The sequence below is a fragment of the Falco rusticolus genome, chromosome 5 (assembly GCF_015220075.1).
Source record: "Falco rusticolus isolate bFalRus1 chromosome 5, bFalRus1.pri, whole genome shotgun sequence".
Taxonomy (NCBI): Eukaryota; Metazoa; Chordata; class Aves; order Falconiformes; family Falconidae; genus Falco; species Falco rusticolus.
The window spans coordinates 36,071,096-36,555,525 of record NC_051191.1 but is presented as its reverse complement, the minus strand read 5'-3'; the positions used below and the strand labels follow the sequence as shown (position 1 = coordinate 36,555,525).

General features: G+C 40.7%; 4 protein-coding genes across 21 annotated transcripts; 1 reads left to right on the top strand and 3 right to left on the bottom strand.

Moving 5' to 3' along the window:
* Positions 1–60,399: 60,399 nt before the first annotated feature.
* On the bottom strand, positions 60,400–65,383 carry LLPH (LLP homolog, long-term synaptic facilitation factor). Of its 2 annotated transcripts, none has more exons than XM_037389530.1 (3): positions 65,366–65,383; positions 64,803–64,986; positions 60,400–61,585 (listed from the first exon to the last, which is right to left on the bottom strand). In XM_037389530.1, exons 1-3 carry the CDS (start codon positions 65,372–65,374, stop codon positions 61,422–61,424), a joined length of 357 nt encoding a protein of 118 aa, XP_037245427.1. In that variant the 5' UTR covers positions 65,375–65,383; the 3' UTR covers positions 60,400–61,421. The 2 variants fall into 2 exon arrangements, with proteins under 2 accessions (XP_037245427.1, XP_037245429.1); XM_037389532.1 differs by lacking the exon at positions 65,366–65,383 and adding an exon at positions 65,121–65,200.
* A 405-nt stretch (positions 65,384–65,788) lies between these two features.
* TMBIM4 (transmembrane BAX inhibitor motif containing 4) lies at positions 65,789–73,850 on the bottom strand. The gene is made up of 7 exons (XM_037389529.1): positions 73,652–73,850; positions 71,803–71,911; positions 70,401–70,506; positions 68,852–68,885; positions 67,747–67,864; positions 67,216–67,261; positions 65,789–66,662 (listed from the first exon to the last, which is right to left on the bottom strand). Exons 1-7 carry the CDS (start codon positions 73,746–73,748, stop codon positions 66,456–66,458), a joined length of 717 nt encoding a protein of 238 aa, XP_037245426.1. The 5' UTR covers positions 73,749–73,850; the 3' UTR covers positions 65,789–66,455.
* Positions 73,851–73,893: 43 nt separating this feature from the next.
* On the top strand, positions 73,894–142,181 carry HELB (DNA helicase B). Of its 7 annotated transcripts, XM_037389526.1 has the most exons (16): positions 73,894–74,078; positions 91,690–91,772; positions 92,156–92,349; positions 92,771–92,895; positions 125,531–125,905; positions 127,588–127,814; positions 129,159–130,031; positions 131,088–131,259; positions 131,936–132,077; positions 133,062–133,192; positions 134,192–134,276; positions 135,754–135,813; positions 136,352–136,556; positions 137,426–137,560; positions 137,808–138,257; positions 138,746–140,943. In XM_037389526.1, the coding sequence occupies exons 5-16, from the start codon at positions 125,629–125,631 to the stop codon at positions 138,833–138,835; spliced, it is 2,847 nt and encodes a 948-aa protein (XP_037245423.1). In that variant the 5' UTR covers positions 73,894–74,078; positions 91,690–91,772; positions 92,156–92,349; positions 92,771–92,895; positions 125,531–125,628; the 3' UTR covers positions 138,836–140,943. The 7 variants fall into 7 exon arrangements, 5 of the variants coding, with proteins under 5 accessions (XP_037245423.1, XP_037245424.1, XP_037245422.1 ...); XM_037389527.1 differs by lacking the exon at positions 92,156–92,349; XR_005104525.1 differs by lacking the exons at positions 73,894–74,078; positions 91,690–91,772; positions 92,156–92,349; positions 92,771–92,895 and adding exons at positions 124,138–124,375; positions 141,676–142,181 and having other exon boundaries at positions 138,746–141,371.
* GRIP1 (glutamate receptor interacting protein 1) lies at positions 139,593–470,361 on the bottom strand. 11 transcript variants are annotated; one of them, XM_037389520.1, is made up of 26 exons: positions 372,695–373,206; positions 249,950–250,030; positions 223,792–223,927; positions 222,693–222,838; positions 219,198–219,281; positions 218,253–218,328; positions 216,742–216,887; positions 192,544–192,691; positions 190,785–190,954; positions 186,529–186,684; positions 185,683–185,835; positions 180,337–180,523; positions 179,399–179,544; positions 177,736–177,816; positions 169,597–169,666; positions 169,199–169,344; positions 163,569–163,713; positions 162,374–162,513; positions 162,007–162,195; positions 158,410–158,563; positions 156,470–156,670; positions 154,028–154,139; positions 153,838–153,882; positions 151,141–151,374; positions 144,121–144,267; positions 139,593–143,174 (listed from the first exon to the last, which is right to left on the bottom strand). In XM_037389520.1, exons 1-26 carry the CDS (start codon positions 372,825–372,827, stop codon positions 142,941–142,943), a joined length of 3,660 nt encoding a protein of 1,219 aa, XP_037245417.1. In that variant the 5' UTR covers positions 372,828–373,206; the 3' UTR covers positions 139,593–142,940. The 11 variants fall into 11 exon arrangements, with proteins under 11 accessions (XP_037245417.1, XP_037245416.1, XP_037245413.1 ...); XM_037389519.1 differs by lacking the exons at positions 186,529–186,684; positions 372,695–373,206 and adding exons at positions 225,751–225,830; positions 302,402–302,417 and having other exon boundaries at positions 185,683–185,838; XM_037389516.1 differs by lacking the exons at positions 186,529–186,684; positions 372,695–373,206 and adding an exon at positions 470,229–470,361 and having other exon boundaries at positions 185,683–185,838.
* Positions 470,362–484,430: the final 14,069 nt, after the last annotated feature.

Sequence of the window (484,430 nt, the reverse complement as noted above, 5' to 3'; positions counted from 1 at the left end):
TTATGGAATTTCCATTACATGGACATTAGGTTAAAAAGTGCAGGTACTCGGAGCAGTAGAAGCAGGGATGTGGCTAAGTACAGACGGTCTGGGACACAAACTGAAGATCTCAGGAAACTCTGCATTAAAACTTAAGACACCCCCAAGATTGTCACAAGTGAGTCAGGCAGGACTCTTCTGGCTTCTCCTCTTCATTTGCTTTTACATGATCCCCTGGCCTGTTACAGTGAGATTTAAAGACTGTGGTGTCTGTCCATTGATTCATATTTGCAACCATGCCTGTCTTACCTAAGGTGGTTGTTCAGATATTAGTTCCTCTGATCTTCAGGTTTACACGTTCTTTGTGTTCGCTCATTTGCAAACTCTCCACCTAATCTCTTTTGGCCTAGTAACCTCTGCTTTCCCAAGGACTTCATGGCATGTTCCTTTTGGACTTGATTACTTGTAAAATAGCCAAAATACAATCACAAAAAAACCCCTAAGTAGTAACACCCATTCAGTCCTGAGTCAGAAATGTGAGTAATTGCATTCATCACATTATGTATCCTCTTTCTTTCTTATCCTGCTTGGTGTTATTAATGGATCATTCCACTTTTCAGTCTCCCTGGTGGTCGTCTTCCCTGTGGTTGCCATCACTCAGCTCTTCCTGTTATTTTATCTGATGTGATGCTCCAGCTGTAACCCACCCACCTGATGGATCAGCCAAGTGGCTGAACTTCTGCAACCCTGTGCTTAGCTCCCTTCTACTTCTTACTAGTCATTCCTCCAGCTTGCTTAACTCCCACTTCCCTTCTTGGGGCATCTTCCAATAAACTTCTGCATGCTTTATGCCACAGTGGGACTATTTGTGTGTATTAAACTAACCATCTTCTGCAGGATCGGGGCCTGCGTTTGTCTAGTGGCCAAGTCTGCTTTATCCAAGATGCCTGTGGCAAGGGTCATACTAAGTTTCTGCTTTTGCTTTCCACTCCCATCACATCACATCCACATAAAGATGGGGAATTATTGAAAGCTGGCGCTGCCAGTGCCTTGCACAGCAATTCAATTGTCCACAGCTTTTTTTAAAACCAAAACATCTGGTCTGGTCATCATTAGAGACAGGATCCAGCGCAATGGCAACAACATGTTCCTCTGATCACAAGAGAGCAGTCAGATTTGTCACACCTCAGACTTCACCTGAAGCCTGAATGAAGCAATGTTTCTCACCCCGGCACCTCTGTGTACACGGATGTAGAATTTCTGTCTCTCAGTTCATCCTTTTTTAATCTCCCACCATCTTCCCTCTCACATTAATTTTTAAACATACAGAAGTACTTGAGCATATATCTTTTAGTACAAATACAGGTCCAACTGCTATATGCCGCCTTCATTCAGAAATAACACTAACTGAGGCTTTATTACATCTACTTGCTCAGTCAAATGAGCATCTGCCACTGTGATTTACATACATTGTCTGAAAAATACAGACATCCTTGCTGTATGGATGTTTCAAAGGTGGCACGGTTGATATGGGTCAATGCTTTCTTCCTGCCTGGCTCCTGGAGCCACAGGTTGTGTGCCATGCTAGGAGACACTGGTGATGGGGAACCCTGGATTCCTTTGCCACCACACGTCACTCACAGGTGCACAAGGAGTGAAACCGCCCCATGCACCTTGCTCCAGGACGTCTCTGGCATGCAAGTCCCTCTCTAGCGGAGTTGCTGCTCTGACTGTCCTCATGTCCTTCAGTTGGTGTGATGAGCTCTGCTGTTGCTCTTACCCTCTGGGCTGATTCACCTCCATGTGACAGCAAGGTTTAACATGTCTTTTTTTCTTCCCACCTTTTATTTCCTTTTGCCATATAAACAACCTTTTGGCCTATTGGAATTTTTTTTTTAATTTCTTTCCTTTCCACCTGTGATTGAATGCTTTTCACCCCTTTATTGCTCTTGGCTTGCAGTGCACTTGCTCCAGTATTCAAGAAAAAGAAAGCATCTTCACATAATTAACATCCTCTGAAGATACATGAATGTAATTAAGTTTAGCCTGAAGATAACAGTCCACTGCGGTAGCAGTTGAAGTAGGAAGCAATCTGCCTGTTTACACTCTAAAATAAGGCTGCAGATGGTTGTGTCCCAAAGTTGCAGCACGGGATTATCATCGGCTTTTATCTGCTAGCAAAAGGGGAAATTGAAACATTAGGAGATAAGACACAAGCCTTCAACAGTGCTTCCCTACTAAAATGGGGCTAATTAAGCACAGCTAAAAACGTTAGCATTGTCATATAAAGGAGGAGCTTTACACTGTTAATAATGGCTAGGGTAAAACTGAAGCAGGAATCCAAACATATGCTACATTAAGGCATGCTATTAAAATAACCAGTGAAAGAAAATAACAAATGAAAGCTGGGTGGATCTGAAAAATCAATGGTAGGCAGAAACATTAATTAGCCAGGGAGGGAACTTAGCAAAGGCAGAAGTCCCATCAAGAAACAAGATTACATTACATTATATATGTATGTCAGCACAAAATATTCTGTGGGACCACCAAAGATTATGATTTTCATCGTAGGGGTTTTTAATTCAGAAAATCTATTAAATATATATAGTCCCTTTAGGCATTTTATTCTTAGTTCAGGGAGTAGGCTGAAAAATAAGCACATTTTTATTGCATTGGAACACATTTGCCATAAACTCACAGTTTTAGCAATATCACACAATAAAAACTAAAATTTAAATCAACATTTGCAAACAAATTAGCTCAGCAGAAGCATAGGAGGAGTTGCTTTGGTCATACATAACTGCAGAGTATTGTCTTTAAAGCTACATCATAGTCTAAGACAGGGGGCTTATGAGGCCTGACAGGCTCTAAAGGTGTTTACAATGAATTACCACTCCTAGACTGCAGCTGCGTTTGGGGCCAAGACAAATTAATCTCTATCTAAGGCACTGTTATATGACTATTTTTGCTGAAGGTTCATAATGTGCTCAGTTCAGGATGGTTTAGGTTTGGCATTTATATCATAACAAACACACAGTAACTTCAATGAGATCCAGGACCTGGAGAATGTCACCTGCTGGCATTTACTGCCATGATCCAGAGTTTTGGTCTCCCCAAAGCAGGAAAAAAGCAGGAGAAAAACAGGACCACATAGAGCTGATCTAACAATGCCCTTGACATCCACCTCATTGTCCAATTATAGTCCTTATAGGTCTCAGAGGTATCACCGTGACTGGTCGACAAGTCACCTTCTTCACAGGGAGAAAGGGGTCTTGCCCTAAGCAACACCATGTGTAGCAAAGCTGATGATACAGAACTTGTGTTTGAAGTGGCCATAATGAAAACTCCACCCTCACCTCTGCAAAGTTTACAATCATGAGACACATCTCTGTCTTTGGGTGCGTGAAGCTATACAGCAGGACCATAACTATGACTGCATACTTTTAACACCTAAAAAAAAAAAAAAAAAAGGTCTACTTTAGATTTTTCAAAGGCGTCTGGTGATTCCCCGTCACATATGCCTCTGCCACACTCTGCAAAGTGTTGTATTGTATTTAAAAGAACAACACAGCAGTGACATGACACAGGGTAGGAGACCTGAATGAGTGTCAGAAACCTTGTATTATCCAGACCAATAAGGACATTTGTTTTTATAAATAAATTTCAGTGCATCATTATTCACAGTTTTATAGGGGCAAAAGTTACAGCTTCTGATTAAAATCCTTAGAAATAAAGCTTCATCAGCACTTAATTATCTGTGCTGGGAATGGAAGCTGGCTTCCTTCTGTCAGAATTCAACACAAAACACCTCAGTTTGGTTATATGTATGTGTTATGTGAAAATAGTCCCCATCTTTTTTAACCAATACACACAATTAAATGGTATAGCTCCTGATTTCGATAGGAAATAGGCTTAAGAAAGGAAAATAGGAAGTTTTCATTTCCTATGGAACACAGGAAGCATTCATAATCTCTGTCTATCCCTTTTCCCTCAACAATTTCAAGGCTGTTTCCATTCTTTTCAATAGTTAGCCTTGACCTGGAAAGGATGACCTCTACTATTGCCTTTTTCTCATGAAGTCTTGACTTAGATCAGCTTGTAGTGCATAGATTTACATTTTGTACTTTTCTGAACTCTACATTACAGGGCATCTCAAGGTCTTAGATACACTCCTAGGATGTGCAGCCCTGAAAGTAAATGGTTGTGGATAAATAATGATTTTTCTGGTAACACCTGCAAAATCATGAGGCTAAATAAGCACAGATGGGGGTGCCCACAAGTGACAGAGACAGATGAGAAAACAGTGCTGGGGAGTCAGGTGAAATCTTACTGGAGTGGCTTATGGCAATGAGCATTAGCAGTAATTATTCTCTTTCATGGAAGTGAAGACCAACTAAAATTGCAGCCTCTGCTCCCTACGCAGAAATGAGTGAAAGACATTTTCTTGTTATTATAGTAAATTAGATGTGAAAAAAGCAAGAGAAAAAGAGAAGCGGAGAAAGGAGTAACAAAGCAATGCAAGTAGCACTGGGAGCATGGCCCAAGGGAAGCTTAGCAAGAGCTCTTGGCCCAAGTGCAGGCTACAAAGACTAAACCTGTGGGCAAAGAAGCTGCATATGGTGCATTCCTCCTCTGCTCAGGAGACCAGACGCAGCATATTCCTCACAAAGAGGCAGACTTAGGTCAAGCAACATCTGACTCAATTTGTCTTTCTAAATGAAACTGCATCCAGGGCCCTGAATTTTGTCTAAAAGCTTGTCTTGGAAATACAAAAATGTTCAGAACCAGCCACATGCACACATGCAGAGCAGAGCAGAGGGCATCCCCGAGTGTATCAGCAGGCTGGGACTGCTGCCCTTACTCACACCAGCTGTTTGAGATGGGAGATGGCAAATATTGTGCTGTTTACACACTTTGCTTCTCTTCTGCTCAAATACTTTATGGAAAATCAGAAGCTAACACACAACTCCTAATAAACTTAACATTCTGCTGTTTGCTTAAGCATAGCCATGAGTTACTTTGGAAAATTAAAAAATTAGGAAACAGATCATAAACTATTCAGAAGTAACGGCTCCCTGCCTGCTCCATGCTATCACAACTAATGCACCAAATCCATTATGCTCTACAACAGAGTGGCTTTGAAAGACCCTTACTTTCAGGTAAGATCAGGACTTCTTCTGAAGCACCTTTGAAAGCTGACCAAGCATGCTACATTCTAGGGGCCTCATTCAAGATGATGTTGATCATCCTGTCGTGGAATGCGAGGGATTTAGCATTTTGCAGGATCTGGCCTTGAACCTGGCCTTGCTTTAGTTACCTCACTAAGGCTGCTGTACTGTATGTAGAGCATTAAATTGGTTTACATGAAGTTTCCCTTTCACCCATAGTTGGTTTCAATAAAACTATCCAGTGGAGACTAAGCAGAGAAAAGCCAAACTTCATCTGAGAAACTTCTGAACACTCCCTGGTTTTGTAAGTTCAGTGCACCTGCACCAGCCGCCCAGTTTTGCAGTGGGTAATTAAGATGTACAGACATGATATTACACTGCCAGGAGGGTGGTGCAACAAGCTGCAAGGCTACAGACACCTTGGGTGTGTGTCTCTCTCTGTTTCCCAATGACAAATATCAAAAGGCTTCCCTGCTCCAAGGGGACCGAGTCTTTCAGTGACAAAGCCCTGCAATAGTGGTCAGCAGTGCAAACCTTTGAGATAAGTTCTTCTCCCTTACCACATGCACAAGGGCAGTTAAAGACACTTTGACATCATCAGTAAATGAGCAGGTGCCTTCATAGTCTATGGAATTGTTGGGGACTCTACTAGTGCAGCCACACCATGTTTTCAGTTGAGGCAAATGGCCACAAGCTAAGGCAGGCTGACCCCAGGAAGCAGTGGGATAGTAGTAAATAAAAGAGTAAACTTAAGTGTTCGGTGTTGATGAAAAGTGAGTGGTTGGGGTTGGGGTTTTTTTCCAAATAAAGGTCAAAAGAGTAGCCAAATTAAACAGGTTTTCTGCATTTAGGAGATCTGTGTCACCAAGCTTTAGTCATTGAGAAGTTAGATGTCTCATCTAAGGTTTTCATCAGCCAGAGGGCAACTCATTCACTCCTAAAATATGGGTCTAAGGTGGGTGGGATGAATCACCGATCCCTCCCCACTGACTGCTCAGGAAGCTGAGACAGTGATGTTAACCTAGCTCCACAAAAAGTGGGAATATGTGTTGTTTCCAATTACCTTGCTGAGCTGAAAGCTCCTACTCATGAGCAACTGCTCTCACCCTTGCACTCCTCTTTCAGCTGTGTCTCCAAGGGGAGATAAGCCAGTTGTCTTCATGACATGCACAAAGGTAGGTGCATAAAATCCAAAATAAGCTTCAGGCTCTCTGTCCCAGTATCACAGAAATAACTCACTGCAGGCTGGGAAAGGGACAGAGTTTGTACAGACAGACATTTCCCCACTGAACCACCATGACCCGACCCGTTGTCTGGGGCAGGTAGGCATTCCCATAGCTATCCCTTGAATGCTACTCTTCAAAGGCTAGGGTAATTTCAGACTTAAAGCTTAGAGGTACTTATTCACATGTGCCAGTCCCTTCTTTGATGTCCCTAGTACATCAGAGGCACTATGACTTCATGCATGCTTTGAAGTCCTGCTATACAATGTTGTCACATACCTGCAAGGAGATGTTAATTTTTTATATTGTCAGTTCAAGCCTCAAAGAAACAGAAGTATACATCTAATCCATGGAAATAAAAGAGAAAAATAAAGTGTCATGTTATTGCTACACTTTTTTATTGTGTATTTTTCTTATGATTCCTTCAGCCATCGGTGCAGCACTCAAGAAGTGGGGGGAACTGGGTCAACGGTCACAACAAATCTGCCAGCTAATGTGAATCTTGCAGTCTCTCCCAAAGGATGGGTGGGCCAGGTGGGCTGCACCAGCTGAGCAGTCAGTGGGAGGCATTTTGTGTAGTATAAAATAGTTGTCTTCTGGTCTTTCTTCATCTGAATTCTCTAATTTGTCAAACAGTTTCAACTTTAAATCACCTAGAACAATTCATTACAGACGAAAGGCTAATTGGAGGTTTAGACTAAAGAATTTATGTGTCCTCACCCACTAGCCATCTTGCCAAAATACATTTCTACATAAGACGTATTTCTTTATCTTCCTTAAAAGAAGTCTCACTGCAGTGAAGGTAGAAACTGCACGACTTAACTTCAGGTTCTTTCTGTCCAGTCAAGTTCCTCGTGGGCTGAGGATGAAAGACAGGAAAAAATGCTCAAAGTTTTAAATTTCTGGTGGAGAACAGCCATCTCAGCTGAGAAATGCTGCTCAGTGAGTGCACTTATGTCACAGACAGAAAGGACAAATATTTCAAATAAGAGCCAGCAGCTTCTTCAAGACTTAGAAAGTTCTTCAGCACTGCTCTTTCTGATTCAGAGCAGATGATGGTATCAGGGCATGGGAGACTGCAAGCCCAAACCAGATCAAATTCCCTTAGCTATAGATAATATTGCAGTTAAACATATCAAAAAAAGCCAGACAGTTCCTGTGATTTGGATTGGTTCATTGAAGCCCATGTTTCTACCAACACCGCCGCTGGGCTTGGTCCTGCTGTGCTGACTCTGCCCCTGCTAGGCTGAGTTTGAGTGAAAATTACAGAGCTGAGCCTTTGAACAGCCTTAACCTTCATCCACGCAGCCCAGTAAAAAGGCTATAAACAGAGGCTTTTGAATTATCATTGTCCAAAATGTGATGTCATAACAATAAAACAACATCAGGAAATAATAAAAGTATGATGTACCTACTATCACTATAAATCCTTTGTGTCAGCTTCCCAGATGGTGTGAATCTGTGTAGCTCTAGGAAATCAATGAAACCACTCTGCCTTATGCCACTGAAGAAGTCGACCTATCAGACCAAAACGCTTTCAAGAGCCTCTTCAACTGAAAGGAAGAGAGGGGAGATGCACAGGAGCAGCAGAGGTAATACCTAACAGCACTTCGCTGGAGCTGGGGGCAGGTGTTCTAAAGGTCCATCTGAACACCTAGATTAGACCTCAACAAGACCCAGTTAGAAGACAGAGCTGTATTCTCATTATATGAGGGTAAATGAGGAATGACCCTGCAGAAACCTCAGTTACACTCATTTGAACCAAATATGTATAAGAAAAGTTTCAAGCCTTCTGAGACTATTTTTTTGCATTCATGGGTTATACAAAACATATTCATGCTGCCTTAGATATCTCATGGGTTGTGGTATATTCAACCCGTCCTAAAACATATGTTCTGCTTTCAAGAGTTTTCAGAGTCAGAGCCTAAAATCGGCGGTATGCTCCATACTGGGTGTTACTATGTGGAGACAGTGCTTACTTCCCCATATGGAATTAATTTCAATAGATACTATCAACTCTCTATGAATCAAAAGCCTCCTCTTCCCTGCAGCCTTGATATGGTCTGGATCGAGAGGCTGAATGTCCCCAAAAGCAATAAACCAGAGACAACAGGGGGTTTCTTTGTACCCCCCTTTAAAAACCTTTTGAAACCTCCCTCATCCACATGCTGCATCCCAAAACCATGTCCAGGGCAAACATGGAGACAGCACCACCCCCCCGGCTACAGCCCATCCTTTTGCTGCTCCCAGCACCATGCACACCAGCTCCCCACATCCTGAAGGTGATGGTGACCCCAGAGCCCGGGTGCTGTCATGGAGGTGACCAAGCTCAGCACCTCACCAGAAGGCACATTGGGGAGGAGGCCCTGGCTGCAGCGGAGGCCATGGCATCAGTGGGGCCGTGCTCTCACCTTCAGTGCTTTGCTGAATCATAATTTCACAACCCTGCAAGATCATAAAACCAAGCACATATGGGAAAGAAAAGAAAAGAAAAATATAAACAGGAACACTAAAGTAATATCTAACAACCAGCTATCACTTTCCAAATATTTTTCTTCTATTAATTTTAAGGGGGAAATCATTTGGTGGTAAATGGGGAATAAACTAAAACCATCTGCACCCTGCTAGGCAGTTGTCAGAAAGCCAAGCAAGCTCTTTGGGTATATAGGCCTGATGTTTTAATCCACTGAAGCTATTCCAGCAGTGTCAAGCACACTGATGAGAGCCCTTTCTGAGTGCCGCGAGAGAGAGCCTGACTGTATTGTTATGGGAAGAATATTGCTAAGATTAGAAAGGTGTGGTAGAAAAACCACTAAAATGATACAGGTTTGCAAGAAATTAATTGTGTTGGGAGATTAGTCATATGGCACCCATCTATTTTAGAATAAAAGGAAACTAGGAGAGCAGAGAAGAGATCTCATGGATTGATGGGATAAGATGCCTAACACAGTATGTAATTTAAAAACCAGAGGTCTGGACCAGAGCAGAAATGGAGGGGAGCAGCCTATGAACAATTTGAGAAGAATGTCTTAATCCAAGAAGTAGTTAGCAGATAGCTTGATGGCTAACTTTGGCAGCAAACACCAGCAGTCCTGGAGGAGGGAAAGGCTTTTGAAAAAGGAGTAAACTTAAGAGTATCTCCCATTGACTAGATTTTTGAGATAAGGTTAATGAGAAATAGGTTGATTTGTACTTCCTGAGTTTAAAAGTGCAGCTCTCCATGGATCATAATGTCCTGCCTGGCTGCTAATGTTCATGTGTTAAATAAACACAACTTCTCTTCGGAACATTAGGATAGTGCAACAGTACTTTTCCAGGGCAAATCTAAAATGTATCTTATTCATTTTATAGGATCAGAGTTATCTGGGGACAAGGAAGCAGGGTCAGCATTTACACTGCAAAGTACTGAAAACACTTCATCTGAAGATTTTGTAACTCTACTGGGACAGCCACCGATTCAGCTGGTATAAATATAGGTATTACTATTATCTGTCAGTTTAAAAATTTTACCCCACTGAGCAATCTTTGCAGAGGGTAAAAAAGGGTGTATTTCTTTTAATCCATTTTAGATTTCCAGCCACCTCTTTTCTCCTCGCTCGCATAGTGTAACAAAGAGCATACAAGAATCTTGAGCAGTCTTCCCTATATCCTTCAGTATTGCTCACAGCTTGGTCCCTGCACCCTTTCTTCACAGAGGAAATAATCTGAGGGCGATGTGGGAGCCCTCTCATTGAGTTTCACAGGCTCAAGCCTCACCTACAACTCTCACACCAAACCTTGGAGTAAATACAGAGATTTACACTGAACTCCAGGCATTTTGGATTACACACTACATGAATTATAATGTTTTGCCAGTTATTGTTGCCTCTCTCCTTCAGCTCTTTTTTGCTATGCAGCCTGAAGGGGCAGAATGGAAACTTCACTTGCATGCTGGTCACCATGTTTTGTGCTGTCATGTCTGTTTTCGTACAGCCATACCTTGTCCAGAGCCATGGAGTTCCATCTACCAAGCTGGGTTTCACTGAAACACTCAGTTGTATGCCTGCAAACAGGTTACCCTGCATGCATCCAGCAAATGGTGCCAGATCAAGGAGATGGAGGTGATGGACTATGGGAGAGCAAAAGGCAGGAGGTGAGTAATGGAAGCTACGGAAGAAAGGAAACGTGAGACAGTGGAAGAAAAAGGCAAGTTAGACCTGAACTTTTAGGGATCAGAAGGGAAAAATAAAAACCAAAAGAAGAGGGGTGAAGGAGCATGAGGTTGGAGCTGCACAGCCACTTTAGCTGGGCTCAAATCTGTGCTGCTTCTAGGGGCACCCTCTCCTCTCCCCTCTCCCTGAGTTGTTTCCAACATTTTCCAATTCAATCTAAGCTGCCTGGAAACAACTGAAACAACAGCAGAGATGCCATCCTGTGATGCAGTTCAGGGGCAGTCATGGAAGGGCTGGTGTGGTCAAGCAGGAGCCAAGGGAACCAGCAGCGGAAGGCTGGAGCCAGGAGGGCAGTGATGGGTCTCTGCCGGATTCCAGTGTTCAGGAGCAGATGGGGCTGTCAGAGTAACTCTTGTGTGGCTGAACGTGACATCCCAAGCCCTGCAAGGGCCCACCTTGCCATGACTCACTACACTGTCTAAAGAAGCCTGTCTTAGTTGGTACCTTCCTTAATGAGAAAAGTAAATCTTGTGTTTGAATGCACTGAGTCCTGGGTGAAGACAGTGAGGACCTTGGGCTCTACAATCACTCCACTCTCCTTCAGATACCCAGGTAGCTCTCCCTGGACAACCCCCATGAGCACACACAGCTGTGCACATATCCAAAGTCTCCAGCATTGGCACCCTGCAAAATTTAATAGCCACAGCTCCAGACCACCCCGACCCTGGTGTCATGCAAACCTGCTGGGTGTCATGGAGAGAAATGTGTTCTCCAGTGCCTGTGTGTGAATTAGGCTACAGCCCTCAGCAGGAGACACTAATGTTTCTATTAATTTTCAGAAGACTTTTGAACTCCAGGGAACTCCAAAAACCCAGCTCTTCTCTATTTCATCCTGTAGAGCCATTGCATGGGAAAGAGAAGTCTTTTATTTTAAAGGTTGTTTCCTTTCTTTATTCAGATCCTTTTTGACAGCACATTTCCCAGAACAGGTGCCTGTTCCTGGGCCAAAAGCACCTTTTTAGCACCTATATCCCCTAACCTACATTAGGTATTGCAACCAAATGAGATTCTCATGTCTAGTTTCTCTAGTCAATGTGAGCAGCTAATGCTGCAAGTGGGCAAAGCTGAGAGCCTGCTTGCACAGCACTTGGTGAGGTCCTCCCTGGATGTGCTGCACCTCAGCTTTCAGAGACCTGGGTCAAATTTTGATTCAAAGGCTTTGGGACAGGATAAAAGTTAATTCCTCTACCCTTGCCTGAGTTCTTCTTTGGCCTTGCAGGGTGGCTGGCATCTCTTTCCTGCAAACGGTATCTCTCATGAAGCTTAAACAACAAAACATAAACAGCAACGGCACTTCAGATCTGTGTTGTAATGTGCTGGGATTTCTTACTACTTTCATCCTATTTGCTTCTAGCAGACAGAAGTGAAATTATAAGAAAAAGAATTAAAACAGCATAGGAGAAAGAAAATACATAGATACGATTAATTTTTTTCCTGGATTTTGTCAGTAAACTACAGTAATAGCAGCCTAAGTGCTAATTGTTGAGTGATAATCTTTCTGCTCTTAATTCCATACCTCTGAGCAGAGCACATATCAGTGCTGAGAAAAACCATTAGTTCCACATACATCTGTAATTTGTGGAGACATGCAATAAAACTGTAGCAATCTTGGATTATGGCAAATTACTAATTCTTACCCTCTGTTCTGTGGTCAGTTCCTACCCTGGAGTTACGGCAGGTGGGAACTCGTTTGTAGCTACCGGGTTCATGCTTGTCTGAACCCCAGGGAAGCGTTCAGGAAGACTTGCATGGACTTGCTGCGGCATTCTTAGAGGCTTTTTAAGAACTGAAGTACCTGAAATCTCATTCATTCTTTAAAGGCCAAGTTTTATAAGGTGTGCTACAACGTGTAACCAAAATCAGAATAGACTTCTCTATATGGGAAAGTGTCTTCCTAAACCTTTGAGGAAGCAAACCTTTTTGTTCTGGTACTCAGCAAGTAGACTTCTCTTCATAAGTTCTCCTAAAACAGCCTGGCTACAGATCCACCATATTTCTTGAATAAAGCTGTAAGCTAAGAGAACCTTTCTGTGAAGGATTGTAAGCATTTTTCTGTGAAGCACAAAGATCAAAGCCACATGCTGAAAAGACAAAGGTAGGGGAGGAAAAAACCAGAACAACATGTTTTAGGTGGGAAACGTATTTGGGGCAATTTAGAAAAATGCTTTAATAGTTTCTTAATAAAAAATTAATTACTGCATCCCAATGGACACAGTGTATAAATATTAACATTTCAGCTTTATAGTAAATGCTGATCTTGTAGTACTTCAGCAGTCATATCACAAAGCAGTTTGGAAGGAGGTGCAGGGCTTCATACTAGCAGTGAAACCCATCTGCTAAGTGCTGTTAGAATAAAGCAAATGACTCTGAGTTTTGCCTGTAAGCTCATCAGAGCCAGGATTTCCTCCTTCCCCTCAGAGAATAAGGGTACTTACTACACCAGACAGTTCTGAGCACTGGCCTAGTTCTAAATATAGGGTGAACAGGGGAGCCTTTTCGCATGAGTGGGAGCAGGCAGGGTTGGGAGGTGTTACAACAAAGGGTGCCAGGATGCAGTTTCCCCATGAGTTTCCCCCTGCTTCTGTGCTCAGAAACCCAGGAGAGAACCACCTGCTGCTTGTCCCTGAAACACAGCCCCTCCACTCTCGCTGAGTAAGGATGGAGTGGATGTGTTTTTTGCAGCCATCCAGGTGATGGGAGCCAAAGCATGTTGTTAGTGGGGTCATCTGATAATTCATGTGCATGGGGATATCAACTGGTGAGGAAGCCAGGCTGCCGGACCGAAGCGTGAGGGCAACATTAGCGCTCATGACAGCAGCACCATCTGGGGAGGGGGGGGGGCAATGGTAAAAGCACAGAACAGGATTGGATCAATGTTTTCTAGTTTGTATTTCCCATAAAACATTAGTTTGGGAAACACGTATCCCACATGTGGTGGGTTAGGGTAAAGCTGTTGGGTGCCTTCCCTGGATGATTTAGGAGCTCGCACTGCAGGCGAAGGCACTGATCTTTATGATCTTCAGTCACCGCCAGCCTCTCCCACTGCTCGCATGTCCTGTCCAAAGTCCTCATGCTCCTGGACGAAGATCGAAAGCCCTCCGTTGGGGACAAGTGACAAGCTCAGCCAGGCTCCTCCTTCCAGAGCAGTAGGAAAATCTTCCCTTTCCCCCTCAATGGCTGCAGAACAGCCACCTCCACCATGGGGCTGCCTTGGTATGTCCCTGCACATCTGCAGCAGTGGATCATGCTGGAGCTCTTGGACCCCCTTGGAGTGTCAGCAGGATTGCAGTGTGGGGGATCTGCCACCTCAGCACAGTTCAGGGGATGTGTATGGGTTTAAATAAGCATGTCTAAAAATGACGCTGGTACCAAAGTTACAGCATTCACCAGGGTGGGGTAGGTCTGGGTTCAGGTCCCTAGATGATTTCTGGTTTTCCTCCCATGACTCGCTAGTTGGCACCTGCTCTGACCATTTTGCAAATCTTAATCTCAATATACCTAAGCACTCACACACCTTGCCAACATCTTCTGCTGGGTGGGACCAGGGCAAGATACCAAACGGCAGTGATCTGACTCTCTCACGCCATTGGAAAGCTGCCACTGAAGTTGTTCATAAAATGATTGCTCTTTACATACAACGACTGTTCGATTGCTGAGTATATGTGGACTGAACACATATTGAAACAGCTAAACACACACCAAATATGGCCAAGAAATGCTTGATCATAAATACATCAGTTGTGGAATAGTCTCATAACAGTGTGGGATCTTAAAGTTTTGGGGAGAGGAGGGTTGTACATGGGACAGTTATGATGCTGTAAAGGAATTTTCTTTCAACTATTAATGGGACAAATAAATCATGTTTCTGGTACTGTGAAAATAAGATTTTAAAATAAAAAAAGGAGATGAGCATAGTATGGGATGGGAAGAGGATGAGAACACTGAGCCACACCAGAGTTGGTTTTAAAACATTTCCAGCTGAAGCAGTCACATACTGTTGTCTTAACTTGGCAATATGTGCAGAAAATGGCTCCCACCAAGGACTAAAGGCTGGTTACAGCTGGCACCAAGCATGCTCAGGAGGATGTCAAGATCTGGATAATCACAGCTAATAACAGTTTATCCCAACAAGGTGTAGGGATACTCCCAAAGGTGCCCTGTATGTCCCAGTCTGTGTATATCACCAAACGTCTGTGTCATCCCTTTGGACCAGACAGCCCAAGGGCAGATGATCACTGCCACGAGCCGTCAGCCTGAAGATTGTCACCTTGCCATCTAGCCCCAGTCCATGGGGTCTTTGTGGTGCTTGCTGCCAAGCCAGTGAGACTGCCCCGTGCAGCCAACTCCTTTATTGGGGGCCACTATTTTTTAATATATTGTAACACTTGTAAAGCACTTTGCAACAATAAATCTTTTCATTATTTATGACATTTTCCCTGCCTCCTCTCTCAGCATGATAATATACTTTTAAAATAAACATTATCAGTTTATACCTTCATTAAAACTCTATATATGCTCTTCTATGTCCCCAAGGCATTTGCTGGAGTCATAATTGTTACCAGCATGTGACGTAAGAATTCAAGCCCATAAAACCCACTCACAGACACTTCGCAGCATATGCTGTTTATTTGGGTTTCCATTAAAGGTATTATGTCGCCAGGTTTTGCAACCATAAAAAAGTAAATAATTTCAAAGGATTGCTTGATAGGAGACTTCTGTTTTAAATGGAGTTTGGGTATATGTGGGAAATCACTGGCAAAAGTGTACCTAATGACCCATTGCTGCGTGCATCTTTTTAACTCTCGTTTCAGCTCTGCAGGTAGATCTCACTCCTGCAGGGTGTTTTTGAGGGGTGGGAAAGGGAATACGTGGGGTTCCCTGTATCTTTTCAGTGCTTAGCACAGTGAGCCAAGCATTCCCCATGGTTTGTTGTGTCCCTGCTCTAGGTCCACTGGAAAACCCTTGGATGTAGGCAGCTTTCTGCTGATGGCTTCATTGCTGAGACTGTCATCTCCGGAAAGCCCTCTGAAAACCTGCCCTCCTCTTGAGACCCAAAAAGTCTCTAGGCCTTGCACTTTCTTGGCCATCAAAATATTCATTAAAAAGCCCTGCCTCTTACACCCTTTTGGTTCCTTCATCATAGTTTTTTCCCTAGTTTCACTACCTGAGGCAGCTTGTCCCACTTTTTCATTCTGAAGGCTGCTGCTTTTGCAGTGAATGGGCTGAATGAGATGAGCAGAGGTGAACAAATGAAAAATTAGTATTTCAACAGATTTTCATAAATAGCATTGCAAAAATATCTCCACCATTTTACCACCCAAAACAACTAAGCCTTGCAAAATCCAGTTTTGTTTCTTCATGGGTTGTATAAAAACCTTGATGAAAGATGCAAGTTCTGTTGTATCTGTTCACTTTTAGAGATTGTCCTGTTAATGCTATTCAGGTAGTTTTAGTTTTATTCGTCATTATATTGCTATCAGAGATAAACAGAAAACTCACGTGTATGCACCAGACTATGCCCCTGGTCAAAAGCAGAGCACATGATTACTCTGACTTTGGTGCATTTGGTATTCTTAGGCTAAAGTGTTTCTGAATATTATAAAAAGTGGCTTTATGTCAGCTTTCTGCTTCCTACCAGAGTCCCAATACTGCAGGCACACAGCTGAATAACTGAATGCACATGAATATTTCCACTGGTTTCAATGGAATATGCATGTCTGGAGACTAACATGCATTAAAATGCTTGAAAATGGCAGCTTACACTTTACAGTTTACTTGGCTAACAGACTTATCTTTCAACAATATTTAATACCTAGCATTGCTAATGCTGTGACATGAAATCACATAATTTTTTTCCCTTCCCTATTTTGAAGTGCAAGTATGCATAGCAGAAACCTACCAGAAATACGGTGCAATGCTGCCATTATTTTGCCAGATTGCAGAACTGTTAGTTGTAAGCCAGCATTTTCCTCGTTTGCCATTGTTACAAAGTGTAACATATGAATTTTGTGACACTAAATCATAAGAGAAAACAAACAGCACTGAATCAGAAACCCAACACTTACTGCTGGCACCAAACCCAGCATTTCAGCAGACAATTAGCACATCTGATGTTTGCAACTCCAAATACATTCTCATTAGAAGTTGGTTCCAAACCAGCATGCTGCTCCAGCAAAGACAAGTTAGATACAAAAAGGACCCAGTTCTGGTCCTGCTGTAACCACTAGCAGACTCCCACAGTTTTCAATAATCAACTAGACTGGGTCCAAAATGCAGACGTTAGATATACCATGAAAGAATGACTGTCTGGAATTTATTATGCAGCAGATATGCCACCAAACTGGAAATTGCAAATAGGAGGGAAAAAAAATAATCACATTGTTCTTTTAGCTTGGATAGGTTGGAAATGATGTAATAGAAGCATTATGATTTATAACAAATTTATGAGCTATGCAGGCAAGCCGTTCTCCAGGGATATATGTGGTAAATGAAGAATACCAGTGGCAAATAGAATTTAGATCAAAGCAATCCTGCAAACCTCAACCACTTATTACTCTATTCATGACCTTTGTTAGTACACAGAAGTAGAATATAGCTTAACATAATGTTAACATTTACCTAAAATGAAACATTTCTGTCTAAATGGTTACTGAAAATGAGATGAAAACTTTACATAAGCTACACAACATATATTTTTGACATTATGCACATTATTTGAAAGCAAGTTGCCTTTAAATACTGATGTAAGTTTATTGAATCAATACATTTTAACACAAGGGGCTGCTTTCCTGATAAAATACCGGCAGTGCACCTCGGAGGGCACAATGTGAAGCTATATGTAATGTGACTGCAGGCTCAGGCAGATTTTCAGCCCTTTTTTGGTGGACACTAGCCCACATAGCAGACAGCAGAGTGTCATTCACAGCTAACGGCAAACTCCTTTTGCAGAGATGTGGATTTCTGTACCACCGGCCCCAAAATGAAGTTGCTTCGTGCCCCTAAAAGGGGAGGAGCAGCAGTCTCAGGGTAGTTGCCAGGGAATTTTTGCCTGCTTTGTTGCAGTTTTTGTATTACCAGGCCTGGTCTGTGAGGAAATACTGTGTGGTAGCAAATACAGGCAATACCAGGTGAAACTCTGTGCCTCATGCCGGCACGCTAGGCAGTACAGACACTTGGAAGGGAGGCGTGTGAAGGGAGAAGGAGGGCTGGGTAAAACAGCCTCCGCAGGGCTATGCAGCAGCTTGCTCTCTTCTTTGACCTGAGCCGCCTCTCTTTGAGATGACTGGTGAAAATATTTATCAACCTCACCTCCATCTGCTTTTTCCAACAGGGCTAATTTATTAAAGTTTTCTGGGCCTTGCACCACCCCATGGTGTCCAGGAGACCATGGCAGCTGCCAGGCTGGAGCAGTCCTGGCTCTGCTCCACCATGTCCTGGTGGATGTTCTGACCCCATGTTGAGCAACCAAGGACCCTTTTTTTGTGTGTGTGGATGATTGATGCTGCCCGTCTTGCTTGCAGGGGCTGGGCTTCCTCTAGAACATTTTGTAGGAATTCTGCTTCCCTTCCCCTCCCACCCCTCACTCTCCCTTAAGTTGTCTAGATTAAGAGGTATTTCTTTCACTAGTAGTAGACTTGTTTGTCCAAGTATCAATGGATGCTGGAAATGTTCTTTTTCTAGGTGTGATCAGGAGACCAAATTAGAAAATTAGGTGTCTGTAAGAACACTAAAACACTGCACACTCTCCAGAAGCTGAATTATGTCAAAAGGAACATTGATGGTAATAAATGCTTCCTGTTGCCTGCAGGTTGAGGGAGGTGATCCTTTCCCTCAGCACTGGTGAGGCCACACCTGGAGCACTGTGTTGAGATCTGGGTTCACAGTAAAAGAGAGACATGGACATACTGGAGAGAGTTCAACAAAGGGCCACAAAGATAATGAAGGGACAGGAACATCTGTCCTATGAGTAAAGGCTGAGAGAGCTGGGATTCTTCAGCCTGGAGAAGAGAAGACTCAGGGATCCTAAGATCATAGAATCATGGAATCATTTAGGTTGGAAAAGGCCTTTGAGATCATCAAGCCCAACCATTAACCCAGGACTGCCAAGTCCATCACTAAACCATGTCGCTAAACACCACATCTACACATTTTTTAAACACATCCAGGGTTGGTGACTCCACCACTTCCCTGGGCAGCCTGTTCCAATGCTTGACCACCCTTTCAGAGAAAATTTTTTTTCCTAATACCCAAACTAAACTTCCCATGGCACAACTTGAGGCTGTTTCTTCTTGCCCTGTTGCTAGTTATCTGGGAGAAGATAAGATACATCTCATCAGTGTATATAAATACTTGAAGGGAGGATCCAAGGAAGACAGAGCCAGGCTCTTTTCAGCGGTGCCCAGTGACAAGATCAGAAGCAATGGGCCCAGACTGGAACACAGGAGGTTCCTCCTGAACATGAGGAAACACTTTTTCACTGTGAGGGTGACCAAGCACTGGCACAGGTTGTCCAGAGAGGTTATGGAGTCTCCATCCTTGAGGATATTCAAAAGCCATCTGGATACAATCCTGAGCAACCTGTTCTAGGTGGCCCTGCTTGAGCAGGGGTGTTGGACAAGATGACCTCCAGAGGTTCCTTCCAACCTTAATCATCCTATGATTTTGTGACAGCCCTGACACTGTACCTCATCCAGTGATCCCACCAGCACCTTGAGAGCCCCAGCCTCCTCTAAAGCCCTTGGGGACTCACTGAGCTTTTGAAACACTGAGTCCTTTACGTATCTACGTATCTTAATATCTGTTTATCTTTGTATTTCTACATTGTATCTCTTGAAGCATAAGAAAAGCACTTTCGCTTCTCACATTGAGAAGAGTGAAGAGGAGTTGCGTCAGGTGGTCTCAGACCTCTTAACTTTTGACAGAGACGAACATTTTAAAATATAATTATGTATCATATATCCATTGACATCAGTAGAGCTCAACTGTTTCTCAGCAGCTGGGACATAGTGAAAGATGTCTGCCTGGCTTACTGCAGCTGTTTCATGTGGAGTAAAACTGTGACCTGCTATGCCTGTCACCTGGAAACAGCAATATATGATGAGAAATTGAGATTTTCCGAGAAAAAAAATCAGAATATATGCATTTCTTTTTCTGAAACTTCAGGTGCTCCCTTGAAAACCATAAATATAGAACACTGAAAACTACCTCCTCCCCTACATCTCTAAGTTGCATTTCCCTAAAACTTGAAAGACATTCTGCAAGAGAGCGACTTACATATTTTTCACCACAACCTCCTTCATCAGCTTTCACAGAAGACCCACGATGATTCATTTTGACCACACAAGTCAAATGAAACCAACGTAGGAAGTTTTTCCTATACCCAAATCCTGCAGACCTGCTACAGACTGCAAATTTCTCCTTCTTGATGGAGTTGGATAGCAGCAAGAGTCATACAGTCAGCCAGTGTCTCCAGGAGCTGGGTGCACCGTCCTAGGGCATGGGAATTGAAGGAAACTAGATCAAAGCATTGAATCTGCATCCCTCAGTCTGAAAAGCAACTGAGCGGGTTATTCCACTAAGATCGCTCCTGCCATTCTTTCAAAATTCATTCACCCAGCAGGAGACTGAATAGCTTTTAAGTCTTCATGAAAACAATGGTATATTTATCTCAGATTTAATCAACAAAGGAAAAAAGGATGCTACAAGGGTAAGCTATTCAAACATAAGTGTAATGTTGGATGTCAAACAATAGCATATTGTAAGTAATACCAAAAAAGGTTTACTCTTATAGCAACATTTAGGGAAAACATATGATAACAATAAAAATGATTTCCACAATCTTTTCACCACTTGTTCCATGTGGGAACGATAAGTAATACTCCTGCTCTACATTTTTAAAGAAATATTCCTCACAAATTATATGTTACAAGCTTTGTGCACGGAGGCTCTATTGTGTGTGTGTTCTCCCTTACTACTTTTCTGGAACGTGAATTGTACTATGAACACCAGTGTGTAAACTCCACTCAGGCTCATTTAAAGCCATTTCAATGGGCTGATTCTAGCCCTGCTATCTACCAGAATTAAGGGAATGGTTTGGTTTTGAGTCATCTTCCCCTAGTTGCCATTTGAGCACAAATATTCCAATTTGTTCTTTTTTAAATCAACACCGGATGAGACTGTTAAATAATATACATTCGTTAAACAGATCATGGCCACAATCTGCATCAAGGCACTGCCAAGAACATATATACGTGTGTATTATTGCTCAGCTCTGTGCTCTGCCTTACATTTTTAAGCCTGCGTCAATTCACAGCAATAGTTTTGCAGCCAGAAGAAAGTGGATGAGCAATGGATTTTATTTTATTTTATTGAGGGATCCCTCCAGTGGCAAGACACATGCCTTTATCAGTAGGTTCAACAAGCAGAAATATTACAGTGTCTTGCATTTCCATGCTTTTCATCAGAAGACCACAAAAACTTTTGCAAACTCAGATTATGTCAAGTAGTCATTGCTACAGCCCTTAAAAGAGGTAAAAGTGTGTGATGGCTCTGGTACAGATGGTTAAACTGATGCAAAAAGAGCTCGAGGGCATGGTTATATGAGCTGCAATCACACCTTTGATGGCAGCATGGACGTAAAGACTTGCTCCAGATCACACAGTCACACTGCGGCAAACAAAGCTTGACACGAAATCAACAGCAACTCCTTTGTTCTAGTCTGGCCTCCTTGGGCTGGGTTTCATTATGCTGCTTTCCTCATATCCCTTTCTTTTAAATACTGGACTACATCAGACAATGAGATTTTTATGAAATTTAAAGTCTTCTTCTCAACTCCCTAAATAATTTTTAAAAGAGGGATGGTTCAGCGATCATATCTTGTGTTACTAGCCTGCCCTCACATTTCAATTAACAAGGCTGTTGTTTCTTTCTGCTTGTCCCTGTATTTCATGTTGCCAAAAATAGCTTTTAAATATGAGATTTTTGCCTACACAAAAAGCAGCAATTTCGGCAGAGCAGAAAAGCACAGAGAGAAGCAGTATTTTACTCCTCCACTTTTCTTTTGTTTTCCTCGCTTTCAGAGTTACACCCAGGTTTATCTGAAGCTGGGGAGTATAAAGGAGCCCAAGCTTTGCTGTTGTAACATTGCTTTCTGTGTTCCCTTTTTTAAGATGTTGAGTTTCAAATTAAAGCCACACATTTGCAAGTGGCCAGACCTAAGTGCCCCTTAGCCTTTCCCAGCCTGAGGTAGACTGGCAAAAGGATCTCCTTTGCACTAGGCTATTTTTACTGGTTTATTTTTAAATTCAGAGTTGATAAAGTGTCAATTTTTCTTCCACTGTAAATCAAGATACCCTGATCTTTGGAATTAACTCCAAATTGTTGGTCTGGACATGAACTTCACAGTGAGTCCCTCCTCTATCCTGGCTGACATTTTCCCATTAATTTCTTTTTCCCTTTCATCCATTCATTGGTTGATGAGCCTATAAATACACTTCATCTGCTTTTACTTTGCTTTTTAAGCATAAACCAATACTAAACACGTTGACTTGATTATGTCCAGAGGCAAAAGCCTTGCATGTTTCTTAAGTCACAGCAATAGCTTGAAACTTGACTTCCTGCTCCTCTGGTCGGTTAGGATAATCAGTAGGTCACCTCCTCCTACACCCAGAGTAAATAGTGTCATGCTGAAGAAATGCCATCTTTGAAAAGCGATAAACACCATCACTGCTCGCAGCCAAACGGAGCAGAGGGCAGAAGAGCACAGGAAAGCGGTAAATAGTGACCAGGTGCTCCCCTGCTCCCTGCCCTGGTGCGCTTTGTAGGCTGCAGCAGTTTCCTTCCCTGACCCCCAGGAGACCTCTGCCCTCCACAGTTTCTACTGCTATATAGCAACTGATTCTTTCTGGGAGGTGCTGTCAATTTTACCCACAGCCTGTCCATGCACTGACATCCCCTACCTTAACTAGTGCTTCCTTCCTCTAACCTGAGTTTCCAGGCACCCTGCTTGAATAGAGCCGCTTGGCCTAATGCATGCAGAGGGTTAAAATCCCTGTGAGGATCCCAAGTGATTTTTTTCCATCAAACTCTTCTCTGGTGGCAGGGGTTAGATATCTCAGTGATTTTTAAAAGGTGCAGTTTGTCAACATCTTTGACCTTTTCCCTGGTAAGACCACCACAGGCTCAGCTTGATCAGCGGTTGTCACCGTAGCCCTGCCTGCAGCTGTAGCAACTGGAGTTGGTCTTGCCAGTGAGCTCCAGGATGGATAATGTCCCGCACGGGCAACCCATGGCCAAGGAGCTCATAGGGGTGGCAAAACATGATGGCATGGGACCAAGGTCCTCATCACTTGCAAGAGGCAGCTCCTGCTTGGGGAGGGCTCCCAAAGCTGCTCCAGGCAAAAACCTGCACTACCCAGGACTTGCAACTCGAAATTGCTCAAAATGAGATCCACCGAGTAAAGAAAATGGTAGGTACACCCATCTGTTGGAATTGCCCCCTGGAGCAGGGCAGCGGTGGACCACAAGGCCCAGGCTGGAGGGGTAATTCCTTATCCAGCACAGCCACAGCCGCACCAGAACGAAACACACAGCAATAAGCTGAATGTGGCAGGCATCAGGAACATAACACGTATCCCACAGTGTATTATCACAAGCTGTTCTTTTTCTTGCCCCCCTCCTGAAGCGTTTTGAATAGGAGAATCATTGTGAAGTAGCTGTCCTAATACAAGAAATTTAAAAGCTGTAGTACATTATTCGTAAGAATTGCAGATAGGAATCAGATTGTAAAAAGTGGTTCACTTCTGACATTGATTAAAATTACATTTTGCATTACATTTGCATACATTAAAATTACATTTTGCATTATCTTTGCTTCCCCAGATGGTTTAGCAGATTTAAATCCTTCAAAGAAGTTAAGCCTCTTGCTAGCAAACACATTGCAACAAGCTTGATCAAATGATAGCTCTGATTCTCAATGCAAGTACCACAGCAAAAATAACATACCTCCTATACTAGCAATTACAGGCAGAGAAATTGATCCAGATCCCAGAAAGTTTACCATTGGTTACCAGGGGCTTCGGATTAGGTCCCCATTTTGTACCAGGTACCCTGTGCAATATATGCATCAGAAAAGATGATTGTAGTCCACCTCCAAATGAGGTTTCCCACAAAAAGCAACAATTTAGCCCCCATGATAACAGTAATGCCACGTGATGCTGGAATAACAGGATGCAAAACATCCTCCTGAAACTGTGCAAGTGCTCCTTTTCTGTTGTGAGCATGGCAGTGTGTGTTTAAGCTGCTGCTGAGAGCTTTCCTGTAACTTTCATCAAAGGGGACATTGGGTCCTAGTTCAAGGAAATAATCTAAATTACATAAATTATAAATATAAATATAAATCATGCCCCTTTGTAGGCTAGAAAACAGTTTTACTTTGTCTACATTTAATTACATGATCTGTTGTATTGTGGTCATGAATGACATTAAAGTAATCTATCAGTAATAAGCAAACAAATTGAACGAGTGCAAGAAAGTGAAAAATGGGGCCAAACTGCTAGAATTCCAAGATGAAATTTTCCTTCCTACCAAGATTTCAACAGAAAAGGCATATGGAACTGAGGCTCTGACAGGGAGCTTAGCCTCCGCAGTACTGGAAGTTTTCTTTTCCAGCTGCTTGTCAGTATCTGTAGCACAGTGGCTTCCTTAAAAGAAACTTTCCAAGGGAAGAAGTACTAAATTTGTGCTATTTATCTACATTTTATTGTGTGTGAAGTTAATTTTGAAAGCTCCGTAGTTTCTGTTATTCCCTCCCATTTGTGTGTGATCAATATGAGTTGCATTTAACTCAATCCCAGCAAAGCAAAAGGGACACTGATGCCTCTCCCAGATAACAACAGGCCAGATGCTTTGGGGTACCGAATTTCCATTCCTAGATTTCCCCCCCTGGCACCCTCTTCCCACAGCATGGAGCACATGCTCTCACCATCACGGCTAAGCATGGCTGTACCCCCTTCCCCATTCTCGCTTTGGTAGTTCCCCAGTGAGAGGTTCCAAAAAGGACCTTCAGCTATTCCCAAGACATTGCTTTTGTACAATTGTTTGCTACCTTCTTCCTCCTCTTCTTCCTCCTTCCTCATCCCCTCTACACCTGCCCTCATTTTCCCCCTCCTGTTCCCCAAAGTGCTATTCCTTTTCCATTTAGCTTCTCCCTTCCCAAATAGGCTTCCCATAACAATAACAAGGGGAGAAACCAACCTGGCTTTTGCCACCATCCCTACCCAAACAGGCACAGCCTACAGATCCCATTGCACCTTGCAAGCCTGGGGGACGTGTCAGTGCGAGGGCAGTGCCACGACATGGTGGCACAGGGCTCTCTGCAACGTGGACTCTGAAACCTCACCGGTAGGTGTGGACCCGGCTGCCAAGCCAACCCGCCAGCAACAGGGTGCGGAGGGTGGATGCTCCTAAGAACTAGCATGGCGATGTCATGGTGGTAGGTTCCTGGGTTTCCCAAAATGCATGACCTGAATGGGACTGTGCATACTAAAGGAGCTCAGCTTTAGCCCTGGCACACAGCAACACAGGTACAGTGACAGCGTCCAGGATGCAACAGAGCATCTCTCTGGGAGAGCTCAGCTCATGGGCTTTGAGAGCAAGCACGTCTCTCCACCCAATCCTATGCTTACCACTGTGTCCTCAGGGAGACAGTTTGGCTTTAATGTGTCTGTAGAGCACTTGCATACCAGTCGCGTGGCATAAACAGTGCTGTTCTCCAGCCGTACAATCCCAGCTCGTAAAATAGCATTAAAATCCTGTGCAAAGAAGGAGCGAGTGTGTTCTCCCACCAACCAGACTCTGGTTGGCCTTGGAGGGTGGGTGGATGCCAAGTCTGCGGGAAGATTAAAAACACAAAGTACCCAATATCGATATGTTCTTGCAATGTACATAGTGCAGCGGTATGTCACCTGGCCTGGCTGCTCCATGTTATTTATAACTGCCTACGTGGCTGATTCATGTCTCCTGAAAACTTATTGCCACAGCCTTGTTTTGAAAGGAATGCAGTGTCCCACTCCCCCAGCAGCTCCTGCTGGACCTCTCCTTGTCTCATTTATTAATTCATTCCCTGCCAAGAACAGCACAGTGATGTAATAATGAAATGTGCTTTGAAATCAACATGATATAAAGGACTTCTGCAAGGCTTCAGGCCGGCAAAGCACTTAAACACACGCGTGACTTTAAGCATGTGAGCAGTAGTCCTGTTGGTTTCAACAACGCTACACATGCGCTTAAGTGCTTTGCTGGATCGTGGCCCATATTTGACAGACAACTCAGGTTATACCTTAAACAAAGAACCTCTTTGACACAGGATTTTTCACAGAAAAAACCCAGAGTTTCACATAATCCTTAGAACGGAGAGTAGAGCCAGCGCTGAGCCCACAGGAGCTGATAGCAGGACTCCCATCAGTTTCCGTGAGGTGGGGCTTTTGCTCCAAGATCTGGGGCCGGGTGCACAGTGCAGCTGCTCTGCCCTCCTGACTAGGAAAAAAAAATTACACCATTAGTTTTTGCCAAAGAATTGCAAATAAAAATAACTGACTTTTATTGGTTACAGGCCATGTATGTGGTAGCTGTGCAGATCTTAGCTGTGTTATTCTTGCAGGATAGTCTAAAGAAGTGATTCTCTTGTCTACAAATATAGACCTGTCAAGGTTTAACAGTTATGTTCAATGTCATCGTAAGCAAACCCGACGTTTTATTTACTCATTTGTACCACTGGAGTGTCAGCTCAGCAATGATTAAAGCTGTCAGTAGAATCAACAAATAGTGTAAAAACACCGAGCTGCCAGTCCAAGTTTCTGTTTCATTGAACACGTTAGTTTGAGTGAAGCTTTGCCTGAATGTTTTGATGGGCTTGTGGCTTATTTTCACTAATTAATTTGCTTGGCTATTATCCTCTGGAGGCAAACAACATAATTGACAAATAAAATGGTTCTCAGTCAGTCAGTCAGTCCTCCAGAGGAAATTCTGTGTGATGAAGTGAACTTCCAGCTGATCTGTAATTTCGACAAGAACCATTTCAAATTTCTGTCAAGGAGTTGGAATCACCCATCCAAAGAAGAGATTAATTCAGGTCTAGTCTTGGGAAGATAACATGCTTGAAAGAAATGACCTGTGGTGTTTACCTGTAGAGAAAGACGTACACTGCAGAACATGTTGGAGGATTTGCCTTGGTCTGTTTATTAAATAGGAAGAGGAAGGGAAAAGAGGGGAAACAAGGGGAAAAAACCTACCCTGTTTTTTCAGACATCTCAAACCTCAAAGCTTATTGTTGTCCTGCAAATTTTATTGCTTTGTCCACACACACCATTTAGTGCTGGAAACCCTTAAAGGCCAGGCTCAGAAAAATAATTTGCTCTTGCTGCCAATGAGAGAGAGGGGTTTTTCTTGATTACATGGGCATGGAGTGTGATACCACTAAATCCAAGATGTGTGAAAAGACAGATATGGGGCAATTGCTCAAAATGGTTCACCAGTGTGGGGTTTCAGTGTGGGAAAATAATATGGCATTCAGTGTACTGTAATAAAATAGCTAGGACTTGCTAAGGGACTAGTTTTAAATAATTTCCATGACAGCTATTGACTTTCCTGATGGAGGAGCCCACCAACAGAACTAAAGGTACATGAGTTTTTTGCAGAAGAAAAGTACTTGCTGTAATACATCTTTTGAGAGATTATTCAGGCAAGCATCAAAACCATCAATAAAGCAATCCCATTTGCATGCAGGCAAGCCTGATCCTGCAGGAGAGCACCTGTGCCTACAGATGCAGCTCCATTGAGCTCCTCCTGGAAGGAAAACTGGGTGCAGCACTGCTGTGTGGCACCATTGGCATTTGCACTGCAGTTCCTTCATGCGCTGACTTGTTGGCAAGACCTGCCCTTTTATCACAACACTTACATTAGGCCTGGCCAAAAATAGACCATGTATGTCACCGAATGTCTGATGTTCACAGGCTGGTTTCCACCATGGTAGCAGATAAGATTTCTGTGGCTTCAAGTAGTCATACTGTAAGTACCTTATGGCATTCAGTGTCAAAAGTTTATCTAATTCTTCTTTAAAAGTCCAGAAGCCAGAGAGAACTTAATTTCTTTTAAAAAGTCATCTTAATGCTTCTTACCTTATAAAATGCACTTGAAGTCATTACTTGCCATGCTTACAAAATTTCCTGGAACAAATAAAAGCTATCTGCATGTCCTAAACCAGAAACCTCTCCTTCTACTTACAGAAATTTATGTAAAATTACTGAAGATGGTTAAGTCTAAAAATTATTCCATGTTTTCCAGTTATGGAACAATCTTAATTTTAATTTCTGCCCACAATCTTGCATCACTTATATTCTTGGACCACAGAAGTTACAATAGCATTTAGAACATGTAAGTGATGTTCTTGTGTTACAGCTGAGTCTACAAAGACATCAAGGCAGGGGCACCAAAGCTGTTCCCAAAGTAAATTTGGGTAAAGTCTGAGTATCTCTTTTTTTGCTCATTTCTCTTTTCAATGCAAAGCTTCAACTTGTTTTCTGGGGGAAAAGTTTTTTTTCTTCATTTTGTATAAATAACAAAGATTATTTTTGCTGACCTGCTAAAATCTGATAACAGTCTGACAGTAGTACACATTTGTGCCTGCTATCTACATGCTAATAAAATGCCAAGGATGAGCAGCCGCTGATACGTTTTATTCTCTCATTTAGGGGACACTTCTGTTTGGTTCCAGGAACATTTCTAATTTTAACCAAAAATGTCTTCTGAAGTCCACTTTCAAAGCATTCTGTTGTGATCTCCCGTCCTCTTTGTTCTGTTTGTCTCACTCTTTTGTGATTCTGCAGCACTTGGTGTGCAGCATTGCTCTGTAGTGACATTGTTCAGCAGAAGTCAGGTCCTCAGCAGATTCCTTTAAGTCTCTAAGTCTTCCCTCTATAAGAGATCATGAGTGCAGGTCTTGTCTCAGAAAACAACAGGATCCTATTCATATTGAATAGCCATTTTCCAGCCTGTCCTTTCAATATTTGCTGTTGTTATTGTCCCTTTAAAAAAAACAAAAAAAACCCAACAAAACAAAAACCTCAGAAATTATTTAGTCTGGCAAATGCTCTAACAGGCCATGCTTGGCTTTACCTTATGTGACCACCTACTCGGTAGGTATGTAAAGAAGTTGAAGTATCGGGGGGACAACATCTGGCAAAGGCTTGTGAATTACAATTTTCTTTTGCAAGTGGAAAACCATATCCTGCACCAGGTCTCAGTGGGGTTTAATGCTGTCAGAGCATACAAGGTTTGTTTTGATCTGTTATGGAGTAACACACATAGCTTTCAGTTCACACTAATAACATCCCCGTGCCTGGGGTATACACCAATCCAGAGGCTACTAATTAAAGGTTAGAATTAACCAAACACAGTTCCTCTACAAAACATATGAAACTTATTAGAACTTAAAAGTGACGGCTGGTTCTCAATATAAGCAAAGCAAAGAATGCAAGAGTATTGTGGAGGGTTATTTAAGTACATTTTATTTCAGCATATTAAAAATTTCCTGTGTTTGCCATTTCAGCACATAACATTTTAATGTTTCATGTGAAAACACAGCAAACTTTTAAAGAATCAATTATCGTTCCTGCATATCATAAAATAAATCCAATTTTCGGTATTACCATAAAGCTTTTTATATATTGTGATCTGAAAGAGGTTTTTTCAAAAGTTCATGATTTTAAATGCAGTGCAGCATGACAGCGTTGCAAGCCACCTTTTATTTATTTAAGTTACCAGCTTAGCATTTTGGGACTAACCTCACAAAAAGGGGTACTCAGACAAATGGGGTGTGTAGCAGCTATTTCAAGCTTATGATACTATTTCAATGAGTAAGCACAACCAGGCAGTCCCGTACTAATAGGGCTTGATCTACAAGCAGAAACCCCCTTTGAAATAGGGGGAAGCGACATAACCTACTTTACCCTCTTTGCTTCCATAAGCCAGCACGGAGGGTATACTGTGAGTGTTATGCAATTTATGTGCCCACTCGATCCCCCTATTTACATTTTAAAAATATATCCTCATTAAGCCCTCCAATGTTATCTATGATCTTTGAAGTAAATGCTTTTGGTGCAGATAGGCTATCTCTGTTGGCAGAGCCTCCTTTCCTCGACAGCAAGTGTCTTCAACATGTTGCAGCCTGCACTGTCAGCCTGATAATGTCTTCACGTGGAGCTTAATGAACTCATTCCCCTTAATGCTGTCGTAACAAGATAGCTTGTAAATGTACTTATTTTTAATTAGGTCTATTCAGCTGTGTGAATTGAATTATATAAGACTAATTAATTAATGTAATTGAAGACCTCGTAAGGATAGGGCTTCTCAAACTGGCAAAACACACTTTTGTCAAATCCTTCTGTTTCCAGGATTAATTAAGGGAGACCTGGAAATAGCAGCTTCAAAGCTGGCAGAAAAACTTAAAATCTGTTGAGGAATAATAGTTACTGTAGGGGCTTTTTCCTTAACAGTGATTTTTCTCACTACTTCACCTCAGTACAAAGAAAATATAAGGTAAGACTATAAAATCTGCACTTGTAAGCTGTTTAAAATTGGGTTAGGGTCCTATAGGTTCTAATTAAAAGATAAGAGCTGAAATCACTGAACATAGATGTATGTTATTAAACTGTGCACGTGTTGGTTTACAGCCAACACAAACCTTCCTCCCACAGGCTCCTTTTTTTTTTTTTTTTTGGATCAAGCTGAAGCATTACAAAGACAACACTACTGCATGTTTGTGCAGCTCCAAGCACAATGGGGCTCTGCACTGGGGCTGTGGCTCCTGGGTGCTATGGCAAAACTACTAATCCCCAGTAACAAATGCTCTTTAACACAGCGGTGAGTGTTACACCTCTGTTCCTAGAGCTAGACCCTGAAGCTTAGGGCTACGGAGCCCTGAGACAGGGAGATCTTAACCACCGCATGAGGTTAAACAGAGCTTTCTTCTAGCGATTTGGCACAATTTAGGTGGTATTGAATATGTACAATAATGTAGACTGTGTCTTTTTAACCTGAAGATAGTTATCCTTGTTATTCTCCTTAAGAACACAGCGGCAGGTGTTTGTTTTTTTCAAAAAGAGGTCATTTTTGTTTGAAAACAAACCCAATATGAATAGTTGGTGTGTGCAGGAAGGTGAGAGGTCCATAGCTCTGTCCTTCCCCTCTCTCTCCCACTACCAGTGCAGCATAGAGACATCTCACCACCTGAGCTGACATCATCTCATCCTTCAGATCAAGGCCCTGTCTCGCCCTGGATAATAACATCTGTCAGACAATGGTATAGTCCATGGTCACAAGGGCAGTTGTTCAGAGGCAAACAGGGCCTGCATTGCCAGCTGATTGCCTGAACACTGCTGATAGCTGCCTACCAGCTGGGCCACAGGCAAATTGTTGTGTCATTGAGGAGCAAGTTTAACCATTTAAAAAAAAGCAGTAACATGAAAAGCCATTTCAAAGTGTATGTCCTTTAGGAATAAGCAAGGTGCTGAGGCTTTTGTTTCTGGCTTTCACAAGGACACAGATAGGATATGTATCATATACCTACCATAAATTAATATTTATATGCTATTATAGCTATTACTTATTGCTATAGGTATATGATACTGCATTAGTATCACCTGTAAGTAGGAAATGAGTACAGAGCTTTGAAGGAAGAATGAATGTTCAGTTTCCTGAGTCCATCCTCTGAGAACCATGACTTCTTCAGCCAGAAGACAGGCACTGCTTTACGTTAGGAATTATCAGGAGCTACCCAGAGCTACTGCAGCCTTGGGTACCACAGTGAGGAAAGCCTGGTCCCTGGGTGAGATGCTGCAGAGTGCTCACATCTGGCACGCTTTAGCCCTGTCACAAAGTATTTGGCACAGGGCTTCCCTGGGCACCATGTCATAACAGTAGCTTTTGGTGGCTTTTCTGATCAAAGTGCCCAAAATAACAAGAATGCTGTACTGCAGCCTGTCAGTCATATGGCGTGACATAAGGATGTATCCCAACACATCCTACAGGGCTTGGTAGGAGTGTGCATGGAGATGTTTGAGGGTTCAAGGTTTCCTTTGATACCCTCCATGTAGAGGAAGCTCTTACAGCTAAATAAACTCACCAAGGCTTGGATAGTTGAGCATCTGACATGGTGACAAAGTATGCACTAGTATTCAGCTCTGTATTAAGTTCTGCCACTTTCCCACCTACGATTTGTTATTCTTTTTCATGTTTAAAACTGTCTTAGTGGGGCTTAGTATAGAATGTGGGGTTTGTTTTCCTTTCTGTCCTTGGCAAGGAAAAGAGATATTTATAGCTGATGTACTGGTTATTATGTTGCCACTTTTTTCAATTCAAGAAATTGATCTCCCAGAGGATAAATATTGTAATAGGTAATAAAACCTGAGAGCCCAGTCAAGGTCTTTCTAGTAAAGGATCAGTCATCTTTACCTGCAGTGAGTTTCAGGAAGTTTTCTCCATTTGAGTTGTCAGTTATGTACTGGGAAATGAGCAGTGGTGTGTGGTGATTAATATGTTCTTTCTGCACAAAAAAAAAGAATATTATGCTAAAGCTACTGGCCTTTTAGCCTAAACAAAATGCAATTTTAAATTGTTATGCAACAGCATTCTTAGCCACCGTTAACACAAAGCAAACTACAAGGGAAGGTAATGGTGCCTTGCTCCCTTTCAGTCAACACTCTGCCAAGTATTTCTAAATGTCACAGGAATGTAGTTCATGTGTTTCACAGATCTTGAGCTACTTTTCCCAGTGCTTTGACCACCAGACACAAGAGCATCCAAATGCAACACAACGTTAATTCAAACAAGACTGTAGTTCCTATTACATTATAGGTGTAACACTGGAGTGGGAGAAAAGAGATCTGTGACTCCTGTACAAGTCCAAAAAAATGCCATAATGATTTCTATCATACAGAAGAAAAGGTAGAGGAAATAAAGTGGTAAGATAAAGAGCAACACAATTAGCAGGGCTGAGCCTCAAATCCCTTTGATGGATATTGTTTATCTTCAGGATGAGGTCTGCAAGCCCAGCTGAGTACACAGTCTGTAAGTTGTCTATAATTCTTATTATTTTGCAGATAAGCACTCCAAAACCTGGTACAAATTGCATCTATAGAAAGGATGCTTCCAACTGAAGCTGGCTCTGCAGCATGAGCTTTGTGATATGTCCTCCAAAAAAGCAAAGAGGGACAGGAGCAGGCTGCAGACACAATTTCCCTGAGGACCTGCAGTACTCTGCTCCTCCAGCTCCTCTGGCCATGATCCTGGAAAAGCATGTGCACAAAGGCTTACCTTATTATCACAGATAGTTCAAAAGATGCTCTTTGATCACTTCAGTAATGCAGAAAATCTTATCCAGGATTATAGACACAAACTTTAAAAGGTCAAATTGTACCACACAGGCACACAACTAACTAGTTATAGGCGAGAACGTTCTTTAGACAGTAATACTTAAGTCCATTAACATTATTTTCCCTTCTGTATCCTTAACCTGGTTGTGAGCCTTCTGCTCCTAAATGTGAATTTCTTGCCTATCTGTTTTCTATGAACAGCACTTCCAACCAGATCTTGAACTGCAAATATGTAAAACTGTTTTTGTCAGAAAGTGCTTACCCAAATGTCTCTGGATTTAAAATAAGCTTGCCTGCTTAACCTCTTAGAGGTCAAGATGTTTTGTAATAACTAGATCGCAACACAAAGAGGAGGTCAGGTGGTATGGTGAGGACTTCAGGATAAAATCTGGAGGAAGCTTGTGTAACACCCAAGGGACTGGGAGAAAGAGTAGAAAGAAGACCCTGGGCATTTCCAGGATTAATCCTGAATTTGGCAGTACTGAGAGTCACATAAGTCTCTGTTGGAAACAGCATTGTAATGGCAGCTACCACGAAGCACTGGAAAATATCCAAATGTTTAAAGAAAGTGAAATGAAAATTATTAAATGGAAAGTGCATGTGGCTATTTTTCACAGGAAATAGCTCCTGTTTTAGTCCATCTGAATGGCTGAAGTAACTGATACCATGCAGAAGATGTACCTGCTGACACACAAGGTTCAGGTGCCACCTTTTGCTTATCCTGACCTGTGCCATGCGTTCCCACCCCTGGGTCACTGGCAGTTGCATGCCAGAGCAATACCACTAAAGCCTTCAAGGGATGCGTGGATTTACTTCAAATGAGTCACTGCCCCTAGTTCTTCTGTAATTCTTACTGTTGTTTTTGTTTATGTCTTCTTATGTCTGCATTTAACGGGTGTTGGGAAGGTCTTTTCCAGCTATTGTATTCTTGTGTGATACAACACTGACAATATGCAGCAGGGCTGATGGCATCTTCTACCTGTGATCACAAACCACGGACGAAGGTGTGATCTCTCCCAGGGAGACTGTAGCTGGGAAAATTCTCCCTGAAGTATCCAAGGTGGTGCCGAGCACACTGTGCAGGTAGCTTTCTCCTTACCGAGGATGGCTGCACTCAAGAACAGGCATCCCTGTGCCTCCTTTACCAGTGGACCTTTTTTGCTTGGTGTCCTCAGGCCAGTTCCAGGCTTGACTGCATGGATGTGGTGCAGCAGGAGTGGTGGAAGGAAGATGGTGCTTCCCAGGCTCTGCCTCCCATGTCACTTTTGTCTTTTTATCTGCAGATTGAAATAAATTTATAGAGAGGCCTGGAAGCAGGGACTAGACCAACAGGTTCGCCCACTTCCAGTCAAGGCCCTTCACTGTAAGATTAGAGAAATAGGCTTTCTTTAGCAGGATGTTTTTCCAGATCCACGAGGGTTACATGTCTCTGTGCAGCTTCAGTGGGGTACTTTGGTGCACTAGAATAGCCTAAACCTGGTGGCCAAAACACTCAGCTGGCTACAGAAGCTGAAGTTTCAAGTTCCTTGAACCAAGGAGCAGCTGGAGCACACATCTCCCTCCTTCCTGGGCAAGCCACCCAGCCACTCTGCCAACGGGGACAGACAGCACCAATATTTCTAGAGAAACCCATGATTACTATGGCGCTTACTCCTAAAAATTGCTTATATCTGCTGGATTTCACTTTTGCAGATGTGGCGTTTCCCACATCCAAGGTCAGCAGTTCCCCACTGCAGCTCTGGCCTGGGCACCCACAACCTTCCTCTGTCTCCTTCCTCATGTGACTACTGTGGTGTCCACCTCACCATCCCCAGGGCTTCACCTACATCACTGCACTGACTTTTCAGCAGGATGATAAACCTGTAGCGTCTCTGGCCACACGTCGAAGTTCCCGAACTGGGATGAGGCCAGAAAAATTTGGGGCCTTTGGTGTCCAGTGGAGCTGGGGAGGAGAGAGCGGAACTTCTTAGGTTGCTGTCACAGATGTAATCTGCACTTCAGGTTCCAGGCTCATTCCTTCTGACTTCAGGTGCTTAACCAAGGTGCCTAAATTAGAAGCCTTGTCACTTCAGGGTCCCTTGACAACCCCTGGAGAGAAAGCAGAAGGCAAGCAGGGGAGTTGGCAATGCCGCCTGCTGAGGGAGCTACAGGGCTCTGCCTCCAGTTTCGGGACCCCATTTAGGGAGGGGAGTGACTTTGGCGCTGGGAACCCCCACCACTGCTCCCAGCCTCTCCCAGTGCTTTAGGCCTGCAGGCTCTTACCACAGAAATCACCTTTCTTTCTTCAAAACAGACATTTCTTGGCATAACAGATGTCTCAATGTGAGTAAAGTTGATCAAATCCAATTCTGGTGAGCAAGGGTCTGCCCTCACTGGGGCAGAAAAGGATGGTGCTCTTCCCGCAAGCTGAAAGGTGCACAAACAGGCTTTTCTGCAACACTCTGCAAAACCCCAGCTGAAGAGAACCCAAACTTCCATAACCCAAAACATTCAGATAATTATTCAGGGTTTCCACCAAGGCCCTACAGGGTGGCGGCCCACCACAATTTCATTTTTTACCCCTACACATTTCCTTCCCGGGAAGCCTCCACCCACCATTAACTTCATCTAAGATAATGCCAAAAGAAACAAAGTTGTCTTTTTTTAATATATATAAAACATTCAAGCTTTTACCACAGAAACCACCTGATGGCTCAATTTTCACCCTTCCTTAAAAATCCTGTGGATAACTCATGGTAAATACAAAGACAAAAAATACCGATTGCTGCATAAGGCGGATGCAGAACTTGCAGATTTGCCTTCAACTGGCTGGTTTCTGTCACTAGTATTTTCTAAAGAAAACATCTTGGCACAGAGTAAACAGTTTAAACCAAGGGAGTTTTTGAGGGTGATAGAAAAGCCGGGCGGAGGATCAGCCAACTCCACATTTCCTACCAGCTACTGAAAATAAGTGGAGCTTTCTCAGCTCTGGCTTTGTGCAGGGAATGGGTGTAGGTGTCAAATCGGGGGGGGAAGTAGTGTAATAGCAGGGAGCATATTAGTAATACGTACTTAGAAATCATAAAGCTGAATCACAAGTTACTCAGCACTTTCCCCATTTATAATCTTGAAAGCTTGTTATGACTAATGCAATAAGCACTGACCTGGCTCAGCATATAGCTCTTTAAGCAAACACAGACACTGCAAGGCCAAATCACCACGTGCCAGGGCTCGCACCACCTAATTTGAGATGCCTGTTACGGATACAGGAGTCTAGACCTTTTTCCTGGGTGCTGAGCCCCAGCATATAGGGGGAGTTTAGTGGTCTTTGGAGATGGTCCAGAAAAACACACACTAAGGAGAAAAAGGGTTTCAGAGGTGCTTGCCATGGCTCCCCCTCCACTGAGCTTGGAGGCTAACCTCTCTCTCCCCTTCAAAAGCAGAGCAAGACTGCTTTTTTATGCCCTTAATAGCCAGCTGGCAGGGGCAGTCATCTTTCTTTATACAGTAATGCAGTGGCAGGAGTGCTCATCCAGTATGTGGGAGACCCAAATTTGATATCTCTGTCTGTCTGCAGCAGCCCAGGCTCCTGCCCTCCCTGTAGATGGAGGAAATATTAGGTAAGATGTATAAGAAAAGCCTGGAGCAGATGCCCAGATTCCTCCCTCCTGAGGAGCATGGAGGTGTACCAGTTCCTTTCTCCTGGCCAGGTAATTTCTGCTTTTGTTAAGCAACAGGCATTGCTCCAGCAAGGGCAGAGTACATGGAAAACTGATCAGGGGATTATCCCCACCTCTCGTGCGTGGGGCAACCACAGCACCACCAGCACAGGGCAGCACGTTGTTCTCCCCATCCTGCTGCCGTTGGGCATTAAGGAGCTGTTGCTGGCTTAGCAAGAGACCTGTTTTGTTAGGCACGATACAACAAGGAGAAATACCTCCTCTATAGGTCCCAGAAGACCTTCAGTCCAAGGCAGACAGGCCTCTTGGAGGCTGCCTTCCCCGTGCGCAGGAGGCGAGCTAGCCGTGCCCAGGGTTTGGAAGTGGAAAACTGAAGTGCTTTCAGTTTCATCCCCTGCGGCACCAGGCAGTGGAGGAACAGCAGATTTGAGGTTCTCAGCCTTAGAATACTTTCCCAAATTCATTCTGATTCTTGTTGGAAGTGCCTGGGCTCCTCATGAACCTGAGCTTTAATGATTTACTGCTGCTTACCTTTCTGTTCAGAAAGAGCAGCCTATTGTGCACAGCTGAGTCTCAAACCTGCTTCTGTTTTGAACGGCAAAGCTGTTCCCACTGTTACACATGCGCAGTTTTTTGAAGTTCAAGGAAAAGAAATACAATACAATTAAAATATATATGAAGTATATTTGACTGCTTTTAGTTGATGCACTTTCTGGAGAAAGGGATTAATGCTGTATTCTAAAGATACTCTCCTCACAGAAAAGTAAGTAGGAATTCTTGTTTTGCCACACACACCTTTAGCAGTTCAGCAGACAGAATCTGAATCTCTTTCCACTTCGTTTGTTGCTGATACTTCATACACAGTCTGTTTTAGCAGAGCCACTGGCTCCAAAGATACGCCCATAAGTAACCATTTGTAGTATACAACTTCAAAGAGGAAGGAAAGATGCTAAAATTAATCTAGTTGCCTAGGAATTTACATTTTCCCTATCCCTGTAACACCTGAGCACATCACCACCAGAAATGTTTTTACTCTTATAACATCCTTGTGTGGTAGGGAAGTGCTGTTATCCTCCTTTCTTAACCCAGTTTCCTTAGGAAACTAGGTTCATACAATCAGTGTGTCCATCTGCCTGTCAGTCTCCCCACAAACACTTTTGGCCAATTGCAACCAAATCTAACAGCGTAATCCATGCCCAGCTGGTCAGGGTGCCAGGTCCTGCTGAGCTGGGTGAGGACCACAGCCCTCTCAGCCTGGGGCACGTGGTGTCTGTGCCCTCCTGCGGCGTACGCTCAGAGCTGTAGGGACAGCTTGAGCAACAGCTGCTATATTCCGGTTTGCTTTGGTGGAAAGTACCTGGGTCAGGCTTGGAAAGGGTCTCTCAGCCAATTCCCCTGCCCAAGGCTGGCTACCTGCTGTCACCATGAAGGCAGCTAGGATAACAGGGGCCAGTTTACTTGTGAGGCCCTCCCCACCTACACTGTGGGTCAGTGCATGCTGCCACCAGTGTCCATAGTCTCAAGAGCTATCCTTCTCCCTGGTTTTACTCTAGTAAAGCACATGAGCATGGCATTGCACCCTTACAAGATGAATGCAAAAGGGGTTCTGACCTGAACCTGCCACAGGGTATACCTGTATTCCAAATAGCATGCACCGTGGCATTTCTGATCAGTGCCTTAACAGCAAGCCTGTCTTGTTTCTACCTTTATACACTGGAAATTAAACAAAAAGTCGACAACGGCATGTTTTTCTGTGGGGACACCTTTCTGTGCTTTGCTCGTTGTGGGTGATACTGTTGCATACTTGGCATGTCCAAAGGGAAGAGAGTACCTGCACGAAGCTATTGAAAAAACATTATGTCAGACCTTCAAAACGTGTTTTGCTTAGCAGCCCTTATAATTTGCACACTCAAAAGGGCAGCCTTCCACTACTTCTCCCTAATCCTCACAAGTAAACTGGCAGAGAGCATACATGCATACCACTATGTGATGGGTGTTTCTTATGTCTATTACATGTTAGAACTCTTCATGTGAAAATGAACAGTTACCATAGTGTATATACACTGAACAAATGAGTGGAAGTATTTTGCTTTTTGTCTTTGCACATGGAGCAAAAAATGTTCATAAATTTGTGAAAAATTATTATCAAAAATTGGAAAAATTATAATTCTATAATATCCCCATATTTCTTAACAAAGCTGAAGTTTTCCATTATCTGCTTTAAAACCGGTAAGTAAAGATTAACATCCTCAATGGATTAGAAAGGGCCTTTAGTATTTATCTGCCTGACTGATGAAGGTTATGTGTTTTTAAAAAGTGTCTAACATCAGTCCAACAACACTACACCTCTGAACTGTACTTAAAAATAAATCCTTTCTTCTTTCATTATTCCATCATGATAATGTGACTAATGTGAACTACAAAAGTATTCTTCATGTTCCAGGCTGGAAAGGAATGATAAAAACGAAGGGACTGTATTTCAACCACTGTTAATGGGCCTGCCCTTTTTTAATCCTACCTAAAATGCAACCAAAATGAAATAGACACAATGACTGATCTGCATAGCACTGAAAAACTTGCTTTGTTACAGTGAATAGGTATTGCTTAAAGCGCATTAGCTGCTCTGCTGCCCTGGTCAACATAAAATATACCCTAGCATACGGGTATAAAAAAATGGTCATTTTGAATCCTCATGAAGCTACTTCCTCATGGTGTGGCTATGCATCGTCTGCTAAAGATCATCTGAAGATTATGTCCCCTTTTTTGTTACTTGAATCCCAATTTACCCTGATAGCAGTGAAAGGAGAATTGGACTCTTTCAAGAAGGAAATTATAGGGCCATACACTGGGAAAAGACTTAAGTGTCAGCCTAATTTGTATGTATGTGGGAAGACATGTAAGTTCTAAAATCACTAAGCACTTGCTTAAAACAAGTCAGTGCTTAAACAGTTTGTGTTTAGGTTAAAAAGAACTTCTTACATTTTCCCATATCACATACTATAAGTTTCATCTGGTTTAAAGCAATTCACTCATACTTACTCAGAAACTAATTATCTTTTATTTGGGGGTCTCAGAGAAAACATCAATTTTTTATTTTATTTTGTGTTTTCTTAAGAGCTAAAATGCATTTAAATAGTCAAGAAAGGAAGTGGACTCTGAACGTGTTAGAACATACTTCCACTTGATGCAAAGAAATAGCATTTTAAAATATTCCATTTGTTTTCTGGTTGGAACTGACCCATTCTATTTTATGTGATGATTCAGTTATAACTCAACAAAACATACTGACAAACTCAGATTTTACTTTGAAATATAATGGGCTCTGCAACACAGTGCTTTTAATGGGTTGCTTATAACTTTTTTCCTTCCCTTTTTTCTGCAAATCACTGTTAAAAAGTTTCTTAAAATACCTATTTAAAAGCTTCCCTGCACAAAAAGAAAGAGCTCAAAAGAGCTGGTTATATCTTTAACATCAGGAAATGCATGTAGTAAGAACATAATAAGTAATAAAATCAGTGTTGATAGAAAAATAAATATAGCACTTTTGCCTGAGCTAAATGTCAGACGTAAGGAAGTGCTGAGCATCCTTACTTCCTATAGAATCACTCATCCTTCCTCTACCGAGGCTGTTTCCAAAAAGGCTGTTATTAAGTCTGGGAAAGGATGTGGCAGCAAAAGATGGTAAAACACTTGAACACATGTGTGTTGTAGACCTTTCTACTATGAGCAACATTTATTTCACAAAGAGAGCAAACGCAAGGTCTGATCAAGAAAAGTAACCCACCAGTTTCCATAATTGTAGCGGGGCTTAGGTAATGCACTATGCAGTGTTTGATTTAAAACGTTAAAATATTAAAAGAAGTTTTCTATAGCACAGTATTTCTATCAAAGTGAAATGACTCATAAGAATGCTAAATTCAAACCAGATGGGCATAAACACTCACTGAAAAAAATCAGATATTTAGAGGTCAGCATGGGTCTTCATAAAAATGAAGACCTTGTCTGAGTTACTGAAAAATGAACTTTGGTGATAAAAAAGAAAACAAGAGAAAGTATTAGTGATTTTATTTTAATTATACAAGCCACTGCCAATTAGGAGAACTAACATTTACAAAACTTTACATTGCCATTTTAATTTGAAAAAGATGGCTGTGGCAGTCCTTAGACTTCAGACAAACAGCAGCTCAGTGTCTCCCGCGCAAGGAGGGAGCGAGGGATGCGGGAGTTCAGAAATGGCATGTTAATATTCTGCAACAATCCCTGTGCTTCCCACAGAGGAGTAACCCCAATTACGGATTTGTCTGCAACAGAAATCTTCCGCCCCAGCTCAGCGGCATGATGCCAGTTTTTGCTTCCCTTTGAACCAGACCAGGGGGTGTGGTGGAGGAGACTCTCATTCCTGCTATCATACCAAAAAAAGTTCATACCACCTAACATTGCTGCTGCTCTGCTGTTAAATATGTGTGTTGTTTTGTTTTCCTTTCCTTGGTTCATCCATTGCTCTCTACCATTTACAGATTGTCTGGAGCGTGTGCTTATTTTAAACTTCTATACCCTACCAAAAGAAAAATATGTGGGCTCAAAATTAATATTGTTTTTGACTTATGGTGAAATTCCAGTAATGTTTAACTTGGATCAGTAGACCTGCGTATTTTACAGAGAGCAGAAAGGAATACTTCGTGAGCCGAAATGTGTAATGGGAGTTCCCTACTGTTTTGTTGCTGAGATCTTGGACAACAAGAAAAATGATGAGCATATAACATTCCTTTTAAAACATACAGACTAACTAAGTGGAAAAAATAAGGGTTCTACCCATGCCATAAGCTATAAAGGCATATGTTTGTATCCCTGTTCCCTGATTAATTTGTTAACCGCTACTATTCAACCTCCTAATAAAAAATGGTTGTTCAATGTATATTACTGTCAACGATTTTACATTGCAAACCATAATCTCCTGGGGCACAAGTCAGCAAAAGATATGTGTGGCTTCCATCGTGCAGAAGCCCACACAATGCTGTGGAAAATAATTTTTCTGGGCTATTGGGGCCTCCTGCGAGAAGGTCATAATTTTATTTTGCAGAAAAAAAATGCCTGTACTTTTGGCCTATGTGCTACTGCCATTAGCAGCATTCTAAGACTAAAGGTAAGGGGTGAAAGTTGGCCCCAGCAGCATCACTCAGAGCTTTGCTGGTGGGGTTAGGGAGGTGAGCGTTGCCTGTAACGTGCAGGGTGATGCTTTGCAGGGCAAGCTCCAGAGCTTTCATTACTGTATCTTGAAGGCTGCATAATGCAAATATTACACATCTTCCCTTTGGTAGTTCTTTATGATTGATCTTCTGTTTTGCTTTAACTAAAAACATTACTTAGACGTCAGGCCTCTTTACCAGACATTGCTGCACACATCTAATTACAGAAACTGCCTTTGAAATGCTTTGGGTCCCACCAGATCTCTACTGATTGTACACATGACTGCCACAAGTAGGATACTTGCAGAATCCATTCTTAAAAATTTTGAAATGTTTCGCTTTCTAAGACACTGAATACTGTTTGCATTCTCTCACTGCAAAATTAAGGGAGACAGTCCTCATCCACTAACCTGCACCACCACTATTACCTATTTATTTCCTAAGGCTCGCTTTGCCCTCATGCTGCTTAGAGTTGAACACTATTGGCCGTTTCCTATTAGTATCTTTACTATGGTTTAGAACAATTACTGGCAAACGCTTTGCCAGCTTCCAGTCCAAAATGTCATCTTCATGCCCCTCAGGTCTAAACCACCAAAACCGCTCCCTGCCAAAAGGTATAAACTGTCAGACAACAAAACAGTTCCCCACCTCTGAGCAACCACAGTGCCAAGCAAAATCATAGGACTTCTGGCACTTCCAAAAAAATCAAGCATTATGTGTTCATTTCACTGTACCCTATTGCTGGCACCTGTAGCACCAAGGAGTCCACATACATACATGAATACATATATATGCATCTGCATGCACACATATGCATTCTTCTGTAATGAACACTGCTCCTTAGGCATCCTTATGGATAGGCCTAAATATTTCAGAGAAGGCTGGGAGCAAAACGTGACAGTCAGGCCCCCAGCACTTCTGCTTTCTTGAAACAGCCCAGAGCTTTTTTAAAAAAACACAGAATGACCCAGGGCAGGCATCAGTGAAAGTCTTTACATTCTGAAGCTTAGATGTCTAAAGCCACATGTGGTGGTCTGCAAAATTTGGACTTGCCTCTCTCTGAAGGGCAAAGAGGTAAGAGTTCAAGTGCAAGGAAGTAGCCAGGTGGGCAAGAAAGTGACTGAGATGAAGGGGCAGGGACACGGTGTAACGGCCAGGAAGAAAAGGCAACAGCAGTGAGGGCTGGGGGAGAAACGCTGAGAACTTCTGGCCAAAGGGAGAACCACACTTGAGATAACCTCAGGGTGAGTCTGCTCACCAGGTGTGATGGGGAGCTCACACAGCACAGTGAGACGTTTTCAGTGCATACAGTGACCAGCAGTTATGGGAAACTCTGCTGCATCATGGAATCCCAAACCAGCCACGGGAAAAGGCTGGAAGAGCGCTTCCTGGTCACGAAGGACCATCTCCTCCATTTCCGACAGGGAGAGTTCCCTGGAAGGCATTCAGACAAGCGCTGTGAGCTGGAAAGTCAAGGAGCATTTTGGACAATTTCGCATACACAGTCATTGCCCTGAATGAGAATCAGAGCACACAAGGCATCTTTTCTGAGGTACCCCTGAAAGCCACTGGAGTCAGTCAAAGCAAAGCTGACCATAATGATGTTCAAAAGCCTGATAGTGAGGGAAGAGTGTGATAGGGAAGAGCTGGTAAAGCCAGCCCACCACAGCATGCAATAGCAGGACTGGCAGGAGAGGCCAAGAACAGAAGACTAAGGCACGGCTTCCAAGGAGGTAGACTTTGCTGTCCCCAAAAGTGTGGGCAGGTCACGGGAGTGGTTAGAGAGATGCCAAACTCAGCAGTCAGATACAGCAAAGGAGTACTGAGGTCGCTGCACATTGGGGGGCTGCTGGGGGCTGCCGGGGTGCGGCGGGTGAGGGACCCGTCCTTTCTGCTCTCTGAAATGACACAACAGAACAAAAGCTGACAAAAGAAAGATGTAACAAGCTGGCAGAAAAAGGAAGGTTGTGGGAGGGAGGAGACATCAGGAAATCAGTCTGTTTGCAGAAGACTAGCAGGTCAGCTGTGCTGGCAGCATCTTCATAAATATTTCTCTTAATGCTGAAGCAGTTTAGTTTTATAAGCATGGGATCCTCTCATGTGGTTACTGAGCACGAATCAAAGATATTGTGGCTCAGCACTGCCCTATTTTTTATTGTGCTTTCTTGAACATCCTGGGGTTGCACAGTCCCAGCAAGCACAGCAGGGCTGGAGGCTGGGACCACTCCCCTCCTCTTACCCTCCAGTGAAGGGCAGCAAGGGTGGGCAGCCCTGGGTCACAGAAATCCCCCAGAAAGGGGGATTTGAGGAGGAGTGTGAGGCCCGGCCACCGAGTGGAAGAGGCTGGTGGGGGAAACAGGCAGGAAAAGGTACTAGGGAGTCGCGAAGACCCACTGAGCTTGGCAGCTTGGGCTCAGCACGGGGAGATGCTGCTGTTCCATCCCCATCCCCCTGCCCACCCAGATGGCCCAGCGCAGAGGCACGGCCCTTCTCCCTCACACTGATTGTCCTTCCACTTCTCCTCACCGTCATCCTCATGTTCCCAAACCTTAGGAGCATCACTGCAAAAGGGGAGGTAGGCAGAGCCGAAAGCCCAGTGAGGACAGAGCATCCCCAAAGGACAAGGGGGTCAAAGCCTGAGCAAAGAGCATCAGCCCTGGGACAAGCAGAAAAGAGAGAATATCTGCTCTGTCTGAAATTGAAGGAAAAATAATGAAAGCGAGCCCTTCATATCTGGCTGGTTTCACTTTCTAGTTTTCCTGCCATGATTCTTGAACTACAACTAAATGGGAATTTTCCAATCGAAACAAAACAAGCAAACCAACCAAAACAGCCCTGTGGGATTACTATGATGGGAGAGGGGGATAAGGAGGCTTGTGAGAAGGAAAGAGTGAGACTGCAAGTGCGATGTGCTTATCTGATCTTTTGTTAGATCATTTTAAAATAGCTGTGGCCTTTTTTTCTTCTTTTTCCTTTTTTGGGGTGGCAAATGAGACAAAAAAAACATTTTGAGCAGGGGCCACACCTAAGCTTATTTCTCAGTTCTGGTTGATAAAATGCACCAAACAGCTCTGGTTCCCCAGTTGCTCAGACTGGTGTGCCAGAGCCCTCACCTGCCTCAGGACATGGCTGAGGACATGACATCAGGACCCCCACGGTGGGAAGTGCCCCCCCCTTGCCCCGGGAGCTGTATGCTCTGCTCAGACAGAGCAGGACAGAAAATCTGGACCAGGCAGAACTGGATCCTCAGGTGGATGCTGTCCCACCTGCTGTGAGGTAGTGAGCAAACACCTTCCCTGGGTCCAGCCATGCCAGTGAAGAAGACAGCCATCCCACACTGCTTCCTGCCACTTGTCATCACCCCTCCAGCTGATGCTATCCTTGCCCCAGACCTGAGGCGGAGCCACTCAGATTGAGCACTCCCTCACCTCTGCCACTGAAAACGAGAGAGATAAATGCAAGCAGTGCAGGGAGCGTCACCTCTGCTGCTCGCAAAGTGCCCGCCTGGCTCTGCCCTCAGGGAAGCCACAGCTGGCCCCATGAGCGAGACACCTATGGTGCTGCTGTGGTGTCCTAGCCTTCCCCACTGGAGAGGAAGGGACCCCTCTGGAGAGCTCCAGGCAATGCAGCCTCCTTTGCCATGAAACCCCAGCCCTGCTGAAGCTGTTGTTGGGGCTCCACTGGACATCAATCAGTCCAAGGTTTCACCCCGCCAGTCAACTACTAACACATTTTGTAAAAACAGACTTAGATAAGGTTCAATAAATGTCTTTGGGTGAGTTCAGATTGCTTTTTTTCTTTTTTAGGAAAGCAATTTGCTTTCTGAAAAATGCCTGCGCAAGTTTCACTGGGCTTTTTTTCATCATCTGTTGTTATTTATAGACTCTACAGATGGAAAAGACCCATTAGGTCACCCAGCGCTCCCTGCCAGTACAGGACTGTTCTCCAGAAAACATTTATTATGGTCTTGTTTAGACTAGTTTCACGTGCTCCAAACAGCAAGGTTTCTGCCACTTCTCCAGGGAAAGCAGTCAGCAAGTTCATACCGCTGACCCACAGGAAGGCTTCTCATTTTCTTCAGCCTGTATCTTCCCTCTTCATGTTTCTTTCCATTTTACATTCTACTATCTCTTTATTGTGAGGTTTTCCCCCTAATTTTGCCTATTACTCTAGCCCCCCTTGCTTCATGGTGCATAGAGCTTTTAAGACCATGTATGCTGCCAGCTTGGCCCCTAAACCACCGCCCATGTAACCCCTCCACTACACCAATGAGCATCCATCTCCCCCCATGCTGTCCCAGTTCTCGTGCTCTCTTCATTAAGCAATTCTCCAGTTTGTACGATACTTTCTGGTAATCGCTAGCCTGGAGTATAAAAGAGATATTGCAGGTGTGATCATACAAGGGAAGAATTGCTTCCCCCGCTCATCCGTCCACTGCCTCTTGAAACACAAATGCAAACTGCAAAGGGAGCTTTGTCGCCAGAAGGCAGAAGAGATTCACATCTTATTTACTGCCAGCTACTTCCACAAAGTGTCTCTTGATGGTCCCATTTTCTACACTTCCACAGCAGATTGTGCTTCAGAGTGTTTCTGTCCCATAGAGTTATTCAGGTTTTTCCAACTCACTGCAGCTCACAACTTTTAAATTTTAAAAATAAAAAGCAAGTTGCTTTGTAATTGTTTTCTCTATTCTCTGTAACAGTGAACTGGGAAGCAAATGAGCCTTGCACAGATAAAACACAAGGTATGAGTATAATATATATAATGGTAGGCCTAACAGAGGAATTCCTCATTGGAGGAGTATTTGGGGTTTGCCAACAGTAAAAAAATCAGATGTAATGACTTCATTAGTCGGATCTGAGTGCCAAATTATACAAGTTAGCCTTCTTCATTTATGTCATAGAAAGCAGTGTCTGCTGTTCCAAGAGAAAATGAAGTAGAAATAAGAGTGTCGAGAGTGTTAAGCGTTTCTCCGCCAAATTAAAATGCACGTAAAGAGTCAGTGCTAAATAACACCTTGGTTCACATGAAACACATTGCACATGTTCACACAACAAAAACAAACAGAAGAAAAACATAAAAGGAACCATTTTCTTTGTTTCACAATAAAGCACACAGAGCTCCACAGTTTGCTAGTACTATTTAGAAAGGAAAGTAACACAAAGCCAAAGCTGGCATATTGAAAATACAGGGAAATCAAGACAAAAGCTAGCCCAATAACCACAAATGGAAGGGATCATCTTGTCAATTGAGAAGAAACATGAGGAATATGAATACCAGTTTTTTCCCTAAACCCTGAATGCTGATGGCTCCATCGTGCTTTAATTTTCTGCCCCTACACATGCCCTGCTCTGCAAACTTCCCACATACTTTCACTTAATTTCAAAGTGGAGTCCCTCTCTGAAATGGCACTGTAAACATTTCATTGTGGGGTCCCATAGTTGACGTCTGTCAGTGATTTTCAAATCAAAACTGCTCAGTTAACAAGTAAAAACCAGATTTCTTTTTGTTTATTTCTCAACGTTGTAGTCTGCCGTATGAAAAGCAAGCTCAGTGATTTCCAATTCACGTATTGCCCACAATAAAGACTGGTATTTGGGGGAGAACCCACTGGCGGAGGAAGAGCTCAATTAGGATCTGGCTCGTTTGCCCTCCTGCTGCGGAGGGCCACAGCTGAGCAGCGTAAAACACTGCCAAGGCAGCACGGCCTCCATACTACAAGCCTCCAACAGTTGCTCACAGTCCCTTTCCATGAGGTTATCATCTATGGAGCTCTGCTGGCAAAGCCGTGGTTTCAGCACTCGCTAATCCACTTTCATGCAAAATCTACCAGGTTAGCTTAGATGGTTTAAATTGAATTAGCCCTGCTGCTGTTGCCTAAAGTAGATTAGGAGATGCTTATGTCATTTCTCCAGCCAGAAATAGCTAGCAGGGAAAGTCAGAGGAGGGAAGCCTTTTCCACATGCGCTGAGAGACCTAGAAATCATCACCCTGCAGCCTTAGACTCTGGCAAGCCAGAATGCAATGCCCAGCTGGGTGGCCCATCTCCACTTGCCTCCTTTTCTGTTTAACATCACTGTCCTCCACCTGACCATTTCCACAGCTCCAATGAATATTCCAGACTTCAGCGACCAGAACAGATCTGGAGAAGAATCAGGATATCAAATCCTGGAGAAAGAAAGACATGTGGACCATGACCATCTAGTTAACAAGCTATGATGTTGCAGACAACCTATTGCTCAAATTAGTGATGTTTTCCATCATTACAATACCACTTTCCAGGCTGCCCAGCTCACAGCCAGTTGGCATCGTGACTTCTCTCCAAGGCAAACAATTTTTCTGAGTGGAGAGAGGAAAGGGAGAAAAGAAATCACAGTGTAGAGAAAATGGGAGGTACTGGGACAGAAAGAAAGGGGGTCAGAAAGCCCTTCAGTGAAGGTATCATACTGGATTTTTGCTAAAGGTAGAAAGCCTTTTGCAAGGCAGAAAGACTTAACGTTAGTCCCAGCTAAGCCACTCAAGCATTTGCTCCTGTGAGCCCAGTTTAAACACATACTTGCCTGTCTCACCAAATGAAGTCCCAAACCTGCAAATACTAGTTACTATAGAAAATAAAGCACATTCATCAACATCACAGGGTCAGGGCCTGGGATGGACTGGGGTTTGTGCTGAAGTACTTTGCTGAACCAGACAATAACAGCACTACAATTCATAGTATTTGATAATGAGACGTTCTGTAATGTGACGCAGAAATTAAAGCCAGAAAGGAACTGAAAAACTTACCTCTCTAATAAGGAGTTATGCCACTAGTATTAAGGTAGATGCTTCCACCTAGTGACTTACAGCAGTAGCTTAGAGATTTTTATTTTAGAAGGCTGGTTGGCAGCTGCAGTAGAAAATACAATTATAGAAAAATATCATTCATCATCTGTAGTCAAGAAGAGACACAGACACTTACCTTACAAAGGGGTTCTATACATTCAGACATTAGCAATACTCAGAGTACCCTTTCCACAGACAATGCTGGCCCAGAGCACGCACTCTGATTCACCTCTGGATAAATGGCCGCCCTACTATATCTGGCTGTGCTACTGATAATTCTGCCCCCTCCAAGCCAACATATGGCAGAGCAGGAAGGATAATTCCCAGTGAGAGGAGGTGTTTCTGACATCCTAGCAGTGGGGAGGTCACCAGGATGGCAAGTCCCTCAAAGGTATTGCCAAATGTTGCCTTCAGTTTTAAAATGCGAGAGCTGTAGGCTTTTTGTGTTCTTCAGTAGTGCAAATGCACATGGGCTAGGTCTAGCCTGCCAGTGCAGCAGCAGCAGCAGCAGCTTCAGAGCCCAGCGCTGTTACCCTTCTCCTCTACGCTCCCTTCCTCCTCTCAGACTCCTGAGACTTTACACACGTCTGCAAAAGTTACTGACTTGAGCCCTTACAGCAACACTCAACAAAAGACATAAACTCCATTAAAAAGTGCTCAATGTTAAGCTTCAGGGTTATCGACTACAGAGGAGATCCTTAGGCTTTAATGCCTAATGACTCTCTACAATAAATGAGGAGCCATAAGTGGCTCTGCAAAAAAGTCAGAGTATGCTAAACAGGCAGCTGTCTAAAACCAGTCTCATCCACTTCAAGATATATCCTGAATCTTGTCCCTTTCTGGAAGTGCCAGAGCCAGAACTAACAGGGGAGATCTGCTCATGGGGAGCCCACAGAGAAACTCTCTAGAGGGCTGGCTGCTGCTTACATCCTTTCTCCCAGAAAACTTAACAGCCCTGTCTTTTTGGCTACTGCCAGAGGAGAAGCCCCACTAATGCAATAGTCTCAAGGTTAATGCAAGGCACAAATCCTGCTTGCAAAGAGTCAGGCCCTTCTGTCCTGTCACCCTGCGGCTTCATCTACCAGGCTGTGGGCTCTGCTCGTTGAGAAGGGAGTGTGGGAGGGAAAGAGGAAACTTTGGGAGAGACACATGGGGAGCTCCTGTGCTAAAGGTCTAATGTAAGTAACCCATCCAAGGCTTTCGCTGTAGTTAGCAGACAGAAGTGGGCAGAGGACAACACATTAGTAGATGCAGAAGTATTCAACAGAAATTAGATTAAATATCCTCTTGAGCTGTCCCTTATTTCCTGTACTGATTGAAAAGAGAGCTAAGGATAACCAGCTCTGATTAAAGCTTCTAGCATAAAAAAACTAAAGCTGGAGCAAATGAATGATGCTCTGATTTCCCAGCTGTTCTTAAGGAAGTGCTATCAGCCTGCAGTTGTTTGGGATGTGATCAGAGACACAATTATAGGCACCAAGTGAACACAAGAACCCAACAGAGAAGTACAGAGGTAGCTTTGAGGGTGGCTAGTGGGTCTTTTTGCTTCACACTTTTGAAGTTAAGGATCCCGTTTCTGTATGTTTCCTCCTCTCTGCTCCTGGTTTCCAGTCAACCTCATTTTTCTTTGGCTCTGTCATTAAGGACTGACCTGTAAGACAGTGAGCAATCTAGCCTAAGCAGATAAGAACCAACTTTATCTTGAAGCCCATGGTTTATCCCTTTGAAGTTAAGCAAGTATCTATCTGTGTGTTTAGCTGACATGGGACTCAAACCAGCAAACGTGTGGCATTGACAGTAGAACTCAATGACCTCAGCTCCCCAGGGCAAGAAATCATGAGACAGTGGTAAATAAAACATGTAAAAATTGTTAAAAAAAATATTAAAGCTCACAGTTAGCAGTGTGCCCAGAAGTATGATATTTTTAAAGAAGAAAACAGATTTACTCATCTTGGTAGGTGGCAGGTAGTCTGTAGGTAGCTTTGCTTCTCATGAACTTCTGTAACAAATCTAATTCCCTTGTTAAAGGGCTTGGTGCACTCCCATAATTTTAATGTATTCCTATTCTATTGTTGTATAGCTGTAGTCACTGCAATGGTAATGATTTTGCTAGCACATTCTCTCTTATTTATGATTTACTGAACCACACATATGTATTAGCCTCTCACCAGGTAATGAACTCTAGTAGCTAAGACACTGCTCTAGATCTAGCTGAGGTCAGAAGGGAAGGAAAGCACATTATCATCTGGAAAGTTCTAACTATTTCATGTAAATTAGTTGTTAGTTGTACTCCAGTAATAGTGTCAAGGCATCTCAAAATGTAAAAAACCCAAACATATCACCATCAAGCACAGAGAACTTGGCAAAATTTTATGTCATTAAGCTTCTTGCTGATAATTTCAATTACAGCTGGGAGACATAGGAAATATCCTTCTATCAATTGTGTAGGTAAACGAGGGCTTTGGTCATCACCTCCCCATCACCTTTAAAGGTCATCGTATTTAATTATCACAACCCTCTGAGCTACTCACCAGTTGCAAAGCCAAGCAGGAGTATGTTGTTCAGCTCCACCAGAAGCACTTCAAGTCATTGAGTCAACTCCTGAGGAAAACGTGAGACACTTTTTCAAAGCTCTTGTTCTCCAACTTTTACCACTCTTTAATTTTATCTACAGTCACTGAAATCTCTGTATTTTATTAAAGTAAAACATTTGAATGTCTAATACTACTGTGAGGGTATACACACATATACACATTAACACATGTACAGGCATACATATGCGAAGTTTCAATTTTTTATGTTATAATCTATAAAACCATCATATAATTTATTGAAGTGCAGAAGACCTATTTTCCCTCCCCTTCTTCTGACCGTTTCTCTCTTGCCCACATGTTTTATATGAATGATATTTATAACGAAGCTGTTTTGATCTGATAGAGCCTCAGTGAATTTACTGCTGTTTCTGTCCCACTGTAACTGAACCTGACATGAACCAGAAGAATCTGCAGTTTTATTTTGGGCTTTATAGGTCTTTCCTCACTCCCTTTTCTCATGCCTGGATGGGATTGGAAGCTAAAGATGACCCACACATTCTGCAACAACAGATAGCTGTTCGGCTGCAGGACTTGCAGGCTGAGATGAATTGCTCCTTTGATCAAAACCAGGGTCGATTTGCCCTGGCTAATAATTACTTTGTCAAGAAAAAAAAGCCCTGAACAACATAATTTTTTCTTTACAAAAGGAATGTAATCTTTCCCTGCATATAATTAATAGTTGTAGTATTAACATATTAATAAACAACATATGTTGCATGCAACCATTAGCCTTACTATTTTAAATGTACTGCTGTAATTTCCAAGAATTTTTAGGATTTTGAAAATGGATGGGCATTTCTTCTTTGTTGAGACAAACATACATTTCTGTTCCTCGTAAGATTTTATCCTTAACACTGCATATAAAAATGAAACAACTTGCCTAAGTGCTCTAGGTGGCTCAGAGGGAAAAGATAAATAGGATTTAGATTTTGTCCCACTAAGGAGGAAAGCTGTTCAGGCACTCACTTGATAATTACAGCTGCTATTTTAGGGCAAGCCCTTAGTAGCTACAATCAAATATAAAATTGCTTTTAATGATTCGTTTTGCTTTTGGCTTTCTCCTGTGTTTTTACATAACAATACATTTTTCCTGATGTCAAACACAGTTCTATTGCAAAAACAATTGCTTTAGAACAAAATATTAACTGAAGGCTTATGTCATGTTAGCAACATCTCACATGAGCCTTTTCTTTTTGTCAAGTTTTAAGGTACTCCAAACTCAGCTTCCCTGAAGTGCATGAATGAAACTTCCAGAAACTGCACTCCCAAGTAACTCAAACTAGAATCCAATACAAGCTCTTTTTATTTTTTTCAGAAAGTATCCACATTTATTAGCAATCACCAGATGGGATCCCAGTGTAACCTCAGGGAAGAAAACTAATGGCTTTCCCATCAAGTCATATTTGGATATGATCCAGTCAGCGTTAGCATATCCAAATTCATTAGGAGCCACTGAATCCAAACCCTATTTAATGCAAAAAGATACTTGTGAAAGATCATTTTGGAAATTATTTAATTTCCTTCCAAAGCAAATTCACATTACATCTAAAAGTGAATGAAAGCTACGGGTCCTCTGTTTCTCATGAAACAATCTCTAAAGATATCAGGGCAAACCAGAAGCTGCATTCGTTGGGTTACGTTTTGATGTTAGTGAGGTTTCTGACAGAATCAAGATCCTAAAATGTAGAGACTGTGAATGAAAGAGAATATAGCAATAACAATAATATTTTTTAAATGGTTTCAAATATATATAGGAGTTTAATTTGCATTTGAAAAGGTTTTGCTAAAACTTTTTTGCAGATTTTATTTTAATTCGTTGTTCTTTAATGAGAGCTAGAACTTCAGTGTCTCTATTTATTATTTTTTTTAAGCTTTAACTTTTGTTTCCAGGCAAACCAACAGCAACATTCCCATTCACTGAAACTGGCAAATTTAGGTACAATATAAATTTAGTTTATTTGCATAGATTTATGCAAATTAAATCTACATCTAACTTACATTTTTTTCTAAGTGTGAATCTATTTCTCCCAGTTAAGCAAAATTTTTTTGTAAGTTAAAAAATATTTTTCATTTTTTAACATTATTGTATACATTTATTCAACTGTATAACTGTGTGTTTGTTTTTTTTAATTACTGCTTGAACAAAGAAACCTTGTTTTCCATGTTTTTATTATAGAGTGAATCTTGTATTTAAATTTTTTTTCTTCTTAATTTTATATTATTTTACATTATCTTACTCCTGAAATCCTTAAGTTTATTTTATTTTTTTTACCTTCAATGATATGGATGCAGAAATGGATGCATTTGTTCTAACACTCTTTGTTGGTATCAGAACAAATTTTTTTCTTTGCATTCCTAAAAATAAAAACACAGTTGGGTTGTGGGTTTTTTTGTGAATGCATAGAAAACAGTTTTTGTAGTTTCAGAACTAATTCTACCCTAACACAAACAGTTATCCTTTTGAGTGTTTCTGAGGTTACTTTTAGAATTTTTAAAAATCCAATTCATTTTTAACCATGTGAAACTGCTGGTTTAAATTATTGCACATCATTACATTTGGACAATGAAAACAACACAGGCATTTTTACTTGTCTCTGGTCAACCTCACTTCTGGGTTTCCCTGACACCACAGGACCTTAGTTGAAATCACCACGTGGAGATTTAAAAATCCAAACAAACAGAGCAAATGTAAAACAAACCTCTTTCCACCGAGTTTCTGAAATTTTCATTAAAACGTTTCAGTTGATTGATAAGAGGCTTTTCAAGAACCTTCCTTTTAAAAACAAAACACTATATATCAGAAGTAGTCATGGATCCCTTTGTGTTCTTTTCTGGAAAAATGTTTGAGAAAAAAAAAAAGATTGGGGAAGCATTTGCATCAAGTAGTGCTTTTAGTATATTTTTAGCGGATAACTGAAATCAGTAAAAATATGAAGTGATTTTACACATTTAAATGCCACTTCTTATTGGGGCAAAATATCCGACGCTAATTCTAGCAGTTTTTCAGGCAGTTGGGAAAACGGTGAACCCAGGTGCAGCAGAAATACCCGCAGGAACAAGCCACACACAGACAGACACCGACTACTGCAGAACCTCGCGTGTTCTGCATCGTGCACAGCGTTAAGCGCTTTCCTGCAATTAATACACGCCCCGGCTAGAAACTAACTCTATTTCTGACAGACCCCCCCCACCCACACACACGTTGCACAGGGTGCCAGCGCTGTGATTTCTCGCGTGGTCCGTGAGCCGGGGACCCATGCCAGGGCCGGTGCGGCAGCCCCCCACCGCGGGGGTCCGAGGGTCCGGGGCCGCCGCGCTGCCGCCCCCCGGGCGGCGGCTGCCCCAGCGCACCCCGTGCCCCAGCACCGGCTCCTGGCGGGAGGCTCCTCCATCACGCCCCGTGCCCCAGCACCGGCTCCTGGCGGGAGGCTCCTCCATCACGCCCCGTGCCCCAGCACCGGCTCCGCGCCCGCTGGCTCCTGGCGGGAGGCTCATCCATCACAGCCGCTCTCTGCAAATAGCCGGAGGTGCTGCAGTTAGCGGTGCCCGCGATCCAGGAGGAAGCGCGCTGAAGCCACTAACTCCTTTCATCTGTGCCACCACTTGGGAAGCGATGCCGTTCAGCCCTACACACCAATGTAGTCTCTGGTGCGGGTGAATTTGGATGACTGCTACGGACGGCGAAACGCTGAGATGGTGTCCGGGGTAATAAATATATTGCCTGGCACACGTTTTGCTTCCTCCTCCTCCTCCTGTCAGTGTTACAGGGCAATTGCCAGCCACAGAAGCACAGATTCAGTTCCCACTGCTGAGAGTTATCTGTCAGGAGCTTGTTAAGGAGTTAGGCACAAAGTTTCTTTTCCGTAGGGGAAAAAAAAAAATAAATTACTTCCTCAAACTCCAATCTCTCTACAGTCAGAAGGGGATGAAATTCTGGAGGTGAGCTTTGATAGCATGTGGTAAAGACATGTGTCGGCTGTTAGCAATCTTACTGCTTGGCTAACGAAACAGAAATGCAAATCTATTTTTTTTTCAAGTTTAATATTAATCTTTCCAAAATATTGGACACTTAGAGGGCTTAGCAGATCAGTATTCATTTGAAACAGCAAGGAAGATAACAGGAAGAAATCCACATGCAATTTTCTCAAGAGAGAGAAAAAGAGAAGGCCTAGTGTTTGACATGCACATAGTTACCTCTTTAAAAGGGATGGATAAAAGCATATGTGTCTATATATAAACACAGTATACCCTACGCTGGGGCAATTGTTCCTAAAGTTATTGCATCAACAGACCAACCTGTATCTTTCCCATGGATGATCTTACAGCCTGATCTTAACACTCAAGGAATTTTTTTTTTCCTCTTCAACACAGTAACAGCCAAGGCTATGAGCAGCAGCCTAGGCAACTGCTAGTACATGGGCCACTTTGGCTGTGGTTGCTCTAGAATAAGTGTGGCTAACCCTGTGTCATTTTCATGAGACCTCAAGACAGCCTTAAAAACATTTAGGAGAGGAAAAAAAATAATCAAAGTGTCTGAGGGCACGAGGCCAGGGTTCGGACAAAGTCACCATGTAGCTCCACTGTCAGCTTCCCCCATTCCCTGGTGCACTTCAGTCTCAGACTTCTTTTCATCCTCTTCCAGGGCAGGGAACAAGTTTAGAAAAGGCAATGCATCATATCTTACTTAATTATTTCTCACAAACAATTTCCTTTTAAATATCTTTTTGCACATATTTTTTATATTAAGTGAACTAACTTGAACTTTGCATCTGGGGCAAGGATATTCAGTAGTAATCATGATCTAAACCTGAGGCTCTATGACCAAGAAGCCCTATGACCACAGCCCCCTCCTCTAATCCTTCATAGAAATCTTTCATATTCACTTGTGAGACAAACTGCAGCTCTGATCCATTCTGCACCAAGATCTGCCGCATTTTGCAGAAGCAAGATGGACAGAAATTAACTGTAAGGCTTATAGCACCAGGCTAGGAAGCGCCATCAGTGGATCTAAAAAGTTCTTGGTTTGTACACAGACATTACAGTCCATCAAAGCCAAATTTTCAGAATCTCTGCTGTCAAAGTAATTTAAAGACTCAAGGTAGCAAGCTGTAACATGGAATAGCTGTTGCATCTATACATTGTGAATTTGCCAGCTTTCAAAGAAGTAATAATAAAAAAGAGAGATTATACATTTCATATAACAGCAACAGGTATGAATGGATCAGCTCGACCGAGTTGGATGAGCTGCACTGAGACAATGAATGTGCCTTTGTTTTCTGAAATACTGACCACAAACCCGATTTCTGGTTAAAGACAAAAGTTCAAAAATGCTATAAAATCCCACATCCAGACTTTAGAAGCATTGAAAGAAAAGTAATTATGATTAGAGAGAAAAGATGCGAAATAAGTTTACCAAAACAGAGTATCACTCATAACCTTCACAGTCTCCCGAATAATTAACTCTAGATTGAAACGAAGGAAAACAGATCACCGATTGCTTGGTCTCAGTACACAAGCCTTTCAGAAAGCAGTCCTCATGCTACCTTGTCCAAGACCCTTGATACATAACCCTATGCTCCCATACCATATACTGTTTCTAACATTTCAGACCTTTTATATTGATACATGTGCATCAGAAAAATTAGGGACCTGCAAGAGTGATGTTAAAAGTGATTGGGAAGAGGGAGGCAGCACAAAAATCACCCTCTTCCCATTCTGCCTTCTCTTTTCTTTTAAATACTGTTGGCGTTGATAAAGGACAGTTGAAATCGGAGCATCGGAGTAGCATAGGAAAAATAAAAGGACAGCAGGAATGGGGGGTTTGTCACAACCGTGCAGTGTTTTATTAAACCGAAGAAAGTTGTCAGTTCTCTCTTTTAGCTCAGAAAAAAAGAAATTAATTACAACATCTATTTCTCCTGAAGTAGGAAATCCCGAGCTGGGCAGTGCAGCTGGAGAAGGGGAAAAGTTGCAAAGAAGAGCCTCTTCCTGTAGCAGTGAGCTACGCAGATGGCTCAGTCCTGCCCTGAAACCTCACCCTTCGGGAAGTTAGAATTGATAGCAAAACCCTGGTCTGAAGAGAGCAATTCATAGCTATCGCTTCAGACTCTAATCATCCCCACCACTGCTGTAACCCAATTTAGAGCATGCCACCCAGAGGAACAGATAGCTTTGCACCTCTCAGATTTCCCAAGGCTGTAGTCCTATAATCTCTTACAGCACACAAGTTCACACTACAAATCTGAACAATCACACACGCAGCTTCCATCAAATTCACTAGGACCCACGCAACCCTTTAGGCTGCATGAGGAAAAGGCAGCACAGTAGAAACACACATAGAGTGTAACGCCTTTGTACAGATAAAGGAGGACTGCTTTTGTGTTTCCCTCCAGTGCTTGATATCCCCAAATCAGACTTGGTCTACTCGTATATAACCATATCAGCTGCAGATAAAGCAAACCGAATTAAAAGAAAGAAAGAGCCACTAGTGACATCGAAAAGGTGGCACATGAAATCGGTGCTTAAGCATCAGGCCCCTCCACAGCTGCACTTCCACCAGCAGTTTGTTCCCCGCCTTGTATCGCCTCCTACTGACAATGCCTTCTGCACAGTGAGGCTGTAAACTGATCCAGCTGGAAAAAAAATGGGGGAAAATAGCATTTTCAGTGTATTTCAGCTAGATTAGTTCCCCAACCCACTTGTCAACAGAATGCAGAAAAGGTGTCCTAGACCAGGAACGAGTTACCAGAAAAACTCAGGAACTGCACCACCACCAGTTATTTTAGGCACCTGAAATAACTCACTTTAAAACCAAGTCTTGCATACCATGTCGAAAAGGAGGCATTGTCATCTTCTCAGGAAACTGCCAACATCTGCAGGACATCCAGTAATTTTCTAATGCAATTTTTATACTGTACACACACACACACATTTTATACACATTAACATTTCAATAAAATGACAGTATTTAGTTCTTTGAGTTCTGGCATTTATGCTTGTAGCTCAAAACTGCCTATGTGATTTCCCCTACCTGTTTGTAGGTCCATGAAATAAATACAGCTATCACAGCACTTTGCAGGTAGGTGGCAGTTAAGGTGGTGGAAAGTTTCAACAAAGCAGTTTCACAGTAGCGCAATTACACCATTAAAAAAACCCAACTCTGACAATGCCATTACAATTCTACACCTTTAGACCTCTAGCAGTTTGCTTAATCAACTGCAACCTTTTCTCCCAATCGCAACCTAGAAAGTTTTTAAAGATCAACAAACTATTATAATTAGAATGCTGTTTAGAGGCAGATAGCTTACCTCAAAAAAACCCTTTAAAACATGCATTTCAGCCAAAACCTCATGTTTGAATTAGTTTTCTATTGTGAAGAAATATAAAAATTTTTTTATCAACTGATCAAACAGATGTGTTTCAGATTCAACAATGTAAATCAAATATTCAAAGAAAAATAAAAATTTGGTATTCACATTCAAAAAAGTATAGCTGCTCAAAGCAGATCTACCAAATACAAAATGACAATATCCATACATAGTATACGCTCAGACCCTAGAAGGTAAAATTTCCCTGCTGCATCTGTGACTCAGCCTCTGAGGTTAATCCATGCTCCACATTTATCCAGGTTCCTGCTGTCTGCCCACCAGCAAGCCTCCAGCCTGGGTTACAGATCCCACCCAACTGGGTTCTCAAAACCCTTCCTGGCCCACAGAGCTCTGCCTCACCTGGGTGAGCTGTGATGCTGTACACAGTACAGTGGTACTAGGTGAAAAGCCACCTTCCAGTAAAGACTGGGGTTCCTTCCTGTATTCTCTGTTTAAACTCAAAAATCAAGCAGGAGGTCTTAAAAATATCTGTAGTTCAGTGAACCTGTTTGACTTTATCCTGGACACCATGAAGGAAATACCTCACACAGCCAGTATTGTTTTAGCTGGTAGGAAGCAACTGCTAAATAAAAGCTCAGTGCAGCGTTAGCCCTCTCTCATTTGAGATTCAAATCCTTAATCTGGTCACAAAAGCAGCAAACTAATAAATTTGTGCAACAAAGCTCTGGGCTAGGTCATAAAAGCAGATGTAAGAAGGACTATTCAGTTGTGCAGACCATTTTCTCTTACAAAGGAAGGAGCAGAGGCAGAACTGGAACAACTCCAGAGAAGGTAAGGCAAGTATAGCAGCAGCAGCCTTGATTAAGATGAGACAGAGTACGGCTGCACACCTAAAGAATGAAAATAAACTGACTCTGAAGCTGTACATTTAAATGGGTGTACTTGCCAGTTTATTCATCTTCACTCAGAAAAAGCAGTCTGCTTTCCCACCAGCAGCTGCTTGAAAGTAATCTGATTTACAAACAAGCACGTCAAAAAGAGCACCGTGCTTACTCTACAGAAAAAAAACCCTAAATTTTAGCACTTAAACCCAAGAAGCTCCCTTCCACAACTCCCCAAAGCACACAATAAGCAAAATACAGCCTATGTTATTAAAATAGCAAAGAAACACAAACTGACCATTTGTTCCATCCCATTTCTGGATAAACATAATGATGAACCTTAAAGAACACTTTCCTCATAATCACCAGTTTTAAAGTACTGCTAATCTAAATGCTGACCTATTTGATACTGAAGTCTAGACCCATTTACCCAAGAAAACAAAAAAATGAATTGAAAGCAACATGTGTTTTTAGTGGGGGTATTACCGACTTAATGGAAATGTTTTTAAAGTAGTTATTAATGGCATGTAATTTGGTAAACTTTGGTCTATACATCTTACCAAATCTCATTAACTGTCAACATATGTGAAAACAAGATGCACTGGTACTCACTCCAATGCCTTTGTAGTCCTTTACCTGAGCAACAAAATAGTTTTCCTTTCCCTAACAATAATAATAACTCCACTGTATTTTCCCAGAAAAACTGTCTATCAGGTTGAGGTCTTCTTAGTGGATTTTAGCACAACATAAGCTAGTATAATTACTTTTACAAGAATAAATCCTATTTCCCATGGCCAAGTTATCACAACAGACATATATCACAAATTTGAGGGCAATTACAGAATGTGGATCCCATCCTGGATGAAGTTGGACAAAGATTATACTCTGTATCGACGAATGGCACTTCCACAGGCAACATACTGCAGGACCGGTACTGTAATTATTTCCATCCTTGAAATGAGACATTTTAAAAATAAAAGCTTTCAGGGCAACTCATTCTCATGTCTGTCAGCACATGTTATTGCCGAGTAATATGCAACCAACTGTAGGTGATCACATATAAATGGCATCTGTTAAGCAATCATGCAATATTTTATCCTGTGCCCACATTGCAAAGCATGATAGATTAATACCATTTTAAGAGGCTACTGAAAACACATACGGAAAAGTATATTCTCATTTACTTTACTAAAACTTGGAAAAGGTCTTAAATAAAACTATTTTATTTCCAATCCGTGCATTTGAATTCTCTCACATCAACAATAAAAGATTCGGTTTTACTTTCAGTTATTCAATGTCTACAATATTTCAGTTGCAGACAGCAGCAAAATACTTACTTGTTCCAACTTTCTCTTTGTGAATTAACGTCAGACTGACGCTTTGTCTTTTTAGCTACGGAAGTTTCATGAAGCCTTGGTGTTGATTACAGGGTATAATCTCTTTTAAGTTACATGTTAAAAGCCCGCTTTTGCTAATTAACAGATGTTAAAACCAACACAAATTGGCGCAACAAAAGTAATTTTACAGAAGAATTTAAAAGATATGGTGAGTTTACAGAACCCTTTGGTTAAATTTACTAAAAGACAAGTTACATTACCAAAGACCACAGTACAAAAAACATTTACAGTTTCATTATTTTTAGAATTTTCTTTAGCATTTTCAGCATTCACAATATAAAAGATTAAAACCCTTCCCCCTCAAGAAAATAGATAACCACAGACAAGTAGTCTGTACAAAGGCATTCAGCTTGCTTTTTGCATTTATTTTAAGTTCGGCAGACACCAAGTTGATATTGCTTTCATCATTTGCTGGACTAACAATCTCTTCAAGAATTCATGCAACACAATAAATTATACTCGGTGGCCAAGCACAAAAATATCATGTACTTATTTGGGATATTTGTTTTGCAGCTAAAATACTCATGATCTTACAAAACTCCAATTTTACCAGACCAGGCCTTTGGCCAATTTTGATTTTTTTTTCCCTTTAAGACGCTGTGCCTTAAGCTTCTTTCTCTGTCTGGAATTCATCCATATTGGGTACTGTCCATGCTGGTCTAGAAGAGTTTTTTTGTTTCGTTTATTATCTATGTCCATTTTGCAGTCATCTGAAAAAGAAAGGTATTTATACCAAGTAAAATACATGAATCAGCATCACAGAAGCTATTTTGTTACTAGAATCCCCAAAATGATAAAAATATCCCTGCACATAACAGTGTATGTACATAGAGACCCGAAGGCTTTATACACTGAAAGCACTTTCCAAACCAACACAACTGCGGCCCAGGAGCTTCAACAGCTGATAGTAAATACGCAAAATTTTCCCTTAAGGCTCATGTCTGGGCAAAATACCTTATTCTTTAGTCTGTCATCTGTTCCAATACGTGTCTAAAAGTATTGTGTGTGGTCTCCATCAGAAGCTGCAACAATACAGGAAGCCATAGGCTTACTGAAACATATCTACAATTAAACACTTTTTATGATGTCACGTTTAAGATCTGTTGTAAAAAATTAAATTGAGTGGAAGATAAAGACAGATAAAGAGAAGAATGAAAAGCTGAAATACAATGATGGTACAAAGCACAAGCCAGTGATGCTATATTCACATCAAGGAGTGAGCATGAGGTCAAGTCTAACATACTTAGAGACAGAAATAGAGGATTAATGTCTAGGATCAGGAAGACTGCCTGTGACATGGTCACTCCCAGGAGCGGTATCCCCAGCTAGCTGACACCACATGAATGTCATGTCTCAGTGAGACAAAGCTACAAGAGGAATACCTTGTTAAGTACAGATCCAAACCCTGCTCTACTATTTAATGTCAACCTTGTTTCCAAACCATCCATGTGCAATAATAAAAGCTTTATTATGAGTTTGTACAGAGGTGGAAAAATACTTTGTTGTGCCTGTCTGGTGTTGGCAGGGAAAGGCCAATGTGCTGCTTCAATAGTTGAAGCATGCTGAAAGTCTACAGGGATCTGCACCAGAGAGATGTGCTTAGGGAGCCCTGAAGTTGGCATACAAATACTTGCAGTCAGCAGAGAATCAGCACAGGGACCTGCTGCCTGCTGGCACAACCAAAGGCTGATCCAGCACCAGACTAGCAGCAAAACCACTCCCAGCTTCAGAACCCCCCTGAGATGTCAGAGAACACAACGTGAGCCCTTCTTAACAGCATTGTTTTCCAAATGTCATAGAAGGACAGATGGCCTCCAACAAAAAAAACCCTAAGACCCCAAGAAAACCAAAACAACATGCATGATCTTCTTCTCTGATCTTGTCCTGTCATATGATTGACTTCATCTGTTACATGATTTTTGACTGCAAAAAAGCACATCCACAATAAATGTCAGCTGCAACATTAACTAAATGAAGAACTACCCCTGGACAAAAAATACCACTTGTTCACACAGCACGACGTTTTCATCATACTTTGCAATCTCAAGGATACTGTAGGCACCAGTAACAGGAGGAAAACTACAGAACAGCAGTGGTCCAAGGACATAAAAAAAAAAAAACTATCAAAGGGGTTAAAGAAAGAGAAAAGGACCAAGAGGAAAAAAAAAAAAAAAGATGTAAAAGTGGGTTATTTAAACAGACTCAATGAATATCATTATCTTGAAAAATATGTGCACGCCCACCAAGTTTTAAAAACAGCTACAACCCATTTTTGACCAAAGGCTAGCCAGGCCTTCCTTTTTTTTTTTTCCTAACAACAAAAAAAAAAGAAAAAATTATTTCACAGCATGCTGTGAAAAACACCTTGAAGTAATACAGGAAAATGTCCCTAATATACACCTATATACTTCCTTAGGTGAATAATTTTCCAACCTATCTATGGAAAGTGCATATTCTGGATGAACCTTTCATCTACTTCGGTCCTTGTAACATTCAGTGATGTGAACTCCCTTGTGTCCACAGTTAGTGCTGAGAAGTCCTCTCAAAGACGACACACTTTTTCACAAAATCTGTAGTTACTTTGTGAAACAGATATATTCTTAGGTATTTCTGAGGCTACAGTCTTTCTACAAAAGCCAAGGGCAACTGGCCACTTGTAGAAAAGCTGCCAGCAGCTGGAAGGGAGTGCAGGAATGACAGATAACCAGACAGGCATCTGCTTCAGAAACTACATTTAAGACAGTCATGTTTCCTCCAGCTTCAGCATCAGAAGACTGTCAATGTTCAAAAACGTTTTGGATATTCAGTTCTAACAGTCCCATAGAGAACAACTTTTACACCCCGTTTATGGGACAAATCAGAACCATTAAAATTACAAATTATACTCCAAGCTGCCCTTAACTGGGCACGAATTTTTATATAGCACTCTATTTCCATTTTCATTATAGTTCACAGGCTCTACTGCTCAACCACACAACACTTCCCTGTCTTTCCCAATTTCTGAAACACTGACAAAACCAGCTGCGTGACTGAGAGTGACTACTAGCATTATTCTATATCCCCATGGTGGTGTCTCAAGACTCCTGCACGCCACGTAAAAAGCTCACATCAGCAGTATCATAATAGTTTAAGTGGCAAAAACCAGAGAAGCAGGAATGACTAAGATTTAGTTGGGACTGCAGTTTTGGAAAGAGAAGGCATCCTTCTGACTCCTGTCCAGTACATATCGCTACTTAAAACCTCTGTTTCCCCTTCCCGGGTTATTTCCTTTACAGATTACATCCCATTCAAGGATCCGGGAGGAAGATGGCATTATCTGCAGACACCGGACCACCACCCGCTCCCACACCATGTGCAACGCAGCACTAATTAGCATACAAAACCAGGGTCCCCACCATACCTACCTTGAGACAATACATTTTAAAATCACTCTATTCTTGATAAAAATCTCTACAAAATTACTTTGGATTTAGGTCCAACTTTTCTATGCTTAGTGTCCTCCTAAACTAGGAGGGAAAGCATATCCCACCTGCAGTTGAACAGCTGGGACCGAAACAACTGCTAAGTGATGTCTCCACAGAGTGAGATACCACATACTTCGAGTCAAACGTTACCAAGCTTGCTTCGCCAGTGACCAGACGCAATATAGGAGCTAACGTTGTGAAATGACCAGCTCCAACGATTTAAGGGCATCTTTTGACTTTAAAAGACAAAAGATCTGCTTTTCCAACTCACTGTTCTCCACCCGTAACGCTCACGAGTCTGATCACGGCAGTGGAAGTCACAGAACGACCGTGAGTAATCCCGCGGGCCGCGCCTGCGCGTGCAGGGCTCGCCCGGCAGCCCGAGGGGGGGCGGCCCTCCCGGGCACCCCCGGGCCGTGGCACCCGGCCCCGCGGGGCCCGCTCTCGCCACGGCGCGACTCACCCCCCTGCTCGAGGGCTTTCTTGGGGGACAGCACGGTCGCCACCTCCTTGACCTCCTCCATGACGACATCCGCGTTGGTTCCCAGGATTTTTTTCAGCCTCTCCAGCTCCCTGGGCGCGTTCTTCTTCCTCTTCTCCGCCCGCATCTTCCGCTTCCACTTGCTCCTCAGGCTCTTCGCCATGTCCTGCCGGGAGTGGAGGGGGAAACGCTGAGGCCGAGGCAGCGCCAGGCAGAGGGGACGTTAAGGCGGCGCGGGCGTCTGCCCCAACGGCTCCCCCGCCGCGCGCGGACACGCGGCCGCCCCTCCTCCCCGCTCACCCCGGCCGCACGCGCGCCCCGCCGGCCGCCCTCGCGCTAGGCCGCGCTCGCTCTGCGCGCACGCGCGGGCTGCCAGGCCCCGCCCCGCCGGACCCCCGGCTCCACCGTAACTCTCCGAGCGGGCGCGCAGCCGCCGCCGCCCCGCCGCCCTCCCCCTCGGTGGTTGCGCCCCGCCGTACGCGACGTTACGTGCGGCGGGTGGCTACGTGCGGCGGGTGGCGGGGATGGCTTTAAAGGTAACACACGTGTTTCATCAGAGGGACAAAGCGCGAAGTTTTATTCTTAGCTACCGCCACGCATTTCCTAACGAAACCCGCAGGCGGGGGAGAGCAACGATGACGCTTGCGCAAAACGCTCCGCAGCCGCCTCGGCCCGCTGCCCACACGCAGGGCACGGGGCGCGCCCCGGTACCGCGCTGCCCTTTGGCCTCGGTGACAGGGCGGGCGAGCGGAGCAGCACTTCGCCTCCAACACCCAGCGCCAAGTACGCCGGTGCTCCCGGACTGCTTCCACCTCGCCGGCCCGTCCAGGATTCCAGCATTCCAGCGGCGTGGAGAGCAGCCGCTCCGCTGCACCCCTCCCCTGCCGCACACCCTGCCTGTCCCGCAAGGCTTGCGGGGCTCAGCCTCGGTGCCTCACAGCACTCTGGTCTCAGCTGCCAGAACGGACTAGAGGTTTTCCAAGTTTTATTGACAGACAGTTAACCTTAACACACGCAAGTTGATAAAATGCCAGAGTCCATCTCCAAATGATTTCTCGTAACACTGAAACCGGCAATAAATACTTCAATGAAGCACATTCCCTTTGATTGTTTTAACACCTTCCCAACTTACATAATGATCTGACAGCCACTAACAAGAACAAGAGCATCTCTGTTAGAGACAGCGTTCCATTTTACCAAACAAAAACTAGAATAAATTTAACTTAGTAAAACATTGCACAATGATAAACCCAGGCTACCCTTAATGCAGCACACACACACGTGTAATCCCAAAGGAAACGTTCCCAGCAGCTACAGAATAGTGGAGAGAGGCTCATGCTGGAGCAATCAGAAGTTGGCAAACGTTTTAATGGTGAATTAATGTCAAGGGCAAATTCAGTGATCAAAAAAGTGACTGAAATGACGACAGCATGTAAACTACATAAAATATATATTCCAGAGAAGAACCTTAGCTACATAAAAAAGCCTTTTTTTTTTTTCCTAAGGAGGGATCAATATTCATGGAATGAAAAAGTAATAAAGATTCAGTTTCTAGAAGACAGAACTAAGTCTGCACATCATCCAGATGCTTAACGTTATATGCACTATAGTCAAACCTCACCTCACTCCTTTTGATTATTTTTTATTAAATGCCTCCAGTAAACGCAGCAGGTGTAAGAACAGATTGATGATATCCAAGTAGAGATTGATTGCAGCCAGTATATACTCTTCAGGGGATAACTTGTGCATCAGCAAATGAGTGTCATAAATAATAAATCCACAGAACAGAAGAGCTCCAGCAGCAGCAAACACCAACTCTATTGTCTCACTATAGAAAAACAGCTGGAAGCAAATGAAACATGAAAAGAAAATTTGTAAATTTCATTTTCTTTTTAATTTTAAACCCCCTGCATAATGATATGCCACACTTAAACCAAGGATACACACTGTCTTTTTACTGTTATGTACACTCAAATACAATATTACAATGACATTTCAATGTTCTTATTTCATATAGTCCCCAGTCACTGTACAAGCGCCTCCACTTAAGAGAGAGGAAAAAAAAGCTCTGGTCTCCAGAATATTCACAGCATAAAAATGAGAAAAACAAAATACAATTAAACCCCAAATTTCCTTCCCATTCTCTCAATCAAGTAGTGGATCTTGATTGACAAATTTTGTCAGTCAACTCAAATACCACTTTCACATTAACAAGAACAGCATCCAACAAAAATCTGAATTGGAAATGAATGGTTAAAAGATCACCAGCATAGATCTGGTTAGAAATTTTTCATTAAGCTATACTGGACTGTCCAAAACATTTCTACTATACTAGAAATTAGCAAAAGACTTATGTTAAAGAATATTTTTTAACCTTGAACACAAGGTATCTTACCCTCAAGAAACCCGAGAAGATCAAAATCCACAAACAAGCGAAGAGGCTGGAAAAAAAATAAACTGTGAGCAACAATATCTTTTCTTTTAAATTTTACTTAAAATCCCTTCCCTTCTTAGAAAACCTCTTCACAATATCTTGTAAGTAAATCTCCATAATTGTAGATGCAAACAGTTCACTTGTATCAGCAGTAAAACTTGGTTTTATAAAGCTATGAAAAGTTATGTCCTAACTTCACTTTTTAAAAAAAAATATTTGAAAGAGCTGCCTTCTGTCTCAGTGAAAACTCTAGGTAAAGTAGTTTTCTAGTGTAATACTATGGTTTTAAGAATCATAATCACAGAAAAGAAGTTATTACCAAGAAAGCAGAACCACACAAAACCAGTAATTTAAGATAAGTAACACCCTCACTATTCTCTTGAAGCAGGTTCTATTGACCTGTATTCCTCATTGTATCTGAAAAGCATGCTTTAATAAAGGAAAAACTATCTTAAAAAAAATAGTAAAAAAATCATCAATATAACAACATACCCCGCTCCAAATTTGCTGAAGTCTTTCTTTGACTGCAAGGTATATGCAGTCAGTCCAAGAAATACAGCAGTAGTAAGAACAAAGGCTTGCAAGACAACAGACACCTCATAGAAACTCACTACAAACAGAAAAAGTAAACCATCATTTAGAGAACACTATGTTATGTATTTGCTACGTTATCTTTTGAGGAAACAGAAGTTCAAACTTTCAGACAGGAAAAAAAATCTGAACCGTGAACTAAAGAAGTAAATTATGCCTGAACTTGCCTTTGCACTTCAAAATCATGATCGTAGGACTCACGGATGCTTGCACTACCTAAGTTTGACAGTTACCTTATAGCTGTAGTTTCTAAAATGGAAGTAACAGATCTTCGCTACTCACCATAATGAACAACAACGACAAAAGTATTTTAAGCATAGATATGTAAGATCTTAAGGAAAAAGCTATCTGAATTTTTCATGATACTGAAACAAGGAAAAAAAAAATCAGTCCTCTGTAAAGGCTCATAAAGTTTTCATTAGGGGATAGGAGAGGAAAGATAAGAAAAATGAGCGGAATCTTTTCCTTCCCTCTTTCTTCCTTAGTCTTTCCTTTCCCCAAACAACTTTTTTTTTTTTTTTTCCAGGAGATCATAAGCCACAATAAAGAGCTTTCATCTTATAATGGAAGCTACAGTGCAAGGTGATGCCATGACTTGTCCACACACTGTCCCAACTCAACCCTGACAACAAAGTATAGAACGCTCCAAACTCAAAATTCCCTTGGAGGAAACCGAGGGGGAAGATAAGGATACTTCACTTGCAGATCAGCTCCGCTAGGAGCTACCTCACAGGAAAGAACCTTGCTAGCTGTATCAAAAGAATGGATGGCACAACTCATTTCTCACTTCATGTTTGTACGGTTCCAGTTCTGGATCAGAATCCTGTTTTCCCCCTTGATTCCCTGTTTTTTGCTAAACTCACATAACTGTCATTAAAACTTTCAAACAGGGGATTTATTATCATTTTAGTCACACCTAGGAATCCCAGATGGCAATTAGTACAACATATTGGATTCGTTCTCTGATTTCTTTATGGAATCGGACAATAGGATGGCTATCACTTACCTGTAATGGCAACTGTCAGTGCTTCCAGTAGGGTCTACAAAAAGTAAAACCAAAAAATTACAAGGATAACACACACCCCCCCGCCAAAAAGACTTACATAAAGACTTCACATGCAGTAAGTTCCGTTCTGCTACATAATCCCAGCACGCGTTGCATTAGCTCTCCTGTTAAATCTTTGTATATGAAAACATTTTTAATAAGAAAATGGCAATCATACTGTTTTACTGTGCTGGAATTTGGTGTGTTACATAAAAAGAATACAATATAAGCTGAATATGAATGGGAGACAGCCCCTATAGAAAAATGCCACTGAGGTTTTCTCCTCAAAGTACAAAGCATTCTTACCACACTTTTTACAAACTGTTCAAGGGGCTGTAAAATTAATATACTCCTAATATCTTGTTAGGTAGCTAAATGTCTGCATCAACTTCCTTTTCCCACTCATCCCTGTTTTGAAACAGCTAATTTTAAATCAAACATATTATTCATGTCTGGGCTGAAGGCTAGTATGGGCCCTGAGATTTTCAAAAAGATAATTTCAAATTAAGTTTAATTACAATAAAACATGAGAAAAGTCTCCATGTCATGAACCACATGGTCAGAAAAACCAGAACATTTAACCCATGTTCTATTTAAATCAATTTATCACACAGAGATTTGTATCCTCCTATTCCTACACAATGTAATACTTAAACTGTCACACCACAAACTTCCCACACCACATTTGGCCAAACTATTACATCGCTCCTTATTACAGCTGCACTTGTTGAAAGTTTTTAAACATTTTACTCTCCTACAAGAATTCAGAAGTCAGGAAGCATCTAACTATCTCAGCATTTTAAGTACCTATTTACACAGCAAATTTGTCTTCCCATGGTATCACAAACAGAATTTAGGCAACTCCTAAAGCATCAAATTCTAATTGTGCTACTGTGACTTATTTTCAGAAGACTGATTTGATACACAAACCAAAATATCACGGAGCAACAGCATATAATGTACAAATTTGCAGCATCAGGCAGGAGACTATAATTTGAGGACATCTCTGGCTGACTTGCCTGTGTTGGAAACAGGCTCAGAACTTTGCATCAAAAAGACAGCATTAAAGAAATAAACACATGTGGCTGGTTGCATTTGGATCTTTGCTGGAGGTTGTCCACTAAGGTAACAGAAATGCTGCCTCCTCTCCTACTGAGCAGTTTCATAGAAAAATCACTGACATCAACAGAATGATCATAGATAGACAGATATAGATAGATAGATATACATACGCACACACACGCGGAAAAAATAAAGCTTGTTCAACCTGATCCCAAGTTCTAACACTCTTTCTAAAAAGATCCTGGAAGAAACCTGACATAGAGGCTATGTAGGAACAACCTGTGGACAGAATCTCCAAAAAAAACAGCTCACATTTTTATAAGTATGCAGGGTATCTTTCAAGGAATACAAGAAAAACAAATTACCCACCACTAGTTTGTTTCAAGGCGTTTATCACAATGAAAGACATTCCAGGGGCTATTAAAACTGAATTTATATAAATACTTACAAATCCAAAAAGTAGGTATAAATTAATAGGATGCTGGTGTCTGTAGAGTGTCAGTGCCACGATTATAGCCAAAGATCCAAACCCAGATACCAAAAGCAAGGCAGGCCTGTAAAGTTCCATACAAAAAGGTCAAAATTAAAATTAAGTATCTGGAAGACTAAAAACCAGTTTCTATAAAACCAAGTTTTTAAGTGATCACTTAAAGATACTGCTCCATATATGCAAAGTAAATGTAAAGCTCGTTTTACAATAAAACTGCTCTAAAACATACCACCACAGATAATCAGTTAAAAAAAGTACAGTCACAAGTAAAGACAATTTTTTTCACACTGAAGGTAGAGATCGCCCAGGAATCCATCATCTGGAGATGAACCCGTATGAAGAGTAAAATGCATCTGTACTGAATAGTATTAAAGTATATGTAATATTTTGCCTATTAAGAACTTTACATTCAGGGAACTGTTTTTTGTAAGCACCTGAATGCAACAAACCAGAGCATTAACTGCACCAAAGAAAATCAGTACTGACCAGTAAGTATCACTACAATTAAATCATTCAAGCAGCCCTCCAAGCAAAAACTGGACCAAATTCATACACAAAACCACAACGGTTCTAAGTAAGCAGCAGGACAATTTTAAATTACCAGATTTAAGTAAAAACTGTGGTTTTACAACCTCTGTTATATACACTATAGCTTATACAGAAAGTCCCATATAGTGTTTGATGCTCCTTTTTTATCCTGGCTTGTAAGTGGAAGTAAAAGCAAAATCTGCAAGTGCACTTGGGGGAAAACAGAAACTGGACTCAATGCTCTCTTCCTTTCTCCAGCTGTTCTTTTCCCTTGCCTGTTCACCACAGTTTGGATTTTGAGACTTGTTTCTCTCATGAAAATCTGAGGCAAAAAGACACAAGCCCACAGGAATTTTACACGACTAGCTTTCAGGGAAAAAAAAATAAAACCCACAATAAAAAGATGATGGGGATGTGAGGGAGAGGAGTAAGACATGATTCAGCTTTTCAGAACAGGTACCTACAAACAGCGGCATTCCAAACAACAAGTCTAAAAGAAAGTACTTAGACCATAAAACAAGAATGTCAATAATTGAGATGTTCCGGAACTCATGTATAGTTTTTCATAACACAAATATTAAAGTAAGCACTATTAGTAAGTATTTATTTAAATAAAATTTAATGATAATAATAAAAACAAATTTTAATAATAAACAAAGGAAGGAAATATCAAAGAAGAAAAGTGTTTTCCTAATCAGGTTACAAAATTTCTATTACAGAATCAAACACACAGTGTAAAACTGACCAGGAATACTGAAGTGTTCCAGAGCAACAAACTACATCAACTATACTTAACACATCATAAACATCTCCATTTCATTTTAGTATTTACCTTTCATGAACAAATGCCTGCACTCCAGTACAGTACAGAAAAATTGCAGATGTGACAGTGGTCAAAAGAACTTGAATGGAAAGTATGCTGTAGACTTTCCGTAGAAAAGCTAGAATAAGGAAAAAAAAAAAATTAAATCACTTCTGAGTTACACTTGTAAAGTTCAACAGTAAATCAGATACGCGTTTTCTATTTGATAAGGAACCATTAAAAACTCTTTATTCAGTGAAAAAGCACTGAGCAAAGTGCTAAGAAGCCATTTTACCTTAAAAAAACGACACTATATTCCCACAAAATTACATTTATCCCTGGACATCATTATATAAACAAAAACAATGATAAAAAAAAAAGACATACACAAAAATTTGCAAGGAATTTACTTCAGACTATTTTAAAAACCGCATACACCTTAAGCTCATTAAGAAATCACTAGTAGTGTACCTTCTCCATTATGTTACTGATATCTAATGAACTTAAATGAAGAAAAATTAACTTGGAGGTTCTGTGGAAGACAGGAACAGCCATAAAAGTTTAAAAAGGAAAAACTTGTACAGTGATGTCTGTTTGACTGACCTTCTGCCACGTAAAATATCGTTTATCATAATTTGCAACCTGCACTGTAATGAATGTGTATGGAGACAGACTGCTAGGAAAAAAAATAATCCCAGAATTAAGCTAACAGGCTTTGTAATTCTAGAATTACGAATAGTGGAACGTGGTTCAGAACCTACAGATATATCATACAAATATTGTCTGTTCTGAATGGAAGGAGACCAAGTCCATGAGGCAAAATGCTCTGAAAGAAATAAGCTTACAGGGAGAATCAATTCAATCTTTCATAGCACAGCCTAAACAAGTTTAAAAGCACATCCTATGAGAAGCTGAATTACCTGCTTGCAGCAGGTAAAATTTAAACATACTTGTAATGCATGAGGGCCTACTTCATTGTAATAAACTGAACAAACCTAGAAGTAGGCTGCTAGCTAGCACAACCTTCTCCCCAAATTATTAAATGCATCAGCAATTTTACTAATGGCAATACTTCTTTCATATCTCCTATGGTGTCCTTTATTTTCCAGACAAAACAAAACTGTATTTTTATAGGAAGAGTTCTCCTGTTTATGAGCAGTATCTAATAAAAAAAATAACAGAACACAGCTGTTCTTATTCTAAGATCTAGCCGATAACACTATGGCCATTTCAGCAAGGATTACTGATGAGGCACCTTCTGCCAGAGTATCCGATGCATGTGAGACCTGTGCATTAACAGCAAGGGAATACTGCATGGCCGCTAGTATGACCCCATAGCACACCAACACTCCAGCAGAAGAGACAATATTTTAACACCTCAGAAGAAATTCAAATCCCCCAGTCTCCTGGTTAAACTCCTGCAATTATGGGTAGAAATTTTAACATTTATGAGTCTCATGTATCATGTTTGGGCTTCAAAATGCTTAAACCTGGGGAAGACCAAATCTTAATCTACACGGGTTTAATCCCTCTGATAAGAAGACCTACCCCTTATGAGTTTAAATGATAAAATCTTTCGCCGGCCACCGATCTTTTTCTAACCCTTGATGCTTAACCCGGGCTGGGTAACGCCCCGGCGCCCCACGCTCAGCCTCGACCCAGAACGCTACAGTAACTGCGCAGGACGCCGATGCAGCCAAACGCCACAGGCAACAGGGGTGACGGAGAAGAACGTGTTGGGAGCACCGGGGTACGCCACCCTCCTCGGCCGCCGGCAAGGGGAGGCAGCAGGGGCCTCTCCGCACGGCCTGGGGGGCCTGAGGCGGGGGGACGCGGGGGAAGGCAGCATATGGCGGTCTCATTCATCCCCAGTCCGTACCCATGCGGATGTGGACGCTGGCCGAGGCCACGTTGCTGCCATAGTTGAAGTCATCTTCGATGGAGCTCCGCGGGTAGAGCTGCTCCGCCGCCGCCATCGCCGCCACTTCCCCGGCAACAGCAACAATCACCCCGCTTCAGGCAGAGGCAGCGGCACTCCGCGCTGCCGAGCAGGGCGCTCCGTCGAGCGGCCGAGATCGTCGATCGTCCAGGGGGCGCTGTAGGGGCGGCCGGGGGCGGCTGGCGGCTGCCGCACCGGGCCGTAAGGGGCTGTGCCGCGTCCCCCCGGCCCACCCGGCTGGCCCTGCAGGATGGGCAGTGTTTGCAGCGAGCGGGAGGCAGGCAGGGCTGAGGATAGCGGCGGCGGCGGAGCAGCTCTACCCGTGGAGCTCTGTCGAGCCTGGAGCGGTGCCAGCGGCTGCAGCCTGGTGGGTGGCCGCTGGGTGCGGGGCTCGGCCTGGCTGAGGGGAGAGTGGCCTGGGAAGGGGAGAGATACCCGCCGCCTTCAGCTTGTACATGTGGATTTGCACGAGTAGAATAGGACTGGATTGCCTGTGAAGATCTCTTCGGTGTACGGGCATCTACCCCCCCAGGCCTGCCCTGTGCATGATTCACGATGGCTGGAGGAGGCCTTCATGTTTATCTTAAACACCATTCGCTGTGTTTATTTCAGGTCTGTAAGGTCTGGAAAGAAAGTACCAGTGACTGAAAAATGAGCCCTTCTACTGGGCTTCACCTTTGATTCATCTCTAGCTGCTATGCAGAAGGAGTTCTTCAGCAAGCTGGGGCTGCCCGCAGCTACAAACAGGCAGCGGTGTTCAGCAATAGCTGATCAAAGAGGCATTGGGCGTTAATGCTCTTCCTTGGTGTATGTCCTGCTAGAGATGAGTTTCACGTCTTTAGACCTTTAATGCAAATTAGATTTTTATTAAGGCTTTTTCCCAGTTTTGTGTCCTGTCGTTCAAAGTAAACTCAGTTTAATTCAATAGAACACAAAGATGCCTAATGTTTCTCGGGTGTCACGTAGCACTTTGTACTTGTGGTATTGACCCCCAAAAGTTACCCAAGATGGTAGCTCACATTTAGGAATCCAGAAAAGCTAAGATGTTGAGATTTGGGATGGGGAGTGCAGAATGTTTTTCTCTAACTTGTGAATATTACTTAAAGCATGCCAAGAAACTGAAGTGATAGACATTTCAGAAATGTATGCAATAGATTAGACTAGATGTGCTTTTAAAAATTGGAAAATTGTGGACTCTATTCAGATTCTCAAGGGAGAAGTAAATAAATTCTGTGATTCTGTGATGAAATAATTTTGAGCAAAGTTCTACAGAGTTGACTTAAGCTATTGTATTTCAGTTGCAGATACAAAAACTATGAACATGACTTTATATTCTGGGAAGTATTTATGGTTTTCCTAACGTCATTTTCCATTTTTAGTTACTGCAGAGTGGGATCTCTCAGCTTTAATCCTGAATTTGGAGATTTATGCATTGTTTGCATTGCTCAATAGCAACTGTTCTGAAATAATTGCACCATCTCTCTTCTTGCGTCTGCCTCTGCAGGAGAACAATACTGGTGTTGTCCCAGAAGAAACATTTAGAGTTCTGGACAAGCATCTGGTGCTACCTTCTCCCAATTTGTGCAGTGCAATTTTCTTTAAAACGTCTCTTAGAGATGCCCTCACTTCTGTGTGAGAACCAGAAAATTCCAGAGTGTTTCCACAGAGTCGATTCCTGTAAGTAGTTTGAGCCTAGAGATGGTTGAAGGAGGGACATATTAGTAGTCTTTGAATACTTTATAAAAGGCTGTTGCAGTTCTCCAGCTGTGGAGAAAGTATCAGGTAAGAGGCAGTATGGCTTAAACTGCAGTAAGGAATATTCAGGGTGAAAGGTTGAGAGCTTTTTAAGAGTAATCAGGGTAAAGCTGTGGAATAATTAGCCTGGGGCTTAGGCACAGGCTGGAAGATAGCAGATTGCAGGAAACAGGTATGTGTACCTTTGCACTTTCTCACACCCACCTCCTGTGTGGATGAGGCTGGTCTAATGTAAGCCATCAGGAAGTAGTAATGGGCTTATTCAGAAAGGTGGGAGACAAAGCAGCAAATGACTCTATGCTACTCATGAGCACAATCTGCCAGGGTTGCTGCAGATGGGAATGGAAAAATTATTTACATCTGCAGTACAGAAAAAGCCTGCGATTTTCATGCCAAAAGAGAGCATGAATCTTGTCTTAAGATCTTTTTCTGTTACTTGCAGGCACACACAGAACGTGCTGTCAGTGAGCAGTGCTTTGGAGTGACTGTACTGAACCAAGGTTTAATAAAGTCAAGCCTGGCTGAGTGCTTTCAATGTCTTTGCAGTGTTCCATTCCTCCCTTGGGAAAGTATACCTTATAAAATGCTAAATATGCCTTATAAAAAGGAAAGTATGTTTTACATTGCCTTTCTTTTCTGTATTTGATGTTTCCATAAACATACCTCCATCACACTATTTTTATTTGAAACCGCTGCAGTCCCACAGTGACTTGCTTAGGACTGGCTAGACGCTTCCACTCTGCGTGTGTGCATGCAGGGGTGAAAGAGCTTTCTGTTCTCCAGGTTCTGGTTTGGACTTCAGTATGAGGAAAGGAAGCTTGCTCTCACTAGAGCCCTGGTTAAGGACCACAAACTGCTCTGTGCCTTTTGTCTGTGTTATACATAATCGGTGGCTTTGCTGGAAGAAGTCCATCTGGCACTCAGAGGTACTTGGGAAAGGTACTTGGAGTGTTGCCAGGATTCTCCTTCTTTCCAGAGGTTTGTTTTTAAATCATTGTGCCAGAGCCCCTTCATTTGCTGCAGCTTTGAACAGTGTTCCCAGAGTGACCCCTCTCAGCATCGCTTTGATATACATCTGTGTATCTTCACATCATCACAGCTGTTGTTGAGGCAGGCCTAAGCGGTCTTCTCTTCCCAGATTGCAAAGTCCATGACCTCCGCATGGCTCCATACAAATGCATGGGACATGAGTGCTGTAATATTGCTGGAGTGCAGGGTGTGCGGTTCCAGTACATAGTCACACATGGGGCCTTGTGGCTGCCTGCCAGCCTTTCAACAAGAAGGTAACATCCAGGCAAGTTGTGTTCAGAAAGAGAACAGAAGAACTGTTTTGCAGTTCAGATGCAAAACAATGTGGGAAAATAGAGGAGAAAAGTTTGTTTATATAGGTGCATCCCTATGGCTGTTAACCATTAATTTATCCCCAGGTGAACTTTGTTCTCTTAATTTCAAAATAGCTGGCTAGTTAAGCTAGAGGGATCATTTTATTGTGTGACCCTGAGGAATCTTAATTTGAAGAAACGTGACGTACCGTGAAATTATCCTCACACTCAAAATAGGAAGTTTTCCATGAGAAGTGGAGAAATTTCATAATTGCAAAGTTCTTCTAAATTATATTGCTAAATGTACAGTATGTAGCTGCAAAACTGTCATGATGTTCTTACAGGGCAAGAAAATAACAAAGAAACTCAGGGACAGATGCACCGTCCGTTGCTCTAAAATCCCTGATGGTGAATTTTCATATCCAGTGATCAAGGGAAGAGGGTTTTATCTTCTTTAGTACTTACAGTTTCATGAGAAAGGCTCTACCCTTTAGCAAGCAGATCACCAAGTCAATCTTCCATTATTCTATGATGAAAAAGTTCTCTCGATGTTCCTTTAGTTTCCTAGAGCCCGCATCTTTGCCTAATGATATATATTTTCTTTTTCCTATTAAATCCCACCTGCATTATATATTTTTTTCATTATACCTCACCATATTGTAACTCGATTAGCTCCTTTGTGGTTTTTTTCCTATGCATTGTTGATAAGATGCACCAGGTTAGTTTGGGGCCTTGGACTCACTGGAGGTCTCAGATGCAATAAGGAGTGGGTTAAGGCTAGAAACAGAGCTACCTGGTGGCACTCGTCCATCAGTGTAGGGGTGTAAGCTTACCTGCCAGGGAGCATGATGTGGAAGTTAATTCCCTGGCCCTTTATTTTAAGGATTATGAACAGCTTTTGAACAGATATGTTGTTTTGACTGATGCAATTTGGTGAAATATTTTGACTGGGGTCAGGGTGGGTATGTTTCCTTTTGAAAACAGGACTTCCGGATCAATATATCTCAGCAGTTTAATAGAGTAGTGCTGGTGTTTAATAAATTCATCCTGGCATTAAAAGTTGTCTTCCAAGGTTTTTGTCCATTTATGCAAGTCTCATATCTTTCAAGGGTGCAATCTTATTTTGACAAGCTGAAGTATTTTCTATTTTAAGATCAGGATCAAGCTGAAAGCTGTCTTTGCTTATAATCCCACCTTTGTTATTTTAGTAACTGCTGGCATTTTAGAAAGAGCCATGTGTAACACTGAATCCTGGGGAAATATAGAGTGCTACACTGACAGCCCAGTTATATGTAATTTTTCCTTTTTTTATGGAAGAAGGATATTATTTTTTTGGGGGAGGGGGTTTAGTGGTGGGGTTTTTTAGCATGGAGGTAGTGTTACAAACTAAGCCAATTTAATAGCGGGACTGCCTTGTGAAACAGAAGGGGAAGCATTTTGAATTTGTTTCTCTGAATGAAACATCAAAACATACCCTCGTTTGAGTTTGCTATTATTTTTGATTTAATTTAGCAGTAAGAGCTGCTTGAATTTTGGGAGTGCCATATGGAGGCTGTTTATAAAACACTTAACTACTCTTTCTGCACAAATTCCAGTGTGCTTTGATTGTCTTCACTGGACAGCCTACATCACCTGTCACAGCTAGTCATTCTGTCATCTAAAACCTGGATATACTCATTTAAATTAGTTTATCTAAACCTTTGAGCTTATTTTGTCATGAACACTTCTAATTCTGAACCTTTCTTTTCCTGGCATTTTGAAAAGTTGAGGTCAGATGTGCCTGTTTCTGTTTGAGTATCTAGTGCAATCAGATCCTGATAAGAATTCCCACGTGTAACAACAGTAATAGTCTGTATGCTGTTAAAGGAAAAAAAAATTCTGCATTTAAAAGAGCAGTGTTTTGCAGCTGTTGGTTGGGTGTACTCTGCAGAAATTAAAGAACAGGATTCAGGTCCAGATGAAGACAATGTGTTTAGGTGTGTATAAATAGGTATATACGTGAGTACAAAGTGCCTAAGCAGCTGTTACCATCAATGGAAATAGGGGTGGCATGCAGACACCTAACAGAAGACTCTGGTGCCATTTTATGGCCCTCAGGGTATCAGTCTCAATTCCATTTGCTCCTCCAGAAAGGCACTGAGCCTTCTGTAAATCCCCTGTTATATCTGCAAAGCCATGCAGATGTCTTGGGTACCCTGGAGAATCCTAAAAGGCACTGGATGCCACTGCTTGAGCAATGTCACCCTGCATATATGCAAAATATATCACAGCTGGGATGGGGACACAGCAAGGGCAGAAAAGGGGGTGGAGGAGCTGGCAAAAACCATTAAGGCATTAATTATTTCTGTGGAAAGGCAGGCTTGCTTCTGTAGGTTCACCCATAAAACCAAGTCAGCAAACCTCATCTGATGGAGGTGTAGTCCCTGTCTCTGCTAGCACAGCTTTATCAGTGCAGAAGTACCTACACAGAGCATGGCCCCCTCTATTCTAGGTGCATATTGGTGCTAGGAGAGCTGGGAGGGCAGGGCGGCACAGCTCACCCTCAGGTGCTGCCTGCACTGCGGTTTTGTCTGGAGTGGCTTCATGAGGCGCAAGGCATGCCTGAAGTTACCTCCATCTCCTCATGCTGCCATCACACACAGGTTGACCCCAATGTGCAGAAGCTACTTGCAACTCCTGCAATGCCCTGAACAGGGTCTGGAAAAGAAACTTGAGATGTTCAGTGTCTTTCACCACCAAAAAATGGCAAAAATGCCAAGGGTACCAATGGGGTTTTGGACCTTGAGGTGCTGTTACTCATTGAGCAGCTCTTAGTTTTCCCACACTTTTTTCCCACAGCTAAGTGGCTTTCAAGACACTTGCTGGAGCTTCACAGCTTTGAAAAATATGGAGGGAAGGACAAAAGTGGTGTGAGAGGCTTGTTCTGGTGCTGGTGGAACAAGTCTCATGCAGGCGCTTCAGGAAGTGGGTCAGTGGCAAATCCTTTGCTTATTCACAAGGTTCATTATTTAGTTGTGTGAAGCAGACCAGCGTTAAGTCTCAGGATACGTGTTCAGATATATAGTTACTGCTCATTTCGCATGAGGCAGAAACAAAGCTAATGGCTTCATTCATAGCAGAGTACTTCCACATTGCTTCAAGGTGCCTTTCCAGAACAGCAGTCAGAAAAGAATAGTACAGATCCCTAAATGCCACACTTGATCCAGCAAAGGAGAAAAGAGTAGAAGACGGGTCTCTCACCTGAGTGTTTTCTAGTGTTAATTAATATTAAAATACCATTTTTAAGAACAGTAGTGAGTCTCATGTAATCTTGACATTCTCAGAACTAGCAGGAAGAACAGTCGTTTATTAGTCAGCCAGAGGTTTGGATAATGACTATTTTATCTATTGATTAATTTTTATTGATGACTATTAATGAATTTTTAGCTAGATGTTCCTTTTAAATCTTGCTTTTGAATGATGCGCCTGAGAAATATTATTCATTGGTGTGTGGTACCTTTGTAGGGATTAGGGGCTGGACAATCATCTTCGTCGAATCCAGTGTTTTTTCAGCACTCTTGTCTGCATCATCCCCGTTAGTCCTGTTGAAGATGTTTGGATGAACTCTGCTTCCAGTGAAAACCTCAGGATTATTTTTTTTTAAGCGAAATTAGGGTGGAATTTTTCCAGTGCTTTTAGGATTGAGATGTATTAACGCCAAGTGTTAATGCTGTGACTTAAAAAGCAGAAGCATCATTTCTCCTGTAGCAACAAAGCAGCTCAGCAGCCACTGTTCATTTAAAAGGAATGAATTATGTATTTCACTCCATGTCCACCTCTGCAGGTTTTGCTAGCAAGGACTGCTATTAGTGGCATTATCTCTACAAAATGTGTGTTGTCCAGTTCAGTAAAAAATTCATGGTGCTGCCTTTTCCAGAAGCATGTATCTACTAAGAGGCAAGCAGGCTAGAGAGTGGATTTACACTTGACAGAGTGATAATCTCTGTGGTGGTTGTCAGCCTGCTGCCACATGGGATCAAAATGTCCACACTGTGTTTAATAACAGCCAGCTTTAGGGTATGTGCTGGCTGAGTGGGCTGTAGCATGTAGGTCCTGTCTTGGTCTTGCAAAAAGGTCCTCTGCTAAGACAAAGCTGTGCTTGGGCTCCCTCCCTCCTAAAAGTCATCTAAGTTATGTGAACAAGGGGAAGGGGAAAGTCCATGTTGAGACAGGTAAGTACACTAATTTAATTTAGAGGAAGATATGTTTGACAGCAGTGTTTGATTTTAAGCCCATTTCAGAAATGGTTGATACTAAGCATGCAGAAAAGCAGCCAGAATTGAGTGATCCAGGTAAATCTCAACTGTAAATCCCTAAACTTGGCCTACTGTCATCTGTGCGAGATCTTACTGACCATTCTTTAAGCATGCATCATTTGGAGCACACCTGCATTGTATTGCATCCTAATCCAGTTATCTAATAGTGCTTTTGGCTTTTAGATATCCTTGCATGAGAAAAATAGATTTAAAAATTATTCTGGAAGATGGTTGTCTCTATATCTTAATGAGTCAGCCATTAAAGTGATTGATTTGTTACATCTAATACTTGGTGTTAAACATCTAATCTAATTAGAAATCTAGTATCTCTGCTAAAATATTAAACACATTCATTAATACCTGCCAACAAAACAGCTGTAATTGCAAGTGAACCCCTTTTATGGTGCTTTTGTGATTCCTGGTCAAAATGTGTAATTGTTCACAACTGCTATGCACTTCCTTTAAAGCACTATGTCCAAAGTTAGCAGCTGTGCTTGAGATGCTACCACTTTAACTGAAAATCATAGCTGGGGCAGGATTTTGCTTAATCATCTCTGTGAGGCCTCTGAAGGGAAGGACGGATGTGACAGGTAAAGCATTAACATAATTAAGGTTATTTATGGGTCTTCTGATGACCTTAAGTTTTGGGGAAAATAGCCCTTTACATTCAAACATTGATTTCTCCTTTTTCAAGCCTTAACTGCAGAAAGGAGAGAGCAATCTGTCAGCTGGCTTCCAAAGCATCACTTCCAAGGTATTGTCTAAGTACTGGATCTTAGTCCAAAGCCTCCTGTGCTCTAGTATATAGCAAAGCTGAAATATCTGATTTCACATGGCTGTGATGGCATTCCAGGCAAAAAGTCCAAAAAAGGCTCCAAACCCCACATAAGGTCCCCTGGCAAATAAAATAAATGAATGAATAAATAAATAAATAAATAGAGAAAGCTTTTATAAAAAGATAAATATGTTTTAAAGAAAAAGTTAGACTTAAATGTGCTCTACCATGTCTCTGGGTTTGTTCCTTTGGTACTGGCAGACTCTCTGCAAACAAATTACACAGTATGGACTTTTAACTCCCTCTGGCAAGGCAGACTCCAAATTTCCCAGGAAAGTAGAGAGTCTCTTTGTGGAAGGCTTCCTAGCCTAGCACTGGTCCTCCCTGCCTTAGAGCAGGGGGATTGCACCTCCGTTGTTAGGTCTGGAATTGCCTTATAGTTAAACTGCTGGTTTTCTGAAGTACTTTGCAATACTTATGGCTACACAGATTATTGTGAAGATCAGTGTACTTTTTGGGGGATGTAGAATAGGGCTGTATTTGAGATTGCTTGAGCCAGAAGTTCATCCTGGAAAGGTGGGATTTACAGCCCCATTTTAAAAAGCCTTTGAGCACCAACCTTAAGTAGTAACTTTAGCAGAGTGTGCACGGACTTGGGACTGACTTATGACTTTGCTCTCTCCTAAACTGGTTTGCTTGTTTGATTTTTATACAATGATTTGTTTGCAACTGCATGTTAGGCTAGGTTAGAAGGAATGCATGGAAAGTGCAGCAGCTCATCCTGAAGGAACTTCAGGAGTGGACATTTCCAAAGATGAATTTTCACAGACAAGTGTATTTTTGTATAACTACAGACTAAATAACCCAATATGTAGATTATAATCAGTATGAGCTGATCTGCCTGGGGGCTGCTGTTTGTGCTGACAGGAGGAAGGCGATGGGTGCACAGAGGTTGGTGGCAGGGAGAGGGTATTGCATTTTTGGGTGGCAGCTTGCCTTCCAGCAGCTGAAATTACAAAGTTGAAGTTTTAGTTAACATTTGGCTGAACTATTTCCACTGTCAATACCACATTTAAATGTTGTTTGGAGCAAAAACTAGTCTTTCGGTTGTATTTAGGCTTGGGACAGCATCAGATAAAATAACTTCCTGGGCAGCAAATTGGAGCTCTGGTACACACCAGGTACCAGTGTGTGGCTTAGGTACGTGGCAGGACCAGCTGGTTCCCAGCCATGCTGTGGTGCCAACAGTTTGACTTTGCGAGTCTCAGAAATACGTGTTGTGGCTGATACTTCATCTTGGGCTTCTTAGGATTTTTTGCCCAGAGATGGAAATGCACATGCAATCTCAAAATACTTTGAAAATTGCCATGTCTTCATGTATGTCCTGCGTGGAGTGGATGACAGAAGTTAGGTGTTATCTGGATAGTGAATCCTCCCTTAAACTGTCTCCAAGACTGTTTTCACATCCCTATGAAATTTGCACATTGCTGAGAGGTTGTGCTGCTGTGGTCACACTCAGGAGGCACTTAGGAGGCAGCTGAAGGTGTCAGTCCTGTCAGATGTTGTTTTGGGGGAAGAAATCCCAAGCAGAGCTCCTCCTCCACCTAAAATACACACCTGGAACATTTTTAAATTGATATGGTTTTATTGAAGAGCTAAGGGGAACAAAAACTGCTGACATCATAATGATTTTGTCTTTCTAATATAAAAAATTGAATACATTTTGCAGTGCTGGAAAATGTTACCTAAACATTCTTTGTATCCTGTGTTCCAGGAAGTCGATGGCATCATTCATCTAATTTAAGTTTGTGATTTTATGGCAATATTAGAAAACATTGTTGTGTCCACTAGGCACTCTAGAAATACAGCACCTGCATAAACCACCCCAAATATTCTGTGGCTTTTTTCAGAGAAATGCATAGAAGCAGAGCTTTGGACACATATGCATTCTGTTTGGGGAACCAGTTGTAGCAGTGGTTATGATTTTCTGGCTGCTTGTAGACAAGAGCTTTCCAGAGGTCAAATTGCAACATATGCATATTTTAAACTCATGTTTTTAATTGGCTGTGCTGTGCTGAATTTTGTAGAGAAATTAATACAGTAAGGTAAGCTATGAAATTCTAACATTGCACTGATAAAAATAAATAGAACTCAGTGGTTTCTTTCTCTTTTTTGTTTAGGAAACAATTAGTGTAACATGCATCCCTGAATCTCATCATTAAGGTAGAAAATACTTAAATATACTTTGATTGACAGTTTCTAGCAGCACCGATGTGGGAAAAGATGCTTTTTGTCAGCCCCACGTATAATTGTAATTCTCGTTGAATTTTTTTTCTGTAAATGGGCTGATGCTGGGAATATAGTTTGAGAAGCTCACATGCTTTTCTGAAATTTATGCTTCCCATGGTGGCAATAAATTACAAAAATCATGTTATGTGCCTTCAAGTTCTCAGAATACAAATGTAGATTTTTCCTTCAGAGGCCTACTGTCATTCTGCATCTGTGAAGTTTGTTACTTCTACACTGAATAGAAAGCAAATACAAAATGCTGCATTTTTGTAATTTTACTGATGTTGTAATTCCTCAGCAATCTAGCAATACGTAGATACCATTTATGGTATCATTGATTGTATTTCTAAATACAGACTAACTTTAGCACAGTTTTATTTTGGCTATGAAACTGTAGCTTCATCTCTTAGGTTACATCAGCCTAAGCGCTAGATGTGTACCACTGTGTCCCATCCCACTGATACCACTATCGTGAAGTAACAAAAGATAAAGCTTCTACTTTAATTACTAAAAATTAACACTGGGACTGTGCTTTTCTGTGACAGAAGTGTCTTTTATGTGAAAAGTTCTTGATGAACAAAACCCCAGTCAGGTTCCTGACAATAGAGAAAGTGAGTTTATGTACCAAAACGTCTTGGTTTCAAACTTTAAATGTTTTTAAATAAATATTTTAAAAATTACATGAATTTTGAATAGCAAAAAAAGAGAAGAATTTGCTTTCCTGGTAAGTCTGTTACCAACTCAGCATCACTCTTGTGACACAGATGAAAAAGGAGACTAATATAAGTCTTGTGAAATATTATGGATCCACACCCAAAGGACAGAAAATCATCCACTGTACTTTTGGCAACACAAAAAAATGAAAAGCAATAATGCTATTTTGTTTACACTGCTTTATTACTTCGCATTTGGTTCTTTCAAAAAATGTACTACCACTTTGTTATTATTATTGCTATTATTTACTTTTGTTGTAAACCTTGTTTTGGTCTTTGGAGAGATTGAAGAAGTGGAGAGATTGAAGAGCTCCAAAAGGTGAAGAATACAAAAGAGGCTTAAAGTGTCCCACGCGTCTGCAGTTGTGTTCCTGCCGTCGGCACAGGTGTAGTGCCTGCCAGCAGTGCTGGTTCTCGATCATGGTATCACTGCTCTGAACTACTATATCTGGAAAGGGGGAAAATCCCCTGCAAGAAACTTTCACTTTTCTCTCTGCCTCATTGTCTCAGAAACCAGCGTCAGCATCCTTGTACCACTCTCTTTTCAATTACTAGTTTTAATTCTGTGGACGCAGCAGTGAAAAGAATGTATAGTAGTGACAAAAAGGGGGAAAGAACCATAAAGCTGTTACAATTCTATAAATGGTTGATAAATAATGCTCATCTTTCTATGAAGAACCTTGCACGCCCATATCAACTTAAAACCATCAGAGATACAACAGAAAGCATCAATGAAAACATGCTAGTTGGAGGGAAAAAGTCCGCAAGGCAGATACTCAGAATCAAAAATACGCTATTAATTTTTTAAAAGCAGATGTAGAGTAGAACTAAAGCTGTTGTATGAAAACAAGATCACTGCCTTGCTAAGAGATTTCCTCATCTTCTTACTAAAATAATGTGTTTCTTAGGCAACGTATTGTTGCACATAGATAAGCGAGGGCTTCCAAAAAATGGGTTGGTGCTGAAGACATTGATGAGATATTTTATGCTTTCTGGCAGTGTTACTGATCTACGCTGGCTTTAAGACTAATACCTGTGCAATTTCAAAGATTTCACATGGAAATGTCAGACTGGATCTAATAGTGTGTTATGGCAAAGTAGTCCAAAGTGTGTGAAAAAATACAAATATAAATAACAGAAATTACTTTAACATAAGGCCGAATTTTAGTTTAATATTGGCAGTTCATGTTTTAATAATGTGTACTCCTCCTTGATGTCAAAAAATCCTTTTTTTTGCACAATTCCATTCAGGAATTATGTTTTTTCTAGTTTTCTTTATTTGCCAGTGCTTAAGAGTACAAAAGCCCAGAGAGTGACCTTGCTTATAATTCAAAATATGTTCAGGAGCAGCTTGAACATCTTGGAAGCAGTGCATGTTTCAGCTCTAGTGTTTCAAACTTCCTGGTCATGTTGAGGTTTGATTTCACAGTGCTTTAAATAGTAATAGCTTTCCTGCAGGTCTGGCTGAAAAGAAACATCATAAGCAGTGCAACATCAAGTTCTGAACATTCTGAAATTTGGGATGAGTATTTTTAGTGGTAAATACAAATCAGTAAGGGGACTTTGAATCTACTCTGTACTGATGGTGGCTGAGATAACTAAGTAGGAATCAGTGGAGTTGTCTTCTCACATTCCAGTGCATGTATGTGCAGTCTTTGGGTGAGGGTCGTGGCCATTCCTTTAAGTGAGCTCGCCAGCCAGGTGGTGCTGCATGGAATCTGAGTATTTTAATTTTATCTATGTTTATTTTGGTATGGGTTTTTGACGGCTGCTGGGTGGTTTTGATAGGAGGAGAATTTTAACTAAATGACTTGAAATTCCACTCCTTGGGATAAATGTTTAGAATAGAACAAAAGAAGAAGGGAAAATTAACTTGCCTTTTGCTGTCAAGAATGTTACAAATAACTCACTGCCTAGTGGCATTGAGACATCAGAGGTGACAGAAAGTATCTGCACATGGTTTTATTTAATTTATGTACATATGGAAATCTGTAATAATTTTCTTGGGTGTTGTTATGCGGTGTTTTCTTGCAATTTTACAGCCATGACTGGGAAGCCAAGCTCCCTGCCATTGAAGCTGAAGAGGCACAGGCTTTTTGTGTGCTTGTTTTTGGGGGGACTTGCTATCAGCCTGATTTCTGTTAAAGATTGTTCAATTAAAATGTAATTGCAGAAGAAATGGTACTAATTAGCATATATGTGCTCCCATGAAGCATAGCTTATTCCCATTCATTATGGACAGGAGTGTGAACTGGATCTCTTACAGCCGTCCTGGAAACACTCCCAATGCAAGAGCGCTCCTGGGATCTTGTGCCTCTCTGCAAGCAAAGGAAAAGGAAAAGTATTTGGTATCTTCCCTGGCATGTGTTTATTCTTACCTTTTATTCTGGCAAACACACCACTTCTTGCACGTTCCCCTGTGGCACAATTATTGGATGTAAGCAAGGTAAATGACTTTGCATTTTCCCTTTATGATAGAGGAGTTGCATCCCACATTAACAAGGCTTAAGAACATCTGTGCACTGTAACTCACATACTGATTATATGTTTCCTCATTAATATATATAGGCAAAACATATGAAGAAACAGTGGAAACTCTTTCATTCAAAAAGTGAAACTTTGCAGTTGTGAGTTGATTTTATGTTTTAGCTTTTCCTTTTCACATTAACTTCTTGCCAAGCTGCATGTAAACCTCCTTTGTCTAGAAAATGCAACCTTTTCAAGAGTAAAATATTCCAGGGGTTAGCTAAAACCAGTCTTAACAGTGCTATTCTTCTGGCTTCATGCCTATGGAAGTGGTTAATGGTTGGAATTTATGTCACAGAACACATCATAATTTGTTAGAAGAAACTGGATTCAGTCACAGCATAGGCATTTTTCTCTTCCTGTCATTATATTTTGTGAGGACTTACTTATTTCCTGCAATCTCAGGCCATGTGAAGAAGAGAATGATAAAATTTCTGCATAATTTTTCTGAGAATACATTTATACTCCAGATGACCTTTGGAGTAAATTTGAACTGTTAGATTTTCCCACATATTTATAGCTCTGGCTGTGCATCTTTGCCAGCAAATCTTACAGGCTTTGTCCACCAAACATTTATTTATGGTAAAAAAACCCACACAATTTGCACTTGGAACACTATAGGAAAAGTTCAAAGCCATTACATTTGAAGTTAAGCATTCATTTATAGTCTTATTGTTTTTTGTATTGTCATCAGCCAATGATATATTCAAATTCATAACACATTTACTTAAGATGACTCTTTATTTCATTTAATGCTGTTCTGTACTGATAACCATCACCTGTGAAAGTGATTTTCCTGAGACCACACTGGCATATATAAAATACTGATCGTTTTATTTCTACTGAGTGATCAAGGATTCAACAGCTACCTTATGCCTAGGTTTCTTCATTCAAGCCTACTCAGATTAGATGGGTATTTCTCAGAGAATAGGCTGTTCTGCTTTATATTAAGAAAAAATTATGTGGAAATCTTAATTTACAAGCAAAAACTGGCAATTCTATTTTGTGTCAGACTTTATAAAATTTGCTTATACTACATAAAGTTGTTATATAGTTGTTGGCTACATTAACATATATTCCCAAAGAAAAAATATTTGCTGGAGAGCATGTTTGGTTTGTTGAATTGATCTGGATTTCTGCTTCCGTGTGTAGCTACACAGTGCTCTGTACGTCTTGCCACACCGTGGGACACCAAGGCTGTTGTGTGACTTCCACCCTGGTCAATATCCATGTAAGCTGGTTCTTGGTAGATACCAGCAAATGATGCTCCTGAAGAAACCTGGAATGGAGAAGGGAGGAGCATGTGTGTGCAATTAAGCAGAGGCTCCTGTGGGGCAGTACCTGGGTATAAAGAGTCCAGGCAGATGTGCTGGGCAATGCAGCTGTGTTACTGGCGTGAGGCTGGGCAATGCAGCTGTGTTACTGGCGTGAGGCATGGAGGAAGTGCAGCTCTCCCAAGATTTACATTAACTCATGGTTTCCTTCAGCAATGACCCTGAAAGTCTGTTAAGGCCCCAATTCACCAGTGCCATTAAAAACTGTTTCTTTTTAAACATACCTTTAAATCTGGTCTCAAAATACACATTTAAGTGCTTTGCTGAGCTGTGGATTAAGTGTAACACCTGTGTTGTCTCGTAGGCTGGGTTTGTGCACGGCAGGCATTGCAGGGGGTCAGATGGAAGATCGTTTATCCTAATTACTGTGATGTAAGAGGAGCAACAGGGGGTAGACAGGCAGAAAGTTCTTTAATCCCGCCATGTACAGAACAAAAGCATTTTCAGCACCCCTTCAAGATGTGTGATGGCACATAATCTCCCATGTCTCAGTCAGTCCTTTCGTAACTGCACTGAAAATGGATTTGCTCTGTTAACATTAGTTGAGAAGCCCTTGTTGCCAATAATCGAAATGTGCGATAGAAATAGATTTTTCTTAAGATTAAATGGACTTTGAAAGCCTCCAGTACAACTCAATGTAAAATACTCTGTTACCACTGGTGTTCATACCAGCCCAATCTCTTCAGTGTTTGTTTTAAGCATTTCTATTTTTCTGAAGGTAAGAAAAGAAGGCATTGAGTCTTGGTATTGCAAATACATTTGTACTTCTTCAGTAGCTGTGCCATTATTTTGTACTGAGAAAGAGTAATATGAAATTCAGCCCCTGTGAAAATGCTGCAAGGTTATTTCTGAATTTTGGTGACAAAACTAAACTGTGTGGCATTCAATGAAGAAAGACAAATTAGACCATTTGGTGGAGGGGATGTAGACTAGACTGTATATCAAAGCCCTTCAGTGATTATCCAGTCTATATTCAAAATCAAAGGAGTAGCAATTATCATATGGGGGTGTGTGTGTGTGTGGAAGGTTGTCATCTACTGTTGTGCTTTCTGAAGTGGAATTTTTGTATTATACAGAGTAGCTACTTAGTTAATGCCTCTGTTTTTGTAGTAACTGTCTCTCTCTATCCTAGCGAACATACCTGAATATATTAATATGAATAGCTAAAGCTTTTCTGTGTTTGCATACTATCCAGGTTTGCACTGTTACATGTGGCAGAATATCAAGCTATGTCATAGAAATGACATTTTCATACATGCTGTATAGTATGCATACATGGACAGAGCAGTAGGAACCAACATGGCATGACATGTATTTAGGAAGCAACCACTCCATAGGGTGTAACTGTTCAATTCTGTGAAATATTTTTAGTTTTCAAATGCTTGGGTAATAAATAATTTACTTAGTGTTGCCCAGTTGCCTGGTTTTGTGAAGAGCTCTTAGCAGAACAAAAGGCATTAGAGAGACCTGGTGCTGCATCAAGGGACCCCATCTCAGTTCAGCTGGGGGCTGTCAGTCCCTGCCCTGGCTAAGGTGCATGTGACTGTCCCCAGTGCTATCCCAGCTCTGCCTGGCTGTGGACCCTGGTGACCTAGACTCCGATTTGCAGATTGACTCTCCAGCTTGGCCCCAGACCTGTTGTGCCACAACAAACGACGGCAGTGGGGCTAGGAGATGCCTCCATCTGCCCCCCAGCCTGCCCCACTCCCTTGCTGGGTTGGTGGGATGGGCCTTGGCTTGTTCCCCCCCATGGGGTTTCTCCACAGCTCCTGGCCCCTTGCAGTGACTGTGGGTGCTTGGTCCTTCCCTAAACATCATACAGGTGAAACCTTGATCCTCCTCAAATTTTGTTGAGTGCAATGAACCTGTGAGTGGGAGTCATGGTGCATCTGCACAAGATTCATTGTGAAATAAGAGGCTGAACTGTGCAGTTTAAACCATGGTTGAATCTTCATGGCTATTCTCAGTTACATGAATGAAAAAATTGAGCTAGAGTTCATTGTAATCACTTCTGTCTTCACATAATGTAAATTCAGATGGATGGATTTTACAGGAACTAATATATAAAGATTGGCTTTTTACATGAGGCCAGGTATTTGGAATTTAAGGTCGAAAAGGAATTTGGTTTTGGAAGTTATGAGCAGCTGAAGAGAGAATTTAGAATGGAAGCGACTATTACATTAGCCACACATTACTACTAATAAATACTGAATAGTGCGGTGAGGCATTGACCCAGTGTATGCTTATTTTAAGCATCTGCTCAACTTGAAAAAATCTAAGGAATCTCAGTGAAAGTGGTAGACTTTTTCAGACTGTTCTTCTAGCACATACATAAATGGGATTGCTTCACTGGAGCTATAATGCACAGTAAAATACTAATGTAATAAACAGGAAGAAATCGATGCATTAGGAAAATGTAATCATTGAATTTCTCTGACTGATTTTTCACTCTCTCTTTCTCCCTCCCCCTCTTTTCTCATATATAAGCATAGATATATATACATCTATATATAATTCCAGTACAAACATACTTTTGGATTACCATAATCAAACAACATTACCAGATTTTGCTCTGTCATGTCTGAGGTCCCGTGTGGTACTTCAGATTTGCACTGAAAGTATGGATACCAGAAAGTTCTGGAGATACATGCCAGAGGAGTTATTAAAATGGAGCAAACCCTCTGTAAAATTATGTCTATAGCTATGGAATAGCAAGTGTCAACTTCTGTAAACCAAGAAACTATTTTTTTTCTAAATTATCTGATTAGTCTTTTAGCATTATTTGAATTAATATTAAATATTGTGAAATGATTTTACCATTGTAAGGAATTTGTGCAATAAAGAATAAAATAATTTTCTAAAAAAAGTTAACTATTAAAACATATTTATTAGCTATAGCTGATTATTCATGGTTTATTAATACTTTAGTATCCAAAAAAATAACATAACTTTATTTTGTACTATTTTAGGTTATAATGGAAGTCTTGACAGGCTTTGAAGCAGAGATAAAGTGTTCAGAACACTTCGCTGGTGAGAGTCACGGTTCAATAAGGTATGCTATATTCTTAATTTTCTTATTTTTAAATGTAACAAAGCTATACTTTTGCTAGAGATGTTATAGTGAACATGATGGAGGAAAATAGCTTTGATTCATGCCTTGCAAAGGCTTGGTCTAGTATGTCAATGTACATCATGTGCAAAGCTGAAGTCCACCAGTTTGTGTGAGATGATAACTTTTATGATTAAAATGGTATTTTACAACAGTAGGAGAAACCCAAGAACAGGATCAAAAGCTGAGCACAAGTGACAGCATGGTACCTACCAATTAAAATCAGATTCCAACAACAGAAGATGGGAAGATTATTAAATATATATAATCAAATATCATTTTTTGTATTTATTGATCTTTTCAAAACCCCCATTAATTTTCCCCAGCTGCCTCTCTGTCACATACTGTACCAGGACTATATGGTTGGCACCAGTATTGCTAATGTGCTGCTCGGCACAGATGTCGGTGTGTGGAGCGGGCAGAGCTCACAGCCACGCTGTGGATCCTTCGGAGCAGTGTGTGTGGACCCTGGCCTATGCAAGAGTTGTCGAGCATTCTGGTTTTAAAGATTGCCAGCAAGGTAATGGTGGAGTGCCTTCACTTCAGCTGGTTACTTTGCAATCCTTGATTTAAGTTAGGTCAAGGTAGAAGCAGCTAAAAATATTTTTGCATAAAAGGTTGAAACAGATCACAGAGCTAAAAAGGTCTGTGAAGACACAGCTGGCTTAAGGATCATAGGATTGCAGTGTAATTCAGGCTGGCAGGGACCTCAGGAGGTCCCTAGTCCTACTGCCTGTTCAAAGCAGGCTCAGCTGTGAGATCGGGGCTTTGTCTAGACTGGATTTGAAAACCTCTAAGGGCAGTGACTGCACAGCCTCTCTGGGCAACCTTAACCCTGCCTGACTGCTCCTCATGGTGGAAAAGGTTTTCCACATAGCCGGTCTGAACCGCTTCTTTCCACTTACGCTTCTTGTCTCTCGTCCTTTCACTCTGCACTGCAGGGAGAAGCCTGCTGCCGTCTTCTTGATAGCCTCCTCACAGGTGCTGGAAAGCTGGCTATAGGGTCCCCCTGAAGGTGTCTTTCCCAGAGTGAAGAAGCCCTGGTCTCTCAGCCTCTTCTGATGGGGTGAGTGCTCCAGGTCTGACCATCGTGGTGGCCCTCTGCTAAACTTGCTGCAGTGCGTTGACACCTTCTGCTCGTACTGGGGATCTCAGATCTGGGTGCGGCATTCTAGATGCAGTCTGAAAACCATTCGATTTTAGTTGGATCACGTCTCTGATCTGTCTCAGCTGGAGGCTGCAAAAGCCCAGGTGTCCGCAGAAGACAAGGAGGAGGCCCAGGCCGGCGAGGGCAGAACTGCCCTTGCTGGCGGCAGCGTGCACTGCAGACAGCTCGCACAGCCCCTGTGCAGTGCTGCAGAGGTGTCAGCCTGGGGCTGCCCGTGAGGACAGCCTCTTCGCCTTGCATCCGCGAGGCTCTTGTGGCACTGCTGAATCTCAGATTCCCTTTTCCATCGACAGCCCCGTTTTTGTGCACCCCCCCTCCGCACAAGGGCTGTATTTCCAGCAGGAGACCTCAGGTGGCAGCAGCATCACAGCTTTTGTAACCCCTCCTGGTCTCCGTGCGGTTCCTCCTTGTGCCGCCAGTCATCGCAACGTGTTAACGAGGGGCCCTTGCGCTTAACAACCTTATTAGCAAATCATCAGCCTATCGAAGAGTGAAAGTGTGTTTTCCTGGCTGATTTGGTGATGTGCAGATCTCCTTTAGATGCCCTGCATCCATGTTTTATATATCCATGTAAACGATGAATATTTTTATATATTCATGTAAGACAAATTTGGGTTACTTTGGGTTGATAATGTGTTTGATCTGAGTTAAACCTCCTAGAGCACTCTCTGAGAGATTTTGTCTCCTCTAAGTTAGATAGTTGTCCAATTTCTGATTTCTTGTATGTGACCATATGTGACTGAAAAGGAGGGAGGAAGGTATTCAAAGGATCGCCAAAGGGACAGTAGGGAATACAGAAGGGAGGAATTTGCGAGTAGAACAAGCAACAAAGAGTTTAAAGAAAACATGGTGAGAGATGTAGGAAATCAAACTGAGAACGAACAAGGGAGGAAAAAGCTCAAGCTTGGTTGGCATAGATTGTTTCTCACAGCTCTGTGTCCGGGGCTCTGGAACACCCTTGTGCTGTTTCAGGGCACAGTGTCGCAGAGATTAGCTTTAGGATTTCCTGCTGTTCTCGCTTGCCATGACTCTGTCTCTCCAAGTGGTTTCTTTAGGCACTGGACACTAGAAGATCTTCTCTGTACTTTGAGTTTCACTGCCAGTCAGCCACGATCTTTGAAGTCTTCCACACAGTTTCCCGTTTGTGGCTCCTTGCCATTACATACCTGTAGAAAACAAAAAAGCACCAAAACTTTCTGTTCTCTCCTCCCAAAATGGACAAGTAAGCAAAGAACATTCCTCTTGAGCATAGTGGTTTTGAAGTCACATTCCTATGACTGGACAGAAAAAGAAAACAATTTAAAGATCAGCAGAAAAAATTGCCACTGAAAGGAGATCGTCAATGGGCCGTTTCTCCAACCTGGCCCTGAAAAGGCCTTACTTCCTGACACCCACAAGAGCTTGTGACCTTCTTTTACTTGACTGCAGCATTAGAACAAGATGTTCATGGTCTTACAGGAGTGAAAAATGGGCACCAAATTATATTTGCTCCTTCTGCACTGGAAAATAACGAAAATGGTAGATTTATTCAGTTTTAATGGACTCAGGTATTTTTGGTACATCTGTCACATTTGATAGTGATTACAGCAGTGTGTTTGTGTCCAGAGTACACAACTGTTGGTGTACAGATTACAGCAGAGTAATTTGTGTCCAACGTGTACCATCTCTTGCTGTATGGGATTCATGATGGGAAGGAATGGGTGGTAGACTGCTGCCAGGTATGGGTAATGCCACTGCTCAGCAGTTTGCAGAATGCATCCATGAAGAGGAGAAATTAGGAAGGATAGATGCTGTGTAGATTAAGATGCTGGTGGCATCTCAAAGCTGGTGACGTTTTTTCAGAGGAGTGGTCCAGAGAAGGGCAACAAAGCTAGTGAAGGGTCTGGAGCACAAGTCTGATGAGGAGCGGCTGAGGGAACTGGGGTTGTTTAATCTGCTGGAGACTCAGGGGGATCTTATTGCTCTCTACAACTACCTGACAGGAGGCTGTAGGCAGGTGGGGGTCGGTCCCTTCTCCCAGGTAACTAGCGACAGGACAAGAAGGAACAGCTTCAGGCTGTGCCAGGGGAGGTTTAGATTGGGTATTAGGAAAAATGTTTTCACTGACAGGGTGCTGAAGCATTGGAACAGGCTGCCCAGGGAGGTGATGGAATCACCATCCCTGGAGATATTTTAAAAACGTGTAGATGTGGTGCTTAGGGAAATGGTTTAGTGGTGGACTTGGCAGTGCTAGGCTAACAGTTGGATGTGATGATCTCAAAGGTGTTTTCAAACCTAAATGATTCTATGATCTCAAAACAAAGAGATACAAACACTGTATCTCTTCATGAAGGAGGTGGCAGGGCTACTCAATCTGTGGCACAGCTGAGCACAGACACAAAATTCAATAGGTCTCCTGGACCAGCGCTGCTGAATCTTGTGCAGAGCAGAACAGGGGTCTAATGCCAGTGCCATCTACTGAGCCCATCTTCCAGTACCCTGGTATTTGCTCCAGAGCCTTCTCACCTGGACCACCAGTGGTGGTGTATAATAAACATTTTCTTTGGGCAAGACGGTAGGTGATTTTGCATCATAGGTGAAGTATATAAGGCTCCAGTTACTTCAATATTGGAATTAATGGGATGAAAAATAAAAGAACCTCACAGCAGCATTTGCTCCCATAGTGACAGTTTTCTAAAAACGTCAGTTATTTGTATGTAATATACATATAAATAGCCCTTTTAAAAATAATGATTCACTGGAGATTATTTGATATCATTTTATAAATGCACTAATTAAAACACAATTGTGGGTCTGTTAAATACCTGATTTGCCCATATTTATGTTTTTTTGTTATGAAGCACAGTATTTTAAATTGTGAGTTGACTTCAGCATGGGGTTTATATTAATGTATAATTGTTGGTTTTACTTATATTTGTGAGGAGAATTGTGGGATTTCCCTGGACAGCTTAACATATTTTGCATAAACTGATTGTCTTCCAGTTTTGGAAGAAATACTTGCAAAGCTTCTAGAAGTACATGCATTTATTACATGTGAATTGGCACTTTTGTTTCATTTGGGCTTCTTACAAGGTGGTCTGTGCTCCCACACACTGTATCTTGTTCTTGCATCTTTTAAGGGGTAAAGTTTCTATAAAGCATTGATTAAATCACTGTAAAATATGAGGCAGACTACACAGGCTTGGTGTTTCAGGGAGTGGGGAGAGGATTTAACTCCCAATAAGAAAGCTGAACTGATCAGAAAATAGAAAGGAGAAATATTTGGATGAATCTGGCGTGTACAAAGTGACTTAAAAAAAAGGTTCTGGCAGGTTTTTTTCCTGTTGTTTGCAGTGGGAGGACTATGGAATCACAAATGGGTGTAAAAATAGGAGCCCCTGGCAAAGGTTGTTTCCTTGCAATATTTGATAGGGAAGACAGGTGGGGAAGCTCTGTCTCCAGCCTTCTCTGCAGTGGGAAGTTTTAGAGCTGTTTTAGCAATGTGGAAGCAGTGTTGGTGCTTAAAATGGAGCAAACACTGCTGTAGACAGGCTGTGGGTGCTTTTACAAGGTGTCATGGAAAGCTGTCCAGATCATGTCCCCACATCCCGGCAATCAAAATCCATCTGTTCTGCCGCTGGGCTTGACTGGTGGGGTCCAGTGGTGGGAACTTTGAATGGAAAAAAACAGAGCAAACTCTTACTGTATGCTGCGGAGAGCATGGGCCTTTGAGACGCTGGAGGAACTGCCAGGAGTTCATGTATGACCAGCATATGTTTAAAACAACAGCCACGATGCAAATGCACCTTCAGGCATATATGGCCCAAGGAACCAGGTGGGCGATTTCAGATACGTAATTACTCTCTCCAGCGTCAGCAAGACTTCTCAAACGCTTGATATTTCAAACATGTTTTAAGTGTGAGCCAGTGTCACAAAACTGTGACAGCTTGACATCTCATGCATGAGTGATCTGTGACAGAGGTGGCAGAATGGCCAAGTGCCTTAAAAGGCTCTGGTTTTTCATCCCCTCTTCCCTGGAGGAAGAGGGAGCATCTTTCCCCAGAGAGACATGGGTTTATATTCCATATTTTACCAGTTATTCAGATGCAGTGATAATCAGTGCACACAAATATACATGCACTTTTTTTTTTTCTATGTCAGTAGTTATACTGAATTTTTATATATACACAGAGAAACAGCAAAGTCACAGAAATGCAGCACAGAGAAATAAATGAGTCATACAACAGCCAAGACAGGCTGTGGTCTGGAGCTGGCAATGAGAACGTGCAACCAGTGCAGAACTTTGCTGATTTCAGTGAGATGGCACATATATTCTTTGCCAATCAGGGTTTAAAATAGGGTGGGAGAGGATGCAGTGAAAGGAAAGACATAAGGAAAAAACAAAGTAGCACAAAATTAGTACAGCACAGCGATTACTCTATGCTAGCACAAATCATCAGAGAGAGAAGAGCCACAAAAAGTTTTTGGGGAAAAATACTAACTTTCCAGACAGTGAAAGTGGCAATGTAAAATCACAGTTCAAAGCACAACATATCACATCATACAGGTGCAATTAAAGCTGCCCAGTAACATTGGGTTGTAGTTCTGAAACTGCAGAGGAATATCCTATGCAAAAAATGTGTTACTTAATATACAGCTTCAACAGATGTACAAATCCTGCTACTTCACATGTAAATCTGGATTTATAATGGAGTAGCATCAAACTAAAATAATCTTAGCTTAAGCTTTCACTAATTGTAAAAGCAGAGTATTTGACAAGGCAATGTTGACAAGGGCAATACTAACTGTTGGCCAGGACCGCATTGTACTCGGCGCATTATGAATGAAGACCTAAAGCCCAGTGCCTCAGAGAGTTTACAACCTAAATAACATAAACCAGATGTTAGAAATCAATCTATGACCCACTGAAATTAACACAAGGTTTGCACTGATTTCAGTGAGGCTAGCTATCACCCAGGCTTTCTGTGCAGAGTAAGAATGAGACTAATAGATCTGAAGGACCGAGGACACCACTCTGTTATCTAGTCTTAACGTCTCCATAATGCAAGATTTAGTATTTCCCTAAATCCTTTACTGACCAAAGGCGTAACTTTTAGACAAGTGGCCATTTTTATTACTTACACTTTTAACGGTAAAGAGCTCACTAATTTCTGTAGGAATAGGCTTATTTAAAAAAGGTTCCCAGTTTTCATCTTTAACCACCTGTGGTTAGTCCATTTAATGCATGATGCTGTCATCTGTTTAGCTGCTTAGTCAAAATGTCATGCTAGTTCCTGTCTCATACAGATATCTACATGTATTACATTCATACCACTCCCTTGCCAACAAAATTTATAATCTGTAAAAAAAGGCAAGTTAGAAAGCATTGGAATTTTTTTTCCTTAAGTCCACTTTCATTACATCTGTGATAGTATCCTGCAAATCAAGAGCCAAAAACAGGTTCAGCATTACAGTGACAAGAAAATCAAACAACCTGCAGGTCAGCATTAGTCCTTTAGACTTCAAAGGCCACCTAATAATTACAACTTCTCCTGCTGACCACTGATTAAATATAGCATAATCCACCAAAAGTTTTTTCAGTACCAGATGCCAAAGATCTTTTCTGTCAAATTAATCTGGGTGTAGGAAGAAATTACCAGATAACCTTCTAACTCTGCCTGTGCAAGGGTTGTGATTCAGAAAGCTGTTGGGAAAGTCAGTCATTCTGACTCTCAGAGTGCCAGCAGGGACAATGTCAAGCCCTGGAGGGCTTGCGTAGGACAAATATTACAGAAGATAATATTCTAGAGCAAGGAAGATCTGAAAAAAAACCACAAAGGCTGAGATGAGATATTATGTGATGTCAAAATGAGTCAATAAATAATGAAGTCTATCTTAATAAAACATAAAAGGTAACACAATTTCAAGATTCAGAAGAGGTGACAAATTAATTGCGTTACATTTGATTCTGAATGAGACCATAGATCCAGATTCAGATGATGAGCTGGTAATTCTGGATATGCCTAAACTACACAATGGAACAGTGCAATGCATTGTGAACTGTCTTTCAAACTGAGAAATCCAGCATGCTTTCAGTCAACAGCAGCTCCAATCTTTTTACCTAGCAGGGGTACTCGATAGGAAATCCATAGTATACTTAGGTTTGTGTGTGCCTGAAAGTCTGTCTTATAATGCAATGGAGTTTAGAAGGACAGTATTATACAAAGGAAAAATATTACAGATTATTTATTACCAAGATAACACTTAACAAGATGGGAAGACTTAATTGCTACATGTTGGGAAAGAGAAAAACCAGCCATTACTGTGAGGGACCTTGTAGCTTTCTGCTATTTGTTCCTTTTTTTGTCAGCTGAAGTTGCCACACGCATACCTCTGCAAGTTTGGGAATGGTCAACCTACAAGTAGGTCCACACCTACTGTGTAGGTGCATGGCCACACAACAACTTTGCAGTACATTTGCTGAACGTGTTTTTCAACACAAAAAAAGTCTGCTTCATTCAACTTCATCATAAAATGGAGTTTTGAAGCTACACAGTGAGGTCTCACTGCTTACTTCACTAGAGAAATAACCATACACCTGGGGTGTTAGGACCATCTAACCTTCTCCCATGCATGGCTTCACCCTAAGTTGAACCTGCTGGTTTCTACAGCTTTAGGGATAGTGAGAGAAATCCCCACTGAGGGCTACTTTGCAGGCACAAAGACATGCCCTGTCCCAGCGCATGCTCCCTGTGCTGGTGTGCTGCGGGGCTGCGCTGGTGTTAGTACATGCATTGCCCCCACTTTGCACAAGGGGAAATAAGACTTAGAAAGATTTTACCCCAAACGCCATAATTTCCAACTCAAGAGCCACTCCAGGGTTTGTTCAATTACAGGAACTGTATCAGGACAAAGCAGCTGAATTGACAAAAGCATGCAGGATCCCACTAGGAGGGCACAGAGGATGTTTGATTCTGTATGATGTTTAGTCCAAGTATGCTCCACTTTTATCCTTCTCCAAGACTGGACTTCAGCAAGTTCTCTTAACAGCTGAAGTATTAAAGGGAAACAGCTTCATTAGAACAGGAGGAAATATTTTTATAAAACCCAAATAGATAACATAAAATTTTATCTAACAGTGTTGCGAGTGAAATAAACAGCTTTCAGGTAGACAGGAAGATAGAAATACAAATCAGTTCACAGAGTAAGGGACAAGAAGGTTGTTTGCCAGAAGGGTGTCATCCCAGGAAGGGGAGAAGACATTTAGCAACCAGTGGATGTGTACTACAGCTCAGGATGCATACGGTATAAGAAAAAGAATTCAGGTAGAACTTAGACACAGTATTAGGCAGGAATTTAGAGAAGATGCTAAAAGGAGTGCTGACTTTATCCCAAATCTATTCAAAGTAAAGGCCTTTAATCATATGCTGGAAGTGAAAACAGGCAGCCTTAAGGTGTGAAAAAAAGATTAATTCCAGCTGAAGAATGGGACCACTGAAAGGAAAGAAAGAAAGAAAGAAAGAAAAGAAAGAAAGAAAGAAAAAGAAAGAAAGAAAGAGGGAGGGAGGGAGGAAGAAAGGAAGGGAGGAAGGAAGGAAGGAAGGAAGGAAGGAAGGAAGGGACAAAAGCCTAAATGATCACTCGAGAAAGGCAGTAGCAGTGTGTCAGGAGACTGAGAAATCATTCAATTGCAGTCCCAGCACCCCAGAAATGGTGTACCCTACCTTCCACTGGAGCAGAGTGTCTGAAAAAATAAATAAACCCTGTGAGTTTGGGAGAGGCTGTGGTTCACACATTCTCCATGTATGTCTGAGGGCTTAGCTCATGTGTGCCCCTGAGCCTAATATTGAGGCAACATGCCCCAACCCTCCCAGCTCACTATCCACCATCACGCTCTGGATATACGCTTGTACCAGCACTCACAGGAGACCCTTGCTCTCTGTGTCTTCCATGTGTCAGTCATGTCACATCTCAGCAGCTCGTCTTCTTGGGGAATTGCTGTCAGTCCTTGGTGTAGGTATCAGGAATTCAGCACAGTTTTCATTCTGAATGAAATAGCAGACCTTTACACTACCATATTAGCCCTGGAGTCAGGTAATAGCTGACTGGTGTCTCTAAATATTATTGTGCAGATGTAAAATCTCTGTAGGAATATTAATTTCTACCCTTTTTCCCTAAGACAGTAGCTACCGTATTGAAAGACTTCCAAAATTGCAGTTATTTTCCCGTTGTGTTGCCTGTGGTGTACATCTGAATTTCAAAACCACCTTTTACCCAGCTATATATAAATTACCTTTCCTTTGCCATCATCTTGGTCAAAATGAAGTCCATTTACATTAATATTTTCTCATGGATATTTTACAATTTTTTGCTGAAGTACTGTATCATAGATAATACCTGTCATTACCTTGGAAGGCCTATAGCAGCCTCAGTAACAGGCTGTATTAAAGAACTGTAGATGGGGAGCACCCAGCTTGCCCCGAGAACACCGGACCTGTCATGGGGAAATGAGCATGCAGAAGGCTCTGCCCGAGGGTCTTGGGTTTCTACCAAGACTGTGTTGTATGGTGTGTTGTTGACATGTTGGCTAATGACAAAGGCAGGTAATGTTCAATAAGGAGCAGTGCCGGGTCCTGCACTTGGGTCCCCATGCAACACTGCAGGCTTGGGGCAGAGCGGCTGGAAAGCTGAGTATTACTGTGGGCAGCAGTGAGGGCCACAGAAGTCAGGTGGATACCAGGATCTGTGGTGCTGAGGTGCAGACCTTGCCCATACAACAAAATCTTCCCTCCAACAAAAGCCCTCCATGAACATGGTGGTTGGCATCCATCCATCCTGATAGCCCCAAGGAAGGAGCTGGAGCCAGTTTCTTTCTTGTGACATCTTACACAGAACAAGACAAATATGCATACATATTTATTATTAAGAGACCTGGAAGGCAGACGTAGTGTTTGTCACATTCTAGGGTGCTGAGGGCTCTTTAGCTTTGCCCAGTTGAGGGGGGTTTCTATGGCTTTGCTCTTTGCCCAGAGTGGTGATTGTGCTGGGAGGGATGGAGAGGAATCGTTTCTAGTAACTGTTCCTGTGTATATATAAATATTCCCTGGCTGGGGCTGGCTTACCACATAAGATGTCAATCCATGATTCCCTTCCCCCGCCTTCCCCTCCCTCCTCACATCTCTACCAGCACAGCAGATTCCAATAATAAACCCAACACTGTGAAAGCCAGGTGTCACCCAAATTCATTTGCTGCAGCATTTGATCTATCCTCTGCTTCAAGGTACAGATTTCAGAATCTTTTATGAGATGCAGTTTGCAGCTTTGTACCATACAAGACATTCTGCAGCATTTTATAAAATTTTATCCAATATTATGTAGAATATTTTAGCAATAAGCCATTTTTTGGGGGATCAGTTCCAATACAAGCTTGCATACATATGAAAGTGCACAGAGAAAATGCAAACATCCTCAAAGCACTGTTAACTGTTAACACTTAAGCTTCCAGAAGATCTCTGCTGGGCTATTTATTTTGTAATGGAGCTTGTGCAGACCACAAGGAAACTAAAATGGAATATAAGGCACAGTGACTGCTTTACTATGGCTATTTAGCTTTACAAAGCAGAGATGCCTCAGTTCATCCAGCGTCCTCTGCAGTGCGGAGGAGCCCAGGAGGGATCATGGGCTGAATAGCACCACCTTATGCCTCGCTGGGCTCCTCTTAGCTTTCCTGAACAAGCAACATCTCTGTTTCTAGGTCTCATCAACCACTGACACATCCTCCATTTGGCAGACTGACTACACAGGTGCATCTGCAGCTCTAGCTCTCCTCTCCTCATTGTAATTATTTGTCTTCCCCAGTGCCAGCCAGAGCACACCACGTGCTGCCAGCCTCTGCAAGCCTGCAATCCACAGCCACCCCTTTACCTTTCAGACACCCCCCAAAAGTACCACAAGAGCTCATTACATCAGAGATCTGGGCATAAACAGTTAATGTCCCCCCATGGTGGGAAGAAACTAAGAAGTGGCACCTGAAAACTGTGGAAATTATTTCATTTTAATGAAATCTTTTTGTCATGGAAATAGAACAAAAAACCTACTCACTATTTGTTAATTTTCTCAGCTTATGTCTAAACCTATGCACACATAAGGTCATCTCAGCTTCTCAGGGTCTAGGGAGGGAAGGGGAGGGTATGTGAAGATCTCCTTGCAGTTGCACGAAAACAAGGCCAGGTGCTGAGTGAGGAACAGCAGCACTTCTCGAGTCTTTTTGTGATGCTGGTCCTTTCCAAGGTCTGGGGTTCACATCTTCTGGGCCACATTCCCCTGGCTCAGGCAGCTGAGCAAAGCCTTGCCTGAGAAGCGCTGTGGTGCGGGGGTCCCTGCACACCTGCAGACAGACATCTCGGGGACAGCACATCTCCGCCTGCCACGAGATGTCACTTTCTGTACAGGTCTCTGGAAGAGACAGACCAGTCCTGTTTAGCGAAGTCACTATGAAATATTCAACTTGGTGTTTAATTTTTTAAATCTTTATCCATTTGTTTAATGGAAGCTGAAACACAGCCATCACTGTCAAGCCCAGGAGCAGTGTTGTCTTGCCAGATCTTTTTGGGTTTACACAAAATGGCAATATCCATACTTGCATTACAGCAGCGGAAAATGAAATTGGACATGGCATTTACATTTGCAGCATGAAAATTCAGATCACTGAACGCAATATGAAAGTTATTTAAGGTCCTAATAATCTATACTTGTACAATGCTGGTGTTGTAGCATGCCAGTTGTTTTTAAGGATGTGCACTCTTTGGAGTTCCTGCAAAGGAAAGGAAAAAAATGCTGAAAAATAAAATCAATATACTCCAAAAGAATTTCAAACAAAAAGGAAGTTGAATAAGAAGAAATATAAGATACCATTTTCGTCCATTAACCAAAACAAACCCCAAAAATTCAGGTCTAGTTTCTGATAATTTATTCCTAAATTGCTTTCTGTCTGTTATTTTTAAAATTCCCGTGTTAAAAACGTTCTTCTCAGGCATAAATTGCTAGTCATTACTTGGTTATGATAATTAAAACAAGAAAAACCTCAGGTAATAAATTCTTCTATTGCAAGATAATAACAAACTAGACTTTCTTCACAGTGTTGTAGCAGAGGATCATGAAATATATAAGAAGCACCTTAAAATAAAAATTGCACTGCTTTATATGTATGGTTTAGGTGGTCATCATGGTTCAAGCAGAAATCTGCTGTGCTTACAGAGAACTGAGCAATTGTGAGCTTTGTTCATCTTCACAACCCCTGTAAATTTTGGGAGAAATTGTCTGAGCTAGCATAAGTCAGAGGAAGGCATTTTGAAGTAAATTGTCTCTCATTTATTAATATAACAAAGCAAGTCTGGTAGCTTAAATAAAAAAACCAACCCTGGCAGCTGCCTAGCTCTGACAACCACTATTTTAAATCAATGAGGAAGGAAAAACCCTATATATAAACTCAGAGACAAGCACAAATCTGTAAAGTCAAGGATAAGAATGGAGTAGAAGAGGGACACGCAGGTATTGCAAAGGCAGGCAAGCAGGAACATGTCAGTTGAGGATAAGTAATACACTGTTTTTCACACTATACTAGCAAAGAACTAATGCAGTCATTCCAGCACATTTAGGCTTCTGTTGGTTACGCTGTTCTCTATTTTATATGAATATTTAATCCCAATTAGGCTTTTTGATTCTGCGCCAGTAGTCACCAATGTAAAATACAAGTATAGTATACTTCAGGAGCATACCCTGGTAGGTTTGCTGGTTAGCTAAGGGTCTTAGGAGAATCATGAGGGATGATCATAAAAAATGTCAAAACCTCCAAAATTAACAAGGTAACAAATTCTGTTCTGGAACTGGGAAACAGTCCAAAGCTATGGGAAGTAAAAAATGTAGCTGTCATTCAGTGATTCTAAGATGAAAAATATGTCTTAATCTTTCAGAAAGGTTACATAAAATAATTGCTTTAGGCAGCTTCGAAGAGTCCTCTGGACACATGGTTTCTACAGTTTCTGGCTTTCCAGACTTTTGGCTCAGGAGAAATTCAGCTGCAGATGCAAGGTGCTGCAAGCCCCAGAACCCCTAAGCCCCAGGAGGCAGCCAGTAAGGAGCACCCGGCAGCTTCGAAAGCTGTGCATGGTCCGGAATGCTGCCTGTCTTGGGAGATGGGCACACACATCAGTTTGGAGCTTATGGCTCAGGACAGAGGCTTGAGGAGCCAAACTGGTATGAAAGAGCCATCAGAGATGTCCACTGAGACCCCAGAACCTCAGTGCCCTAGACCAGCCCTCATCATCAGGCTTTGATATTGCTCCTTTTCTTTTACTTTCTGCCTATGAATCTTTGATTTTACTAGGGGATTAGGTATCTAGGAGGGCTCCTGAAGCAGACCAGACCCCACGGGGAAGTTAGGAAGCAGAACACCCTGGCTCTGGATCCCCATAGGGCTTTAGGCTGTTCAGATCAGGTCCATGTGCAGAGTTACGGGAAGCTTTGAAGTAAATAAGCTAGGTACCCAGGGTGTTTCAATAATTCCAGAGTAAGGGAAATACAGAGAGGGGTTTGAGTTGTAATTTTGGTTTTATGTGCCTAATCTCTACTTAAATTGAGGTGCCTTCAAAGATTTTAAACCTGACTCTAATTTGAAACACACTGCTACAAGCTCATTCCTCGCTGTCAGCTGAAAAGCAAGGGCTCTGGGAAGTTGTCTGGGGAAAGGTAAATCTTTTCTATCACACTGAGCTACTGTGTATGCCAAATAGAATGAGGCAGCTTTAAAGGATTTTCCCAAGTCAGCTCAGAAAAAGTGATTGTATAGGATTTATGAAGCAGTTTCTCATAAATTTAATAATGACTCACCATTTCCTCCACTTGCTAGTTAGATTGCTTAGCACTGATCTGGATGCTCTGATAGAGCAGCATTAATAAGAAGCTGCGTGATTTACCTTGAGGTGGTATTTTGTTTTCTGAAGATAGTTCAAATCTCAGACATCAGAATGAAGGAAAATAATGCTTGCATAACAGAAGGTATAAATATGGTGTATTCAAGAAAATATGGTATATTCAAGAAATATTTTTAAACTGTTCTCAGAGCTGTGTCAAATGAGGCTGGATTCCTCCCCTAAACCCTGTGCCAAGTCAAGAAAAGAGCAAAAATGCCCTGAGCTTAGGTAACTGATCAGAGCGTCTCTTCAAGGTGAAAGAATTTAGGAAGGTATCACCTCCAAACTGTCCTGTTTGTTAAGTCCTTGACTCAGTCTAAACATGACCTAGCAACAACCAAAAACTTCAGTGTGCTATCAGCATTGTTCTTACACCAAATCCGAAGCACACACTGCACCAGCTCCCAAGAAAATTAACTCTATCTCAGCTGAAACCAGGACAGCCTGGTCTTACAAGCACTGAAAAATCCTTTTTCATAAACACCTTCCTCTTTCAAACTTAGTAGCAATGGAGTGTCTTGGCACAGTTCAAAATAAACGTGAAGTTTGAGTTCTGCGTGGAAGGTATGGTGGAAGAATGATCTGGTACATTTGCATGCATGTTGACTCTCATTAATTCAATGTCAGATTAAATACATGAAATTACTGACTCTACCTTCATTAGTAACAAAACCACAATCTGAATGTAAGTGTCTGTTGATACTATGTTAAAGAATTCAGGGGCTCTCCTGTAAGCACTCTCACCTGTGAACAAGGCAAGTCAGAATGTAGCGAACTTCATTCTTTGTTAAAGAATACAAAAAAATACAAGTATGTTATCATGCATGGTATTGTGGGAGCAGCTCTTTTAAATTAAAAGCATGTATGTGAGAAGAGTTTTAAATTTTAACATCTATCACATTAATATAAACAAATGCATATTGTTCTTTGAATAGCTGTTATGTGAGCAGATTCATTCACAAAGGAGCAGGAAGAGTAAAATTCTTCCTTTAGTCGCTGGAAAGCCATTGCCACATGTCACAGCAAGAAATATTTTTCTCTGTTTTACATCTTAAAACTAGCTTTTCTGGGACCATCTTATTATTAAATAAATTTGGATACAAAGATCTCAGCATATAGAATATGTGCATCATTACTGTTTGAGGCATTATGAACACTGTGTGAGTAGTGCTAACACAGTAAAGGAGAAATCATGATTCATTGGTAGCTTCATAACGTGTGGGATTTACCAGTGGATTCAGTCAGTGTTTTGCCTTTCTCCCTGGAAAGCTGTATGTGAAAGGAAACCTGCTCATAATTACTAATCAAAACTCTAGCCAGGAGGTGGTTTCTAAATGAGCTTAGGTGAGACAGTGTTGCTTTTTAAGAGTGGAGATTTTAAGTGGTGGTGTTTCCCTTGAAAAACTGCTATGGAAAGTCTGCCTGCCTTTGCTTTGTTTTAGATTAACACTCTGCTTTTTCCTTCTGCATCCTCAGAAAGAAAGGAACTCCTTTTTTCTCTTCAGTGCTCACATCTTCCCCCATCCCTCCATAATATGCCATCTTCTAAAATTTTTCATCTTACAGTTCAAGATAGCCCACAGATTTGCCTGCGTTGCCTATCATCCCTTCAGCTCTGTATGCTCTGTCAGGGGTACCCCAGTGCACCATGTAACTGGAGGTGCTGGGAGGAGACCTCTACACACCATGGCTACCGCTGCGAACTCTTCCATTACTTATGACAGAAATCTTGGTTAAGTTGCCAATGTCAGAGCTCCACATTAGACTCAGCCTTCTACTTTATCTCAGTCTATTTGCCACACATCATGTCACATTTTATGTTTCAGAAGAAATAACAAGTTCATTGCAGAAACTGCATCAGCCAAAACCTATGAAACAGCCCTACAAAACCCAGAGCACACAACTCGCTACCTGTTAAGATCATTGTGTATCAACAACAGGGGAGCAAACATGTTGGTAAAGAAAACAGGTTCTGGTTTCAGGGTCACAAAGGAATTGCTACATGCAATCAAGAGCGAAAAATCTTTTGTTTTGAAAAATCATCCTATAATTTTGCACTGGCCTGCAGTGATCGCTAAACACATTTCCAAAGGAAAAGGATATAAGCTGCAGCACTGTATCAATCCCAAAACACAGTTAATTTCTACTGGTCCATAATATCTCTGGTATTTTGGTCTGGAAAATTTAATTTTCACTCTGTCTGAGGACCCCAAAGGGAGCTTTTTTCTTTATTTTACTCTCTCTCTCCTATGCTAAAAATATCAACATGGTTTGAGCAATTTGGCTGTCATCATGCATTCGCTTTCCATGAGTATCTTCTGATCCATACTAGATGCATGACCCAGCACAGTGTTATGTGAGCATTTTAACTTTTTATTAAGTTCAGAGCTGCCATATCCCTCCTGTCAGAACTACTTCCATTCTCCAGGTGGTTTACTTAGGGTGGAAACTGGTCACAGAGAAAAGTGCATAGTATTGTTAAATCCCAGTGGATTTAAAATCCTCCTGACCTCTGTGCCCATTGCTGCTTGACAGCATCAGCCAACAAGCTCTCACCACTCTTCTCAGTTTTTCTATTATTCACAAGCCCTTTGTATCGGAGTGCCTTACACAAAACCAAAAGGTGGGGTTTACAGCCTGTTATTATCTGTCCAGACACGGAAGCAGTTGGGATGAATGGAAGGTCTGTAAAGTTCTTTCCTGTAATGCTGGGCTCTATTAGTGTCTCTCATCCACTCCCACACCATCCCTTCTCCTCTGTAAATCATCCTGGGAACCCTTGCTTTTCCAACAGAACACCTATTTGGAATTTGAGGAAAAAGAGAACAGTGAAAATTAGTGAGAAGTTAATCTTTGTATTCATTAATTTTGTTGTTACAAAAGAAGATGAACAGTTGCATTTAAGCTACTTTTAGCTGTAATACTAGCACTTCTATCTGCTCATTATGGTTGTAAGACCACATGAAAAATATTGCATTAAATTCCTTACCAGGAAAGTATAGAAAAATTGGAGGAACAGTAACAGAAAAGGGTTAGTGTACAGCAGTGATTTATTTATGAAGAAAGATTAATAGCTAAACTCAGGAGCTCAGCTGAAGGGAAATAATTGGAAAGGCTCTCAGAGGACCCTCTGGAAACAGGCTCAAACCTCAGACTGTGAAAGTCCTTACTCATTTTTATTTAGTCTTTGTTCAAGAAAAGCTCCAGTGAAAAGTTGAACAGGGGGAAGGTGGCTACAAATACTTTCCAGATCTGAGTATCAAACAAGGCTTTATATAGCTGATGTGAGCAATGGCCTTTGTTGGCAAACAGCTGGAAAGTAGAACTGTACACAGGTAAATGACTTCTCTTGGGAAGCTTTAGTGGCCACCTCTGAACCAGAAAAGAAAACAGCCCGGATCTGTTCTTTGGTCCTGAAGCTGAACGACAAGAAGGGGGAGAAATGCTCTCAGGACCCGGGCATCTTCTGGGATAGTGTTCTTGGCACAGGCCAAAATGTACCAGGGTGCCCACAGCTGCATACAGTGTGGATGAAGGCAATCCTCTGCTTCAGCCCTTGTTATGGCCCAGGTCAGTTTGCAAATATAGATGTAAACTGGGCCCAGAATCTCATCCCCACAGTCGCACAGTATTATGCTGCTAGCAGTAGGATGATCTTCTGCTAAGGATAATTAAAAAAATACCGTTAAGAACAGGACATACTGAAGTCTTCAGTCAAATCCCAAGGGAATCATGCTCCCATTTTATTCCTCCCTGTTATCAGACAACTAATCTCAAAAAGGAAAAATGAACAAGTACAGAACAGCATTTCAAGAATATTTACTAATATCCTTTAGTTTGAAAGTCTCACAAGACAGAGAATTTTCCTTTTCTGAGACCCCTTTCTTTTAAATTTTGAGTTTATTAACTAGATCTTTGCTGTGTGGTTCACCAGGAGTGTAGAGGTTACACCATTACAGAACAACATAGCTGTCTAAGTTATAAACATAAATGAACAGTCTTGGATTCTCTTGCAAAAATGCAGACTTCTGCAATTCACAGACTATTTCTCCTCCAAACCATTGATTAGGACAGGATACTGGCGAAGAAAAAAAAAAGCAAACCAAAATATTATCACATGTCATTATAATTACCCAAACTTTCATTACAAAATAGCACTGGGGGATTCCAGGAATTTCATAGGAAGGCTACCTTTGATTTTCTGGTGGGTTTGGGGTTTTGTGGGGGGTTTTTTGTTTGTTTGTTTGTTGTTGTTTTCCTTAGCCTTTTCATTAATGGAACACATTGGGATAATGTAGTCTTTATTTTTCTTTCTTTTTTTTTCCCCAAGCCACCAAGATGTAGACTGTTTTAGAAACAGCACTGCTAAGTGTTATCCACTACAAAAAACTGTTAAGGGAGATTTTATCTGTTCCTGGAGAATTACATAACGGTTCTGGATTTCTCTCCTGAGAGGTACAAACCTATAAGCATGACATGGAGCCTGGTGAATGAATGTAATATATTCAAGCAGAACTCCTTGTACATGTACATTTAATTATAAAAATAGTTATATCTTTTTTAAGCCTGTAGCAGCAGCCATTCTATCCAGAAAGTTTTTTGTATTGGTGTTGCTTTTTCCTCCCTCAGCTATAGAAAAGAAACTCATAACACCATTTTTTAAAGTGCTCTGCAACAGTATGGTTAAGTTAAAGTGACCCTGATCCTACAGATGAAGTCACCATCCTGTAAGGGGAAATATATGCCACATGCTGCAAACATTTTGTGGTCTTGGGAAGTAAGAAGAATAAAGCCTGTCTTCCTGCTACCAGGTTTTTTTTGGAAGTTAGCCTTGCAACACCAAAGAAAGTATTTTTTAATTTGCTTTTAAAAATTAATCTATCATGCCTTTGAATAGCAAATAAATGGCCACCAGGAACACTGCCTATGAGAAAGGCAGGGAAGGGTTTGTCAGAGCATATTTAGTATCCATTTTCTTGACAACCTTGAAACTAGAAACTTACTGTTTTTTAAAAGTAAGCCTAACTTTCCTATAATAAACAAGTTTCTAAGATCTTACACAAAGGAAGACAATTCTCAGCAACGTATCTAATCTCAGCAACTAATCTCAGCAACGTATCTAATCTCAGCACGCTCACACACCACAAAAACAGCATGCTGATTAACAACTCCTAGGAATACCAGTCCTACTTAATATTTATAGACCCTTGAGTCAAGTTTGTCTGTCTTGTGTCTGATCAAGAGATAATGCTATTGTCTGCCAAACACGCTGCACTTAGCATTTTGATGCAGCACAAGCTGATGTCATTGTGACATACTGGCAAAGTCCTTTTAGATAGCTTGAGGAAATTAGGATGGCTGCATTAATACCAAAGAACAAGATAGGTGGCCTTACACTACACACCACATTAAGTTCTTAAAAGTGTTACTAGCCTGGGCACGTGAAAAGCATAAATGTACACAATAAGCGTTTGATTATATCCAATAATAGTTGAACATTTGCTATTTGACATAGCAATTCTGGCTTCTACATTAAATACCATGTGCCCTGAGGGAACGCTGAAAATACACAAAGCTATGAAACAAGAACCTGTAACCAAGGCACAAAAAAGTCATTGCTGAACTTTTCTAAAAGGGATTTCATTGTAGAGGGCTACATAGAGAACTATATGGGCTATATAGAGGACTATAACCTTTCTGACATTACCAAGAACATTTGTTTCTCCTCTACTTTTTAGAAACATGTCTTTTTCAGTAGGATTTTTGACATCTATTTCAAACCATTTGCTCTGCACACTGCATCAAGGCTTCATCAGCTTTTTTGGATAAAGAAAAGGTTGTGTTGGTTTTTAGATACTTCTGAAGCTTTTAATAGGGAGCAGTCCTGTGTCAGAACTTTGAATTAAATGCAGAGAACGAACTTGTCTTGCTTCCTAAAGCTCTGATAATGCCAAGCATGTTTTCCAAGCAGAGTTCAACATTATTGCTAATGCTGTTGTTTACATTGGCAGAGTTCCAAATCAAATCACTGTATTGACGTGCGGAATTAGACTCTATAACTCGAAAGTTATAAAGTAGACCATCCAATCTTCTCCAGCAAGGAGACTTAGCACTCCCTCCCTCTAGACAGCATTTGAATGTCTCTCATCTTTTTCTCATTCTCTTTTAAATAGCCCCTTTGTTAGAGAAAGAAGGGCAGGCGTCTCCCCGTCTCCCCTTTGTTAGAGGAAGAGGGGCAGGCTTCTCCTCAAAACTGTAGTTGTCTCCTCAGAGCTGTGTGCCTATGTGACCAGACACCACACCCATGACCAGTCACCATACCCACATTCCTTGAGCAGACACATACAATCACAATCGATGTCCATTGTCCCCATTTCACACTATTTCTCCATATCAATCCCCCCTTTTCTATTAAATTAAGTAAATTCTTTTACTTAAGCGGTCTTCCCGAATGATATAAAGCATCATACATAAGTGTTACCCTTTTAAACAGTCTCCAAACCCACAAATATAACATAATGGTTAGTATTAAGGAAATTCCTAAACTGATCAATAAGATCACAATGGGGTGTACCATAGTGTTAAGAATTCCTGTTGCAGAAGGTGACCAGCCAAAGAGAGTATCCCACCAATTATGGTTTCCATCCTGTTCTACCTTTTTTAAAACTTTCTTGATCCCCTCTACATCATGATGGATCATAAGAAGAGTTTTGTGTCCCTTTTCTTTGGTTTCTTCCAGTATACGTTGTAAATCTGCATGTTTTAATAGTTCTTTTATACTGCTTATATTTAGTCCTATGGGGGTAGGAATTATTATCTGTGATAGGGTAAAGTAGGATTTTAAGAATTGATGAGACACTATTGGGGCTGAGTAACTAAAATCGCATCCTGTGATAGTAGTAAAATTACAAATACAATAATTTGAATACTGTGCAGTCTCCTTTACCTCCCCATCTATGGTTATTGTGTTACACTTAGTTCTCAAACACGCACATCCCTTCCCTGCATATATAATTACTGTTTTCAAGTTTGCATTTGGTCGGGCCTCAAAATGACATATTTTCTGATCTGTATCTAAACAAGTATCCTGAGCCATTATAGTATTGCTTTCACAGAGGAAGCCCTGCTGTTCTCGCATAATACAAGATTCTAAATCTACTGTTTGCCACTTTTCGCCTATCTTTCTGGCCCATGTTCTATGTTCAAAAGGGTATAGGCGCACCCCATTATGGTTAATTCCAAGGGCTACAATGGGGGGTATGTTAATTATTACTGCATTATGTATGGTTAACACAAAAGCTGTGATGGTGTGTGTGTTGGGGTCGTAGGTAAAGTTCACCATATTCCACCATGACTGGAGTTTTCTTTCTACCTCCATAGCATTGTCCCAAACCATCTTTCGAATTTCTGTAGGAAATATGCCTTCCTCTCCTTCTCTTATTATGGATGCAGCTATTGATTGCATCCACATTTGGGCTTGGATACAACTTAGAGCCAGGGTGGCATCATCCTGTAAACCACCTAATGCCTTAGTGATGAGTTGATGATCTTCCATGTTTATTTGTTCCCACCTGGGGAGTACCTTCGATATCAACCATTGATGTGCCCCTAATGCCAATAATGAAGATTTTAGTGGTTGTTGTAGTTTTGATAGATCGGCCGTGGTGGTGGCTAGTTTATTCATTATCACCTCTGAATCTATGGAATTTAATACTCGTGAGTCCTGTTCCCAACGTTCCAGTTACATCTCTCACTATTCTGTTTCGATAAATATTTCCCCTTTTTCTTAACCAAGTTGTCCATCCCTCATAAGAGGTTCGTAAGAAGGGGGAACAGGATGGCTTAACATCAGAAACATTGACTTGTATTTGTAACTCTTTTCTTTTAAGAGACCATTCTGGGTTAAACAACATTTGTTGCTGACCTGAATTTCTGATTACATATGGTCCAATTGTATAAATTTTTGGATCTGGTTTAGTTAATTTAAGATCAAGCGTTAATGGGGTTGTTGTAACTGTGGTGGTGGTAGGAACAGTGGTTAGCATGATTGTTATTTTGATCTTATAAGTCAGAGCTGTTCTTGGGGATTCATTTCCTAGGCATATTATAAAGATGGGCTCGGTTAAGGTAAAATTGTGCCAACATTCCCGTGAATTAAAGCACATGGTTGTATTTAGAAGGGTAAATTCCTTATCTACCTTTCTGACATTAATCAGGGTGTCTCCCGAAATCTTGGTGTTATCCTTTTCATTATATGTTTGACACCCTACTTTTATCCTATCTCCTAATTTTCCCCATAATCGGTCGACTTTGTGTACGTCCTCCCGATCCCATTGATTCCTTTGGTACACCTCATTTTCAGAAAAAAACACCATAGCTAGTTTCATCTTTGAGTCCACCTTTCCCATTATTCCAGTGTGTTTTTTCTGGGCATGATTCCAAGGCCAGTTATCAGGCTCTTGGTTGTAGGCAAGAGAGAGGGTACAAAAAACCACAAATGGTTTAAACCCACTATTGATCATTTTAAGAATCTAAACGTTCCTCATATATACATATAAAATCTGTCTTGATCAAAAATATCTTTGTTTGAGTTGGGGCTTACTGATAACAAGTTGGGCAAGACTGGCCACTGGCTCAGTCCCAGACTCTTTTGTTCTATATTGTTTGTTGTGGTGCCCTTCCCATATGGTGGATCCACAACCGCTCAGGTTCGCTTACTTGTCACCCACATTGTTCCCATTTGTCCGAGTAAATTTGAGTTTCAGTTCTTTTTTATCTGGGGTTACTTTCCACGAAGTTGCAGGGGCTTTCTTAATCCGGGTATGGTGAATCCAAGAATTCTGTCCCTCAACCTTGATTGCAGTGTAGGTGGTGAGTAAGACTTGAAAAGGTCCGGTCCACTGTGGTTCCAGGGTTTTATCTGCAAAACACTTAACGTATACATAGTCCCCTGGTCGTATATCGTGAACAGGTCCATCCAGACCCCTACTGCGTGTTCCCATCACATGCTTCTCAATTCTTATTATTTATTTAGTGCCACCATATAGGAAGTCATTGTTTCTTCACCAATCTGTGAAGACATCCCCTTTTGTACCCCATAGGGTCGTCCATATAAAATTTCAAATGGGCTAAGCCCCTCTTTTGCTCTTGGTCTAGTTCGAATTCATGTAAGAGCTAATGGCAAAGATTGGGGCCAAGTTAGATTTGTTTCTTGACCTAACTTGACAATCTGTTGTTTGATTAGATGATTCATCTTTTCCACCTGGCCACTCGATTGTGGTCAGTATGGGGTATGCAATTGCCAATCTATTCCTAGATGGTGGCTGATCTGTTGTACTATTCTGGACACAAAATGTGGTCCTCTATCCGAGGACATTACTGCTGGGACTCCAAACCTAGGTATTATCTCTTGGAGTAGTATTTTGGTCACTTCCCGGGCTTTAGCAGTTCTGCACGGGAAGGCTTCTGGCCAACCTGAAAAGGTATCTGTTAGTACCAATAAATATCGATACCCCCCTTTTTCTAGGAAGTTCCAAGAAATCGATCTGCCAATGTTGCCCTAGAACATTCCCTCTACTAATGTTCCCTAGTTTTATTTTATTTGCTGTATTGGGATTATTGCATAAACACATTTCACATTGCCGAGTCACCTGTTTTATTACAGTATACAAGTTTCGCCCTTTCAATTTCTGATTTAGACCTTTATATAAAGTATCAGCTCCCCAATGCGTCTTATTAATAATAGGGCTGTGGTCCATATTAAATTGGATGGTACCACTATACAACCATCCCTTAAATAAATCCACTTATTTATTTTTATTTTATCATTCATGTCCTGAATTACCTTTAAGTTTTCTTTAGAATAGTTTGGCTCTTGATCTGTACTTTCAGTTTGGATTTTATCATCTGGTATTAAGGATAATTCCTCCTTTCCTACCTCCTCTGTTACTCGTCTGGCCTCATGGTCGGCCAGGCAGTTTCCAATTTCCAAATCAGTGCCTCAGAGTGGGCCATGCCTCACATCAAGGTCTGGCATGGCATATGTTCCCACCGCTCAACGCCTACTGGGTTGCAGCCAGCAGCGGAGCTCAAGAGTCTTCTTGGTGGCAAACAGAGGCCAACCCAGTCTTGCCCTTGACTATGGTAGGAGGCACCTGACCAACCTTATTCCTTGTACTTCGTTGTCAATGCAGTTTCATCTGCACATCCCATAACAAGTCACTGTCATGGCAAAACACACAGATTTACATTAGTAGAACTACTACAGAGTGTATTTTATTTCACTTTTTCTGCCAATATCCCCCAGCCTTGCTGACCAAGGGATATTGTTTTTATCTGAACTGAGCAAGCCTCCCCCTTATCATTTTACTGTAACAGGTAAAACATTTTTCACCTTTCCTGGAATTTATTTTCAGATACACCTGGTTAAAAATTTCTCTTACTTCAGGGAGGTCCTCTTTTCTGCTGAATTAAAGATAAGCTCAATATTTCAATTACTTGATCATATTTAACTTTTAATTTCATTTCCCCTTCTTTAAACGTCTAGATGTTCTAATAAATCTCATCCCAACAAAGATTTTAGTGAATTTGGCATTCTTATTTGTTTTTTTAGTTTGTACTTTAAAGGTTTCAGGATGTTTTCCTGGTGGCCAGCAGCTCCCACAACTGTAACAAATTTATTTATTTATTTATTTTTTACTGAAGTTTAACAAATAAGTTGGTTTTGTATTCACTAAAATTCCACCTCATACCCATTCCCTGCCCTAAAGGGGCCGTTACCGGTCCTGTTGTACTGCAAATGCTGCAGCAATTGGGGTGACATTGTCAGGTCCTTCTGCTCAATTGTCAGCAATAGCAACCCCCTCCTCCTCACCATCAGAAGGGTTCGGGGCAGGAGATGCTCTTCCTGCTCTGCAGGTTACACAAGCCTGCCTCTGCAGCAGCACTTCTGTTTTAACTCTTTCTTACCCTGAATGCAAATCTGCTACTTGTTGCTTTAAGTCTGTGTTATTACATATCATGCCTTTGCAGGGAAACAGAAAACATCCTGCCATGCATCCCAGCATGATTCAGTCGCACCTTCGAGGGGGTACAGGGGTTTGTACAAACTCACCCCAACACTTACACACACACACACGCCTCAGGTTTTACATACATCAGTACAAGTTTTTATATCTTACAACGTGTTTCATTCTGGTTGCTCCACAGAAGGAACCGCAACCTGAGCTTTTTAACACAAAAATTTCAACAAGAACATCTTTCTAGTTTAGGTCTCAGTTTTTTCCTATCCTTTTCTAGAGCCACAATCAAAGATCAGGTGATGTTAATCCCGCACTCTTTCTAGTGCTAGTACCATAGGATCCCGAGGGGGTACTAATCCACAGTCCTTTTGCCACTCAGGTTTGTCCTGGAGGACGAAGAACATGTCTGCATACGATACTTCGTCCCATTTTCCTTCTCTTCTCAGACACAACATTAATTGCAGGAGTGTTATAACCTAACGTTCCTCCCTCCTGAGGCCATTTCGCATCACTCTCCAATTTATACAAAGGCCACCACTGATTACAATATTTAACCAATTTCCTTTTATTTTCAGTACCACCATGTCCTACGATATCACTCCAATATTTGGATATACAACCCAAGGGCGATTTTTCACAGGGCTTACTCCTTCCATTTCCCATTTTGCAATTTTAATTACTTTGTTTTTCTCCGGCCGCCTTAGCCACCCAAGGTCGGAAACGCGGATAGAGCTTCTTACTCGTTTTGCACTCAAACGCCTGTCTCAAGCACTCTTGCACTCACACTTAGTCAAAATAATTAAGCTATACACGGAAAATCAAAATGCGCATCTCAATCACACCATTCACACTCTCCGGGCAGCCCGCAGTCACACAAGCAGTATGTTTTAGGAACACTAACAGTTCACAAAGTATGCATTTCAATGAACAATTGCCAAAAAACAAACAACAAACAAAAACCAATTTTTCCTGGTCTTAAGCAGAGTGTTAAGAAGTTTTCCGCTATTTGCCACGACTTACCAGAATATTAATATTTTTCAACATACATTTCATAACTCCGAGTTTTGAACATGTAACAAGACAACACATAGAACAAACAAGACACAGAGCGCTATTTCAGTTGTTACATTCCAGGAATTCCCCAATTCTTAAGACAACCTAAAGGAAGTTTTTAGCTTCCTCTTTTTCCTACGCAAAAGTTTCCCTTTTGCTGTGAGGTCCCTCTTGTTCCTGTGAGGTTCCGCCTTATTCCGTCCCGCCCCCGCTTTCCGTCACGAGGCCTCCGGGCTTTTAGGAATGGCAGTAACCTCGGGTTTGCTCGATCTGCCCTCAAGATCGCTAGCGGCCACCCCTCGGTCAGCAAACCCCCTCCCAAGCTACCTTTCCTCCTGGGGACTACGCTGCGCGCCGGACGTCTCCGTGCGTCTCACCAGCCGCCCCGTTACTAAACATACTGTTTTATCCGTGGACCCAGGGATTTCCCTTCTGCTCCCGGGTGAACAGCTGAGAAGAGGAGGCTCCTCCGAGGAAATCTCCCGGGGCGCGCCTAGGAGCGTCCGCTCCGCAGCTGGTCCCTCAGCCGAGCAGAAATCCTCCAGTTTGGCGAAACTGACGTGCGGAATTAGACTCTATAACTCGAAAGTTATAAAGTAGGTATGTTCATTGCGCGCAGATGCACGGGGGATCGCTCCTCCACAAGCGTGCATGCCCGAAGTGACGAACCATCTCACATTTATACAATGAACAAATGAATATTCAATTAACGCCTATACATATTCGTTACCTAAACCCCGCTTCGTATGTTAATTAGCTTATCAGTCCGTTTCCTGGAATGTGGTGGTCTTGCAGGTTTGTAGGTGATTCATGTTCTTGTGACCACCCGATCTTCTTCAGGTGATTCATGTCCTTGTGACCATCCAATCTTCTCCAGCAAGGAGACTTAGCACTCCCTCCCTCTAGACAGCATTTGAATGTCTCTCATCTTTTTCTCATTCTCTTTTAAATAGCCCCTTTGTTAGAGAAAGAAGGGCAGGCGTCTCCCCGTCTCCCCTTTGTTAGAGGAAGAGGGGCAGGCTTCTCCTCAAAACTGTAGGCGTCTCCTCAAGGCTGTGTGCCTAGGTGACCAGACACCGCACCCATGACTAGTCACCATACCCACATTCCTTGAGCAGACACATACAATCACAATCGATGTCCATTATCCCCATTTCACACTGTTTCTCCATATCAGTATCTGTCCTGACCAGGGGGATCTATCCTACAACTCTGAAGTGTTCAGAAAACCCCTCTTCTAGACAATTATTAAGTACACTGCAATATGATGTTCTTATAACAACTCTCACTTCTTTTTTGTTTAATGTTTACATATATCTCAAGCTCTGCTAGTTTGATATTTAATACAGCCTGTGAGACATACATATCTCATTCATAGTATGTTTGACATCTTCTGAAATTCATTGTTAGGGGGGAAAAAAAAGGCATGGAACTACCACTTTCTGCCTTATCTATAGAGATGTCATCCAGCTGTGAAGAGATTTCACATGAGAAACTCTGGTAATTAACAGTTTTAATTTATCTGCAGTCAATTTACAGCCCCTTTTCACTAGCCACCACCCTCCAAAAGCTTCTGTATCTTGGCATCTGTTTATGGGATCCCTAGATCTCCAAAATCACCATACTCTAATGTTAGGTCATTCTGGTGTTAGCTGAGAGCTCCTGGACCTCATGTTGGCTAGCTCACGGTTGTTCAGGTCCAGCACTTGAATTTAGCATTTCAAAAGGCAGCTAGGTGCTGTTGTCCGTAATTTTCCTTCCTCAAAAGTATTGCTGTGGAGATGATTCCTTTATGGCACCCTGGAAGATCACAGGACAAAACGAAACCCTTCCATGTCAAGAGGAATGAAAGTTTAAACCTCTCTCTGCCTCCTGCTGTGCTAGATACATCACCTAATTTCATGATCTGAGGGCTCCCAGTTGATGCCCCTGGATGGCAAACTCAGATGTATTTTTGGAGTTCAGCAGACAGGAATCTCTTGAATCACAACAGAGTATACACGAGCAGTGAATATCCAAAAAAATCTGAGACTGGGGGATGCCCCCCTGATCCCACTCAGATTCAAAGATGAGCTTTAAAGGGGATGTCTGGCGTGGGGCAACACTAAGAAATGTAGCAAGTCTTATTTAATTCTGGAAGCTGGCATTAATATAACCCTTCAGTGTATAAATGGTACCTGCCAGAATGTTCTGAAAATTGTTTTCAGAGTAGGATTTCAAATGTAAAGGATGGGGACTCATATGTGCATACTTTTTATTAAGTGAAAACTTGCTACTGTGTTAAGACACAAAGCAGTAAGAGACAGCGCAAATGATCTCTCCTTGTTCATTGTGACTATTTGCTTTTTAATGCTTTGGATTTTTTCTCCACTGAATGCAGCAAGATTTAGTTCAAATTTATGAACAGACTTTTCCCCATAGACTAAAGAAGTAATGACTTCTTTAGTGTCATGTCAGATTATTTGCTAAGAGTCATGAATTATCATGTGCATTAGAAGGTAAAATCACAGGGTTGTCAAAGCACGTTTTCCTTTTACTGTGCATTCTTGGGTTTTGAGGTGGAATTTAAAGTGAGACATGATGGAGAAAAAGCTGGTCCCCAAAGTTGATCTAAGATTTCAAAGTATTTTTCAAACTATGATTTAAAATCTTCATGACAGAGTAATTTTTGACTGAATCTCGAGGCCTTGTGTTCATCTGTTTTTTAATGTTAAACAATCTTTTTTTGCAAGTGTTGTAGATTTCTAAATCTATACAGATGTTCATTTATTTTTATCTTTTTCACTCATGACTTTCATGGATGGAATCCTTCTTGTGTTAGAGTTAACAATTTTACTGTTGACTTAAAATCGAAGATTAACTTTCACTTGTATTCTCTGCAGCAGTATTGATTAAGGGGAGGGAAGAGAACCAAGCAGGTGGGAACCTTAAACCTGGCTACACTGTGGAGATTAGCAAATCACTTAGTCCCAATTTTTCAAAAGGGTCCTCTAATTCTCAGCACTTGACCACCTAGCTCTAGAAAAACAATCTTATTTCACCTGAGCAGCAAATAGCATTTTTGAAAATCAAGGCTTACTTATTCGAAGCTGGACATGCAGAAAGTCATTCATAATCAGGATGCATCTAAACCTCAGTATTTGTTCCTCAGTCTTTACAAAGCAGTGTTTCCTTAACTGAATTCAAAAAGGAATGGAAATATAAGACACCATACAGGAATTCAGCATGTATAATACAGACTGTAAAAAGACAAGGAAATTTCAGGGTCACACTTGCTGAATACAGTATTAAATTTGTATTTTCAGAATAGACTAGGGCACTCAGACATCCAGTTTCACTTACACAAATATAGTGTTAATGTGAAATGATGTTTCGTAAGAAAAAAGTATCTTAAAGCACTGATTCAAATGTATCACTGCATAACATCCTTAAGCACTTCAGTAAGCTAATGCTTTATATTTTTTAAATTAACATGAATGCCTCTGACCCCTCTCCTGCCTCCCTTTTATAGGCCATGTGTTTTCAGCCTGCCACGTAGAAGAGTTATTTCATTATCTGTGAATTAAGCTGGAGAAAGAATACCATTATTTAAAGTTGACTCACACAAAAACTGAAAACAACTGTTTCAAGACTCTATGTTTGCATGAGACTTGCAGCTGGTTTTAAAAATCATAGAAGTTTTATTTATATGTGTCTGTCTTTTTATAGATATTACTTGACACAGTAATGTAGGTATTCCAGAAATGGAGAAGTGTCAGGCAGCCATGCCAGGACAGAGGGAGAGTCCATGCTTCTGCGTGTGATTGAGTCAATTTTGTAAGTAGGTAGGTGGTGAAGAGGGCCATTCTTTGTAGGGTAGTCCTGTGGGCAACAGGCCTCCTGGATCATACACCCGAAGGCTGCGCTGCCATTCAGTGAGACCTGGACAGGCTGGAGAATTGAGTGGAGGGGAACCTAATGAAGTTCAACAAAGGCAAGTGTAGGGTCCTGCACCTGGGGAGGAACAGCCCCAGGCACCAGCACAGGCTGGGGGCTGACCTGCTGGGAGGCAGCTCTGCGGAGAAGGCCCTGGGAGCCCTGGTGGACAGCAATTCACCCATGAGCCAGCAGTGTGCCCGTGTGGCCACGAAGGCCAGCGGGATCCTGGGGGGCATTAGGGGGAGCGTGGCCGGCAGGTGGAGGAAGGTGACCCTGCCCCTCTACTCTGCCCTGGTGAGGCCGTGTCTGGAGCGCTGGGTCCAGTTCTGGGCTCCCCAGTTCAAGAGAGACAGGGAACTACTGGAGAGGGTCCAGCGTAGGCTGCAAAGATGATGGGGTGACTGGAGCATCTCCCTGATGAAGAAAGGCTGAGAGAGCTGGGGCTGTTTAGCCTGGAGAAGACTGAGAGGTGATCTTACAAATATCTTAAGGGCAAGTGTTAAGAGGATGGGGTCAGTCTCTTTTGAGTGGAGCCCAGCAACAGGACAAGGGGCAACAGGCACAAACTGAAACACAGCAAGTTCCATATGAATATGAGAAAAGACTTCTTTCAGGGTGACAGAGCACTAGAACAAGCTGCCCGGAGAGGCTGTGGAGTGTCCTTCTCTGGAGACGTTCAAAACCCACCTGGATGCAATCCTGTGCAACTTGCTGTAGGTGAATGTGCTTTAGCAGGGGGCTGGACTAGATCACTTCTAGAGATCTTCCAACCCCAACCATTCTGTGATCATACATGGAAAGGAGTCATGAAACAATGTGAAAAAGGATCAGGTGTCTTTTAGCTTAGACCAAAAGGAAATGTTGTATATTGATGTATTTTATTATATATCACTTTTTCTAAACATATGTACAACCAACCTTCACTACTGTTTTGAAGGGTATGCCTATGCTGCTGCCAGCTTCTCAGAAGTTGGGCAAACTATCTGCTGCTGTGCCTAGACTGGTACGTTATATTTAGCGTAATATTGGGCATTTCTATGTTGCACTTTGGTCTGGAGTGCAACAGACCTTACTTAACTTGAAACGGTAGAATCCACCAGCCTTTGCACCAGCACTTACTGCTTTTGCCTCTCTTTTAACCTGCATGCCAGTACTCTGAAGTGGCAGCAAGATATCCGTAGTGTCCTCTAGTTTAGTTAGTGTGACATCAGCCCAAAGCAAAACAAAGGAGAAACTGGAATAAAATATGGTTACAAAATTAAAGAGGGGGCAAATGGAAACACAAGAGTTAGCAAAATTGATTTTATTTTTTGAAAACAAACCTTATCAAACAAACTTAATTATTTGATGAAAACATATACTAGCTAATAGGGGTGAACATGAAGAAATACAACTATGTGACATTTTGTTAAAAAAAAAAAAGCTACATAATAAAATAGCTAATATTAACCTGTTAACTGCTAACCAGTGCAAACCAGTTTAAAACAGATCCTAGAAATGCTTGCTTTCCTCACTGAATGGCACAATTTCTGGTGGACTTCAGGAGAGGTCAACACTAAACATGGTACAGCTTCGTATTGTCATCCATGACTGCAAGAAAACATGTAACTACTGTATGACAGAACTTGCAGGAAAGGCACACACCTGCGGTGTTGAACCGAAGCAAAGCCTGAGCAGCCCTCTGAACTGCCGGGGTACGGTACAGGGAGGTGCGGTGGTTTTAGAAGAGGGCTTGCTGGAAAAGGGTTTGCCAGTTGTACATGATTAGTTATACAGCTTTGGGGGCAGCTGGGTGAAACTGAATACGATGCACTGAAGATCTGATTTTATGGTTTGATTGTTTTGTGATCAGGGTCATGTCAGCACACAGAATTGCCACCCAATTTATTAAAAGGAGCGGTTTCTGCAGCAGGGTACCGATGTATGGGTGCAAACCATGGCAGGGCAGGGCTCAGCCGTCCCCACGTCCCGCGCCTTTCTCCCGCTCCCGAGAGGTCACGCCGCACTAACCAGCTCTCTGCACCCCCAACGCACAGGCGCCGGTGCGTTACCTGTAACTCACGCTCTGGGCTCCGGCCGCCGGCAAGGCCTGCACCTCCCCAGGCAGCACCGGCGCCACGGCCGGCAGGAGACCGGGGCCGCGGCGCCGCACAGCCGCATCGCCCCATCCGCCGTCTGCTTCCGCGCCACGCGCGGGGCGGAGGGATCCCGCGGGAGGGCCCGGCGGCAGCGCCATGGCGGTGTGCGGCCAGGGGCTGGGGCCGGTGGTGGAGCTGTGGGGGGTGCTGCTGCCTCCGCGGCGGGGGGCGGCGGCGGCGGGCTCGGAGGAGGAGACCGAGGAGGAGGAGACCGAGGAGGAGCCGCACTTAGCGGAGGCCGCGCTCCTGGAGGCTTCTGGGCCGCAGGCGGCGGCCGCGCTGCCTCCGCGCCGAGCCGGTGAGGGGCGGCGGGGCCGGGCGGTGGCGGGCAGCCCCGGGGCCCTCCCCTGAGCGCGGGTTGGGGCTCGGCGCGGGGCGCCGTTTGACGCTAGGGAGCCGCAGCCGGCCTCCGGGCCGGCCCGGCCCTCAAAGGGGCCGGGGGCGGCTCGGCCGGGGGCCCGTGGTTGGTGCCGGGCCGCGCCGCTGCGGGGGGCTCGGGGCCGCGCGCCTGCGGTGTTTTCCAAGTAAATGAAACCGAAACGCGCTCCTTCTCCGGTTACCGAAGTAATTACAAGTAAAAGGAAAGTGATCCGAAGTAGGTGATAGATCTTACACAGGTAGTATCAGGGTAGTGCAGTATGACCGCAGTATTGCAGCAGTGAGAAAACAAAGTTTTCCAGTTAACACTTGACAGTACAGATTCCCCACTGCATACTTAGCACTTAAAAAGCAGGTGATGATGGAGAGACACCTAGCAGGAGAATATCCGAAAATTGTTTTTAAAATGGCTAAATTGAGCTAGGTAACAAGGGGAAAATAAATAGAGAAGTTGTTACAGGCCTAAGGCTGCTGGTGCTCTGGTTTGGAGAGAAAGCACCTGCTAAACGCAGGTGCTTGCTTTGTTCTGGTGGAGTCATTTAGTCCCTAATCATGGATCGAGGAATGGTGTATTAACGTTTGTGAGGGAAAGAGGATGGAAGAGGAGGCAAACCAGGTTATCCAAAATCCTAAGAGTTAGTTAGGTTAATCACATATAATTTTGGTGGTTTCAGTTGTGAGAAGTCTTTGATACGTGAATGTATCCGAAGAGAATGCTGGCACCGCGATGCAGTGCTTTGTGGCAAAACTTTGAAATGGAATTGCAAACTTGACTTGGCATAAATGATGCAATATTAAACCATATACCAGTGTGTTTAATTGTCTCAACAAACAACAATATGCAAGTTCAACTTTCTAGCTCTGACGCTTACAGAAGCAGTTTTAGTGGTTGTTTCTGAGGTTGGTTTTGCTTTTGTTTTTAAATACTACTGGAAAGATACTCGTTGCTTTAGTTTCACTACTGCAACTTATACAAAAGACAAAATGAGCTTTGAAAAAACAAAACTTTTAATCAAACCGAACTTCTAATCTTTGTCAGTTAACAGTGGTTTTCTTTTTCTTTTTATTGATTCAGTTGTTATACAGGAAGATGGCTCCAAAAAAGAGTATGAAGTAGTTGGACGTTTTCCATTAGTTGACCCTTGGTGGAGAGTTAATGTTAAAGCTAAAAAAATGGGCTCAAAGTACTTTGTGCAAGGATATCCGTCATATTTTCTGCGGACTGATATAGAAGAAAACAACCGACAAGTGTTTTCACTCTTTCTTAAGGAATGTGCTGTTCCTGAGGATTTTAAAGAGAAGTTTCTTACTTGGCTTCCTATGGAGTCTATGCTGAGTTTTAGAAATCTTGAAGAAAAACTAAAACAGTTCCAAGCTTCACGCTTACAGATGGGGATTAAACAAAGAGACACCAAGGATTATGACGTCTTCTACTATGTTTCAAAATCATGTAGGTATATCCTTTGCTATTTTGATTGCTTTATAAGCCACTGAGTTTTCTTTCAGATACTATGTTCAAGCTAACATGTCTTCATATGAACTGTATATTCAAATGAATTCTGGACATACAAAGATTCTTCTGTTTTTTTTTAAATTGAGGACAGTGGGACAGCTGACCAATTAAAGATAGGCATACAGTTAGAAACATACAAAGATTTTCCTGAATTCTGTAGGCTTATTAAGTAGAATTATCTGTGCCAGGGATGCAGAGACACTGGTACTGGCTTCCTGTAGCTTATTTGGGTATAACAAGGATTGTTAAAAAATGGCTTCAGCACTGCTTAAATATGGTGGTATAACTTTTTGTGACAAATACGTGTTCAGAAATAGTATAGCTGCTTCTTTGTAGTGCAGGGGAACAGCAAATGAGCTCAGTCCAAATCAGCTGCACCAATTAGGCTATTGAATTGTATTTGTACCCTGCCAATCAGTAGATTGGTGTGGCTGGGGAGCAGGTTGTGGAAACACTGGAGTGTCCCCACTCGGAGATAGTTCAGGACTGCTGAGCATCCTGTTGTGGACTGTGGTGGTGTGACTACATGAGTGTTAGATACTGGATCAGGAGTATGCTTTTGAAGCAAACAGTGAAAAGGCTGGAGGGGCACAAGAAACTGGGAGGGGACACAGCCAGGGCGGCTGACCAGAGCTAGCCAAAGGGGGTATTCCATACCTTAGAATGTCATTCTGAGTATATGAAATGGGAGAGTTGGCTGGGGCCTGCAGTCGCTTCTTGGGAACTGGCTGGGCACTGGTCAGCAGGTGGTGAGCAGTTGTATTGTGCATCACTTTTTTCCCTTTGGAGTTTATTCCTCTCTCCTTCTCTCTCCTTTCCATTATTATTATAATAATATGTTGTTTCAGTTATTAAATTGTTCTTATCTCAACCCTCAATTTTTTTTACCTTTTTGCTCCGATTCCCCTCCCTATCCCGCTGTGTTGCCAACTGGTGTTAAATCATAACAAACATACATATAAAAATTCTGTGTTTTTTCTTGCCAAAAGATAAAACTTCTGAAATTTGTTTCATGTTGTTTTGAAATTTTATTTTAAAGCAAGATACAGAGCAAATCAGTTTCATTATACCCCTTTTGCTGATCTCAAGACTGATAGAAACAGGGAAGGTGATAGCTTAGCTTGTTTGGGGTCATTGAGAAAGCCAGTGGAAAGCACTTATTCCTAAGTTCCCTTACTGATCTGCCACTACAGATTTAGAAGCCTCTATTCTTATTTTGGATTTTAAACATTCTTTTGTACATCTGTATGAAAATAATCTTTAGGTAAGAGGCAGGTGTGGTGAGGTCTGAACTGACATTCTACAAAATGCAGTTTTGCATGCAGTTTATGTATGTATATGCATGTATATGAGTATGCAGTTTAAAAATGTATAACATGTATTTTCCAAATTAGTACATTTAGTTACAGTTTTTATGTCATCTGTTTTTTCCTGTGGCAGTTCAGAGAAAACGGACTTAAAAGAATTCGAAAAGGATTAAAAAGAATAAGAAACTGGAAGAAATTTAGGTATTTTGGATGTATGGGAGGCAGAAGGATAAAAGCCAGAGCCAATTTAAATTGCCTTTATGAATATCTTTGTGTATTGCCTAAAACTTTCTTGGTTTATGGTGGTTACAGTTGCAGGAAAGGCGGTATTGGTAGCTCTGACTTACCCGATGATACTGGAGTTCTTGCCAGTTCTTCTGCCACGGCATTTTTGCTCTCTGTTGAATATGGTGTGTTGGCAAAGAAAGACTGAAGAAAACATTGGAGCGGATGATGAGGAAGAACATTTTCAAGACAAGATGCTAACACAGTTGGATGAGATACTAAAGAATGAGCCATGGAAGCTTGGATTCAGCAGGGTAAGTAATGTTAAGCAGGGTGAAAAATGGGGTGCTTGTTACCTTTGAGCTTCATTAGACTACAGTGCTGTTTTGGTTATGTTTGGTTTATTAACTGGGCATTTGTCAGAGGTAAGGAAGCTTACATCATTTGGAAACGGATGATGTACTGGGTTTTTTTTCCAGCTGGTCTGCAGTAAATTAATCTCAGAGGATTTTAAAAGTGGTTTTGTTACAACCATTTGTTTGTTCTTTACCTCAAGTATCTTGTTTTCTGTTCCTTGTAGAAATTGGGCCAAAAGTAAGAAAGCTAATTTACAACATTCGTCCTGTTCAATTTTATACCAGCAAATGAGTTTTTCTGTTATTAATATATAAAACAGTATCTATGCTTTGATAGTAAGGTAGGTAAGTTACTCTGTAAAAGGCCATCTGATCTGATGGTTCTCTGTTTTTTATAATGGGATTTGTGGTTGCTGCTTACCTTCCTGTTTTCCTTTGCTATGCTTTCGGTGCAGCTTTGCTGCTGCAGCTCACCTTAGCACTCCTGTACCTCAGATAGGAGCTATAGCTTAATAGTTCAGAGATGTGATTAATTAATGCCTCTGTTTCAGCCCCCCATTGCTTTTACTGACAGATGTTCTGACTTGTCTTTTAAGACCTCCAATTTCAGACACTTCTCTAGCAAACATATTCCAGTGTTTCACATCCTTTTGTTTAAAAAGCTTTTCCTGATGTCAAATTTGTCTGTTTCTTGATGCGATATAGACTTGTTGCTCTGTTGTTTCTTGTACTACGGACTTGCATTCTCACTGCAGCTTCTTATTGCTTGAAGACTCTCTTAGCTTTTTCTCTTAAGGCTCAGCAATTCCACGTCATTTTTCTTTCCCTCGGTAGTTCACATTTTTGTGCATTTCGGTCTTCTACTGTTTTGTGGTAGTCTCTGTAAAGGTTGTGTGTTTCTTGAAGTAGCATGTTCAGAATTGCCAATAGTATTGTGATAAATGTCTTTCCTGTTCTCTGCTTCTACAGTTTTTGTGCCTTTACTTGAATATGTGCTAATTAGTTGTGTACAAGTTTTCCTTCATACGCAATTTCTGTGCCAGGTTTTTGATTTTTGAAGTTTCTATTTCATACAGAAGAGTGACCGAGAGGAATTATCATGCCATCTTACTTTTAAATATCCCGCTTTCATGTTGCTTGAAAAGCATTTTAAGTTTGTGCATTACAAAAAATTATATATTTTTTCATAGACTTCCACCCTCTGAATTGCAATTTGTATTTATTAGGAGCAATGTTATTCAGCAAGACACTAACATCTTCTGAAATAAATATATCTTTGCTTTTATTCTTTCTGGGGAGAAGATTACTTATAGGGAACTGAACCTTTCTTACTGTGAGGCTACGTGGGCTGCCTTCTGTCGGTGTGAACATCTCCTCTGGAAGATTCCTGACTTGCAGAAGAATGCATTAATTCTGTATGATCAACTCAAGAAGCAGTGCAGAGAAATGGGACACACTTACGAAGATCAAGATGAATTAGCTCGTTTGGTATCTAGACATATGTCCATTGAACATGTTTGGCAATCTCTTGAATTTTTGAAAGATCAGAATGTGGTGATTAGGGAGAAAAAACTAGTGTTTCTACCTCATCTTTACAAATCTGAAAAAGACATTGCAATGTATATAGGTGACCTTCTGTTAAACCACTCATGGAAACTGGATGTCGATGTGAGAAAGGTACTTAGTGCTTCTGAATCATCAGGAGAAATGGTAGATAACAAAATTAATTTTACCCAGGCTCATGAAATGGAAAATCTGAAGGAAAATAGTCCAGACAATCATAACTGTGAAAATCACTTTCCTGAAAAGGAAGTGGGGTTCATGTGTGGTGGCCAAGGTAAAACAGAGTTAGACTCAGATCAGGTAATTGCTCTGGAAAAGATTTGTTCTAATCCTGTTACAATCATAAGTGGAAAAGGAGGCTGTGGGAAGAGTACAATAGTTAGCTGCCTTTTTCGTTACTTAAAGCAGATGGAAAAAGAAGTAGAAGCTGCTTCTAAGGACTTTGAAGAAGACCTGGATGCATCTGAGGACTGGAATATCTTTGATAATCATTGGGAGTCAGAGAATATGTACACAAAAAAACTTTTGAATGTACTATTTACTGCACCTACAGGGAGGGCAGCAAGCCTTTTGAGTGAAAAAACTAAGCTTCCTGCATATACGCTGCATCAGGTAAGGAATATATATTTTTTTTAAACTGTTCTGAAGGACCTTCTGACACTATCCATTCTTTTTTTTTTTTTTTTTTTAAAAAAAAAACAAAACCCCTTGTTACTGAACTTCCCTTATGATATGTGTAGCTGTTAATGATAATGCTTAGGTACAGCTTGTCAGCGTTTGAAAATCAACGTTAGATTTTGGGGAATCATAAATCAATCACTTGAAATACATTATTTGCTGTAACTTTGGTGGTTTTTTTCTACTGACATACATCTCAAATTTGTTCCTTTCATGGGCATCTAGTCTTACTAGCTCAGTTTTTTGGGTTTTTTTTTTTTTAGTTACAACAGAAATACTTTCTAGATGGCATAGCTCTTTTCTAGTGTCTTGTTGCCTAGCAGTCATGCTAATAACTGCACATACATGAAGAGATCAGTAGGTGGGGTTGAATAATGAGATAGATTTCATTCACAGAGTATTTTCTTGATTACTGTTAAATATTGTGTCTTTTGAGGAAAAATGTAGAAAGCAAATTTAGTTTTAAAAAAACTTGTTTAAAACTAAGTTAATAAACTTAGGTCAAGTCTGTTTTCCTAGATAGCGGAAAGTACCAAGAAGACATTGGAGGTGTGGAATAATCTGTATAAATCAAAATTACAATAACATCAAAAGTACCGTGGTCTTATTTTATCTTTGGGGACTGGATAGTTGCCTGTTCCCCTTTGTCATGCAATGTTGGGGACTTATTAATGTCAGTGAGGTGTAGTAGAAGATGTTTTGTTACTGAGCAATGTAACGGCTGACCTTATATCTTTAAGGGTCCCTGCAGAAATAAAAAGATGCATTTGTGCTTTTACATCGGTATTGATAATTTCAGCTAGAAATGTATTCACCAAGGAGGAAAATAAGACTGGTTGAGTCTTCTGGGTCTTTACATATTTAAGTTCAGAATTTCAGATCATAGCTCTGAATACAACATTAGAAGATACCACACTCTGGCTACCTTTATAAGACAGTTGTTTACCATTGATTAGTGTCAGAGTTTGATTTATTTCTATTTGTTTCTAGATCATCTATAGTTTTAAATTGTGGAGGCAGAGTGAACAAATACAGCCATGGAAGTTTGCTACTGTGACAGTTCTGATTGTGGATGAAGGAAGTTTGGTGTCTGTACATATTCTTAGTTTAGTTTTAAAAATCCTGTGTGAGCATGCTCAGCTTGCAAAACTTATTATTCTAGGTAAGTGAAATGGCAAGTTTAGCATGCTACAATATTTAATAATACACAATATACAGTGTAAGTATCGGAGCTGCCACTGGTGTGACTGAGTCACTTAAAAACCCCAGAACGTTGCATAGTTCTGTACTTGGATATTTTTGTTTATTCATAAGGTCAGATGAGACAGACAGTTTTCCATCTCAGCTGACAGTATGAAAGTATCATTATTTCTGTTTAACAGTGTTTTGTCTGACTTTGAAAGTATTATGACTTCCATTTTGTAGCTTATTACGTCTTGCAACTGGAAAACTTTTCTGATTTCCTTGCATTTAAAGAAGCTTTCTTACAAGTTTGCTTTTTGGCATGCCATTATGGCATTTGTTTTTAAATACTTAGCTTTCAAAATGTGTTTGAATAAGATGCAATCACCGTCAGTGTTTATCATGCAGTGATTTGCACCTGCTAGTAAAGCATTACTGAGTGAGGAATATGAAAAATTAAAACTACACTATGGCCTGATTCCCCAAACAAAGTTTCTTAGATTCTTTGAAGTTTTATTTCAGGTGAGTTGTATTGAGGATGCATGTTACAATGTAGAGGGTTGAGTATTTATTAATTACAGTGTTTCTTTTTTTCAAGATAGTTTTTAACAGATGATCTGTTACTGTTTCTCACAAATAATTGCCATTCTGTTTAGGTGATACTAGACAGCTACCAAGCATAGACCCAGGAAACATGTTAGCTGATATTTTTGAGGGTCTAAGATCAAGAGGCTTTTCTGTGGAACTGCGAACTAATCACAGAGCTGAATCTCAACTAATCGTAGATAATGCATCAAGGTAAGATTTCCTTAGGTATATAAGAAGCATTCTGGCAGTAGGCCTGGTCCTTTACCTGCAAAATAGTAGTGCATCAGGATTTGAATTGGTAGTACTGCTTCTGTTACAGTTTCTTATTCAAAATCAGTAACACTGGTTTTAGTAACAAATGAACAACCCTCCAAAACAACAACAAACCCCCACAGATTTTTCCAGTGGTATATGTATTGAACAAGAAAATGTGTGCGTGCTGAAATACTCCTGAATTTTATGGGACACATTTCAATATCAAACACTCTCTGTTGTTCTCAAGTGAGTTGTGTATGCACAAATAACTTTACGCTTTCTAAAACGACTTACAGTTGCTTTTCTAAAACAAAATTTTTAAAGACACTGCTTTAAAGACATTGATTTTTTAAAAAAAGTGTGACAACAGCTAAATGAGGCCGAACTACACTAAGAGTTTAGATGTCAAGGACCATTAAATCATAGTGTCTTTTTTTTTTCTGTATTAATGCCTAGAACTTTAGTTTCTAGCATTTGCATTACTTTTGGTCTGGAAATAATCCTGTTTGCTGTCAGCATATGATTTCTTCCTTAAACCTCAAACAAAAAAATCTAGGTCTTAGTGCACAAGGCCTTTTGCCTTTTCATGTTGATTGGGATTGAGAGTATTCTGAACACTTCCAAGATGTCCAGAACTGCTAAGTGTTTTACAAGCACTGTCACTTTCTTTTTTTGGTAAGACTTCTGTGTTATTCCAGTCTCTCCTATGAGAAGAGCTTCTATGGGTAATACTTGGTATAAAGTTTTAGAGAATGAATTATCAGGTTTTTTTAATGCGAAATTGTTATGCTCAAGAGACAGAGTTTCTGGTGCATGTAGTGTAGATAACCAGAAACTTATAAATGGTGAACTTCAGGCACATGCAGGTGATGATATACTGGAACCCTTTAACTGGAAATAATTTTTCTTTTCTGTTTAACCTTCACTGTTCCGATGAAGAATATCTCACCGGAAGCTTCCTGAATTTGATGAGGTCTTGAAAGTTTCTGGTTGGAATGAAGAAATGACAATGCCAAGCCCGGAGAAGAAATTCATTCTTATTGCTTTGCCTGCTGGAGGGGGTTGTGACAGTATGTGTGTACAGTTTGTGGTGTTGATCTTCCTTTTGGTAAAGCATAGGCTATTTGGCTGGAACTAACATTCTTGGAAGATTTTAATCTGCTTTTGTTTTAGTATAAATAGTTTACCTTTTGCCTTCTGTAAGTGTACACAGCAACACCCTTAAGTGCAAAGGATATGGTGTAGAGCTCCAGCTCTATGTTTTGAAACAGGGGTGATACAGCTTCCACCAGTGTAATCAAATGTGATTGTCTTTCTGTGTTGTGGCTGGAGCTGTCAAACCTTAAATGATAAATTTTTTCAGAGGTGAATCATTTGAGTAAACAGCAACTACAACAGGACGGTGTGTTGGATAGGAATGTGCTCCCAACTCTAAAATCAAGTTAAGAAAATGGAAACAGAGGGGGATGCAAGTATTTCCTTTAAAATGTTTTGAGGTCAGAGTTAGGGCCATTGGTTTTGACCTTTATTGGGTAAGTGGATTGAGTGGCCTCTTGCTTCGTATGTGTCAAAAATCTTCAAGGGGGATGTGGAAAAAAAACCCACCAAAACAAATATTATTGCCTTACCTTACTATAGTAACTTACTCAGCAAATAGAATACTAAAAATGGTTTTTTTCTGTGAGATCTAAATATATAGGTCTGTGGCTTAAAAATCTTGTATCTTTACCTCTTTAACGTGCCATATTAGAACCATATTTTACATGAAATACTCTCTATGCAGCTGTTTAACACAAAGAAGTAAGAATTTTTCTCCTTCCATATCACTCTTGTCTCTCAGATGTTAATAGTGGGATAACTGCATGATACTTTTTTTGGGAGTATATATGTGGGTGTTATGTGGTGTGGGTTTTTTTTGGGGTGTGTGTGTTTTTGTTGTTTCAAACAAGTTGAAATGTCATTGAAGCAAGAAATAAGCAAAGGCAGTTTCATATTGAATTATGTTTTTCTTTCTTAAATTGTTTGTTCTGCACATTTTTATGCCTTACCTTTTGTGTCTTCTAAAACAGACTTGCAAACTGCCATAAAGACTTTACTTAAAAAAGGACCAGGACTGCAGGATGCCAAACAATCGCAGTTCATTGCTTTCAGAAGGTAACAGAGCATGCAGGCAGACATTGAAAAAATTCTTGCTAGCAGCCACAACCTGAAAATTGCTGAATGTGTTGAAATGAAGAGACTAGTGGCAGTATCATGAAGTTACCAGAGAGAACAGGCCTGGTGTCTCTTCCTGTAATTTCTGGTTGCCTCAGTCTTTTCCTCTGTGGAGAGTTGCTTCATTTGTCTATAAGCTTAATGTTATTTTGCACCATGATTTCTGCCTTTGTGTTCATGTTCATCTGTACTGTTCGTGTTCATCTGTACTGTTCATGTTCATCTGTACTGTTTATGTTAAAGAAACAAAGGATGGACTTAAGTGGTCAGGTTTTGTAGTAGATGCTCTGAGATGAGAGCCTGCGCTCTGGTGCTTGCTAACAGTGCAGTGGTCCTTCAGAAGCAAAAGGTGAGGGCTTGACTGCAGAAGGAACCCGCAAAATACCAAGAAATGTTCATACTCAAACGTATCCCATCCTGGCAGAAGTGAATTCCAGGGTGTGTGATAAGCTAGCATCTCTACATGCTTCTGTCACAAGTAAAGATTGACCAAATGACAGAAGACACTTGCATTTTGACCGTGTGACAAGGGCCAGCTTTAGTCATGTAATCTGATGTGCTCCTGCTGGGCACTGGTGAATGCCTACAGTTTGGAGATTTGGAAGTACAGTACTCTTCATTTAAGAAGGACTGGGGTGTAGGGCTCTAACACACTTTGGAAAAAGATTGGAAAGGTTAGTGGTCACTGATAATGTGAAACATCACAGGAGCATGAATAATATGGATGGCCTCACAGAAACACTGAAGGGATAAATGTAACGTCCAGTGGCACCAGTAGTCCATAAACTTAAACTTCTGCACAAAAGGGTACTTAAGAAAAAACTCTTCCACTTTTATTTGTGAAGAGCCTTTTCTCAGCAATTAACGCCCACTGTTTACAGGTTACTAGTGTGCAAATAAGTGATATGTAAATTTTGGCTACTTTACCTGTTTGCTGTGAATGCTGAGTAACTCTGAAATAATGTTTTTTTTTCTCTCCAGTCTGCATTCAGATACAGTATTGTTGTTAAAGAATTCTGTATAAGATTTTTCTAGAATTTATTTATAGGTACTTAATTTGCATTTAAAAGTTAAAATTCCAGGTCTTTAAAAAGCAAATACATCCACAGACAGAAGATAATATATCCAGGCTTTAGTTTTTCTTTGGTTTTCTTCTTTACCTTAAAAACAAATCCAGCTAATCTAGGCATGCATCATAAACATATTTGCCTCACTTTCTATGGTATTTAGATAAAACTGTTCCTTTACTGCTCTTACTTCCTATCAGTGATTGTTTTTAACTATTGGTGGAAGATCATCATAGCTAAAATGGGCTTTTCACATTATTTATAAATTAATGCTAATGTCACTACATTGCATGTAGTTGTATGTTTTATAGCTCATGATTTCGTTTGTGTTCTTGTTTTGTATGATTTAGGCAAGACTGCAATCTAATAAATGAACTTTGTTGCCAACACTATTCAAATCATCTAAGCAGGTAAGCCAGTGTTTTGAAATTTTTCCTGTGAACAATCTCATTTTGTTTTTGAAAGAGTGAGTCAGGCCAATGACCTAAAATAAGATTGTAAAACTTGTAATGTTTAATCTAGATCTGATTATTTATGTTAGAAATAAATTATATAATATTAAACTGTTTGCTGTTCATTTAAATTGTCATTATGTGAATTCCAAGATTTTGATTTGCTGTTTAGTACTTAAAGTTGGCATAAAAGCAACTTGGAAAAACCCCCTCAAGGTTAATTATTTTTTGCCACTGTATTATTTCTGAATAGATTCTGAAATATTTTTGGAAGCAGGGAAGCAGGATTTTAATGCTACTACATGCTACTGTTTTTTACTAAAGGGTTTTACAAAAGTTCAAGAAACTTTTGTTTAAATGTGAATTCTCTTAACTGTTTTGAACCTTATTAAGGTTTTTAATCTGGCCCAAGTACAGAGAGGGGCAACAGAAGAAATACTGAGAGATGGCAAATGCATGCTTTGTAAATACATTTCTCCCTCTTTCTCTGACGTAGAGATCATAACAACCGACTTTTATTTCAAATTGATGACAAGATTTCCTGCACACGAAATACATATCTCAAGGATCTGTTGCCAGACGGTGGTTTCAGAGAGGATCCTAATCACCATGAATGCAGAAGTGGAGAAATCACCTTCACTACAGAGACTGCTGAGGAGGACAAACGACTATGCAATGGAGATATATTTTTCATAACAGGGGTAAGTCCTTGCTGCAAGAACTTGCACAAAAACCTGCAGTGGTAACTGATTCAGCCCTTGTGAATTCCCAGAACAAAACAATTCACACTTCATAATTTTAGTCCATCATATATACTTAGTTCTTCTGCTGAACTGTCATGTGAAAGGCAAGAAAGAAGCAGACTCACGGTAGCAAATTAAAAAAAAATAATCTCTGGGCATTTTTGTAAAATATGTTTCAGTTCGTCTGCTAGTGTCCAGTGTTAAGTATTCTGTAAATACTCAAATGTATTGTAATTGAAATGGATAATGTTTTGGATATAGGTAGAAACAGTCTTAAGTAAAGAATGAAGCTAGTGTTACAGCTTGAGCACTCCTCTGGAACAAAAGTAAGCTGACCAAAAAATACAGCCACAAGAAACTTACTTTTTTTTTTCTGGGTTCAGTGAATTGAGTTGACTCAGCAGAGGGTCCAGTGGAAGTTATCAGTATTTGTGCATCCGAAAAGGGGGACTGTACAGGGTTGGTGGGACAGAGTAGGCTCTTCTCTATTTGTGGCAACAAATTGCTAAATGGCCTCACAGCCTCACTGATGTATTTCGCTGTGCCCTAGGATAATCATAAGTTTTCTGGGGATTTTAAACTGCCTTTCAGCACTTTTTTTACTAAACAGAAGGGGTTAGGGTTAGCCCTTTACAACATTACTTTTCTTGAAGGTGGTCAGTGAAAGACTTCTGGGTTCAGTGTGTGTTGAAACTATTTTGCTTTGTTGACATTGCAGCTATTGTAATTACAAGGAAAGCTAGACTACAGGCACCCACAGACATACAGACATTGATCAAACTGCTGACACAAGCTTACTGCTGAGTGTTCTTGTGCTATTTCTTTAGGATGTAGAAATTGATAAACAGCGCTTATTGACCATCAGCAGCACATGTGGCTCCACATTCACTGTGAAGTATAAGGCACTGAGGAAGCTATGTCACATAAAACATGCATGGGCCAGAACTATTCACACATTTCAGGTAAAAATAAAGAAGCTATGAGCTGATCGAACTTTCACATAGCTTTATCTTGCTAATGCACTGTATTTTCATGTGAAAGTCAGAAGCTCTCTTGGAACTAAAATTCCTTGAGTGCAGAACAGAAAATATTCTTGAGTGTCCCCAGTTCTCTCTAACTTCTTTGTTCTTGTCTTTTTTTCTTCTTTTTTTTGGTAAACTACTTTTTTTGAGATCTTACTTTGATAAGGTGTTCTTAAATATGTTTCAGGGTTCTGAGGAAAAAACTGTTGTCTATGTGGTTGGCAATCCTGGCCGTCAGCACTGGCAGCATGTGTACACAGCTGTGACCAGAGGACGCTGCCGTGTCTATGTTGTATCTGAAGAGCTGCACCTCAGGAGAGCAGTCACTAACAAGAGCATGCCCAGAAAAACTCGCTTACAGAGATTTTTGAGAGAGGCAATGGCAGGAACAAGCAACTGTCCCAAACAAACTTCCTCTCCCCTCTCAAAGAGCTGGCAAAGTCAAGAGCTTGAGACTCAGTCTGTTTCTGTAACTCAAGTTGCTCTTGACCCATCTGAACCTCTGAGTGAGTTGATTAAACAGGAAGGGTCAGCAGTTATCAATAAAGAAGACCAGATGGGCAGTTTGCAGCAAAGTCCATGTAAAAGGCAACAAACTCTTGCAGAGAATTCTGAGGATGCTGTGAAAATACCCTCTGTGAGTATCTCCTTGTGGAGGAAGTTTCTTTTAAACTTTTGTGCTCACTTTCACCACCGTAAGTCACCTGGATACTGTTATGATTCATTTATTAGTATTTATTTAATAATTTTCAAGATGACCAGTAACTGGTGAAGCAGTCACGTTTGGCAGATGTTTTCCCGGACTAATAGGGAAAAATAAGTTACAATGTCAGTAGCAGTAAATTTGTCTTGTTACTCATTGGTGTGATCGATCAGCTGGCTTAGCCTATATTAGCTTATTCTTTGTGTACAGAAGTCAGTTTTTAGGAGCTGACCTGCTGTGAAAGATTTATGTAAAATTCAATTGCTGCAGTTGATCTTTATACAGTCAAACATGTTTAACAGATGCATTTTTCATTACATCTAATTTCTGAGCTCTGTCATGGGGAAAGAAGATGTAACATGATGTTACTGTATTTTAGTTCTGGTTCAAACTCTGATAACATTTTTGTTTTGTTTTGACAGACAACAGTACAAGATTCCCCACTTGGGTCTTTCAGGCTTAAGAATCTAACTTTGGGACAACCAACTCCTAGGAAGCTTTTCAAAAGTTAACAGGCAATTAACTGTCATTATGAACCTTTCTTGAATCCGTTTCGTTCAGGATTTTTGGAACAGAGAAGCTGGGTATGCAGATGATTTTCAAAGGTTCTCCTGTATTTGCTTGTTCTATGAAGAAGCAGCTTGTTTTAAAGTGAACCTTTTATATTTTCAGTGATCTGTTTTTAGTAGGAGATTCTTCGGGGTGTCATCAAAAAATCACATCATTCTTTTGTTTTGGTGAAGAATGAACTTGCAGGTCTTACAGAATCCATATGTTCCCTTAAAAATGCATGGGAATTCTGATTTTAAAGGCTCTAGTTATCCATACCAAGATTTATCAGTCTCCTAATGGCTACAGAATTGATGAGAGGCTTTTACTGCTGTGCCAAAACTGCAATTTGCTTGAGTTAAAAAATAGTTCTCAAAGGGGACATTAGATTTTTCTAATGTGGCAGATTTATGGGTGTGAAGCTTTGAGAGATTATGGACTTTCATCTTGTAATAAATAGAACAAGAGAGTGGCAATCAGTGACACAAAATTTTCCCCACTTCATATGTGAAAGAGATGTAGACTTGCCATTGCTGGTTTAGCTAATAGTTGTATGCTGGTAATGATCTTGGTAAGAAAAGCAAAATTCCAAGCCAGAGTTCAAATAACATTCTACTTTTAATTTTTTTTGGTGTACTGTGACCTGTGGCATTGTAATTTTTGAGATTAATCAAACATGAGACAAATTGTACTAAAATTTGGACAGCTTGCTTCTAACTATTTTTTTTAACACATATGTGTCATGAGTGAGTGGTTTAGGTTGCTTAAGGAATCACCATCAAAGGTATTGGTGAGAGAGTTTTAGTATGAATTTGTGGGATTGCAACTTCACAAAGTTCAGTGGAAAGGTTCACTTTATTACTTATTGCATAGACAAACCACACAAAGAAGAATCAAATTAAAATTAAGCTGGAATGATTTACACAGACCAAGGATGTGAAAGGGTAAGGGAGACCTTCCTGTTGAGTCACGAGGGTCAGAGTGGACCCCCTTGCTTTCTGAACTCTTAATACAGCTTAGGTGCAGCTAGATCCAATCTTTGTCTCAGACTTGGACAGCAGTTTATATCTAAAGGATGTCTAAGTTTCATTGACAGTTTTAAGTTTGATCGCAAGATTTTAGCAGCACTTAATTGTTGGCTAATTTATCATTTACAAAGTAGATCAATAGGGTTTATTGCAATCATGACAGTAATTTGATTATGGATCTGAGGTGGTAACATTCATTCTATACTTGCTATGAGGTATTTAAATCAATTCACGCATGCATGAAGACAGACACAAAGGAATAGGGGGGGGTGTGTGTGTGTGTATATATATATATATAAATAAATGTATAAAGGTGTACCTGTTAAAAGTTTCCCTGACGCTCAGTGGAATATCAGTGCTGAATGCTTTTGCCTGTCTCCACAGGCAAAGGGTTGAGCCTTAAGGAGCCGGGGTACCAGGCTCCATCGTCAGCTTTCAGCAGCGGTCCTCCTGACTTCAAAATCTTTCTGTTCGCAAGCTCTAAGTGGTGTCCCACTCAGAGGGGAGATGCTGTTTTGAGCTCTCCTGGACTGCAGCAGGCTGCAAAGAGCCTCACTTAGCACTCCTTTTTATAGGGTTGGAGATGGTTTGCTTTAGTCAACAATAAATTTCTGTCCTACCCACAATCAGTCAGTAATCACTGGAATTTTCAAAATTCCAGTGATGGTGGTACTGTACCACTCAGATTCAGGTAAGGAATGCTTCAGGGCTGTCAGAGGGTGTTATGATTTGGATAAAGAATGTTTCTGGTACAGTCAATGCTGTTCTCCACCTCAGCCATGCAAGAGTTGCTGGTATGGTGCAGGGATGCTTAACTGCCCAACTTGTCTGTTGTGGTTTAAAGCCAGCTGGTGACTGAGGGCTGTGTAGGGGCTCACTCATTCCTTCTCTGCACCCCCCAGTTCCTGGTAGGATAGGAAGGAGAATCGGAAAAAGGTAAAACTCATGGGTTAAGAACAAGTTAATAATTGAACTGAAGTAAAATATAATTAAAATAATAACAACAACAACAATTGTGACAAAGAGGAATTAAACCGAATGGGGAAAAAAAAAAAAAGAAAAAAACACCAAAGCCCAAGTGCTGCACAATACAGTTACTGAGTGAAGCCCAGCGAGTCCCTGAGCAGTGATCAGTGGCTCATGTCATACTAAGCGTGATGTTTTATGGTATGGAATATCCCTTTAGCTAGTGTGGGTCCACTGTCCTAGCTCTGCTCCCTCCTGGCTTCTTGGGCAGCTGCTCGCTGGCAGAGCATGGGAAACTTGAAAAGCCCTGAACTGGGTAAGCACGACTTAGCAACAACTATTGTCAACGTTATCCTCATACTAAATTCAAAACACTGTATGAGCTACTGGGAAGACCATTAACCCTGTCTCGGCCAGACCCAGGACATTCTTACACAGAGGCCAAGGCCTAATGAGGATTCCTGAGACTGTAGAGCAGCCAAGATGCACCGCTACAATATGGCAGGTAAAAGTGTACTACAAATATAAACACTGTATTTTTTTGCTAAAGCTGTGTACAGAATACGGAAAAAATACAAAGTAGAAGATTTTTAATGTCTTTAAATCTCACTGTTTATTTCATTTTATACAGTTTTTCCATACAAATATTTGCAACAGTTTGAATTTCAAAAAACCATAACATAGACGATAAATATCATGCTATTAAAGTATTAAATTTGTACAAAAATACTTTACAGTTTAATACTTATTTGTTACAAATAAAAATACATATTTAAGTGACTCATGAACTTTTTTTTTACATGATTCAGCATTGAATGTCATTCTGAGCTTTTCTGGCAGTGCTGAAATAGAAATCAGAGATTCTTGCATGTGCAGGGCAGGTGAGCTTGTTCATGTATTGGAAATGGCAACAGGGAAACAGTTAAACAGTTTAAATTGACCAGAAACAACTCTGTAAGGTGATTGCTTAGGTATGGAGACTCTACAAATGTACAAATCCAGTATCTTTATATTCACCAATAACAATAATTACCAATAACAACTTGAATACCGGAATAAACCAAAGCAGCTGCTGGTGAGTGTATAAAGCAAATGGCAGTATTTTATTGCTTGAGGGGAGAGGAGAGAATTTGTGTGATGTGTTTGTAAAATATATTTACAATTTTGAATTCTAAAAACGTGTTGCAGGGGGAAAACAAAACATATTAAATGGGACTTTTGCCCTTCAAGAAACTGTTTAAAAAGCTGACGACATGTGATAGTACAAGTTTACAGGTTTATGCATCATTAAAGAGCTTTTGTATCAGTCTTCCACTGACATAGTTTAAAAAAAGCCATTTTCCTCTAAAACCTTTCTTTCTAATTTGTCTGAGCTCATTTCAGTTTTACTTTTGTTGGTAATCCTCTTTCAGAGGTTTTTATCCCGCTAAAAAAGTCTCTGCTTAAAAATCCTCATTGGTTGGCAAGACGTACCATTAAATAACTTCATTGCATAGGGAGTAACATATGTTTTAACGAAATTTACTGAAGTGGGGGAGTAATGTTCACCACATACCAGCATTCCATCTAAACTATGCTTTGTCTGAAGAATGCACCCTTCTTGCCAGCAGAATGCAGGTCCCCAGAATCACAGGTCTAGCCCTTTAACAAGAAAACCTGGCGCAGCATACCGACAGCATTGTTCTCAACCACACAAGCCGGCCACCAGCCTCTTGGCAGAGGTTAACTTCATGCTTTTCCCTCAAACAGCAGCTGCCTGAGGGAGACAACATTTAAATCACGTGTAACACATCTTCCCCAATTTCCTACCTAGGGGAAAAAAGGCCCTTAATGATTTTTCATACTGTTGCTAATGTTAGATTGTTTAGAATGGAATGACTTTACTTAATGAAGAATTAAAACTTTTTCAAAAGTGATGATGAATTAATACAAGCCTTGAGACAGACAGACAGACTGACCTCCTGTGCTTTTTAGTGCTATAGAGCATCTGAGCATCAATCTCAGAGAAATCTTAAGGGGATTTAGCACCATAATTGTCTTTAGTTACTGAACGTCCCACTAAAATGAATTTCTGCTATAATGTATTTGTAGGTTCCCGTGTCTCTGTATTAATGTTAGCGTGTCCACTCTGGTGAAGGAAGGCATTATTCTGATCACTCCACTCCCCGCTTACTGAAGTCTGTTCTGAGCTTACTTTCTGAGATGCCAGGGGGTTTCTGCTAATAACCAGTTCCAGCTTATTGCCTGATTCTGCGATGAGAGGCACAACTAGACAGCAGTCAAAGTCTCTGGTGCGAACGTGGTTTACCTGAACATTTAGGAGAAAGAAATGAGATCACAAGAGAAAGATTCATCCTTGAGACTATGGAACCTCATTTAAATATTCCAGGTAGAGAATCGCCCGATACAAGACTATTTAACCATGGTGTCTGGGGTGAAAACACCAGTTAAGTTTTTTACTCACTGTTTAACAGCATGTAGCGTATTTACACTGGTGATAGCTATTGGCAGCTGTCACAATGCCCACTCTACAAATGACATTTAAAAGCACATAGTTTTTCTGTGTTTCATGATGTTCATTAATTTAAATGCAATAGATCACATCTAAAATTTCAGTTCAGGTCTTCTCTGGTTTTAATTAATATGTATCTAAATTTTTGTAAATTATTTTATTGGGCTAATTGACATCAGTCAACAACTTGGATTAAGCACAGCAACAATTCTCAAATCTGTATCAAGAACAGCAAAAATTACAAATCTGTCTGTAAATGCCTTGGGAAGTTCCAGCTTTCCAGTGAGCATTTGTATATCTCCTTCGGAGTTCTGAAATACCTCACATTTTGAAAGAATTTGTTTATATAAATATGACTGCACAGAAAAACCTAGCCTTAGTGCCACTGCATAAAAGCCCAAGTCACCGTGAAGTGCTGCCTTCTCTTACTGAGGCTCCAAGCAAAGTACAGGGCCTGTGGCGCAGAGAAATTATGATCATTTGTCCTTCCCCATCCCCCTAAAAATATCTTTTCCCAGCAGAAATACAGAACAGTACTGCTCATAATTTCAATTATAATAAGCAATATAAATAATAAGGCTGTTCCAAATAAGTGAAGAAAACACTTCATGCAGTTTTTCTACAATCATGTCTGTGTAGACAGATATCCAAACACCCTCTAGAGTGGTTACAAATCTCTTTACAAAGTAGTCTGGGTGTTACGTGCCTTCATGCTAAGCCTATGTGGTGCCAGAAACATTACCTGTAGAAGTCTATCGTATGGTTTTAAACCTCCCAGATCGCCAGGGCCAGCTGGTCGAATGTTTTTAACGTACACTCCTTTTTCTAATAAACCATCTGAGACACTGAACCCAAAGTCTTCTCCATCAGAGTCCTTGTACAAAGTTACCTGTGGAGGTGACGTGACGTGATGAGAAGGAAAAAAAATAAAAGTTTGTCCACACATATTAGGCAGGCTTTCTTCCTAGGATGGTTTTAGTGTTGTTTTTTGGGGATTTTTTTTTTCCACATTAGAGAGATCACTTACCTACTGTTTGGTACTTACAGTATTGGAGTTGTCCCCCTTTTGACATTTTAATGATCTTCTCGGAAGCCACCTTATTCTTCAGTAATAAACAGCCCTTTTCACTTCTGCTTCCCAGCTGGAAATCTGTGGTATTTAGCCCACCTTTTGTGGTGTAATTTGAGTCTTTTAGTTTTTTGTTACCCTGTTCTCTAGTTGTTAGGCTTTGAGTACAAGATTAGGCTTAGTTTTGCTTCAGGGATGGAGCCTCAACCAAGCAATTGGTGTCACGTCTTCCAAGACTTCCAGAGGGTATAAGCACCACTGGCACTGTAATCCCTAGCCAGCATGGTTTTGGCCGGGCAGTGGTTCACCCGGTAAAGCCTGATCTCGGAAGTGCTCAGGATAAGCTACAATGCAGTCTGTTAAGAAAGTATGACTAAGGGTCCTTCTGGAAGAGCTTGCAGGCAGCGTTCTTACAGTTACATAGCCATGAGATGGTCATTCAAAAGCAGAAAATACAAGTAAAACTGTTAGGAAAAGGTTTTTCAGGTGTTCCGAGAACAAGTCCTCGCAGGTAGTTTTGTGAATTTAGTTATTTGGTAGAAAAAGATTCAGATACTTCTTTGTAGGTTTTTAGTATGATTAGGTTTTTATTTCTGTAAGGTTTTTATTTTTTCTTGCTTCTATCTCACATCAGGAATGCAGACCTATGCAAGTAAATTGTGTGAGTCAGTTGTGTGACATCTGACTGACACTAATGCTGGCACAAAATGTGTGTGCAGACACAGTCACAGTCAAAACTGTGCTTTTACTGCTACAGCTTATGTCACTTAGCGTTCAAAATACTGGTTTTATTGTACGTTGGCTGACAAAATGACAGCATTGAGTGCTCTGTAATTTTATAATAGCTTGGTACTAGTAATGCTGCATGTGCTGTATCCTTGTGCGTGCCAGCCATTGAATACTTTTCCGGTGTTTCTGAATTACATTCAAATTGAAGGAGACTTTAGGAAGTCTCTAGTCCAACCTCCTGCTCAAGACAGGCCAAGACCACGTTCAGATTGGGCTGCAAGAACTTGGTCAGTATTTCATAGAATACTAGGGCACAGCACTGGTTAGCGCTGCCTTCAGAAAGCTGCTGAGGTCCTGCCTTAACTGCCGCTGTGAAAAGGGAAGCAAGAACAGGCAAGGTTGTCTCAAAACAGGAGTGAAGGATTTGGGGCTTTTTTTCCTGCTCTCTGCAGTTTTCTTGACTTTACTGGTATATCAGCAGTGCTTTAATCAGAATGAAAACACTCACAAGTAAGTTCGGTAGCTATCCTGGGCGGCTCTTGAGAGAAGTGAGATATGCCAGCTGCTGCAGCATTAGCACAGTTCTGGCTGTAGATGCGGGTGGTGCATCGCTGGGCTGCTGTGAAAACATCTCGGCCTCATGCCACGGCAAGCTCAGATACCCACACACAGTATTCATCCCTTCCTTTACACCAGTTCCTCCTCCTCCCTTGTTTTCCTCCCTCTGTACAGTACAGCAAAGCAGAAAGCCACACCTAAAGTCCCACTAACCAAGCTGAAGGCTTTCTCCCTGCCAGTGCCTTTTTTGGGGATAAGCTGTCACTTTAAACTTGCCAGCGGCTGCTGTGTTTAAGGTCTTTGCCTTCTTTTCTCCCACCTTCCTCCAAAGTAACTTCTTGCTGAACCTCTCATACTTCCTCCATTTCAGCATGACTTTTAGGGAGTCAATGGGCATTTCAGCTACTGAAAAAACTATCTGCAAATCCAAAATAATTCATCGTAGAATGATTTTTATTTTTATCAACAGTTGCTGTACCAGCAGGACTCTGGGAAACTTCTAATAATTTGTTATCAACAGAGGCTTTTGTTTGTGCTATCACAGCATGTATAACATGGCTTTGATCTGAAGTATGGTTGAAGCTGCTATGAAAGTGCTGTAAGACTACCATTCCGCAAGACTAAAAAATAGATAAAGGAGGGAGATATATTTTCTTGACAGATTTGTGTGCATTTCCTGGCAAGAATGAAAAGTAATTAGCAGTGGAACAAGACACAAATTCTCTTTAAATGAGGTAATTTTTTTCCTCACCGTCACAAAGTATAGGAGCGCTTCATGTTAACTGCTTCTTAAAGAGGCCTTGAAAAGTAAATGTAAAAATGTGATACAGTGCCTAAGAGAAAACTTAAAAACCCTACATGCTCTTCTAGCACAGATAGCACAATTTTTAAACGGAACATCCCCTTTCCACTTACTCCTTTTCCCCTTCCTCTTCCTTCAGGCACTGGAGCTGGATCCAACCTCATGCGAACTACAAAAGCATATGAAACAGAGGACTGTGAAGTCATCTAGACTGTATTCTTGTCCTAAGGCAGGATCAACTGCATCGAGCCCATTTCTATCAGACGTTTATCTGTCTTGCTTTTTAAAATGTCCACTGATGGAAACTCCACAGTCTATTATAAAGTGATCCCTTCCAGTGCGTCAGATAGTTTCCTTGGGTCTAAACTACATCACCCTTGAGAGACTTACGTCTGCTGCTATCCACAGAGAAACAAGATTGCTTTATTTTCTCCTTCTCTGCAGTGATGTGAAACAAGGCTTGTTTTCCTCTGGACTCTGTTCAGTAGGTCAACATCCTCCTTTAATTTTCAGATCCCAAACAGGACACTCAATTACAGTCAAGACCTTATCAAAGCTGGAGCGGACGATAATTCTGCATACTACAGATGGTGGTCCCATTTATATCTTCTAATTCTAAGACAATGTTGCTTTTTTCCTGGTGTTAGTGAGTGGTCTGTTAGCAAACAAAATACATACAAATTCCGCTGTACAGACCTATAGGAAGTGCCATTCCACATTAGCTCACCTTAGCTTGTGAGTCAAAAAATGGAGCTTTGCAAACGGTAAGGGGCATGAACGCAGAGTGTTGCTGTAGAGGGATGGTGGCAAGTACCGCAATGGTGGGGGCAGGGAGGGGAGCAGAACCTGAGAATGATCATCTGAAGTCTTATTACCCCTCCACTCAGTCAGGTTGGACTTTCCTGATTTATATGAGCTGAGCACTGTGGAAGGCAATTACTGACCACCCTGCACTTACAACTTTTATGTACCTAAATATTTTCTTACTTCTGTGGTTCTTCAGACCCACAGGTCCTAGAATATTTTTAAAAACTACTTTGCTTATGGCTATCTTCTCTTGACTTTTGTTTCAACAGGAGCTTAGAAATTAAAGAAACTGATTATTTACTCACTTAAGGGATGGGGTTGTGATTTAACTCTGTTGCACGTTTGACAGCAGTCACATTTTTTAGGTGTAAGTCATCTGCAGAGAACTTTCTTTTTATTACAGGTTATAATTTTGGGGCTACGTTTTATGGAAGCATATATTCTTCAAAGGGAATCTCAGAGTAAGACCCCAGGTATCTGAAATACCCAGATTTTTATTTAATAACAGGTATGGGCAAAGCCCTACTGCACAGGTTTCTCACTACTTGCCAGCAGTACAGCCCTGTCTGAAGGGTATGAGATCACAGGCAATTCATGCAACACCTAAATTGTGCTGCTTTATCTGTGCTTCTGATCACAACTGTTTGTAAGGTTTGATCTCAATAGCAAAATCTCCATTACGGGTGATTTGTTAGACTTTCAAATTTACATCAGGAGCCTAAGGGAAAAAGCTGAAATGGAAATTTAATTCATATTTCATAAGCAATTAAATAGTTAGAAATTTATAAAAGAAGCTTACAAGTTTTGAGTCTGTTGCTGTGTCTCTCAGATCCATGGGAAAATGCTTAATTTAAATTCACACATCTTGCACAGATCAGCTATTGAGGTATTTTAACCGACTGTAATTTTAGGTTAATGACTACTTGCAATAATAACATTGAAAAATTATCTGATGTCTAGTGCATATTTTTGCTCTCAGAGGAATGCGTGCTCTACGAAACTTAAAAAATGGTCCACTATGATTTTTAGAAAAATATTAATCTATATGATTACCTAGGTAGATAAAATCAATTAAAGGCATTAATTAAATATGGGTACTGATACAGCAATATGCTATCCAGCTGAATTAAACATTACTTATGAAACCATCTAGAGCAAATATTTGAAGGGATTTGTGCAACCCATCTCAATCCTAGCTTCCTCAGGACAAAGACAGTTCAAGTACACATTTGGTGAATGTAGTGCACCGAGGTAAGAAAGAGCCGTGAAGAAGTCAGGTTAACTTGCTGCAAAGTTGGCAGCATTCAGCAGAACAGTCCTCAGGGCTGTGTTACCTTTCTGACTGTATCTGAGAAGGACAAGCTAGTAGTGTCATCCGCTCAGCATGCCGTTTTGTTAGACTTACTCATTTCTGTTTGCAGCCTGAGCAGTTTTTATCCAGCCTTGCCTCTCTTACCCTACACAGTTGGACTGGCAATCGAGGCGTTTCATTTTTATGGCTTTTTCTTTGGTAGAATCATATATTCCTGCTCTCTCACAGTCAGGTTATGAGAAACCAGTGGAACATCGACCTTAGCTAGCCCATTTCTACATCAAACTGAAGGTATGAGCTCCGATCTGTAGGGCACATCATAGGCCCTGACTCAACAGGCACGCAGACTCACTGCACCGAGACAGTAAGAAGGCACCTGGTCTGTCCTGCTGAAGAAACTGGGAAAGCTCAGCAGCATGCCCTCAGGTACACGCTTGAAAGTCTTGCTGAGGTAAGTCTTAGGCAAGCTATGCCTTAGATGGTGTTTCAAAGACTGTTTATACCATCACGCTTTTCCAAAGCAGTTCTTATTTCAGTGGTTGTCCCACCAGTGGCCTACCTGATACGATAGTTGCCTGCCGAGGGCAGAGCACATTTGCCAGCAAGATATGTTACGAAAAATACTTAAATCAAGGCATTTCTCTGACAGTGAAGTCATTCCTGTGGCATTGCAGCTCTTTTGGAAAACTATCATCGAACAAGCTGTCCGTGAGCAACTGAACAGGTTACTAGTGTTAAACTGGAGGTCTAATACAAAAATGAAGGAGGAGAGAGAAAGTAACAGGCACACTGCTACACAAGAACCGGTAGGAAAACTTAACAAATAAGAACTTGCTAAGACTGGCATGAATACAAAAGCAGCCCATGACGCTTGGGTTAACCTGCATGTGCGATCATAGGTGTACAAGCCCATTTTGGACTGTAAGATCCAGTCGCTGGTTTCTGGTTTTACTAAATAACTATTAGGATTTGGAAAATCCTTGGTGTAACTTCAACTTGTAGATTTTTAGAAAGGAAATTACTCTTTTCTGGATGACAGAACAGACTCAACATCCACATCACTTCAGCGGACAGGGGAAAAGTGGGTATATTGTCTGAACAAAACCTGGAAATTACTAAAACCGAAGGTCACAGCAATCTTAAAACCAGACAACTGAAGACAGAGAAAGCTCAAGGACAGGGTATTTTGTACTGTCCAGGACTCCAAGAGCTAGCAGCTCTCATAGAATACCAACTCACTAATAGAAATCTGACTCCTCCTTTCCAGGAAAGGATTTCTTTTATCTATCATGAAGGGCTGCCTTTATATTCTATAGGAGAAAACTGTGCCTTTGCTGAATATGAGCACAGCACAAAATGCCTGCTGGCATAGTTTTGTTTTGTATCTCACATTTATTCGCCCCTCAGGAAAACTGAGCACAGTAACTAACTCCATTAATCACTTCACATCAAGCTGGAAATACGAATAGCTTAAAACCATCACAACACATCCTATTGATTGTTTACATTGGCAATGGAGTAATTTTCCATATATAAGATCCCCTCTCTAGTACCATCTACGAACATTCCTTTAGCCCACGCTCGGCGAGTCCTTACCTCACTGAACGAAACTGAGTGAACTACAAACTAAACTCGGTCAAATGCACGGGGACTAGAAAGCAAGTCAACTCTCTTTAAGAATGACGTCATGTGACCTCTTAATGCAATTTCTCTGTGCTTCTGCCTCCTCTCTGGGAAGATCTCAGACCTTTAGGAGGATGGGTATAGGAGATGGGACACTCGTTCCCGTCAAGAAGAGCATTATAATGTCCCCCAAAGTTTTGGAAACTGGTTGCTGTTATGGCCTCACTGGACTTGAAATTTAAACCAGCAGTATCTAAAAATACTTTATCCAGTACTTCCTCGGGGTGCAGAGCCACCTTCATATCACCACGTTGACTTCCACAGTCTTGAGCAGAAAAAAGTTGCATAGACTGAAGATTATTTATCCTTTTTAGAACAAAGGAATCAGAAGAGAAGGAACTGCTAATCTGAAATAACGTTCTGTATCATGTACATCGGATCTCATGAATTTGATTCAAAATGAGTGTTAACTTGGAAAAGGACCAACGGGAGCCCCAAACTCTCCTGAGTAATAGCCTAAATAAATGTATTTTCTAGAAATTAAACTTTGCTTTCTTAATGAACACATTTTGCAGAGATGAGTTATTGGTATTGTTAATTCAAATTACCAGTTGATGCTCCTTGCAAAAGAGCAGTCTCTTTTGAGAATTTATTGTAAAACAAAATAGTAGACAAAGATGCATGTTATTTGTTTGTTTCCCCCACAAGGATGTATCATTAATGTGTTTGTAAGAGCTAATACGTGTGGCCCCAAAATTACATCTGTGGCATCATTATAAAAAGTGCTTACTGTACTGCCATATAATTAGATTCCCTATGCTGAATATATTATTTCAAAGCTGTCAGAAGAAAAATTACAGACCTTGTGTAACTCCACAGGAGTTGGTGACATGATTTCTTTCATTTCTTGCTTAATTTTTCTCAAAGCCATGGACTTTCTCCCCACATCTGATGGCAATGTGTTGCTACGAGTAGCTTGACTGTAATGTGGCCTTACAGTACTTCTTTCCTGGAAGCTGGCCTGTCTTCCCAGCTGGTTACGAGGTTGTGGGTTTTCGTGATTCAAACTCATTGTACTTCCTGACATAATTGTGGCCTGAAGTATTAATGAACAGGTTATTTTTTAACACAGAATGTGCATTAAATAAGTGGTTAATTCGTAACATTAAGAAAAACATCTCTATTATTTGTTAAAACACAATCACTCAGGGCACAGCAAAAGGCAAGAGGATAGATGTTCAATCTGCTTGCAAGTCACTATAAAATAAAGGACCACAACAAAACACAACAGTAACAGAACCCTATGGGCAAAAGTTTTCAGATGGCATTTCAAACTAAAATACCGAGCACTAGAATGGCTATGCTTGTAAGCTAGTCCCCTGGCAGACTGAAGAGTGTGTAGTATAATTGCTTGTTTTAAAAATATTTTACATGTAAATAAAATGACATTTAAATTGCGGCACAACGGCATTTTTTGGAATTTGAGCTACAGGAAGGCATTTACAATTCAGACTGTGCGTGCAAGGTAAAAAAATGTGAGTCAGCAGAATATGCAGGCAGCTCTAGAGCCAGCACTGGCAAAGGGCATGCCCAGATACCGCCCAGGCTGGGGAAAGCTCAGTGCCGGTAAGCTCGCTGCCTGGAAAGAAACTGTGCATAACATCTAAGTGCAAGAGTAACTGCCTCAACTTGGCACTAATACTTCAGAGACACCAGCCCCTGTCTTACTGCTGGTTTTTTAATCTCAGTAAAAGCTAGCCTTTTATGTTAGATGGAGGAATACATGGAGGGTGAAATCTTGAAAGATGAGGACGGGAGTCATCCCATCCACTGGGTGGAACGGATTGCTGTGAAAAGTGCCCGTGCACAGCAAGGAGCCTTCTTCCTTGTGAAAGACTTTCTGCTCTGGGGAATGGGAGGCAAATGCACTTCAGCGCAGTCACCATACAGAAGTGCCACTGCTGGGGTAGGATACACTGAATTTCCTGCTTATTCTCCCTGGTGCCGATGAACAAGTGGAAAGGGAAATTAAAAGGCCATAACCTGAACTCGGAGTGGGACAGGATGCAGGCAGCCTGCTAGAAAATGAGAAGTAAAAAGGAAGGGGGAAAAAGTATGGGGAAAGCAGGCACGTAAGTGTTTGCTTCTGACCAGCGAGCATGTCTGTCATCCTTCTTTCTCCCAGCTCCAGCACTAATTTCACTACAAGATAACATACTGTAGCCTTAAGCAGTCTCTCTTGTGCTCAGTAAGGACTGATACTACTGCTTGACAGAGCAGAAGCATCCAGAGGACTTGGCAAACAACAGTCTTCTTTGCTCTTTGGCTGAAGACCTTGAAATGAAAAACGGTAAGGAGTCCTTGACTACGCAGTGGCACTTCATAAAATAGAGGCATCGCCATTCTCGGCATCCTGTCATACCGAATGAGTCTTGCTTTCTTTTCAGAGCTGGGGGTTGTGCAACAACGCAATGCTATAAATGATACAGCACCTGCAGTTCTGAATTTCACTTTTGTGAAAAGCTGAGGAAAATTCAATGTGTAGAAGTAACTGAATTCTGGTCAGCATGAATGATCTATTTCCATTTTGGAATTATCTATTTCCATATCCTTTTATTGTGCTCTGAATACTGAAAATTGCAAGAGAAGCCTGTGGTACTGAACCATATCTAACTATGGAATTAAACCAGTATAACATTTTCTCCTGCATTTGTCTGGTTTGCAATAACAAATAGATGAGAATCACATTTTGCTACCCGTACATGCAATACAAAAGCCATAAATCTGAGGGAGTAAATTAATCTGTACTGAAAAACTTTCACCCAGTTATGCCACTCACATTCCTCCTGGCTGCTAAAGGACTTCATATAACATAAAAATGAAAATGAGATTCTGCCAGTTTTGCAGCTCCAGGAATTTAAAAGAACATAAAAGAAAATATTTTAGGACCTTTCACTCTGTAGCTTTAAGTGGCAGTATAATCTTTATTGTTCTGATTAGACAATTTAGAGAAAAGGTGATTAGAAAAATAAAGACTCAAAGTTACTCTGCCTCTGTTCCCTTCCCCCACTACCCCCTTTCACAATGTAACACAAAGTATGGTTAGGAATTAACTTCAGGATGAAATGTGAAAATTGGTTACATAGTGAAGAAACCACTGTATAACGAACATTCCTCACATTGGCAGCTTTTTTTTTGCAGAGCGGTAAGATTATATGTAAACGTTTTGAAAAGCTGATTTTCTTTTATGTTCATCTTAATCAAATTAAGTTTCCATTTAAAAGAAAATCTACAACATGCTAAGAAAAGCTGCATAAAGCGTCTGTCAGAGAATGGGATGCATTGCTGCGGGAAGGTTATGCCCACATAAGAAGTTCTGTGCCATTTGCTGCCTCTGCAGACAGCATCAATGGTTATGCACAGCAGAAGCTGCAAGTCAAAAGCTCTGTGGTGAATATGTTTCTAGAATTTTGGTTGCATTGTACAAAAGAAAACAGCTCTGGTTAGGGGTGGGGGAGGCAGCTGCACAAGCAAAAATATAAAGGTAAAGGGTAGGTACCAAGAGAGTCATGTTTCTCAAACACAGACGCCTGTCAGCCTTGTCCTGTGGAGAGGGGTTAAAGCTTTTAAATGAGTTGGTGTGATTAGTGCAACTTAAAAGAAAAAAAGGAGAAAATAAAATGAATGTAAACCAAACCAAAACCATTATATTTCTCTACAATTGGAAAGAAAGGTTAAGATTGTTCTACCTCTAGTTCCCTCAGAATTCCTGACTGGCCACAGGTCTCTAAATCCTCCAGAGCCTGAGACCAGAAATTTTCCTCCTGGTCAGCCTCGGTGTTATCGTGGGTACCTGCGAAGCTAGATTTACAATGAGAGGTTAAAAAAATGTGGACTTTTTGTCCCTCAGAAAATATATCTTACACACATGCCTTGCCACAGATTGCAACTTGAATGACAGAACGTTACGGCAGGAGAGTGGGGAAGAGCTGCTGATCAGGAGAGGCTGGATGGACAAGCAGAGCACACGACAGACAAGTCTTCTCATAACCTGGCAGTCGCTAGCAGCTGGCAGGATCTGAGGGTCAAGTTATTCAGTAAGGAGATAAACGGATTCCAAGAACAATTCAATACACCTTTTTACTGGATTGAAACCGGGACCTCCCTATGAAAATTAACACACCAACAGCTGTGTGCAGAGCTGCTCCGTGCAACAGATGTTTGCAATAAAACCTTTCAACCTCACAGACTTCTTGCAGGGAATATGAAAAGAACCCTCAAACAGCATTTTGCAGCAGAGGGATGTGGTGCTTTTTACCCGATTCCTTCAGCCTAAGCTGCACTTACTGTTATCAACTGAAGCCCACCTGACTGCCGTCATATAAACTGCCCCAGTCGTTTCGTACACAAGCACAGAGAAATTTCCAGGGATGCAACTGTCTTGCATGGAGACTTAGCTCTCTGATATTTCATAAACGCACTGAAGCCATATTACTAGCACTCCTGAACAAGATGTTGGTGACAGCGATGCTGATGAAGTTGCCCAGCAAGAGAGGTCTGATAAAAACAGCAACTCTGGACTGCAGCAACACATCCCAAAACACCACCATTACAGCAGATGCGTGTGTGTGGAGGAAGCACGAGTCTTTTGCTGTCTTAGTAAGGGCAATCAGCTCAACGAGGCTTCACACAAGCATCCGAGCTGCTGCATGGGAGGGGGCTGATTATGTGAAAGGTACAGGGGGAGGATGAGGAAGGAAAACGAGAAATTGCCCTTCTGGTGGCAGCAAGCTGTTACTTTGGAGCAGCTGCCCACAAGTGCAGCTAGTGGTGCTTAACAGCACATAACCAGAGCAAAGGCTATTATGGAAGCATCTAAGGCCTTGCTTGACAATGTATTACTGAGAACAGCATGAAGGTAACACTGTTAATAGAAAAGTTTTTAAGTAGGAGAACAACCCAGCACAACAGAGGACAGCTTGACTGCTTCACACACAGCATACTCTGCCTCAGAGACGCTTGCTTACAGCTACGATCAGTCAAGCAGACAACAGCCAGCCGTTTCAATCCCTTATTGCAATGATTCTCCACCTAGTATCAGTGTCTCTTCCCAGATATTGCAATAGGTACAGCAGTGGTGATAATCCCCACCCTGATACCACAGATGCAATTCCTCCCAGGCAAGATAAGAAAGTATTTAAAACATGGCTTTAGAAAGATCCTTGACTTCTGAAATTGGCTCTTTCACTAAACCTGAGTAGTTGTTTTAACAGCCAATGCTAAACGTAGACTAATTTATCCATTATAATACCTTTCTTTAGATTGCATACTAATATTATAATATAAAATGGAACTTGCGTGAATGAACAGGATTATTTGAAACGATTGTCTGTGACAGCAAAGACTGCATTTCCTAGAACTGGAGGTCCATTTCTTCTCTGACTTCTGTGAAATCTGAAATCATGAGGCCTGTATGTCTGGACCTCTTGTTAGCTCAAGCAATTTCTTTTTCTGCCCTCACCACTTTTGCCTTTTCTCTGAGCCTTGTCTCCTGGTGTGTGAAATGCTCAACTTTTGCATTTCCATTACAGCCATGTGAATAAACTGATTTGTAGCTCAGCTACCGCATCAGAAAAAAAAAAAGGTACCAAAATAATTTCTCATCTAGATGGCTTTTTTTCCTATAACCTGAGAGATTGATTTTATGTCATGTGAAATACTGTTTGAGAATATATTTGTTTTTCTGATTCTTATTCAAAGAGACATCAGAAATCTAGATGCATAAAAACGCTGAAGGAGAGGTAGAGGGACAGATATGAAGACACAGGTGCCTATGATTTGGTGCTTAATGTCATACGAACAATTTTTTTTTTTTCAGTTCAGGAGGTGGTAGGATGTTCTAGGATCTGGCGGACTCATTCCTTTAAGTACTGTTACAATGTTCAAAAAATTTTCCCTGGAGCAGAAACTAAGACTTGTTCTACTTGCCAGTGATTGGTAGACACCAGGCTACAGAGACGTTTAAGCTCTCTGGTTTCGTTAGCTTGCCAACTGAAATTTCATTGTCACTGAATGGCATGTTAATGATGTGTTTTCTGCTTTCACCCTGTTTTTCTCCTTTATCTCATTTCAACTGTTTTCCTTTCTTCCCCTGCCCCCGCCCAGCTGGATCTTATTCTTTGTTCTCTTACCTGGCAGTATTCCACTCTTCCAGCTGTCCTCCACTTTTTCTTTGCCCACCAGAGGCACCTTTCCACATCTTGCTCTCTTTCTTCATACCCCTGATGCTCTCTCCCCCTGCTCTTTCTACAGAAGTTTGCTTTAGATGGTTTTCTTGATTCTCTCCCAGTGTCTCTGCCTCCTTCTGTTGCCACATATTCTTCGAAGCTGTGCTACACAAAATAAAGGTAAGAAAAAATTACTTTTTAGTGTCAGAGAAGAAGAAAAGTTGCTTAGCTAGAGGCAGAGAAGAGGTGGTTTTCTGAGGATTCCTGTAACAGCCTACAAAACCAGACATGCCCTTCTCAAATACTCCAGCACTCGGTATAGGAAAACATCAGGTGTGGCATAATCCATTTTACGGGCTTAAAATAATAATTATTTTAATTTGTGCCATAACTCTCAGGTGTAAGTCACATTGACAAGTAGAACAAGAGTCTTTAATGTGCATACTTTCTGTTGAACAGTGCTTTAAAATTGTAGTAAATACATGCTTTTCATTTAGAAGATTCTGTATTTTACAATCCAGTTTCCCAGTTCACTGCTTATCAACTTTGTAGCGTATTATTATGTAACTGCAAAACCAGCAGGTGCTCTGAATCTATGACTGCATCTCACCTGGGAAACAAAACATGGGTTTTAACTGTGGATAAAGATGCTGCTATTGAATTAAAGCTATTAACTTACCAAGATCGGGAAGTATGAAGAAAACTATGGTCATTTCCTTTATTAAATATTGTCCACCACTAGCCTATGAAAACTTCTAGTATGCTTCGGGCCAGTAGGGATCAAAGGAGCTGGATACAGACCGTGGGTTCACCCTTGCCCAGATCTTAGCTATCATCTTGCCAGACTTGTCTCCAGACAAAATGCCACTGGGCAATATACTGTATCAGAGGATCTGTCATTCAGATTCTGAAAAGCAGCACTGGCACTAAAGTTTTGCCTTGATTTGTATTTCAAAAGTAACAGACTGGACCTTATGGATTTACTTATCCAGTATATTTATACAGGAACCAAAAAGGTTTTCTTTAGTACTAAACTTTAATTTCTCACAGACTGGGATTTCAGGCTTGTTGTGCTGCTACACCAGGAAACTGTATTTCTAATGAAGGGCATGCATGTTTGCAAGTCCTGAGGATGGGTACAAAGAGCACAGAAATCTTTCCAACTGTGATGCCTGTCTTCCCTTGTCTTCGGAAGAACTGTTCTTTGGCAGGAACTACCCAAGTCTCTGCAGTGGTTCCACTGCCGGATCATCCTTAGAATAGAGAATAAAAGTCTTTCATTATCTCCAAGCATTGTCAGCTAAGCATTTTTCCCTCAGGAAGTTCTTTTGCCTGCAGAGCAATTCACTGAAAAGGAGATTTACTTCTTGTAAGAGGAGGAATGAATGCATAGCAAACTACCATAGCTTTGGACAAGATACTTCTGCCTGGATCACTTTGTTCTCCAACTGAATCACTGCAGATGTCTCAAGCATTTATGGAAGCAGACTGTAATTTCTGCTTCTTTGCTCAAATCAAAATGAAGAGGTTTCATGGAAGACAAAAGATTAACATACCAGTTGTCTTTAGCCACTTCATTTGTAGGTTTATTTTTGTGGAGTGGAAAACCGAGCAGGGTTTTTCTGAAGTTTACCCAGGGGAACGCCATAGTTTTTTGTTTGTTTATTCTTAAGAGATAAAGGCTGTGGGTTTTTGTCTGAAGTAACTCAAAATAAATCATGATCTTCCATAAACATCACTAATCTACCCTAGTAAGCTTCATGAAATACTGTATGTCATATTTAAAGGAAGAGCTGTTACGGCTGCGTTAGAAAAACGTAATTTCATTCCAGACAGTAAGTGTTCACTTTTGAGGCACTACTGCAGCTGCAAATCAGAAAACAGAAGCTCGCATGGGAACTTACCTGCTTGCAGTAGGACGGTCCCATTCGTCATCGCTCAGCCCTGCATCATGAAATGGGTGGTTTCGTGGTTTGCTTGGAGGGGACAAACTAGTCTGTTTAGAACTCCTCCATTCATAGGCATTGAAGCTGTATCCTGAAGCCTGATAGCTGTGTCCTAAAAAGATGAATTATACATTCATGGCACTGTATATGTTGTAATGACAGAAAAGCAAATCTCTGAAGCTGGGTTCTCTAGAACTTGGATGAGGACTTACGATTGTTACCTTTTTTGGGGCAGTAGCAGTCAGATTATTTATGACCTAAACTATGCCTGGAATTAGGTGTGCTCTAGAGCTTCTGTGGAAGTCCATTGAAAGCAAAATCTTAAATATATCTAACACTGTTTACATCTCAGCTCCTTCTGATATTTAGTTCTAGATATCTTCACAATTCATCGATTTCCAATTTGACATCATACATTGAATACCAGTGAATAAATCACGTGTTATGGATGTGATACGTGGTCATGTGCAACATGTCCAAAGTTAAATCTAAGCTATTAAGAAAATTGCACTTCTGACCTATTGAAAAAAGAGTTTGGAAGGATGCATTAAAAAAACCCATCAACTTGACTTTTCAGATGACTAGCAAGAAAGGTTTTTCCTCCTCCTGGTAACTTTCTCAAGTTTGGAAGCAATGCAGCCAAAAATTAAGTGACTTATTAGTGTCAATTATGCACAATACCACCAACCTGCAGAACAGCTACCTAGATGCAAAAGTTGGCATGGTGCAGAGGCTCCTGAGTGACCACTAACCGGAGTAATGCCAGAACAGGAAGGAGGGCAGCTGTCTCGGCACCACTGAGGCAATAACACTGAGGCACTGTTAATACAAACACAAGACTGTGCTGTCACAGCCTGAGCTGCCCTGCACAAAGGCCAACACGGGAATCTCTGTGTGCTTGCTCCTTTGTGGAAGTGGGACTTGCACTTAAGAGCTACTGGTTTTCGCTAGGACTCCGACAATGGGGAAAAGGCCCATCACATGGTGGGCACACATGCCTAGGACTAATTATACCCTTGGAACGTTCACCTCACAGGAAGTGATTCCTCTACCAGCCATTTCCAGGTATCTCAAGGCTGTGTAAGTGGCATCAGACAGCCTTTATATCTGAAGAGTTTATTTCTGGGCGCTTTTATCATACAAGCAGAACTGGTATTAGTTCAATAGTATTTCTATAACTGAATTAAGTGTAATTTGAATTCCAAGTAGGAACCAGACAGTCTGGCTTCCAAGTAATGTATCAGGAAGAACACATGGATTGACTTGTCACAAGCTGATGCTGATCTGGTAAACAAAATCCATTATGGTAGAGCTGCTATGTATGTATTTCATCTTGACATATTCTTTTTCTAGCTCTATTGTTGGTGTTTTCTGAGTGCATATTGGATTGAGAAGTTCTATTTTGTTGATGACTAACAAATATCACTGCCATCATCTCTTTAGAGAGAGCAGTTTGCTTCCATAAATCAGTCTAGACCTGTATCCCTCAAATCCCACATAACTACAGACTTGTGTGCATTTTCCAGCTAATTGGCAGTCGTTAATGTACTCTCAGATTCTAGGAAGGGTTTTGGTCATGAAAATGTGACTGCCGTGTGGGGAAGGCTCCAGATTTGTAAGGCAGACACAATAGACAAAGGCACAAACTGGGGTATTAATTCAAGGAGAGAAAAGACTGCTCACCAGCGTTAAATTAGTAACTAATAGGATAAAGCATTATCTGGTGCTCCAGAAACATTCCCCAGACTCCTCAACTTGCTTAGCCTGTGCTTATGCCAAGAAAAGTTTGGAGAGAAGCCAAACTCAACTTGACAGGTCAAGACAGAATGAACTTTAATAGAAATGTGGGTCACATTAGTACCACAGCAAGGGATAAGGCGCAAATCTGATTACACTCAGGCTGTTTAGCAGAAGTGTCATGTAGCCAGCCAAGTCTGGGCTGATTTTTCAAAGGAGTCAATAAAAAATCTGCTTTGAGATACTGGTTTAGTTCTGGCATCGTATCTGAACCATCAGGACTTCTGAAAGCAAAGGGCTTTGTTCCTTTCCACAGTTGAGCAATTTGCTCCAAATATCACCAATTCATCCAGGAAATGAAAACTTTCATTTTGGTACTTTTTCAGCAATCCTTCTCCTTAGAACTTAAAAATACCAGAAGAAAAACTAACTTGACTTATTCTGATAAACTAACCAAAACAGCTGAAAAGAGAAAAGGGGAAAAATTAATCCCAACTCTAATTCCAGTGAAATACAAATTACACAGGGGAATATAGCCCAATACCATTGAGTACTAAATAAAATGTTCTATGTGACAGTAAATTAAAAATAAAATGTAGAAAACAGGAGTTATAGTTAAATGCATTGAGACTGTCTTGTTTAAATAAGTTTTGATGCTAAATATATACAGTAAGGCTAAGAAATACTTAAAAATTAACGAACAGAAAAAAATGGCCACTAGTAGTGACATCAGCTGCTACTTGATCTCGGGTAGCTCAGCAGATTTCAAAGGAAGTGTTCTGCTTTCCAGAAGAAACTGCCACTGTTATCACTGAGCAGACACATTAGAGAACAGCAATGAAGTAATCAGCACAGAACTTCAGTCTACATGGGAAATCTGCTGGGCAGAGGCTTGTTTCAGTTCTCTGTGTAAGGGTAACAAACCAGCTGTCCAGGAGCTGCTACCCATGCTCCTGAAAAGCAACACGAAGAAACAGAGAAATAAAATTGAAAGAATGTGTGCAACTGGAGTGAGCGAGAAAAAAATCAAGGTAAGTATCTACCCATCCAAATACCTGCCAGAGAGTAGGAATACCCGTTTTATTATGGAAATAAATGTTTTAAAGAGTTAAACAAAACACTGAAGCTGTGTGGAAGTTATATATTTCTTGTTATCCAGAATATTACAAGATGCCTGTGTCCCTCACTGCCTGAATAAATGAGACTTACAAATTAAAATGAGATTATTTGAAAATCCTATCTAAAAAAAGTCAAACAAGTACAAAATTTATCATTAAGGAAAACCATGTCTTTAAATAGAATGGTTGTTTTTGAGAGCTGAAATTAGATGTTAATGCTGCAGGAATGAGGAAGAAGCAAAAGACTTACAAATCATAAGCAACACCTAACATTCCTCCTTCAGCAGTTTATAATAAATCTGTTGTCAGTTAAAAATTACTGCATATGGGCATCAAATTCATGAACATCTTCAGTGTGTTCTATGTCTTGCACTGATCTGTACTTGAAGGATAAACTCATTTAGTTGTGGATGAGCTATGGACTGGGCTATTCAGATGTCAGTAAAGCTAACAAAAACCTGTTAATGTATTGATAAATGCTTCATAACACACCACATTGCCATGAAAGAATGAATCTGAGGCCAGCCAAGTGTAAGAAATCACACTGCCCAGTGAGGAGTGTGGTCATAATAAGACATCAGCACATTACAGAGTACAAGGTTTAATGCTGGTACAGATAAAGTTCTCTTTAAGGCAAAGGAAGGTCAACCATGAAGGCAATAATTTCTGCTTTGAATATCGAATGCATTCTTGATGGTACCTTGATTTCCAAAGCTGGTATCAATACCAGAGCCATCCCACGACTCTACTGCACTGTCAACACTTGGGACTGTAGTGGAATAGAAGTCTGAGAGTTTGCCAGATTTCTGTGCAGCAGAGGTTTCATCTTCAGCATCGCTCAGTTCACTTATGTGACCCACAGGGACAGAAAATTTCTTGGGACTGGTAGCTGAACAGGATTGTAAAAAAAAAAAAAAAGAGTGGTGGTGGTCATTCTTTTGCTGCAGTTCTAGGAATATGCTTCCGACTACTGACATTGATGCTTTTCCAGGCATGGCCTAAATGCTTGTTAATCTGTAACAACACATGCATTAGAGACCACTGATGCTACTCTTGGCCATACTCACCATCTGTCTGCTTCTTGATTTTCAAGGTGACAGTTTCTCCTGCCATCTGTAATAAATGAATGGCTTCACTCAAAGGTTTTCCTTTCAGACTGCTACTATTTATTGCTAGGATTCTGTCTCCTATGTGAATTGCTCCAGTCCTACATTGAGAGAGAGAAGTAAAACATTGAGAAGAGAGCATAAAAAGCAACAAAGGCAATTTCTTTGCATATTTGGAGCATGAAAGTCTCATCTTCCTGTCTTTCATTTTGCTTTTATAGCTGTGTTACAGAGTAATTCTTTTGCTAGAAACGCTTAAAGCAAGTCACCTTTGTTGTAGTGACAACAGCAGAGCTGAGGCATGGAGATGTGGATTTCTGTGTTTCTGCAGCAGTTGAGTTAATCACCTATGGATGATATTCATTGCAGCCCACCTGTTTAAGAGCAATCTCAGACAGCTCAGTAAGTTCTGAAATGAGTCAAGTTTCTAGAAGTCTCACAACAGAACAGACAATGGCAGTGTGAGCATATAACTAGCTATTTCACCAATGGGGCTTTCAGGATGGATCACATTGAGAGAAGAAAATAGATTCTCTTTGTGTAAATGCACTGTTTATTCTGGCTGTGCACAGTATCATGTCTTGTGTGCTGTAAGTTCTCTTTGAAACTAACACCAAAGGCACCAGTTGCAATAACTCCACCTATCTTAGAAATAACAGGCAATAGAAGACCTCAGCATTATCATTATTCTCTATCCATCACTTACCACGAGGCGCATTTCTGCTCCCCGGATAATGCTTGCTATGGTGCATGCAAGTGCACATACAGATGCAATGCATGTATACAATAAGTTCAGATAAACCTAGACATGCGAAAAGCCTATTGTACTGTACAAGGCTATTGCTTTTTAAAGGCTGCTAAAATGTTCCTGTGACTGACTAGTTGATTGAGGAGTCTTTCCTAGGTGATTTAGAATAAGGACCACAATCCTTGGCTCTGTGTTGTATACTATGCACAAGAACATCCTATTAAGATACTGCTCATGCTCCTGAACTTGGCAATGATCAAAAAACACCAGCAAAAAGATTATAAACTCAGATTTGAAGAATTATAAAAACCAAATTGCTAAACCATGAAAATTAGCATCTTCAGGTAAACAAATAAATCTTTATCTTGACAAAAAGAACATTGAAAAATAATTTGTTTTCCAGGTTACCTTTCAGCTAATCCTCCTTTTGTAAGGCTGGAAATGATTATGGGATCAAATGGCTCTTCAGTACCAGAGATTGTAATTCCAAGAGGCCCACCATAGCGCTTGAGCTCAACAGTGTAAATAATTGCTCCAGAGCTCTCCTGCTCATCTGCAATAAATGCCAAGGGGATGCAATTGGTTTCTTATGAAAGAGGGAATGAAAAAAATAGCACATTCAGTCTAGTGATGGTAATCAAACAACATTTTCAAAGGATTATATTTCACATACACTTCTTAATTATATTCTACTGGATTATTTTGAAAAGAAAAAAAAATCCCTGTTGTGCAGGTTTTTTTAATTGCCAAAAACCTGATTACATTGAAATCAATAGAAAAACTCCCCTCATCCTATTAAGACTAAATTTTACTCTGTTTAAAATCTTTGTATCATCTTTCATATTAAAATGTCACTTCAAGCTATTTTGTTACAGAATCACAGAATGGTTGAGGTTGGAAGGGACCTCTGGAGCTCATCTCATCCACCCCCCCTGCCCAAGCTGGTTGCCCAGGACCGTGTCCAGATGGCTTTTGAATATCTCCAAGGATGGAGGCTCCACAACATCTTTGGTTAACCTGTGCCAGCGCTTGGTCACTCTCACAGTGAAAAAGTGTTTCCTGATATTCAGGAAGAACCTCCTGTGTTTCATTTTGTAACCATTGCTTCTTGTTTTGTCACTGGGCACTACTGAAAAGAGCCTGGCTCCATCTGCTTTACATCCTCCCTTCAGTTATTTATATACATATATATAATAATAATGTATATATTTTTATTATATGTATATATTACGTTATATTAGCCTTTTATTCTCCAGGCTAAACTGTCCCAGCTCTCCCAGCCTTTCCTCATAGGAGAGATGCTCTAGCCCTTCATCATCCTTGTGGCCCTTTGCTAGACCTGATCCACTATGTTCGTGTCTCTCTCGTACTGGGGAGCCCAGGACTGGGCCCAGCACACCAGGCGTGTCTCACCAGTGCTGAGCAGAGGGGAAGGATCACCTCCCTCAGCCTGCTGGCACCGCTCTGCCTGATGCAGCCCAGGAGGCTGCTGGCCGCCTTTGCTGCAAGGGCACAGTATTAGAGAACAGACAAGTTATTAAAATTGTATAAATAACGGTACTCATCTGTTTCTTGAACTGAATGGAAGGTATTTAGAACCAAAGATAATTCAAAAGTATTCAAACCAAACTTCCTTAAAAGAATCGTGGGAAAAGTCATTAGTCATTATAAGATGAGGAGCTCTCTTACAAAGAGAACCTGAAATATATCCCATGTTTTTGATAGACAAGTTTTAAGCTTTTGTAACAGAATCAGAAATAGCGTCTATTTTCTGAATTATCAGCTAAGTTGAATAATAACTCCATTAGAATTGATTTCGTTATATTGCACGAAGTAATTTGCATTGTTTTGAAATTCTGGTCTCTCCAAACAATCATCAGAAATGGAGAGGAATGTATCACCGGGTAAGCTTAAATAAAATGTATTTTCCATAAACAATACCCAACAGGTGTTGTAGCAACAAGAAAGGCTCCTGTATTTATACAGTGCATGCTCTTTACATACTATAAAAAAATATCACAGCAGGAGAGCAATCAACTGCAGTATCTTTGAGTTGTGAAGGGATATTTCAAAATGTAACCCACCAGATTTCTCCTCAGATCAAAAGAACAAATGCTCCCTCACCCATTTTATGATATTGGTATTCAGCCAGGATGTCTGGCCTGGGGGGGTCACTCTTCCTAGATCAGTGGCTAATGACATTTTGAACAGCTCAGTGAGTGTGGAAAATGTCTAGGATGCACATTCCATGTATGTTACTAGAACTAACATGGGACAAGTTAGAAAATTCACATGTTCCCATTTCTGTTCCTGTAGATAGAAAAACCTTAAAAGGAAAAAAGGTTATCTGCATCACTAGCAAATGTTCAAAAGGTTGCTTTATTTTAATGCTGAATGTGGTACCTGTAAGCAGAGCTGGCAACACACTGGTTATCTTTGGAGCTACTTTGTTGCTTTCAATTTGCTGAAAACTTAGCCCTTTAGCTTCCCTCCTATTTCCCCCTAGCTATCCACAAAGAAAATGGTACACATACAGAGTCAACAGAGAGAAGAATTAGTGGCGTTTATTCAGCAAAAAATACTGGAATTTTCATGCCCAGTGCTGGCCTTGTATTCCTACCTGGGGCATTATCATCAGCATTCTGGCCTAGTTCACATCAACTACACTTTATCTGACATGCTCTTTCCAGAAGCACCTTACTCCCAAGACCCCACTGGGAGCCTCTGGCCGGCACACAGCGGGCTATCACGTAAGCTGCCACTGCACAGCAGAAGAGTGGCAGCTTTGGCTTGCTTTCTAGAGCATTTATGGAACAACAACAGATCCCCTGGGACCTAATGCTTGACAACGTTTACACAAGTGTGGCGTTGACATGGTACAGGACTTCAACTGAAGGATGACAAGTAATCCACGAAGCTAATAGAAAATGTAATAGCCAGTATTTGCTAAGGGTCAACACAATACTGATGGTTCTCCAGTATCAACAGTAAGTGAGTAAGAAGTTATTAATCATACAGCAGCCCTGCCACATGAGAGCTGGAAGTTTATTGATCTTAGTGAATGACTGGAAAGGAGACCGGTCCATTATGTCTGACTTCTGGTTAGGCATAGTTAAGAAAATTAATGGCAGAATGCGATAAATGTCAAATCGCTATGCTGTTCTCTCCGGTGCTCTTTCCAGGCAGCAGCAATGTGAGCTATCCAAGAGCATGGCATGCATGTGGCCTGGATTCACAACGAAGGCCAGTTTTGCCATGAAAACGAAGAACTCAGATATTCAAAAGAGGGCGGTAGCCATGAGGTTAATCAGGAGATAAAATTGCCCTTGATTTGGGAAGCTGACAGGGAAAGAAGAAAAGAGAAAAAGTCTGAAAACATACTTCCACCTGAAGAGGAAATATAATCCGACTACCATCGTTTCGGGTCTCATGTTTTTGAGATTTTCCATCTTTGTTTTCTCATGATGTAACTGTGGATAATTCTTGGAAACCCACACTTAATGACAGTAGCCCCTCTGCTGTAGCACCTCTGCTCTGTCCACCAGCCTCCTGCTCTTCAGAGTAACGTCTGATCAACACAGACAGAAGGGCAAAGAGCAGCACTGTCTGGGGAAGCATACAGCATGTACAACCCTGCTGCTGGCCTCACCTGCCCTGGCGGCTCTGAGACACACACAACTGCCTGGAGAAGGGAGGAGTTGGAAAGACAGTAAAGGAAGGAAAAGTGGAAGGCAGGAAGAAGAGCTAGAAGCTAGAAATACATAAAAATCATTCTAAACAGAAAGAATTTGAAAGACAACATGGAAACAAGTACCTAGGGAGGAAGAACCCCTGCTCCTTGCCATCTCTTCCTCAAAAAAGCATGCCATGCAAAATTAAGAAGAGTTTAAATCTTAATCTCATTCTGTGATTTAGAAACTGTTTTGGAGTGCTCCACGCCCACTCATCTGTTAGCATCACAATTTTCTTTTCTTGGGGTATTTATTGATGATTATTTTCTGTTGAGTTTGAGAAGTACCTCTTTTCCCTTTGTGAAAACAGACTTTCATAAATAAACTAATGGCAAATAAACAAAAAAATATTTTAACTGAGGTACACTTTTTGCTGCATCTTTGCTACTGTTTTGCCACTGTTTTTAAAAATAATTTTTCTTCAGCATTTCAGGAGGCATTCATTCACTTAGGATTTCAAAGTACCTGAAATATACCTGAAATAATTCAAAGTACCTGCTATAAATACTTTCAACTACACCTTGACACTTGGTCAACTCTTAAAAGAACCATTTGTATAGATAATTTTGTTCAGTAGGTCTCTGAGTAGCTGCCCATTTACATTTGAATCTGTTCAGTTACACCAACCATGTCTGGATAAGACACTATAGTTGTGTGAGAATCTTGATATAGATATACGATGTAACTGTAAAATAAGAAATGTGAATGTGTAAAGGAAAACCATGGAATAAGAATTCCCCTGAGACCAAAACCTGTACCAGCCACCATGGTGTGCAATACCTAAGAGAGCAAAGATGTTACGGAACATGAATGGACACTGAAATGCACATTTCAGTGACAGCAACAGAAAATGTATATCAATGCCAATGGAAATGGAAGCTGCCCTAGAAAAATATTAAGTCCCCAAGGTGAGGAGGAGTCGGGGGATGACATGACACATACAGGACAAACGCACAATATTTAAAAGTATGGGAGAAGTTAATACTTCTTTTACATGGCTCTAACTCACATCCCTCTTCTATAGTCTGTTGGTAATTTCTCTGCAGGGTTATTAATGAGAAATCTTCCAAATGAGGGGAAGGGGGAATCCCAGGTGCCACAAACACTTAAAAGACAGACACCGTCTTGTGCAGGAGAAACCTCAAACTTCCTTCTACAGGCACATCTCACGTCAACTGCCAAGGGCAGTTGCAGTCTACTCTTCATAATGTATCTGGTTTGCTCAGTTTTGCAAAGCAATTGTCAGTCGGGTGCCCCTTTGGATGTCCAGCCCATGGCCAGTTTGGCGAGCCTGTGTCCAAGATGGACCAATTATGGGTACCACCTCCCCACCTGCAGGGACCTAACCACAATACCCTGCCAAGCAGCAGCCGTTCACTTTGCTGGATCAAAGCCAATTTGCACAAGGTGCTAAATGCATCCACCTTTGCTTTGTACTGATCATACTGAGAAGATACTTTCTGTTTGCTTTCAAAAGCAATTAAGATAAAGAGCATTCTAGCAGAAGTCTAAATACCATATCAAGAGTTGCACTTGATTTGAAATAATAAAGTGCGGCAGGCTGTGCCTTTTTGCTGTGAGATAGTATAAAGCTTAAGACAAATGAATCTACAGTTCACGCTTTTGCGTAACACTGTAAAATAAAACCTAGCAGTGATGATAGTTATAATTGCCTAACTGCCACTAGAATGCATAACAGAACTCTATTATCTCCAGGTAGAAATTCTGCTTTTAAGGAATCCATAATGGGAAAGATCCAGGAATATTAATAGATGTAGGTGTGCAATATGATCACAGCTCCGTTACATTACTTTCACTGGGCTGATCACACATGGCTCCTCCGTCAGCCATCCAGCACAGTGTCAAGTACTACTTACCTTCAAGCGTGTGAACAGTCATAGTGAAGTCAAGTTCGTAAGTTTATGGATAAAGCATGCACTTCACCACTCTGCTGGAGAACTGAGGCCCACGGACCTATGCTTTGCTAACCATGATCCCAATCTTAAAAGCAGAGAAAATGTCAATATGCTGAGATAAGATCAATCTTATATGGCTGCACCTGAGTGGAAATTGCCTTTCCAGAAAACTGAAGACCTCATTGTCCAGTGCAGCTCCTACAGGCAATATAGTCACTGAGAAAATTTAAAACTTTATATACCATTACAATTCTTTTTAGTGTGACATTTTCTGATTAGCATTAGCAAAAATCAGCCACGTTTAGAAAAAAATTTAAGTGCAAAAGAACAACTCTGTGTTCTAAAAATCCTGAAAATACACAACAATCTACAAGAGGCTTATTGCTAATACCGGAATTATCTTCATCTTTGCGGATCTTTAACTTTACAAGGTCCTCACAGTGCTGAAGGATCTGGACAGCATCTTCCATTGAGCAATTGTCAAGTCGAACGTTATCTATTGCAAGCAACTTATCACCCAGTTCCAGCGTCCCCGTTCTGTGAACAAGCAAAAAAGCTTACATGACATGCTAGTAACATTAAAGCAAGGTATCTTAGATGGTATGGACATTACTATAGAAATGAGATGGATTTTTAAAAACAATTATTTCTTAATATGCTGGACTTTTCATTTGTGACTGTTTTTCACAAAAAAAAGAGCACAGTCTCTTACAAGCTCCCTCTGTTTAACGTGAGTCTGGCTGGCTACACACTGGAAACGGATTTCTCATGGGAGCTTGAATGCCTTACCTGTGAGCAACACTTCCTTTCTTGATATCAGAAATAACCAGAGGGTCTCCTGGTTTTCTACTGGATGGAGCTGTAATAAAGAATACGTACAAGTATCTGTTTTTAATTCCAGACATGCAGATGGGCTAATTCTTAATTCTGTCCATAAATCAAAACTTCATACACATTATTTACCCGTATGATATTCCTCCCCTTCCCTAAATTATACATGCATGAATACAATCATCAGCAGCATATTAGTAAGACTGCATACTCCTCAAAAATTAGAAAATGCCAGAATTAAGGTGACTGGTGCAAAGTGAATTTAACCTGATATGTCTGAATTCTAGGTTAGGCCTGGGCTGAACCACGCGAAGGTATCGCAGTACACAGGTCCAGCAACCTATGTTGTGTAGCTACAACACAGAAAGAAGACTTTCTGTCAGTAGAACCTTTCAGCACAACTACTAATGCCGATCTTTTGCCAGAGTATTTCTGTCCATCATAAATCATGTTTTACTATATCCCTGCCCAACAGAGCTGCTATGGCAAAATATCTAGAGTGGGCCAGTCTGCATTCTTTACATCCACTCCAGTCTCATTCGGTGCTTAAGGCAGAGACAGGATGATAATGCTTCCTGGGTGAGGAGGAGGAATCTACTTCACCATAAGAGATGGTGTGGGTAGTGGCCACGCACGCCATTGGGCTGATACACAGTTACCACACCTGCACAGATGTGGCTCACATCGCACGGATGCTTGCTTCATTGTGACACGCTGCTTCCTCTGAAGTAAACATGTGCCTCTTTTGATGAGTCAACTCGCTCCTCTATACTGATACTAGGCCTTAAGCATCGTGGACTTTCTCCCACAATTCCAGCAACGGTCACATTAGTAAAATCCCCACCAGGCCTCTCCTTGCACACCTAACTCACCTCTAGGAGGTACCTGATGCAACTTTGAATTTTCTATCTGTCCATCATGGTTACAAGTATGCTCTGCTCTACAATGCCAGTAATTGCAATTCTTTACTGACTTGTGCAAAAGTATTCAACAAGCTTCCCTTGCCCAGGAAATCTGCTTACCAATTTTGCTTGCCTTCTGGTTGCATAGGAAGCAGTTAACTACCCCAGAGGAAGACAGTGATCACTGACTGCTTCCAGAGGACTGTTTCTCGGAGCACCTTCACTGAATGTATTGTTTTGGAGGGTTCATCCATTTGCTGACAGAAGACTGCACTGAAGATCTGATACGGTAAGCAGTGGGCTCAGAATTCAGGGGTGATGAAAGATACATTTTTAGACAACTGCTCTCTGCCTTCATGAAGTACGTCCCCTACAGCTGCTCTGGCCAGGAGGCAGCCCATGTGGTGAACACAGAACAGACTGACTTCTGGGACTGTTGTTAACAAGAGTGTGCTAATGTTAAAACCTTGCCACGCGGTATAAGGCTCTGAGCTCTCCTGAAAGCACTAATGGGTTTTGCACTTGTAGGGCTCTTCTACCGCCCCAAGCCATTTCTGCTCTGTGTACTGAGGGCTCCGCATTCATTCACAGAAGGTAGATTTCTATTAGGCTCCAATGCCTAAACGACAATCACCTAAAAAGCTACCCATAGTGGAGGATCACCTACAAAACTCTAATGTCAGTTACTTTAGCAGCTCATAATTCTTCTCTTTGATGGAAAATGACACATCTTCACCTACAGTAACCACAAGGTGTATTAATAATGACATACCCAACACAATATTCTAACAGATCTTGTTAACCTTGGCTGCCCTGGCCAAAAAGCCTTTCAATGTCCAAAGGAACAGTTTAAGAACTGCTAAATGGCCATATTTCAAATGCAGAAGACAGATGTAAATGGACTTTTAGAAACTTGTCTGAAACAGCACACTTTCAGGAAACGTCTATGTTGCAATTTAAAGAATAGCAATTTACTTTTTTTAAGACATGTAATTTTCATAGAATCATTGAATGGTTTAGGTTGGAAGGGACCTTACAGATCATCTAGTTCTAACCCCCCTGCTATGGGCAGAGACACCTTCCACTAGACCAGGCTGCTCACAGCCCCATCCAGCCTGGCCTTGAACACTTCCAGGGATGGGGCAGCCACAGCTTCTCTGGGCAACCTGTTCTAGGTGACTCATCACCCTCACAGTAAAGAGTTTCTTCCTAATTTCTAATCTAAATCTACCTACCATCTTTTAAGTTTACACCGTTACCCCTTGACCTGTCGCTACAGGCCCCTGTAAAAAGCCTGTCCTCATCTTTCTTATAAGCCCCCTTTAACTACTAGAAGGCTGCTATAAAGTGTCCTCAGAGCCTCCTCTTCTCCAGGCTGAACAACCCCAGCTCTCTCAGCCTGTCTTCATAAGAGAGGTGATCCAGCCCTATGATCATCTTCGTGGCCTTCCTCTGGACTTGCTTCAACAGGTCCATGTCCTTTTTTCTTATTTTCAGAGCTTGTTTCTCACACTGTCCTGCCACGGGTCAACTGTACTTTATACAACTGTTCCATATTTACTTGAATTCTTTGGATTTGTTTCACGAGTTAGTATCTTGTTAAAATTTTAAAGTAACACTTTGATGAACTTTATTTTTTAATTCTATGGTTTTACACTCTAGGTTGCCTTATAAATCCCTGAGGTTATGTGCCAACCACTGTACAATGTCTGCAGTTTGAGATTTGACTATTGATATAGTTATTATGAAACTGCTCTAAAAAAAAATTACCAGTACTAAAGAAGACAGTCCATTATTGTTCCAAAAAGAAGACAGAAGGAACCAAAATGGTGGAAAGAGCTCAAAGTTTCAAGCCAGAGTCATGGGGATGCAAAGGCTATGATATTGCACACAAAGTTATTACATTTTCAAACTGAGTAAGTGTGAACCCAGCAGTATTTTGTCAGTTATCCTGGGCTATTAATTGTGTCTGGTGGATGAAAGCCTTTTTGTAAGCAGCAAACACAGCTCAGTGTGAAATGAATCCCCCCATGCTGACAAGCTCTTAATAAGCAGCTACACCACACTTTGTTTTATTCTTGTTCAATGCTCATGACATACTACAAAGTATTCAAGTTGTGTTGCAGAGATAAAATCATTAATTTCCTCCTGAACTTTTGTACTGCATATCACCACAGCCTAAGATTGCCTCCCAAACACTAGCAAACAGATACTGTCCCCAGCAAGAACATTGATTACTGTTATCCTGATTTTACAGATGAGGAAAGGAAACATAGGAACATCTAGGTCAAAGTATGACAATTTTCAGTGAGCAATTTGAGATATCCATGCCTTTAGGTCTCACAATAGTTTGTAGTATCTAACAGCTTCTAAGTCCAAAGCACAACTACTGGCACTTTCAGCAACAGCTGCAGATGCTCAGCATTTCTGCAAGTGTGACCCCAGGTTCTCAACAGTTTCCACAGAAAATCAAGTAGCCATCTGTGGAAATTCTCTCCCCCCCCCCGCGCCCCCCCCCCCAATCCCGTGAAATGACTCTTCACAGCACAACTGTATTGCTGAGAAAAGGAAAAAAAACCCTGATTTCTCTAGGGTAGCATTAAACCACCTTGACCATGAGATCACCTTTTTCTTTCTACAATCCTTCACCTCATTCATTACGCAGGCCCCATCCCCTTTGATACACACCACTGTATACACACCCCAGAGAGCAGAGAAGCAAGAGTCCCAGTGAGAAAGCAGTATTTGACCCCTTAATTAAAACAAGATATCCTCAAGAATTAACACAAGTTTGAAGTGAGACTGTACAGCTTTAAGTCTCCATTTCTATGCTTCACTTATTTTTGGTTTTAAGTAGTAATTAAAACCAAAGGACTGTACCACTCACCCATGTCCAGCCTTCTTGTTCAGGTCCCAGCTTCCCCTACTCCTGATCACACCTCAGCCTCTCCCCTCGTCTGCTGTCTCCCTGTTACGGCTCTCCACTCATTTTCTCTCCTTGTCCCATTCTGCTTGTCCACTGAAGATCTCATCTTTTCTCCTCCCTGGTCCAGCTATTAGTCTACCTACTATTGAGCTTTTGTAGAGAACTTACACAGTCTGTACGATGAACTAGAAGTGGACTGAAGGGTGCATAAAGTTGTCCAGGTATTAAATTTAGTGTTGCAACTGGAAGGCTGATCTTTAGCAAGCTGTTCATTCTCTCTCTTTAAATTATTCTGTGATCCTAGGTCTCTGTCCCAGGCCCCTACACAACTTCTACTAGTAAAGACACACTTCCCCTGCCTATCCCCTAAAAGCAAGTTCAGTGATGTGCTGTCAGTTTTGTAGATCATTAGGTTAAAACCCCCACCAACCTCAAACAGCCCTGCTTTCTTAATTGCTTACTAACCCAAAGAAAAAAGACAAAGTTTTGGGGTGGACGTTGCACTTACCACCTATCCCAAACTCACTCACTAGAATCAGCCTGGCTTCAAGTTTTAGAGTTCAGTCAAACTCTGAACAAACTGAACAAGCAGAGGAAAATGCTCATGGGATGGACAAAGTCAGTCCACTTATCCACAATGCTACTTTACAGCTACTAGGCTTTCTAAAAATATGATGATTACTAAACAGATAAAAGAGCTTTTTAAAATTAGACTGATGTAGCTGTTTTGTTCCTTAAGTATTGGTACATGTGGAGCAGCTGAGAAACCTGATTCTTCAGGCCCCATCTTGAAAATAATTACTTATAACATTGCAAAATGAATTTGGGTTTGCTAGATGAAATCTCAAAATATACAGAAACATGCTTTAGAAAGTAAGTTCTCATAGTTAACGCTAAATATCTGTAGATATTTACGTAGCTTGTTTCTGATGAAATAAGAAAGCAATAAAGCAGACTACAGTATAGCTGCTAGTAAAATGACTTTAGAAGAACTGACGATCGTTTGGGTGAAATTCTGATATTCTTAACAGCTTTGCAGTTTCTTTTCCTTGAGTAATACCATTAGCTTCAGAGAGATTATTTATGAAACAAGGTGCTGCAGTTCATTACCAGTAAGGATATTAGAATCTTACTTAAGAAAGACAGACAAGGGAAAAAAAAGGGCTGTTAACTGCAATTACCAGACTGTACTAGTAAGTCATTTTCTCAGACTTCATTCAATGTATTTAAAAAATATTAGTCTATGATAAAGTAGCTAGTGGCACAGAAATGTACCTTTTGAAAAAAAAAAAAAATCTATATTCCATTACATGGTCTAAAATCAATGTCACTGGCAAATAAATTGAAATAGATTTGAACACTACTGGATCTACTTGAAAGCCATCCTTCTTCCAGGGACTGGTTCTGTTATAAAACCATAATCACACACAGACACTGCTGCGTCATGCTTTATTTGGATTATATAATTATAAGAACTCAGACATTCTAATTGCTCCAACCAGGTAACTGGGTGTGAAAATGATGAAAATGAAGTATGAAATATATAGTCACTTATACTTGCAAACTATGAAATCAGGTCTTTATTGAGTGTAAGTAGCTGTTAATGGGAAGATTAGAAAGATACTGCAGAGATAAGAGAAGGATGACAGAAGTCCAGTACGTGTGTGAAGGCAGCAAGGGGCAAGGCCAGCACATTGCAAGGTAACTGCCGTGCACTATCCAAAATTCAGTGCCTGTATTAACATTAATAATGACGCTCATGAAACTTGCTTCTGTCTGACTTTCTAGGGCTTTCTTCTGTCTAAGGAGATTTTGAAATTTTTCTTGTTTTGCTTTTTTTCTTTCATTAATAGATCTGAAACTAAGAGAAGCTTAGTCACTTACCCTATTACATGTCATGTTTTTCAAAGACCATGAATTAGCTTAAGTGTCGAAAGAGTTGTATGTCACCTCAGATATCCCTTCAAGTACTTGGCTGTAATTCCATGCAGGCACACTTGGTGGTTATTACCAAGGAAAACTACACAAAGAAAGAAAACTAAATTCCTCTTCCAGGATGTTTGCCTTCTAACAGCTGACTTAGGAGACTCTTGGACTTAAAAACAGGTATATATTCAGGTGCCAACCTGAGGTGAGGCTTATGTTTCCCTTCTGACCAAAAACGGCTGTCTTGTCTGTCACGTCAGGTCATTTCCTGACTTTCTCATCCAAATCCCAAACTAAACTGGGGATATGGAAAGCAAGACAGGCATTTCTCTGTAATGTTTTTATAGAGACAGCACCTTCTCACTCATCATTAACCCCACTACCTTGTGAAGAGAGGGGATGAAACAGGTCTCTAGCACTTAAACAGATCAAGCCCAAAAGTGAATAAACCTCATTTTCTCAATCACCCTTGTTTAAGACTGGTCATATCCCAACTCTGCCGAGTTTTCCTTAGTATTTGTTTTTGAAAAGAAATCATACAGCTTTCTGGCAGTATCAGTAATGAATGGCATGGTAATGTGCTAAAAAGCCCTGACAAAAACCTGACAAAGTGAATATAAAACACTTCTATTCTTCAAATCACACTGCCTCATTTAGAAGTTAATTAGGTAGGACAGACCAAAGCACTGAAAAGCAACCATGAAATGCAGCAATTCAAAAGTTCTACCAAGCAAATATACAAACTTTCAGTATTACTATAAATCCTTTCAAATCAAATAAATAATTAATCCTAGACACATTTCACATGCTTTAAATACTACTAATAAGTGGGATTATTATATATATAACAGGTCATTTAATTTAAGTACTAAAGATACTGCAGTATACTCAGAGGAGGAGAGCTAAGACCAACCAGGTGTCACCCTGATTGTATAAAGCACTAATTTCATAAAGTACCACCTTCTGGAATTAAGTTCCAAGTCAGGAAGGTATGCAGAGTTTGGAAGAGGATTGCTTAATACTAAATCCCAAGAACATTAGCTTCCCATTCAAAGTTTACTCCTACAGACAGAAAAAAAAGTACAAGATGTCTGAATTCCAAAAAGCAGCACAAATCAAATTACTAGGAAGACCATATTTTTACAATAATCCTACAAACCATTACCAATCCGAAGAATAACATTTAAATAGAACAGCTTCTCTGCAGGTTTTCTCATTTCTCAATATTTTCATTTGCACCAATACATGTAGACCTATGATTTTGCTTCAAGCATCACATTACATCTTACAGAGTCCGACAACTACTCATTCAAGTGTGCAATGCAAGCGAACAGGCTTGCCGTGTCTCTCATTTGTTCCTCAGATGTAATTCTTAGCACTGAATTCCCTGCTGTACTTTTGATTAACCTTATTCCATTGTGCTGGTAAAAGCTTTGTGAATATAAGCACAATCTTCCCCTGAGACACATGAGTAATTCCAAAGAAAGACTAATAGTCTGAGGCCACAACCATAAAGGAATGTTAATTCTGATGAGACCAGATTCTGCACTGTTGTTAAGTACATTAAAGACAAGCCCATTAACTCTGATACGGATTGCTCTTCCTTCCATCAAGGGCTGGACTCGGCATGCTGGACTTTACCTCATCAAAATCCAGTCCTAACACAGTGTTTACTGTCTGCTCCCAAAATAAAGAAGTATAGAAACACTTTGATTTCAAACAACAGTAATAAATACTTGTTGAGAAATAGACTAATGCAGACCCTGGTTATCTTCTTTAGCAATCCCTGAAAACCCTAGTGAAAGGGGATTTTGCTATGTGACCTGCACATTTAGGACTGCCCACTAGTTCTACAGGCTGAGGATGTATCTTCAGACTCTGCATGCTGAAGCAGAAACTAACTCCATGTATGTGGATCCTCATCCCTATGAGAACCCTTGAGTTCAGCGGGATTCTGTTCAAGAGCCTGTGGGAGACCAGGACAGACTTTGCCTTAAACTTCCCAGCTATGGAAATACTTTTGGATGGGCCTAATTCTATTAACTACTTTTATCATTTTTTCTTTTCCCTGAAGAATTTTAATGGGAGTGAAGTATGTGCTATGCATGAAGGAATAGGTCAAGCTTTAGGCTGGTGAACTTCTGGCTTCTTTAACTACTTGAAGGGGAGTATAAATCTGTTACAGGATGGTATTTCACCAGAGACAGAGCACTGCTAATCATCCCTTTCAAGAAAAAGGAAAAAGAAGTTTATACCAAAACAAACATGAGTCTATAGCTACAGGACTTGTTACCTGCAGATTATCCCATAAATGTGGTCTTAAAAATAAGTATTTTCACTTACAACTTATGGTGATGCCAAGTTCCACATTATGCTTCTTTGGTAGTTTTACATGAAATGTTCCACTGCTTGGTATAACTGATTCTATAAAAAAATATTTAAAGTATTAGATAATTTGTTAAGGCACAGCAACTCCAACTGCATGTATTTACACTATACGTGTAAGTTGATGAAATCCCATCAGCATCACAAACCACAGATGCAACACAAGTGCTGCGTTTCACAGAAGTGAAGGAAGTAGGACATATGAAGTATGATTTATACCTCTATGGGTAATTTCATGGTAACTCAACTTTTTTTAAGATTTAACTGAATTTATGAAGATTGCATGGGCCAGCAGCCAGCTGAGACTGCAGGTTTTTAGCTCATATGCAAGTTCTGTGATCACACATGAAAATTTTAGTGCTGGCAGATAACTTTTAATTAAAAGTACAGGAGATCAAGTCTTTAGGAATTCAGGCCTTTTTTGCTGTAGGTCTAACACTTTTTAAACTATCCACTAAGGTAACTGCCATGGATTTTATTTCTACTAGGAAGAAAAGGAAACAAAACATCACTAACTGAGAAGTGCTTGGAGCTGAAGGCAAAAAAAATTGGAATAAACAGCACTGTATTTGAATGCTGACTTTTGGCATCACAGCTTCCAAAAGTTTCAGCCTTGGCTTGAAAATGATTGAAATTACAGCTATGGAAGCATTTAAACATACATGTGGCAGAGGTGTCTAACTATGAGTATGAGTTTGCTGTCATGGAGCAAACGGGAACAGCACAAACAAGTCCAGGGATTGAAATACATGTGACTTCAGGTGTATGTAAATTACTTTCTCATTATTTGGTTTTCTTATTTTTTAATATTTCCTAGGTACATGAATGTACATATTGTACTTGGCCTTTTTTTTTTTTTAACATTATACTAGTTGCATGCATACTAAAGTTTATACAGAATTGCTCTAGGAACCTTTAGCCTGCTTTTGATATCACGATTTATAACACCATTAACAATAATCACACTATGCAAAATACAGAACATCTGACATTGTCATGACTTCAGAGCTACTGTCAGATGAAGTCTTAAAAGTTTTTATTATTTAAATAGTGGAGTAGTGCACATACATAAGGTGTTCTTGTTTGGTTTACACATTTTGTGATTTTATAGGTGTATTCTGTATGCTTAAGCACATTACAGAAGAAAGGAAATCCATGAGTAATAGTAAAGACTCAGCAGCAACGTTAACAGTTATTTTTCTGGCTTTTATTAATTCAGTTTCTATTATTTTATTTAGATTGTTGATTTGAGATACTGTAAGTGAAACTCCTCAGAGTTTTCTGCTTATCCACCCTTTTATAATCCTTTTCTGTCTAGTAAAACATTTCATTAGCTGGCCTGTAGAGGAATTGTCTCTGCTCAGCAGAGTATTTCTATCTCAGGGCAGAAAAAATGTCTGGAAATAACTCAGAGGAGGGACTGTCACCAGACCTTATTACAGGACTTGTCATTTCTGTTTGCGTTCTGAAGCACACTGCAGGGCTAGATGAAATGAGCAAGCTGTACAAAAAGACACATTTCAGACAGGTCACTAGAAAACTGAATGGTGTATATGTGAGAATGTACTTGGGATTTATTCCTTCACTTTTCTTGCAAGACAGAATAACAGCACATTCATACCTGCAACATCAAATTCTATTTCCAAAGTGACCTTGTTGGTGATAGAGGAGTCTCTGAGCAGTTGATTGGCCTCATCAAACGTGCTGTCTTCTGTCGGGATCCCGTTTATTGCCACTATTCTGTCTCCTATCTGCAGCACCCCACACCTTGGTACACAATGATACAAAACAACCATCAGATGTGCATGTTACCAGAACCAGCAATATTAAACACATTCAGCTTAGCCTTGAAGGGGAAGTGTGGCACAGCAGCTCAACAGGCCACCCAGGCACAGAGAGGGACAAAAGCTGCTGCTGCCCCTTTGCACCAAGACACTACCAAGCACTCCCAGCATGGACTGTGCTCTCTAGGTTCTGGGACCCAGGAAGAAGGGGCACAGCCTTCATGCCTCCACTCCATCCTTGGGCATCACCCCTGCCTCTGGGCTACAGGTGTTGCAGCTCTGTAATGGCAGTTAGCACTTGCCTATGCAGCTACTATAGTTCTCATGCCATGACTGAAGATGTACAGAAGCATACAAATGCAACTGAAATGCTGCAATGAAATCATTACTAAGTCAAAATTCTGATACTCCCTAAGATTTGGTTCTATACCAAAACTGAACAGAGGGGGACATGGCCTCTGCCATTGCACATTGGATTATCACTATTTTGACTTCAGTGATGTTTCTGATTTTTTTTTTTTTTTTTTTTTGCTTTTGCATGAATATAGCTTCCAGTCTCCTGCTGGAGGACTCTGGGTGATAAAAACACTGGTGCTTGTCATTCTTCTTATAGCTGATCAAGCACATGAAATATCATTGTCAGAACAGTTTACTACCTGCCACACTTCCACTGAGCAAGGCCCTGCAATTTGTCACAAATGAAAAGCAACAAGCCTCAAGAACCCCAGGGAATGCCCACCAGAACACACTCAGCAGTCAGCTGAAAGAACCTCACCTTTCTGCCGGACTGTCAGACTCGATATAGGAAATGAGAGGTGGAGAAGACAAGGTCTCAGTAGCAAACACGCTACCCTGGAGCTGTATCCCAAACCCGACTATGGGGTCAGCAGTCAGCACTACTTCTGTGGTTTCAGTGTGGACGACCTGCCCAGCCAAACCAACAGTGCTAGAGGCTAAAGACACTATAAAACAAAGCAGACCAAGAGGAAAGACATTCAAACACGGCAGAAATTCCATAGCTTTTTGAGAAAATTGATGTGTACGATAAACATAGTCAACAAAACATCTCTTTTAAAGTCAATTTAGACTGAAGTTTATAAATTATGTATAAATGGTTTTGACATACAAGAGAATAGAAAACATCTGGTTGTATGTTAGAATGCAAAAAGATAGTTCTTACAGTGAGTAAAACAAATGTGTTTGACACCCCCACCCCAAAAATCTCAGAACATTCTTAAATTCTGTTTGCATTAGGTTTGAGGCGTGGATGAGCAGATTTTTCACAGCAGCTAAGGGAATTAAGAGGCGCAAGCCCAGCTATTATTCAAGCTGATTCCCACAAACTCTTTTGAACATCTCACAGCAATGCATTGCTATTAGCAACAAAGCACATGGCCCAGGCTTGCTTGCAAGAAATAAGGATGCCTTCCTTTGCATGTTTACTACACATCAGCAATTTGTCAGGCTAACTGGGTAGTATAAGCAAGCTGAACAAACCTCTCTGTTTTAGCAACCAGTATATCTCAAGAGACTGTGAGGAAAAAAGTTCTTTGGTGTCTCTCAGAGGAACTGGGGGATTCTTTTGTGATAAACACAGGCAGCTACTTCTGTACTCCTGATTTACACCCACTGTTCTCACTCTTGTTCTGAATAGGACACATTACAGAACAAATGGAGATACAACCAACATTGAGATTCAATGCAATTACCTTTGAAAGAAGGAGACTGCTTGATCTCTGCCTAAATGTCGATTGTATAATTGTTCGAATTCCCCCAGTGACAAACTACTGTCTTTCGTTATGTCATACACAGACAGCTGGAGTTTTTCAATTCCTGTTCAGACCAGTAAAGTTACAATAATCCTCCAACGTCAGGGATTTGGGATGTTTTCATGTTATAAATTTATTTACAGATTTATAAGCCATTTTTATACATCATATTTATAGGTTATAAGCCATTACCTCTCCACCTCTAATTTCCTTCAAGACCCATTTCTGCCTGCAATTGCTACTAAAAATTAGATAAAAGTTCATGGTTTATCTGAGGGACTGTTTAACTGTGAATTTTTTTTTTTAGATCTGGGAAACAATTAGTTCTTGTTTTTACAATATAGATAATATTGGAACAGCTGTACAAAGATGTCAGAGGTTGTCTAAGTATTCCCCGCATGTTGGGGCTACAAGCATTAGCCTTTTGCTGTGAAATATTTAGTATAAAATCTGATTAATGTGGTACAGTTGGCAATGACAGTTGTTGCAAACGTTTCACTTGCCAAAAACCTCTTGAGTTTCTGTTTTCTCCCAGCAAAGCTCCTTTCAACTCTGAAACTGGCTTCTAAATTACTGTGAATTGTCACTCATATCTTTTTGTAGTTTTCCTTTCTAAGAACTGTGTATTATTTCCGTTTCTCAACAGCTTCCTTCTTACTGTTTCTTTTATCTGGACTCAGTAAGAAATGTTCATACCCAAATTAAAATAGTAGTAATCTGTTCTTAGAAATGCCCACCAGCTTTAGTGTTTATTGCTTGTGAGAAATAGGTTTCTCCAGCCCTCAGCACGGCAAAGGCTAAAATATGACTAAACCAGATAAATTCAAAGTTAATATAGTACCAGATGCCCTAACACACCTTCTAGAAATGTCTAAATTTAGGGCATCCAAGCTCAGAAAAGTTCCATTTCCCCTTTCTTTAAGTCATACAATTAATTACTTGTTAACCGTATCTTTCCCATCACTTATGTGTCCATCCCCCCAGTGCAGCAGGCATCTAGCTAACTCTGTAACCTTCTTACTCTTTATCTAATGCCCTACCAGGAACCTGAAGGTCTCACAACATTTATTTCAACTTTTAGGACAGCTGAGGTTTTAATTCACTGGGAAATTAAGTCACCATTTGTGTGATTTAAAACTCACTCTGATAAATATTTTTACGATGTGGATACTGAAAAGAGACAGTTAGGAACTCCCCCCATTCCAAAACAAAATGAAACAGGAACAAGAAAAGCAGAGATGAGAATCATGTAACACTAGCTGTCTGCTAAGCCTGTATAAAATGTCACAGGTACCCAAACCCATGACTTAGAGCGTGTTGGGGTTTGTAACTCAACAACAATTACAGCAAGAAACACTGTCATTTTTTTGGCTGCTTGACGGATTCAAAGTTTTACAGGCCAGAAGGCAGCGTTATTGATTTTAAAAGGGGGTATGGATGTATATGTAGTTTCAGTGAACCCTGGCTGCTACTGCTAGGGGTACATTTTAGCATACTTGCAATAGTTTTCATCCAACTCTTAGCAACAGTCATGGGGGCTGGTTTACTATATGCTCTGCAGTTATGTAAATAATAATCCTGAATTTGAAGATTATGTACTTGTTACTCTTATTCCTGCAGCCGTATGAGAAGCAGAGCAAGATGTATTTAAAGGTACGTATATGGATTATTATGCCTGCAGTCTCCTGCTCTGACTTCTGAGAAACTGCAAAACATACACTATTCTTCCTGGTAGCTGCTAGCTTGGATGTGCTGAGAAAACAGCACCCGTGTATGTCTAAAACCCTCTCTAATTTCTACCAGATGTGCAGCCCTAGTAACTATCAAGTAAGTTGGTATAAAATTATGTCTCACTTTCAAGTACTAATATGGACCTATTACAAAGTGCTTCAGGATTTAAACTTTAACCAAGCAATAATCTAAGTGTGTCCACAATGAATACCATACTTTCAAACAAACAAACAAACAAACAAGCAGAGAAAGAATAAAAATTGAAAACAAGTGGCATAAATAAAGCTCGTGACAGCAGGGCATACCTTCAATTTTTACAGCCACATGTTTGGAAAGATCTATGTAACTAACGCAATGATTGTAAAATCATGGCCATAAAAGTCTTGTAACCCATTGTACCATCACACTTCATCATGAATTTTGGCATGATCACATTAAGTTATGCAGCTTTTTCTAAACAAACGGTATTGTAAACTTTATGGCACCCTTCACCACTACACCCTTTTCTTCCCGAATGACATTCCTAAAAGATTTATTAAAAGTTACAATAATAAAACCCTCAAATAATCCCATTGGATTAAAAAAAATAAATCACACTAAAATCAAGAGAGTGCGCTATTCCTTTTCTACAAAAAGGACAGCTGTTGATGCTACCTGGTTCTCATGAGTCTCCCACACAAAGGGAGAGAGGCAAGGTTTTCCAAGCCCTGTTGATGGATGGTGAAAGGGTACAGGACCACTCTCTACAACGGTCACTTCTAGCACATTCAGTCCAGTGTGGGTCTCTTATGTTGGCTGTTAATGCAGTCACAACTATGGGTGTAAGTCTAGCCACAGGAGTAAGGAACTTGGCATGGGCTGAAAAGCAAGCTCACAGAAAGTGCCAGCAAGCGTGGCTGGCCAGCCAGTTCTGATTCACGGTTGCTGATGCAGTCACTGTTCATAATGAGGCACAGACTCAGTCAGTGATGGGGCCAGTTCCACATATTTTGTAATGCATTATATCCAGACCTCACCATGCAAATGTGTATAAACTACCCCACAACAAAGCCTCATCCCAATTCCTCCTGGTTGGAGATTTGTTTAATCACAGCAGCCCGTCATCCCCAGGGCCTTCTGACTTGAGGAATCTTTCAGGTGAGCTACAGTGCTTATGTAACTGTCCCATTTAAATCTAATGTCACTGGTCTTGTTTTGAGCTTTTGCAGGACAGCAAATTTCAAGGGCAAGGCTTCCTTGAAAGAAAAATATCTGAAAAATTTAACAAGTAACAGCTGTCTCTAAGATACGTAACAGGATTAGCTTTGCAGGATTGCAGTCCTTTTTTGGATGGAACAGTTATAATATAGTACAATCAAAGAACTATTTTTTGCATCTGCATTATTTTACTATTCAAAACAATTACTATTAGTATAACATTACTACTGTTTCTCACGTGCACATGAGGACACCTAAGAGCTGGACCCCTAGTGATACCATAGCATGGATGGACACACTATCTCCCCATGACCCAAAAGAATGCATTAAAAGCTAACATGTCAATAAATGAGCTGTAAAAAATGGCTGAACAGATTAAAAACCAGAAATGCACTTTCAGGCAAATGTTATGTAAAAATACTTGCTTTAAAAAAAAAGAACATGGAAACAACAAAAAACTGCAAGAAAGCAAAACCTCAGTTCCTTTCTCAAATGTTTTCTCACAACTGCACAGTGACTGGCTTTAGTTGGAGGCTGCTGGTTTGCTCCGCTTTTGCTATATGACCATGGGAAATCGTTAATACAGGCAGCAGCACTGTGATGCACATCAGTTCGTTTTTTCCAGAGCCGACCTGTGAGCATTATTAGCCAGAGCGGATGATTTAGAGAGCAGTTCTCACCTCCCTGCTCTGGAGGAACTGAGCTGCTGAGGACCACACAAAGATGGACAAGCCAAAAGGAGAGGTGGCACTTACATGGAGTCTGGGAAACAAAGTGCTGATGCAGCCATACTCTCCGGCCCAGCAATATGCAAAGTGGAACAGCCTGAAATATATCTACCCTGGCTTGGGAAATTACTGACTCACGGGAAATCCATGCTTTGAATTCCAGAGAGTAGTCAGAAAGAAGGCTATTTAGTCTTTGCTGTTATTTGTCACTCTTCCTCACAAAAATGACTGTGCAGGTTATGGTGTAGATGTAAACATTAAAACTACCTAGGAGGTACTGTGGCAAGCTCTTCTCCTTCTGTAATGTGATAGTTGGTTGAGCTTACCAGCAATCTGTTTTTGACTACTCAGCTATGAATTCTATTCCCTGATGGAAACAGCAAGAGTGGAAAAGGGAATTTGAAAATCACTTCACTAACGGTATAACAAACTCTTCCAGAATTGTCTGAAGAAAACATTGCTTTATATATTTCACATGAGATAGTTAAGCTGCATGGCCTCTACTCATCTCATTGTAGCACTGGACAAGTATTTTAATGCTGATGTTTCCCTACAACTAACACGAACTCCAATTGTTCTCTCTTCTGCCTAGTGTGTGTATATATATTAATTAAGGCACTTTGTACCTTTTTTCTGTATCTTCCCCCTCTTTCACCCATTCACTGCACATTTTGAGCAAATGCTGTTACCACCTACAGGAGCTTTTGAAGTCCTTCTTTTTCATCTTCCGCCTCATCATTGTCCCACGTGGGCTGGTGGAGTAGAGGCTGCGAGGTAATGTCCCCATGTTCAGGGAACTCAGGCTGTATGCACTCATGGAGGTAGGAGAGAAGGATGAAGACACCAAAGCTGCTGTAAGAAATCAAACACTTGGCAAACAGCACTCAGTCTCCACGGAAGAGTGCGGCACATCTATAACTCATCAACAGATCAAACAATGTGTATGATGCACAGGAATGGTTTGTGTGTTTCCAGTAACAAAGACATTAAACCACATAGGTGACCGTAGGTAAAAGTATAGCCAGCATTTCATGAAAATACCTGCTGGAAGGTAATAAAGATACTGTAGATAAAAAATAGTACATTCATAGTATACAACTTATTTCAGGCAAAGCGCATTAAATTAAATTTGTCAACACACATCCATGAACCAATGCAGATCAATATGCCTAGATACACCAGTTTTAGAAATGCCTTTTTGTAGTAGGTAATTTCTGACAAAAGATTTGTGAGCAATGCTTTGCATTCAAAAGTCAAGCTTTATATACACTACTCAAATCTAATGATCTACTCATATAGCAGAAGAGCTGATTCATTCAGAATTTTCAAGCCTTTTCCTGTCTACAAAGGTTGCCTTGTTACAGAGAAGGCATAAAATGTCAGAAATAACCTCGGCGTGGCTATGAAAAAGTGTAGCATCCATAAAACTGAAAAGGTTTTAGTGTCTGAAATGGGGAAAATATGAGTGAAAGAAGAGGGGAAGGAGGAGGAGTAAGAAGAGGAGGAGAGAATACGTCAGCAGGAAAAAGCGTGGAACATTACGAAGGCTTTTTTGAGGAGGCGCTTTCTGGAATTTCAAGGCTGGCATCCTGCAATGGTCAGGGTGGTAGGTGTTATAATGGTGGTAGGTGAGGAGGCTGCTGTGGCTGTTGGCACACGAATCCCAGGTAAGTTGCCTGCTGCTTCTTTGAACCTTCACTGCCCGCATGAAGGGATGATGGAAAATCAGAAAACAAAAGGACCAGAGAAGAGGGAAAAGTAACTGAACTGCACAAACACACACACAAAAAAAAGTCCAAAAATGAAAATAAATTGAAAATAAAATAAAATAATAAATAACCTGGTCTTGTCTTCTTACCGGGGGTGCTAACTTGAGGAATAGACATCATATTTTTTTCTCAGAATACATGTTTCTGACTGGTTTTTTTTGGTTTGCTTTTTTATTTGTTTTATAAAAGGTAAGTACTTAATCAATTTCTAATCTCACTCTGGCTTTAGGAGCTAAGATTACAAACTTCCTTAGAAAATACTAAGGTATCACATATGAGCACTAACTGAAGGTTAGTAAGTCTCTGCTTGCATTCTACACTAAAAAGGCCAACCACATACTATATATAGCACTGCCTGGAATGGAGATGTTTACTTGCCCGTCATTTCACTTTACTGCATTGGCATTTCAATTTTGCCACCATCTATTGTTGGCATTATGCTATTCTGTGCAGTAAACAACTTCCCTGGGTCAGTAGTAGAAAAACTCTATCCCAAAGCCTGTTTATTAAAGAAAAGAGTTCTTATTGATTAGCTGGATGTGCAATTTAATGTTTTTTTAAAAACTTGATCTTCAAAACTTTAAAATGATCCTTTTCTGAATGAAATTGGAGACCATACTTGACTGCTGAATCTACATATGGGGAGCCTGGGATATGCCAAAAGTGAAGGCCAGTACTTGCCAAGAAAATGGGAAGCATTTCAGTTGATGTGTCAAATATTAAAGGAAAATGATTAAAGTCACTCGTCGTTAAATACAGTCTATTCATCATTAAATTCAGCGTAGCTGTGTCCTTGCTGAATTGTAGAGGCACACTTCAAACTGGGAACTATTCACTGAATATTTGCCTTAAAACCACCGAGGGATTCACCCATACTATGAAACGTAAGTTACAGTCTTTGGCCCATGAGCCGTGTATTACCTGTGTCTCTCTGTGACCTGCTGTGCCTATAATGGTTACAGACACGTATGATCCCATGCTGGACTTCAGTAGCCAAAAATCGTGACTGTTCAGGTGGAACCCACACCTTGCCTTCACATCTTACTTCAAGGCAAAATAAGGGGCGAAATGGGTAGCCCTCGCAGCAAGCACTGCCAGAAGAAAAGCTATCCTTTGGTTTCACTTCATGAGTAACGATCTGCTAGGTGTATGAACATATCAGCCCTCCTGCGACCCACAGCCACTGCATGTCACTACAATGTATGCCACCAGGGAAGGGAGAGGAAAGGGAGAGCGCAGGGCAACCCCCTGTGTCCCTGCAGCCTTGCGGGGTGGTCGGGACTCTGGGGGCCCTGGCTCTGTGCCCTCCATTGGGTTGCCCTGGTCCTGCGTCCCTCCCTGAGACTGCCTCTGACTTATTGGAATCAAAAGAAATTATGTTTCCACACACTCCCCCCCCACAAAGGTAAGAAAGGCGAGGGTGGGGTGTGATGCCAGGGGCAGGAGGGGTGCTGGGCCCCTGGGGTGCCTCACGTACTGGCACCGGCGCCAGCGCCCTCAGAGACTTTGGAAAACATCAACCAGGAGAGTCCCAGAAACAGCAGCAGTAGCCTGATACCACCACATGTGTCTTACGGACTTATCGTATCTTCTTAGATGAAACCTTCTCTTTGATTACATGCATAGACAGCAAGGTTTCTGAACTTTAACTATGGTGTAAAAATTAAAATCTGATAAGAACAATGTGGCCAGGTGGATTTTCATTATTTTTAAGTTGCGGTGAGCCTTGTTTAATTAAAAAGACTGCTTGCAGCAGGAAATTATCTGGTAGTCTTTGATTTTTTTTTTTTATATTTTCACACTGAGAATAGAGATAAAAACGTCCTACAAAGTGGGAAGTACACAAATTCAGTTTGCTCAGCTTGTAGAAGGTTAAACCCAATTCAACAAAAGTTCTGTAAAAAAAAAATAAATCCCATTGTGTGCAACTGTAGTAATTTAGTGGTAATTTGAGCTATTCCAACCCGGGGTTGTGTACAGCAAACATAAAACTAATGGACCAGCAAGAGAAATGAATGTTAGCAGCACAGTATAAAGGAAAAAACCCATGAAAAAGAAAGCTGATCTTTTATAGTGCTCTCCATTTTATTTTAGGGCTAAAATTTCAATTTATTTTATATACTGACTTTCCTGCCCATTTTAAATTCCTAACATGTTCCCATAAGACCAATAACTGAGCTCAACAGATACAGCCCTAATGACTCAGCTTATCCCAGACACATAAAGGGAGCTTTTCCAACTCCACAGCATCTAGGCCATACCACACCTGATGAAAGGCTGTTTCCAGGAGAGTACTTGCTTCCATAAAGCATGTTACGTCTCGCATTGGTCATGATATTGCAGTGGCACCACCTGGCGAGGGGCTGGGAAGGACTTTGAACATTCTAGTTATTCTGCCTTACTTAAGAAAACAACTTTATCACCTCAGGGAGATTTCTCCCCGAAAGACGCTCTTAGGTAGTTTCTGCAGATCCCCTTGATAGAATTTTGTAGCGGCCAGTCCTTAACTCTGGCATGGCAAGAGCATTGCTTTTTCTTAGCATCTAACTGGGTCAAGCTGACTAGCACATTAATAACATCAATTTGTTTTAAATGTTGGTTAAGAAACCAACTGCTTCAAGTAATCTACAATTTTTACTTAAAAAAGTAAAATACAATCATCTACTAAAATCTTTGGCCCTGGTACTCATCTTCCCAAAAGAAACACTCTTCAAAGTTTCTCTAACCAGCCCAAAATTGTGTGACATCTTTGCTTCAGCAAAATGAAAGATCTGTTTGCAATGCACTGTCATAACTGAAAAGAAGGGAAATATATTGCACGATTTGGTCTCCACCTCATTCTTCCTCTGCAGTATAGCTCCCTGCTCCCTCACCCCTCAAACTGGCTGAAGCAGAAAGGGGAAGGAGGTGCAGCTGAATGATGGAAGACCATGGTACCACAAGGGTTACTTTTTGTTCACCCTGGTCTAGGAGAAATCAGTGTCTCCTCAGCCACTACTTCAATATTCGCCACTCTGACAAGCTGACTACAGCATTGCTTATCCAGGGACAGGCTAGATCTTAGATAGACGTCCAAGAACACTTACCATCACAGACATTTCTAGGCCTCAGAAATCTTGTATTGGTCTAAAGGAGGCAGAAGCACAGTACCACAGGCTCAGAAAATGGTACCACTGGTTCATGCTGCAACACAGGTATCTATTCTCTGTGTATTTGATAACCCTTGCTACTCCTCTGGTATCCACCAACATGTAGTATTTTAGACTGAATTTATGAATGCTGTGAATTAAGCCACTTTCTCAGGATTAGTCAGAAGACAAGACAGGCAGCTCTCATCCGCAAATACTAAAACATTTTATGTATACTTGATTTGAAAATGAAAAGCCATTGTCTTCAAGCATGTTGGTATGAAATAAATATGGTGGAAAAGGCTAGGATCTAGGGAATTGCTTCCAAACAAACCTTTTTCATAAGCACTGACAATGATCCCATGAAGCAATCTCAGAAGTACTTTAAAAGAAGATGCAATAAATAATAATGCCATCAACAAGTGAAAATACTGGGGTGGTGGCGGTGGCGTGTTTTTTGAGGCATTTTAGGGGAGAACAGGTGTTATTAAGTGGTCAAAACAGACAATCAAGCCAATATGCTGAAAAGAAGTTGGCTGTGGTCCTCCCTCCCTGCTCTAAATTTAAGAAGCAATTTAGAGATTCATTTACTCTTTAATTTACCTAGTTGCCTCCCCAACGACCACAACAGTAGAGTCAACAGGTGTCTTTATGTACATCTACAAGTGTGCAGAGCCATTTCTCAGTAAAACATTTCCCTCTCTATCCATAGGAATCTCGGAGGGTACATTAAGGTCGAGAAAACACAGAGATTCTTAGAAACTGCAGAAGCGCAGCCTGGGGAGCTGAAACAACGTTTACAGACATAACTGCTGCGATAGCTTTCTTGGCCATTCAGCAAGGGCAGGCAAAGTAAAAGACAGAAAAAGAAAGGGGTATTTGGTGCTACAGATCCTCTTACCATGCTCTGGGCCTTTCAGTGCTAGCCGTGTCTGGTGGTGAGGAAGAATCTCAAGTTTGACATTATCCGCTGCATTAGCCAAAAACTGCGTTGCTTCTGCCAGCGTACAGTACTCCATGCTGGTGCCGTCAATGGACAGAATATGGTCTCCTACATGCAATGCACCGCATCTACATAAAAGGGGAAAAACTCAGTATGATCAGATATGCTCTTTCTTGGAGAATGAGTTTTACTGCCTTCAAACTGGTCATGACAACTATGAACGTGTTCTTTTTTTTCGAGAGAGATTTGTGTTTTGTAGGCATTGTCACTGGTCAGACTTTATATCTATTTGTACAAACCTTAAAAACAATTCAGTTAATACAGTATATGCCAAGACATCACTCACAGAACTGGAATGGGGTAGCTGACTATAAAAATGTGTGTGAATGGCAGCTGAATAAAATGAGAAGAGCTTAAGGAGACTCAAATAACTTGGTCACATATCCCTCACACAAGCACCCAGTTCATCATTTTTTGAGTTATAGTTTGAACATTTATTAGTACAAAAGCTGTAAATGATGATGACATTATGCAGTAGTCAAACAAATAATGAAACCAGGGCTAGCATGGTGACTTGAGGAGTGGGGTGGGGAGGGGGCTATCTGCTAAATCTTGCTGCACTCAAGAGACTGGCTACTGGATGAGTTGAGAAATGCAAACACAGCAGTCAGCATCCCGACGTACCAGTCAAGTGGACAGCTCCTTTAATTGGTTACCCCCTGTGAAATGGGAGAAAACAGAGGGAGAAAATTAAAGCATCCTGCACCATTGAACTGGAGAACACCCCTGGATCAATGGCCGTCACTCTCAAAAGTTTCTACTGTAGGGAAAAGCCCACAGAGGAGCTGTAGACTCACTGCTACAAGTGGGTGCTACCAAAAGCACCGTTGTCAAAGAGGAGTTACAAGGTAGGGTGACTGGGATCATGCAGGAGGAATTTGCTGCTGAAACATAATATTTAAGGAATTTTAAGATAGAGATGTGTATATAGAAATACACTGTATATGTATAAACACATACACACACACACACGCACACACCCCAAAAAAGATTCCACAGCTCTGTTACAGAGGTTTAGACCACTGGGGAAAAATACCTAACTTTTTTTTTAAGGGTTTAAATGGTTTTATTTAAAGGTTTAAATGAAGTGGAAAAATTACAGCAAAATAATTTCAAGACACAGAAGCCAGTCTTCCTAATACCTCAGCTGCATTCTAAAATACCAATAAAAAAATCCAGAAATAAGGAGTTCCATCTCACTGTGCCACAAGAATGAGTGATATATTCTAAAAGAACACTTCAAGGTTGCAAAGCCTCAACATCTACTTCCCTTAACAGCTGTTCCATATCGTGGGCTTACTTTAAGAATCCCAGTGTGTTGTTATTTTTTAAAATCTTAATCTCCGCCACAGCATTACATGTAATAGAGCAGACCTCTAAACTGTGTTGCACAGTGCAAGTAGACAGTCGCATATTACATGGGGGCTGGCTTACACCATTGAATACTACATGAATGAGCTGAAGTAAATGGTGTCCTGGAAGTCTTAAACTCAGTAGTATGGAATAACAATCTGACAAAGTGCTAATTTGAAGACCTGCAACCTTGAAAGCATCTGGTTCAGTCAGTTTTATCAAAAAAGGGAAAAGTTAAATCCAAACCAAAGTACAAATAAAATGTATGTATGGACCTGCAGTGTCAGCCGTCTGTCACACTCACCTGTCTGCAATACTCGCAGATTTGATTTTGTCTATGACAATGACCTGTTTGTTGCAGCACATCGAGGTAGTTAGTGCAACCCCAAGAGCAGCACCAGGAGTTTTGGCAACTTCAACTAGCAGTGGCCCAGATGCTGTTGCTACTGAATCTGTTAAAATTAGACAACAAAAGATCAGTATTATACCAATATGGTACTTACGCAATTTTCATATATTCCCACATAAAATCTCCAAGTCTGTCTCTTTAACCAGATAACATGCCACTTAAAGAAATTATGGAATAGCATCAGTTTAGGTGTCAAGAATCAGCTCTTAACATTGCAAATTATAAAAGCAAGATGAAATTTGTGGATCTGGGATGTCTGGAAGGTTCCGAGTGTGTCAGAAGCAGAGATGGACCAGGTTACAGAACCGGGATGTGCCGGTGAATCACTTTCTCAAACAACTGAAGTTAAAAATTACCTGGAGTTTAAAATAGGCATGCTGAAGAAACAGAATTAATGAAAAACGTAGAAAATTATCTGAAAAAAATGAATACGTGAATAGGTTAGAGGAGGATGCTAGCTTTCAGAAAAGAAGGGGAACGTCTGTGTACAACAGCTATAATAATCAAATGAAGAAGGAAAAGAAAGAGTTGACGAGAAATCCCTCACAAAAACAAAGGACGATTTAGGAGAAAATTGTGAAAGTGCTGGAGGCCTGACAGCTAGAAATAGTAAGAGTTAAAGCAAACTGCATGTGAGGAAGTTCAGAGGATTTTTGTAATATCCTGTCACTGGATAAAGTACTGCCTTGCAAGAGGGCACAGACAGTAAATGACCAACCCTGAAAAAAGAAAGCAGAAAAACAGAAGGCAGCAACAGTCATGATTGACAACTGTGGTGAGGAACTATGCCCAAGAGAGACAAGTGCTAGACAGAACAAAGGAAAAAGACAGTAGGATGCTTCCTAAATGCCAAAACAGAGCAGGCAGTGATAAGGGTGAAGTACATTCTGGAGACTGCCTGAGAACTCCTGCTAGCTGATACCTATCGATCAACTGATCTCAGTGGAGTAAGGTACAGTAAGAAAAGACGTCCTTTAAGGACATAAAAAGTCTGAGACAAAGAAAACTGTATCAGAAGCCTTTGGAGGTGCTTACAATCATCATAAGGAAAAAATGAATAAAAAAAGACTCAGGCTGGAGCAAAGTTACCAAACGTCCTGCTAGCAAACAAGAGGTTTGTATTCACAGAGTACTGGAGCCTGCTGTAAGAACACTAAGCAAACATTCCACTATGATGTCTCTCAGAAGTCCCTGAGATTGAAGCTGTAGAAGAACTGCAGCTGGGCTTCAAAGTATGGAGGAGAAGACAGATATAAGATATTCCATTCAGTCCTAAATCTAGAATATCAGTCCAAAAATGTAATTCTGACACAAAAGAGAAAGACTGAAACAGTGTATTTATTGTACAAAACTAAACATATGATGATATATATATATGATGATACAAGAAATTGAATGAGAGCTTGATTAACTTAACACTCAGCTAAAGTGCTCTTCCTAGAGAGTGATGTAGGTAGACTGGATATAGAAATTGAGTGAAGAAAGGTGCTTGGATGGAATAACACATAATACCAGTAAAGCATCAGTTGATTATTACAGAACTCCTTTTCCCCCCACAATCTGAAATATTTTTTACATTCCTGTTGTCTTTTTTCTAGTTAGAAACCTGAGGGTTTTAAGGGGAGATATACTATTTTTAAAAGTGCCCATTAAATCAGAGTGATTCATTTTCAGATCATTTTCATAATTTACATAAATCAGAGTGATTCAGCTGGGACTGACTTTTTGAAGGCTGAACTTCCACAGGCACTACCAAAATAAGCTGTTCCACAAATCTGAAGCAAACTTTAAACTGTGATCCAAAAGAAGAGAGCCCACCCAGTAGCATTCCTGGCTGGAGCTGCAGGCACTAAATAGCTTTAAAGCTGGATGAACCACCCTCGGCAGCCACCTGTCTTCCTCTAGTGACTAAACGGGGAAGTCATCGCAACCTAACTCCTGCCCTAGATGCTTTGGTTAAGGGTCTGAGTAAGGCAGGGTTCACACAGTACTTGCATACAGCCAAATAAGCACGCACAGCGGAGCAGACTTTAAGAATTCCCGATTCCCATTCCTGTGCTGAGAAACAATTCTTTTCTTCTGGAATATTCCAGTGGTTTCTAGAGCTACAAACCAGCTCTCCAAACACAGGGAAAGACAACTCAAGCAATGCTTATCTTCAGTACTGTGACAAAGGTTTGAGCTCACGTTGATCCAGAAAATGGCACAGCTCTACTCGTTACTGGCCTATTGCTAGTTCTTTCTGTAAGGATTGCCTTGAGGAGAGGGAACTAAATGCAAATATCTGTTGAGAATGAATAAATCTTTCAGGATGCTGCTCCTTTCTCAAGTTACTTGAGAAACGCACAATCAGCTTATGCCCTAGTGTTATTTCCCACGTGCCTGTGCAAATGCAATGGGAAGGCAAACCAAGGCAGACAGGATGAATAAATAAGATAACTACATTAGAGGAACCAGAAGAGAAGAAATGGAGTGTGTCTAACTGTGGAACATAAACACAGGGAAGAGAAATCAGAAAGCAATAATCAAGCACACATTCCCTGACAGAGAAGGATTAGTTTATCATGTTGAAGTAAAGCATGGATATGAAAAATGAATTATACAGGTATAAATTATTCATGTGTGAAGATGTTTCAGTCATTAAGATATTTACACCGTGACTGAAGCACTTACACACTATGTTGATTTATTGGCTACGTAATTACATAAGATATACTGATGAATGTTTCCATGAAAAACACTCTAGATTTTTGATTTTGTTAATAATTTTTCTCACTTCTGAGCACTGCATCTCAATCAGTACAAGAGGCTTGATTAAAACCTCCCAGAGGAAGCAGCATTGCTTTCCGCATGCTAATACATTTTCTCAGCTAGATAGCAGAACACCTTTTTTATTTGACAGCTTAAGTCGCTAGCAACAAGGGGGGTTGTTCTGAATATACCTTTATGATGTGTAAACTTACTATACAATATATAAAAAGTTCTGGATAAAATAAGCAATGTCACCACTCTCCCTCAACTCAAAGGATAATCAGAAATAATATTCAAAGTTGAAAAAAAAATAATTTGTTTAGCTTGATAAAGTGTTCTCATTACATGTGTGTGTTTCTGTTTTTGTAAATGCATGTAATCTGCTAAACCTTACGGCTTGTTAAATCCACTTCAACAACTGGTGGGTGCTGGAAAAGAGGAAACCTCTAGGATCCCCATAGTGGGGAAGCCAACAAAGCGAGCTGCTTGTATTAGGCAGCAGAGGATCTACATGTGAAATAGAACCTATAAATGCCCTAAAAAGGGAAAAGCTTCAGTCATAGCTTCATATTAATAATGAAACTAAATCCACAGGAAACCAAATTTTATTAGTTTATGATGCTTTCCTCCCAAAGCCTTCTTGTACTTAAAGCTGGGAAGTGCTACTACACCGTGAACTTGCTCCTGTAGGAACACTGATCTCTGTTGCTATTATCTGTGCTCTGCAGCTTCTTAGTTACCTAACTGGAAGGTTTTGGGTGCTTTCTTATTTTTTTCGGAAGCCATGGCAATGCAAGGTAGAAATCATTTGTCTGAGCAGCTTAAAAGAGCCAAACAAGAAGGAAGGATGTCAAAACAGATGTTGACCTTTAAGAGCCAGTTGAACCAAGACTGCTGCTGATCTTGCCTGGACATTGCTGTGTCTTCTAGCAATGATGTGATTGACTAACAAGTGGATACCTTACTATCTTACACCCATTTTCCTCTCGCCAAGCTTCTTCCCTATTAGGTGTCCACAGGTTAATAATTTTTTCACCTGTAGCCTTCTCTGTTATTGTGATTCTCTGACTAAAAGCATTAAAAAAAAAAAGAAAAAAAAAAAAGGCAAGTCTGTACCAGTTCAGATCAGTAAATACATGGATAGTTCCTCAGACCTTGCTGTTCTCCCAATGCCAAGTTTTAATGCTTTTGTAGGAATGTATTCACATATCTATACGTGTCTGACTCCTGTCAAACTAGAAGACAGTATTTCACAGAAATAATTTTTATTGGTCAAAAAACCACGCTCTCCTGCTCCCCACATCTTTCTTTTTTCCCTTCATACAAAATCTTGTATGAAGCCCACATATAGCAAGTAGAGCAATCTCTCTGACAGGTAGAAGCTTTCTTTTGTTCATTCAGTTCTTGTCAGTACACCCAATTCTTTACCTTCTTTTTTTCTGTAACCCTACTTTTTATAGCCAGTACCTGTGTGCCTCATGATCAGACTAGTCAAGAAAGCAAAATGTTAATTAGAACAATAGGACACCCAGATAACATTTTCAGAGCAGTAAGTCACTTAAGCTCTGGTCATATGACACCTGGATATGTTTTTATAACTCTCCTAAAAGGAAAAACCTCTTCTAATCCTAAAGCAAAGTTTCCAGCACCAATATTCAGACTGGATCAGTAGCTGGGTGGATCACAGAGGTGTATTTCCAGTGAAGTTAAAGAAGATTGTTGAGAACTGGAAAAAAATCTGAAATCTCTGACAGCCTCTCCTTTAAGAGCAAAAAGTTGGAATGTTTATAGCACATCAGTTTGAAGAAATCAGTTTGAATCCCCCCATCACTGCCAAATGCTCTACTATACTTCTCAGCTGGCTGCTGGCAGTGGAGCAACATAAAAGCACTCAAGGATTCTGTGTGCATTCACATCCACTTCTCTTCATTAATCAATAGACTATTCATTACTGTCAAACAGTATCCTCAACTGCACTTAATGAATCTTGCCATCCTCCATGTGGTTTGCTTACTGTATTCATATGGACCACTTTTTTAAATGAACACCAACCCAGAAGGAACATTCTTTGCATGCATTAAAACGCTGTAAGACTGATACACTTAAAGTTGTCCCAGCTCCTCACAGTCTGGTGGCAAGATCATGTTCCTATCTGTGATAGTGAGACTCATAAAACTCTGTCATCCTGTGTCCCTGCTATTCTCCTTCTCGTTTCCTTGAGACTGCCCTAGCGATAGGTGGTCAGTCTCCTCCAATTGCCTGCCTTTTCCACAGTCTCCAGCAAAGCAAAAGCCCAAACCAGACATGGCTAGTTACTCTACTGTGCAAGAGAATGATTTGCTGGGAGCAGGGAAGCTTTTCTCCACCTTTCTCCTTCTCCACTAACACCTTTCTTCTTTACTCAGGTTTAGCATGCCTTGGTATCATGGATACCAAGAGATGAAAAAAATCCACTTCTGGCACTGTTTTTCAGCCACATCCTAAAACATTCCTTAGGCTGTCTTGCTAACATTTTTAATTTCCTTTGCAGAGGGCATTTTCTTTCACTCACATTTAACACCAACTAGATGATTAGCTAAGTCACGCATACACACACAGAGCCAACTGATGGGTTATTTAAATACTAAATTTTTGGGGGTGGAAGGCTGCTTATTTATATAATACTCTTTCCTCGTACTCCAAATATAATTTGATCTCAACAAATCCCTAATCTCCATTTTGCAAAGAAGGGAATATTAATTACATTTTTTTTAAGATTATCTAATTAAGAAATTGAGATTGGGATCATGGGTCAATGATTTCAAGAGGGAAAGCAGCAGCAAGGAAGAGAAGCAGGAATGAGACTTCTGCAGTGTAAAGGGGGCGCAGGAACAACATTCAAGACACCCTACAGCTGGGTAGCGCCATTATCACTCATTCAGAGTAATTATTATTTGATTCCTCATACTTTTGTGACTGTAAAGGTCATAAGTGAACCACACACAGGGCACTGACACACAGTACCGGCCTTGGTATTCTTTCTACTAACACTGCATAATGTTTGCACCCTGGCTTTATTCATGCTTCATTTAGCAGAGTAACCTTTTTTCATGTCAGATCTTATAGGAAAACTAGAATCAATGTCAGCTAGCAAGATCTGATAATGATTTCTGAAAAGCTAAAAGTCATTGTCAGTGTTTCTAGTTCTCCTCTGAGAGTGAAAAATATTAATAAGTTTAATGACATAGGAGCCTTTACCCAAAAATGTATTTTGGAACAGAGTAAGCTGGCATTATAAATTGCAAGCAATATCTGGGGAGAAAGGGTGGTAGCTTCTTTAATAATAAAACAACTATTTAAAAATTAAATATTGTTCTTGTTCAAAGGGTCAGTGGCAGTCTCCAAGGCCCAGCTTATAACCTACCATAAAATATGTGTGATCCTAGTGTGCCCTTGTTTATGGAGCATCTGTGTGTTTCAGGCAGGCTGTAGAGTGAGCGACAGACATTTTAATTTTACCCGTCTCAGCTAGAATTAGAGGCAAAACCAGTACTAAAAATACATATATAAAATAGTGTCTTTTTCCTTATTGCCAGTAACAGCATGGCACTGGAGCTGCTGGGCTACTTAATTGAAAGAAAGCTCACAGAGTCCACAGGAAAACATAAAACTGCTGCTCAGGCAAAAAGCCACCAATGGTATTTTACACCTCATCTCTGGAACAGTCAGATTTCAAAAATGAAAAATAGGAATAATTTCAAGAGGATGCCTCCAGAATGAGTGATAGTGAAATCAGACAGACCTCTCAACCTCAGAATGGAAAACAGAGACATTATTCCCTAAACGAATGTGCCACCTATCTCCTCCCCCGTACACAAGCACTTTCATTCTTATCAGCTGACTTGCACAGTCTTTCCACTTTCCTCTTCTTTCCTAATTCCTGCAGTTCACGTACATGTGTTTAATTCAGCCAAGTTCTTAAAAAAAAAAAGCTTAGGAGCTGCCTTTACCTAATTTCAAACTTCGCAACCTTAGCCCCATCACCTTTCTCAGCTAAGAAATGCCTGCTAACCAGTTGAAGAACCATCCCTGCCTCCAGAGTGCTCACACTGGTGTGTGTGGGGATGTACTCAAAATCCACTTGGGACTTCTTCAGACTTTCTCTCACGTTCAGACCACAAAAGCCTGTGTAAACTCCTTTTGCCTAAAAGACTTTCCCAATTCTTGGGATGCTCCTTCCTCCTACTGTTTCATGCTCAGAGATCTTTCATTTTTAGTAGGTCCCTTTGCTCAAGAGCTGTATTAAATCCCATTCTCTTAATTTATCTGTATCTTCCTTTTCGTGTGCCCTGTTAATCTAAAACCCAATTTATCTATCATTGAATTTACAACAGAGAGGGACATCGTGGATGGTGCCTGTACAGAAGATCCTGGATCTGCCTCTGAGGCTAGTCTGAATGCATTTTAAATAAGCCCGGGCTCTGCGATTTCTTTCCTTTGTTACCTTGAAAATGAATACTATGTAGAAAATTCAGATGGCACTTAAAGAACTACTGAAAACTCACATCTCCATCCCCGATGGCAGCACATGGTATCAAAACTCGGGAGCCTATACGTACACCTTTTATGGTTAATTTGGCAACCTGGGCCTCAAACATCACCTTTCTGTTGAAGGATGGGTCCTGAAAACCACCCTGGACAGACTATATAGTATTAGCTTGATTGTGAATTGATTGCAGAAGTCAGCAGTGATGGAATTCTGCCTGCATTTCATTCCAGGAATGGAACTCATAAATAATTACTTTTTAAAGTATTCTCCCAAAATAACAAAGACCCCCAAAATGGTGGTAGTGATTTGTAAAGTACCCTGCTGAGATCCTGCAATACAAAACACTATTTTCTCTATTGCAGAAAGCATAGACAAAAATCACAGAACCATTGAATCACAGAAGGGTTTGGGTTGGAAGGGACCTTAAAGATCACCTAATTCCAACTCCCCTGCCATGGGCAGGGCCGCCTTCCACTAGACCAGGTTGCTCAAAGCCCCATCCAGCCTGGCCTTGAATGCTTCCAACGATGGGACACCCACAGCTTCTCTGGGCAACCTGTTAGATACATAGGTACAAAAGAACTTCTCACTCTTATTTTTTCTTGCAAGTAGGTCAGGAAATAAAATACACAAGAACTATGATTTCTTCAAAACACTCCAGCCCTTGCAAATTTTGTACCTGACTAATCACACCAAATAGAACAAATAAGGACAACACAATCTGCATCTCTGCCTGCAAACTAAGACGCAGCTGGTGTGTCAAATTTTACATCTGCCAGCCTCAAAGCTATGCCTCTAAGTACACGCTACTAGAGACAATATAAAGTGCTGCAGTATCCATAAATTATGTCTATTTGTCATAATGACCCTGAGTTTCCATCTAACAGGAACAGTAATAATTAGAGTGGGACTGGATTGTTGTCAGAAACCTACAGAGCACAAAGCCCTTCACTGCCAACACGTGACCGATGGGAACAAACACTGTGGACACTCAAACACTGTGTCGAGCCGACGGTTCCCATTTGCCCAGGGCTCTACCAGGATAATGATATCTCGGGTAATCCCACAAGCTTCAGAGCAAAGGTGCGCTGTGGACAGTTTGGACATCTTGGTAAGAGAGCTAACATGCACGCGAAACAGTTAAGGCAAATAAGGACGTGTCAATGCTGTGGTAGTGAGGTACCTGAGCTGTCCCTGTCTCTCTGCCCCACTGGTGGGAGCTGAAGCCCTGGAAGCAGCAGAGCCACACGAGCGAGGTGCCAGGCCTGTGACAGCCACGTCTGCTTCTCGCCATGGTGGCTGACCCAAGTGCAGCCCCATTCCCATGTGGCTGGGCTGCCTGGAATACTTGAGGTACATGACTAGACCTTGCTCAAGGGTCCTCTGTGCTGAGCCGTACTGTCGCCTACATTCATGATTACTCATTTGCATGCACTGGTGGCCTCGGCACACAAGCTAAGTACAGTCTCTGCCTTGGAAAGCTGACTTTGGGTGTGCTTCTGCTAACACTGAAATCAACAGACTTGGTTTGGTTAACAGGCAAGTTTCAGACCAGTCTAAAACACTCCTCTGCAAAGCCTATTAGATGAATATAAACCAGAAGAAAAGAAAAATTAAAGTAAACTCTACATTGTTGTCCACGACTGACAATAAGAATTCTGATGCTACAAGTTTGTACTATCAGCACCACTTTTTTCCCCAAAAAACTTTGGTCTCTCTTCAATAATCTGTGCTCTAGCACAGCTGTGTTGCTGCATTGGCACAGCCACAATATAAAATGCTACCATGCAGAAGGTCAACGCTGAGATCTGACCTTGATATTTATGCACCGAGGAGCAGAGTGACAGTTTCGCAGCTCTCAAGGGCTGTACAGGATATTTTGCCATTCAATGCCAACTACTCATGAAATAAAGCTTTGGTAGAATGAGTAAGGAAACAAGTTTATTAACTGTCCTCTCTCTGCTTTGGTACTGCCTGAGCCGCAGTTCAGCAAAAACGTTTTAAAAAAAGAAAGTAATTTAGGTAAATTGCCCTGAAATCCAACACAGAAGCCACGGTTCTGAACATAAGCTCTTTGATCCCACATTGCAAAAATAATGCAGGATTGCTTATCTGTTGCCTATACATTTCCAGCTTTTCCCTTCCCAGTGCTTTTTCCAAGCAATAAAGAAACAGTACTACTGGGAGTATTCGAACATTTAAAGTAAAAGAAATTTTCTATATCCCCTGTTCCCTGCAGTGTACATTTCCAGCAAAAACAATTCCCCACATATTTTCTCCCCAAATCCCGACCAAGCAATACCCTCTAGAAACCCAAGCACCTCACAACTGATGGAGTCCCAGCAACGAGCAGGACACTATTCCATCTGCCTCACCAGCAGGCAGCCTGCCAGCTTGCTGCCAGGGTCACCCTTGGCAAGGTTCCTGTGCGGCTCCCTCCTTTGCTGCAGGACATGCCATCTTCCTCCTGCCAGAACAGCTCCTGCTGCCAGGCTCGGAGGGACTCCAGGTCCTCTCATGCCCCTGTCTGATGACTTCTTTTGGACAATGTTCCAGTGCTCATAAGGTACACAGATTTCTAACTTTGTAATTACTCGATTTGTGTAAAGGAGAAACTGTGACAAGCCTTTTTCAGGTATGTTTCTTTTTCTTTTTGACCAGTGAAAACCCCCTCAACTTTACCTAAGCTGTAAATGCTTTGAAAAATTATAGGTCACAGTGCTCAGAAGGCAGCTATTCCGTTCAACACTGCTGAGCTGACCCTAACAGAAAGACACTGGTTATGCAAATTGTAAAAACTCAAATGAGGAGTTGATTAAAATCAGCAGAACATCAATATAAATAATTATAAAAATACATGCACATAAAAAACAAGCTCAGAAGTGTCTGTTTACAAGCAGAATGACATTAAAAGGAAAATATTATGGTCACAAAGCACTTCAAACTTAATGAACCCTAGAATGAATATTGCCTGGATGAACTTATTTTTACCTCCCTTTTTTAATTAAATAACCACATATTCTGCCTTCTTCAAGAACCTCCTGCAGAAGGTAGACAGTGACTATTTAACGAGCAGCAACGTTTTTCCCTTTTTTTCCATGCTCATGCCTTAATTACTAAACAATGTTCTCAGCCTTCTCTGAGCATATGTGGTGGGGGGAGAGCTATTGTATGGTGCAGCCTCTGAATATTCATTGCAACACACATTTATTCATGATTTTATCTTATAACCACCCTTTAGAGCAAAATCATGGTGTTCTCCCCACTGTATAGATTAATAAATGAGGATCAAAGAAATGAAGGTCGAAAGCAACCATTAGCCCAGAGAGGATGATCTGAGACACCTACACTGGGATTCATTGTAGCAAAATGCAGGCATCTGCAGAGCAGACCTGAGGTAGCTAACTGAGCTAGAGACCTAAACTCCCTCCACAAAGGGAGAAAACTGACATTGAAAAAAGTGTTTCTCACCTGCCCTAGTTTAGGCACCTACATCGAAATGAGATGAGCTATTCTTTAGAACATTTCTCCCAGTGACTGTTTTTTAGATCACTTAGTACTATGCAGCAGGTGACTGATGAAGGAAAAACATATGTAATCATTCAAATTAAAATCTATACCCTAACACATATGGTCCAAGACATCTGCGTAAGTCTACACGGACATCTTTAATTATTGTGTTTCCCATCCCTGAAGAGCTGAACTGAAAGGAACTTTGCAAAGTCAAGAAAAAACTTTCCTCCAATATACACAAAATCCTTGGGAAAAGTCATCACAAAATGCCTTCTCCCCTGAGCACGCTGAACTGTATCCTTTCTAAGAACTTCCAAATGCAGCTAAGTCTGGGTGAATTTTCACCGCGATAAGCAGAAAAAAGACTTTCCTGAAAAGGGCTTTCTCTCCCTCAGCCAGTACCTACTGAATGCATGTCCGTGTTCCAGCGCTTCAAGAAGACACATCTTCACAACGAGTAGTTTCTCCAACCTTGTCATCCATAGGCAAAACAACTTTCTCTAATCTCATTCCTGGAAATGGCAGAACAATTTTGCCTGGAAATGCTTTTAAAAAAAATAAAAATAAAACCACATACTTAGGCAATTACCTGGGGAAAAGTGGAAGAGGGCCACAACAAAAATCTCAGCATAAACTGCTTAAGTTTTCACTGTTCTTAAAATCATGGGTTTAACTATGAACCAGGTTACAGAAGTCTCACAAAAGCCATTCCTTCTGCAAGAGGGATCATAAAGAAGGACAGAAAGGATACAGCATTTCTTCTTTGCTTTTCCTTTGTAGCTGTTTCCTAGTTTAAACATAGCAGCTGATACTTCTCCCACATTCCATATCCCACTAAAGAATGGCAAAAAGCACAGAGACAGACCAGCAGCACCAATGCCTTGTCGTGATTAATAACATCAAAAGCTAAGATTTGAAATCTGGGCTCTTACATGAAAGCCAAAAAGTAAATGAAATGCATGGTGGCTGTTTATCTAAGAGTTTCTCTAGCATGCTTGAAGGTGGAGACTTTTGCTGTGATCTAGCTTCAGACTAGGACGACCTGTAAAACTCATCACAAAACTGGTAATTTCATGCATGTACATCCTGTTCCCATGCTAATGCTGAAGTACCAGAAGAGAAATAATCTTAGCAAAGGGGCAAAGAGAAAATGGGCCTGGCACGTTCTCTTTTCATTGGTAGGCAGGAGAGGACTGGGTGGTAACTGGGTGCAATTAAACAGTGTAAAACCCACTATTTTTAAACGATCTGCATCGGAGTTAGGTCCTTGTAATACAGGTCTTTTCTATACTTCAGACTTGAGTTGGCTGTAGAGTCCCTAAAACAGATGCTCTTATGCTGGCAATGAAGTAAAACCTTGATTTCGTGCTACAAGCACTGCTTGAACTAGAAAATTTCTATGCTGGCAGAAGACATTTAACTTGGTATAAACTGGGTGTCCATTCGGTGAGAGCTGAGGAGGGGGCCAAGGAAGCACAGCTCTGCTGTTTATTTCCCTATGAGCAAAGCTCTTCAAACATAGGACAAGAGCTAGATTTTTCCCTTTGGGTCCTATTTTAAATCCCAGCTGAAATCAACGAGAAGCTTCCCACTGAGTCAAAAAGGCTCAGACCAGGCCTCGGCTAACTTCATGAAAGGCATCTGACATAAGTATCAATATTCTTGTTCTCATCCTGAACACTTCAGATGACAGCACACAGCAGCACTGCCGTGGCCAGGGATTAGATGCAGCTTCCTGTGCATGCAAAAACTACTAAAGCCCGTGGAGAGAATCACCCAGCAGAGCATATTCAACAATCAAGATAAAACTACACATTTAGCTAAAAATGCAATTCCTGGGTATCTAATACCCGAACTAAGTGTTTATTTTAAAATGAGGATGTTAAATGTGAATAACAACAGCTAAATGTAAGTTGCTGGTGGTCTCCTTGAGCAAAAAAATGGCAGGAGGAATTGCAGGGAAAGTTTGGCTTAGATTTTCTTTGCAGCTATGCGGGATGTTGTGCCAAAATCACATTCATGACAGAGGAGAAACCACAGGCTCATTGTGTCTGCAGTCCAGGATTTTTTTTTCTTTTTTAATTTAAGCAGCTTGAAGCCTTTAGATTTCAATTAAGAACTCAGGCAAGATGACCTGAAGCAGCAACAGCTTTTGGATATAAAACAAAGGATAAAGAAAAACTCAACTAGGAGTTTTTAAAGAAGGCGTTGAGGGACTTTATAAGTAACATAAAACAAGTCCCAAAGCTCTGCCTTAAGGTGTACATATTACCATCTTTTCATGTATATTGTCGCGACGGAGGGAAGACACAGTCACTCAATATGAGTGATCAGCAGACTTCTTTTATTGTACCTTACAGTCACCTTTTATGCCTTCTTATAATTAGCTCATACATATTACAAAAGTTAAGCTCATTATTGGTTAGTTGCCTAAATACCAAGCCCACCCCTAGTTTCTCTTCTGTAGTTTTCTGTTCCCACCTGCAACATTCTTTTCCCACCAAAATCTTCCTGTTATTGTGTAACAAGGACAGCCAAAGACAGTGTATTTTGCTTTACTTCAGATAAGCTGAGAGCGATGTGCATTTTTGTCCAGCCAGCTGGACTATGTCTATGTGACCCTTTTCAGCTAGTCAGTTATCCACATATATAACCTTTGGAGTATCTGCCAGAAAAAAGTGAAACTAACCCTGTAATTCAGAGGCAATACAGGTTATAGATGCTTGTGTGTAATACAATAGGAAACCTTACCCTAGAAAGACCTTTCCTTCTCATTAGCATCCCCATCTCTGTTCCCCTATTGCCTCTTTCTTTTCTCCCCAGAGCTTTGTTGCCTCTGATGCCCTACAGCCAATTTCATCTATTGTCAAAACCCTACTCTAAATTTCATGCTGGTAACCTGAGGGTCTGGGTCACCACAAGACTTGATGTGCTTCCAAGAATGAGGGCTTTTATACTGTCTGGGTTCTGCATATAAAAATGTGATTTTATCAGCCAGTGAAGAAATGTCTGGAGGCACAAAGAGGAAGGAAGAAACCTCAGCTTGCCACAGCTTCACCTGTAACCTTGGGAAGGTGTCATACCCTTCATTACTCATCTCGTCAGGAGAGCTCATCACTCTTTTTTTGGCTGCAGTGAGCCATGACTTCTCTGCTAGCATGAGAATTGCAATTCAAGATGAAACTAGTGAACGGTGTAGGTAAGCACTCTCCATAAAATCACTGCCACACACTTCTCCTCTTCCAAGAAGAAAACAGGTAAGATTTAAATGAAACCTGCAGTAGGTGCTTGCCTTTGGCATGTTCAGTTATCACAGAAACATCATTTTGTTAAGGTCCTCCAGCATCTACCCTGAAATAGCAACATGACCAATAAACAATAGCTGTCGATATTCTGGCCAGTTTCCTTACAAATGAAAATCATGAGACTGACAGAACGTCAAACACCACTAGTGTGAGTCACCAATGAATTGATTAAAAAAAGGAAAATCCAGTGATTTTTTTAGCTGAACATACAATAACATACACAGAGCAATTCTGTTTCCCCAAACCACTCTGATAAATACTTAGTTCACAAGCTACATGCAACATGATCCCTTTAAATGAACAAAGCATGGTAACCACGCATTTAGGAAAAAGATGCAAAGACAGGTTATAATGGATGTTTAAAATTACTGTAGGGGAATGTGGTTTGAATAGGAAATGCACAGAGAACGCAACATTTCACTCATCATATAGCTGAGCAACACCATTGGAAGTATAATTCTGTGTAACAAAATCATAAGATTGGCATTGGTGCAATTATTTTTGAGTAACTATGATAGACTTATTCAGCTTAGATGTTGATTTTTTTCCCCTACCTACATTTCCAGCTCACAGGTCTTACAACTGTCTTTTTCTGAGCTGCAAACATCTCCCATGTGCTGAATACTACATGGTGCAATCTCACAGGATCTGCTTCAGATCTCATTCACACCGGTTTTGTGCTAGAACACCATTAACTGAGACAGTTCATATTTAGGCAAAACATCTTAAACAATTAATATTTTAAAATCCATCCTTTTTCAGCATAAATGTTCTGTAAAATGTAAAGGGATGAAAATCTGCCCTAATGCATTCCAATTTAACCTCTTAGTTTATGCCCAGCACAGGTGCTCCAGCAAATGACCTGAGGGATTCTTAGGTTTTCTCCCCTTGGACTAACCTGTCAGGCACAGTCTGTGTGTGTCACACCAACAAAAAAAAGGCAAGAGGATGGGGTAGTTCGGTGCTTGACTTTTTAAACACAGGGGAAGTCTTGGGAGACATTTAGTGTTTCCCTCTTCCTGGAACAGAGGCAGGAATGGAGCCTCTGCTTCTGCTGTTACGGCCTTAGAGGTGGGCCCTTCTAGATACAGCTTCTGGGGTTACAGCACAAGCTCTCTAATATAAAGAAAATTGAATCTGTCCCATATTCATTAGTCTCTTCAATGACTGCAATGCCACTAAACCAAATACAAGGCTGAATTTTTTTAATTGGATTTTTTCTGACTACAGTCTCTCTTGCATTGAATTACATGGCACATGCAGAAAATCCTTTAATCTCCAAGAAGCTTAATTATCATCCTCTTTGTAAAACTTTCACACCTGCACTCTGAATTTAAGTACTTCAGCTACCTGCTCAATTTTTTTCTTTAGACCAGGATACATCAGGATACTTCACCCTTGTTACTCTGCTGTTGACCAGCACACTAAGTAACAGATAAACCAATTTACTGAAAGACCTCTTGACTAACTTCCAGCTGACCAGAAGTATGAGCATGTAGTAGAGATGACAATTCTCTTTCATACTGCATTTCATGGCACTTCTGGATAGCCCTCATGCAAAGTGGAAAGACTTGGTCAATACTTTTTTTCCCATCTTTTACTAAATATATGTGAAGGTTATTTGCTCCTTCCCTCCACTTGCTTGGAACCTGCATGGTGGACAGGAGAGCTTATAACAGCTATCTCCTTATTCCATCACTTATTTCTAAATACTTACTAAAAGAAGCACATCAGCATATTATTAATAGGCAGAGGCTGCTTCTGTCTGAGGATACAAACCCTTGAATTAGCATCTAAAAAAGTCAAACCATGTGCTTTGTGATTCTAGTTTAGGAAGGCTCTACTTTACTGAATGCCCACCATGAAATACATTAGATATTTCAGACTGAATGTTTTGATTTGTACACTATTTAGACTAACTGCATACAAGTATAGGTTTCACCTTCCTGACAAGTCTTTGAAGACAATTTTGTCCATTACTCTCAGTACCCAGTAAGTAAAACACAGAATACTTTCATATATGAAGCGGAACTTGGAAGACAGTAACTGCACACACACACCACCCCCACCCGCCATCCCCCCCCCCCCCCCCCCCCCCCCCCCCAGTTATTTATGACAATTACATTGTATTTTCAGTTTTCTGTTACAGAGACATCTCATTTCACCTTTACGCTTTTTTCTCCCATACAAAGCAACGTTTATTAAGCTGCTTTTAATGAGGCCATGGTTTCAAAAGCACTAGAGAGAAATGTTAATTGGACCTGTTAGAGTAATTTGTAACTTCTATGGTTCAGCTAAATTCCATTTATTTCTCTTTAGGGATGATCAAGAAGTTTGTAAAGAAAGAAGTATCTGTAAGATTTGTGAAATACTTGTAAAACATGACAACTCCTCCCTTCTGTAGTCATCTACCAGCAACATGGCTATCAAACTGTAACAACAAATCATAACCAGGCAGAGAAAAGGAAGTGAAAAAATTCTATAGGGCAAATGTACTTGGGAATCATAGACTTTTCTCATTAAAACGTCTTGATTTTAATTGCTTGCAACTTGACCACAGTTCAAACATTTGGTGTGATTTTTTCTTATGACGGTTACCTCTCTCAAGCCCTATGTTTTTTCTTCCCTTAGTTATTTCAGCTGAAATGGGTCAGCTGTGTCTGAAAACATCATTAGGGAAAACCATACTGTTCCCCCCTCCCCGAAAATTCTGTAGGTTTTATGTTGAAAATTCAGGTTCTCTATATGTCTTTATTACCTGACAGATCTGGCACAGAGAATCAAGAGCAGAGCCAGGAAGGGCGGCAAGTAGGACTTCTGGGACAAGAAGGGGAGGAACTGAGGTGAGAAGGTGATTGGTCTGAAACGGAACTGCAGTACATGAAACTTGGGAATGGTTGGACAGGAGAAAGGGCGAAAGAAGGACACGCATGAAAACTGCAAAAGGCCTTTATGGAGGGAAATCAGCAGTGTGAGAGAAATGTGTTGGAAAATTACCTAAGCCTTACTTGGCAACAGACAGAAGAAAAAACTGGGCTGTAAGGAGAGGGAATAGCATGTTGGGATTTAGGACCTTCTAGAAAAGAAGACTCTAACTAGGTCAGTAAGGAAAAGGAAAATCAAGCAGCTACCGGGAAAAAAAAGGCAGTAATGCAGCTAGGAACCAGGACAAGAACAAAGAACAGAGGAAAAAAGCATCACGCTTGGGTGAAATGGACAGGAAGGAACATGGGAACCTGAACCTTTATAGTTCTCTGCTGTTCAGAAAACATCTTTGAAACCCACTGGTCACATGAGTGTCGCAAGTCTTTTCTGGTCCCCAGCAAGCACATACATACTGTGCTGGACAGCTTGTCTGATAACCCAGCTAACGCAGCAGACTGGTGGACTTAATGATTCTGATCCTTTTGAGGAACTATTTGGGTACAGATGTCAGAGATAAAGTTTTTCCCACAGAGAAATCTAGGTAATGGGACATAAAAATGTGTCAACACTGTTAAGGATATAAGCTTACACAAATTCTGGGAAACAATGAACTGACAGCTGCTTATGCAACGCAGTAATACCATTCATTAGGTAGATAAATACTATTTTCTTACAAGGCCCCATTCCACACTTTTTTTACTACTCAGCAGTCCTCATGATGAAACAAGTGTTGTATCTATAAGACAATGCACTGTAAGTTTTGAGGGAGCTAGCAGTGAATGAGTTGGGTGGCAGGTGTGTAAGGCATTAAAAGGGAACTACAAGAAAGGGAAGTCAGTCATGTAACATGCAGGAGACACCTGAGTGCTGCTTTGAAGTACCAGACTCTCTTTCTGTCACAGTTCCTGTAAAGGCTGAAAAGGACATTTAAACTGTACTGGTCACTAATAGCAAGCATTTTCTTGTTTCACTATCAGCAGTCAGCATCATCATCTCTTGCTCACACAAAGTACTGATGCATCAAGAACTGAGTTTTCAATTTGCCAGCCAAAAATGCTGGATTTTTTATTTTTTAGAACCACAAATTACCTTAGGTTTCCATGCTATCCATTTATCTCAAGAGATGTTAAGAAGGTATTTATCTTCCTTTTAAACCAGAGTAGATTAAAGCAGGTAAGTAAGCAGGAACTGATACCTGACTGATAGATATCAATCCTTTTATAGGCTCATGATGAGACTCAGTGAAGTCAGCATGTCATATTTAGCAGCAGCATGAGAGGTGAAGAGTTAAAAGAAATAATGCCCATTTGCTAATTGTAAAAAAGCAGTCCTGAAAGCCAGAAAACTGAACAGCAAAAAAAAAAAATCACAAGGCTCAGACTTCTCTGAAGGAAAAAGCCTCTTTTGGTGCCAAGGATAAGCTGTATCCCAAAACATCTATCTTTCTCTAGATGCAATCCTAACAAGCTAGCACTACAGAGAGAGAACCTACTTATTGTACACAACCACGCCTGACTGTCAGTTCATACTAATGTCCCTGATGCAGGCATCTGGCACTGACAGCAGAAAGCACAAATAGTGTGTTTGATAAACAAGGAACTGGTACAATAAGATGAGAGACTAACATGCCAGAGCACATAGATTTAAGTATCTGCTTGGTTTGCATGGTGTGAATGAGAATTGTGCATTGGCCTCTAGGAGAGACAAAAAACCCCACGTTTTACCTAGTGACACATCTGCAAGTGGTATTTCTGGAACTGTTACAGAGAGATGCCTATACATCTTCTACCTTAAGAAAGAGCCAATACATTTGGAGTGACCTTGGGACACTGAGGTTTTCTCCTTGAGATCTGCATATTGCCTGAAGCACTCGTAACTGTGATGGCATTAGAGCCTCAGAAAAAAACCACCAGGAAATTAGTAAATTTGCATTCAGACAAGGATCTGGGCAGTGCTTTCAATAAGCATGTGGTCACATACCGAAGATAGAAAGAAAATTCAAAATGAAAAGCTGCATAAAAAGGTTATCATCTTCCCTGTGGGTCTTGTGACTGTACTGCATGCCACGTAGCTGGACAGAGGCTGAGCAGGCAGCCTCAATCCTGACGTTTCCCAACTGGCATGCTCAACTTTTTGACTTCAAACATTGTCTTCTAGCATAACTTGTGCATGTGTTTGTGTAGCAGTATTTAAAGTAGTAATACTTCAACTAATACAGCTATCATGACCTTTGCATTACACATGAATTTTCATTCAATCTGTCTCTGAAGCAACGTAAGAGATGAAGTGTTCTTTAAAGGTTTAAGTAACTAATTCATATTTAGAATTTCAAGGAATCTAGGTCTGTTGCTCTGTGACAGCCAGGAGACCTGCAGTTGCAGTCAAATGCTAGAGAATGCTACCTACCTGTTGTGTCAAAGACATGTAAGAATCAAAGGAAATGTTAATTTTAGGTTTATAAAGAAACAGAAACAAAAAAGCAGTGTAGAATCCTACAGGCTTCCTGACTTTCCTTCAGCTTTCAAGGTCTTGTAACATTTATAAGGTTTATGAGGATCTTGAGTCTGCCCTTGGAGTCTCTGGAGCTCCTGTTCCTTGGTCTTGCAACTCTATTGCTCTTACAGGCCCCCGTAACTCTGGATACGCTTAAGTGATACTGCTTTATGAAACTTAAGGGGCAGCCCCTAAGTTGCTTTTTTCCCCTATATTTCTTGTCTTGCACAAATTACTGGAAGTCTACACTGGATCATGGATTACTTTCCTGATGTCTGAAGTATGCAAACTCTCTCTAGTGTTCTTGTTGCCATGCAAAATTACTGAAGGGTGAGGCAGACTCCTTTAAATGTACTCTCATAAAATTGTTATAGCCTTTTGGTTTTGGGTTATTGGTTTTCTGTGTTTGGGTTTTTGTTTTTTTTTGTTTGGTGTTTTTTTTTTTGGAAATGGATGAACTTACAGGTGCAAAAGGCTTGGACACGGTTTGTTAAACTGCTGTCAGATTTACCAGCAAATGATTGCATGAGTAATTCCCTTTCTAGAAAGTGGTAAACATCAAGTCCAGAAAACTGAGGGTGTTGCTCTAGCTAAAGTTGACCAGTTCTATGCCAGGGTGACTCTGGTAGCCTGGGATCAAAAACCAAGCTGACCATATCTGTTTTGCAGAAAACAATTACAGTAAATCCATTCTGGCTCCAGTAAGTGCCCGAACTGTTAAACAGGACAGAGAAACATACAGAATTTGAATTTGCAATATGTTCCTTCTTTCCTGAAGACAACAGAGTGGTTTGAACTAAGAAAACACCCAGTGAAGACATGAGAGACAAAGATGTTGTGTCCCTCAAGTGCAAACAGCTAACCATGTGCCAAAGTCCTGTCAATAACTAATAGTTTTGTTTGACTACAGTGTACCTGATTAAAATACTACACCAGCAAAAACATCCAAGATTTAAAAAGTAGATTGCTCAAAAGTACAGCAGCAGCAATTTATGAACTAGAATTACATTATAGGCCAGAATTTAAACTCAAGTTAGTAGTTACCTTTGAACTTTGCTGAATGCTCCCTTTCAGTGTAAATACGGAACATTACCCAAGCAGATGCAACCCCAATCACAGCGACGACAGAGCCCAGTAGCATCATGACAGATTTTGGAAAACCTGAAGGGAAACTGCATCTGCTCTACTTCCAAATAAATGTAGTGATAAACTTTTTATTTCTTGTTCCAGAAAGGGACAGTGTGAATCTCTGCCTGCAGCTTGTTATTAGCATTGCATTCTAACTCTCATTCTCACTTTAACTGAGGACACTCAACCTATGGCTTTCAAGCTGTGAGCAGCTCATTAGGACACTTCACCCAGACCACTGCCAAACAGGGAGAACTTCAGTCTTCCCAACCTAAATTTATAGTTTGGAATTAGTATTTTCTCCTTGGCTGTCACAGGAAAAGATTCAGGCTGTAAAATTATTTTGGCAGTGGCAGCAAGTCACTGCTAGCCACTACCGTGCCTCTGCTCCTTCCCCTCCACTGCATGAGGGGCACAGGTGTAGTCACATAGCACAGAGAGCTGCAATATTCAGACCTCTCCCACCAGTGGATGAAAACAGGTGATCCACGTAACCATAAAGGTTGGACATTTCAGGTCTAAGGATTACAAAGAAAGTGATAAAGCCCACAGAGTTAATGTTACTTCCACACAGCTGTGTGTAGGGCAAGTCACCATAACTGTCTCCTCTGCAAACCCCACCACCACCCCCAGCACCACCCATGGATCCTCCCAAAATTTAAAAAAAGCATGTAGTTCCCTCTAAAATCAACAAGGAGTATAAACAACCACATTGCTTTATGACCAGAGTAGGTGTTTTAGAAAACAGAAAGATGTATGGAAGACTGCTACCTCCACAATTTCAAGCGAAACTTTTATAAGGTTATAAAATATTTTCTGGGAAATCATGCGATTGCCTTCTCCTATTTTCTTCAGGGATTATCGTGGGATTTCCAAACTCCTACTATTTTAAAGTATCTTTGAAACTGTACAGCAGTATATTCCATGCACCAACCTGGAAACGTCTTCAAAAGAATAAATTAAAAAAAAAAGAAAAAAAAAAGACCCAACAAGCTAACAATATCTCTTCCAAGAAGCTGAATTGAGAAGTTTACTTCCTAGGACCCAGCTGAGCAGGATACTTCAGGGTGTATTTAAGTAAGCACAAGTGTAACACCAGAGATCAACGGGACTAGCCACATCTCCTACATTATTTACACACTTAATTACCCTGCACAGAACCCCTTGATGTTTTCTTTTACTCCAGTTTCTCTAGGTTCCAGAAACAACAAAACGTACAGGGTTCTCAAGTGACCTCTTCAAGACTTCAGGTGAAGGAACTAAACTTGGAGAAATACAGCATCTTTGAAAAAGCTTATGCTTACAGGAGAATAAAAAGCCAGTTACACACTACTGGACTATAGCTGAAAAATAGTTCAGGATTATTTTCTTCATCCAGCGTAACCTTTTCAAATCAAGTTCCAATTTCATGCTATCAGAATATATTTTATGGCTTTTTCCAGTTCTGGTTACATGGAGAGCTACTTTACAGGATATAAGCATCTGCCAACAGCAGAGAAGACATTAAAACAAGTAATGGTACTATTATATTTCTAGGAGTAAGATATTCTACTGAAAGTTTATACCAAGAGTACCCTATTGGATGCATCACATCAGAAAACTATGTAGGGTATGCAAATCGGAAAAAATCAAAACTTACTCAGGGCTAGATAAAATCTACCAAAATCATAATGCATTAGAAAGAGAGCCTACTGGATTCCTCTTTAGTTCTCGCAGACACTGCAGGACCACCATCCCTCACATTCCCCAGTGTCTGATTCCTTTTTCCTTCCTTCTTTCTGACTCCACGGGTCTCAGGTTCTTCTACCTCCTTAAGTTTCCATAGCATAAAACATTCATTGCCAGGAAGGCAGGAACAATAAATCCAGATTTGTTACTGAGAACAAAAGGCAGACAGCAGAGATTATTTAGAGAGAGAATAACATGAAGAGAGTGACTTGTAGGTACTGCCTGTATAGCTATAAACCTGCAATTTCCAGGTAGGTTCTGTATCCTCCTGCACTGAGCTCTACCCAGCTTACACTGAAAAGAAGGTTCCTGCCTTGAACAACCTGCAATTTAGAGCACAATAGAGCTTCTCATTACATAGTTTTGTCCTCACAAAAACCTGCAAAGATTTCTAAAAGATCCTCAGTGAGACTGAAACAGATTGCTTCCCTGCGTTTTACAGGACAACAGGGATGGGAGTTTTCTCTGAAATTAAAGCCTCACTGGGAACTCTGTCTGTCTAAAGCCAAGGGTTCTTTTTGCAATGAGATCTCGCTCTTAAGAGAAAGTGGAGTATAAAGAATCTGGTGTTAACTGTGATGACAGAGAGGGTTTGGCCATCCATTGTCTTCCAAAGAAAAAGAAGAAATAAATGAAAACACCTAGTTCTCTTCAGGTTACAAGATCACCTGTGTTTCCATTTTCCGTGTGGGAGGTTCCTGGCCGGACACTCAGCTGCCTCCACCTTTCTGGGCATGAACCTTACACGAGTGTCCAGCACGCCTGCCAGACACCATGCAAGCCTGTCACTTCACTCCAGATAGTTAAGTAAACAGAGATATATATTATAATAAAAAAAAAAAATAAATCTGTGTCTTGGAGAAGAACAAAGTGCGCTGTTCCAGAATAAATAAATATCTGACATCATTCTTCTAAGTATTAATCTTTTCCAAGGCTTTGAGGTTTGATGGTGCTATTTCACAAATTCCTGTGAGGCTGCTTTACTGCTAGTCTAGAAATCTGACAGTGAAACTGAGGAAAAGAAGAGAAAGATCCTGAAACAGAGAAGAAATATTTCAGTCTGACTGTTTTTTCTGTTTCTTGCTACCATGAATTTTCTGTGTCTCGCAAAAATGGAGGCAATATGACAACTTTCAAAGCAAATGGAAATAACTCAGTCCCAAATCTTTTGTGAAAAATCATCTGCTCTCCTTGACTTTCCAAAAAACCTCCCATATCTTCAGTGAATTCAATCAAAGTTTGTATAAATTGTAAGCTCATTTTTCAAGCCATGATTTGCCACCTCTGCACTTCTTAAGAAATCTTCTCTTCCCTGTTCTTTTCTACGTGGCAGTTTTGTGACTTTTTAATAATGTCTTGGTCATCTAGAAGCATTGGTAAAAGGCAAAAGAATTCTTGTTAGAGCAAGTAAACCCCTCTTTCATGTGACAGAAATGCTTACACTTCATTAACCTTTATTATAAACTAGTCACTGGAAAAGTTACTTTGCTAGAATCCACACTCTTGTTTCACTCTACAAACCATGAAATGTCGGAATGCTAAATTAGAGTAAAATACTGCTCACCTCCTTATGAACCCAAGATTAATGATACGGTGCGGAAGGGAATAGCGGTGCTACTAGAAGCGTAACAGGTCACAATCACTTCTAAAATAGCTCATCAAAAACAGGCAGCAAAACATCACAGATGGTTCCCAGAACTAAAGCCCCACTCCTCAACCTACCCATCACTGAGACGTCGTATTCGACCAGCAGAGTCGCCTCCTGTCCACACTGTTTGAGAATACTCATGGCTTCAGCATGTGTCGTTCCCAGCAGTCTGATCCCATCCACACTCAGCAGCCTGTCTCCAGGTTTGATTGTGCCCTCTCTGAAGGAAGATTAAAGGAATGATCTTTATTAATATAAGATGAATTGATTTGGAGAGAATACTATCTTTATGCAAAGCAATTCTCTTGCACCTTCTCTGACACCCATCCCTCTTGCCTTAACACTTAACATTTACTTTGACAGCGAGAACGTTCAGAGGGCGCAGTGGAAAGGAAATTGCTTTAATTGGAAAGTCAGTGACTGGAAAGCGGCTTAACACATAGCTAAATAATCAAGTCATGTTAAATTGCAACTAAGTATAGCTTCTGCTTCAACATATGCTTTCTTTCTGCCTCGTCCACACAACTTCTCTTTCATACATACATAAACACCTCCTCCCTCGACATTTTCTTAAAAATACGAGGTGCAAACACGTGCATGCAGAAACAGATTGAAAAATACGAATATCCATTCACTGTTTTTCTTAAAAAATACCCCTTACTTGGGCAATTCAATTGTTGTTTTCCTCCTACCTAAAAATAATTTGGCTATAAATGCACACCGTCTCCCACGTGTATCTCATAATGCATATGGAATTATAATAGAAAATGAAGTACTATCATCGTCAGCTCAAGAACCAGGGATAAAAACAAGGAAGCAAGGGGGATGGGGATGGGAAGAAAGAAACAGAAGACAAATGCTCTCTTGAAACATTTGCTTTTCAATTAATGTTGCCAAGGTCAAAAATGTCAATATAGGCTACAGAAAATCATGTTGCTTTAAAGAAATTGCCCTTTAAGTTTCTTTAATGGTTTAAGGACAAAAATGACATTTTTGAAAATATAACTCATAAATATAAATAAAGTGAATATTCTTTCTTTTGTATAGATACAAGATGGTATTACATACAAACATGTTCATTGGGCCAAAACATAAACCTGCACTCAGAAGTTGTCCAGGTGAAGTTACATGTGAACTCACACACAGATCTATACAAATGTCTCAAAAGAATAATGCAACAACACCCAAACACATGACAGTATTTTTCTGAAGTGCAAAAGAAAATGATTGTGGGTTTAGAGTACAAAAAGTATAATTGAAGAGCTACACCAGTTGTCTGAAGGCTGCAAAAAAAGGTGTTCTGACCTATTGCAGGAATTTGTTCTAATTGAGGTTGATTTTTGAAAATGTTTAAAGGGATAGTCTTGAAACATGCAACATACTGAATTAAAATTCACACACACTATGACACGCTGAGCCTCTGTGGTTGCCTACTACTGTTATTACAATTAAAAGCATAAACTATGAATTTCAAAGGAACAGGTTTGAGCATATCTCTTTCATCCCAAATCCTAACTTCTGTCCCAAATAATTCACCTTTCTCCATTTGTCTTTCACATGCACTTCAGAGAAAGATGAATTGTACCTGTCAGCAGGCCCTCCAGGTCTAACACATGTTATTACAACAGGACGAGATTTATTTCTGTCATCGTGTGCTCCACCTAGAAAGGGAAAAGTGAGAAAAAGCACACCTTCATTTTATGCTTTTTGAAGACAAAAGGCAAGTCTAATGTGTATCTTACAGCATACACATTTAGACATGGGCTAAAAAGATCAAAAAATGGCCAAGCCATTAATATGAACCTCCTCTGAATTTTATCTTAAATAAAATAGACCTACTGTATGGTATAGACGATTCTTTATAAAGTACTTCTACGGAGTGATTCTTAATAAATGTATATTCTTTTTTCAGAACCTCTGCTCTGCAAATCTGATCTCAGTGTGAAAACTTACTGTTCTGCAATGTTTGCTGCACAGAGAAAAAAACATCCATACTTCATGTATACTCAAAATAATGACTGGCCACTAAGGAATTTATATATTGCATTAAAAAAAAAAAAAAAGAAAAAAAGTGTTCCCTGAAGAAACTAATAATTTGTCATTGGGGTATATTATTTAACAGTTGTCTGTTTTCTTCTGTTCTCTAAGTCAGTGACAATATTTTTGTCGTACAATTCAGACTATCAGCATGATTGATTACATTTCATACCCAGTTTATACAAATACTATATGTGAATCTTTTTTAAGAACTACAATCTTCCTGCTGATTTCAGTGGTAGCAGAGTCTGGTCTTATGTGAAATGAAGTTTGTTATGTTCTTGGCATAGTTGATTAATTAACGTTCTTCCATAAACAAAAATTAGAGCAGTTCATAAATGCAGTACATGAATGTATGGAAAAAGTAATACATAAATCACAAAGATTTTTATAAAGTGTGAGACATAATCTTGAAATGATTTCTTATGCCATAAAAATTTATCACTTTTTTTGCTGATTTAGAAATACAGACAGTTCAAATTTAATAACTCACCTCTTATTACAAATCCAAAAGTGTTCCCCTCTTTATGTAAAGTAACTTCCACAGTTCTAAAGATGAGACCTGATCCTTGTACAGCTAAAAGAAAAAAAACACAAAAAAAAGAAAAATATTCCAAAATATTATGATGAAGATACACACAGATTTGCACCTTTTCCAATTTAAGCTAGCTATTGTGTTTCTGATCATACAATTGGGAAGAGTCCACTACTGAACAGCTAGATTAAAGGCCTGTAATTAAACACTACTCATCCTCTTTTTGAGAGGATTTTGGGCCAGATATTTTGCAGATTGCCAACGGTTTGGAAGAAGAGCCACAGTTGCATGTAACAGGTGAGGAATTTAAGCCTTACTGTTTAAGTCATGGCATAATTTTGCTTTTCTTATAGTTAGAGAGCTAGAAAAGATGGAATGACACAGTGAGACACAAAAATTACAAATGATATTCTTAAAGCTACCTATGGAATTTGCTGCTCAGCCATGAAAATATTTACTTGTATTGCTTGAAGTCAAGACAGTTGAGATTTTTAGAGTGTACCTCTATTCTCATATTACTAGATTAAGATGAAAAACGTATTTTGTATCATAAGGATTTGTTGTTTTTCCTCTTTCAAAACTTAACATGCTCCCTCACCATTGGTAAGGGAGTAAAAAAACTCTGACTTCGTCATAGTTGAGTTGGTATTCTCTGTGTAAACGCTACAGCAGTGGTGCACAGCTGGGTGAGGAGGTGAGAAGCCTAATGCACAGACCAATGCTTTTGGGTGTGATAATCCATTTACAGAATTTGAAACCACTGCTGTTACGAGACCGTTGACTGGTTTACTATTAGCTTTTATAGGAAAAACTTGGCAGGGTATAAGAACTCCCTTTTCCAAAGGGAAAAGGACACTGGGCAAAATCACATGCATGCACACTTCTCAGCTTCCAGTAAGAAACTGCAAACAGCACAAGACATATAAAGATTAAACAGCCCCCCCCCCACCTCTATGAAATAAACGTTCTGTGAGCAGCAGAACTAATGAAAACTTATGCCCTTTAATGCTCCTGCCTGCAATAAGCAGTTTCCCCATCCCCTGTTAGGATACCCTGAGGGGGGAATGGACACCACAGGCTACACAGCTGCAGGGGTGGGTGCTGCCAGACCTGGAAAGCCTCAGTAAGATGTGGTGCCCCTCAGTGCTGCATGCCTCTCTCTTTGAGGACTCCTCTACTTGGAGACTCACTCAAGTGTCTGTTTCCACAAAATGTACCGTAATGTACTTGTTTTTGGAATCTTTCAATCTCCATTAAAAAAGTTACTGCAGGGAACCAGAAGAACACACGTGTGAAATCACATAAATCTCACTTCCTCAGGAAAACGGGTGAAAGATGGACCTCCAGGGCATGCTCTGTATTGCAGTAATTCCTGCTGCAGCTTGAAGATCAGGGCTGTGCTACTGAAGCCCATGCAGTTGCCTCCTTTTCAGCTAGAAACTCTGTGCTGACCAAAAAGGACCGAATTACAGGGAGCAGAAGGCAACTCCTGCCTTCATCCTATCAACAGGCGGTGGCCCTGCATGTAGCTCAAGGCGACTCTACGCTTGCTAACCCGCATGGTGTGGTCTGTGACCTCCACCGGGGACAGGTGAAACCCATAGTTCAGCAGGGAGGAAGGGCATGCAGCATCCTTCTGCTTGGGCAGCAACCGTCCAGGTGGTTGTCCCTCCACCCCAGCCCTGGCCTGCAAGGGGAAAGGAGCCCTTGACCTTTGGCAACAACAAAAGGCAGATGCCAGGCAGGCATGGCTCACATTCCGGCTTAAAACACTGAGTGGCTTGTGCTGAAAATAGCGCTCCTGCTGCGAACGCTGCCAGACAGTGAAGGAAGCACTAGGGAGAGTGGGATTACTAGTGCTCAGCCAGATTTAATCCATCATTATTAAGGTACTGACACTTCCCCACTCTGAAACCATGATAGTCCTCTCTCTGAGGGGGCAACCATGAGAACAATGGTAGGATTTCATTATGTATGGGGCAGGGAAGGAGGTGCCAGAACTGCACCACATGACCTGCTGCTAGACTTGTGCGTGCAATGACGGCACTGTGTCTAGCTTGTTCACTGGAAGTTAATGAGAACAACTAGACTGCTTATCTCCAACTTTTTTAGCTATGCTTGTATGAAGAGGTCAGAAATTCCAAGGACTGAAGGGAAGTTACAATTGCTACTGTAATTTAGCATGTCAAAATCCTGTTTCAGTGAGCAAGAGCGGCACATATGCCAAAAGCGGGTGAAAAGGAAGGAATCCTGCTTGAATAAGTGCAAAACAAATAATGCTCATAAAACAATTACATCTCCAGCAAAATAATTCTGAGCTCATCTGACTTCCTTAACTCAAATATTGCGTTTTTTAACATGAAGTTCCCTTACCACAAGCGAACACTAATCAACAGAGAACATTCAAAACATATTAAGATGGTTGTCAGGAGATCATAAAAACAACCAAGTATGTAATTAGGCTAACCCTCCAGCTGCTAGGAAGCAGTGGGGAGCTCATTCACTTCTGAGCACCAAAGAAAGTGATAGATTTTTTGGCTTCTGTTATGAGGAAAGCCTTTACGTAAGGAGACAAGTGCCTCCTAGTTGGCTCTGCAGATTTTTCTGGCCAAACACCAGCAAACCACACCTTCACCCTTCCAGTGAGCAGCATGAAGGAGCCGACACTCTTTCAAAAGTGCAATTGGTGCAGCCCCCTCACTGTTTCTCTAGCTTTCACTTCATACCTGATAGCCTCGATTCCCACGGATTTTCTCCTACACACAGTCACAGATATAAGCAAAAAAAAAAAAGAGCAAAGGAGAGGCAAGGAAAACATCCATTACCCCTCTGTGACTTTGGTGTCAGCATAAATCTGTGTTTTGAAGACAATCTGCCCAGCGAGAAGCCCTGTTTTTCAGTCACACAATTCATGCAGGTTTATGCATCCCCGTGGCCTACCCCACTAGGTCTTCTGCTCTAGAAATGAAAAGCTGCCTAAAAGGGACATCAGAAAAGACTGGAAAAGTCCCAAAGTATGTTGCTTATCTGGGAAGGTGCTGCAAGTAGAGAGAAGGAAGGAAAAGGCAGAGGCAGAATTCACAGATATTCATCAGTCTCATCTCGGAAGATCTTACTGTGACATGAAGGATTCTCTTGCCCCAGAATCTACCTAAACTAATTCCCAGTATTCAAAACTGTAAACAAATGAACCACAACAACAAAAAAGTGGAGGCTGACAACTCTGCTCTGCCGTTGGTGGGATTTATGCTCCTAAAACACCCGAGCATCTCTGAGAGCATCCCCCTCTACTGCCAGTACTTTTGCACTGCTTCCATGCTCTGTGCTAAGACAGAGGAGAAAATTTTAGGAAAACAACCACTACCAAAAATGAAGATGAACAACCATGTCCATCTCATTGCTAACAACATCTGCTATTCTGCGTAGGTTTCAGTTTGCTCTGCTGTTACTTACAGACTGGAGGCAGCTCATACTCCACTTCTAAAACAACCCTCTCGCCAACATTCTTGAGCAAGCTGATGATCTCATCATGGCGAAATTTGGTCAGGTTGATTCCATTCACAGATTTGATGTAGTCCCCTACGTCCAGCTGGTCACTCCTAGGAAAAAGTACATATTGCTTTTCTTAAAGACAGATCTGTTGAACCAAACTAAATCCTTTAAATTACTCTTTACTGACAGTAAGGAATACTTTTTTCCATTCATCTAGACTAAACCAAGTTGATCTTTCAAACAGAAAGTGCCATTTTAAGATCTTAATCTAGTCTAGCCTGTTAAATATTAAAAGAACAACATTGTTGCATTATTAATTTCTAATGTACAAAACCAGCTGTACAATAAAGGAGTTGGATGATTTGACTAGTTTGGGCACAGGATCCATGAAATCATCATCTTCATGTCCCCATCTTTCTCTCTCTCTCTTTGGGAAGCATCCAAAACTACTTTTTCGGACAACATCTGCCTTCACAGCTAACAGCACAGCTACAGGAGATAAGCCACAGCCCAGATGCATATGTTTTGCTCAGTTACTTGGAATGATTTAGCTTAACCTTTGTCTTTTTAATTGTTTCACTCACAAATACCAGGTTTTTTGTTTCCACTGTAGTAGCAAGCAAGACTATGACTTAACCTTCTTTTTAATCTTAAAAACGGCTGATGAACAGGGTTTTTTTAAAAAAATATTAAAATTGTGGTCGTACTACGGTTAGTTCTTCCATTTTATTTTTTCCCCCTCAGTATTTTATGCTTGTTCTCTCAAGTTTTTGTTCAAGGACAAAAATACAGGGAAATAAAATTTATATAATTTAGAAGAAACTTAATTAGTCCTTTGACTACTTTCAAATATCTCATCGGTATTTCTAGTTTTTGTTAAAGTAGCCTTGAGGGAAGAGGGCGACCAGCTGTTGCTGTTTATCTCTGAGCTTCTCCGGTCTGATGGGCTGCCATTATAGATGCATCTAGTCACATATTTGTTAGTGACCTTTCTGATGTGGTACATATTTCTGAAGCAATCACATCTTATAATGCATTTTGAGCCTTGAGATGTGGTTACCTAGCAGCGATTCCTCCTTGACGAAGGTTAGATACTCTTGGTTTCCCATCCTTGTCGATTCCACCTGACACTGTAAGCCCTAGGGTGGTGCCTTCTTTTTTCATTAATTCAACTATTGTTGAGCCCTTGAATTCCTCTGTTGAAAGAAAATTATTGGCATTATTAAAATTTAAGTGATAACACAGATGTTGCCTTTCTAAAATGTCATTTACTTCCCAAGAAAATCGTTATGTATGTTAATAAGAAATAACGTGTACATCTGGAGGTTCTTGTGTTACAATTCACAAGTTCTGACCGCAAGGCTCAGCATATAGATAAATCTGAGACATATGTTCTGTAAAAGGTTATTAAAAACTACACTAATGGGCTAGTATACTATACAGAGCCAATAAATACAAATTCTGGCAACACTTACAACTAAAGGTAGTTGTTTCACATTTTTAAAAAAGCTATCTTTCCTCATTTTCTGCTTTCTCCCTCTGACCTCTGTGTTTTATAAAGCTGTACAAAAGTACTTCAGCTGACTAACTAAACAGAAGGATAAAAGACACAATGATATAACAGCACTAGAAAAGTTTAGGTTCAGACTCACTTTGAGGCCACTATTAGATGTGAGTGTTAATCAAAACAATCAAACATAACAAAAATGCATATGGAGATAAATACATCAGATCTTAAAAGTGTTATTCCTTATTCTTACACAAATATATCTCCGCTGTAACTCTCTGAAATCTCTGCAGAAGACGTATAAAGTAAGTGAAGGGCTTTCATAGTCATAAGTGTATAAAAAATTTCCCTCACATGGTGCCTGGGACACCCTTTTCTGCAGTTTGCCCATTTAACATTCTTGGAGAATGCCAAGCTAATCCTACAGACCTCAACAAAGGCAGGTCACCTGCAACAGAAAGCCTCGAGCTCTCAAAAAGAGATGTCCTTATTGCACATGGATGGACAGGCAATCTACATATTCACAGTTCCAGCAGGGCTGCAACTGTTTGGAAAGCCACGAGGCAATCATACCTCCTGTCCAGTGTTTCCAGTCAGAGAAAACCTATTAAAATCACCAGCTGCCCAGGTATTCTGGAAAAAATGCATGAAGTCCTAAAGATCAACCTAGAAAATGATGAAATCGTGGAAGGATCATCCATCTCTCTGGTCCTTTTCAGCATCAATATGCAGCTTTCAGGTGAACCGGTCAGATACGAACATCATATACACACTGTAAACAAACAGTATGTCTGCACTGCACTAGCAATCTTGCTGTGGCAGCATGAAATTTAAAGATGAAAAGCCACCCAAAACCCAGGCAAGTTCCTTGTATATATTCATATGTTCACCAGTAAGGTCTAGAATAAGCACTATATAAACAGCAACAAGGCTCCGTCAATACTTTCCGTATGACTGAGAAGAAGACCTAATACAACTTCACCTCAAGATGAAGAACAGCTGCCCTGAACAAGAATTGCCAAACCTGAGCAATACAGAGGTAATTGTGGCGGGCACAGGAGAGCATTCAGAAGAGCCTCCAGCCCTGGTGGAATATCCTGTAAGCCTTGCTAGTACTTCTAGTAAACTGCTAAATTTGTTGCAGATGTAGCATATAGATAAATGACATGCAATGTTCCTGCTCCTTTCTTGGTGGCTGACAGGCTCTACTTTCCATTCTAGATAATGATGAGCTCATTTCAGTTAGTCACTTTTTACTATTATACAGCATGACTTCAGTGCTTGGGCAAGAATTCTCCTATGTTTATAAAGCTTCTACTAAGACAAAATTCTGCAGTGTATTGAGTCAGCAGCATGAGTTGTTAGAAGCAGACAGTAGCATGGCTACCTGGTGCATTCTCAACTTGGCTGATACCACACCATCCTTTGAGCTTTTTTGAAAGCTACTGAGCTTCCAAAACATTTGCTCACATCTGGCCTTTTTGACAGCTCAGAAAGAACAGATGTGATTACCTGCATCTGAGCATGTAGACATGTTGCATAGCTGTAGAAGACACTATGGACCAAAATGCTGCTTTCGGTTTTATAAAAACCTGCAAGTATTCATAATGATTACAAGTGTTAGTCATGGTACTTACTGCAACCAAAAATACTGTACATTTGCACCCATGATGCAACCTCAGGTATACTTTGCCAGTGTGTCACCCTTTTTTATTCAGGGTTTACTCAATTGTGAGATCTGAAGCCAAAAGGAAAATTCCCCTCTCTCCCCCACCTCCCAAACTGAATCCCTCCTTGGTACTTCTCAGTAGTACAATCTGGTTCTCAGGACCATTTCACTTTTTTTTTCTTTTTTAACAAGTAGTTTGTTAGAACATGTATACAGGACATCAACAATGCGCTGCGCACACCTAATCTTTTGCCATAGCATAATACTGCCGTGTGTTTTGATCTTTTACATAGGTTCTGCGTTTGCAATCCAATGCTGGGAAACACTCTGCTGCCTGAAGTGACATCTGGAACAGATGATCCATGCAGTGTTTTAAGCTAGCTAATGATTATACAGTTCCCTGCAACTACTGGCACGGAAAATAATGACCAGGCTTGTTCCTTCTCACCATCTATTCTGACAAGTTTCTGTATACCTCTGCCAACAGAACAGGGATCTCTAAACCTCTTTCTTCATAGGCAGGAGGGAGAGACGCGCCAACACTGTAAGGAAGTGGTGCTGTGAAATGCTCATGGCTAACGATAGATAAGGTCATCTAGAAGTACGCAATAGCTTCATTACATTTGCCCCTCTGAAAGATTTCGTAGCTTTCGTACATAAATACAGCAGGAAGAAATTAAACTACCTAAGCTGGTTTTGCTTTTAAGAGACTGCTATCCCTGGAAGTGCTCTGATCTAGCCCCATTTGATACCCCGCTCTCTCTGTTTTTCATCTTTGCTTTCTTAAATGGCACAATTACTGTTTTTATAATGCTGTACATTACATGTTTACTCATCTGCATTGCTTTGACATTATTTATTACAGACTAATCCCACGGAAGTAATCAAAATACCCAATATCAGAACAACCCCGGGACTTCATTTCCAATCCAACAAGCAACTGCATCTGTACACGTTATTCCCCAACTAACACAAGGTCAGCCTCTATTCTCTAGTAAACAAAATGCTGTTACTCTTCGTGAGTTAAAAATCAAACTAATACATGTATTACCTCACTCATAATTCATTACTTATGCCAACCAGCAAACTCCTAATTAGTTAGAAGTCTCTGAGGTCTGTTCTTTCCCACATGTACTCCCACATTGCTAATAACATTAGCATAGCCAGCATCAGAAGGGAAGGCAAAGAAGTTACTTCCAGATTTCTTGTAATTTATGAGTAAAACAGGAATTGAATTTACAAGTCTTTTCCTTAGTGGTAAACTGAATACAGAACATGAGCTTAAGAAACATCTTCTTACTCCATAACCGTTTATGAAGTATCAAATACCAGAACACCACTCCTGCAGTACAGCTCTGTGATATAAAGCAAATGAATTATTCTAAAATGAAACTGTGTGAAGATGGTTCCAAGTGTATAAAAAGCCCAAATCAATACCATTTTACATTTCAGCTGGAGAAATGCACTGGTGAACTTCTTCCCCTCCTACCATTAACAACTCAGGCAGCACTCGACAAAACATGGCTCCCATTGGGTCCTGCCTTCCCTCAGCCTGGGGAGGGTTTTGGGACTGCCCTGGGGCTTCCATCCCTTCCTGCTGCGGCAGGGGCAATCCTGGGCACACGCCTGTCTGCGCTGCACCAGTTGCCCTACAGCTTTGCTGGCATCTACTTCCCTGCAGTATGGGGCTCAGGAATCCTGCCGAGTACTGGGGATGGGCTCAGCAAAGGGAGTGCACACACGGAGACTTGTACACACATGCAGACGTAAGATGGAAAAGAGGTTCTGCTCCAAAGAGCTTCATTTAGATCTCCAGCCCTGTAAGGTGCAGCATACACAGCAGCAGAACCCTAAAGAAAACACTATGCTGCTATTGTTTTCTATATTCCTGGTCTGGATGCTTCTCTTAGGTTTGTTGCTGCAATACCATAACTGTGTGTGCCTGACTTGCAGCAGGTTCAGCTGGTGTTAACAAAACTATGATCTGCCCTGCAACCCAGTAGAGCACAGGGATACTCAACATAGCACAAGAAAACTTTGAGGATAAGCAGGTACTCAAATACAAGACTGGGTAAATCTTACTGTAAGATGATGAATAAATGGAACAACTTGTAGATATGTAAAACGCAAGAAACACCATGTCAAATTAATTCTTCTTCAAGGAAAATAGCATCATGGTAAAGCTTCTAGAATTTTATACATGATCTGACTTTTTGTAATTGCCTACCTTTTGATGTATGTAAATAACATGCTTTAATGAATAAAAAGCACGGAAAATAAATTGACTCATGAGATTTCTGAACTTGGAATATATTTACTTCCTCAAAAAGAAAATTAAACTACAGAAGAGATTTTTTCACAGAACAACATTTGAAAGCTGAGAGAACTCTTCCGAAGTTTCATCACCTATTTTCTCTATTCCTATAATTTTATATCTTAAATTACATATTAAAGTAAAACTGAAAAAGATTTGCCCCCATTCCAGATACTGAGTGTCTTTTCTGTCCCTTCTGTGAAAAATTCATTTTAAAATCCAAGAAAATGCCTAAAATCTGTAAGATCAGTTCAAGTGCTTGTATCCTCCACCTAGTGAATGAGTTTGCTCAGTGCAGCAGGGACAGGGCATAAATGGAACTTAACCTGAAAGTAAAAAAAACCAAACTTGCTGTTATTGATAATTTCCTACCAAAAGACACACATAATCAATAAGTAAGTAACTGGGAAGTCTGTTGAAAATACAGTCAATGCTGTCCTTGTATGGATTTTCCTTGTATGTCAGCAGAAATTCTGCAGAGGAAACATTTTGCTTTACATCCCAGTAGGCATCTCACAGCTTAATAAAAAATCACATAAAGATGAAGTCAATTCTTAGGAAACAGATAGCAGTTTGTTATACTGAGGACATCACATCTACTCAGTGTTCCAAGACCTGCGGGTAGGTGTATATCTCCAAGTGTGACAAGAGGGATGCCCAGAGATGATGAATGCTACATTCCTTGTTGCCCTTTTCCTGACTAGCTGTCACTAGCCCCTAAAACACCTAGATTTTTATTAAAAACAGGCAAAGAAAACAACATAGGTGAAGAGAATCTGAAAACATGAAGCTGACCATAACCTACTCTGTGCCTCTCCTCCAGCCTGTGGAGCAACAATCCTCAAACCAGTCCTAGTTCAGAACCCAGCAACCCACAGCAGAAGACAGATTGGTATGAGGTGCATCAAAGCACATCTACAAAGCACAACATGCTGCAGATACCACCAGGACTGTAAATGTAAAACGTCACCAACGCAAGCCGCCTTGGGCTGGCAGCTAGGCTAATGTGACTCTGGTAACTTTGTACAGGTGAAATGTACCATCTTCAGTGAAAGCAAGGGAGATGGGCAAGGCTCAGGCACTTGCAAAGCTGCCAACAACAGACTTGTTTTTTACCAACAGCTATTTTGGTTGTGTACAGGGCATTACACAATCTTTTTTTTTTTCCTTTTTTTTTTTTTCCCCCAGCTACAAGAGCATCTAAAAGATGATTTTGCCACTGCAGAAATATTATCTAAAAGACAAGTATCTTCCACTAGTACTTATAAACTGGAAAAAATCTGTCTGTTGCCTGGCCTAGGCATAACATAGAAAAGCAAATAATGATATTTTATGATCAGCCACAGGTTGTGATATACAGGATGTGATCACATAACTCTCTGAAAACACCAGGTCTGCAGGACACGGCAGCACAGTTCACATCTGTGTTCACTGGTTTCTCACCTAAAATGAGCTTAGTTCTTGCACTATTTGGTTTTGGGTACTTTTTTCATATTCTAAGGCACAGAAAGGAATATCCTGACAGCCAGCTCTCTCTAAACCAAATCTGAGGCGTACAGTAGTCGTTGTCTTCAATTTAACATCAAGCACTAGCATCACATTTGAAACTGTTTATAACTAAAGGATTAGAAATTAATATAAATATCCCAAACCTGAAATCAAATAACCAACAACTGAAAGGCAGCAACAGACAAAAAATGCCTCTTCATTCTTAATGACAAGAACCTCATCAATTTCTTAGCAGAAGAATATTGGACGAAACACCTGATATACAACACAGTTACCTACACACACCACAGTAACTTCAGTAATTACATTTCAGGAGTGAAATTGTTAGTAGGACCATAGGAATAAGACCTTTTCTACAAAAACAACTGCTCTCTGTGAGTGTGATAGAGGATAAACTTACAATCAGCTGCTGGAGAACTGTACTTCATTTTTTACAGTGTCCAGAGTTAAACCATTATTACCTTCCACAGGCTTAACATTTCCATCCCACAGCCTACAGGGCAGTTACAACAAGCTGCCCCAGTGCTTCTCCGTCAGCAGCACAGCCATGCTACCAATGGCATGTGTTCAAGATCCGACATCCAGCTTGTGTCTGAACCCACCCTTTGTAGACAGGAGTGGTAGAAAATTTTTGCCAGAAAATGAGAAAATGGCATGGCGTGGTGTAAATCAGTTCTCCCAGAGAAGCAGCCTCATAGAGCAATGGTAAGAATGATCGCTGTACAGCAAACTTACAAGGATGGTGTCTTATGAGGATGCAAAAAAGGCTGCTCTGAACTTAGAGGGAAAAGCGGTCCATGGAAGCAGCTCTGTAAGAAGCAGAGAGGTTTCTCCAGGCTAACTGCAGCAGATATGCAGGCTAAGGTGGGAGCTGAATGGCCACGTGGCTAGCAGCTTCTCCAAGCAAGACAAGCGCTGGTGAGGGAACAACAGCCTTTTTGGTCCTCTGGATAGTCCTGCTTGCAAAAACTGCACAACAAAATACAGTTTTCAAGGTTGTTTTTTATTTATTTATTTACTTGTTTGTTTGTTTTTGGTTTTTTTTAGTTTGCTTTTGTTCACAACTGAGTTGCACAATAATGCCAGAAAACCACAAATCAAGAATACATGTTGATACTCAAAATATTCCCAAACATTCCAAGCACTAGCAGCCTAAAATTATTCATGATGTTACTCTGACAGATACTGCACATTCAAAGAGATCAACTTGAGTCATCTCAATACAGATGACGTCATCTGATTCTTCTAAGAACTGGGGGCTACTAGGAATCTTTGTCAGTGACCACTTCTGAATTTTTCTCTCTGTAGTTCGTTTTTCAGCCTACATCAAGGACAGAAAATGTATCAGGCCACAAACAGTGAGAACAACAACTAGCCCTTCCCTCTCTACATTTTCTTGAGATGGCTAGTAACAAAGCTTACAGAGGAATAAAATGAATGCAACTAGTAAGGAGATATGTAAAAACAATTTTTTTTTCATCCCATCTAGTTTTGGACTGTGTGGGAGAGACCAGTGGTGGGGAAGGGCAAAATCACAGCCACTGAGAAAATGTTTAAAACTGCCACGCCTTTTGGACGTTTTTTTTATTTTTAATGTATCTTTCTTTAATTTTTTGCTCGTGTGTTTCCTTTTTTCTTAATTTGTCTGGATGTCCATAAAGGTGGAATGTAATACAATGCAGAACATCTGCACAGAAGGAATTTAAAACATACAGGTTTTATAATCCCCTATTATAGGTAAAGAATCAAATTACAAGCTTGAATTCTTCTAAGTATATTGAAGAACAATCAACATATTTTAATTAAAATGGATTTAGAAAGTAAGATATGTTTCAAGTGTAAGTGTCAAAAATAATAGAATTACTGTTCATAATCCATGAGCAAATTTTGGCAGAAAAATTAAATTAGAGGAAAAATTATTAATAAAATTATAGAATGTTACAATATTTAGCTTTAGTAAATATGAATACTTTAATATATTAGTGTAAGAAGATGCAGGTTCAGTGGAACCACAACAACAAAACTTTTTCTTTTTTTTGCATTATTACCTACAAAAAAGATGTTTTTATCCCTGACATGCCACCTTGCAACGGGGTTGGAAAAAAGATGCAGTGTGAACTACAAACTTGCTCAATGATGTAGTTCAGTTAAAGCACATTTATTCCTTGAGCTAGCTGCAAAGTTCTAGTGTTTTCATTGACAGTTTTCTTTGGGAGAGTGCCTACACTATCTGTTGATCACTACCTGGATGCCTGAAGATTTGCAATGATCAACTTCCTTATCTTCAGATAAGGATCCGTTCCACCTTGAGGCACTTGCTGGGTTTCAGTAATTTTTTCTGCTTCCACATTATCTGTGGTGGCAGTCGAATTCCCGACCATGAGTGGAGCCCAAAGCAGCTCACCGCACTGTCAAGGTGGAGCTTTCTGAAGAAAGGACACGGGAGGGTAGGGCAAAACAAGCATGATGATGAATGACTCCATGGTCTCAGCCTTCACAACCTCTTCAACAGGGCTTTCCAGAGCTGAAACCTCTTTACTCCCACACAATGTCATTTTTTTCTTGGGTGGGGAATGGGTAGTAGAAGGTACTTTTGAGCTAAAGCTTCACCCATAGTTATCTCAAATTCCTATCTCCCACATGAAACAAGCATCCACTTAAAAAAATTCCACTTCCTGCTGTAAGCAACCAAGTCTTAAACTCAAGAATGGCTTGTGCATCAGCAGTGCTACCCTGAACACCTCTGTATGTCTCTGTTAAACACTATTGATGAAGAAAGGACAGAGCTCCACAACAACATCAGTGTTCTCTAGATTTCTGTTTGACTTGGATGAAAGCTTCAGTAACCCTCCACCATTGCTAGTGGAAATTCTGCTGTGCAGAACAGCACAGAGCTTTGACACTGATGTGGTATTTTGATTTATAAAACTTCTTCCCATAATTCTGATGGATTCATTTCCAACTTCCTCTCCATTTCCTTTATCGAGAAATTAGCACCAAGAGAACTCTTGCTAATTAGTGTTTATTTGTACTAAGGTAACACTATGCACAGAAGTGCAGCCTGACTGTTCCAGTTTCTCAGCTTTTTAGTTACCAAAATGGATCAGACAGGATTGATTACAAGATTGACTGCATTTGTGCATTTCAAGGCAGGAAGGAACCACTGAGAACAATTCTCTCCCTGATCTCCTCAGTGATACAAGCAGAGAAACATGATATAGCGATATCTGCAGCTACAGATTACCTTTCAGAAAGACATGCAACAGGGTTTTGAAAGCATCATGTGATGGAAAATCTGCTATGTGCAGAGGTAATTTCTTTCTGAATTGGGAGTAGACAAGCCTTCAAGATGAAGATCTCATTATACTACCACGATCACACTCACAATTTCCCTGCAGATACAGAGCTGTAACCTCTAATCAAATCACCTCTTAATCTTCTTTCTATTTTAGATTAAACACTGCCTGAATTGCTTAGGTTTTTGCCATTTAAGACATGTTTTGCAGTTTCTTCCAATGTTTCAACATCCTGCGGCCAGCGGGTAAGATTTAGCAATAGTGCTGTTAGATCCCATTTCTCCATTTGCACTGTCATTTATTTTTACTAAACATACTTTCAATTGCCTGTCATGGTCTACAGTTGCTATATAATTTAACATTTTAGTTAGTACAAAACATCACTTTTCCTTTTTATGACATGGAGCTGAGGATCACTAGTGTCATGGCAAAACCGAAGCAGTAAGGATCAGAAAAGGCGGAAGTAACTGTGTCGCTCCTTCTTAGATAAACTACTGTGCTGGCATTCAAATAACGGATGGTGAATTTTCAAATATATATTATGACAACTGAAATTTGGAGGAATGGGCCTGTAGAACTTTTCCTAGTATTTGGATTAAGGAGCAGATACTTTAAGCTTTTAGGGGTCATATACCTCTCTGTAGAACATGCAAAGTTGAATGAAATGCACACCCTATTGTTCTGCTTGGTAGTACTGACGGAGATTTGGCATAACAAAAGGGTTTATCAAAGTCTCTGTGAAAGATTAGAAAATCCTTAGAAAAATGAGAAAATATGAAAACAATTGAGAATGACTGAGAGAAAAGGAAAATGGGAATGGATAGTTCCTACAGATTTCACCTTTTGTCCTTTGTGCTCAGTCATCAGACACCTTTATGGTTTGTTTACTCTCTGCCTTTGTGGAAAACCACAACCCAGAAATGCCCACTTTTGGAAGACAGCAGTGACAGAATGCATAGCTATGGGTGTTTAAAAAAAAGTGACTCGTTCTTTTTCCATACTTTAGTCTGATACAAAACTTAAGTTAGAAAGATGGCTTAGAGGGGAATTTTATATGCACCACCTGACAAATAGGACACACTGAATTTTTTTATAGATGTTTACAGTAGAAGAAAAATGCCTGTGACAAAAAGACCATTAACTTACTCAACATTCAGGATGAAGAAAGAAATATAGTTAAAGCCAAAGGAAAAGCAGGGTTAAAGAACTACAAAATAAACTTCGGGTTTATATTAAAATTTGCCAAAATACAGGAATATTGATGACTTTAGCTATCAATAAGCATTTATAATCCACAAAGATTTACTATCCCTGTAAACGAAGTTTGCCAACAGGAAAAAGAAAGGAAAAGAAGTCAAGGAATAATTCAGGCATTTCTTGGCTCCTAACCTGAGCTCTGTAAGTCTCTAATCAATCTCTATACTTACTCCCGAAGGTTTAATGTATGCATAATGAACTAATGGTGAAGAGGAATGAAGACAGATGCCTTTATTTGCATGAACTAACTTATTACACAGTCAAGCTTGCTGACGAAATCACTGCAGAGGAACAGTAAAATGCAGAGCTTCAAGAATGTACTGATGTAATTTCTTCTGTCATCTAAACTGCCAGCATATGCCACAGAATTAGCACAGAAACCGAAATAGCATCACCTCAGCACCTAGTAATATTGCGTGCATTACCTGTGAGACAATAGGAACATTCTACATCTTCAAGTCACTTCAGGAAGCTGTGTGCAGGACTTTGCAAAAATCTGAACGTAGCATCAATGTAAGAGGCTTGTATTATCCTGGAGCAGTCTTATTATTGTATGCTGCAGGATATCAAAAGACTTTGCTCCGTCAAACTCCAAAATGTGATGCATGTTTCATAGGAAAGTTTTTTGACTTTTCTTTCAAGATTTCATCTTACCCTCCAGAAACTTCAGGTGAAAATAAAGACAATTACACCTACCTGCCTCTCCAAAAATATTAAGACATGCTAGCTGTGTATTCTGGTTCACATCTACTTCCAACACACATCTTGTTCACTGTGTCTTGCAATGTCTTTCTCTCCTTCCAGTGACCAAAATGTTAAGATGCAGACAGACTGGCAAGTGCCTCTATGAATTGAAGAAATAGCTAAAATCTTCAAATAGACTGTAACAGATAAAGATTCAGCTAAATAGTACTACCTGGAGGCTTCAATGACATTTTTAATTTCAAGCAAAATGCAACGTACAGAATCTCAACATTGATGCAAACAGGAAACTGCTAACACAACTCAAAGCATACCTGTTGAAAATATGCACCTATTTTAAAGTAAGATTGTCTGTGAAAAAGAGCTGTCATTTAATGAAGGCTGTTCTGAAAAAGGAAACTGCCTGTCTGTGAGCACTTCTTCAGTTTGCTGACTCCAAGCAAACAACTCGGAAGATGTGACTGTCCCTGTTTCTTTCCTCCTCTGCTGTTAAAGGACATACTGTCAGGTTTTTGTAAGAAGATACTTATATCCTAAAGATTTTTAAGTTTACAAAATCACCTAAGGAACCTACCAGGCCTCTCTCTTAATACAGAGGCCTCAGCACAAAGATACTCTGTTATCATTTACAGTAAAATTTGCTAACCAGAACTAGAGGAAAAACTAAAGGAAAAGTGTAGTTTCACATTTGATATGGTTCCAGTTTGGCATAAAACTTCTGAAAGTTACACACACAAGTACATTCTGAAACTTTTTCTTCTCCAGATATACCAACATGTGGTGTTTTTGAAATTAAATAAACTTCTGCGCCCTGTGACCTGTATCTTTTTAGTTCACTGCTGCTTACCTGGGCTGCTCCTATCTGTATGCCATGCTGCATGCCCAGAAGCCTGGAAAGGCTGGGGTCCCCACACCAGAGTAGTTCATGAGCAGTTCAGTTACCCTTCATCAATGGATTTATGAACTAAGCCAGGTTTAATAAATTGATGCTTTTCAGCTGAGGTCTGCATCCCCGGGAAATTTCCATCAAGATCAGGCACTGAGCATCCGGCAATTGCCATTCATTTCACCTGAAAAGAACAGTGCTCAAATCTTCCTTTTTCTTTGTATTACTACACTGCTAAATTGCTTTGAAAAATTGTGAGGCTCACTCGTGACTAAAGCAATCACAATGGCTTAAGTCATATGCTGCTTTGCTATCCCAAGTACGGTATCAAATGCAGCAACCTGAACTAGATGGATTCCTTAACTCCCATTTCAGCCACTTTAATGCAAAAAAGCACCATGACTAGTTCTTTAGAAATGTAAAGAACTAATGCCCCACCTTGGTTTTTCTGTGGCAGGATAACACTTCGACAGTAACAACAAACTATTAAATTTGCTTTCTTTTAACCCATTAGTTCCTGGCAAATAAACCAACCAGAGATCTAATTACAGTATCAAATTTTGCAGCTCTAGTTTCTGAAATTTTTCAGGATGTCACTCCAGTCCTTAACTTCTATCAAGATACTCAGACTTAACAGCTTTGTTTTTTTCTAACTTACAGCCTATTCTATAATTTAGGCATACATATAAAGGATATCATTAGGTCAAACATGCAGCCATGTTTAGCATTTCTGCCATTTTTATAACATCACTTACCTCAGCACTGTTAATGGGAGTGCATCATACCAGTCTGAAGGTACCTTACAGAGCTAAGATTTACACCAGCAAAGAACATCCGGCATGATAGGATCTGTTTTTACTTGTAAGTATGCAACAGTTCATTAAAATGGCCAGAAAGATTAGCACAATCTATAGGCACAATTTGGGATTTCCTAAGGAGAGCAGGAGAGGCTGCTGATGGTACCTAATACGCAGAGCTATTTATCTGAACTGGAGAATGTGGAAGAATCACTAACAGTACATGCTTCTAGACAGGATCTATCTTAATACCCAGAATTCAGCCTATTCTGAAAGTCACCTCCTCCGAGATTTTCTTGACTGAAAATAGATGGGAAAGGTGATTTACGTCTGAAAAAAACTAACCAATAAACACTTTTGCCCTAATTTTTTCTCAGCATTTGTAAAACATGGTCAACCATTGCACGGATTTTTCTTCTAAGCTCACTCTGCATAAATGTCTTGCAGGTTCTACCTACAAAATCCTTTTCTACTAAGGGCAGATTTACATTAAATAAATGTTCCCAACATGACTATGTAAGTGTGGTTATAATGTCAAACCCTCCCAGCAGAGATGAAGTCATAATGGGGGAAAAAAGCAGCCAAAAAAATTTGGAACAATTTGTCAAGCAAAAGGAGACAGCACTTCTGTGCTGTTGTCATTTTGCTCACCCTATGATGGGCACAAAGCCCATAATAAAGCTTTACTTATTTAGAAATACTGCAAAATTCATACTTTCAACCAACACAGCCTCACCAGGAATATTTCCCAGGAAACACATAGTTTATACATCTTACAGAATGCCTGTAATAAGAGTCTTTGCTCTGGATTTTCTTTTCCTTCTTGGTTTAGCAAACACTAGAGCAGCTTATCTTCAGGCCTTAACAGGTCTGCATTCATTAAATTTTTCCTGAGTGAAGATCCAGAGCTTATGATGAAGATAGAACAGCCTAATGTTAACTGCTACCACCTGGTAAGAATATTTGGTATAGTTTTGAGTTTATAATGTTTAATTTTAAATCATACATGCATAAGAAAAATACAAGATGATGCCTTGGTATCTTCTGATCCCCATGTATTGACTACTAGTCAATGATATCTTTATAGAGTAGTGCGTATATTAAAATGTGCGCCGGATCAGTACATAAAATGTTCTAGACTCTACTCCAACTCTGTACACTGAGAAAACTGAGACTAAAATATATCCACACTGAGACTCCCAACACCCTTAACTCAAGAGCAAGAAAAGCACATCTTACCATACATTAGAATCACATCCATCTATACACCCTAGCTGGCTAGCACTTAAGCTAGACTGGCTGACTTAAACAGCTTGTCTATTATTTTCTGTAGTGTAGGATTAAGTAAATGGAACTCCATGATTTTTATTATGTTCTTATCCACTATATGCTCTCTATTGCACCATTACCTTTTGTTAGTAGCTAAGGAATAAGGCTCTCTGATGTTAACGGTCTCATTGGAGTTAGGTACCATCCTTATCGTAAAACTGCAGAAATGCCTTACAAGGCATCTGGTTTTGTAGCTACAAGTTTGTAGTGATTTACAAATATGCTTGCTAAATTTTCAATTCCAGAACTAATGGCATATCTTTTAGCCAGAACTTAACCTGAAAACTTTTTGGAAGAGCACCTGTTTTTACCCCTATATGTTCCATGGAATATGTTCCATGCAAGTTATTTAGAAAATACTATTAATTTCAATTGTACTGCAGCATTAGTTATTCTTGCTATACGTGGTCTATTTTGTTGCCATCTTGGTCTAATAGAAAGACTTCCCTATACAACCCCTATCAATTTTTACTTCTCCCATTTGCTTACATAAGTAATATTTCAGGGATCAATATTCACACTGTGTTACCAGGTATGATCACTCATGGTTTATCAGTGACATCCAAAATTCAGGTGCAGCATGTGTCTCTCATTTTTCCATGACACTGGGTTTTTACTACCTCAAAGGTCAATGCTCATTTTCTATATCATTTATCTGACAAGTATTCAGGGTCACAATGTCATCTAATATGGGAAGAAGGTCTTGGCAGGATCTTGTCTCACAGTTAACTATTAAGCCAGGCTCACTTTGCTTCACTGATAAAATCAATTAGCACTGAAGACTGGCACTTGTTCCTGCTTGGACTGGTAATCACAGTGCCCTTCCACCAATGTTTTCTGTGAATAAGAAGACTTAAATCTCCTGATTTTGGTCTTGTTGCTATTTTCTCCTATTAAAATACTTTTTGTTTTGCTTTCTGTACTGTTTTCATTTTGTTAATAAGTGAGAAATACTGGAGTCTTCTTTATGTATTTATTCATACTTTAGTAGATCCCCAAAACCATACAGATACAAAGCGAGAACAGTATCTGCAGTTTGGACAAGGGCAGTAAAGAAAAAAACCAAGCATCTGTATTCTACTAAGCTCATCACCTACAAAGTTAATAAAGCCTCTCACTGTATTAATGTAAGAGATACAAATGGATGTGCGCACCTATATATTAAAAAAGTCAACAAGTGCCCAGTAAATTAATTATGAAATTAATGTAGACATAAAGAATTTAGGAACCCTGACAAGCGATCAAAACTCTCACTGGCCAGAATAATTAATGCAAACCATTAATATATAAACAAGACAGTTCTACAGAGCAGTACTTAGCAGTATTTAGTGAAGTAGTAACCGTCACTTGGATGCTTTATCACCTTCTTGTGATAGGATTCAACAAGATCATTAGTAACCAAAGAGAGGGCAGAAGAGTCAGAAAGAGCTTTTGGAATAGTTAAATAAACATGCCTGGGAACAGAAGACCCCTGAAGCACAATTTGTTTACTTTAACAAAGGGAAGATTAAATGGTGATTTCATAATGAAGTGCCTATAAAGGATGAAGTGAATTTTGATGAAACACAACTCTTATCACAAATTAGGTGAAGCTGAAGCTAGCATACTCAAGCCAGAAACAAAAGCAGTGAGGCTAATTGATCGCAAAAGGCTGCGATGGGTTTTGTATCACTAGCGACCTTAAGTAGACTGAATGTTCTTCTAAAATATAATTCAAATATAAGTCGAGATATAAATAAATTCTGGGAAGTTGCATGTTTAGTTCAGATGGTCACCAACGCCTCTACTGGCACATGAACTCTGTGTAAATTCACAATAAATACAGCAAAACCTGAAAGGACAAGCTCTTTGTTCTTACCACTGCAATTTTAAAAAGAAAGGAAACAACAGCTAGTTCATAATGACGCTGTAATTAACTTGTGGTCTTACAGCTCCTACACAAAACAGACATGTCTAACTCTTTCATGCTACACTATAAGGCACAGTTTTGTATCTCCGTCTGCCCCACACACCAAGGATGTGATGATGAAGATACACAAGCACCAAAATCTCTTTTCCTCTTTTCATTCTAAGAAGTGAATAGAAAGCATGAAAATGCTACAGAACAAAGAATTAAAGAAACAACCCCTTCTCTACCCATGAAACACTTAAAACCACTTCATATTGGCAAAATAGATAAATAGTTTTGTAACAAAACAAAAAAAATATTACATTTTGATGTAAAAGTCAAGGTTTACATTGAGAACTAGCAGCATTGACCCACAGTTGAAAAGAAGAGGTCGAGCCACTATCCTGATCTGGGATAGCATATTTTGGTGTGACAAGAGTTGTTACCTTGGTAGATGATGTATCAGTTCCTTGCTATCTTGATGCTCTGAATTAATAATTACTGCAGAAACTGAATGGGAGATTCAAAAATATGGATGGAAAGCATGCATTAACTCATTTAAAGAGGTATTAGGAAAATACATTAGGAATATCATTAAAAAAATCAAGTTAATTATCTATAACTGTAAGAAAAAAAGAATTTCTTTTGCCAGCCACAGGTGTCTGCATACAGCATTGTGGGACATCAGATTTTTGAAAGACAGCAATGCTCTGCTAGGTCAGAATAACAGCCTTATGCAGTTCTGCTCCATCTTGGAAAACAAGAAAATGAGGTCCTGTTTAGGGAAAGAATGACAGCCTGCCTACTTTGTCCAGTTCAGTCCTGCCACAGTTCCCCAGCATCCAGTACCGTCACATTAGAGGGTTCATCACGCCTCAATCTTTATAATATTTACATATTAATCTCTTGCCAATTAATTTCTTCAGTTCCTTTTGAATCCACTGATTCAGTCTGCATTTGTGAGTATGCTGCTTAGTCTTCCTCTCTAGTGATACTGCATCCAGGAGGATTGTCTCGATTGAATAAAGCAGATATCACTTTTTCTGTTGAATACACATTTTTGCCCCAATACTGGACTGATAATACTAGAGATAGGAATGTCTAAATAGATTTTCATCCAAGAGAAGAAGGTATTGTCTGAATTTTTTAAAATACATTTCCTCACTTCTGAACAGACTGGGGAACCTGAGCATTCCTCATGGATCTCTTTCTCATGTAATATCCTTTTTTCTGAAGATGCCCCCAGCTGTGCTATCCTGTGGAAATGTAGTGGTTTTCAAGGGGTCAATATCAAGCTTTATCTTCTCAGTTACCTAAAACAACAAAACACCTCTGGTAGCTGTAATGGGCTGTTCTACTCCACAATGGACAGTCAAAGTAAGGTTTCACGAGAGAAGCGTTTTACAACTTCTTGTGGACATCTGAGATTATTGGGGTTGATGAGTCAATCCCAATAATCTCTGGATAGAGTCAGGAACGGACTGTGATCAGTTGCACAGTCACAGAGTTAGAGATCTCCCTGTGCTTGTCACCTCTTGCCATGACCCTCAATGAGCACATGGCTTTCCTTCCTCTTTCCACACTCAACCACCCTTGTCCAGCTTCTCTTTCCGTGACTATGCCTCCACACCTCACTTTCAAGCCTAGTCTTGATCATCTTTGTTTGGCTTTTCCCAGTTTCTCCCTCCTCATATGCTAGGGAAAAACTTCAGCTGGAATAATATATTACATTTTATTTTGAAGGACTGAAGTTTTGAAGGACTAAAGAGGAAGGAAAAAAAAGGTTAAATTATATTAGACTAAATCAAAATACCCATAAAAGAAGGTGTTTGATACCTTCAGCAACAAATCCTGCTATTTGCTGTGCCCATAATCAACTTTTATATAGAAATGAAAATAGTTTAAAGATATTTAACTTTTCAGACCTCATATCAGTTGGATATTTGAAAAAGTGCATGCTCCTTATGTACAGTATTGCATTTAATGCATTTTCTTCCTCATTCACGGTGAAAGGCATGGAATTAGATTGTTCCCTATTCTAATCCTTTCCAATATAAAAAAGCACTAGCATGTAACAGACCCATACAGAAAATGTATAAATACATAATTAGTGATCTTGTTTAGGTAAGAACTCAGTGGGCTTTTTTTCCATTTTTGAGGAAAGCCACGTTTCTTTTGGGTTTATCTGTGTATGAACCATGTTTACACGAATGATATATATGAAATTATTCCAACAAAGTTATTTTGGTTCAAGGGAGGGAGGACAAGGAAGAAATCTTACTTCTTTCAGTACTAAATATGTGAGAGCAAATTCAGGAATTTCCAATGTTGATGCAAAGGAAAAGACATGTAGCTCTGCAGATGCTTCACAGACCATTTGACAAACCTTCAGCAGGTTAAACAAACACACAGGAAAGATTGTAAATGACATGGCAAGTGCAGCCTCTCATCAAACACGAAAATCAGCAAATGACTTTGCAGATATAATAAACACCTCAAGTGCAGAAAAGCTTACCTAGCCTGTGATCTGCATTTCACAGGTCAAAACACTTGCTTCCACTAGGAAATCACCCAAGATAGTTACCATAATAACTGTGACTGCAGAGGTTAGTGCTAATGGATTTCCAAATGCTAAAAATCTCTTCAGTGGCAAATCTGAGCATTCTGTACCAACTTTAAAAAGTACAAGATAAAAGTAAGTGTCTAGGAGACAAATGCAAACTGAGGGAAAAAAGTGCTTTTGCCGACACGTACTTCAGATTCCTAGCCTGGCATTTACTGACTTACGTATTATTTTCAGGCCTTACTTCTGCAATTAATTAATTTTTCTACAGTGAAAACTAAGAAAAAGGTACGGGATGATTTTTTGACAGGTTTCCTCAGGCAAATCATTCTCTTAATCTGTAAAACCAGTTAGCCAGTGAAGACTATTTAATATTTTGGTAAGGGGTAAAGGATTAGCCATGACAGCAACTGCATCTGTGAAATCAAGTGTGCTTATGAAATCTGAGGGAAGCTGAAGTCAAAGGCAAGACAGGTTTCTTTTGATGAGGCTGGGAAAGGTGATTGAGGTCAGCACCAGTTAGGCCACGAGAAGGTGGCTGCCCTGTAGCAAACGATGCAAAGGAGGCTGCTGAAGTTGGCAGCGCTCCGTCATGAAGTAACACCATCGTTCACATCTTCCGTGGTTTTACTTGACACAGGAGGCTGAAGGAATTGGACCAAGTTAACTGCAAGCACGGCAACAGCTATTTTTGAACACCCACTGTCTTGACAATGCCATATTAATCACAGAGGAAAACAAAACTGGCTCTGGAGGTGTGTTTGCACGTAGGTAAACACCTGCCCACTGAGGATGGATCAACTGTCTGGCACATTTGTCAGTCACTGTGAAGCTGACTCAGATGTTGACAGCTGAGCTACAGCAAAAATAACCTGGAAGCCATCTTCCCTCCTAAGCAGTGTCCATTTAATGAAAATTTTATCCTTGGATCACATTGAAAGTCTTTAATATTTTTTCTTAAATCCACGTTGATCGTTTTCCAGTTCCTCCTATCTGTATTACTTTCTACATTTCTCCCTTATTTTTGAGATTATCTTGCAAAAGAAAAATAATGCGTTCTATTCCAGTATTATACTATGCTGTACAGAGCTTTTCCTCATTTAAATTGTAGCATAGCACACGCAAATGTTAAATTCAGCTAATACAATTATGTATCGGCAACTCAAGCACATCATAACTGGATCACAGCTTCTGTCTCTAATTGTAATCTATCTTGGATCCTGCAATGACATATATACTTTAACTCTTAATTATTTTCTTATTTCATCACAACCTTTGCATGTTTTCCTACATATTTTTGTTTTTAGGATTGAAGAGACATTTTTATGTTACAAAACCCCTAAAATTTCAATGAAGAGAACAGAGTGGTCTTTAAACAGCTTCCAGCTGACCTACATTCAAGTTCATTAGATGTGGGCAGCAGACAAACCCCTGAGGAAAGCCACACTTGGTGTAGCCTGAGACAGAATATGACCATTTACTGCACAGCAGGGCTGTGGGTCAGGGAGGGGAAAAAAAGATACACTTTTGTGAACAGCTAAATAGCACCTGTATGTGTTCAGAGCCAAGAACCAGAAGAAAACTGCCTTATTGCTTTCTACTGACATACACATTGTGTATTTAAACATTTCAGAGCTGGAAAATTCCCAGGACATTAATTATTGTTTTTAGGAATATTGGGTGTCCTAAGCAATTACTGACGACACTACATCATACAGTAATTATGTTTTAACTATCAGCTCTGTAAATATTATCCTTGAAAAGCATTTTAAGGTTGATTTGCGTGTGTTCCCTTCTAGCCCAGTAGTTCAAAATTCAGCCTACCCTAAAATTATGTTTGTTTAACATTTCATTTTTGCATTAAAATTCCATTACCAAACTCCCCCAAAATGAGGCTTCAAAACTGCTAATAACAGCAATGCCAGAGCTTGAGCCACTGCAGAGGATGTGCTCAGGGCTGTACGTTCACTCTGTGTTTTCCCTCCAGTTTAATGGCTAGCCCTGTTTTTGAGATCAAACACTGCACTGAAATAGGAAACCTGTATTATAGCATGCTTCAAAGAATCAGGTAGTGTGGGAAGAAAGTGCAGTATTCATGCATGTACAAAGGAACTGAAAAATCTGGTCACTTTAATTTCAGACTTCAAAGTCTTGACAATTTTCCTTCAGATAAGAGTGACCAATTTTAACAACTGACCCGTTAGTACCTCCCTGCAACTGCATACAAAACTTGCAAATGACAAATAATAATAATAAATTGGTTAGAGAAAAACAAGCTCCCCATGGTGGAGAAAATGTCAAAGGAATGATTCATAACATCTAGGTTTGGTCTTTCCTGCTCTTCTCCATAAGGGTTAGCATGCGCTCATTATAAATACAGACAATTTGCCTGTTCAACAGATCAGGTATCACTGTGGAGTAGAAGGTGGCTGGAATGAGACTTGGGAAGGCGTCACAGCTCCTGTGGGTCCCTGAGGCCAGCACAGCTGGAGCGCAAGGGTTACACGGGAAGTGAAAAAACACTGAATCAAAGTCATGATGAAGGAGACAACTTCAGGGACTTTTTGCTAGGTGCGTGGAGCAGTGCAGAAGGCAGGCAGCTATGTTATTCTTTTGTCCCAGAGAAAAGGAATTTTCCTCCGTTTCAGGAAATATTCTTGCTATGTCTCCTCATTATTTGGCACCAGTTCTTTGAACAAGAATTTAAATAGGAGACAGCCTGCTACATGACTGCAACCCTCCTAGCTAAACTGTATCTCTGAATTCACAGGTGATTCAAATAACTGTCCCAGACTACAGTTTGCATGGTAGTTGTTTTGAGCCCTTGACCACTTCAGGCAATGAAACTTCACATTTCTAGAAGTCTCCCATAGTGCAGATGTCAGAGTCAGTAGGTACAAGAAGTAAAAAGTATGGATTTTTTTTAATTTAATGTCAAATATATCGGGTACAAATTAGCTTTTCCTTAAAAAAATTACTTTCAACCCAACCAAAACTATTTGCAGAATTTAACTGAAACTTACTATTGATTTCAGCCAACAAAAATAAAACATTGAGAAGCTGAAACATTTCAGCTCTTTAAAAAATGTAGGGGTTTTTACTGTATATTTAATTTTTTTTTAAAATAGTAACTTTTAAGACTCAATAAAAAGCATGTAAAGAATTGAAGTAAAAACAAAATGAAAGTTTTGTTGCAGATTTTATAAAATATTTTAGCTGACACCATATTTATGTTGTCTTTTTTTTTTTTGTTTCATGGAGGTATGATTTTTACGCTTGTGTCAGGTCATTCCTTTCTCTTCCATCCCCCTACTTTTCAGTGAGTGAACTGAAAATAGACAAACAAATAAGTGAACAATTTGCACAGCATTAGTGTCAACAGACTTCTCCATGCTGTTAAAACAGATAAGATGGCATTGGATTTTAGTCTGGAAAGCATGGGAGTAGCTATTTAGCCTGTCCATATTCAGGAAAGCACTGAGAACATGCTTACCTTTAAGCATGTTAAAGTCTCCTTGACTTCAAAGTACTCCTTTAACAGTGTCATTAGCTCTTGACATTGTATCAGCACTGTCTGAAAATTTGATCCGCTTTTTTAAAGCTCCCACAGGAATAAGCAACCATAGGAATGACACTTTTGACACAAGTGGTATTGACCTAACATTTCCACTTGGCTTGGACCCGCAGCAAGCCAGGAGGAAACCTCAGCTCAGGAACTCAATGGGAAGTACAGCCACCTAAACCTAGCAATTCAAGAGGTTAGCTAATAAGTGAATATCAGATGCCTTACTTTTAAAGGATAGATTTTTTTAACTGCATCTGTGATTCTGAGGGGAGGGTCTTACCTGTGAATTCTGAAACACATTGCTTTCATTTACATGCCTAAGTACCAGACCAACAGTGATAGTTCCCAGGATGAAGCACAGTACCCGCCCCCTTGGCTTCTGCAACCTACTCTAAATTTAAAGGTTCAGAGAAGAAAATCTGTTTCGTACTTTGCAGGCTACTTGTGATGCTGGCATTGCCTCAAGCCTCATTTTTACATAAGTTCTGGCTGTAAAGGTAAATAATGTCTCAAACAATCATGTATATATAACTAAACACCTACACATCTGCAAAATCAAGTCCAAGTTTCAAACCACAATTATATTAATGCAAATAATTTGAATTAACTATAATTTCCGCAATTCTGTAAAACCCTTTGAAAGTATCTGTTCGTTGTTGATCTTGCACTATGTGAAGACATGATAAATATGACATGTAGTCTCATCACATGAATAATGCATTCCGCATCTTAAGCAAGCAACTTCTGCTCCAGAGAGATGCTTAATCCATTCCCTGCTTCTGGTGATGAAAGGAATTAAACCCAGTGCACTGATCTCACAGTATGTGCTCATTTGGCTTTAATTATAAAATGATTATTGCAACATTTTTTCCAGTAAAATAAACCAAACCTGAGCTCCATGTAACCTCTGTAGAACTATATTACTTCTCTGTGCATACAGTCTTTGCTCATCAATACTGCACTTTCAATACAGTTTCACATGGATGGATAAAAACAGCCTCTTGGGGTTTACAGCTGGTACAGTAGTTTCAGGTCTCAGCATAAAAAGCTTTGCTTTTTGGTATCTGGTCAAAGGAAGGAGCACTGGAATCCTTTAAAGTGAATTCAAATGTCATTAGAAGGAGCCTTCACCAGGCACAGGGAGATAACATGATCCCACACTACGCTAGAAGATTTATATCATGTATCCTGGATATGTATTTTCACTAGTATTTTTTCCTCAGACTGTTCAAACCTGTGCAAAGCTCGGTGTAAGATCATTTACCTTGCTAAAACACAAAAGTTTTCTCTTGTCTGATTCAATGGCCAGAGCATTCCTTGGGAACAGGACATCTGCCGTCCATGTCTCAGGAATGACAGAGCAACAAGTGGATTAGACAGCTATACTGTTTAAGGCACTGCCATGCTTCAAGCCTGAAAATACAGCACTTCAGCAACGTGATGTTTTATCAGGCATGCCATCCGGGGGGAGCAGAAATGAATGCTTTCCATACAGTGTATGCTCTCCATGTAGGAATTACTGACAGTAACTCCAGCTGACACATCTTCATCCAGGTCTAGAAGAATTTACCAGGTTCATTGCATCATACCTTCCAATCCAAAAGCTATTTGGAGCTGATCTACATAGTATCAGAAATGCGATCCTGTTCCCAAGCAAAAGTGGCTGTACTACTTCTGGTCTCAAACTAGTTAATGCTACTAGTTAATACTACTAAGACACGTTCTAGTGCCAAGCCAAGCTGGCTAGCTGGGATGCTTCTGCAACTGTGTCAAGACTAATCCATAATGTGGACAAACTGCCCACAGACAAGCAAGAGTGCTAATTCACGAGGTACTAGTTTACATATGAAACGTGTGGTCAAATCTTCTCAGCGTCCAAGTGATACAAATGCTTACGGGTTATTTTCAGAAACTTCAGTCATCTCCTAAACGTTCAAGTTACTTCTCAATATAGTACTTAGTTTTACAAAGCTGTTTATGTATCTAAACCTACAACATCCACTGTGCTATAGAATGTGACTTTGTCAGTGCATGAGTAAGTTTTACTTTTATTTTTTTTTTAAATATCTAACCAGCTCAATCTCATTTATCCTTCAGGCTCCTAAGGTTTAGAAATGCAACAAGGCATTAAAATAAATGTCTTCACTGTATTAAAAGCTGAAGAACGTACATAAGCTTAGGTAATTTTTCTTCAGAACACCTGAAATGAAACATGAAATGAAAGCGTACATCACACCAAACATTTGTCAGTATTATCTCTTTGAACTAACTGTGACTTATGCAGAGCACACAGGAAAGATTTATCTGCAATGCTCTCAAAAACTCCAGAATATACAGCAAATTTTTAAGAAGTTCAAAATTAATGGTCATTGATCATGATATCCATCACTTGAAATTCTTAATCTTATCAAATGCTTTAAAGAAAAATTGCACCAGTTCAGCTTCCATCAAACCTTCTCTTTAAAGAACACAAGTGAAAATCATCAGTTCTCAAAAAGTCATGTGAAACAATGAACTTCAGCCTGTATTTGGACCTTAGCATGTGTTTTATAAATACAGTAACTACATCATAAATTACAGTTACTTAGTTCACAGTGAAAAAATTCAAAATATTAAGAAAAAAAAAAAAGATACATCAGTACATTCAATATTAGTGACCTATGAGCTAAAGCATTACCTGAAAAGGTACCACATATAGAGGTCTTAATTCACTCTCAAGAACAATGAATCTTGGTTTGTGTTGACTTGGGGAAAACAAACCCTGGTTGGTGTTTGTATAATGAAAGATTTTTTCATAACAATAACTGTGTACTGGACACTGTAGTCATGATCATAACCACTGTGAAATGACTTCATGATTATACCATAAAAATAACAACCTTTAAATCACTAGGATGTTTTCCACAGTCAAAAACGTTCATTATGAACAACAGTAAATCATCCAGCTCTCTCTCTCGCACACATACAAAGATGCACACAAAGCATCCACAAAACATGTACTTTGGCACTTCAGAACCACTATAGCTACTGAGATGAGATCTGAGCCTGGCAGTGGTAAAGGTCTGAACTCCATCCTCTTACCCATAGCTTCCCTGTGGGTTGCGTGACTCTTCAATAAGGCCATGAAGTGTAGAGAATGCTAACATTAGTCATTAGAAGGTGGGTGACATTGCCTTATAGTTTCTGATCTCTATTGCAATGCATCTTCCCTTCGAGCCAGAGGTTACTGCGCTTGAAGTGAGACTGGCAACATCAGTTATTCCACCTGTGCACAAACTTAGCTGGTCTTCATTTGTTTTCATTAAAAGATCTCTAAAATTTTACTTGAGGTGGAAATCTCTTTAGATTGCTGCATAAGACATATATAAACTTGCTTTTCATGGGCATATTTCGCAGATTTGATTGAAGTAATTAAGAAACACAGGTTCGAAGATCACGTATTTTAACTCAATTTAAATAATTGATCTAGTGGCCCAGCTTTGTGCGATGCAATGACAGAAAAGACAAGAATGGGCATAAGTGTGGCAGAAAATCACATGAAGATGAGAGTTCTGACGGAGTGTTGCTCTGCTAGATTTCTAAGCCTGTCTGATCAGCAGTAGAATATATGAGCCAGTCTCCCTACACCATTGAAACCAGATATCAAAGAAGTGATTTAATGGGGTCTGATAGTATGTGAGCTTCTGATGAAAAGGTTGTTGTGCTTGATGTCTGAAATCTGCTGCAAAAGACAGAGACACAGGAATGTTCTTCATAGCAAAAGCTTGATGCAACCTAACTGCAGGAACACCTTACAGCTCCCACGGAGCCTTCCTTATAAAATTGCTTGGAAGTAATTGTAATTCATTTGCTTTTTATAACTAGTTGAACTTTGATTACTATTACCTTGCTGTTCACAAACAAGTCAGGTGTTATAAAAAGCAAAGCAAGTCTTACCTGGAATACTCTGTCTTCTCACAGACAGTGTTCCATCAGGTGCCTTTGCCTGGTTTGCAGACTTTGTGTAAGGACTCTCATCTAAACGGAAATAAGCAACACTTCCAGTTACTGTTAAATATAATGTTAAAACCAACAACATTTTAACCCAAATACTGTGTGAATTAGCAGAGCAGAAGAGCTGCTGTGAGCTAGACAAGGATGGGTACTTCTGAATGCTGACTCAACGCTCAATGTCACGTTTAGACTTGATGACTAAGGCTCTGAATAGCAGAGCTGAAAAAGATGGGGTAAAACTCAGGAAATAACACTCAGCTGATGGCAGACAATATACAAAGGCCTTTTCAGTGTTAACATAATCATAGAAATTTACTTTTTCTTATGTTAAGAAGCTTTACATGTCAAAGACTCAAATGAGATAGGTATCATCCCTGTTCAGGACTGAAAGGCTTCCAGAAGCTTTTGCATATTGCAGCTGTAAAGATGCACTCCATTCCTTTTAGGATCTGTCAGTAGGTGGTTCCTGTTCTGTCCTGACGACTGATTGGGGAAAACATCAGAAAGCTGTTGCCAAATAGGTCAGGCACATTTATGCCTGAAGAATGGCACTGTAACAGTCTGTGGCTGAATAGGAGACTACTTGGAACACCTACTGATCAACCTCAGCACATAAGAGACCACTAATGGTGGGATGAGCAGATGACTCGTCAATTAAAGCCAGCATTAGGCAGAGAGTCACTTCTACATCCCTCTTTAGAGCAGAATGACAGTAGCAGAAAAAATCAACTATATGGTAGCTTTAAAAAGGACAAGCCTTAAGCTCAGAAAAGAAATGTGAATCAGAAGAAAATACTACGTATTTTTTATTTCAATCAAAAGAAAGGAATCAGAAGAAATTAGGCTTCTGTCTTGCTCATCCTTCAATCAAGTGCTCAAACACTTTAAAGTATTATCAAATCCTTCTATTTGGATATTTTCCTTCAGGTTGCAAAGGACCAATGCATTTAGAGCATCTGCATGAATAAATGCTTAAATCCAGATCAATGAGTAAAGGAATCAAAGACTACATTATCTGGTATAGCATCCTTAGATCAAGTAGAACCGTATGAACACTTTCTGGAGAATCAGTTTTTCTTTTCAGCTGACACTCTTGACATTATATGTCTTTGTTGCTGATTACACTATTTATGTCTTGCAAAGTCTTAAACTCCTTTAGAAACCTGCATCAAAGACAGCAGTCCATTTTTATATAGGTGACATAAGGATTTGGTCAGCATAATTTAATTTAAAACCAGGTCTCAGAAAGAAGCTACTAGAAGAGCTAGTTGGCTTTTAAAATCAGAATCTCTACAATGAACGCTGCTACTGTTAGACAGAAGCAGTAACTAAACACCTAAACGAATTTTTTAAAAAAGAAATAAAAAGGCAAAATACTGTTTTATAGCCATGCACCTTGACAAAAATTCAGCAAGTAATGAAGAACATAAATTGGTAAAATACCTAAACAGCCAACATAATTGTGGTTTGTTTTTTTTTTTCTACAGTAAAATGAACTCCCATTGCTTTAGGACTACATTGTTACAAGGAGAAAGAAAACAGGCTTGACTATAATGTATGCAAGTACAAACTCCATGAAAATAAAGCTGTCAGCTACAGGAAAAGAGAAGCATGAAAAAAATTAACGTATATCCAGCTACACAGTTTAAGAAAAAGATAGACATGTAAAGCTTTATTCTTCCATTTGAGGAAAGTTGAAAAGCTAGTATTATTGCATATGCAGAAGATACGTCCCTTCATTAAAGAAAAGAATTACAACAAAAGTGAACTAGAGCTTCTGAAGGAAATAGATTATCTTTTTTCTTTCACAGAAGAGGCACCACTGAGCTCAAACTCAAGGCAAAGCTCTCCCAAACAGCCCTGCTAACTCACATCAATACCAAAAAATAGAGCTCATCAGTAAGATTGTGGCTTACATGCCACATCCATTATTACTTATTTGCAGGTGCTGAACGTGGCAGCAGATAGTGTGAGACACGCATGTTTCTATTAAGAAGCGGGCAGGAAACATAATACAATTTCTCAGGAACTGATGGATGGTGATGACTTTTGGGCCTTATTTGAATGTATAGCCTACCTATGAAAAATATATCAATTTACAGAATAAAACAGTCCTCTCCTAGTCAGACTCATTACATACAAATTATTTTCATCAGATTGGAGACAGGCAAGAAAGGAAAGAAGAATTTTCATAACAAGACCTTTTTTATTGAAACTTTGTCACTGAGCAAATGAGTAAATTACCTATAATCTCATGATGGAATAGGACTTTCTGAATATTGCACTGCACTGAGTTCAGAATAAAGGACAAGCCTGCACATCTTTCTGGTTATTGACACCGATGAGGGGAGAGGAGTGCATGATAAAATTATTCTACTAGGGAGCCTGAGCAAAAAGTCTAGTATTTTCTACACAACAACTGGCAGATATGACAGGTAACTGAGACTGCATACGTGAGCAAACTAGTATTTTAATTTAGGCTTATTAACACTGAAAACTTATTAGATATTTATATCAGTTAGGTACTGCAGGCATGTAATCGTGTTGCATTTCTTAATCTGTCTACAGACTTTCACAGAAAAAAAAAAAAAAAAAAAAGGACCAAAAAGTTGCCTCATGAGCTTTGAACCCCTGTTAATGCGAAATATGCCCAAATAGTATTGGGAAAGAACAACGAACCATTGTTATCATCAGTGGGTGGAAAGCTGTTCTCAGGACAGGAAGGAACTCCCTCTTCAATGCCCATGTAACAGTAAAATCATACTGCAACATAAATGGAAATCAGTGTAAAGGATTCCCAGAAACAAAGGAAAACCAATACAACCAACTGGAGAAAGAATGCAAACAGCCTTATCGAGATACTTATTTGAGAAGGAAGGTAATACAAATAGCAGACAGATGCAGAAATAGATGCCGTCCTAAAGAACAAACTAACCAAAAAGACAAGGAAGCCCTGATAGCCCCGGAATGTCACATACCATTCACACTATCAAAAAAGGGAAAAATCTTTTATACGTATTAGCAAAGTTGTATGTGGGGCCACAAGAATTTATTATCAAATTATAACTTACTGATGCCCCCTCTCTGACCTGCTACACAGTTAGCAAAGAGGGTCTTAAAATGTAAAAAAAAAAAAAGTCTCATGATATCAGCACCTAAAGGCATTTGTCTGAGTGTTTTGTATTAACCAGCTTCCCCCTCTACAGCACAGATAGATTTCTTGGAGATGAAACGCAATCCAGCAAGCCAACACCCTGAAAAAGCAAAGGAGCAAAAGGGTATGAAGCATTCCTCTGCAATGGGAGACAATAACTCAAAATCAGGTAAATCTGTGACATATTTAAGAAGCTGCACATACAAAACAGAGGGAGAAACAGGCTAGAATCAGAAGCATAAATCTCACCTAGCTACACCCTTAGTACTAATATATCATCATCGGGGAGCGAGTTGCAGGCCAAACTGCATCACCCCTGAGCACAGCAACACCTTCACCTGAACAGGCAGATGCACAGCTGCAAACTGAGCTGCCGCTCGGTGCACCAGCTCCTGCCTGCTACTGGAGGAATCGCACTGCAGGTGGCCACGTTCACTACAGCAGGACCAGCTTAGCTATGCAGATACGCTCTTGGAGCTGCATTAATTACATCACCGTTGGGTTTTTTGTTTTTCCCCTCTTAATTTCCTCTGGCCAAGAGATTAGACAACCCACGGTAAATGATTTCTAGCAAGTCAGTAGGTCATACGAAGGTGACTGCTCTGCCAGCAACTCTCTTCACTCAGTGGCTGCAGGAAACCATCCCTCTTACACTGTTAAGAGGTGGGAGTCATTCTCCCCACCCCCAATTCATACATTGCATGTTTCTTGCAGTTGTAAATGTGCAACAGTGAACAAGATGCTCACAGTTTTAATTCACCTACTTCCTGGCAGAACACAGCAATAATCTCAGAGGTGACACCTTGCAGATTACTGAGATTCTTAACCAGCAAAGCAAAATGATCTTCCTGTTTTCTCCTTTTACTTGTCCTCATGAAAGAGCCCCAAATGCTGGTAACAGCAGCTCACATATCATCCTTTCAAAGCTCTACACACAATTCTTCTAATTGAAGACTGCAAAGCTAACGATCAAGTGGACAGGCAAGGAATCCTACCGCTTACAACTATTACTGTAGGCTTATTGCCTTTAGCTATTGACTGTGAGGCAGATAAACAGGTTTTTGCACTTTCCTGACTATTTTTAACCTGGTGGCTTCTCTATTCTGTAACTGAATGACTCATTCTTTGAGTTAGGGACCATGCTGTGACCCATTTAAATCATTCTGCGTTTCTCTTACTATATGAGGCGGGGGGGCTCTGACCAAGACTAAGGGCTCTATACTCTGCGACAAACCAACAGTAATGTAACCCTACAGAGATCATACACCGGACAACATGTATAGATAGCTATCTGAAGTGCTTGGTACTGTGCTAGCAAAACAACCATATGAAACCATTAAATATTTGCTGTATTCAGTTTAATATCCTTTGAAGGATACCAACTGGGGACACATAAAAGGGCATAAAAGGGAAAGCCTAAAGATATTTCCTCAGTCAAGTCTAGGCATTGGATTTATCAGGTGGCTTGTGGCCGCCGAACCATTTGCATGTCTCTTGAGGTGGCTGTGAAAGATATTGACACAAGGATGTTTACAGATGTGCTAAGGTCGAAGAGCCCTCCCTCCTTCAGGCCCTCACAACAGGTTAGAGGCTGTTTCCTTCACTGCTGCTGCCACCGCACGTGTTCCTCAAATGTTCCCTGCTGTGAAGCACCTCCAACCCATGTGAGTTCCAAGACTCTAAAAGGAAGCACACTCCATCTTCAGCTGGCTACACCTCCAGCTGTATCAGCGTATGGGAGGAATAAGATCAACTGCACATGTTATTGCTTACACTGTTTAGGACAGCACACACCTCAGACTAGTAAAGAATCGCATACCTGCACAGGGAAAGAGGACGAGAACACAACAAGTTGTCAAGAGCATGATTACAGCTGAGAGAACATCCCCAAGATTAGTTTCTCAACCATTACAAGCACCAGGGTCACAGTTATTACTTCAGGCATTCTAGATCCGTAACATGACATTCGCAGACATTTGCCACTCCTTAACTTTATAATGAAGAAAAAATTTCACGAAAAGCAACAGGTTTTTATGAATCCTGCCAGTACAGCACAAAATACCATAGGTTCTCATACTTCCTGTATCTGAAACTTATCCTGAATTTTATCTTTAAGTGGCATAAAGCTCCGCATCATTTTTAGCACAGTATCATACCAGTGACAGTTTGTAAATTCTATGCTACAACATTCTCTGTTATCCCCCCAGCTTGCAGATGGAGGCTTTCACAGACAAAAACAAACGTGTGTCCACTGATTTCTGTGGTTTACAGAAGCTCTGAAGTTGAGGAAGGCTTAGCTTAGACAGAATCTCAGTACAATCTTTAGGACCATTCCTGAAGCAACTTACTCTCTTGTAAACTCAGACCCTGCTGTTAAAGATCCCCCATTCTGTAAGAAAGCTGAAATACTTACTGGAGCAGGGACTTGAACCCCGGTCTCACGTTCATAGATGAATACCCAAACTCTCAGCTACAGAATCATTCAGTCTTGCTTACTCACTCTGATCAATGTTTTAGGTATGTCATACAAAGTAAAACGGATTAAAGCTATCTCCTTTACAATCAGTTCCAAGCCCTGTACCAAATCAGGCAGAACAGAGAATCTGAACTCAAGATCCCCTATGTACCCCTGTGAGCAGCCCAGCTGCTAAAAAGCCATCAAGACCACTCTAGAAAAGTGCCCCTGATCCCACGTAAGCTCATCATCTCAATTCCAGTTCTTAGTTTCCAGGAAAAATGCATAAACGTTTCCCCTGAACTGTTAGAAATTCTGGATAATGTAATTTTCAGGTTGACCTGCAGCAATGGGAAAGGAAAAAGGTATCAAGAGGGAAGATGAAGCCTGGTTATCACACTGCCCTACAGCTTCCAGCTGAGAGGACTTCTGCTAAAGACAGTTGACAAATTTTTCTCCCTGAAGAACAAATAATTCTGAATGAGAACTGACTAAATACCTCTGAATATTTACACAATACCCTGATCAACGTAACCAGTAGCAGTCACAATCAGTAGACAGATACCAACACAACTTAACTGAATCTGTAACAGCTGTAACAGTTACAACAGCTGTAAATGAATCATAGCAACACTTACCACCCAGATCTCTTTTTTTAAAATATTTTTTAATTTTTAAATAACTAAAGCTTATAAAGTTAAATGGAAGTTCTAAAATGCCGATAAGTTTTACAACTGAATTATTGAATACACTTGAATTGATAAACCACACTGAAATTTGCTGGGAAGTGGTGAATAGTGGGAATTCTATTTCGGCTGTTGATGGGAGATTTGGCACAAATGTTTTTAGCCTGGTGTAATTTTTAACCTTAGTAACTGTTATTAAGAACAATAATGAAAAAATATCTCAGAGAATGTATTTTTCCTGGGAAAGGAGGATGTTTTTAAAAGATTTGCTTTTAAACAATGCAAGTCTAGAGAAAAAAAGAGACAAAATTAGCTAAGTTCTTTCAGCAGATGTATAACGTACAGATTCTGAATGTACATGCTTCATGAAACAACAAAATGTCAACAATTTACTTTGCCCATATGCTAACCCTTTCAGACTTGTTATGGGAGCTCCAACCATGAAAGAAAGCATTAATTTCTCTTACTGTGCAGAAGAATAACAATTTTTCGCATTCTTTTTGGAGCTATGGCTTCAATCACTTACGATGAGACTTCATTTTTTAAATGGCAATGCTGCTCTTCGAAGTAGTGGTTAGAAGTATCTAAAATTTCCTAAGAGCTGCATATAAAGTAGTCATTAATGAGCTAGGCTCCAAGTAAGACAAATATGAATGTACTTAATCTTAATCCTTTCTTATCAAACTCTGCACTCAGTGCTCTCCAGCAATCTTTATTAAGGAAACAGGGTTTCAAATACTTCCATAAGTAACATTCGTTGGTGTGTGTGACATGGAAAAATTATGAGAAGGAAGAGTTAGAATAGCTTCTCTGGTAATTTTGTTTCCCACATTTAGTAGATGCGTGCTCTGGTTTTCTTAGAAACTTAATTTTAACAGTTATAGCACCCAATGAATAACTGTGTTGTCTCTCTAAAGTGAAAATTTATTCAATTTTATTATACTTTATGTAAATTTAATTCTCTTTTTTTCTGAATTATATGGTTACTTATTACAGTACCAGCTCAGTTTTAATCTAGAAGCAAGAGAAGTAGGGTACTGTAATTATGCATAACCGTGAACACATTTCCTATTGATATTTACAATACCTCAGCAAGCTTGACCGCTTGAAAAATCATCTGAATATCCTCCAAGTCTGCTTCTACAAAGTTAGCTTCCTAAGCCTGTGCTTAGGCACCTCAGTGGAAGTGCTTGGCTTCCTAAATGGCTAAGCACACAGTCTCCTCCCCAAACTATTTTGCTCAGGAAAATTCAGAACTTTCCAAGACCACCTAAAACATGCAGAATCTGCAGAAAGCTGAAAACATGTCTCGAGAGGTATTCCCATATGGTGAAATTCACTTCAGTGGATTATCTAACAAAGAAGTAATCCTATTTAAATAATACCCCAACCACAAACTACTTCAAATCTGATAAATACGTCTTTTTGTTTATATAGCATCAAGCATTTGTTAAGGGATTAAACTCAAATGACATAAACCAGAATTGTTACTGAATTGTTACATAATTTTAGGATTCAAAAGTGAGTTTCACTCTGTTGTCTTGATCTTCCCTTTATTGTTTCTGGAAGTAATACAGGCATCACTTAAGTGAAACGTGTGAGGCTTAACTACAGCAGCTAGAAACTGAAGAAGCTAAGACAGTGAAAAAGGTCAAAGAAACTGAGGTTGTAAACTATTTTCCTTTATGAGGCAGTTTAGGATTCTTCTGTATATACAACTTCTGCAGAAAACTAGAGGATGGGGATATAAACCTTATTCTAGAGGATGGGGATATAAACCTTTTCACTTAGGAACTTCCTTATAAGTGACACAGATCTCACTGACAGGAAGCATTTCCAGATATTCAAGCTACAGTTTTTGTTCTGAACACCCATAGTTTGTTAAGAGTTGCATCTTGGTCCATAGGAAGGTTTTGTTGTCCTCCCTGCATGTGTGTTTAGGAACATCATATTGCTCTGATGTACTGCTGAGATTGTGTGAAGAGGCCATACATAAGCTTTTTTGGGAAAAAAAAAAACCACATTGAAAACTGTTTTGTTTATGCAGTTCTAATAATTAAGAGATTCAATTACAGTGTTTAACATTAGTAATTGTTAAATCATCATCCCTCAATAAGATGCGTGCCAAACTTGACAGAGAAACACCAGTGTCAAGATTATGATAAAAGTTCCAACAAGGCTCCTGGAGAAGAGTTGATCAAAGGAGCAAGACCTGAGCCAAGGAAGTGGCTGAGGGTCAGAAAACCAGATGGCATTAATGCCACACCTCATGAAAAAGAACACTTTTATGAATAGATATTCACTTTGAAAACACATCAATAATCTTAACATTACCTTTTATACCCTAACCTTGGTTCAGCTACCCCTCCCATATGGGATTTCGCTGGGCTGGGAAGACGGCAATAGCTGATTAGGGGAAAGGAGGCCAAGCCATATCACATGGCTCCTGAACGATGCTCTCAAGCTAAGCCACTATGCTCCTGGACTGCCCACCGCTGTGCCTCCTAGGGACAAAAGGCAGTTGGTTTTCTTGCAGGCACCATTTCACTGTATATTAACAAAAGATGACGTGTGGTATGATCTGCTATTACACTTGTACTTAAAATGCAACCGGAGAAACATATATTGTACATATCCTGCACGGCACCTCCACTGTACCAGATCTTAACAGCAACTTTCTTGTACATCAACGGTTCCTGTGCCTTCTCAGCACAAACTTGGCAGATGTCTTCCCTGTACTCTGACTGCTTGAGAATTAAAAAGTAGAAGAAGTGATGTTTGAAACTGCCGTTAGAATCTTTTAAAGCCTTCTGATTTTTCCATTTCCATAAAATTATATATTCCCCCTTCCCATCAGTGTGTGTGTGTATATTTTTTTTTCCCATATATATCTGAATAATGATCTTCTAGGAGTACTCATGGGGAAGACACCTACCACCTTCTACCTGTGCAGACCATAATGGAAAGCATATCGGGAACATCTGCTTAGGCTGCCAGCAGAGTTGACAGGGACTGGAAGAAGAGAGCATGTCAACTAGGAACTTTCTCTACTACATGCAGAAAACAGAAGCTAATTACATGTGTGCTGGGGGAGGGCAGTGATAAAGGTTAATAGCTGAGCCTGTGAGACTGTCACTCAAGTTGCATAAAAAGTAAGTAACATATGTTAAACCGATTAGAAAACAGGAGTTTAGTTTGCTTCAGGAAAATTAAGAATAAGCAAAGTGACAACACTATGTTAAAAGACAAGAAGTTAGGAATGGTAATTTTTTCATGAAGTTAGTTATTCCGCTTCCATTCCAGTGCTGTACTAATGCTATTTGCAGTAAATGGTATCATGTATTTTTCAGCCTGCTTGTGTCTGTAAGCTCCTCTAGTGATGACATCTCCCTTCCTTTCCTTTGGAGACTGCTCCACAGGGTGCATCAGGTCTCACAGCTGGAAAATAGTTCCCTCCATCAGTCTACAATTTTCTTTCCTTGCTTTAACTGTCATTCTATTACTCCTAATAACATTCTTCCCCTCTTCAGAAGATCTTATAAAAAAATATCTCTCATGTACTGTTCATTCCATAAATCACACTGATTATTGTGCTTACTGCTTTAGGCTAGGAACCTACCAGTTCTTACTGGGCATGACTTCCCACAAAGACTGGCTGATCTTGTCACTGAAGCATGGTGCACATGCCGACTAGGATATCCCTTTGGTGTAGAGCTCATTTGGTTTCTTCAAGCCAAAAATTTGCACAAGTGTAACTCCGGTCTGGACAACATTAAGAGTAAAGCATATTTTTGCATTTTAGTAATATGTTGTATAAATTTACAGCTTCATAGTTATGCTTTTTAATCCCACTAACAAGCTTTATTTGATTCATAAAATAATGCTAACACTGCTACTAGGAGCTGCATAAACATTATAGCAGTACCAGCATATTTACATTGGCACACCAGTGGGATTGCCCCAACTTATTCATTAGTCCAAATTGGCGTGGCTCAGGCTTGGTGAAAAACGGATCTTTCAGAACACGCTTCTTACAGACTATAAACCTGGCACCTTCCTTGTGCCCTTGTGAAATACTCTCCCACTTTCAGCCCCTGCCCTGGAAGAGTTTACCCTATATATCCACAAAGACTGTGCAATAACTTTGACTAAGTTCAGCTGTCAGCAGAAGTTCACTGTTTTTAGAAGCTGTGACAAGTTCGAACACAGTGCAGAGTAAGTCTTTCTAAATGAAGTGCTGTGGGCTTTTAGGAGTGGGAACAAAGCATAGTAACAAAAGAGATGCCAAGCTGACAAAACAATACATGCATATTTGTTTTACTTAAAGCTCACATAAAGCCTAGGCTACCTCCTGCGCTCGACAGCATCAATCCATGCATCCAGTTCTTTACAGCAAGCATTTTAACCTGTCAAATACTCTTAATTTGCCAGTGTCTCCTGAGTCCTATTTAATCTCAAAGCTTATTTAGGGCAAGCAGTTCACTGTCTGCAGTATTCCTCAAATTCTGTAAAATGATACTTATTAGAACTGCTTGCCCACATCTTTGCCTACATGCAACTAAGCTGATGTCTGAATCAGCTTTTTCTAGTCCCCTAGAAAATACAATAAACAGATTCAGATGGATGTGTGACATACGTGAAAAATTATACCCCGTAACCTTCAAGGACACAGGCAAATAATTTCTAATCTTTCCATGCACTAATCCTCCCAAGCTTTTTAACCAGGACTCCTCCTCCTTTAGGAATTCACAGCTGCACATTTACGTCTTTGGCTCTGAAGCTCCTAGAAACAACGACAGCATCAACTTATCTTCTACCACAACTGCAGGAGAATAAACAGGGATTTTGGTTTTTTGTAGTGTGAAAACTGTACTTAAACTTTTTGTCCAAACACTACAGCAATGGCGAGGTAATTACTGAATCTTTCTCTGTACTGCCTGTGTATTGCCAGCACTTTCAGATCCATCATAATACTCTGTCTGCATACTCAGGTTCATGCATGTGCTTAGTTTTAATGACGGGTTTATTCGATGTGTAAAATAATTTCAAAGCAACAGAAAACAACTGAAAATAACAGGAAATCTCACACATTAAAAATAGCTCAAACAAACCTGTCAGTATCAGATAAAGCACTCTGCAGAAACATGGCGTTTAAGGCAGAAGCTCAAACAAACTGTCTGGACTTGCCATGTTCTGAAGGTCAGACAAGCCTGGTTTTGGCACACCTACAGCATGATGAATGCCAGAGTACCGATTACCACAGCCAGTCTGTGCCCTGTCCAGGTTTTATAATGAAGGACTGAGGAAAACTGCTGACATTCAGCCAGACCTGGACAGGCTGGAGGGTTGGGCAGAGGGGAACCTAATGAAGTTCAACAAAGGCAAGTGCAGGGTCCTGCACCTGGGGAGGGACAGCCCCAGGCACCAGCACAGGCTGGGGGCTGACCTGCTGGGAGGCAGCTCTGCGGAGAAGGCCCTGGGAGCCCTGGTGGACGGCAAGCCGCCCACGAGACAGCAGTGTGCCCGTGTGGCCACGAAGGCCAGCGGGATCCTGGGGGGCATTAGGGGGAGCGTGGCCGGCAGGTGGAGGGAGGTGATCCTGCCCCTCTGCTCTGCCCTGGTGAGGCCGTGTCTGGAGCGCTGGGTCCAGTTCTGGGCTCCCCAGTTCAAGAGAGACAGGGAACTACTGGAGAGGGTCCAGTGTAGGCTGCAAAGATGATGGGAGCGTCTCCCTTATGAGGGAAGGCTGAGAGAGCTGGGGCTGTTTAGTCTGGAGAAGACTGAGACAGGGTCTTAGCAATGTCTACAAATATCTTAAGGGTGAGCGTCGAAAGGATGAGGCCAGGCTCTTTTCAGTGGTGCCCAGCAACAAACTGAAACATAAGAAATTCCGTCTGAACATGAGGAAAAGCTTCCTTTACTTTGACTGCGACAAAGCACTGAAAAAGGCTGCCCAGAGAGGTTGTGGAGTCTCCTCTGGAGGCATTCAAAACTGACTTGTATTGTGACTCTGTGCTATCTGCCCTAGGAGAACCTGCTTTAGCAGGGGTTGGACTAGATGATCTCCAGAGGTCCCTTCCAACCCCAACCATTTTGTGATTCTGTGAAACCAAGCTGATTTTAGGAAACAGAACAGAATATACGCAATTAATAGAACTTGGTGTGTAAGACTTCAGACCCAAGCAAGCCCTAAATATATTAACATCTGCACACTATGCAGCCAATTAAATACATCTGTAGCAAACTCCTGAAAAACAGAAAATTAAGCCAAATAGGTCACACCATTATTTCAAAAAGACACTACATTCTTCATTATCTGAAGTCTGTAAATGGAAAGCCCCGTGCAGAATACAGTACACATTAACGTAAACTGCCATCGGGAAGGAAGGGAGAAACATTCAAGATAAGAAATGACAGAAAATATTAAAAACTGCAATTCCTAAGCAAGAAGAGAAAAACACTTTCAACTACTTGCTGTAGCTTTGAAATCCAGACAATAACCACATGAGCCAGCATCCGTACAGCCAACATCACCACTGCTATAAACCAAAAGACACAACTGCAGGCACAGCTGGAATTTTATTGACCAAATCAACAAGGAGACACAGAGGACAGAACCTATATCAATAACCAGGGCAAAATGTCTGACAGATGACAGTAGAAGCTTGATCTTTAAGGTATTTCAAGAAATAACTGGTATTTTTACAAAATGCCAATGATTCCAAGCTATGATTTCTGTATCGCAGAAAGCAAGCACTTTGCTGCAGAGTCAAAGAGTTGAACACACTCATTAAGACTGCAAGAACAGCAAAGCAAGCCACTGAGACCCATAAGAATTGCTTGTTAGGTAAGAATTATGGCAGCAGCTTTTAACTGTTGTCTATCAAGCCCTGAAAGATCACAAGACTACTGTGCCACATTTCTTGAAAGGTCCCTAAGAAAAAGAGACATCTTTATTCTGTACTGTGATCGAATTGTGGAACATATCTATAAAGGTCTGCAACACCAAGTATCTAAACAAAGAAGAATGAAGCCATTAAGAGTAACAGACACAGCTGGCGGCCCCGGGCTGCCCCAACAGCCTGAAAAAAGCAAGTTTCTGCACTCCACAGCCAACACATTCTGCCTTCCAGGACTTACAAAGGCTTGAAGATACGCATTGGTTTTGGCTGGCTAGAAATGGAGATTCTTCTGAAAACATCTCCTAGCAGGAGTTAGGACAATAACCGCTGACTGCAGAACAAGTATTGTTAACTGCTCTGACGGATAGTGCCTGTTTGATGTGCTTTCAGCTTCCCTGGTGCATCCTTTGAGAAGGCAGCATGGAGCGGAGGTGCCGTCCCCTGGAGAGAGGGAGCCTTGCTTCTCCTATGGGAGTGTGTGAGCATGAGGGGCATGGAAGCATCAGCAGGGCAGGGTGTAGTAGATGGAAGACAGCAGAAAGCAAAGGCTGATAACAAGAATCAGTGGTGAATATGCTGCACGAGTACTGAATAGAAGGAGGACTTCCTGGGGACCTGATAAGCCCTTGCAGAGTTTGCAATAAATAAATGAATAAATAAATAAATAGAACCCATTTGGTCCAAAAGTCTTGCTTGGGGCATGGGGAAGGGAGACTGCTTACTGTAAGTTAGAGGCTAGGCAGATTTACTTTAAAAATAACCTTGGTTCCCATCAGTCACTTTGAAAAATAAACACGTTAAAACACAACAAAAGATGTCTTCCAGCAGAAGAAAGAACCACCTTTCACCATACATAATACAGGACTCGCTTAAATTATTCTTTGTGAGGCTTATAAAACATCTTGCTAACACTTCCCCATTGTCTCCTGTACTCCACAAGAATTCCATTACTGTTCCTGTCTTCTTGCCTTAAGAGAATAAATAATAAGCAGCTCATTGTCTATGAGGTTTATGGGTGTTCAAAGTTGCCAGTCACCTGCCATTTCCATGCAAAGTAGAAACCCAAGCAGACTCGTCCTTGAGGGAGCTGTAGGGCAGCTGAGCTGGTGGTATTGACCCTAGGCTTTCTGAACCCATACTGTCTCAGAGCTTATAATAAAAATGTTGCACTTCCCATCAAAAGTGGCTTCCACCGAACAGCTCTGTGAAAGCAGCTCCCACACCTCATACCCCTGCATAAGGTCAGACTAGAGGTGAGGGATGATAAATAACAGAGCTGTGCTTCTGCATGTTCCACAGCAGCATTTGTTCTGCCTGCTTCCTCAAGTCCACATGCCTTCCCTTCACTGGGACACTGCATTTTACCAATATATGAGATTAAAAGGAATAAAAAAAAGTGATGAGGTCTGACAGAAAACAGAAAATAAATATATGCAATGCATAGGATGCTATGTGCCAGATAAGGAAGAGGGAGAGAAGAGGAAAACAAAACTAAATCAAGTTGCAGAGGGAAAAGAAAGGAAGGAACAGTATGGACAGATGAACGGGAAGAGACTAATCCCACTTCTGAACTCCTCCTCAGTCCCTCCCAAGCTCCTCTAACAAGCTCTATTTCCTTTGCTAATTGCACAGTAGAACTGAAGCAGCCTGATTTGGAATCACGCAGAAGTTAAAAATCCTTGGCTTTGAGAATCTGTTCCTAATAGGAAAAGGCCAAATTAGGAAACACTGGAGAAGCTGATGTGGCAACAGACACCATGACACCAGCATCACAGCAGGAATTAATACTTTGCTGCTTTCCCTTCCTAAGCTGCCTCCTGTGCTTGTGACCTGTGGGCTAATGTTCCTCCCTGTGAGAAGCAAATGAATAAAGGAGCTAGCAAGAGCTGGATATATTTTCTATCACCAGCACCACCAGCTCAAAAAACCTGGGTGGGACTGCAAAACAAGATAGGAAGTTCACAAAACAAAACTCTCAATACTTTTTGAACCATGCAGGAATTTTTGGTTCAGATACTTTCTTTAATATTCCACTTAGCAGAGAAGCACAGATAACAGTGACAGTGTTACTGCTAGCATTATAGGGATAGAATAAAAATACAAAAGTGTCAATGACACCTAAAGACAAAACAAAGTGAACATAAAGTCTCAGTACAGAAATTATTTCTTTAACCACCACTGTTTTGTACAATTTTTCCTTTCTAGCATGTTTTTTTCAGGTACTGGATTAGCCTCAGGACTGCTCCCATTGCTTCCAGTAGCAAAGTCTATTGAGACTTGCATGTAAAAAGTTAATTAAAAGTTGAATAAAATGACTACAGAGATCAAACAATGGTCTATTCCTCAAGTTCATGCCAAGATTCATACATGTGTAACGTTATTTTATGACGTTTTCAATAATAATGATGATGAAGAATAAAGGGTTCCCATTATCTCTTCCCAATAGATTTAATCAAAGTAAATCAGAAGTTAAAACAAGCAACTTAAAGGCAAAAGGATCACTCTATTCACTGACATTGCCAGGATAGTATCTTCAGTTCAGTCAGACTGGCTACTATACCAGTAGTAAACCCAATATTTTTCTTTAAGCCCCTGCTCTGAAAAGTATGTCAATTTAAGGGATCATGTGTGCTATTAAAGGTCAACAAAAAGGCAGTGGGATTTCAAAGTTAGCAGGATGCTTTAGGTTCAAACCTGGGTTGCATGCTCTCTTGATTTGGGCTGCTTTCCTGAAGTGGGATTACATGCCCTGGTTTTGCAGATATTCAGGCACATGCATGGCTTTTTGCTCTCTAAGTGCATTGTGAAAATCAAGACACGCACTTACCATTAATACATTTTTCTGTGGGACTATATTGTATTATGTTTTATAATGTAAGCAAAAGTATGCAAAAATCTATCACAGTTCATACCCCATCATTTCTAAACATATTCTAGAACCTGGAACTTAATACTAAGTTCTTAAATGCAGCTGTGACAAAACAGGCCACTGTTGTAGCAGGTTCCCACTGAATATACTGGCAAATTGCAGTGAGAATGGCTGTCTGCAAGTCTGACACAATTTCTATGTAAGGATCAAAAAATGGATGCTGAAAGTCATACATTCATCATTTTAGCCTCTTAAAAAGAATACTGAAACATTTATTCTCATAAAACTCATAAAAATAAATACTCCCAACATAGATTTATGATACAAAGAATACCAATTTCAGAGTAACAGCACTTTGATATAGAAAGGCCATGAAAGATCATCCAGCATTCTGGTATAAACACACAATCTATTTTGAAATTCCCAGATGTGTGGGCTACCATTCCTTTCTTCGAAGATTTTATCTGATGTGTGCTCATACACAATTTAAAACAGACCAAGGTCTATTAAAGTGCATCAAAGTCCTGAAGGAGAAGAGGCTGCATACTGTTCATGCATATAGACAGTGAGCTACAGACAAATACCACCATGGTAGTGGCTTTCCATTTTAAAAAAGCCCAACTTTATTTCCTTAATTTCCCTTCTCTACCCTAAAATTTAAAGACTCCCTAACCATTTATGCATTCTTTGGAATTAAACTCCAGTCTTACAGGAATTTTAGCCTTTTCTAGTACACTTTGGAAAACAACGGGTTTGTGAGCAGAGTAGTGCACATTCATAAAGGTGTGGATGCTGATCTGACTGAGTTCTTTTATGAAATCTTGGCTAAATGAACAGAGAACAGCCATCATGGGTTATAATTACAATTACAGCTCCCCTGGACAATCTTAGTCAATCATAATTTCTTCATGTTGTTATTTTAGCTTGCCAATCCCCCCCACCTCCACCCCCGCTAGTTTTCTAGCTCCTTAAATGATTTACAATATCCTTACTCCTTTGCCATTTTTTTCTTCCCTTGCCAATTCAAGTCAGTACACTGAAAAGCCTCAGGACACTCCACAGAGTGGGCTACTTTACACGAGAGCGACACCGCCAAAGATCAAGGATGGAGAAAGACGTTTTAATTTAGCTGATGAGTTCAGCAGGCAGATATTTAACAGATGTGACACGTTACCCATATCTGTACGCCTATTTCTACCACCTCCAGACTTTACTGATTAAATTAGGCCAAACGTCCAAACCTATGAAGCACCATTGAGTAAGGCACAGCAGTCAACTTACCCACAAGACAGGACGATTAGTACTTAGAATGCATCTCTGTGAACCTCTAACATTATTTTAATGACACTTTATGTGCTAATTTTAAATGTAACAGCTGCTTCTCTCAAATTCTAGCTACAGGATTTTGCTAAAGATCACCTTTAACATTACAATCTAAATTAAGTGAGACCATACATAAACAAAAAACAGTCTTATTAGCTACTCAGTGAACAGTAAGGTTTGTAGGTTTGGAGATTTGGCTTTTTAAAAACATTCTATATGAATTGGCTAAAATCAGGAAATAAATTGTGGTATTAATGCTGACATAAAAGCCAAATAAACATGAAACCAAGGTGTTTCAATAATAAAAAAAGTCTACAGAGCTATACTCAGTTCAAATTCACATTTTTTCCCTAGGAAAGGACTACACAGTTAATTTCAGTTTTGAGACACTACACTTAAAACCGAATAGATAAAGTCCCTGGGTAAAAATACATTTTTGCTTTAGTTGGCCCAAAAAATACCCCCCAAATAGCATATCATCTGACCTGCCACTAGGGTTTTACAAAACAGCAATTATTCTCTTCTTTCTTCAAAAACATTGTGCAAGGAAAATGGTTTGATTTTTGTAAAATATATTTTTTTTAATTTGAGTTTATAAACTATTTATCAAGTAATTGGAGTTTATCAAGAACTTAGCAAGGGAAAGCTACTCAGGAGAAATTACATCTTATGCGGAGACCTTCATGAAGTGCAGCCTATGATAATTTCTAGCTCTAGCAGAAGCAAGTTCAGTTAATCTAGGTTCAATTCACCACAGCCTGATGGCCAGCACTGGCCCGGCTCCGCTTGTCACACAGCATTTCCCCACTGTCAGACACGACTGCTGGGAACAGTCAGCAAGAAAGAGAAATGATCCTGCAGGCAATTACATGTGTCCTCCCAAAAGGGCTTCATATAGGAGAGAGATCTTGAACTACATCAAAAGAGAAGACCCCATGCAGAACAAAGTACAGCTACGTAGTGACCCATGTTTCATCTGGACTGCTGCATTTGGAGATTATGGTTTTTTTTTAAATGTGTGCAGCCACATAAACCCATACAAGAGATCAAGCTTATGGCTCACTGTGACTAGAACTGTAACTGCCACCCAGAAGCACTGTTTTCCCCCAGGGCAAGCGACATCCCCCTCCCCAGCTCCAGAGCAGGCACATTTTCTATTACAGCTATCTGAAACATTCACTAAAACCAGGCAGAAATTTTCAAGGCTGTGGGAGCAAGGTGACAATCTGAAATCAGATTATTTCTGCTGCTAAGAATATTTCTGGGGGGGAGGGGAAAGTATTTTAATACTTTCCTGCTAAAGCTACCAGAGATAACTGAACTGTATTTCTGACTTCCCCCTGGTCTGTTCAAATTAGCCTGCCCTCATCTTTGGTGTCTAGCTACCACCCCTCCCCAGGAATGGCAGCATGAAGGAGGGAGGGAGACTGTCCCGGTTCCCTTGGTTGGCTTTTGAAAGCAGCTCTCCAGCTAACCATGCTGACCACTATTCACACCACACCAAAAAAAGTCATAAAATCAAATTGTAGTAACCTGCTGTAAAGTAACTTCCAACAAGACCGTGTTTGTAGATCTGTATTATGAACTAACTATGTCTGTTGTTCTTCTCCTTTCCATCTACCACAACCTTCCCAGCAAGCAACACACACAAGCCCAGCCTGAACACAGACCTACCGAACTGGCACGTACACCAGTGTTCAAGATGGCTACAAATTTAGAAATTTGGCTGACAGCAGATCTCACCTTTGACAGCAAAACTACATACCATAAACCTTGCAGCTATCTGGTGATGTGGCCCTGCTAGGAGCTGCCATGAACATCATAGTGAGCACTGCGCTTTGCACTGCTCATCGGCTTTGCAGCTGGGGGAGGACCTGAGCCAAAGTCCCCCGGATGTGGGACCAAGCATCTGGGAGGTAGGAAAAGGAAGAGAAACATGATTTCCTTGTCATCAGACAAGAAAACTTTGCTCCTCAGATCATCCAAGGCCAGGCTCTGTCCTCGACCTGGGGTAAAATGCGGAAGGGAAGGTACTAGAAGATGGCTTGTGGCATTGGAGTCCATCTGCTAATTTCTCTGTTGGCTTTTTATGAAACAAGTATGAACACTTGCCTTTACTGTGGGGTCCAAATAAATGTCTTCATGGTTAATTGAAAAAAGTTCTGAGGTTTGTTTGGAATAATAACAAAAAGCCTCAAACAAGACAAAATCAGAAAGCCTGCAGCTACGCACACTGCTACGCAGTCCTTCCCGCCTTCTTCGGTTTCTTCTTCTCCTTTCTCCTGCACAGCAGCCTCCACAAGTTAAAACTCAGACCCTCACCCCCAAGCACTGTAACTACAGATTCAGTCTTTTTATGCACTACACTGTTTCAAATAGCAGATACAGGTCACCTCCTCAGTCCCCCCAGCCACAGGGCTTGGGGACATCCAACTCTGCTCCTCACCAGGGACGTGGCTGCTCTCTAGACTTACCCCTCAACCTGACAGGAGGATTGCCTTCGTGCTATGCTCCCAAAGGCTGGACTGATCCTTCAGTCTCAGCAAGCATCAGATCTTCATAATTAAAAGTAAGGAAGGCCTATTTCAGAATATAGCAGGCAAGGAGTGGTATAAAGGCAGTATCACTTTTTTTTATGGAAAAAAAATATTAATTCGAATTGCCTTCTGTGAAGCAAAAAGAAATTAAATTGCCACAATGTTCTTCTGAGCTGTAGGCTCCAGCCTATGCTAAAAGTCACTGTTTCTGAGTGCACAGAGACGGCCAGAGCCAACGTTAACACTGATCCAAGAGGAAATGGGACGATCGTGAAGAGATACAGCTCATTTTGCACTAAGCTAGATGGCTCCTTGCCCTACAGTGCACACCGTGCCTCCCGCTGCGCTTGGGAGCTCAGAGCGTGCCGAGCCCCTGAGCTGTCATGGCAGTGTATTACAGTCAATGGCATTTACAGGCAGCAATGGTTGTTGTTATGGTTGCCCTTTCCTCCACTTCTGTCACACCAGTGCATGTATCCAGGTTGTGCCTCTGCTAGAGCCCCGCACTAGGCCAGCTTCCCCCTTGTCTCCTCCCTGCTCAGCCATGCTGCTCCTGCCTACAACAGGCCAACACACCGTAAGTTTCAACGGCACACCTCCACCAGTCACGAATAGCAAGTTTTCTTGAAATTGAATATTATGACAGAAACACATTATTTGCTGGTATCTGTTTGAAAGGAAAGCCTGGAAGATGTAGGATTTTTTTTGGTGGGGGTCCTCTTTAAGAGAGTAGACAAGCCACTCAAAGGCAACAGTGCAGCTCAGAATTTGTAGTGATTGAAGTATTTCCATAAAAACTACCTGCACCTGGAAATTACCTTCCACTCACAAGCAATGCAGACCTCCAAAGGAGTGTGCTTATTGCTTCTGTGCAAAACATTGTGCTAGAGAAGCAAACGCATTCTGTATAAGCCAAATCTTGTGAAATAACAGCTAAGCTCTAGCCTGCCCATTCTGGGTATAGTGAGTACAAAAAAAAGTGGTCAGCCATTTTGAGCCAAGATTTGTGCCTTTGACTAGGATAAAATCATTGAAGCTGTTGAGGTGCACAGGGCAATGGGCAAAGACAGGGCATCTGCATCTGGCTGCTTTTCCCCCAGCACTGCTCCCATGGGAACCCACGGGCACACCTGGTAAGGTCTGGGCTGCAGTACCTTTGGTATGATGAGATATGTCAACTCTTAGAAACATCCAGTAGTTTTTCATTCCCTACTTAGAGAAATGTCTGGCATCTGGATAAAAGCCAGCTGGTGTGGGTCCAACTCAGATAAACTGGAACTGTCAGCTAGCACAGGGATGCACTGGGACAAATATCCAAATGCAACATCTGTTCCCTATTGCACATCCTCCCAAATCACCATTGATCTTGAAACATTATTAGGCTTCCCTTTGGTCCAAGATTAACCCAGCGAACAGATGTGTTAGAAAGCCTCAAAGGCAGAAGGGTTTGGTTGTGTGGAACACTGCCCATCTTTTTAAGGAAAAAGGCTGATAATCAGATGCCCTTCAACTTATCAGAACGCAAGCCAACCTTCCAAGAAATAGCTCAATTGGGATGATAAAACTAATGTCAAAAAGGAGAATGGCTAGAGAGAACAAATGAATATTTATCTAGGAAAAAAAAAATAATCAAGATTTGGGAAACAAATTTATTTGAAATTCCTAAAGATGGGAAGAGAAGATAATTATGCCTGCAACAGAACTAGAAACCTGTGTGCTAAACAGAAGACGTCAGAAGAACTAACATATAGGGAAAGATTTAAGCTGAACTTCACAAAAATATTGGGGTGAGAAAAAAAGCATGATTAGGCAATTAAAATGTGTAATTAAAACTTTTGTAGGAGGTGTGTGCAAGAGCAGGTTAGCAGACGATACACCATCTAGAAATGCCATTCCTAGCTTATGAGCCACTGATATTTCATTGATATTGAAGAAAGTGGAAGTAGATGGTGATGCACAGAAACCACAAACTATCACCTACAGAGATCTGCTATAAGGATTTCAAGGATTCAAGGAAAAGTCTGTGATTAGCAAAATTACAAACAAACAAAATCTTTGTGCAGTATTTCAGGAAAAACAGTCACGATTTTCACATGGCTCCCGAAGTATAATGCAAAAAAAAATAAATGAAGAGGTGATTACAGTATTTCTCTTCTATAGTTGAGAAAACAATGGATGACATAATATATCATAATGCTAACAGTGTGTTTCTAATCCAACAGTAACTTAGAATGATGTTAAACAATGTGAGCAAGATAGGCAGTCCAGTATCAGCAGATCTGGATTAGTTCAATTCAGCAGCTAAGCCAAAAAGCTCTCTGGATCATTAATAATGATTTTCAGTAACGTTTTTTTGATAATGTCAGTTTTCCATTACTAAACTTTTTTTTTTTTTTTTTTTCAATTAAGATCAATATTTATGTACAGGCTGCTCAAATTTAAATAGGTTTAATTCCTTAATTTAGGGAAATCAGTGGCTTGCATTACACAAGTCATACTACAGGATCACTGCAGACTTTTTTTAAGTCTTTGACTGGTATATTGAAGAGAACCACAGCAAACAGTGATAAACAGCAAGATTAATGGAATGAGGTGGCCAGTTCCAGGGACACACATTGTGCATGACCCATGAAAAGAATTTAAAAGGTACACAGAGGTAACCATCAGTGCTGAACTGTGGCACTGTGAAAGCCACCAACGCAGAATGGTGCCATGCAGGAATTGCCCAAGGCCCCAGAACAGACACTAAAGAGCTAAGAAAGTTACCTGAAGGTGAGGCAGGAGCCCTGATGCACTGGGCAGCAGGCCAGCTGCGCCATGGTGCGCCAGAGAGGCACAGTCAGCCCCTGCTGAGGGACAGGCGGACAGCAAGGGGGGATGGTGAGAAGGAGGAGATGCCCCTGGCCGTGCTGCCAAGGTCACAGTGTTTTGGCTGGGTCACCTCCGGCAGTGAGCTGCAGTGCTGACCAGCTGCAAGCCATCTGAGAGCACCATGAGGCACCACTGTGGATTGGCATCACCCGGACTGCAGCCACCCTCGGCAAGGCTAGAGACCGTGGCCCTGGTACAGCCCCAGTCCCAAGCCCAGCTCAAAGGAGCAGGAGAGGCTCTGGAATCCCTTCCCCAACCCCAGGCCAGTGAGGCACTAAAGACACAGATGCAGAGGGGCCAGTCTCCTACATGGTACCAAATGAGTGGATGAGCTGCACATAAACAAGGAGATTTGGCCAGAAAGGTGTTGGGGAGATATCACATGTTTACCAAACGTCTGTGTGAAAGGGATATGCATCTGAATCCCGGCAAACACAGACTGTATAGTCAGCCAGGAACACCCAAATTGGATTGGATGGATATCAGGAAAAACTTCTTCACCAAAAGGGTTATCAAGTATTGGAACAGGCTGCCCAGGGAAGCAGCTGAGTCGCCATCCCTGGAGGTATTTATAAGACGTGTAGATGTGGCACTTAGGGACATGGTTTAGTGGTGGACTTCACAGTGCTAAATTAACGGTTGGGCTTAATAATCTCTGAGATCTTTTCCAACCTAAATGATTCTACGATTCTACAATTCTATAAAGACACTAATTGGTAGCAGGTGCACAGAGTGCCACACACAGAGACTCTACAAAGCCCCCCAGGAAACCCCAATAAAATTCCAAACTAATTACAGGAGTAAACCCATCTTAAAGCAGTTCACATTTAAGGACAGGACCTTTACAACATAAAAGTAACTTCTGCACCGTCTTGGAAGGCACACATGTGGTATAGAAACTGGTGCTGTATTTTGCTTTCTGTGCCATGCTTACCTCTGTATAAGCAGACACAGGGCTATGCCAGCCTGCTGTGGGACAACAATGAGTGCGTGCGTAATTCTCATGTAATATGTGAATGAATTGCCAGCGTCTTCCTCCATGAATGAGCAAACAAGAGGTGGAGAGCCACAACCACAGGCAGGAAGACCAACACAGAGAGAGTGGCTGGAAGAAGCAGAGCTTTCACCTCTAAAAACGCATGGGAAGGGGGCTGTAAGAAGCCACCACCAAGAACAGTCTCCCTGGGGAGGAGGGACAAAGCATGGGTGTAGTCATGGGCAAACAAAGGCAAACACTTTCTTGTCCCCTGGGGAACACATTTCCCTCAGCCTGCCTTCAGCACACAGGGAGATGAACGTTTCCTCCTGTAGCCTTTAGGAAAAGGCAGGGCAAGGCAGAAGCTCCATCAACCTGCAGTGTGGTCAGGAGCATGTTTATCTTCTGCTACAAAATTGAACAACTGCTGGTACAACTCCTTTGAAGCGCAGCACTTGAAGAGGCCAGAGCACAATGATTCTGTATTTTTTTCCCCTGAGTTTCTCAGCTGTTTCAATTTCTAGCACAATTAAGTTGTCTGAAGTTGCCCAAGTCCGGGCATACACAACAAAGATACATGGAAGAGGCATGTACAAAACCCCTGTGCATTAACGCTTGATGCACAACTATCTCTGTTTCAGGGAATTTATTTCTGTAGATGGTAAGAGTTTCCTGGTGCTCGCAGGAACATCATGAAATATTTACTACACTTTCATTTCTCTTAACTGCAAAAAATAAACAATCCACGTCACCTCTCAAGGATGCACTACCTTCTTGTTGTCACACCTTGAAGTCAATAATGAAAACCCAGAGTTTGTATCCTGGGATGTCAGGTGGCAGATGAAATATACAAAGGGGCAAGAACACTATTTTTTTTGCCTGCAAGGTCACTCACCGGCATTCCACAAACACATACAGCTGGCATGTAGCCTTTTGACAGATACCCAATTAATACATAATGACACTTTTTTTTTTTAATTAAAGATTTTCACGTGCTCTTAGTTGCATAATACTTGACCTGACAAGTACATACAGGCATAAAAGATTATGTGAGACAACAGGAAAACAGAAGAGATTGGAAAATATATCCAAATTGTACCCAGTAATAGCTTCATTTGCCTGTTCCCCAGGGAGATCTGAACTGTTTTCTGTGGAGAGGCTGTTAAACAGAAAATTCTTTATTGGAAATTTAATACAGCATGGTTAGAAGCGTTTCATGTGAGTTGTCTAGGTACACAACAACCTCTACTTACCATAAGAGAAGTTGTGTCCATCTAATCAAACAGTTGGAATAAAACCTGGTAATTTCAGCAGGAACAGTGAAGACATTAAGCAGGGCAAGTCATTCCTGCCTTACTCACAGAATCTCTGAGGAACCCTCACAGGCAGAAGAGCCCCAACAAGGGCAGAGAAGGAAGCACCCACTTCAGCATCTCCACTCTAAAACACGATGAAGTTATACTCACAGGCCATTGCACAGACTTATATAAAACAACGGTCCCTTTTCTTTCAAAGTCTCTCTGATCAGAAGGGATACAATTAAAACTAGTATTCAATGTGAACACTTTAACCTTCAGAATTACTATTCAACCGAATGAATACAGACTGATCCACAGCACATCACAGCAATTACTTTGGCTTTCATTCATGATGGATGTGGCTGATTCTCATCTTCCATGAGACTGTAAAGACCAAGAGACTTCTCTGAACTCCATGACTGCAGCCATCTTGGCTCAGCTGCTGTGATGCAGCAAGAAAAGGGTTTGAATAATAAGTCATAAGAAATCATAAGGCTGAGCCTACACCTTCTGAAAACATGGACTTCGATAGGAACCACCGATTCTTGGTTGCAACTCTCTCCAGGAAACTGGAGGAAGCTACAAATCTACTCTCAGATCTGACTTTTATAGAAAAAGCTGCTAACATAAACTAGCTGTTTGGTAAAGCATAATATTCCTGTAACATACTCTGATGCAATTGTCTGGTTTATGTGGAGATACTGTATATGTTCTGAAACATAAATTACACGCATTTTGCTGGAAACTTTCAAGTGATTTTTCATACAGACTCTAGATTAGAGCTGGGCTGATGACAGATTTAAGCACTCAAAGCAAACAAAAAAAAGTTTTAAAAGGGGGAGAAGAGTCTGAATTTAACGAAAACAGATATTGCTGCAAAATAATACAAATAATAAATCTCATTTAGGTCAACCTGAGACCTCATTTTCAATCCAAAATGAAATGCTTCCTTTTACTTTCAAGTTAATTAATCCTGAAAAACTTTCTTTCTCTAAGAAAAACATTTTTTTTTTTTAAGTAAAAACCTCCAAAATATTTTTAAAGAAAAGAATAAAGATCTAATCTTGAAAATGCTGAAACAAGACACTGTAGCATCTGGGGAAATCATCTTTCTTCTTCAGTCAAAACTACTGGCAATCATCATCCTTGAAATGCAAATACTTCTGATTCCTACCTAAGTCTGCTTCTCAGCAAATTTATGACTTGTCTAAAAGACTTTACCCAGCTTTATTCATGAAGTTGGAGGTAATAATTACTTTTTCAGCTGATATAAGGCTGAATGTGTTGGTAATCAAGCTGGTGGGAATTAGAAGAGTTACAAAGCAGTTTGCACAACTCTCACGGTTATTCCAGTGGACTGTAAATCATATTAGAGCATCACTTTCAGTAGTAGTAATATAATCCCTTTTCAAACCTAAATGGAACAAAGAAATCTCGCATGACACGCGAACTATTAGAGAAAAAGGAACAAAATATGGTTTTTTTTCACCAATGAAAATAAGGGTCATATCCTTCAAACCCATTACAAATCTGACAACACAGTATCCTAACAGATGCTAACATGGGTGATGTGATGGGGTGAGCGGTGGTTTAGTTTTGTCATCTTATATCTGTTTCCAAGCAATCTGACCTCATCCATTTAAATGCCACAGTTGGCTATGTTAGTATTTTCCAACATCTGCAGTTATACCCAGATGGCTAATTTGAAATGACTGCTACTAATATGTGCATCAGGGGCATTTTTTTCCATAAATGCCGAGCACCAGTAATGCCCGATAAAATGAGCTGCAAGCACTCTTGTTGCTGTGTAAGAATAGGTTGATTAATACTTTGAGAGATGGAGAGATTATTTTACACTCAATAAGAACTACATTCGCTGACTCTGAAAGGTGTAAAAGTCTACTGTGCCTTAGAAAACATAATTTCACTTTTGTTGATTCATCATTGCTGCAAATGAAAATTGATAGCTAAAATTTTTAAACTAAAAGAAAATAAAGTATTTAACAAAATACAGCATATGCATATTTCCTTTTCACTGTGTTTTGAGCTTATTACAATACTGTGACATTATTCTATTAGGCATTACAGTCATGGTCAGAAATGTACACATGGTAGATGGTTCTGCATTATTAATGGAAAGCCAGGTGACACGTTCACATATTGGATTCAGTGATTTCTATGTTGACTCACCTACAGTGGGGAAAAGCATCCCGGCTGCTGTCCCAATAACACCTAGAAGACTGTTCTAATGGTCTTTGACTGTTCCATCTGTTTGTGGATACTAAGAGGTCAGGGAGACCATTTTTCACCCAGGAACATATGCATTGAAAAGTTCTGATTGTTGAGGTACATCATTTAATGCTACTATTTTTTCTGATGCAGAACATTTGGGTTTGTTCTCCCCTGAGATTATTGTGCATTAATAAAACACATCAGTGACAATTGTACCTGTGTAATCATAACTTAAGTGTCCAACACATCAAGAAGTTAAGAGAGCAATGAGGTTAAAAAGGTTTCTACAAAACTAAGTTCCCTTTTCCACTGAAATATCTCAAAATCTACCAGAACCATAAAACTATAACAGCATAGATAATATTTCCAAATAAACTAGTTGAGGAATTTCGTAATTTAGCATAGCACTTAACCATAGCAAGTCAGTGAGATTTAAGCAAGCCCATAAACTTTTAGTTTTGTGTACTGAAATGCTATCCTGAGTTGGAGGGTGTGTGTGTCTAAATTCAGTATATAAATATTAACTGTAATATATTACAGCAAATTTTTTTCAAAAACATTCCACAGAAATACCTCTAACTTCATTATGCAAATGTATACTCAGAAATGCCTTGCAGTGATTCTTAAATTGGCAAGGATACAATTTCCATTATACCTTATCCCAGACAGCTGAATGTTGGCAGCTAAATTTCCACAAAACATTTAAGAAGAAGAAAATAAACAACAAACTTCAAACCTTTGAGAGGTGCAGTTTGCATCTGCCGTGTTGTATAAAGTCAAATGCCAATGGAAACCACATCTGTTTTATTGTACCACAGAACATGAAATATCAGCAATAAGATTCAAAACAGCCTAAGGGATAGATTCAATATCAGTGTTGGGTACCTATACCAAAACTTCATAATGGCCTTTAGGTCTCCTTATTCCCATAATGTGACCCTAAAAATCCTTGCTCAGCTGTCACCAGGCTCTGAATGCATGGCACACTCCACAGAGAGAGCAAATCACAACTTCCACATGAAGTGAGGTCCCGTAATACCTGAAAGGCCAGTTTCCGTACTTTGTTTTTGACAAGACAAAGCAGCTGGTAGCATTTGATCAGAACTCAGAAATCAGGCATCCCTCTGCCTAAGTCAGTCTACCATATCTTTGGGTTTATCGAGAGCTATTTTTTTTCCTGCTTGGAAATTTAATTGAGGCAGACCTTAAAAGGATTTTAAGAAAGTATTTGTCATAGATTGGGCCAACTGCATCCAAGAGGAAACATGACCCACTGTTAGGGTAGCATTTCAGGAGACAGGACACAAATTTGATTTTATCTGCAATCTCTTTTATATGGAACAGTGAAACACTCCCCGAAGGAGAAGTCAAGAAACAACAAGTTTCTGTATGCTTCAAGGCTACGACTTCTCTTCCACTTTCTCTCATCTCTGTCCAATACTTTGCCAGTACAAATGCCACCACCATGTACTATAAGAAGAAAAAGAGTATTTACTATCACAGCCAAGTTTGCAGTGGTGTGGCTCAGGGACTTCTTTTGTGATGCGGAGGTGGAAGATACAGCCTTGAATCCTCTATGATTAAAGAGTGGAACCTAAGTACCCATGTATTGGAGAAACGGACTATCAAACAGGGGCACACAGAGAGATTATCAAAGGAAAAAGTGCCTTCTTCCATTCCTTGTGTTCCACTTAGGTTTTGGTGGGGTTTTTTTGTTTGTGGTGGTTTTTTTAGGGTTTTTTTTGTGTGTGTGTGGTTTTTGTTGTTTTGGTTTTGTTTTTTTTTTTAAAAAAGGGTATGGGCAGGCACCTTCAGAAGAGAAATGCATGGACTGTGGAGCTGGTGTGGAAAATATGGATTCCTGCACCCCAAAAGAACACCCCAGCTCACCTCACTCGCGAGAGTTATCTACTGGCTAATTGAAGGTAAATGCAAGTGGTGTGACAGTGACACATAAGCTCTTCCTTACTTCCTTGTCCAGCTGAGATCTCGCCTTGTGTCAATCAATTTTCCTTGTGTAGGGAACATAGCCATCTAAAATGAGGCCTGTGTTCTAGTTCAGGGTTAAGCATACTAGAGATGCACCTACTTTCTCAGCATTGAAGTGTAGATCTAGACCTAAATTAAAGAAGTAACATTTTCAAAAGTAATGTGGGCGCTTCTGTCTCCAAATCTCAGTGAAAAACTGTGTTAGATTTCACCTGCCAGTTTTCACATATTTTTGGTTAGAAGGAGGATTTATGGTTAAAGAACTTTTCCTTAGTATTTGTATTTGGTTGAGTAGTTCCTTCAGAGAAACTTTTTAAAGAACTGTTCAGACATTTTAGATGTAGAGATGCTAAACAATAGCAGTTACATGTCTAAATCTTACACATGCTATGGATTTCTAATTTTACATTTATTAGTCCAAATTATTTTATATGCAGGGGAAAGATGCTTCAAGTTATTCCTTCAAGTACATACTTAAGAGGTGGGCCATATTTTCAAAACTGGTAAATACCTAAAGGTTGTTAAAATTAATTTAGTAATTAAACACGCTACAAAATATGGGAAAAGTTTAATCACTGTCATTTTTTTTAGCACTAGAATTTCCAGTGTTGCACTAAAAAAAGACTTAAGAGCCACAGCACAGGCTCAAAGGTCTATAGCTCTTACAAATAAGCTTCCTATCTAGAACCCAACCTCTAAAAATTCTGAATCACCAGAAAAATTGTGAATATTCTTATACAGGACTTGAAAAGGTGATAGATAATGAGACCACAACACTTTTAAAAAAGAGGACAGGCCAAGGATTTTTTTTGGCATTCACAGAACTGTCAATCTCAAATAAAACCAAAAGCAAATCTGATGTGCAAGGTGTCCTAACCTCCTGAAGTTTTGCAGAGGAGACAGAAGCGTGAAACCTGAGCTCTTTTGAGAAAGTTTTGAACACCTGAATTCATAAAACTTACAGAAAAAAATCCTACTGATTGTTTCAAAAGGAATTTGCTTCAAGAAAGCAGGAAAAACTAAAACCACAGAATACTCGCCAGTTGAAGGATGACTTGCAGAAGCCCATAACTTCAAACAAGTACTTTTCACAAATCTTGCTATGACCTATACGCACGAGAATGTTTTCTATTGTAGGAATCTGAAAATGTAATAGTGCCTGAGTTACTGCAGTTGGACTGGATATACACACTTAGATGTGGGAAGGGAATTCCTGAGGTCTGACAAACGAAGACATTTGCCCTATGTCAATGCTTCTGCAACAGCAACTTGGAGTATAACAGGTTTTGTAGGGTTAAGTTTTTCAAGGTTCTTTCCTTGTAGTTTGATTCTCTTTTAACAAGTTTCATATCTCTCAGGATGTGCAGAAACACAAAGCAGTATGTATGTGCATGCCATATGTGTGTTTGCGTGTGTGTGTGTATCCATCCAAATGTCTGGCCTACAAACACATGTTCACTGTCTTAATATCCACATAAATATGGTACATTGCTTTTTAACAAATACAAAATATGGTCATAGTGTGAAAGTATAATGCTGCAAAGCCACCAAAAAGACAAAAGCAGAATGCATAATGAAGCGCTGCTTTTTCCTGCCAGTAATTACATTTGTGTGAGAACGACTACAACCACTATCATTTATCATTTCTGGTGATGGAAATCTACGGTTGCATGGTTACATATTCTATTCAATTGAGAACCCTACTGCAGCATTAGAAACATTTGTTTTAGCTTATTACAATATCCTTGAGAAGTTTTCAAGAAATATTAAAACATACCGCTACACCTCTTGCAGTACTTCACAATTTACCAAGCACGTAAGACTGACAGGCAATAACTATGCAACTGGCTGCCAGCCTAATCTCCGTAATGACCTGCATTTCATAGTTGTTAACACAGTTATCAGAGTCACACTATCACCAAAATGCTGACAAAACAAAGTGGGAATGACAGCAAAATGCCTTCCCCCCCCCGCCCGCCTTTTTTTTGGGGGGGGGAGACAGGACAGATGGATGACAAACCTGAAATTTATCCTGTAATAACAACATTCTCAGTACTTTTTGTAATGTGATTTTTTTCCAATGAGTTTCACTATTTATATCAAGATACAAGCTGCAGCAGCATTTTCACTAGGGTCTGTTTTTTTAAATACGTATGCAGATCCTTGAAGGATCAAACTCTACAAGGCTAATGAATGTGCACAAAATTCAGGTAAAATTATTAGTACCAAAATGAATTTTGAAAGAATTAACACATGCAAATATACTGGATGTCTCATGCTAATACAGAGAAGACAAAATATAGACTTACAACATAAAACTCATTTAAGAACCAACTATAAAACAGAGTATCATCTTATTTGAAACCTTTCATCTCAATCTTTGAAACTTTTCCTCATCCTAAGGAATTTAGCTTCTTTATAAGGCTGGAAATTATTTAACCCAGAACTAGAATTTCAACTGAATGCCTTATAAACAGCATTCCTTCATCTGTGGCATAGTAACAATTCCTGTGTTGCTGGTAGCAACTGTTAGCAAGAAAAATGTCACTATTTTATATTTTATGGTTTAATAACTTCCTTCAAAATGAATGCAGTACTTAATCTGTGCCCAAGCACTACTTGTGCATGTACAGACACAGTGAATATTTGTAATTTTTTTTATTAAATCCTTGCAAAATTGGGAGTCACAGAAGTAGGAAAGTTCTTCCAATGTCAACTCATACATCAAGATCCAGGCTCATAGAAACACTGGTCCACTTATTACTTCACCTACTATGTTGTTCATTCTGAAGCTAAAGCTGAGGGGGACATAAAATAAGTTTTTCAAGGTTCTTTCATGGCTCTTGAGACTCATTTTGCCTTTAATAAGTTTTACAGCTCTCAGGATGCTCAGAAACACACAACAGTTCTTTTCACAGAAGCCTGTATCAAACTACACCTGCACCCAGCTTAATATTTCTCCTTTACCCTTGGTATCTACCCCAAGCAATGATGCAATATCATGGAAAACTCTCACAGACATGGTGCTTTCTGGGCAGTCTGGCTTGCCAGTCATCTTTCAACCAGAATTCTTCTATGATTCTCTTTCCACCTCACTATCTGTTTTTACGGTAACACAAGAAAGGTCACTGTAACCTCCAAATAAAATACACAAGCATCCATTAACATGACATGCTTCCCATCTTTCAGATTTTGTAGAAATACAGTTGATGTTTCCCAGTATGTATAATGCCTTGCAGATTCCTACTTTTCAACAGTGAACACAAAACTATTTCAGCTAATAACTAGTAATTATCATGATCAACTGTCACACCTAATTTAATTTTAATTTTATGTAAAGGTTTTCTATACAATCCAAAGTGAAAATAAGCAGATGAAGAAAGTGCAATAGTGTACCCAGTATCCATTTTTTTTTCCTCACTGATAAAGCAGATTTGCAGGTTTTAAAATACTAAACAATTGCTACTTTTTATGAAGTTATTTACAAAGCTACACAAAATGCAGATATATTCAGCATTATTTTTCAATTGCTCTCATTTATTGCGATTTCTTTTAAATGACTCCTAGCAGTTTACAGTACTACATTTAAGCGTTCCAATTGGATGCATCTTTAGGAAGATTTCATCATACGTGTTTCCCCTCTGCATATAATGGATCAGATCTTATAAAAAAGCTGAACTTCAAAATTAGAATAATAAAAAAAAAACCCGAGCTCTATACTTTCCAAGAAGGAGCTTGCTGCACATTCTGAATCTATTTTAAAAAAAAAGACAAATGGACAAACAGAGAAGCCATTGTAGCACTGCAACAACGTGGCTGGTACAGAAGGAAGAGAGAACTGCACTGTAACACTGCTCTGTCAGAGCCGATCCAGTTGCCTGTGTGTACTTTCAGAAGTAGTATAATTTAATGCAGTGTATCTTTCCCATTATCCTAATTTCCAGGTTTTTCTCATACTTGTCCTCAAAAAGATTATTGCAACAATATGTTACCATCACTACTCTTTCAACTCTGGGATTAAGTACACTACACAATTCACAATGATAGGATAGGGTAGGAACCATGCACTGCGCAGAGTGTTAGGAACCAGCAAATGAATGAAATACACACTTTAAAGTTTCGGGGTGATAGAAGGACAACGACATCTATCCCCCAGGAAAGTAAACCTGATAGCAATAACAGAACTGTCTACTTATATCACAATTTGATCAAAAGCACTGGAAATCCCTGCCAGTACTGAATGATGCATTTAGGAAAATAACATTGCACTAATAGCTTGAAATACGACTTTGGGTCTATCCTCTGCCTGGGAGAAGATGTAACGTGCAATGTTGTTCTCCTGAATGATATATACCAACATGGAAATTTGAAATTTCTATATGTAACATGAATTATTCAGAATGTGTGTGCAAATAACATTATTTTATACTGGGTGATGTGTGGATATTGAATGGCTATTCCCAACTGCAGCAAGACTTTGATTCCTGAAACATTTAATTTAACTTCCACAAATAAGATATCTAGTGAGATGCAGCTAAGATCTCTAGTGAAAAGAAGCAACTTAAAGGAGGTCAAAACCAAAGTCAATGGCAAAGATGTATTTGCATAGAGATAAAATTCCTAGTGGTTAAAACAAAAAAGCATGAGTCTGGAGATTCCAATGTCTTCACTGTTAACATCTGTCACTCAAAGTCCCTCTCCTTATAGCTGCTTCTGGAAACCTTGTCAGGACCTAGAGTCAAGGTCAGAGATTATTTACCTTTCCTTGGCTCCCAAAATGTTAAGCAAGAAATGCGGTCAGGCAACAGGAGGCTCTGCTCATCCCCATCAGATTTATCCTCACTATGTTTGTTTCCTGTGATGGTATAAATCCAGAAAGCCCCTCAGGCAGCAGGTGGGAATTAAAGCACAGAAGCCTCACACTCAAGTCACAAAGAGATATCATGGCACCCCAGATCAAAAAACAACTACCACAAAGCATGAGAACACTTCTATCCTACCCTTTGTAAGGCTCTAAGGAAAAAAATGGTAAGGAGGACAAGCATCAAATGATCTTCGGCACATCCTGCCCTAGGCTGAGGCTGTATCCACATCTTTGTCTAATATCCCTAGACAGAGTATGAGAAGAGACTCAGAGCCCAGAGGTGCTGCTGAGGATCAAGCAGGGAATTGGACACACCACAGCAGTTAATCATGTTTTTCTTGTATTTTGTCCAATACACAAGGCTTCACAGTTTGCATATGCAAATAGAAGCCACTCCTGCTCCATAAATCAAGGTTGTTTTGAAAAGGGAGAAAATTACTACAGCAAAAGAACAAGTATGTGGTGTACACAGAAGCTGTTACTTTTTAACTTCCTTAAAATATAACCACAAGTGCCTTAAGGGACGAATATCAACCGCTTTTACAGTATAAAAATAGTATCTGCTAATTTATCTTCTGCACAGCAAACCGGGAGACAAAATGCTGGCCTCTGTAGATGCTGAGATCTACACAAAAATCAAAGAAAACTCCTATTTTAAATTGACTATTGCTGCTACATTACCTTAGAGTTTGTGAAATCAGTTACAGGACAGATTTTACTCTAAAGAGGTTCCCTCAAATAACAAAGGAGCTGGTAATTTCCAAAAGACTCCTACAAAACTAAACAGAGATGATCTCAGACACTGAGAGGAGACAGGGAAACAAAATTGACAAGTGCTAGAAGCTTACAAAACGCCAGCAGCCCTCTGTGAAAATGGCTGACCTGGAACAGAGTTCAGCAGAGTGTGATGTTTGGCAGTCCTGACACCACATAACCATGAGGAATTAAAACTCTTTCCAGATAATTCAGAATACTCTTGTCAATCCTTGGAATGAAATATTGCCACCACCCTCTTAATCGTTCCCCACTCAGATGAGTTAAAATTCTCTACTGTTTTAAGAATGAATGTTCACGTAGTCAAATCCCCATGATTCTCTCACCATTCTCCATTCATAAAGTTTTCCATTTTCCTCATAAATAAGAATACCAGTTAAAAACAAGAACAACCCAATAAATATATTACAGGATGTAACACTGATTAAAACCAGTTTTTTCCAAGGGATCTGTAAAGCCAAGTTTGAAAAGAAAATACAGTCAATTCGATAGAACATTACAAATACAGCTGTGGATCTGTCTCAAAAAATGAAGCTACCAATTTTCTATAATCAGAGAGTTTCAGACAAAAATATATGACTTCAGCCAAAAACATTGTCATAACAGATGGATGAACTCCGCACAACTTCAATGCATAAAGCGATGACTACCAACTCTCAATGGTAGCCCAAACCACTGCCTTGTGAAAACATGAACAAACAAATTGCAACTACCTAGAATGCTGGAACATGGAATATGGAACAGTCTATCTCCTAAGGTTTGAAGTCTGACAGTTTAAGAGTTCAGTCAGGAAGGCACTGGATTTGTATAGAGTAAAAAATATATAGATACAAAAATATTTTCCCAACTAGGCAGCAGAAGTGTGAATGGCCTGCATTTTGTTTCACAGTGTCTTCCACTCCTGAACACACTGTCCTACAGTGATATTAAGGTGATTACTTGAGAAATGGTTGAAGGAAGCCACCATTTGCCAGAAATTAAAGTATGGCCAACATTTCTCAAGCAGTTAACATTTTAACTAAGTTTCTAAACCAGCCAAGTAGTACTACTATTTGACAAATACCTGCCATATCAGTAAAACTGTGTTTTAAAGAATTATAAACCATTGTTACAAAGAAACTTTCTGACTGTTCATCAATGTAACTACGTGATATCCACTAATAATTTATTAAGCCTTAATAAATTACAGCCAGATATAGCTCTGACCTTTGATAACGTGACATGCTAGACAACAGAGGGGCGTTAAAAGACCAAGGACTTTCAGTCTTTGGGACAAGGACCTTGTCCTAAGATCTTTAAGTGACCAAGGATCACTTAAAGAGTTATGACCGCTGAATGCAATACAAAAGCTGATGCATTTCTCCAGCTAAGGCTATGTCATGAATCATCATGTCTACATTATACTGCTCCTGCAGCACTACAGCTGGAAATGATCTGGGGATCATCCAGAGAAAGAATCAGCCAATGACCACCCCTTAAAAATCCAAGCTATTATTTTTTACCTATCCTGAGTGGAATAGATTCAACAGCAGTTGCAGAAATGGTCTCCAACATTAACTATCAGGTAGCTGCTTGATGCTCAGTCTGTCTCCATTGCAGATAATAATACAGCTCTCCAGTCAACCCATTAATGAAGTTCAGCTCCATTTCAGGTGAGACTCACTGACTCAAAATCCTTTCCAAATCTCACTTGGCCCCTCTGTCCTCTGGAAAGGCCACTGCTCTTTCTCCTGCTTCAGTCAGTCCAGACCCACCATCAAAATTTCCATCAGAGGATCTTGCAGGAACTATTTTGGACACATTTGGTCCATGGTTTTCTCCACATATCTGGACCCATAACTTTAGCCAACTTCTCCAGACACATGTCTTAGGAAAACAGTTTTGCTTAAGCTCCTAGCATTTGGTTTCTAGCATCAAACTAGCTCCTCTGACATCGCTTTCCTTCTGGTGATGCAGACGCTCATTTATGTTTGTTTGTTGTGGGTTTATATGATGCTTGAGCATCTCCTGAAGAGGACCTATATAATGCTATTACACCCACATCCTTAGCCATATTTTTGCAATGCTGCAAGGACTGTTTCTATACTGTATTTTCCAGCTACTTCTGGTGCCTCTGCAGTTTAAGGAAAATTTCTGCTTACTCTGCACCAAGATTATCTCTTCCAGCTGATACTTTATTCTCACAGATGGCGTGAGTATATACTTTATTCTCATAAATATCTCACAGGTTGTCCTGTCTCTCCATCCCAAGTTTCCCACCAGGATTACCAGTGAATATTTGGCCTGGCATATTTACTTGCCAGCAGGTCAAGTCATCACAGAAAAGTTCGATCTTCCTTTTAGGTAAAAGCTTTCATCCCAGCAAGCTTTGCTTTCATCCACCTTTCTTACAAGCCATCCCATCCCAAGTGTCCACACCCAGCTACAGGTTCCTGAGATTTGAGTGGGACAGTGCTCCTGAGCTTTTGTTGGATGAGTCTCACCATCCAGGGCCAGCAGTGGGGTCACAGAGCAGGGCCAGCTGAGCTTGCCTCTCCTCTTTAATCCTTCCCTTACCACGCCAGCTTTGGCAAAGAATGCTATAGACACAGAATTGTTAAGAGGCAGCTGAATTTAAAAATCAAATTCAGGAAAACAACTACCAACCATGTAAGTACTGAATTACTTTGGGCCTCACTGTCCTTTTCACATGGACTACTGTTTTTTGGTTATGTTTCAGCCATAGGGGTTTCTAGTACATTAAGATACCATCCCATGGGCAACAGATAAATTTAACAGGGTTCTGATTTCATCTGTAGGTCCCTTGCTAATATCATCTGAGGAGAAAAATTAAATTCCTGAAACAAACCTGGGATTCCCAGCCACAAAAACAAGCAGCACCCGCAGTCAGTAGCTGCACCTATCTAAGCTGTCAAAGCAAGTCTTTATATCGGAGATGACCAATCTATCCAAGCGTACTCCTGTACAAGTAAAACCATCACAAGGAGAACAGTCACCCCAGCACGGGCACCAGCTATGTTGGGAGTCTGAGGGAAGTGGGAACACTCCAGTGGGTGCCCAGGAGTCCTGCTTCATTGGGGCAGAGGAGCTTTAGGCAGCACAGAGAGCTCATTCCTAATGCACTCCAGTGACCCCCATCTCATTACACCGTGCTTCATGTTTCCTCCCAAAAAGCAGTGGTTCAGATTAGCCAGCAGCCCCAGTACTAGGACTTATTATAAGGATTCAGCACATGATCTCTTTCTTCTTATATCAGATATGTGGGGCTGGAATGCAGTGTGGATTCAGATTTCCAGCACTTGCACCTACAATTTTTGTTCTCTAAACTTGGTTTGAGAAGCTACACAGAATGCTTTCAGAATCTCATCTGAACCAGTAAGATCAGAAACAGAGAAAAAGGTTTGGATGTGCACAGATACCACAAAAGGGGCAGCTGAGGAGGAGGCCAAGAACAAAACTTTAATGTAGTTCATGACTCAAGGAGGTGGTATTAGATGAGCAAATGCTCCAGTAATATGCCGAATCCATTAGCAACTCCAAATCAGACAGACAGTCCCCATGGATTCATGGGACAAAACCTACATTTACAGGAAGACTATTCCCATTTGCAGCAAAGGCTTACCAGAATAAAAACCCTTGTAATGAAAACCAGCAGAAAGAATAAATTACCATAAATTCTTTGTATTTCAGCTGCTCGATAATAAGATGGGTATAAACTTCACGCCCTCTACACGAGAACATTCCTGAATATCCTGATGACACCCTGATTGCCAACAATGATGAAGAAGCTTTAATCCAACCACGTTCTCACTCTTTCACTCATACAATCCATGTTTGCTGTTCTTCCTATTTAAAACAAAGTTGATCTTGAAGTAGCAGGTCTGATTTTGTTTATCTTAGCAACTAATTAAAAAACCACCTTGACAGTACAGTCTTCCCTCCACAACCACATTTTTAGGAAAAGATGAGCTTTTGAGAGTCTTTCTTAAGCATAACTGAGTTTTCCAGATACATAATTTAGCTATCCACTTGATAAAATATTTAGCAGTTGTCTTCCAGAATATTCTCTCGAAGAAAGAGCATTAGCTATGTCTTTAAGATGTTCATGGAGTGAACAACTTTTTGTTACATGCTGTAAAGTTCCTTCTAAACTACTGCATTTTACCTATTTTATATTTATCATCCAAATAAATCAGCAGAACAGTGATTATTTCTTTACTTTCATAATTTCAGATCTCAGAGATGAATAAGGAACTTGAAACTGACTATTTGAGTATCCTGCTACACTCTTCCTCATTTTAAACTTGGGATTAATCTATGTATTAAAAATTCATCTATGTAGAGAGATCAAATGGTGATCTTTTTGCATACAGATATGCAACACCACCAATGTGATTGGTTGCCGAGAACACAATTGTTCTAGATTTTAGATTTATCTCGCTCTTCTAAGGAAACTAAAATTTACAATTATTCCTTCCTACATCGTGTGAATCTTTTATTGTAATTATTTGGGATTTGATCTATTGCATTAGCTATTATATCCAGTTTCAGTAGTATGATAGCCTTTGCATGTGAGTCACATATGTGTATATATAGACACATGTATGTTTAGATAAACACACATATCCTCCATTTTTTATGACTTTCAGGTGCTTTAATATTTTCCACAACCGTGAAAATTAAACACTGAATTTAATTTGCTTTGCTTTATTTTATTCACGGACCCCTTGAAAGTAGTGCATGGACTGTGAATAGTCCATGGGCCACACACTGAGTAACATAATTTCCATCTAAACCTTAGCTAAACCAGTTAAACCATTCAGACCTCTAAATCTAGATTTAGTTTTCTAAGTTACTGTGGCTTGGCAAAGCTGACCTTTTTCACCTCATTAAGCTTAGGCGAAGATTATTCCTGATGTCACTACCCACCATAACATTAAATTTTGGTAGAATTATATACAGATTTTCCATCCAAGTTTGTAAATTGTTCATGATAACTTTGCAAGAGTCCTTTGGTGTGATGTCCTCAGCTTTGTAGTCAACATTTATCTATGTCTGTTTGTCAGACTTTAAGTTTGTTTCTGAACAGTAATCGTCTACTTTGTTCTTTTGCTATTCACCATGATTTCTGACATCTTCAAATATTCTTCTCTCTCCACCTGTTGGGGCATAAGCTCCAGATATCAGAGCATTTGATGTCTTAAAGACACGAGGAACCACTGTAAGTACAAGTCACCTTGGCTCTTTTCAGTATCATCCCTTTGCTATTTTCTTTTTACTATAACACATAGTAGCATTTGCTATGAAAAGATCAGAGGAAATGTCACTTACTCTGACTAATTATGGCTAGATGGGGGCTGGGGGAGGAAGCTCATTACAGTAATTTTTTGGCATGTGAATGAGCATGTGAGTGGATATGTGACTGTGCTGAGTGCTGCTTTCAGTGGGACAATACACTGGAAATGTTAGCTTTGGCCCTAATTTCTTCTTAGGCAGCTGCCCATCAGCTTTCATCAGTAACAAGACCATACAAGTTTAAAATTGTGACAAGTAAAAAAACACACACACAAAGAGACCAGATTCTTTGATTCTTAATGGGTATGATGTAACTATCGAGCTCTGAACTTTCACCAAACATAAAATTGCCAAAAGCAAAAAAAAAAAAATAATCCAAGTGTTACTGTATTTTCCCCTTTTTAAATACTTGACAATTTAATTTTTTTAGGTCTTTCTTCTTGACATAACCAACTACAAAATTCTCTATTTTAAGTGCAGCAAAAAGAAGATGCTATTTTTTTTATGCTACCCAGGGCATCACTTGAACCTTTGACAAACTGAACTAGTGTCTCAGCATGTTGATCTGGAGTTCTCAAACTGTGACGCATGTACAGACACAACATGCAAACCACTTCAAAACAGTATGTAGCCCATTTGGCTAATGCTAGTTCAAGAAGGTCCAACTTCCCCTACTGTCCAATGGCAGAATTCAGGAAAAAGTTTGGAAGTCAGTTCCCTAATCTGTTGGCAAACCATAAAAAAGAAATAGCCTGAATTCACTACTGCCTTTGTGACCCCTACCCAGGTACTTATTTGCAAAGGTGGAGGCACTTCTTTTGACAGCCAGGGGAAAAAAAAACAACCCAACACCAAAACACAGAGTAGCATGGAACAACACAGCAGGTCTGAAACACACGCTGAAAGTCAAACTGACTTGGCTAGTACTGTTAAACTACCATTTGACTTACGCCTAAATTGAGATCTGAAATCTTGAATACAGATGCAAAGCTCAGTACTGAGTACACCACATCCCAGCCCAACAACTCCAAGCTCTCAATCTGGGTAAATTGTGAGGATGTGAATCCCGTAAGGGCGAAGTTTACACTGTGATCAGAAAAATTGCTCACATATTTTGTAGGGATTAAGTGAAAATTGCATGAAGATTTTCTGTTACGTTGGACAAAAGAGATCTCCTCACTGTGCTGCTGCCACAGATGCAGCAAAAGGGAAGTCAGTCTTACTCCCTGGGGCTACAGTTACTACCTCAATGCAGCTGTCAGCCAACACAGAGCAGCTGCTGTTCAATATTACATAGCATATGCGCCTAAGTGGATCTCAGACTGGCGTTTGCAGGAAATCCTGCTGCTGGTGGTTTGATGGCCTTGCTTGAACCATCCTGACACGGTCCATAATAGCAATGCAGAAGAGGGAACTGTATTCTACAAAGGGAGCTCAAGCTTAACCTACCTTCCACTTGCTCCTGCTAGCCTTTGGAAAGGCTCATGCTGCCTTGGAAGGTCTGTAACATTGAGTAAAAGTGGTCGTCAGGCACATTTATCACTGTGTTATACAGCTTTAGAGTGAAAATGGAGACGAGATGCAACTAGACAACATTCCAATTGCTAAACTTCCAGGAAACTCCCTCACCAACATTACACTTCTCTGCATATTTTTTAAAGTAGTAAACCAAAACTTACACATAATCCCTTTTTTCTCTGTTCCTTCTAATTCTTTGAGAAAGTAGCTATTAATTACCAAGTTTATGTTTGTTCCTTTTTGAAGCAATTTCTTTTTACTTTCAAGGAATTATTTTTTTTTTGTCCAGTAAAAAAGAACTCACACCAATTATATTTATATATATTTGCTCAGGTTGTGCTTTCTCTCAATTACTGCTTTTAGCTTAGTGGAACAAGAACTGTGATAATTTATGCTTAGGTTCAGCAAAATGTAGTTCTGACCCACAGGTGCTATAACAATATCAAAATATCTTAGGTCTACAAAAATTTGTGTACATGTACATAAGCATGTAAGTAAAGGAAAAACACATTCACCCTGTCACTGGAAAATTTAAAATACCCCAAAGGTACCCTCCTTTTGACTGCTGGGGAGAAGGCAATGATCTATCAACTTAAGCCTCATAACATGGTAGGAAATTTCATCTTTGTTATTCACGATTGACTTATGATATAGCTGAAAACAACATGCCCACAATATCTTTACAAAGCTGCACTGGTCTCTGACAGGTCACAACATATACTGGATGCCCCTGCCAAAAAAAAAATAATCTAAATGCCAGAAACGATCTCTTCTGCCAGGCAGGGCTGTCAAATTCTAGTTCATTAAAAGCATAAATGTTTCCTTGAGAGTATTGTGGATTTAAACTGCATTTTATTGGTGACATTTACCAATGCGCTATAGTAATTCAGTCACTTGAATAGCTGGTATTTCTTTGCTAAACATCTTTCTCAATTCACCACTGAGAAGCTAAGGCAGAGGAAGCCTGTTAGATGAGACGTTATTTCCAGCAACATTTTGTTCCCCACAAAATTATACCTAGTGTTTGCCTCTTTATAATCACTGCAATCTGGACTAATTTTTCTGGCCAATACACTTTCAGGGAAGCTGCCTTTTCTACTAAAACCATCATACCCAACAGCATTGATGAAAACTGAGGATAAGCAGTTCAAGGGATAAGATGTAGAGGTTGCAGCGGAGACTTATGTAATGCTTCCCCTTTCGCTGTAATAACAACTTTCTGGGCTGAAGCTTTCTTTTAACCTTCACCCAGGGCTGAATATGCTAAATACAGAGTCTTAAAAGGTTCCTAAATATTAGAGGAGTGATGCTTTAAAACAAACCCCCAAGAGAAGAAAGGAGACAAAAAGGACAAGTATCTTTAAAACTTCATACCCTCACAAAAGCGAGGGAGTGACACGGCACCTGTGGTAACACTGTGGTAGCTCCGTTTCACTTACATGCCTAATAAATTCAGAAGATGTTAATACAAAATTTTTAATTACTTCCAATATTAGCAATCAGATTTTCCCTGGAAAAAAACCCAATGTTATGAAGAGGTTTCATTTTGCTTGCAGCTCACATGAACTGGGCCCTTGGGGATAGTCTTTACCCAGGGCAGTCTTCCCTGCGTGTCCCCCGAGCAGCCCTCTCCCCAGGCCAGCAAAACTCCCACCGGGAATGCAGGTAGGGCGCCAGAAATTAGGTTACCTTTTGTCGATTTAATTCCAGCTGTTTGAAGAGGTGCAGTAACGCACACTGACAGAGAGACCCGACCGCTTACGGGCTGTGCCTGTGGCGGGACCTTCCGGCAGCACCACCATGGTGGCAGAGAATGAAGTGCAGACGGGGCACTACTCCCTGGAGTCACGCTGGGAGACAGATTAAGCTGCAAAAGTGCAGAAATCTGCCTAAAAATGCAGGTGTGCTCTTATCTCTATTCCAGAGAGTATCCCAAACTAAGTATTCATAAAGCATGTGAGAGAGTGAGGTCCACCCATCCCTAGCGTACCTGGCCACACAAGGAACCACAGCCCATTTCCACCCGAAATCTCACCTTACATTACGTCTTAAATTACCTAAAATGTCTAGGTAAGCACTACTAAGTAATTGCAGACTTTAAGTGGAATAAAATACCTTCACAAAATGACCAGTTTTTAACCCCTACTATTCAACCCCCGGCAGCTCAGGCCCCTGTTTTTCCTCACACTGCACGCACCTTTCCAGCAGCAGAGGCTGTGCCCCCAGCATGAGCTGCCTCTGCTCCACCTCCAGCTTCTCTCACGTCCCCCTTCGCTTCTCTTTTCCCTGTTGTCCTCTTCCCTCTTAGCTCTGCAGATCTGCAGAGCTCCCAGCAGTGCTGCATCTCACGTTCCTGCTGCGTGTGCCCTGGTTGCAGCTCAGGCCTCCTTTGCTCCCCACCGGAGCACACCCCTCGCCCCCCCCCCCCCCCAAGCACTGGGGGCCATGGCCCCACAGCCGACTGCAAACCCAAGGCCTGATATGCACACCGCCTCTTTTCTCCTACCCCACGCCGCCCTTCTCCTTTCCACGTTTCCTCAGGCTTCACCTCTGTTCATGTAATTCCGTGGAATTCAGACACTTCTTTCAAAGTAACAAAAACCTCATGTGGGCACCGGACAGGCCCCGGCAGAGAGCTGATTTGTTTGCAAAGAAAAATCCAGTGCTCTCATGAGAATGCAAAGATGGACGTATGTTTTTGTACACTGGCAGAATTTGCAGTGTCTATCCCACTGTATTAACACATGCTCTCACCTAGCCTTCTGCTCCAGCCTGCCTCGTACCCTCTATACTACTCTGGGATGCTCATCCAGATTGAGCTCCTGGCAGAAATGAGACGCTGAAGTGTTTTTTAATCTCTGCCCTCTGATTCTGCTAGAACTACTTGAAAAGGCAACAACACTGAAGATCATAGAATCACCGAATGGTTTGTGTTGGAAGGGACCTTAAAGATCATCCAGTTCCAGCCCCCCTGCCATGGGCAGGGACACCTTCCACTAGCTCAAAAGCCCCATCCAGCCTGGCCTTGAACACTTCCAGGGATGGGGCATCCACAGCTTCTCTGGGCAACCTGCTCCAGTGCCTCACCACTCCCATAGTGGGCAATTTCTTCCTTGTATCTAATCTAAATCGACCCTCTTCCAGTTTAAAGCCATTACCCCGCGTCCTATCACTACATGCCCTTGTAAGAAGTCCCTCTCCAGCTTTCCTTTAAGCCCACTTTAGGTACTGCAAGGCAGCTGTAAGATCTCCCCAGAGCCTTCTCTTCTGCAGGCTGAACAACCCCAGCTCTCTCAGCCTGTCTTCAGAGGAGAGGTGCTCCAGCCCTATGATCATGTTTGTAGCCCTCCTCTGGACTCGCTCCAACATGTCCACATCCTTCTTATGTTGGGGGCCCCAGAGCTGAATGCAGTACTCCAGGTGGGGTCTCATGAGAGCAGAATAGAGGGGCAGAATGATCTCTGTTGACCTGCTGGTCACGTTTCTTTTGATGCAGCTCAGGATATGGTTGGCTTTCTGGGCTGCAAGCACACGTTGATAGGTCATGCTGAGCTTCTCATACACTAGCATCCCCCTAGTCTTTCTCCTCAGGGCTGTTCTCAATCCATTCTCTGCCCAGCCTATATTTGGGCTTGGGTTTGCCCTGACTCACATGCAGGACCTTACACTTGGCCTGGTTGAACTTCATTAAGTTCTCACAGGCCCACCTCTCAAGCCTGTCAAGGTCCCTCTGGATGGCATCCCTTCCCTCCAGCGTGCCGACCACACCACACAGCTTGGTGTCCACAGAGATACGAACAAGATAAACTCATGAAACATTTGCAACACACTTCTATCCTGCAGCAATGGTGATGGTCAGAAAGACATTTGTGCAACACCCCATCCATGAGCCAGCTTAGGGTTTCATTATTTACAGCTCAAATGTCTCACCTGCATTCATATTAAAACTGGCACACTTATCAATAAACTATTTCAGTTAAACTTTAATATTTAGACAGCCTACAAACTGCTGCATAATAATTCTTTTTCTTTCATTTTACTCAGAATATTTTTGAGAGAAGTACTGCTATCCCTATCACGCAGCTAGGGACAAGGCACAAAGTCCAAGACACTTGCTGAACTGTGCAAGAAGTTCAGCAGGAACCAGCCAAGAACTCCTATAACCCACCCAGCTCCCAAAAGAATACACACACTGGGAAGAACACTCCCTACATGTTACAGGTGCAACAGGTATCAGAGCTGCCATATCATATACCAGCTACTAACAGCTGATAGATATCAGATAGCTAATGAACACTTACAATCACTTTATATGACGGCTTGCCGCTGTCTCTTCACAACTTACAGGCGCCTGCAGGCAATTATTCCACCTTATCTAAGCCAGAGATATTTTCTCTGCAGAACTCCAGCTATACACACATTCTCAGACCATCAGGGCTGCAGCAGTGCTCCCACTTTTAAGTAGTACATGCTTGATATGGGAAGTATTTTTACGTCTCTCTCTTCTCTCAAACTTTCACACAGATTGGTTAGTATGCTGCTGTACTTTAGATCATCCTGAATAATTAATAAAGAGTTTGCCAGTTCTTGAATATATTATCAGTGAAGAAATATTGCTTGAACTTGTGAACTGTGATCAGCTTGCTGCAGAAAGGAAAATCTTTTCTCCTCACTTCATTACTTCTTACAACAATACATTCAAAGAAATCCTTTGAACAAAAAGACAATGTTGCAAACTACTAATACTCATTAAATAAAATGAATCTGCCTCTTTTGTTCTACACATACATGGTGCTGGAAAGCCTAAACAGCAATTACAAAAGGAACATCTTTTTAACAAATATTAATCTCTCTCCCTCTCCTTAAGCGATTGTAACACAGGCACTGTACCATTTCAAAGCAATCTTAAGAGTGCCTTTAGCCAGGATTGTTTTAAGTGCAAATAAAAAAGACAAGATGGGTGAAAAATCTAGAAGGGAAAAAGTCATGCACTCTGCTCTGCTCTCTCACACTTTGCCAACTTCAGTAACTGTTCACAACCAGTGATGCAGAAAGAGAAGAAAGGAGGCAGGGGTTGTATCTCAGACTGCCATGGACCAGCTGGGTGATATAGGGCAGGTCATGGCCAATCTCTGCCTTCATTTTCTTATCTAACAGTCTCGCAATAAAATACATTATGGGTTGGTGTTGGTTTTTTTTTAAATACAAAACAAAAAAAGATCCAAGTCCCAAGAAATAGGATTTTTTTTTTTTAAAAAATAATTACTTCATTACAAGCACTAAGAGCAGCGTCAAAACTTCCCTTGCTGACATACTGATCTACAGCTCTCCCCTGTGGACTCTCTCCTATCTTCTCATCACGTATGTGCTAATGGTTCCTGTTAAGGAAGGGCTGCATCTCTGGAGGTGGCCCTAGAGCTCCCGAATGCTAGCAGAAAAGAGTTTCCAGATTTTGCTTCCACTCTTTATTCCTTCCCTGCAGTCTGTTACTAAGTCAGAAGAAACACATAGTTCACTTTTAGAAATACAATCGAAAAAAATTAGGGAACTGGACAACCTGGATAAACACGTGTTTAGTATGAAAAACCTCAAAGCATACTTCCAAAACCCCGACTGAATGCACAAAACCAGCAAATTCCTGTTGACTGCCTATTCATATAACTTGTCAGCACACTTAGTTTTCTGAATGTTCAGAACTCATAGGGAACTAACCTATGTTCAAAAGTCCCTACAGATATTGCTACTTGTGATTCTTACTTCAAATCCAGCTGTTGACTCAGTTCTTTTACTGTAAATTTGTATTTTTATAAACAACTTAATGACAAAAAAAGACCACATAGTTAGAATTACTATTAAAATAAGGTACCAGCTGGCAACTTGCTGTCACAACCAGGGCTGATTCTCTGGAACACTGGAAAGTTTGTAATAAAATACTATACAGTCTCTTTGTCAAGGCACCATTTTAATTTCATGCCTTCAAAAAAATTTCTGGGTTTGCTCTTCTTGTAGTTGCTTGTGGACAAAGCAAAGTATAACCTACATCCAGTTACATTCAGAATTCATCCTTTGATGCTTTAGGCCTCTAACCAATTTTTAGATAACCGATCATCTTGTGAACTGGAGTGCACTATCCCCCATTTTAGGCTTGCTTTATTTCACTGTATCGGAAACATATTGGGAGCATAAAAATCTGCGTCTGCAGAAAGGATCTGTATGCGCAGTAGGTGATGAATTATCCTGAAGATACACTATAAAGCTTTGATGGATGAAAGGCAGACCACTCAGCTCCTTACACTATGCGCTGTGTAACAGCAGTTGACATCTTTATCAGAGTGCTCTTATTCTGTTTCCATTATAATAATATCCAGAATAATATCACTGATCTGGATATGTTAAAAAATACATTCCGGCCCCTTACAGAGAGAGAGATACATTTCTATATGCAACTTTACGCAGTAGACACAGCTTCCTAAAAGACCTGTTCTTGGGGCTAATAAAGGGAAAAAACGAACATGTCCGTACATAAATTAACCACCACCAAGGCTCTGTAATGCACTGCTTGAAAGGCAATTTTTAAACTATAAAGTGGTTAATTTAGCTGTAAACCTGACCAGCTTACACATTTCAGCAACTTTTCTCTATTGTACTACAGTGCTACGCTTAACATAATTACTGTAAATTGTGCAATTCTGATTTAGCAGGTACAGTCAATGTAAGCGATTACCACAGACTCTTTGGTATGCGCAGCATACTGCTCAGTAGGGGCCAAGGTCTTACAGAAATAAATTTTGGGGGAAAAACCCCTAGTATTTCTCCACCGCACACAAAAAATTCTACAGCACAAGCAGCTGTACAGAGAACAGATTTGTGGTTGCGCTAACAACTTCAAATGTGGCATTTCCTCATATTCAACCGGTTCAAATGTGTTACCACTCTCTCTAAGCCCAGTACTTCTCATAGGGACATCTATAAAAATGGCTACTACTACAGATTCTTAATATAGCTTTTGGATTACCTTGCTCTTTTGGGATAGGAAAGAGATAAAAAATTAAAAAAACCCTCTTCTCAGTGCAAATTTTAGTAGCTAATATAGTAGAGATGATACCTCTTTTCAGAACTGCTTAACTACTTGCAACATTGCTTAAAATATATATACACATACACACACATATGCATATATATCGCCAAAAACATATAGATAATCAACAATAAAAAGAGATCGGGCCAGCAATATTTCAGCTCAAAGGTAAAAGCATGAGAGATTTATGCATGAAAGAAATCAGTTAACTACAGCACAAACTCCCATCCACCATAAACATTTTAACTGCTATAAAAAAAAAAAAGTAAATTAAAAATAGCATAGAAACATCACACTGGTGTAGAAACAGCACACTGGTGTAGAAAACAGGATTTTTTTTTTTTGTTCTTAACTAGACAGACTAGATTGAAATTGAAATTCAAACCATGTCTCAGCATGTATGAGACAATGGTCTCACACAGCACCCTTCTTGCAAATTGCATCATCAAATAAAATAATACTTTTCTTCCATAGTTGCCTGTTAATGGATGCAAACATAGAGCTTTACCTAAGCTTGGTAACATGCAATTTCATTACTGAAAATGGACTGACCTTCAAAAATAAAGACTCGCAAAACTGAAGTGTAATACACATTAAGGGAACTAATCTCATAGTATTTTGAATTTACTGAAAAAATAACTATCGTGCACATCTTGTTTGCCACATATTTTGCCCTAAGAGCATGTAGTTGATACAGTGGAAATACAGAGGATGACTTGGGTGTACAGCAGCCTCAGATGCAGTGGCCCTTGTACCCAGAGGCTACATGGCACAGACCCCAAACCACCCCGTGATTCTACGACTGGGCCTGTGTCCTACCACTGGTGTAAGTTTGAGGGTAGAGGACAGAGAAGGAGACCAGTGTTCCCACGTGGAGATGATCTTGGCGTGGAGGACAAGAGAGGTATGCGTTGTCATGCTACAGGAAGGATGAGCAGCAGTGGGTCACTGACCAGGTTTTAGAGAGTGTGCCCACAACTATAGGGTATTTTTGCCTTGAAATTTGCTCGGAACACTTGATTTTCCTGCTGGAGATTTTAAAATGACAAAATAAGCATGTGTAGCAATACAAAGAGACACAGCTTTGCTTTTTCCTTGGAAAGGTTAAGATGAAGCACAGGAAGAGGGGAGTGTAATTGTTGTAAAACACAATATTGCCTGAACATCTCCCTGTTGGGTAGAATTGCTTTTGGACAGTCTCCAGTTGCCCACATGAGGCATTTCTTTTTACGTCCTTATCTAAAAGAACAACAAATGAAGTTACAAGCTTACTTTGTCAAGACAGGCATATGACATACACAAAAAAGGAAAGCAGGTATTTCCACTTTTTGATGTACAATTAAACACACGTGTGTAATCAATTAAAAATACAAGACACTAATCAAGTGTGCAGCATACCTGTTTCTTTTTACCACAGCAGGGCCCAAAAGAAAGTAAAGAAATTATTTTGGCGAACTGCACAAAGGTATAGCATCAGCACAGAAGAAAGAGACCCTAGCAGAGACAGGCTGGGGGAAAGTACTAACGCAAGGAAAATTGCTTTTGGGGCAAAGGAATTCAAGGAAAGCACCAAACCTCAGGACTAGCAAGCTAGAAGGGGAGGGGACCTCCCAGCTGATGCAGCAGCAGGAAATTACCAGCTGGTGGCATGAGTGGTGCCACACTAAAAACGTGAAGGTCCACCCCTGTCCTTAGCTAGCCTGATTGTGTTGAGCTGTCTATAACTGGTGCCTGAGATGCAAACCCCAAGGCCACAGAATGCAGAGGAGTTAGCTAAAAGAACAAGGGTTTTACTCAAAATGGTGCAAATTCAGGAGCCTATCAATTAGGACAGCAACTCCAGTCTGGCAAGCATAAGGATTACAAAGGAATATATGAACATACCTTTAGATTGCCTTTTTTTTTTTTTTTTTTTAATCAATTGTTAATAGTAAGGCAAGCATAAAACACACATCTTTAATGTAAAAAAATCAATAGCATCATGCTGGTTCCTATTGGGAGGGAGTGGGAGGAATGAGGAGTCTCAAAGGAAGTTAAGATTATTTCAAAGGAGAAAAAAAACCCACTACCCTGAATTCTGTTGAACGATGGAAGTGTGAAAGAATGAAGATGGCTATGATGTGTAGGAATATTGATTATTCCCGGGGAAACTGTATTTAAATGGAGCAACAACTCTCATCAGTGAGACACTAAATTAGTGCCCAGATCTGTCTTATAAAGACATCAACAGACAAAAAGATTCCTCAAACCAGGAAAAGAACACGCTGACTTCCAACCTGATAAATGCGTAACAGAGCTACCAAAATAGAAACATTTTACACAAAGGAGAAAAACAAGCATTACCCAGAACAGATTTGAAAGAGAAGCAAATCTACAGAGGAGGGGATGATTAATAAATATTTGAGTTCACATGTTTTGAACAACGTGGTCCCATACAGCAGTCTAAAGAACAGGAAAATGCATTTTGTAAGTTCGATTGAGATATTAAGCTCTTTTTCCATTATTGGCCTCATAGTATTAGCATCTTATTCTTTCATGCTTCTGCAAAATAAAATACTAATCGATTTTGAGCTATACTTATAATCAAAGGCTTCTCATTTTTTCAAGCTAGACTGATACAAACAGTTTCATTCACATACTGATGTGTTTCCAGCTGCACAATAATGGCCATTAAATGTTTCACAGTACCCAAGCTAAAAACCAGAAGCTTCTTGTTTGCAGACACATAATGCTATACAATGTTGCAAGTTTACGCAACAAAAATGAGCCTAAATCCCAAATCAAACCTTTTTACACTGAGAAGGAAAAATTAACAAACCGAACTGATTTTTTTAGAAGAAATTAAGTTATTTTTAGAAACTAAGATATGTTCATTTCTGAAGAGGGAAGGTACCTTATCCAGACAGAGGTTTTCACACAGCTGCTTTAATAATCACACAGGACTCAAGTAGAGAAAGATGCAAGTAGTATTTTAAAGTTATGAGCAGTAAGACCAGAGGCTACAAAGATCTACAGTAACATAAAATGCACACTGCTCTAACAGGCAAATTAACTTCACAAGTGTGACATGTGAGTGCAGCCCTAAAAAAACACATGCTGCTGTCCATACTTCATCACATACAACAGTTGCTGGCATCTAAAGCATAGCTAGAAATCACTTACGAAAGATGTTAAACAACAGAAATTCATCCTGGATATAGGTCCTGAGTATCACTGTCAGTGGTTCCCAGTAAGGCAGAGCATGCACTGACCCAGGAGGGACTCCTCTGAGTGGTTAGCAGAAATACAAAACAATTATACCCCACAATAACTTTAGCACTTCACTTGGGAAAAAAATCCTCCTTTTAGCAATGAAAATAAGAGGAAAACAGGAACCTATCTTCCTAGCAGGAGCACAGCATGGGACACGTAAGGGTTGTAACTGAAAGAGCCCCTACACCTTTCTGTATTCAGAGTTCTTTGTTGCCTGACAGTGAACTGGAAGGACGGTCATATTTAAAAGTAAAAACATCAGGCTGTGTCTCCGGAAGGCTGCAACAGAGCCCCTGAATGAATAAGAAGGAAAACACGTTACCTTTAGCAAGTCTCCTCAGGATTTGACAGCGGCATTTAAAAGAGACAGCTATCATTCTCGCTGCCTGCCTCCCCTGGCAAAGCGCGCTCAGGGCTCTGCTCGGGTGAATGCAGCAGAAGCCTGTGAATTCCTCCTCCCGCACATACCCAGCAAAGGTAGCCCCAGCGGGGAGTGACAAAGCTTAATTCCTCTTGGCTGATGCAGGGATCAGCTCTGTGTCATCCGGCAAATCTGTGTCGTTCACTACTACTACCACCACCACCACCTGCATGAGGAGATGAAGGGCTCACAAAGCACTGTTTCTTTAAAAGCTAGAAAGCATCCAGCTGCACACAGGGATGCAGATATCAGAGGGAGCCTTTCCCCAGTCTCTTGCATTCCCTGACCGTGCAGGGAGAGTGATGGTTGCCGTGCCAGGCAAAGGGCCCTGTGTTTCAGCAGACGTGGCAATTTTTCTCCTCTTCTCTCACATCTTTCCTTTCCCTTACACTTCCCTCTGGATAAATAGGACAAAACCACCAGGCATCCTACTTCTGGGGGAGAAGGAGCCTATTTTGAATGGAAAATACTCTAATCAAAGCACATTAAAGATTTAATCTGTAAGGAAGAAGAAAAGAAAAAGCCTGATTTTATAACCAGGAAAGCTTTTTGACAATTGTAGACAAGTATATTACAGCTATTGAAGCACAGACCACAGGGGGAGGGAGAGAGTCAGAGGGAAGTGATGGATTGTTGTGTGTGGGCAGGACCGCCAAGCATCTGATCACAGCAAAATAAGTAAAATGATGCTGCATAGAAAACACACAGTGAATCAGGTTTTCTCCCCTCACTAGAGAAGAGAGCAGCTTTTAGTGCACCTGAGAATTTATTTTGCCAAACATTGCACCATTTGTAAGATTTTGTAAGATTTCTTCAGCCTACCAGGAATTTTATGTCCTCTTATGCCTATTTAGACAGCAAATTAACCTGCTTTTACAATTCATTCAGGAAACGATGAAGTGGAGCACACTGCTTAAGGGAGAGCTCCATCCCATCTTTTATGAAATTACTAAAGGACAAATCCAACATTCTAAAAACCAAGCAAGCAAACCAAAATAAGCCATAAAGTTTGCCCGGTCAGATTTATGCACAAAACCCAAGTGCTGCATCAGATACTCTCCTTTAAAACAACAGATAATTATTTCTTTGTCAAGACTTCTGCTTCACTTTGGTGATATATTTAAAACTGTCCTCATATACCCTTGTCCTATTCACCTGCTTTGCTTACAAAATTGCTCAGTTTATCTTCTCCCATCTTTAATCCATCGCTATATTTACTGTTATGGTCCCGTGTTAGGGTGTGCATCTTCTACTGTCAGCTACAGAAAGCCAGGAGGAGGTATGGACAGCTTTCACACTTAGTGCCATTTCTCTCTCCCTGCCTGCTCCATGCTGCATCAGCAGCTCCAGGCTTGCCATCTTCCAACGCACTATTACAGTGATTGTTTTTCTTATTTTTGTTTTATTGGTTACAGCAACAGCCGTATTTCCAAGGCCAGGGTGAAACACTCCATCAGTACAATTGAAATTGCCCAGACAGGCCTGGTGAAAATTGATTTTATTTCGCTGTCATTAAAACCAGATAGGGGTAATAAAGTCATCTGTTCACCAACCTTGTTAATGCTTCCTAGCGGCTGTTGTACCAAACAGCTGTAAAATCCAACCAGCAGAAAAGCAGATGCACCTGAAGCCATGGGCTGATCATTCTGACCCTGCTGCTGCAGACCTCTGGCCCGGGATGGACAGGGCATGCAAGCAGGGCTGAAACCATGGGAAGAAGGTGGAGATTTAAGCCGGTGTAATTCAGTGGTCAAGAAAGAAAATGGAAAAATCTTGGGACTATCACGAAGGGGAAAATGGAGAGGAGCTCTGTACTGTCATTCCCCCATAAAGACGAAACCAAGAGAAGAGTAAGTGGCACTCTGCCTGCCAATATGCTTTTTGAGGAGAAAACTTGCCACCACTCTTTCTTGCCACCTCCCGGCTCAGGTAACAGGACTCCACACCAATGATACCAATCAATAGCACCTGTATTCAATTTCCTTTCCGCTCCACTGGAAAACTGTTCCAGAGACCATCACAAGGCTACAGCCCCAGCACGCAGCCCCTGCTCACAGCTCTTTCAGGTTTGAGATGCCGGAGCTGCCCTGAACTCACTACTCCCTTCCTGCAGACCAGCATCCAGAATCCTTATTACTGTCTTTTCCTCTGCCAGATGCTCCTCCTTGATGCCATAGATCTTGTGGTGCCCAGACAGACCCATTTAAACACCTTCCCTTATCTCAAGGTTAACCAGAAGATACTGCAAGATGATCGCTTAGCTGCCCTCATATTTGTTATTTGATTCTTCCCAGTCAATACAGACAAGGAAAACAGCATAGAGTCTGGGGTCAGCATCGTCTGCATCAGGCAGACAGGTCTCTGCTCCCACCTCTTCCAAGATGGACCTTCTCATCAGCTTCCAACAGCACAGCAAGGTGCGCCTGCAGTGCTCCTCATGCCCTTCAAAGAAGGTGTTTTTGGTGAGCAGCTCTCAACTCGAGTCTGCTTTTGTCTTCTCTCCTTCAGAGTGCAATTTTGACATCCTTCAGGACTTTTCCCATGCAGAGAACGGCAACAGAAAACACCATGAGAAAGAACTGCTCACTCCTTGCCTCTGTGATCTGACTCCGTGACTTACCCTGCTTCAGCCCCCTTGGCAGAGGAGGCAGAAGAGCACACTTCTGGAGCTAGGAGCCTGTGAAAACCAGCTTCAGATGTGGGAGAAAAATCAAGCCCTTCTGTAAGGACCTGCTGAGTCCCAATGGGATTATGTAAAAATGTATAAAACTGTAATAATGATACAGAAACTGTGATATATATGCAAAATGAGCTGCTGGCTTGGGTCAGATAGGGTTTTACTAAAAGAGAAAAGATGTAGTCCTTGATCCGAAAAGCTTATAGTATTGTTTACTACTTCATCTAGATTACGGATGCACATGCTAAATACCCTCTGAAGCGCAGCAATAACCACTTCCAACCAAGTCAACAGGATGGTTTTTCGCTTATGTTCCTTCAGACAATTTTTCTGTCCTTGCATCACGTGCAGACTTGAATTCCTTAAAAAGATTTCCTAAGACAAAGATGTCGTACTTCAAGTACAGTACTGAATGTAATGATATAATGTATTTACTGCAGGGTTTTTTCCAGGTTTTTCGTAGTTCAAGAAAAGTAATGCAGTTATCAGAACAATTTCTAAAATATTCACCAAGATGCACGCGGTTTTACTACCTTCTTGCAGAACAGCGATCATTAGGATTGCCAGAACTGTTCTTGCCTTAAAGTCCTGCTTCTGAATTGTATTTAAGCATACCTCAGGTATTCTCAACTGTTTAGAATATACGTATTTTTTGACCAAATTAAGGATTTTGTGATTATTAAATGTCTCAACTTTCCAAAAGTCAGCCATCATTTTCTGAGGTGTCAGTCATTCAGCTCTGCAGATGGACTCAACTGGTCGTTCAGGAGAAAAAATGGGGTAGCAGGTAAAAAAAAAAAAAGGGGGTGGGTGGGGAATGAGGGGTGGGTGGGTAGGTGGAATAGGTAATGTAATATTAGGAGACAAAAACCTTCACACATACGGAAAACCAATTTATACCCCATATAACACAGGTTTAAGTCTTTAATAAGGAAAAGATGTAATTAGTAATTAACAGAGCTACAAATTTTATTACTATTTTCTCTGGGCTCATCTGTAAAAAACTTTTCATTTTGATCCTTTTGGACAGCAACGTGATTTTATATCACTTTTATTGCTGCACTCATTCTTTTCTTCAGTAGTCTGAAAGGTTATTTATAAACTCTAGGATAATATATAACACAAATATTTTCTAAACTCCATTTGTATTCATAAATGCTCAGTAGAGGGTCACTAGATGAAAGAAGCTTGTATTTCCATATGATAAGACAGGCTGTATAATATACATATCCTATTTAATACCATCTTCTGGTTCATCTTGTCAGATCACATTAGCTGAAAAAATGAATCCAAAAAAGTTAAGATTTATTACACTTCTCTGCAGGATAAAAGAAATTATGTAATGAAATTTCTCTAAATTAAATTGAAGATTATAAGCTTTATATAGTGTGACTTTTAGACAGAATCAGGAAATTTCTGTGAAAATACAGTATTCAATGAAGATTACAAATCCTGCAAAATATCAAAGTGTTTGGGAGAATAAAAGTAAGTTTGCCAAAAATGCAGTGTTTGCCCAGAAAACATGACTCTGATATTCACACCCTTGCATTTCATAGTAATATATACACCTGGAAGACACTTCTTTGTCAAATTCCACTCACATGTCGCATAAATATTCCCTTTCACACACCAACTGAGCAGCATCTTCAGACCACTTACAGCCCCCTCCCCTATATTACATTAAGGAGGATTTGTCCACATGAGCTGCCATAACTGGGTTTGGTTGTCACATGCTCTTATTTTCCTTTACAGGTCAATTATGTGTCACCACTCTGAAGGGGATGGACCGCAGACTACTCGGCCATAGCGATGTACACCAAAGACACAGACCTTTAAAAAACAGCCAACCCACAGGGTTCGATGAAGACAGGCATGTACTCAAACTACAGCCTCAGAAAACATTAAGGCAACCAGAAAGACAGAGAGATATAATGTTTCATGTGTCAGGAAGACACAATGATATCTAGTGGATCAACCCACGTAAGAAAATTGAAATGAAATATTATGAAGTCTGAATGCATTAAGATTTTGTACAAAATATTTTGCTCCATCATTTTAAAAGACTCTGCTGTCACCTATCACATCATTCAAAAGTCAGATTTTTAAGGAAAAAGAGAACTAATTTACCTCTGAAAATAACAAATGACCGTATGGATACTTCTGTTTTGAAAACTGAAACATTTCCACCGTTGTATTTGATACCTTTTATATCAATCAAGAACAAGCAACAAAACCAAGAATCTCAATCTTAACAAAACAAAATCTGAACATCTTTCATCCCAAAGAGAAGAGTTCTATTCCCACACAGCAGCAGACGCAGTCAGTCCCGCACTTTGCAACTGATACTGCTCTATCACAAAGATCCTCCTTCACTACAGGGAAAGGGAATAAAAAGGAAAGTGCAATAAAACCACTCTGTATTCCCCAGTGCTCAGATTATCAGTGCAGACAAGTTGTCAGCTTCGTATAATTTGGAGGGTCTTGTAAATTTACATTTTTATTATACTAACTACAGCAGTTATTTTCTAGCTACGTTAACCACTTCTGCAACACTGTTGGGCAATTTCACGCAGACATTGCAGCAGAACACTTTACAGGTCAATTAAAGTCATAAAAGGTGCTCTGGCTTCAGAAGATCATCGCTGGAGAACATTTCACATGGAAAGGGCAGCATGTTGGAAAGCAAGGATATGTGTGTGCTGAAGGTGGCAACAGATGATGAGAATAAATCTGTTAACTAACCAAGTTGATGCCAAAACACGATTTCTGTGGCACCATACAAATACGGTACCTTCATTGCCTAGGAACAGATTAGTAAAAAATAATTCAGGGACTTTCTGGATAGAAAAAAAAAATAACTTACCAGCTCCAAGCAATGTTAGCCTTTTTGAACTGGCAGGTACTAAACAACTGGTAAAATCAGTCAATATTGCCATATTGTGAGATGGCTTTTTGTTAAAGCTTTTTATAATACAACGAAGAATCACACTTTAATTGATTTCTTTGGAAATCTGATTTAATGATGTATTTTCTAAAATTTGTAATGTAGTATTAAAGGAAACAGAATACATCCACCTTTATATTAAAATAACTCTCTAGTACATACTGTCCTCTAGCATAATGTAACAAACAGCATTGCCTACATTATCCTTCACAGTGATCCCACATCAGGGCTTCACAAAAATCTTACCAGTCCATATAAATAACTGGCAAAAATTAAAACTGTCCTTTTCAGTGAAAATACAAAGGTTGAGAGATGTTCCTTGCTGGAGAAACTGTCCTCAAAAGATCTTTGAGATATGGAGCGCAACTGACTTTTAATTCCAAACCTAATTTCAGTTGCTGGCAAAACATGCTGTTCACCTTTTCCCAAGTTTTCCTAGCTCCAAATCTGTGTTTAAAAATAATTAGGGACTTCATACAATCGTAAAATATGAAGATGCCACACGTACTACAAAAATCAGAAACTTTTAGTAGCACAAGTATGTTGCAGTCTCTCAAAGGTAATTTCAAGCACAGCCACAACTACCTGAGATTTAATTCAGAAAGAAGTCTCTTCATGAAACCAATAGCTTGTGACCCACTTCAGGTATCACTCCATTTCTAGTATGCATCTGTACCCTTCCTTTGGTTTGGTTTACAATGACAGAAAAGAGTGCTTACTTTCTGGAGCATTACAAGTGATTTGTCCTCTTGTCTTCAGAACCAGCAATTAGTAAAGAACCTATAATTTTTCAAAATATAACGAAATAAACCACTGTCATTTGTCTGTTCTCCCAGCAGCAGCAGCAAAAGGACTAGGTACCACCAACGGTACCGTGCCTTCCAGGATGCCTGTAGATCTCGTGGAGAGAAACAACAAGTAACAACCCCGTTCAGTGACCACAATCAGCCCAGCGTGGGCTCCTGCCAGCAACATGCATATAATTACAGGCTCTGGGATTTAACGTAATCTCAAAACTAAAGGATGACTCTGTCTTACAAGTAGCTGTCCACATGCTGTACTACATGGTTAAAGACTCCTGTAATTACAATTTCTGTAAGGCTTTGTACTTTGCAGAGGCTTTTTCAATTAATCAAAATGATGACCTTCCTACTGCTATATCAGTCTTTAACAAAACAAAGCTAAGCATTTCCTCCGAATTATTGTATTGGAAGCGGGGACAATATCTTACACGTAGCAGAAAACAGCTGGTTCGACTCATTTAAAAACAAAAAAAGATTATGACTCCACTGAAACCACTTGAACAAAAGTGGAATAATTATACCTCTCTCTAGCTATACTGCTTTCTTTCCATATTTTTATCAACCTATTTAGCAGCCGTGAAATTGGAATATCACAGTAGAAAATAAAATGTGTGTTTGGAGGGATGAGTCTTGAATATAATGTAAGGTCATTTATTCTACTACAAGAGAATTTTAGGAATTAACTCAGTAGGTTTTTATGTGCAAGTCTTTATATTCAAGATACTGTCAAAAAGGACAGCAATGGAAGATTACAGGTCTAGAGATGCAGCAAAAAGAAGGGATGGCACAAGCAGAGTTTCAACCAGCGACACCTCCAAGCCTCTGCAAGACGAATCCGCTGATAAACACAGTTCTACTCCTACCTGTGTGCAAGCTGCAGGAAGACATGGTAGCAGCTGTTTTTCCAAAACAGAGTGGGTTTCTGTACTGGTATCAGGTACACACTGTATGTTTGCCTGTGGTGTGAGCAACGGCCAGCCAGCTGGCACCGACCACTGCACCTCCCCAGGCCACATCAGCTATTCATCCCAGAAGTAGAACTGGTGTGCCTGAAAACCAGAGGCAAATGGAAAATACAGAAAAACAGACCAGACATACACGACAGGGAAAAGCAAGCCATAGGGGAAAGAAAAAAACAGTATTCCAGTTTGAACAATGTGAGCTGACTCTCTCCGATTACGTGTTTATTGGATAGAGCTGTTAACTTGCTGGCAGGGGCACATTTTACTCTAAGTCCCACAATTGCGCACCACTGTCCTGTCCCTGTGCAAGCTGTTCTACACAGTAACACCAGACACACAAGGGGGTACCACCCTGGAAGCAGATGGGTAGATACCGAGCAACCTTTGGGTTTGTTTGACAAATTAAAAAAATAACAGGACTGGTGTCATTCTACTGCTGCTGTAGGCTTGTGAACCTTGTAGTTTGCTGATCTCTGCAGGAAGAAATGGTCACTACCTTTCGATCCATTTGTCTGCAACGTACACACTAGGTCTCGGTGTACAGACCGTGCAAAGGCTTGGAGGTCACACTCCAAAACAATCCACCCCAGGCTTGCCCTGCATAGCTTCCGGGAATTTTTCATTTGATGATACAAAAATTTGACTCATTTGGAAATTTCACCATCTTCTGAGGACTGACAACCATCCGTCACTAAGGAAGAATGAAAAACATAGTGGTCTGTTACTGTTGTCTGGTTTAACACACAGGGAACAGGAAAGACACAGCAGAGTTGGGGTGAGGAAGGGAATCTTCCTGCCAAGTGAGAAGGTCCTTCTGTGCCTCCCTGGATCCTTCTGCATCATGAACATGCTCTGCTCCCCTACTGTCACCTGGGGGCACGACTGCACCCCCATCAGTGCTGGCACAGCTGTGGCTGATGACATTTTACAAGGTTGGGTCCATGTGTTCTGCAGCCTCCTGAGACCAGCAGTGTCGGCACCCTATAGACTGAAGCCTAGCATCCACATCTCTGGCATCTTCTGAAACTATATGAGCCTATTTGAGAAGGCACATCCCTGAAGTTTCCATGCAAATACATCAGTGTTCAAAGTCTCAGAAAGAGTGTGGTATCATTGTACATCGGTGTGTCACAGCATACGGCCATTATCACTGACACTTCTGTACAGACTTTAAATCCCAAGCCTTTGTTTTAGGTGACAACTTTTAGAATGGAATTAATGATTAATTAAGGCATTCTGGATCACCATTTGAACTGTAACTGTTTAAAAGGCGTTTAAACCACTAAGCAACAATCGCTACTAAAAATAAGAACGGAGACCTATTGAGACTTGTGTGCTCTTCCACTGCAGATGCTCACATCCCACCAGGGACTGCTGCACCACACAGGGCAGCACACTTTCAATTCACCAACCTAGCTCAGGACTCTGAAATAAAGTGAGTTAGTCTCAACTAATTCTGTGTTACTACAACCAGACTCTGTCTGGCAGCCAAACAAGAGCTAGCCTGGGTATCTCCCAGTGCTGCACGCTGTAAAATCCTCTGAATGTTACCAAATACTTTTATCATAGTAGTTTAGTGAAAAGACACACAATTAAGCATCCAAATACAAGACGTAAGAACAAGGAACACAGACCACACCTGAAGCACTAGGGAGCATATCCTAGAATACGGTGACTCTGAAAATGACTGAGCAGACCATTCAAGGTAAGTAAATGAACAGCAACTGCAAGAAGAGGTTTAATGCAATCATTGCTTGTATAAATGAGGGAAATCTGTGTACAAATACTGAACAGATCGCTACTGGCCTTACGTAGGGAGACCTATACTAGAACCCAATATTCAACTCCAGGATCTGTGCCGGGTTTTGCTCAGTTTAGATTCGTCTGTTTCTTTTTAAAAGGTTGAAAAACAGGACAGAGAGCAGCGCAGAGTACCAAAAGTGATCTGAACAATCAAAATGCCTCATGCAGACTCAGCAAGCATAATACCATACTGGAAGAGTTTGGACAGTGACCTGATTACACTGTGCCTAAGAGCTATCATAGGAAGGATGTGCTGAGTGCTCCAGAGCTCCTCCATCACTTGATGGACAAGGGAGACAACGAGAAGCTGCACAGGCAAAGCAAATAAATGGTTGGAACTCTAAGCCAGTATAATTCAAACTAATCACCACCTTCTGATGGGAAAATTTACTGATAGATAAAACTATCAAAACGGTTCTCTGAAGAGCCACTGCCTGCTTGCCCTTCTGGAATAGGTATTTTTGCAAAACATCAGTTAGTGGACTTGCTCTAACAATAATACTCTGGATGCCACATCCTGCTTACACAGGGGATAATTTATCTTTTCTTGCCTTAGAAAGTGTACAAAGCAAAAGATCAGGTTGTGATGGCCTCCTGCTGTCTGCATCTACTTTAAATACTGCTTTGAATAAAAGAAATGGACACCATTTAAAATTGGAATGGAAGAGTCTCCAGGCTATTTTCATCCTTAAAATACTAATCAGGTCTGCACAATGATGAAAGTTATACAAATAAAATATGAAAACACAGGACTAGCTATGGAACATGTTTTATCAAAATATATAATTAACACTCAGATATAGATCTTCTAATCAGAATTCCTAATGTGTTATAAAAACTGTCCTATTATGCTCCAAAACTGCTGCACAATCTCAGAGTGCCAACACTTCAAGAGCAGGGAAACCCTGTCACACACCATCCGCATCTCCACACATCCCTTCCATTATGCTGTAAAAGAAAGGACAGGATCCACAGCAACAGATAGCAAACACGCAGATGAGAAGCAGCACAAAGCACAATATTTACATCAGGAAAAGGGAACATCTCTGACATGTATGACTCAAAAGGAAATTATCACCATGCCTTGCTCTCAGGGAACAGTTAACAAAACAAATGGAGGAAAGGTTCCTTGGGAAGGGGTTGAAGTATTTGCAACATAAGTCTCAAAAGCGAAAAGGTTGATAAGCTCAAGCTTGTTTTAGTGTCATTCCTCCATGGATCATTAGTGTTTTAGTGCTGTCCCACCGCCATTTGTCACACTTTTAATACCTCCTCTCAAAAAAGTTCAAAACTTGGCCAGATAACGATAACACTTAAAAGTGTGTATTTATCAGCTCCACCACCCCCACCCCCCTTTTTTTTTTTCCAAATCAGAGAAATCCTGCAATCTCCTAAGGTGAACATAACATCATATACAATGATGATCGATAACACACAGGGAGCAGCTAAACACAGAGGTAAACCAATGCACTGTAAAACAATGAACAGCCCAACAGAAAACTAAAATATACCAGTCAACAAAACAAATGTTGCTCTTGGAAAAATAAAAGGATAACTGAAAAAACTAAAGCACTGGATATCTTCTTATAAAGAACAAATTCTTCCTGTATTGTTGTAAATTTATCACTTGTAAACAATCAAATTAGTAGTAACAAGTAATTATTTTAATTATTTTTCTGATAGTTCAACATTCTTACACAAAAAACCCTGTCACCCATTTCTTTTGCACTCTCAAGTATGAATTAATAGTTTAGTGACAGACATCAAACTTCAAGTGCTGTGTTACATTTCCACTAGCCAACTAGTAATTTTGCCTGGAACTTGCATGTATTTTTAAAAGCACAAACAACCCCACCTTGAATTCCTCACAAGTCCAAAGCTCTCAGCCTAACTTTAGGGGCTTGAGAAGAGTCACAGCCTGGGCTGGTCCAAATGTCCCAGCAAGCTGCCTGGGCTCAGAGGGGGCAGACGGGCTCACCAGCCACTGCCCACCTCTTGCCACCCCAGTGCCGCTCTGAATGCTGCCGCTTTGCTTCAGCATGCTACACAGCCAAAAGCCTTTTTAAAGACGTTTCACATGATTCAATAAATCTCAGTGAAAATTTCTCTAATTTTCCCCTTATTTTTCCACTTTTCTGCAACTATTGTGACCTTTCAAAATTTCTCAAAAGACTTTTCTTCTCCCTCCATAAATACCTGGGCTCTTTTAATAATTATCAATTGGATACAAATACGCTACATACATAAATTTTTATCTTTTCTCATAATACAGGTCTGAAATCCATCTGCTGATTTTACTGAACCCTTTCTGTTTGCTCCTGTGTTTCAGTATGAGAAGCAGCCATAATTTAATTTAATAGTATCGGTGCAGTCCAACAGACATTTAAGTAGAGGTAGTTACTTTCCTGTGCATGTGACATGCCCTTTCTTATTACAACATCAGTAACTCCTTTTTGCAAGTATTACTGATATTAGTCTGCAGCAAACAGCTGCCATTTGTCCACATGTCCCAGTCCCTCTATGCACCACTGTTTTCCCAGCTTTCCATTCATAGAATATCATCGTCTTGGATTATTTCCCCATAGGTGCATTAATTTGTCAAGTCATACAACATTCTTCTGCATATTACACATTTCTAGTTGTTTTAAAGACTAGTTAAACACATCTCTACTCTTATTACTATGTAGGTCTCCTCATTTAATTTTATCTGCTACTTTTATCAACAGTTAATGAGGTTCTTAAGTCACTACTGCCTTTGTTAGCCTTGAGTCAACTCCTGGGGGTGTTTCTCAGCCAACTCATTTTGAGGTATTTTTCCCTTGTTAAACCATGAGCGTTTAAAACTTGCTGAACACGTCAAACAATCCACAAACATCCTGAAGTATTGCACCAAGCACTAGTATTTCTTCCAACAACTGTATTATATTCCAAACTGTGATGGAGTTTATTATTTACAAATCTATACTGCTTATTAACTATGGTCACATTATCTTTAAAAACCTGAAATTCCTCTCCCTCTTTAATGTTTATTCAATATTTATTTCATTACTGAAATTTTATAGAAGCCAGCATTAAATTAAATAGAAGACTGTGGCCAAAGGCACTTCTCTCTTTATTTTCCTCTTCTCTTTTTAAATGCATGCATTAATGTATTCCGTGGCATGTCACTAGCTTTCCATTCAAACGTAAGGTAAAAGTCTACCTGGATGAGCACAAACGGGTTGCATCTATAGATACCAGAGATCATTGTGTTCACAGCCAGAGACAGAAAGTTGGCAATACTGTACACTTTAATTTCATCGTATTTGTTCATGTGTCACAGGCTTTGTGAAAACTGGTTTGCACAGCAATTGCTGTAATGCACTTACTTCCCGCCTCCCCCCCACAACATACATTTAGGTTTGCATCATGCCAGCTGCTGCACTTCAGCAGTGAAAATAAACTTTGTACCACAAAGGGAAAGCTGCGTATAGCTTCTCTCTATGAACTTCCTTGGAAAGAGCTACATAAACTTAATTGATCAAAAGGGAGTCACAAAAGGATGAAATATTTCACAGAGGCATATGCTAATGGTACTGCACCAACCTCCAAGACCTGCTGCCTTACCGGAAAGGTCCATAAAACTGTTGAGGTGATGGAAATACTCCCAAGCTGCCGCTTGGAATGCAGAAACAGGATGGTAACAATGCCATTTATTTATTTATTTTAAAAATAAGGCAAGGAGAAAGGGGCCTGGGCATTTTAACAGGAAATTAGAAAGCTAGCTGATATAAATTCAGCACCTATCAAAGCTTTAACAGCCCAAGTTCCCCTCCCCCTGCTCTCCATTCCCGATCTCTCGGCTGCATCCGAACTCTCACAGTGCTGCTAATGGATAAAAATGGAAACAAATGTATGCAACAAATCACAGCAGGCTCCTGTGCCAGCTTCCCCCTCCTGATTCATCAGACCCAGATCTTCATAATGCTGCTACGTATTAAAATCAACGTATTGCCTCTTCATTATTGTCATTATTTCTCTTTCACTTCAGAAGTCTTCTTTTCTTCAGATTGCTGCCTGACCAGCTTGTCAGGACACATTTAAATCAATATTTTGTGTGTATGTGCGTGTGCTGTGCATCTGGATGCCACCTCATTACCATCTGAATTCCTATCATTTCTGCTGGGGCATAAAAACGTATGGATAAAAATCATGTCAAATGACAGAAGATTACAGCCATCTATCTCCATCATTTAAAAATCTGAAGTAACTGTAGATTTTACCATCAGCTCGTTTCATATCCGATAAGAAAACCTAAATAAAGATTGAATGCAGCACTTTCCGTGATGCATGAAAACGCAATGCAGCTCAGGCAGAAGGCATTAAAGATTCATCCTCTACTTGGCCAGAACTGGGGCTTCAAGCTGCTTATATCAACACTGCCTACCACACCTGGGGCTTACCTTCCAGATGATGGAGGAAACCCCTAATGGTGCCAACTGTCACCAGGGAATTCAGACATTCTGAGTCAGGTGAGCAGTAACTCTTGGGGAGGGAGAAGCCCTTCTGAGAGCAAATGCAACCGAGACAGACTGTGTTTATGGAGCAATTGCTGTCTCTGGTTGAGTTCCAGGTCAGAAAATTTCTGCTAGTACTGTGGTCTGGCAACAGGGATGCTGGCTTCTGCAGCACAGCCAAATGCGTGCTGGAGGAAACGAGTGAGGCTGCAGGAAGTTATGATGCACAATCCTTGTATATCATAAAGAAACAAAGTGTAAAACAACATATAAATCGCAAATCTCTCCTTGCCTTCATTTGGATACAAAAAGCCTCCAAAAAAGGAAGCATCTTCTTAAGTTGTTCATAACACAAGTACCCACTGCACTCCCTCCTGTTAAAAACATGCCTCTGTCTTGATTTTTCCTTTTAATTAGAAACACAACATTCTCCTGAAAAAGGTGTTTTATTTATGCCAATTCATGTCTTACTGACATGAAGATGAGCCTACAGCTACTAATGCCATTTTCACATGAGGCTTCAGTAAGGATGCTAATTTTTCTCCAAAGTGTAAAAAAAAAAAAATTAATTTAAAAAATCCCCTAAAAATAATAATCCACATTTACACACTCACCCACACACAGAGGAAGCACCTCTTCCACTGACATGCTGACTTCTGGCTGTGCATTTTAAGTTTGTTAATCTATGAAAAAGAGTTGACCGAGGACTCTTCACTTGGGGGATGTCCTGAGTTGGTGCATATAAAATAGCCTTTTGCTGGATGCGTGGTGCTGCACTTCCCACTGGTGTATTCCCAGGCATTTTAAGTTGACAGATTTGGGATGTACCTGCACCTGAGGTGTAAACCAAATCTTTTCCCTGCCTTTTGCACAAATATGGGGCAGATATTAAAAGGACTACTTGGCAACCTGGAACTATTGAATCCACTACTTCCAGATGCTACCACCAAAAGCAGAGAGGAAAAGTAAGCCATTTTCATAAATTTTGAAGTACCTCATTTATATTCATTTTGCCTGTTCTTTCTTAGCCTGTTTTCCCTTTGTCTGATAAACGCACATATAAACCTCGACCACAAAATACAAACCCCTTCAAATAAAGTATCTGGGTCCCCTATCAACACTGAACATTTATTATTCTTTTTAAAATAAAGCCTGGAAACAAATCCTGCATTGACAGTATCCCTTTAAGGTCTGAGCAGAGGTACGAGTTCCTCTCTCTACTTATTTTCATGGGAACTACTGGCCCTAGTCTTTGATGCAACACCTGGAAGCCTGTGTGAATAAAGACATTCACTGATATTTTGCCTTAAAGGACTGAGTTTATGAACTACAGCTGTAATACAACAGACTCCAGCACTGAGGTGATCAGAAGCACAACAGATGTCTCATCCAGAATTTGTAGTTCTGGATCCAGTTCTTGGCAAGATCCAGAGCCCAAGGGCCCTTATTCTCTGTTTTAGCAGTTAAGGCAAAGAGGAGCAGGAAGAGGGGTAGGACCATACTGAAATGCCTACATGGAATCTGGAGTTCAACCGAACAGAGAGCTGCAACCCAAGAGAAGACTACCCACTCTGAGCAAAAGCAGAGACAGAAGATAAAATGGCAGAAAGGACAACAAAGGTTCGTCTTCTCATCAGAGTCGTTAATATTCAGTTTATTCCACATGAAATATTTGTTTCAAGGGACTGAATAGCTCAGAGGATTGACTTTGATTTTTGGGAGGCTTTCATTCGTAAAGCTGTCAGCATGGATCCAGCTGAGGGAGGTACTGATGGATAGTTTCTAATATCTAAGAGTTGTTTAGTGGCGCATGACAAATGACAAAGCAGTTGCAGAGTGAGTTACATAGTGAGTCAGCAGTCCTTTCCCAGAAGGTTCAATACTAATTAAGAGGCAACTCAACACCCTTTGTGTAAGGCTGCTTGGAAACTTATGCTCAGATATCAGAAACAAGCCACAACTGTACTAAATACCTTAAGCTTCAGCATGGAAATAAGTAACAGCCCTACAGTTATATCATAGTGCATCCCTCAATCCCCCCCTTATGGTTTTATTCAAACAGTTCATTTAGCATAGTTATGTGATGCCCGAGTAACAAAAAGTCACCTTTTTTTTTCACTCAAAATTACTGTCAGTGTTGAAACGTTCACCTTTTATTTTAAAAAGCACTTTGATGGATGGGCTCCTTCTCAAGTCCATCACACAATCCAATAAGCACAGCCATATGCTAAGCGCGACTAGGGACGCGGTCCCGCAGGGAGGCACGGAGATATGCTAGTGCACAGCTCACCTCCCGGCTCCCTGGGCACGACAGTTCAGGCTGGGAGCAAGCCCCGACTTTGGTTGCCGCAGAAAACTCTGCCATTAGCAATGGATTTGAATGATGGTTTGTATCACATCCCTTCTCCATTTAATGTAATGCTGAGACCAACCAGCTCATTTCAGTCACATTCAACAAACAGACAGAGACTGCCAGAAAAAAAAAAGGCTCCCCCCCCCACCCCCTCTTTTTTTTCTTTCAGAGTTGCACTGGTCACAGCGAGTGATGAGTAGGAACAACAGACACCCACAACTCACCCTCAGCCTTTTGCAGCCTCGTCTCCTCTTTTTAATCCATGCCAGCTCTGCCCCAGTCACAGTGCACTTGCCTGAAGTACTTCAAGCACTGCAAAATCCTGCCTTGGGGGCACCAGTTTCTGATCCTTGGCTTTTTGTTGAATGCAAAAATCCTATGAAAGGACTCATGTAAAACTTGTGCTGTGGGTTTACCAGCAAAAGAAAATTGCATTTCAGGGATGGGACATACATAATTGCAAGGAAATGAGTTACAGCAAAATGGCAGCAAGAACTAGTGTAATAAAAACCAGGCTCAATTAAAACTTACAGTAACAACACAAGGAGAGATACAACGTGATGCACATTAATAGGCTGCTCGAAATCGCAGCACAGAGATACAGGAAGTCATCTCCTGAAAAAGCTAACAAATCATTTAGTTAACAAGGAAAAGTCATGTCTTTGATCAATGGGATCTAAGAACTATAATTCAGCAGAAGATCCATATCATATATGCTTCACAAAAGGCTACTGTGTTTTAGAAAATTGCTCTTTTGGGGTGTATTTTTTGTTTTGGTTTGTTTATTTTTTAAATACTATGAAAAAGCGTTTGCTGTTGGTTTGTTGTGGTTTTAATTTTTACCACCAGTGTTCTTTTTGTTCCATTCTTCAGATAATATTTAAAACATCTCCCTGGCATGCGTGACAAAATCTACAATTCCATCCTTCCTTTCTTTTTCCAGCTGCTTGTGAACCATGTGGTATTTCATTCATGAATGGAGAGTACATGTGAATTAAGTCAATAATGAACCAGCTTACAAAAAAAACACCCAAAAAACAATGAAACCACACAAAAAACCCAGACACAAAATAAGAAACTTAGTAAGACCCAATAAGAAACTCAAAAACCCAGCTTTGTAAAAGTAGCTCTTGTAAATTTTACTATACCAAAAATAAGTCTCCCATTACTTTTTAAACCTGACCACAAAGAAAGTTTTTTTCTCAAACAGAAAACATAGCTTTTTTGTCTTTTATACTGCTGCAGCACAATCAAACTAGCAGGCTGCAACAAGGCTTTACTGTTGGTCAGATTCTACTGTACATGCTGTATCTCCTTCCTCCACAGGCCAGACCACACTACTGCTCCTCCATCCAACCCCCTCTCCCACAATCCTCAGGGCTATTTAACCACTTAGCAGGCACGAGCTACAGCTGCACATCATCCATGTCAATCAACACACTGCCTCTGAGGCAAGGCCACAGCTGCGTGTTATCAATGCTGATCAACCCACTGCCTGCATTCCTCTACATTACACCATGCCTCTATTGAAAAGCTGTAAGAGTTCACATCTCAGGAGAAAAAGCAATTCGGTGGATTGTTAGATTTGTGACCATATAAATCCTCTTCACAGCATTTTTTTCCAAGTTGATTTTCAAGGTTAAGGGCTGTTTCCCATACTCCTCTGCTATGCTGGATTATTAAACAAGTGTCATAAAAGAAGGTTTTGGTTTTGTAAGAAATTAAAAAGAGGGTTTTTTTCATACCTTCAGGTATCAATATGCTACAGTACACATACCCAACATCAGAGCACTGGTGAACTTGCTGCAAACAAAAATCCCTGACAGTGCAGAAGCTTCCTTCACCCTACGCAGGGTGCAAGAAACAAGCTGTCAGGGAAGGCAGCTGTATTTTATTTTGTGCATCACAAACAACTTTGGGGGAACACCTATTCAGTTTACATTTAGTCAGGTTCTTACAGAGCTCTTTTTTTAGAATCTTTTGGATGCTGCTCAAATGAAGGTTTCCTCCTCTACGGCCAAGCCTGTCTCCTCCCCACTTTCAGTTTGTTGAAGATGCACCAGAGGAAAGCGCACCTGGACGTTTCTGCACTGAGCGCCTGCTGGGAAGACAAGACTGAGAACCCAAGATTGCTCCATGTTTGGAAAAGGAAACTGAGAAGGCTGGAAATGTTTCAAATCCTCTCTGACATAAACGGCTTTCAAAACTGCCTTGGAGAGTGTTCCTGTCACTGCCAACACACTGCTGCTCTCATGTCACAGACTGGTCCACTGCACCCACTGGATGGATTCCTTACACTGCTCCAACACCTGTGACGAGGTTGTGTTTTACCTCCCCCAGGCTTAGGACATAGCATGTCCTCCAACAGCAGCATGGGACTTGAAGTGACACATGCCATCAGATGCCAGAGCAGTGACTGGGAAACAAACCAAGTGGCCAAAGCACAAAACCCCATTAGTCAGAACTATGTAAAGATAAACAGGAATGTTTTCCAATAAGACATTACGAAGACTGTTTTAGTTATGCCAAAGCAGCACTTAGGGCTTCTTTTTGAAATGAGACTGTTTTTTTTAATACCTCAGGAAACCCTAATGCCGCCTCCTTCCCCAAGAAAACAACCAACCCAGGAGACAAAGTCATAAATGTGGAACAACTGCAACCTTTCAGCCTATAAGAGGACCATGTTCCTCTCGATCAGGTGGAGCGGAGGTGATGGTATCCACAAGTTTAAAGCCAGATTCTGCCCAGCAGATGGAGAACAAGAGCATCCCATCACAATCTGAAAAACATCTTGCACCTTCAAGGAGCAAGAAACGCTCATTCTAGGTGTTAGGAATGAGTAAGATGTGACAGAAGCTCCTGGATCCCAGGATCTAGTCTTCTGCTTTGGCCATCACACCTCCTAATGGCCTCCCTTACAGCCAGCTCCATCTGGTAGGCACAAAGCCAGTGCTGCTGGGTGCAGCAGCTCTTCCTCTGCCAGGGGATGCCTTCCTATAACCAGCCCTTTGTAGCTGCTTCCAGCAATGTGTCTGCTCCCACACCTGTGCCCCAAGCACTGTTTCAAGTCCTAAAAAGCATGAAAAAAACCTGTTGGAGACCCAGCTTTCCTCCTTGCCTTTCCCTCCTACCAGAGCTTCGGAGCCAGAGGAATGGAGCTTCCTCCAGCCTTCTGCCACCAAGGCACAAGTGGTGACAGGAGAACAAGGATCCTACCACGGGGACTGGCCACCTCGCTGCCACCTCCTTCGTTTCCCGCTGAAGTCTCTAGGGTGGATCAGTACAGAAGAGCTGGCCACCCCATGCAGTGCCCTACCCCTGCAGCCCGCTGCTGCCCTCTGCTCCCACAGCTGAAGCTCCAGATCCTCCTGGCAAGGGCAAGAACAAGCCTTTTCCCCTAAACGTCATAACCTGCTGCTCCGCCTTACCTACCGTGGCACCAAGAGGGATCATTTTAAGTGGCAGAACTACAAGCATTTAAGACTTGTAAAACAATAATTAGTAATGGCTGCCTGATAAGTTCACAAATATTATGAGGGAGAAGAAAATTGGCATGTTATGGCCAATCGCCACATTGGCGCAAAACATTGGAAAAAGCAATTGTAATGACAAGGAGTTTGGCATCAGGGCTTGCTGTGACAATGTTCTTCTAAAGACAGGGCAGATATTTATTTTTTTTTTCTTTTAACTGGGATTTTTTTTGGTGTGGCTTAAAAAAGGTTTTCTGTGAACAGAATTGAGTAATAAAGACCTTATTTTGCTAAATGCTCTACATATTACCAAAATTACAGCAGAACAGTGAAAACTGTCATCTTGCCTGATGTGTCTGCAATAAAGTGATAACTCTCAAAACTCTCTCCCCCTTCTATTTAAAAGTGAAATGCGGTGACACAACTGCATTTATTCACTTTTTTTTTTTCCCCCATAATTCCTATCAGGTTTTTCTCAATAGGAAATTCATTTCTGCAGCATACAGAGAAGACGAGTATGTATGCACACGTAGTAGACAGAGCCAACACACCTCCAGACCCATACCCAATTCACAAGCACTCCCCACACCCCCCGAAAAGTCCCAGATCAGTGTCCATCGACTCCCTCTACTGGCAAGAGAAGCCACTTTTGTCTTGCAAAAAAATTACACTTTTGCTGGCTTTATAACTTTTGACCAGCATACAAAAATGACAGTCTTAGTCACGTTAGGCAGCTTTGAAAGGTGGCGGAGGGGGAGACACAAAAGCAGTAAATTACAAAAAAAGGCAATCCCGAACACGAACACTGCGGTACACTGAGCCAAACCATACCCACTGCTTGTGAGTGGCTGCTTTGCAGCGCACGTTTGCAACAGGATAACTTAGAATCTAAGCATCTTCCTAGTGAATTCCAGATAAGTCTAAAATAAGTATCCAGTATGCATTTTAATTGTGGCTTACACAGCAACGTTCATGGAAAGGAAACTGGGCTCTGCGTACTCTTTGCTCCAGGTGACATTTCCAGATTTTCTTATTAAAGCCAGCCTTAAATAATGTAAGATTCATGAAACAGTATATTGCGTTCCATTTAATATATCTATGGAATTCTCTAAACAAGAAAATCACTACTCACATTTTACTCTGAAACCAGAAAGGAGAGAGGCTGGATATGCATGAGGGAGCCTGAAGGGCTGCAAAGCTGCCCCAGCCCTACTGTCTGTCTGCTTTACTCTTCCTTGGATGTAAGGGACCAGCCAAAACCATCTGGGAGAGGTGACCAACCAGTCTGCTACATTTTCACCTAGATGAACTAACAGACAGTCCCATTCCTTACTCTGTCTTTACTGTTTAATAAAATGAATTCTTATGACCTGCCTCTCAATTCAAACCTGTGAACTGCTATCTATTGGATTTTTTTGCGTGACATCACAACATTTCATGGAAACGTGTTACTATAAAGCAATGCTCACGCTATGTCCATAAACGTGAGCATCCAACAAACCCTGTTACAGACCAATTTAGAAAAGTTTGGAGAGGGAAGGTGAACAAACATACCACATGCATAAAAGCCCCTTTTAATGCTTCTCATCCCCTCTTATCCCCTGCACTCAGGTGCTAGCACCGCAAGGCACAGCATGCAGGAGAGAGGAACCCTGGTTTCTGAGATGCCCTGCCAGGGTCTCCAGAGGCACAACGGCATCCCACGTGCCGACAGAACTACAGGGAAAGTGGCACAAAACAGTAGCCAGAAACCAGGAGGGACAGGGACCCTTCATGGGAGATTGCTACAGGCTACTGCCATTCAAGGAGGAGCCCCACCATCCCCAGTCCCCTTATCCTACACAGCACCTGGCTGCTTCAAGACAAATGCAAACAAAGAGGAGCCCGTAAGTTTCTTGAGCGAAAATAAATGAAACTTCCACAGTCAAAAGAGGACAGCCTCTCCACTTCAAACAAGGTGAGTATGGGCCCAAGAAGCTGTTTGTGCATGGGGATCTAAGTCTGAGAGATGCCTTCTCATGAAGACTTGCTCCCACAAGCATGACCTTTAAAACCAGATTTCCAAAGACACTTCATCCTGGGGGTCAAGACTTCACCAATGAAGGCACTGCAAAGTATCTCAAATGGACCAACACCTTGCCCTGTCCCAACAAGCCATGTGTTGGCTTGACTGTACAAGGACGGCCAACAACCACACCTGGAAACGCACAGGCTGGCTGACTGCCCAAGACCTGCTGAATGCAAACCCCTTTGGCCATCTGGCATCATCACCAGGCCACCACATCTCGAAGTGTTCAACTCCCTATTGAGGGCACAAACCTCTGCCAGACAGACACTGATATGGGGCCACAGTGACAACCACAAAGCTACATGTGTACTGCAGTGCTGCTCTAACAACCCGGCCATCCCCAAAGGCTTTTCTTCAGGGAAAATTACAGAGCTCCTTTTCCCTTCTTCAGGACCACTCTGGACTTGTAAGATACACTAAGTAGCATGCCTAGGTCTCTGCATATGTCTTTTGGGTTTTGAGCATGCAGTGGGATGTTTTGTTTTTGAAGGAATAATGGAAAATTACCTTTTAAGTAAAAACAGACTCTACGTGATCACAGCAGTCCAGGAGCTAGACCCATTTAAGATAGTTCTACAAGCCTCTACATATTAAAAGATAATTTGTGAGGTAGCCGCAGAGGTACACAGAAACATGGCTCATTAATATTATAATGAAACAGATTTTATGGCTATTTTCAGTAAGTTGTTTTAAAGCTCTCAGTATTTTCTCAAAATATCTTTCGAAAAAAATTTTATATGCTGAAGTAATTATACAGTTGACAACTACACAAGCCTATACTATGACCACAAACACACAAACTACTAGTTTCATATTCTTTATATAAATGTGTCTCATACCTGAACACACAGTCATCTGTACATCTCGTGATCTGACACACAGTAAAAAAAGGTATCCAGAGGGTAAATAATATGAAGTTCTTCAAACCATAAGCCTGACACTACAACTGCCGTTTAAATAATAATTTTAAAAAGCCTTGGGTGTTTCTTTTTTCCTTGATTTTCATTTTCGTTTCAGAAATACACTTAATTTTTAATTTAAACTCTCCAAACACCATGTGCTTCTTCATGAAGGCCTTTATCAGAAAAATCAGAAAAGAACTGTATTTTTATACAATGCCTGTTATCCCAGAAGGCTTTACATATAAAATAAAAAGTGAAAGTGCTGGCATGCTGATTATTCAGGCAAACGTAGCACACATGCATGATCAATAACAGCTTCTACAGGCACAAACCTGCATTTTTTTGAGGAAAAGGGAGTATTGGCTACAATGCTGCAGTTATTTTCAAATTTCTTTCAGAAACTACAAAGGACTCCTGAATTTCTACACAAACAGATGCCACAGGTGGGTAAGGGGAACTCTCATTTATCATAACCAAAAGAACCTCACAGAAAGCATGGCTGTAATATTTCATTACAGTCTCAGCAATATGGTAACAATTCAAATCAACTTAAAAGCAGGGATTTTAAAACATGTTGCAGAGAAACTTTTAGAATGGGAGGGAATTCCTACGATAACCAAGGTAACTGCATGCAAGGTTTGCAGTGATACAGGTTAAATGCTGAAGACAGAAGCAAAATACATTTCTTAAATTCTGTAGGCAGAGGGCAGCATGCTCCAGCCATCAGTGTTGTCTCAGTGCTGCCTGCTGTTTTAATTAATGTCTATCTCACTCTCACACGGAGACCATCATATTTGTGTAACGGTGACTCTAAAACCTGAGGATACTTAGTCACTTAAAAAGGAAGCTGACTACATACGTGTTTATGATTTCAAAAACGTGCTTTTTATTGCAGATGATATCTCTGTGTAGCACAAAAGAAATTAGGTTGTGTTCCTAGTAAATGTTAATCTCCTCAAGTCAATAAAAAACTCTGCTCCAAAATGTCACTGCAGCTTTGTGGAAGGAACACATAGGAGTGATGAAAACTAAAGTGTGGGGAAAACAGAACATGCGTTATAAATGACAACTCGTCTCATCAAGATTAGCCATCTTTTAAATCCAAGAAATATTATGCTAAAATGATTCATATTTGTGGAACTGAAAAAGTCTTGAAGAATTTAATCTTAAGCAGATAATTTTTTTAATTGTCTCTATAAGGCTGTCTGCAAGAGTTTGACATTTACATATAATGATAATGTATATTAGGCGGTAATTACCATGGACTTTTCCTTAATTATAACTGATAACACAAATTAATCCTTGATTCCTAATTGAAGAATGTAATTAAGTCTGCATAGTTCAGGGAGGAAGAGAAGACACACAAACATTGATTTTAAAATGTGGAGAATGGCACACTATACCAAAATTCCCTTCCTCTTTCTACTCATGTCAAAGAGCATAAGAAATTGATCCTCTCTAATGAAATTATTAACCCTGCTTTGCCCTTGTTTACTAATGATGCAAAATGGATTTTCACATAGATTTATCCAGGATTTGAAAAGTCCACTTGCTCACAGAGAAGAGAAACCATTTTTATTTGGCACAACAGCACTGTGAAGCATCTGAGGACTCTGAGCATCCCCAGGGAAAGGGACAATTGTTAATGAATAGAAAGAGGCAACCTGGACACTAGGATCAGAGGAGAGGGAAACCAAAAGTGGAGGTGAGATCATCTGAGATCCAAGAAACATCCCTAATTAAATTTTAAAGGATGTAATTCAATAGGTAAAAACTATCCTAGGTTATATTATTAGATGTCAATAATGTAAAAACCACCACAAAGCTGTCACCTTTCACAGGTATGCACGAACTAGCCTTGAAAGCAACACCAGTAGACTACAACCAAGAGTCAAAGTCCAAGAGTAAATTTAAGAAAGACTGACATGAAATGTTGGATTGACAACACACCCCACAAATACCTCAAGGGAATTCCTGGGATGTAGCCCACTTGGCCATGAGGCCTTAAAAGAAGTTCACTTACCTTTTCAAATAATCAGTTATATGCAGCAAGAAACTCTGACATTAAAAAAAAAAAAAAAAAAAGTTGTACAAAGGCAATATGGAGTGAACTTTCAGCATTTCAGGCCATGCCATTCCCCATGGGACTGACTAAAGCTGGCAGTCCATCAGCTTGACCTTCCCTGCACAAGCACTCCCTGGGAATTGGGAGTTTGAAAGTTCAAGCTTTACATTTTGTATCGGCTGGTACTGGAACAGCCCCAGCAAGAAAAGTTCAGCATCTCTGCTGAGACTCTGCTCAGCTGGGCTTGTGGCCACAGCCTCTCCCAGGGGATGCAGAGAAAGCCAAAGGTGATCACATCAAAGTCACTCACCTTCAAAGCACGCTAATACATCGCTGGAGAAGCAGAGCAGCAGACTGGCTGCTCGGTAGAAGACAGAAGAAGATTTCTAAGGCAGCCTCAACTCTGAGATTAAAAGACAGCAGTCCTAAAGCAGCAAGACCTTCAGCAGGGCCTGACTCAGCTCCCCCTGCACCAAAGAATTGTGAGAATGCTCTGTACAGTGGACAACTCTCATCTACATCATCTTTAGTACGGCTGTGCCTGCACTGTGATGCTGAGGGATGGATCCTTCTCCGTTGATTATTTGGGATAGAGACTTACCCGATTCAGGCAGTGAGTTCATATGCAGCTTTGCACAGGATAATCTCTAGAAATCTCATCTATGAGTGAAAGAGAAAATTCTGTGCAATGCTACCTTTTTGTTTTAAGAAAAACACCTGAATTGCCAGTAGCTATAACAAACTACATTGGTAAAAAGTAAGCATCCCAAGGGCAGCTTAAGCAGCAGCATATATTGGACGAATGATACTTAATATAAGCTTGTATTCGGAAATGGACTATCAAATGGCACTACAGGGAACCTGTGTTTATTGTTTCTCCATTTTTATCTCAATATGATCATTTCCCTTTGTTTTCTAGGTGCAGGCATCACACTCTCCCCCTTCCCTCCCGCCCTATTGCAGTCTGTAGGAATACTCGCTAGGGCACCTGAAACAACACTCAACCCCTCTGCAGCCAGAGTGCTTGCACAGCCCTCACTGGCTCAGAGTGAACAACTCTGTCAGCACGTAGCAGTGGAAAGTACCAGTTCATGTTACACTGGTTTACCAACAAAGAAAGCAACCTCTTTTCCCACTGAAAACAGGGCGAACTACACAGCCCGGCAGGCAGACCCGCTGCGTGCGTAAGAAACTAACGTGCTGCTTTTGTCCTGTGGGTGGCCAAGTGCCACCTGAATGAAGAGGCACTGAAAATATCTACTTGAAAACCATGCACTGATCCCATCTCCCCCTCCTCGCTAACCCTGCCTAGCTCCCGAAATGAACTGCTGTTCACTGCCCAGAAAGCAACATCAAACAAGTTTCTCCCACAGACCACAACATTCCTGCAGGACTTCACTCACACCGTTAACCCGTGCAACAACACGCTGTAAAAATGCAGCCTGCCACCAGCCCAGAGATTAAAAAAAAAGAGAACTAAGCTGTGTGTTATTAAAGAAAAGGGAATGCTTAGAGCAAATATTTTTTAAAAAAAAGTCTCCTTTGTGCTTTTCCCTCCCCCCTCACATACACTACATACAGTAAGGGAGACAGCTCTGCTTCCACCGCTCCCAGCACCAGGATATTTCTCACTGCTGTGTGATTCCATGTGCATCAGCAGCATCAAGAGGTTTTGAACTAAACCCCAATGCTCTGGCAGGTGAAAGGGATACTATTTTAGGGTTTTTTTAGAGAGCACAATTGCAGTGACTTCAGTCACACCTGGTTCAGAAGCATTTCTTTAGTCCAGCAAACAGACATTTAAAATATTCACCTTTATGCTCTGTTACAAAACATAACTGTTACTATAGTTTGCAACTAGTTTGTAGTCACCTCAGGACTACAAAATGTGTCACAGCTATTTCATACATGGTAAGGCATTGTTTGGAACAGAACAAGAAATTCTGCAAAGAGAGCAGATATTGAAGGAGTAGACTTCATATGGAATACTGGGGAAAATCTGCTCAGAAATTATACCATACATAGATTCTCATTCTGTCTTTTTAAATCATTAATCGCTCCAGTTCTTTCCTGCTAGGTGCATTTACATCTTTTTTACCCTGTACATTCTTCACTGTATTAATAACTACTGCAGTGCATTATAATGCTGTACAGAAGTTTCAACATGTGATGAACTATCATTCCAGTCGCAGAAGGAAAGATCTTCCGAGACTAGAGACCTGACAGAATTAAAAACCCCAGAAAGCTGCATAATCCATAGCCAATTAGTATCATTAAAGGCTCGACAATTATTAGATGACACAATCCTCCACACGTCTTGTAGCAGAACTGGGGTACACAAAGATCCTGTGTTCACAATGCTGCTCCGCAAGGCAGGGGCTCGCACATGGGTTTGGAAGCACATGTCAGCTGGACACTTACCACCAGAGACCACTAGTCCCTGCAGCAATAGAAATGATCTGGGAACTTGACCAGCGATAAAGCTAGAGGTTTGCTGACCTCACCTTCATAGCTGTGGCCCATTGCTCTGGCAGATGATGCTCAAGTCTTCCAGAGCAAACCAGAGACTGGAAAGAAGCAGTGCTGTTGTCCAAGAAAGCGCATCGGGGACAACCTAAGAGCATCCCTGGTAGAAAAGTGCTCACTGACCAAGGTGTTCTAAAGAACATGAACAAGGTGGCAGTTCTGGGAAATGTGAGTTGGCATTTTTCCTATGAGAAGGGGAAAAAAATACCAGAAGAGAAGTTGGAACGAGGAATGTGTCTGAAGGGAGTATAACCGGCAAGACAAAGGCTGGGACCAGCTCCTCTGCAGGAAGAGAAAAAGGCAGCATGGCATCAACTTGTGGGAGAGCATGGAAAGAAATTCACACTGACATCCTAATTAGGGGTTGTTTAAATAGTAAGGTTATGTGCAGCGCTATTAATTCTGGTGGGGAAGAAGTAGTAGGAGTAACACGGTTGAATTAAAAATTTAAATTCTCTTACTAAGAAAACAGTGAAACCCCAAAGCTCTTCAAAGTTTTTCCATGAATTGTGCAGCTCTTTGAAGTATTTTTCATTTTGCTCAGCTTCATAGCCTGTAATTTCAAAGGTGCTAATTCTGCTTCTTCTTGTATCTAGTCCAGCGGATCTGGAAATGCTGTATTATGATTTGAGTAGTGTAACATTTGGTAAACTAATGAGTCCAGAAAAAGAGAGAACTCCTAAATTCAAGTGAAAAAATATAATTCCTTCAGCCCTGTCTCACATCGTGTTTTCCAAAACAATCTTCCCTCCTGCTCATATATTGTTTGCCTACTTCTCTCCTAATGTGGTACCCTAATACCGCAGGCAGCATCCACAATTGCTTCACCTGAGGCATAGAGTCTTTATAAAACCCAGCAAGACTTGTACTCTTTGCAATGGCATCACATCACTAAGCTGCTTAATTTGTCATCCACTAAAAATGAACACTGATTCTGCTCTGCAGCACAGCTGCTTAACTTCTTATTTCCTGTTTTACATTTGTGCATTTCATTTTTCTTTCCCAGCTGTGGCTTCCACTGAATACCATCTTACTCATTTCAGACCCTTATAATTTATCCAGAGTATTTTAAAGTCGGATCCTGTTGCATCTTCAAAACATTCATAACCCCTTTCAGTTGAGTCTTTCATAATTTTTGTAAGTAGTTTCAAATTCATCATGCAAATCACAAAAGAAATATTGAATAGGGTATGTGACAGAGCCCTTCAGAAAACTGACTCTTACCACTTGGACCAATGCCATTGAAAACCAAACCTTTGCTGCAGCCTTTCAGCCACTGTAGAAGTCACTTCACAGAGACCTTGTTTAGACCACTTCCCTGGTTTGCACAGTACATCAAGCGAAATAGTGTCAAAAGCCTTACTGAAGTCAGACTGGGTCACATCCAATATTTCTTTCTTAGCCTTTCTGCCAGTTACCCCATCAACGCTGGAAATCAGACTAGCTCGATGTAATTTGTTCTTGACAAATCCATTTGGCTATTCCCTCACTACTCACTAAGTACTGGCAAATTATTTAATAATTCATTTTTTTTAACGCCTGGTCTATAATTATCATTAATGAGGACTCTTTCCCAGTTAGAGACCACATCCATCTCTGCTCCTCCCTAGTCCTCTCAGACCCTGAATACCTCCATGAGTTCTTAAGAAATACAGCACTAATGATTCAAAGATTGCTTTAGCTAAAGTAGTCTAAGTTTAAACAGACACTCTGGACTTGAAACCACCTACACCTTTATCCTCTTCTTTGTTCTTGCCCACACTCAAAGGTTTCCTTCCTAGAAACCCCTGAGCACTGACGATGTCAGCCTCTCCCTTCCATTTCTCTCCTTCCTACCCCAGCATCCCTTTTTCTCAAGTAAAAATGCTTTTAATGGTGCTAGATTTGTCTTACCATGAACTCTGGTTTTATTTTCAAAACAAACAAACAAAACATTACAGCCAGGCATGGCTGCTGACACACTCTACCTTGCTCAGTTATGAAGACATTTTGCAGCAATGCCACAAAGACACCTCAAAGGGTAGGAAGGCTGAGGGATGCTCCTTTTCCCTGGAGCTGGCTGGAGGCAGCCATTCCACAGCAGAAGCCGTTCCTCCCTGGGGAAGGGCAGTGGTGGCAATACTGCTGGCTTCCCGTGGGGAGAGGGGAGGGGACAGGCAGCCATAAGTTCTGAATCAGCACATCACCCACTTCCCTGACCAGGCACTTCTACAGATGTCTGTGCGCTTCTGGAAGGGCCCCAAGGGCTGCATCCAGGCCCTGGATGCACAAACCCAGCACGGAGACAGCAACAGAAACAACACTCATGTTTTAAAAGCAATGTTACAGGTAGAGCACAGTATTATCTTTACTATTAATTTAGTATCAAGATCATGCAAAAAACAACTTGCATAGCCTTTCTGTGGATGCTGCTGAGAGAATCAGGAAAAAATGTGGTGAATGGAGCTAGAGCTGTGTGAAATTGGTGTAAAAGACTGAAGAACTGATCCAGCAGCCTTGAAGACGCAGCCCCAGCGCTGTGGTGACGAAAACCTCACCCTGTACATCCCTTCTTGTGGCAAGAAACCAAATGTCAGTCTGTCTAACATCACTGGCCAGAGATTTTCATAAAAGCCAGTTAACACTGGAAATTTTGTACTGTTTTTCAATTCAGTCATTCAGGAGTACGGGACATACAAATGCCCAGACTGCTGAATTAGGGAGAAGGGATGCAACTTCCTCTTACCAAGTGAGAATGAGTTTGAAATAAAAGAAAAAAAAAGTATATTCAATTATACGTGCCCTGATTCAGCTGAGCTCTAGTGCTCAATATAATCAAAGCTCTTTTTCATTTGAGCTAAGCAACAACTAACTCTTTAGCAGTTGCAGAAAGCAACCTCTGAGTAGGTTAGAGGAGCTCCTGCCTATTGCCTGACTTGGATTTAGGAGGCGGGAGCAGAGCTAAACACAGAAAAGCTTTGCTTAACATAAAATATTTCTGTAAGGGGACCACCTGCTATTTATGCCTGGCAAAGAGCAAAAAGCTGTGCTGCAGGTGCAGAAAGACAACACCGATCTGTGACAAACCTTCAACAGCCCCTGGAAAGCCACAGCACGGCAATGTGATTTTTATCAGCTCTTTGGACAGAAGACAAAGCAAACGATGAGGTGATGACCTACATGCCAACTCAAGAGCAATTAGACTGGGAACTGCAGCACTTTCACCATTATAGTGAAGTGCACTGGAGGATGCTCATACGAAACAGAAGCCTGCAGTGCTGGTTAAGTCCTCTCAGGCTAGGAGGAAGGGTGGGGAAAAAGAGGAAGAGGAGAGAAGAACAGAACTGGTATGAATGGGAAATCATTATTCAACAAGCAAGCATGATATGCTAAGATCCTAAGAGACAGTGCAGTAAAACCTCTCATTTATTTTTGAAGCATATTCTCATTACCACATGCTAGGCTGTATCAGCATTTTCATTTTTATCTATTTCTAGGAGATTATAAACCAACTCTAAAAATGTGTTTGTGGTGAAAACTGGCACGCAAGCCTCAGCCTGAAAGAAGTTTTTAATTCCTGTCAAAGAATTTATTTGTCTGAACAAAACAGTAATAATAAAACATGGTACCACTTAGAACTCCTAACATGCATTCTCTCTCTGTTCAAGGCCTTATCTTTAAGTGTAATGTGCTCCTGTTACACTCATCAGCAACTGATTTCATTTTTTTTTGGTAATGAAACATTTCTTGTGTTGTAGTACTTTCTTCCTGTCTCCCCCCGCATGCTTCCTTTCTTTCCCTGTGTGAATTCAGCAAGCATTTTCCATTTTATTTCTTCCCATTTCTCATCATGTTCACTTTCCTCTGAAATACATTCTTTTCTCATCTCTTTTTTTCCCCTCAAACCATCCCATCTCACAGTGCACAGACTTGTTCCCAAAATCCATCTTGTGCCTCTCATTCATCACAATGGCCAAATTAAAACCAGCATCCAGTGGCAAAAATACCCCTCATAGTATCAACAGTGAGAAGGAAATACCTCCTACTACCATTGAAAAGGAATTGCTCCCCTCCATATCTTGAGACATGGAGATGATGGAGGAGAAAAGCGTTGCACAGTTTGCAGTAGCCCTGCCACTGTGCCCTGCATGCCTTAGTCCAAGGACATTTCACAATTTTTTGCATAGGGAAGTTAACAATTATATCTGCTTGGAGATATCATGATGGAGTATATTTGGTTAGAAAATGTTACTCTAGCAAAATTGAAGCACTACACCTTGGATGACTCCTCAAGCCAAGTACAGAGCAGGCTTTCAGAGCCTTTAGACAGCCTGAATTAGCTGTCACTTAGCATTGAGTGTTCCTGCTATTTGCTGCCTCAGTGGAGCCCTTAAGCTCCAGACACCTCCGCCTATTCACAGCTTGAAATGCTACTGCATTATAAAATACTAAACAATTACTAATGCCGTATTGGGTTTGCGTGGCAAGCTTTTGGTAGTGGGGGGCTACAGAGGTGCCTTCTGTGAGAAGCTGCCAGAAGCTTCACCCATGTCCAATACAGCCCATGCCAGCCGGCTGTCAGATGGACCCGCCACTGGCCAAAGCTGAGCTCAGCAGGGACAGTGGTAGCGCCTCTGGGATCATGTATTTGAGAAGGGGGGGAAAAAAACCTTTGCAAGGGCAACTGCAGCCAAAGACAGGAGTGAGAATATGTGAAAGCAACAGCTCTGCAGGCACCCAAGTCAGTGCAGAAGGAGGGGAAGGAGAGGCTCCAGGCGCTGGAGCAGAGGTTCCCCTGCAGCCCATGGTGAAGCCCATGGTGGGGCAGGCTGTGCCCCTGAGCACATGGAGCTCCACGATGGAGGAGATCCCCATGTGCAGCCCACGGAGGACCCCACGCCGCAGCAGGTGGATGCCCAGAGGGGGCTGTGACCCGTGGGAAGCCCAGGCTGGAGCCGGCTCCTGGCAGGACCTGTGGCCCCGTGGGCAGAGGAGCCCCGGCTGGGGCAGGTTTGCTGGCCGGGCTGGTGACCCCGCGGGGGACCCAGGCTGGAGCCGTCTGTGCCTGAAGGGCTGCGCCCCGTGGGGGGGACCCCGGGCTGGAGCCGGGCAGAGTGTGAGGAGCCTCCCCCTGCGGAGGAAGGAGCAGCAGAGACAGCGTGGGATGGACCGACCGCAGCCCCCATTGCTCGTCCCCCTGCACTGCTTGGCAGAGAAGATAGAGAAATCGGGAGCGAAATTGAGCCTGGGAAGAAGGGAGGGGTGGGGGGAGGTGTTTTTAAGTGCTTGCTTTTTTAATTTTTCATTATCCTACTCTGATTTGAACAGTAATAAATTAAAATAATTTCCCCAAGTTGAATCTGTTTTGCCCGTGATGGTAACTGGCGAGTGATCTCTCCCTGCCCTTACCTCGACCCATGAGCCTGTCATTATATTTCCTCTCCCCTGTCCAGCTGAGGAGGGGGGTGACAGAGCAGCTTTGGTGGGCACCTGGCAGTCAGAGAGTGTCAACCAACCACAACTAAAAACACTGGACCTGTAAGCTGGCATTTCTTTCCTTTGGGGATGTTTTGCTTTTAGTTCTCATTTGGAAAACTTGGCAGTGTTCGGACCTGGGACTTGTACGCAGAAACACAACTCTTAAAGCATCCCCGTAAGAATGACGCAAGAGGTCAGTCACAGGCCATTTTGGGGAGCTCACTCAAAAGCCTATGCCTACCTTAAAATAACCAAACAGTTGTACGTTTAATTTGCAAGCACTAAGGATTAATTATAGAAGCAAATCTAGTTAAAAACCTCCACAATAAAACACAACTCTTAGCTCCCAGAACAGCTCAGTTATCTGCCATACTGCTGACAGAGCGCGCAGTCTGTTTACTTTCTTGCAAGCTTGGTGGATACACCGTGACCCTGGTATCACGTAGATTGAAACTATTGCCACATATCAGAAACAAAATCTTATCCTATTCTAAGACCTTGGAAAACACAGTATTTCTCCTCCAGTCATACATTTGCTGAAATTCACGGACTGTGGGTATATTTCTACTTCTGAGATAACCTGTATCTATTGTCATCATTGAGCTCCGAATTTGGTGCACGGCAGTTTTCAGACTACTCTGGAGATGGTACAGTGCCAACTGAAATGAAGGGTTCTCACTCACAGCACACACAAAATATGTGCTTATTCTTCATTTATGATGATTTTACTAATGCACTGCCCTCCATGCAAAAGGTATTGAGCTTCTGAGGTGCAACCCAACTGCCCCTGACCGCTCCAGCCACTGTGGTCTCTAAGCTCTGTTACTTTGTGCCCATTCTGACTCCACGATGCTTGCCCCATCCTCGTGTCTCACTTCTGCAGCTTTTACATCCTTCCTGTGTTTCTTCTTTCTTTCAAGACATACTACTCCTATACCAACCAGCCTAGATTTTTTTCATCCTCCTTTCTCCAGTTCCTGAAGCTTATTTTAATTTTCTCTTATTTCTGTATGTTGAAGGCAAATGAGTAAGATTTGCCAGCTGATACAGAGCTGAGCTCCATTCCTTCATCCACTACAGCTGTGCGACCCTTAGCAAAACACTTAGGGAGAGCTCCAAAACATAACGATATATTTTGTCTAGGAAAAACACGCAGCCCTCTCCTGACAGTTGCATTTCTGGTGGGCTCTTTGCCCACAATCCCATGATGTCCTCACTGACTAGCAAGGGCAGGTTCTGGTGGTGGATGCCCAGCCCGACTCATACTATCCAGGGTACCCCAGGCACTGCCAAATCACTTCTCAGAAAAGAGAGCTGGGATTCACATGATGGTCAGTTCTGGGAAGCCACATCTAAAAGCTGAATACACCTGATGAAACTGTAACTTCTACCACCATTTTAAATCATTCATGATTGCTAACCGTAATAGCTAAGAAGCCAAATTATGTTAAAAAAAACTATTACACTAAGATAATAGTGAGTGTAGCAGAGTGTGCATGTGAGCTTCAGAAAGTCTACAGTGCTGGGCAAGACATGAAGCAGCAGATATGCAAATGGGCAGAAAAGGATGAGGAAATGATCAGACAACTCTGGTCCAAGGCATCCACAGCCCAAACATGCCAGAAAGCTCACCCACAACCAAATCATCACATCATGGATACTGTGTTACAGAAGTAAAATACAACAAGGTTTTATATCGTATTTCTACTGGTTTTCTAGGAAGTGTAGATAAATAATTTAAGCACTTGGTGAATTAAATAATAAATGCAATTGAAAAACTACTCAGGAGCTGTGGATAGGATGCATTTCTATCTGCAAACTTTCCCAGCTTTCTACATCCCTGTAAGAGCGCACCCATTGTTGTCTTCTCATGTCTTCTAAAGAATTTAATTGTGTATTGTGTATCAGACAGCAGATCTTTTTTAAAAAGGCATTTAAGTTTTTTTGTACTTCCATAATTGAGCATAACTAACTTAACAAATATGCATTTCTTTAAGAGATCTGGTTTGTATGTTTTTTCCTCTGTGTGGCTTCCCAAAGTTAAGTTACAAGATGAAAGAAGCTGACTTTTGAAAGAAAGGAAACAAATACTCAGTTAAAGCCTTATTTACAAAGATCAAGCACTCTGAAAAACGGAAGCAGAATTTAGACATTCACAGTTATACCGAAATCAAACTAGATGGCTTGAAAAGGAATGGATTTAATTCCATGGTAAAACACAACACAGAGATACAGAAGATCTTCAGCAGCATCTGCTGTGAAAACCCTAATTTTTAAGGTGGATAAAAACCACCATAACATGCTTAGTTAGTCTTCCCTATCTGATAGTGAAAGAAAAATCAGTAAAGTACTAATATTTTTTGAGCTGATTGACAGGATATTAAAGAAATTCAATTTAATAATTTCATCAGGGTGACTGGTATACCTGGAAAACAGGACGAGTTTTGAGTAAAGCAAGTATACTACAGGGAACTGTGAGAGGAGAGGGGAAGAGAGCCACGTTATGTGAAGAGTAAACAAGAAGGATTTTTTTAGGGTTTTTTTTTTTTGACAACTGTGAAAAAGGATCAAAAATTAAAAACTGTGAATATGTATTATCATAAATCTAAGTAAAGTTGCAATGTGTAGGAGTTCAGTAAGTGTAACTGGGAACATTTTGGAACCATTCATAGAACTTGTAAGTCTCAAAATAATGAAAACCACAAACTTGAATTAAAAAGTTTTCTTAAAAAATCAGACATATAAATTGAAAAAAAATGAGCAAAGTGTGTAAGAGTTCAGATGAGAGAGTGGTGGAAGGGGGTGGGGGAACAAATCAAATTCTAGTGAAATATCACACTAGACAACAAATTGTACTAGTATTACAGGACAGTCTTGCATACAGAAATTGTATACAAACTGTACAAACACATAGTCTACATTTATGCAATTTGTCCTGAAGCAATGAGTCTTCAAACTAAACCCTCTAAAATGGAAAGAAGGGAGAAAAGATGAAAATTTGGGGTGACCTCAAATTTAACTTAAGCTGAACTGACATGGGGAAAGGATTCACCAGCTAGAGAGAGAAAGCAGTCATAAAATGTATGCCAACTTTTGGCCTGGTGATAAAGATTACTTGCTATGAATAAAACCAACACAACAGAACCTTTTAATCAGCAAGTATAAGCAGTGATGAAAGAAGGATCTGGAAAAGCTTCTATTGACTGTAGGACCAAAGAAAACCTGGAACTGGAGAGAAGCTGTAGGAAGCACAGTGAAAACTGAAAAACACATCCAGGATTAAATATAAATGCTAGGATATTTTTTTTCTTAAGTTTTCTAAAATGTGGACATTTCCATATATTTTTGCTTGCCAAGGAAGACTCTGATGCAAGTTATTATCTGGACACAACAATATACCATGACAGCTTTTCCAAACAGCATCAGTTATGAGCCAGTTATGACCCCACAGCTGTTGGGGTGACCCAAAACCAGGGAATTCATTCAAATATAAAAGTACACGTATAAGAATAGTTAATTAACACAACAGTAAAAATAATTACAAATACATTTTATCATAGCGAAATACCAAGTACTACAAAAAACAAACTATAAGGCTAAGCACAGGCCTGGTGCAATGAGAATGAAACTTGTTATGATTATTGAAACAAATGCATTTATTTCAAGTCTCAACCTAGTGTCCACATAACTCAGTGAAACATGTTGTTTTCCTTTTTTTTTCCTTGGAGAAACAAATAACATGAACACTATATTAAGAGTTATGAGAAATTCAAACTTAAAATCCAATGAACTATGATATTTATATCACAGTGAGTATGGAAAACAAAATGTAATTCATATTTGAAATGCCAGGCTATGAAAGGAACAATGACAAAACAAACCAGAAAACATTGAAGACACTGGCAGATTCTATCTGATCTTCATGGCATTTTTGAAGTTTCAGTGAGACCGTCAGTGCAAAAGTGTATATAATCAAAAATCCCAACTTATTATCAATTTCACCAGCTAAATTTCTACTGTGCCTCTCTGAAAGCTTTTTTAAATACCTTTAATTGTTATGGACAGTTATTCTTCAGTACAATGAGACGTTTAAATACCTCATCGTTCATCTGAATATGTTGCTAGGTCCAAAATTATTTTCAGTTGCTTAGATTTAATGACTTTGTACTGTGCCAAAACCCAACAAATAAAAACTAAGATACCTTATCACTGTGGGGTTTTTACAATTGCTTCAGGAAAACTACCTTTGTGTTAAAGCCATGTTTAACTTTGCTTTCTGCAGAGGAGACCTCTGTGACGGCTCTTCTAAGCTGTAAGATTGGTTAGCCAAAATAGAGGCTTTCTGTGCTCAGTATTTTTTTTTTTCCACCAAAAGCATCTTTCCTTTTAACTACTGCTCCTTGTACCATCTTTAGAAACATCCAGTCACTAGTGCATTTTGTTCTAAAAATTAATTATGCAGAAGCGTATTACAAAAAACCTACTAAAAGTCAGAAGATAGCACTACATGCAACATCCCTGCTACATCTTTGTATCTTCTATAGAAAAACACCCCAAAACAATCATAATTTTTACAGGACTAGAAGGGGAGACGTAGAAATTGTCTCAGCTTTTTTTTGTCTGCAGCCAGACCAACATACCAAGATGTATTCCTAATTGAAAATAATGAAAGGTCTTGAACAGTGGAAAGTTTTGTATAGTACAAACCACTAGTAAGAAATACAGTACAGAAATGTTTGGCTGCAAAGAGCCAGCCTACATTCATTAGTTTATTTATTAGGTCTGGATCAGTGATGGATCAAAGCCAGCTGCTGATAGGTGCCCAGACTGGCCACTCAGACCTTCTAGAGAGATCTCAACACACATTAAGAGGCAGGTTCATACTCTATATGAACCATTTGCCACCTATCCCAAAACAGCCAGCCCTCTATCTCCAGAATAAAAACAAAAGGAGAACAAGTCAACAGGAGGCTCCTCTTCACACAGTGGACAGCAGACCCAGGGAACTCATTGACAAAGGATGCTGGAGTCACTTAAAGCTTTTCAAGAGAAGAATGGATAAGACCATGAAACAAAGATATGTTGATGGTTATTAAGTACAAAGCCACTTCTTTAAAAGGTCCTGAACCAGAAAATAAGAGTTGAGGCTGGGAAAGCAGAGCGTGAGCTATGCTTACACACTCTGTTCTTGCTATTCCGTAACCATCTAGCTTACACGAGGAGACAGGACAGTAAGACACTACAGCTACTCTTATGGACACAACCCCCAGTCTTCAAAATAGCACCTTAATTTTTCTAGAGGTCATTGTGCCTTCCCTGCCTCGCATATTGTCTTCCTGGGCAATGGTTCAGGCACACCATAGCCATCCTGCCTTAGTACCCCCTAACACAGCAGATGTTTCTCTCACGCAGACTGCTGAAGAGTGATGGTGATCCTCGACTCCAACAGAGATCCAAACCATGCCAGTCACATAGCCCCAAATCCCAACACAGCAATCAAGGTGTGCTGCAAAACTCTGCAAAGTGGCACTGCCCCTCACTCTGGTCTGTATCTCCTCACCTCAGCACACAGCCCCACCAGGGAAACTGCTGTAACGCCCATCTTCAAAGCTCCTCGGCCTTCCACGTGGTGCAAACTTCACCAAGGCCAGACTGAGCTCTCTGCCCAAGGCCCAAATCACCCCTTTCAAAGGAGCTTCCCTGTCAGCCCCAGTCTTGTCGACCTTCTCCTTTCCCACTGAACCTGCATCCTCAAACAAGGAACCTACCCAGAAAACACAGGGCAACACTGGACATTTCACAAACCTGCTGGATCACCCTCCCCATGCCACTGCTCACACTAACCGATGGCAGCGTTTGGCTTGGCCACCTTGTATGAGGCTCGACACCGCCTCGTGAACCAGATTCAGCCCACAGACCAACTCTGGCTATCTACGGATTGCACAGCTGAAGGTGTGTGCATAGAAAGAAATCACTGACCACATAAAAGTTTCTCTTGGCAACAACAACCCTTTATTTTTTTCCAAGAGACTGCTGGGGGAAATACGGATTGCTTCTGCTGAAGGGCATAAGAGGTGCAACGGAGCCAACAGCTCAGCCAGCAAGGGCAGAGGGGAGAGGCAGCCCATTCGTTTTAAACAATGGGAAAAATAGGGCACAGGGGAATACTGTGCCAAGGAGAGGTTTTACTTTATTATCAGTTCCTATTAAAATATCGTTACTATTCAAAAGCGTTTATTCAAAAGGCATAAAATGAGGGTAGAGATTCGGGTGAAGAAGTATTGTCAACGTTGTAAGTTTTGGGTGACTAAAATTGGGGTGTTAAATCTAATTGCGAAATCTCAAGCAGCCTAAATTTCAAAGGCACAGGGAATCTTCAGTTAATACTGATTTTCATTATGTTTGGGGTAGGCTGATGGGCTGGGCACCAGATTTTACAGCAATGAGAAATACTGCTTAGAAGAAAGTATTTATCAAAAAAGGACATCTTTCCTATTGCCATTATGACGAGTTAATGAATTGATTCAGCTAGGCTTCTGTCTCCCATCACATCTTTTAGTTGTGGAAATCTCAGGCTGCCTGAGTAGCTTTACCAGAATTGTCTCAACAGTTTTCCTATAAAAATGAAGATTGATAGTTGGTACAATTATAACTAACGATAGATAAGTTCACGGGCAGCCTTCAGCAGTTTCTATAACAAGATACGCAATGTGTCCTTGTGAAAGCAGGCAGTAATGGTTGGAAATTCACCCCTCACCACAAAACCAGTCACCCATGAATCACACCAGAAGTACAGCTGAAAACTTTAGACTGTACATCTCCATCAGACAGTGGTTCTTTGTCATCCTCGTTGTGTTTTTTACTCCCCTGTGCCACAGGCTATAGTAAGGATCTCTTTAGGGCAGCAACTGTCTTTTAATTACATACACAGGACTTATCACTGCTGGGCCCTTGTTGGGACCTACGTCCTCCACTTAACACAAACTAGAAACAGTAAAGACAACAGTATTCATCTGTATTTCTGACCAGGCCTTCTCACACAAATGCATGCATATCAACAGAGTCTAAGGTGATAGGTTGAGCACATCCACGACTACTACACTGTGCAGTCATCCCACATGGCTGCACATCAGCAACACACGCACCCAACTGCTCTTCTCCAAGCAGTGGACCACCTGCACAGGACCTTTCTCTGAGGAACTAACTTACATTCTTTTCAGCTACTGAAAATTTATCTTGCAATGCCTCTCAACTTCTTCTTAAGAGGAGACTTTTTGACTTGTGTTTCTCCTGTTTATCTGCTACCTAAAATTACTGTCTTATGTATTACTTTACTTGCATTCACAGATCAGTGTACAGCTACATTTTACTTTTCAGGAGAAAAAACTCTCAGTATAATCTCTTACTTATGACCATGTTTTCAGTACTTGAACGCTTGTACACATTATGAATGATGGCAAAAATGATGGTCTGCTGTGATCTTTGGCAACAGCAGCATTTTTTCTTACCAGGAGACAAAAAAAAAAAAAAAAAAAAAAAAAAAAAAAAAAAAGACCAATGCATGATTCTGTTAGCTATTCAAGCACGCTGTATGAAAAAAACATGTAGAATGATCTTCCAAGGCAATTACTTAAAATAGCTTTCTAGATACACAATACCAAAAAAGCCTTATTTTCATGTAGAGGACATCAAATTATTTTCTACCTTTTAGGTCATAACATGCAATTCTCCATACAGCACAGAGCCTTAACTGCTCTTGTTTGCAGCTGGTTGTCAAAGGGTTTTTGCAGAGGAAGGTTTTGATGAATCCATTCTATACAATGGCAATGGTATATTCTCTCACAAGCTACAAAGTTATTGAGTAGGTTTTTTAGAAACTACTGTTATTTCTCTAAACATGAATTGTTTATGCCTCCAAGAAATCCAGTTATCGTTCCAGTAAAGCAAAACACTGATGATAAAAGGTAAGTAAAGGTAGTAATGACTGTAATAAATGCTGCCAAGCAAAGATACCAGTTACTGAGGTTATGCAGTAACATAAGGAGATACCACTACTAGTGTGACAATCCTGAAGTCAATAGGGTTTTGCCATAATGGATATAGCCTAGTGTCTATAGAGATTCCTAAGACATCTCTACAGGTTATAATTTTTTAAATTATATTCTCTATAGAGATTCCTAAGCAGTCACAGCATAAAGAGACATTTATCACAATTTTAAAAGTCATGTAAATTCAAAACCGCAGACACATTAAAGAGTGCTGCATAGTTTAACACATGGATGAACAAGTAATTACACTTAGTCCTTTGCAGATTGAATGCCTGCAGTATAAAAGGCTTTTGTTCAATTCGAGAAAAGAAGAAGAAGAAAAAAAAAAAATATCTGTTTTCTCACATTCACACTCTATGCAGCAAAAAATAAAAAGCAATGAGATTATGCTTTAATTTTCAGTACAGCCATGCCTGGGGGATTTTGGAAACCTTACTAGAGAGCAACAAAAAGCTGTACATCAAAACAAGAAAAAACATTCTATTTTCAGGAGTCACTTAAACTCTGGGAAAACTTACGCATTATTTACATGTTCAGCTTCTTCGTTGAAAAGAAGAATATATCACATTCTAAGAAGGTATATCACATTCTAACTGGAACACCTTCTCCTTGCCAGGTCATAAGAAAATGCTAAAGAGCAGACCAAGAGATTCCCCATTCTGAGGCTTCCTTTCTTATAGGAGAGGAAAAAATGATCTGAGACCACGTATGAGCTAGATCCTGCCCACCCTGCTTCGCCCTTACCCACAGACTTCTACCTATCAACATACATGGAAAACATTCAGCCCTCAATGACAGGTCAGAGTAACAGCCTCTGAGCCCTCATTTTTTAAATTCCAGTAATCAATGAGTAATATTTCCTGCAACATCCCAAAGAAGGGGGGAAGGGGTGGGCATATATCTTTATTCTCTCACAAAATAAGTACCCATGACTCAAACGCAGTCAGTCATATGTAAAGATGGAGACTTTATATGGTGGGGAATAAATTCCAAGTGCTACAATGGAGGCAAAAAGGGAAAAGGAAGGATATCAAGCACGTTAGAATTAAAGACAAAACCCCTAATTTTAATCCTTCAGCTTTTAATGCCGATACATTTATTTCATATGGCTCCTGTGCATACATTGCAGGATCATCCTCAAATACAGCATTTAATCAAAACAGGAGGAGGATAAAGAACATGAGCAGAGAAGTAGATATATTCAGGTGAAACCTCCATCCTCCATTTACGTTTCACCTTGTGGGTTTTGTTATATTAATGTTACAACTGGATGGGTAAGTTTAAATATTATTTATTCATAGAAATTACCCAAATCGCTTCTGAGTAGAGACAGAGGAAAGATCTCAATACACAAAATATATAACATCTAGGAAAAAACAGGAAACCAAGACGACAACAGAAGAAAACAGTACAAATACGCCACTGCGTTAGCCAGGATATGTCACAGTGCAGTGGACCCGAAGTTTCCTCAGTGGTCTGACAAGACCAATTAACATCTTGTCCTGAAAAACACCATTTGGATGATTTCAGATGAGTGAGTCATTTTATCAGCTCATATTCTAAAAGTAATGAGACAATTTTAGTCCAGCTAGAAGTGAATAAATCTTTAACTGCCCCCAACAATCTTTTGCATTTCTAGAATAAACTGCAAAAAGGATTTAAATGTTCCTATCAAGAGCATAAAGCATCTTTTGCTGCACACTTCTGGAGAGATTTAATGAACTATTTTTCAATCGCACAACTTGAAAAAGGAGTGGCTTTGCCTGCCTGCCCACCAGTAAGGAAAGTACATCACAGCTTGGCAAGGAGGAAGCAGGAAAGATGAGAGGAGCTGCTTCACCCCACGCTAAATGCTACTTGGTTCCCACTGGATCCCTATGCTATACTTTTCCTTTGTGTTATGAGGACAACTTCAGAAAGCACGACAACATAATAAAGCTAGGGGAAGACAACCCCATTATTACCACTACAGAAAATAAAACACAGATTAATGTCACTAACACGCATGTCAAAAGAGATAATAATGATGCGCACAAATGAATCTTCTCATCAGGAGCAAGGAACATAACCACCACCTAACACTGAATAATAATTACATAGAAATCAAAAATTACATTGCCAGCTGCTAGGAACACATTATTCTCTCAGATTACCACAGGGTTTGTTTTCCATTTTTTCCCCTAAAACTTGCTAAGTCTTCCTTTTCTATTCAAGTGAAATAAATTACAAAGTAGCGGAGCAGGTGCTTGCATTCCCTAGGAAGAAAAACGCTGGTGCCACAGGGTAGCTTGCTGCTTCGAGCTCTAACTGCCCATTGTGCCAAAACGAAGGTGCACATGTGCAGTGGAGGGGGTAACAGCAAATGGCTTTTCTGAGTCAAAACACAGAAACTGGTTATAAGTTGCAATAAATGCCCAGTTTTCATTTTCTGAAGCTGTTACTAACCATGCATCACAGATTTTTCAAGTCTCTCTCTTCTTAAGATTGGCATTTGTGCATGCTCTAACCACTGATGTTGCACTAAGATTCAAACACAGGGCAGTCATGTTTAATAAATGCACACGATTCATGCCCTCTCAACCTCAGCCAAGAAGAGCTTGGCATATAAAATCATGCTTTGGTTGTATTTTTCCAATTGCATTACTTGCCATTTTTATAATCATTATTTCATTTGCCCAAAGACAGAATATAAGATCAAGTACCACTATCACACACCTGTTGAACTAATAATTTCTTTTACTCTGATCCTTTTTACTTGAGCTCATAGCCTGAAGATATAACTGAAGACAAGCACCAGATAGTTTCTACTAAAGCTATTTACCAAAGGAATAGATTTTTTAAGTTATAATTATTACATATTAATATATAATATAATGTGTATCATGAAGACAAGACCTAACACAAAACACAAAAATAAAGCATCAAGAAGTGTTACATTTTACTGATGATACACTTTATCCAGGAGTTTATCATCTGCATCCAATCTGTCAGCTGGGTGAGACAAGACTTTATTACTGAATGGACACAGTAAGAGTTTGCATTAAGCAGTCAAGACACTAGAAAAAAGGCAGACTGCTTTATGACCTGGACTCGGGAACTGCTTTCTCCTGTACATCTTTGCTTAGAAATCATTACGATCATCTCTGCAGTCTGTAGGAAGGGAGGTACATTAATCTTTCTTCTTTACATTTTATCGAACAGGACCTATGAATTATTTTCTCTGTTCCATAAAGAATACAACCTCCCTATCTGTATTATGACATGATCGTAACTTTAAAGTGTATATACACTATTTAATAGAAAAAGGCTATATTAAACAAGAATAAATAATCACCACAAATAAAAACTAAATAATGATTAGGGTAGCAAGTAAGCATGTGAAATTTATTAGACAAGACGACTGAAAATAACACTTTTGGCTGGATGTTAGTGTGCCTTTTCTGCTCACAACACACACAAGCACAAGATACTTTCATTTACTTCACTCATAAGACTGCTGAATTTTACATTCTTCCAAATAGTACTTAGGGTGTAATCATTTTGGTTTTTGACAAACTGCTAAAATCATGACAGCATTCTTAGCAGAAACTGGCACAACAGCAAAATGAAAAAGAATCAACTCATTTTCTGCTGAACATTTATTTTCTGTTGGTCTGTAAATCCAAGATCAATTTCCTACTTAGAATGATTAATAACTTCCTTGTCCTTGACAAGGCACTCTATAAATTGTTGCAGGCACAATAGTACATAGCAATACTGTTAAGGTGTCTACTTACTGTGTATTTGTTAATATTTTATTGTGTCAATCTCTCATTTTTATACGTTTGAGACATTTTTCCTATTTTTAAGTTTAATTTCTTGCATTTGTTCCTGTTGCCCTTTGTCCTGTCACTGGGCACCACTAGGAAGAGCCACTGTCTTTACTCACTCATGTCACACACACTGGTAAGATCCCCGAGTCTTCTCCAGACTGAACAGCTCCAGCTCACTCACTTTCACCCTCCATACATCAAGTGCTCCAAGACCATAACCATCTCCGTGGCCCTTTGATGGACGTGCTCCAGTATGACCCTCTTTCTCTTGTACTGGAGAGCCCAGGACTGGACCCAGCACACCAGGTGTGTCTCACCAGTGCTGAGCAGAGGGGAAGGATCACCTCCCTCAGCCTGCTGGCACTGCTCTGCCTGATGCAGCCCAGGAGGCTGCTGGCCTTCTTGGCCACATGGGCACATTGTTGCCTCATGGTCAACCTGGTGCCCACCAGAACCCCCAGGCACTTTTCTGTCAAGCTGCTTTTCAGCTGGTCAGCCCCCAGCATGTACTGCTACTTGGGGTTGCTCCTTCCCACATGCAAGACTTCATACTTCCCCTTTACAGAACTTCATGAGATTCCTGTTTGCCCTTTTCTCCAACCTGTCAAAGTCCCTCTGAATGGAGCGCAACCATCTGGTGCATCCACCACTTCTCCCACTTTTGTGACACCAGGAAATGTGCTGAGGGTGCACTCTGTCCCATCATCCAGGTCATTAAAGATGTTAAACAGCATTGGACCCAGTGGCAAATCCTGGGGCATACCACTTATGGCTGACCTCTAGCTGGGCTTGGTGCCGCTGATTACAATCCTCTAGGCCTGATAGTTCAGCCAATTGTCAATCCAGCTCAGTCCATTTATCTAGCCCGTACTGCAATAGTTCCTCTGTGAGGATGATATGGAGGACAGTGTCGAGAGTCAAGATTAAGGAACGTCCACTGCTCTCTACTCATCCCTTCAGCTGTCCTCTCATTGCAGAAAGCTATCCAGGTTGGTCAGGGATGACTTCCCCTTCTTAAATCCATGTAGACTGCTCCCAGTCACCTTTTTGTCCATCAGATGTTTGGGAGTGCTTTCCAGGATTATTTGCTTGATCACCCATCCATGGACTGAGGTAAGGCTAACCAGCCTGTGGTTCCCTGGATCCTCCTTGTTGTAAACCTCTTGCTGATCCATGCAGGCCTTCTATCACCCTTCCTTGGTTTCCTGCACGTCAGAATGGAGAATGTTTGAGTTTGGAGGAGGTGATCCTTGAAAATCTAACATCCTTTTTCTCTCCAGGATCACATCCTAAGAAATCTCTTAGGGATCTCTTCCAAGCAAGTCCCTGAATATGCTGAAGCCTGCTCTTCTGAGGTCCAGGGTTGTAATCCTGCTATTTGTCTTTATTCCCTCCTTGCAGAATCCTGACTTCAACTATACTATGGAAACTGCAGCCAAGAGAGCCACGACCTTCACATGTCTGGCCAGTTCTTCCTCATTTGTAAGTATGAGGTCAAATAAAGCACCTCCCCTCATCAGCTTACTGATCACATGAGCTAGGAAGTTATCATCAATGTACTCCAGAAACCTCCTGGATTTCTTGTGCACTGCTGTATTGCTCTTCCAGTAGATATCAAGGTGGTTGAAGTCCCCCTGAGGACCAGGTCCTGCAAACATGAAGCTTCTTCCAGCTGTTTGAAATAGGCTTGTTCCTGGTGGGGCAGTCTGTAGCAGACACCCATAACAATGTCACCTACACTGGTCCATGCTCTGCTCTTGACCCATAAGCTTTCAGCTGACCGAGCATCTCTCTGAAGGCAGAGATCCATGCATCCCCAGTGCGCTCTCACATGGAAAGCAGTAGCCTCTCCTCACTTTCCCAGCCTGGTCATTTCTAACTGCATAAGCAATTAATCCCAAATATATTTCACCTGGAGTACTTACAAAATTAGCAATTTTTTAAGTACACTTGTGATGCTGATAGATACTTCAGTATTCATTCATAGTCAAATCGTACCTGATACCTGTAATGGGCGGCAATAGTGCTTCAGCACCAAGTAACAGCTGGATAAGGTCAACCAAAGACCCGTGTAGCTTGCCTTCCTTCTCAGAAAAAAACCACAAGGCAGTAAGTGCTAACTGGACATAACAACTTGGGGAATTGGCAAGTAGTTCTAGCACCTAATTATTCTGTTTCACCTTCTGTGAAAGTCCAAAAAGCAGATTTTAATTTCTGTCACAAGTAAGACATTCTGTACACTAAGGGTGGTGTTCCCTGCTTTCGCTGGTCTTTGGGCAACAACACATTACAGCTAACATCCTATATACAAAATCATACTTCTATTTCTCTGTCAGCCTCAGTTTTCAATATTTAATATCCTTTTTCTTTTAAGTAACACATTTAGATCTTATGGGCGACACACTACAATGAGACATAGGCTAGGGATGACTGGTCTAGAGGCAACGAGAAAAAAGAAGTATCTGTTTTGCTCTACACTTCAAACAGACCATTTTTGGTTTAGTAGGCATTTCCACTTCTGATAGTGGCTTCCCCAGCTTAAATTATTTCTGAGTCATGTTCTTAGTGCAGTGTTTGTGAAAAGCTAGTGAGCCACCACTGAGATGCCTGGCAGAGTCCTGACAAGGTCCTCTCTCAACTTGCAGCTTTTGGCTCAAATGTCCCAAGCGAACAAGGCAGAAAACACCTGTACACAGACATCGCCCTTTTCTGATAAAAGACTTTTGGGCACAAACACAAACACCAAAAATACTCAAACACTCTCTCAGCTGTTAGGGAAGACAAAACAAACCAAAAAAAGCATTAATTGCTCACCCTTTTAGGACAGGTTCTGGTATGACAGTAATTTGCCACATCCTGATTTTGCCAACCGGCTGCAGACTGCATTTCTTCAGTATAACCCTCTACTGTGTTCAATGACTAGAAGGCACCTATATGCTGGACATCACCAGAGCAGAAGTCCATATAATGCTCCGCCTTCGCAGGGAAGGTTCTGAACACACAAGCAAATTAGTATTTTGACTAAAAAGGGTCCTGCTACAACTAGATAAAGGCTTACATGTTCACATACTCCAGCTCTTTCAGTCACAACAATCTTCTAGTGTCTTTGACAACCTTAAGCGACACATCATACAAACTATCTCCAGAAGTTTACATACCGTCTTAACTTTCTTTGTTGCTTGGATTTAGCTAAGGCAGTTCTACTGGGGATACCTTGAGGAATTTTTCTTCAGTGGATTAATTTAAAAGCTGAAATTCCACTGGGTTGCAACAGTTTTGTCTTGAAACTTAATGTGCACGGACAGCAAACCGGCAGGAGCTTCTTTCAACAACAGGTTTATTACTGGCACTGTATTTTTGAGCCTCAAACATGAAGATGATAGGGAAACAAGAGGCTCACCTACTGCATCCTGGAACACGCAGCATCCATCAGAATCTCATTTAGGGATCATCTATTTCAAAATCTCCTGATCTGAAGCACATACCAGTCCACTATTTGGGTAATCAAATATTTCATGGCATGAAAACAGCTTCAGTCCTCTATATACCTAGAGTATTCAGGTTATTTCAACAGACTAGATGAGTGCTCTGTTTAAGAAGCTTGCCTATGCTAACAAACTGGGCAAATGTCAACTGAGCAAACGATCCAGCCCTGTTTCCAGGCCAACAACCACACTAGGAGGTGCATGCATGATAGGTTTCATTCAAAAATCTATTGGGAAATCCTCTGACATTTGCATCTAGTTCACAATACCATTTTTTCTGATTCTCAGTGTCAATTCAAAATGCCAAAATTTCTTTTGATTTGGAGTCCACACCTATTTGAGTTTTTTCTCACATCATCTTGTCAAAGCACTGTCTTTCAATACTTCCCAAAAATAAAAGATACAGAGATTTCAGCTGATAGCTTCCTCACCTTTTCCCCTTACAAACAGCCTTACCATCTTCGACATTAGCAGAGATGAGTGCACAGCGTATGGACAGTTATTCTATTTGAAGTTAACTGTAGTGATATCCTTTATGGGTGCTGATGTGAAAATCAGCTTCTGTAGGAAATGACCACTATGCATTAGAGACAGACTGACTTTTTATTCAACAAAAACGACTGGGATGTACTTTCTGTGATATCCAGCTATGCACTGTCTTGAAAAATGGGTGCTCATGGTTATTTAGCTGTTCCTCGTAGGTTGGCAAGTTAGTTACTGATGAGGAAAACGCCAAAAAGTCAGTCAAGTACAACAAAAGGTCAATGGAGGGGAAGAAGGATGTTCAAGAGAGAATCTGCTTCTTCCAAGCACGCACAAATGGGGGCTTTAGCAGCTGTGGGATCCCAAGAGTACAGTGGGGGGGAAAGCAAACAAAAATTAAGTGACCTCCCTTGTAGCCACAGAGGAATTTATCTGTGCTGGTTTCTACTACCTGCATTTATGTTTTACAAGCAATCACACAAGTTCAGCGCTACTATTCCTAATTCAATTAATGAAAGCACGTGCATTTTAACAAGAATTGGTTCTCCAAAACATACTGCTCTCTACAACCTATAAAACATCTCAGTGATTGATACGAGTCCAGTGCTACACTTGCACTGGGATAGGCCACTGAAGTAAAATCTTGAAAGCAAAGACAGAGTAACATGGTTTCTAACTTTAATGGGGAATGCTTGGAAAACAGTTTTAACTGCCTAGAGAACTGAAAATTAGTTTCACATTTACATACTTATACTGTATGTGTACGCCTGTGTGCATACATCATCTCATGTCCACACCACTTCCCTGGGAGGACTGAGATAGGTTCCTCCCCATAAAAGCTGTTTCGGGCAATGACAGCTACGCTTCCAGAAGCACACAGCACAAAGGAACGACCACCTCCACAAACATCTTTCCCATTTGGACCATTCCTAAAAGTGCTGCTCAGCAGGGCTGGAACCATACCAGGTAAACATTTAGGAAGACCTTTAAGGAGATGAGGCAAAAAAGGATGCCTGCCTGTTTCATACACCCAGCAGAAAAGGATAGCAGGGCAGGAATTTACTTTGGTTTGTAGGTTTACTACACAGTTTGACCTGGCAAATGCAAACCCTGAGCCCGCGATGCTGGGGCTGCTCCCATGTGCTGTGGGGAGGAAGCTCTTTCTAGACCACAGGTTAATCCAGTGCTCTCCTGTAGCTTAATCAGCTCTGGCAATTCATCTCCCCTCTTGGCTCCTACACCTGAAATTTGGGAAGCAGGAGTGAAGGTGACTGAAAGGAAAAACTCTGCGAGGAAATGAAATTGATCCCAAAGGATTTTCTGACAGAAGAGTCTTTCAAGGCACTCTGACATGTTCTCAGGGCAAAACTACTGTCACGCCTGGCAGTCAAGGCTCGAGCGATGCCTTGGCATTGCTTCATGCTTCAGTGGAATCCATCGCTGCGCTTCTCAGCGCCCCGGCGCCACTACAGCTCTGCCTACTCCCTCTCCTCACACAGAGAAAAAGGGCATGCTGCCTTGTTAGGTATTTATGCTTTTTGTATATTTCATTATACACGTGCACTGATAATATCTAGATATATAAAAAGTATATAATTACCTATGTAAGAAGGAAAAGTAACAGGAAAGGCTCAGACTTCAAAGGAAACCCAGGGTACAGCGGCATGAATAAAAGCAAACAGACCCAAGTTCATCCTGCTCTGCTCTATCTGCTGTAGTGGATGAAACTACTTCTTTTGGTCTATTTTTAACAGTATTTTCAACTCTCTCCTAATTTTACAGCAAAAACGAGGACAACTAATTAAGTGGTTATAAAGGAAAAAGATACAAAGCATTGAGTGAAAACAAGAAAACAATGATCTTTGATATTTTAATCCCTGCTTTGCCACTCTGAAAATCTTGTACGTACATGAAATTGTGTACAAACACGGATGTTATCCCCCAATTTATGCAGAACAAAATGAAAAGATTTTGAGCATCTTTGCATTATAGGAAATTCTAGCAGAGTAAGGCTTAAAAAAAAAAAAGTCACTGTAATTTTCGTTTTAGGTTTGTTAAACAGTCACATCATAACATTTAATTGCATCTTTTTTTAATGTACTTGCTTGCTACATCCAGAGTTAAGACATTTCTCAGTAAAAGAAGAAAATTATTTCCCACAGTCACAAAACACTTTCAAAGCCTCAAGTGACAGCACGCTTTCAGTGATAAAACAATTTGGTTTTGTAGTACACAACTGCCTCTACTGCACTCTAATTTCTGCCCACTGATATCACAATCACCCTCTGCATAGTTTATATTTTAATAAATTCTCCAGAGTCTGCTTTTAATTAGATATATATATATATACACACACACACCAAACTCCTGGTTCTTACCCTTTTATTGGATAATTTTATTTAAATTAGTGTTCAAGAAGCAATGAAAATTCCCACTCCATCTAGCAAGATTTCCTCATTAATAACAAAAGCTTTAATTTCTGTAAACCTGCTTACAGTGTCCATCGCTATGACTTAACATATCTAAGAGCTGATCTTTAAAGACCATAGAGAATACAAGGAAAATAACTGGTATGTCATTGCATCTGAATACAAATCGCAAAGTTTTGCTTTGGTTTAGAGGTGGATTTTTTTTGAGCTTTAAGAGTGCCTATCTTTACTCCTTGGGCCACTAAACAGTTCTTTACAACGGGCATACTATTAAAGCCCTGCCATACATTCAAGTAGCACAATGATGCTCAATCTACGGCTCGCCAGAATCATAGAAGCACAGAACCATTTATACTGGAAAATACTTTTAAGATCATCAAGTTCAACCATTAATCCAGGACTGCCAAGCCCACCACTAAACCATGTCCCTATGTATCACATCTACACATTTTTGAACACTTCCAGGGATGGTGACTCCACCACCTCCCTGGGCAGCCTGTTCCAATGCTTGCTGTCCTTTCAGTGAAAACATTTTTCCTAATATCTAATCTAAACCTCCCCTGGCATAACTTGAGGCAGTTTCCTATTGTCCTACCGCTTGCTATCTGGGAGAAGAGACCTACCTCTGCATGTCTACAGCCTCCTTTCAAGTAGCTGTAGAGAGCAATAAGGTTTCCCCTGAGCCTCCTTTTCCCCCAACTGAACAACCCCAGTACAGCATACAGCCAACCAGGTGCTGCATCCCAGCCACCCCCTTCTCTGCAGGCCTCTTGGGCTAAGTCCAGCTGGCTTGCCCACAGCAGCCCACTTGTGGTCCATGCCCATCAATCGACCAGCAGGTGCTAAGCACATGACCGATAGAAGAGCAGCTACTAGCTCCCTCAAAGGGAGAAAGGTGCGAGCTGTGTTACAGCCAGAACAAAAGGCACCTCTGTATTTGAATTATGCCTAATAGAAAAATACAAAGTAATCCATAATTTCATTAGACTTCATTAGTAACTTTGTGAAGCCCTGGAAAAATCAACATTATGAACAAAACTCTGGGGGAGACAGGAGACATGCACATGCAGCTGTACAGTAAAAGGAATTCTTTCAGCGTTAGTATATTGACTAACTGGATTAACTATGACCTTTGCAGCAGTAAATCCAATCACTCTTACCTACTCCAAAGGCCTCTTGTTCACACCATGTTTCCGCTAAGTTGAATCAACATTTATGTTGCAAAGATTTTTGTACACTACTCATATAAGGTTATGGGCAACCACTCACAAGCAGATGATGTTTATCTAAAGAAGCATACAGCTTCCAAGAGATCAAAATGTAGCTCAGAAAAATCACAACCACCACAGATCCTACTGCCTCATAGTTTGCCTTCTTAAGGACATTGTCTTTTTTGATGCTGGACTTCTGGTAATGTTGATTGTTTAGACCTTCAGTTTCTCTTCCCTGCCCCCACTAGCTGCGCTACACGGCTGCCATCTCTGACATGGGTAGCTATGGGAAATACATGAATACAACCTGGCAGCTTACTTTGAGTGATTTGAGTCCTCAAGGAAACAATGCTGTCTACTAACAGAGTCTATTAGTAGCTCTCTTTAGCCCATTAGGACACACAACCTCTCCACATGGTATCCCCGCTGCCCAAAGCATCTTCCCTTAAGCACCAGGTTGAGCCACAAGCTTGTGGAAATCATGTTCTCAAGTCCTTTCTGACCTGCCTACCCCACGACTGTAAACTAACTGCATTATGCAAGTATTCACTATGAACATGATCGCTTTATCATAACACATCAAGTACAAGCCTCTCTCAAAACCAAGATATTATGAACAAGCTGGAACAAGTGTTCAGTGATTTAATGCTGCTCTAGAGAGCACCAGAAAGCCACTCTGGAGAACATGCTATGCTATCCTGCATGTAAGTGGATTTTTAGGAACAGAGTGATTTCTTTTTTCCCAGAAGGCCCGAAGACTTTTCTTAAAACATCCTCAGTGTGTGCATGCGTACACACACACACAAAGTAATTCACTGCAGTACAGGACTACCACCCATAGCACACAACTACAGAGACCTGTTAGTGCAGAAGATTTGCTTTTTTCCATGACCATGGTCATGGAAAGACATGCGGCAAGTTGCAATTCAGACTACTTGTACCACATGTAGCTATCAGAAATTTCTTACTATGTCTGATGCCTCAAACCATGAACACTTGCACACATGTGTATAAACAAGATATTCTATCATTTTGATGCCCTTCCACAGCACGAGCATACCTTGAATGGCCTCAGGAATAGTTAAATGTGCAACTAATACACAAGAAATACACTGAAACCACCAAGCCGAACTTAATTGGCCAACCCCACTATGCTAAACGCAGCTCTCTGCAACCCAGGCATCTTCCTTGCAACGTCTGCTGCTGCAATAAAGCAGCACAGGGAAGCCATGGGAAAGCGACAATGGGAGCTCAAGATCTGGCCCTTTATGTCTGGGTTCAGTTCTGAAAAGAAGAAAAACAATCTCCAAGCAAGATGTGGGCATGCGTTAACCCTTTTAAAGCACTCCTTATAACCACTGCTTGTAACAAAGTCTGAACTGAAGAATTTGCAGCAAGAATATTCAAGTGGTACCTCACCTTCCAGTGCACCAGCATTACTATTACATTACAGATCTCACTGTGTTAATGATTAAGAGCCTGGAAACTCATGTTGAGAGAGAGGTACAATAGCAACACACGGATATATTCACTGACATTTAATATAGTCACTTTGATTAATTATTAAATCTCTGAAATGAACTTGGTACTTAAAATGCCTTTTCAAAGGGTCCAGTATCGCCATTAGCAAATTAACTTAACTCTCAACAGTTCGCATTAGTTGCTTGGAAACAATTACATTATTTAAGACATCTAAACACACTTCACTCAATCCACCAACCCCCAAACTGGTTTCCCCAGAATTGATAAAGTCATTCCCTGTTCAACAGATTCACATATTTTTAGTATTCCCTACATAGCCTGACATTACATTTTCAAAAATAGCATCTTTGCAGTCACTGGAGCTACACTTAATTGCAGCCAGTATGCCCAGTCATCTCCAAAGTCGAAAATAAAAAGCACGAAGATTGCTCAAAAAGACAATTCAAATTCTACATACTTTATATACATATATAAATAAATCTCTCTAACACAAAATTTCTACTCAGGCACAAATATATGCAGATGAGTTATTCAGGCTAGCCAAACAGTCAGTACAGGAAAAGGCAGTGAAGCAAAACAGCAAATATATCTATAGTAAAAATATAATAATTACCAAATTTTTTTGTTTCCCTTAATTCAGTAGGTGTCTCTAAATAAAAAAAAAGTCCTTTCATACAAACAGCCAATATCTAATCATTACTAATTAGACAAAAAAACCTCACACCTATGAGCATTTTACTCATTTACAGTTTACAACTCGTTTACAATTGTAAAAAAGTAAATATATCCTGCTGACAAGAAGAATTAACTATTTTTTGTCTCCTTCCTCACCCTTTTCAGCAAAATTTTGTTTTTCCTATAAACATCTTAAAATGCACGCTTCCCTAATTCTCAAGAAAGTACCAGTTAGGTGAGTAAATGCGGGATCTGATTTGACCCTAAAAAGGCTGCTGCATCATCAGTGCTCACTAACTGAAGGGACTCTCAGAAAAGGGGAAGAGGGAGAACCGGGGCTGGGCAGAGGCAGAGAAAGCCACCTCTGTGCAGGACAGCTGCCCGTCCATGGCCACTCTGGCAGCTGGGACGCAACCTTCAGCTTTCACTGCGGAAGCAAAGCCAGGAAGCCCCACCAGCCCCTACCACCACCTGAACCTCAGCAGTTCAGTCTAAGACCGGCACAGGTAGATCTTGAACTTCAACCAGTTAGAAAAGCTAGAAAAAACCCAGATCTAATTCTTGGCTCTACATAGTCCCTCAACAGACCAAGACAAGATGTGACTGAGGTACCAGAAGGAAGCTCTGGCTTTCTGCTGGACACTCTTCATGTCTCGCGTAGCTGGCCTCCAAACCTGTTATTTCATTTCATACCATTCAGTCCTACTTGAGTGTGAACGTAAGCCAGTTATTTTAACTTTCGTAGAAACATACCTCATTCCCTGACATTTTTCAACATCTTGTTTTCAAATTAATTAAGCAAGGAAGTGAATAAAAAGTAATCTTCATTCTCTACAGCAGTGGTAACCCCACTGGTGGCTTAATAAAAACAAGGTTTCCACACAAAAATGCTGACACAGACAGCTTTAGGTCTTAGAATACTTTAAAAACAAATTTCAGGCAGATAGACTGATATTTTAAAATAATTTTGTAATTCTGCATCTCTGAATAGCTCCTAGAGTTAAAGGTTATCCAAAGGTCACAAACCTTTTCCCCAGAGTAGACTCACAATCTTGAGATTGACACACTGTTCTGTACGAAAAAAAAATACATGGAAGGGGCAAAAAGCCCATCTATTTGCATCCATTTGCACACTCCAAAAAATCCTACATAAACAAAACCATTCACAGCCTTCAAATTCATCACCACCTCAAAATAAACCCAAGCACACACAAAGAAACCACAAAATATTGTCTTCAGTAGGACTGTATCTGATGTACCCAAGGAGAAGGTGGTGGGACGCCAAACTTGGTGCTAGGGGTTATGTCTAGGAAAACAGTACTTATGTCTGCTAATTGGCAGAGATGGGTATGGACATTGCCTTGTCTCTGGCACCGCCTCCCCCAGTTCCCACTGTGAACAGCAGAAATACATAGTCAATGAAGTAAAACTAAGCAACAAAAAACAGTCTAAAAAACCCAAACAATTTTCTCCTACACTTCAATCATTCTTTAAGAAATGGGAGGATAAGATTTGCTTTACTATTTATCAGCGATTAGTAAATATTAGTAAAAGAACTTGCTGGTGTCCTCACGTGCCAAGCGCTGTCCATCAGATCACACATGGCACAGAAGTGTGGACCCCCGGGACAGACAGACAGCCTGCTGGTACACAGTCCTGGGAGGCAGACACCCCCATCCCCAGCACATGCAATACCGAAGAATGTCTTCACGTTGATGAAATATTTATTTTCACATTCCCTATGGCAAAAATACAGAGCTGGAAAAATAATTTACAGATAGAAACCCAAAGATGTTTGAAGTGGTCAGAACCCTTGAGGATACAGGAACTTTGCCTGTTAACAGTTTGCTCATTTTTTTCTCCTTCAAGAATTCAAACAGGCTCACTGTGTGGAAATGCAGATTATCTACACTTGAGGGGCAGCATAAGGGGATTTTACACATGCTGTTCTCAAAGTTTAAGTTTCTGCTCAAAAGTAATGATTCCTGAACGACATATACACACACATAGACATCCGAGTTGAAATTTCAACATCAGGTGTTTTTTCCCTTCATAATTACTCTCACAGGAGAAGCTTGGAGCACAGAGTGCCCGTGCCCACCCTCCCTACCACCACGTGCACCAGCAGGACCTTCACACAGCAAGGGCAGTTGCTCAGTACTGCATTAGACTTAAGCTTAACTGCAGGCACAAAGACCAAAGCTTTGTATGCTTGATCTCTGCGCTGCAACACTAAGCACCAGACTGAAATGATTTATTCCACAGCAAATGCACCTTGGAAGTCCATGTTGTCACAAGTTCTTCCGGCCCCTTTTTCACCATCTGAAGAAACAACAATGAGGTGCTCTAGCAGAGAGACCAATATAAACACACAGTTCATCTTTTGCTTCCAGTCTTTTACACCATACAAAAAATCCTCAAGCTGTCACTTGCCCGCACATGTATTTTCTATGTATGTGTGCAAACGTGCTTAGGTCCTGTCCAAAACTTCAGGACCCCAACTGGCCTCCATACCGAAGGAAGCATATATTTGTTTGCTTGGACTCTGTAATAGTAATTGGCTTTAACACAGCAAGGAGCAGCAGTCAGGTCTTCTCTAAAGCTCCACATGAAACCTTTTTCTTCCAAGGGAACAAAAGTAAAATAAAATTTAAAAAAATAATAACTGTACTTCACAGGCAATTTAACACATTTAATATTTACTACAATACATCTATCTACTTCAGATTTTGCTTCAGTGCAAGAGCATTTTGGGGTCAGTTAAATAAGATTCACTTTTCCTCTCTCTCCCCTGCCCTTCTTCTCCCACCCACACCCCCCAGCAGCACTTACAGGTCAAAACATTATCATCATTATTATAGGTTAAAATTTAAAATTTTAAGTGAAGACTTATGTATAAAAGATATTGGCAAGAATAATTGGCTTTTTCAAAGAAAAGAAATCAACAGTAAACTGCACTAATCAATGATTATTGAATTCTGCACTCCGGGCTAGTGGTTCCTGTCAACAACGGTCCTTCAGATCCAGGTTTTCCACTTCAGCTTTAATGAACAAGGTTGAAAGCATGCACTGAAATGAAATATTGCAGAACTAATCAACTGGCTTTGTTTTGGAAGCCTGAACAATTTCACTTGTGAACAAATATGAAATAAAACCATGCATGCTTACGACTTATCTTAGAGGAAACAATCCAGGGATGCTGATCTCTCAGTCAAAATACCCTTTTATCTCTGCCAGAAAGCGGAACAGAGTACAGAAACGCTAACAACTATTCGGAAGAAACTCTTAGAATTACTATTTTATTCCATCCACACACACCATTTTCTTTAGGTTCACTGCTACAGACCCTTCCAGCTCACCTCGCCAGTGGGACTACTCACACTAATGGAGTTACTCACATGCCCAGCACCTGCAGGACCAAACCTGTGGCTGGCCTACACCAATGCGCAGCTGAGACAATGTAACACCTCACAAAAAACACTGCCAACTCCACAAATCTGCTTGATAAAATAAACACCAACCAGGAAAAGTGCAATGACTGCAGACAGATTTTTGAGAGCTCTGTTTTCCGTGCAGCAGCTATAAATGAAGAAACAAATACATCTCCCCATGCATTTTAAAATGCACAGAAACCCACATTAAAAAGCCAAGACCACAATCTGTGAATAAAACAGCTGAATTTGCAGATGCAAAGGCTATTTGAACTTCACTTCCTCTGCTTCTTCCCCAGACAGCTTCCTATTCACATTTTTTTGATCTTGCCTTAAGTGAAGGCATCCCCAGAGGCCTTAGGTCAAGCCTAAAGGCAGGCCATATACGTCTGGAGCTCTAGATTATGCTGTCACATCAACAACTGACCATCCTCCTGGTTTACTGAGCAGCACATACAATTCTGTTTATATAAATAAGTAGAAAGAGCAGCTGGCAGTCACAGTACTAGTAACCTGTGCTTTTTAAAAGAAAAACACATACTGTAGATCGTGAGCAGGAGTCTTCCACTTTCTAATAATATGACACACATGTCTGCATCCATACTTTCTGGTCTGAATGTGACTAGAAAGCCCTTACTTGCATGAGGGTTTAAGTGACTGCAGATGGGATGTGTTACCTTCCTCCCCAACTGCGGTAAGACTTGATTTTAGAACATACCTGTAAGAGAAATCTTTTCTAGATTGCAAATTCAGGGAGTACTGCGTACCATAACTGTATTTTTCAAGCCCTTGAAAGGACTTCAGAAGACATGAAGCTAGGTGAAGAGAAAGGGGTTCCAGGTATGTAATTCAGAACATCCATTAAAATTCCACTTTGGGAAAACAAACAAGAAACCAGGGTCATTCAATTACCCAAGGCCCAGACGAAGAATTAAAGAAAAAAAAAAAAATATATATATCTCTCAGTAAAGGGGGGGGGGGGGGGGATAAAAGAAAAAAAAAAATGCCATCATACACAGCAGGATGAATGAAATACCAAAACGTGTGTTCTCTCATTTAGATGTCCTGACCTAACCTCTCCCTCCATGCTGTAATCCTTGTTACTACAATAGACTGGACTTAAAAAATTGACAAATTTTCCAGATTCCACAAGCTGAAGTGAGGAGCCCACAGACAGATAAACCATCCAGTGATCTTCCGGGAAGCACTGATCATTTCTGATCACTACAGTAATCAGAAGAAAAATCTGGGACAATTCACCTATTAAACTACTACAGGCTTTCAGATATTGCTGGTTTCTCAGATTCCTTTTTAAGTTCAATTTAGCTGTGTATTTAAAAAATATAAATTGCTACCAAGAATATATGATCAGTAATAACAGGAACAATTTTAACTGTTTAGTGAAGCAGTTAAAATGAACAGAAGTGATCATGAATGTTTATTAATTACCTTCTGTTACTCAAAATCAAGTTAACTTTTTCTCCTTATTTGTATATGTCCCTGTATCAGTTAGTGGTAGTTTACATACACCTAAGGCCATTAAACTGCTGCTATTTATCATCCATTAATTAATCATATAAGACATATTTACCATGTCATCAAGACTTACAAGACATTTTATCGCAAAATAAAAGACCCCTGACGAAAACTACATTTTCCTTATCTGCAAATCCACCGACAATTTACCAGTGCATAAAATACCAACATATTGAAGCTATGTAACAATTCGTGCTAAACAATTACTTTCACAGAATTTTTAAAATTATCTTAATGAAATATTGTGAGAAAGATACAGGGTTTGAGCATTTTCCATATATTAAGGTTACTTTCATACAATGGAGCAGTGTGTTACCTTGGCCGCCTTCTCTGCTCACACTGATGTAACCTCCTGAATAATTATGCCACCAGCACTACAGTTTTGTAAGAGACTTAAACCAACAGCTAATAAACTTCTGTCATTATCTACAAGAAAGAAAACCTACTGTGAATGGGCATGTGGCTGTAAAAAGCCCAATTATCCATACAGCACAAAGGACCACCAACTCCGGGCTGTCACTAGAATAGCCTTCAACAGTTTTGCGCAGTCTCTGGAAACAATTTGCCTGACACAATCTGCCCTACAAAATCCACAGCCATCCAGATTTGTTGTAACAGCCCAAGTTCAGAAAAGTAGTAAAAAAAAAAAGACCAAACCCAAAGAAAAGAAACTAGAAAGCAGCACTGTTTTCCACCCCACCATGAACAAAACACAAACACTGAATTGCAGCATGTAAATCAAGTACCAGTTACAAGATCATAATGTTCAGTGCTTTCTGCATCCCTTGCGATACTCTCAGGAATGGTGGTATTTTAAAGGGATGGCCGTACTCTTTCCAGTAGATAAACCTCTCCCTCCCCACTCTCCTGTAGCGCAGGGCTGGGTACTTCCCCCCTGAATAAGCCAGCAAAGATATACATGATGATGGGGAGTGCAGAGGAGTGTTATCAAAACCCACCACATTCCTAAATTCATTTCCATTTTTGTAATTATGTTGCGAGTACACCAAGAAAAACTAAGTGAGTCATTAATGCCCTAAGCTTGAAAAGGCTTCTCTCTTTTTTCCAGCCAGGGTATGGCACAAGTGAATGCCAACAGATTTAGAAGTGCTGGGGATGCCTGCGTAACATCACTGGAAATCTTCTGGAAAGCCCAGGTGAAATATGGTTCAAGTTACAGAGGAAGCATTTCAGGAGACTACCAAAGCATCGCTAATTTCATAGGGATTTCATAGAGGCCAGTGGTTCCACCACCTTGCTGCACGCCACTTAATGTAATTATTGATGGGCTGTTCTAACCACCAGCCTCAACAGCTTTGGCCTCGCCATTTCAGAAGTGACTCTCATCTCCTTTCAGCAATGAAAGGGAACAGAGCATCCTCATGACAAGCCACATGAAATACTACCACCACTCAATGGAAAAATCTGTGTTCCTGCTTTCTGACTTGTAAATGCCACCAGACGTATTTAGGTTTACTGACAACTGACCTGAGCGCTGTTGCTGGCAGCGCTCTGTCAGAGATCCAGGCTCTCTCCCAACTTTTCTTCACAGGCATCTTCTCATTTCCCCTAAACTAGTCTGTCAGATGCAACATCCCTATCAGACAGCATGGCAAACATCCCTTTTGATTTCCGAGCACTGAGTGCTAATACAGCTGGCACCACAGCCCACAGCTCCTGCCATGACTCATCTCTTGTTGACTACACAGCTTCAACCAGGCTCCTACAAATGGGGCACAGGTAAGCAGGTCATCTGGGCTTTAAGTTATTTTCTAATCTGCAGAAAGCAAGGGCAAAAAAGCTAATGTCACTCTATATTTAAAAGATTTGTGTACCACTTATTTTTTACTGCACTTATTTGTAATACATTTTGAATCTTATTATTATTATTATTTAATAGAGATGCTACCAGCTGACAGAATAGCAACAAAGCGTATTGTTGAGTGGGGAGTTTCCCTCTGTGGGAGAGGGACAGTGCTATCAACATAACACAGACCTGAGTAGCCACAGAGCTTGTTAAATATTCCCAAAGGAAGCATCTATGAACCAACTTGAAAATGCCATTTACTGAGTTAATACTTCACATGGTATCCCTGTACTGTTGGTTTCACTTTCTTTTTCGTAGTTTCAAACATTAAAGACAGCTCTGGGGGAAATAATGTCTTTTCTCCTTTCTGCCTTCTACAGTCCGTCCTTCTTCTCCAACCAAAGTTCTCTTTCATAAAACCACATAATATTTTGAGGTTGGAAGGGCTCTCTGGCCCAAGCCTCCTGCTTAGAGCATGGCCAGCTTTGAAATTCAATCTAACTTAAATAGGTAGATCAGGCTGCTCATGGCCTTGTCCAGTTAAGTTCTGAGTATCTCCAAAGAAATTTCTCAGTGTCCCATAACTATCTTCCCTTCCATCTCTGTCCTCCTCAACTCCACACCCAAGCATATACACACAGGCCTTACCAGCACCTGGACCACATCTACAAGCCTAATTTTGACACCTGGAAAACCATCTCTGATGGCTTATCTCCAGTGTCGACTTTATGCAGAAAACGTCGTGTCTGTGTGCCTTACACAGTGGCTCTAGATTTTATATTGCATTTCGCAAGTACAGAACAGGCTGGGCAAATCCAAAGGGTTCACTCCTTGCCCTCTGTGGGGCTGTAGGAAGAGAGCAGCAAGGTCCCCTACACCCCGCAGATTCCTGCAGGGCACTGAGATCTCACACCTCCTCTAGCACCCTCCCACTCCCATTCAGCATGGCTCTTCCCTTGGCCACCTTTCCAATGACAGTTCTCCTTATCATCTGTTCAAAGTGCCCAGGGACAGGCAAAAACCAAAACTGAATCCTCCCCCCGCTGTCCCACGGCTGCCCACGGTGCTCCCAGTGTCAGCACAGGGACTGTACTGAAAAAACCACGTAAGCACTACATGTATGATCAGATCCTACAGCCCTGCACCAAAAGTTACTTCTGCCATCTTAACACCAAGAAGATCTTAATTAATTTATAGCAAGTATTATGCCCATAACCTGCTGTTCGGAATTTCCACTGCATGCTAAAACCCAAGGAACTGCTGCTGCTCCATATCTTCTATGATGGGCACACATACACACACACACAACCCCCCCGTTAAAAAAGCAAAGTGCAAGCACCAGATTTCAGAATTCCTAGCAAGCCTCAGTTTGGCCTCCTTTTACATATCCATTACAACACCATCTTTAATTACCTGATCTCCTACTTTTCACACGAGACCTTGTCTCATTTAAGGCCCCAAACAAATCATTTTAACTACTGAAAAATTATTTGAGACCTTGTTTTCCCCCTCATTGTTCAAAGTGTAATTCCATGCTTTAGTTCCCACCTATTATTCAAGCCCTTCTCTCTGGACAGACATTAATTTCTTCCTGAGCTCTCCTCTCTGGTGCTCATCACCATAGCCTTTGAGAGCTTAGCAAACACTGATTTATCTTCACAGCGTACCTGTGAAGGAGAGGTACCATTAACCTCATTTCATAGGTGCAGAACTAAAGCGCAGAGATTATCAAAGGTATGCAACAATTTAAAGGTTGCAGCCTGAGATGCCTTACGGCTACATTTTCAGACCAGTCAGGCTTATACAATTTTTGCATATACAAACCATACTTCCCTGGGTATGCTACAGCAACTTGTGCCAGACATCTGCAAATTCAAGCTCTCAAGTCAGGGAAACGAGTGATAAGCCCTGATGGGAAGGTCAGGCGCAACGCTGCACCAGGGCTCTGCGCAGCCTCTGCCACATGCTGAAGCCATCACAAGGGCCACAGCAAAAATGAGCAGTTAGTCCTTCATTAAGGACTCTAATGAGAGGCTAAATTAAGGTTCTATAGGCACCCTTAATTCTATTGCCTTTTAACTTTGGAGCAAGTGTCCTCAGAACTGCAACAGTTTTGCATGCTGACTTGCGTTTAAATTCCTGGGCTTCAGAGGGAACCTAGAAAATCCTCTAAACAAAATCAGCAGCGTTCAGGTGCCTGGGTGATCAGTAGCCTGGTCATCACGGGCTCCTGTGTCAGCCACAGCACTACCCCTGCTCTTTTCTGCTGACAAACATTTAAAAAATTGCCTAGCAATTTCTGCATGTGTGATAAAGACTACCAAATTTTCCACATACAAACACTACCTAGAGTAAACAGGTGTTTACATTCATGCTGATGATTAACTACAGCTGCTGGCATGCCCTGCTGAAGGAACACAGCAATCATTCAATAAATATTTATAATCCCATCAGCAAGGGATTTATATTGTTGTCTCCTTCTTTGTTCCACTAATTATTTTAAGTTTTCCATTGGAATTGAAGGCCAATATTAGAAGTGGCACACCAGTAGTTGCTTTTCTCTCTCTAGTCTTACTTCATAAAACCTGATGTTCCATTCACTTTATAATATTCAAGGGGAAAAAATAATCGCATCACTACGTGTTCATGGTGTAAACTGACAAAGTCATGATTAAAACCATGAACTTAAACATCATTTCAGGAAGCAGGAGGTCCAGATCTCTCTAAATTTCATTGTTTGAACCTGAATATCATATATACTAGATATACTGAAATATAAAAGATGCCAAATTCTCTAAAACAGTGAAGGTACAACCTTGTACAAGCAGCCACTGTAAGAGGAGGAATACCTATAACAAATAAGTTTCTTGAGCAGGAACAATCAGGATCTTTAATTACTCAGTAAAGAATAGGACTGAAAAATAAATGAAAAGTAGCACAGAAATTGTAGACTCTTAATTGCTAGCAGGGAGAAGTACTAACACTTCATGCAAAGAATTATATAACTCCGGTCTCATTATTTCAGTGACTTAAAATATATAGAGCTAGTTTCCCCTCAAGCAACTCTAAAGCAATGTTTTACCATCCATGCTCTGTGCTGCCCCAGGAATCTAATGACCACTTGTAGAAGGGCCTCAAAGTAAAATTAAAAAGTAATCCTGTTGCTAACAAACAAACGGGCTGTTGCACCACTGCTTTAGGGGAAAAAAATTGCAAAATTTCTACAGCTTGTTTCATGTGTAATGAAAATGTTTCACCAAAACCATCACACACCTGCCTGGCTAGAAGAAATGCTTGTCCCAGTCCTGCAGGGAACCCCACAGCCTTGGGTGCCTCACCAACAGACCCTGTGACTGAGTATCACGCTACTGTACAAGGAACATCACCAATTTAATTACCTTTGAATTTATATAAAGAACGTAATGCAGCTAAAGCCACTATTCAAACAGCTTAAGCATCTACAAACATAAGCCCTGTCACAAGACTTACATGCTGTTAACCAATATAAAACAAGAAAGGAGTAAAATAAGATTTTAATATATGCATATTTCTTACAGGCTAAATAATTTCATGGGATGCTCAAGAGCTGGTAATATTCTCCTTTATATAACTCATTCCTACTAGTTTGCTGTCTATAAAATGAGAATAATATGTAATTCTTCACCACTTCTTGGGTTCTTCTAGAAAGTATACAATCACTAACCACCATGATGAACAAGACTGTCGATAAACAGGATAACTTCCAAAATATTCACATAGAGCATCATAGTTGAACAAGCCTTTGCAATACGATAGCTGCTATAAAATACAAAAGTGCACTTGATGCAATGACCAACTGTTTAATAAAACCCCAGTATCTAACACAGATGAAGATGAAAAAGCAACAGAAACTGCATGAGGGTACAACACCTTTATCTAATGAGTGCATGAATTTTATCCAAAACAGAAGATGTTGTGACTGAGTCCTGTACAGGGAAAGTTTTAGCCTGGAAGTGGATGCAGAGACAACAGTTGCTTGCTACCACTTCTGTTTCATTCAGAAATCTCTGAATAGGAAAAGTTGACACTGTCTGTCCAAGCAATAAAGCTCAAATACAGTTGCTGCCTTTATCACCATGCCTGGCTCACAAACCAACACTGGATGGTAACCCTGTGGTGACAGGGTCTCTTTGGACAGGGGCATCACGTTCCATTCGTGCTGAACTGTGGTGCCAGGGCTATCCAGACCTCAGGAAAAAAAGCAACTTACGGAAAACAGACAGAAATACTGAAGAACTGTAACACATTAACGAAAATCTCCAGGGTACAACAATCATTAAACAGTCATTGAGGAGAAGGAAATAAGAAGCTTTAATAAATTTTAGTTATTTTAAACAATATTATTTTCACTGTGTTTTCAAGGCCTGCCATACTCTCTGCTCCGGTTACCAAAAGCCTTTTTTCTTGTAGGCTGCGACAAATGTATTACCTTTAGTTTCGATGAAAGCTGAGGTTTTACTGTACTGACTTGACAAGATCTGTGATGGGAGGAGAAACTCCCACCACACACACACACATATCCAATTGAACTGCAGGCTAGCAACACACACTCTTCGTAAAAGGAAAAGCAGTCGTCCTGCATTCCTCACCCTTAAGATCAATTAACATCTCTGCAACCTGAGCTAGAGATATCCAACACCCTTGTCACCACATTACTCATAAAACCATTAATTCTTTTACAACCCCAATCAAATTTACAAGGCTGCTTGCAAACAAGAACTATTTGTACCAATTTACGAAGGGGAGAAAATCTGGACAGGACCAATGCAGTTACTGACTGCAGCATTAAGAAACCATAGGCATATCACTTCCCTCAGTGTTTTCTCTTAGTGCTATTTCAGTAGTAGGTCTCTTCCATCAATATTTAATCCAGCTTTAAAACCACCCAGGGTATGAAAGGCAAAGACATTTGTTACTACAATTTTGGCAGCTGAGGGAGTTTCTACACCATAACATTGAGTCATGTTGGAGAGTAACGCTCAAGTGGAGTTTTTCTGCTGACATCATCCCAAATAGTGTCTCACATATCCAATATTCATTTTAACTAATTATTCCCAGAGTTCAGTCAACTGATTTCCAAATTTTCAACTCCGAGTTATAGAAAACTCGGGTTTTAATTTTTTTTGCTGTATTTGCTAGGCTAGGAGTCAAATGCCTTACCTTCACCTTCCAATGATTGACACAGGGAAAGAGATAGGACAATTAATAGAAAGAAAGGAGAGATCATCACATGCATTTTGGAGACAAATTCAAAGAGGCTGACTGTCCTAAAAATGAGAAGCCAGATGATTCTCACATAAGAATTGCGGAAGAATTAATAAAGAGCATCACTGAGAAAAACGATACATGATTTCACCACATATAATCTATGGCAGACCACTTTGTCCAAAATACCAATGCTCCGGTTAAAGAACATATACTAGGCCCTGACAAAGGACAGAAGAAAATTATTTGTGGGACTCTGAGTGACTGGAATGTTTTAAGGTCAGGGCTAAAAAAAAAAAAAATGGGACCTTTTGGGTTAATGGGACTTTACTAGTAAAATTCTTTAAGCGTTGTGGGGGATTTTCTTTAATATGTTCATTGCATCAACACAGAAAATAAAACCTTTGTGCCAGTGGACTATGCTGCCGACAAGATAATAGGAAGAACCAATGCAAACAGAGTATCTTGCAGAAGGAGGTGGATGACAGAAACCAGAAGTAACATAAATAATACAAAATTTAACAGTAAGCATTCACAGCAACGGCCTCTGAACCTGCCTGGGTTTTGTATGACCTATGAGGTTCCAAAATCATTTGGAAAAAACCCAAACACTTCCAAGTGTTTTGCTAAAGAAAAGACTTAGCGCTGAAATCAGACTGGAGCGTGGGAAGAAGGGGTTTGGGTTTGTTTTGGTCAGAGGTGACCAAATCAGGCTGGGTCCCAAAACCACCTTCCTGCTCAAGACTACGCTGAAACTCAAAGGTCTTGGCAAACCACCCTGACTTCAGCAAAACGATATATGTCATTTTGGCAGTGCTCCAGGCAGCTCTGCTACACACCACTGCTGACGTTCACCATCAGTCTTGGTAATAATATGACAAGGGCCTTTTTCACGCAAAGCCTTATTAAAAGGAACAGGTTGAATGGTAGTGCTGCAATGCTGTGCAAGATAAATATAATACTTTTAAAATAATTTTATGTAATAAGTACCAACTTGTCTGAGTAGGCTGGGTAACAATTTCATGACCCATTATGCTCACACTGCAAAATCTCACCAAAATGAATATGATGACTGCACTAATGTCAATATGCGTTTGCATAACAAAATTATTATTTTAGTTATTCTAGCATTATGTAGCACAGAAAAACACTCTTCAGAAAATAGGAGAGCTGATGTTGCAGGTTAAAACAAGGATATTTGTTTAACTGAACCAAAATGGATGAAACGTCCAAGGAAAAAGGCATCTGACTCCAGAGCTGGGATCTTTTTTACCCAGGGAGCTTTAGGCACTACTGCACGTTCCTCTCATGCAGCTGTGTCCCACTATCACAGCTAATGTGGTCTTCCACAACAAAGCTTCAGAAGAGTAAAGACAGTATACCTAACAGCAGGAGCTACAGTATCTCAATATCCAGGCGCAGCTCGGCCAAGGACAAACTGAAGTCACCTTTCTTCTGTGATTCCCAGAGGACTGTTCTATTTTTAACTTTGTTTTCTTTCGGTTTGATCCTTTGGTTATTCTAATGTAGTTTCTGCAGTTTTCCGTTAATTCTGCCTCCATACAACACACTAAGCAATACCACAAATGGGAGGAAAAGAGAGTAACAAGCTCATAAAGCGATTGGCTCAGACAATCTTCAAATGCACTGGCTAATTGGATATATAACTGATAAATGATGATGGAGGAGGGATGGATAACAATGCAGGGAGAGGAAACTAAATCTAAAAAAGCTCCAACTCTGTTCAGTTGAATGAACAGTAGGTCTTTGATTTCATTAGCTCTGATATTCTGAGTATCATACTAATAAATAACTATCTTCTCAAGCACGCATTCTTCTAAGCATATGAATACAGAAGGAATGGCTCTGCAGTTACTCTAAATTTGGACAGTAAACAGCGTAACACCAGCCCATAATTAAATTAAATAGAAAACATTTAATTGTCCCCACTACATGAAATTCAATTTCAAGACAGCATTTATAGCAGCACCAGCAGCACCTTTTCGCATTTTGTACATTGCTTGAAGTAGCTACCGCACATATCCAACCAAATAGTGACATGTATAGTACATGGAAAGACCAGACAAAAGAAGCACTTGAGCACTTGTGTTTGATGTGGTATCTCTTTATAAAGACTCCAGGCTCAAACCTCCTGTGACATGTTTGGCCTAAGGAGCTGCAAGAAGCTGCGAATTCTGTGCATCCAACTCCAGAGAACTGTGCACTATTTTGACCACTCAGAGTACTGTGATCACTATTGTAAATACCGCTTCAAAATCTGACACATATTCATCCAGTCTGAAATACTCATGACCTCCACAGGCTTCAGTCTGTACTATCTATTTTCTAAGTAGAAGGAAAAGGAAAACATATTAGATATTCAGCTCAATCTTAGTGCCTTACATTAAGTCAAGAGTTAATAATTTATTAATCAGCATTCAAGAAATCCTTATTACACATGACAGTTTTTGGAGGGGTTTTGCTTTCTTATTTAAAAGACCTTCAACAACAACAACAATCAGCCAGGGAACTATTCTGACATACTGCCTTGACACATTCCTTTGATTTACATATTAAAGCAAGAAAAAGTTACGTGCCTTCACTAACATACATCATCTTCACATTTTTCAGTGCTAAGTAGATTTAAAATTTTTAGTTCTTGCGTAGAAGCTTTTATGTCAGTATGTTACCTGTTACAACTGCATCATCCCCAAAACAGGTCTTTATCTTACACGAACTAAGTCTTGACAACATAGACAAATTATAACCTTATCAGCATGGTAAATTTTCTTAAAAATTGAAAGAGATCAAAAGTGTATTAAGGAGAAACCAAGTAAAAAACCAAGCACCCTACATTAGTTTACTTTTGGAGATAGGCAAGCATGGTGCACTGGGAGAAAACCAAAAAGAAAATCTCTTGCTTCCTAATTTTCCACTCCGGTGCTGTAAGGCACAATCACGGTCACCGTTCTGTCTTAAAACAAATTTGAGGGTCTTATGATTTATTACAGCAAAGTGGAAATGAAGCCAAATGATGCAAAAAGATTCTGACAGCCACTCACATAGTACAGAACAACAAAAAAGTGCATCAAACGTGGACTGTTCAACAAAAGGCACAGCTTCACTGCAAAGCTCCCAAACCACCAGGCAGAAAAGCAGAAACCTTTACAAAAAAAGCTATTTTCTGTGCATGACTGGTTCTGCTGCCAAGACCTCACCTTGACAGCACCGCAGAACACCCGGGGCAGCAGCTGAGTGTGGCTCCCCTCCCACTGTCCCTGTGGGCACCTCTGGGCAGGTCCCTTCCTCCAGGAGAAACCCAAGGCAGACGGGCAGCTCCGAAGCCTGACAGGTACAGGGGACGAACCGTAACAAGCTGCAGGGAACTGCTCATAGTTTGCACTGGGACTTCTGAGCAGGTGGTTTATTTTTGTTTTGGGTGAGCTGCTGCTGTCACGTGAGCACAAACAAAACCCACCACTTAATTCTTCATGAGTGGTCCTGGACCCGCGGCAGGGAAGCAGCCCACTTGAGTTACTCGAACTGAAAAGACCAGGTCACAGTGGAGGCTCAGAAGACAGACTTTCACTCGATAACAAACATTAACCATTAACTCCAACTTACACATCCGAGATCGCTGCCTTTATAGTGATTTTAAAACATCCATGCGGTTTTCTGAAGGCACTCTACAAGGGCTAGCGCCACCCTATCACTTCTCAGCACAAAGTGTTTTAACCAAAGGTTTCCAGCCATCAGACTCCAGCTGCACCTGAAATCTTACCTGGGTTTGCATACAGACCCCACTTTGAGAGCAGCTGTGCCACTTCAGCTGCTTTGTATTGTTCATCAGCAGCCACAGTCAGATAAAGCCCTAACAGGAACAGACGTTTTAATGCTTGCACAAGGCTCAGATTCTAACAAGGGAGGAATACCGTTTGCATTTGGTGGGTTTAGGGTTTTTAAACATCTTAAAAGCATAACATTTGTCACCGCCAGAGGAAAATGAGGTCATGCAAAATACTTACTTCGAAAATGCTCTGAGGCATAATAGTAGACATCCTCATAGCCCTCATGGTAATCCTCCTCTGGCCGGTACTTTTTGCCTTTTCTTCTTCTTGATCTTCTTATCTGCTTGACGAAGCCCAAGAAGCGCTCCATCTCCTTCCTCAGCAGCACTAGCCAGCAGCCCCCTTTGCCCTCTGCTTCACAAAGAGCTGTCCCAGCATGAATCAACTGCAAGCATTGGAGCAAAGCTGCAGCCTCCGACCGGCTGCTCCAGTACCATTTAAAAAACCCCTCCCTTATCTCAGCTGTGACTAGGAAGCATATTGTTTTCCCTTAAAAAAAAAAAAAAAAGGTGGGGGGTGGACTTTATCAAATCTACTGACTGGAATATTTCAACATTAAAATAGACAAAGGAGGAAAATACTGAAGTGAAAGGAGAAACTCAGTATTTCAAGCAGTTATTAAACAGCAGAGGACAAAGTTGAAGAGACCTGCCTGCCAGGAAGGGGAAGCCCAGCACTGAGAGCTCCCTATCCTGTGTCTCCATCATTTGAAGAGGGGCTGGGAGGCGGGGATAGATGTTAGTCAATGGACTGAACCATATCTCAAGGCAAAACAGGTTTTCATTTGCTGGTTAAACTCTGCCCTCATATTTACCCAGGCACAGGCTCAGGATCCCGTTTGATTTCATTTGTTGTAAGAACAGGAAACACACCGATCCATTTCTGGCATCGCATATGCTGGATGAATAAATAGCAAAAGTGGTTTAATCCGTACACACAGCCCACTCACCGGCAAGTGTGCGCTGAATGTGTTAATTGGAGCAGCAGGGAGAAAGCTCGGCAGCTGTTAAAAAATGACACATATACCCACTGGGCATTAGTGTATTCTAATCACTGCTAGATCTAAATATTAAAAGGCACTCCACAGACAGGTCTCCTATAGAGCTGGCCAGGCTATATTGCAATAGGCAAACAAAGGAAGCAACATCACAAGCGCACCATGATGATACTCATTTAAAATCCCAGCAGAGTTTTAAAAACTTGAAAAATAAGGTACAGCTGACTATCCTTTGTACAGGATGACAGGAGCAAAAAAGCCTGAAAAGGTGCTGGCTCTCTTCTCTTGCTGCGTGCCTGAATCCCACACACATTCCCTAAGATAAGGCTGGAATTTCATCCATGTTTCTGATGAAGTTTCCCTCCTGCACAAGAACAAAAGCAGTGGCTGCTTGAATCCTATCACATTGACATCCACCACAGGGGTTTTTTTGTAACTGTGCTCCAGCCAGCCAAGTGAGGTCTCTAGTCCAGCAGGACCTCTCCTGTCTGCTGGCACAAGTCGGGCATCAGTCAGTTGCCTCAGCCAAACCACATACTGAACATGGTCACCCGCACTCACGCTCGCAGGCGATACCATTTAGCACCCATGAGCCTGAGGAAGTCTGAGAGTCTTTCTGTAAAACAGATTTTACAGGGTCATCACCTGGAAAATGAAGAGCACGCAGAGGTGGGACTAGTTTCTGGTGATGCAGACATTTCAGTGAGTCATTATTCTGCAAAGAGCAAAGCAGGGCAGTGTTTTTAAAAACGTGAAAGTAGCAGCAAAGCGAAAGCCAGGATTGCAATTTATCATTGTTTCAAGAGAAGTATGCAGAGTCGGATCAGAACTGAGGTGGGATTTTCTAGTTTTGAAATACATAAAAGTTACTAGCAGAGATCAGCTAGACCTGCCATCAGAGTCCTAAACCAAACACACACAAAAAGCAGGCACTGGAATTCTTTCAGGCTTGTTCCAGCTTCCCAGGTGTTTTAAAACAATATTGTCACAAACCCACATCCATTTTATCCATAAAAACTCACACACCCCCCCGGATGCTCCTACCATGCTCCCCACAGGAATAAAGACTCATCCTCCTTGACCTTACCAGCCCCTGCTTTTCCACTGTGAAAATGCAGCTGCTGTTGCTGGCTGATGAACACCCTGAGGGCACTATCAGAATTATTTTTAGTGTAACTTCTATAAGAAGGTTGTGTTTTATTACAAGTCTGTTTTTATCACACAGCTTCCAACTTTCAGAGGGTAAAGACCTTAGAGGACTATTACAGGCATATTACCAAAAATAAAAAACGCCAATAAAACTTTTGATATGGATCTTTAAGAAGGGGTCACTGTGTGTTCTGAAGGTTTCAATTCACATATCTTTTCTGTGCTCTGCCAACAAGCAGCAAAAACATTACATTAGTACCATGAAACATGCAAACTAGACAGACTTAGCCTACAGCACAGGCAGCACTCTCTTTTCAGAGAGGAAAATGTTTTGATACTGTATTTGCTCCTGTAGAATACTCTACCTGACAGATGTGCAAAAAATTCCTTATTGGTGTCAGAAACATTCATCTTGAAGACAAGTCTTGCAGCCATCACCATTCCCTGAAGTTAAATTATAACATTAAATTAAAAAGTAGCTGTATAATTTTGAAAGAAGAAAATGTAAAAACTTCCTTGTTTTTAAACTGGTCTCTAAGTGAGAGCTGAAAACCACAATCGAGCAGACGTTTGGCTTTCATCAAGTAAATACATCCTTCTCCAGCACCTCTGTTGCTAAACATGCTGCTGCAGCAGAAGCTTCTGCTGGAGAAGCAGCTTCCCTGGTCCTCAGCGCACCTCAGGGAGGCTTCAGTCCTTTCCATAACAAGACCAACACAGCAAACAAGCAGACAAGGGAGCAACCAAATCATCTCAGCTAGCACAATAAACACCAGATGTAGTACACCAACTGCCTGACCATTTTCTAGAGAGAACTGACCTAAATCCGGGCAAATTTTGAGCTTTAGAAAGTGTGTCATTACCTTGCGCAATGGACCTTCCGTTCTCTTCACATGCTCATGAGGTGCATCACATGAACAGATGGCTAATGTAGTAAAGCAGGAAAAAATGCACTAAATGGTAGTACTGGTCAGTGTTCATGGTAATGGGTCCCACCTATCTTGTATGTAAAGCATGAAGGGGTTGAAGGGGAGCATGAGCACTCTTCAGATAAGCACAGGGTGTTCTTCACTGTATATCACCAACTACTACGGTCTACAAGGGCAGGCTCCATCTCCTGAACTGAAGGCGCAGAAGCACGCTCACAGTTTCTATCACAAAAGCATATAGTCTCACCAGCATGTAAATTATACAGCTGTTTCCTTTTGCATGAATGCAAACAGTAGAGACAAAGTTTCAGCTGTTTGGGGTTTTTTTGGGTTGTTGGTGGTTTTTTTTTTTGTTTGGGTTTTTTGTTTGGGGTTTTTTTTTGTTTTGGGGTTTTTTTTGTAACCTGGAGCAAGCTGAGCTTTTGACAGGATTTTCCCCACCCTGAAATATTACTGCATTCAGGACAATTCACAGAGAATTCCGGAAATACCTTAACTGAGGACAATGTTGTTATACATTAATAGGAGTCAGAATATTAAGTGTTTCACTACACCATAAATTTCTGAACAAAACATGTTTCATATGCATTACGTACTACCTCCACTGCTTTGCCGAGAACACTGGAGACATTCATTAGCTACTCATCATGCCATACCTGTAAATATTTTATCATAGTCCTACTTTCAAACATATAAGCAGAGAATTCAGTTTCACAAACACAGTTTACTGTAGTTAGAAAAAAACCCAAACCAAACAGCTAACTACTGCTTTCCCCACTGCTCAGGATTCACCCTTCTGCAGCTTCTTGTGGCAAACAGCTCATCCCTTCCGGGAAATGAAGATGGCTCTTTCAGCCTTCTGCTTGAAAAGGAATAAAAAAGCTGAAACTAATAGACATATATCACAGTTCCAGAAAAGCATATTGATTTTATGGGAGGAGCAGAGAAAGAAACAAACATTGGCTTTCAACTTTTTAAAACGTAAAACATCAAAGACGACAATGAGTTTCATCCCTTAATGACAAAGAGAATAGAATAATTATGCCTAGAGGGCGTAAAATTAGGTGTTGGTTGATATTCTGAAGCTCTCTCTGAACTAGAATTTTGAGAATTGATTTTCTGGTGTTATGATGCCACAACAGAAGTTGCAATCTAAATATGTCTCGAGCTCTTTGGCTCATCCTTTTCTCCATGAATACACCTACTGCAATCAAAGCAAGTGCTCTATTGCCATTTCCAAGGTGACTTCCTCAGAAGAAGCAAGGAATATCATGCTGTGTCTGGCATGATCTGCATAATAAAAATTTTGCCAAGTGACACCAATTAGATAATATTTACATTCTCCACTCTGATAACTGATTTGTATAAGTTAAGAAGAAGCCCCATCAAACTGGATCTGTCTCTCGTCAGTGACTTACTGGAAAAGAGTTCACAGCAGTAATAAAACAAATATACCATTAAGACACTGTTCTTTTCAAATAGTTGAGCTGAGGCATAAATGTTTTTGCAGCCATCGATAATTCTCTCAAAGACAGATCTCAGCATTTAAGCTTTAACTTGCCTTTGTACCCATTGGAAAGATTAGGTCTCTCATCATCATGTAAGATACTTGCATTTAACATTTTACTTGCACAAAATTAGCTATGCAGTTATCGAGGTAAACTTTCATGAGTGACACCTATTTTCTACAGCACTTTTTCCAGAAACTGGGCAAAGAAGTAGGAAAAACATTTTGCTATCCAAGGATAAGCCATTAAGGTAGTAAATATTTAACAAGGATTTCCATTTGAAGGGGCTTGGGTATCAGGTCTGGCTGAGCCCCATAGCAGCCCCCACAGCGAGCGCTGTGCTTGCGTTGGTAGCTGGAAAGGTGCTGATAACACACCAGTGGTTTGGCTGCTGCTGAGCAGCGCTGGCACAGCATCAGGGCTGGCTCTGCAACATCCCCCCTCACCATCACCAGCAGGCTGGGGGTGGGCAAGATCTCGGGAGGGGACATAGACAGGGCAGTTGAGCCAAACTGACCAAAAGGACATTCCATACCATATGACATCTGCTAGGTATAAAAGCTAAGACAGAGGAGGAAGAAGGGGAAGGCATTCATTATTTAGGACATTTGCCTTCAGGAGCAACCACTACACATACGGAAGCCCTGCTTCCCAGGAAGTGACCAAACATTGCCTGCCGATGTTTTCCTTCACTTCCACACATGCAACTTTTGCTGTTGCTTCATTAAACTGCCTTTATCTTGACCACAAGGTATTTTCATCTTATTTTCTCTCCCTCCTCCCCCTCCCCATTCTGCCAAGAAGGGGAGTGATAGAGCAGCTTGGTGGGCACCTGGCATCCTGCCAAGGTCAACCCACCACAGCTTGCAAACATTATGTTTTGAAACCAGAGCCTGTATACCAAGCAAGCCTCTCTAACACTTTGAATCATAATTACAGAATGGAACTGGCACCAATTAACAGTTCTAAGAGGTATTTTGCATCCTGTTCATCAGCATGCTTCAGTGTGTAAAAGAAAAATATTTTAGATGGAAGAACCCTCCCTGTGTCTCCCTCTGCTTCTCTGGGCAGTTCTGAAAAGCTTTCTGCTAGAGGAAGGAATGCTACCACCGGGAGGCAGCCATGGAAAAGAACACACGATGGCCGCCACAGAGACCTACCTGCTTCAGGTTACTTCCTTGGAAAAAAACCCACAAAATTATAAATGCACAATACAAAAATTAAGATGAATATAAACAGTTCTTGGAGGTTGGCTGAACAGAAAACATAGTTCTCTTTCCCTTTTCCCTCAAGCCCTAAACCACAAAGATACAGTAAAGCTCAAAAGGGAAGAACCGTTTCTTCTCTGTCTCTTTCAATCAAGGGATGTCTCTGATAATCTGCTGTCATTGTTTCTGGGGACCAGCAGTAATAGACAAAGGAACTACTCCCCTTATCCATCTTACAGTACCATCTTGCCTGACCTTCTGATTTTTCAAGAGCAGATGTTTGTTTACATGTCATAATTGCTCACGTTAAGGCTGCAATTTTCCACTCAAAATTTGCCCTAAATATCTTAGTGTAAAATGTGAGCTTATCAATTTGAAAATTACCAAATGCCTGTAATTTACAATCTGTTAAGCACTGTGAGATCATACAGTCCATAAATGCAGCAGCAGTGCTGTGTACAAAGACAACACTGTCTGTGAAGAAAAACTATCAGCCCGCCCCCCCCCCCCCCCCCCCCTCCACCCCCAGGTACCACTGTACCACCTGAAAGCCCTCTGAAGCAAGCTCCTGAACTCAAGTTCTCTGCTTTTCCTAAAGATGCCTGGAGAGACCATCAAAAGCATGGGACATACTAAATATTACACTGCACATGTCTCTCATTTGACAACAGAGGAGAAAAAAGAAAAAAAACCCCACAAACTAGTGCGCCATCTCTGGAATAGTGCTGCATGAGAACTGCATAGTGATAAAATACTGGTCATTCACTACTATTATTTTAAAGATCGGATACTTCTCATATACTGTTAAATTATTAGTTTGCTCTAATTTTGATGTATTACACTCAGTTTCACAAGTCATTCTCACATTCTTGTTAATTGCTGCTCACTTTATGATCATAGACTATCATTTCCCTCTGCTCCTGAATTAAAGAATGCAAGACTTCAGAGCTAGAGTTCAGCTTTTCTGTCACCTAGTTCTAAATTAAATAGTAACTCTTCTTTTTTTTTTTTTTTTTTTTTTTGTAAGTGAACCACCACATTTTCAAGAGAAACCTGCAACCCTGCAACTGCCAGCAAATCCTTGCGGGAGTTCTTTATTGTATTTTATCATATACATATTATTTCATATTAATATCCCAATGGTTTTGCTTTTTGCAGCATTTTCTCACATAGAAGTGTGCACATAAAACCATGAATGCCAACACAGTGAATGAGGATAAAGTAGAACACAAAGGATAGAGGAAGAGGCTAAATTCATTTAGAGAGAACTGGGGAGCTGCTTGTGAGTTTTAATACAAGAACACTGCCTCTCATATATGGAGGATGCTGAGAAATCTTTGTAGCACTGTTTTGAAAGGGTCACTTGTCAAGTTGAATTTCATGCAGAATGTATGCTTCAGGGAAAAGAAGCTTTTTGCCTTTTTTTTTTTTTTTTTTTTTGTATGCAGTTTGCATACATTCTATTTTTCTTCTTCTTTTTCCAAGCCTATTTGGCTTTAAATAAGTGAGTAATTAGAATACACGCGTATGCAGAAACAAATGTTAGCTTGACCACCCCCAAGGAAATATAGCTTAGGTAAAATTAAGTACAAAAAACGGTTTGAGTTTGCTTAATATTGTGTGACACCAATAATCATTCTACAAGAAAAGCTAACCAGAGTACTACTCTAACCATATTTAAAACCCCTCAAGGGCTGAAGCAGTAGATTGATACTTTAAAAATACTAAAACTAGAACATAATTCTTTGAGAAGTCTGAATTAAAGGTGTTTCCATCTTTCTAAAGAAACATAGCAAATGGCTAGAGGGAATTCTACCAAGATTTTGCATACTGTGTCTGTTTTATGCACAAAGTATATCTCAAATCAATGATGAAATACATATGGAGAAGTAGTTTGGAATATGAATATGGTTTTTTCTCCTCATTGAGTAAAAAACATTACATTTCAAGTCTTCAAAAATGGCATATTTCAATTCTAACTATAATTAAAATGTAAGTAGAGCACTAGAAAAAATAATAATTAATTAAATTACAGCTCACTAGAACAAAAATACCTAGCAAAGACATTAAATGAAGTTCTCACACAAAAGCATCCAAATATTTTCTTAGGCTGCATACCCTAGACTACAGGAGCTATATGGTGCCATCACACAAGGCTGAGGTATGTGGGATTTCACAGTTAATTGACAGTGGCAGACCTGAACATGAAGTGTGAAATTTAAGGTAGGCTACAGGAGAATCCATCACTGAATATCTCTTTGCATGTAGAAGCTGACGCGAGAGACTTTTTAATATGTGACATTAAATGGATTTAGTTTCTTTTACCTCATGGGATTAGCAAAAATGGTTGTGGAAAAGCTTCCTGGCTCATCCTCCCACAGATACATCCTTATCCTACTCACTGAGGCTCTTCCACCATCTCCATGGCCACAGTCTCACTGAGCTCTAAGTACACACACATACATATTCCCATAGATTATCCCACCCTATTTCCATGGGCGTAAAGAAGTTTCATCTTAAAACACAAGACCAGTATGACAGGGAATACTAGAAAGAAGCAGCCTCCACGTGCCATTTCAGATAAATCCTCTTCTCTACCCATCTTCTGCCCGATATCAATTCTCTGTATCAAGGATATCACATGAAAGATTTAGATCTACAAACTCTTTGGTGCAGAGGAATGTCTGTACTCCCCAGCAGCCCCATAATGGGTGTTCTACCTCTATTGCTAATACTTAGTAAGAGTAACTATTCGGAAGCAGTGAAAGCCTTGTTATGTTTCAGTATTGAAAACATCCACTAGTCATGTACTGTGCATTTCTCTGATCAAAAGACATTGCAACAAAAAAAGTTTTGCTACTTGTTTAATAAATTGAATGAGCAGTTAGAAGTAATACAGGATGGGCAACAGGAAAGAAATCTGACAGGGAAGACTGCAACTAGGAAACTGGAGCAATGAAAAAGCCCCTCTGGGAAAAAACACATGCATCCAGAAAGTGATTTGTATCCTGAGCCTCATGTGTTTTATCAGGGTCAAAATATGGTGAATACAAACAAAGATTTTATTGCAGGTGAGCTCTGACAAGAAGAAAATTCCACTCAACAGTCAAGAAGAGACAACTACAGACAAATTCTCCATTATGATCACATGAATTTACAATTAAAGACTATGTAAATATATATGCAAATTAAACCATCCATCTGGAGCCCACAGCCCTAGAGGCACAGGCCAACATGATGGCAATGAAGAATCCAGTTTTTCAGATGGATTAACCCTTCTCCTTCTCTCTAAATACCCACCACATGCAGCTGTTCCCTTTTTCTTTTTAAATCCTGAGTTTTAAGTAACTCCTGTTGTCCTTGCACAGTCCGAATCCTACGAAGCATACCAAGAACACAGACTTGAAAGGCAAAAGGACAACTTCACATGTAACCTCACATTAATGAGGCCCAAGTATTACATGTCCACAGAACTGAAGGATCACAGTTCCATCCACAGGCTCTCAGTACAATAGCAAGGCCCATTGAACATTAGTGTGGTACTTCATCTCCCTCACGCCAAACAGCAGTTTGGGAAATGAGAGCTGCTGACATCTCTTTATGAATGAGGTTTGACTTCCCTTCTGTCCCCATCCCAAGGGCACAGACGAGGTTTTGCAGTTCAGATTGTAATTTTCTTCCTAGCGCAAGTCCACTTTCTTCCACCCAGGAAAAAACACAGAAAATCTGGTTTACGCTGTTGCTAAGAGGTTAACAAAGAAAATTAGACAAAGCAAATACACAGACTTCCAAATCATCTGCTCCGTTTTCCTCCATGAGAGCAGTGTTGCTCGTGTTGAATGTTACCAGGCAAATCACAGGGGAAAAAAATGCCTTACATCCTGGGCTTGTGACACTCATCCACTTTTGCCATGAGTGTTGACATTTCCTGCTGGAAATCCACTCCCACAATACAGCTTTGCCATACGAAATTGCGGGACAAAAGATAAAGCGATCGTTTGTTCAATGTTGCACCCTTCACAGGGTAATGATGCAGGGTAGAACAAATACTTCTATTTCTGTTTGTAAAAGACTATGAGATCATTGACTTTAGCACACACTCCAGAAGTGATGGGATTTTTGAGATTTCTTTTCTTTGAAAGTTAATAGTTCCCAAACAAAAGATTACTTGAAACTTACATTCTGTGGCACTTAGCAGGGACAAAATAGACTAATTTTTCAAACTCCTGTTTGATGATGCTTTGTGCTTCAGGATTTACTTCATTCCTCTCTGGTGGCCCTCCTCGTCATTGGTAAATATAAAGGCTTGTCAAAGTGTTCTCAGGAAGTCATCCCTAACGCATCCACTTTAACACACTTTGACACACATTTTCATTACGTCACTTTCTTCCCCATTCTCTTCAACCATACCCACATCTTCAGGCGTTGTTTCTTTCTCCTTCTACAGGTTATGTTCCAGGAATCTGCTACTGCAGCTACTGGAGTTTTTGCACCCTATGATGTATTTGGACATCTGAATAAAAAAATATGCATATCAAGAAACACATAGCATTCCCCTTTGTTAATTACAAAAGCCGCAGAAGATTAACACGCTGCTCAAAGAGCAAGCATTGTATTTCCTAACACATACATGAAGTGGCAGAGTTTGCAATTAATCGCTTCAAGATTCAAGAGACCAAGATACCCTTAAGACTTCAGTTTTTGCCAACACTAACCAAATAATACAAGAAGAAAATAAGGAAGTTTTACACCAGACCAGGTAAGTTATTATCATTCAGTTTACAAAACTGACACAGCTAACTTCACCATCCTTTAGAGTTTGAAACTAATTGCACATCCCCCAGTTGCAAAGCACTTTCTTTTAGATGCTCGGTATGTATCTATAAACAATAGTTCTAAAAGATGAAAATTCAGACTGGATGTGTATTTTACAAACTGAGTTGTTCATTAATGGTATTTTGATTACTCAACCAATAAAATTTTGCCCAGAAGCACTAAAGAAACTTTGTAGACGTTCATGCATTCTCCCTGGTTTTATACCATATTGTGCAGAGTATCACATGGTATTGACTCACATTTAAGATTCTTTAATAAACTATTTTGGAATTTTCAATTATTTTTTCTCCTTAAAAAAAACCCCACAAAACCACAACACCTTAGGTCTGCATTTAACCTCTTTAAAAAAAAAAAAAAAAGTGTTTCAGGTATTTACAATTTAACATCCTACTCTCTACTCTTGGAATTGGCTCACCTGTAAATTATTCCATGCACTACCTATTCAGGTGGAGATCAGAGCCTTTTTGTATATCTGTAATATAGAATCTCAATCTACAAGAGTTTAACCTCCCACACCATCCCACTGAGCTGAACACGATGCCCAGTGGTAGTGAGCATTACGATAATGAGCAGTTCCTGCACGAGATGCTCACAGCTGCACTGAGATTGCCACATCCTAAGTTCACATACAGTCAAGCCACAAGTTTTGTTTTGCTTAAGAAAAACATAACTGAAATAAAAATAATCTCACACTCATTTAAAGATGGAAAAAAGTGAACTTTTTTGTTGGATGTAAAGATCACATTCTGGAGGTTGAGGGTGATAGCTTGACATATCATTTTCCAAGAAGTCTAAACAACCACAATAAATTTACAAACATAGACATGCCGCACTGTTAAATTTCATTTCACGCTCAGTAAGCAAATATTACCAAACTGTAAGTACTGTCACCCTCTGTCTTTTTAGTTAGAAATCTTGTAACCAATAAAGGTTTGACCTTGAAATATTTCACAGATGGATGAAGTCACTTAATTTGCTAGTCACTTTGTCACAGATTTTGCAGAACTGTGAAGTTAGGCCACATTTACTCTAATTTCATTTCATGATAACTTTACAAACTGTATAATCCGTAAGAGTCACTAAAAGTGCATTAATGAATTGTGTGTCTGAACTGTCATGAAAAAAATCAGGTTTGAAATTAAAAATGCTGAGATAATACCGAAGCTGAAAATAATTCTTTTTTACATTTAGTACTCCTAGAGTTATTTTCACTGCCAAAGCATAAAAAGTAAACCCACACAATATTTTTGTGGAGATTTTAATACATTAACAAAACTACTAGAAGTTTTCTTTTGATGAAACAAGTGGAGATATATGGCCTTGTGCAAAGGGATGACTGTTACCGGACACAGATGTAAAAGTCTGTTAATCAGGTTTTTTAACATGGGCTGAGCCTACAGTGATGTGTATTTTAAAGGGAAAATTAATGGAAAAATTCCAGTGCCGTTTACTCAAGGGATAGCTATTTTCTGATACTCCCATGCATTTAATATACTACAGAGTTACTATACAAAACAAATAAGCAAATATATACAACTGCTACCTTTTTAATGATTTAGTTAGCTAAAAAAATGCTGTTCAGTTACAAGACATAGCTCATTACCACATCAAATCTCACTGAATACATTAAATCACATTTTTTCCAAAGAATAAAAATTCATTTCAGTCTAATTGCCAAATAAGAAGACTAATTGCATAAGAACTGCAAAACTCTGAAAAGGACTTAGGATCTCTAATGGGTTGTAAACTAATGTAAACAAACAAGGAAGTTGAAAAATAAGCATTTTGTGTCTTCCAAGAAAGAAGAAAACAAAGAGGAAACAAAATTTAATTTGAAGTACCGCTTGGTTACTCCTAAGCATGTTATTTGTGTCCCAAATGAACCCCTTCTGAAAGGGGACCGCCTCCATCCCACCAACATATACCCCAATAACTGACTCCCCACAGGGCATACAGGTTCCCTGAAATCAGAAAGACTCTTCAGAGAATAAAACCAAGGTCCATCCTGCCCAAGTCTAGAAACAGTCTCTCTCACACTTTCTTTCCCTCCTGCCTCTATTGTCATGTACAGAAGCCTGTTCAAACTGAGTAAGACCACTGCACAGCACATTGACCCATACTACCTTTTATTCCCACAGTCACGGCTTCCATCTAAGTTGTCCATGGTTTGATTTTAGACATATAATGGAAAATATTTGGACCAGACTCACTCTTGGTCAGTTATGTTCACATTTTTTTTATTTTGGTTACTGTTACCTTTAAAAACGAGTTCTCTGAACACTGTCATTTACTGAGGCCAATGGGAAAAAAACTTCCATTGACTTTCCAGGAGTTCTTTTGTCACATCCTGAATTTAAGCTTTAGGGGCTACTTTACAATAACCTAATGGGGGAAGACCCTTCTCTTTTGCTGCTTATTTCCTTGATGTCATCCACTGTTACTCACAAGTGCAGGGTCCAAACTCTGACAGCTGGCAGGCAATGGCAAAAACAAAGCCTGCAAGAGCTGGGGGAGAAAACACACTTGCAGATCTGGCCTTAAAAAATGAAGGCTCTTTAATACAGAGTATCTGTGCTACAGAAGGAACGACTGTTACAGTGCCAATTCTTTTGTAAAAAAAAAACAGGAATGGAAGAATTTCTGTCACTAATTTTGGAAAAAGACTAACCATCTGGTTTAGGAAAACTAGTCTATACCCTTTTAATAGTATGTAGACTAGTTGGGCTAAAATCAAGTCCTATACTAATGCATGCATTAATGATTTATGAGCATTTACGTCTCTTATTTTACCTAGTATACTTAACACCTCTTAAGGAAAAGTTATAAGTGAATCACATTTATGTTTATGAAATGAATATTTACATTTGATTTAATAAAATGGGTCCTCTCTGCCAGTGTAACCAGTTTTCCCAGGATCCCTTCTGATACCACATCCAAGAGGTGAAAGGGAAAACATGACGCTGAATATTGGTGGCATTTTTTCTGAAAACCACACTGCTGAAGGCATCACATGCCTACTAATATTCGATAAGCTGCTTTAACACCAGCTCCTGCACTTAAGTAAATGAGCATTTCAACTTGTAGTTCAAGTACAAGGTTTAAAGCATACAAAATTTAGGAGAAGAGCTTAAAAAAAGTGATGTAAAGACATTCTTCAAGTCAAAAAGCAAAATCCAAATAAAGCCAGACCATTCCCTACTAACTCTCTGCATTTACCCTCCCCCCTATTTTTCCTACTTCTACAATATTTTGGAGTCCTAGATTGGCAGTATTGTTCAGTTCATCAAGTAACTGTCTTGAGTTCAGAGTCCTTCAATCTTTGTGCAATGAGAGGCTAACCTATAGAGTGGGCTACCATTCCAAATAATCCATATTTCTAAACCAGGAGCAGGGGGAATGGCACGACACACACTCCACAAGAAAACCAAAATACACACCCATTCACAAAATACAAGGTGAAAAAACATTCCTTATTTCTGTGAGAAATCAGCTCAGAACTGAGGCATCAGAGCTGGACTATGCTTTCCATACTGGGCAGACAACCAGTGACTTCAAGCTAAGCATCACAGCGATTCATGGAGTCACAATATGTACCAGCACCTTGAAACCATGCAATGGAGCATACAGCTGAACTACTGCCTCATCCCACCAGCTCCTTTCCGTTTCTGACGCATCCACCTGGTTTTGCCCCTAGATGGGCCACCTGAGCTCAAAGGGCCAAATATCACAGTGTCACCAACATCAGCAGTTATACAGAGACTGACAATTATTGAAACATTTTCAAGAGGTTTTTTTACACTCTCGACAAGTCAGGAGGTAGTCAATGTTCCAGCAAATGAAGTCACAGTATTTGAAACAAATTAAACTGTCAGTACAGAGTCGCAGGGGGTTGTCTAGAAAAGGGGTTATGCTAATGCTTGTGTACACGTGCTTAAAAATTTACGCAGAACAATGTTTAAATTATGGTAATGGCCTGCCTGCAAGTGAAAAAAATGCAGTATTCAAGACACATGCAGGCCTTCTTCCAAGCTCATGTGTATTTATTTTTAACAGGCATATCAACATCCATTAAGCACAAAGAGAATTAATTTATTTTGCCCAGTCACAATTATGGTTAATATGACTCTAGCATTAATTAACACTTCCATTAATTTAAAACTGGACCTAAAACTAAGGACCAGTCATTTGTGCTCATTAAGAGTCCATGGCACCTTCATGTAAGACAAGTGGCTACTGCTAACGTCCTGGAAAAAATCTCAGCAACTGCTGGTAATTCCACTACATTGGCATGAAGTAGATTTTCCTCACTATTTCAACTAGAGAAGCTATGGCTTGCGTTGTAGTTATTCAACAGTCCCAAACACATTAGTTGTCACCTTTGAGAACTCATGGAAATGCGAGACAACTAGAAAAGGTCAACTTCAGTCTTTAAAAAACAGAGGGGGCGAGGGAGGGGGCAGGGAGGGGAAGATCTTCATACATACAGCTGGCAGTAAAGTTTCATTCAAGAAATTACTGGAATTAAAAAATGAAACAGAACAGTTTGAAGGCACCTGGAAGAAAAGCAAACAAACAAAACACACCCAAACAGCCAAACCAGATTTCTCATTATTAAATTACGTCAAATCATCAGCAAGACAGCAAACCATGTAGTCAAAGAGAACACAATAGATGTTATGTGCACTAACTAAATATTCTCACAAGTATGTAATATATGTCACTCACTTAAAGAAAGTCTGCTTATCTCAGGGTGAATGCAAAACTGATTGGAAAGCTATACTAAGTCCAAACAGAAAAGCAAATAATTTGGAACTTTTTTGATCCACTGCTGTTCAATATTTTACTTTCAATATATTATATATATTACATTTTTCATATGCAGTTTCAGCAGTTACCTATCAAGGTCATGAATAAATACTAAGACATCACCAATCTTGGACCAACTGTAAACACTCTGGATAAGCAGGTTAGAATATAAAATAAACAGACTGAAGTTATTATCTGAAACAACACGCCTCTCAATAGAGAGAAATGCAAGACACTCCAATAAGCAGGAATATCCAGCAATATAAACTGAGAATGAAGAACAAGTGATTATGTAGATATTAACCTGAAAAACATCTGGGGACCACGGTCATTCATTAGTTGAACCCAGCTCTCTAACATCCACTATTTGAGAACTAGTCATACATACAGATATATTTAATAGGATTATAGCAGACTCAAAGTTATTTTTCTGCTCTCTTCTACACTGGTAGGGTCTCAACTGGATGTTTCTGTCCACAGTTAAGGTGCTACAGTTCCAAAAATAAAAGTGCGCATGGATTAAAGATCTGTGAAATTTAATCTGAAGAAGAAACAAAAAAGAAAGCAGAGAAGACTGAAGTAGAAACAGAATAAACAGTACAGAAATGTCAAAGACCAGAAAGAAAGAAAACCTATTTTACATTATCTAGAGAGATATCTGGAAGATTCAGGTGGAATATAATGTAAAATATTCAGTAGATTACAGGCAGTGAAGCATGGGATGGTCTGCCAGAAACCCCAAGAAATTCAGCTAAAGCAAGCGCCAAGACCTACAGCTGAGATGGAATAATCCCACTCAACAGCCCAGGCCTCAACTGGAAAGGAAAGCAGCTCTACAGAAAAGGCCTGGGGGGTCCTGGTAGACAACACATTGAACCTTAGCCTGCAGTGCATCCTTATAGAAATGAATACTGGGCTGAATCTGTAAAAGCATAAGCAACAGATAGAGTGAAGGGATTGTACTCCATAATTCAGCGCTCGTGAGACTGCATCTGCAGCATTTTGTTCCGTTTGGGGCTTCCCAGTAGAGAAAAAGACATATCAAAGCCAGTTTGGCAGAGGGCCACCACAACGATCAAGGGCTAGAGCACGCAACGGATGGAGAGAGGTTGAGGGGGTGAGTTTGTTTAGTTTCTAATCTTTAAGAAAAAGATTAGGGGAGAATCAAAGCGCTGTTTTCAAGATTATGGAGAAGAGAGAGTCAGGCTCTTCTCTGAGGTTCACTGTGGAAAGACAAAATGCAACAGAGAACTTGCAGAAAGAGGAACTCCAATTATTCCAATTGAATAGAAGGGAGGCAAAAACTCGCAGGGGGTAAAACATCAGAGCATATTGCTCAGCGAAGACTTACCACACTGTGGGTTATTCAACATTCAGCTGAACATGGGCCCTGAGCAACCTGACCCAGCTTCGAAGGTGGCCGTGCCTTGAACAGCGGGCTGGACCAGGCGACCTCCAGAAGTTCCTTGCTACCTAAATTATTCTATTATTCTTTGTGATACAGTGTCTGTGAGGAATGACAAAGAGAGTGCCTTCGGCTAGGAGACCAACTGTACAATCTCCAGAGGTTCATTCCAGCTTTTTTTTCCTGCAATCCCAAAGACTGAAAGGCACTAATAAATCTTCAGACAGAATACGTGTTTTCTCCTCCTTCCATGAACAGTGCCTCATTTATTTTCTCTAACAGGTTATAACCATAAATAAATGTACAATATTACATGCTTCGAAATTTAATACAGATAAACTAAAAAATTAATTTTACATACCGAATTGCATGCAAAACAAAGCAGGGGGAAAAATTACAGTGGAGAAAGTTATCATAGTCAGCATATAAAATAACATTTTCAAGTACTTTCTTATCCCCTCTGCAATTCCCAGAGAGGCTCACAGGCACTTTGCTGACAGCCAAAGCTGGAACCTCCGCTGAGCACCAGGCTGACAGTGTGTAGTGACAGAGGAATATACAGTGCACAATCATTGCAAGTAACTTTAAAAGCCCTTTTTAAACTGTTCAAGGCCTTCGCAGCACAAAAGACAAAGGCAGATTGGTTATGTCACATAGGGAATTTACCTGTGGATCTTCCAAAAATATTCAAGGAGGGAACAAAAATCCTTCAGCTGATCACCTATAAGCTTTCTAAAATTAATTTCACCCTGGAAGTATGATCATACAGCTCTATTTTCTGTATCTCACAGGGTCTAGTGGCCACTGGTGATGTATACAGTCCCTGCAGGAGAACTAAACCTTAAGCTGATACCCTTCTAATAAAAGAACTAAAGATATTAAAGTCAGAAAAATTTGTAACATCCTCTCTCATACCTGGATATCACTTTAAATGTTCAGAGGCAAAATAAAAACGCTTCTTTAAACTTGAGACAAACACTGATTCCCTTTAAGATGCAGATATTGTGCTTTGTCCTTGCTATAAATCTGTTAATATGTCATCAAAAAAATTGAAAAGATCTTGCAACTGCTTACATTAATCCATTAGTAGCAGGAGAGGCTGCAGTAATACCGATTACTTAATGTGACTGATTTTGTCAGCTTAAAAGAATAAATATTGCTTGCACAACCAAGATCCATAGTTTTTGTCATATTTTGTGTAAGAAAAACCACATGACAACCAGGTGAAATATTGGCCAGCAGACTTTTTTTCCCATAACTTTAAAAAAAGGGGGTATTCCCTTTTGTCCAACTACACCTGTAAAAGTATTTCAACATTAAGTTCAATTTATACTAAATATTCCAGCACAGTTCCCAAACTCTGTGAAAAAAACTCTTTAGATGTACCTTATAGTCAGGCAAAAAAAAAAAAAACAAACCCAAGAAAAAACCCAAACCAAAAACAAAAGAAAAAAACCCACAGATGCACCTCATAGTCAGGAAAAAAACAAAACACAACAACAACAAAACAAAAAAAAAAAGGAAAAACCTAGCTTATTTTCATATATGCAAAACACAATAGAATGCTCACGCTGAGAAGCCTGAAAAATATATCAGCCTGCCTATAAACATATATGTATCTCTTTTTACAGTAATTATGATTATTTTTAGTGATTCATCTATGTAAAATATGCATATATACATATTACCTGCAGAGAATAAAGGCAGAAATTAGTATGGTCCTTAAACTTGGAAGTCTGTATACATAACTCAAATGAAACTAACAATTCTGCTACAATTAAGCAAATATATATGCCTATATACTTGATAACCTATGTACGTATATCTACAGACACGCACACAGAGACCTTTGATTGAAATATGAAATCTCTATTTTAAAAGCTTAAGATTTGTAAGATTTTTATAGTTGCATACTTATCTGAGATTAACTTTTCTTACTTCCACCACGGTAAAAATTAGCCTTTGTAAAACATGTTGTTACCTAGGAAACCAGAACAAATGCATGTGCAATATGAATAAAAATTCAAAAGCCTTGGATGAAATTATATATACTAAAAATGAGTCATTTTTCTCTCACTTCCCTACGTCTGAGCCAAAGATTTCATCTTTACTATAAACAATAGATTCAAGACCTCATTAATAATTTTAATGGTAAAAAAAAAAAAGCCTTAACCCTCCTAAATAATAGGGGGAAAAGTATTTTATTATTGAATATTTATTATACCTTTTACAGCAATCATTACCAAAGTTTTACTCTTCCAAACCATCTGGCATCCTGTTACAAAAATTTTAAACGACCAGTACAAGGGATCAACATGACCCTCAGAAGTTCACAGGAAGCAAAATAAATTCCCAACATGACAAATTGAGAGAAATACCAAGATGTTTGGCAGGGGATCTCTCTAGCGTGAATGGTTACCTACAAGAAAAGGAATTTTTTACAAGGGAAACCTACTATTTGCAGGTGTAAAGTTCCAGAGGTGTTTTTCTTTGCTATAGATCTTCGGTGAGAAGCAGAAATTGTCACAACATTTTTGTGCGCTATCTGAACATGACATTTAGTTACTGACAGAACAACACATACAGTCACGCAGCAGTCTTTGTCAGTAATGATACTTCTCACATAAATGTTTGTTGCTGTTTTGTTTGGGGTTTTTAGATTTTAGACATTCATAAGCTGTTGTGCATCTAACAAAAAGAAAACCTCATTTTTAATGCTGTTCATTCTAATGAAATCAGTTTGCTTTCCAGAATATAGCAAATGAGTAATGCCAATGACTTCTTTAATTTTTAAAGTATATTCCTTAGCAAACAAGAAACTTGATAATTGCCACTGGAAAAATTAGTGTAACCTGATCCCATAAAACACAGTATTTAAGAGACATGCAAGAGAGGATATTCTTATGCACTGACTTAGGAAAGGGATTAAGTTAATACCACTTCTCTTCCGAACACTGTGTTTAACACACTTCAATTATACATCTTTGTTAATTTATTAGTTCTCATGTCTGGCCTAAATTCATTACTAGACCTGGAGAGGTATGAAAACAGTAGTAGAATTACATTAATAGCTGTAAAACTTACGTGGATTACTTACACATAGAAAATTTCAAGAAACTGCCCAGACTACTAACTAGATATTCTAAGGGTAAAACCAGAAGTGTCAGACAGAGGTACTTTGTGGTGAGCTCTGCATTGCAGAGGTAGGAAACAGATCAGAGGGTTTGTTGTTCTCATTTCGCAAACATAAGAATCTTGATCCATCAGTTTTTATATTCTGTAGTGCTATTCTAATGACTTCAAACACTTGCAAGTTCAAAATCATTAAATAGTATATTTTAAACAACCCAGAAAGTATCGAGTTCTTTTGAATGAAAAATAATAAAAAGGCTCTGAATAACATCAAAACAAATGCTTACCCATTCAGTGTATTCAAAAGGCAAGAAAAACTTAAAAGCTAACTGAGAGGTAGAAAAATAAAGCATTGAAAGTTAACCCTACTAATTACAAACATACTCAAATATAAACATTAACCACATGTGTTGGAAGACATGTTTTTGTCATGTTTAGAAACAATTATTTGAATTGTCATAGTCTCTGGTTGCCTTTCTAGTCACCATTCCAATAATTTTGTTTAACATTTCATACATGAAATCTGTGCTTTCTCATGTGCTGTTCATCCCACTTGTCTTTCGCTTGACTACAGATGACCTCTCGCAGTCTTGCCTTTCTTCTTTCTCCCTTTCAATTCTCCAGGCTCTCTCGGCCATCCTTATCTTTTCCTCATCCTTCAACAATCTTTCTTCCCTTCTAAACTCAGTTTTACTCTTGTAGTTGCCCATACTGTTTTCAGTGACTGTATAGCCCACTGCTCTTCTCTCCCACAGAGAAGTTAAACATGCCGGCAGAAACACAGCAGGAACTGAGAAGAGCTGCTGAACATCTCGTCTTGCCTCTGCGCAAGAAACAAGCTGAAGGCGCTTCCAGCCAAATGGCATTTCAGCCACCTCCTGCCCTTCCTCCCTGCTCATTTCACCCCCATCTCTCTCTCTGTTGTGCTGCTGCCTCCCTGTACTCTCCACCGCCTCCAATTTCTACTTTCTACCATGCCACACTTTTCCTCTAGCCCCGGTACTCAGATTTTGCATGTATACACACACGTCTATGTATTGACATAAATCTTTATCAAAAGATAAAGCTGCTGCCTTTCCTTATTACCTTAACTTTATGTCTGCATTTTTTTTCTCAAGAAGACTCATAGTAGATCATACTCAAAAAGCACAAACTACGCTTACATTCCTTATAAACTAGTCAAATGTACACAGCCAGACTCTAATTCCTGGGTAAATATTCCAGATATTGCAACAACTGTACTCATTAGAAGAGTACACTGCTTCTGAAATAGTAATTACAGTTGCTCTGAGCCCAAGACAACCACATTTCCAGCTCAAAGACTTCTGATTCCTTTAGTGCTGAGCCTGGCAAACTTTCAAAGCAGGGTGACAGGCAGCTGCACTTCTGTTTTTCAAGTTAAAAGTTAAGCATGCCAATAAAAACCCAGCAGGTACTGGGAAATGCTGCTGAGCATCCCATCTCGCCTTGGCATGAGACAGCAGCTCCTGACCTCCTGTTGAACTAGGCTCCCTGACTCCAGAGATGCTTCTGCCTCTGCCAAGGTCAGGGGGCAAGCAGCCCAGCTCTGCCCACACCGCCTCTGTGCTCTCCCTTTGCTGGGCTGGGAGAGCTGTCCAGGGCACCGCACTGTGAACCAGGTCAGGGATCAGATCCAGGTTAAAAATAAGCTTTCCTAGGAGAGTCTAGCACCCACGCTATCGGCAGCTGTCCCCTCCTCTCGTGTGCCTTATAGAAATTCTGAAATGGTGGCACAGCTGTAGCTTTAATGTGGCCATCTGCTACTTGAAAAGACATTCTCCATCATTAGACTGTACTTATCTTGGAAGGAATATTGAAACCTACAATATTAAATTAATTTTCCCTTATTTTTCCCCATTGCTACTGCAGCTGACGTACGTCATTCAACCTACTATTTGCAAAAAGGGCCTGAAATTCTCCATTTCCATATCCTCTTGAGCAGACTTTTTTCTTCCAAAAGCTCTATAAAGGCTGCCTGATGCAGATCTCTCAAATTGTTTTCACCTTCATCTTTGAAGCAGATTTGTTTTCCTTTCTTCCTCAGCTCTTGCTCTGTAAGAACAACTCCAGGTAAAACCAGGAGGGCGTTCACAGGAGTGAAGACAGCATCACCATGAGCAGACAGGGGTAAGCTGCTGCACCCATGCCGAGCTGTGCCACAGGTGGCAAGGCAGCACCTGCCCATGCCAGACAGAGGCCCAGGTAAGGACTGGGATCTTATCAGAAGATAAGCTGTTTAGCAGCCGTTGCTAAACCTGTCTGAGCTTCCTCAGTGAAGGATGTACTGTTCAATAATAATTTTCAGGCATCTGTCACTTTTGGACACATCTCAGAGAGATACAGCAGTGCTTAACTTTCCAACTTGATGCATTGCTGAGACAGGTACTTGGAATGTTTTTTTAATTATTTGGCTTTGACAAGGATCTGAGCGATGAACACCTAAAATGAATTTGAAAGCTGGAATCTCTGTCACTGAGCCTTTCTCTCTATTTCTTCCTGTTAACATTTTTGTCCTGCTTTTCATGTCTAATACACCCCAGGAGAATAGTTCTATCCCCTGCTATCTCAGGAAAAGGGTGATGATGCTCTGCTGAGCTGTTACTGTGCCTGTTAACCAGCTCCAGGACTTTTCAGAGGACGGAGGAGCATGGAGACACTGGCATGGTGGGAAGCTGAGGACTAGCATGCCTGTGATGACACTATCCACAGGAAACAGCGGCATGCTGCTGGCACGGGGGGGGGGGGGGCGGGGAGGGGAACAGAAGATCTGCACTTCTATTTTGCACAGATTTTTCCTGTGCCTTTTAGCTACGCTGCTGATCACCCTCTCAGACGAGACCTCTTTGACGGTGCAGTGCATGAGGTGGAAGTGAACATAGGCGAAGGTCAGTGAAGGACCTTACCTCTTTCAACTTAAAACTTTCAGTCAAAAACCATATTCTGTGGGCAAAACTGTGTGACAAAAACAGTCTAAATAACTATCAACCAAGTAAATATATAATGAGATACAGTATTTTTACTATTAGTAATTTGAATATTTTACACATTTCTAAAGAAAAGATTCCAATTTAAAACAAAATAAATATCATAACATTTCAATGTGAGAGGTCCAAGTTTTGGAGTAAGATTCCTGGCTAAGTATTCCTGAGTCAGAGCGCTCCCTTCCAGGGAACGTAGGTCCTGTGAGCGCTTCTTCAAGTGACAACAATAATGATGAGAAACACTAACCCATGATTTGGTTTGGACTGGATAACAAAATGTTCCTCACTCACAAAAATGTTAAAGCAAGATGTGAATAAAACTAAAAATAGCATTTGAGCAGAGCAACAATATCAGAGAAACTATAACATGAATTCATGAAGCAGCTTCAGTGTCTGCCTTGGAGACACTTGCTCACTTGCCAAGTCTGTCAGAAGAAATTAACTTGTCAGTGAAAAAAGGGTATAGTATATGAACAAATATTTGTTTGAAAGTTATACTGCTATTTTTTGTATTTCACAGACTATTTCAAGCTTTCAGGCACAATTTTCTGTTCTTCATCACATTAAATATAATTCTATCACATGGGCACACCCATCCTGCCCTTGATGCTTTACAACCACCCCCAAAAGATAAGAGATTAAAAAAAAAAGGGGACAGTTTGCAACTTACTTGATGGCTAAGAACAGGCAAAGGATTATACTAAAAGCATCCTGAATTTTGGGACAGAAGTTTCAGGTTAAGGATCTGTTACGAATAAAACAGTCTGTCTGAAACAATAGCTGAAGATGTGATGACCTGAACAACAGAACCACTGTCCAGGTTTCAGAGCCAAGGGCCATCACAACCACCCCCCATCCAACAAGGCTACACACCACTCCAAGTATCAAGTCAAAAGATTTGATTATGAGAGATTCAGGGAATAATTTAAGAAAAAAAATGTACAGATGCAAAATCATCTCCCAGGTTAAGTATTTGGAGATGGTTTGCACTAAATGAGTTGACTGATGGAGTTATTTGGAAAGCTTCTCAATCAGCATGTGAGTGGTGTCCTGTGTACCAAGACTGGATGGAAGAGAGTGACCACATGCTCTTCTAGATTCGGGTAACCACATAAAAAGAGCCAATTTTATCTCTTCTGGCCTCAAACATGAACACAGTGAGAAAGAAAAGGAAAAAAAGGAGCACATGGCTTACTGCACAAATGCCTTCAGCAAAAGCAGCTATTAAACTAACTTGCAAAAATATATTAAACTGTAATGGAGACAGAAGGTTCATCTTTAGAAGTTAAATAGTCATCTCACCAAGAATTAAGATGCAAATCTATCAGAACTTAGGTGAAATAGGCTTACATGCAACTTCCAGTGGGAAAGGCTCATCCAGGCTGGCCCCAGCCAAATCCCTGTACTCTAAAGCGCAGCACAAGGACCAACAAGAGACTTCTGCAATGGAACATGCAACCCAGGTCAGTTATCAACAGGTTGAAACATTTTCTGCTAGAGTTGAAGATATTTTTAAACAGAAATTTTACTCTTACTGGTTGACAAGATTGTCACAGACCTGTCCAGGAATGTTTTGATTGATATAACACACAAGTAGCTAGACTCCATTAAACACAGCACCTGCCAGCAGCAACCAAGTTTGAAAAACAAACATACTCATCTCCCCTGTCCACAACTTACACATGGGTTATGCCCATAAGCATCAGCATAACTGATCAAACAGAAATCATGAGGCAATGAAACTTCTGCTTTAGCTTTTGAACCTTCTTCTTCTGAGAGTATTAATTACAAAACCAAAGAAGGAAATCAGTTTTATAAATCTCATCAGAACTACTGAGGGAATAAAGCTAGGGCAACATGAGAACATTCACTCGCGTGGGTTCATACAGACCTCCTGCCCACAGGCAGTATGTCTTCTCATGCAAAGGTCTCGCAGCCGGTGAGCCCACCTAGGGCAGTGAAGGAGCCCACAGAGTCCTGCTCCAATGCCACCGCCTGCCAGCTACAAGGTGACCACATCTTCGTCACTTTGACAGGCGTCCCACGAGCAGACAGCTTAGTAGCTCTCAGGTCCCCCTTCTTCAAGGCTTGAAGGATTTCTGAGCTATAATATTCAATATTAAATTTAGACCTACCAAGTCAAATTCCTTCAATGCAGCCTTAAATGTAAGTATTTAATATCTGCTTAATGGTGGACCACACAATCTACTCATTCTCTGACAGCCAAGAGACTGCTCAGACCACACCTGCAATTCATCCCTCCTGGACAGAAAATTTGCTCTTAAGTCTTCTTGATGCAGAGAAACGATGGCTAAGACGCACTGGATACACTGGGGTTTTTTGAGAAAACTGCATCCCACTGGTGAAAGAGCTCTGTACCATTAGCTTTTGGTAAGCTGGGGAAAAATGTTGATACCAGAACAGTTTATTCACATCTATACTTATCCAGAAACCTTCCAGTTAATACTTTTGGGAGAGACACATGAACACCAAATCGGTAGGTGAATTGAGGTGAAAATTACTCTAGAGAAAGATACTTTGTGGCCGAGACACCCCCCAAGGTCCCAAATTCCAATGAAAACTTTTCAAATAAGTAACACTAAGTACCAGCAAGAAAAGAGGCAGCTCCTCATGAAAGCCAGGGAGAGCAGCAACGGAACCAAACCTCTGGGACCTACCACCTTCATATAATTAAAGCTGAAATCATTATGCAGCTTTGCTGGCAGGACTCTCTGTGGATCAGGAGCCGCCTTTTCCCCAAAGACAGTGAGAAGCCTGCCAAAGCGTCCTGGGACAATGCTTTCCCCTGTGCTATCCAGCTAATGGGGAGAAAAGTCTAACAGGAGACCTGCTTAACAACACTCAGATCTCCAGGATGGAGATCCAAGCCAGAGGATGTGACACAGAGGCAGCATGACATTAGGTTACCAGTTTGTCAAAACATTGATTTTAGGTGTATCTTCAGTCTCTGCACAACTCCTCAAACAGGTAACCCCTCAGAGATAGACCATGTGCCCCTGCTCCCTAAATCATCACTTTTCTTTAATGAGGGGACACAAAGACTACTTATATGAAAAGGCATGTTGGTTTCAGAAGTTGACAGATTACTGCTGCAGGTGGTAATGTTATGAATTTTTAAAGAAACCCAATTACATCACTGTCATTGCCCACCACATGGCATAAAGGTCATACGCACACAAACATACGCTTCCCTTTACAGGTTCAGCCCTCTTTTTTCACTTCTCCTCCCTTACACAGAACACAAGTGAGGAATCAAAGGGCTTTTTCTCTATCCCTGTGGCAATAATACCACAGCTGACTTCTTGCCCACCACCTTAAGCATCTATTTAAAGGTTAGCTACAATCAAAACAAGTACCCAGAGCAAAGCAAACAAGAAGACTTAAGAAACAGGTTTTATGCTTTATGAGCCATTATTATTTGAGCAAATGGCAACTGTCCAGTACTGAGATAAGGATTAGTGCAGAAATGACATCCCATCTTACAAAAGCAAACCATGAAAAGAAACTTACTCCAATCAAGAACCAAACCTCCATTAGCTAGGTATCATGCTAATCGGTAATGAAGTCTCTCTACAAATCTAACTCTCAGTGGCAGTATCTGTAGTCAGTTTGTTCTTTCAGCCAGCAGGAACTGATAAATATCAGTAAAATTATTAAGATCTGTTATTTCAGTGATGAGAAAGTAGGTTTGATTTTGTAGAGGACATGGGTGATAACGCACTCAAAGCAGCCTGGAAATGGGGCAGCTGTGCTGCCATCTCTACACATGGGGCGGTTGGAAGTGATGCTCAGGCCATTCTGAGAGGACAAACTTCACCTCGTACAGCAAAAGGAAATTCCATGTACCTTGTACGTGCCAGCGCACCCGTGCCAATGGTGCTGCCATCTGCACCCGAGATGCTAGTTCAATGGCTTCTATTTGAATACCACTGTATTCAGTGTGAGCACAAGGAAACGTAACAGTTGCATAAAGGTTTATAAAACTAATTTATTTCTGAACAGGCTCTGATAATGAGCAGGGAGTCAAAAGTTCTTAGCTTGCCTGCAAAGGTACTGAATGCCTTTATAGCCTGTCTGCTGAGCCTAAAGGAGGCAAGTAGAGACAAAAGAGTCTGCTTGCAGATCTGGTTTTGAAAAAAAGAGACCCCTCGTTAACACAGCTAAGATGACAGACACGTGCCAAGATCCCAACTCACATTTGATTAAGCATCTGCTCTACCCCAATTCCAAATCCTCTTTTCCCTCGGCCCAGCACCTGGGACAGACAACAATCCCGTCCTTGGCAGCACACATTCCTATGTTACAAATCCATGAGCACAAGGAACAAAGAAGGTCAAAGGCTCATAGATCACAGCTCAGAGCATATGATGGACGCATACCATTGCAGACACATTGAGTCCTATGGTAATGATGGAATCAAATGGTGTAACTCCAAAAACGAGTGTTGTGCAGGAAATCAAAGTAAATTATCTTAAAGATTTTGCATAGATGAACAGCTGCTGTGAACTACCATTAACCACAGCAAAACTGAGATGCTTATTCTCAAAAGCTGCTTATTTCACATCCATTTACAATGAATGATTATTTCCATTCCAGGAAGAATTATATGATTTGAAATATTTTTTTTACAGCACACCTTTGATAAGAGCACTCATAAACCTTTAAGGAAAACTTGGGTCCACTAGGCTAAGCAAACTTTATAGCCTAGTCCTTAGGTCTGTAATGCATCAAAATGAAATGCTAAACAGCATGGCCTTCAGGGACTTAGATTTGGATCTTAGCATTCTTGCCCCAAGCTATCTATAGGTTCAGGCAACATTTGCTTTATATCGTATTCTCTTTTGGAGATACTTTTTCATACCCTCATTTTACTTTGCTTTCACCACTGACACAAGTACAAAGTCTGATTAATTATTATTTTAGGTGACAATGAACTTTCAAAATAGTACTTTAATCTGTCTTGGTCTTGAGATGAAAAGCACTGAGAGGATGTGACTTATTGTCTTAATATAACCTTTGCTCATGAGCTGCATTTTTTTCTTCTAATCTTAAGAATTTGTTTCTAAATTTAGAATCAACGTCTACTCCTGAAATAATGAGTAAAAATTCACCTGACAGCTACAGCTTACTACTAAGTATAAAAGATAAGTATAAAAGAATATCAAAGGCCTACTTATTAAAGAACAGGCTCTGGGGCTGGGAAGTTTTGCCCCCATTCTAAATAATTAACATATTATAAAATACATATGTTTAAGTCTTATTAAGCTTGAGTTTTGTCACATGTCTCCTTTCCTGCAAAATTACTACTATTTGGAATTTGGAATGATTTCACTCAAGGAGGAAAAAAAAAATGAAAACGTTTTCCTGAAGAAACGAATCACCCAGAAACCCTTTTGAAAGAGAAGTAGATTTTGATAACCAGCATCTTTAACTGTCCCCTAGATGAACTACTTCTTCAACTACAATAATGCCTAAATGAAAATTCTACATTTGTAAAGCACAGATGGGTGGGGAACTAGGCACGGCACTTTGAAAAACATAAAAGCAATTAATTTTCTAACTACATTTCCAAAATAATCTTTTTATAATTTAGGGGCTGATTAGAATTAAACTCTCCTTTCTTTCCAGGAAGTGTGTTACCCGGACTATAAAAATCATCTCCCCACTTCCCACATTCACCATACTGCAGGGGTGGTACAAAGTGGATCAAAAGGATTGCTGGCTGTTCCCAAGGTCTCAGAAGGTAAGTGGCTACACCAAGAAGAGGCAAGACCAAATTACTAGGAGAAGTAGTAGGATCCAGGAAACAAATCACAGAAAGGGGTGCCATTCCAGCTCAGGCTTAGCCTCACAACTATGGTGATTATCTTCACTTCAGATAGGACCAACTCAGATACAACCTGTATTTACTTCTTTTCAACCTCACAGTAAGCAGGGGTAGGGAAGAAAAAAGGACCATTCTAGCTATGAATTGTTCCAAGTCTTTGTTCTGAGGAATGTCAGTCTCCAGAGGCATTTCATATTAATGATTCCTATGACTGACACTTTCTTTTTCGTGAAAGAGAAGTAGTAAAATATGCAGGTTATGGGTTCAGGTGTAGAACTTTCCTGCTTTCCTAGTTTAGGGTACCTATTACTTATCAAGTTATCACCGCGACAAAACAAATGTTTCAAAGCATTCCTGATTTTTTTGATATTGTTTTAAGGTAAGGAGATGATTTGCTGAATACATAAAAAATAATCAGTTCAATTAATATAGTCCCATTAGGTCCTTAGATCTAGCCTATATGCAAGATACTCTTCAACGTACCGAGAAGTCTTTTGCCCTCTTTAATAAACCATGAATCATTCAAGGAGCTCCAACAACCAACAGGGCAATGGCTCTGCTTCAAAGGACCCAAGCACTGCAGCTCAGCCCAGGGAAAAGCCCTCAATGCAAAAGGATGGCAATGGAGACCCTCTGTTTGGCAAGACCCCACCATATTCACTCAGTGCTGGAGACGCAGTCAGATGGCAGCATCTGACCACAGCCTGGTACTCTGCATGCCTATGGCTTGATTGGGATCACAGATGAGCCCCAAACCAGCCCAAAGAGACGATATGTATTCGCAAGGCTTAACTGGAAACTTAACCAGCTGAACTGCAGTGGGGCTTAGCAGATGCCCCATTAAACATAAAGGCAGGGCAAGCCTTTGTCAGGCAGACACAATGAGTTCATCCAGGATCTGTTATACATAAAGTACATCATCTGCAGGCTGGTAAACAGGGAAACCGCATCTGTAGGCACCTGCCTTGGACAGAAGTTCATGCCCTGCTTGGCAAATCTTACCACCTAAATTATTTATTTAAAAGCTTCATTCCTATAGTTAATAACAGTAACAGATGGACAGGAGGGCTTTTTGAGCTTTTTTTTTTTTTTTTTTTTTTTTTTTGCTATGGGCCATATAGGGCGAAACACAGAAGTGCTTTTAGTCAAGAAAAGCAGGGCTACACACACTACACACTCAGAACTGCCAGCATAGTGACCCTTTTAAGATACTTCATACATTACCTCCTGGAAAAATGGTTTACCCCAGGGACATATACACATCTTTGAGAAGCTGTAGATTTCTGAACATCTGCAGGGACAGCTGGCATAATGGTTACAGCAGCTGTTGCACTTGAATTATGAAATTGTGCACTGCCCAAGGAAAGGATCAATGTCATGCAAATCTCACAAACCTGAATTCAAGTCACAAAGACAATGAAGGTGGGAGAGAACTGTTTTGATGTTGTGAGCCAGACTTGTTTGAATCACTCCATAATTTCAAATAATACATTACATACTATGTGTTACAATATATGCTGCTTCTCTAAGGCTTCCATCTGAACAGTCATTTTATTTCAAAATGTCTACTAAAATTTTATTAAAATCTTTGGGGGAGAAAAACAACATTCAGGAAGCAAGAAGGCTATGGAGTTTGTAAATCAAACCCCACTAAAACATTTCTTTTTTTTCACTCAGACCAATCAGGAGATGTCAGTCCTTCAGAATGTTTTTTCTGCTTAAGAAAATTAAGCCTTGGTTCACAGCTGATTAGTTATGTGACTGACCTGATTTATTATGTATCCTGCTACTTCAAAAGAGGAACAGCCCTGAACACAAAACGAAAAGTTACATCAGTATAAATGACCTGTCTCTATTAAATGTTTAACAGAAATAATTACATTTACTATTTTTTAACTTGCTATTCAATATTTACGGCTTGGCATGGAAAAAAAACCAACTCTACTTTTAATTAAATTCAGGTAATTAATTAAATGAGGTTGTCTGTTCACATGTTGCACACAGGAGCAGAGGGCTTGTAAGAAAGCCTTCTCCCCAAAACTCAACTTTGCTTTTGAGAGATTCCCCACAAATCAAGGGAGCCCTTGGGACCCACAAGAGGTCACAGCCACCTACTCAAAACCCTTCTAACACCCCATTAGCTGGGTCTAGCCCCTTTTACAGCACAGTTACACCAGACTTTTGAGGAATTGCAAAAATCACACCATTTAGTTCCTCGGAAAACATATTGGAAAGTTTAGAAGAAAACAGCCAAACAAGTGACAATTGACACACACCATGCCAGCACCCACCACCCCCGCATTTTTATTCTCTTTTCCCCATGTAATATCAAAGATCTCATGCAGTGCTAAGTCCTCCATGTCAGGAAGTTATCAGCTCCCCAGCTCAGGAAGTGCAGAACTTGCTGAGGGTAGGGTTTCTGAACACCAATTCATCAGTGGAAATGCACATCTTAAAAAAAAAAAAAAATCTAGAAATTTTTACATTATTCATTTACATAAGTGTGCACTAAAGATCCTCTATTTAAATAACCTAGGACATTCAAAGACAAAAATCAATACTACCATACATCCCATAAACCAGTTCCAATACTATTGGAGGACAAAAATCATCATCCTATACTTACCTTATACATTCTGAACTCTAATAATGAAGACAACTTGACTAGAAGCTCATCACAGGACAAAGATTTGTTTTTCCTTGATCAGAACTCGCTTGGATTCAAATGGTGAAAAGAGTCAATTAAGTATCTTATATTAGGATCATTTAATGATTTTTCCTCAAGTTTTCTCCCCTGTCCATCTTCTTAAGACACGAAAAAGAACTTAAACAAATGTTTCTTCAAAAGTATTTACTTACTGCAAAACCCTCGGTGCTACAATCAAAAGACACACTACAAGGTACAAATGAACACAAAACCTATCTGATTTCAGCTTGCAATGGTTTGCTTATTCATCAATAAAATGTAAAGTTTAGATTAATATATATTTTATTTTAAAAATTACTTAATTCATGACTTTAAACCAGAAGTAATTGCAAGTGAAGAGCAGTTTACTATTAAAGTACTGCAGACCATCAGTGCTAACAGTGTATTCCCTTCTCTAGAGAATTACATCCATGCTGTAAAAGGGAATCGCCTTCAGTTATTGCAACAAATTCAGTGTGGACAAGAATGCTGAGCTACCAAAATGTCATTTAACTACTGCCATGATTAATTGGCAAGCAGCAGAAATCAGAGGAATATATTCAGAAGAGCCCCCAATAATCAATGCAACGAACAGCAAACCAATAAAGCATTTTACTGTCCTTTCCCAGGATCATGCAGTTGATTAATTTACTAATAGATTTACGTATAAGAAGCTACCCATGTATATCACTGTCAGTTTTTAATGGAGAGTTCTCAGAAGTGCTTCATGATTAACATCACACACCACTTTAGTTAAACAAGAAAGGCCATTAAACTCACTGTAAATACAGCCTGATTTAATTTCTTTAGCAGCACACTAACAAGCACATGAGAAAACATTAAGCAACACTGGAGATGCTTAGGAGAACCTTATCTGGACCACACCATGATTATTAACAACAAAGAGTTAATTCCTTGCATTCATCACATTCTTGGTCACATCCCCACTTCAAATTTCTGCTTCCGATAACAGCAAGACAGCAAAACATATAAATCTTCAAGTATCTTTTTTACCTCCTATATATTAAGTGTATAGGAATCAAACACCTTCCAGTGACTTCAAGTTCTGCTTATAAGGCTAAATAAGGATGGAACAAAACACAAAGATTTAAGAACTGCTATTTTAGAGAGAATTTAAGAACTACATCCACCTAGGACATTATGAAGTATGGTAAGGATTACAGTCCTCCACAGCAGATTATTCCTAAATCAGAGATGCAACCATAAGGCATGCTCCTGCCCAACCAAATTTACCAGTAGTCAAACTGGCTGACTATTTCTGCTTGGGTCCGTCAGCTCTGAAAAGGCCAGCAATGACTCCTCTCATTTCAATTTTAGTCCCTAAGACCCAGATCTGTTGATGACCCAAGACCCCTCGGAAAGCAGAACCACCAGGCTGCAGCTCAACCACCCCACCAGTAAGCTTCACAAGAGGGTCATTGGCTGCAGCTCAAAGTTTGCAGCGCTGCTGCCTACTTTCAGAAGAGGCACTGAGAAGGCATCAAACTGAAATCACCCTAAGGTCTCCAAACCCTTTGATTTATGCTTTTTGTACAGGACACATAATATTGATCCAACTTTCCCTATTTTGCAGCGTGAATGACAAAGAAAACTTGCACCCACCAAGTCTTTCAGATCCTTCACAAGTCATACAGCATCACAAAATGCCATCAACTCAACTCAGGACACGAGCTAGCCAAAGCTACACTCAGTTGAAGGGGCAAATTCCCATGAGATGACAGAACCCCACCGACGCAGAGTAATTTCTCACTACCCCCAGTGAAAAGCTATCCAGGTTTAACAAGCTTCTTCAAGATGTACCTATAAGTGGGGAAAAACAAACAAAAAAAAGCTGTATGAGGGCTGCCATTCCTTATTTATTATCGTTGCTTGTATTACTCCCCTCTTAATGGAGCAGCAAGGTCAGCCTGTGCTTTCACACGGGCTGGGAGTGTGGGAAGAAGAGGACTGAAGGGGAGATGACTGCACCTTCACAGAACACACTTTCCTCACAGCTGAATTTGTTTCTTGTTTGTTGATAAAATCCACATTTCTGGCACATTTCCTACAGCCTCAGTTAGCCCTACATCTCCAAATGGCCCTCTGGCAAAACTTTTTATGTTGTTCATCTAATAACCCAGAAATCTTTTGGTTTTGTTCTTCTGGAGTGGACTCCAACTTTCTGACTACCAGATGGAAGCACTTCTACGCACAGCACACACCACTTCTAGAAACCACTGCCAACACCACACAGGGCAGCGTCTTCTTTGCTTGACAGCTTTATCAGCAGAAAGGACTTCAAAGTCTTTACAGGCTTCTTACTCCTTTCTGGATGAGACTGAAGATATTAAAGTTTTCACATTAATTGAGACGTATGTAACGAGAAGATATTTCTTTCTTATGCTGTTATGATAGTCCTTAGACCTAAAGCAATTAGATTGGGGGTGGGATTCTCAGCAGATAGGGGTATTACTATTTTTCCCTTACTGGTCTGGCACAGCCCATTCCATTATCAGCAAGTTTGCCACACAGTTTATTCCTTTCTCTGTATGATTTTCATTCACTGAATATATTTTTTCCTTAAAATATGTGACAAATGTTTTTAGTAAGTCAGCACAAATACTGCAAAAATTATGGTCTAGTGCTATCAGGTCTCTCACCCCAAGGCGAGGAAATAGTTTACATCCTGGGTACCTAAGCTTGACAGATAGTTGTGGGGTATTTCAACAACTAATACACTGATCAAAATCAACATCAGGTTACCTGGGGGTGTTACAAAGCAATCTTTGTGGCTGTTTTTACCAGCTGAAGGGAAAGAAAAAAAACAAAATTCAGAACTGCATGTTAAAGGTAGTTCTAGCATAATTTTTAGCCATTTACAGTAATTTCTCTACACCCTGTCCTGGCAATTCCTACTCAGCTGAAGAAGCTCCTGGGGAAATTCTCTTGTTTAAAAAAACTATGCACATTGATCTGCTGTGGTGTAGTGGAAGAAAGCTGGGTGTTGCCTGACTTTAGTTTCACTGTTTTTCAGTAATACTTAAGCTCTTAGGTACTTAGCAGTACAGCCTCATTGAAAGCTGAATAGATCATTGGAAACAGCACTGAACATCACTGTTAAAGAACCACCAAGGATTTACCTGACATGCATGCTACACAAGTTTACATAATTCTGCTTCAAAACACTTCAGCCTTCTAATTCTCCATCACTGTTTACAATATATTAACTCCATACATAGGTACAAACTCTACACCAACACACGTTTTTCCACTCAAACCGCTTATTCTATGGTTACAGCATAGTGCCATCTGCTGTACATTTGTTTATGTACAATTCTTCCAACCACCAAAATGACAAAGAAAACCTCACGATGGTTATTTAAAACCTTTGAGCATAAGCAGTCTCACAATACGCAATTTATTGCATTTTATACAAAAATAAGATTGAGCAAGCATATTCAGTTCCGCAAGTATACAAAAGGCTACACAGATGTATGCTAACATATGCATGGCTGCTGAATAAAGAAATCAAATGAGACCATAGGGAACCACTGCTTTTATTTCGCTCAGAAAAAAGCTGGGGTTTATGGTCACAGCTGGGGTTTACATGAATCTTCTTCAATTAAATATTAATATGCATTTTTAAATGCATTCCCTCATTAACAACAAATGATGCCACAGACTGCAAGAAAGCTGCCAATTTCCACAGTTCACTTTGCTCCAACTTACAATGTCTGTCATAACATCCGATTAATTTTTTTTTAAATATAAAGTAAAACAGGAAGAAAAAAAGAAGTGTGTCCTTGGAGACAGCCAATGAAATGCTCACAGTAAATCTTTGGGTTAATACATCTCTGCATAATTACTTCATCCGAGTCTGCACTGAAATGAATAATATAGTGAGACGCACTTGCCTTATCTGTAGAAATTCCTACTCCATCCTTCCCTTACCAAATGAATCACTCTCAAGGTTTCTCTCCCGTTTCCCATGAGAATGGAAACCCTAGGAGAACTCCCATAAGAACTGGAGACCCCAGACCTGCCTTTCAAGCAGCTAAAAAGTTCACTTTAGCCTAGAGAACGGGCGTATCATTTCTGCCTTTGCCACCAAGGAGGCTGCAGGGTTGGCTAGCGAGAGCCACTAATACAGGGAAAACAAACACCCTCTAGGCAGCACTTACTCGTATAAGCACACATGAAAAATACCTGAGGTCTCACAGTACTTTCCAAACCTCTCTCCCCATGACTTACTGCTGTGCAGGAGCCAAGGAAACACAGCCAGGTTTTTAACATGCCACATCACAGCCTCGGGGAGCTCCCTGCAGCCGCAGGGAGGGATGCACCCACAGCAAGAACAGCGCAGCAGCCTCCAGGCACAAAGTTCTTCTGCTGGGCTGGTATACCACTGAGATTTTTTGGGAAATATTGGTCTACACTTCTCTCCCTCCAACAGGTTCTTATTTATGCAACTGAGTACCACAGCAATTTTCATGTTGGTTTGTGTTTTAAATTACACATATGAAGCCATTCTCAGGAGCATTTGGTCTCCTGAAAATTAATTTCTAAAAACATAACATCTTTCATTAAATGGACAGAGAATTCAATCTACCACTTTATGCATTTTCAGTTTCTTTATTACATGAACTGAAACATGCTGCATGTACAGACACTTCATGGATGTTACCCCAGGATGCTGTCTCTCAGTATTTCAAATGCTACTTATAATTTCATCACAAGCAAACTTCTGATCAGATCAGATGACCCTCCAGTTTTCATTTTTACAGTCACAGAAATGCTGGAGAACTGGAAGATAAATTTCAAGTAACAAAAATTAATTTTAAATTGTGATTTTTCAAATGCTTGGGTTTGACAACAGTGCAGATGGTTAATAACACTGCAGCTGAACTCTCTTGACTATCTCAATAATAGCGAGTGCATCTAGTCAGTTTTGGAAGGAGGAGGAAGCTGGAGTTCTCCAGTCTACACAGCAGTAGCAACAGGCATGGAAAAGAAGATTTTGAGGTGATAAAAGATGCTGCTGTCATATTAAATGTATCTGATTTGCCCACTGTTATATTTCATCAATTATGAAATGAACATGCAGAGAAATAACTATAGAAGGGTACAAATATTTCTCCAGAGTCACAGCAGCCCCATCAACCATGAAATGTATGCTGTTAAATTACTGATGCTGCTTGCAAATTAATGTTCTCTACAGAGAGAATTTTAGAGCAGCAAAACATTTCAACTAGCTGATTTACAAGTTAAACAAGGAAAAGAGACAAACCTAAATTATTCTGATCAAAAATATAAAACAATTAAGTCTTGAGAGTCTTGATGTACATTGTCTTGGCAAGAAGCAAAGGCTCCATGCCTCCTTCCAGCCAGCACCCACAAAAGTTACACAAATGCCAGCCACAACAGGAAACTCAATCCCAGTTTTGAAGACAACCAGAAACTAACACTCCAGAAAATGCAGAGTACTTTCCTGGCTGTAAAAGACCCATAAAACCCCTGTAAACGAAAATAGTAAAGAGTAAAGGTACACATACAAAGTTGTTCCCCGACATCCCCTTTAGGCCTCAGAAGCATAATTTGAAATTTAACCGGCTTTTGTAAAATAACTTTATAAATTGATACGTTGCAGTTCATTTAAGAAGAAAACTTTCCAAGTAAATCTGTTGAGAAACAATTACTGCTTCCATCCAGAAGACAAAGTTTCCATTAAAGCCCCATTTTGATTAAAATAATCATTATGTCCTGTTTCTATCATTCTTAATTGTGTAATACAGCTATAGATCTATTATCCACAGGTGACTGATTTCCCCCACCTTCTTCCAAAGCCACTGGCTGCAGCAAAGCCTGCGAGCACGAGACACAGACCCCCTCTACACAACAATTTTGCTCAGCTGACTGTTACTCTGTGCCACCTCCACTTTCAGCCAAAGTCAGCTTGCAAGAGTTTCAAAGGTGAAAGTAATAAATACTGATTCCTTACCAGCACAGTTATTTTATATTCTCTATTAGCCATGTTTTACTTCTGTGTTCCCACTCATTTTTTCAGGAAAACAGAACTGGGCAAAGTTGGTCTTGGAAGATTATTTGAACACTAGTAGGGCTTGAGCACAATCAAGTCATCCCAACTCCCAAGCTCTTTGAAAAAAGCAGCATATTTCATTCAATAACTTGACGTGCCAAAATCTCTCTACTCTAAAACTGTGGAAAAAAAAAATCACAATTGTATGGTGTGACAGCTGCAAAACCAGTCATACACAGATTCACCTAAAAGTAACACTCTGAGCAACCTGAACTGTCCTCCTTCATGGCTTGTACATAATAATTGACCCTTGGTGTCAACGAATAACGCTACTACCTGAATTCAAGCAATAGAGGAATCTGCTGATGAATGCTGTTGGCAGTGTATTTAGAAAGTTCACCTCCCAGATCCTCTGCACAGTAGGTTAATCCCACACCTCCATCCTTCATCCAGCCAACAGACTAATAATAAATGCAAAACTCTCAGGCAGATTCGGACGGCCCCTTACATGAGAACTGCTTCCACTCAGGCATGATTGCAACAACTACCCTAAAACTCTTTAGCTTGCACAACATAACAGCAGCTGAATTACGATTTTCTGAGGTTCTTATGTGAAACTTCATCAGTCCTTCTGGGGAAAAAAAGGATAATCAGAGGATCTGCTTTTATTCTGTACTTTGTGTTCCCCCTTTTTCCCCATATGATCTGTCTCTCCCTACTGAAATTAAGGCAGGCAGCACAATGCAGCCAACCAATTCTGCCCAGATCATTAATAAACTGCAGCAGGGAACACACATTAAAAGTGGATCTAAGAAAGAAAAATTGGGGTCTCTATTATGCAGAAATAACTTTGGGGGACAACACAGCATTTTCAGGGAAACAGCCTCAGCGCTAGCTGAGCTGCTGCTTTGATTCTCTACTCTCAAGAAGCCTCCACTTGAGGATGTTCTAAAACATCAAAGCAGAAAATCTGTCACTCTTCACTGTACACAATATTATTTGCTGAAATCTGTTAGCTTGGAAGAGGACTGCTAGGGGGAAAAATAAAAGTGACAAATCCCCATGATCAGACCTGAAGAAATCAAATCTCTGTTAACAACCACTGGCTTGGGGTTGAGTTTAGCTTTTTTCATTTGGTTTGGGTGCTTTTGTTGTTGTTGGGGGGGGTTTGCCTGGTTTGTTTTTGTTTTTTGAAGAGAAAAACATCAACTCCCACTGTACAATTTCAGTCCACCAAGCTGATTATTCTTTTTACTGATGTACTGGAATGACAACTTCTGATTAGACAACTCCATATGTTAAAGGCCAAAATCGCTACAAACTTTGGGGGGATTATTCAGTCACATGCACAAAATGTAATTATAACAAGAGTCACTTTTCAGAGTAGCACAGGGAAACATAGCTGGCATAAACTTGGCAACCAGGGTCTTTCAGGCTTAGCCTTCAGAAACAAACCCTCTTGAGAAGCTGGTGCTGCGTGTCTTTGTGCTGTAGATGGCCCTGAGGATCAAGGCTGCCCATCCAGTCTCCGATGCAGGAGTATAAACCTCCAAAGGACAGTGACAAGGCAGCCCCAGGGCCTGCCAAGGGTCTGGGGTGGAATCACAGGCCACCTCTGCTCCGTAGGGCTCTAAAACCCATTAACTCAGGCTTTCGCCAAGAGGCAGTAATGTTGACTCTCACCCCTATTCCCTGCTCAGTATTGGTGAGAACTGTTTTGTCTCAGAAATGTAAAGTTTTTTCTTATCTGTAAAATGTACTAAAGCAGAGTCTATGGGAAAACTGACTTATCTATATCAGGTCTATCAGTAATTCAGCGGCAATAACATACTGCACGCCAAACAGTAATCTGGCTTTTCTAATGTGTATTTTTATTACAGAGGTGCCCAGCTTTAAATTTTACCGGTGAGTGAAAGAAAACAGCCATTGGTATTGATAAGTACGCAAAGTGTAACTTTAACATGTCAAATGGACACCGTAGACTGTTTTTCTTTCATTTTGACTGCTGTACAACTCTCACAAGTGGTATTTAAATATACTTTATTTACTCCAGTTCACTTTCAAAAAGCTATTATTTTTAATATAAAGGTATGTTTTAAGACAAAATAAATCAATAAGTAACATTCTATCTTATTTCTTAAGAAAAATTCCTTTTACATAGAAATGGAAGAATTTTAAGCCTAATGAAATACCAGGTTTGTATACTAGAGAAAACAGTTGCTCTGAACAGAATACCAAAGAGCAAAAGTAAAGCTGCAATTTTATACATTAAGTACAAAAGTATTCCTGATTGACAGCTTATACTTTTAAAGAATAAGTTGTTGTCTAGATGTATATTAATACCACATATAGCAATGACCTGTAGGCTTCATAATTATTTCTACATTCTGTTAGACTGGAATCAGGAGTCCCCAGCCCTCCAGGGTAACAACCGTGCCATGGATTTGTATCTTCCTATAATATAGGTTTTATATAGACAGCGCAGAGCTGATCCAAACCCAAAAATTCTTTCAGTAGAGGACACTCCAGGACATTTCGTTTTCATTTGGACAACAGGCTGAAAAACTTGCCACCTTGTAAAACAAATCATTTTGCCAAAGGTGTCTTTTTTTTTTTTTTACGACATTTCATTAAGTATTTTGATCAGCCCCAAAAATGACCATTGTAAAATGACCATAAAAAATATGAGTTTATATTTGGAAGACTGTTGGTATTTTTCTTGCTCAGCCTCCAAAACACTAAGATCTAAAGCTTCCTTTACAAACCTTATAAAAATACCTCCCAGCAAAATATATGCACATACATAATCCTATCATACCTGGTTTGGTTTGGTTTCCCTGACAGTTTTATATAATCAGGCAATCGGGATGCTGGCAGTTTCTATTTTCAATCCTGTCAGACACCAGTGTGGAAAAAAAAGGCATTTGAATTACCAATAACCCGCTAGTGTCTTCTGACTAAGATGAGACAAGCTAAATCCTAGTTCCCCAAAGATCCTTCTTGTTTTTCCCAGTACAGATGCTAGAAAACATCATTGCTTTGAAATGTGACGGCAGCCTACCCTCTGCTACTGAGTGCAACAGAAACTGGAATGCAGGGAATAACTATGTAAAGTTGATAGAGTGATGCAAGTTGCACTGTAACAGCATGTTTTCACCTGTAACAAAGCACTGTAACAGGGATTTGTGAAAAGAGGGGGCAGCTTTAGGAAGCAGAGAAAAGAGCAAAGCAGCAGGGCAGCACAGGGCACCCTGCAACTCCACAGTGAAAACAGCTTTATCCTCCACCCATCCCAGCACCATTGTTCATTTAAAAAAAACCCAAAAACAAACAAACAAAAAAAACCCCAACCATACCACACCCACAACTTGTTTCATCAGTTTTGCCCTCTGCACAGTCAGCTGTTATCTCCTATATTCAGGAACTGGAATGTTTTCACTTCGATTAGTAGAGCAGCACTCTCTTTTTGAGCCCAAACAGGATGGATGTTGTTGTGATACACAGTACCCACACAACCGACTTAGCTGTAAGACTAAATTGCACTGTAATTACTAGAACTAGTACGATTTCACTGAAGACAGTTAAGGTTCATCACTATCGCCCAAAAGCAGAGTTTAGTTTGTGATTACAACGTATCATCCAGAACCCATTACTCTGACTTCCACATTGCACTTTGGATTTGCCAGGACCTTCCCAAATCACGTAACTGGCCATGGAAGCCACTCTGGATAAGGTAACAACCTGTCTAAAGCCATGAGCTTCAATGGATCCAAGAATATATTCTATTACTTGTTTTCTCAACCTAGAAGGCCAGGGAAAATAAATTAAAAAAAAAATTAAAGAAAATCCTTCCTATATAATGGAGAAAGGGTGAAGAAAGAGACTATCAAATTGGCACCAGAGTCACCCTGATTGCGGACATCTATTTCACATTTATTTTCTCAGACCGGCTGAGATTCACACAGAGCCAAGCAGCCAACAGACTGAATGTCCAACTAAATCATACTTGGACAGTGACTGTTTCTATTCCCCACAGGTCATAGAGAAAGTGTATTATTTTTTGTGGGTGGGGACAGCTTACTCTCTGCTTTCCCGTCAGTGCTAAAGATAACACTGTTTAGCTAGCATCTAACTCCTGTTCTGCACTGAGGCCCATTGTCCACATAGGTTCTGATTTCTTGTCACATCATGGAAACATCACAATTAGGTGTTTCCCAACACTCTTCCCGGGGACACTTGTCAGCAGACACAAGTATAGCAGCATTAAAACGGGAGAAAACCTTCCAAAGGAATCGGCATATCAGGGTTTTCTTCCTTTATTTTTGTGCAAGATAAAAATGAAAAATTGTGATAATTTTAACATAAACACTAACATGTACACACGGCACATGCGTTAGTCTGTTCAGTGGCTAACTTTGATAACTGATGGGTTGGTTCTGCAAAAACATTAAAACCAACTGCCAAACACCTTCCCATCCCGGTTTACCAGAATAAAGACAGACCATAATTACTTCTGGAGAACATTGCTTCACCCTCCAGCACGAGATTTCCAGAAAGATACACAATGCAGCAGTGCTGTGGTAAGGCCACTTCTTCAGCAAAGGAATTAATATTAGACAAGACTCTCTCAAGCCTGTTTAAAAACCTAATGAAAGAAACAGAACTACTCCCATTTAATGACAGAGGAGTTTAGTCGAGGACTGGATCCACACACTGTGGAGGTCTAAAACTTCTAAGAGCCTGACTCCAAGAGCAGCAAATCTGCAGCCTTGCATTGCATACCTAGGCTCCCTAAGCAGCTCACAAGGTGAGTTAGGAGCCCTGGCACATAAATCACAGGATCAAGCAAGTGCCAGGCGAGCTGGGTAGCCTGCCCACAGTGAGGCATTGGGAACTGCTCCCATCCCTAGGGTTAGGGTCTCCCTGCAGCCTTCAGTCTGACACCCACACACACCCGGGATTCAGGACTCCATCTTCTTCCTGATTTCAGGTGCCCAAGTCTTTTTTGTGAGCTTGGGCTACTTACTTATTTTTTTAAATGCTTTCTGTTTGTTTGGGGTCTTCTAAAATACAATTTAAAATTTTAAATACTTTTTATTCAACAGCGTAAGGGCTAGAGCACTTTCTAAGACACCTGGTCAATCCTCAGCTCAGCAGAGCAGCATTCCAGAAGAGGGCTGTGACCATCGAGGGAGGGAAGAAGGGAAGGTGAGAAGACAGGAGTGGAAGCAAAGGAGGCAAGAGGCACATCAGGCTTGGAGATCCCCTTTGAAGAGCACAGGATTTATGATGCCACAAAGAGACAATACAAAGCAATTTGTAGCTTAGCAATAGAAGCACCCTGCTGAAAGAGGGGATACCAGAGACAATTCCCAGTACTATTTGCACAACTCTCCCAACTGGTACTTAAAATCAAATAAATGAAGCCCTGAAGATCCTCCAGCTGAATTCTCCAGAACACCAGACTGGAGGAGTTTTGCTCTTCCACACATTTTCTCTGGCCCTGTGAATCTTAAGTAACTTTTTCCTGTATAGTTTCAGTATCAGGAGGTAAGAATGACCCAGCAACAATCTTGACTTTGTGTGAAATCTTTCATGAGTCCCTTGGGTTGATAAAGACACTGAATCAAAGCTCCTTCTTTCAGAACAAGCATACCAATCACTACCTTATATAAATAACTTTATAATCCACACAAAATAAGGCCCTACCACCACCTAAGTTTTCAATGGAAAGCGCTGCAGCTGTCATGTTTCATGCTGACAGTGCTAGACATGAAGAGAACAAACCCTCCACCTCAAGCCCCTCCAGAGGCCAGCAGCACAGGGCTAGTCAGCACGCACCTCAGCTCAGTCACACAGCTACTGGAAAGGTTTTTATTAAACCCTCTATAATCAAAGCAGGTGACATGTCAGATTAATTTCTGCAATGTTTTCACTGAATTTCACATGCTTTCATACAGAGAAACCAAGACAAACATCAAGCATGCTGCCCATTGCCACTTGGATCCCTTTGCACTTCAGCATTTAACTGCCTACCTCAGTATTACCAGATTCACAAGCCTGAAATAAAATGTAAAAATGTGTTAGAAATGATGATCATTAAAAAGTTGGAGAAAACATCAATTATGATAAATGTCATCCCCTTACTGTTAGTTTCAGAAACCTGTAATTTTTGCTGATGTTTTTGAAAGACTCTCAATCACAATCACCTATTTGCTGTCATACATAAAATACCAACTGCAAACTAAAAGTTAAGCATGAGCCAGATGTCTCACATACATCAATTTTACAGTTTGTTTCACAAATCATTTGACTAATTTTATGTGCTTAAGAAAAAATCCTTATGAATTGATTACAAAAGCAACATCTGTCCTGCCTTTTATTCTTAGACTGGCAACTAGGACTGGTGTCTGTATTTTTAAAGCAGAGCTCACTGCCCTTTTATACCTAGAAAGATGCAGTTTACCTTAAGAACTCTCAGCACTGGACTTTTTCCATTAGCTACAGTAAAATAACCACACAGACACATACCACATCATTCCTTTCCCCTCCTCAACATCCAGGAAGGGCATATTTAATTTACTGTATGTTTTATGATTAAAAAAGCCAACCATCAACAAGACAACATTGTTAACTACTGGGTTATCTTCAACAATCCCAAAACTGTGTCTTAGACTGCATAACCTCACTGCTACAACCTTGTTGCCTCCATCACTATTTCTTAACTTCAGTTAACTCAGGGGTCCTCAAACTTTTTAACCAGGGGGCCGGCGCGCGGATGCAGTGGCAGGCAGTCATCTGCGGCTGCTTGGTTCCCCCCCCAACCCCCGGCGGGGGGGGGTGGGTGGGGGGGTGTGTGTGTCTGTAAATACCGGGGGCCAGATCGAGGACCCTGGGGGCCGTATCCAGCCCACGGGCTGTAGTTTGAGGACCCCTGAGTTAAATCATGCTTTCCACCTCAGAACAAAGATGCTGGTCAAGCTGCCAGCTAATACAAACTAACATAGTGGTTTCACCTGTTTTAAAACAGTAGATAAATTTGGCTCAAGAAGCTGTTGTTTGATTTTGTTTCTTCTCCTGTAATGCTCCATTTTGTCCTACCATGCAGCACACATGCTCCAAGACAACCTTCACACGGGTAAGGCAGGCTGCAGGCAGTGGAGAGCTAGCCAGTGAGGGACGGGAAAGGGGGAGGCAGACAAGAAGAGATCTGGGAGGTACAAAGGACATCACATGAGTAAACTCCAAAACAAGCTTCTCTAATACTTTGTTACCCAAGGATGACTGATTGGCATAAAAAAAAAAAAAAATACAGCTGTAATGGGTTGATCCCATCTGCCCAAGAATATAAGGTCTTGTTTAAAAAAAAAAAAAAAAGAAAAAAACACCAAACCACAAAAAGCAAAACACACAAAAAAAAACCCCAAACAACAAAACAGTCTAAATCCTTTAGCTCTTGGTGTTTCAAAATTGATTTCTATGCTCAGCTACCGGAAGTGCAGAGCATCTCTGAAGAACCTCAGGCTCCTGCTCGTCTTTACCTTCTGAGCTTTCCTTTCTCCATAGCCTTGACTGGCCAAAGCCCCACAGACCAGAGCACTCTCCGTCCCGCTTCCCTGCCAGCGCTTCCCACCGCCACTGAGGCAAGCTTGCGAGAAAATACTTCACATCAGCGCCTGCACACCACAACTGGAATACATAGCCAAAACAGCATCAAATAATTTTAAAGTATCCACAATAAAATCACATATAAGCAGGAGTCCCACAGCTCAGTGTCCTGTTAAAACAATAATAGTTATTATAAAATATATATGGAAAATATGAATAAATTAACTACAACAGTCCAGATTTGTTTGAACTACCAAAAAAACCCCAGAAATATGCAGGTTTATCAAGTTGAACTGTTCTGATTTAAGATTTCCTAAAAGAAAGATATCAACAATTACTACCTGTCAGGAGTGACCTTCACACTGGTTTCAGCAACCGAGCTAATGCAACATAACGACACCCTAGCAGACCCTGTACTAGTTGCATGAGGCCTGAACCAGCACGGATATTGTACTTGACAACCATATGGTGGCTATCGTAGAAGGAAGTACTCAAAAATCTGCTAAGGAGGCATCCCTGAACCAGGGCCAGAGCACGCAGCCTTCAAGCAGCGTGGCAGACAACCCCGGGAAACCTGAACTGAAACCCTAGGTGCAACTGCTCTTGGCATCCTCCTCCTCCCAAAACAGAAGCAGGCAAAGGCATTTAAAGCCATCAGAACTTAATTTCCTCCTAGATGGTCCAGAATTTAGCTCTGGTCCTACAGAACAGACACAAAAAAAAAAAACAAACAAACAAAAAAAAAAAACAAAAAAAAAAAAAAAAAAAAAAAAAAAAAACCAACCACTTTTAAAAACTGATATATTTCTACCTTCCTAGTTGTTTAATAGTTACAGTTACTTTTGGTCCATTTGAAGTGGAAGGTAGCAAGACAAAAAGGACTGAGATTACAGTCAAAGGTTCTAAGATGCACTTTTTTCTTTCAAAAGAGGAAAAAGAACACATTTAAGGTTTGTGCTTTTGTTTTAAAGAAGGACTTATTTTCATCATTATCACAGGGAATTACACTTTGTTGTAACACCTCAATTCATGGTTACCACCAGAAAAGAACTGTACATTACTGTTCTAATGTTAGAAGCAGCACTTTGGAAAAGGAACTTCAAGTTTTTTCTTTTTAAAAAAAAAAAAAAAAAAGTAAATATTATGGATTCAGGTCAAATACCAACTGGGGCAGGGGAAGTGAGAAATCATACCTACAATAGCACCTCTTATCATAAAATAATCTTACCCAGAGCTGAAGTGACCTTTGCAAAGACAGAGATAACTACATCTGCTACAGATTTACCTTAAATACATGCATCACTGTTACTAAATTAAACTTTTCTGAATGATTGGGGGTGAGAAGGAGAAAAACTCTTATAGCCTTCTTAAGATATGCATCTAGTTGACATTCGTAGATAAATCTCCTAGACTTATATTATGAGTTGCCTTCTGAGTGCAACAGACTCATTTTGGAACCAAGATGGCCATAGTTCATCCTACATCACAAAAACAACAGGACATGATTACTACAGTGTACTACATAAGCATATTTCCAATTCCATGCCATTTCAATGTTTTGAAAGTTATGCTATTCAAAGAAATGAATGAACACTGCTCCCTATAGTTCACAAGGATTTTCTTAGTATGAGAAGAAAAGTTGGACTGTTTTTTTTACTTCTACTTTAGCAGAAACAGTTTTTACTGCTTCAAATTTTTCTACCCTTTTTTGAATTAATACAAACATGCTAGCAGTGGCAGATCATGCATAAATTCACAATTTTATTTTATTTTTTTGTTTTAAGTCACAATTCCCTTAAAAGCTCCTCTCATGTAGAAGTGCCAAATACCAACAACACTTTCATGGTAGTTAGTAGACCATGTCAAATTTACTTAGCCTGGTACAAAACTTACTACCACAAAAAATTTACTACCAGTAAAATTTACTACAACACCACCACCACACCACAAATAATTGCTCTTGAGTCATGATGAGACCCAAGTTTTCCTTGTTTGCTATCTTGGGAAAATGCTTTTGTTTTCTCTTTCAAGGTGGCTCCAAGTGTAAAAAAATTGAATTGATTAATTAAAAAGCCCCACAAAATTACTGAATGGGTCAGTTTATTCTTTTGACTCAACATAATACTCCCTCCTGAAGTCACATAGGTTGTACTGAATTTTAAGGAAGGAAGTTCACATGAAGCACTTTGACAATTCTACAACATTCTTTTAGCAGAAATATTTCTGTTAATCCGGTTGCTACAAAACTGTGATATTCCCAACGTCTCTATACATTGCAAGTCACAAATGCCTTTGATTCTGTATGCATCATCTAGGAAACAAGAATTCTGGTACAGCGTTGAAAGTCTCATTCTGCTAAAATTATGTTTTTCTGCCCTACCTACTATGAGGGTGCATTGACACAAAATTTATTTCATTAGAAATTATTTTTCCAGGTGCACGAGGAGGAGAAGCAAGGAATGGTGCTACCACTGGGGAGAGAGTTGACAGTAGCATGCACAGGGAGAAAAGATCAAGGATGATTGATTAGAATCTTGGGAATTCATTGGGACTTTCCAGAGCTGTGTTATGATCACTGCCTTTTAGTGAGGCCACTCAAGTATGAGGCACAGAACATGTCACACATAAAAATGAGTGCAACAGACATCTGAGGGACAGAAACGTGATACAGTTGTTACTTGCCTCATGCCCGAATTCTATGCAGTCATCACCGACATATTCAATAGCATATTTCAATAAAGGAATTATTTAGTGGTAAAAGAACATTCTTTCCAAACAAACATCAAATAGCATCTTTTCATTAATCGACCAAAAATATGCCTTCTGCTAAAGACATTTTAAAAAGTATGCAACTTCACAGCTGGATCCTAAAAACCCATTAACCTTTGCAGTCCTGCAGTATTATACAGCCAGTTTCACAGCCAGCCACAGATACGTTATTGGTTTTGACAAAGTCATGAAAGCTTAGATTAAGCTCCTATTAAAACTTACAGTTTATGACAGAATTGTCAGGTTTAATTTATATCTGGTTCAGTTCTATCAAATTATCCCAAATTGAGACTTTATGATATGATTTCTAGCAAAGCAGAACATATTATTTGGTAACAAATGATGTAAACCACCGTTGAGTTCAGTTCAGAGAAAAAGTCACCTAAAGGAATTTACTATCAGAGGCAAATACGTGTATTTTATTCACTCAGAATGCTTTTCTCCACTTTAAATTTCCATATATTCTATATACATTTTATATATTATGATGAAGTTGAGCACATTAATTTCCTTCTGTATTCATACATGCGTGATATATCCTTCCTTAGGTCAGAGATCTGGTTTCCCATCAATTCTTACGTTTCACTTGCACTGCCACTAATGGGAATTATGCACAAAAGTCCCTTCATAAGAAATTGCCATGAAGAAAACAATAAAGCAAAACCAAAATGGCGTAATCCAAGGCTGGCTGAGACTCACAAGTCTTTCTGATACCCTGTCTCAAGGTCACCCACCTCGTTCTCAGCGCAGATCTCATGGTCAGATGCCTCTTCTCACCAGACACATTCTCAATTATTTGAGGAAAACATGGGAGGGAGAATAACACAGAAAAACCTGAATATTCAAACATGAAAATAAGGCTAGAATGATTTTCTGTAGTTAGTATCGCTTTGAAATACTGAAGATCTAAAACTACACCAGCCAGAACTGGCTTTTTTAAAAAAAAAAAAAAAAATATTATTTTTGAGCCCAGCGCTGCTAACCTGACCACAGGCAGCAAAAGCCTTTCTGCTCCTCCCTGGAAGACCTGCGTCTGCCTCACACTTTGTCAGCAGCCCTTGGGGTGTCACCTCCCCTCACTATGTTTCGGCGAGCCTCAAGAGACAGAGGGGCAGCCCCTGGGCTGAGCTGTTCAGATGTCCCCAGAGAATGGGCAGGCAAATCCCTTCTTCCAATCAGCGCACCTGAGAGTCCGTTCCCTCATCATCATCATCACAGGGGACTATGAAGAAGGGGTGGCAAAGCAACATAAGCACAGGTCTGGTTTCAAAAGGCGAAGGGTCTCTCTGGATAGAGCAGCAGGACCCACCGTGAGCAGCGGCAATTGCAAGAGGGTGTGCCTTCCCAGGCAGCACCAGCAGGGCTGGGAAGAAGTGGCACTCTCCAGGGACCAACAGCAGTCACCAGGTTCATGCAAAAAAAGGAAGCCTCAGAGCTTCCCTCTTCTAAAGTAAAACCCTTCCAGCAAAGCACAGAAAGCAGCAGGAGGGAAATCTGCCCCCGAGTTGACCCCGTAACACACAGCATCGATGAGAGACTGGGTTCAGGATGGTGAGAAGTGAGGACAGCCACACGCCAGACCTAGAGACGCAGGTTTTGCAGGCATATCAGTTCTGGTTTTCTCCATCTTTCTTATTGTTACACACCACAACACACACAAATATGCAAAAATTGTTAACTCAGGATTTTATGCCAATGCCAGTAACTCTACATTCATCTGTGGAAGGAATTTTCAGCACCACACAAACACTGCGTCAATTAACATCTTTTAACCATATCACAGAATTAGTATTTACATTTAAACCTATTAAACTATCTTTTCTCCTTTTTTTGGAAGGGGAAGACGCTGGGTTTTCCTGTCTCTGATATCTCACCACTTCAAAGAGAACGCAAGAGATGCATATGCCACTTAATAGCTCTGGTGCATCACCTAAAGGCTCCTAGTTGCTTTCAGATACTCCACTGGTAACAACAAACTACTGAGCCAACCACTGAAACAACCATCTTGGATGGCACATGGATATTCTTGATCCAAGCATCCAGAATGTCCCTCCCTCCAAACCTCACAGAAGGCTCTCTAGTGCCTACATACCCCAGGCAATGAGGACTTCAATGCGTATTTAACTCTTGCACACATGTGTACTGCAGTAAATTATTACATCCAAGGCTCACTGCTACCAAAATTCTGATTTTCCCAAACTAATTATATGGTCTTCCACCTACTTACTGTTTACTTAACACACACTACCACCGATCATGGTCACGAATTCAACTTAGACAAATAAATCAGAAAAGCTAGACATGAAAAATCAAGCAATTGTGCTCACCTTATTACAAGAAAGAAAAAAAATCTCACCTTAAGTAAAGTTTGTTAGCATAGTATTTGATCCTGACTAATTCCAGCATTTGCTCTCTCAGTTGAGCTAAATCTCTGCTACTGTAGAGAATAATGAACTACGGTACGGCCATCTGATGCTTTCTGATCATTAAGACAAAAGCCAAACACAGTCCTCAGCAGAGTAGGTCTTACCCAGCCAACACACACACACCTGCCTCCACAACACTGGAGCCAGCGGATTTTTCTGTAAAGTTTAGGCGATAATTGGAGCAGTGAAACTGAAAACGATGTACTACGCTGCGGGAGAAAGAGAAGACTAATCAGGTTGGGCACACCTATTATATGTGAAAATTGAATAGATTAAATGGCAAAAGAGTGCCACTGAATTCAGAAAAGATCCAAGCAGATATGAGGGGAAAAGAGGCAAGGTTTTGAGGCAAAGACTAGCAAAGGCCATAAAACAGAGAATCCTTGAAAACACTGACTAGGGTACAAATATTTAGCCCTTTACAACTTCCCGCTCCTTACATTTATTTACACCTGACAAGGCAGCACAGTTTACATTTAAAAAAAAGAATCAACAACTGTTTATGTGTTGAGTAGACTTTAAAAGGGGAAAACAAATAACAAAAAAAACCCCAAACAAACCCCAAAACAAATACACACACACACAAATGAAAACAAACCACAGAGGAGGAAATTGTAAGCTTAGGCAAATGCCTGGAAGATGATTTGAGGTCTGTTAGCTGTAAGAAGCTCCTAGGCGCCCATCAAAGCATGGATGCTGGCAGTAACAACAGCTTCTCATGCAGACTCGGAAGTAGCTACTTCTCCCATATGTCTTGTGTTTCCCAAACTTTCACAATTTCAGTTACAAACATGAAAAGACTACCTTGGTGGGATCAACGGCAAATTTCAGGTATTTTTTATTTATCTGAAGAAAGCTGCTGAGCTGCAATTCAGCAATGCAACTGATAGGAGAGAGCTTGTATTCCCCAAGGGCAGCCAATGTACAGCTACAGTGATCAGCGTGCCCATGGCAGAGCATCAGTGATTTTGCCAGCCACACCAAGAGAAATGCCCAACTCACGTGTGAGTCTATAAGAGCAACAGTTAAGCACAACAGAAGAGCAGGGAAGATCTGTTGTCCCTGGATGCCATAAAACAAGCAATGAATCTGTGAAATACATGCTATCCCATTTTCATACATTTGAAGTTCACGGGAAAGCAGAGTTTCTTTCAATTCAAAATAATTTTGAACACACCCTAAAGTTCTGCCTAATGAAAAGAAATTTAGATTGCCTAACAGAAAATTAAGCTTCACTTAAAATGAAACAAAAATACTGAACAAAACATTATGTCTCTACTGCAAACACCAAATGGTGTCATGTTCTCACGCTTGAATAGAGACGCAGCTTTAAATACCTTAATAAATTTAGACTCCACCGTGCTGCAGTAGCTAATCAAGTTTCAGCCTCCTTTTCATTTCTGTTCAGCTTTATTGCATAAAGGAACATCTAGAGGAAAGCCATTATATGAAAACCCTGAACATTTTGTTTCATTGTTGTCTACACCATTTGTTACCTTTGATTCTGTGGCAATATCCCTAACTCCTAGATCTGAAACCAAATCAGCAAAACACTAGCAATATTATCTTCTTCCTTTTTTTCCAAAGAGAACATCAGACAGGATATTAAAACACATTTCATTGCCAAATATGTAATTACCATATATTTAATACATTGACATGCAGAAATAATACTAATAAAAAAGCATCAAAGCAGAACTGAATGATAATTTATACCATCCTGCAGTCTGCTCTCACGCTCCTCCACCCCTCTTCTTTGGGCACATGTTACCCAGCAAGAAAACAAGCATTGCTCTTTACTTCCAGTGTGCTGCAAACCCCCATTAATTAGTTCATCTGAATGCAATACAGAGGAGCGCGACATCTCCTTGAAATTATGTCAGTCGGTAAAAGCTTTCTAAAAGTGGTTCTGCTATCAGACCATCAGACCGACACTGAGATCCATGGACTGTACCTCCAGCCCAAGTGACCTGAAAGGCAGCACAGGGATGGGGTTTTGGCTCATCATTCACTGTCCTTAAAACACTTCAAAATTTCCCTAATCTAAACAAGCCGCTTTATCAAACAAAGTTATAGTTAAAAAAAAAAAAAAAAAAAAGGTTTGTATTTTTGAGGTACAGGAGTTCACAAAAAAGAAATTTTAAAACCAGTTTCTTATGCTTCCATCTATTTAAAGTTCATATGACCAACAATTTCAAAATCACCCATGGCTTAGTGTAAGACCACAGCCAGAGTAAGCAACAAAAACAGGAATTTTGCAGGTGAACTCAAGGAAATCAGCTTAATTTTCTCAACCAGCTTTGGCAATTCTGCAAGCATTACCTCTGGGTACTAAATGCCCTCCAGGAGACGTGCAGGAGCCCACACACACTTTCCAGGAACCAGTGTGTGCTCTATTAAAAAGCCAAAGAGCATATGGCCCCAGCGAGAGGTTGTAGAATTACACCTGTGGTTGAAGGGACAGCCAAACACACAGCTCTTCACAGCCCCAAAGCCCAACCAAATAATAAACCATTTGCAACCCAAAGGTAAAATAAAGTTTGAAGCAGGTCAAATCTCTCTGAAATACCGTACCTATATATAAATATGTGAGTTAGATGAACAACTGAGATATTGTGCACAAACAGAAGCATCATTCAAGGTGATTGCTAAGAAATGCCAGGACTTGGTGGTCCTGGGTTAACAGTTAGACTTGACGTTCTTAAAGTCTTTTCCAACCTAAATGACTCTATGAAATACTAGACAATTAAAACCAAAACCCACCAAACCCACACCACACCTCCGTATGTTGCTTCCGGTAACATTATGAAGAAAGCTATTCCTCCATGAAGCTGTAAGAGGAGAAAAGAAATGCTCAGCGGACAGATATGGGCAGAGAGAAAACAAGATTCGGGCAGTAGCTTTACACACTTCCTTTTGACGTCTTGAACATTTGCAACGGAGGGCTTGTCCGCTCACACAGGTGAACGGGCGCAGGCTGGCCACACGCTGCTACTGGGCTCCGCGCCCCAGCTGGGTGCACCGAGCGGCCGGCCCTGCACGCCACAGCCAGCAACGCTGCGGGCTGAGCTCAGGGCCGCCCTGCGGACAGAAGGCAGAGCACGGCCTGCCTGGAGAGATGGCAGGAGGTCGTTATTGCAGACCACTGCGGACAGACCTGCTCCATGGCAAAACAGCTTCCTCCCCTCCGGACCGGGGATAAGCATGCTGTTATGGCACAGACACAAGTAGCTTAACTGCTGCAGAGCCAACCACTTTAAAAAGCCAGGAACAGTTCCCAAATGACACAGGACATTGTCCTTAGGCAAACTAGGAGCAATTTTCTCATGTTATCATTCAAGCACCATCCCTTCAATACGCAGCCTGGTTGTTTCTGATGTTTAAAAAGTCACGGCCTAAATATCCGTATGCAGCTGCCACAGCATCAGCTATTCCTGCTCTGCTTCTCAAATGCTGTTGCCCTGAATAAGTATTGATATCCTTTGCTCACAATAAAATGATGCACACTAAAAAAAAGGTAGTGTAGCTAGCACACCTTAAGTTTACACTATACCCTACATGCACCAGTATTCTTATAGGTCAACGAATGCTAAGCCTGACACCCCAATACTGCTACAGTGACTTTACCCAACTAGAAGATGGGAGGACTCTGAGCTTAAAATGTTTTTTCTTTGTATTTGTTCTATGTAGTTCAAAACCACATTATTTTGTTCTACTTCAACTATAGTTTGGATCTGCTGTTAACGTAAGCTTCCAGAAGCTGACTTCATGTCCCAAGAGACGAAAACTGCTTTACCCTCAAGGAAGAAAGCAGTAACAAGTGAGGTTGTCTTGCCCAATGGGCATCTAAGGTCAAAATAAAGTGTCATATACTAACTGCAGTTTCCACCCTAGAAATGAGGCTTCACATGGCAGCTTCCCCACGCTATCAGACCACCCACAGATCATAAGCATACCAGGGCATAGACACTCCAAAATATACTGGTGCTACAGCTACAAAAAACAACCTAGTATGAATAAACTAGGGCATGATTTGCATCCTATAATACATATACACTAGGAAGCACAACAAACTTACCCTGCATTTACCAGATGGGGCAAATCTATTCATGCAGGCAATCACCACCAAATAGCTAAGGTACCATAAAGCTACAGGTAGTGTCCACCAAGGTAAATTATTTGTGTAGCCACACCTTTAACTGAAAAGAGCCAGCTAGCATGGGCTTGGAAATGAAATCATGAGAGCCTTCAATGAGAAAGTGACTGATATAAATCTGTATGCTGCAACTCTTACTCTGTATGCAGATACTTACCCCAAGAGTTGGGTTTGCTAGTTGGTTTGGGGGTGAGGGGGTGGAGGTGGGTGTCAGGTCTAGGTCCTAGCATTTAGGTAAGACGACAGCTGTATGGAAACTAAGCAATTTGTATTTGTGAAGTTACTTGACCCTAGGAACCAAAGTAGAAATTATTGCCTGAACCGAGCAAATCAGGACACCAAAGATATTGTAGAGGATAAATATACATTAAAGCAGTCTGGGTTTTTTGTCAGTCTGCTTTCAGAAAACAACTTCCACTAGGGAAACATTTTCATTGTTGCTGACTTGTTTTAGCTGATGAAAGGAAAGTTATGTAATTTTCCATCAGACTGTCAGAATACAGAAATGTTACAGGAAGACTCTCCCTCTGAAGCTTGAGCAGCACAGATCTTCAAGGTTTCCACTCCAAGCCAGTTTCTGAAGCTTTCCAAAGTTCTGCTGATCAGATCTGATGTCTGCACCCAGTGTTAAGATTTCTATCTAATGATGAAGCTTAGACAAAACTCTCAAATGCACGCTAGCTACAGGGACATGCTACAGATTAGCAGTGTCCTCTTACCGAGGGGATAGGTGATGTTTGACTGTTACAGATATTTTATTTTAATTTTTTACAATACATCATCCCTTAAAGGTTACCTAATTTTTTACACTTTGAAGTAGGGCATTCCCACTGGTAGGCATTTAACTGGCTATTTTAGACCAGCAATGAAACCACCAAGAAGGATGAAATCATACATACTTAGGAGGTAAGGCTTTCATGTTAGGGACAATTTTTCACTACACCCATGAGTTAGGATCTCCAAGTACTGTAAATTTTTCCTGTCACTGTGGCATAAGTTGAACTACTCAATGTAAGAACTCCACGTAAAAAACTTTTTAAAATCATCCATATGGTTTCCTAAGGAAATTCAGCTTATTTTATCACATTATCTGCCCACTCACCCTTCAAGTCTGTTGGCATATTCTAGCCAAATTTTAAGAGGGATAGAAACCCTTCAAAAAACCATTATGCTCCTACAAATTTAACAAAAATCAGCTGCTGGGAAGCATCACTAACTAATGCCTCCACAGAGCAAAGGAAGAAGGGCCAAACCACTCCTTAAGCACTGCTTGGCAGTGCCAGCTCCCAGGCAGCATCACCAGGTGCTGCGCCTGCCACCTCTGGCACAAGGGACAGGTTTTAAGGATGCAGCTGGGAGAACAGGAGTTCCTCTGCTCCAGACAGGATGTTAGCAAGGGGGAAACATAGGGGCCAGCAGATAATTAGCGAAGTCATGCTTAATTAGTTTTGATGCTCAGACACCCAGATGTTACACCTTAGGATTGCTATTCGCCTCTTGCACATCTGCTTTTTCCCTAAGCCCCTTAGCCACAACTAGACAGCATCACTGAAAGAGGCAGTCAGTTAGAACCTATCATATAGACTTTGACAGGCTTAAAATCTCATCCTGTGCTGAATAACAGGGTGATCAGATTTAAGACAAGGGTTTTTTTCCCAATGTTTCCAGCAGCTGGCAGAAGAGAGCCCACTGGAAATCCCCCAAAAGCAAAGTCAGGACTTGTTTGAGTGTTAAAGATGTATGCAAACGAAAAATGTGAAGAAAAGAAAGAGATTAACCTTGGGCAGGAAAGAAAAGAAGAAGGATACATAATAGAGAAAAGCCACATTAAATTTGCAGGCCACGTTTCTAGATGCCCACAGAAATTTGATCTAGAGTTCTAAGAAACCTGATGTATAGAAAAACGGAGTAAAAGCTGTAAAGACACTTAGTAACTGTCCATATTCCTTTTGCTGGGACTACTACCTTTTTTGCACAGAGTATATATATTCAGGAACAGCTTCCATGCATCTATCAGCTCTACCTGCCAGGCAAAAATAAAAGTCCAAGGACTCGTATGCTTGAAGCTTGTGAAAATGATGCCAAAGCGTCAAGGTCCATCAGTGGTCCTGGCAATGGATAAATGGCACCTGGACTGCTCATCCTACAGCACTGAGGAAGTAACACGGAGAAGTTCTGTGCTCAGGATGGCAACGAGGAAAGAAAAAACTATTCGGTTTAATCTGAACCAGAAGAACTTTTCCAGCTAGGGTCACTGTACTGCAGTCTAATTCTCATTATCTTACCCAGATTTGCCAAGAAACTTTCCCATCTGTTTTAGAAGACATCATTACTCAAACTCCCAGGATCCACTCGTAGTGGTCAGCAATCACTCAGACGACAGCAGCAATGGTAGATGGCACACACTGCCACCACCGCTCCACCAGCCCTGCCCAGAGGTTCCCTGAGCGCCACCTCCCACCTTCACAGACAGCATCAGTCAAGCACCCAGCTCCTTCCACCGAGGCGCTCCTTCCAATGCACATCATCCTTTGAAACTCAGTTTCTGAAACCTTATTTGCAGTCTTAAATGAAACAGCAATGCCATTAGACTTCCCCGGTGGCATTTGTCGGTATAACAAATCACTAAGCAGCACCTTCTGGAAGTAAATATATATCTACATAAGTAAAATACTTCAGTCATTGTCTGTCTTGTAGACGACTGCAAGGGCAAAGAGCGCTACCAGCTTGAAGCCTGGTTTCAGGAATGCAGTCTTCGATTGTCTCCAGATAAGCCGAGATAGAAAGAACAACCCACAGGCTGCTTTTCAGTGCCCTCATGTGGACCGTGAACAGAGCACAAAAGGGACAACCCACTCCTCTGCTGGGGCACCATTAGCCCCGGGTGCTCAAACAACTCCATGCTACAAGACACTCCATGGAACGGAAGGCTGTCTTGCTCTTTCGTTATTCTGTTGCCAATATTTTCATTAATGAAGCATTTTAATAACAGGATGATGATAGCTCATCGCACAGTTTTTGGAAAAGGTCATGGATGGATGAAAAGAAAACGGATGCTTATAAAATTTAAATTAAAAAAATATTTAAATTTGCTGAGGGATTTCTTTCTTTGCTTTAATACAATATCTAAACAGAAGAAGGAAAAGTCTCATTCTTAGAGGTGTATTTTTGCCACTCTCCATGGACTAGCTGCCTCAAAGAACACACTGCACCAGGCTTCAAGACAATAAGAGAGGTCAAATGTGTTGTTTTTACAAATGTTGTACGCACTTCAGTTTATTTTTATTCTTTCCAACTCCAAAAAATTATGCCAAAAGGAGAATGCTAAGAAGGAGGACATAAAAAAAGATTAGACACAGTGCAAACAGCATGAAGGTTCTGTAAGGAAATAAAGGCATCCTAGCACCTGGAGAACTGTCCCCAGTTCTACATGGACCAGCAAAATTCATTCCTCGGAGATACAAACTGAGGATGAAAGGAATCAGTCAAAAAGCTGCCAGACTTACTAGCAGAAACAGAGCAATTTATCAGAAGCTAAGAACTGGAAAAAAGTTTAAAAAAAGCCAACTTAAAAGGAGGAAGAAATGACAGCAAGCACCTTCCGAGAGCTACAACTGGTGGTACTGCTAAGGTCTGCAGAAAATTCAAAAGTTTTGAAGATAATATGGCAACACAGGTTCAACTATACAAGTTTTTTTTTTCTCATTCTATTATTTATTTACTGTGCATCCTGTGAGCTCTGGATGCAGAAATACTTATTTATTTAGGAGAAACAGTGTAGGTTTGCCTAAATCACATGCTCCCATAGGAAAAAAGAACCTAAGTACTAAACCCTGCTGAGTCAGCCAGAATAACGGCACTAGAAAACAAGCACAAGGCTTCTTGTATCTGCTAGAACCACACTGATATACCAAAAGGGTGGTGAAAGCAAACGGGTTTTGCACTGGAAAGGTTGATACAGGAGCCGTGGAAGGGGACAGCAGCCATTCCTTCCCTCTGAGCCCATGCCAAAGCAGCAAGAGCTGTAATTCACTCTCTTCTAGTGGTGATTTTCTGAGATTTTGGTAACAGTCCCCACAAAATCACCACTTCAAACTAACTGCAAACTCGGGACTAAAGAACTCCGAGGGCTGTTGAAACTGAACTGTAAAATCAACTGCTAGAAAAAGTATCTCCATAAGAAGTGCTTTTCTCTCCTTTTAAGCTAAGGATTGCAATCAAATGCACATTAGATCAGTAGCACATTTACCAAATAAAGCAAAAAAAATATATACACACAGCAGTACTGCAACTGGGAAAAATATGGGGAGATATTAAAAAAGGGGGAGGGATATCCAGATCAGTAGTAAAACACAAGTTTAACTTGAAATGTTAACAAAGTTAACTTGAAAATGAAATGAGTATTTCACATTCTTTTCATTTTTCTTCACTGGAGTTTCAAATAAACAGCAGCATATATATCCTTGCTTTCTAAAGAGGCAAATTTTACCCAGGAAAACTTCCAAGAATACCAGTAGGTGGCACTTGGACAAGAAAGAAAACAACCAAACCTGAAACACTAACTTATTCACAAAATAAAACTACATTTTAAAATTTTTATTCTAAGATATACAGAAAAATATTTTATGTTTAAAGCACACCTTTAAAGGAGATCATAGCCTTCTAAGAAAAATAAGGCTCTATTTTAATGTTGATTTGAAAAGGAGATGTAGTTATCAATTCTAACTTTAAATTATACTTGATTTACCTAGTTTATGTAAACAAATATCCAAAGGCAAATACTTCATCATCCAAAAGATGAGAAATATATAACAAGAAAGAATGAAATACATACAAGGGATGTAATAATTACTCTTAATCACCTACAAAAGCCAGAAGAGAAAGTGTTAAGAGGAGGCTGGAATGGGTGTGAGGAACCTACTCCTGCAGGTTCCCTCCCTGAGCTCATACACAGCAGGTGCCACACACTCCACCAGCAAGTTCTCCTTGAGGAAGAAAGGTCTTGAATTCTGCCTGTCTTTTTAGCAATACACACAACACTGCAAATCTTTCAGGAGCTTCCACGATGCAATGATAATATTTTAAAGAGACTAAGCCATTTTCCAGTCTATCAGTCTTTCAGCAAAAACTCCTAACTGAATCTGGGAGAAAAAAAAAGTTGCTTTTAAAGTGTGAAAAACTGGAGATGAAACATCTATAAAGCAAGGAGATTACATTTTAGCTTTCCAGTACTCTGCAAAAAGCAGAAGCTACTTCACAAGTAAATTGAACATGAAGTCAAAAGAGAGATGGTCTATTACAAATAGTGAAATACCATGTTATATTAGAAATAAACCCGTTAAATTTAAGTGAACTATTAAGCAACAGTAACATTTAGAAAGCTGTTTTCACCTGTGCATTCAAGAGGAGCAGCAGTGTAAGCTTCCAGGTAACTACCCCTCTTTCAAGGAATTCTCAGTCATTTGACAATAACTCAGTAAATAGCAAATTAAATCCATCAGCTACAGTTTGATGAGGCAGTATCGACTCAAAAGTTTAAAAAAGCTGATTATTTCCCACATTCAATTAGAAACAGCGTCACCATGTACATAGATCAAATGACAAATGCGCTGGAAAACCTAGTCCTGTAATTAAGCAGAAGACTAATTATTTATAAAAACCACTTACTCATTTACTAGATACAATCCAAACTTCACGGTCCACGAAGCATGATAGTATTCATTTGTATACGCAAGCAATAAAATCTCAGCTCCTGCCTGAATTCCAACTGACACAGGGCCACCTTAAAATTAAAAAATCAACAGTATGTACACAGATAATTCCAATGCATAGAAAATAAAGAAAGATTTTGTCATTCAAAGCAAAACATGGGGGTGACAAAGAAACCATAAGACAGTCAAAGCCATGTTACTGTGTTAGCTTAAAAAAAACCCTTCACTGTCTACTCATTCTTTGACCATGACTACATCTGGAACTTGAAGGTTTGATATATTTCCTCTTGGAAGTATGGGCCTCAGCCACATCCTTACAATTGATTCTACCTTAAAAGTTAAATAATCTGCAGGATTAGACTGTGATAAAGTATATTTCCAATTCATTTCATAAGACAAAACCCAAATCACTGACAGACACTGTACTCAGCAATTACACATATCGTGTCCTCTTTGTCCTCTGTACCTATTGCGCTGGCTGGCCACAGCTGACCTGCTCTCATGTACCATGCTAAAGAGCCAAGGTTTTAATCCCTGTGGCACTGCCGTATCCCTGCTGGAGAATGTGGCTGCCGACGGGAATCACAGCCTCTGCCGCGGGAAGGGGGTCTGCAGCGCAGCAGGAGCAGGGGGGATGGCCATGGAAATGAACGGGAAGGGATGGTGATTATAAATGTAATGGGCTCAGCAAAACAGAAGCAGGGTGGCTGCAGTGCTCTTTTTTCTCTGGGATTCAGGATGAAACAGGGGGCAAGGGGATGGGGGAAGGATGCCGAGGAGAAAGATGAGTGATAGGAAACAGAGAGAGAGAAGCAGTGCTGTTACAGGGGCTTCCTGGGGTGCCAGGAGCCCATTGAGCTGGGTCTCTTTCTGGAAGGCTTCCTGCTCCAAGGAACATTCAGACTTCCCCATAACCTCATAGCAGAAACTTTGTTTTCACTAAAAAGTGACAGGCTTGCACACCTGTGATCAGTGCTTAGAGCCAGAGCTCAGGAAAAATTGTATGACACCACAGGCAAATTGTTCTACATCCCTCGGAGGATGCCCTGCACTGCAGACCATAATTCAGAGAGTTAATGGCCCTTCTAGTCTTTCTACTCTGAGAGGCACTGAGCTGCAACAGGCCTATAAGGCTGGCAGTGTATGCCCCGCCAGCACAACACCACCACAGCCCCCCAACAACACAGAGAGGGAGAAGGGAGGCCACAGCCTTTTCCTACAAAGATACTAAACGAGACTGCCACGCTCAGTCCTATGCTTTTACGTTCTGAAACACATGGCAAATTTGTTTACTTCTTCAAAAACTCTGAAGACTGAAGGATACTCCTTTTCAAAATTATATTTATCTTTAAATCCCGGTAGCTGTACAGACAGCTCTCAAACAGTAAAACTCTACCTGGCCCTCAAATACAGGTTTTAGAATTATGAATGACCTGTCCTTATAACTTTAAACTGGAAAACTCTTGACATCACTAATTACAGGAATTTTTACTTTAGGAAGCAGTTTTGCCAAATTCAGGTCCCCCTAGAATTTTTGCATCCTATGAACTCAAGGTTGTAACATTTTAGAGATCAGCTTTTACCAAAGTAGTGCCACTTGACCACTGACGGAGAACAGCATCTCTCTTTGGCTTAGCAGCTTTCTGGCACAGACACCCATTGAAGCTTTTTCTAGTAAAGACAAATTAACACTTAACTAAAACACTGACCCACCACATGTGGAAAGCAGCAGAGTCTCCATTTAGTTTTTAACTCCCGTCAGCAGAGTCATAGAAGACAGTTTTGGGCTGGAAACAAGGCGGCTGCTTGCTGGTCCTGTGGTGTTGCCATGACTGCAAGAGGATAAAAGCTGCAGGGGACCAAGGAGGGAATTCCCTCTGCGTGCCTGAGAGCACGCTGCAGCCTCAAATCTCTCCACACCTCTGTCCCACCTATCCACTTCACAGCATTACTGACCGTGAAGGCAGCTTGGGAACAGATGCAGAAATGTTGGGACGCTCCAGCTGTATCCTATAGTCACAACTGGTGCGCCAAGGAGAGAACTACTATGGTATTAAATTAATATCTGTCTTGGACATTCCAAAGTGAAAAATATCATACAATTGTTACAAGCTACCTTTTTTTGTAAATGGAAGTAGTACAGAAGTTTTGGGGATCAAACATCATATAAAAGTACCGATTTCAAATTACAAATCGTTCTATGTGACAGCACAGTAAGTGCCATACAGTGGGATTTAGTACTCACGATAAAATGTTCCGGTTTTATATAGATATACATAAGGCAGGGAAAAATAACTCAAGGGAAATCTGCACCAAACAGTAAACCACAAGAGGGACACGGACATTAAAATTCTGGAGGCACTGTGTATTAAGCGAGAAGCATACTATTCAAGGGGGGGGGGGGGGGAATCAATTGAAGCAAATTCAGTACTTCTACAATTATTATAGCACAATAACTGTCACTTTGAAGGATGAAGGTTGGTTATTTCAAAGGTTTCTATACAGCACTTCTCTGCCTACTTGAAATGTGGTATTTTTAAACTGCAGTATCAACCAGCCAAACAAATGTATCAGACACCTTCGAGCAATGCACTTAAATGAGAGAATATTCATAAAGAATTTAGAAAAACATCTCAATTCACTGACCTAAATATTACAAAGCAAATCACTAGACTGTCTTCTACAAGCAACGTGTTGGAAAATTTCAATTACTTCTTATCTTATAATTAAACTACTGGCTTAATACTTTGCATTTCTATGGTACCTTTCACTCAGGGAGCTTAACGTGCTTTACAAACATTATCAGCTTTTACAGTTAGCTGGCTTTTGTGATGAGACACTGTATTGCAGACTTCCAGTTTGAGGGTTTATGTTAATTACATACAAGTAAAAAGGGATCTCAAGTCACACCAGGTAATGTAAAGTTCATTCAAATAAACTGAGTTACTGTGAATTCACTAATGAGAAAGCAAATGCAGAAAAGCAACCAAAAGGCACACACCACAAAACATCCTTTCTTTGGATATGTTGCTGTTGCATTGCTGCCATTTTTTTAAATAGTATTTCTTAATGATAAAGACACAACAGGATTTTAAACCCTTTTTCAAAAATCTGTACTGAATAAAGCAGGAAAAATTAACACTATTAGTTAGTACATTTGCATATACCATTCCTTCATGTTGTTAAGATATGAAGAAATGGACGGCATTTCAACATCACATGGCTGATACTCCTTTTTGGCAGGGTTTGTTGACTCAGCTGTTTAAGGTTTCATTGCTCCAGTAGCACTGTTAAAACCCAAGTGCTCCAAGATGTAAATCATCATGATTTCAAAGAGTAGCTTAAAATGTTAGAAATCCTGCCAGCTCGGGAGGAACCAAACCACACACAGAAGTCTTTAAAGCGCATCTAAAACAACCTGCAGCAGCAAGTACCACAACTTCCACTACTGGTGCTCAGTCCATGAAGGATACTAGATAAGCGCAGAATTCAAAGTTCAGCATGTTGCACTATTAACAAAATAAAATATTTAAACGAACACTTTAAAGGAATGAATAATATATAGGTACAACTCACTGCTGCAGAATGAATCATCCTTACAGGACAAAATGAAAATATCTTTTATAAAAATAAAGATTCAGAAAAAAAAGAGAATGGAGGCTGAAGTGCTGAGATTCTAAATACAGACTTTTCTAAGGTAGTGTGACCTCAGTGTCCACAAGAGGTATGCAGTTCATCTCACTTGAGTCCTGACTGGGGTGGGAAGCTTTAGAGTTCAGCAGGCTACATATTCTACAGACTACTGGAGCAATTGTTTACAGAGCTTTCAATATTTTATTGGGACCGTTTATTTTCTCTTTCTGCCTAAAAAGCACAGTACTTCATTCTACTGTATGTTCAATACTACATGATTCACAAAGAAAGAAAATTTACAGCTAAAACCTTTTTAAAACCTCTAAGAATATCCTAAAACAGCTTTTCCAAATATAAAAGCTGCAGTATTTTAAATCCAAGATCTAGACTCTTTTGAGTATAGCCAAACACTGTATCCCTGTAGAAAACAAAGATAATCTCCCTAAGATATAAAATGATGATATGTTGCTTTTTAAGATCACAAGATACTAGAACTGGAAAAAAAACCCACCCACCCCAACAGGACCAAAAAGCTGGGGGGGGGGGGCGGTGCAGGGAATAATCTAGCAGAGGAATTGGTTTTGGAGAAAAATTTCACAAGCAGTCAGGGAAAACATTTCACTTTCAGATTAATGTTACGAAGATACTACAAAAGGATGAAGCCAGAGACACAGAACAACGAGCAATGCATATGAAGTGTTCAAAGCTGCAGGACAAGTCCACCACACATCATGTGATTCTTCAGGTCAAATATACAGTGTTCTCTGCCTCTTTTCTCCCTTCCCATCTCCCTCTCACCGCCATTAAATTGCATCATGGCATCCCCCCTATCCCCTCCAAAGCACGGACACAATGATGCTGAAGGGATGGTGGTGACGTTTTTTGAACACATTCACAGTATCGAAGCTGCTGCTCCCCAAAGGCAACCATTCCCCAGCACACCCCTGCACCATCCACTCCCTCCGTTTACAAGACCTTAACAAAGACTTGATACTTCCTTATATTAACAAAACATTTCATTTTTTTGTAAACAGTTTATTTGGAGAATTAGTCTGCTTTGACAATGCTGAGGTAACCATTACAGTCTGGAATGACAGCAGGAGACAATAATTAGATATTCGGGCTCTGCCTGAAACCTCGTGTGTTCACAAAGCCTTTTCTAATATCTACAAATCTGTTACATGACCCAATTACCAGGTGTATGTGGAGGTAATCTGAGTGGAACCTCACTGGAAAACACAGGTATGAAGGCAGGTAAGAGTAGTGCTGGCTTCCACCAGCTCCTACAAAGCAGCCGCACCTGACATAAGGAAACTGAAAAAGGACAGTAGATTTGATAGAGACTGTTAGGGGGGGGAAAGAAAAAGGACAATCATAAAGGCAAACCCCAGCCTTCTTACTTCAACATGCTTTGTCCCTATGGCTAAACATTACACCGTGCTTTAAAAAAACCACGGCAAATCAAAGAAAGCTATTCTGCATCACCACAGTCGCTCCCAATGACAAGCCTGAGCCTAGAGAGGACAGCACGCACGTGCAGACCCCCGCAGCCCTGCCAGGTGGACAGAGCCCAGGCACAGGACCCAGTCCCACACCTCCTCCAGCTCTGCCTTAGGAAAGGTGCCACCAGGCAGGAGGGTGGGCAAGGACATGCTCAGAGCAAGAGAAATGGCAGCCCTGCAGTACAGCAGGCAGACTTTGCCATTCAAAACTATTTCACATCTGCTGACTTCTATTTCATATTTTACTGTAACTGAAGGGCCAGGCAAATATTTTTTTTTTCCTGTGGTTAGGTCAAACATCTCAAACAGCTTCAACTAGTTTACATTAAATCCGTTAAATTGCATTGCTGCAAATGATGAGGTTATATGTGGCCTGAAGCAATCATTTAAAAAAAAAAAAATAATATTCTCTTTCAGGTCGAGTGGAAATACATGACTCGTTAAGCCAGGGTAAAATCAGTTATGGCCCGGAGATGAATCTTCCCTTCTGTCTGAATAAAACTGACATTTGTGTTCCATACTACAGATTCAACAAGCAAAAAGTTAATTAATTTAGGACAGCAATTCTTTTAATGCTTTTGGCAACAGGCTAAACCAGTGACTACAAATATAAGTATTTATGATGTTCCGAAGTCTTAGAAGAGAGTGGCAGCTGAACAATTCAGGATGCTTAAAAATAATGCAAAGAGCTGGGTCTTGGTCTACACTGCGCTCTGATTGCTATACTTTACTCATTTGCCAAATGCCATTTGCATCTAGATATTTCTTCTTCTCCAGCTAAGTGATTCATATTGTTGCTTGCTTCCTTAAATTCTTACTGCTTAAAGGATCAGTTCAATTTTATAACTGATACTCATTTGTTATTTGTGAATTATACCAATAGCTTGCAGTATGTTTAGAAACACAAATCACCATATGCATTTTATATGCACACATATAAAGACAGAGAGAGGAGAGAGAGTATATTAGAAAGACAATAATGTGTCGTAACATTTACCAGTCGCTTGCCAGAATCAATTCCTGATGAGATGAGCAGACTAATTTCCCCAGAGACAGATCACACTGTATCCTGCGTGGCTGCAGTCTTACTGCCCTGAGAATGAAGCACAGCTCCTCTACCAAGCCTAGAGATGTGAAACACCACCTCAAGCTCTAAGCTGGCCCGTAAGTGTTCATGTTTGGTGAACAGGTTTAGTACTGCTGCAGCTAATTCTGTACAAAATATCTAGTACTGAAACAGCTAATTCTGTGCTAAATATCTCTTACAAGAGATGCATGAAATTTAATATTTCATTGCCTTTTACATTCCAGTAAAGTCATCAACTTTCAGTTAAAGGGCATTCTAATTTTTTTTCAGTAATGGAGCTGTATGAAATTCTGGGCTTACAATTAAGTCATGTTCTACCATGCCGAATACTTAGGCTTAATCCTCTCCCCTCCTATAAGCTCCTAGTCCGAAGTTACATGGTGTTAAACCACCCTTAGCTTCAACCATCTACCTTTAAAACGGTAAGAGTAGAGCTGCTTCTTGCCTACTCTTGACCTGTTCTGTATAACCAGCTTGTAAGCACAGGCTCTGGTGTGTACGGCACACTGCTTAGCACAGGGAGAGCTCAGTCTTGCTCAAAGCTTCCAAGCAATAACTGCCATCTTAGCACATGTTTTTCACTAAATAAACAAGGAGACAAACAATCAGGACCCTTCACCCTGCATTCACAGGCTTCACACCACCTACAAGAACAGCTGCAAGGTGACAAAGCTGCCCTGGCTGCTGTAGTCACTTAGGAGGAGAGCCTGTAAGAAATGTACTACTTCCAGTTCTGCAAAACATTTTGACTTACAAAATCCCATTTGATTTTAAAAAATCCTCCCTTATCTCTATTCACAACAACAAACTTCCAAGCTTCCATGCTTTAGAACAGAGCTCCAAAGGAACTGCAGGCAAGATGCAAAGCTGAGGCAGGCAAGTTTGATCCAGAAGAAAATCCAACACTCCATAAAGGCAGAAAGAAATAAATGTTCTTGCTTACGAAACCAAGAAAATAGCAATTCAGAGGGACTGGGCACAGGCGTGAAGACTGGTGACCAGACATGCAGATGTCTCTGTCTGAGCACCTCCACTTGCCATACATAGCACAGCACGTAATAGCAGCAGGGCATACTGCTCCTCTTCAGCTTGATGCACGCCCCAACTTCAATGACCGAACTAGGGGGGGCTACAAAGTTTATGTTGGCAGAACAAAATGACAGATACTCAGCCACCCTAGCAGAACCAGTATACTAAAGGTTCATCAGCAATTATTTCCAGAGCCCAGGGCAGAATTTTTATAGGATCCCTATACCAGAACGTGTTAATGCCCCAGCTCGATTCTGGCAAACAGCAAGCATTTCCCACCCCATCTCCAATGACAAAAATCTCCAGACAGGAACCAATCACTAGTAGCCTGGGGTTAGGAAAAAAGAAAAATCTCCTACATGGGTGTTTATTTGTCCAAAGGACTTTAACCCAGGGAAGCCCTTGCTGCCAGGCACTGCAGCAGTGCATCAGCCCATGAGGTGATTCATTGCCCTGCTGCAGCTCCCACAGCAGAGTCTGCAGGACTTGAAGAAAAGACTGACCAGAAGCCACAGATACACTACGGAAATACATAAATCTTGACAAAGATTATTCTTAAAACCTGAAGAAAATCAAGTGGAATGACTGGAGATATGGATCAGATATGAAATTATCAAGACAGGCATATTTTATTATACCATCAACTGAAAACAACAGTTCCTCAAAAAGAATTCAGGAAAAAGATCAGAACCGGGTATGCTTATAAAGGAGAAAATGTTAATGTAAAACACTCAAAATCATTTTATATTTGCTTTTCTCAAGACAGACACTTGTAGAAACTGTCAGGATGGAAAAATTCGGTGAAACTTACTATGGTTAAGGGAAGGGAAGAATACAGGAATTATTTGTTTATATGGCTATAAAACTTAGGGTAACAATTTTCAAAAAAGTGATGCCTTTTCACAATTAGTGTACTACGCCTGTGGGTTTTGTCCCTAAGTAAAAGAAGGGTCAATATTTAAAAAAAAACACCATATACATACACACACACATTTGTTTTTTTAATATATGCACGTGTGTGTGTATATATATTAAAAAAAACAACACTCAAACCAAAGTTCACCAAATGGGGAGCCTCAGCCTTGCCCAAAAACCAGAGTGAGGCACTGCGTAATACTGACCTGAGATGCATTTCTTGCAAATGGAAAAGAACACGGAACAAGACACTCATTTCTGCTGGATCCCTGGATCCTAGAGGGAAGTCTTTAAGGCAGGAAAAGTGAAAGAAACTGAATTTGTAAGGAAAAGTCAGAAAAGCTGAATATATTTAATCTGCTTAACAGAGGTGCATAGAAACACTGAAGGATAGACAGGACTAATTCAGAAAGTTACAAGGGTTGGAGAAATTAATTTTAATGATAGAATAAAACTGTTGAGTACATAAATTCTGACCAAAAAAGGCATTAGTGTATGAAACAATTTCCAAAAGAAAATGACAGAAGCATCATTACCAATGACAAGCCTAATACTACACCAGCCAAAGACGCTGAAAATACAGACAACCTCTGCGTCTGCTAAACAGAAACAGTACCTAATTTACTCTTGCACAGATAAATAGTTTTAAAAATAAGATGGGTGATGATCAGCTGTCAGAGGGAAGTCATCAGTAGTTTTGCAGATCTGTGTTAAGACCTATGCAACTTAATATATTCTTAATAAAACTAGATAAAATGGTGAATAGTGAGGTGCAAAGTTTGTTGATAATATGTACATTAGCCAGGAAAGTAAATATATGGGCCGACTGCAAAAAAAGTTTAAAAAGTTCCTTTTTCCCATATGCATGGCCTTTCATAAATATAAATCTTGGTGTCACAGATGAAGTAATGGGCTCTGACCTGACCACTACCATTTGGGAATTATCATTTTCAGATTACAAGTTTTTCACCTACACAAACACTGCACATCCAGACTACCCCCAGGCCCATCCCAGGGGGCATCAGGCCATCAAAAGCCCATCTCCAGAAACCTGGAGGAGCAAAGGTAGTGACAGGCAGTACCCCAAACCAAAGACTCCTGCTGAGGAACCCCAGCTGTCCCAGGAGAACCTCAGCCCTAGCATCCAGGTGTGGAGCCTGGCAAGATAAGCCATGGGGAGCAGCTCTCCTCATCACCTTTCAGACTAAGAAGGGTTGCTGCCTTGGGGTGTGGGATACACGATGGGATGAAGGGGAAGGGCATTTTGAGACTGCATCAGGTTTACGAGCACGTGAGCGCTAGTGAAGAGCAAGGTGGAGAGGAGAAGTGGCCTGGGAGCGAGGGATTTAGAGTGGGTCCCCAAGGGTCAGCTCTGGGCTTGAGAGCACCTATGTGTCTCTAAGGATGCGAGCACAAGGGGTGCTGGCTGTGGGACCAGGGGGCTCGTATGTCCAGGTGCCAGCAACTAGGGAGACTGGGATCCAGGGACAGCTACTGAGCAAACCAAGTGTTGGAGCCCAGCTGCTGGAAGGATCCTCCTCCTACATATTCACACTCAGACCTCCCTCCTGCTCTGGGAGACCCATCTGTGTCCAAGTGCTCTATTTGTCTTTTGTCTGTGCTGACCCAGACACACATGCCCGTACCTGCTGGAGATACATTTCATCCTCACCACTGGCTGGGCCTGGGGGCATGGAGCAGCAGCTACCTTGCCTCCCTTGGGCTGTTGGACCCGGCATGACATTTTCCTCCAACATAAAATACATGTTTTCAGGCAACTGTCAGCTAAATGCTTAGTGGTCAAAACAAATCAGCAGGTTATTAGGAGTTATGCAGAGAAAAGAACAAAATAGAAAGCTTAGCACTGCAAATAAACCCGCCGTGAGCCTACACCTCGGATGCTGCCTACAGTCCTGCACCTCTCCCCACACAACTGATGGTTAAGCAGCTTAAACCCCGCTGCCTGGAAAGGGGATGAAGGAGCCAGGATGTAACAGTAGCAGAAAAAATTCACAGGCAGCGCACCTGGTATGGAGAGGGATCAGTTGTGCCTCTTGTAGCCCAAGAGCTAGGGAGCAAACAGTAGCATGTTCACAATGAACAAATGGAAGTCGTCTTCACACAGCTTGGATCCAAGTCCTGGAACTCTGCCACAAGACACTGTGGACACTAAAACCCTACAGCCTTGAGGCCCAACAGATGTACGGAAGACAACTGCAGTAAGGGTTAATAACCACCGAGAGATCATCCCTAACTCTGAAGATACCCCAAGTCACATACCACTGAGTGGTGGGAGAAGAGGGATGGGGAGATTAGCTTGTTGCTGTAATCTGCTTGAACCTGCCACCTCTGACTGCTGTCAGAAAAGACATGGGGTTAGATGGACCTCAGGAATGACTCAAGAAGAGTAATTCCTATACTCTGTCTCATTTTGATTTTTTAAAATTTTTTTAAAAAAGTAACGGTACAGAGGACAGCTCTACACAGCACTCGCACATTTCTTATTATGTAGGCAAATCTGTTTTATGCTTCTTCCTTTTTTCCAGTCTGCAGTTCCTTTTTCCACCTGGATCATTTCACAGACCAAGTTTAGAGAAAGGACCAACACAAGAACTGCCACAAGGAAAACCAGCCTCCTCCGCCTCTGGGGAAATGGAAAGAGGCAGCTGGAGAAATGAGAAACGGGAAAACGATGCCAGTTTAGATAGACCTGCTATTGACAGAACAGCAGCATGGAGCCAACACACTTGCCTTGCTACTCATATATAGCTGATAAAAGCAAAGAAAGGTTAAGGTACAGATGCACGAGAGTCCTCCTGCACCCTCATTTACACAGCAGTGTCCAGCTCCTATAGCCCCTTAGTGGCAATCACACGTATAATGCCTTAGATTTTTCCAGTGAGGGATTTGCAACCTCAGTGCTGCCTGTAGTCCTTGCATCACAGCTTCCACTGGACTAACAAGATAAAAGTTCACTCCATGACCATCTGAATGAATACCAGCCGACTGACAGCACCAAAAATCATGATTCATTAATTCCCCAAAAATATCTGCCTCGCCTGAGGCCCACCTCCAGTGTCCCATACTGCAGACAGCAACCCAGTCATGACAGCACTTTGTTACTGTTATTTAAAAGGACAGAGTCTAGACCAAAGACACAGAATCAGCAACTCCAAACTCAAGTTCAACAAAGTCAGACAATTCAAATGCCTGCAAGTAAATAAGCAATAAAAAAAGGGGGGGTGGGAGGAAGTATCTGAATCAGTAAATATGCACTCACAAAACTCACTGCCAATAATGGTACTATTCCAAAGTGCAAATCCACAAGACATTGGCTAGCGATTGACAACAGCTTTCAATGAACAGACATCAAGTCTGCTCAAGTAAGAGCTCTCATGCATGGGAAGACAATAACCACACATGGTGAGAGACCTCAATAAATGTAATACATTCCCATTTCCAAAAATTAAGGCAAAATAGCATTAAGATATATTCAAAATACAAAAGATAAACACAGATACTCTTTATAAAACTTTGACTGAACCTGATTTATTGACTTATTTGGAAAAAAAAACAGAACAAAACTCTCTAAATCCCAACTGAAGAAAAGCCCTGTGATACGAACTGAAGGTCACCACACTTAGGGACTGACAGACAACTGGGAGAAATTAATTCCCAGAACAGCCACACACACATTTTCCAGACCTTCACAAAAGTAGGATTCTCAACACATACAAATCTTGAGTCTACCCTCAGAAAAAGACGTATTCCAAAGTTCTCTGATGAAAACACAGAGAAACAGAATTACCATGCATCATTTGCAGAGACACAGAAACCCAGGATAGGCTAATACATAACTCTCCTACAACGGCAGGCAGGACTCTCAGCACTGTGGAGAAGCACATAAGGATCTCAGCAATGCTGCACCTGGTTTGGGCACTCTCTACATTACCCTCATCTAGACTTCCCCCTTCTCCTCAGATGGTTAATAACAGTAGGTCATCTGTAAAAGCTCAAACAAAAGATGCAAGAGGAGCAAAGATATTTTTTTTTGCAGGCGGTTGCAGGCAATAAGTATTTACTTCATCCAAACTAGCAGTGAAGATAGGCATTGCTTTACAACATACATGGAGGCACAGGGATGGGGGGGAAGCACAAAACATAAGACCACATAGCACCCCAAAGCAGAGCACAGGAAGCCCTGGAAATACAGCTAGCTTGCATGAGACTCGGCTAATAAACCTCACTGAAAGCCTTGGCACAGTTTAAGTCCTTTAAGACACAACATGTTCATGTCATCCTAAGATGCAAACACAGCTTGCCAACACTGAATTTTCAATCGAATCTTGCTTCCACCTAAAAGCCAAAAAAAATGCAATGGGGGTGGGAGTGTGCATCAATAACTTTCACATACACATATACATACTTGTGTGCCTGTGTGTGCACATGTGTCTATACAGCCAAAATCACATTTTATTTTGTAGTTCTACAAAAACATTAAACTTCAGCCAGCTGTATTCTTGATAATTTACTTACTAGCAGAATTGTGGGTTTAATTAACAACAAATAAGTAAAAAATTAAAAATGTACACACACACAATGACCAAGTATCGACTGTAAGCGGTAAATCTACCCACAGTGTTAGAACATTAGAATGTTTCACTTGCAGTCTCTAGCATTAAGGTGTGATGATACAGAAAGCTAGGAATTAATGAACCGTTCTATCATTGAGATCAGGTTAGTCCCCATAAATGGTAAGCAGTTGATTTCAGAATATGTAAGAATAAATCTTATCAAAGTGTAGCACTAGCTAGCATTTTAGTAAGATCTTACACTTGAATGGGGCTCCTGATGACTCCTATGTGCGAAGCAGGAGAATGGCATCACTTCTTGCAGATACCACCCAAACCTCCTCTTTTGAAGCAAGATAAATATTGTGCTCTCGGATCACACAGAAAGAATGCAACAGCAACAACGGGATTTACATGGCCACAACTAAAACCAATTCAGCATACCCAACCAGTATACAGTTAAAATACACAGGAACCATCTACTAATTAGATATGTTTATGCCTCCCATTTCCAGAAAACACTCTGTTATGAACTTTTGCCACATGCTAGCAGTTGAAGCTAATCAAAAAGAAGCATGGCTGGAAACAAACCCACCCTAGCACAACTGTGTCTAAAAGCTTGCGATCTGTATTTTTCTTTTTACGTGATGTACAGATTATCTTTGATTGCTTAAAATGAAAGCTACCAGAAGCAGAACTTCGTTAGTTTTTCCTCTCACTGCAAGGGAAAAAAAACTACAAAAGGTAAGCAAGAATTAGTCCGATATTATCGTAGAGTGTTGTCTTTGGTATTATGATGGAAATTACAAAAAATAAAGTTAAAAACATGATTTTCAGTAAAGCTATTTTTCTGGAAAGAAAGGAGAAAAATCAAGATTTGAATTTCTGAAGCAGATCCTAGCATAAGCTGAGACTGACAGGTGAATGCAAGCCCAGCAGAAGCACAGGTAAGAGGATTTGGAAGAGAACGACAGAAGAAAGCCTGCTCAAAGGAGAGATCTAAATGTTAGAAACAGAATCTGTAATTTAGGCACTACAAAAATAAAACCTAATACAACCAATTAACTTGCTCCGTAAACTCTGCACAAGCTAAACAGTTGGCTGCCAGTTCAAGAACACAGCAATCCAGTTGCAGTCTATAAATGCAAACCCAGGTCCAGCCGAGTTTGCAGCTTGTCTAGTCTCAAACTAGCAGCAGTAAGCAAGGACGACAGCCAAAGCTAAAGCCAGCAGCCACCCCTCATATAAAAATACCCGTGTACGATCCAAATTAGCTGCACTCCGGAGCAGCGCCCTCCGCCAGGACTGTAACACTGCTCAGTATCAACAAGTAGAAGAAAGTACTTAACATAGAGAAAATTTCAGACAGACAAAGCTTCTGATGCTTGTAAGCAAATAATACACACTAAAATTTATTTAAATTGTTAGGAAATTTAAGACAATCTGTGCTGAGCCCTTAACCAATTATACCTGTTAATTTAAGATATTTTTAAATGGAGTGCCTGTCTGATGCCAGACAGCACATTTTTCAAGGCGCTTGATTTTCTAAATATTTATATCTATACTTTTCAGAAATGCTAAACCAGGTTTTTATAACAGCATGGTCTCTTTTTATTTCATTCATCAAATGATTTGGTAAAACCACAGTGTATCAAGTTCCGAACGCTAGTTTTGAAAGAAATCTATTCATCAAATGACATGTTGCACAAACTAAGCAATAACCAAGAAAAAAAAACATGCCATCTCATACAGAGTTGAATCCAACACATTATTCTAACGAGCAAGTTTTTCTGAAGACTCTTATGCATTGTGTATTTTTACCTCCATGAGGTCAGACTGCCTAACGATGCTACATCAGAGTACTTCATGTAAAGAGTGCCCTGGAAAGTTTTGCTTTGCAATATTATAAAGCACTTTCAATAATAGGTAGGATGGGATGAAAAAGAAAATCAAAATGGATGTTTTCATTACCCCAATTTTGTCCCTTACCAAGCTCTTCTTTGTTTCAACTCTCCAGCAGACCCTTACATTTCTAGAGAACCTAAACGATCACTTTCCAAAAAAACCCACTATTTGAAACAAACGCACCAGGTCAAGGTATACTAGCTTTGAACATAATTCATACTAAATGTTGTCAAGCACACTACTAGGACCTATGCAATCAGAATTCTGCAAGTTCAATTAATGCTGCTGTAAAAAGAAATATCCTATTTGTTCATCTATTTTCTGCGAAATGACACACAACACTATCTCTGCTCTCCCTCTGGGAACCAGGACTGATGTCATGAGTATCAGCTCCTCAGGCAGCAGGAGAAACCAACCCACTCTTAGCTAGAAACCAAAACCTTTCCCATTGTAACATTCATATATGTATTCATTCTAGTTGCTATCAGTGCCAATGATTAAAAGCCTTTATGTGTCTCTTGTTTTGCTAGATTTTAACTGGTGAACTGAAATTTCTCATGATACAGTGTTCAGACTTAAATGAGAAGTTACTTCTACTTTATTTTTGTTTAATAGACATTCTGAGGGAAACTGCTTTATATGACATTAGATTTCTTTTGGGGAAACATTTTCTTTTGAAAATTTTAAATATTCCCTTTTCAGCTCAGGGACTTGAAGCTCAGCAGAGAGAGTTCTGTACTTGAGACTGGGTAAAATTTCCAGAGAGCTCAGAAACCCTACACAGCAATGACTGACAGATCAGACAGACCTCTCACAGATCTTAACTTGCACACACCCATTAAAGCTCTAATGGAGTTAAGAACCTGTATTTTTTCAGAGTCCATTCATTTTGTCCATGCTTTTGAGAAGTCTGGCCGCAGACCTACCATGCACAGACAAATCTGTTAAGGGAACCAAAGCCTGGAATGGGCCACCCATTCCCATCAGTCTGGGACTGTAGGGGCAAAGGCAGAAAACGTTGTCTTCAGTGGTGGATAACAGATCAGGAGCTAAAAGGGACATGGGGGAACCTGTTCTGCCCATGAGACAAACGGTGCTGTATCAAAACCCAAACACAGAGATTAGAGCAAGATGCACTAAAGCATTACAGGAGCGTAAGCTCAGAAAACTGGGAACAAACAGGAAAACAAATTAGGTAAGAAAAAGAAAAGGAAAAAAAACCTAGAGCACTAGTTAGGAGCTACAGTGAGAAGGTAGAAAATTATGCATGCGTTTGTCACGCAGAATGGGAACCACTGGAAGACGAGCCAGTATAAACCACAAACATTTAAAAGGAGAGGACTGAAGGCTACAGGAGGCAGGACTTCAGTGTGAGTATCCACGTGCTGGTCCTCCTGCCACTCTGCACCAGAGCCTTCAATGTAACCCTTCATTTTCCCCCAGCAAATCCCTGCACCCAAGTTTCAAGCAAGGCTGACCCTGTCCTATCCAGCCTCTCTCCCAAAGCCTGAAACCAGCTAACCTGCAGGGACTCCATGCACTCTGCCAAAGCCTGAAAGCATCTGCAACCGGGGCCAAGGGGAGCAGCAAATGAAACTTTCTACTCAGTGCTGTCATCTGGTAAGCAGAGTGGAAGAGCGTCTCGGCAAGGGCCACAAAAATTATCGGGCAATCTTGACTTTAAGCTGTTGGTTCCTTGTTTTGCCACCGATACAATGGGAATGATCGGAATTTTATCTAGCCCCATACAACGTTGTTTAGTCAGATAACACTGTGATGAAGGCCACAGAATCCATTAGAAAATGAGTAATTCCGAATCTGAAGACTATTTGAATAATGAGGCACTGGCCACACTTTGGACAATAAGAAGGCAGACATTAACTAACTGCTCAGGAAATAATCACTATTCATCTTTGCACTGAATACCAGGGTGGAGGGGGCTATATACAGCAATATATACCCCACACACATACAGTAATTAAGGAACGTTTGTAACACATGTGCTCAGTGCAGTCTGACTACTGCCTTTTTCTAAGGCAAATTTGATTTTACTCCCTTTATAAAATATGGCATGCACAATAAATACAACACAATGGTCTGAATTCACACCTTGCTTCTAAATAGCAGCTAAATTAAAAAACAATATATAGAAGATAAAAGCCCAAAACTGAAACAGGAAAGACATCTGCCTCCCAGAGACCTGGGATAAAGGCAGGTTCTGCCTTTGTAATAGTGACAAAGGCACAAAGTCCAACTGACACGGCAGGACAGCAGCTATAGGACATAACACAATCTGTTGTTCATGCTACAGCTGAACCAGAGGAGTTTGCTTCCCCTCTGATTAAGAAGTCCCCTCCTCAAATCCCACACACTCCCTCCTTTGCCCCCCTCCCCACTACTGACACTTTTCTGCCTTATCACACTAGAAGCTCCTTTCCAGGTCCCTTTTAACATCCCCCCACAGCAAGCTACGCATGTCGTGGCCAGTTCAGAGCTACATACATGCTGGCTGATACCCACAAATGTCAGGCGTCCAGCCTATCAAACAAAACATGAGTTTTTAATGATTACCTTAAAAATGTATTCATTTGTACCTCTCTGCTCTACTCAGCCTCCAACAGGTAGGAAATTTGTTGGAACTTCTTTATGAGACCTCCACCGCTCCCAAAGCATGGTTGAATATTAGGCTAAGGGTTCTAAAAGTTTTACTCCCAGTTAAGCCAAGACTAAAATTCAACACTCCCTGTGGCAATAACAAGTTCCCTACCAGTGGACACTGCTACTTGTTGGGACCAAGCCATAAAATTCAGTCCTGCTCTGTGGCACACCACCTTGATACACCCAAGAGCACATACATCTACAAAGCACCAATTTCTGAAGCCCACTTGAACATTACCAGTAATGCTGAGACACATTAATTCCATTAAGCTGTGGCTGTGGTCTTCAGGCTCAGAGCCCTGAAAAACCTATGCAGAATCTCACGATGCCTGGAGCATAGCTGATACCATGCGATTTCTCCTGAGAACTTCTACATATTTATCTATTCATTTCCTACAACAAATCTCCCCTTTCATGCAGCTGGTGTAACAGTTTCTTTTGTGAGCAAAGCCTCAGCTCTGTGTACTTTAGGGAAATGAATATGAAACGGATTTTTCTTCCTCAGACCTGTAAGGTTTTACATATTGCTTGTTTTGTCCAGAAGCTCCCATTTTACCTTAATTACATCTTCCCAAAGCAACATGGAGGGAAATACCAGGTTCCTCTGTGGGTCCTAAGGGGAAATATTTACTAAAAGGGCTCTTTATCAGCTCCTGCTCATTTTGGATGTCAAGAATTTTAGTTACATTTTTGGCCTTTATCAGAAAGTTGATGTTTTTTTACATTAGATAACTCTTTCTCCTTGAAAGGATATAAGCAAGAATAGCTGGATTTGTTCATGGCAGTTTTGCTTCTCAGTGTTGTTGAGTTCTTCCTCTTCTTCTTCTCTAAGAAGAGAGGCATTGACTTCTACTCCCTACCGCACAGGAAAAAAGGTATAGACAGCAGAATTGGTACCAGTTGACCTCATTCTCTATGGCATCCCTTCAACACATGGAAAATTAGCTTCTAGCCACTCTGTAGGAATCACTTTCTCCTGCAACTCTTTCATTGTTAGTACTACCTATTATTACAGTTGCTACTTACTTTGACTTCTGTAGGTATCTGTTTCTTTGCCAGATCTTAACTGGACTGAAATCTGTGCTAATTAATTGCCTCTGGGTGATTGTTGCTCCTACTGTTCTTGTTCCAACCAAGTGGGTCAGAGAGTTGGAAGGATTTTATCATACTTGAAGTAAGTGATTATACCTGAAATCTTCCTGTTCAAAATAGCCATCACCTTTTCTCTAGAACGTCCTCCCATTCACATGTTTCAGGGTAAGGACTTCAAATTTACATCACAAGTGTGTCATGGAAAATTGCCTAAATTTAAGTACAGTAAACACCCAATCACAAAATAAGGTATTTAGATGTATTCTTTAGAAACAATTTAGTGTGTGTGTTTTTCAGATTTCTGATGTGTGCCCATAAGAAAGTATTAAACCTGATCTCATTAAGCATGTTGTATTCCAAGGCTACAAGGACAAAACTGGACTTTCCCTGTAAGGATTACTGCTGAAAACTTTATACTCTGATACAAAAGATAGGTGTTAGAACATACAAAACGCGGTGATCATTATGACCACCAAGAGCAGCTTGACAGCAGACATGAAGAATTATAGAACAACTGTCAGACCAGGGTGAGAAAAAACGTATTAGCCAGGTACGCACTGAAACAAAGCACAAGACTACAAACAAAACTTGTAAAACTTGGGATTATGGGACTAGGGGGTCTAAAACTATTCTGCAAGCAGATGGGGTGTTAGACATGGAAAGCAGCCTGTAACTCACTGCAGAAGATCTGGACTGCGAGCCAGAGACAGTGACTTCCTTGAGCAAGAAACCATTGTATTGGCACCACAGAAAGTTGAGAACAGGGATACCCAATATCTGGGTAAAACAACAGAACTGTGACAAATTCAGAACCAGATAGCAATAAACATTTTAATGAGGTCTGGACAGCGGCTGGGAGCCACCGTTGACTGTGCCTGCCTACGCACTTGGACATAATCCTGCCGAGTGTGTGGGAGCGTGTGTCTCCGGGGCATTTTACAATTGTTTCAAGGACCATTCTGTAGTGATTTATGGACCACCAGGATTCATGATCCACAGGCTGAATACCACTAGACAAAATTACCTTTTTGGTCTTTTTTTTGGCATTTTTCTTCTTGACTTTATGTAGATGCAGCAGTTTGCCCATACACCCAATTATTGTTGTACTGGTGCGGGGAAAAAAAAAAAAGTCGTAAGTTATGCCCAGACAACAACAAGCATTATGTCCTATTTGGCTTGTCTTCACCATCATGACAGTGCAACTTACAATGCATGTCTAAAGAGGTAACTCGATAACAGGACAGACCTGAAGAAACAAGGATAAAAGACAGCAGAAAATGCAAAAGAAAAAAAGGAGAATAGCTGAGATGGAAAAGGGAGAGCGGTTCAGAGACCCTTTGATCTTAGGGAGCAGAGGAAGGAGAAAGCAGGGGTGACAAATTACAAGCACAGGATCTTCAGTGAAAAAAACTTTCTGACATTTCAAGTAAATCCAACAGCTGAAATTGTTTGGGAAACTCTGTAGCTATTGCTGGAAATTCCTCTTGTTGCTGGGTGCAAACTACAATGATCACTGCCCATTAAGTTGCTGAAACAAGAGAGCTCACTGGCCAGTACTGCCAGGCATTGCTCCTTCATGCTACAAACCAAGCCAGCTGTGGAGTAAAATCAAAATAGATACAAGCTACTATATTGATTTATTATTTATTTTCATAAATAATTACTAAAAAAAAATCTTAACTTTTAATACCGTGGCTGCCACAGCACTCACAGCCTGCTGCTTCAAAACAATATATGAAGCTGCCAGGGCAGCTCAGTTCTGAGCTATTGGACACACGTGGTTTTCATAGCAGCTAACCTTCAACTAAAGACAGACAAAAGAGTGGCTTTGCAAAAGCTACGTGCACTTTTGCTGCCACCACCCACAACACATGCAGACTGGCAGCAGCATGATGACCATATCAATTTACAGTCTTTCTCTAGAAGTCACTCCAAGGTACATCAAATTATCTATCCCACTCCCAGATACAACCACTGACAATACCAAGCAGATAATTCCAACTATTCCAACTTCTAGAGTAGTAATGGCCTTTTATACTTGGTTTTCTTCCTAGAAGTTACCTCTCTCGTCATTAATGATGTATGCTTTTCTGATACATTCAGATGGTATTTTTCTTCATTACATTCTATTGTGCCACTGAACTTACACTTCTGTGTTCAAACAGTAAGTCCACATTTTGCATAAAGTGATATCAACTTTGTTTATTACTGGTCCTTGCAATTAGAGTTCAAAATTTTCCAACAAATTACTCGTTTGTCAAAACCTAAATGTTTGAAGGGAAAAAAAAAAAACCAACATAACCTCAACATGCAGAAAGTACTATTTAAAAAAAAAGGGGGGGGGAAAAAAAAAAGCAACCACACATGGATTCTGGTCATTTCCCATGTCGAGCTGCTGGGGCTGTGGCTTTAGGATGTTCCACCATACAGAGTGGCTAGTAACATCAAGCTCCAGAGCTCTTGCTTTAGATTTGGAAATTATTTGGGTTTTCAGGGCTTAGAAAACTGCAGCTAGAGTTATAGCTCTAGCTTGAATAACTTCTAACTCAACGGCAAGGAATCTGGAACCGAGAGCCCTCAGTATCGGTCAGAATTCCCCAGGTTTTCAAAGCTCTCTGATAAAGACAGAAATACCTCTCTCTTCTCCCACCTCCTTTTCTTACCCATCTCCTCAATGGACTGCCATTATTTAAATATATATATATTCATCCCACAGAAAGAAAAATTAAACATTTAGCCCAAACAATAATAAAAATCTTAAATGAGCAAAATAAATTACAGTCATCTTGAAGATAAGAAATTACAAGGTTCACACAAAAGCAGGCGTATGCAACTCAGTAGGGAGGGAAAAAAAGAAAAAGATATTATCAAATTTATCAGTGGTTTAACTGAATTCAAAGAAATGTTCAAGGACAAGATCTGACTTTTCTTAACTCCATGACTCCAATCTTCATCAGTTCAAGTGAACCAGGAAAGACTAGGAATGTGCTTAAACTAGGAAAAAGTGATCTTTAAAAAAAAAAATACATAGAAAAACATTGAAGACCAACATGAAAGAAGGATGATTGATAAGATTAATAATTCTTGTGTAATCAGTAAACAATTTAAAGGATAATGAAGAGCAGACTATAAGCAATGTCAGGGTACCTGGGGAAAACGAATAGAAGGGCAACATAAAAGTTGAGGACCAATGGACAACCCAGTAAGGAGCTCTCCTCAAAGAACACGAGTGGCTCCAAAAGCAGGGAGGAGGATGGATTTGTGAACAATGGGAGGGAGAATTTCAAGTTTACAGTAAAGGTACATCTGGATCTGCACCCTTCCAGCTTCAGAAGAGACACTGACCAACTACACAGACGTGAGGGACAGCCAAGCAACGTGCAGCCAAAGCATAGCAGGCCTCTACAACAAAGAATAAGGACAGCAGTGACAAGGACAGATACAGGTGAAAGCATGCCCCAGTGGGTGACTTTGTTTACTTGTTCTCAAGAGAACCAGAACATTCATCAGAATTATCACGTAATAACATAAAAGACTTTCTTCACCCAATGCAAAATTAGACTGTGAATTTCATTTCTGTACGATACTACTAAGACAACTGATGACAGGGTTAAATCAGGCATCTGTAGAGATGACAGGCATATACACTTTATAACAGTAAGCAATAAAATATAGAGAAGCTTCAAACATAATACAAATTCTCAAAGTTCAGGACAATAATAAATTTCTAACCATCATTCCCCAGAGGAAGGTTACCCTGCATTTCACTGCCACCACATTTATTGCCTTGAAGTGGGAAATACCAGATATGGTCACAGATAAGGTAGATGAGAAGGACCTCTGCCCCAGTGGACATGCAAAACAGAGTATTCCTGTTCAAATTTTATTTTCTCCTTTTCCTTCTGTTAAAACAAAAATCAATCACAGTTAAGGAAAAAAAAAAAAATATGCATTGCAATAGCTGAACATTGTTAAAGGAAACATAAACCAAAATGTTATTAAGCCATTCAAAAAGACTAACATGTGAAGACATCAAGGTTAATATAACAAATGGAAATACAAAACAGTAGATGAACTAGGGGCTTAGGGTTACTTAAGTTAGTGGAAAACCAGGGGGTTCTTGTTGTTTTTCCTTTTAAGAAATACCTCATTTTAATTTAACTAGAAATAATAAAATATCAAAACCACATTTTGATTACATTTATTAAACACGTCACAAAAATTAAAACATTTGCAGAATGACATGAGACATAATTAAAACAGTTTCAAACAATTTCACCCCATGAATTTTTGCTTATTCCTAAGTTTAAATACCCTAATTTGACTTTTAATGAACAAGAATTAGAAATGCTTTTTCAAAACAAATCATGTTCTGAATCTCAAATTATGCTTACACAGTCTATACTGTATGTAAAGAAGCAGATGAAGGAACCACTAGACCTTTAAGTTGTTCTTCCTCTAATCAAAGTGACATTTTGTTAGTATTTCCTTGAATGGGCAAATACTAGCTCACATCTTTGAACACCACAGCAGAATCGCTAGTTACTGTATAATGCTTTGCAATTTTTATTTTTTTTTCTTTTTGTTTAATAAAACGTCTTATAAAGAAACATCATTTAATCTGGAGTTTCACCATTGCCAATGAAATAAGGCTTCCATGGCAATATACTCCACCTGTTTGCCTGTTGGTGTTTTCCACTGAGCCTATACTTTGCCTTGAAGATCAAAATTCTTCCCATAACTGCCCTAATTCACTGCAACTTTGAAATACAAAAAAAAAAAAAAAAAAAAAAAAAATTATATAAAAATGCATTCCAAACTCAGTTTCAGAAAGAAACAGAACGTGATGCTGATAGCTGAATGCAGAACCTAATGTAAAACATATTTACTTTTCTTTACTATATTAGATGATGCCCATAACTTAAGGAAAGCCAAAGAGCAGTCTTATGACACTGAGCCGTACCCGCTCAAGTCAGACAGAAAATGAATGGCAAATGCTCCGTATTACACAGTAATGGGGAAGCAGCCAAGGAATTCAAGTCCATCACCATCAAAAAGACAACCTTAGAAGCTCAGTAAAACATGAGTCTTAGGAAAAATTCAGCAGTAAAACATAAGACAGCTTCCGAGACCAGTCTCAGAAACTAACTCCCATGTCCAAATCACTGGGACATCAGGAGGAAGGGTGCAGATCACCAGCTCAACTGGTTTCTTACAGATGAACTTAGAATTATACAATTTAGGTTGGAAAAGACCCTTAAGATTATCAAGTCCAACCGTGAACCTAATGCTGCCAAGTCCAACTTGGTACTATTCTTCCATATATGCTTATGTATTTTGGCATTCACATCTTAGTATTAGCTGAGTAGACTTTTTACAAACATAAATGTAAATTCTTGGTTTTACATGCAAAGGAAAAAAAAAAATATCTCCTCTCTTCTGTGCAACTGGGCTCATAGATGATCAGCCCCCAAACTCTGCAATGGCAGATCACAAACTTGCTCCTGGAAGATCAAATAAGCAAAAGTACTTTTATTCTTGTCTACCTTTTATGCAGCACCTCAGTTCAGGGGAAAGATGACATTTTCATTATGAAAATAATGCCTCTTTCCCCACAACTGAACATTTATGTTCAAAAGATGTTCCTTGAGGACTTTTTTTTCAGGGACACCTTCAAATAAACACATTGAGATGCACTAGTAGAACAGGAAACTAGCATACACAAATATTCATACGGTTTAATAACTTACACACCAGTGTTCCTTACCATTGCAATACTGAAGTCTGTTAAGAGACATATGAGTTATTTTCTGTCAACAAAGAATATTTTCTTTTTAACTGACTGGAAAGCTATAGAACACTAGAAGAGATTTACAGCAATGATATTGCAGAACACCACTGGGTTCGTTCAGCTTTTTTCATTATTGTTCACCTTACTCCATGCATGGCAGCCTAGAAATGGAGTTCCATTTGAAATTGGATTCCTGCTTCTAAGGATGAGCAGGTGGACTTGCAATCCTTCCTATGCACTGTGTTCACACAAGTGCTGCTTTCTACACCCAGAAAAAGGTTCCTCTTTTTCTTCGAGTCATATTTTCTAACCAACTATTGAAGAGAAATCTCGTACAATTCCTGCATACATGAAAGACCACAGCCTTACCGCAGTGCTCCACTGAGTGAAGAACAAAACATGAGAAAGTTCAAACTGAAAAGCAGATGTCTACTGTGATCTTGTACCAACCACACCTCTGTCCCAATTTCTTTTTTCACAGAATAATACCTATCTCGCTTTAAAGAAGGAAGGCTAAGGTTTATAAACCACTAATGAAGATGAAATGTGCTAATGAACTTAAAGATCCCTCTTCTGCTGGACAAAGCAGAAAACACTGAGATTTGTCTGGGAGCGTTTTATGACTTCCTTAGGAAATCTTAATATTTCTGTAATTACTTAGATTTCAGTAACACCTCCCAGGTGGCAAAGCATTTTCAAAACACAGACAATACATCAGCATTTCACAGAAAGAGGGAGACTGGAATACAAAATCACAGTAGTAAGGCTTATACAGAAAGATATATGTATTTTAAACAGCCTGGGAATTAAGGTAATAAAGCACAAAACCACCATTGCTGCTATTTTTCCTCCAAACACCTTTCAATGCCAATTCACAGTAACAGCCCCACAGTGTTTAAATCTCTCTTTCTCAACAGATGACCCCCTCACTGCATCCAATGCAGTACTCCAGCTTCCAAAAAAATGAAGCCAAAACTGTAGCTGTCCCAAACAACAACAGCAAAGGTAGCAGACCGAAAACATACTTTCAACAAGTTCAGCAGAAAATTCTCATGGATTTCAACCAAGACGCTACCCTATTTTGTACAGTGGTAACTTCTGCTTCCAGGGCTACTATATTCCAATATGCAGTGGGGAAAAGTCTGTGGGTTTTAGGACCCACACAAAAGATAAATTGGGGGGAAGGGGGGCAGCAAACAAAAACTCATGTTTTCACTCTGACCAAGACTCTTCCTCCTGCTATGACAAATAACAGCATTTTTCTGATAATGAATCAGGCAACTCTGAAAACACAATGGGATCTCAAATCTGTTCAGGTAAATGGTATGTGTCATTTTTGGTGATAAAACTGCCAGCTCCAAGTATACGTTTTTTGCATATTACTTCCATTCATGATGCGACATTTTGCAATGCATCCACCAGAAAAAAAGAATATAAAGCATCTTGCAGTTAAACATGTTTAACTTATCTTCCAACAAAGAATATGAGGATTAAGCAATGGAATGCCATCAAAGAACACTGTATATTGTATGTTATCTTGGGAAAAAAAAGGCTTTTAATAAAAAGAGAGGGAGAAAAATTATGGTATTTTAAATCCCTTTTACTGGCTTTCTCTTTCCCAGACAAATCAGATATTAGCACATTCACCAGAATGATCTTTACATAAAGAAAATAAACAGTTACTTTTTAGAATTATCCTTTGATCCACTTAAGCATGTAAGTTTTAAGCCTAAATTTAAGCACATTGACTTCAAAGGAGTATTCATTCTCAAGTATATGTACATATAAGCAAAGTTTCAGTGGCCTTGACTTGGGAGATCTTTTCAAGATTAGTATCAAATGAACTGGGACCATGTGTGCTATCCATTCCTACAGTTAGATCCTAACAGTTTACTGAGTGTCATGATCTAATCCAGAAAAACGTGCACATTTTTAAATATTTTGCTGGATTCCATGCAGGGCAGTTTGCTGGTTCAAGCCTTTCATGTGCATATTCTGCTGATAAACAGATCTCTCTGATATCAATTCATGGATAGTTTTTGGTTTTCTTTTAATGCTTTTTGTGCTATCAATTGAGGCAAAATGATTAATATTTTATTAACAACTGGAATCCACATGCAAATAAGATAATTATGTGTTTGAACTTGAACACCCAAATTCAATACAATAATCTACAATTGTTCTGTTTAAAGAATACTGCCATAAACCACAACCTCAGAACAATTCTAGGAACAGACCTTCACTTGTGCTCCTTGTGTGTTGTACTTTACTAGTACACAGTGCGCCACAAAAAGTATATTCTTAAATATAACAAAAATGCTTACCTTTAACCTTGCAAACCCTTAAACGTGTGTAACTGCAACCCTGAGTATCCTAACTGTGTAGGAATAATCTACAAATCAGTATAAACTCCCCAGAAAATTACAATGCATTCAAATCACTGCTTAAAATCCAGAATCTTCCAATTAGGACATTAAGAAGTTTCACATAAACATAGTGAATTTTCATTTTTATAATTGAAAGCAAAACCATGCAATTTACAAAAAGACACTTTACGTAATTATTAGAGGCAGTTAGCACTAAGGAAATAATATGCAATACTTAAAACAAGTCAATTAAAGGCTACTTTCCAATACTGTTCTTCAGTGTATCAGCCTAAACACCAAAGCATTACTCAGTTTCAATGAACACACCCATCATGCTATTTCTTTTTATGCTGACTTTTTTCTTTGCAGTTAAACTAAATACAACTACTTACAAAATAAAAAAAAAATAAAAAAAGGTTGAGAAAACATACTGCCAATGCTGGTAAGATCCCAAAAAGCAACAAGTGATGGAAAAGAAAAGAAATGTCAAAATTGGCCTGATGTATATTTTAAGATGAGAAAGAACAATATTAAAGACAAGTTTTTCCCCAAGATGACCTGGAACTCCATAACTCAACTACAAGGATGATTCCTATATTTAAACCACCCTCCTGAGGTGGTCATCATAAAATTCTCAGAAGTTGCGTTTTTTAAAATTACTTCAATCACTTCATGAAAAAGAAACATATGTATAGGAATATGACTTCGGGCACTACTTCCCTGCTACCCTGATCTTTGAGGAAAGCAGAAAATAGACTACAGAGCCAGCAGCTGAACCTTCCTCTTTTTCATTGGTTTGAAAAATTTGTATTTCATGACAGGAGGGCAAATCATCTGAAAATTAAGGCTCTTTTCATATTAAAGTGTTCTGAAAAGCAAGAATCACTTCATACTAAATATTTTTAAAATAGAAGCGAACACATCTAAAACATATCTAAGCAGAATGATGAACTAATACAATACATAGTATTCATGACTTTTTTGGTTTCTTAAACAAACACATAAATGTTTGTACCAGTGCATGCCTGAATCTGTGGACATGTGAAAGCAACACCTTAGGCAGATAGGAAATTTCAAAAACTTTAGGTTTAGTATGCTCTAGACAGACAGAGGCATTAAGAGAGACTATAAGAAAAGCCTGAGTTAGTGCATCATTTTTGTCAGCAGCTGTAATGACAGACAAGCCTGGGAATACTGAAGCCTTATAATATTCAAATCAAGACAACATGAAACTGAAGTTACAAGATCTGTTTGTTCAATAAGCAAATGTGAACACCAAAAAAAACCCAACACGCACCAGCCCTGTTTTAACACTTTGTGCTTGAGGGGCAGGGTGTTTGCTACTACTAACATTCCTGGATGAAGTTACTGACTCAGAAGAGCTACAAGTATAAAGCTACAGAATTACCCTTACACATTATCCATGTCATTCTTCCTCTCCCCTCTCCATGCAGCTGCCCACACCCCGGCTAAAAGCATTTAATCAACTGCTTCACTTTTGACATGCAAATCATGCAAGTTTATCTGGCTCCTGCACATTTAGCAAAAAGTCCAGGTAAGAGGTGAAGTTAAAAGCACTACAAATTATAATTTCAAAACACATTTCTGAAGAGAGGAGATACATCATCATTTGGTAGGACTGAGGAAATGTATGAAGAACCTTTTACAACACAGTTTACTTAAAGCCTACATCTTTATATACTGTTTGTTTGGTCTGGGAAAGGTTAGTATTACCAAAAAAAAAAAAAAAAAGGTCAAGTAAATTACAGGGATATTCTTCAAGAAATTGCAAGTTTTATCAAGCATGTCAGGTATTTTGAAAAGGCTCAGGCTCAAATCTCACCACATTCAAAAACACTGCAATATTTACAACATCACTAGAAAAAATTAAAATACAAAAGAACAAAAACGGCAGATACATGTGAAGAAAGCAACACTTTTGGGCAATAATTTTCCCTGACTTTCAGAAGAGACCTTGGATTAAGAAACAGCCTCCACTAACAGCTATAAGGGCTCAGCAGATTTGCTGGCACAAGTGAATTAACCTCCAGAATGCAGCAGGGTTGCATCCATTTACCAGGCAGTGAATTTCACTCCCCATAGTACTTTCTGTGTGACTACCGCTCTACTGTCTGCCCAACCGTTGTGTAAATAATCCATTCCTAAGACAAAACCAACTCAAATACTTCACTGAAAATGTCACTGAAATTAAATTTGTCAGGCTAGTAAAATGGTACGTTTATTCCACAACAACCTCATCTCAAACTAGGTCCCAACCCTGTCATAAGGAGCATGGGTACAAGCGAGGACAAAATCCTGCCAGTTACCAATGCTTTAAAGGGATTTTGAGAATGCAGAGTACAGCAGGAGATGCAACTCACTTGTTGGAACCATTCTGGCTTTGCTAAGATGCCAAAAGAACTTCTCAGGTGAGAGGTTGCACCTGTAAGCACCAGCCTGCTCCTGACCTTTAGGGAAGAGGAGCTGGTGATCATGGTGAAAAAGAGATGCAGCAGAAAAACTCCTCTTTGTGACAGCAGTACAAAGGACACGATATCTGGTCCACAGAGACGATAATCCAAACGAAAAAGAATAATATAATCCAAATAGTCCACAGGTGTGTTACTCCCATTTTAATAACAAGTTTCAATAAGGCCTTCCATGAGCAAACAACGTTGCTCCGAACCACAGGAAGACACCACCCCAAAGGACCCAACAAACCTTCTTTCTTCCTGCCTATGCAGAACACATTTATCCCACAGACATTTCTGACCACTATAAAAGGATATGGCAGGATGTTAGCTGTTACTATACCCCCCAAAAAAGTGCCAGTTATTAATCTGCCTGCAAAAAATAGTACTCCTGAATATTGTCCCGCTGTAGAAACAGCTAAACTGACACACAAGCACTGGACTGTGGAACACCTGGTCTCCATTGCAGGCAACTGTAGAAAAGCTGGCATCGCTTCTATCTCACTAACAGATATCCATAGAAACAAAAAGCTTGGAGGAATCGTATCAGATCTGTCTCACTTAAAACACATGCTACAGTCACAGACGTGTCTTCATTTTGTTGGTTAAATGTAAATGTGTTGGGTTTAATTCACATGTTACAGTGCAGGACAGAGAGACCACGTCTCTCTGTACATTCACCTACCATGAAACTGCCACACTACATAGTGCGTCTCGGTAAACAAAAAAAAGCTTTTTACATAGTGCCTGCCTTTCTAGGACAGTTACTGGGAGGGCACATTCTAGCAATGCTTTACAACATCCAAAATACTGTCTACTAATAAGGAAACGTTTGTATTCAGTCACACAATATTCAATTAGCACCCCACAAAATGGTGGCATTAACATTTCAGTCCCATCCCACTGGTAAAAAGAATTATGAGTAAGTTCAACCAACAGTTATTTTTAACTGTCATCACTACATTTCTATCTTTATATTTCAGGGAATAAAGAAATTATGTTATTTTGAGAGAAGATTTAAACTTTAGAGAGAGAACTGTGTAACTCCCTAAATGTCCGTGGGATCCCAGTATGTAGAGACGACAGTAAAACCATTTTCTCTGCAGTTTTCAATGCACAGCAGCAGAGTCTTCGTGGTGGCGATTTTCACTGATAACGAGAAATTAAATAAGGCACAAAAAAAGACTGAGATCGCATCAGTCATGCCTGCCTTTCTCACCTCCTGTGGTAATTTCCAAAGAGAGCAGACACCAAAATTCCATACGAAATATGGAATCATTCCATATGAAATATCGGTATCAAAGTTGTCAGCCCCTGCTTACCTGTTCTTTTCCTTCACATGTTCTCTTTAAAATATTTCAATAGAAAGCACGGAACAAACACTGCTTCTAACTTGTGATGCAGAATCAGTGAAAAGCAGAATTAGCACTGTTAAAACCAAGGTTTTAAAAAGACATCAGATCATCAGCATCACTCAGAACCATAAGATGCGGCCACCCCATACCACAGGACACACCAGAACAGTCCCAGCACAGCCTGTGCCAGCAGCAGGAAGAGGAAGGAAAGGAAAATCAGTAGGGTGATCCAGCAATCAAGATTACTTGTATCCAACATAAATGTTGCTATTTTACCCTGAATTTTACAGGGTGCCACGCTCATCTTGCCAGACTGAAGCATGAGCCGGTGATCACCCAGTCCCCACCCACACTGGATGCTGACACCTCTCCTCAGTCTGTTTTTCTGTAAGTCAGGACAGACGGTACTCTTGACATTTCAATGTGCACAAATTCAAATGGCTCAGGAAAAACATTCAAACACCTATGAATTTCACAGCCACAATCATAAGACCCTTACAGACAACCGCTGACTCAATGCATCGTTTTGCAAAAGCACCAGCATGATTAAGCAGGGATCAGATAGGAGCCATGTGGAGAAGACACCATCAAGCCTCGCCTACTGCAGCCACTTGAGCACGACACAATCTTCACAGCTCTTCATGGAGAGCCTTCAGTAGCAGCAGCTCAGGTAATTTTGAATCAGACAAGAAACAACCCATAGCTGGGATATAGGTATGCACTGAGATTCAAGAAAAGTTGTCTACATCTAAATTGCTGAAGGATATAACACTGAAGCTTCTGTGTTTCAGGTCCTCTCTCTCTCCAACGTTTCAGTGCACAGGAAACCGAACAAGAACTTGTGTTCAGAGCTTACACCCTTTGTGACCCCAAGACACCCAGCAAAAGCAACTGCGCCTATCGGTGGCAATGTTGTTTAGCACTTCAAATTCTCCATGTTGCTGTTCTTTGAGGGAAGCTCGAGTGTTTGCTGCCGTATCAATAAGTCATCACTTATCGCTGGCAAATCTAACTCCATTTTTGAGAAACATTAGCAAAAACTGTTCTGCCTCTGCAAAAAGAAAAAAAAAGAAGTCACTTTTTTGCACCCAGTATCTCACTTTTTCTTTCTATATGGGAAAAAACCTTGGTTATGACCCAGACACATCAGATGATCATCTCCCAGCAATCAGTGAAGATTCTTCATGAAGCTTCTGCAACATTCACCAAATTCTTTTAATACTGCAGGTCATAAAATGCTGTTAACTTGGCTGTGCAGATCACAAGAGATGTAGATGCTTTTTGATTATTCTCAATTCCTTTCATGCTAAAAGGGCACTAGGAAGCAATCATTGCCTCCTTTCCATCCCTGTGTTAGAGCCCTCCTGGTCCCTGCTGATTTTAAGAGAAGGAATGAAAAAACTAACACAGTGCCTGCATCCTTTCCATGTTGATGAAAGCCAGCTCTAGACTGTCATCTTATTCCACCTGGCAAAGTCTTCACTAGAGTTCAGTTTAGAAAATGGAGAAAGACCAACTGATGCAGTTCGGGCAGACTACGGTGAAAAGAGGCAGAAGCCCCAACAAGGACAAAATACATACAGTTTGTAATTAGCATTTTGTTATTAAAGTGCCTTTTATTATTAGTTTTCCAATTTCAGATTTAGTTATAGTTTCAGATGCTAGTGGAGAACCAGAAGGCAGGTAGTGAAGCCAGCTTCTTAAATCAGCAGCTAAGATACAGCGATGTGTTCTTCCATTTTTGCCCTTACCACTGTTATTCATGACTTCTTCACCTTAAACCTAAACAAGTACAGCATCCTTTGCATAGCATAAAAGACCAAATATCCCAACTGTTCAATCACTAGATATACGTCTGGACTCCACACAGTCTAGGCAATGCCTTCACTGGGATAGAGATAATCTTCCAAGCACCTCTCCAAATGTTTGCCCTCAACATCTCGTCCTGATTCTTAGGTCTGCCACTGTAAGCACATCCTCTCCTCACAGGTTTTCTGCCATCCAGTTGAACTTTTCAGGGAGAGTTTCAGTGAGAAAACAGATAAAAACAGACAGAAAGTCTTTGCACAAAGTTTCCAATCCTAGGTCTCCAGCTCTTACTTCCTTCAGTTTCCAAAGACCCACTTAAGCTCAAGAAGGAAGAGATTCCTTTTGCCTTATTAGACCAGAGCTTAAAATACAATTAACAGTCACCCTCAGCCTTCTCTGTTGAAAATATAAGCTAATTTTTAATATGCACCTGGAAAGACCATGATGCATATCCTCTGTCGAAGTGGCCTTACTTGATTCGATGGAAATCGCTAACCCACAATACCATGATTAAGTTCAGTAACAGGCCAATACCATTCCCTTATCTGAGAAACTGATTCTCTTCCAGCCTAAGATGTGCAGACAAGCTCATGCAGCAGTAACCTCAGGGACAGATTTTTGTTGTCAGAACATCTTCCATGAGAACATGCTAGTTTTGTATTCAAGACAGGATTCACTAAATACTTGTGTATTTTTTTATCCTTGAATCCTGTGTTTTAAAACATTTCCTAATGTTTCCTTTAAAATGGTTCCTCAAATTCACTTAATTTCCCTGACTGTCAAGAACTTTGAACACTGATGGAAGAGCAGAAAATAAAAGTGCAGTCTTCCCTTCTTCCTCGATATAACTGGGCTATCATGTTAAGCACAGAGGCAGAACAACTGTGGAAGGCATAATACTTTCCAAAAAAAAAAACAAAACACCAAAGTATACTTAGGTGTATTCTTAAAATTAATAGCCATGTATATTAAGGGATCGCAAGCAGTCCCATAGTGAACATACTAGATATACAAATACTATTTTCTGCACTCTGTCAGACTTGATCAGCTATAAAGTTGAAACAGGAGTTCCATAAAATGCCTTCATTTAACTTGATTGGAAGGGATATTGAACAAAATTAATTCCAGGAACATTTTTCTTCTCGAAGTATTTGCTCAGATGTCACCTCAAAAAGCATTTTAGGTGGTTTATAACAAGACTTGATTTAGCATCTTAGGCAGAAAATTGGGGAGGAGGGAAGTGTGCCCTGAATTTTAATGACACTGTCTTATACTGGTAAGTCTTCACATCATTTTTGAAATGACAGGGTTTACTGCATCAGACATACGTTACAGTTCTTTCACTCAACACAGAGCACAATTCCTGTCCTCTAAAGGAGAGGACTCCTTGCGATAAGCATGGCGGTGGAAGCCAGAAGCAGCACAGCCACTGCAGAGTGCTGCTCTGTTACAGAGCAGGCAGTAGAAACCCAGTAACTGTGCTGCAGTATGCACACAGAAAAGCAGCCATCCATTTCATATTTTAAATACGGTTTTAGCCTCTAAAAAAACAGCATAATACAATATTTTTTTTTTAGTTGGCATAAGTATTCCACATAATTTGCGCAGCAAAGACATCTAAAAATACTTGTTGAAATACCACTGATTGCCATCCCTTGGAGGAGAATCTTCTCCACAGCAAAACACTCTCACAAATTCTAAACCCTACACACACATACTTGCTCTGATGCTCGAAACATCAACCCAGGTTATTCTCCTTCACTCACGGTATCAATGATTGCCAAGGTGAGCCAACAGCACTGACCATGTCTCTGCCACTTCATTTCAGTAAGACCAGCCAATTTCCATTAGCGAAATTCTGGTTTTGTCAACTTTTTGGATAACCTCCATTTCAGCACATGACTTGTAGAATAACAAAGACAGGTTGAGCTAAGGACTTTTTGAGGCAGGCTTTTTTTGGAAGGGGGGCTCTGAAGCAAGGAAGGGGCAAACAAGGATACTGATACACTAAAATAACGCTGCTGCAAGCAAACCCAGTGTGTCTGCACAAGAATATCGCTGTTTGCAATATCCTGACAGCTCCACACATCAAAACAATGAAGCTCCTCAGGAGTTTTTTAAGTTGAGCGCTCACACCAAAGCATGCTGCTGCAGTAGAACCACCATCCAGTTCCTGACACACCAGAGGAACTGAGCATCAAGGGAGCTACAACAGCCTTGAAGTGCTCCCCAGAGCAATGCTGCACTGGTTTGGACACACACAAGAGCTATCAGGACCCAGTGAACTGTGGTGCCTCGGGACACAGTGTGAATTCCACGCCGTCCCCGCATCCTCACAAATCCACCCACCTCTCAAGCTTCACGTCTTAGTGCCCGCAACTTCTCTCCTTCCCACAGCTGAGGACACAGGGGGCTGATCAGCTCTATACAGGTGCATGTGTAGGATGTGTAGTTCCCAAGGAGAAGCTAAAAAGAAGCCTGTGACGTTTGAGGGGAAAAAGCCTGAGGAAAGGTGGTCTGTACAAACCACCTGTGGCTCACCATAAGGACATCTTTGCCTTCCCAGTTTTCCCAGCATTTCCAGCAACTTCTTATTTTCCAGTTCAAACCTGCTGCTACAACTAGACTTGAAATCAAAGCTGCACAGTAACTGTTTATTACAACAGAGAAGCAGGGTATGGGCTGTGGATAAAATAAAGCTGAGACTGAAGGGAAAAGCTAGCAGGAGGCATGTGGATGAACCAGGATTATTTAGCTACTGACTTGTTTTCTGAGGCTTTGTTTGGTTTGTGGTTGGGTTTTTTTCTGCTTTGTTGAGTTTGTTTTGTTGGGGTTGGTTTTTTTTTCTCATTTTTATAGTCTGCTTTAGGACTATCCACCACCAAGAAACTTCAGCATCAAATTAATTGAGCAGTTTTGTGTTGTTGTACAGCAAAATCACTGCAAGTCAGTCCTGCTGGCATTTGTGGGCTTGAATAAAGACTAGTTCCTCTCATGAGAAGAAAACACTGATTTAAGCAATCAGATTACAAGTACATAAAAATCAAAGAAAATACACATGCATTAAACATTTCTTATTCTTATATTCCATGTAAGTATTATTACCCAATATACACATGCATTTGGGAGGGATAAATGGATATTTTATATCCTACGTATAAGTGTGTTTGTGTATGTGACATAAATACGATTTATATTACTAAATATTTCACATCAATACTACTCCGTATCTGAATCATAGAAAATTACCGGCTACAATGTTAAAGTAACAGCATTTCCATTCACCAAAGTCTTCTGACGGCACAGTGTACATAAAATGTTCTGCGGAGTAACTGAATGGAAATATTTTGTAGAAACAGAAGAGGGGGATGTTAGCACAACTGGCTTTGAACCAGAATTTAACTGTATGTGTAATTGCCTTTTAACTCAATACCACACTGAACTCCTACATTAGCTAAAGACGCACCTTCATTTCATTACTGCACTGGCCATTTTCCTGGCTAGTTTGAAAGCTTTATTTCATCTATTTTTCATACTCAAGGACGATTAAATTCAACACTGATTAACTATTTTGACCATGTATTATTTTTCTGAGTCTAAAGCATAAAAGTTCCAGCAACTGGAATCCTGCTGAATTACTAGCTAAACTTGAGCAATATACAATGCAACATACTTTAGAAGGTAATCATTTACTTCAGGCACAGAGGAGCTTTTCCATTTACGCAGTAGAAACACAATAAAGAAAAGCATCAGTGGTAAGAATGTTAACATATAAATCTATCCAGCTTCATAATGAAGATTAAAGAGATTGAACAGAAAATAGGAATAAACAAGAACTGTTAACAAACTTAACCGGCATTAAACCCATCAGAGCAAAACCATTCACATTATTTACTTCGAATAAAGACAAGCCTGCACGCTACAGCTCGTGACACAACCTTTAAGCAGAATGAAATAAAAGAATCCTTGCAGTTTCTGACGCAGCCAGATTAGACCCTTTCTAAAGTTTCCTCATCTGTAAAAGCTTCTGATACATTTTGACAACTGTCATCCATTCTATTTCTGCGATTCCCCAGCTACGCTGACTCCTGACATAAAGAAATGTGACCGCAGATTTCAGTAAGGATGGTATTTACTAAGAGGAAAAACTAAAACCCTTCCTTTTCACAGCTGAAACACCTGCGCGCATTTCAGTGGCTATTTTTATGATGTCGTATGTTGGCAATGAACTTGCCATTAGGGCCAGGATTTACTGGCCAGGAGCAGGGCAGCAGCTCTGCCGGGCCATCACCTCCAGCGCAAGGGTACAGCGCTTCTCACACACAAGGAACACCTCCTCCTCCTCCTCCTCCTCAACACCGTGGGGAATTCTGTCCCCAGCAGGACAGCCACCTATCCAAAACCTCCTCCTCCTTAACACTGGGGGGAATTCTGTCCCCAGAATCTACAGCCATCTACCCAACTCGGCGGCGACAAGCCCAGGCACCTCAGCCCCCCGCAGGCTGCCGCGGAACTGACGACCTGCACACCCAAGTCACCACCAGCCCTCTGCCCCTTCGCTCACAGGCTTGGGGATCACGCAGGGACACGACAGCCCCCCGCGACAGCAGCCCTCTTTGAGGAAATGGCAAACTTACCTTTGTATTGTGCTAAACAGGCCGGTTATTCTGAAAACCGACCCGAAACTACCTGCCGTCCGCCGGTGCCGGCCCTGCGCCGGGGCTCTGGGGCCCCAGGCCACCCCTCGGCCGGCGGCGGGGCCGCTCCTGCGGGCGCTGCCCAGCGCCCAGGCGCGATCGCCGCCAGCTCGCAGCGGGCGTTCGCGGCCCCGCCGTGCCGGCGCCCCCCGGGGAGGGAGGGGACGGGTCCCGCCTCGTCCCCGCCGCCGCGCGTGGCGGCCCCGGGACTGAACCGCGCGCAGGGAAGTTTCCCGAAGTCACTTCGGACACCACCCCCCCCCCGCCGCCCACTTCGGCCCCGGCTCACGCCACCCACCCCGGCTTTAGGAGCCTGACCCGGGGGAGCGCGGGCGGCAGCACCGCGGAGAAAAGTTAGTTACTGCCGGCGCGGAGGCGGCGCGGCCCGGCCCGCTGTGCCCCCCCGGCCCGGCCGCCCGGTGCCAGCCTCCTGCCGCCGCCCCCCGCTCCTGCCGCGGCAGCGGCGCAAGATGGAAGGCGCGGGGCCGCCCGCCCGTCCCACCGCGGGGCGGCTGCCGGCCGTGCCCCGGGAACGGGGGGGGCACACCCGGCAGCGCGGCAGGCCCCCTGCCCTCCCTCGCTCGCCGCGGCTGCCGCCCCCCGTGCGCCGCGCTCACCTCGCTCCGGCTCGGCTTGCAGGCAGATGGGGATGTTCTTCTTCCAGCCCGGCATGGCTCCGCGCTCCCCGCTCAGCGCTGCTGCTGCGGCGGCGACGGGGGGCGGTTCATGGCAGGGCGCGGCGGCGGCGACCCGCGCTCAGGGGAAGTCGGCGGCTCCGGCGGGCAGCGGCGGAGGGGCGGCGGCCGCGCGGCGGGCGGGGGAGGGGAGGGGAGGCGGCGGAGCTCCGCCAGCTCGGGGGACGGGAGGAAGGGCGCGGGGTGGGGCGCGCTCGCCCCGGTTCAGCCGGGGACGGAGGGGTGGGCGGGGGGATTGCGGGAGGGGGAGGTGCGGAGCGGCGCCCGGCCCCGGCCCTCGCCGCCGCCGGCGGCAGGTGGGACCGCCCGAGCCACCGGCCGCACAATGGAGGGCCGGCGGGCGGCCACGGCGGGGCCAGGTGGGGCGGGCCGGGGCGGGACCAGGGCCGCTGGGGCGCCGGGCAGCCAGGTGCGGGCCGGGGCGCCGGCGCGGTGCCGCCGCAGGGGTGGCAGGCCGCGGGGAGCCGCTCCGTGCCCACGCCGCGGGCGGGGGGGCGGCTGTGACGCGCGGTTAACGGCGGCGGGCGTGAAACGCGCGCCCGGGGTCGCCGTCTCCTCACTTGTGGAAGGAGCCGAGTTTTGGCCCCTCCGGGCGCCCGAAAGGCGGGTGCGGCGCGTGCTGCCGGCTGCGACCGTCCCGCCCGGCCCCGGCCCCGGGCCGCCGCTGCGGGGATGCAGTGCTAACGCGGGCACGTCCCCCTGCTCCCCTCGGCGACCCCCGGCCGGCCGGTGCACCCGCGTGTGCGGAGCGGGGACTTAAAGAGTTAAAGGAGCGGCGAGCTCGGGCGGAGCGGGCTGGCAGCCCCGGGATCAAATAAACCGGGATTTGCACCACAGAGAGCCCGGGACCCGGCTGCGGCAGGTCGGGTTGCTGCCGTTGTCACAGCCAATTCCTTACGACCTTTTGACCAAAAGACCTCGAATCTCACCGCTAAACGTATTTCTGACACAGCCATGTCCTAATAGGAGACTAATGCTGCGGCGATTAAATATTCCTGTTATTTTTTATCGAAAATAACCCACTATAGAAATTCAAAGTGGCAGGTTTGAATGTTATTTTAAAATAATGATTGTAATATAAGGGAAGCTTTTTTTTTTTTTTTTTTCCCCAAGGCACTTCTGGGGGTGGACTGCTATATGAGCTTTGTCCTGCCTAGCAGTTATGTTGTGATTATTTTCGTATCGTCTGTCATTTCCTCATATTTATAGAAATCATGTAATTTTACATGGTCAAACAGCTACATGTGAACCCTTCATTCAGATGAAGATTTGAAGGATTTCCTAGATTTAATTTCTGTTGTAAACATGACAGTTTCCTGACACAGCATTTTTCTGCGTTGATTTTTTTCCAGCGTGTCAAGCAGAATGATACCCGTGAAAAAAAATCCCGTAAATGAGAGCTTGCAGCTACCAGCTTTTCCTTGATTGCGCTTGGGCCATGGTCCCATCAGCAGTAATGCTGCAGTCGCGCGTGGCAGGATGGCTGAGCAGTGCTGCTGATCCATCTGAAGAGTAGGCATATCCTGGACTTTTGCTGAATTAAGAGTATACCATGATGAGTTGCCTCTGCCAGTAACTCTCTTGCTGCCTGCAAGAGGACGAGTGATACCTGATCCAGAACATAAACCAATGGCATGTTGTTGACAAACCAAAAACATTTTACCAGGTTAGAAGTGTAAGACCGGTGGGAGTGGCGGCCATTTGTATTTTTATTTCATTGAGGGGGGCACTATATCAGGATTTCCTGCATCTTTGAACCACAGCCTTGTGTCCTTTCTTCAAGAAGAGACATGTTTATGCTAGTACTGTCCTTCCTTTCATAGTCTTTTTACGTAAGTAAAATTGGGGAGGCTTTTATTGGCATTTCTAACTATATATGTCAGCATGCATGTGAATTTCTAAGCATTATAAAATAAAGATCTCCAGACAGATTCTTTGCTCACAGGGCAAAGCTTCCAGAAGATGCCTTTGGGGCGTGCAGGCAGAGCAACTGCACTGCTTGAGGCAGGTTCAGAGGGACAAGACGCTCTGGCCAGGGGGCACCGACACAAGGAGCAGGTGCTGAGAACTGTCCCAAGAGCTGCTGGAAAAGACACAGCCAGGAAACAGGTTTCAAGGCAATGAGGTTGTTTAGAAGCCATATAGCTACTTTTAAAAAATTATTTTGGCACTTACTCTCTTAACCTCTCTCTGTCAAGTGCTATGGAATGAAATAAAACTTCATATGACTGTGTGTCATCCATGTCCTAAATCTTGACTACTACCTCTGATGTCCAGCTGTTACTCCTAGCCTTTACTGTATGAATGAAAAGAACACAAACATCATGCTTTAACTTTGTAGTTCTGATCTTCCAGCCAATTTTTGCCAGCAATGGAATTCTGCAAAATTGCAGGTCAGAGGAACATAGTGGTAGATTGCCCTACTCTTCAGTCCACGACAAGCCATTTTCTAGCTATATTTTTATAGTGCCATCACTTTGAATGTGAGTAAAAATTCCTTAGGACTGAATGGGGGATTTTTCAGTGTCCTGCAGGAGTTATAAAATCCCAGCTGCTAGTTTGGATTTGCTCCAGAAATGTGTTTCAAAATGAGGGATAATTCCTATTTTTTATATATCTGTTTTCTCAGGAATAAGCATACCACACATTAAATAGCTAACAACATACACATCATTGGGTGGAATATGTATGCTTCTCTCTGTCTTATGCAAGACTTTACAAATAAATCCTTTTAGGCAATGACACTCTGTAATTCCCCATTTCTGTGCTACAGGAAAAGCTTGCATGGGTGCCTGGCTCAAGTTAATTTAATTGCATTTTCTTACTCACATGAGCTGTTTTACACTGAATAACTGCTTCTGCATATCCCAATGCTAGCAATGAAAGAAAGCGGTCATCTGATTTAGACGTTCATTTTATGGTGAATATATCACACCAGCAGCACATAAACTTCCTTCCAGTTCTTTTCTGTCTACAGCTTTTTCCCCTGGAGAATTTTAAATGCATCGAATCTTGGTTTTCAAGGAAGCACCTTTTTCTTCTTCTTGCTGCAGTATGGAGGTCATCTGAAGCATGTATGATAACAGCCTAGAATTAATCAAAAGCGAAAGAAGTATAATATCCCCAAAGAAAGGTTTGATTCTGTCAGTGTTCTGAAAGAAGAGATTCATTTTTTCATTTCCTGTTCTTATTTACTATTTAAAAGCTAGATAGAAGAAATATGCAGATGGTGGGGCTGAGTGTTCTGTTCCAGAGGACTGGAATGTTTCTCAGTAACTGCAGGTTTGCTACCTCTAAGTTACAAGAGATGCCTCAGCTTTAAACTGTCTTTAAACTTCACTTTTTTTTGCTCAGTGACTGGCACTCACTATCCATGGTAGTGATAGTTCATGATTAAAAAGAGCTTTAAAAGGTAGTAAGTAGAATATCTCCTGCAAATAAAAATAAAAAATTACCTAAAATAACTTTGATAATAGTAAGATATTACAATTTCTATGGGGTTTTGGTCATTCAAGCCCTGGAAACTTCCATATTGTTCTGAACAGTCTGGGAGGAAGGAAGGGTAGGTTCTCATCCTTTTAAATGGACGGGTCACTAGTGCATGCCTGACACTGAGGTATTCCTACCAAGGGTTACATAAATGTGTATGAATCACACACTAAAATGTGATGTGATTTCATTAAAAAAGCGATACCAATCTTGCCAGAACTGAGCACTAGGCAGACCAGATATCCACTTTATACAGCGTTATCTTTCCTGTGCGCTGCTCTTACTTTCTCTTTGTTTTCCTTTTATTACAAAGGTGCCTTATCTTGAAAGATATTTGTCACATTGCTGAACATCAGGTCAAAAAGTTCTTAGATGAGACATAAGGAGTATACCAACAGCTGATTATATTTTTTTTAGATGCATTTTAGCACTTTTATTAACAAATGTTAAGAAAAAATAGTAGCACATCCTGATGCAGAGCAATAGCCTTTTACTGTCAGCCTCACTGTGAAGCATCCACCTCAGGACAGTGCAGAGGGCATGGTCCCTTTCACACGCTCTTCTTATGGCTCCATGAATCTCTCATGTTGGCACAGTGGTGGACTTCAGCAGGAGAGGAGGACATCCAAGCCTGCCTGTGGAAATGGGCCTTTCAGGTAGTTAACTCAGGTTACCTGGTCTGTCAGTCCCAAACAGATTTAGGAATCGGATAAAACACAAGCACAATTAGTTTAGGCAAGTTGGCAGCAATTCTGTGTATGCTCAGTATCAGAAATTTAGGTACCTAAGCAATTATAGATAAGCACTTTGGTATATACAGCCTTCCAAATAACCAAAAGCGAAGATGGGAGTTTTATGGATTGTGTTTGTGGCTTAGGAACCTGCGCTCTACCTGCTGCCCGTGTTATACACCTGTGTGCCTTTGGATTTAGCCATCTAATGTTTTGAGGAGGCAGGCAGATTTTCTCTGTTTCCCTAAGAAAACATCTCTTAGGTTCTCGCTAGCAGCCTTGAACTACAGCAAATAAGCTTACAGTCAGCACAAGATGATCTGTAGGCTCTTGGTCATGCCACCACCCTTGTGTCAAACAGACAAACCGACCCCACCGGACAGCAGACTTCCTAGGGCTACCTACTTGCCTTTTCCTGTTTCTGTAACCTGCCCCAGACCAAAGAGACACTGTTCCCCAGTATGCTGAGGGTTTAAGCTCTGGATTGATACAGGTACCCAAGTTTGAAATTTTGGGGTTTTGTGTGCTGCTAAAATAAAATACTCTAATTAGTGCTTATAACTGTTCTGTTTGCACAAAAATTAGTTTTGTAAATCATTTCCAAAGGGCACACAACTACCAATATAATGAAAAAAGCAAATTACGCAAATATTAAATAGCCTGACTTATTGCTGCCTTTTGTGCTGATATTGAAGTATAAATACAATTAGACCATTAACTAAAAAAATGCTTTAAAAATTAGAATTACTTAAAACTGTCATCTTTGAAAAAGATGTTTCGATAAGTAAACAGCTAAAACAGATATAAGGGAAGACATTCCAAAGTATCTGAAAGTAGCTAAGGATTTTTAATACAACTTAAGCCCCTAACCAATATATCTACATTACCAATGTGCCCAAGTTACTAACAATACTAAAATTCCATTAATGACCCTCACATACTGACATCTGCAGGCATTCCCATCTCTGCTGGTGTTCTACCATCCTCACAGTAAAAAAGGTTATTCTTATGCTTACACTGAATTTCCTGTATTTCATTTTGTGCCAGTTGCCTCTTGGCCTTTTAACTGGATACTACTGAGAAGAGTTTGGCTCCATCCTTTTTACATGCCACAGTCAGGTGTTTATACACATGGATGAGATCCTCCCAGAGCCTTCTCTTCTCCAGACTGAACAGCTCCAGCTCACTCACTTTCACCCTCCATACATCAAGTGCTCCAAGCCCATAACCATCTCCATGGCCCTTTGATGGACCTGCTCCAGTATGACCCTCTTTCTCTTGTACTGGAGAGCCCAGGACTGGACCCAGCACACCAGGTGTGTCTCACCAGTGCTGAGCAGAGGGGAAGGATCACTCTGCTGGCACCGCTCTGCCTGATGCAGCCCAGGAGGCTGCTGGCCTTCTTGGCCACATGGGCACATTGCTGCCTCGTGGTCAACCTGGTGCCCACCAGGACCCCCAGGCACTTTTCTGTCAAGCTGCTTTTCAGCTGGTCAGCCCCCAGCATGTACTGCTACGTGGCGTTACTCCTCTCCATGTGCAGGACTGTTCATTTCCCTTTGCAGAACTTCATGAGATTCCTGTTTGCCCTTTTCTCCAACCTGTCGAAGTCCCTCTGAATGGAGCGCAACCATCTGGTGCATCCACCACTTCTCCCACTTTTGTGTCGTCAAGAAATGTGCTGAAGGTGCACCCTGTCCCATCATCCAGGTTATTAAAGATGTTAAACAGTATTGAAGATGTTAAACAGTATTAGTCCCAGTATCAATCCCTGAGGTACACCACTAGTGACTGGCCTCCAGCTGGACTTGGCGCCACAACGCTCTGCACAATCCTGCTCAGGCGTACCAAACTCATGAGACCCCTCACTCAGTGGTCTGCCGCCTGACTGGAGGAAGGCTCCAGGATTCTACTTAATAGCTGTGGGCAGTTTAGGAAAAGCTTTCATTTTAAGACATGGTTCTCAACAGAGTCAAGCTGAGTTTTATGGTAAGAAGACAAAGCCTGCAGCAGAAAAAGAATGCAGTTTTGGGAACAACACAAAAAGTTAAAACCCCAGGATCAGCCTGCAGAAAATAATGGGCTGTGAGGCATCCGAGGATGGCTTAGGGAAAAAACTGAAAAAGACCTGGACCTGGAGGAATCAAATCCAGACCCTGATAACTGTTGTTTCATTGTGTTTATTGATGCAGGCATTACAGGGAATGATTTCTGATTTAATTGTGACCAATTAGATTGTTATTGCAAAGGGTGCTGCATGTAGTGAAATGGAATTTTGCTTCAGCTTTGGGGACAGGTCATGTATTGCCTCTTGCTCCCTTGGTCTTCTGTGATCCAAGGCAGATTGCATAGAGGGACAGGGAAAATGAGAGAGACCAGGCACATAACTGACAATCTCTCCTTAAAAACATAAGGATTAAAGGTAACCTGAGTGGAAAACTTCACAAGGCTATTTTGCCTAGGATGCTGGTTCTGCCTGTTCTCAGTGTGCTGCCTGTCAGGGGGCACAGGGGCTTAGAAGGTGCCAGTTGTGCTTTCAGCTCTCCTGTGCTCCTTGTGCAGCAGCCTGTCAGGGTGCGCTCTGGTGTCTCCAGAAGACGTAGTACTACAGAACAGCCCACAGAAAACAAACTCAATTTGGCCCCTGAAATTCCCAAGATGGATATGCTTTCTTCATGTACCTTTCCTGCATATTTCATTTTGATGCTTGCCTGTGTTGAATTCTGATATTCACCTACGTTTTCTGGCAAGTGACCTGCAACCATGAATACTACTAATGACGCTCAGCACACTTTGGGAAGCCCATTATCGGAAAGCCAGCTGCTATTTCAGGGACATTAGTTACACCCATTATCCACACACAAGCCACACGATTGATTGTCTCACGCGTCCTCGCTAACCCAGAAATAACGACTTGCCAGCACTGAACCAGTTACAAACTTCCAGCAATGAGGGGTAACCAGCTCTGTGGGGCAACTGTTTCCACTGCAGGGCAGAAGTATCCTGTTGCTGGGGGCTTTGGTCAAGCTCATGAAATGTATCTGCCTCCTGGGATGGAAGATCTGGAGCAACTGTGTGCCGCCTCAGGGCTCCACACTGATACGGTCCTACCCCTCCTGAATACACCTTAAATCTGCAGAGCTAATCTGTGCAGCATCTGTGTCACAGAACATCTGCCTGTTGTATGAGCTCTCAGCAAGCATAGAGGGCAGCTGGAATGAACAGCAGCAAGATGGAGGGAAGGAAAACAACCAGTGTGTGTTGCGACGGAGGGAAGACACAGTCCCTCAATATGAGTGATCAGCAGACTTTGTTTATTGTCCCTTACAGTCACCTTTTATGCCTTCTTATAATTAGCTCATACATATTACAAAAGTTAAGCTCATTATTGGTTAGTTGCCTAAATATCAAGCCCGCCCCTAGTTTCTCTTCTGTAGTTTTCTGTTCCCACCTGCAACATTCTTTTCCCACCAAAATCTTCCTGTTATTGTGTAACAAGAACAGCCAAGACAGTGTATTTTTGCTTTACTTCAGATAAGCTGAGAGCGATGTGCATTTTTGTCCAGCCAGCTGGACTATGTCTATGTGACCCTTTTCAGCTAGCCAGTTATCCACAAGTGTGCAGTCTCAGGAGGGCCTCAAGTAAGGCTAGAGCTGAGTTAAAGCCATTGACACTTTACAAGGACAGAAAAGATGAGCTCAGTTTTACACAATAATCTAAGAAATATTTCCTAAAATGGACGCTACATGCCCCAGCATCCCTAGCACCAGATTTTTGTAACTGCGGTGTGAGGGAGGAATAGCCCCAAAAGCTATGAGCAGGCTCTGCACCGGGGTGTGAAAGACTTGATGTTGTGCCTGCAGAAGCAGGTGAACTGGGATGTGAAAGCACATGGCAGTGTAGACGTGCTCCAAGTGCCTTTTAAGAATGAGACCTCAGCTGCCTAGCTGTGTTTACAATTTTCACATTTTACCCCGAATCTTAAAGAAAAGGGTTTTATTTTCTACCTACCTTAACAAACAGCCATAAAGCTGATGCTCAGCTAGGATGCTTATTGGAAAAATGTTGGTCACACTTTTTCATTTTTTGAAATGTAGATTAAATTTAGTCTTTTAAAGAAATTCAGTATCATTAATGCAAATTTATGTGAATTACACTATTATCTGCATCTCCTACAATATACAGAACATTGAGCTGATCAGAAAGAAGCTTTTCTTCAGGTATTAGAGATAATGTAATGATCTTACAGAACGTGTTTGTAACCCTTGCACCAGACAAGGAAGAAAACCTGCAATTATACTTCACAGCAGCAAAAACTGTTGCATAAATTGTTTAAAACATTCAAAGAACATTAAGATTAGAGAGGTATATTAAGTATTTTACCATGAGATTTCTACAAAGACATACTATTGAGTATTAATTACCACTATTATCCAATGCTAACAGCCCTGATCCAGAAGACGATGTACAACTGTAACTTTAATGCTACAGTTGGTTCCACCAGCAGAGTGAAAAGAGCTTTCCTGGATCAGGCAATCCAGCAGGTTCTGTGTAAAGCAATACTCACAGTGACATGTAGAGATTCATACTCTTAGTTTAAAACAAAAAGGGGAAGGTGTGGTATAGAATAAACTGATACGAAACATCCATATCTGTGTCTATTATGCCTGTTTCCCCTTTGGACTATGGTAAGGTGTAGTTTCTTGATAATAAGCGTGATCCATTTATAAATCTTTTTGTTGACACACTAGATACTAGTACATATCTTGCCTTAACCATCCTGCATGAAGCAGTACCATTTCAGAGCTAAAACTAGCAGCATGATTCAACTTTATTGTAAAGTCTCAGTACAACTAGGTAGTACTGCTGGTTTTTTTCAGACTTGAGAATTGCAAAAAAAGGTCATGAAAACATTGATTTCCTTTATAAAATGAGTTAATTGCACTGTTTTATACAGGTACATTGTCCTGTTCCCTTATAAATATATGCAAGTTGAATAAAGAGTTATAAGAATCAGTTGGTAATCAGAATTTGAGTAGTTTATTTTTTAATAAAATACATAATGATGTTTTTGCCTATATAGGAAAAAGACTTACATGCACTGTTTTCCTTAAATTTGGTTGACTGTAATTTACTTGCTGATCAGACCGCTCTGAAAAGGTATGTTGGATTCCTGTGGCAGAATTAAGACTGCTCTTAGTTTGACCAAAGTAAGTAATCATCCAACTGCACTTGGGAAGTATCTATTTTTGAATCCACCGCACTTTACTTCCAGCACTTTTCAAATATAGTAGTAATAATAGTAGTAGTAACAATCAATTGCCGTATATTTGTTAAGGGTTGCATTTAAGGATCATAAATGTCCTTTCCTTTAGCCCTGGCTTGGACAATAAAATGTTCACATGTTAATATCAGAATTTTTACATTCAATTATTCAGTCAGGTTTGCACACATGCAAACCTATTAAAGTTAACTGGACAGAAAAACCCTGGACTCTTACCTACTTATGATAGGACAATTTTTAGCTTACTTCTTCATTTTTAAATATGTACTGGGAATGCTAATTTTGCTTCTTCCCCTTTTGTTGTCATTCCCCTGCTACACAAAGCAAAAAGCTGTACATTTACTTTTGTCTTTAACATTTAGGTGCCTCTTCATAAGTAATATGATCAAAGGTTGTCACAAACATATTTTTTAGTAATTTTTTAGTAATAGAGTAATTTACATTTGTATAGGAAATCCAAAGCAGTTCACAAACTACTGGTATAACTGGTTTATAGTTACTAAAACTTAAAAATAAATTGAAACTGTCTTTTTCTTAAATGAAGGATGGGAAAACAAATTTAGAACTAAAAGTAGCCGTTACCATGACACAGTCTAAATGTTTAGAGGTAAAAATGCCACCCACTATTAAAATAGCAATGTGTTTTTTAAGAAACTTGAACTGTTGGGGAACTACTTGCTTGTTTCCCAATGGAGACCAAGCCCTGGAAAGAGCCAAGTGGTCTCTGTTCCCTTGAAGAAAGAGCAGGGGGAGGCTGCCCAGCCTGCTGCTGAACAGACCCTGTGGTGCTGGCAATCTTATTAAAGGTTGGTCTAGAAAATGAAGAAATGCAGGATAATGATAATCGAGTAACATACGCCTGTGAGAGAAAATGGCACCTGTATGTCAGCCAACGCCAACATGTCACTTTGAACTTTTTCTCATACAATATACTAAGCAGATTGATAGCAAATAATATTTTAATAAAGCTCCCTAGCTATTAATTTTCACTGTGATACAACTTGAAGGTAGCATTATATTATGCTACTTAGCAAAGAGCTTTATGTTTTCCAGTATATTCATTGCTTTCTCTCCTACAAGGCTCCTGTATAAAAAACACCAGAAACACTCTCAAAGCCTTTGTAACAACAAAGACTGACTCAAAAAAAAAATAAAAATCCTTTGATGCTCATTTGTGACCCATAGAACAGATTACAGACACCAAAACAGTGTGATTGGCAATGTCTCAACAAGAAAGTAAAGAAGCTGAAACTGCACAAACAAGGGGGTCTGCAGTTTTATAATGCAATAAAGTGTCTCACCAAATAAAGTCTAATAGAACCAGTTCAGAAATTGCAGCTAACCCTTTGTGTAGATCAAGAAATGAGCTGTTATAAGCAATTCAAATGCAAAGTTTCAATCTACTCTGGTGGCTTGTAATGGTTATTTACATTGGATGTTTTATCAGGGAAAATACCCCAGTTCAGATTTACCAAAACAATAGTCTCTGAGGCCTCTGAAAGAAATGCAATGTTACACTTCACCACACCAGGCTTCTGAGGGAAGGAATCATCTAGGGGAGCATTTCTGCCAGAACCTCACCCACCACTGGCTTTCTTCTTGCCCTCTGTCCAAAGGGGGTCCTGTCCTCAAGCAGGCAGGTCCAGGCTGGGGCACAGTGCTGCTACTCCTGACCCACATCCCAGGGCTGATGCAGCCATACCTGGTAGGGTCATTGCTTTCACACCCAACTATTAGCTAAAACTGGCCTGACAAGGTCTGTAACATCTTCTGAGACACTTCCCAATGCACATAGGTAGTGCATGCCATTTACTTGCACGCCAGTCTTCTAACTCGAATTATGTTGAGTAGTATTGCAGATAATACTATCAGGGTGCTTGCTACTGCACAGACACAGGTAACTCAGAACTGTGCTCGTGCTCGTGTAAGCACTCATTGTAAGCCATGACACTGCCATGCTCTTAGCTTTAAAAAAGGAAATTCACAGGGGCAGCAAGAAGCAGTCCCCAAGCAGAGGGTCCCGCTCTGCTTATGAGTCACCTCCTTGTTCCTCCCAGCCCAGCGAGACTCTGAGATGCTTCTTCAGGGTCTGAAAAGAGGAGATCCCTCACACTCCTGAGAGAAAAAAAGAGGGAATCAGTGGAAATCATTGTTAACAGAGTGAGATAATAGTAATGCTGATACTGTAGGAGGTCAAGCACTTCCCTGCAATTGCTGACGGTTTCTAGCCCAAACTGAACTGGCCAAGTGCTGATGCTACCAAACCTAGACCAGGTCTGCTGGGGAAGCGACTGCCCCTTGCAGTAGCAGCTAGTACCAGGGCCGTATGACAGTGATTTATAGCACAGATTTGTTTCACACAGGATCAAAATCTACGGAAAAGCATGCACTACGCATAAGGGATTACTGTTTCCACTGCCTCTCCCCAGTGGACCTCTGCCAATGATATTTGGACATCAGTTTTCAAACACAAGCATCTCAGTCCCGCTCCTGCACACCAGCTACTGTACCTAGACATTTATGGAGCTTTTGTGGTCAATGAGTAAATAATCACTGTCTGCATTTAAATATAGAAGGTTTCCAAAGGATGTTGGTGCCTATGTTTAGAACCAGAGCACACAAGCTCACTATAAATTCTCGGAGGCTTTGCCAAGCTGAAGTTCTTGGATTTGCTTTACCCTGACTGAAACAATGAATCTTTAAGGTGCTGCTGCAAAAGCAAACACTGTTTGCAATTGCTAATTCACACAGGAACTGTAACTGCACAAAAGAAAAAAAGTAAACGGTCTACAGTGATAAAGCAAGTTCTATGTACATCTTGCAAGAGTATATCTTACTCCATTTTTTTTTTCTTTGCTATACGCATCGTCTTTTCTTTGTGGTAGTTTTTACCAGTTGCAAATTCTGGTCTTGAATAAAAGGCAGCTGGCAAAAAGTAATTGTTTGTTTAGTATATGTGTAATTCTGATTGCTCTTGTGCCATGAACATACTACTGGGATTGTTTCAAGGCGTGACGGATGGCACTTGTTTTACTTTGCTTACAGCACTGGCATCTCCTTTTAACATAGTGGGGCTGGGTGGCAAGGAAGGCTTCTGCTCACCAGGTCCTGCCAGCAGTGCACTGGTTTGAGTGTGCTGTTCCCTTTGCAGGGAGATGAGTTTCCCCTTTCCTAAAGGCAATGAAGTACTCACAGGAGGGGAGGCTTCAAGGGTACATGAGTATGGAGGACGTGGGGGAGCCAGCAAGGAGTGAGCTTGCAGTCCTGCCAAAACTTTGTGGGATCATGAAGCAGGTCCCTGGGGGATCCAGGCCTTAGAGGTTACTAAAGGAAAGACTTCTTCTAGGGTCCAGAGAAGGTTTTATGGGATTTCTTACAGCCCAAGAAGTCTATACTGGACTGAGAGCAGGCCTGAAGGAAAACTCTCACAATGCAGAAATGGCAGACAAAAAAAGGGAAACTGTTTACAAACCCCTGCACCAACATTTTGTCTTGGCCAACAGCTTGCTGTTTGGAAAAATAGCTGCAGTTTCTGTTCAAGTAAAATGCTACATTTAAAAGCTGAAAGCCATTTTGTTGCATTTGGATGTTCTCTTTCAAGAGGAGATGAAGATGGGTTCACCTGGGACTTCTGGCCACTTTGGAGTTTTGTTATATAAATAGCAAAGGAAACACAGATGCCCAGAAATTCTGTAGAAAGTGGTCTAACTATTGAAAAATGTAACAAAATAATTAGAAAATGAGATCTATATGTAAAACATCTTGGAAAACTGTTGTTGGAATTTGAATTCTGGAGGTTCAATTTCCATACTGTGATACAATTTATTTCACTCCTATTTGCCAAACCTGCAAATCTTGCCTGGTCTCTGAGAAAGAAAAACAAGAAGGTTGTATTAAAGTCCTAATGAATGATGAATTATAAGCCCAAAGTGGTTACAATTTGTTTGTAGATAGGTATATAATGTCACTGAACAGCTGGAAGCCAATAAGAATGGTAATTTTCCCAAGTCAGTGCATGAATATACAGAATGTTTCTCCACAGACTGCTGAAATACCAAGAAATAATCACACTGGGGAAAAAAAATTTTACTCTCATGCTCTACATAAACTGTTGACATGTTTTTCTCCATGCCAGAAAATTTAAGGAAAAAAGAGCAAATAAAGAACATTCAGCAGGAAACTACTTTGTATTTTGCAAAATGGCAACAAATGTGTTCCTCCTGTATTGCTTGAGCAATAGGAAACATCCACGAGAAAATCTTGAAAATGAATACTGACAGTGCATTTCACATATTTCAAAACAATGACATTCTACAAATCAGACCTATTCTACAAATATAATTTTAATATATGAAAGATATATAAATGAATGTATCCTCCGTAACTGTGTTTCTTCAAAATGTATTGAGCTTTTCCTTAATGAACAATAGGCTGTATGTCAGGAATGCAGAGTTTAGATGTTTCAGAGCCTGCTGTATTCAAGTGTGAGCTTGTCCTGCAATGCTTGAATATATCAAGTACTTTTATAAAGACGACGGAAGCAATTCCACATGCAAAACAAACCTAATGTCTTTTATCAGGAAAGACAAAGGCATGTGGTTGAATAAGAATTGCCTCTC

What these genes read in the sequence shown, in the direction of transcription:
- LLPH (XM_037389530.1), bottom strand. An exon ending in GAAAGCCCTCGAGCAGGGGG is followed by an intron (nt 61,586 to 64,802) that starts GTGAGTCGCGCC and finishes TTTCTTTTTCAG; the next exon opens with ATGACTGCAAAATGGACATA.
- TMBIM4 (XM_037389529.1), bottom strand. Translation starts at nt 73,748, where the DNA reads ATGGCGGCGGCGGAGCAGCTCTACCCGCGGAGCTCCATCGAAGATGAC. An exon ending in CAGGCATTTGTTCATGAAAG is followed by an intron (nt 70,507 to 71,802) that starts GTAAATACTAAA and finishes GGAACTTTACAG; the next exon opens with GCCTGCCTTGCTTTTGGTAT. An exon ending in TATACCTACTTTTTGGATTT is followed by an intron (nt 68,886 to 70,400) that starts GTAAGTATTTAT and finishes TACTTTTTGTAG; the next exon opens with ACCCTACTGGAAGCACTGAC.
- HELB (XM_037389524.1), top strand. Translation starts at nt 124,174, where the DNA reads ATGGCGGTGTGCGGCCAGGGGCTGGGGCCGGTGGTGGAGCTGTGGGGG. An exon ending in CTGCATATACGCTGCATCAG is followed by an intron (nt 130,032 to 131,087) that starts GTAAGGAATATA and finishes ATTTGTTTCTAG; the next exon opens with ATCATCTATAGTTTTAAATT. An exon ending in TATTCAAATCATCTAAGCAG is followed by an intron (nt 135,814 to 136,351) that starts GTAAGCCAGTGT and finishes TCTCTGACGTAG; the next exon opens with AGATCATAACAACCGACTTT.
- GRIP1 (XM_037389520.1), bottom strand. Translation starts at nt 372,827, where the DNA reads ATGGAGCGCTTCTTGGGCTTCGTCAAGCAGATAAGAAGATCAAGAAGA. An exon ending in GAGAAGACAGAGTATTCCAG is followed by an intron (nt 223,928 to 249,949) that starts GTAAGACTTGCT and finishes TTCTTTCAACAG; the next exon opens with AGGAATTCAAGGGCTCAACA. An exon ending in GTATGAGCTGCCTCCAGTCT is followed by an intron (nt 219,282 to 222,692) that starts GTAAGTAACAGC and finishes TTTTTCTTTTAG; the next exon opens with CTGTACAAGGATCAGGTCTC.